We start from the raw sequence: 505734 nt of genomic DNA on the forward strand, positions 1-505734 counted from the left end.
GTCAGAATAATTAAAAATAAGCAAAACTCTATCCCTATTTTGAAAAAAGATAATCAAAACCTTATCACGGCTACCGAAAAATGTGATGTGTTAAAAAAAGTATTTGAATCAGCCCACACTTTAACAACAAATTATAAAAGTACTGTTGATCGTCAAGTAAAGGAAAAAATAGGAGTTTCCGCAATGATATCGATCAGATAACACAAAATAATTTTGAAATAATTAAACCAAAAGACATTGCTATCATCTTACGACCACTAAAACAAAAAAATCTACAGGACATGACCAGGTAAATAATAATGCAATCAAAAGGTTACCCAGGAAAGCCATAATATATCTTAACGTTATATTTAATGGTTGTCTGAAACTTGGTTATTTTCCAAAAACTTGGAAAATAGCTAAAGTTATTGCCAAAGTTACAGACCAATTAGCCTTCTCAGTTGTATGGGAAAAATATTCGAAAAACTGGTAGAAAAAATATTAGCTGCCCACTCTTATAGCAACAATATAATTCCCAACAACCAGTTTGGTTTCCGTCCCTCTTTTTCCACCACACATCAAGTCCATAGAATGACCAAAAACATCATACACAATAGACTAAACAAAAAATCAACCGGAGTGGTACTGCTTGATTCTGAGAAAGCATTCGATTCTATATGGCATGAAGGGCTAATTTACAAACTCATACGATTTAACTTTCCAAGATATCTAATCAATATAATACAATCATTTATCTCTAACCGGCAGAACAATATTCACGTAGCAAATTCCACATCGAACCCATACACACCGTTGGCAGGTGTACCCCAAGGTAGCACACTGTCACCATTATTATTTAGCATATACATATCAGATATTCCAATAATGCACAACTGCGAGCAATACTTATATGCAGATGATTTTGCATTGTCCTCTACCGCTAAAAATCCAAAAACTATAATTAAAAATCTTGACATTGGCCTAAAGAAGTATGCGCGATACTGCAAAAAATGGAAGTTAAAGTTAAACGAAACGAAAACCGAAGCTATATTTTTCACGCGAAACACTAGCCAGCGTAAGCTACCAAATTCTAGACTCATGATCAACAGTAATCCAATTGGTTGGAAGGATTCTATAAAATATTTGGGAGTATATCTAGACAAACGACTGACATTTAAAACTCACATAAACAAGCTGAGTGTTAAATGCGAAAACATTTTTAGAACTCTGTATTGTTTCCTCAATAGGAAATCAAAACTTAATTTCAAAAATAAGTTATTATTGTACAAAGCATTAATACTCCCAAATATAACTTACGCTTCACCAGTATGGTCCAATTGTGCGGATTGTCATAAGTTGACACTTCAAAGAATACAAAACAAATTTCTTAAAGCAATACTAAAAGTCCCCCCTAGGTACAGAACAGCTCAATTGCACATAGATTGTAATATATCTACAATATCCTGTAAATTATTATTGTTAAAATCTACATATAACGTAAAATGCTCATTTAGCACACATCCAGTTCTGAGAGAATTATGCACTTAACCAGTTAGATTGAAGTTATAAATCTAATTTAGGTTGTAAATATTACTAGGTAGCTTAGTATGTAAGATTTATTATTAAGATTAGAATAGTGTTAGGTTTATTTCTTCTTTCACATTAGGGTTTTTTTTCCAAAGCACTTTTTCCCTATAATTTCTTGTTCATGACCGTATAAGCTATACAATGCAGTGTAAAATCAGCCTAGAGCTACCTAAAGCAATCAAAACAATGAGGAGAGAAGTTTATTTCGGACCCATTATAGTATAATATAACGCCGCATATGTATGAACAACTTATAAATATGGAAATAAATTAACTAACTAATAACGTGAAACTAAACCTATTTACTGAGATACAAAGCATTCAATGTAATATTTAGTTTTTTTTAAATAGTTTTCAAATATACCAAATCATTCAAAGTCATAAGAGATAAATGAAATTTAGATACATAATTTGCAAAGATTTTTTTTAAATATTGTTTCTTTATAACATCAATAAGCTATAAAAATAATGCATTGATGATATGTTACAGCACATGGGAAATTATTGTTAGCAATTATGGGTTTCCATTGTATGAAAACAAAGCCTTACATTATTCTTTAAATTACTATTCCACCTTCGTTCGTGCCTAGTTATGTAAACACTGTCCCTTTTGACCATCACACTGACATCGTTATAAACACTCTTGTAACTGTTAGGGTTCCACTAACTCCTATCCGAGCCCATAGCAAAGGATACGAGTCAGCACTGATAAGTGATCGTAATTAAAGAGCCAATCAAAAGTAGATCACGATTGCTGTTTCCCAATTTAAACTCTTGCTACTCAACCGACAAATCCAATGGAGGTCTTATCGGGGACAAGTTCGTAAACGATCGATATGGATGAGAGCATTTTCGTTTCTTGAAAGCCAACGCTAAACCATTGTGAGACGCTGCAACCAAGCTAAAGCAATGTTTGTTCATTTGACCGGGTATATAATTAATTCCAGATAGAAAGCAAATCTAATTTATGTTCCCATAGCTAAATTGAGGTTTATGCTAATCTCACTTGATAAAAGAGTACAATTTCAAACTCTGAATGGTGTATCTTCTATTTTATCAAGCACTTCACACATAGTATCACATAAATACTATACGTAAGCTCCTGAAATTTTATTTATTAAACAATTTTATTAGAAAAATATTTTTAAGACTAACACTTTTTGTTTTTTTTTTGTTTTTTTTGAAAGAACAGCATAGCAATATTTATTTATTTATTTATTTATTTATTTGTTAAGTTATTTTTTTGTTCATTAGTTATTACTTTGAAAGTTTATAGTACAGACTAAAACAAAAAGTTTATTATCTTGATTATTGGTGGCATTTTCTCATTGAAAGGAGATTGAAACGTTCGTCCGTTAGCTACAAGTGACGTCAAAATGGCCCTCAGCAACGATATTTGTGAAACAATGCGGCTCGCGAAGTGAAAAATTTGGAGTCCCCTGGCAAATAGGATTGCATTGAATATTACAAATCCGAAAACATGCCACTTTCAAATCTGATTTCGTGAGGCTATCCGGATTGTGATTATAGACGATGCTTCCATTATTATTGCCATGATCAGGCACCAAATAAAGCCGGAATGTGTGCGACTATTATGATTCGCACCAGAAGCATCGATGGTACGCCGGCAGTGTGCCAGTAGCGATAGGCATATTCTTACCCACCTTTCCCTGAAGCTTACCGGTCGGTCGTAAATCACTGTCAGTAATGCGCTGTAATTAATAATAAATTATAATGTGAAAGCTTTAAAAACAATTATAAAATTATTGCCTATCGAAGAACGCAACCCAAACGCGGCCAAGACGGTGTGCCCGTGGATAGTTTTGGCTAGCGCCGATATTGGACCAATCCGGGGACATTCATTGTTCGATGGAACGGAACTTCGATACCGAAGGATACGCTTATTGGACCGGGATTATCGTGGACAAGCCATGCATCATATGGGGACGACGGAGATTGTCTTCTTGGGATTGGATCGCCGAAACCTCCGGCAACCCAAACAAGTGTTTCCATAAACCAAACGGAACGGGTGCACAGTACAAACGCTTCTGCCACTAGCTGTCAAAACAGCAAGCAAAGGACAGTAGCAGAGACAGGGCCCGCATAATAGTGTTGGGCATTGCCGAATGGCAAAATGTTGTTCCACTTGGTCGGGTTGGATGGCGGCCCGTTGCACACTATCGGATCGGTTTCGGGCCGCTCGGGCCCGTTCGAACGGCAATGCATTATTATGATTGTTATGTTATCATTTAATTATGCTCTACCAACATTGGCATTATATTACTGTAAATTAATTCTCAATAGACCATTTAAAACGAAAAAGCCAAAACCCCAGCGTCGGTTAGTTTGGCCGGTTGCGTTTGGATCGGGGCGTATACGAGATATGCCCGCTCGTTGTGCAGGCCGTGTCCTATTGTACCTCTCGTCCCTGTGCGATAGTAAAATAGGGAGCCAATTGCCATGGGAAAAGTTTGTTGCTTGTGAAGAAAATTATTTGTCGAAAGTGGTGTTTGTGTCCGGGAGTGGACTGCAAGGGAACAAAACGGATTGCCCGTAACGAATGGCTTGCAGCTCGCTGTTGCTACTGTTTGAGTGCAGTATAATTCATGCAAATCGTTTTGCAAAATATAGTTCTCATTTTGCCAATACATTCTTCCAAACATTGCCCGGAGATGGAATGGGAGGGGTCCGGGTTTATTGATGAATAGTGTAGCACCACTTCCAGCGAACGGGTTGGAACAACAGGAAGCACAAAACAGAGTAATCATGCTACCGGTAAGCGCCAGTACTGAACCGCTTGCTCGGTAGTTAGCAGACGAGTTTAATGCCGAACGACATCGACCAGAGCACATCAGGAAGTCTATTATGTTTCGTACAAACATTGCACATTCACTCACGGTTACTGAGCCGAGTGCAGTGCTTTATGGGTGCAATAGTTTGGCAAACTTTTGCCACCACTTCGTATAGGCTCAGCTAGCCTCAACGATTGCAGCGGCTTTGGGGGCATTTTGTTCATTAAAAAGTGGGTACAATATTACGACCCATATCAAGATTATGTGGTGGTACATCAAACAGTTTTTTCATACTTTTTGATATGTGGTTTGTTGGTGCTGTGGTTGAATCGATACAATTACGGTAAACAAGAAGGTTTGCTGGAATGTGTTTCGATTACGGTGAAGTTGAATTGAATGAAGATATATTTCATAACGTTATCTAGAGAATATAATACTCATCGATCAAATATTACTAATATTTTTCTTTTTTTATGCATCTGCTTTGCTTCAGTCAGTGAAGTTGGTTATATAGGTACGTGCAGATAGCAATAAGAAGAAAACCGCGGCATTAGGCTTTGAGTGTAGTCGCATAAAATTAGTATTATTTGGGGTCACAAATTACGCACTCAATTACCGATTCGTTTGATTGAAGTTTTTTACGAGCCAGTTTTTTTTCTCTTTCGCGATATTTATGATGTCTCAAACAAATCTAAAAATCCCCTGGCATATATATCAAGCATACCCACATGCAACACTCGTCAAAACGTTCTCCATCAGTAATAAAATAGCAAAGTAATTATTAAGCTCGTTTACATGTATAATACTTTACAAATTCAAATTGTTGATTTTTGAAGTTTTGAATCAATGATATTTTGATAATCAATTTGTTTTTTGTTTTTTTTAAATATAAATAAATTGATTTACTCACTGTCAATGACTTTTCGTTCAAATAGAATGGTAATAACCTCAGATTCGGCAGGGGTTTGGTTGATCAAACTGTGTAAAAACAAAATGCGTTTAAATATTTTCATGTTTATTAAACGAAATGTAAATGAGATTATTTTCAATCATATGGCTGAACATGGAAGAAATTTGAGAATCGTAAAATACGTTATGCATATGAAGACAGTGTTGTTTAAAAGCTTCAATCATGTTGGATTAAGAACGAAATAATTAGTATAATAGATAACAAACATAAAATATCGAACAATCATTAGGTGATGGCCACCTATTACCAGTTTTGATGTAACTGCTTCTTATTTAGTTACACAACTTTCTCGGAGGCATGATTATTTGATTTTAAGCATTGCTTTAGGTAGTAATAAAATACCATACATTCTTATTTTTACTCGTTTATCAAATTTAATCCAGTCTACAAAAAAATTTCCTACATAATTACTATCGTATATGGTACTTGAGAGTGAAGAATACACGCAAGACATATTCAGATAGCGTTCGTTGTTTGGTACCGGTGCTTTATTTTCTTCACTCATTAGACGATGCTCAGCCGGTTTGACGAAGATGATTGTTTACTTATTTCTTCCAGCTGGCAAGACTACGAAATTAATGAGCTATGTTTCCAATCTCAGCTCGGCACGGCTAAAGGCGACCGCCCACTCTGGCCAACGTTCTTAAATGGAGTTGAAGGATTATCTAGGATTTAAGGACTGCTTTGACCCGACCAAGCGTTCGCTAAAGCGCGTTTACATCATCAGCCATCCCGTTGTCCGCATTTGCTACTTTGCGCCTTCGCGTCCATCAGGGTAAACAACCACCAGCCGTAGCCCACTATCATATTAACGTTTGTGACGCTTTGGGGATTTTGGGCCTCGTTAGCGATTGGGTTTAGCTGTGTATGTGAGTGCGAATGAGCCAAATAATGGGGAATGGGGGACAAAGACCAGAACTAGCAGCCTGCTAGTCGCTCGATGTGCACATTATCATAATAACATTAAGCATTTCATTATCCCGTTTGCTGGTGGGATGGTTAGCACGTAAGCTGGTTGGGGTTTTCGGTGGATGTTCTAATCCTGACACATGTTCCACCGTAAATAGCCCGTGTTTTGGGCTAGAAGCGATGGTGCTGGAAGGATGCACACGTGTGCACGTACACAGACACAAATGTAAAAAGCGTAATTAATTGATAATTAATAAAATCCGATGGGATACTCGATAATTGTGCACGTTCGCGGGAAGCCGATGCAGATATAGATTTCAATTTAGCTTCCCACCGTAAACGGTACATTTAAAATCAATTTTCTTCACCTGTCCTAATCCTGTGGACGGCGCACCGGTGTAAATGGGTTCTAATTTCTGACTGGTGAAGCGAAATGGTGTTTAAAGGATTAATAGCTATTTTTCGTGAGATGTGATACTAGAGAGTGTAAAAGAATGGTTTGTTCCGAAACTGGTTGGGATGAAATGAGAAACTATTTTGAAGGCTTGGCAAAATGGATGTTGCCACGATATCAACCGCATGGATCAAGACAGAAGAATAATATTTACAAACATAAAGCTGTCACGACAGCTCAACCTAATTCCCACTTTTTCCAACAGATCGCACACTAGATACATAGAAAGGGGCGACAGGATCTAGTTTGTGCGACAACTAGAGCTCCCAATTAGGACCAATTAGGAAGCTGTTCAAATAGGGTAAGTTCTTACATCTGATCGAGAACAGGGCGCCAACGCAAAACACAATTAGTTGCATATTAGAATACGCAAAAACCACAATTACAGTGGAACGCCGTTTATCCGGGCTCATCGGGACTCAGATATGCGAATAACACGGATAATGAGTTATTGAAAATATTAAATCACAATTTTCTGATTTTTTAATGGAAATTAATGTTATGATTTGATAAAAATTACCCACTGTTTATGAACTTCATGTGTTTCCAATAAGAATATTTGAAATTTGTCATGAATTATAGTGTATGGCAATGTGCTCTAATAACCTTTTTTTTTCAAAAATCCTCCTTAGAACGCAATGTCACTTTGGTATTGAACTGTCATTTCTCAACAGCACGGATAAACGGATAGCCGGATAAAAGGTAACCGTATAATCGGTGCTACACTGTATTTAAAAATTGCTCGGCAATATACTGGACGCGAACAACAGTTTATAAAATTATCTTTACCGTTACGACTCTAATAAACAGATTGCTACCACCGTAGCAACAATGGCACGGTTAAGGAATTTGCTCTGTATCTGTTTGGATGAATCACTTTACACTGATGGTTTGACGGCAATCGATGCTTCAACATTTTATTAATCAAACAAACATAGTTGTTGTTACGTGTGTAGCAGTATGTGAGTAGCTTTATTTAGACTTTCTTAGAACTGTCGTTTCGCGTATTGATTTTTGCCGATCAGTTTAAAAATTAGTCTTTCTTCTTTTGAATCACTTTTGCTACTGTCCTTCTCGATGGCGCCTATTCTCGATCAGCTGATCAGCCTTGACCTCACTTGAACCTGTTTCGCGACCGCTGCCGAACTTTGTCCTAATTGGCCCTATTTTTGATACACTTGTTGTCTCGCCTTAAGGGTTATCCTTCTGTACTTGTCTGTCTAACAGCGCCATCTGGTGTTTTTCTACTACATTATTCGAGCTGTCCTTGACAGCTCGTTGTTGTTATCAACACTCGCTTGGCTAATCCACACGAGGCCGATATCGCGCCAACATAGTAGTATTAACAACAAATATAAATGTATAAAATGAAATTTAAAAATCAAAAGTCGGAAAAACGTATTGTGCGGGGTAAAATGGTCTCGCTATGGGGCAAAATGGTCATGCACAAAATGTCAACACATATTAACACAAAGAGACAACATTGGATTGTAGACTTTGATTTTTTGAGTTCTGCCAACTAGGTAAAATTGTAAAGGTAGAGAATTAATGTTGCGTATTAAAGTGGAGCCGGTCTCATGGTACAGTCGTCAACTCGTACGACTTAACAACATGCCCGTCATGGGTTCAAGCCCCAAATAGACCGTGCCGCCATACGTAGGACTGACTATCCTACTATGGGGGGAAATCAATAAGTCACTGAAAGCCAACCCCACAAGTGGGTTGGCAGGCCTTGACCGGCATCGGTTGTTGAGCCAAAGAAGAAGAAGAAGATTAAAGTGTTATTTTAAATTATTTAGTAAATTGCTGGAATATATAAAAAATACCCGTGTTGTCAGTTTGTTGTCGATAGAGTATACAAACAGCATAGTTTTATTTTTGTAAAACAGATATATAATAGCGACCTTTGATTACACCACTTACTTACTTACTTTACTTCATAAATTCTTACGAAAGCTTATTTTCTAGACGGTGAAAATACGTGGATGTATAATATGGCAGAAGATCATGTGCTAAAGATATCAAATTACACTTACTCATAAACAAAATCGCTTAGTATGCGATTTATATGTATGGCAGAGCTACCCTATCGGAAAGCAAGTATTAATTATTTATAGTATTAATTTTATTATAGTATTAATTTATTACAATCGTTCAACTTTGGCTAAAGGTGAGTTCTTACCGGGATTACAAATCCTAGGAAAGTCTAGCAAAGAATGACATATTTTCGAGCAGTTTTAAGAATTCTTTCCGCTCACTGACGGCCCCATACGACTGCAATCTGCTCCCGCCGGTAGCAGTGTGGTCAAATCGGAAGTATGAATCATTTCGGATGCACAGCCTCTGCCAAAAAAGGACCGGAGGGTATTGGTTGAGGCAGAGCAGGGAAAATTTGGCAAGGTGATGAAAAAATGTAATAAATTGTTCGGATAACTGTAGCCAACAAAACCATGCACCAGCGCCATATGTGACGTAATAAATATTCAATTTTTCCGGTATGAGATACGTAAAGAGTAACAAAAAAAAACCGACAAAAAAAAATTCACCTTAGAGAAAAACGGCCAACACTATAGGACAGGCCGACTGGACGACAATGAAGAAAACTTCCATCCCGAACAAGCTCAGCCACTGTAACAGGGGACCTCCTCTCAGCCGAAAGGGATAGTTTGTCGTGGATGGGCGCAGGTTTTGGCTCGGTTGCACTGTTGGCTTCGGGGCAGAATTTTCAGGACTGGGGACGAATCCGATTTTCCACTCTTAGGCACAGCACAGTTTGTGTCCAGTTTGTTTTTCAAATTGATGGTGAAAAGTTGGCCAGCGCTCGTGCCAAGGACTCCTTGCCTGCTCGATGATGCGTTATTTTTCGGGTGTCCTGTTTTCCCCGTCGGAAAATAGCCTTCCATTGTGGCAATGGGCAAATAAAGGGCGTGCTCATCCTTTTGTTTGGTCAGAAATAACGAGCGTAAGCAACAGACTAGCTCGGGATGTGGATGTTGAGCAGAGTTTGGGGCTCGAATTGGGAGGTCATATTTTCCCGTGCCAGTGAATGGAAATGTTTGCAGCCTCCCGGATGGCAGCGGAAGGAAAAATGCCATTTAAATAAAATTAAACTGGAAACTATGGAAACATTTATAGCTAATTGTTGCTTTTTCGGAGAAAATTGATGACTGGTAGACACTGGAAATAGGAGGGGAAAGATCTACCAGCTTAGGGAAATGTTTGGGCATTGTTCTTTTATGAGTTTGCCGGTGAATGGCATCCGGAAGGCTAGATTTTTATTTCCCGCCACACTCTCTAGCTGGTGGGTGGCATGGAAATGCGTCGGTCGGGTGTTATTAGTCGTCCAATTATGCTGATAGGCAAACCAAAATTTATTATATTTTTTTCACCTTATCGAAACTCTTACACAAAGCACGCTAATGAGCCTTTGGTTTAGTAGCGATACTTTTTGGGGGTAATTAGGCGTGGTCTTGAAGTGCTTTGAAGAGGATGGAGTAAGAATGCTTTAGACGCAGTGTATAATTAAATGACTTAATTTTTTATTAGCAACAGCTATTGAGCTATTTTAAAACGATAGTTTAAGTTCATTTCTGGACTAGTTGACAGTAGTTGTACAAAATTTGATTTTATTATTAAAAAAAAAATATCTTCGTAAGTAATATAAGCTAAGTTGAAAACACCTTACATCACTCCGACTGCAGTGGGTATTATTAACGATTGCCAGTTATGTTTCCTTGGAGGAAATTGCTATTGACAATTAAATGTGCATGTTCATGCTATTTTGCATTCTTAAAAAACTGCTTAATTAGCATAGTTTATTATGTGGTTTTAAAAAATATTGTTGTTTTTAGTTCTGATTGATATATCTTAGTGATCTTGTTATTTCCTTATCATCAATGATACATATTGTATACAGGGGGTCCCCGAGATGCGGATTCAGAGATACGCGGTTTTCTAAATTTGACAATTCTTAGAGCAAATTGTACTGTTTTGACACATCAATTGTAAAATGCCAAAACAACTTATTGAAATGGTTTAAAACAGTTAAATTCAGTCGGAATCATATTAAATAATTAATTAACAGGCTAAAGCCACTCCCTGGGTGGAAAATAACACGAAAATAAGTGTGATTTTGACTGGAAATCACGAGATTCGACTTACGCGGAAATTCGAGATACGTACGGTATTTTGCTGCCGATTTCGGTCCCCATTAACCGTGTATCTCGGGGACCGACTGTAAAACAAATCGACACTACATAAAAATGATGTATACTCTCCCTAACAATACAAACAACAATGGGGCCTTTCACGATTCTAGTCAGTCTTTTGTATGGAGTTTTTTACAGGATTGGTAAAAACTTTCGTTCAAACAAGCTTTCTGGAGGCTTCACGAATACCCAAAACACTCTTAAAATCTTCATTCAGAAATAGAAGTGATAAAAATCAACCTTCCTAATTCATACACCTTGGGATAAACCCACCTGTGTATTATACCCACTTAGGAAGCTGCTCAAAAACTGCTATACAATGCAAACAGCTGACAGGCTGAAATTTCATCCTACGAACTTAAAACGGAAAGGGCCCCAATAACAGAAAACGAGAAAATAGTATATCTAGGGTAACTGTACCAGTATTCCGCAGTGTACCTGTCTTCGGCAGGGTAACTAAAAACGTGTTATTATAATAATTAAAAGTTTATAGTTTATTATAGTTAAAAATTTTCTCAACACATATTTTTCTAAATAGAAATATATTCATTTCTTATTGATATACGAAGTTTCACAACATTTCCTTGTATATTTTTCAAAATATCAAACAAAATGTGGAGTGTTCAACATGTTTCGGCAGATTTGCTGTCAGCCAATAGTTCGGCCAATAGGTTTCATTATTAAGAGAACCAGAGCACTAAAAGAGTGTTTTTTTTATGAATAATTCTATAGTTGCAGAATTTATTATAGCCCGCTTGGAATTTTAAAATCACGAAAACCAAGTAATTATTCACTTTAAATGCTGCCGAAAATAGGTAAACGGTGAATGTTGTTTTTTTTAAAGATCAATGCTGTGGGCTCCTGTCGAAACTTGAAACAATAACACACTTTTGATTTTGCTGAATATTCATTTTTAACTTGATCAGAAAACTACAATGCATAGGTCGACCCATAAATCCACATTACTTGTATCAAATATCACCTATTTCACTGTAAATAATCCAAACACTTGAGAGGAAAATAATAATTTGTGAGCCATTACTCTATAGCCATCAGGCAGTCTCATTTCTCCAATGCCTACTTTGTTTGTAACTCACTGCAAAGTGACTGTAAAAATTGCCAGCAAAATGCCCAAAATGGGCAACATAAAATGAATAATTTAAGTATTTTTCAACTCCAATTTTAGGTAAGTGATACTTAAAACTGTTTTAAACATTTTTGTCTACCTATTGGCATTGAGTACCTACCTGTATTCGCGTTGCCGAAAATAGGAACAAAAACAGTGTTTGCATTTTCACGAATTTTTCTTTGAAAAATACATTTAAATAAAACATAAAACGACAGTTTATTGTTCAAAATAACGTCACTTTCATGAAAAGTAATAAAAATGTAGGTGTACAAGCAGTTTTTGTGAAGCCACTGCACTAAGCTGCCCAATACTGGTACATTTACCCTTGCCTTGTTCATTATTTTCATCACTTTTAAGTTAGTCTGTGTTCGATTTCACTTCTGTATAAATAAAAATAGTCTGGGACTTAAAGTGATGTACTATCAATAAGAATGTATAGGTAACTATACCAGGTGAAAGAATAGGTAGATTTGCGTGTTTTCTCTTTTTATTGGCTTGAATGTTCTCTTTTTGTTCAGAAGAGTACGTATCATTGAAATCATGGTTTTCATCGAGCAATACTTTGCATGTGTTGTCAGAGACAGCACAACAAATAATGAATACATGCTGAACGTTAGTAAAATTTGAAGAATCCAACTCTTACGGTCTTAGTCTCGAGGGTAGCTATTGGCATTTCACACCGGTTGCCAATTTTGTACGATAGGCAATGGAAATGCATCACCGATGTTGATCTATTGAGCGTTTATGTACGTAGCGGCGTTTGGGGTTGGATGATTTCATCGAAACGGATTCTCGCTGTTGATGATGTGCGCTTCAATATCGAGCCAAATGTACCAACATCTGCTGCTGAAAGCTAATGACCGAAGGGCTGAAAAGGTACAAGCACTCGATGAAATGCTTTTTCCCTGCATACTCATGAAGCTTGGTCTGTAAAAAGCGATGACGGTGAATAGCGCGATTCGATGCGTTGGCATGATTCGTGCAACGGGTATGAATATTTAATTAGCATCTTGACGGATGAAATATGCTTGGAAATGTAAATTAATAAAGTTTGATCTTGATTTGTGCTCGCACGGTATAAAGTTTGCATTGTGGTGATAGTCGGCATGTTTGCTGATGATATTCTTCCCACTATCTTTTCCATGAGCCATGAGTGTGTAACTTTACTGGGAGAGTAACGCCGGAGTGCGGGTTTGATGTATGAATAAATTTTATTGAAGTCTTATTTTGCCAAGTCAAACAGACGCTCGGTGCTCTGGGCCTTGCTGAGCTTGTTTATAGCGCAGTGGTTCAACACTGCGGGTGACGGTTACAGGAATCGCGAATGAAGCGCCTTCAACCAGGCAGGATCCTCGTAATTAAATGCATGCATTATAATTACCTTCGCTGTGAACACATATGGGCACCGCATGCGTGTGCATGATGCGGCCAAATTGTAGTGCACTCGAGTTTGAAGCCTGGTTTGCATAGATGAAAGTTTTGATGCAATTGGAAGTTATAAAAGATATGCTTTGATTTAATGATAGCCGTCAGTTAGCCTGGTTGATATGTGTGTATGAATGAATTTATGATTTAGATATCTGTTTGCATGAATCAGTCATAGTGCAATGGAACTGTTTTGTTGTGCAGGATTGTGTGTGTTGATGTTGATTTGCATATGCACGTTTAATGGCTTTATTGTCTATAGTTCGTACTCTGAGAGATAAAGGGGTCAGCATTACACGTTAGACCAGAAAGACCATGTTCAGTGACAGATTTAATGCTAAGATATATAAACTACGATAAAAAATTAAATAAATTAAACTGAAATAATTGAAATGAAAAAGTAAAGTGACAAAGTAAAGAAATAGGATGATAAAATGTACACTTAAAAAGGTTTGTGTACAGGAGAACAGAAAACACAATCTTCTTTTTATTACTTTTTTTCGTACCATAGGACTGCAGGAAGTAGTAATCGTCATTGGCTAACGTTTATTGTAAAAAATCTTCGTTGATATTGAGGAACAAAATTTGAACTTGATCTTTTTGAAAACCGTTGATCTACACTCTTTTCAAAACTACGAACCTTATTATTTATTTTCTTAATTTTTAAACGTAACATGTAGATTTTTATGTTACGCAAGTAGCTTTTTTAATCGTAAAAATAGCCTTTTATTTACATAAAATATTGCGTTCGGAACTAAATAAACGTCAACCAAGGTGTGCAAGGTGACAGCCTTGTTGTGGTGATGAACTATAGATGTTAATACGTGTAGAAACAGTTAATATTTTGTAAATAATCGAGCGTGGTGTTGATTAAACTGATCCTTGAAAGACATTTATAAAGCCATATTTTATGCGTTAAATTTTCCATAATCCTTTTGCGTATAAATCTTTTTTCCAGAAATACACGCCATCCCACTCAAAACCCACTCGCAATCGCTTGCTTCACTAAAACGCAACATACTTTTTCACCCTAAAACGCGAAGAAAACAAAACCCGGCGTGCAGAAACACAAGCCCATCGAAACGGGTGTACGTGCTCGTATGAATTTAAAATTTCTTCTCAGGCTGGCTGCCACATTCATCCATCATCATGTCGAGTGAAATGGAGGTTGGACTTTGATTTGTGTTTCAATTTTTCTTATTCATTATTCAATTTGAAAAGTTTCGTGTAGCGTTTACGAAGCAATGGTTTGGTTCAACCATTTTAGCGCCACCGTGCAACGCAATGTGGGCCTTTTCCCTGAAAGTGTTCTCGCTACGATCCATTTAGCTGGCCGTTCGGTTGGCTGGGCTCCTCTTGTGTGGTGGCTGCGTTGCTAACAACGGCAACGAGATGGGCAAAATGGGTACAAAAATATAAAAAGCACCAAACAAAAACAACACAACAACCAACATCGACACAAAAAAACATGTCCTGAGGAATATGCGTACTCATCTTGTGTGTGTGGGCTTGCGTTCGACGAAGCTCAAACTTTATGCATGAAGTGATGTGTATGAGCGTAGGCATATCGCGCGTACAGTTGAGATGAATATTTTTCGGTTACATGGTAGTCTCGGTTGTCCCCCCTCCCTCTTTCTCTCTCTGACATACACACTCACATACACATACTGACCCACACTACTGTTGGTGTTTCATAAATCTTGGGCCTTTTCGGTTTCGTGGCAAAACGGGACATCTCATTCATCGCGATGCCGCACACAGTTGTTGGGTGGGAAAGAAACTCCAGCCGCTTTTCCCTGGATGAGCTATCACTAACAATAGCACAACGAAATGCTGCTGCTGCTGCTGCTCTCGCAGGGCTTCCTTTACCACCTTTGCGCTTACAATGGGGTGATATGCTTTTGCGACGATTCGGCGGAAGGTGCTGTGCTTTTGGTCGAACAATCCTGTTTACATATTAACATCAAGCGAATAACATTTATTCTCAAATCCCATCCCGTCTGGTTTTGGTGAGACTCGCCGTGGCTCGCACCGCGAAACATGCTAAAGGACGCCATTACACGCCAGGACGAGTCGGGGTGGCCCCAAACGCCGGGTCGCTGTATTTGTGCGGCTTTTCGCATGGCGCACGAAATGGGTGTTATGGGCTAGGGGTTGGAAAATTCTTTCCCTTCACCGCTCACAAACACGCATGATACTGTATGCCACCCCGAGGGAGCCGGCGGACAGATGTCAGCTTCATTTTTTATTTTGCTGCGTGATCCATGATACCGTGTGCACCATCGTGGGCTGTAGTAAAACCCGAGCCCGCCTTTTCATTCGTCGAAGCGGCTCAGCCGATCGAAAGGACGTAAAATGCTTTGAAATGAATTATGCCACTTTGCTCCGTTCTAGTCATGGCCAGCTTTTGAGGGATGGATTGTTTTCGGCTGTTATCGGTTTGAAGGTTCAAACAACAGCCGTCCAGAGTGTGTGTTTTTTTGGGTTGGTGTTCGTGTGGCTGGAGAGGAAACTGGGAAGGTTTTTATTCGAAAAACATACAGAAAGTGTTTCGAATGGGAAAGTAAATACACAGGGAAATCATGTATTTTACATGCAAATGGAAATGAGAGCCCCTTGTCCCCCCATGACTGTAGAAAAATATGCCCAGAATGTAAAACATGCTTTTGTTGCTTTAGAGTGCAGATAGCGTACCTTAGGGAGGCCAGCGTCCGCCGTTAGGCCACGGTTGTGCGTAAGTGAAATGACAAAATCGAGAAAAAACAAAAATCAGTTAAAGTGGGTCGAACAGATCCAAATTCGCGAAATGGACTATACCAGCGGTCGGCAAATTCTGTCCCGCTGGCTTGATACGGCCCACCGTAACATTAATTCTAGCTCCCAAAAGGATTTGCCTGATTTTTGCAGGTAGTAAGAACCCATTCGTATACAAATTACAGAACATCTTTGAGTAATATATTTCATACCGTTGAAAACTTCCAACTTTACCTATCGTTATATGAATTGACGAACTAATCATTATGATCAAACTCGGGGATTTCCCACACATAACAATTTTCCACACATAACAATAACGTTGTTTCTGCAAAACAATAAGATGAGCATTTGAAAACAAAAAGGAATATTTAAAACACCTGATTTTAATTTTTACCAGTAAGACCATTGTACATTGTTGTTTTTTACGAGTGCAACGATTTCCAAAGAGCCTTTCCATAAAAAAATTATTTATCAATTCCATCGTTCAATTATCCCCAATAATTGTTGCGCCATCGGAGGAGGGGTCTGCCAAGTTCTTCCTGAGTTGTTTTGACTGCTCATACTTTTGCGAACTATGTTGGCGAGTCTTAACAAACACAATTCATACAGTTAGTTAAATTATATTGGTCTTTAAGATAATAATTTCTCCTTTTTTATATGCACATTAATGTTGACCCTGAAGTATAAGATTTCTAGACGCAATTTTTATTTTACCCAAGATGGTTGTGGGTCAAATTCCGTCATATCCATCCATTCCGTATTCACCGGGCCCATATTTGCCAAACTTGCCATCCGGTCATGAGTACGCCAACAAGCTACAGATAGCTCTGCTCACAGATATCAGGGCTAGACTTGATAAATTTGTTGCAACAAATAATAATAAAAAGAGCGGGGTTTAAATTAAAATGCTGCACTGTGCGTAAACTTAGGAAAACAAATGAAGAAGATCTTTCTCCTTTAAAACCTATCGTCAATTTTATTTTGCTGTTGCTTGTTCGTGATTCTTCTAAATCGCTTTAAAAAATATACCACATTTAGATATTATCTTTCAATGTTCATAATATCCATGTGAACACTAAATATGCTTTTTAAAATCTTATTTTTGAATATTATTCGTTGGTTGCCGAGTAAATATTTTTTTCTCGGCATTTCAAACTAATAAACGTAAGAAATGTTCAAAAATATGTTAGATCTTTAATTAGCTTTGATCCACGTTGTTTCAATATGCTATGTATGGGTTTTACTCACGGAGCGGTCCCGTGGTACAGTTGTCAACTCGTACTACTTAATAACATGCCCATCATAGGTTCAAACCTAAAATGGACCGTCTCCCCGTAGCAAGGATATGACTAACCGACTGTGTGGTAATAAATTAAGGCTCGAAAGCCTGTGAAAGCCGGCATGTCCGCGTAGGACGTTACGCCAACTAGAAGAAGAAGAAGGGTTTTACTCAATGCATACAATATCATTTAAGACAAAGCTTTTATATTTTTTGGTGATTTCTTTATGTAAGCTAGTCCAGATACTGTATCTTTTGATAATGTAAATTATGACAATAATAGTTAATCTCAATATGTGAAGGTAATACTAATTGAAAAAAAGAAAATATTGTAAACATGTACGAAAGCCAAGAATCAAACATCTCTGATTAATCAATTAGTAATTTTATGATGCTTTGGGTAAGTATTATGTCCAACAGTATCGTTTTTCCAGAGTAATTATAATCGATTTCTTATAAACCTATCTATTGAATCCTACAATCCAAATAACAACCAAATTGAACTGATGAGAAGATAAGAATTCAAAAAAGAACTTCATAAAAAGATATCCTATAGGTGTTTAAGCAAATGACACGCAATGATATAGAGCATCATTCATACTCACATGTTTTGTGTTTTAGTACATTAGCCAAGCATTATGTTTGGCCAGAGCCAAACATATAATACATAAGAATTCATTTCTTTTTTTAATGTTACTGCTAAGGTACCTTATTCTCCTATTCGCGGTATTCTTACGCCTGTTCAGGCACACACTTCGAGCATATTACCCTGATGGTCAGCTGGTACGTACGTATGTACGTGTCACCGAATCCAAGAGTGACCATGGTAGAAAAACTGCCCTTACCGTCTTGAGCAGGCCATAAATTGTTTATGTCGTTGTGTAAAGATTTATACTCTGGAAAATGATTTACGTCCCAGTGCGGGCGAACAGGAAAGTAAGTGAAAGTGGAAAAGCAACTGTTTATCTGAGTGTGTTTCCTTTTCTCTCTCCTTGGGGGACTACACGAGGGTAGGGGCAAAACTGCTCCACTGTTGATTTGGGAATGCATTCGATTAAGGTTTTCCTCGCCCTGTAATGGTGATTTTTATGTTCGCTTTCATGGGCATCTTGGGTGGTGTTTGTAAAATGAAAGTAAAAGTGTCTTGGGAAATTGCTTTTTGTTGATGTTGCCATGTTTTACAATCACAATACCACGTTATGACACGTCGCACAACCGATGACATGACACATTTGTTAGATTGCCGTTTGGGAAGTATAAAGTAAAAAAAAGTAAAGTTTACCGACAAACAGCTTGCGAAATTTTAATTCACATAGCTCAGGTGTTATACATTTTGGTCATATATATGTTCAAATTATTTCTATCAAAACTACTACTACCTCTTAGTGTTTTAGAAGCTGCCCCAAACTAAGATATGACTAAAACCTACGGACCAACCAACGCGCTACAAAACCACCAAAACCGAATATTTCATGATACTATAGCATGTAATGCGTGATATAGCTTCAGGCGCCGCAGGTAGTGGGCTTGGAAATGAGGCAAATGGTGCATGCTTTAGCAAAAGCTGAGATGTGGTCTGTTCGTGTGTAACACTCCTATGCCTGTACGCTTGCTGTGTCCCATAACAAGAGCACAAATGTTTTGCGGTCGATGCGTAATCACGAGCGCAAAAAGGACGCGGGTATGCGTTTGGTGCTGCTAACAAAGTAACAAATAATTCGATACAAGCGGTTTTGGGTGATAGTTTTGACCAAGTGCATCAGATGCAGCCGGGGTCGTTCGTGATGATGCGTTTTCGGTTAACCGCATCCGATGTATGGGTGGTTAGGGCCGTGTAAGGTGGAAATGAGTACTCCGATAGAAATATTTAAATGGGTGGGGTGAGGGAGGAGGTGGTTATTCAACATTGCTTCCTGTGAACTATCGGCAATGCTTATCGGTTATCGGCTATGATTCCATACTCCATGATGCAGTCTTGATTTTGTTTAAGAACATTTTGGAATAGCGTCCCGCGGTCATAGAAAAAAGTGAGAAACTCAGTATTACCGTAGATCAGAAGTCTCCGGAAGAATTAACGTTTGAAGAATCTAATGGTTTCTAAACTATTGACGGACACTTACAGGGTTTCGAATCATATAATGGACTACTTGATCCACTCGGTGGAATGTTTCAAATGGTTAGGGGATGTATGCAACGTTGCTATGGAGGTTTGCAAGCATATAGGGGAATATGTCAAATGCTTAGGAGAAGTGTACAAAACAGCTATGGAGTTTTGCATCCAACTATGGAGCGCTCGGTTGCAGCGCTGTAAAAATTTATGGACTAAATTTTCAGTACGTCCTATCCGATTCAATACCCTATTCTACTATTTCTTTACATCATCAACATTTTCATACGTATTTTACAATGATGATTCTTGAGGGTATTGCTAAAGTTTTAAAAGAAATCGTTTGAGATAGTCTTTACTATTTTCTGCAATTTCATGCTGGTTCTTAGTTGGTTCCAAATTTAACGCGGGTGATTAAAGAAGGGCGGTAATTTGATTACTAGGTAGGAGAACTATGATGAACATTATTTAATTATTCATGTTCAAATATAAGGAAAACTGTTGCCGCAAAGAAGAAATAGTACAGTAGAGCATGTAACAAAGAAAAATGTTTAAATAGCAAATTCAATTTAAAATTAATTATTATGTTGCATTACAATACCAAAAATATATGTTTAATCGCCCCAAACATTTAAATCATCACCCGATTAATTAATATTCCCCTATATGCTTGCAAACCTCCATAGCAACATTGCATACATCCCCTAACCATTTGAAACATTCCACCGAGTGGATCAAGTAGTCGATTATATGATTCGAAACCCTGTTTGAGTTTGCTATGTTTGCAATAATAAAACTTCTTCTTGTTCTGATTATTATTATTAATCATATCCAACATCTGTTATTAGGTTGACGGCTGCTATTTACGGCAATCAATATTCATACCATTTACCAAACTTTAGTTTCCAATAGTTACTTCATTGGAACCAATTTATATTTGTTTATATTATTTACATGTTTATTAAAATTTGTGAGACATGTGTAGAATAATCAAAAATAAATTAGAGAAAAGGAAAGAGAAATTTTTTAAAAAATGATTAGAAAATAGCCGTGGTATAGTCGTCGACTCGCACGACTCAACAACATAACTGTTGTGGTTACAAGCCTTATATGGACTCCCGTAAGTATAGAGCCTGCACAAGCTTATTAAGGCTGTCCCGTTGAAGGCCTTTATAGGCAGGTATTTTATCATGTCCCGCGGTATAATCGTGAACTTGAATGATTTACAGGGTTTTCCACACTTAAGGGTTCGTTCCCGTATTTTTTTGGGATCGACTCACGAATGCTTGGAACTCGACTTCTTCGCTTTTGCTTTCGATCTTCCTTTTAACTTATTCTTGAAAAAATATTCTTATTATTTAGCCTCAAATAAGCATCCAAAGTCTAATAAAGTCTTATAATTCTTTAAGTTGTAGAGGACGCTTTGTTGATTTAGTTCGGTTAACAAATAATCTCCAAGCGATTGTTCTTGATTTTCCGCTTGCTCCAAGTAATGATACAAAATGAGTTCTGGTTGTTTTGGTTTAAATTTTAATTTAAAATATCATCTTCTGAACCCGACTTCAGTAACAAACACAAGCAACAATTCAATTTTTTTCTACTTTTTTGGTCTTCAGAGCAATTTTCTCTATTGGAACAATCGAGCCTTTGCAGATTGTATTTTTGTAGCATTTTTTTCTTGCCTCATGTTACACAAGTTGTTCGTTTGATTAATTGAAACAGCAACAGGCGTGTACCAAAATGCTCTAGGATTTTCACTAGGCATCGATGCAATTGCACATTGCCAGCATCTCGCTCATACTTTTTAAGTGGTAACAAAAGTCACAAGCATTCCATTATTTATTAATTGATTAATTGATTCAATTCAATCGATCGTAAATTTTAGTCTACGAAAGCCATAAATTCAGTAATTATTATTATTATTGTTGTGCCAGGCGAGTACATATTGGTGTGGCTGCATCCTGAACCGAGTCAAGTGTAATTGCGAACGAAATTGCACAGAAATAATTGCACAAAAATGCAACGCGCGTATCGAAAGGTCAACCAGTGGGACAATCAGCTTCAGGGCATGAAAAGTGTTTCGTTTTGTCGGTGTGTTACGCTGTTTCATAATGAATCATGCCGGTGGTCAGCCAGTTGCCTCGGTGGTGGCGGTGCAAAAGGAGCGTGAAAAATGAAGCCAGCTGGCAAAAGGCGCATACAAGTGTGAGACCACGTCGATGCACAGGTGGAAGTGGCATGCCTTAAGCCACGCTCGATCCCGCCCAACGATGTAACGCTTCTATTGTGGAAGGGTCGTGCGAGCGAGGAAACGCCGGTGGAAATGTTTTCCGATTTATCGTTGCCCGAGGCTGCCAAATGTGCCCCTTCCGGGTACGGGTCGGTTCGGTGGGAAGTTGTTTCCATAATTTTTCAACTTAGTACACCTGATGGAAATGAATTTCACGTGCTGGCAAGATATTCATCAGTGCAGCTCGCACGCTGCTGTCCCGGGAACTAATGGTCGCCCGGCGATGGCTAAAACTTTCAGCAAGAATTCCGAAAGTGCCCGGTTATGGCAGCTCCAAGCAGCAGTGGGACAAGAATTTATATCCCTCAAACATGATATGCCACTCGAGGCTCGGGAAGCAAAGCAATGGGTGCGGTTCAGGCGTTAGAATACAACGGAGTCGGCCGCACGCGGCGCAAGCAACAATTGAGCAACTTTCCTGGCCCATAAATAAATAGACAGTGCAATTTGCGTGCGCTTTGGAGTGCGAATGTGCGAGGTTTACTGGGACGCATGACAAGATCGGGCGTGCATGCGACTAATACCAGCTTGCTGTCCTGGGGTGCCTCCGTCACTCTTTCCAGCAGGATAGTGTGTGATGGTGGCATAAATCATAATTTCAAAAGTGCAATAATTTCTCCACGCTTGGATTATGGCTTTTCCGTTTTGGTTTTTATCTCGCCCCGGGAATGTATCGGGGCCTGAAGACATCCTGTCAGTAACGGGCAAAGACAACGCCAAGAAACCTGCAGAGCAGTGAACGATGGGTTAGGGGTTTTTCTTCTTTTTTCACACTCTCCATTTGTAACTCGTTTCCGATGCGATGTGCTAAGCGTGACTGTACCGAACAGAAATGCTTGCTAAGAAATGTGAAGCAACTATGGCACAAATAATTTTCCTTACTACTTGTTCACACGAACAGTTTTGCAAGAGAAAAGAATGCTGGACAACAAACGGAGCAGTTTTGGTTTGGCTGTGAGTGTGGGAGAATTGTGATGAACGGCGAAAAGTATTTCATTGTAAAAAGATAAGTTCCTGTATGTAAGAGTTGCATTCTGGCTGTTTCATTACGTGTAATGTAATTGAATTTGTAGTGCGTGTTGGTTTGAGTTTGGGGTGAATTGCGTGTGCAATTCGTGTGTTAAGATAGTTTGTGTTTAGAAAACCATAGTAAGCAGATCTTGTGTCTGCAGAAACAAGGAAACATTTTCTCTCGGAGCATTAAATACTGAACTCAATTCACGCATATTCTCAGTTATATGACAAGAAGTAAGATATTCATAGTAATTTCTAGCGTATGTAAATTGTACATTAAATTAAATTATAGATAATCTTAATACACGTTTTTACAGTTTATGTACATATTGTACATATTGAGGCGGTTCCGTAGTACAGTCGGTAGCTCAAACGCCTCAATAACATGCCCGTCATAGGTTCAAGCCTGGAAAGGACCGTCTTCCCGTAGCAAGGATTGACTATCCGACTGCGTGGTAATAAATTAAGGCTCGAAAGCCTGTAAAGGCCGGCATATCCGCGTAGGACGTTACACCAAATAGAAAAAGTACATATAGTTGAAAACGCGACACTTAGACCTTATGAATTTGGCTAAATTCATTATAAACTTAACAGTTGCAAATTCTTGATAAAATGAATGTTGAGAAAGATAAGGCAACACGAGTCGTAAAATCAACATTCTATAACACGCCCTATTTCCTCTAAAACACCTAAGCAGGAAAAGCAGCACGAACATGCGCACCATAATTAGATTCAGATTTCTAGAAAAATGTTGCAGAGTAAACTTTGCTATAGGAAAGCAAGAAATAATAGTCCAGTTAAATGTAGCCTAATCGTTAAATCGGGAGGAATCATTATCATTATCCTAAAGAATTGATCCCCTATTGAAAGTTCGACACACAAAATAAGTGTAACATATTTTCCATGAACGTTCAAGTTGGTGCAATAAATGACATTATTACGAGTACAACCGACACGTGGGAACTGTAATACGCATAGCTGCATACGCCTGGATAGAGAAACGAGATTACAAATTGGGTTTCTAATACTTCAAGATAAACCTAAATTAACACCAATGAAAAACGTATTTGGTACAGTAGATAGAATCGAATATTGGTAATAAAACATTTCTGAAAGTGGGTAACACATGAGATTCATATAAAATAGGAACCGCAAAGAGATCAAAAGCCAACAGCAAAAGCAATTTTCTTCTGTTTAAAAAAATCAAACAAATAATAAAAAATAAAAAAGGACCTGGAAATTTAGTTTAGAAACTCGGATTTTGCCTCGCACTGTTTCGAACTAACACCAATTCAAGGCTGTTGTTTACTGTTCAAACTATTTGGATATAAGAATGAATATTATTAAAAATAATATACTTGAATTTTAAAACTCCATGAGGACGGTTATGTCAGTGTGTTATTGATATTTTGTTGAGTATCCATTTAGCTGGTGCATGAAGCTGAAAAACTTATTTGGATCTTCTTCGCTCAAAGATATTAAACGTTTTTTTGTTTAACATCACAATAACAGTTACTTTTAGCGAGATGACAAATCAATGTAAATTCTTTATTATGTGAAAGAATTGAAAAAGGTATTTATTTGTATGTAAACGGAACTCAAATCGACTGATTTTTAAACACTGATAAAACATCGACTGATGTTTTATTTAGTAGTTCTTCCATACATTTTAGAGAATAGCATTTCACAAATAATTTTAAATCATTCAGCTAGCGTGGTGAGGAATGCACTAACTTATGTTACTTACTTACTTATTCGGCGCTACAACTGTGGTCTTGGCCTGCTGCAGAAGTGCCCCAAACAGCTCGAGGTCTCCAAGGAAGACCAGACTAATTCATATTCTTATTCACACTGTTCCCCATTGTAAGAAATGACTATACATAGTACAAAAAAACAAGGATTCAAGGATAACATGTCGTTGGTAATGCCACAAAGATCGAAGACGGTATGAAAACCGTTATACTGTTATTTCTACACTCATTCAGTTGTCTTTCAAAGAAATTGGTAGCCCCTTCCTTTAATAAAAGCAGACTAAATCTATTGCACATCTTTAACAAATCTGAAAATTTACATGACATGGGAATCACGGTTATTTTTCCATTTGTTGTACAACATACCAGAAGCTTTGCGGCTCGGCACGACAAGTGATATAATCGCAACAATCGTCAAATGCATCGTTCAAACCAAATATCTCTCGTGGTGTTTCGCGTGCTCCCATCATACGCCCGCTAGATGATACAGGAATAGTCCGACGTTTGACTTGGCTACCGGAAACATCAGTCAGTCGGGCGCACGGTGGTACGAAGACATTAAAAATTGCTTTCGGAATACATTCGGGTGGGTGTATATTATGATTAATAACTGCAACTCTTTTGTTCACCGCTGTTCTACTCTGCAAATTGTGGCGGAGCGTCGTTGAGGGATAAGAGGAATATTGGGTAGGGGAGAATGTTAAGGGGTGAAGATGGCACTTCCGCTCACATGGGACTGATGGGCAATCTCGGGCAAAAGTGTATCACGATGTGATGTATCGTTGCTGTTGTGATTTATGATGCAAAAATAGTTCTTTTTCGAGCATTTGGCCAGTGACGGCAGGACCTGTCCGTGCTCGTTGGCTAGTAGCTCGTAGAATTTTACCTCCCTGGAGGCTGTGGTGTGTGGACGGGAGTCGGTTATGTTTTTAGGTGCTGCCAGAATATGATGTGCTCGTACGGAAGCGTTCATCTGGATGCATCCCGGCTGAGCTCAGGTTTGCTGCTGACTATGTCGGCAAGTGTTTAGCGAAATTCGACACAAGAATGCTCACACAGTCCACCATGCACAGGGCAGGGCTGGACGAGGCGAGCTGATGGCATGTATGTGGCAGTGTTATAAAGCTTTTTGTCAGCGGTAGATTAACGACAGTAGCTGTCGTGCTATTTGGCGGTATGTTTTGGAGGACTGTAATAGATGAACGATCATTCCAGGGAAATGATCGCTGGCAATATCGTCCACGAAGCATTCCTAGCACTATGCGATCCTGACAGTGACAGCAAGTGGTGTGTTGAAACAATATTTTTTTTATCCTGGTTCCTTCAGACCAGACCTCACTGTCTGGGTGTTTTTCCACTACACTGACGGAAGGTAGTGCGGAAATGAGATTTTGATTATTCCCTCCCCCACGAGGAAATGGTTTGCACGGCGAGTACACAAATTGATGTTTATGGTTGCAAATTATGTAATGTGTCGGATGTAGTATGATTTTTTTTGCAATCCACAAAGATTGTCAATCACTTCAGCTGCTGTCGAGATTGTCGTCGAATAGATGAACTCAGTTGAACTACGTTCTAATATTATGAAATATTAATGACAATTTGTGAAAGCGTTTTTGTATGTGCGAACAAATAGATCATTAAACTTTTATTTAATCACTTGTGTTTTAGACAATAAATAACTTGTGTTTTAAATTGGTTTACTTTTATAAAATTTATGATTCATTCAGTTACAGTTAATCAGAATTTATTCTTTTTTTAATTAAACAGTTCAGTATACACTTTAAAATATAAATCCTCAAGGAAATGTAACTTTTTTGCTATGAACAACATATTACAGAGAAATATATGTACTGCTTATAATCATTATTTTATTGCCAGTAATAGAAACAGTCAATATAGATGGAGTTTCAATTAAGTAGTACAAAATTAGATCAAGACATATAATCTAAAATGCTGTTCTGTTGATTAGCTGAAATATCCGCTGGTTCTATCAATATTGATTAAGAACGACTACCATCTGACCCGTTTTATCGTAGTTATAAAAAAAAACAGATTATCCGGTTACGTGGTGCAATAAGATAAGGAAACCAGTAGAAGCTGTGTAGTTAGTTACGTCAAAGAAAAAAAGATACACTACAACCATCTACAATCGTTACAAAGACGACATACAACGTAAGCTTTAACACTATTAAACAACTGCTCGAAAGCCGTTGTAATTAAAGAATCATCTCATTGGATAATATATAGCTGCGTTAGTTGTTGTCGGAAAGTGTTGCTAATGGTAAGAAAAATGTGATGTATTTGCTAATCCTTCAACAGCCCTAAAGATTATACCATTAAGGCGCGAAGTGCGCCTCTGCACGTCATTGAGCATATGTTGCATGTCATTAGCTACCTGTTACCGTTGATGCACATTAAATAGTGTTGTCAATATGCATCAAATGCAAGATTCATTTGGCAACGAATGAAGCAAAAGTAGAAAGGTAAGCCTAGAACTCTCAGATGATTATCGAATTGGACAGTTTTCACAGCGGATTAGGATCGATCATGGAGGAAGGTCATTAAATCAACAGCCCCTATGCTCCCTGAGGGAATCCAACTTTTGAGTCTGGTGATGCAGTACACCTCATGTTGAAAAGTGTCACTTTAATTAATAACCAGATTAAAAGCCATGTTTGACGAACGCGTTAGAATGATTTATGATTGAATTGAAGGGAACAGAAGGGCACTATTTCATTTCGGCGATAATGTTACGCTGCGTGTATGGGATGAACGTCGGTGCAACGCGACAATGATGGTGTGTGATGATAGTGACGGAAGCCCATGAAGATAGAAAACATTAATTCATAATGAAGTTTTGGGATTACACAACTTGTTCAAATGTTTTCTATAAATCCATATTAATTTTGAAAGACCTCATTCATATAGCCATTTGAGCTCATTTCCGAATGCAGCAAATACGCTTAAAAAATAATTATTTCTTCCCGCCAGGCAAGAGCAAAAACTGGCAGTTTTTCCCCGCTTGTCCGTTTGATTGAATAAACTTGGCACGAAATATGGCACGGCAAAGTTTTCCAATCAATATTTACCACTGGCATAAGCATTTTTCGTCCATTGTTCTGCGAGCAGTTTGTGGAAACCCCGGCGGTCTGCAACTGTCTCCCACTCAGGGATAGCTTTTCCCGATCCCGGGGAATCTGATACTCCGCGCTTAATGGGGAAAAAATGAAACCGAAATGAGCAAGATCGTACACAAAACGCAATGATTAAAACGTTTGCAGAAAGAAGCACGGCATCCGAAACGGCATTAAGTGTAAAAAATGACTTTTTCCAACTTTGGCAAGCGGAAAAGTTGTATTGTTATGAATTGCTTTTCAAATTCTTTACGAGGTCAGGGAGAAATCGGTTAGAACGAAAAGTTGCTTCAAACATTAATAGTTGGCAGGATAAATGGAAGAGTGAGAGTGGAATGAAGGGGTGTGGGATACCGGCAGGGCTGTGGGGCGAAAGGAAAGATAGAGGTAGAAAGAGTTTCCAGGGCAAACATTCAATGAGAAATCAGTGATGCAGAGAAGCAAGAATGTTAGTTATTAGTTATTTATCATTTTTCTATTTTTTTTGTCTCGGCGCAAAGTACCAAATCTACCAAAGACGGAGGAAGATGATTTTAAACCAGTTGCGAAACGTAATGCTAGAGCAGCAGCTTGGATAAAAGAATCGAGGTCGTTTTTATGAAGCACGATGTCCTAATTGCTTACAGAAAATAAACATTACAGAACAGCTTTTGGTTTTATTTCGTTGAAAATAGTTTATTTAAATGGAAAAAGATTGTTTGAATTAGCAAGTTAACGTGAAATTGTTTCAATCAATTATTTTGTTTATTGTTTTATTGATTCAAAAACTATTGTTTCTTTTATTTATTGATTAAGCTACAGTACATTATAATATTTTTGACCAATTGTTTGATCCGACTTAAGTCAAGCAATTAACAATGAACAATTATAAAGGAAAGTTTTTACCAAAACTACATGTTACATCCTAAATAGACCGAGCCGTGATGCTTTTTAATACGATTTTGCAGTTTAGTATTTGTTAGTAAGTAAATAGTAGAATGCTTATTTTGTTGGCTTCTTTTTTTCAGCATAAAGAACGTTAGCGACCTTGCTGGAAAAATGCTTCCAGCACTTACACGGCGTAGTGTGTGGGTAGTGGTAAAAATGCAGCCCTTTTGGCATGGCAGTTTGTTGATGTTCGCATACTTCAGGGAATTTTATCCCGTTTTGCACAAAATTCACGAGTCAAATTAAAACTCCGCGAGTGGTTCATTTATGGTGCAAAAGAGTTTTCACAAGCATCTACCAATGGTACACAATTCCTTGCTCATGCACATACACACGGAAAAATTCTACCTCACTTCAGTTGCGAAATGATTTCCGAGTACCTTTACGATTTGAGAAACGTGCACTAAAAAGAGAGAGGGAGAAAAAAGACAGAGAACGAGAGAGACAGAGAGAGAGAGGGAGAGAGAGAGAGAGAGACAGAAAGCAAAAACCCTTATGAAATGGAACATTTCCTCCCTTTCCAATTTAAAATGTTTAGTTCAGAAGACATGAATGAGAATAATTTCAATTGCACACTTGATGTTGGCGCACTTTTCCCGCAACGTTTCACCGAATTAATGGGACGCTATGAAAAGTTGTTTTTTTTTTCATCTCTCTGTGAACAAAGCAGTAATGTAAAAGGGAGCGTGTACGAGGAGCTTGCGAGTCAGCACAGCACACGGTTAAGTTTCGATGCATTTTTTCGTTTGTAAAATTTCAGCAATACCCACTATTTTGAATGCAAATATGCCGTTTGCTTACGCGTGTGTTTGATGGAGTGTTTGGTTTAGTAGTAAATGCTTCCTATCTTCGGTTCATTGGCGTTTACTGGCGAGCCGCTGCGTGCCACTAGCACATTTGCTTACGTTTTCGCTTTTGATAAAATGTAGTGAAGCACCCCGACGGCATTCCATTTCCCCCGATTACAAAGTGAATGCCGAACTGGCCTTGGCAAGCCCACACCAACCGCCTGCGCTGACACGTGGAGTGCGTGCGCAAACGAGGGGCATTAATGAACATTCTCTTTGATCACGGCTAGCTGATGGCGTTAGTGAATCGAAATTAACATTCCAACGCGTTCGCATCAGCAGCCGCCACTGATAGGTCTCAGCGGACAAAACGGTCGTGAGCGCGCGCCTGCCGCCAGCATGCAATGATATTAATCATTGAGACGGAAATAAAGCCAGCGGGGAGCTTTTGGGGCGAGTGGGTTAGCGCGGCCCCATCCGGTAAGGTAGGCTGCAAAACATAATTAATCATCCCGCCGAAAGGAGCCGCGCAGAAATTACCGAAGAGCCCCCGTGAGAGCGGCGCATTCCTGCTGTGATACAGGGCCGCCCAGCACGGTAGTGTCGCACACGAACCACCGTGAACCATTCACGTTTGCTCCCGCTCTCGGTTGGTTATCAAAACATCGAGAATTTACATATAAATACACGAAATGTTTGGCTAGTTGTCCATCACAAAGAGAAATGGAATCCATGTTTTATGATGTTTCATTGATTATCTTCCAGCCGGGACCGGGTGCCGTTACGGGTGCAACGTCAACGGCAGGACCGTCAGCTCACTAGTGTGTAGTGTTCGCGCTAATAAATACGAAGATGGGCGCACTCATGAATATGTAACCGGCCCAAGAAAGGTAGAATTGGACGGTTAAAGTCACTGTACGAAATGCAAGGATGAATGGTTGCTTTATTATCGCCAGAAGACAGATACATTGTGCAGGCGTTGGACTACTACACGGAGCGGCGCTGGCATGTACGCCTTTGTCGATGTGCGCTGCAATTGCGGCCGATGGTTTATTGCTTCATAGCTCAACGAGTGCATCATAATTGGCCCTAATGTATCCTCGGTCGCGCGTGCACGGAAAGATGTGCTAAATCACTGCCAGATCGGACGATAGAAACAATGGATGAAACCGCATCTGCATGAAACATAAATTAAACCCAAAAAAGGTAATGCGAAATGCACATTCTGAAATGGTGGAACGCGTACCTCGGTGGAGTGTAATTAAATCAGTATAATAGTAAAAAGGTGCTATCAACACGACAAACGGTAGCAGTTAGCCGTGTTACAATAATCATCTTTTTGTAACTATCAATAATACTGGTTGTAGGAAAATTATATAAAAAGTTAATTAAGAAAAAGATGCTAATTCTTGTGCAAAAATCAAAATTCAAATAACTTTTCATCTCAACATTTGTTGTTTTGAGAAGCTAAATGTATTTAAATACAAAAATATGATTTGTTATTTTAATATTTCAATTGGCTAATTAGAATTTTCAATTCACCACGAGAAATGGTTTGTTAGTTAAAAAAAATGATTTTTTGGTAAGAAATGTTGGTTAAAATTACATTCTAAGAAACTTGAGAATTGTTTTACTCATCTGTTTGATGTAAAAATAAATCATCACTATGAATATCGTTGCAAAAATTGTTGCAAGTCTTTTTGTGCCATTTTTGAATATGCGGCATGCTCTTGGTGTTTTTTAGTTATTTGTTTTTTTTTTAAATTAACATTAAATTAGAACAAAAGTGAGGAGCCCTCCACTAGTAACAGAAAAAGGAACCACACCAGAAAACAATTCTAGTAGTAAATTTTAAAGTAAGTCTGTCAAAGAATGTTTATGAATTGTAATACTTAACATGAATATTAACTTTAACAGAAGGACATAGGGATCTTACGATGAAAGGGGCCATTCTAAGTGCAAATTAAGAGTTTTACTTTATTTTGCATCGGCACGTTCTTCTTCTTAAAGCTCATTTCCCTGAGCTAATTCTAGGTGCAAAGAACATCTTTCAAACGGGCCCAGCACTGGAAGTTGAATAAATAATATCTTAGTTACTGTTTCACCAACGGCAAACATTGAAAAAACCTTTTCCGGATTAGCTGGCACACTCCGGTCGCTGCACGAACAGCGAACGGGTGCAAATGTGGCAAATAAATAAGCAAAGACAGTAAAAAAGAAACATAACACGAAAACAACAAGCAGAAACACACTCAAGGGCAGCTGAATAATTGAAGTTCAACAAATTAAAGCCAACGCCAGATTAGCATTCATTATATTTCCATAATATAACAACTATTATGAGCTCATAAAAATTTCTCGCACAAACCCTACTTCCATTGCGCCCGAAACGAGTTAGAGTGTGCAGGAGAGAAAGAGAGCAGATAAATCCGTAATCCTTCTAGCTCGGATTGCCGATGAGACTCAGTGCGAGAACGGATGGAGACGACAGAGACGTGCATGGCTGGTGAACGCCTTCGAGGCTGCGTTTTGCACCGTGGTGTGTTAAGTTTATTTTGGCAAATCTGGTCGAGATTTCCAAAGGTCCAACCGAGACCGGGGCCTTCCCGTTGGGTTTGGGGAGGGACGATTCTGAGCGCAGGAGATTATTTCATTATTATTAGCAACGTCAGGGTTGTACAAGTGCTTAGCGCTTTTGCTGGCACTATCAAAACTCTCCGGTACCCTTCCACGCCCCATTCCTCCCCTCGCACTGCTGCTCCTCCTTCGGTAGTTTCTGTTAATGGGGTTTTCCTCGAGCATTCTTGTGGCAACCGTCACATTTGAAGCGTTTCTGATGCGCTTTCATTTCTGTTGAACGCTGCTGTAGTCTGGGTTTTAGTAGCCCAGCATAGATTCGGTGGTTTGGTCAGGGTTTGAAGTGATTTTTCTAATTAAATCAAGATTGATTCACGTTATACTTGAGCAGCGTTGGGAAGTTTAGAGCAATGGTAAAACAGAGTGGTGGAGCTCGACTCCTCACAAAACCTCTCCAAACGCACACAACCTCGCGTTCGCTTGAGGAGTGGGTTCATTCGATCATGCTTTCAGCTCGGCTACCCGCAGGATGTTGTTTGAGGTTCACCCGGTGTGGCAAACGATGCGTAAAATCAACACCCATAGAAACGGTAGTGACGTCCTGCGTTCCCGTCACGTTGCCACAAGCCAAGTCGGTTAGATTGCAAGCCCTTAATTATAGCGATCCATAAATCGCTCAAACCGAGACAGTTACACGATTGAAAGTTTCCGCTCCTGGGTGATTCTGTTCTTATTTCATTCTTACGTCGCTTATATCCTTTCTCCAACCACCTTTTTTTGTTTGTTTTTGAGTCTGCATCCCCTTATGCATGGTCGAGTGGATGAGCTCTGATTTTGTGTCAACTCAAATACGCTCACTTGTGGGACGCGCGTGTTTGCCACATTACGTAACGTGCTCGGGTCAGCTCCTTAGTAGCATGCACTGTACCACACAAACAACGGTCCCCAACCGGAGCGGACCAAACATTACATACCGCGCACCGTGACTGACAAAAAGTGGCGAAATTTTAGAATCGATCGTAATATTTTACCGCTTTCTTGGAGACAGACGAGGAGAGCAAGATTTATGTTTGTTCGCTATAAGTATGCGTGAGCCCAGAGTGAGGTTGCTGACGTGTAGGTAATGCCAACATGAAGCGCGAAGAAAGCTTCAAGCAAGAAGTCAGTTGACATATTTATCAAGCGACCGACGGCATCCGATCTGGGACGGAACTTACTTACTGCACTTTCACGGCACAACCGGATTAGGCCTACTGGTGGAATGATGTGAAGACGAAACAGGACAAGTGTAATCTTGATTAATGTAAGGGTCTTTGCAGGAGGCGCTTTACGGGGGTTACTTGGTTATTTTGGCGTACGGCGGAAATACGCTTTGTATGTGTATGTGTGAGCCGGCGCAGGAAGCAGAAAGACTTTTATTTTATCCACCATAGTTTGTTTAGAGAGCAGGAGTGGGACTTTGTGAGACAGTGGGGGTGCTTAGGAGATCGGTGAAGACGAATCACTTCTAAGAGAGTTAGGTTTGGAGCTAGCGGTATCCCGGCGCCGTAGGAAGTCAAAGCAGTTTGGCAGTAAACTTGGACTAAATTTGATCATACTGGACCACCGTGATGTGTCTTAGCGTTGCGTAATGTGTTTGAATGAAAGTTGCTGGCCGTTTGATAACCAAATCATCGAGGATTGATTAATGTTCAAAGTTTTCTTCATTTCAAGCACCTTAAATGTATTTATGCATAAATAATAGCGTTGGGCAGAGGGATTAAATCCTTTAAACATATTAAAGCGGATATAATACAAATCGCCAACTGTCCTCTGATATAACCTGTGTCCCAGGTCAAACCATCCATAACAGAGGCAGCTGCTGATGCTAATGATTGCATGGAATCTATCTCAATGCCACTGGCATGGAAGGGATTTTAATAAACTTGTCAAGAAAATGCGCAGATAACGTTACGCCCAAGTGGCACTTTTAAAATAAACTCCTTTGCCGGAAATCGAGTGTCACTGTCGGGCACTTCCAGGCTGCCTCCACTGGTCCGTCTGCTGAGTGGGAAGGATTTGAATCGGAGTTTCTTATGGCCACAGTCACAGACTCACATCATGCGTCTTGCAGTCCATGCAAACGCCCATCTTGCATCGGTTCCGCCACTCATTTACATTCATCTTGGGGTAGAAAGTCTATGAATTCTTTGCTGAAATTAGGCAAAATGTCATTTGTGAATGTTCGTAGGGCATTAACATTCTCCCAAGGCATGCTCATGGTAGCACGAAACCGTACTAGGGTCCCATTTTGGCCCCGAGCCCGATGACTTGTCCGACTTCAGCTTCGGTTACTTCCACTCCGACAGCTGTGATTGTCATTTATCCTGCCGTTTTAGACACCGCAGGCTACATACCGCACCGGGTCGCCTCGACTTCCGCATTTCCCGGGCCCGGTACGATGCGCGATCACACTAACACGAGGCGACAGTTTCGGTTTCCAACACGAGCAAAACCAAAAATAGTATTATTACGTAATTAAGAAAATACTTTCCTCATTAGACGAGACACAGATGTTACAGGCCACTCGAGACAATCTTTCTCGCATTGTTTGCTGGTGGAGGTAGTCATCATTAAAAGCTCTGCTGACGGTGGGCGAAAGCAGAGCGAAACATTTAACCGGTTTTTGCGCCTGGTCCGCAGGGTTCAACTTCTACCTCGCGTTGGAGTGCTGGCATTGAATGCGGTACTGGGTGATGGGTGTTGTAAGAATGGCTCGTTTGTTTCGGGTTGCTGCAAGACCAAACGGAACAAAATTAGTCTCATACTTAGTTGTTCTACATACCATAGCTCGGGTGTCACCAATTAGGTTTTGTCGTGTTTTTCTAGTTTTTTTTTGTGAAGAGCATGCTATTTTGAAACAAACTCAACTTTGTAAAATATGTGAAATAAAGATTATTAAACATTACAAAGGTCTATTCAGCATCAACTATTGTTCAGCTGTACAAATTCTAGTAAGGGGTTACGCGCATTAGTTTTGTTACTTTCTGGCTAGTTTAGTGTAGTGTAGTGTTTATTAATCGATGTCTCTCTCAAGTCTAATTGTGTTTACAACATACAATAGATAATGAACAGAATATTTATATCTTGTTTTGATTGATCGCATTTCGAACACTGAAACGTGAAGTCATAGGGCTAGTTTGATGACTATGCTTAAACAACAGCTACCAGAAATGGTCCATTGGTCATTAGGTTATTGGATCTCGCGACCACAGGGCCCTTTTAGTATATGAGTCCTTTTGTCTATGGTGTCTCTAACGAGCACCGAGGCCCTTGATGAACCTACTGTATAAACTGTTATATATGCTCGACTTACTGTTAAATCCATTATTTCGAGAAATCTATTACACGATCGAACTAGGTACTGAATCGGTTCCTGGATCGAAATAGGTTCTTGATCCATTCCATGGGTAAGACAGGTCCGAGTACAGATTAAAACTACAATTAGAATAAGTTCCAGGGTTGTAGATTAGTTCCAGGCTGCACGTTTAAGTATGGGGTCAGAATATCGATTCTGTAAAAGTTCCAGGACTGGCATGGTTTTTGAATCAGTTCCAAGAACGATATCCGGTAAGGATCAGGTCGAGGACCGGGATGAGTTCAGGATATGTTTCATGACCTAAAGAAGTTCAGAATCAGTTTCAAAACTGGTATGAGATCTGAATCATTTCTAGGACTATCATGATTTCGGGACGAGTTTTTTTTACCGATGATGACTTTGGAATCTGCTCTAACACCTGTATGGGTTTAGGATTCGTTTCATTGGTTCTGGTACAAGCTCTGTAAAAATTCCAAGACTTTTGAAATTCTAACTATGAAAAAATTCCAAGGTTGCAATGCAACCATTAATTTACTTGTTGCCTGAAGACTTTAGCTAATTTACGTTATTGATAAATCTGTCTAGATAAATGGATATTTAAAGCCACATATTCTTGTCAAAAATTCTTATTTCTAACTGTCTTTTTTCTTTTTTACTAACAATTGTTATTTATTTATTTGGTTGTTTCACAAAGCTTATAAATATCTGTTATTTAGTGCTGTGTCAACTTTATGAAAGTATTTAATATTGCTACGAGAAGGGCCCACAGCTGCCAAATGTCAGAGTAAATGTCATAAAAATTTCTGACTGAAACAAAGTCCATGTCAGTGTGATGTACTCTATTGCAATAGTCAGAGGTGATGCTCTAACAGTTGCTCAGTGGGCAGCTGCCGGGATGAATCCCATGATGTAATTATCATTTTTCTTTAACCCGAGAAAAGCATTAAAATCTACAGTTTCAAACTAAGAAAAACACGATATTTCAGTTTCCTAGTCACATTAGTTTTTACGATAGAGGCTCCTAATGTCTGAGGTCTTGGAAATGTCTTAGTCTGTTAAACACAAAAATAATACATTTATGAAAATATATCTATTACTTTGAAAGGTAGAGGCTATAGTGTCATTAATTTCTCTAAATTTTACCAATCATGTATCTTTAACATCAAGCCAAATTCGAAGACCGTAAAAAATCGTTGTATCCTGTATACCACCTCAAAGTACTACATCTAAACAAAATATCTGTAAAGAAATTAGCCGATACTTCGCGCAACTTGGGCAGTTATTGGCATTTCAATGACAGTGTAAAATTTTCGATAAAAACCGTTATCTGGTGGAGGATGACTAATATCCGTATATTTGGAATTTGACCATCGAATGTGTTGATCGAACGTGATGATTAAACGTCGATATTTCCAAATGTTGCTAGTAAACTAAATGTTCAATGTAATCATTAGTTTAATACAGTTAGGATACGTAATATAGTATGTACAAACCCGTATTTTCGTTACGCAGCCAAAGAAGGATATGAATGGTATGCAAGGATATTTCCAAAATAATTATAATTTGCCCCGCATACATAAAACATTCATACTCATCGTTTTGAAGTCACCCTCATATTTTTGTTGAAACTCTCATGCATTTTTTCTTGTTAGCTATACTTTATGGACTATATAGTTTGTATGTTGCTTATCATTATGTAAGGTACTATACTATACAACTATACATGAAATATATTGTGATACAATAAACACGTCTTCTTTATCGATTTGACTTATGTGATCGTTTTAGATTTTCAGGCCTAAAACATAGAAACCATAGGCTGGATTTCCAAATCATTCCACAAGTCATAAAAGAAGCTCGCAGCCCGCTGGTGCCCTGTGGGCCTGGGACCGTTATTGTATTTTTATCTTTACTACAGAAGATGACAGTTCAAATGGCAACATTGATGAGTAAAGAACAAAAATCGTGAACCATTCTCGTGTGACTTCGCTGTTGTTGTTTGCATTACAAGTAAAATTTAATGATGTTTGGTATGACTCCCTTAATTTCTACTGATGCTCATTATTACATTTCCAATTGGGGCTCGTTAATCTATAATGACACATTCAAATGTTGAATAATGTCAATGATTGGTATGTTATTGTCTTTATCTCTGATTGTTTTTATGGGAAGATTGTTTTTTCTTCTTCGATTCATTACGGACAACCATGTAAGCTTGAATTGTTGTTTAAACGGTAAAAAATACGATATTTCTGTACAAAAATTGCTCAGTTTATATCTCAACCTTTAGAACTGCATGTTTGCTTTCTAGTGATAATACCAGATAGAAGGAAGCCAAATGTTCCAGTGTATATTCTCAATGAGCATGTTTAGTTTCCAATTTCGTGCTGAACTCAAAGATAACCGAGTAAACGGTTGTCTGCGGCATTGAAAGCACTTTGCTGCACATTAAAATAACGCTTGATAGCACGCTGTTGTCGTTGATGGAATTGAAAAGTGCACATGCGGCTGTACCATACTCATTTTTATATCGTTACTGGCTATACGTGTTGCAAGGCGTGCTGCGGGAAGTAAGCCCAAGCAGTAGCTATAATGTTCTACTCGTTTTTCTCCTTTATAAGAAAACGTACATTTTGCAAACGCTGTTTGTGGTTTCCAGCGAAAGAATGCAGTGCCAGCGTGTGTTGTATGAACGACGAACGCCAGAAATACAAGGGCTTTCCCCATTGGCGATTGGCCGCGCACGGTGGGCAGATAATGGAAGATTCTCAATCTTTTGGGACGACACCAACTCTTTCTCGTGTAAGCAAAAAATGAATAAAGGAATAAAGGCTATAAAGGCTAGTGCTGATGAAACGGTGCGATACGCTTACAAGAAGGAAGAAACACGCTGCCCGTTGTACCGAGATCCTGTAGACTCTTAGCAAAGACTAAAAGCATATATCAGCAGGGATAGAAAGCAGACCACAAAACGCATGGTCAGAAAAAAAGCTAACCATAGCCGTTGGAGCATTATATTTTTGGCTAGTTTATTTCTTACGTACTAGAAGAGTGTTTGATACAGGAGACAGGAAAAAGCTAAAGGAAAAGAACAGTCTTATTTGATTAGAGAATTTACTAACCTCAGATGTCATTATTACGCTGCATTTGAGAGTGTTGTATCGAGTAGTTTTTTTTTATGGAAGAATCCAATGAATTGCACACAAAAACATAGCAACAATGATCAACTTTTTTAACATTTTATCTTTAAGTCACATTGTTTATTGGCGGTTGAAGTTGAGGTTTTTTCGTATTTCTTATCGTATAGCTTAAGTTAAAATAACAACTTGATGTTTCATAAAAACATACTTTTTTCGGCGTGTTGTAACCATTCGCTGCTTGAAGAGTTTTTGATTAATGGCAAATTTACCTCTGAGCAATATTAAAGGATTTAGATGCTTAGCAAGTGCGTGCGATAAATGCGAAGGAAGGATAAGCGTCTATCTGTTTACCTTGCAGATGATGTGTCAGAAAGATTGTGGTTAACTTTCAGGCTATATTCTCTGGAGCCAAATGATAGGGAAGCTCAAACAATAGGCATCTTTGTGTTTTGGTGCCACCGTTCTGCCTTCCCCGTCCAACATCAACCTTAATTTGCTCGCATGAACCAGGTGGAGGAAGTGGTCGGACGCCGATGGCAAATGTTTTGTTAGCCCCGTTTCTTGGCACTGTATGCGAATTCCGGCGTGCATACGATTCAACACCATGAGCTTCAATTAATTTTGAAAATGAAATATGCCAGCGGTAATGGGAAGTAATTTATATCTTTGATTGGATTATTTATGTTTAGGCGTGCGGTTACGCCAGGGCGGTAGCTGTGGCAGGAACGCAGTGCGTTCAGATTCGGGCCACCATGCGGTTGCGGGGTTGCCTGAGGTTTTGGTTCAAAGCCAGCTGCAGAGGGATACCATTTAGGATGTCTTGGTTTTGTTATCGTGGAAATTATCTCATTTTTCTTGAGTTCACCATGGTACGCCCCTTTTTCCGACTTGTTTCTATCTTCGGTGAAGGGCAGACGATGGCGTGAAGGGTGCGTCACCGAAGGAACGTGAAATGTTGCCAATATATATATTGCTTTCCATCTGCAACACACTTCTCACTTGGATGATCTCGTGCGTGGCAATCAGGGTCAGAAACACAGGCGCACTAGGGAATTTGTCGTCAGCAGTAGCAGTAGTCGACGAAGGCTAATGACAGGTAGCAATCGTTAGTGGAATCGTTATGCTGCCATGGGAGAGGGAAGCGCAGGACGGGCCGGAAAATCAACACTTTGCTCGCTTGCGTTTGATGAGTTTCTACATTAATAATTTACTTTATAGCCACTGAAGCTCTCGCCCGTCGTCACACGTTCGCAACCGCTAATATGTGATGCGTTTAATTGCCCGACACAGCCGTCGGCTGGGATGGTTGATTTGTGGTCACCACTTAGTAATGCTAATAAGGACGGTTTATAACACTTTTAACAGTGGAAAGCTGCGGCCGACCGTGAGGAATGTTTCCTCATTTACTACATTGTGAAGAGTGTAGGATGTAATATTTCCAGGCAAACAACGTTTATGGTGTGTGTAATGTTTAATTTTTATCTGTTTGACTTTAAGCGTATACGCACGATACAGGGAACTTATACAATTTAATGTTTTGACTTGTTTTTTTATTTCGTTGTTGTTGGAATGATTAGACAACGATATCTAATATTATATTATTGTTTATAATTGTGAACATTTTTTAATTTAAACTGAGAAATTAAAAAAAAGCTCAATCCGCTAGAAACAATGCTTCATTTCATCCATAACTGTTTTTAAACAATCTATTTAAAATGTACACGGGGCTAACTATCTTAGAAATAAATAAATATACTTAATAAATTGAATCAATTATGCCCAATCATTCGTTGCAAACAAACAAACAAACAAAACAAAATGCTTTTAGTAAAATATCACAATGTACGAAATCATTAGTTCTCTTCTTATGACTAACCAGCTTATTATAAAACATCATAATTCTTGAATGTAAAACAAACCTTGAACCTTTTGAGATCTAAAATATATACGAAAGTAATAAAAAATAGGATCGCTTGGCCATATTTGCCAGCTGCGGCTTATAGTAACGTGGCTAAACACGGCAATCTTGTGTATGGCGTGCTGAAGTAAGTTACGAAATTTGGAAACTGCCACAAAAATTCGATGTGAACAATACCATCCCCACACAAACACACATCTCTTGGGGTTCGTTCAGTTCACTGCCATTAAAAACAATGAATAAAATTGCTTTCAAGCCAGCCGCAAAGTTTTGGACAGTGCATTTTTCGTCAGGTTTGATGGGCATTAAAAGATGAAAAGTTTCGTTTTATCGCGCCATGATTGATAAGGTAATAATTACGTGTAGCAAAGTTACGGTAGCGAACATTAAAGCTGCCGTCAGAGAGCATCTTATTGTCTACGGTCGCTCAACAACCACCGTCGTTGCCACAGGATTCCAGCAATGAAAGTTCGCTCAAGGAACGTCTTTTGAGACGTGCTATTTGAGGGGTTACCCGTAGGCAAGAAAGCAAACGGAAGGCTGAAATGAGATCTTCGTCAACGTGAGGTTAAGGTACGAACGTAAAATAGCTCACAAGGACAGTTTCACTCAATGATGGCGCTCAAAGGGACGAAACTTCCCCTATCGGAACGCTGATTTTCTTTCTCCATGCCGCTTGCTGATGATAAGTGTCGCTCACTGATGGCATGGGTAACACCCAGAAGAGTGTGTATTATGCTTCCGAGATGTTCATACATGCACTCTTTCAATGTAACAGGCTAACCCCCTCCTACTTTTTGGCAAAACACTCAGTGCGATGAGTGTTCTACCAGTAGGCCTGCAAGGGAGAGTGCGCATGATCAACGTTCGGTAACGCGTTTACCAGTGGAATCTTCGTCCTGTTGGTAGAGACTTGCCTTTTAGTGGACCAGCAGTCCGATTGCAGAAAATAGCTAAATTGTGCGTGTTTTTCAAGCAGCTATAAGTTATCGAGAAATAAGTTTTCTATGATTCCAAGGATTTAAAACAGCTCTGTCTGGAAATACAACAACCATACGGGAGAAAGTTCAACGTTTGGCACGATGTAGGAAATTAGCAATCGAATAGTGTCGTTATACAGTAAAAATTTAGTCTTAAGGAAAATATTTGAAAATTGTGTCGTAGAGATATTTAAAAATATATTCGCAGTACCAGTTTTGTATCCAAACCAGGGAGGAAAAACATCAACTAAAGGCATCTCGGTTGTTCTTCATGTGCTCCGCGAAATGGTGTATGTACACTGTTCATTTTCAACCAGTGACAGGCTAGGATGAATTGAAAGCCATTCGCTGAACGATTGCCCTGCCCGGTTGGCTGTCGTTGTGTGCAAATGTTGATCGATTTACGAGTTACTTCTCAAACGCTGTGCCTGTGTCGGCTGCTGGGTGATTGCCTGTCCCAAGTAGGAGAAGGCTTACAGCTCCTAGACGCATGATGAAAAGTGTAACATTGTTTCTGCATTATTCAGAGGGCTTTCTCGTTCAGTTTCATACTTTTAGGTATAATCAAATATTAAATCATTTTGTGGTCTGAATTTTCTGAATGGTTGAATAAATCATTCCATCAGTTCTGTACCGGGAACGCAGCAGCGACTCTACCAATTAGTCACATTTCGATTAGACCGTTGCCGTATTTGTTTTGGCTAGCGTCAGACATGATAGGGTAGGATAAAAGTGCCATGCATGTACTGTGGCTTGAAATATTCACAGCCTTAAAGTACGACCAGCCGTTCCTGTGTGGCCGGAAATTGATGCCACGCCAAGCTTCAATCGGATTTCAGTGAGGGTGTTACATAATTTATGTTTCTTAGCATTACTAGGGTGTTACATACCTAGCAACGAGACCACTGAGCGGGGCAGTGTGACTCCGTGTACCGGATACTTTGTTGGTGTGCGTTGGTTCTTCTTGCACGTGTAAGTTGCTGTGTTTTGGGCAGTTTTATTTCAGGGATGTGGTCTTGTGAGAGCACATCAGCATTAGGATAGGTTTTCCGGTTTTAGCTGAAGTTTCTTTGGCCTGGACAACGTATGGGCCTAGGTGGTGACAAACACTCCAAAATACCATAAGTAAAATCACACACGAAACACACCTTTTCCCTGTTGGGCAATGATTAGATTTAGGCTTCATTTTTTGTTCTTCGACATTGTGCGACAAACGTTTATAAGCGGAGGTGTACAAGTACACAAAGCTATCAGTGTGTTGTGTGTATCTGTACAAATGAAACGTACATTTTTAGGTACATTTGTCCTCTTAAAATTATCAATTATTGAAGGTGTTATTTGGCATAGTTTTCGTTTAAAAATAATAAAAATATTTAAGCATATTAAACATCTATGGCCTTGTTACTATACACCATATTTGCTGATTTAACGAGCTCCTATTCTAATTTATTGTTTAATTTCTAGTCCATACCACATTTCTATAATAAGCTTATACAGGCACTCAAAACAAGCGATGCACCACATTAGCCGTGTAATTTATACTATTCACTTTTATTTGGTTTAATTCCAAGCTAAACTAAGCCTCAACCTCAGCTCCTCCAGTGTACTGCTACTAACCGACTAATAGCTGCGCTTCTTCCCATAAGTTCCTGCCACCGCAAAATGTTTGTGACTTTGGCCAAGATTTTACCACATGCAGCGCATCCACCTACGAATGCTGTGGTAACCAACCCGGCGACATTAGTTTCGTGGCGGATAACGACAGCAATAACCGTTATCATTTATTCCATTATGGAAATATTTAAATAGGATTTTATCAAAACCCCTTTTCTGCAACGGTCAACGGGAAATGAACCGGGAATACCGGGCACCGGGCAACAGGGACTTGGAATGTGTGTGGTTGTTGTGTGATTGTCGTCGAGTCCTGGACCCCATTGGCGTTTACTAATGCTACAACCGTGTGCGGCTGTAGCTTCTGGCTAAAAGCTGGTAGAAAATAAGCATCCGTGTTACTGCCGCAATGTAGTCGTACAATGGTATAAGAAAAACCACATCCCTGTTGCAAGCGTGCATTTTAGACCTGTGCACCGTTCTGGCTTAGAACGGTATGTGCTTTCTTGCAAACACTAAAGACGTTGGGGATTTTTATCGCCTACTGGGGCGAGTTTCGGGGCGGGTGTTTAGTAGTTTAGTTTCTTTTTTTCTGCTTGTTCCTTCTCTAATGTTACAGACGGACGGAAAGTTCATATCTAATCCTGTTTCAGCTGCTGCACCAGGTCCGGACGATTGTCGGGATTAGTAAATGGTCCACAACATGAGCAAGGTTGATGGTTTCTGGGGAATTGCAAAGACATAACTAAGCTAGATGTTCCAATTTTGTCACTCCCAATGAAAGAGCATGCAAAACAAGTTTTTATGCTGAACTTTTTGTGCTAATGCTTTTTCCCGTATTCCAGTTTTTGCAGCAAATAAACACTACAACAGTTATGGTTATGAAAGTGAATGCCAATTTAATTAAAATCCACCACGTCTACTGTCGGTATGGTTTGCAGTTACTATTATGCTATTTCTTATTCTTAAAATGTGCATATAAGTTAAAATCTGCTAGTGTATTCGTTTATAGTTGTAAAACTGTGGAAAACAGTGGTAAATAGTTTTCGTCCGTGCTTGGCATTTGATGCAATTGTTCACCAGCAATGTGTGTAAGTACGTGATTTGCGGGAAGTCCCTTTCGCTCTGGATAACCATACAACGATGAAGTAGCAAGGTAAATGCAAACCCTACGGCATAAGATAGTGAGCAGAAATGCTTGCACAAAACTTCGCCGCAGAGAAGAGTACAGCTTTAATTTAATTTCTATCGATCATACAGTCTAAATTTAGCTTTAATAACGTAATGATGCACTGTAACAGGATTCTTCATTTTCTGTGCCATATCGCTTTCAGGATGTTGAGCCTAATTGACTCTAAACTGGGCGCATTAGGCAGTAGGACGGTTTTACGAGACTGACCGATCCAGACAGGCCATCAACTGCTGAACTGCTGAAGGCGATGCTGTACCTTCGGTATGCTCTCATTGGATGGATTCGGATCCATCCTTATTTACTAACTAACATCACACATTTTTATTGTTACCCCGTAATGTACATACAGCAGTGTGCACAATTTAATGCACGCTCACGTGGTCACTGAAACGAAAGTATCGTTTTACGGTGTACGCTATGGATTCCAGTCCATTAAAAACAAATTGTCTAAAGTAAACATTTGAATTACGACCTCCCTACACGATGGGTTTGTTTTTCATTATGTCAAGTCTTCCAGTCAGGTTTACCACTGCTATCTTACATGTGGAAAAGAATATTAAGCCGCATCGTTGGGAGGGCGTGAAGTGTACGTATTATACACGTACATTGGATTCGGTTTAGGCTGTTGTACTATCGGTGATAAGACATTTTTTCCATTGTGTTGTGCATTGGGAGAAAGTATCGAGGCGTAAAGTTTGCTGATGATACGGTAGTGTGCCAGTATTGGGTTACGCATGATGTAAACTGATGAATGATAACCAGCAGTTATGTGTATTGCGTTAGATTTTCTGCAAATCATTGCAATGGAGCAGTTTCACTACAAGATCTTGTACATCGTCTGGATATTGTCTAGTCTCAAAGGCTTTTTTGTCACGGTGTAGTAGCCCAAGAAGATGAGTCAGCGGAGCAGGAAGCTCTGCTTCAGCCAGGAGTGAGCGAATAAGTGAGCAAGGGCTGCTAGTATAATTACAGAAAGATGCATGCCGTCAAAGTAGGCGCGGTGTGGCTTTCTACTGTGACGTATAAACGTTCCCAGCCTGCCTGCTGGGACCATAAATTACTCGATGGAAGAAGCCCGACACATTTGGATGGCAGCTGTGGAAGTTGTTGCTAGTTAGTTGTATATTGAGTAATCGTTTACTCGGTTGTTTTACTCACATTCGCGCACGTTGGTCGAACGAGTGTTTTGAGGTATAGAAGCAGGGAAGGTGAGCACGGGAGAGAAGAAAAGGTATCTGCTGCTGGTGTTAGACGGCGGCTGCCAAGTCATGCCAGAAATTGCCGCGGGAAGTGGTGTCCAAACTGAGCGAGATCGCACACGGCGGCAGGAAAAGCAGGCGTTTCTTGGAATGAAGCTGGTAGAAACCGTAAGCAATAGGCGGGCATCGTTGTTGCTGCCGTGTTCCATCAAATTGACTTGTCATGTTAAGACAATTTGTTCTTTTTCTCGGCTACGTGTGGTTCATTGCGCTGCTGGTGACGGTGTTCGATGTGGTGCGGTTGCTGTTGGACGTCGTGGTGCGAAGATTTGCTGCCTGATTTGCGCCGGGCTGCACATCCAGGGATTCCTGCACTATCCGGAACCTTTTCCCCACGAGATGTTGTTCTGCGGTCTGTACGCCAGCTACTTCCTGATCTCGTTCTACTCGTTCCTGTTTCTGTACAAGGGCTGCTGCGGGTTAAACTACACCGTCGAGGCGATAGTGTCGGGCGCTGCGTTCCTGCTGTTCGTGGTGTCTGCGTTTGTTTCGATGTACCACGCGGAAAAGGACATCCATCTTCAGTACCTGACGGATGAGGAGGAATGGTATCACTCGTTTTTTGTTTATTGCCGATTACAAAGCTTGGGTGCAACAATTACGGCACAGATGTTTCTGGTGCACTGTTCGCTTGCGCTGGATTTGGCCGGGTTGCTTGACCGATGGTTTGGACGACTCGGTGGTCGTCGGTCGGATGCCGAGGGCGGTTTTTCGACGGAGGATGTGCAAGCGAGTGGAAGATTGAAAATCAACCCATTCTGGATGCCCGCATGGAAAGTTATTCTCAAACGACTCCCATGCGACTGTAAGACCGAATCTAGTGGTTGAATGATGGCTCTGCAAATTATATAGATTCAATCCGTAGTTGAATAACTGCTATTATTAATAATAAAGTTTTCAAAAGAGAGTTCGAATCTATTTATTCTTGCTGTGTACAGGTAAGTGTAAATTGTGTGAAAGTTGCTTTTTTAAACCAATTTTGTCAAAAGTTTGTGCAGCTTTCTTGTATAAAAAATAAATAAAATTTTATATATTATTTTTTGTGTAATTAAATGTATGTTTAACTTTATTTATTTTACTCCACGAATATATTGCTTTCAACTGTATTTTTTTGTGTTTCAATGGGTAAAATAAAGTATTTGAAAGAAAATGGACACATTTTAGTAAGGCAATTTATCCACACTCCTTAATGAATCAATGTTGTCGTAAAATACTTACATTTTGCAAGTGTTTTGCCATGTAATCTAAAAAAAAACACACTCATACTGCTTGGTAGCCTGATACATGCATGTATTAGTAATGTGTTAAGTTTTGCATAATGCTTTCAACAGGTACAGACAGTTTGTCCTGGCACAGTACACTGCTAATCTTCCAGCACTCTGCTCGCTCAAACTAGTAAACGACGTAAACATGCTGATAACGTTACACGCTAATTTGAAAAGATTATTAACAGGTAGTTGTTGTACTTCCGTTGTGTGCTGCCGACCTGAAACGATGTGCTAAATATGGTCCGTCCTGCCACGTGTATAGAGCTACTATCCACGTTTTAATTTAATCTCGTCAACAGCAATCTTCTTCATTGCCAGTTTTGATTAAGAGATTAGGGAGAAACTTTTTCGCTTTACATGATAATGGGCACATGGATTTGTGGCACAGTGCTTATTTATACGTACAGAATTGCATGACCAAAGATTTGGCAGAACACGTTTTATGAAACCGGTACGCACATTATGCCACTTTAAAAACAATGAGAAAAGTTTCAAAATCTTTACTGTTGAAGTGGAACAGTAACTAGAAACTGCATAGGGACTGGGGAAAATATTGTTTACAGTACGTTTTAAACATGATTATGCAGATAATGGATAATATCACAGTCTTACAATATTTTAAAGATTTTGGCCTAATGCGCTACAATCATTCATTTTGAATATTATTAAGGTTCTCACTGTTGCAATAATGTGTGTGTGATCCGAAAATAATAAAGGCTGTTTTATTAAAATAAATTACAGATAGTATCTTTACGAACATGATGTACAATCATTTTAATTCAACAAAATGTTTATTTACACCGTTTTCCGATCCAGTATATAATATTTTCAGTGTAAGAAACACCACTAAGCAGTGCTTAGAATAAAAGCACCGAGTTTCACATATTTGCAATCATAGTGTTTGATTACAGTTTTGCAAAAACATGAATTATTTAAATGAATTGCTATTTTATATAGTAAAGTTTTTTTCTTCTTTTTATCTTATATTTTTCTTCCACTCACCATTATACACCGTGAAAATGTTGGGAATCACATGGAAATGCATTTAATGCATTTATTCAATATATTTTGTAGTGTAATCTAGTCCTTCCTTTGGAGGCACGGTCCATTCGAGGCTTGAGCTCATGATGGGTATGTTGTTTACCTTAGTCGTACGAGATGACGACTGTACCACGACACCGCTCAATATACATAAACAACTGTGATTTACTAAATCTGAACTTTATGAGCTCTGGGCTGGGAATCTCAATTGTAGTATTTATCGTGCAATACAATTTTTCTTGCAAACTGATCACCTTATTATTAGATATGAACTCTTATATATTTAAAACCAATTGTTTCTTGTTTTCCGGTAAAAAAAAATAACACCATATCTTGAGCTTGAAATATATCAACTACAATTAAACTCTTTTTATTATTAGTATTTCTTGCACAATAATTTAATATACACGTCAGTAAAATGTAGTTTAAATAAAATCCTTTACTGGCAACTCAGATGCTAGATAAGTACCGAGCTGGTGACAGTGTTGTACTTGAAATGGTAGATTTTTTAAAAACTTGCTTCAGTGGCTAAATTTGATTCAAAGAAAATAAACATATCCGATGGTTATTCTTCATGTTTTATTTTTGGTGAGCGGGTATATTCTCCTTCTCCTTCTTCTTCTAATTATTATTATTATAGTGACGACCTATGTGGCTATGTCGGTCTACACAGGCTATCGATATTTATTTTTTACCACGCAGCTGGATGTCCAGTCCTTGTTACGGGGGGATGGTCCACCTGAGGTTTGAACTCACGATGTTCTCGTTAAGTCTTAAGTAATCTTAACTACTGTAACACGGGCCTTGAACAATATCCTCCTCAGTTTGCTTAAACTAATGTCTGAATTTCTTTTCTATCTCTTTAATTTATCTTATTTAGACTACGACTGTCTTAAGCCATATGAAAGGTTATTCTGTGCCGTTATGCTCGTATATTAAAACACTAACGTTAGATATCGTATTTCTTCTCCGCACTTTTTAAGTATTCGTGGATTTTTAATTGTCTATTCCAGGCATTAAAGCAGAAGACGTATATTGTAATTGTTGTATTTGATTTTTATATACACATATTCGAGTACCTTCACCAAGCTCTCGCACTTATTCAGCATTGATTAAAACAACCGTGGGTAACAAACGATTCACACTGTGAATCAACAATTCAAAAAAGCTAGTGACATCAGCAACAATTACTTCATGGTGGTTAGGCTACAACAGCATCAGGAATAATTTAATCGCCACGCACAGTTAACCATTAGTTTCCATTTCACTGAAACGTGTGAACATTATTTGCTTAGCTGTTGAGGCAAGTCTACTTCCCGGGGTCGTCCCAGTTGGCAACAAACGATGCATGGACGATCGAAGCGCTCAATGGACCACCCATAAGAACGAAATTTTCACTCGCTTTTCGAGGATTTGTACTTCTTAGAATGTTTTAATTAGAATCCTTTCTTGTGCCGTATCTTTATCACCTCCACTCCCTCCCCCCCTCGCGCACTTTAACCAACGACGGACGCAACGATGTGAGAGATTGAGGGTAAAAACGGTGAGTAAAACACTTATGAGGATAGTAATGAGACAAGCAGTAGTGTTTCGTGGGAAAAGGTCTCCATTCCTTTTATCGAGCTGTTTAAGAAATGCAGGCTTGTTCTGGTCGGGAAAGAATGTATCCACCGTCTTTATCCATCGAGTTTTTGGGCTTTGTGTGGTCTTTTCTTATTTCGTTGGACCAGTACAAAGCCAGGGGATGGGTGTGGCTGCCGGTTGTGGATAGAACCGCTTGTAGCTCTGGTACCGTCGTAGCCGGTGTGACTTTATTTTACTTTCAATTATTCTCACGATAAAGTTTCTTCGTATGACTCGGCGAGCCAACGTGCTACGTGGTGGTGTGGATGGTGAAACAGAGAACCCAAATGAAAGGGGTTCCTCGAGTAGGGAAGGAAGTATGAAGCAGGCACGAATCTTAACGAAGCTTGGACGCATTTGGAAGCTGGAGCCTGGGCACTGGAAATACGCGGACAAAGGGAACGCAATGGAGCCGAAAGCATCAAAGAACTATCTTCACGCTTGAAGATAAAACTGTAAGCTCCCCGATCAGCCGGCGCACGAGCTGAGCGTGGAAAAGCTGAAGTAGCGGGCAAGTAGCAAAGCGGCAAAGCGGATTACTAGAACAAGCGCACCTAAAACCCATGCCAAAAGGGATAATGTTACGAGGTGAAGCTACATGAAATAATTAAGAATGTTCGCCTTTTCTGGACATCTTTTGAGAGAGTGAGTGGCGAGGCAGGAGGGCAAGTGCAGTGGAGGTGAAGTCGTTGAGTAGATTTCTTGATTAACGGTAAGCATAGTTTTTGTCATCGAGGCAAATGGGGAACTCGAATGCTCATAACGTGAATGGCATAGATTGTGAGATGTTAATGAATTTCTACCAAGACCCTGAGATTAAATTTCATGAAGCTGCTATGCAGTGAGCTACAGTTTACGCAGGCAGGCAGGACAGGTCGTTTGATAAATTCTGTTGCGATATGGAATGGTCCTACATTTGGCTAATTTGTAAAATTTCGTTAATTGCTGCAATTGAGGCGGCTTAGAAAATCATCTACTTATAGGAGCAGGTTGAGCTACAAGAAACTTTCGCCTTAGCAAGTTTAATCTGAACTTTTAATAAGTTTGGTATTTCGTAAAGGGCACAGAATCGCGTGGCAGGTTTGAAACACTTAGTGAAGTATGTTAAACATCGGTTATTTAATTGAATGCTTGTTTGGGCGCATGTACTGCCATGTACTGCGTCATTAGTAGGCCTCTGTAACTTTCATATTTCTTGGTAAACTCCAAGAACAAATCGCTTGTCTTTGCACCGGATCCAAAACATGTTTGCTGTCCGATTTTGGATGTTTTTTCGGTAGTGGTTACTATTCCCAAACGGGATTGGTGTTTTTATTTTTAATTTTATACGACATGATTTACGCTTCGCCCGTAGAGATGCCGAGCGTCTTGAGCGGGGTGCTGTTTTTGCGGATGAGCAGTTTCAACGCTCGAGAAGGTTAGTTCGTAACGAGCCGGTGGTCGATGGTGTAAATTTGTGCCAGCAACTTCCGGCCAAGAAGCGGTAAACGGTTGTGTTGCCAGGAAGCGTGGACCTGCTTTCTCGAAGTGAACCGTGCTTAAAGAAATGGTAGATATCGAGGGAAATGCAGCACGAGACAGAAGTTAGATAGGGTCAGAGCAAGGAGAGAGAGTTAAGAAAAACTTGTGGGCGAAATATTCCCGAGCTTATGCAGTTGAGTGAAATTGCAAGTGCATTCGGGAGCGCGGAGCAAAGCGCGATTTGGTTTCCTAGGCAGTAACTTTCGATAGATTCCGTTCGCTCGTACATTCTGTCCCGCGTTTGCCCGCGTGTTCGCCCGTCGCTTCCCGATCGGCACGTCGGTCGCTCCTACCGCAACCGGAAGTGAATTGAATTTCTCCAGCTGGTCTGGATCGGCCAAGCGGGACCGTTCGGTACGAATGAACCTAAGCGCAGCATTACATTTACGGGGCACTTTTATCGGTAGTTTATGATGCTACATATTTTAAGCGAAAGCGAAAATAATACCGAACAGGATTACGGTGGCTGAGCGCTTAGCGAACAAACTTTCCACCCAAAGAACGGGAATGTGTTTTTCTTTTTTAGCTTTTTTTATATCGCACCACGCTAAACCATGCTCTTTCCGGAATGCATCGGTTACTGTTCCAGCGCTAGCTCGGCTCAAGCTGCGCGCTCGTTATTGGATACATTCCCGTTATTTTCTGTACTTTTTATTCTCATTTTGTAAATTAAGGAAGCCTAAGATCGGGATGTTGGTTTCAATAAATTGTCTCGACATTACATTGCCTCTCCCAGCTGATTAGACTATTTCGATACGTAGGAATACATTTGTTTTCGAAAGGTTTATTGAAAAGGGGGATACGTGTGTGTGTGTTTTTAACCAGTGAACAGTGGGTAATTATTCGATAATGAGTTGTTTAATACTTAATTACGTTTTTGTGAATAGATATCATCAAGTAGCGTAGATTAGGGATGTTTTTATTTCTTTTAAATCTATCGCATGTAATTTAAACTAAACCAGGCACTAGCATTTTAAACTGTAAAGTATGCTCGGTCGATTTAAGAATTTTTCTGTTAGAATAAGAGAATTATCTTACGGGAAATTAATGTTTTAATTTCGAATTGCATATTTTGTTTAGAAACGGATTGATCATATTGATTACATTGTCCTTCAAACTGAAGTTCCATTGAAAACAAAACCTTGTCATATCTAGAAGTGCCTAACATCGTACATGCTACAGTTACAGGACTTTCTTTCACTGTGCTGCCTCCCAGAGGATCCATTTATAGTTTGAAGATTGCAAGAGGCATGCCATCCTCTCTTGCCGGAACAGAAAACCTCTGGGAAAGCTGGCTGATGAATGCTTCGGCTGCAAATGAATATAAATAAACATGAAACATTCTTCAAGCTAGTTTTTATCCTGCCTTTCCCTGCCTGTCTTGCACGCCTGCTTGTTGACACAGTGCTGGTAGTCGCCCGACTCAAGCGTTCTCGGCAAATGTCCAAACGTTTTGTCGTGCCGCTTCTGGGCTTAGCAAATATGTATGTGGAAATTTGATAATTTATGATCATTTAGTTTTCTTTTGTTCCTCCCATTTGGCCGGAACTTCTCTAACATCTCTCGAAGCGAGTGCCGAAGGGCAATCCATTCTTGTTGAACGTTCCCCTCTGTTGAGTGGTGCACAAGTCAAGCCAGCAGTTACCACACCAACGTAGGAAGAGACTGAGCACAATGTCATTCTATAGATTTGGCTGCAAAACAGGTCGAAAGTTTTCCTGTATCTATGTTGCCTGTGTGTGAAGAGCCATGCGTTGTGACAGAGAATGGTGTGGCATAAGGGTAGCTTTAATAAGCAAATGAAGAATGTTAGCCATGTGGCAATAAAATAACAAAATGCCTTAACGAAGGGAACGAACAACTCTATTCTTTGTAGAACAATGTTCAATACGCACCTGTTGTCTCTTTTGAGTGAATGGGAAAATGTTCAATGGTAATTGAAAGTTTTTTTGAAGTCACAAATAGCATGCAATAGGATCATGAAATTTAAAAAGATTGTCATCATTGGTAAACCAAAATGAGAGTTACATGAGAGTTAAATGTTGATTTATTTAAAATATTTTATCAGACCTTTGAGAAAGCAAACGCAATCAAAAAGTTGTGTTACATAAAACCATGTAACTTTACTCGGTATTTGAGCTTATGTTCCGAATTAATAATTTGTTTTAGCAGCTTAATGTAACTACTACAAAACATTAGGTCGTTTTTCTCCACGAAACACGTAATTCAATTATTTATATGCGAACAATTTGCTATCAACGAAACATACTGATCTTGTAGCACACCAGATGACAGAAAGGTGGGATGAAATATTTCAAAAATCTTCCCCTGAATATGCGTGAATTCGAACGTAACCGTCTCATCCCGTATCTTATTACTGGGTGTAAAACTGTGAAAAGCGAAAAAAAATTAATTATCCTTTCTACAATGGTTCACCCAACCAACCCGGTTCACTTCCTTCATCGCGTTGTATCGCGGTAGACGGCGGCTGGCCGGTAATATGGAAAAAGTTTTCCACCCCTTTTTTTACTATCGCATTGCAAAGACCAACGAAACAAATTCTTGTGAATTTTACGCTCAACTTCCAGAACCGTGACGACCGTAATGGGGAATACCTTTGCTTTTGCCTGCGACGGCATATCGCAAGGCATGGTAAGTTTAAAGTTTTATTAAAACGATACCTCTTTAATGAAGATGTTCGCCCATGTGGTGTGGAAAGGTTCCGGTCAGAAAGTAACGCAAAAGAACGGTCCCGAATCTTAATGGGCAAGCATGACGCTCCGCATGAAGGCGCCGTTGAAGGGGACAACATTTGGCTAACAGAGAGCGGATTGCGAATAAAGGAGAAAAGGAGAAAGAGATAGTAAAAGGAAAAAAATACAAAAAAACGGGCCTTTGAGGTCCGAACGATGAAGAGACGAAAGCGTCAGAATGAATTTCAAAAAGTCAGAAAAGAGAAAAAAAATCAAAATGTAATGACTGGATAGAAATTCTAGCACACGATGAAATGCGCTTTGGGTGAGGTGAGAAAAAGAGAAGGACGCGTTAAGGACAGGGCATATGCAAAAATGGTTGATGAAAAAAATCGGTAAAGTTTGGCTAATGTAATATGGAAGATCTTAATGGACTTAATTTGCATAGGGTGACGCCTGTTTGGTGTAAAATCCAGTTTCGGCAGTGAATTTGCGGAGGTATGGTGTGCAAGTAGCGACTTGCTCGGGAACGCAAATAGACATCGTGCGGAACGACAAAGAAGAGGAAAGCAGCGACGACACCGACAGCGAGGACTACGGCACATCTTCGTTCGGAGCGGGGAATCTCTGACGTTTTCGGGAAGTTCCTTTTCACCTTGACTGCTTTTAATAACGGTTTTAATGAAAGTTTAGATGTTTTGCAATAAACATTTATTTTAATGGTTTCTAGACGGTGTACAGGTGCGACCGGGTTCCATTCAGGAAGTCGCGGTCCATTTTAGAGGCAGAACCCCACTGCCCAGAGGGTTTTGGAGGAAGCCTAATCAAAATGACCCCTGAAACGGGTCGTTTAATGGGTTTGTTTCGATTGCTTGAGCTATGCTGGTTTGGTTGTGTCCTTCCTCGTTTGCTTTCGGATGGGTTTTAGTACATTGGATTCATTGATATTGGTAATGCTGATGACGAAAATTATGGTAGAAGTTATAAAAAAAATCCTGTTTCACTGCACAGCAATTTGAGGCTACATTGAAGTAAGTGATTGGAAAATGATTGCATCCAGACATTGTAATGTGCGCGTGTAATGAAAAGTTATTACACATTTCACATCTCAATTGCATTACTCGCACTCCTCATTTAGTTTAGCGAGATGTACGTGTGATGAGTAAGGTAATTTAGCCAAAGCGGGACTTTGACTGCTTCGAAAACGGGCCATTAAAACCAATAATTAAACATTCGAATTTTGCATTGATCGTTCGGTAAACATTAAGCGGATACAGTTTGTTCATTAACAGAAGCCCACCAAATCCTGATAAACACAATCAGCACCTCCGTTAGTGTGGCAGTTTTCGTGCGATGAATGCCTACGCCACTTTCCCTCCCAAATTTACCTTTAACTCCACGGAAAGAGCGGTGCTAGCAGAAATGCATACAATGTTGTAATCCAGTCACCAATACACACGGACACCCATTAGCAGATCGAAAAAAGTCGAACAAATTAAATTAATTGCGAGATTAAATGCGATCCAACAATCGCAACAAAAAAAGAAGCGGGAAACATGAAGGGAAAGCGATTTCCGAACGGCAAACGGGAGCAAACAAATCCGAGCAGAATTTTGATTGGCTTCATAAATACTGAAATAATGTGTGAGTGGTGCTGATGGCAAATTATTTACCGCGTTTGATGATGGCCACCATGGTGGATGGAAAAAAATGGCAGAAAAAATTCATAACAATAAAATAAAAGGGACATGCTTAATTTAGTTACATCTGCCCCTGGCCACCAGCAACCCTGAACATGGCTGTTGTTGGTCGATAGTGCAAATCATTGTGTTGGTTTGACTTTTTCAAATTGAAACGATTTACCTTCATATTTGCGTAATGTTAGGTTTGGGTGCATTGCGACAGTGAATTGGAAAGGCAAATTGAATTAATACCGAACGGATTGTTTTTTTTTTCTACATTAATCACTGGAAAAATCAATTCCGAGCATAACAATAATCCTCCCAAACGTCCCTATCCATCGTCCGGCTTGAACAACTAAACCGGCATCGCATTACGGAAGTGTGGAATGCAATTGGAAAGTGCACTGGATAGGTTGTCAACGCGATGAGGTCTCATTGAGGCGGCGCCCAGACAGCCGGTACGGATGCACCACTATATGCAGTGACGTACGCAGCTTGCAAGCTTTTCAGCTGTCAGCAGAATGTGTCCAATTCATCAGTGGCATTTACTTTTCGAGTTAACGCATACTCAACCCATCGAAACGGACCATCGATGGCCATTGTCGGGTGGTGGGTACGTTCGGTATCGCGACGGCGAGTGGTTTAGAGTGCTTAAGTGTGTGCTGATGATGGCGTTAAAAGCTTCTCTGCACGTCGATCGTACTGCGGATCCCGAGCACTTGTGCACCCGAAGAGTGCACCGTACATGTCCCAAATGATGGTCCTTCAGGGGTCCTTCCCTGCCCGACTGACGGTACCGTGTAGATGGTGATGATGGAGATGATGGTTCTTCAAACTGGTGCTCTGACAGCGCCATATGAGCAGAAAATGCATATCTATCACAGACTTCCGGGCGGACCGGAAACACTACCCTCTGCGCTGATTTTAGTCGACTCATTGAACGCCACGGAACGTTTAAATGGAAGAAAAGTTAACAGATCGTCGGACGAGAAGAGTGCAGGAAGAGAAGAAATTATTTCGTGATTACAAAATTTTTCCTCGCGTTAGCAAACCTCGGCACTCGTAGTGCCCAAGTAATGGTAGACTGAAGAGAGCAAGGGAGGCTGTCATTAGCTCACGATAGTAATTAAATTTCATAGCACATACGTTTTTACATGAGTGCGTTCAACATGCGATGGATTGCTTGCTGTGAGAGAGTGTGTGAGAGAGAGGGAGAAAGAAGTAAGCTTTGGCTACTACGGGGTTTGATCTAGGTACAATCAAATTTAAGAAACACCATTACCTGAAAGTCGTGCATAAATACAAAGAAAAACTTAAGGGAAAAATTTATCGGTAGACAGTTTTTCAAAGATTCAAATATAAAATATTAAACATATTATGATTCATTCATTCATTCAATTTAAGCGGAACACAGACATATTCGTGCATTGTTGTTTGTTACAATTATTTCCGGATTCCAATATGATGGGACGCAACTGTCAACAGCCTATGGAGTTATTCTTATACAAACTGTTTGATAAATATTTACATTAAAAAAACTGAAATTCCAGGTACTGCTTTAACCTTTTTCGTATCCAGCTACCGACCAAAACAAACGTACGGTATTCGATGAAGATGCTTTACAACAAATCTGTCAAACTTTTTGAAGCACCTACATAGAGTGCTAACGTTTGTGTCAAAACAATTTGATCATCCCTGTTGCTTTGGTAGTACCGATCTATTCCGTGAGAGGACGATATAAATAGAGGATGATCAAGCTCGAAGGCCTCTTATTCGGATATCAGAAAACTAAGATAAAAGCGACAATAAATTTGAACATCACGCTAAGTGTAGTTGATTTTTTCCTCATATTCAATAACTTTATCCGAAATTCCGGCAGTTTCCATAACAATTTTTTTTCGAAAGGTTATAGAAACAAAACTTAGAAAGATAATTGCTTTCTATAAATATCCTTTGAAAGGTTTTTATTTAAGCTTTCTTGCAAAAATAAATATACGATCTTGCGAGTTGCCTTCCGGAAGTTATCCGGAATTTTCGCCATGACAGACTAAGACATGCGTGTAGGTATGTTTTACGTTATACTTTCGATTTATATCAATTCTGCCTCAGTTTTCGTGACAAAGTTGTTGGAATAGAACTTTTGTATCATGTTAGTCCTGAATATTTCTATAGGACGCAACTGGGAGATTTTGAACTAGTTCACTGGCTAGGGTTTTATATCGAAATTCAGGCTAAATTCGCTTAAAATGATGGCTTTGAGTTTTGGCGTCATTTTTTGCCACTGCAAAGCTAGTGGACTCGTTGTTTACTTACTGAAATGGTTGTTAATGTTTTCAGGTATTATTTCACTGTTTGGCTAGTTGCATCGACCTCCTAGCCAAGCTGACGCAGCTTTGTAGCAACTTTTGCCATGGTCTTCATCTTCCGATTCCTTTAAAGCGTCAAGACCACGATATCCATTTCGGTCGTGGCGTGGTGTCTTTCTTTGATCGCGCACGCTTTTAAACGAAGCTGCTTCACGTTCATACGATTATACGTGTGTATTTGATCGGTTCTCGGAAACGACAGATTCTAGAGTAGTTTATCAAGAACAGTGGTCTCCAACCTATGGTCCGCTGACCACTTGTTGTCCGTGGCGTTAATAGATCTACCCGTGGCGACTTATCGTACAATTTTTTTTCCCATAGTCAAGATTAAATTTTCAAAAGGCATACCTAGAATAAGATTTACACATATTTTTGATGAAAAACGTTGAACTAAGTCTACAAAATGCATGCCCTGAGCAATAACGTAAAATTATCTTGTTTGCTTCTTCGTGTTGGTTTTTGTAGTATTGATCTTATGTAACGTTCAAAAATGATTGATTTGTTGTTCTTATTCGTGCTGGTTTATTTCAGGCTTAGTATAACGTTACCCGATATCCGTCAGTCCATGTTACGAGAGATCTATCCGGATGAAAGTCAATCCCGTCCGACCTTGAAGGAAGCGTTGTGTCTATAGAATAAACAACTTAACCAATCCGGTTATCAATATTATTTCTGAATCTGATTCTGATTTATATTGATTTTAAATAAACTAAATGAAATTCCACCATTGGTGTCCCGCCAAATGGTATCAATGGAATGGAACAAGCGTATGTCAATATGTACCAATTGGTGATGCGCGTTGCGTACCGAATCTGTCAAGTGAGATCCGTTCCATCATGCAAGCACCCGGACCACGATCCTTATTTTTAACCCAAGCAGGTTCAAACTGAACCTGTTGCTCCCACCGTTCTTATCGATCCGATCTGAACCGGCTGCTCTCAGCGTTCTTTGTGATCTGTGCTGGGCCGGTTGCTCTCAGTGCTTATTGCGATCCGGCCTAGCACGCACGACACTCTACTCTCTTTGTATTGATGAGCCGGTTTGCTGTAAACAAATCATCCAGGTTCAATTTAAACGTGTTTCTCTCAGCGTTCTTTTCGATCCGGTCTGGAACGCTTGATGATCTGCTCTCTTTCATACGATGAGCCTATTTGGTACACACAAACGAAGCAAGTGAATTCTGAAACTGTTTCTCTCAGCTTTCTTTCCGTTCCGGTAAAGAACGGCGTTCTCTTCTCTTTTGATTCTTTCTAGTATGGACACACACACACATTCTGTCTATGTGAGTGATAACAGCGCAAGCAATACTCTCTCAATCAATGAGATAACGGTACAACACCTGAACTGTGGAAGCGATAACAAGACCTTTGTACAGCGTGGATTTAAAATTATATTTATTTTAATTGATTCAAAATTATTCTCACTTTTTTACAATTTGGGTCTTCACCCTTTGATTAATAAATCGCTTCTGTTGCGCGTGCCCTTATTTGGTCAAGATTTCTCGCGCGCTTCGCCGATTCCCGATCCTCGACCGTTGACCTGGCACACGAACCATGACCGCTTAGAACGATTGTTCTCTCTCTCTCTCTCTCTCTCTGTCTCGCCCGATCGTCTATCCTGCTCGCGTTTTATAGCAGTGGTGATCGATTGCGCTCAGATCGATTAACGCACCTCTGTTTGTCCCAACCTTTGTACTGTTTATATTTTGGCGTGTCAACATGAACCATGAAGCCAGAAAAGGATAGAGATTTGTGATTGGTGGGAAGCTAATCGCCAAAATTTAAAGAGACAATCCTGCACTAGTGGTAAGCGCAACGAATGAAATGTTTCTCTTCTGCCATATGGATGTTATCAGTATAGGTGCGTTATTTGGACTGGATTGTGGTAGGGAATGAATTGCTGTGTTGGGTGCTAAGCTGCTTCGTTCCGCATGCATCTCCAATGAACTCGTTAGAATTGTTACCTGCGACCTTTTTTGTGCAACTAAATATTTAGGGTGCAAGACACGTTTAGCCTTCCGCAATAATTAGCGCCATTCTTATGGACAATTAAAGCCTACGGAAACAACTTAACAGTCTATGTATTTTATATAAACCAATGTTATTCGATGCTAATTGCTTCTATTGACACGTACTAATTCAATCAGTGTAGTGTAATTTAATCCATACGAAATTTAAAAGGCCTATTAAACTTGTAAGTTTTTGATTTTGCATCATAATTTCATATGCGTTGCAACAAATTTCTGATTTAATTATTTATTTAGAAGTATAAAAACGGAATAATGATCAATTTTAGTAAAAACAAAAACAACAAAATGCTATAACAAAAAGGAACTGTGAAGAAGGTTACTTAAACTAAGCGTTTTTTTAGTAGAAGAATAGTTTTACACATTCGATAAACTATTATTTAGCTTTGCTTTAATTGAAACTGTGTGATTACTGCACACAGGTCATCTTTAACCTGCGTTCCGCGTTCCGTTCTTTTTCTCCAGATTGGCAGGTTCGTTCCGTTCCTTAATTTTTGGAACTATTCCCATCACTATTACCAATATTGTCATTATTCAGTTTAACGCAATAGAGATAAAAAGCGCAGTATAGGCGGGACAAAAGATGACCAGAGATTTGGTTTCAAAAACTTTGAGGCAGACAAACTCGATAATACAATTTGGAATAGTAATTTTATTTTCTCATCGCATAATGAAAAGCAACGTTGACGTTTTATTAAAAGTCAATGCATCGACAGTATGCATAATTCGTGCCAAAGCGGTCTAAACTCTAGGCAGCTGGGAAAAGAAGGGACACCCAAATTCGATACCGAGTACCGAACATTCATAATTCAGTGCAGCTGTTGCAGGGCATTTATTTATCATCAAATCATGCTTTCGTTTGTTCTCTCGGATGCCTCGAACACCGGATGCGACTGTGGGATGGCTGGGTAAAACTTGTATGCTCCACCTGCTTGACTGTTCGAGCGCATCCTTCTTGATTGAATTTGGGCCGTGCTGTAGCTTCAAACTTGGCTGAAGCGTGTTTAGAGTGGGGATCTTGAGTAAGTTAAATGCAGTAATGCGTTCAGGCGAAAGAGTCCTTTTATTGAAGTGCTCAATACTTCCAACTCACTGGGGGAACGGCATGACGGCGAGGCGTAACACTCACAGGGCAGAGCAGTACATGGCCGAAGTACGTTCGACCACAGTTTGTGGCACCGTTGTCAGACGGGTTTCCGATTAAAAGTTTCATTTTGGACACAAGTGCCTGTGGACGCCGGAAATGGTGAGCACGTTTTGCCGCTACGTGGCATACACAGTGGGTCTCGCAGTAGGGCGACGCAAGACAAGCAGTGACAGGAGGGTGTCTGAATCGTACCGCTTGGATACATACTTACATGCATGGGGCTACAAATTCGAGATACTTTCCTGGAGATGTTGTTACAGAAACTAACGAACCCACCTACTCAGTACTGCTAGAGGATACACACACGTGGACACGTTGTATTCGGACGTTTGCTGGGAACTCGAGGCCCGACCAGTACTGCCCCGGTCGCCGTGCCGTGGAGTGCAACGCCATGTATATGCAAATTGAGCGCTATATTCGTGTGGCGCAGTGCAGGCAGCATTGGCCCACGAATGATACTTTCTTCGGCCTGGCAGCTAACGAACTCGCGTGTTTTCGGGAGTGAAAACGAAATTAGTATTCATCGCCCGGAACGCATCATCGTGCGGGAACATGTTTCTGAATAAATAAACTTCTTAATAGTATATTTATAGGACAAACACTATTATCCGTTCGGTTCGCGATGCGCCATCAGGTTTTGCCGGGCTGCCGATGGGCTTCTGTCAATGTAGAAGGGGGGAGGATTGCTTGATGCTTCTTGGGCGGCACTGCCGGAGGGAGTCCCAGCTATTCCGAGACCATCGTCACCATCAAAAAACTATTTCTGAAGCCAACCATCTTTGACGTTTGGTGCAGTAATGGTGTTACCGTATCGGAAGCGTATGCGATCCCATTGTGTAAAGCTATATCATCGTATCATATTGTTACAGTGTATGTTTATTTTTCCTCGAATCTTAATATGTCTGAGCTGGTTTTAGTATTCAAACAACTTTTTAACAGGTTAGATTTTCATCACGATTTCATCTTTGAAGATGAAAAGCAAAGATAATTGTTTTTGTCAACAACAAAATGTAATTTCGATTCATAACGACCACTGTTTCCACATCAATCTGTTGAAACTATTTCAAACTTTGCCAGAAACATTTCAAAACATGGCTCATCTTTGTACGTTGCAGCTCTAACCATTCTTCGAGAGTTTTATTTTTTCCCTTTTTCAACAGATAATTAGTCAGTCATGAAAAGACACGGGTGGCAAATGTATGCGAAAACTTTGGCCATTTGTTTATCTAAGATGGGGATATTGTTTAACTTACATGAACACCAACAGCCAGCGGGTTTCAGCCGTAACGAGAAGGTGACCTACGGGGCTCAACTCTTTGTTCTTGGCTGCTTGAAAGTAAACTCGTTCGTTATACGATCTGCCAGCACATACATGATAGCACGAATGAATGGTTCAAAATGGCACAAAGCCATCATCCATTGAGGTTTGCTTTATGAAACCAAATTAAACTTTATGCACCGGCACTGCACATAAAAGCTGATGTGAATTTGAAAGGAAAGGCTGGGATTTGAACTTCCCTTAAAACTGCATCCTTACCACTCTTGTACACACTTTCCGCTTCGTAATCTGAGCGTTAAATCAGGGTTCATGGAAAGTGCATTTTCGTTTGGTATTTCCATTGCACCCACCCACCGCAAGTGGTAGTGCTGAGGAATGTGACGCGTGGGCTTTTGCCCAAGACGTCTGATGTGATTACTTTCAACCCCACACGAAAGCATCCCGTAAGCTCAACCAACTGAGCGGAGGGTAACATGGAGTGAGGCGCACCCAGCTCAACACGTTAGTGAAGTATGATTGTTTTATGCATTTCCCCTTACACTGTGCTCCACGTTTCCTCGTGGAAGTGGTGTCGTTTTAAAATTCTTAAGCACTGGCTAGCGATGCTTCTAGGAAGGAAAAGCGTACTGGGGTAGTTTCTTTGCCAAAAGCGGCTCTGCTTTCTTGGGATATATTTCTTTTAATAAACGTTTCCGGCTCTGGCGGTTGGGCAGGGAAGCAAGTTGATATGAAGAGAAGCACCCATTTGCCAGCTAGCGTTAGTTTGCTTCAACTAACGAGTGCAGTTCGAGGCAAAGCTTGCTACAACATGGTGCTGCGAAGGGTCGAAAAGAGTTTGCCTTATTTTTCTGACTTACTCCCAACAAATCGTAATTTTTCCGTACACTCGTACCACGTGGCTGTAAAACCGCGGGATATATGTTATATGTTATATATATGTTATTTTTTGTTATTTTTTATACCAATATTCACCAACTGAAACAAATCCTCCCCACGTTGGTTCTGAACGTTCATAGAGCAACGAAGAAACAAACCGCGAAGCTCAACGCTTTTCCATTCACGGTGCACTCGCTGATTGGTTGGTTGGTTGTTTGGTTGGATGGAAAAATCGTTTCGTTTGCTTGTGCGCTCTTTTGCACCGTTTATTGCTGGCTGCTTGCAATGATTCGTTGTTGCTTTTATGTGCATTTTGAACGTCAGTTGCAGTAAGCGGAATGATGATTTATGCTCGTGCTTAATTTAATTGAGATTAATTTTAGTGACCAACGACATATCCGGCAGCATTCGGCGAAAGCTTTGAGATCTCGTGCCCGAGCCATAACTAATGAATTATACGAGGCTACATGCAAGACTCAACCACCGCCAAAACAACTTCTTGGTAGTTTTAAAGCAATATTACACAACAGAACTGGTATATTTAACACCTACTGCATTTGCTGCAATACTAAAACGCTCAATTGCTCTAGCTGGATCTTATTTGCAAATAATCATATACCCGTATAAAAAATAACTCATCCCTAAATTGAGATAAACCTTTCAATGCGACTTTTTAAGTACGCTTTTCCCTTGTCTCTGGCTCTAAAACCGTTTCATCTCGAGATTCATTTGCATCAACACATTCAGAACATTCACTGCGGAACGTTGAGTTGTGCGAACCGAATTTCAAGGCCTATCCATAAAACGTTCAACTGGCAACAATTGTAGCGTAATCGAGCGGTAGTATGCTAGGAGATTATTAAAATCTTCGTTTGAATTATTATCATTGTTATTGTTACTGCTTGCAAGTGAATCAATTTTTAAGAATGCCAGTAAAACGCAGTTGAGGGAGAAGAAGAGAAATTTTGCGGCTTTGTACTGATGGTGGTACTAGGTAAAGAAAGGAAAATAAAATAAAATTTACGTTTTTTACACACTCCCTCTCGGTGCGACAAACAATTATGAGCATAAGCGAGCGCACGTGGAAAAACATGAAAGCCATGCTAAATATGACAATGGGCTTTTCTGTGACTCGCTAGTCCAAAGCCGTTACGGTCTTGTTTTTTTAAGAGTACGAGCAGGTTGCTTCAAACCAATTGTTTGCAATAAAATAAGAAAAAGTGTCTGGAGGAATACATTAGACAAGCTAAATAGAGTACGTACAAGAAACGATTAATTAGTTTAAGTATGTGTAAGTATGTAGTTGACATATATTTGTTTGTCACCTTTAGTTTATGTTTTAATTTTAGCGGTTGTTTCTTTGTTCCAATTTTATACAATTTTGCTTCATTCGGAGCTTTCGCCTTTCTTAGATGAAGTACGTTACAAATATTAATGAAATATCAATTTTAATGTGTCGCGTTTGAGTAGAATGTTTAATTTATTTTATGCACATGATTTGATGATGATGTGCTAAGTTAAGTTGCTTTGTTTATTCAGTAATCCAACCTAAAACATCAGCTAAAATTTTCGCCGAATGTACCGGTTTTCATTACCTACTGTTGAAGAGAAAAGAGTTATCTAACTTTTTTAAAGTTTTGAGTTTGAGTAATCAACGATAACATTACTTTTTATCAAATTGGTAAAATATGTAATTGATTAGTTTCATGGCAGTACTGTGCGAAATACAAGATCCTAAAGTACATGTGGGCCGGTCGCGTGGCACAGTCGTCATCTCGTACGAATGAAGGACATGCTCGTCATGGATTCAAGCCCCGAATAGACCGTGCCTCCATACATAGGAGTAACTGTCCTGCAGTGGGTAATCAATAAATCACTCAAAGCAAATCCCTAAGTGGTGCAAGCAGGCCTTGACCAATAACGGTTGTTGTGTCAAAGAAAAAAAAGGATATGTGGAAGAAATATTTCTTTCAATTTTATCAATTCATTTCAAATCATTTATCAACCCGGTTAGCGAATAACTTCAGAAAAATTGCGTGAGATGGTGCTACTGATGTCATCAGCACAAGCATTTGCAATTGTCAGTGGTTGTATATACTATTTAATATGCAAACTAAACACATATTACACAACATTACATTTAATGTGAATAGCATACATTTTTGAGCTAGCGCAGCGATTTCTCAGCATCACCTCGACAATTTATTGTAAAATTGAAACACCTTAAAATTTATTCCAGGCCATAGACGATTTAAAGTGAGGAATTCTTGGAACATTAGTTATTGGAATATAATGATGATGAAGGTCAAATTCTCTTACCACTCTCATTCCCAGATACTGGGATGTCATAGACCATGTCTATATATTGCAGCGACGCTGGTGGAGAATAAGAACAGCGCTGCTGAATCCAATCGATAATTCAGTTAATACAAATGTTTACAATATTATGGTTGTACAATGGTTTCATTTAATTTTCCAATAAAATAATCACAGCATCATAAGCAAAAAGATTAAAGTCTAAATAATTTAATACACTTTTTATATCATTGATGTGCATGATGAATAGTGTAGGACCAAACAATCTCCCTAAAGAAACTCTTAACGTGCTTGTAGAGATTGATTTTTTTTAAATATAGTCCACTGGGTCCTGCAAGATAATTAGTAAACCAAATAAATTGCTTTCCTATTAAGCCAAAAGATCTTTTAAAGATGTTTACTGCTGAATACTAAAAACGTTCCGATTATGAAACCATGAAGAAATTTCCTTGAGGTGATTGTGCTTCTTACTTACTTATTTACTTACTTTACACAACAAAACTAAAACCAATAACAAAGTAATGAACAAGGTAAGATATGGACAGAGTTTTTCAACTTAAAAATAGGCTGAACTAACTTATTTTTGTAGAATAACATACATAAAAAACATTTTACATTTTACAAACTTAGCGAGGTACAGTACAATTTAATCCAAATTTAATGGGTGTTTCAAACATTCAATTGTATTAAATTAACTTTGGTAAAATAAATTAAACATTAACCAAGCTATTGTATAAGAAAAATGATGATCCGCCTTTTATGTGTTAAATGTGTAGCAAATAAAACAAGTGTTGTAAATAAATGCATTACTTAACCAATGAACCAAATGTATGAGCAATGTTTGCCTTCTCCTCTTCATTTTAAATGGAACTCATCGTACTGTACATTGAACGGCGTAAACTAAATATCACCTCGCTTTTCGGTTGTATCGAGTTGTAACTTATCAGGAAACCCACCACATAAACCCCAGCTAATTGTTCTCATTTGGCAGCGGACATCATCGACACGAAGCGGTTGAAACTATTGATTTACGGTTAAACACAGTCCAACATTAATGCATTCTCCTGCCATTCCACTGTCACAGCGTTACAGCAAAAGCTCACTCCATAGCCTGGTGGTTGATTATTTAACTGAACTGAAAACAAATTACATTTACATTAATTAATTTCGGTACAGAGTACAGCAGTTGCATTGTCGAAAGCAGTAGCTAGCGACCTGGTGCCAGTAACCGACCTATCCAACTACCAAAATCTAACTGTGGTATATTTTCGCAACAAAATAGTAATTTGCTAAATATAATCTCTGCCCTGTCGTTCGTTTGGTTGCAGCAGGGCAAAAACCCTTGTAGTGTTGACACGATCCCGTACGCATCCCGTTCTCGACGATCGTCGAGCGTGAGCTTCGCTCCTGTTGAGAAGCAAGCAAAATGTTGAGCAGATGCAGATGTGAACGGCCCTTAGCCGTCGAAGGGTTTGCCGAATGATACAAACGAGCAAGGAGCCTGCGGGGGTCCTCGTTCAGTCGACAGTGCACATAAATAGTAGCATTAGTTTGTTGTGCAACCGTATGTTTGCTGTAATATCATTAGCACACGCGGATGTAGAAACCACCGGACAATGTGCGGAACGTTAGAGGCCATTACGCTGCGTGGGTAAGTTGATTTGTTATCAGCCGTACTGTTGAGTGTTTTTCTGCTTGCGGGCCTTCATCTAGCCTGCCTAATGCCTGCGCTGCGCTGTGCCGAACTGTAGAAATTTCGAAAATACAGGATCACACCATTTGTACCCGTTGTGTCTTAATGTCTTTGTTTAGCCCGACCCCATTTTGTTGTACCAAGCGCCTCAGATACATCGGAAACGTGCTGCACGTGGTAGGATATATCATTCCGAATTTACTTCACTCGCCACGCCAAAGACGCTCGTTAACGACGGAATAATTACTGGTGCCGCGCAGCGACGCAGTGGATTACCCAGAGCTGTCGAGCGGCAAAGGGAAGAGGTAGAATGCCCGGGTCTGACACGGGAAGGGATGATTATAAAAATGAAGTCGTTGCACGCCTTCCGACTGTTTCTAGCAAGGTCAGCACGGTTGGTGAACTTGCTGGCAACCGGGTGCATGCGGAAACATGGAGAAAGATAAAGTTGTGTGATACTCGAAAAATGTACAACCAAATCTCTGTTTCCGGTTCATATTGCCTTCTTGCACTGCGCGTGTGTGTGTGTGTCAGCGGTTTCCTGCTGGGCGCTCGCGAACTACGGCGTGCTATCTTAATTACAAAAGTTTCAAATTAAATCATAAATTAAATAAATTGCCCTACCTTCAGTGGCCTGCTGATGAACCTTCATAAATGCAATTCTCCTCGGAGCAGTAGTTTTGCGAAATGGTGCTGATTTTGTTTTACTTTTTTTGTTGCTTTCTTCTGTTGGGAGCCAGGTTCGCTTCGGCGTCTTCGTCTTTACACGCTCATTTGAGAACGATGCTCGGTTGGATCGGTTTTTTGATGAAGTGCAAAACTGCTGACCATTTTCCAAACCAGCACCGTGCCTGGTGCTTAGAAATGACCGGCTTGCGTTGCCGTTGCGCCCCAGAAAGGCAGCACAGACCATAAGAACAAATAATAAAAGTTGCTAATACTTTATAAATTCACTCACTGTATTACGTAAATGAGTTTTGTTCATCCGAATTGAAGGAATGGCAGTAACATAACACTGTCCTCTCACATCCCTGCCCCGGGAAGGGGCGCGTTAGAGCATCCGGCGTGTTTTTTTCTCCTCTTTTTCCAGGGAACTGGGATAGCAATCAATTGCTGTCGAGTGTAGAACGTAACGAAGGTACAACCAAAATGAGCCACCCCTCGGAACGGGATGGTGAATGGGCGAAGAGTGAAATTTAAGCCAGTTGGGCGGTTGGGCTCAGAATTGCAAATGAAGTAACTCATGCGGAAGTTTCCATTCTGTAACGATGCTTTTTTGGGTCCTTGGTTTCCATTTTCAAAAAATAAAGAAAGCCCAAAACCGAAAAGCATAGGACGCCTGAAACGGGTAGGGCAAGAAAAGCTGGCCGCGCCAAAGTATTGACACTATCCGTTCAAGAAGGAAGTAACTCGCTACCTTGCTGTCAGAAGGAGTCGGAAAAAAGGTTTTACCTTGGATGTGTCCTGTATGCAAACGGAGGTGGAAGCTAGATGAAACAAAAACACTCACGTATCGAGAGTGCTAGGCTACTGCTTACGAAAAGTTGACGCTTTTCTTTTTCCCCCTTTTTGCTTCATGCAGGAACGGTCTAGTTTTCCTCCAGAAGGTCTTGCCCATTATTTGTTCTCATTAAACGCCTTTGCCGTGTCCGTCGAGTCTGGCATGAACAAGATGTTGTAACGATTTGCTACGGTCTACTGGGATGGGGAGTTAACCAACAGCCCCTTGCAACCTTTTATACCTGCTGGGATGAAGCCTTATTTATTTTCACCTTGGTGTAGAATTGGGACAATTTCAACAATTCACCTGAGGAGCGATTTGCTGCTGTGGACCAAATTGTGGTCCTTTCACTGGCTGGTGGTTTGCAATAAAGAATACACAAGCTCTCTTCATATTTATGTCGAAATACGCAAATGGAGAAAAGTGACAAATTTCTCGACTGAATCTTAATGCTTAGGGAAGGAGTTTTGTGCCGAATAGTCGTTTGGATTTCGGAGCGTTTCTTTTCACATTGTATGCGGAGAAATGTTTACACCTTACAGCACAGGTGCACGGCTACCAGGCCTCCCTGATACGAATAAGAACAGCTGAGTGTTAAAAAAACGGGCCCAAAAATACCGACCAATACTATCTTCTCGGTCCGAGCCCGCCATTGCACACGACACCTCTACATGTGCGCCATCAACGTCTTGTAAAGAAATTCTTTGGATGGGCAATTTTAGTTTCTCATCCACCCGAGAGTGGTCTTAGCCAAATGAACCGTTCGAGTAGGCTAAGCATGAGCAGAATGAATAAATATTGTGTCTGCTCCAATTTGGAAAGTGGGCTGCAGAAACAGTTTTCTTTGGGATTTATCTCACACTTTCTACTAGGTAAGTAAAGAGATGTATAAGGTTTTTGAAGTAATTCCAAAAGTGCTATTTAGAGTCTGTTAGTGGATGAACTTGTAATCGTTTTTCAGTGTGAAAGGAGCTAGACTATACAAAATTTAATAATTTCTCAAATTTTACAATCCTTAAACATTACAATACAAAGCCTGGCCGTGCATCATGAACAAACCTGGTTTGACGAAAACTGAGGTATGGACGCAATCCTTACAATATGCTCTGTAGTTCCTTCTAAAAGACAGTTAGGGGCATCATAGGTATAAATGATTAGAGCCTACGCGTTTGCCAAAAAAAAAAGACCTTTTTCGGCTGGCTGTAGAAAAAAACTAACAAGGAAAATTTCCTTCCATGAGCATCTTTATAAAAGTAATTATATAATTTTACTTTCAAATCTAAATGATCTAAATACTTTCAAATCTAAACCTTGTGAACAAACTATCCGGAATTTTTGCCATGGTGGACAAAGAACATGTTTTAAGACCTTAAAAAGACAGTATTGGACAAAACATTTGCAACCATTCAATCCCTACCAATTAACTCTTAATTGAAGGGTTATGGAAAGTCAATCGTAATAAAAAGGAGTTTTTTAATTTGCAGAAATATTGTTTATTTACTTCTTCATTTATTTATTTATTTATTTATTTATTTATTCATATAATAATTTGTTGGCCTCTAGGGTTTTACAAATGTGTTCTAATAATCTAGGGAAACATATGGGAGGAATCACGAAGACGGGAGCGGAATTGGGGAACTTGAAGCCAAATAGGTGATACGAGTTGTTAAATGCAGAAAGAGCGCGCAAGAAACGGTCATTCTGGCCATGACGAGTTTTGTGGGAAGGAATAAGGAGCGGGTCTGTCACAAAGGCGACGTAAGGGGGTATAGATAGGAATCGAAGATAGGAGGATGGGAACATCCAGGTCATTGGAAAGGAGGCAGGCAATGAAGTATGACTGGATGTGAGAGTTGCGCGTTCTCAATGACTCTAGCCCGAGCAAACGGCATCGGATAGGATACGAAGGAATTCGACCCTATCGTCCAAGAAAACGACGGATAGCGACACGAGTGAATTTTCACTGAATTCGTTCGATCCTATCGATAGGTGTTAGGCCGGCAGGCCACCAAACGACCGACGCATTCTCAAGTAACGGGCGGACCCAACAGCAGTACAGGGACTTTAAACACATAAGCAGATGAATGCTTATGGTGCTAGTGTAAACAGGCTAGTGATATGGAGTCAAAGCTGCTTTATAGTCGGTATATAGAGTATCGACTTGAGAGCCACGCTCCATGTTGTTAAAGATCGAGGATGCAAGGCACATTAGGTTAGTAGAGGTTGAACGTTTTGGCATGAATTCGTGCTGATGTTCTGAAATTACATTTGTAACACACGAACGAATAGACGAATAGACGAGTCATTTTTATTAAAACAAAAATATTATTATTCATAAAAAATACAATAAAAAAAACAATAAAACATAAAGTGCAATTTTGCGTGTTATATGCTAAATCCAATTTGGTTTGTAGTATTTCGTAGCGAATCCTTTATTTTCAATTACGGCCTTGCATCGACGAGGCATACACTCAATTAGGTGATCAATGACGTTTTGTGAAATTACTACCCAAGCCTTTTGGATTTGTGCAAACAACTGATCCTAATTTCGAACACATTTACGATCAATTTGATGATTCACGATCTCTCACAGGTTCTCGACAGGGTTCAGATTCGGTGATTGGGGTGGACCCCTACCACTATTTGGTTAACCTTATACCACTTGTTGTAACCGTTGTAGGGTTCCGCCGAACTGTCAGCCAAGCGCATCGCAGATAGGACAAAAAATAGTTTAAATAGGGAACGAACGGCAGTTTCTGCCCCTTTCAGTAAAACGAATTCACCGAGAGAGCAAGCCACAAAACGCCTAAAATAAAAACTAATTTTTTGGCACCCCGCCTAAGCCTAAAAAATTCGGTTTCTTTGTTAGTTTCTAACATTCCAAAAAATAAGTGCTAAGCTAATTTTCATCGCGTGTGGTGTTAAAGTATATCGGTGAAGTGATACTGCGCTGCGATACCCAATTCTCGCGATCGCGATTGTTCCCGTGTGGTGGTATAGGAGAGCTGTAGTGCAGTGAAAGGTGAAATGGAGCAGGCGAAAGATTCGTGCAAAGTCGGGCAGGATTGCAACTCTACCCCCGTAATGAGCCCGACAATGGGACGTGATGGCGCTCGGTCCATTGCAGCGTCAACGAGCCCCATCCTAGAGCAGGAATCGGCGGTATCCCCGGTGGTAGCGGGCACGAGCCAGTCTGTATCAGAAGGGCAGGTGCGAGGCAAGACAACGTCGGATACTAGCTCCAGAGCGCCAGGATTAACCGCTGGTAGCTTTGATGGTGAATCCTACCGAAGCCACGTAGGCGGAACAAGGGACGACAAACGAGTGGAGGGTGAAATCGTTCGTATGCCAGCGCACGAACGACGACAGCGAGTAGCGGAGATTGAACGTGAGCTCATCGCACTTCGCGAAATGTGTCAACTCGAAAAGATGGAAGAATGGTGCCGGGAAACGGATCGTTTGGGAGCACCGTCGTTAAATCCGCTTGAGTACGAGGATCGAGCCGCGTTCGAATAATGGATCCGCGGGATGGAAAGTTCTATGAGGCAGACCGAACGTAGAGTAAATGGCGTCACCAGAGGTCAAGATCCTCGGGAACATCAAAGTAATCATGGCGCGCGAGTTACTTATACGGATGGCGAAGGGACGAGGCGTCTTGCGCGAGCGCCTTGTGACAAATCTGCGCCACTCAATAAAGGGTACGATGAACGTGTGACTTATAATGAACGCGTAGCCCTAAATGAACATGCGTTGCAAAATGAACGAGTGAACTACAATGAGCGCCTGGCGTATGGTGAGAGCGCAGCGTACGGTGAGCGCGCTGCTTACAGTGAACGCACGACACACGGTGAACACGCGGCACACAGTGGACAAGCGACGTACGAAGAACGCGGCACTTACGGCGAACGCGCGAATTATGATGAACGTGCAACGTACCGTGAACGTGTGCCCTACGGAGAACGCACTACTTGCCCTGGGTATAATGTATTCGACGCGAGAGGATCGGGTATACCACGTACATCAGGACACTTTATGCGCACAAATTACACTGACCCGCACATGACCGCTCACACTAACACACTCGCACAACAAACGCCAGCACTGAACACACTCTTAAACCACAGTCAAATAGCAGCCCGCCAAGGGTTTCCACGAGACTTACCGACGTTTTCGGGGTCTGTCGAAGAGTGGCCGCGTTTTATCGCGACGTATACACGCACTACTATTGCATCCAACTATACCGACGACGACAATTTAGTGCGACTCCAGCACTGCCTCAAAGGTGCTGCATTAGATACCGTCGGACATTTGCTATTGTTTTCAGATGGGTTGAAGGAAGTTATGAGCACTTTGCGAGCTCGCTACGGCCGACCGGACTTGATAGTAGATCAAGCGGTTGAGAGCGTCAAGAAGCTGCCTGCACCTAGGATGGAGAGGCTCGACACGATAGTTGAATTTGGGTTCGCTGTTAAAAGGTTGATTGCGACCGTACAAGTGTCGGGACTGCTCGACTATATGTATGACGTGGTGCTCCTCAAGGAACTGACGAAGAAGTTGCCACCCATGCTATGTATTGAATGGGCACGGCTGAAGAAACGGTCACGTGATGTTAATGTGCTCCAATTTGGGCGGTGGATTGGCGAGTTGGCTGATGATCTGTGCGCGGTCATCGATATGCCCGACAGACTTGAACGAACGGAGAGGAGTGTCCCTCCCCCCCGGAACAGCAATCAGCGATATTTGCCACATCGAACGACGGTCGGGATAAATCAGCATGCAACAGGTCGCCAAGGTAACGCATACTGTAACACAACCGTCGTGCAAGAGGACTGCCTGCCTCATTCGCCGACTAGTGACTCTCTGCTTTTATCCTGCATATTATGTGGGGGTACGTGTGAATCTCTTTGTAAATGTGTGAAATTCTTAAGAACGTCGGTAGCAGCGAGAAGGGCCTTTATAAACGAGAGAAAACTCTGCCGCAAGTGCCTGCGATATCACTATGGCAGGTGTCCCGTCACGAACGCGTGCGGCGTCAACGGATGCAACCTCCTTCATCACGCGCTTCTGCACCAGGACGATGGCCTCCCCGGAAGTTCCGAGACGTCAGCACATGAAACAAAAGGTATTCGTATTAATACTCATTCGGGAACTAACGAAAGCGTCTTATTGAAATACGTTCCAGTTGTACTCCACGGACCGAAAGCAAAAATCGAAACTTACGCTTTTCTCGATGACGGTTCCACGTCGACCTTTATGGACCACGAGCTGGTAGACGAACTTGGTTTGAAGGGAACACCACATCCGCTGTGCGTCCAATGGACCGGTGACGTCACACGTGAAGAGAAAAATTCTGTTCGTCTAGCGGTACGCATTTCGGGAAAGCAAACTTCGACAGCGATATACGAACTTTCAGCCGTCCGCACAGTTCGCAAACTAGCTCTTCCCAAGCAGTTCATGAATGTGTCGCAACTTGTTAAAAGATACGCATATCTGCAGGGTCTGCCCTTGGAGTCTTATGCTAACGCGGAGCCGCGCTTGTTGATTGGCGTAGATAATTGTAGCATGGGACAATCTCTGAGGAGTGTAGAGGGGAGACGTGACGAGCCAATCGCCTCGAAAACCCGCTTGGGTTGGGTGTTGGGGGGACCATGTTCAGTGGCCACCAATACGCCGGGATCTACTCTGCCTTCCTTTCACATATGTGTGTGCAATGAGCCTGACGATGGTCTTACTGCTGCGGTAAAAGAACATTTCGCCCTGGAATCGATCGGCATCGATAAGACAGTGCGCTTAAGAGAATCCAAAGACAACGAACGGGCTCTCACGTTGCTGGAACGGAAGACGAAATTTGACGGCCATCGCTACGAAACCGGCCTCCTTTGGCGATATGACGACATCAAGCTGCCTTGCAACAGATCTGTCGCGTTGAAGCGGTATGTATGCCTACAACGAAAATTAAAAAATGATCCCATTTTAGCAAAGGCAGTACGAGAAAAAATGGCAGATTACAAGGAAAAAGGATACATCAGACGCCTAACCGACGATGAACTGAACGGGAGAAGTATTAAAGATTGGTACCTGCCCATCTTCCCGGTTGTCAATCCTAATAAACCAGGAAAGATTCGAATGGTGTTCGACGCTGCGGCAAAGGTACGTGGGGTTTCTTTAAATTCATTTCTTCTCCCCGGTCCCGACATGTTAGCCGGGCTACTCCCGGTACTCTTCAAGTTCAGAGAATTTCGAGTAGGAATCGTGGGCGACATCCGAGAAATGTTTCATAGAGTGAACATTAGCAAGGAAGACCAACGGAGCCAGATGATATTTTGGGAAGGCGACGATCCATACTCAGATCCGGATGTTTACGTCGTCACCGTGATGACATTTGGAGCGTCATGTTCACCGAGCGCCGCACAATACGTCAAGAATCTTAACGCAGACAGATTTAAAGCCGAATACCCTCGAGCCGTGGAAAGCATAAAAGATGAACATTACGTCGATGACATGTTGGCAAGCGTGGAATCAGAAGAAGAAGCTAGTGAATTAGCAAAAACGGTCCGCTACATCCACGCTTGCGGAGGGTTTGAAATACGTAACTGGGTCTCGAACTCACCGATGGTCGTAGCATCACTACAAGAGACGCCAGGAAATGAAAAGAATGTCAACATGGGAAGCGGTACGACTACTGAGAAGGTGCTAGGAATGTGGTGGGATACTTCGTCGGACGCGTTCACCTTCAGATTATCCCCTAAGTATGATCTCGATCTTCTAATGGGAAAAAAGCCAGCAACGAAGCGTGAGATTCTTCGCACTCAAATGAGTCTATACGACCCGATGGGCCTGCTAGGACACTTTATAATGTTCCTAAAGGTCCTCCTTCAAGAAGTATGGCGCGGCGGATACAGTTGGGATCAGGTACTAGACGGGCAGATAGAGGAGAAATGGACAACGTGGCTGCGAGTGCTACCTGAGGTCGAAAAAGTATTTATCCCTAGGTGCTACCGATACACTTGTTCAACACGATCCGATGTACAATTGCACGTACTATGCGACGCGAGCGAAAACGGAACAGCCGCAGTAGCCTATCTGCGTTTCGAAGAAGATGGAAAGATCGAATGTGCTCTCGTCGGGTCTAAAACACGCGTTGCACCACTAAGATTCTTATCTATTCCCAGACTCGAGCTACAAGCAGCAGTCATCGGAGCCAGACTAGCTAACACCATTTGTCAGAGCCACAGGATATCTGTAAATCGGACGATCTTCTGGACAGATTCCCGTAATGTGTTAAGCTGGCTACAGTCCGATTCTCGCCGATACCACCAGTTTGTAGCGTTCCGTATTGGCGAACTCCTCGAAATGACAAACGTCGAGCAATGGAGGTGGATCCCGACGAAGCTTAACGTTGCGAACGACGGCACTAAGTGGAATCAAGTCCCGGACCTATCACAGAGCAGTCGATGGTTTCGTGGACCCCCCTTTCTTTGGAAACCGGAGCCAGAGTGGCCAGCAAATGACACACCTGCGAAAGATACGACGGAAGAAATAAGGAAGCAAGTAAGTGTTCACCGCTTTATTGAACAATTCATCCTGTTCGATCGTTTCTCCAGATGGAAGCGCGTCCTACGTTCGATTGGTTTTGTCATCCGCTTCGTCATGAACACACGACGTTGCTTAGCTAAGGACGCCGCAAGAAAGGGACCACTCGTTCAGGAGGAGCTGGCAGAAGCGGAAGCCGCCCTTTATCGAGCCATTCAGCGTAAAACTTATGTGCGTGAGATCGAGTGTCTTCGCAGACCGAGCGGGAAAACTCACCCATGGAAGAAAGCGATTGATAAAAATAGCCCTATCTATAAACTCTCTCCTATAGTCGACAGTCGCGGAGTTCTTAGACTCGGGGGACGGCTTTCCGAGTGCGCAGACATTGGCGAACAAACTTGCACTCCGATCATTCTTCCTGGCAACCACCGCGGTACGTATTTGCTGATGCAGGAGTACCACGAAAGATACAAGCACGGCAACCACAGTACTGTGATAAACGAATTGCGGTCGAAATACTACATACCCAGATTACTAGGGGAATACCGTCGAGTAAGAAGATTGTGCCAATGGTGCAAGGTGAAAAACGCGCGTCCGGATCCTCCACGGATGGGAAATATACCTCGACAACGTTTGGCGATTGGTCGGCTATCCTTCTCATTCACAGGTGTGGACTATTTCGGGCCGTTCCTCGTAGCAGTCGGGAGGCGAGTAGAGAAACGTTGGGGCGTGATATTCACCTGCCTAACGACCAGAGCTGTACACCTAGAGATAGCACATTCCCTCAACACAGCGTCGTGCATTATGGCTATCCGTAGGTTTATAGCCAGGCGCGGATCACCGCTAGAGATCATCAGTGACCGAGGGACCAACTTCGTCGGAGCGTCGCGTGAACTGGATGAGGCGCTGAAACTGGTCGACCATGAGAAGCTGATGGTTGAGTTTTGCGGACCGAACCTGAAGTGGACCTTCAACCCGCCGGGAGCCCCACATTTCGGAGGATACTGGGAGCGGCTCGTTCGTTCAGTAAAAACGGTGCTGGGCAAACTCGACCTGCCACGGCGACCGACAGACGAGGTACTTGGTTCAACATTCACAGAGATAGAGCTCATTCTTAATTCCAGACTGTTGACGTATGTGCCACTGGATAACGAGATGTCCGGACCGATCACCCCAAACCACCTGCTATTAGGGAGTTCGAACGGAAGCAAACCACCTATTCCGCCGTGTGAGGGACCAGCCGCCGTGCAATCGGGTTGGAAAGCTGCTCAACTAAATGCCGATATATTCTGGAGAAAGTGGGTGGCCGAGTACTTACCAACGCTAACTCGTCGGTCGAAGTGGTTCCAGCCGGTGCAATCTATCCAGGAAGGGAACATCGTGATCGTAGTCGATAACACCCTCCCTCGCAACTCTTGGCCCAAAGGACGTGTGACCTCTGTCGTACATGCTAAGGACGGGCAAGTTAGGCAGGCCACCGTTGTTACGGGTTGCGGAACGTACGTAAGACCTGCGCACAAAATAGCCGTTTTAGATTTAGAAAAGGAAATGGTACTTACCACAAAACCGCAGACTGTGTTACGGGAATAATCGATCGCGACCACGTTTTCCATAGCGGAAAGTAAACAAGGCTGACAGTTGAAATAGCAGCGAGACGACGATACAAGCGATCCAGATCAAAAGCGTCTCGCTCGGGGGACAATGTTGTAACCGTTGTAGGGTTCCGCCGAACTGTCAGCCAAGCGCATCGCAGATAGGACAAAAAATAGTTTAAATAGGGAACGAACGGCAGTTTCTGCCCCTTTCAGTAAAACGAATTCACCGAGAGAGCAAGCCACAAAACGCCTAAAATAAAAACTAATTTTTTGGCACCCCGCCTAAGCCTAAAAAATTCGGTTTCTTTGTTAGTTTCTAACACCACTATTTGATAACTTTGGCGGTGTGCTTGGGGTTGTTATCTTTTTTGGAATATCCATTTCAATGGCATATTCCATTCAGCATAAAACAGCATAACATCTATAAGGACGTTGTTGTACATGAAACGGCCCGTGATTCCATTGATCTGGAGAATTGGACTCAGGTCGCTCACAGAAAAATATTTCCAGCCGGTCGGCGTACACGGCAAATCCTGTCGCTTCCGAATATGTTGAACTTCGAACCATCACTGAACATAACCGTCCACCATTTCTCCACATCCCATCCAAAATTAGATTGAGCAAAAAGAGTTTTCTTTCTGGTTCCTCAGTGTAATCAGAGGTTTTTTTTCGCAAGGCGGTGAGACAATAATCCGGCTTCAACGGCACGGCAGGTCCGGTTCGATATCGATAACTGCAAATTATTTTGCACCTTGAAGAAAGTATAGAAAGGATCGTTTTTATGAATCTTACGATCATGGAGCCCTCTCTTGACGTGGTGGATCTTGGTCTTCCACCTCTATTGTACACAGAATTTTGCTGGTGTAACGAAAATTTGATCACAGTTTTGAAACGGTATTTTTTTTCACCTTGTATTAGTCAGAAATAATTGTTTATAACATTTCGCTCTTGTAATAATCGATAATTTTCCTTTGTAGTTCCAATCCAAGGCTGTCACAAGCCATTTTGATGTCTAATAATATAAATAGAAGGAAAAAGAGAGTATTGACCATTTTTAATGTTTTTCAGCAATATTTACCCTTGAATTGTACAAAAACTCATATGTTAATCATATGTTTTGACCAACGCATAACGGCTCGTGTTTAAAAAACATTTCCGGTAATTTATCATTCAACAACTGATAACTTCAATAATCATGCAGCAAACAATTGGACTCCTGAACCATCAACTGCAATAACTTGTTCAATTTAATATGCTAAAAAATGAAGTTTACTGATTATTATGATAAGTGAATGTGAGTTGCACTTGTTTTGTCCAATACTGCTCTTTGATTTTTATCAGTACCATCTCAGTTTTCACGACGAAATTGTTGGAGTAGAGCTTTTGCATCAAGTTAGTCCAGAATATTTCGATTAGACGCAACTGGGAGATGTTGAACCGATTTGCATACTAGGATGTCATATCAAAATTCTGCCGAAACTCGCTTGAAATGATCGAAATGAGTTTTGGCGTCATTGCTTGCCACTGAGAAGCCTGTGGACGCGATTTCTGCTTCCTGATATGTTTTTTCTGAAGTACTATTTCACTTTTTGGCGGGTTGTATCGACTTCCCAATCAACTCAGCAATATACCACTTTTCCGTCCGTCTTCAATTCTTCTTACTTTGGAACCTCAAGTCGCTCAGGGTCGTCGAATTTTATAAATACTGGCCCAGATGTTATAAATACTGGAACAGGCTTATACGATGTCCACAATGCCGCACGGAGTCTATTTTAGATGCTAAATGGTGCAGTTCTATGCTCGCGCATGCTTCTAAACAATTGCTTCACTTTTAGGCCATCACGGTTAGAGTTCCACTGATAGAGGTGTCATATTTTATCTGCTGACCGATGGGATACTATTATTGAAAGTGCGATTAACGTTTGATTTGTGCGGGTCACGATGAACCTATGGAAAAAAACGAAATGGTCCGTTTTTTTTACTATTTATCCTAGAGTGTGTTTATGCAAACGATAAGCGTCATTGAAATTATTCAAAACATCACGAAATAATTGTATGAAACATTCCAAGATAGATGTGTTAATTGGTAAATGTAACGTCTATCAAAAAAAAATTCTACTATGTTTGGAGTTTTTCGATTCGTTCGTTAGTTCGTTTATCATTGTTATTTAAAAACAAAACAAGGGTTTTCTCAATGTATGCTATTTAAACGAATTAGCTGTAGGATTAGTTCTGAAATAAAAATTAACTAACTCAGTTTTTATTTCATAATTCGCTGAAATATAACTTACTTTATCTCTAATACAAAATAAAGTATCTGCTTTAATTATATATCTGCGGGTGGATTTCATTTTTAAACATAACTTTCTACTTTCTCTCGTATTTGGCGTAACGTCCTACGCGGTACCACGAGACCGCCCCCTATAACTATCATGTAACTGCCTCTTTGAATGTTTACTCTAAAATCTGGATTTTCAACCTATCGAACGGGAATAATTTAATTTTGAACATGAATTGCTTCCATGATGATGTTTAATAAAAATACTTCATTTTGCTGATTTTATAGTATGATATGTGTCGCTCAGGCTTATCAGATGCGAGCACAAGCGAGCGAACGCGCTGTGTATGTGATGGTGGTAGTAGCGCGTACGATAGGCAGATAAGTAAATTAGAATAGAGCATCCTCTATGGTTCTAAGCGCCTAGTATCCGAGCGTACTAGGTAGTGCATGCGGCAGGAATGCGGTACACTATTAAAAAGGATCGCGTTCGATCCTCGAATAAATATTTTCCCTTCGTCCTCATCAGGACATTTTTCGACTAAGGCCAGGAATTTCCTAATAAAAACCTAGTATGCACTACACAGAATTAGAAACATAATTTAGCGTTAGAGATAGGTGTCCAGGGCGCGGTAGTAGAGGATCGCGTTCGATCCTAATATATTTTTCGCCTCACCTAAGGAAGAATATTTTTCCTAGAAAAGGATGTTATCCATCGCTAGAAAAACACGCTGTAAAATCATCCCTTTCCTAACTGAAAATAAACAAAAGGAGCTAAGCAAGAGAAACGAAACGCAATATATTATTTCACTCCCGAAACGATATAATCTTCGAAAGCTTATTGATCCGCTATTGGACCCCTCCAGTGGTAATCCTCGGCGGACACCAGTAGGCAGAAAGGCGAAGTCGAATCCGATCTCTGCTCGCTCACTCTCTACTCCTTGAGCTTCTCCTCTTGAGAGTTTCTGCGGTAAAGGTTCCCCTTCCATCTGCATAGCCCCCCGAAAGCCTGGGGAAACTAGCTGGAAGGCAGTCGCTGTGAGGCGCGAACTTTTGCCAAAGGGATCTCGAAGGCGGAGTTCCTGGCGGTGTTAGTGAAGCGGGGCTTAGTTCGAATTGCTGCTCGTCTCCACGGCGGACCCAGGCACCAGCTACCTTCGCGGCTGGTCGGTGCGGCGGAGAGGTCGGGCAACATTGGTGGCTCCAGAGAGGAACTAGCATCCGTTAGTTCCCAAACGCTTAGACGACTCTAGGCGTGCGGATACGTACCGCGAATCAAGGAGGTTCGTACGAGACCCGATAGCGTGATCGGACCGGTGGAGGAATGGGAGCTGGTGGATGATCGTATCCTGAACACAGACAGTGTTACAACGGACGGCGCTGCCAGACCATCGCATTTCATCGAGAATTCCGGCAGACGACATCAGCGGTACTCGGCAACCCCGCAACGAAGCAGGTGAAATGGCTACGAAGCAAGGTACCAGCCAGACGGCCACGACGGTATCTAAAAGGGCGACCACGACGGCGCCCATAAAAACGACCACGAGGAAGGAATTTTTTGTGGACAACAAGAAAGGGGCATGTAGATTATGCCACGACCCGGACGAAGAAAAGGAACATATGGTCCAGTGTGACGACTGTGACCGGTGGTTCCACCTGGAGTGCGCGAAGCTTAGCGTACCCCCAACGCCGGATGAACCTTTTTTGTGTATCAAGTGCGTTCTACGTCCGAGCACTTCGAAAATGGAAGAACCGGCCATGGCTGGCAACAACGATCGGTCGCTTATACAGGAGCTCGTAAAAGCTCTAAAGAATGCAGCGATTGAGCCCAACCATGGTGAAAAGGCGCTTGAGGTGCTCATAAAGAGGGAGAGCATTCTCTCACTACCCAGTTTTGATGGGAAGCCTAAGGATTGGCCGCTGTTTAAAAAAACGCTGCTGGATACATCAAAACATGGAAATTTCTCGCAGCTAGAGAATTTGCACAGAATTCAGCGCTCCCTACGAGGGGAAGCGGAGAAAAGCGTGAAACCTTTGATGCTTGATCCGCAGAACGTTCCAGCAATCATCGATAGATTAGAAGAGTCCTTTGGCAGGCCAGAATTGGTGTATCGCGATCTGGTTAAAGACGTGCTGAAGGTGCGTATTGATAATACGTCCAAAATACCAGAACTTTCAGACGCCATAGACAATTTGGTAACCAACATAACGGCTCTGAATTGCACTCACTATTTGAACGATGCAAGACTCATCGATGACATTGTGGCAAAACTGCCGATGTCGTACCAGCTTCAGTGGTTCGACGTGGCAGAGTCGGAAAGAGATGCCACGATCAATGAAGTGAATGAATGGCTAAAAATCGCTGCTCGAAAGATTCGACGCGTAATAAAACCAGCGGGACGAGATCATGTTTGCATCCACGAAGGTGAGTTGGAACGCAAGCAACCTCAAGCAATCCCAAAACGAAATAACAAGTCAAAGCTGCGCTGTGTGGAATGCGCGAACGACCATTCGTTACCACAGTGTGAGACGTTCAAAGCGAAGACGATCAGCGAAAGATGGAAGACAATAGTAAGGGCTGGTCTGTGTCACGGCTGTTTACGCTTCACGAACCATAAGCTTACTGATTGCAGAATCTGGAAGGGCTGTGGTGTGAACGGGTGTACGGGACCGCACCACCCCTTAATGCATAACGAAAATAGAGCACAATCGGTAAATCAACACCACGAAGTTGTAAGGGAGCACCATCCTATCACATATAGTGAAAGCAACGCCCAAACATCATATCATCATCTGCAACATGACGAAGTTTCAAGGGCGAAACAAAAAATATATTATCAGATAGTGCCAGTTACCCTACGAAACGGGACTTTAGCCGTCAGTACATACGCATTCCTTGACCCAGGTTCCTCATTAACACTTTTAGAGGAAAATATAGCCAAAAAACTGGATCTAAAGGGAGATTGCGATCCCCTTAAACTGAAGTGGACTGGCAATATAGAAAATTGTGATTCGAAGAGTCGTAGAGTAAAGTTCAACGTAACTGGAAGCAACAACGTAGAACACTTCATAGATGATGCAAGAACGCTCATGAACTTGAACCTTCCTATGCAGACCATTAATGCAGAAAGACTTAAAAAAGAATATCCTCATCTTTCAAGCATTCCACTGAAGAGCTTTGCAGATGTGAGACCAACCTTGCTAATCGGCCTTAACCACAGCCAACTAATCCTTCCGCTTGATCGGAAAACAGGGTTAGACAACCAGCCCATCGGGATAAAGACTAAACTTGGCTGGTTAGTATTCGGAAAAGAAAACGTACTCAGTGACGATCCAGAAAGAGTAATGATCATGCAAGAAGAAGAAAGCATGAACACAATGTTAAAAAACTACTTCTCTACGGAAGATTTTGGGGTAAAGCTTGAAGCTAAACAAGTATGCAGCGAAGAACATGAAAGAGCTTGCAATATCATCAAACAAACGATGAAGTACGAGAACGGAAGGTACGAGATTGGGCTTTTATGGAGAACGAATGAAGTTCAATTCCCCGACAGCTATAGGAACGCTCTAGGCAGATTACAGAGCCTAGAAGGGCAACTGCAAAAACAACCCAAACTAAAGGAATGGGCGTTGCGCACATTCAAGGAGTATATCTCAAAGGGTTATTTGCGAAAGCTAACGGCAGCAGAACTATTGAAACCACCTACCCGAGTGTACTATTTGCCACACTTTATTGTGACAAACTCGAACAAACAAGAACCAAAACCTCGCATAGTCTTCGACGCAGCATCGAAAGTGCAGGGAATATCTCTTAATTCGCAACTGTTGGCAGGACCCGATGCAACGACATCACTCTTCGGAGTATTATTGAGATTTCGGGAAGGCAACACGGCAGTTGCTGGTGACATCAAAGAGATGTTTCACCAGGTGAAGGTGCGTTCGGAGGACCAATACGCACAAAGCATACTATGGCGAGAATGCAACGAGCAGAAAACACCAGAAATATTTGTTATGCAAGTAATGACGTTTGGCGCTACCTGTTCTCCAGCGTGTGCTCAGGCCGTAAAAAACGAAAACGCTTCTCGTCACAAGGCGTCCCACCCCTTGGCATACGACGCCATCGTGAGCCAGCACTACGTGGATGACTACATCGATAGTTTTACCTCTGACGCTATTGCCCAAGAAACAACCAATCAAGTGATTAATGTTCACGAACATGCCGGGTTTTATATCCGCAACTTCATAAGTAATTCGGATACGCTTCTACAGTCAATTCCAGCAGACAGAAGGCAGGTCGGTGAAACCATTGTTTCGTTTGAGGAAAAGAACGGACCCTATGAAAAGATTCTCGGGGTGTATTGGAACACCAAGTCAGACGTTTTCGGCTACAACCTCAACAAACTGCATGTACGAAACGATTTGCTGCGTTCACAACGAAACCCAACAAAGAGAGAAGCAGTAAGTTTGGTAATGAGCGTCTACGACCCAGCAGGCTTGATAAGCCATATCACCATTCAAGGACGAATACAGTTACGTGGAATACACATCGCAGTAAAAGATTGGGACCAGCAAATACCGTCAGACCTAGCTGACGCCTGGCGTAGTTGGTTGAAGCAGTTAAACAACATCGGTGACTTCGTCGTACCACGGTGCATCAGACCAGCAGCAGCCTTGTTTACGGAGATCCATACGTTCGTCGGTGCATCTAAAGACGCCTTCGCCGCGTGCGTTTACGCAAGAAGCTATGATGGCAACATCTTCACAAATCATCTACTTGCGGCAAAGGCGCGAGTGGCACCCATTAAACAGCTGTCAATTCCTCGTCTTGAGCTACAGGCAGCGCTACTAGGAACTCGACTAGCGAAGACAGTGATAGCGGAACTTCGCATTGAGATTAACCGGTCCGTATTTTGGAGTGATTCCCAAACTGTCCTCGGGTGGATCAAAAATAGAAAACGGAAGTACCAACAATTTGTAACCCATCGTGTGAGTGAAATTCTAGAAACAACGACAATGGACCAGTGGCGTTGGGTGCCAAGTAAGGAAAATCCTGCAGACGCGGCAACCAAAATCACGAACAACGAGAATCTGTGGAAGTATGGACCCGAGTTCTTATTGAAACCAGAGTTTGATTGGCCTACGTCAAAGCGAGAGTATGAGACCCAAGAAGAGATGGTATTGACCATGTCAGAATCAGGCGAATTAATATCCGTAGAAAACTATTCTAGCTGGACAAGACTGGTTCGCCACACGATATTTCTTCGAAAATTTGTCCAGTACATAATCAACAAAAGGTCATTTGATCCGACGATCAAGATGTCGGATGCGGAAGCAGCACGATCATATCTTTATAAAATGGCGCAATCACATGGCTTTCCTGAAGAGATCAAGGCTTTAGGAAATGGTCAAAATGTGAAAAGGGAAAGTGCGCTAAACAAGTTAGTTCCTTTTATGGATGAAAGAGGTGTCATCCGTTCCAGAAGCAGATTGGAGAAAATCCAGGCCATGCCGTCATCAGCAAGAACTCCAATCATCTTGCCTCAGAAACATCGAATCACCAAACTTGTTGTTCGTGATTATCATGAGAGGACATTACATCAGGCGGACAATGTTGTGATCGGCGAATTACGACAAGAGTTCTGGATAATCAATGTGAGAGCAGTCCTAAACAACGTAAAACGATGCTGCCAGTGGTGCATCCTGCACTCTGCGAAACCAGTTTCTCCGATCATGGCCCCGCTTCCAGAATATCGCGCTACGCCATACAACCCACCATTCCTGCACACCGGCGTAGACTACTTTGGACCGTTAGAAGTAGCTGTAAAACGTTCGACGGAGAAGCGTTGGGGTGTACTATTCATGTGCATGTCAACGCGAGCTGTACACCTTGAGCTGGCAAAGAAGCTGGATACAGACAGCTTCCTAGTCTGTCTAAAGAACTTTCAGCACCGACGAGGAAAAGTCAGCCACCTTTACAGCGACAACGGGACGAATTTCGTCGGAGCAGAACGAGAACTACGTCAACTACTGATGGATATAGATGCCTGGATGGGCAAGGAAGCAGCGTTGCAGTTCAAAATTGAGTGGCATTTCAACCCGCCATCGGCTCCACACTTTGGCGGAATCTGGGAACGGCAGATCCAGACTATAAAGAAGGGACTTCGACAGATGATGGAAGAATACAGGCTGAGGAAACCCTCACCAGAAACGTTAATGGCTACGTTACTTCAGATTGAATTCATTTTGAATTCACGGCCATTAACACACATACCCACCACTAGAGACGAAGAGGAGATCTTAACCCCTTTTCATTTTTTGATAGGTAGGAGTGGTACTGCAATTCCACCTATGGCGCTGACTACCTCTAGCATCGAACGTCAGCAATACAAATTAGTCCAACACCACTCTAAAATCTTCTGGGACAAATGGAAAAAGGAGTATTTACCAACGCTTCTTAAGAGAGACAAATGGACGAGCAAAGTGGTACCCTTGACGGTGGATGACATCGTGGTACTATCGGACGACAACGCGCCTCCGGGAAAATGGCTAAAAGGGCGGATAGTTGAAGTGCATCGAGCTGCAGACGACCAAGTACGATCGGTAGCAGTGCAGACCGCCAGCGGTATAATCAAACGTCCAGCGGTAAAGGTAGCGTCGCTGGATGTCACTGCGAAGGAACACATATTAAACTTACATAGCAGGAAAAGAAAAGAGTTTAATAATGGAACAACTAGCGTTGCTAAATCAAACAGGTGTAATCAATAGAATTGAAAGCCATTCACCAAGGTACAGGTAATCCAACCAACGGGTTGTATTACGAGGGGAAGGATGTCGCTCAGGCTTATCAGATGCGAGCACAAGCGAGCGAACGCGCTGTGTATGTGATGGTGGTAGTAGCGCGTACGATAGGCAGATAAGTAAATTAGAATAGAGCATCCTCTATGGTTCTAAGCGCCTAGTATCCGAGCGTACTAGGTAGTGCATGCGGCAGGAATGCGGTACACTATTAAAAAGGATCGCGTTCGATCCTCGAATAAATATTTTCCCTTCGTCCTCATCAGGACATTTTTCGACTAAGGCCAGGAATTTCCTAATAAAAACCTAGTATGCACTACACAGAATTAGAAACATAATTTAGCGTTAGAGATAGGTGTCCAGGGCGCGGTAGTAGAGGATCGCGTTCGATCCTAATATATTTTTCGCCTCACCTAAGGAAGAATATTTTTCCTAGAAAAGGATGTTATCCATCGCTAGAAAAACACGCTGTAAAATCATCCCTTTCCTAACTGAAAATAAACAAAAGGAGCTAAGCAAGAGAAACGAAACGCAATATATTATTTCACTCCCGAAACGATATAATCTTCGAAAGCTTATTGATCCGCTATTGGACCCCTCCAGTGGTAATCCTCGGCGGACACCAGTAGGCAGAAAGGCGAAGTCGAATCCGATCTCTGCTCGCTCACTCTCTACTCCTTGAGCTTCTCCTCTTGAGAGTTTCTGCGGTAAAGGTTCCCCTTCCATCTGCATAGCCCCCCGAAAGCCTGGGGAAACTAGCTGGAAGGCAGTCGCTGTGAGGCGCGAACTTTTGCCAAAGGGATCTCGAAGGCGGAGTTCCTGGCGGTGTTAGTGAAGCGGGGCTTAGTTCGAATTGCTGCTCGTCTCCACGGCGGACCCAGGCACCAGCTACCTTCGCGGCTGGTCGGTGCGGCGGAGAGGTCGGGCAACAATATGTGTTAGAGAACTTGACATGCATAGTATGGTAAACCTTACTGAACCAAGGTTTATTCCATTATTTCAATCTAATTCATATCTCATATCTTTCAATGTGAAAATTATTTTTGTTTTACATCTTCAAATCGAATATGTTTTTTTTAATGTGTTTAATTTCAAAGCAAACGAAAAATCCCTACTTCGCATGGAATGGGCACCCTTGATGTCGCGTATGTTTGTTGAACGTTACCTCTTGGCGGAAACCCGGTTAGCTTGGGTACAATAAATTTAACAAATGCTTACAGGTGGATTTGAAATATAAACACGTCAACTAGGTGCCGGTCAAATATGGTACCGCTCTTTGTGCTTCGTGTTTTTCACGGTCTAGAGCACCGCAGAATTGAAGCTTACCACTCGCTGAAGGAGAGTAAGCTTTCTATCCAATGTAGGGTGTATGCATTTCATCTCAGTAAGCGAGTGGACAATGCTTGCCTACTGTTTGGGGGTTCACGTTAGCGCATTATCGCGCTGTTCGATTGGGCCATTAACTGGATACCGCCCTCTAACGCGCTGCACGCTGGATACATTTTTCAAATTCAACCACCGAACAAAAGTGCCGCTCTGTGAGTGTCCCTTCTGCTTGCCCTTCCTATTTCCGGTAAAATCGACAAAAAATGCACCGATGCTCCACTGCAGTGCTGGATAGTGTCGCTTGGAGAGCTATTTTTCAACATACCACAGGCACAGATGTGGTGCCATTTTTTTTGCTATTCAAAATAATAACGTCCATTCGATTCGTCCCTTTCTACCAGCCGTGTCGGATGTCACTATTGAGCGGTTGGGGCCGGCTCCTGTTATTGTTGTTTTAAATAATGTCCTAATTTTCATAAAACCCACATTTATATCAATCGTTCACAGCTTTTATAAATTGGGCTGTGTGTACCTTCCGTCTGGCATCGCTCGTTCCATCGATCGTTTCGTACTTATGCTTGCATCCAATGCATTGGTGGCCGTCCATTTTCGGTGACCGATTACCCACAGGTCTGGTGGATCAAGCTTCACGACAAATTATTGGCGAGTCATTCGTAAAATCGCATTGTGCTCCTGTGTCCCTCGTTTTGACAATCGAAAAGGGGACCCACCGATTCATCCACAGACTTTCGCCGCTCGACTGTGTCGCTGACGTACTGGGCGCCTCCATCGGTTGCAGCATTTTAATGGTATTGTTATGTTGTGTTGCATTTCGCTGCCCGTGCGGTAGTAAAAAAAGGGAAAGAAAACGGTGTGGCCAGCTGTTTCCGTGTGTGAGAGAGCAATGGAAGGATGTCCCCGGTGGCGTTGGAAGGGTTTGCAAGTTGATGACGGTTTATGGGAGTAGCTTTTAGAAAATTTTGTCCACCGGAACGATTCGTCACCTGGCTCACGGGCCACTCCGGTAGATTGGTTTTTGGAGCTGGCAGCTTGAAGCACGAACGCTCAGTTCATAAAGCCAATCGTTGTACCGATTCAATGCTAGACCCTCCAGGCTCATCGTCTGCGAAGGAAAGTCGTTGTTTTCTGTCGTTTTAAATTTATTTCCCGTCAGCCTCGCATCTAGGATGACGGGAAGAGTATGTGGTCGGAAGGGCGATGAAAAATAGAACGGCACAAATGTTGCTACCGAAGGTGTTGGTCGGCTGGCTGCGGAGTGCGAGCGGCGGTAAAAATGGCCGCGAAAATAATCCTCCCGAAAGAGTGTGCATGATGGAGAGTGACAGTCGATGTGGGACACACATGAAAATTGTCATTATTCAATGTCGGTACATTAAATGGTTTTCATCGTTTCGTTTCATTTTTCCTATATTTTATGTTTTTACTTCCTGCTTGTAGTCAGCTTTCTCTGGCGAGTTCCGGGATTGGTTTGGCCAGATTGACTGTGTGCGCATTGTGACCTGTGGTGACGATCGCCATCACCGGATGGTGTTGTACGGATGTTCGCGATGAATTGCCTCGTCCTGAATTATTTTTTAGTTTTGTTTGCAGTGCCCGAAACTGAACTGTTTCACCATATATAAGGTTACCATTCGTAAGGGTAAGGTGTAAGAGAAAGGTTACCATACTCGTATGCTTGCTTACGCCAATGGGAATGTTTGTGTTTTACCCCAACCCCACCCTCCCCCAGTTGTTAGGGTGATACTATTACTCCCGTTCATTCCTCCCCAGTGTGTTGTAAGAAATGCTCGAGGGAAAAATATTTCGCCCTTTCATAGTATGTTCATTCAATGTGTGATGAGTAAGGGCAGTGCTGACACGCAAAACCGCAATGGCTGTGTGTGTCTGTGTAGAAGGGACAATGTCATTCAATACTGACACGCGGAGTTGCAAGAGTGGTCGGGATCGCACAAGATATATCAGTGTCGGACAGGCTCTCCCGGTAGCATTGGCGTGTAATAACTGGAAGTGTCAACCATGGGTACCGAGTGAATAAAATAATACTTTTGACAGCAAGGCGCCGAGGCCTTCTAGATGCAAATAGCGATTTTTATTGACTTAATGATGTTTTGTGGTAAAAATAAACTTAATATTTTTTGTTAATGATTTTTGATTCAAAGATTTTTCATTATTTCATTACTAATGAAATTAAAATATGTTTCGACACGTATTTAGATAAAGTATGTGAAGTCACAAAAAACGAAAACAAAAGAGGTTTTGGCAAATAGCTTTAAAAAACACATTGGAAATTGATAAGTTAGTATTACCTTGTTTAAGCACTAAAATAATGGCAACACATTACGAAATTCATGAGATGCATAATTATTTGAGCACAATTTTCGAAATCCAATATGATGAAATGAATATTTACATCAAATTTTATACCGGCATAAATAATATTTCAGGTTTTTGAATATTTCAGGTTTTTGTATAAATATTTCAGGTTTTTGTATAAAAGATACCTTTCATATTCATATTCTACTACCCCACAATCTAGCAAAAGTTAAAAGAAAAACAAACTTAAAAGTGGTTCGTTTTTTTACATTTCTAATTTGATCGGCCTGTTTGATGACTTTTGCCCTACGTTTCACTCATGGGACAATTCCGATATTCGTGTCACTTCAGGTGAAAGCGTAATGACCGAGTTAGCGTACACAGAATATTCCAATCAAATTCTATCTCAAATTTAATCCCACAAATCGAACGTGTTTGACAAGCGCCAGTTGAACGATGCATGCACCATCGGTCCAGCATCATCGGTGTCGTCTGCCAATCGGCAAACCATTTCGAATCCAACCCTGCCGGTGACAGCCTGTTCAAGCGTATGGGGGAAAAACAACAAAGCAAAAATAAAATAAAAAAGCTACGGTGAACACTTTCCACCAAAATAAATACAACACGAAAAGGCAACCATACACACGCACTACACAAGCAACCCTTTCCGAACCTCAAGCATTAATATCCCCCAGATGGGAATTGACCCGTGCAGCAAAATCCGCGAATGGTTAAGCTTCTCACTACTGAAGCGAACTTCGATGCGTGGTCGTTCTTCATTCGTTTCGGACCGTAGCGTTTCTGGGACGTTATCACTGCGGTAGGCCAGGGATGTTCCAATATCCTCCAGCATAGTCATCCGGCATCCCACCAGCTTAACTGTCAATTTCAACCGAAGAGGAGAAAATGAAAAAAGGCGCAACAAAACTCATGCAGTGGAATGAATATCTCAAACCACCGAATCCAAGGTTCTGTTTATTGAGAAAAATCCTATTCGAAATTCTGTCTGCTATAGTGAACAGTTTAGGTGTGTTTAGAATTCCATCCATTCTAATTTGAATTCCTCCACTAACCACAGCACCTGGTGAATTTGATTCGAAATGCACGTGCTGTTAATTAAATGCGGTCAAAATGTTTGAGATCAAGTATGCCAGGTAGTGTAACAATTGAAATTAGAAATTAGAAAATATTCTCAACAAAAACATCGAAGTAGATAACCGGTCAATAGATTGATCAAGTTCATTTTAATAGAAAACAAATTTGATTAAAACTATTTTGTGTTAAAACGTGATGTTATAACATTTATTACAATTACATAATGAATTAACAAAAGTAAAACTTTTTTACGTTGCACGATATAGGGCAGAGGAAATTGTTTTATTTTAAATACAGAATAATTGTCTTGGTTTATTGAAGTACAATTACGATTGTGTTATTTTTGTCATGCTAAGATAATATTCAGTAATAGTGTTCAGAAGAACTTCTTATCTTTTCAAAACACTTCCCTCTTTTTGGCAGCACATAAAAGCATCAGAATTCTGCAAACGGAAAGAATTTCCAAAAGAATTGCTTTACTTCATTGTAAGCATTTGTATTCCTATTCATAGAAAAGAAAAAAGACGAGACACTGCACAATGACAATCGGAAGGTAAATGTTTCCCCTTTGCATTCACTCTAAAAGCGAGCGATGAGTGTAAAGTTTCACTTTGCTTCGCATTGCAATTGCTATCTGGCATGAAGTGTTTGTACGTCGAGTGCTGCAAATGCAGCCCATCAGGATGCCAAAACTGAAGGTAAAAGTAATACAACTGCTTACCGACGTTTTTATGCGATTGGAGTGAAAATGAATTTTCAATGAAAAGAAATAATTATCGGCAAGATAGAGAGCACCGAACGAACATTTTACGGACGTTTCAGGAGTATTGTTACTTTTTACATTCGCTTCGTATCCCGTACCAACACGGTTGAAGTGAACTGCTGGTGCTTCATTTGCCTTCATAAAATCTTTTCGTCCTTCAAACTGCCTCATAGTAGACAACGTTTCAGTTGAGCGGAAAAGATTCATCGTTGAAGAACGGCGTTTCAAACGAATAATGGGAACTGATAGCTAACACACAGCAGGGACAAAAAGCAAAGGCAAAAGAGGGTGCTGTACTGTGTAGCTCCGAATGCGCTACAAACGAGAAAGATGACAGTCCCGAACGGTTTGGAAACGATTCAAGTGAAAATAATTTAGGATTGAACGCGCGACCATTGGCCAGGCGGCACGACTACAGCATTGAAGGGTGAAAATGCAATTTATGCTTCTCACTGTACAATTATCTTGAACCGTTGCAGAAAAAAAAGAAATACGAAAGCCCACGGAAAGGGAAGAAGCGCTCACAGAATTTAAATGGCCACATCATAATGATATTCTCTTTGGCTTTCGGCTTCCTATTTCTTTCCGGTACACTGTGTTTTTGTAGTTTTTGTAGGTATTTCTTTCTACCACTGGCCCGGTGCCGTTCTTTGTAAGCCCTTGAGAGTTTATTATATCGGAAGAATCGGGCACCCACTTGAAACATGGACGGAAGTCCTGTTTTCAACCGAGCTGGACGGGTAGTGGGATGGTCTGGGGAGAGTTATTTGATACTCTCGTTGTCGTCTCAATGCGAATGCGGCATGATATCAGCGAGCGAATGATTTTGAATGGTACTTTAACTCCATCAAGCGAGGCTTAAAGTTCAATTGAAGGCTGACACCCCAATGGGGAAGTGGATGGTTCTTAAATATTCATTAAATTAAATTGTCACGCTGTACATTGACTCATTATGTGAGAAGAGAAGTTTTTTTTGTGCAATGGGAAAAATTATCACAAGGATATGCTGGGGAATGTGAGGCGGACTTTTTTTTATTATTCTGGAATGGTAAATAAGTCACTCTGATTTAGCATTTTGAAGTGGTCCATAGATGCACGCATTTTTTACTTTTATTGCAGCAAGACATTTACAACATTTCAGAAGAAAAATGTGTCACAGATATACACAGGTGTCCGGAAAACAAGTTAAAACTAATTAAATTGATTGTAGGTGAATTTTGCTTAGCTTTGATGCTGAGTATAGATGTACGGTAAAAAAAGTATCAGTCTGTAACACTCTTGTATTTAAAACATGTCTTTTGTTCGTGTCGTATTTATATCACCTATTGTTTTAAGTTACATGTAACGCTTGCATTAGTGACATTGAATGTTTAAACAACAAGTTTTTAATGCAATTAAAAATATTTATAAAGAATACTGATGTAGAAAGTATCTGGCTCAGACTGGCAAAAAAATAAAATGCCCCGGAAACAGTAACATGCACAGATTTGGTAAATCATTCATCGTAACTCATAATTAAATCTTACAAAACTTTATGCCGATCAAAAATATGTACCTGCAGTGGCGATGAGTTGTCAAAAGGCATTGCTAAAGCTGGACTACGGCTGACGGAGAAATAAGAGTAATTGGTGAAGTACCTTAGTTGCATCAAAAGAAAAGTCATGCAGATTCCCTCCGGTTATATTAAGCATTCAGGAGGTGAAATAAATTTGGTTCCCGGTAGCCTTCGTTTTATTTTACAGCCGGAAGACACCTTTCACAGTACTAATTTCTCAATGCTGATCCGCGCGTTACGCTTTCAGTTCAAAGAGAAGTAACTAGCTTTGCTAAAAAAAGAAAAACGCAACATAGGAAATAAAGAAAGAGAGGGAGCAAACAAGGCCACAGGAAATGGAGGCTTGCACAAAAATAAAATAAAATCGGGACGGTTTGGTCGATCCTTTAAGAAGAGCGTAAGGCTCAGAAAACTGCTTTGCGATACTCAAGACAGGTGGCTATAGAAGAAGTAAAAGTAATCCGACCGGGATACTAAAAAAAAACAAATATTCATGCTAGACTGCATCATAACAGGAACAGCATGACGACATCTTACAGCTAAAAGGCGGACGGACTTTAATCATGGGCAGAACGAACGGCTGATGCATTAATTATAAAACAAAGTACATCAACTAGCTAAATACAGCGCAAAGGAAACGTTCGAAACTCTGCACCGATGATTAAAGTTACCGTTTGCATACCAACTGTCTTAATTAATGGGGAGAAAATAACACACACTTTTTGAAACATTCGAAGCGAAAACGTATGAATCGTGTAAAAAATGATTTCGATATTCAACCATGTTTTGTTAGTTCATTTTTTTATTATTTTGCTCCAAGCAACGACCGACTCTCAGTAGGGGAGCGATGTATCATTATGCTTTTGTAGAATTATTAATTATGTCATCCGAATTAAATGTAGCTGCATCGTAAAAAGCTGTATTAAAACGGGATGACACGTGGCCGAGACACTCGGAACTGTATGTGTGTGTGTGTGGGGGAGGGGGGTAGAACACGCTCGCTATGTGGTGAACGCGATCGCTGACTTTACATCTCGTTTGTGTCGCAATAAAATCATTGCTTTGAGCGTGTAAATTTCCGAAGCGGTTCTTTTATCGCACCATAAAACAGCGCCCGCGTGCTTTCGAGGCTCACCGTGGCATTTACCATAATGTTACGCAAGGGGGCGTACGGCCAAAGTCGCTCAGAAACAGGGGTGCTGAGGGGCAAAGCGTGCTACAGCACAAGATGGAGTGGTTTGGCAGCTTGTATTTCTTTGTGTATGTGGGCGGCTGTGTGTGTGTTTTTTTTCAGTTACTAACAAGTACGATTTTCAATGAAAACTGAATCCACTCCGCGTTCTGCACAGTCTGTTGTTCAACTCTCCCCCTTACCGGTAATAGGCTGGAAGACATGGCAAATGCCACAAGTCGTAAAGTGGTACCTCTTAAACCGGTCCCTCCCTTCACGAAAGGCGTCCGTATTTATGACATTTCGATCGTTGTTCGTTCATTTGACGCATCATATCGGTCCTTACGGCAGCGTTCCGCCGCTTGTTGATGCGTCGAATGCGTGAATTTGAAGATTATGGCTTCTTCAAGCCGTTAAAGGTATTTCTATTTTGTGTCGATGTCGTAAATATGTTCACTTCCTGCTGCCATCCGTTGAACGGTTTTATGGTACCGAGCAGCGCAATGTTCGAGCGCGTAAAAGCGAAACTGCTCGGTTCTGCGTTTTTCTGTTCCATTTTTTTGTTTACACTTCCCAGCAGGCAAATGTTCTAAGTTGCTCAAGAATGGCGAGACAGGTCCTGCTGAACGGTACATCCAACTGGGGCATCAGCCAATGTTCGATCGCAGGCGTTGCAGTGGGAGAGAAAATTCAACGATTATCATGATTTTGGGTTTTGCAGTTTTATGAGCAGTGACGAAGATTACAGATAAGTGCTTTGAAAGATTGTAGTCGATTTCGTTTCATAAAGCTCAGGTAAGTGATCAATTTAGCAGCAAATTGCAGATTCTGACGACATTGGTAAGTGTTGATGCTGATAGGCTAAATCTAATTCCTTCGACATTCGATAATAAATCAATAAAACAGTAAATAAATAAATAGTTAGCATACTTTTAAACTCAGAAAACCTGTTAACCATTTCATTGGTGTAATTAATGCAATGCATGGAACAAAACTAAAAGCATGTACAGCGTCTACCACAACTATATGGACAGCAGTTTTTTTGCGATTTGCGGAAAATCCATATAAGATAGATAAAACAGTGAATGAATGAGTTGTGCAGAATACTATTTCACATCTTTGTATATTTTTTTAAATTTTTCAAAGTGCTTTTACATGACTTATTCTGAAAAAAACAAATTTATGGTCATACCATAATTATAAAAAACATTTCGAAATACAGGTTTTTGGTGCTAGCTAACGCATTTAAAATCTTCTAAAAATATTAATAATATAATGAAGAAATATTTTAAAGAAAAATATTGTTAACGATTTTTAAAAAGAGTATATATAACTTATTTTATGGTTTTATAAGTTTTATGGGGATAATTATCAACATATAATTTTCAAAAATACAAAAAAATTAAAAAATCCAACTGTAATGATTGTTTTGAAAATCCAAACCAATGTACGTAAAAAAAAATTCTATTTTTTTTTAATTGCCATGATAATCTTTTTTTTTTTTTGAACAACGGTTCATAACTGTTTCGATTAAACAAAAGCGACACAAAAACCTAAACAACGATTTTTTAGCAGAATCTAAATATTAGCTGCTGTTACATACATAGTTAAGGAATGTAATCCTAGCCCGAAAATTATTTCCTCCCACTATCCACTTCACCATTGATGTTCTCGGGGGCTTGAACCTATGACGGACAGGTTGTTCAGTCGTACGATGTTACGACTGTACCACCAGACCGGCCCAAATTGTTAGTTTACGTTAATCCGTCATGCGTTTGATAGAAATCAATTATGAACCCACCCAATAGAACCATCAATATCTGTCTTATGACATGCTGCTTGGTACAAATAATGGATGAGTAACATAACAAAACCATATAAATCATAGTAATAGGTATAAGTCTAGAGCTCTCGACAATTTAACACTTTTTTCAGTTAAAGTAGGTCAAACTTCTTTAATGAACATAAATAATTTATTGTATGGCAAATGTTTTTTAAGACGAAAATTTGCATACACTAATAAAATATTTGATTTTGGGAATGAAGACTTCCCACTCATGCCGAAATCAACACCACTACCAGGTTGGAGGCAATATCAACCCAAGGATTTAACGAACAGATTAGATAGAACAGAAGGACAAAAGGGTGGAGTAGCTATATTTGTAAAAAAAAAAAATATATCAAGCACAGGCTTATGAAATCACTAAATCTAAAAGTAATTGAAGGATTTTGTATTTGCAAATGATGTAGTTACTTTAACCAAACTAAACAGGACTTATTTTTTAACATTAGACATCATACTTTCGAATAACTGCCATCTAATTTCCACTCCTATGACAATCACAGATCTAACATCCGATCACCTTCAAGTGATTTTCGAAATATTGAACACTAAACCTGCGATTATAACGAAGCCAACTGCTCAAATTTTGTGAATAATATTAAAAATAGTATAGACCCAACTCGAATGAATATAAATAACATAACAAATACACAACAAATAGACGATATGATCGTACGATTCTCTTCAATCATATCTGAAGCACAAGAACTAACTGTCCCGAAAAAAATCAGAGACTATACAATATTATGCTGCCACAAGAAATAACATGCTTAATACAATATAGAAATATGATACGCTGCAAATGGCAAAGACACAGACGCTGTTCAAGTCTGAAAAACAAATATATTAGTCTGTGCTATCAAATTAATCAAAAACACGAAGAAACAAGAAACAATATGCGGTCCAAAGTACTTATCTCAATGAAGGTAGAACAATCTAACAAAAACTGGAAATTTGTAAAAATTATCAAAAACAAGGAAAATTTTATACCTATCCATAAAGAAAACAATCAAACATTACTAAGCCCCCAGGAGAAAACTAAGGCAATTAAAAACATTTCGAAACAGCTCACTTCACAACGTATAATGCTATGAACCCGCTAGAGCGCAAAGTTAGACAATTCAACTCCTCAAACAGATCACTACCACTCGACCCAGGTTTGCTATGCAAAACTTAGGAAATTAAGGATTTACTTGAAAAAAATTAAAACAGGAAATCGTCCGAGACTAGACAATATCAACAACAAGACCCTGAAAAAACTGCCTCTCAAGGGCTTAATATTTCTTAACCACATTTCAACTGTTGTTTCAACAGTTCAAAGGAGACAACAGTTGTAGCTATACTAAATCTAGGCAAAAACCATAGCTATGCATCAAACTATAGACCAATAAGTCTTTTCAGCGACATTGCAAAATTTTTCGAAAAGATCATCGAGAAAAAGCTTCGATTACATGCCGACACCAACAATATTATTTCCCACTCTCAATTTGGGTTTCAACCATCCCTATCAACCACTCATCAATTGCATAGACTTTCAAACGTAATAAAAAATAATATGAATAGTACAAAATCTACCGGTATGGTACTGCTCGACACGGAAAAGCTATGGACACAATCTGGCACAAGGTCTACTCTACAAACTAATCTTATTAAAATTTCCAAAACCACTTATAAAAAATATACAATCGTTCTTGTCAAACAGGAAAAATAACGTACACATCTTCTTCTTCTTCTTCTATTTGGCGTAACATCCTACGCGGACATGCCGACCTATACAGGCTTTCGAGACTTAAGTTTTACATTGTTCAGCAATTTATTGGACTTGTTATTTGTTATTTGTTATTTATTAATTAAAACTCAACGGACTGCGAGTGGCCCACTTGAAGCGAATTCGTTTACAATCATTATATCATGGTCACGTTTCGGTCACCCATTTGTCACGCTTAGTCTTAAGTAAAATAATTAACACGTAAAAGATCGCACGACACGAATACTATTCAGCAATGCGGTGCGCGACATGTCAGGTTGATGACGATCACAAATGACATTAAACTCACGGCACATACGAATAAACGGATCAGAGGAGCCAAAGCGAGAGCGACGTTCCTCCACGTCGAGTAGCGATCTAGCTCGGAGTGATCTCGGTGGGACATACATGTTGAGCTTCGAAAGAAGCGCGGGCGAATCGATCCGATTGTCAAGAAGTCCCGCGACAAACAGTCGCTGATGAGTAACATGCAAAATTTGCAGATTCGTGCGATATTCTACCACTGGCCGCACCAAAGCGCAGTATAGCGTCTTGATGCAGAACGGGTCAGTGATGTCTCGTGCTGTTTTAGTAAGACGATCAATTGGTTACCCTTAGTGACAACGTGCTCTAGCTGGTCGTGGAAGCTCAACTTTTCGTCAAGGAGCACTCCTAGATCCGTGACACAGCTTTTGCGCCCAATGGTAGATCCATTTAACTTTATACACTATCTACACTTGTTATCATAATTGAAATTTGTATCCATTATTATGTTTTAAGTGAACTGCGAGAATATTTATGCCAACACCTGATGTTGTTGAGTTGTATGTAATAAATTTTATTCCCATTGTTCTTAATATGTAGGCAATAAACACTAGAGCTTGATCCTGCCATTATTCTTGCACAAATCCATAATTTAAATAAATTAAAAAAGTTTCTGACAACGAAGGGAATTGTTTTGCCTATACATGCTTTATTGCACCTTGAAAGTATTTTTACACAATCATTAAGTATAACCTATTTCAGCCCCGTATCATCCCGATTAGTTTGCTGGTAGAAATTTATTTATTGCCAACTCCCCTTTGGCGAAGATTTACTAACCACTAAACACTGCTCATTAATCGCCATTACGCCTGACGAAGCGTGGTGTGGTTTATCGAAGTGTACCTCCATCCAAGGCATCCCGTTTTATGCAACCTTCCCATAACCCTAGTAAACCTTCGTGAACACTATTACTAATCCAACCGTCGTTGGATACTCGTGTGCCATTAAAGATAGAACGCAACATCGCACGAGCCTGAAGAACCACTTTGGTGCAATCATACGAGCAGATGGGGTTGTGTTGGCGTGTGCGTTAAATTTATGGAATGTTGAGCGGACTGTCGGCCTGAGCGCAACGACTAGAATGTGTTAATTTCTTCAACGTAAAGCGAGCCCATTAATCTTGTCCGCTGGCAACCAAAGCATAATCATGGCCGGTTGTGCTTGTTGTATGAAATTTCGTTCCCTTTTTACTGTACTGTCAAGTTCTATGCTTCGTTTAACAGGTAAACTTTTGAACATCTTTCATCCCAACGATCATTTTCGTCCCACTTCTAACGAACAAGAACGAACGGTGACAATTAACACGCAACACCTCAGACCCTCAGCTGCATCATTGTTAAGGATATCAAATTTCATAATGGCACGCATACGCGTGTTTCACAATTTAGATTTAACTATCTGCCCAGAAACATCTCAGGCATGTGAGTTTGCCACATCGCTCCGCCAGGGTATTCGTGTGCAGTAGAAATTTTGAAAATAAAAGAAGGTGTCAGGCATGAGTGAGATAAGCTATTGCCGTATTAAAATCAATATCCATCCTGGCATTTATGATATGCCGTAGCTTATGTCGGCTTTGTCACTATCAACACTTGAACCCAGGCCGCTCACTAGCGTTATTCACGGTGCTTTCTTCTAGGCAGATGCATTTCGGTGATCGCCTCGATTGAGCCGTACCGGGTGTGCCGGAAAGACGGGACCGTACAATATGGGAGCAAAAGCTCTCCTGTGTGCCAGTACCAGAGGTTACCGGAGTTTCATGCATTTCAGATAGCCCGTACGCTTCCACCCTAACACGGCTGCATTTATGAGCGCTTTGCCAAGCGAAAGATATGTTTATTCATGAGAAATGAGCTTCAGTGTATGAAATGTGCATGAAAGTCTTCTTCACACTGGACCGTGTGGGATAAAAGAGTAGTGGGATGGTGGCTAGCCAGAGTGCGAGGGTTTGACGTGGATGTATGTCCTGGCGGCTTTACCGACTAGTTGAAGGCCATCGAATGAACTATATTTCTGAATGGCACCAAGTGAAAATGCTACGCGTTGGTTTGATTTCGAGCAACCGAGCAAACTATTTGCAGTCCCGATGCTCCAGAAATGAACGATATTCCAATTTGAAATATTTTACAGTTGGTCTCCAACAATGCCTCCGTGATTCGCCCACTCACATCCACAGGGTTTCTGTTCCGTCTGGGTATTGCGTTTTAAAGTTTCAAATCAGGAAAGAATCACACTTTTCGTCATCCACATTCGCTACAATATTCAACAACACACACATACCGCTTGCTTTCTCAACTTCCATCACACCCGGGCACAGCTTATATTTATGTACGTCATCTGGTGCCTAGGATAATCGTTTCTTTCTATCAACACGTCTCCGCCCACTGCCCTGCCGTAATGGTTTTTATCCTTCGTCAGTCCAGCCACTGTGCTTTGCGGCTGAATGGCACACATTTGCCGCCTGTCGGCGTCGGAGAAAATGGCACCAGAATAGAGATTTGCTGGCAAAGGTCCAACATTCTTAATAATACACAATTTCCTTTCATATTAGACAGCGAATGTCTTCGAGCTATGCGCGTTATTTGAACTGGATCGAGTTCACTCGGATGCCATTGATTGTTGTTTGTTTCTATGCCGTCTTCTTGGACATTTGGTTGTTTTTGGAGGGTTTAGCTTACTTTATAAATTATACCAGTAAAAACTACGAGATACCTTTTTTGGGGTTTGTTTCAAACATGACTGCTTGAACTACAGCCAATTACAGATTTAAAAAAAAAGTTTATTTTCTTTAACCATCGTATATTAAATTTTCAATACACATAATCACAAAATAAAATTACGAAAGACACAGTCAGTTATCCCAAAGGAAAGAGTAAAACACTATTATGAAATAATGCACGTCCTGTTTTTTTTTAAATTGAATTTTGATTTTTTACTCTTTTTGATATATCTTTCATTTCACAAATTAATTAGTACAAATTTGACAAACTTTGCTTAACCTTACCAATATTTGTGTATATCATATTGATGTATCATCAGATTTGATTTTGTTCGTTCACTTTTATTAACGCATTTATTTAACATTGTGATTTACCTCGACACGTTTAGATTTTTCAACTTGTAAGTCGTAGAGTCATGCGACCTAATAATATACTCGTTATGGTTAAACCGGTCTCATTGTACAGTCGTCAACTCGTACGACTTAACAACATGCCCGTCATGGGTTCAAGCCCCAACTAGACCGTGCCGCCATACGTAGGACTGACTATCCTGCTATGGGGGGGGGGGGGGGGGTAATCCAAAAGTCACTGAAAGCCAACCCCACAAGTGATACAGGCAGGCCTTGACCGACAACGGTTGTTGAGCCAAAAGAAGAAGAAGATGGTTAAACGCCACGAATGGTCCAAGCCATAAGGATCAATGATTGGCAAAAATGGATAAGTCTATCTTGAATGACTACGAGTATGTTCCAAAATAGAAAAAATACTGTTTTAGAAAATATCAAGCCTTTTGAATTGTTTTGTTTTTTTACAGAATTTTCAGAGCGTTAAATGTAAGAGTGATATTAAAACCAAAATTACGATTCTAGTCATTTTTTTTGGACTTAGACAGTTGGAGGCTGAAATCATGTAAACATTCCATACAAAACCACACATAAAACTAGCCTGCAATTTTCAGTCTAGATTATTCTAGCCCCAAAGCTAGAATTAGATTCGAGTTTCTGCTCGACAAAATGGCAAAACAAGGTGGTGTTTACATTTATCCCAAGGTGCATTAAAGAGCCGGTCTCATGATACATTCGTCAACTCGTACGACTTAAAAACATGCCCGTCATGGGTTCAAGCCCAAAATAGACCGTGCCGCCATACATAGGACTGACTATCCTGCTATGGAGGAAATCAATAAATCACTGACAGCCAAGCCCACAAGTGGTAGGCAGGCCTTGATCGACAACGGTTGTTGAGCCAAAGAAGAAGAAAGAAAGCATTAAAGAGATCTGGTGATGGAATCCAGAATCAATGTAAATGTAGTCCAGGTGGTCTCATAGCATTTTTTATTACCAATTTTGGACATCACTTTTTGACAGAACGAGTGAAAACTTTTGCTCCAACGAGCTTTCTGGAGGCTTGACGAATACTCAAAACACGCTTACAATCTTCATTCAGAAGCAGAAGCGATAAAAATCAGCCTTCTAAATTCATACACCTTGGGATAAGTCCTCCTGTATATTTTATGCACTTAGATAGCTGCTCAAAGATTGCTATACATCGCAAACAGCTGACAGGCTGAAATTTCGGCCTTCGAACTTAAAACGGAAAGGGCCCCATTATTTAATTTTTGTTTCCTCAATAATATATTACGCGTTGCTTAATTCGCGCAAGTGAAGAATCATGGATTCAAGCCTAATATAAATCGAGTCGATTATTCATATGACTAGCTAAATAGACAACGGTGGTTGAACCAGATAAGAATGAAAAAAAATAATGAAATAGCTCAGTATTTTAGACTTCTTGTTCTTGAATAACATACACCAACTTATTTTAATCAACCACAATTGAACTTATGCTGAAATGAAATTATATTTTCCAAAAAAATATTTCTTTTAATAATGTTGTTGAATATCCGTTCCACGGTATACCTATGGAATTGAATTAAATGTATCGAGGGACTTTGATTGTTAATCAATATAAACATCACACATGATATCGATCATTCACTGAAAATATCATAATGCATATCCCTTACATTACATTTCATTTTACATACATCCTTTACATTTTAATCAATGATTCATAATAATCATGTCTCGCATATAATACTGATCTATTATTTTTGTACTATCAGCACTAGACAGTTGTGTAAAAATGATGTTCGGTGGCCGGAAAAAATATATCATTGTCTACTTAATCATGCATCAATCTGGAAAATTACGTCCTACTACCGACGCCCTAGCATCGCCGGGCCAGGTTCATGTTTATGCACGCTGTACGCTGCATCGGTGGCGGTATTCCACCCAAGCCGGTGCTGATGCGTTGTCATCCATTGTGTTGTGATGCAGTGTAGGTTGGTTCTTTTTCTTGCCCCGAACTCATACTGGTAGCATGAACCGAGCGAGGGTGTTCACTCCAGCCGCTGATCCACCGCACTAGCACCACTCGCTGACGAGCGATGATGATGGCGATGCCGCCGACGAGATTTCGTGATTGCAATGATGCTTCAGCCGTCGGTGCATCCTGTATTCTCCTGGCTCGATTCATTGTGTGCAAGTCAATGGGCGAACGGTTCTCCCTCGGTAAGGAAGCGCCGGTAATATGACAGGGCACCTCGATTGGAAAACATAGCGCTGTTCTTGTAAAAGGTGCTGAAGGGTAGGGATCGGCTCGATGGCATAGGAGTGACAGGGCAGATTGGGCCGCTTTTACAGAACATCGATTGCAAAAATAACAAACGTTACCAGCGAGCCGTACAGACAAGCATAAAATGCGTTTTTGCTATTTTCTGCTCCATGAGCATCGGCGAATTGTGCATAGATTGAATGTAAATCTACAGCTGAGATGAACTATCGAACAACGACCCGCTCGCTCGCCCTGGTGCAACAGCGCAAACGAATGCATCCGAAGAGTCCTGATATTATGCATGCATGGCTGATGCGGCATAAGGCTCTAAACTGATTCATTGGAGAAAAAAGTAGATTGTACCGGTGGATGATTTTACATGATACAGTTACAAACTATTTCATATGTCAAGAATATTTTGAATGTTTTTGTTCACAAACATTTTGGAAATAATGTCAAAAAAGAAAATGTTCCTACAGAAATTAACAAAAAAATAAAATTTGACTGATGTACTGATTTAACAAATCAATGGTTAAATGCAAAATAATTCCCGATCTCCGATCAATAACTGTCCCAATGTTCTATTTTATCGTCATATTATCTGATCTGTTTGAGCACATTCAATAACTGATCTAAAAGCTAGCTTAAACTCTAATTTAACCACAAGATTGTGCATGCTGTTCTTTATCTTTATCTTGGTTTTACACGAGGTTCTGTAATTGATGTGCTTCCAACTTCATCACATTCCAACTTGCGCACATCAGAAGCGGAAGCATAGAAGTAGCTGCCATCAATGTAAGTAAAATTGCTACTCAATCATTCTCTGGCTGAGAACATTTCCTGCTAGACACTTCAACTAAGCCTACATTTGTGTGATCGTTTAGGCCTCCACTCGTATTAATCCGCCACTGTACCTGATAGAAGAAAAAAGGTAAATTCTTTTGAAATTGAAATTTGGTGGATGTGATAACCTTCACTTTCCTTTTTAGTCCTTTTTCCACCTGAACTGATGATGATTTTTGGAAATATCTATATTTGTTTTTTTTTTTTATATCGGTTATTTTATACAATAATCACAATTTAACCACAAATACTCTCTGTCCTGTCAGTTGCAAATGACAAAAATTAATCAACTAGTTTTTAACACAAAAAACATCACCATTTTTGTAAAAGGTTCTTTATGGGCTCATTTTTACTGAATAATGATCTTAAGTAGTGCAGAAATGATCTTCATTAGTGCCTATTTTTTTATATAAGAACAGCATTTAAAACTCATAATTTAGCATTCTTTCATAAATCATAACTATTCGAAAATGTACATTCTACACACAGTTATAATACACTTCATTAATTAGAGTTTATATGTTTAAACCCATGATAAATCATTGTTATGCAGTTTCGTTAATCGAAATGTTAACACACGAAAGTTCATTGGCATCCAAATTACAAATCGGATACATTAGAAAATATTTCGCTATGTTTTACGACAGGCTCTAATAGTCAGCTATCGCGTGTGAGTGAGTTAAAAGAAGCAAATTTGCCGCAAATGTGCATAGTCCATTAGCGTTTACCTACGCTAAGCGCTCGTTCGACACTACTCCGTGGCAGACACATGGCAGTAAATAATAAAGCAATTTTTCAAAAATTGCAATCTTCATCTACGACATCCATTGCGCGGCCACGGTGCACGAGAGTTTCAATTTGCGATAGCCCCGTAATTTACTACCAAAATATACGCCGACCCGTAATTTATGCGGTCAAATGTTATCAGCAGTATATTTCGGTTGTTTCGAAACACACGAAAGAGGGTAAAAAACGGTTCTAGGAAGCATAAACACGGCGGAAGCGCTGGTGCGATTTAAAAGCGTTGGCTACCTGTACGAAATTTCGAACCCACAAGCGAACCGTTGCGCAAACCGTTAAGCCGGCGAGGACATGTGCTAGGTAATGTTTAGCCATTTGAAGTTACGGCCAACGCTGCTATCAAGCGAAAGCAGATGTGAGTGCAAAATATGTGTATGCAAAATACGAGCGAATGAATCATAACTGCCCATCAGCGGCATCCTGCATGTGTACGGTCTTGCCTGGAGCGTTAGTGTAGGTAGGAATTATGCTTAGTACAAGCGACTTGTTTCTCTATCAATGTTTTTAAACAAAGAATACGAATGGTGCAAAACACATATAACAAAAATGATAGGTCGCATGCTTTGATTCATTATTTTTAAATATATTAAGAATGTTTATCATAATTTTATTCGTTGGTAAAACAAATCGAAATGACAGATAGAGTAAAGTGAGTGGTGTTGTGCACATTTAATTAACATTCAATTTCATGCACTCAAACTAAAACGGGGAAAAACAAATATCTGTATATACTTCACACAATTGCCAGTTTGTTAGGAATGTGCACGTTAGTTAAACAAACTTTAAATAACTGACACGCACTGATGTCCCAGACCAGTGTCTATCGCCGCCTGGAATGCAAGGCTTGAATTCAAAACAAACAAAAAATCTACACGCTACATTTTTACCCTTTTAACATTACCGCACGGTGACGCCACCGTCCATGATGAATATAATGTCAAAAATTAATATTAAAATAATTATTTAGTGACGTCGTTCATCCAGATGGCAAACGGGCAGCCTGGAACGGGATTTCAATGAGATAAACACGACCCCCCCCCCCCCCCGGACCACGGTACGACACGCTGGAGTGAAGAGTGTGAAAAATTGATATGTTTCTGCAATTGTGTGTCATGTCGTATAAATTATCGAATTTTTTTTACCTACTTCTACCAATGCCGGTGGCCACACCGTTTTGTATCCGGGCGGTCGTTTTTCTATCCGTGTCACACTTCTCGACCCCGCAGAAAGTCGGGAAAACCACCCAATTAGGGTATGGAAATTCCAACAGCATTATCATACACGCGGCTATCATCATAATAGAGTGAAACTGCCGACTCTTTCTTACTTTTTATGTTGTTAATCAAATTTCATGAGCAAATGAGCGAAATGATGGCACTGGTAAAAATGAATCACGGCTGAAAATTCATGGCATTGAAATGTCATTTATGAGAAATTAATTCGCATCGATAGGTAGAGAAAATATTTTTCCAACTCATTGCACTTGCAGGCTTGCATCCTTATTCTGTGAAACTGGTTGTACGTGACGGCAGACAAGAAAGCAGTTTGTTGAAACAATAAGGCAAAAACAGTGATTCAATGTGGTGAGGAGAATAATACGAGTTGAACGATTGATTATAACAGGATGCAACATAAATAGGGAATTTAAAAAAAAGCATGATTTGTAAGCATTGTATGAACTCACTCAACAAAAGCGCAAAGCGGATTTTGTACACATAGCTTTTAAATCAGTAACAGCTTGAACTTGTTGATAAAAGAAAATAAATAAAACAAAACAAAAAAAATAGGTCAATAGCTCCGTGTGTCCAATCAAACAATCCATACAAAAAAAAATGCTGGCATTTACCTTACTGACATTGTTGCTCGGGATGAGCAAGTAGCGCTGTACCTTCTTGATTCATATCAGGTCATGTTTGAAACATGTTTGTCTCCTTTTATTTTTGTTTGTTGATTAAACATAAACCCCGGCCGGACCAACCGGTTGCAATGGCACACGTTTGCCTCACTAAGCGCCATGCCAAGCAAACAGTGGACGAGATTCTGTGTTCGGCCCAGCAACTGTCACACACGAAAGCGGTAGTGATGGGTTTTCCGTGTAGTTTTTTGCGTCTGTGCCATCCTTACTTGCAATGCATCCACGCAGTTACCCACTCAGCTACCTACATATGCAACCTGGCCCATACACGCTCGTGTACGAGCGGAAAACATTCCCTTCTAGATGGATGCGAACGAACAAGCTGGATACTCTCCTTCCTAACACCGGCGCCTGGAAAGGGAAGGGTCGGAGGCAGTGACAGAATGAAGGGGGGATTTTTTATGTCTCCGGTGCACGGGATTCACGTCGGTTTTGTTTATGGAAGCGGTCAGAGCAATTTCCATTTACCAGCTTACAGACAAATGGCTTTATTTCCCTCGAAAGGACTACGTGCACCGCACATACACTTGCACGCGGAAATTACTGACTTTTGACCAGAAAAGGGTAGCAAAAACAAAGAAAAAAATCATAAACAAAACACAAATTACAAAAGAAACAAACTCCTGATGCTCCTAGCGGCTGGGCTAAGTGAATGGTTAGGACATTCAACATTTTATGAGCGACCGTTGGTTTTTAGTCGATTAAACAAAACAGTTGTTCTACTGGGGAACCATCAGCACACCTGCTGATGTGAGTATAAAAGGCAAATGAAATAAATCGTTTAGCACACATGCATTGTTTTTTCTATTTGTAAAAAAAGGACTCGATATTTTGTCAGATTTTCAACTCTTTCTATGATATCACGATAGAAAATGTACTTATAAAAAGAACCCTGGATGAATATGGAACACGATTTTCATACACCTTGTTATACATACTCATAAACGGACCAAACTAATGCTGTCGTTAGCTAATGCTAAGCGGGAATAAATTTTTCATGTAATAATTCCTATACTCTAAGATTAATTTATATAACCTTAAATTGTATATTAGAAATAGCACACGTAAACTTTTCCTCTTTTGGATGAAATTTACTATTTCTTTCTGTCTAATCGTGTTGTCTAATCATATAAATTAGAAATGAAAAACAATGAATAACAGTGCGGCCTTGTGGTGCAGTCGTAAACTTGCACAATTTTTTGGCTTTTTATAGAGAATTCAAGGCAAAATCATATTGAAGAGTCATTTACACAAACTGATGAGAAAATGTTGTCCATCAAAGGGCTACGAATATTGCTTGTGCTTGGATGAAAGAGGCACTTCAAACAAATATACCCAACTAACGGTATTTTCTCGATATCTCAAACATGGCCGCTCAAGGAAAACTTTATTTCATCTCTCAGCTATTAGACGGTTTTACTTACAACTGGTGCACATTTTTTGCCCGGAGCATCGCTATCCGTTTGTTCCAATGAAGAAGGAATCATTCCCAGATCGATTCCATTACGCTGGGAGCTCTGTATAACTAGCACCGTCAATTGAAATGAGTGAATCGCCGTTCTGCTGCCGGTGTAGGAGAAACCTTCTTTGCTTTTTGATTTATTTTCAAATGATTCTTCCATCTTGACTGGTTGCTAGCTGTACATGAATAGTACCGCACCTTTCACTCGGATGGGCCACCGTGGAAAAAGTCATCAATAGAGACTTTTCTTCATTTTCCGATATCGAGATGTTACGTCCTTACGACGCTGGAGGTTTGCCTTTACTCATCAGTCTTCGAGGTCTCTCCCTGCTTTTCCCGTAACCGGCCGCCCCAAGCCGTTCAAACTTGTGATGGCTTTCGTTCAGCTTTCATCACTTCATTCATTTTGGATGGAAAAGACATCGGTGAAAATCTTCGCTAGGCATTATTGCCGCGATGATGAGATGTTATGAGAACACCTTACCGTCTGTGGCTTCTTTGAATGTGGGTACAAATAGCAGGATTGTAAAGTTACTGTTTCTGTGTTTTTTCTTGTTCCATTGGAAAGGAAAATTGAGTTAAACTTTCTATGTATTTAAATGATCTCGAACGTGGTATGACGTATAGTGAATGAAAAATTGTATTTGATAAGATTGTTTAACAAGTGTGTACGGCCTGAGATACTTTTGTATTCACCTTCGTGTGTGCGGAAACACTCATCTTTTCTCGACCTACTCTCTGCCGAGGGAAACGTTCGCTGATTTGGATTTTTCTTCTTATATCTGCTCTAGAAATGGCAATGGATTGCAATGGAAGAAGGAAATGAATGAGAAAAATACGATATAACGATTATAGGAAAGAAACCGTTTGACGGTAGCGCACCATCACCGACCCCAGGTGAGGGTGGACTAGCAACTGTAAGGTAAAGAATAAGTTTCCATAATCTCGCCTTCCTTGGGCGATTGTAAATCATTATGCGAAGCAATGGATGAAAATCAAACGGTGCGATTAATGAAAAAAGGAACGAAAAGGGAGCCTTCCACAATCCGATGCTAAGTAAGCGATTCCCAACCGATTACTGTTCTATTTGCTACTTTTGAAGGAAACTCACCCCAAACAAACAGAAAGTGAAATGCGAATATTACGAACGGCAGCTTACGGGCGGAGACCACTACACACAACCCACTTCCAGCGACCAGCCCAGTATGCCGTACTACAACGCAGCATTTTAATTTGGTTGTAGTCTAATCCTAGGACTGTCTAAAGACGATGTCTAAGCAACAGCAAAAAAAAAAAACGGACAAGTTGATATTGTATGCATTAGGGCAAGAGTATAAAAAAGAATAAAGGATACTGGAGGAATATAGCCCAACAGATATGCCGTAAAGATGCCGAGTATACTCTTCCCAGAATTTTCGTATCCTTTCCTTACGTCTCGAGACTGAAGAAACACCCGGTGCACAGAAAAAGGGTCTGACTAAAGGATTAAAGTGAATATGAAAAAGATATTTTCTCACAAACATCGGAAAAATGTGGCCGAAGGAGAATGGGAAACGCCGAAAAAATGAACGAAAAAACGAAACAAAGTGAGTCCGCTGTCGTTTCTGTTGAGCAGGGTTCTTCGGTTTATAACTTCTCGCACGAAATCCTTCTTATCATAATTGCAAATCTAAACCATCGCTCTAACAGTGGGAAGAGCTGAAAGCTAGTGGGAAAAAAGATAACATTAGCCCATTTAATTTCAAGTTTATTATAATTTAACAGTTCAACACATGCCTCGAGAACACTGTTGCTGTACACCATATGCTACGAGATCCAGTTTTCATGCATCAGATAGCCTGTTGAGTGGAACAGCACTAGAAGAAAAAAAAACGGGTGAAAAAATACAGATCTCATCACGGTAGATAGTAATTTCATTCCAGCAAAGACATTGGAGCAAGTTTCTAAAGTGTTAAGAAAAAGAGTAAGTCTGTTTTTAAATACTTCTAGTTTATTCCTCAAGTTTTTGTCATTTAAGAGGAAAGATAATGCAAAAAGTGTAATTATTTTTCAAAAATTAATAATTTTTTTTAAACCCTTGTAGTTTTATATATTTTATTTTATTTTTACAGTATGTCTTAAGAAAACATTATTTCATTAATCACTTATGATCTTTGTCTTGAGTTAAAATGAACGAACAAAAAAAAGTTTGCTGGTAGCACCAGTTTAATTCAATTATTAGTTGGTTCGTCCAGCAATCAAATGGGTTAAATTATATCTCGTAGTCGTGCTCATTTGCCACTTTTATAATTTACAAATAAAATTCAACAGTGGACGACATTAAAAAGGTTAGATATCACTGTTATAGAAAATCTTGCCTGTGCGGCCACACTGATTTATTAAGTATTCCCTGACTTAATAGTACCACGCAACCGGATAGTAAGTCTTTGCTTCGGGGGACGGTATTAGGAGGTTTGCACCCATGGCATGTTGTTAAGTCGTGCAAATAGACGACTGATCACCTTGATTTAAGATACATACTGCTATTTCAACGGAAACAATGATACAATTTCTTCTATTGGGATGTCTTTCGGGCTCTTTAAATCCACTTTCATGCGAGAAATACATATTTTTGGATGGTATGTTTATTTCTATCCGATTTAGGTAGGGCAAACACAATTCATCATTTAGCGTGCCTGCATGACTCGGTCAGCTGTAGTTTATAGCGGATCTATAAAAATTTTCTCACAAGAATAAGATAAGTAATCCAGCACGAAGCAGCGAGGCAAACATCGGAAAGAGACAGAGGTGATTCTTACGTGTGCAAAAAAGGAACGAACAAGTGAACTGATTCGAATGTTTTCTTCCCTACGCTCCGTTTTAGTAGCAAAACGCTCGAAAGGGCTTTCCCAATGCAAAGGGATAGCTTCTCTAACCATTTCAGAGCTGGTGGGGAAGTCACTCATTCACCATGTGATAGCCAAGTGCAATGAGTTACGGTAGGGGTAGAAAAATGAGTATTACAAATGTGAGTTACTAGATGACAGACGACGACGCTTGCGCCAAATGTATACACTTTACGGACTATTCCGAAAGCCGGACATCCTTTTTTTAAGAGTGCTCCCAGTGATTTTTGTAAATGCTTTTGAATGGTACTGTTCGCACTCACTTGGTCGTCTGAGAACATCAGCCGATGCCGGCTGTTTGTAAATGGTGACGTCACTTAGATTTAAGAATGGAATGAAACAGGTTAACATTTCTACACATATTTTTAAATTATTATTATTTATATCGTATTTTCAGGTACAATTTTGAACCAATTGATATAATATTGAAAGAAACAAACATTTTGAACATTGAAAGAAAAATCCCACTCGTATTATTGGTTTATTGGATGTTGACGCACTTAGAGACTAAAATATGTTCGATTATCAATGCTGTCCAGCTTATTGGCATTTTAAAAACACACCTGAAACTATTTTTATCAACAAAAAAAAAATACAACAAGTACTGAAAAATTCAAGATAACTGTACATAGGGACCGAGTGAAAGTGCGTTCAATTAGCAATTTGTACTCACAACTACAGTTGAAGGGTTGCTCACTTTTGTTTCCACCAGTAGCGTTCGTGTGGTGTGTGGCTGAGATATACTGAGCTCCTGGGGACACTAAAACAGAACTCACGGCGAGCATCCTCGGCGTTGCTCGTCGTTGTTGTCGTCGTCGTCGCGTTCGCTGTCGTGACTGTCGGGACTGATATACCATAGCAGAGGTTCCTAGATCCGGTTGGGACTGTTTTGACTTCAGAGAAAGAAACGTGGAACAAGGATACGGGTGTGTTATCGTCATCGTCGTTGTCGTTGTCGTCGTGCTCGTCGTCGTTGTTGTCGTCGTCGTATTTAGTTGTTCAAATCATAAGTTTGTTGTTTGTTCCCCGGTCTTGTGTGAATACTACTACTACTATTACTACTACTCTTACTACACTATCCGCTAAGGAGCCGCGTGTGCCGCAAGCTAAGTAAGTTGGTAGAAATCGCTCGCAAGTCGTAGTGTCCGTAAGAGAACGAGCAAAACGCCAGGAATACTTTCGATCAGCGATCAGCGAATTTAAGAACGGTTCAGTCGAGCAAAGCACCTGAAAGTCCCGGCAAAAACCATCGTCAACCGGTATAGAGCGGGAATGCTTGCCACTGGAAAATCGTGCCTCCCAGTACCAACGCAGTGCCATTGGCGAGCCAAAATCGTGGTAGTAATAATCGTTGTAGCATACACATTCACACACTAAGACCGGGCAAGGAAGGAGCAGACTGGTTTTGGTGTCTTGAAAACAAAACTCTGATTGTGACGTGGAACGAAGAGACGCGCTCGTAGATACGGTTTTGTCAGCGTTGGAAAAGATACAGAGGAGCGGTGAAGTATGCTGATAGCGGTTCGTGATTTAAATACACCCGCCAAAGGAAGCAGTAAACAGAAGTGCCCAACCGAAACGTTAACGTAAAACGAATATTAACAAACCAATAAGCAAGGAGCATGCATGCAGATGCGAAATGTAAAAAAACAAATAGGATAGAAAACCAACTATCATCATCTACAGCGAGCAAGCAGGTGAAGCTGTAAACACATGTATAAAGTATCAACAATCGTGGAAGTAGGACGATAGAAAGTCAACCCACAAACAAGCACACATACTCAAAACAAACACTGAGCTCTGAATCAATCGAAAAATCATTACAGGGATTATATAGTTTACGAAAAGTGTACGTTAGTCACGCATTTCTGTATGTATGTGTGTATGTAATGCTGGCAATTTAGATGACGATGATGGTAACAATTGCTTGAGCCTTTTCCTCGAAATTAGCAACTCCTTTAACAAACCTCTCATCCACAGCCTGAAAAGGACAAGCACCCGAGAAGGCCATTAGAAGAAACCTAGCTCAAGGAGCGAAAATCGATAAAAAAGCTCCTCGCGGAACAAAAGGAACAAAAACAGCCGAAACGCAAAACGACGCTGTTGAACAATACAATCCATCTAAAAGCGGGCGTAACGTAACAACTGTGTGGAATAGAATTTCGCCAGAAAACGGCAACCCTGTCCTTTTAGTCCGCGTGACGCGTAAAGTTAAAGAGTACACGAGGTTGTATTAAAGCTCACAGCTACGGGCGACGGATCAGCACGGATGCGGACAGTCAGCCGCCGATTGATGCCAGTGTCAGCTGGAGTGCGTGATAGCGTTGCATCCGAGTGAAGGGAAAACCGGTCAACGTGAGCTGGCTTTTCCATCTGAACTGGCCTGGGAAAACTGCGTGTGCGAGCGGGCGAGCGAGAGTGCAATTGTGTCAGGGCGAGAACGCACGAGCCGAGCAAGCGAGAGTACGAGCGAGAAAGAGAGAGAAAGAGAGAGAGAAAGAGTGAACGAGTAAACGGCCGCATGCATTGCCGTCAATAATCAACAATCAGTCAGTCACTCAGTCAGCCGCCAGTGGCAGCATAAACAGCATACACTTGCAGCAGGAGAAGCGGTAATATATTGACTGCATCCCTTCGGTGCCGTTCGCAATCGGTGCATCGTGACAGTTGTGTTGCAAACGAGTTTCGTCAATCGGTGTTTTTTTTTGTTTTCATCACTCGCGTGTACACTGACTTTAAGCAGCGTGTACTGTAACCGGCGCAAATGCGTGTGGATGCGTTTTTTAGTGGAACGAAGCGAAACAACTAAAGTTCTTCAGGTGTGCAGGCCAGGTGTGTTGCTTAAGTGAAAGTGAACAACGGTACAACGCGAACATAGCCGCATTCCCCATTCTTCCAAACTAGCCGCAGTGGTAGTGTGTTAGTGCTTTGTTGCGTCTTCGTTCCCAAGGTGCCATTCTCGTAGTCGAGCCCATGTCTCGAGACAAAAGTTGCTAGCAGACCGGCAAATCATCCCAGAAGCGTGGCGAAAGTATAATACAAAATTAGCATTAGCAAGAGCCTATTAGTCGAACGCATTAGCGCAATAGCGGGTTCGCTATCGGAAACACACAAAAGCAAACTAACGACCCCAACCAACCAAAACAAATAAACGCAAAACTGAGCAGGAGAACCACAACCATCACATCAAAAAAGTGCCTAACTATTTCCGTTTTGCGTTTCGCTTAAATCTGTTGTTGTATGGGCCCACTCAGTCCCTGTCCCGAACACCCCGTCGATTTGCGTGGACCCGTCTGTAGAAAACACGCTTACCGTACCGGACCTGAACAGGCATGCTAGCGGATCTGGGAAACAGCGTGTAGCTAAGGATTGTCAAGGATTGTTCGGATTCCCAGAAAACCAAAAAAGCCCCGTTATACTTTAGGCTGCCGTTTCGGGTAGCTGGTGGAAGGAGTGAAAAAACAAATCAAAACGCATTAAATTGAAAAGTGTGCGCCCAGTAGTTTGCTCTCTTGTGGTGATAGTATTAACAAAACATAATACACACACATACGCGCGGATTATTCGCAATGCTGCGAGAGTGCTAATATAAAAGTGATAAAACTATTACAAAAAATATACCCCCCTCGCACCCTCCAAAAACAAAAAAAAATCGTGTGCTGATTGTTATCATCGCGATTGTTATTTGAGCTAAAACCGTTTAGAAACTCGATGAGAAAATCGTAGCAGTATAGGGTAGGATTTGTGTAAGTGCAGTAGTGTTTCGCCTTTCCGAAGCCTTTGCCAACTGGAGGAGTATTCCGTTCGAGCTGCTGTTACAAAGGTGTAGTGTTGACCGCGTTCACTTCAAGCAACGAGCGAGGAACGCTAATGCTGGCTGGTGTTTGATGTGAACATTGATTTTCCTCGTATTCCTCGGCATTTGGTAGTGCGTTCGTGCATTTACCTGTTTACGCAGGAAAACTGTGCCCATTAACGCGTCTGCTTCCAGCAATCGATTAAAGCGGATACAAAGTTAAAGGAGCTACGGCGAGTGCTGCGAAAAATCCCAACACGACTAACAAGCAATCAAAATCCTTGGAGCCCGGCTCTGGACCATGGTGTATTGAACAGAGCAGTGTGTGTGTGTGTGTGTGTGCTTCCGGATGATCGTGACTACTGCGTAACGCGTTACTAACAAAAGGTTGAGGTTGAACAAAGTGATAGGAAATATTTGTGATATCAGTGTCTGTGTGTGTGTGTCTCGTGACTGTCGTACCAGATTCCAACCAGATCGTCGAAAACACTAAACCACTAGAGACAAAAAGAGGAGAGAGAAAAAGAGGAAACTCGGTAACCTTCTTCACATATCGGAATTTCACTTGCGAATGCTGATCTCGTCGGCATTTTCGTTTCGTAAAATTTAAATCAACCCACCCACGAGTGGGTTTTGCTGCGGACGTGACTAGTGCATGCTTCCACAAGGCAAAGCGGCATAACTTCCATCCCGCCCACCAAACCTTCCGCAACCCCACCCCCGGGGGTTACATTACGCCCAGCAGCCAACTCCGCCAGCTTCACTCGTGGTGCGGTCGATGGTTCTAATAATAGTTCCGCAATAACAATATCATCACTTTCGCCCATCATCTCCAGTTGGGGAGAGTTAGATTCCGTTCCGAAACTCGTGCGGGGTCTACCGAACCCTACGCCTACCCGCCAAAGCAAAAAGTCGAGTTTTAAAGTGCAAAGTGTGAAGAAAGCAAGGAACGTCGTACGGTCGTCGGTGTCGTCGCGCGCGTATTCCGTTGTGATATTATTCGCTATCGGTTTGGTGATTGTGTGTACCAGCGTAGCGTGATTGTGTTCGTCGTCGCTGTTGTTGTCAGTGCTAGTCTCGAGTGCAGGTTTCGCGTATGTTCACGGTGTAAGTGCTCCGCGTTTGTCTGTGCATATTGTTTGATTATTGGTGTTTGATCTGGTGTATCTGTGAGTGTGTCTGTGAGTGTTTCTGTGTGTGTGTGTGTATTTGTGCAACGTCGTACAGAGAAAGCCCTCACTCCCTCTGACCGCGGAGTGTAGTATCCGGCTTCTCTGCAGCATCTTTCCCCACATCCCGGTTGGGATTGTTTGATCTGAGATGCTGTGATCGGAGAAATATTATTCGCCGACCAACTTCAACAGTCCCACTCGTATCCGCCCTCCGGTGCAGACCGATCGGTTCCGTGCGAGCGTGTGATTTCCGATATTCCGTTGCAGTTTTTTGCCCGCGCCCTGCAAATCCCAGAGGGATCGCCGTGGTTGAGGTGTTAAGGCCGCGGGGTGACCGAGTGTTAAAGGCAGGTGGAAAACAACCAACGTGCGAAGTGATAGCGCCGTGAGCAAATATTGCCAAGTGTGGTGGAAAATATTGATGATATTTTCTGGGAATCATAAAAGTCATCTGCTGCTGCTGGTGGTGAGTGTGCGTGTGTGAGTGCAGCCGGTCGGTCGGTCTGTTTTTTCGCGATTGTTGCTTTCCGTGTTGTGTGGCATTTGGAAAGGTTTCGATTTCGTTTGTTCTCACGGGCAACAGTTCACGGCCCAAACGCGCGTATTGTGGCGGAGAAATAGATGCAACTGACGGATAAAGCAAACCGGTGTGTGCGGGCGGCATAAACGCAAGGAAAAATTTTCAGCCAAAAGTTTGTGTGCTTGTGCAAAGGAAAGAGTGCTGGGCTGTGTTTGTGTGTGTGTGTGTGTGTGTGTGAGGGCGGGAATCGCTTATTCTACCGGGAAATCGCATATCGTACAAGTGCTGTGAATAACCTGAAGCTAAGAGGCGAGCTTGAAGAGATCGTTTGCTCGAGCGCTGCGAATAGATATAAATCGGCGCCCAGTGTCGGGAAGGGCGTCACATTCACTCTGCGACAAATCGTCTCCAGTGCCGACTCTAGCATCACGTTATTGCGTTTCGACATCATCAACAGCACTCTGCATACATGTTAGGTAAGCGAAGCGAATCCACACCGGAAAGCCAAACGACATGCAATGCATGTATCTAGAGTACTCTAAACATTGATTTCCTCCAACAAGACGTCAATTGACTTTAATTCTCGTTCGAATATGTACCAAGATGTACCCTTTAAATCGGTGAAAAAACCCCACTAAGTGATTTCTACCCAAGCGAAAGTGAACAGTCGAAATCACTTGCACTTCAATTGCTAAACCTCCTCCATGCTGCTTGAAGGAGGCGTTGCCGAGCCCGACGAGTGGCTCGCCGTTTTACAGTTTTCCTTTTTGCCGCGTTATATCGCCCTTTAAATTATTGATAAATATAAAACCTAGAGCGCTTGGGACGATATTTCTTTTTTGCTCTCGCAAAACCACAACCGCATATATACACACACTAAACACATACACACACACACACACACACACACATACAGAAACCCACACCCAGATTCGTTCCGTTGTACCGATCCACGATTGCCGTTTGCTTTTGCTCAGTGTAAGCAGACGGTCGGAGTGTGCTAAATTGTACGTACCCGTAAGGCGATTCCGAGACATGAAGGAGATGGATAGGCGAGGGCTCGTTTGTGTTCACCCCTTCCAGACCTTCGGGCAGACATTTGAAATGCTTTTCCCTCGCTGCACGTGAGGAGAGGGGGAAAGGATCCGTTGGCTAAGCACGGTGCCGGAGGACCCAAACACACAGAAACACATATACATGCCCATATACCTACGTAGGCGTTCAGTCGCGCCCGCGACTTTGAACCGACGACACGAGAGTGAGAAAATGAGAGAAAATCCATCTCTACACTCTAATGTGTGCCTTTTTCCAGGACGTACCGTACGGTGTGCCGGGACTAACCTCGCTAAGCTAACGACCAACCATACACATACAGTCATCAAAACACTCCCCTCGCAGGGCAGATTCCCTCGGCGGCATGCTTCGCCTGGAAGGATTTGTACGTATATATGCGGTCATTAGTATATGCTCTTATTTTACGTATTCTCGGGCTTCTTTTTTGTGCCTTTCATTTGCGAGCTCATTTTTCTCGTTCCTTTTTTCGTCTCCTCATGACGTGTTTCGGGCTGTACCACGCAGCTTGAGTCCTCCGTCTTAGTCTATAACTCGGTAATGCATGATTTGCCATAGGCTTTCGGTTCGTTTCCTAGCAGCCTTTGCCTCAATTTAGAGCCTCAGCAACGGCCATGAGGCTTGAGCATTATGTGCTCTCCGTCGCAACACCTTGTCTTGTACCGCTTTGCACTGCCTTGCTGCACATCTTGGATGATCGTGTTTTATTCGTTCTAGCAGGTATCTGTCACCTTCCCAAGCCGTTGCTGGTAGCATTCGGCAGATAAACTAGACTAGAGCGACTAGAAACCAAGCCTCAGCGGTAGCGACTTGATGTTTTAGGAGTGGGCAGGAAAATTGGAGGAAGGAAGATAAAAATACAAAAAAAAAAAACAAACAAACCAGAGCAGCTGATGAAGTTTTTCTTCATCTTGGTAGTGGCGTAGTTTTCGATAGTTTCCACCGATCTGTCCGTGGGATGTCCTCGGTATCGCACTCCTGGACAGTTGGGAAAACCAGAACCGACAGGCAGCCATTTGCTAGCAGCATCGTTAGTGTACGTTTCATGCTTCTTTTTCGACGTTCTCTCAGTATGGTATCAACGGAGAAAATGGAAAATGAGGTCAGTTTCAGCTTTAAGATTGCTACCGTACAGGGTGTACCTTGAGGAAAAAGTATCTTCAACAGGAAATGCACTAATTTGTTCAGTATTGAGATGTTAAGCACATTAAATAATTCACGAAACGTTTGTTGCAAGACATACCAAAGAAAAGAATAAAAGAATCAATTGATAGTATTGGCAAGTGTATTGCAACAATAAAACTCTTATTATGTTCTTATAAATTATTTTCATTATTCAAACTAATTTAATGAGTATTGATTAATCCGTGTGGCGGATTCAAACAAAATAATTCTTATTGATCATTTGAATACATTGAATACTACCCTGAGAAAGTAGAATGATCGTAATCCATATGTATCGTTTGTTCAACAAGGGAAAAACATTGTTATCCCAATTTAAAACCAATCCAGGCGTGTGCAAAACTACCCCACCGCCTTCATATCCCAATAACCCGCTTTAAGCAGGTCCGTCTTGCTACAATTCAGAAATGGGCTTAAGTATTATCACACGATCCCGAAAGTATAAATCTTCAGCGTTTCGTTTTGGCCGCCGCAATCCGCAAGACACAGAAGGCAAACAAACAAACAGCCGTACCAGGCGTTTGTCGAGACGTTCCGTATCGGCCACCACTATCGAGGATGCACTTGGTGCAAGGGTGCAAGGGTGCTTCGGCAAGCCTTGGAAGATAGGGCAAAGCTGACACAGCCCTGCCGGTGCCCCTGTGGTGCTGTGTTCATACATAACCGAACGTACGTGGTGTTCGAGCTGACAATAGTTTGCATGCCAATGAACAAGCGATGTTATGATCAGGCCGCCAGTTGCAACAGTTGCACGGCGAATGGGTTGCCGGGCTCAACTGGTCGATGATGCAAGGAGTCGGTCCCACAGGGTTCTACACCTGCTTGCGGAAAGCCTTGGGATCGTTGGGCAAATGGCTCGCTAGTGTTGGCAGCGTTCGGCAAACGGAGCGCTCGCGTTCCGTCACTTGTGTGTTGTGATAAACTTATAAAGTCACGTTAGTAGGAATAACAAAAATCACGTGCGACTTCATTCATTGTTAACGTACCTCGTTGCTGTGGAAGAAGCGAAATGGAATATTTGCCTCTTTGCTTGATATGGGATGCAGAACTACTCACACGCTGCAAGATCTACGGTCAGTAATGGTTGATGTTTCCAGCATACAAATGTATACAATTTTAAACATTGACTTAGTTTAACATCATTAAAACTAAAAACCATATTTTTGACCAACGTTTTTAGAACCAATGATCTAAAACTTCATATACAGCTGATTTATATTCGATCAATTGCATTTGTACAATTCTTGTCACATGTTTAATTTAAATATCATTTAGAATAATATTCTATTATTCTGCACTTTTTTGTTCGTTATGCTTATGTAAATTATTATAAAGTAGCTTTGATTAACATGTACCAGATATATGAAATTGTTCAACAGGACTAAAAAATCAAATGCTCTTTTGCATTACGGGCAAAATAACGCATATTCGTTAGGTATTTTATCTTAAATAAGTTTACTCTAATTTAAAATGGTTTCTAAACGTTAAAATAATGATATAAAACATAAAACGGATGGTGTTTTAATCCGCAACGTTGAAACTTTGTGATTCAAAAGAAATTTCTGTTCAGCAAAAAAAAAAAAAATACAACGGATGAAAGAGCTATAAAAAATCAATATTTCCTTTTTACATACGACAGACTCTCAACAACCCTTTTCAACACTTTTAAAGCTGGTCCAGTTGCTGATAAAAAGAACCCCGCTGCTCATACGACTGCTCAACGGTTAGGCACTTCAAGCAACCTCGTTTGCTTGCTGAGGAGTTTCAATCTTGAGGAGATGTAAAAATTACTTGCCGAGCAGCGGAGAATAAATAACCGAGCATCCAAATAGGGTCGATGCTTTCATTGGAGCAGAGTAAAATTTAAGTGAAAATAAAACGATCCCAGAACGTACGAACGAACCCAGCCGGTTGGATTGCTTTGGTGAATTCCACTTTCTTTCAATACTGCACTGCCTCGGTTGTGCTCGGCACCGTTTTCAATCGAAAGAAATTTGAACAGATTTGCTTTCAATGCCGAAATACGGCTCGAAGCGAAGCGCTTGATGTGATAGGAATAGGAAGCGAAGAAAAATGATTATGTTACATCATAAATTTGGCTCCAATCAATATCGTGTACATATGTGAGAATGTTGTTTCCGCTTGTCGGGAACCGTACCACGAGTCGGCATGCTGTTTGAGCGGTATGAGTGAATATTGATTGTATCACCACACCCAGCTTACCTTAGACGAGTTTTCGAGCGTATATTTTACGAGAAGGTTGCAGAATACCCTTGAAGGTCATGTGAGCAGCAATATAGTTGTCTTGAACGCATCTTAGGAAACGGAAACTCTTGCAGGCACATAATTTATCAGCCAAAAAAATGTGGCAAAAACCTTTGTCGTGTATATCAAATAACATTAAAATTTCAACGTGAAGTAAAATGAAATAACATTTGGTAAAATTTTGATTTAGATTTACTGGATAGCATTATTTCGTGAAAAATTGAACCTTTCTTGAAGCGTGTCTATTTGCTAACCATTCGTTGCGGGGTATGCTTCCTGAAATCATTCGTAAGAAAAATATTTATTTTTGTACACACCTTTGCATTTCCCCAACTCGGTGTGTGATGTTGTGTGCGTTTCTGGATCTTGGAACATGCTCAATTCGGAAAGACAATAAAGCAAAGAAACACTCGAATGTTCCAAATGAAACTGCTTGATTGGTTCGAGGCATCCAGCCCCTGTGCAGTGTTTGTACATCATGTATTTCCATAAGTACGACAACGTCAGCCAAGCAGAGTGGAGCGTAAAATTGGCTTGAGGTACAACACTGAAAGCAGCCACAGCCCGAGCCTGACATGGGCAAAAGCTTTTCTCGAGTATTTGCGTAAGAAAATGAAACGTCAATAAATAAACGCCCCTGCGCCTTTATGGTATGGTAGCTGAGGCGTACCGGGATGGTTAAAGCCCTCACTAGCAACATTGGGAGCAGGCGGCTTGGAACAGCTAGTGTTTCGAATTTCGTTGTCTGAATAAATTTAACAAAACATTGACACCATCATTAAGACGAATGTTGGTGTACCACTGTACATTGGGTCGTACAGGTCTGGTGGTTACGGTCGCTTGTGGACCGGTTGACACGTAAAGCTCAACGAAAGCCTCAACGAAGCAACACTCTTGCATGCGCAGACGACTGTACGTAGGCCATCGGTTGTTAAAAGCCCTGAGACCTAGTATTTTGGTTTGAAATCATGACTGCAAGGGCTTACCAGACTCATCCTTAAGGTGTGCTCTTCTTCGTTTGCAATTTTATTAGGTTTTGTCTTGTGTTGTATTCAATGATCGAGAGTGTCGTGAATCTATTCAGACCTTACAATTTTATACAATTGCTCAGGGAAACTTTGTAATCGTATCGTTTTGTTGGCTTAGCGAAATCGCGTACCGTGTTCATGTTATACGTGGAAAATTTATTTATTTTTCACATTTTCTTGTGTCTTATATTAACCTGGACATGTTTTTAATTTACAACATGAGTCAGTTAATTTTTTATATTACTTACATTGTATTTGCTTCAAGGTAGAACTTTAGTGTTTGCTATAAAAACTCGTTAACAAAAAACTTTTCAATTCTTTTTTTCCTTATTTAGGCATTTAATACCCTTTTTTCGTTCATACACCATCCACTTTGTGACAGATGTTTGTTATTTATTTCCCCAATTGGTATTAAGTTGCCAATCCAAAACATCAAAAGCTACGGAACCAAATCAAAACCTTTGAGAAAAGAATTACAATACAACAAAGCTCGAATCAATTGTATATGAGTGGGGCCTTTTCCGTTTGAAGTTCGCAGGTTGAAATTTCAGCCTGTCAGCTGTTTACATTGTATAGCAGTTTTCGAGCAGCTATCTATGTGGGTATAATATACAGGTGGGCTTATCCCAAAGTGTATTAATTTAGAAGGCTGATTTTTATCGCTTCTGTTTCTGAATGAAGATTTTAAGCGTGTTTTGAGTAATCGTCAAGCCTCCAGAAAGCTCGTTGGAGCAAAAGTTTTCACTCGTTCTCTCAAAAAGTGATATTCAAATTTGGTTATAAAAAAATGCTATTAGACCACCTGGACTACATACACTTTGATTCCAGATTTCACCACGTGATCTCTTTAATGCACCTTGGGGTAAATGTAAACAACACCTTGTTTTCGAGCAGGTACTCGAATCTAATTCTAGCTTTGATGCTAGAATAATCTAGACTGAAAATTGCAGGCTAGTTTTATGTGTGGTTTTGTATGGAGTGTTTACATGATTTCAGCCTCCAACTGTCAAACTCCATACAAAAAAAACTAACTAGAATCGTGAAGGGCCCCAGTTTTAGAAATTAATGGTACAGGTTCATGATATGATATGTTCAATTTTATTTTTACTTTTTTGGTATGTTTTGATGACATTTGATTCACTTTCCACTACGCCAGGTTAGGCTTAATTAATACATCACAAGGTTAAAATACGCCAATTTTCTTGAACAAATTTTTATATTTTATTTTAAATGTATGTAATAAGTTACATGGTAATGGTAATAATCGTCATGGAAAAAAATAAAAATTCTGTTAATCAAAACATCTAGGATATCATTGTTTATGATTGACCATTTGTTACATTACCATTACAAAAATACGAAAGGCCACTTGAAAGGCTACGGATTATTCAATGATATCGATCAACAAAGAAAAAAATATATTATTATATTATAACAGTATATACATACCGAACATTGCTTCAAAGTTTTTGATTGTTATGCATCGATGCATCGATGGGTGCAGATTAAAATGGTGCTCTGAATTTGATTTTGGTAATGGTACTTTGAGCGTATTTTTGCAAAGCTGATAAACAAAATCCGTTTCCTATAAACCAGCAATTTGAATGTATGATTCGTTGTAAAGGAAATAAATCTTTGATGAAGATATTTAAAATTAAATTTCCTTTGAACGTGTTGAAAAACCATGATGAAAAACCATGTTGCCTTCCCCTTCGTAAGTAAGCTGCCAAAAAACAGGAACAACTCAATTAACTGTAGCACGAACACTGTAATCGTATTAAACATATATTCAAGTCATTCTTACCAAATTGCAGGGAATGCGAGAGGCCCGAGAGAAAGAATTTGTATCCTGTATCTTACTTGAACACTTGGACTACTTACTTGGACACTTTACTTGGAAGTCCAAGACGTTTTCTCTATGAACGTGGACATTAGCCGTGCATTTTCATTGTTTTTTTTTATCTGTAGCAGCATATAACTTTATTGCGTCACACAAAACAATTATAGAAAAAAAATGTTTAGGTAGATACTAATATTACAGTATTTGGATGAAAATACTTATTAAAGGAATAACATTCTACGAAGAATATTATTTTTTTAGTTCCCAAACTATTATCTCACAGCGTTGCAGTGCTGGTTGAAACATCCTACAGCTATTTAGAACGTTCTTGCTGAGCGTTTGAACGATTTCTTTATCGGCTTTCAAACCTCCATTTCAACCATACAATGGTCCCCTAACGATTTGAAAAATTGCACGACGTAAAAAAAGGATTCGAAGTAAAAGAGTAAAATGCCTTCCAACAGCTTCGCCTTCAGTTTTTCGTGTTATTATTTTCTCATTTTTCATTAAACACCTATTTAATAAACATGTATCACATCGTTTCATATCCGCACTTTAGTCACATACCATAATCATATAAAGTGCGGTCCCGTGGTACAGTCGTCAACTCGAACGACTTAACAACATACCCGTCACTGGTTCAAGCCCAGAATGGACCGCCCCCCGTAGCAAGGATTGACTATTCGGCTACGTGGTAATGAATTAAGTTTCGAAAGCCGCCTGTATAGGCCGGCATGTCCGCGTAGGACGTTACGCTAAATAAAAGAATCATATAAGCATTACAGTGAACCCTCTCTTAATTGACACCTCTTCAATTTGAAAAACCTCTCTTATTTGAACATTTTGCACAGTCCCTTGATTTCCAGTACATTTTTGTTCCTCTAATTTGGAAAACCTCTGAAATCTGTGTCCCTCTTATTTGTGTATGGTGTTGCCATGGTTATTGAATGATGTATGCTCAAATTGGAAATCGTATGCACAGTTTCCTATAGCAACAGTTAAGGCTGCATACTAAATGTTCTGTCTCTTTCTTGTTTGTATGGACCTTTCATTCACTTTCAACCTCTCTAATTTGAAAACCCCTCTTATTCGACAGTCCCATCGCCTCTCAAATAAGAGAGGGTTCACTGTAATTAATATGCATTGTACTCAATGTACTTATTTTTATACTTGAGGTGTGCGACAACGTGATTGGCTTGATGTTTATGAAGCGCAATCCGACGAAGGAACGAAACGAAAAGAACGAAAAGGAAACATTATAAATTAAATTTTCAAACAGTTTAACATATCCTTTATCCTTATAATATGTGTATCTAAGATTTTTAGAATTATTTTAGTTTGAAAGTTGATTTGTTAGGAATGATACCTACATCATATCGGATTATTTTAAAACGCAGTCAAAATACATCTGTTTTGCTGAAAACCAAAAGAAAACTTCTAATTATGCAACTCTCAGAAAAAATGCTAGTAATGTTAGCCTCAGTGAAAGCCTAGCTGAATAACAATTCAAAATTCAGAACGGAAAATCGATAAAAGGTAAGAAACCAATGAGTCATCCAAGCGGTGGAAAAAAGAGAGTGTCGGTCGATGCTACTGTGTTTGCCACTTTGTAAGCTGAATCGAACCGTAGAAGGAAATAAAATCAATTTTCCACCCACACATTCACTCTGCCGTCTTTTGGATCATTCCCACCCAGGACTGGCACTGCTGTTTGTAAGTGTGGGACTAATTGGTTTGTTTTAGAGCACTCCCGTTGAAATGAGCTCCCGGCAACGGTTTGTAATAACAATAAATTACACAATTTATACAAGCATGCCGTTTGCCAGCTTCCGCCCTAGGTAAACTCCTGGCAAGGGACAACCTCCAGACCGACCGACGGACGGATCGGTCGTCAAAGTGCATTAGCGTTTCATTAGCGATTCATTTCGCCTATCTTGATTGAGTATTCTCGATAAATGTCGCCGGCAATCCTTTCACTCCCGGGCGGGTGCCAATGAGATGGGATTGCTCACCAATCACGAACCGATGCAGTGTCGTGCGTCTTCTTCCGGCCTTCTCTTTGCCTTCTGGGAACGGTTGAGCCGCCATGGAACGGATGGATGATTGCGCGAAGTAGGTTAACTCGTTATCGAGATTTCCGATCGATTTGTTCGCTCAAACTGATTAGAGGCCTTAAATTTGTTATCGACCGGCAATGGCTGGCTGGCAAAGAAAAGGTGCTAATTGAGAGGTTTTCGCTAGGTAAGCGCTTTCGGCGGGATATAAGTTTCGCCAGCAGCACGTTACGACGGCCCACGGTCGCTATAAGTGGTCGGTTTGTCGAAATCGAAAATGAAGCTGTTTGATACCAATCGCTGGGTGTGGCTTATTGATGGTTTTGTTAATGGAGTACCTCAATCGATACTTACTGGTTAGCTGAGTATTTTGGATGGATTTTTCAATAGAGGAATCGGTGCAAAGTAAAGTAAAGTGTATCATGTGATAGTGATTTTTGACTTTTTTTAAAGCATTATTTATTGTGTAAGTTAGGGTACATTGCATATTTATTAGCATATTGGCTTGAAATAACTGGTCATAAAATTTGAGTTAAGGAGCATTGCATATTTATTAAAATATTGGTTTGAAATCACTGGTCTTTACATTTGAACAGTATAATCCAGCTAGATGTTGTGTCTAACATGGTAATCGGATTTCAAATTCTTATCTCATTAGATTCGGTGTGTCAATCCAATGTATTAGTTTACTATAAGTTATTGAATCCTTGTCTGGTTGTAGCATTGCCGTAGAAACCATTGATTCAATCAATTCTTTATGACCAATAAAGGACGACTTTACGACCATATATTAAGCGCTTAAAATAGGACGAACAACCTGACCAACACAAGGATTAATCAAGCCATGAATACTTAAACGAAACTTGCAACCAAGACTACGGCTGGAAGATAGGGCTGTCAAATTTATAATTAATATCAGCTCAACGTTGATGAAGATCTTTTCCTGGACGCCATCCCTCCCGTACCAAGGATGGACTAGCAAACAAATATTGATATTCATAAGTAAATCTTTGTTTACCACTGGTTGGGCTCTTCGAAGGAATGAAGCTTCTTTATTATGTAACATCTAACAGCCACGTGTGTAAGACGTACGTTCCACGTCGAAGAATAGTTCAGAAGGAAAAGATGAAGATGATTAAGACATATCATCTTGCCAATGATTGGCATCAGCATCTTCAAAATAGCGTTGGGATGGCTTTGTAATGAAGCCTCATTCTCATATTGAAATAGGATTTCTGTTTCAGAGAGGGAATCAGGTCTATAGGTTATGCTCAATATTAAAGGATAGTTTGGCCTAGCAATGATGAACATTTTCCTCTTTCATATACCAAATGAATAAACTTTATGTGTGTTGAAAAGGTAAAAGATTTAAGAACCATTTTTTGTAAAATTACACTCATCAAATGTAGATAACATTTTAGATAAAATTGACAGCACTCCGCTAGTAATTTTTTTAACTAGAGTGGCATGATATAAAGAACGTGGTAAAAAACACGAAAATGTCACAATCCAGAAAATTTCATCCGCTGACAGTTATGTTATGTGGAATTTTCATTATGAGTTTTAGGCAGGATTAATTAACTCGTAGCTTGGCCTCCATCCGCTGCAAGTGATCGATATCAATAGCGCAGTCAGCTTATATTTATCAAATTCTTCATCACACCTTGCCACAGGAAAGGCATACCAGCAGGACTGTACATTGGCTGAAAGGATTCTAGCAACGAGAGTAAACCCACGGGGTACCAGCGCGTGCTTTTGGGAGAGTGTGCCGAGCCGTGGCTGTCCTCGGGGTGTAACCGGTTCATTCGTAGCTGCTGTCGTTACCAGGACACCCGGGTTGAGCCTTTAGTCGGTTGATGAGCTGCGACTTGCAGTAAAGACCGGCAGTGTGTGATTCAAGCAAGTCGAAGGGCATTGGATGAAGAAAATGAATTTGTCCTCTCTCTGCTACTCAGCTAGTTGTAGTTTCGAAGCTCAACACATCCACACATCATCATCATCATCGTCGTCGTTGTCGCTGGTTGCGCTGGTGTAGGAAAAAGCATGATTACGGTTTCGGTGAAGTCCTGCTGCGCAGCTACAATGCAGGTGAGGTGTTTCAATCCCTTAGAAACTAGAGTTTTGCGAGAGAGAGAGAGAGAGAGAGAGAGAGAGAGAGAGACAGAGAGAGGTAGAGAGAGAGAGAGAACCTCTACAAGAACTCAAACCCATACCCCTTGAGACCGGACGCAACCGGATCGTTGAGCCAGTGGCAAAATGATGATGGCGGTTGTTGTCGGTTCGCACTGAAAAGTCATTCCCGCCGTGTAAGTGAGGCATGAAAATTTAATTTCTACCAAGATCTTACGTCATCTATCGTAGCCCATGCCGGATCGGAAGCAGCCCCGACGGCCCGTTGAATACATTCATGCCAAACCCGTCACCGCGGTGCTCCATCACGGCCCGAACCTCCCTTTTGGACGTTAACCGAAGCGATTTCAATCGCAAAAGTGGTCCTTATTCGGCTGATCTTTTATCAACCGACAAGACAGCAATGTAAGCACGGTTAACTGGGCCAAACGACACCTTGCTGTGTGCTTCGGGAGAACCTGGCAGCACTAAAGGTAACGAAAAAACCCCAACACACAAACACGCACGTACAAACACATATATTCACAACTTTTGAGATAAATAGCGTACCCCGTGGCTTTTGAGTCCCGTTGTGATCGGAGAAACTAACAGAAGCAAAAATAAAACTATAGCGAATGGCAGACGAAGGAGCAAAACGAACATAATCAACTGGAGGCGGAACCGGTGGTTTCAAATGGCGGTGAAAGGTTGATGCGCGCTCGTCTCGTTTGTCGATGGTTTTCGTGCCGTACCATTTCGTGCCCGTGCACAACGTTTTTGGAAATTGATCCCCTTGACGAGGTGTGCAACCATAAACCAACCATGGTAGCACAACGAGAAAGCGAGCCGTGCAAATGAACGCGCCATGTCCAAGTAAGTGGTAGATTGGTGGGTTGAAAGAGGAGGCGAAAAACAGGCGACGGAGCAGCTCACCGGACGGAAAAAGAACAAACTGTGGGCAAAAAATATATTAAAAAAATCCAGGTGGCAGATCGATGCGGGAGACTAGGTGGAGGGCTGAGAGCTTCGTCGCTATGCATATTTTACGTCCCGGTTTTTAGATTATAGAAAAATTATCAGATCCTAGCAGGAAATACAAGGCGATAAGCGTATCACATTTCCCACGCCCGCACAGTCGCCGCTGGATCGGGCTATTTGTTACACGGTACCTTCAATATGTTATAGCACAGAGCTAAGGGAAGCTGACAAAGACAAGTTGACAACAAAGGAACCCCACTATGGGCCACATTGACCGGGATGTAAGGCTTTGCTTTGTAGAACACACATCATACTGGGTGGCAGTTTTTATCGGCGATACTACACGTATCATACAGAAGCTTTATCAACCCTGGGGAAAGAGGATAGTTATATGCCAAAGTGTTGCTTTAAGCTTTTATTAAATTTGATGCGAAAGGGATTTTACCGTGAATGTTTTTGATCAGCATTCGCCGAGAGAAGAGTTATAATACGTACATCCGTAAGAATACTCATTAATTTACTATTGAATGAATGCTGAGTTTTTGAATAAAATTCATTATTTTTTTAATGAGAATGGTTTAAACGATAACACAGTATAAAATAAATTTCGCTTCGTCCATATCCATTTTTAAGCTACAAACGCAAAGCCAGTTTAGGTGATTCATTTACTTAAAATTGATTCTATGCCATGCATATCTCAAGCATTTTTCTTAAAGATACACACGTAAAGTTGCTTGGGTATGTGATAGTTTCAGTTATGGGCATCGTTAGGTTGAATGTATTACTCTCATTGTGGATATCTATGTCAAAGGTACAAATAAATTGTTAAAAATCGATATCGTGCTCTTCGTCTCAAATAATTCGTTCCACCAAACAGACATAAGCTAAGGACGTGAGATATGATGCTTCTGAGCCTCGAGGGTAAGAGGGTTAGTTGGATTCGGTTTAAAGTGGTTCTAAAAAGGGGACCAAGCGATCATGTTAGTATAAGTGAACGAGCGAGAAAACAGTGAGTTATTTATCGCTACTACGTGCTATAAATTTGTGGTTGGGCACGCTTTGGCCAGATTTACTCTTGGACTCTCGATAAAACGAATCCATCGCCATGCGAAGGCCAGAAACAATTACGCGTACGAAGGAAAGCGAAGCCAATTTGAGAAGCGTTTTGAATTCATGCATGGTTTGAATCGAAGAAAAAAAAACAAATGCTCCGTAAAAAGCAATTAAGCATAATGCGATGATAACGGGTTTACGATTTGGTTTCAAATCAGTAGGGGATACGCGTGCAAAAATTGATTTCCACGTTTGAATAGCAAAGCTATCACTTACGGTCGTAAATCTTTGTGAGGAAAGGTTTCCAATCAAAGGGCAAGATTTATTAATTTGAAGTCTAAGTTCAATTACGCCGCAATGGTAGTTTTGATAATTCAAATTTGTATCGATCATTTTGATGAAGAGCTCGAGATATTTGCAATAGAATGTCATGTATTCTCAAACTTATACTGAAACATCGTTCCATAAACATCAACTTTCAGAGCAAATATAATTTTCAATCTTCCTTGGATTGTTATCGCAATGAATGGCGGCATTGACGGTGGTAGAGAACTACTAACGACATCTATGTTTCCTTAGTAACCACGCAAACGAGCGGGCTTTGCATTGATCATGGCCTGATGTTAGATCAACATTATTCACTTTACATAATGCAAGTAAGTATTATGTGACGAAAGTCACAATTTCCCTTGCGAAGAAACTCCAGCCGGACGACGAGGGTTCGTTGTCCTTGTCTGATGTCCTTTTTTGCTGCTAGTCTTCCTCATTGGTCGACTCAGTTTCCGACTGACAGACTCGGCATGCTGGCTTGACTGGCATTCGTTTTCATCATCGTCACTGTCATTGTCATCGTCATCGCCCGGTGGAGTCATTATGCTCCCCAACTGGGGCGAGATAATATAAATGTAGGAATATAAATTTTCTCCAGCACTCTGTTCATCGTTTATTCCTGTGTTGTTGTTGTTGTTTTTTTCGCTTTTCCCAGCGTACTCTATTCATTCTTTGGCTCTTTCTTTTCTTATCGTGATTTATTTCATCCGCCGAGTGCTCCCCGATCCCCCTCATCTTGCGCAGCGATTCTTTCCAAAGCACTCGGTAGTGCTGATGGAGGCGGTTGTTTAGTCCCAAGCACAGCAATCCGATCGCTATTCGCGGCAGGCTGAAAGCGGACAGCTAGTTTCCTATCATGCTGAATCGAAAAACCATTCCTCTGTTGAACGCCGGAAATGCTGTCTTCGTCATGAGTCAGGATTCCGGTGCAAGTTTTCCTTATGGCCAGCTTGAAGCTGCTGGTGGAAGATAGTTATGATGTTTTCGTTTGAGTGAATTGTTCATCTGAAAGGCAGCATGTATAACGTGTCCGTGAAATATGATTATATAATCTGGGTTGGTAGTACATTACGTGTTGATATCAAACGTCAAACGTTAATCCGCTAAAGTATTATAACATTTGTTATTTTGTAATTCTGATACTATTGTGTTTATTCATTTAAATACTAGTATCATAATTACATTAAATCGTATGTTGTATTTTGAGGATTCTACTGAATAAAAAGATTAATAACTACTATTTTGAATCATATTCGTACCATATTGCTTGAAATGACGGACCTATATGTTTATGTAATTAAAAACAATATACTTCAGCTGCCGGTCTCAGCCGGTGTCGTAGTACAGTCGTCAACTCGTACGACTTAACAACATGCCCGTCATGGGTTCAAGCCCCAAATCGACCGTGCCGCCATACGTAGGACTGACTATCCTGCTATGGGGGGATCAATAAGTCACTGAAAGCCAAACCCACAAGTAGTGTGGTACAGGCAGGCCTTGACCGGCAACGGTTGTTGAGCCAAAAGAAGAAGAAGAAGATACTTCAGATGTCCGGAATCAAAAATAAAAATCTTGCTTTGAATTATTGGCCGAATTTAATAAGTGTTAAATGAAATTCTGAGCACAATAGGTTAGAGCACTGTTGTTATCACATTGATAACTTTTTCTAGAATCAATTTGGATGTAATTCAATCCATCTGAACCAGATTAATAGAAGCTGAAATTACACTATGGTTGGTTAGAAGCAAAACTGCTAAGAATGTCTCCGGTGATGAATTGACCGACCAAGAGAAAATATTTATTTACCGTTGCGTAAGAGTATTCGTGGCTAGATGTCAGACACATTTTAATCGATTTTAGTACATCATGGTAGTCAAGTAAAATTAAAAAGGAGCATGAACCGCGAATGGTTATGAAGAAATTCATTAAAAATCTAGTGAATGTCGGGAGGTTGAAGCTGTCCGTAATTTGAATTATAAAGGTATAGAGTTTCATCCTTCAGCCCAATAAAAAAATGAAGTTATAGCTTTTTTCTAGCTTATGTAGGTTTTAAGATACAACACGGTGTATGATAACAATGTTACAAAGAGATTACCTATCAATTTTCATCGTCGTGTCTAAGCTTGCAAGTGAAAACTATAGGAAGGAAGACATGAGTTTTGGATTGCTATCAATTTACAATTGATAACCATATCGATATCTTTAAACAAAATCCTCCAATAATTAACCCCTTTTTAAATGATATATGTGTCAGAAAGATGGAATATTTCCTTACATAAAATCAAATGATATAACACAAAAAGCTCAACAAGAGCTTTGTCTTTTGCGGTTATTTAAACGCCTGTAGCAAGTACTGGTAGAATATTATCATAAAAATTATAAACGAAACCAAGTGTAAAGGGCTCCATTTCGTTTTGCTGTTTAGCCGTTTACTACTTACTAACCAGCTCATGGGTTCTGTCAAAAAAGCTTTCCAAAACTCTAGAGTTCCTTATCAAATCGAATGAAACTGCCTGCTGCAGTAACTGAAGATAGAAACCGTCTACGTCAGTACGATAAAAGCTAGAAACAGCTGGGCAGGACAGCAAAATGCAAAGCCTATGGCTGTGAGGCAACCACAAAAACTAAAAAGAATAAAAAAGTGAAACTCAACGCAGCCAGAAGAGAGAAAAAATTGGATGGAAATAAAAACACAAACCTTGACGCATATTTTATTTTTGCTTGCGTAAACTTTATCCCAACTCAGTTGGGACCGCAGCTAATTTGAATGTAAATTTTGTGTCTGTTGTCTGATTTTGAAATTTCAGTATTGAAGTTATATTATGAGTAGGTACCCGTTTTACGATCCTTGCTGTGGGCTCTGTTTGATTTGATCTCTGGAGAGATTCGTGGGCCGATCCTTAACATCCGTTAGCGTATCGTGTCTTTGATGTGTTGTAGTTTAGAGAAAGACAAGTACAATGAGATGTAGATTGATGTGTAATGGACTAGTCAGTGTAGGTGTAGCCAAATGATGAAGTAGCATACAAGCTCAAACTATGTTAATGAATTATGATTTATATAATTAACAATATTGATTTCATATTAATCATACACATCATCTTTTTCATTCTTAAATTATGGTAGTTTCAGCAAAACATCAAATAGTTTGTCTCCTTTATCGTTAATAGTAGTTTGATGTTAATAAGTTTCAACAAAAGCATATACATCGTTAACATATGTTAAAAGCTTTAATCAAAATGTGTGTAAAGAATACCTCAAGCTTTGAAAATTATGAACTAATCATCGAAGGTATAAAATAATCTACTAAAACTGAGCTTATTATAGCTTTCGATTTGTTATGATTGATGCACAAAAATAGAAAAAAAACATCGTTGTTTGTTTACAGATTTTAAACGAAGGCTATTTTATTACATTTTTATTCTAACTTTAAATATAATTGTTTGACATGTTCGATGCATTATCAAAAGAGTAGCTTTTCTGAAATGGTGTCATTGATATTGATATTCATTGCCACTATCGCTATCTCAAAGCAAGAATACCGCTACATTTTATTGACTTGGAAATTAGAGTGATTGATTTCTGAGCTTCGGATACACTGCAACAGTACGTGAACCCTTTCCGTAAGTCATGAAATTCTTTCTGATTCCAGCCATATTGTGAGCATATATCTTCGCATAAAGTTTCTCCGCTGGTGGCAAATGGATTGTTTAGTGTGATGAGGACAATACCCTTATTGCTGGGCCGATGAACTACTACCTTCCATAGCCATTTTGGAACTGGTACAAAACCGTCATCGCCCAAACTCAACGAAACCAGATTACCTTTCTTATTCGGCAGCTGGAGGACGTCGTACACACCGCTGTATACGTCTACGGTATCATTCAACTGTGTAGCCACTTTACGAACTGCATTCTCTACACGCAACCAGTTGCCACCGTTTACAACCTGTACCAAACCCAAATAAGAAGAGTATAAAACAGTAGCACTCTTAGCAAATGAAATGGAGGCAGTAGAACATGTTGTCAAACATGTCGATTAAAGCCAAGGTCAAGCGAGCGACGACAGTTTCGTTTATTCGCTGAGTTCAACAAGACATCCACCTACCTGCCATTCCGGAACAGCATTTATAAAGAAGTAAGTAGCTCCAGCCCAACTATCAAGCACTGCGTCACCATCTGGCGTCAGATGACCCTTGGCCAGATACGAGGTTGAATTAATAAACTTGCTGGCATGCTCCGCCGAGCCAAGAATTGTGGAAAAGTGCTCCAGCTGATGTCTTTGAGTGTAAACGGAAGCTAAGCGCACGGTCGATTTTAATCCTCCCAGTTTGAACGATGGTCGGTTGTTGTTGATTTGAGCTTCTGAGTTAAGAAAATGAATCACAATGAAATGAGCTCCCTGTTATAATGCTTCTATTAACACTCACGGCTAATAATTTTCCCCAGAATTTGATGTTGACTGTAGATAGCGGACGATTTCGTTAAATCGTAGCACACTTGAAAGTAGTTGATGAAATCTATGCCTTCCACTTCGAAGCCTATGTTGTACAGTCGACCTGCTTTATTGCCACAGGACACATTTGAAGGTTTTATTGCTCCCGAAACGGCTGAGCTGCAACTGATTTCATTAAAAGCGATTCGATTTAAATTGTCGTTTAGAGTTAAGTCTTGTCCTTCGAAGCATGAAAAAGTTGTTATTCCGTTGTGAGCTGTTACGATATACCCATTGAAAAGAAATAAAAATATTATTATTGACTTTGATGATATGTTTTTACTAGCAAAACCGGAACTATTAGAAAACTTACTGTTATTGACGACGTTTTTAGCTGGTGAACATGCAAATATAATTGAATCCGCCTGACGCCATTCGAAAAACGGTCCCGTAGGCTGCAAAAGGTCATACTGCTGGTTGTTGCCGGATTGCTTTATAAACAGCGGCGGATGGGGTTGAGTGAGATTCCCGTTCAAGTACACGCGACATCCTGCAAATTGCCAACCAAATCACTATCATCGTACAGCACACTGCACACAACGCGCAAATCGTTACGGGAATGCCCAATTAGTCGGCGAATGTCAATTCCTGATGTTGACAACTGTATGTTCTCCGGGCGCATGTAAGCACGCTTGTTAACAAAGCCCTACCCAGGGACTAGAACTCCCGGTGTTTGAATTGATTAATAATTTTACCCTACTGAATAATCCAGCTTGTGGCTAGATTAAAATAAATTAGACCAAACCTTAGGCCGTGGTACTGAATGCGTGCTGCTAACGAACAGTCACCTTACGGTTCCGCGACCACAGTCGTAGCAGCATTACGTGTGTTCCCTATTTTCTTACTCACTGGCGGTAGCACCGTGCAAAAGCGCAGATAACGTTATCACAACGATGGGTAAGAACATCTCACTCGTGACCGCGCTGTGTGGGGTGTTCTAGCGTTCTGGGCAAGTCCCAACAAGTGACTGTTTACACGCCGATTGCTAGCAATCCAGGCAAGCAGGCAGTTACGCAGCCAAGCATTGCTTTGTTGTCTTGGTCTATGCGCCTGTATGTGTGTCTGTGTTTGCTTGCATATATAAAACACAACACCACTGAAATGCTGTCAGCCGCTAGAAGTTGCACGATGAAATCACACCCGTTTACCATCTATGTAGCAGCCGTCTGGTGGTGCTTGTGTCACATTTTAGCGTCAACAAAGCCATCTACTGGTCGGAGCGCAAGTGTCTCAGCAAATAATCATCACTTTAATTGCTCGGGAATGTTTTTTGTTGTGCTCGCACCTTTACTGCTACATGTTGGGCTGTTTAACGCAGATGTTGCTACTGCATATACGATCTTCAAACGATACTGGGCGCTACTTAACGTACAAAGAGTGCGCCATTAACGGGGAAAAAAGGTAGAACGAGTGCAGTTGCTGCACTCGGAATAGGTTGCCAGGGACGTGGTCTATTGTAAAAGGTTTATTTTAAACGCGATTCGGTAAAAAAGTATGTAACAAAAATAACTGCTGAAAAAATAACAACAACTTTATACTTGCAATTTCCCCTTTTTTGTGTAGCTCATACTAAAAAATAACATTGTTGCTTTTGTAAAAAATAAATAAATGTAATTGTGGTGATATATCGTGAAACTTCATAGCTAATTGCAGCGGTTCTGGTATCGACACGGTTATTCATTAAACCATCCGCTGATGAATACCATTTGTTTAGCAAATACAGTTTTGTTAGAATTTTGCCCAAAAGGGTAACTTACTCTCCCATGTGTAACAAATAGTAACGTTAAATTTTTTGTGGACCACATCATCCAAATGTTATTTACACAACAGTTTTTTTGTCATTATAAAACGAAAACAATGTGACAAAGCCGTCCCACATGAATAATAAAAAAAACTAAACTGAACGTTGAAAAAGCGAACTAGGTTTCTAACAGGATGGTACATTTTTTGTTTTATAAATAAATTGAAATAAAACAATAAAAACTCCCAACATGTTAAAGTATAAAAAAATAACCTAGTTTTGTTTTCAATTCTATTATAACAACCGTATGTATCCGTATGTTGCTGCTTATAGGCTTGACTATGAGTTACTTGGTGAAATTATCCTTATAGCAGGATAGACAGTCTTGAATATCAGGAACTTGGTCAATAAAAGTCTCTAGAATCTGTCATGTACAATGAAAAAATCATTTACTTTTACAATTTAATGCTTCAACGCCAACGTTTGATTGTAGTTGTCCCACATATTCGCTAATGTTGTGAAAATGTAATGGGTGATTTAAATATCTACGAAATTTTTAGCGAACATTTTAAAATTCAATTAGTTGTAATCAAAGGATTATATTAATTCATAAAACATTTCACAACATTTTCAGGCTCTTAATAGTACCTTAAATGACACCAGTAGGCCTAAAATCCGGAAGGATTTTGTGTTGTGGCACCACAACACATCTTTTTTGATCAATTTAGAAAATCGGTCGATTGCTTCATTTAGAACCGAGATTTAAAAAAAATGAATAATAACATTATTTCTTGAGTAAGCTATAAAAAAATGAACATGGAAGTTAAGGTTGTAGGGGTAAAAGTAATTAAAAAAATAATACTCTGAACTATAAACTACCTATTTGACAAATTTGATTCGTATCAACCTTGTAGGTATTGCATGATGCATACAAAACAGACGGAAATACAAACATGCATTTTTTATTCATAAGAAGATAGTGTTTATGTATAGTATTTGAATGTATTTGACCCACAATTTAATATTTTGAAAAAATCCATAAACTTAATCAATTTGATGATTATTTGGGGTTAAGCCATCATTGAAAGGGTATGTTTATTTTTTATTTAAAAAAATAAAGAAAATCTGCAGGATGGAAAAAAGTAAACAATTGTGTTAAATGATTCTTTAGCCATTTTTTATCTGGCTCCAGCTTACATTTGACGGATCTAAGTAATTTAATTTTATGTTTATTATTTAATCAATCTAATTGATTATCTGAAAAACTTAAATTAGTACAACTATTTGCTGAACCGAATTAGTCAAAGATAACCATTAGTTTTTAGCTATGCCATATAGCTTACTAAAAATGATAAAAAAAATCAGTGAAACTATTCTCATCTCAAATGTCAAATCAGCCTTTTGATTAAGATTTGATGCCAACCTACTTGCATTCTTCTTCTTTGGCACAATAATCGTTGAGCCGCGAGACCTGCCTGCACCACAAAAAGGGGTTTGGCTTTCCATAGCAGTATAGTCAGTCGTACGTATATGATCACGGTTCATTCGAGGCTTGAACCCATGTTGGGCATGTTGTCGTACGAGTTGACGACTGTATCACGAGACCGGCCATAATTACACCTACTTGCCAGTTCTATCTTTATGTGATATTTTGGTGTTGGTAAGAACATATAAGTTCACTGTAAATGTTATACACGTTCATGAACAATCCTGCTGAACATTAAAAATACACCATTCCAAATTCGCCATGTTTTTTGTTTTGTTTTTACGATAAATGTAGCTAGTATAGCATTCTACTGCTTCGGTTTATTGGTATTGAATTGAATGGCGGAACCATAGTCCGCCAGCTCTCGGTGAGGCTATTGCAAAATGGTTCGATTCAGTGGTCGAATCTTTTACACTCTTACTCTGTTTACACAGCGTACTATACAGCAATAGTGCTCGGATGGGAGGAAACGAATTCTGCCGTTTCCGCAAACGGTTCAGTATCATTCTATCTCTCAACCCATGGGTTTTAGTATGAAACAGTTGATCGACCTCCTTGCGAGCTGGTAGTTTCTCGGCGATACCCACACAATCAAACAGCAAGATTGATTTCACATTTTCCACCACGGCGTATTAAAGCGTGTGCCTATGTATTGGTAAGTGAACAGGTTGTGCCAGCTGCTCGGTATGGACGAATTTCCCAGGCGTGGTAGCGTGGTGTAGTGGTCGTCGTATCAAGCCCGTTCGTCTCGTTGGTAAAATGAAAACCCGACCCCAAGTAGCAAGAGCAAACCAGTTCGGACAGAACTGACCAGCGGCTGGGCTTTGGCACGGTCGTTCACATTCCCTCGCCGCACAAGTACGCTCCGGTGCACCGCGATGTACGTATGAAAGCATGAAGTAATATTTGAAATTGATATTAGCAGTAGGCGGCGGCAGAACTGGGGCCACCGAAATGTGCGGCATATAACTTTTTAATACTTCGTGTTCCTTTGCGACTGGCATCTTGCGTTTCCGCGGTTTGCCATTGCCTTCATGCGCCCCCAGGCTGACTTCCAAATATTGGTCCATATTTTGAAATACTGCCGTGTTTTATAGGCTCGTAAAATTATTTTAGAATTTTCACTTGCCGCACACGGTACAAAAAGTTCGCTGCTATTTCGTCCCTCCCTCTGCACCTTTCGTGAATGACAACGAAGGGAAAGATTGGAACGAGACCACCAACCCCGAGCATCGTAGGGGGATGGGATATCGTTTTCGGAATTTTGGTACTTTGTTGACATAAAGCATACGAAAATGGGAAGAATGAAAATAAAGATCTTTGCTGGGTGTCTGACCAGAGGCAGTCAGCGGGCGGGGGTCACGGAACCGCGCAAGGTTTCGGCACAACCAAGGGCATATTACGTCGGAAAAGCAGGAAGTTTTCCGTTTGATGGCAGATGGTAATATGGGAGGTTTTGGGCGAAACAACAAGCGCTTTGAGTCTGGAAGACATCTCGCCGATACGCTGCTGTAACGTGTAACATGAGCACGTCGAATGAGTTTCCATCCGTGGACGTACATTTTTGCAGAGGTGAAGGAACGCATCGTCTTGCGTCGTCTCAAAGCCACGAAGATTGTAATATTTTGCTTATTATTGAAATGTTGGCAGAGTTTGATGTTGCTCGCAAGAATAGTTTATGCACTGTAAAATGTGAATCTCCATGATGATAAAAAGTTTTTACGTGCAATATTGGTACAAACGCTGTTACAAAGGTTCTGTTTAGAGCATCGTTAAAAGAGAAAATTAATACATTTATTGATATAAGTCAGTTATTGAATCAAGTATCAAATATATAGTAATGAGACTTTTGGAGTAGTATATAGTAATGAGAATTTTTTATTGCGATTCATGAAGTTGAAACTCCCATACGAAAAACAGAGTTCTTTTACTATAGCTAACCTAATCCTATCATTTTCGAATTGCATTGCAGAATAGATATTTAATGAAATGAAAATAATTCTTTTGTCATGATGCGTTTCATAAATACTTTAATTAAAATAGTTTCTATATGTAAGATTCCTTCGCATAAAAAACTGCACCCAACTGCATTCTCATCCCACGGCAACAAATCCTATCCAACGTTCATCCGGGAATCGGTGATTTTTTTATATCAATTTTAGGAATATTAATTGTCATTTAATGCAATATTTTCACTCATAATGAATGTTTTTATTTGAAATACGATGGGGCTTTATTCGAAACAAATATTGTTTTTTAATCCCGAGGGCGGTCCCGTGGTACAGTCGTCAACTCGAACGGTTCAATAACATGCCCGCCATGGGTTCAAGCCTAGAATGGACCGTCCACTCCTAACAAGGATCGACTATCCGGCTACGTGGTAATGAATTAAGTCTCGAAAGCCTGTATTGTATAGGCCGGCATGTCCGCGTACGACGTTACGCCAAATAGAAGAAGATTGTTTTTTCATACGAATGTGTAATGTACATTCTTCTTGAATGCTTCGTCTGATTTATGTTGTATTTGTCTATATAATTTATATGTCTATATATGTATTTTTTCTAAGCACCTATTTAACAATACATGGACAAAAAAAGAACAATCATGTAGATCCTAAACGGCACCGTAAAAAATCCTAAATATTTTTACCTCTCTGTTGTATCCTTCATTCAAACTATCTTCCGTTCACCGTGTCCAAATCACCATCTCACCTATAGATTTGTCTTCTCCACAGAATAGCAGCGTTCTGCGACCTTCCAGCACATGCGTGTGTGTAGCTTGATGATGCAGCGTGGAGCACATAAATTTTACATTCTTTTGTTTCGCATTTAGGAAGATCCACCGATAAGACCATTTACATCACCAGTATGCTTAAGCTTGCTTTATGTTCGTTTGGAGCGAGGATTTTTCCTTCCCGCTGGGCCCGCGTGAGCGCCCCCACACACGGGCAGGCTTTTTGGTCGTCAAGAAGCTTAAACGGTATGTGGTAGGGTGGTTTTACGGCCTGTCTGCCAGGAAGCTTGCGGGCACCATGTACTCCGCAAAACGGGTGTCTGTTAGAATGGCGAGAAATTGGCAAAGACTTTCATCAGCCCCATGTCACGACGCGTTGAGCCGTTAAGTCGACCCACCGTACTCGAGTGTAGGAAATTCGTGGTAATCGAAACTTCTTCGCGTGGCCTCTTCGGAGGAAGGGCAGCCAACGTGCCGCATGTAAAGAAAAGCCGTCAAACTACCTTCCAGTTTACCTCCGCTCCTGTGCAGTTTGTGGTGGAAGCGAACAAAGCGAAGGTAGCCATGTGGGGCACACACACACACATACGCACAAACATACAAACTTACACACGACACAGAAGAAAAGCCAAAGTAAATATCTGATTGGTATTCATAAAATGTTTATGCATGATAAAAGTATTTGCGGAGTAAATAATCTTCCCACGAGAATGGGGCCATACATGTGGGGTGCGCACGGTTTGCGTCGATGCTTGCCACGTCCCTTCCGGAACGTGTCTCCGGTGAGGTAAGTTTTCCATCGCACGTTTGAGCGGGAATGGTTTGGAGCTGCGAAAGAATGAATCCTCCATTGATGCTGCCATTTCACGATGCAACCCAGCGAACACGATCCGAGCCGATATCGTGGCGCACATACTTTACGAACTTCGATATAGATTGTCAATTCCGGACCTCGCTTGACGTAAAGTTGAGAGCAGCAGATTGAATGTGTGACATCAACGTCGATCTGCCTACTCCCTGTTTGACTTCCTTCCAGCTAGTCGTGCCGGGAACGGGGGGGTCGAGTAGGGTGGAGTTGTCAAGTGCTTATATTAGGCATCATAGGCCATTCTGCAGCGACACGAGCGCACAGGGGAAAGCGGCGAGAACGAAAGGCAAAGTCGTCAAGAGTAGGGCACCTATTTCTGGTGTAATAAAATCATCATCATCGTCACCAGAACGCAGGCCTTCCTTGTCTCCATCTCGTACACCCATCAAGCTGGAACGATGAGATGCGCCGTGACCTGATTTGAATGAAATGCAATATTTTCGTTTTATTCAATAAACTTTCCGGAAAGGGGATTTTCACTCAACTTGATGGTCGCGTAACGAGTACGAAAATGTGTTGCGAAATGAATCGTTCCCCTGCTCCAGTGAGCATTTCAGTGGCAAGCGCTGCCATGAGGATGTGGATTTCTCGTGCAGTGTCCCTCTTTCAATACACATCTTTCACACTTATATGCATTTAGCCGCGTGTTGGACGATGAAAAAAACCCAGTGGACATTATCGTTCAACGTCAGTCAATCATCGTAAAGGGCAGACCGTGGTTGAATTTGAGCCAACGTAAACAGTTTCGAGGCATTGAGTAAAGTAGTTTTGAGCCAAACGAAATTATATCGAGATCCAAAAACTCTATGGCAAGTGTATATCAAATTATTTTGCAAAAAAAAGATACGGATACATAAGAGGAAACGTTATGGAGTATTTTTCCGTTCGACTGAAATTAATAGAAATGTTGAATGAATAGTAGTATTTTTCGAATAGAATTGTTATTTTTTGTTATATTATTCAAACACATCGTTTAAGTTTAGTTTCAAGCTTAAAAAGATTTCAAATCGATGATTTAAAATATGTTACAAGATTAAGGCGGTTATCTATGCTGATGGTGACAATTTTGAATGATTTTTGTAAATTACATGATTCTTTTTTTTCAGATTTTTTTTCAAATGAATGAAATTAAATTATTTTTGTATTTTGAATTTTGTGTTACGCAACAAAAACTCCTGCTTGGCGCACCAAAATCTTTGACAAAATTCAATCTTTTCTAGGGGAAATAGGTGTAGTTTCGACACCTTAAGGGTTTCCCAAGATTGCAATACTTTTGCCAATGTAGACTTACTAGTAGACATTGAAAAAGCTTGTATGATTCATTATGTACCATCTAACGAGAAACTAGGTTCCTAGATTGGTTTTGATAACATTTGGATAAATTTAAAAAAGTGTGATTTTTGTTGCATCACGACTGCAGTGCGGTTAAGATCGATACCATGATGGGGTAAAATCGACACCTTGTGGGGTGATTACGACACATTGGTTATAACTTTTAAAATAACAAACTCTAATGGCCGGTTGTTTTTAATTGAAGTTCAACAAAGTATTTCATACCAATTATAAGAAAACTTACCAGAAAACATCATCAAAATATGCGACAGAAATGAAGTTCCAAGCAAGAACAACAATTTCACTACAAATAGCATCGGACCAGACTCCATATAGTACAAGCTGCGGCGATAGCATCTGGTTTACTGCATTAAAGGTTAAGATTCCTTTAAAAAAGAACCTGGCAGCCAGTATCTTCGAGTAATCTTCTTATTATTTTTTTTTCATAAAATCCAAGGATGTTCAATATTACATTTCTCTGCCAACTCGAAAGCCAAAAGTCGAACATTGGTCAATGTGATTCCATACCAGCGACTATTTTTTTCTTCAGTTAAGCCTAAACCTTGCAGGTAAGCCTAAAATATGGTCAATGCCATAACAATACTAATTTTAATAAGCCTAAACCATATATTCGGCCGTATCGGGGAGCTCGTTCGTTCCCGGGAACGTTCGCCGCGACGTTCATTTTCACTCATTTCATAGCCCTCTGTGATCAAAAATTAGAAAACCGTCTAGGTTTTTTTTTTGCCCAATCTAGTGGAACAACCCTGTCCACTCATGAGCAACGAACGTTCTTCGACGATACGGCCGATCAAGTACATGTTTTGAGTCCGAGTTTGGCAAACGTTCTATGAGAGAATCAGCCTTACCGGCGAATTCGTTCGACGAGAAACATTCGTCGCTCATGAGTGGACAGGGTTGTACCACTAGCAAGGTCCTTGAAAGAGAACAGGTCGAAGCGCTTAGAGTAAATTGACAGAAAGCCATGGGAAAATTGTGACAGTTAAAGTGAACATTGTTTATGTTTAGCGATGGACGTTGCTATGGAGTGAATGAGAGTTTTGTTCAGCATTTTACATTCAATTCCTGTTAGAATATTTGAAGAATTAGAATCCAATCAGAATATTACATGACTGATACAATCCAAGGATTTCTTTTATCATTCGTAGCCGGGTTATAAGTAAATGACGGTATGCATATTGTACCAGTGTGTGTCGATTGGATGTTTCATTTTACTCTCAGTGTTCAATTGAAAGTAAAAAGGACTTCTTTAACCCAGTTGAACATGTTAAACATTTCGTTTTTCCAGCAGGACCGTTGCAAACGGTAGTGGTTTGTGGTCACGGAATGGCAAACAATGAAAAAGGTTATCAATGTTTCTGAATACAGAGTAGACTGCAATTACTTCTCCTTTATTGTCCAGAAGTGATTGACCGCAAGAAATTTAACCAATATAACCTTCCTAATAGTAAATTCGTCCACTTTTGCGCGTTAACTATTAGCCGTTTGTTTGTAAACACTTTTCCATGAAACTGTCAAAAGCGAGCTGAAAATGGCAACCTAGCAACGGGCTTTGCATCGACCTGTTATCCTTAATAGATCTTAACCACTAGGTTGGCCAGTACAAAATCTATACGGTTTTCTAATTTTTGATCTAGAGGGCTATGAAATGAGTAAAAAAGAGCGTCGCGGCAAACGTTCCCAGGAACGAACGAGTTCGCCGGTACGGCTGAATGATAGCTAAATTCCATAATTATAACCTTCTTGGATTAATGACATCGTCAGTTTTAAAGCTTCTAAGGTATTTTTAATTGCATGTTTGCTCAGCTTGATCATTACGTTTGTCGTACATAGTTAAGGGATATCTGTATAAAATATAGACACTTTCAAATTACGATATAAAAAAAGTTAACATGCTACAAATAAGCATTACACTACTACCAAGTGGTGTGTCGATTTTACCCCCATTGGTAACACAAGTTTTAGTGACATTTTACACTATATGGTTTGATATAAAAATTATGCACTTTGATACAGAACTAATTAATAGTGTTTGTAAAACAATACTATTAACACGAAAACTATATTTTTATTGAATTAACGCCACAATTCCTTAAGTCCCAAAAGTAAAATTTTACATCGGCTGTCAATCAGAACCACCATGAGTTTATTTTGTTGTTTTTCGACAATTGACAGGTTTCTTATCAGTGGAATGTGACTCAAATATTCGAAACAGTTGATATAAATTTTTTTTACCAATTTTTTTTCTTCAAAAAGTTCTACAAATACTAAAACGGCAAGGTGTCGAACTTATCCATAGTGCCGAACCAACCCTTACTTCCCCTATGAGTGTTATTGATGGATGGATGCCAAAATAAAAAAAAAATATTTTTTTTAACAATTAGCAAAATTCTTACCGGTAATTCAAAACTCACAAAATATAGGTAGCAAAACAAACGCAGTGAACCTATACCAATCACGATACAAGTGATCTTTACGAAGGGAATTGAATATTACTTGCCGTTTCTCATTTCATCTCATCCTTTTTAAATGCTTGATATTTATTTTTTTATTTATTTATTTATTTACCAACATATATGTCTTGCACTCTTGAGTCTGTGACATATTAAGTACTTAAAACCTATCCTACACCTCAGTCCTAAGTTATTCCCCTAACATCTCCCTTGATCCAGTGTCGCTAAAATTGAAGGTTAATAAAATGTTTTATTTAAATGCGTTGGTAGTTAAATTAAAATCAAAGTGATGGGACCATGTATTGAATTGCCTTGTCATAGCTAGTAACGGTTCGTTGTATCCATATAAGGTATGCCTATTCTGGCCGACAAGTAAGTTACGAGAGCGAAAAGGTCTCGATGGCGCGTAGATATTGATCTTCTCTAGTAAATAAAGGATGTCTAATTCGTTTTTTAATATTTTGGCTACAAATACACATTGGTTAACCTTAAAACGGTGTTCGAGCGTCTGTAGGCCAAGCAGAAGGCAACGCGAGCGAGAACTTGGCATGGTTGTAAGTCTTCCGAATTGGTCGCATTTTAAAGCAAGTCTTGTAAACTTCCATTGTATTGCCTCTTTTCTGTTAATCATCGTAGTGCAATTCGGGGAAATATACAAAGAAATTTATTGTGTTCACAAAGTTCAAAGGTTGAGATTGCTTATACTCATGAATGCAAAAAAAAAAATGCTTTTATAAAGAATATGGATTCTCAATGAAAGTGGTCATCTCATTTTTTGACAGTACAAAACACAGAAATAACAGATTTTTGCACATTACTGCGATGAAAACGAGTGATAACGAATAACTATAGCGCAATGGCATAAATTAATGAGCAATACTTAACCACAAACCTGTGGAAGTTGCTCTTGATTTTTTTTTGCACAAGACAAAGCCATTCATTCTGTCGGCCCATTAGTGCAGGTAGAATTCTTAGTTGTTGGGATGGGAAAACAAAAGCCAAACCACAAACGAACATGCTCCCTTCCTCCGCTTTGTGCCAGCACGCGATCATCAGCCCATTTAGACCAACTCCACAAAGCGGAGGGATGTTTTCCTTCTTTTCGTTTATTGCACACATCCTTTTTTCCAGCACATATTCAGTTCTCCTATACTAGAGGATGAGTTTTTATATACAGGACGAAGCCACATCCACTACAACCGGCATACAACCGAAAAACAAAAGGGCTTGGGAAATCTACTCGAGTGCTTTTTACTCAGAAATATCTTCGATTGTATCGATTGTTTTTTTCTTCTACCGTTTGGCATTGCGTTTAACGTAGCTCGTCGCGGAAAAGCCTGCCAACCATTTGTGTGCTGAGGGTGGATGCGATGCCAAATAGAACATATTACTCCGAACCCCTCCTTTGACGGACAAGTCGTCCGTGCAGGGATAGCCAAAGAAAAGAAGGGCTTCCGGTGCTTCGTGCCATCTGCTTGATGTGTTTCCCTTCTTTGTTTATTTCGCCACCCCTTTGTGTTGCGTGTGGCCATCGATTTCCGGCAATACCGACATTGGCAGATCCCATAATCGGTAAAAAGTGCGTCGTTCGAATGGTAGATGGAGTCATTTGTCTGGCATTATGCCTTATGGTCAGTCATTGTTTATGTGTACCGGTTTCGAACGGTGCTTGCCCACCCACCGCAGCTAAAGAAGCGGCCGTTACACGCACACTCCTAGCTTCTGAGTGCAGCCCATTGTCGTAATGGCACCTTGGCATGGCGTATGGTGGAGTGTGAGCTAGATTTGAGTGTTTTTGTTGTTATTGTAAGTCACAGTTGTTCGTGCTGGATTGTCCAGTTTCTGGCACCTTTTGGGCAATCTTCTGTGTCCAAACGTCCAAAACATGCAAAGCGTACCTTCCCGTCTACAACGGCCATTGGCGTCGATTGTTTTTCGCTACCGTACTCTACCCTGCTAATGTTGAAGGAAAAAGCAACCGAGAAACAGAACGATTTGATAGCAAGTTCACACCGAAGAGTTTGATTTATCGAGGTACGTTTTAGGCTAAATTAAAGATTATTTATAACCTGTAGAAACCATTCAGCGTAAACTATAAATCAACGAATTGGAAATTAAGGTTCGACTCGAGGCCGCTGACCATTTGCGATTATGGAATCTCGATGGGTAGCTTTGGGGCCGCATATTTGTCCTAAGCCAGGATAGAGAAGCCGACCAAATCCATACTATATCAGAAAGGGTTTCGTACGGTTCCTTCAACGTACTGGTGGCACGTTTTTTGCAGTTGTGGACGAGGCAAAGGGGAGTAAAAGGACCCAAAAAAGGTAGGGTCGATTATCGAGATTTAAGGAAGCATTCATAAAATTGGATAAATTCTGTCAATAAATCAAATGGAGTCGGTTGTGCATACGCGCCTGTCGGGCTCCTAAGCTGAATTGGATAAGAATGTTCGAAATAAACATCCCCCCTCCCTAAGCGAAGTTGTTAGCTCGAGGAAAGATCTATCAACGCTCAAAAACGTCGAACGGTGCCGGCGTGCGGCGCTGGCTTTTGAACGAAGTTAAAAGCAGACATAAATTTGCAAATAGACTTCATTTTCGCGTGCACCCGAATGTTTGGTTGGGAAAATTGTTTCTTATCTTTCAATTAGGTTCATTTTTGTGCGGATCGTTTGTGGTGGAGCAAACGATACAGCACGAAGCAATGTTGTACACTGCGGTCGGAAAGTACTTGCCAACAGAGAAAATGTTTGTGGCGTTTGGAGTTGCATGCCGTTATGAACGAAGCGTAGGGAGGAACTGTTTTGTTTTGGTTTTGTTTTACGTGCTGAACGTAGGTTAGTATCCTATGCTTACACAGGTGAACTGGGCAATGATTTGTACATTCTGCCACTGCAAATAACAATGAAGCAGCTGGGTAAAACGCTAACCTGTGGCTAGCTTGTTCGTTTCCAGACAGTGCTTGAAACTGTAAAGAGTAAAACAAAACATATAAAGAGGCATGAAACCCCCCCCCCCCCACACACACACACACACACATACACACACAAACCCAATAAGGAAAAACATCGTCATAACCGGTAAAAAGTGTCTGAAAGTCGAAACAAAAGCACGCGAAGGAAAAGGAAGTACAAAAAGTGAATCCAGAATATTAAGAGTGGCAAAGCGAAATGCTTACTTCCCTTCTTAGTATGGAGACTTTGGTCAGATGTTAAAGCATGCAAGCTCTAGCAGTGAGCAAACTGGTTGCATAAAGAGAACGAAAGCAACGTCCGTTTAAAGCGGTATAATTTTGAATGGTCAAAACGGAGTAAAACAGAGAACAAAAACGGCTTCGTCAATATTTGAACTTCAACCCAATGTTAGCTTTTCATAACGAACACACACTCACACACGCATGTATATATATTCCGGTATAAAAAGTAAGTGTCCGGCGCAGTTTTGAAATTTCCTCCACGTTCAACCCCAAGCGGTAAGGGTAGCTAGATTTTCTTCGTTCGCTTTAAACGGTGCTTTTAGGCTAGCTAGCTGAGTTTGAGAAGTGAAGAAATAATTTAGTTGTCTAGTCGATAGAGGCCAAAGTCTGTATGTATGTGTGTGTATCTATCTGTATGGTTCAAGTTGAAAATGAACTAAAACGGGGCTTCAAACCACGGAGAATTTCAAATTTCCCACAGGAATTTGACTTCCGTTCTGCCAGATAATCTGATTCACTTTCAATATAAGATTAAAAAAAAAGATCGATTGAAAAGCATCGACAGAACACGTTGAGAAAAATCGAGAACGGTGAGCGGCTAACTCTCTTCTGAGTTAAACGGAAAAGCTAGCAATGAACCTGATTGATGCAATTATAGTTTTTTACAATTGCGACGATTTCTTTTGTAGGAGATTGAATGTTTTATAATTCGAAAATATTGACAAAATATCTAAACTATTAGATCCACTTTTACAGCTGGTCTTTAGTTTATTAGATTAATACCATAGCATCCATAGCAAGGATTGACTAACTGGCAGCGAGTTACAAAATATGTCTCGAGTGCCTGTATAGTCCAGCATGACCACGTAGGTTGTTATAGCACAATCAAAAAGAAGATTATTAAAAAAATACGTAAAACAGAGGGAAATTTTTTGCTTCGTTAAATATTGTAAAACGTTATTGTTTAGTAACTTATAAAAAGTATGGCGTGGACGTTTAGTAACTTATCAAAACTCACATTGGCGCACCGTGAACAGTTCCTTAGACAATTTATAGAAAAATCTTCACATGTCTTTGAGGACACTCTTCAGCTATGCTCAGGAAAAAAATCGTGCTGATATTTTGAAAAACCTCTGAAAACTACGTATAAATATTAAAAAAAAAGTATGAAATTCATACACTGAAAGTCTGAACGTCTCGATTTCTTACAAAACGACCATGTAGCTACCCAACATTGGCCAATATGGTTCTTAAATCGCTTAATTTCAGTTATTAGAGGTCAATCGATAACGTTGGGTTTACATAGCCTAAGCCAAACGTCTTATAGTCCGAAATATCCAATTGAAGTACTATAGTTACGGAAAAGGGTGTTCTGGCAGAAGGTATGGTTGTTATCTATAATTTTAAAGTTTATACATATTTTAGGTGTATCATGAATGAAGTACTGGTGACAATTTGTCAGTTTTTTACGTAAGTTGCATATTAGAATGAGGTCATCGTATTTGTTTTAGCAGGTTTTATAATTTACATTCATAAATAATGTAATGCAATCGTTCAGAGCATATATGATTTAGTTGTCTAACGAAAGAACATACCAGCAATCAATAAGTCACTGAAAACCTAGCCCACTTATGGTACAAGGAAGCCTTAACCGACAACGGTTACAACAACCGGGGGGGCACAACGCCCAAGAAAAAAAAATTGGTGCATACTGCAAAAATGTTAAGAATTGTGAAAAACCTGTTTAAAATTTATGAAGAAATGTGTTATATTTATTGAGATATATTTACATTTATTTACCTAAGAATTTGTTCCCAAAAAGTAGTAAAACAAAAGTCAAGGATTTTTAAGCAAATCTTTTTATTTCCCACACACGCGTTAAAACATCTAACACACACACACACACCATTTGAATCGACATTTATGTAAGCTGTTTGGTTTATGCACGTATGCCAACCTGCAACAAAAGAATGTTAATCGCTAACCCTTGAAACGGAACATTTAGCACAGGTAATCGTTGCTGATTGCCACTCGTCGTCGTAAAGAACCCCATTCTTCTATTTTTAAAAGGAATTCTGGCGTTTGTTGCATACCTTTTCCATTCCCATTCAAAGTCGTTCCTGTCTACAGCGATTCATACAGTCATGTATGTCATCGGTTTTGCTTCTGTTCGGATTGTTTCCAGTTCAACATGGTTTTTGTTTTTGTTTATGCGGTACATCATTTTTGAACCAAGTCAGCTATCCAAAACTTTAGATACTCTTAGGAGAAAGACTGGAAGGATAGACGTGATCATGGTTTTTGTTTCATGGCTACAGTCTAATGACTGATAAACTACTGGGGCTTCGTCTTTGTCCTCTAAACCATTTGCCGTTGTTACAAAGAAAAGTAAGCAATAGCAGAGAATCGGGACACAACAGACATGGCTATACCGGAAGGATTGGTTGTAAGAAAAGAAGTACAGAAAATATAAGCGATAATAGAAGAAAATATAAGGGAGAGGTTATGCAAAAAAAAAAAACAAAAACCATCTAGAACCAGACAGCCCCAGAGACCTTTTTATTCACATTGTAGTATACAGGAAATGATTTCAACCGAGCCCGTCCAGGCGGACGGATTGTATAATTATGGGACTTTAATCCTGGTGGCCGCTTCTGGCTACTGTTCTGTTGACTTTAGCTTCAAAGTTGAAACGAAAAGCAAGGTCTATTTTTAAATTATGCTTCATGTCATTCCAGTTTTCATAGCTCGACAGCACTGCTCGCCGCCTTCGCTCATTGTGCATCCAGCATGGTTCTGCTTGTTGTACGTCCTGCCTTGCATGCACATATTGTCCTTGGTTGGGTTCCTTTTTTATCTCTCTCCAAGTCCACACAATGTTTCATTTTTTGGAGCAAGAGTTGTTCTTCATCTTTTTTTTTGCTGCTGCTACTATTGCTACTTTTACCGCCCTTAAGCTCAGTTGGTTTTCACCTCCCTACGGCTCCTCGCATACATGGTTTAATGGCTCTTGCTACCAAGGAACTGGTTATGAGATATATCACGGCCTCAATGGATCGCTCAGTCTTCCGTTGATCTGGTCATAATTTATCAAAAAAGGGTAATTTATAAGAGATGAGTACTGAAAAGCAATCCTATCCTTTTCAAGGCTCTGCCCTGGAGCGAGACATGATGATGGGAATTCATAAGAGATTCGTAAAGGGCTTAAACATTGCTGTGTTGAAAGTATCATTAGTCGAAATGAGAGAACTGGATGCACTTTTTGCAGTGACAGTATTGGACAAGGATTGTAGGCAAATAATTCTTAAATGTGTCTGTGTTGCAGCCACAACTTATGTTCGGTCGTTTTTATAAGTTAAAGCTAAACTATTGTATTTTTTATTTAATTTTGTAAAACCTTTACCAATGGTTAAGAAAAAACTAGATTGCTAAGACATTTCATGTTCTAAACCGTACCAAACCGGCAACAACCTTGTTGCAAACCCATTATCTGTCTCTCACGTTTGCACCAATTTAACGTCTAATTAACAGACAGAAAGTTTTGTTTATTTAATCCTACAGCAATTGGAACGCACAGACGACAGTTTTATCAGCCGTTGTCGGTGGAAAAGTAAATAAAAAAAAACCTTTTCCAACAACCCTTAATGCCACGATGTCACAAACTCTTCCTTATTTAATCACTAAAATCCACTAAAGTTAGATAAATTTTATATCAGGCCTTTCTTTTATGTGTTTGACCCCAGAAACGAGCAGCGTCCTAAAGAATGCTCTACACCAAAGCGAGGGTCTGGTGAGTGGAAACTGAAACTGTGCACGAAAATTGTGCCAGAGAATTATGCCATTAGGGTGATGTTTCGCTGACAGCGCCTTAGGAGGTGATTTTTCACTTTGCACCGAGTATTAACGCGGAAAAGCGCTATTTTCTTAAGGGTCGCTTGGGCCGGGCACCGGAATGCTGCTGGCGATTCAACCAGTAGAATGGCCAGTAAGCCAACGGCCGACTTGAATTTATTATTTCGACCAAATTTATGGGCTTCTTTTTGCTCTAATTGCTGTGTTTTATGCTTTCCGTTTTTGAAGCCTCTAAATGATGCTGTTCAAAGCCGGCGGACGGTCAGCGCAGGTTACAGGAGGGCCCTCGTCGAGGTAAGCGAGGCAGGCATCCGTCTTTCAAAACGCTGAAAAGTGTTGACCGGGAAAGCATTCGTTCGGGTGTGTTTTTTTTAGTGATAAAGGGTCTAGAAGGGGCAGCTAGAAGGAGAGAAAAAGGATTGTTCCAAATGTTTTCCCTCAGGCGTTTATGTAGAAGCAGTTTTGGTGGGGCTTGACAAAAAGTGAAGGTCTGATATATCGGGTTTTCGGATTTTCCTGAAATGTCTCGAACAATGCTTTACGACCATTCCTACGACGTAACGCCAGGAGCTGTGACGATGTTTAGAAAAAGAGCGGTTTTATGGTGCCACTGGACACCATTAATGCTTGTCATTCAACCCCATTGCTAAGGGATCCCTTGTTAAGCTATAGATTAAAATTAAACAAGGAATATTTGGAGCAATTTATTTAGGAGACCAATACCTGCTAAGCTAACATTTAAAGTGCTCGTACAAATAATGTCAAAGTTCTTATTTTAAATCAATGTAAATTGTATCAATATACAAGCGTATTGATAACTATATTATATGTTTTGGATAATTCTTTATGCTAAATTAGAGCATTAACAAAATACTGGATTATCATGCCTAAATTGATATTCAAACCTCGACTGAGAGGTTGAATGAGCAATAAAATGTCAAAATATGACATATTTGAAGAGAAGAATATAATGATTTTTACTCTGATTAAGTATTTTAAGTATTTTAATCCTGATTATTTGAATCATCATAAATATGAACTTTTGTATATTTATATTTTTTATTATTCTTATATGCTTATATTCTTTCTTTGTATATGCTTTAAAAATATAATTTATGCTTTGTTCTAATCCCTCACAGTCAACAAATGATACACACTCAAACCCTGTTGAATAGCATAACTCAATATTTACCCTCTTTCATTACCATTTCTCCGCAGGCTGCGCGTTTTTGACGTACTTCAGTCCGGAAAGCGCCGTTAACGGTCAGGGCGCGTTACATGAGAAGCAGACACTACCTGGGGTAAGTTTGATTGTGTTCTATTACGGCGGTGCCTACCGTATGCTAGTTTTGTTTCCTGCTTTTATTTCGATTGCTACATAAATTTAGATGCTAGACGGCCCAGTACGAAAGAAATCCGGCGCAACACCTTTGCGTGTTTTTGGCGAGCACCTCCTGAGAAAAGCTGATATTTTTACCGTGGCAACCACCCCATTTCCCTCATGAGTACCCTGAGTGACCTGATGGAGTGTTGGGTGCCATTTTACGATTGCCTGAAATAAACCCCGGAGTATGCCTTCAACCCTTGCCTACTAGCTTTTGGGGAGGTGCGTTAGAGAAGATGTTAAATTTATATAGCCACGATTGTCCGATCGGAGGATTTAACCGGGCTGTTCGAAAGAAAGAGAAGAGTATACATTTCTCTTTCTATCGACACCTCCAGGGAGGAAGCAGACAGCAAGGGAGGTAAATAGATTTTACTATCGGCACTAGCTGGGGCTTTTCTCATCCCGTTCGACGTAGAAATCTATGTCACTCCACTTCCGGCACGCCACCAATCCTTTCGCAAGGTACTTTTATGGTCGATAAAGGAATAAAATGAAACAACAGCTTAACCAAGCTGCGCTACATTTTAGTGCAAGGAACAAGAAGTGGAGCAGACATTCCACAAAGCAGCACAAAGGATCACAGTGCGTAGAAGCTCTCCGAAGCAAACAGTATCCCGTTCGGTGCCCTTTTCGATAGTGTGCGTTTTTCCAGTACGGTTTGGAATTGGAATTCAACAAATTATCCTACGGCTACCGGTATTCGGTAAGCTTGCTGGGGGTAGGCTTGCCGATTGAACAGGCAATTGAATAGGGCTTTGAGGGCTTAATTTGCTGGTGGCACGCTTACGTCTCGCTGTTCTTGCGGCGTAATTGACACCGAGAAACATCGGGCCGACTAGGTGCGCTGAAGCTAGTTGCCTTGTTGATTGGATCAATAGATTTGGTTTTATTGAACCTTTGAGTAGGTTGATTGATGGTACTCACCAGCCAAGTTACGCACAACATCTACCTTTTATTGAACAATTTAGTAAGATATTAGCAATTGCTACACAGAGTTTGTATATATTTTGTTGTAGAGGCAATAGTTAGTCTTATATTAATTATAATAAATTTTATATAATTTACTTTCTTGTATGGTAAACTTTTTCAAATGTTATGAAATATGTTCCAATCCATACATACTATGTACATTTGATAACGGAAGTGCAATGACAGTACCGTAATGTTCACCGAGAGCAGATGCAAAATGCGACACACTTAAAGACAGTCACTGACCGAGGAACTGCTTCCATATGATTTAGATGTCTTACCGATGGCCGGAGCCCGAGATCGCAATCGCAGGCAAATGCACCGAACACATGGACACATGCATCCGTGAATCGTTCAACCGTTAACCGATTCCGGGTAGGAAATAGAAACGGAAATGGAACCAACCCGTTGTTCTTCACTTTCATCGCCTTCCTGCGTCTCTACTGCATATATGGTATATGGTGCGGTGTTTACAAGTACAATTTCGCTCCCAGCCGTTTCTATGGAGTATATTTTTAAAAAGACCAGCAGCTCCCTCCATCGATTGCGCGTATGTGGGAGTGTGTGTATGTGCCAATTTTGCGTGGAATCGATTGTGATGCGTCTTTACGCACGTGAATCGTTATTGTGCCGTTCGGTGCGGCAGTGGACTGACTCTCTCGCTCTATCTCTCCCTCTCTCTGTCTCTCTACGAGTCCTTCACCATTACGACGTTACGGCTAAGGAAGCCGGGACTAGAACGGGCAAGCACCTAAGAGTCGGAAAAACACTAGCCGCTGTAATGAAACTCTCCGATCAGGTCAATAAAGCAACGAGGAAAATCGCTTTGTTGGTTGGTTGGGATTTTTTCCTCTCTCCATGCGTCCTATTTTTAGCGGCCGCATCGACCATCGCGAGTCGATGGGCCTCGGCGTACATGCGCTCATGTGCTTCTGGGGTTTGTTTATGCTCCACTTGACTGGAAAGATTATGAGAATATGATTCGATCAAGATGGAGCGTGCATTCGAGCGTGCGGATGCGTGTTCATCCATATAAACATGTACGCTTTGTATGGCGTGGCGGCGCGTTGTTAATACTTGTTTGCAGAGTCTACTGAGGCGGGGAATGGCGCACAATCGCGCGGTTGTGATGAAAATGCGTGTAACGTCCGTGTACGACTGGGCCAATGGACGTGAAGAAAGTGCACCAGATTCGGATTTCCGTTCTGTATCAGTGACAGTAATTGGCCGTATCTATCGATGCAGCAGCTCCATTATCTGGTTGGCTGCAGGTTTTGGGGCCATGTAGTTTTGTTGTACGACCAGCAGGAATAAATACATCAATATAAAGCTTACAAGAGTCAGGAAATGAGTTACATACTATAGTAGTTTAGTACATGTACAGCTGTGCAAATCCCGCTTCAACAAAGATATTTATTTTATCTGGGCTTCTTTGTGGCTTTGAGGTATAGTTGTGCCTATCACGCTTTTGTATACGATATCTTGTATGTTAAAAACAAGAAGTTGATCAAATGTTGTACATTGTGTAGATACTGAATTTCTAAATTTCACGTAATCTGTTTTGAACAATACATCAACTTCTTCTACGATGATTAGTCATTAGGGATTTTATTGATAAATTACACGCATTTCTTGATTGCCATAAGTGGCCTTCTAACCTCCGTTGTTCCTGTCTACCTCCATATCATTCCCCTCCGTTGCACTATCTTTGTTCCAATTACTGAAGTCAATCATGCTATCATGCATGAAGTTCATCGATGTATTGCCTTCTTGCACCACGCTTCCTTCGGTTTCTAACTTCTAGGTGTAATTTGACTGGCAGAACCGGTAGACCCATTTACATCTGCTGTCTAAACATCCCGACTCTACGTACGGGGTGCAGGACCCGAACACTGAACACTCGTGGTGCGTTCTTGAAATGTTTACTTGCGCTTACGGTACATTGTGTGACGCAGGTCATACACTGCGGGGGATCATGGCGAGTGTGAAGGAGAAGGTCCGCTACACGCTACCTCCCACAACCAGCACACCATTTTATTGGTTAGGGAACGGAATCTAAAACGGGTTCGCTTACACCAGCGAAACTGCCGGTATTTTAAACAAGACGTCTGGCAGTAGAAGAAAACTTTCTTCCACCTTCCATCGCCATGCATTTGCATGGGTGGAATGCACGCACATGTGCTGCCTCGCCACCAGCGGTCCAACCAACACACGGAACCACGATCATCGAAAATGTCGGTTTTCCTGTTGCCACTGCCCCTTTGCGATGATTGTGCGTCCGTCCCATCCGTCGTTTCGTTTTCCTACCGATTCCTGTTTGATTTTGGAGTTCAATTCGTCGATGGATGTTTTCTTTACCCGTACCCCGTTTCCTTCAGCCATATTGTCCTATCTGCTGGTATGGTCTGGCATGGGAGCAACCAGACCAGGCACGGCCGACCAAGAGCAGGAGAGTGGGAAAAATTTTACTTCCCAACCCGTTCCAATTCCGGGGGAAAAGCGAAACCCCCGTACACTCTCGAAACTCAGAGTTAGTTCGCCAGCCAGTCGATCTTGCGCGCGCACTCGAGGTTAAACGTTGCTCACTGGTAGCGGTGTGATTCGATCCGGGTTTCGTGTTTCTTGTCGCGCTTTCACTTTAGCGTATAACTTCTTAAACAACTCCTAAGAAAGGTGAATAATCGTGAATGTTCTGTGCTTATTCGTACCATTCGTAACTATTTGAAGCAGTGTACATCTATGTCGATTTAATTTTTTTGATGTTGCTCTAGTTGCTAGTTAAATTTAACGCAAACCGTACATTTATTTGTGAAAGTTTACCTGATCGAGTAGCTTTAGTGGGTCAGACGGTAGAGCGTAGATTTTGGGAGAGGGTGTGAAAAATAACGTCGTATTTTGGCAAAATTTGCTCCCAAAAAAAGGCCATTGTGCAAGTGATTTAATTTTCTTATTGCCAAAAGATCATCGCTCGCGTGCTGGTGACGTGTTACGGTGGTGAAATATTCCCATTCGTGAATGTTTATCATTGGTGGCCTGGTGCTGTTCTGTTTAGCTGGCGGTCGCTGTTGCTGAACCGCGGGTGCTGTGCATGGTGAAGCCGGGCAGAGTAGCGCCAAGAAATCTATTGGAGTTTGGAGCTTCACGATTGTCATATCAAATTACGAAGTTTTGCTGAAGCATTTTATTTTCCTTCTTTGGAAGTTGTTTTTCGAAGAAGGGAATATAACAACAACTATAACAACAGCAACAAAAAGTCGCTAAGTGCTTCGCTAGATGAATGTTAGTGGAAAAGATCTATATGTGAGCGAAAGCAGCAACAGAAAAAAAAGTTGTGTGTTGATGTGATGTGCTGTGTAGTGCTGTGACACGCTGTCCAGTGTTTGGTTTAGCGAGTGGAAAAGTAGAAAAAGCTTTCAGTTCCAACCAAGTTCGTCCAAGGACCGACCACCGTCGACGGGGCGCGGGGACACTATCCTCTCGAACTTGTACAGCCCGACTGTCATCCAGAAGCGCCGAGCAGATTACGATGATGGATAATGCTAGTCTTTGGTATTATGATCCGTTATGGGTAAAGCCGTGTTTTTCTTGCTGTTCGGTTCTATCGTTTTGCTTGCGCATTCAAGACTTCGTTACGTACCCGGCTCGACATGAGTCATGCCCGATTATGATGGCACAACAAAAATTTGCTCTAGTTTGTAGAGAAAACGATGCATCGTTTCGGGAACGGAAATGATGGCAAAAAGAGATGTAGTCAAGCTGTAACGATGAGAAAAATGGCTTCACTACTAGCAAATGTATGATGTTGCATGTGTTCGTATGTAAAATAACTAATTTAGTATATTATGTATGACTGCACACTAGGTTGTCGGAATCGTTCTGCTTAAACAGTAGAAATTTTGTATTTGTAACAATTTTTTTAAATAAAACATTGAAATTCATATCTGAACATTTTGAAAGCAAGTAGCATAAAGATAAGGACGTATATCATTTCAGTGCCAATCATATATAAATAACATTTTCTGATTTTCAATATCACACAATACCTAGATGTTTAACAATGATTCTACATACAATGGGATACTACATTTTAAAATCATTGGTAATTGTGTATTTACAAACTCGATTGAACTGAGGTTCATTAAAAAAAACTTGTTGAAATGTGCATATTGTTACATTTTGAGTTTGTTTGCACAAATAGTGATTGCACCAGCAATGCAAAGTTATCCCCATCCCTTAATTTCAACACGTTTCCACCAACAGAAAGGATTGCTCAAGAGTTCTCGTTGCCCATGCTAAGTCGTGTCTGTTGGAAGAATTGAGGATCTTACAGTTACATTTTCGATGCCTTACAATCTTGCTGGTTCAGTCCACCTACGACAATCCACACTGTTTGCTAGTGGGTAGGAAGCTGTTTGCTGGTTTGACTGTTTGTACTTGGGCAAGTGTAAAATGAAAACCTTAAAACTGGGGCGTTGAATGAAGCTTTGAAACATGTTGAAGTCTAGATGGAAACGATTTATCACTCGCACCTTCCGTTCCCACAACCGTGCCGTTCACACTTGCCTTTTAACGTAGCCAGATGAAGCGTCGATTGCGCGATGGGCTGACTCAGAAGTTTTACCGGTTAGTGCAACTATGTGCATACATATACCCTGGTACAAAGTACCACGGTCAAAAGCATGAGAAAGAGTAGGGTTATGGTACTCGTACTGGTGGTTTGGCATGGGTAAAGGTAAAGGGGAACCGACAAGAAGTCGCAACATACATGGGATGTGTTTACTCACGTTGTTGGTCTGTGATTGGCACGGATCGATCGTTTGACTACGTCAAACGAGGCCCAAGGGATTGGTACGCGAGCGGGGTCGTTATGTTGATGGTTCGAAATTAATTTCATTAAAAAATCAATGGAAATGTTAACGGTTGCTCCGGGGAGCTACCATAACGGGAAGGTGGCACAAAGAAGCGATATAATTCCATATCGGAATGGAGGGATGGAATGGAGCAAAGGAGTAGAGGAGTAACACATATGTAGGTTGCAAAACGGTGCATGTGAAAGCATTTTCAGGTGCGGCTCAGCGAGGTTGAATGTAATAATGGACAACTGTGATGTGTGATACTTTCATTCGAATTTATGCCCCTGTTGTTTTTAGCAGTGTTGGTTGCCAAAAGCGTTGAGTGTTGGTAAAACAACGATTTGAAAAAATCAACAAAATTAATTTGGTAAATAGCATGCAAAATTAAAAACCACTTACTGTACCGGTTAGCGTAGCCATATTGTGCTAACCTTTCGAATTTAAGTTTAAGGAATAGATTGAATGGAAATCTAAAGAAAAAGATTTATTTAGCTAAGTTCAGCCAAACAAAATAGCACTTTTATAAAGTTGAAATTTTCAATCTTCAATTTTTTGTATATAGCGTTTCTTATAGTTAGTGGCATAAGATAAAATTATTTAAAAAAAATCCAATACTATACTCAGCTTGAAATAACAATAGCCTCACCATCGTTTTGTTTTTCAATAATTGTGGAACTACTATACTGATAAGGATTCTTTACTAAAGAATGTTAAAAAAATATTTTACACCTTTCAAGTACATTACTGTAATATACTGATGGGATTTTTTATATGTGTCAGCTTTTTTATGTGGAGTTTGGCAGTGAAAGGCTGAAATAATATAAATACTGTACACAAAACCACACACAAAACTAGCCTGCGATTTTCAGCCTATATTATTTTAGACGCAACGCTAGAATTATAGTTTTACTTTAGGTGATGTAATTTATGTACGATTTGTCTGGCAGGCGTGTTTTCTATAATCCTAAAGTGCATTAAAGAGATAAGGTGGTGGAATCTAGAATCAAAGTGTGTGTAGACCAGATGGTCTCATAGCATGTTGGTTATAACCCAAATTGAACGTATTTTTTTTGACAAGATAGGTGAAAAATTTTGGTCAAACAGGCTTTCTGGTAGCTTGACGAATACACAAAACATGCTTAAAATCTTCATTCAGAAGAAGAATTTTGTATTGTAAAATATCAATCATATATTTTATACACATAACATTCTAGGAATAAAATCACATCTTATGGATTCAGATTGGTTAAGTGAATCAACAATCCAAGGGCAAAGATATTAATTGCAGATAGTGTTACTCAATTTGTTGCAAATAGTCACACACCAGGTATTTTATAATACCTACGCTTTGTGTTTTTAAACTAGGCTTATAAAATAAACTGTTATGAAGTGTCAAAGCTTGACGGCTTGCTGAAAACTTGATATCTGCAATATGTTTGTAAAAAATCCAGCCTAAAGTATTCCAATGCAATCCAAAACATTCTTCTATTTTTTTAAATTTCTTGATCTATCCATGTGTTATATTACTTCATCCAGACTTCATTACTATTACAAAACAGATGATGATGCTATTTTTATTGCAAGCAGTTCATAAACAAAATAAGTGTAAATTCATTGTTAATTTAATTCAAGCAAAGAAAAACAATACATTACGCAGTACACACCATAATTCTATTTTAGGAATAAACGCCTTTGGGTAGACCCATGGAAAAAAAACACACACACACACACACAAACTTGTTTTGGCGTTTTTCTTCTGGTTCACCAAGTGTACAAAGTACAGCATGGGCCGTATTCATGCTTCTAGTACGCTAGTCGAGGATGATGAGATTATGGCTGAAGAAACCCGACATGTGGGATTTGTACACACTCTTCGTTTCACGCTTATCAAGCAGCCACTAAACCACGAGATACAAACAACTCCTTCTCTTTCTCCACCTCCAATCACTTTTGGGCATTTCTCCCCTTCTCATCATCGAGTGTGGCATCGAACAGGAAGCATCGCAGCGCCAAACTGTTGCGAACGCTTCGTGCCTTTATGGATGTGATCATTGAAGTGGCTTTACCCGTCTGTCCTTGTGTGTTTGTGTATGTGTGTATGTACGCCATAGCGAGCTTCTTGAGTTTTCATGAGGTTTTAATAAACTTTCGTAAAATAAAATAGCACGCAACTTGTTCATTTATTATGTAAGTTGTTTCACACTCCCCGCACACTCGCCTTGTGCGCCACACACGAACAAAACTCGTGCCAATACGTGGGTGCTCGCGGGTCATAGTTAAACCTTCGGCAAGTTCGAGTGGTTGGCCATTTTTTCTTGATTTTTCTTCTCGAGTTTTCCACTCCGTCTTCTTTCTTGCCTGGGTGGGTAATCCTTTTCCTTCGTTCGAATGATCCTTAGCTGTCGGTGGTGGTGGTGGTGGTGGTGGTGGTGGCAAGCGTGTGTTGTACACTGGGTGTTAAGGGCATGAGCGAGACCTTTCGATTTTGATAGAATTTTTTGTACGGTCTCGTCGTGGGTACGTGTGCTTGTGTATGTGTCCACTGCCAGTGTTACAAGTTTTGTGTTAGTGTATAAACCAAAGTAAGTCTCGCACACGGCACGACACGCTGTGCACAGGCCTAACTGAGTGTTGCTTCATGGGCGGCAGCGCAGAGGGCTGCGTTACTTTAACGGGTCGTGAAAAAATCCTGCCACGTCCGATCCAATGTGTGTAGAGGGAGTTATAACTTTTAATTTGAAACATGGTTAAATAATCGCTCGGGCGAATTTTCCACTCACCGTTCGGGTTGTGTGCGGAAGCCGACCAGTGGATCCCACCGTCTTGTTTATTATGCAAGGGAGCATTTGTTTTTGTCCACGTATGTGTGGTAGCGCTGCCGGGAATTGGAGGGGATAATGCTTTTTGGGGTTCCTTCCGAAAACCATCTTTACAAATTTGTGAGTTATAAAGTTTTAAAATATTATTCGTCTGGGCCACTTGTTGAGAGCACATAATCGCTCCTTCGAGTGCTTGTTTGCTAATTATGATTGTGATTTGTTGCATGAGTGTCTGCTCCGGCATGGTGAGTAAAGGTTAACCCATTTGTTTTTTGACCGTTCACGTCGTGCAAATTGGGAGATTTAGTTTTTTGAACAGTCTTAAAAAATATGTTTTAATCACAATGTTTGGCGGTTCAAGCCAAACCCTATGCATTATGCAGGATTTCTGATTCAATAGGATTATAATAAATTCTACAAGAAAGCATACCCACTTAATGGGCCTTTCTTTTCGAAACACGCTGGTCTAAAAACTTTTATTGTCGTTAAAAACAGAACAAGCGAAATTCTTTAAACCATACAGGAAGTAGAAAAAAGATGAACAAAATATCTCAAAACGGAAGGTTTAATTTTCGCCTTGTTGTACACGGCGTTGAGCGTTCTGTTTGAAACTGCTTTCTGCCTTCGTACATTCCGATCGTATGTCTGAGCGTTTTTACTTATATTTTCATTTTTATTGTACCGTGTTGTTGTTTTTGCGCTTCTTCCCCCGGACGTATCGGACGTTTACGACATCCATTACAAGTTGGTTTTTCTTTGTGATGTTACTGTGGCCACTAGCAGCCCGACCTTCAAGGTGGGCCAGACCACGATGCAAACACGTGCAAACAATGTTGCGAATGGTCGAAAAATATCGTACAATGAGTCTCAGGTGTCCTTTTTCTTAATAGCTGTTGCAAAATTCAATTCGCGCAAGCATTGCGACTTGGTGGGAAGCGACGTAACAGGAGATAGTTCTGGAAAGTGCACGATGAAGACAACTAGCCCGGCGAGACTCGACATAAAAGTGGCTCGGTTGACTTACGCCACTTTCCCCTCCGCCATGGCGGACCGTGCAAATGGGAAAGTTCTGAAACCTTCGTCACGGTGAGAATGCTGGGTGGTGACAATTGTGTTGGATAAATCTTTTTAATGTTTTCGGGGTACATGATGTTTTAAAAACTATATTTTCTGATCAAATCCCCTACAGAACTTTTACCGCGGCTTAAGTAGAAGCGGGAGAACGTAATCTAACAGCTTAGTGGAATTTGATCAAACATGTATGACCATTTTTTCTCGAAGGACCTTTTTAGCCTCTTTAACTTCTTCATAGTAAGCTTGTCCAGTCGTATAGAAATTGCTGAACCAAATTGCGTCGAAAGTATTATTGAGAGAGGTGATACTTCTTCGTAAAAGCTTGCCCTGTTTCAAGAGCATACACGCTCTTCCAGGGGCTTTAAAAGTTCAACCAACTTGCAAAAGTTGGGGAGCAATATTTCTACCATCTCAGACGCCGGTCGAGTGCTCCACCTTCGTGACATACGGTGGCTTACATCGAGCCCTGACCGACGCCCACAGCGAGGGGGGAGCACTTTTTGGTAGTAAATTTTTAATACCACTAATGCTTCTCCTCTGACATCGTGATAAGTTTATCATAGTTAATGATCCTACCGAGTCTCGTGACTGGTCTCGGACGATGTCGATTCCGTCAGCGTCGACCACTCCACCGAACGAGACAGAACATCGTTGCTCCGGTCATCGTTGCGAGTCGCACGGGCATCGTGCACCCGTAACTCTTGCCGAACAGATGTCCAATCAGCTCGATACGTGAAGGGCAGACTGAAGGACGAAAAAGTTCAAGCCAAGTGCCCACTCTGCCCCTTCCGCTTCGAAGGCCAATCGACATCAAAACCTCGAGAAGGGAAACGAACGCACGCGAATTTGCAAAACCCTATGGGAAGGGTGCAAGGAACGTACGATACCATGTACGGGAACCTTCCGGGGCTGATCGACCCGAGGCGATGACATTACCGTGTACTACCTTACCGTGCAGATGCGAGATCAGGAGAAGGGTTGAGTGTTGAGGGAAACGATTTTCGTTGAAATTCATCACACAAACCACTTTCGCAGCCGTAGCCGGTTGGAGGTTCGAAGTCAGCGTTTAGAAGAGTTTGCCGGGAGTGCTCGGCCGGCAGTGACATTCTCGCCAGATCTCATGTACAACTCATTGATAATATGTGCACATAAAACGATTTCAAATTGATTGTATAGAATTATCGGTATGTGCGCCACATGTTTGTTCCTCCGTTAGTTTCGTCTTTTCCGCACGCTTGCTTGCCTTGCAGTTCGCATGTTGGCACCGGGCACTCTTCGACTTCAGTCCGGCACGGTGTCTGCCTTCGTATCTCATGCCATCGGAATGAGTAGAGCCGTGTATATGTGTATGTGTGCAATACTTGATGATTGCTCGATTTTCGCTGATTCAGCTACAGTTCGATACGATAGGTTGTCTATTACCTCACTCCCTTATGCTGCCTGGGAAAATGAATCTTAGATAGGCACCGTATGCTTCACACCCTTACAGTGACGCCAATAAGACTGTTTTCATATGCTTAAAGACATGTCTCAAATGATTATTTAATGTAAAGTAATTGTTCGGTTTTTCATTCTGTAAAGATTAAAGTTCAGTGCTAATGAATTCACATTATTTTACCGTGCGCTATGCTAGCTTATTTAATGTTTAATTGCATTCCAAATGGGAGCAAACTTTTAGCACACACTGTGCTCACAGAGCATAGCCGTTAGGGTTTTTCTTCACACAAACATACCGTCAGCGTTCGGCTGGTCAGCGTCCCTCCTAAACGCTGGCCAATTCTCAACGATGTGATCTAGTTAGAGTTCCATATCCTTCCAATTGCGCGTGGGTATAGTCTGTTCTTGAGCGTGAGAAAAGCGAACACGATTGCACTCGGTCAAAAGCATCATGTTTGCGCTGTACATAATCAATGACATTTTCAGACGCACGCTTTCCCAGTGTCAACCTGGGCAACGTTTGGCGGGCTATTGCTTTTACTCACTCAATATCAGAAATGGCGCTAGATGAAAACCCCATTCTCGATGCTAGCGATCACGGAGGGATTGGGAAGAAAAAGCAATGCAAGGATGAGTTCCGAATCGATGTGTTACCACCACGATGCTAGCAGTTGCAGTGTGATCGCGATAGGAAAGAAATAATAACTGGCTGGGAAGGAACAACCGGAGAACAGTCTGATGACAAAGCGTTGAATTGATGCGGCATAAAATCGATGAATTATGTTCAGTTCATTTTCAAAGAAAACTATAAACAAAAACACTTTATCTGGCCATAATAAACTATGATGATGCTGATGATATCAACAATTGATTTCGTTAGTAACTATCAGATGCCAGGATTAGCACGTAATCATTCATTAAATCTCAATCCAAACTATCTTTCATCCATCTAGATTCATTAGGGGGAATCTAAAATCACATCTGAACACTTTACACCTCTGGCCCCTTCTGTTATATCGAATTTCGGGTTTAATTTGAAAATGTAGTTACAATGGTTATTTAATAAGGTACGAGCTCGTCCGCTTCCCATGATTTGTGCACAGTTGTCTTAAACTTCGATTTTTCGCATCATTTATTGAGGAAGGAAATTTGACCAAAAAAAAAAACTCTCATTCGATGTCGCAGACACAAAATGTCTCCTCGTGTGCTCGATTGCTAGAACTATTATATTGAGCGTGGCGTACGAACTGCATGCTGGAAAATGACGAGAAAGCAGTAGAAAAGGGACTATTGTTGAACTTTTCTTGAAAGATGGCAGCCCTGGAATCAATTTCAGACGGTTCATCGATAGTACGGACGAGAGCTACGGCCCGACGTGGGTATGCATCGTCTCCTAGCGGTCACATAAATGATTATTCATGTTCTTTCCCATCATTGGAGAGTGTGTGTGGTCGTCGTTGCTGTGGAATTGCTTTTTATCGTTTGCCCCCGATGCACCGCTTTCGAGGCTCGTTTTCACACTGGACCCACATTCCTTTTATCCCCCCCCCCCTCTTCCCCTTTTGTCAGTGTCACCATCACTGGCCATGCATTTCCGGTCGAAGGAAAGAAGCTGCGTTTTGGTGTGCCGTTTTTGCTGGTCTTCTGTGTCTCTTTGCATCCAAGCGGGAGCTGCTTTTCGTCTGCTGCTTCGTACGCTATTTTGTCTCGCCTTGGTGGACCGTAAACGAAGTTTTAAAAGCGTTCAAATATCTCCTTGCGCTGCTCGCACTGCTTTGCCGCAGGGTGATGGGAGATGATTCCATGATAGGTTATCGGATGGCAAAATGGACTGATGACTTGAATCTTTGGGGAGCGTGAAAGCGAACATAAAAAAAACCTTCCCCGGTAGCATTATTTTGGGGCCGGGACGGCAACTTGGGGACGGGACACATTAATCACTCGACAGCAATTTGCCACCCTCTTCGGGAAACATGGATCACAAGAAGCTGAGGCAACAACAAAAAAATCAAACACATACACACTCCCTTACAAATACACATCCTATATACTGAAAGGACGTACTTTCCATCCGGAATGTTCTCGAAACGACAGAGAGCACAGAATGAATCAGTACTACATTATAAGAACGAATTTCAGAGCGTTGCCTTTGGGTGAAACGAAGAGCACTGTCAAGTGCGAACGTCCTACAAGCGCCGTGGCACATCGCACGACCCAAGGAATGGATATTGTGAATCTTTAACCAACACCAGGCATTTGCGGTTTTTATATTCGTGTCAGTTTTGCCTGCGAGCGTCTGTGGCCGGGCGGCTTGGCAGACCCCGTGGCGGTGGTGGTGCGAAATTTCAAAAGTGCCTGATTTAATTACCACAACTTTCCACAGTCATCAAACTTTCAATGGTCTCGGAGGAGAGATGAACGCAAACGTAGCTCTGGTGAACGCTGCCAGTACGGAGGATATGGAGCTGAAATCAGTGCCAGTGAATAGTGTCAAACTATTTCGCTTCTGTATGGGTGCGAGCGTCTGTGTGAATGGCTGAAGGAAAAAGTGTAAATCGTGGGCGACTGGGCTCAAGTGGGATTAGGGCTGTGGCGGGCCAGCAGACAGATGTAAGAGGGGAATGGAAAGAAAAATCCCAATTCACTGCTGAACATAATCATGCTTGTTACTCGGTGCCCCTTTTGTGAGATTGCGCTAGAAGTGTATGTAATTTATGCATTTCATTTCCAGTCAACCACAGCTCGTCAAGTGTCATTAAAAAGCCTTAATTCCAGTCAACAAAAGGTGCTCCCCCAGTTGGTGGTGATCTTCAACGCTTGGTGGATGTCATCCAAACCATGATGATGGTTTCTTGCCCACAGCGTCATTCCCCAGGCATTCGGCCAACGGGGCTATTCTCACAAGGGGACAAAATAAAGCACGAGGCTACACCCCCAGCGGTCTATCCAAGAGAGTCTTTGGAATGTATAATTACGCAAGAAAATGTCGCCATCTTTGTAATCGTTGCTTCGGCAAGTTTGCTGCACCATCCCACATATGTGTGCATCGTATATGGTAGTGTCAATCACTGGCTATACTGACAGCACCATTGTCCCTCGAATAATGCGGTTTTCCGTAGCGATGCTAATGATGGTCTTGCCACTTGAATTTACTCGTTTCGATGCTTTTACATTGTTGCAGTGTAGGGATTTTTGGGCTCACGATTGTAAGCGACAAATTACACGACACAGCCGGGCCCGGTCGGTTGGACCCGGAGGGTAGCACGAGATTTGCATTGAAGGAACGATTATTTTTACAGTGCACTGAACATGCAACCAACAACACCAGCCTTTCTGTAGATGTGAAAGAAACCCCGTTCGCGCGTGTGTGTGGGGCCTTTGTTTACTAAAATCCTTTCTCTGCATCTTCCATTTCAGGATAATGGAGGCCAATTTCTTCGTTCAGAAGAGATCGCCACCTCTTCTGACAAAATGAATCGGTACGTCACTGTGTTGTCAAAAGCTAGTACGATCCTCATGCGCGACAATGTTCTAATTTGCATCGATTTAGCAAGCTGCTCTGAAATGAGCTCCATGAAAAGTGAGCAAAGCATTACACACGATCGTTCTATTCCGTGCGAGATCTGTTTCTAATTATGATTTTCATTTGATGTATTGTGTATCGCTTCTGAATGTTTCAAAGTCTGCCTTGAGTGGACGATATTATGTGTGTGTGTGCGTGCGTGTTCGTAATTTTGTTATATATGGAAACAGATCAATCGCAAAAAAAGATGTTTTACTGTTTGATGTTTTTGTTTATATATGTTAAAGAAATCACGATCGTGTTTGCATTCGCGAATGAAGATGAACTAGCTTTTGATATATAGGTGGTGTGTCATATGTGGCTTGTGTTGTTCGTGTCATTTGTGGATTGTGTTTTTGATGAGTTTCGTTTCCAAAGTGTTTCTAGCTTAATATGAAGAGTTGTTCACTGGGCGTGGTTTTAGTTACTTATTCTGTTCATTTTTTTGTTTGTCTGCACGAGCTGTTCGTGGTCGTCTCTGTTTTTCCACGTGTTTTCTCACATTTATGTGTTTGCTTCAATTGGTCGTAAAGTGTGTTGTTAATAGTTGTATTATTGTTTTTTAGTTGAACAAAAATAGAAAGGTCAAATACGCTAAACGCACATAAGCTAAGAATAAATGAGTACGTTTACATGTTCATATAACAGCAAACTTTCAGGGCATGAGATTTTTTTTTTAATCTTTTACGATGTTTGAATATTTATTTCGAAAACATAAAGCAATAAAGTACAATTAATAAATGACTTTAATAACTATCTCTGGATGTATCTCCCCAATCTAAAGTCATTTATACATCAATAACTTCTTGATGTTTAAACCACATCAAATAATGCCTATGCCAACAGCTGATTGAAGAACAAAAAAAAAAATTAGCCACGCAACTTTGGCGTTTCCTACACAACGGTATCTGGGCTTAGTTCGAGACAGGTAACAAGTGTGGTTTTGTGATAAAAAAAATGAGCCATAGCACTCGAGGAGCTGTACGGAACGTCTAAGAAATGTGCAAAAATGTCCACCACCCGTGCAACATTGGCAAAACGACACGATAAATAAAATGAAAGAAGTGTGTGAGAAGTCTGTCGCCTTTCGTTCTAGACTTTATCTTTGCTTCTTGAGGATAACTTCACTTCAAACCACCGACACAGGCGCAGATGGAATGCAACTATGCTCAGATCTACCTGGGAAGTAGACAAGCTCGGTTCGTCGGATAGCTAAAAACGCCAAGAAAAGAAAACGATGGCTCGTTGCCGGTGAGAAAGCAACGGAAACTAGTCAAGTTCTTGGATAATTTTTCGTAGCACAAGACAAGCTTTATCCCAGTAGCCAAATTCGTATGTCTCGTAGTCGTTAGGTGCAGATATCATTTTAACCCTTGTTAGTACACGTCATGTTCTGTGAATAAGAAATTTCCACTGAATTATGTTCAGATTTTTTGTGTGCTCTATTTTGAGTTACGTTTCGTTTCTAAATGTGAATTTGAGCTCAATACAAGTGAGAAAGTTTGTAGTATTCCTATACAAATCAGTTATTCCGTTTGCAAGAATTGATGTTTATGGATTTCAATTGTTTTAGATTCCCTAAGAAATGTAAAGTTAAGAATTCACACGCGGAATTATAGACATTATTTTATAATCAATTGTCTGCATCTGAGCAATAACATAAAAAGATGGTTGAATACACTTAAGACTTTCCGTCCGTCCCAGTTAGAAATATGTTTTAATTTTGATTGGTGCTATTAGAAGCAAAACTTTTGTTTTCGTGTTTCATAAATGTTTCCTGCGCACTTAAAACCTTGCCCCACTTTCTAAAACACTACCTGATGGCTAGGAAAATGCTAAAGAATGATTGTACAAAATTATGTCTCCAAAATATTCTAGCTACCATTAGCGAAGAGCTACCAGCCATCTTGACACCATGAACAATTGGAACATGTTCTTGTGCTTGGTAACTTTTCAGATTCTGACATGAAGCTTGCTGTTTGGTAGGTGTCTGTTTTTTCTCTTTTGGAGTGCAACCCTTCCATATCATGCCATTCCCTGTCTCACTGCATACGAAACGCAAAGGGCTCGCTTAATTATGCTCCTGTCTTTTCATTATCTTTAATATTATTATTTGATCTTTTGTTGGCGCGAATGGGATCGCCGGTTTGTGTGCACAAAGGGAGCAGCACTCCAAATGAGTGTTGTGTATGTATAAATATGTATGTATGTATGTGTGTATGTAAAGTGCAGCTGCAACTTTGGCATTGGCTTTTCTATTTCATTAATATTTCTTTGTTTATGCACTCTGGTGGTGGAAGAAACAACATCGGAGTGCTTTCGAAGTGGTTGGCACACGGTGGACATATTTTCTTGGCCTTTGCAGCGCAAGACTAAAACGGAATGGTTGATGTTTGCTTGCAAGCCCAGGGATGGAAAGTTTGGCACTTCCTGGTTGGATTATTTCTTGCCAACTTTGAACTCGGGTGGTTATAAAAGTTTTTTCGTTATTCTTTTTTCTCCTCTTCCTTCCCTCGTGTAATAGTAGTGCCTTTTAGTACGAACAAAAAAGTTTTCTCCATTTTTACTGAAACGCCCATTTTATCGACCAGCGACTGGCTCAACTGCTTTCACTGGCTGAGCAGGTCGAGTATAATATAAACGCATACCTATACGTAGGGTTTTTGTTTTCTTCTTCTTCACTTGCACCTTTGCAGCATCTGTTGGAATGTTTAGTGACCGATGCCACCGAAACTCATACGATGATACCGTGAAGTACATTGCAAAAGTACTGCACCATTGCAAGTGTCTTAGAAAGCGGGAGAGAATGAGATGGATATCTCCCAAACCAATCGATAAAACATCTCCAAACTAGGTGCAGAAGAAGAGTACGAAAAACACAAATCCGTTGGTCGAAAGGATGGTCAAAACTTTGCAAACCACCACAAGTGAATTGGGTAAGAAACTGACATCTTTATACGGAAATGTTTTGAAGGCCCACCGATGTTCCATCGAGCCGATGGACGACGACGAGAACTGCCCTAACGATCGGTACTGTCAAGGCGAAAGTTGTCGCTTTCGCTAGTCGCCTCCAAACGACATCCTCATGCAGCTCACGATTCTTTTCATTTTTCTCCACTCATCGTCGATTCGGGAAGTTTGTGCACAATCTTTATTATTATCAGTTTTGTGTTGGGTATATTTTTTTCCGTTTCCACAATTTTGCTCCCCTTCCTTCGTACGATAAATAAATAGTTTTTGAAGTAGCTTGGTGGGTGGAATCGTTGAAGCATCGAATTTGTTTGGTAAGCCAAAAATGATGAGAATGCCAGCAAATTATCGGATTCTTATCGCAACCACGTCGAAGAGATGCTGTTGATCGCTGTCAAGCAGAAAATCTGGCTCGAAGTTCCCTTGGTCGTTTTGCAAATCCTCAAACTGTATGCGTTTAACGAGCAAGTGCAGTTACGGGAAGTAGACGTACAAAACTGCCTTTGTCGATATTGATTTGCGTATCTGCTATTTATTAATATATTTTTTTTTATTTATTTATTTATAAGAACATGTCTACCATTAAGTCGGGCATGCAAGCGGTCTATAGTTCAAGTAGTTTACAGATATTTTAAACAATAATTGATTTCAACTAGTAACCAATTATTCCAATATACAATTTCAATAACACAATTCCAAAAAGTAATATAAAAAAAATCAACGAGGCAACGATTGATAAACATTCTTAATGTGAATCCAGGTATTTGGATTAAAGTGAACGTGAGTGAATCGAGTCGTTCATTGCTATGAACGTGAACGTGATGTCGGTTCTTTCTTTTTTTGCAAACAGCAATACCTGTAAAGTCTGTGAATCGGCACACTATTCGAAAATCGGTAAAATTATTTATAGATTGATCCGTTGGTCTGATTGCATTAAAAGCAATCCAATACTGACAATCTGTGATTTGACCATGGAAAGCGACTCACACAAGCAGTTTAAATACAATCATGTCTTAGTTTTTCTCTAAATTTTCGATTGCTGGAAGCTTTATTTCTGGAAGCTAGAGATTTGCTAGAAGCGTTATTTCAAACTATCATAAATAATTGCACTAAATTGCAGGATTAAAAAAAAATCACTACGCTAGCTAAGACTACTAGGATATGATAAATTAAAAATTAAATTAAATTAAAAAAAAAAACAAAAAAAAATAGTTTCTTCCAAACTGCCGCAGAAGCAATCATGAAGCTTCTATAATGACAGTAATCATAGAAAATACGATTGAAATGGAATTTGTAACAAGGCATTATTATTTTAGAAGAGCTTTGAGAGAAAAAAAACAAACGTTGCACACATTAAAAGTAATTTGCAGCATCATTCACTTTGAGTAAACAATAGTTAAGCAAAAAAAAAATATCAAAAATGTTAAGCTGCGCGTGGAGGTACTTATAACGCTCGGTTAGTCAAAGATCAAAGCAAATCCCTGTGCTTTGATTTTACTTCGGTTTGTTTAGTTGATGTTGTTTTTTTACCCTTCATTCATCAATGTTAGTTCCAACTCTCAGGATTCCTAACCGATTGCGCTGTCTTTTCCACTATTCCCTCGGAAATGTATGCAATATGCCGCTGCAACATGTCTCACTCCACCTCTGGCATGACGTGCTCGTCCCTCCATTCTTGGCGTTGGCTTCCTTTACTTTCACCTATGTATTCGCTCCCTCGCATCAAAATTTCCGTTCGTTTTGGCCAGCCTTTGATATTCGTTGGATTGGATGGATTTTGGGCTGATGTTGCCGCCTCGTTTAGTTTTAAATTTCATATGAATTTAAATTTCGTGTAATTTGCGTTTTATCGTCTGTGTACTTTTGTGGTTCATGTAACATCACGCGTGGGTTTTCTCCCGCCTACCTACCGCCACAGTGTACAGGTAGCCAAATGCTTTCAATTCTGTTGCTTTGCGAACGTTTGTTTGTTGTGTGTATGTCATTTTTTTCTACAAACATTTTTCTTCATTTTGCTATTGTATCTTTTATTTCTGTACGTGTCTCTGTGTATGTATCTCTTTCTGTGTATATGTGTGTTTGTGCGAGTGATGTGTGCGAATTTGTGCACGATTATATGTTCGATATGATCCACCTGTCAGTGTGAGGAATGAACCAAAAAGCAGGGAGAGGGAGAAAAACACAGAAAGGCACATGGAAGTGGGCACATTTGACTTGTGTGCGTTTACGTGTGCTGCTGCTGCTGCTGCTGCCTTTCGTCCCTTTTGCAATCCGACTGCGTCTCGCTCTTGCGAGCACGTGTCTGCTTTTTCATTACGATGCACTCACTACACTACAATCCCGTGATTATCGATGTGTGAAGAGAAACGAAATTAAAATTTGTGAATTCTTCGTTGTTTTGTTTTGTTGGTGTGATGTTTTATACCATTTTTGCTGTGCCGTGTTCATGTTTGCTGTTGAATAATTTTTTGTTCTTTCGTTCTTTTTTGTTTTTGTTTTTGTTTTTTCCCCTATTTCGTTTCAGGTAAGTTTGGGTGGGCTGAGGATCGTAAGCAGGGACATGATGGCAACGGCCGCAAGTACGAACGAAGCATTAAGCTGCAATGGAAATGCGAACGAAATCGAACCGATGGGTTGGCATCCGATCCGAACCGAATTGAAGCGAGTCCATCAATGAAGTTTTGCTTGCAGTGCCACGCGGCACAACTCAAACCATCAAACCCGACACGGGCTGGAGACTGTTCCGGTCGCTACCGCTGTGTGAGTTATAGATGCTATTTTCCTAATTACACCATATCGGGTATCAAACATATAACAAAAAAAAAGTTTGCAATCGATGTAATTTCAAATTACAGCGTGGGCCAATTTCCGGGACTCGCGGGCAATTATTTTCAATTACTACCGATTAAAATTACACTCCTGGCTGAGATGGTTACCATAGTCTGGTTTTGTGTGCTCCGTTTATCCTCCAACGGATTGCAGGGCGGGGTTTTTTGGGCTTCACAACAATGCAATCAGTAGAATTCATGGGCGCTGAATGGTATTTTTGGGTCGGTTTGGAAATGTTGATGCTTGCGAAAGCATTTCCTTTCATCCTTCGTTAACTATTCACCTTCATTTCAAACATTCTTTATTTCAATTTGAGCTTCTTGTTGCGTCAGGGCATCACCGCCACGGAATTGCAATCACCTGATCGAAAAATGGCCAAAGTTCATCCATCATCCATTTTTCAATTTGCATATCACTGGTTTTCCCTAGAGAATGGCAAATTTGGACGATTGATGTGAAAGGTTCCTGCGATTCGATTCGATTGTCCGATCGATGGAGACGCATGGTCGCTCATACTGCCAGTGAAAGATCGGGCGCAATAATGCCTATGAAGTTGCAAATTCAAACAGTTGGATCGACCGGCTGACTAGAAATTTAAGGCAAGTAATGAACAAAGCGTGGAATGAGAATGAAACATAAATCGTAGAGTCAGAAAGAGACATATAGAGATAAAGAGAGTGAAAGAGAGAGAGAGAGAGAGAGAGAGAGGGAGAGAGAAAGAGAGAGGGAGAGAGAGAGAGAGAGAGAGAGAGAGAAAGAGAGAGGAGTGAGAAAGCACGCAAGATAAAGTGGAAAAATTATGCATTCAATTCGATTGAAAATTGGCGAAAGTTCTCCATAAATAATTCATATAATCCGTTTAACACCGCTCTGCTGGAGGCGTTGCGTGCACACTGCCCACAGCATGCTTACCTCCCTCCGTCAGAATACACTCACAAAGCTGGGTACCTGGGTTCGGTGCCTGCTTTCAGGATGTGATCAGTACGTGTCCCACCAGGAGTATGACCTTTGCTTCAAGCACGAACTGGCTCAACTAGCCACACCCGCGCAAGGGAAACTGGATTTTTTCATGTTTTAATTCCACACCTACCACGTGCACGCGTGGGGAAAATGGAATAATTCTCCGCGGGTTAGATGAAGCGACGACGACGAGAAGGGAAAGCGTTAGGCACGATTTCAATCATGAAACGAGATGCGTCCCGTTGCTGCTCGATCGTTTACACCCAAACCATATCAATGAAATCACCATCCCTAGCGTCATTATATTTACCACCGAGCAATGCCATGTCTAGCGCGACGATCAACATCATCGCAATAGACCAAACAACCAGAGCACGGAACGTGTGGGACCGGGTCTAAACGGGGAGGTGTTTGGAAGCGAGAAATAAAATCAACATAAATCAATGAGAATGTTTAATGAAATTTGGAATGGTCCGTTTCATTTGGATAACAATATTATTCCAAATCGCCTCGCTTCACTGCCGATCCGTTCTACATAGTTTCGCCATGCGGATGGACGGGATGCAGCAGATGATAGGCATGTCACCCGCACGGCACACCCCGCCTCGATCCCTCGTAGTGGCCGATGATGTTGATGATGGTTGCCCAGGCAAAGTTTATGTGGTCGATGTCGGCAACTGAAACCTCCGCCACCGGCTTGCACCGGGTCCGAAACATCCGGATATCAGGCTCCAGGCCGGCATCGCCACAAACCACGATGGCCGCACACTTTCTCCATCAATCACCATTCGATATTTACAACCCGGAAGCGCTTCAGAGTAGTTAGCTGAGTGACATGCTTATCGTCACATGCATCCACCGCCTTGCCCAAGGGCGGCGGAAGGACATGCAGTGTTTCGGTATCGTATCTAATTCATTTTATCATTTACCAAATGGACTAAAATGGAAATCATGTTATATTATTTTGTGATGCTTGGGAGACTGTGGCAACAAGGAATGAGACAGGGGACAAAGGGTATGTAAGAAGAGTGGTCTCGAGTTGTACAAAACACCACCAATAGTTGGCACACATCCCATGTAGGAGGGAAACATTCCCTCCAGTCTCGTGGCCTTGCTCGCCCGGATGGCAGCTCAATCACAAAGGCGTGCAGTTGATTGCGATGCTATCATACAAAACAGTCATTCATCGTCGTGTCGATTACTAAAACCAGTGCTCATTTATGTTGAAAACCAACACAAGTGCAGCACGAGATGAAAGGTATCAATTGCAGCAGAATGAGTGTCATTGGACGTATCTGATGGTGCAGGATGGGTACTGGATGATTGTACTGTAGGTTAAAGATCTTTAATATTTAATAAGTTTGATACTTCATATGAACATCTATAGCAGTTTATAGGATTATATCTTTAGCATGCACAAGTTATTGTGTGGCCGTGTATTTCAACAAATATTATTTGATTCCAGAAATCATTCATTAATTACATGCCATTCGTTATACAATTTTCTATACATATTTTCCTTAAACTCGCTTTTTAAAAGGAGTCTGTTGTATTTTTTTTGTTATGATAAACAGAATACGTTGAATGATAAAGGTTAATGTGATACGTGTTATTTTGCCTTCATGAATTGTGAACTGACTTTTGTAACATTCGCAGCAATGAACAGGCTGATATTAGTTTGATCTTGAGTGAATTCATTTTGTTAAAACTTCTTGAACAATTAATATGACCTTCTACTTCTTTTCTTGCCTAACTTTGTGGAGCAAACATTATATCTATTCTTCTTGAATTGAATTAAGGCGTTAGAAATATAACTTTGTTAATGTAAGAAATTGCACAACCTAAGCAATAATGCGTTCAAAACACATGCTAAATTATTTAAAACCAAAGTGAACTAATAAAAGTGTAAGATGCTGAATGCCAATCATCTAGAACCATATATAGCACAACAAACAACATGTACGCTATCTGTTTAACAATGCGTTAGTAAGAACATGTTCATGAAGATTCCATCAAACCTCATATTTATAATAAACTAAATCTAAACATATGATATCTGACTCAAAACTTAACTGCACCCAGCTTTTTTGACGTTTTTATCGTGTCCAGTTGTGCATCCGTTTAGCGTATTAAACCCTGCACTAAGCACATAAACGATGGTCAAAGCTGACACCAAAGAGTGACTAAAATTGGAATTATTCACTTTCCCAACGTGACGCACAGCAGCACAACGCGCAACGAAAAGAAAAGCAGGGAAATGATCTCGATTTATGCGAACGGATGGAAATGTGTCCGACGACAACGTACGAGCAAATGGATGTGGGCACTGAGCCAGATGCACCCTTCCAAAATACGCATCCGCTGCTATGACGCTTGCACCCGACGCAACATTTGCAGCGACACAGGAAGGGACCGATGACACGCACGAACAAACGACTATCACCACATGTAATACATTTTTGATGTTGATTCAAATGAAATTGAAATCAACACTCGGCCATTCAGTGGGGCTCGCGTCGTCGGGGCTAGATACACACATACACACACGTAATATACACAGGCGCGATTCCCACACATACACACTCACACATGGGTAGTGTGAATGCTCGGACTACGCGACCGAACCGCTTCCGGAGTGCAACAAATGAACACCTCTCTGCCCAACAGTACGCAGGTCGTGTCCGGCTGGCACTGTGGTGGAGCGCTGCCTTGCTGCTTCGAACATTATGCTGCCCTGCTGCATTTGCTTCTGCTACTGCTGCTACTGTGCGGGGTTGAGCGGCACAATGCGTGGCCACAGTTTGGTGGCCTTAGTTCCGTTCCCTTGCTGCTCCGTTTCACCATAGTGAAGCCTAATCTGCAATTCCACTCACTAGCCGACCGATCGACCGATGGGTGGGATGGCCAGGACCGAGAGGAAGATGAATCAGGAGCTGGGAGTGGTAAATGGAAACACAGTCACCAACACACACACACATAACACACATTTCATCAGTAAGGTACACAAAAGGGGTAACAGTGTTGGGCAGGAGTGCGATTAATTAAATACATAGTGATTAAATTATTAGGAGTTAAATTCAATTTGGTACGATATTGACAAGCAAATGGAGGAATTAAATCTGCGGTCAGTTTGATATTTTGAGCCCACACTCACACTGTTCGCCTGGGTGTGTGGTATGGGGCAGCTGGTTACGGAACAATAGGCTACAAACCCAATTGCATACGTCAACTGGTTTTGACCAGGTGGCTTGGTACTTCAACACTACCGTTCCCTTCGTGGCAATTGGATTGTCCACTCTGCTTGCTACAAGCACGCTCGGTTTGTGCACGAACTTTACGAATTGTGCGGACTCACTTGGCTGGGACTGTTCACGCAAAACAACGCAATAATGAAATCAATCTTGCTGCTGTGCCCTCACACACTGCCGGTGAAAGTGTGGCCGACGGTATCAACTGTCTCGGCTTATCGCAACTCGGCCAGTGCCAAACGGGTGCCAAACGTACGTCGATCGTTCAACGATGCTGGTGACTAAAGACGAGACTAGCCTTTCACTGTAACCGCAGTCTGTTTGCAGCTCACATCAACGTCTAAGCAGCGTACAAATGGGGTTCGATGGTTGGGAAGGTCCAGTAACAAAATATACAAACCGATCGATAAATGGTGGGTTTAAGCTCGTTTTCTGTAGGCCAGTACACTGTAATGTGTATGTTGTGTAAATGAATCAATAGAATGAAACCATTTTAAAATTATCAAGATCTGACATACTACTTTCACATGCTTAAAAGAATGCCAAATTATCATTTAAAGCACTTATCATAACGACATACTTGTCCCAACGATCGACCCACATTAGTCGTAGAAATAAGGATTTGAAATTTTATCAATGTCAAAAATCTTTCCAACTGAACATTTTCCAAAACCTTCTGTTTAAATAAAGTTATGATATGCAATTTCACGGAACCCTTATCCGTATGTAGCCAACAATGCACTACCTATAGCAAAGAATTCGATTTTACACAGCTGTACTTGCATCTTAGACGCCTACATTACGGAAGGTAGCCTAAAACTGTTCTTCAGGTTTCAGTGGCTCTTTTGGAAAGGTTGGTTGACCGTACCATGTATCGAACCCGAACGTGAATACATTGTGTAGAGACACGAACACATGCACACGTGGAGGAAGGAATGTTCAACATTCGATTCAATTCGCATTCCATTTTGCTGAACGAGCAAAATTGTGTTGCGTTGGACTCGAGGCGAAGACGAGGCACCCGTCGTCGAGTAGGCAAAATTGAATTGTTTCAATTACGCATCTTCTTGGGCTTTAACATGCACGTTAATTACCGCTTAGTAGCCGTAGTGGGTTTCCTTTCCCCGGTTCGAGCTCGACTCTGTCTCCCGTGCCTCGCTAGCACTTTAGGCCACTTCGACCGTTGCGTAGCGCAATCGGGAACCCATCATCGTAGTTTTCGTGATGCTGTTTTGGTAGAGCATTCTGGCAGCCGGACGGTTCCTTTGCCAAATCGCCTCGAACGAAGGCATGATTATGACAAGTGGCTGCCCTCGGGGGAATTGAACGCAGAGGCGCAATCAACTGCCCCCGAGGGATTTGCTTCGATTTCAAACCCTAGAGGGATGCAAAAGTGCATAGATTAATGTGAGGTAGCGACGCCTTGTCTCCTGGCAGGAAGGGTTGCTGGATTGGGGTGAAGCGGTGCCTCTAATTCTTGATTAGGCTCTTCGATGTGTTGTTTGCTCTTGTGTATCGCTTTAGACATCTGGCAAACAGCCGGTTTGAGATGGTTCAATCCGACAGACGAGTGAGGCTAGGCGTGGAAAGATTATGACCATGTCTTTGACAGCTTAGCCAAAGCGTTCGGCACAAAAATGAGTCTTATCATAGTCTGCATACATGCATAAGATTTAAAAAAATATATGCTCGAATGCGTAAACGTTTAAGACACGTCTAGCGACACATTTTGATTTTAGATAGATTAAAGATGATTTTGATACACTGTACGGTGTGCGATCCAGGGCGAACGACTCTTGAATTGGTTTCGGACCTCATTCAGCATTGTTGAAGCTGGCACGTAATATGTTGAAAATCCACATCAGCTCGAAAATTAAATCATCACTCAGGGAGCATCTACGACAGAAAATAATACATGAATTATTAAAGAGGTGTCTACGACATAAGCATACAAAAGGACATACCATTTACCTAGTTAAAGTATGATTTTTCAATGTATGAAATGCGAAAACGACAATGTTAACAGTTACACAACAGTTAACAGAAAGACCATTATAACAGTTGTACAAAAACGGACTTAAATGACTATCAAGAAAACAATCTACAATATCCCTCAACGTATAAATTGCATGAAACCACATGTTTATCTGCTGAATGAACAAATATCTTGCTATAAACAACTTCCTACAACTTGATCCATTTTCACGATATCAAATTTTATTTTATGGTATTTGCTGCCATCTCTTGTATTTTAAGGATACTAATACTATTTTCGTGGCATCGCTTTTGGCTACAAAAAGAAGTTTGCTATAATTTTAGAACATACATCTTTATGGCATGCTATTCCAACGAAAATCCTTCAAAGGATATTTGAAATAAAATATCCTTTCGAATTTACAGCACTGTACTAAAGCGTGTACTAAGAGCAAGCTATAATTATGGTGCAAGCTTGTAAACATCCTCACGAAAACATCGCATTGAAAACATCGAAAGGATGAAATAAGAGCACCTGAATTGTGAACCAGCTTTTCACCACTCAGGATACAACAGGTTCTCACACATACAATCTCTTCTCGTGTGTACTACAAACCTGTTGTGTTTTCATTTTTCTCATTTCTTTATTTAAACACTCCCATGCGCTCCTCAATCAACAGGGCAAGTATTGATGTGTGTGTATGCGTGTAAGTGAATGTATTTGTGAGTGCGTATTCGTTCCGGTGCGAGTAAATATGGCCTCATGCTGACGGTAACAAAAAATCAATCGTATTTATTGAGGCGCTGTGCCAGTTTTGGCGTCGTGCGATGGATTTTGTGGTGATGTTGGTGATCCGTGTCCTGTGCGAAAATGGCGCTCGCATATCAATGGGGCAATGTTTTTCAGGCCATCCAATCAGCGCACGTTCTCCCGGTTCGGCTTGTTGCTAGGCATCCAGCGTACCATTCGTCTCAGCTTCCTGGCAACCTGTTGCTAGAGACACGCCGAGGAGGAGCACACTGGATAGGATCGCACAACACCACCACCACCACCACCACTGCCGCCACCATAACCGCACACATAATATTTTGCAGACCGAAGCAAAATACTGACAAACACTTGATGCGTGTTTTTATTTAGGGCAGACATGTTGAGCTGTTATATCATGGCAGGATGCATAACTGCGAAAAACATTTTGCTCGGGATGAGGTTCTAGTTTGTGGAGAGTGTTTTGTAGATGAAGTATTGTCTACTTTATAAATCAGTAGAATAATTTTATTTTCAATAAAACGCACATTACACATATGTTTTCATCTGAAAATGCCTAATGAATGATATTTAATGGTGCATAGAAACTCTATTTTTCTTGTTGTGTTTCAATTTTTCTGTTACGGTTCGAGCAATGTTTGGAAACGTGATAGCTTTTTTCTAGAGTTAAGATTACAAACTTCTACTTCAATATGTGTCTTTCTCTAGCAGAGTGTATACCAATTTATTTGCACAACATTGGTAGTCAAGCTTTCAGCTAGACTGAAAAACCTGTAACATGAAACCGGTGCGACGGAAACATCTCGATTGCTGTTTTGTTGTGGTCATGTTTGGATCGCGTTTATGGTTACACATTTCAGCTGACGTTGTTTGTCTCAAGTTCAACTTCAACAACAACACAAACTTTATGAACATCTCATTCATTTGAAGCTCAAACCCTGTTGCCCTGTAGTTGCAAACGACACTGGACATTCGATAGTGCAAAAAATGGGTCCGTACTTAAACCAATGCTGGTACAAAGTGCTGTCGGGCACTGACTGGTGATCCGGTTTGGGAGAGAACAAATCCTCTGCACGGATAAACCAGTGTGTATCAATCCACCCGTATAATGTTCGTGCCCCACGGCAAATCAGGCGAAAATGTGGAACAAATCTGAGAAGGAAAATAAAATAAAAAAAGTAAAAAAAAAGTATAAAGGAACCCCCGAAAACAAAATACAAACAAACAACGAATTCATCCAAGCATCAGAAGCGCCAGCAACTAAGCAACAAACTGCTTGAAGACCTTTCAGTCTGTGGCGTGCGTGTTAGCGTACGAAAGCAAGAAAGAAGTAAAAAAGGGGAAGAAACAACGTTAAACAACAGTAAGAAGATGAACAGTAAGGATTGCTTTCGCCGATCGAAGGATTTCCTTTTATTGACTGTTGATTTTCATTTGCTTCGTTTCGATGTTTAAGCATGAAATCGGCCCCACCGGGTTTCAATATCATCTCCCGTGTTTTTCGACCCAAGATATTTATTTTCGGTCCATTCAAACTGTTGTCCTTCGGTAAATAAATCGCATCGATGGACGATAGATTCGGGCGGGTAAACAAAACGATCCAAAAACTGGAAGGGTAAGATAAAAACGATGCCTAAACTGAACCAAAGACCTATCGCGCGCCGGTTGAATTACTATTTGCCGAATTGTTCATGTACTATTCGGCAACGGAATCACCACCGGGAAGGGAAAAGGATTTCAAGAATTTACTGTGAATCTTAACCAACATTGCAATAGATCTGTGTGTAGGAAGAAAAAGAACATTTCTATATAACAACCGGCTTGATCCGGTTTCTTGTTTACTATACTGTCAATCGCCTTGCAGAAAGTCCCTCTACCGGCAAATCTCAAAACTGCTGCGAAGAGCGGTATGTGCACGGTTCCTCAATAAAACTAATGATATTGTCATAAAACTACCGTTAGCATCTACTTACCGATTGGTGTAGGGGCTTTGGTTCCGCACTGTTTGCCAAAGTTCGATCCCTTGACCAGGCGAATCATGTAAATCGCTTTACCCGGAGCCGTTCGACACTCTACCGGACACATTTCCACCGCGCTCCGCCTTCGGGCAACTTTCAAGAGTGTGCACATCACTCGATATCCGGTTCAACAACAAGCGTCCGACAGGAGTGGCAGCATCGGGAGTGTTTTGAACCATCAGCAGTAAAGCTGAAAACTAGCTGAAAAGAAGCCCTTTTGTACGGCTGTAGCCATGTTCTTTAGCAGCAAAGTTGACGCAATCATAAATATCCTGGCCCTCGGCATGCTTCCCCATAAACGTTTACTTGCAAGAAGCGCATGTAAGGAAGGGCAGCGATGATGCCAACGATGCTGCCGTACTGGAATTTATATTCGATAGCAAAACCTGCTCCCGCTCGTCCATCCGATGAAGGAACGGAGGAATTTTTATTATTATTCATTTCCGGTTCCTGTTTACTCGCAAGTAGTGCACAAACTGGCACCCAGCTGTTTGATTGCTGTGCAGCGTCTCCGTATCGATCGATCGGGCGGATGTTCGGACTTTGTGTGCCCCGTTATGCCAACCTTGCCATTACCATTCCGCCTGTAGTTTTTTTTTTCATCTTCTCGCGAACCCCTTTATTCAAAACCCGGAAACGGAAACGACGTTTGTACGGGTACGGTAGCGCCAATTGCCAGACTTTGTTCGCTAAGCACATGGGGAGACCAACATGGGAATGAAAGGGATTTTATGAGCGTCGAAAGCGTCTCTTTCTGTTATTTTTTTGCGTCTGTATCATCGCTCAGCTGTTCTGAAGCGATTCAAACGAACGGTCGCGTATTAACAAGTTTGCCTCATTGCTGAAGAGCTCACGCGCAGTTACGTGAAAATTCCTAAAAAGGGATTTATCGCTGGTTGCACGAACAACAAGCGCCTGAACAAAAAGTACAAACAAGTGCAGTGCTTTGGTACTTTTGGTCATTTTTTGCTATTGTAGGCATACTTTGCTTTCCAAATCTCGTGACCCGTTGGGAGCCACATTGGTTATCGCCTCGCAAATGCAGCTTAGCGGTGCGCTGCTTACGCTTGGACAGTTTGTACTGTTGCCGGCAGATAAAAACAATGGCCACTATTTCGGTGAGCAAAACCATCCACGAATGCGCTTCAGACTAACCGCTTGAGAAAGATGATTTAAGCGGAGGAATATTTCAATTTGATTTACGATACCTTCTTCCGTGTTGTGTATGGACGCAAAGGTGTTTCAGTTGTTCCAGGGTACTACTTTTTCGATCACGAACTTAGCCGGTCTGGTAGCGTTGGTTCGGTGAGATGCTTTCACATCATGTCGGTGTACGGTGAAATAGGCTTAGCTTAAATCGAATACATCTGACATTTGGGTTGCCGCTAGGTTACCTAGAAATAGAACATTGAAGTTAGCTAAAGCGTGCGAAGAACGTAGTTGGATATAAAGTAGAAATTTAAAAGAGTACTCAAACTTAAAAAGGTTGTGGACGACAAAAAATGGAAATTTTTATAAAAACTTAAAGCTAGTTTTTCATTCTTTCAGTTTCAGTCATTCTTAGAAAACAATTATATTTTATTAGAATCCAATGAAATAATGGTCATATCAAAATAATTACTATGAACAAAGTGTAAGTAAAACATTTTCGAATAGGTTGAAAAAAAAAGTCATTTGTTAAGTGAACAGAGATTATTTTAAAGAAAGATTTGCAACACTTACACTTATTTAGCAACTATCTCCTATAACGTACCTGTTATACATAGATCTAGAGCATCTTTGGAGAATCAGCAGAAAGATAAACTAAACCTAACCGCGCTAAACGCTTCTGATATGCATTAAGCTCCGAACTAGACGTGTTCCGAGTGGAAAGATGTAAGCGTACTACCAGCCTCCCTTATTTGTAGTACGTGGTGTAGCGTAAAATGTACGGCTTTCTTCATGATTCAAAAAGGCAAACAGAAATAATCTCCAAAAATTATGTTTACTCCAACCCAAAGCCCCACCGATGCTGACCCGAAACATTGGAGCGACCTGAAGAGCCTCTGTGAGCTTGTACGTCATTGTTACGACGAACTACCGTGATGGGTGATTGTGTCTTTCACTCGATCTCTCTTGCTCTATCTGTCTGTCTCTTTGCCGTGGTCTTTTTTCTTTCTGTGTTTTTGGGAATGATGGCCTTCCACAGAGTAAGCTGCTCGTAGGTCAAACCCAAACCCATGCCGCACCTTGAGGAAGCTGGCTGTCCCTTCCCAGCACTTCGAGATGATAACGGCAAGGACAACAAAAGTATTATGCACTTGAGCAAAGGCTCAGGATAAGAAGAGTGCCCGAGAGCTAAAAACACCAGCTAGCGGGCTTGGTTCGGGGACCGGTTCCGGGTCGAAGTTCAATCTTCTCCCGGTGACAGTGTGCCACAAGACCAGAAATCCTGCGCTTAATCCTACACTTAGAAATTTCGCCGGTACGACAAAGGGAAGGGATCAATGCCGTTGAAAGCAACTAGTGCAAACCAAGTATGGAAGCAAAACGATTCCAGGCGCCGGCTGTCTACCCTTGGGAGTCTTTCGGTTCAAGTGGTCGTGGGAATGGCAGGGATGGCCATTATGCGATTGAACGTCTTTGGAAAGTGGTTTGAAGGTATGGTAGGCATAAACTTTGGTACTCTCGCAATAATTTCATTGTTGTCAGATAGATGAAACGATTTGCTTTTACTCAGTACAAGGGGAATCCGTTCAGGAAATGTTCATGTTTTATATTTTAGTAATATTAAATGCCTTTGTCAAATGTACTGCTTACAAGATTTAATGAACAGTAGACCTAAGCGCGCGCATATTCATACATAGTGCTACCTATTTTTAAACCATTTCAAAAGAAGGATTTTGCTCTACATCCATAATTAGAGTCTTCACCCTTAATCATCCGGGCTGCTGTATCATCCGCGCCGAGCTGCTGCTCCATAGGAACAAATGAGCTATCTGCATCTAATGGTGCATCTGCCGCCGTTCGCATGCATCACGGATAAGCCGTTCCGGTGTTGCTGCCCCGGTTTCTATCCGAAGCCCCTGCTCTGTTGCATTCGGAGTAAACCTCATTTTCTCCCGCTAAAGCCTTACACTGAACGCGTAACCAGCAAACTCACCAAATCCACCGATTCATTCACATTAGAGAATGCCACGAAAATTGTCCGCCCCAAATGCAGCACCGTAATCAGTGAGCAGCTCACAGCGCGTACGCCCCATCCGGTTGCACAATGTGTACCGCGTACACCACTGTGGAACGCGAGTAGTTTGCGACACAACCGACAAAACACTGTGCCCGAAACAGCACAACATCGGTTTCGGTGTGGGTTTGCGGGTTTTTCGGACATTGTGGTATTCCGGGAGCCATTCTGCGGTGTGCGGGCAAAAGAAAAACCTCCTGTAGTAGAAGCGTTTTCCACCAACATTAAATCCTTTGCACCTTTCGATAATGCATAAATTCCATTATAAAGCTTTTAAAATTAATTAATCTACGGCGTACTCATTACGATGTGCGCTTAGGGGAAAAGGGGTTGGATTTGTGGCAGGGCGTGGTGATTGGGTGTCAGACAGGTATGGAGATAATGCTTGTGTACCGTACCGTACCGGGCACAGCTGAGTGAAAGGCCTGATTATCATATTGGTCCGTCCGCATAGTAAGACAAATAGTGGAACGCTTCACGTGTAGCAAGATTTACAGCAACGAGCGATGGGAGACGAATAATTGTTTTGTGATGGTTTTTTGTTGTAAAAATCGTGATAGTATACGAAAAAAGGCCACTGATCGTATTTGTATCTTTGTTAGCACTCCTTGACAAGAAAGATCTTAAATCGAACGATCTTTTACTGAAAGTAATGCTATTATAATTTAGATTTTTATGCAGTTTGAGCAAACTAGTAGAATAAACAATTAGCAAACAGTATACGGCTACATATCAAAGAGATAAAACTCAATCGAGTAATGGTGCTGAGAATTGCGCTAGAAACTAGACTAGCCTCATAACTCAGTTTGTCATGACAGTCGATGCTTAAGTTAACAGATAGAAAATGCTTTCGAATATGCTTAAGGTAAAAATGGTGTATAAAGCTATGTATTAGGCGTACAGATTAGAACCGTGGAAGCTTTGGAAGATAGGCATTGACCAATGAAGATAAATCGTTTAGTAGCTAATATATGCTACTTTATACTAATATAAAATTGTTGAAATCTTAACCATTAAAAAACATTCTTCAATATTCCCATGGAACCCATGTGTAATCCTGCAAGCACTTCAATGATGAAAATGCCACCTCAACGATTCTCTGCAAAACAAGAAATAATGAAACTTACATACATTCATTACGAATTAAGCGCCCAGGGGGAACACACCACAGCCACAACCGCTTGCCACGAAGGGTCAACATGGTGCCACAGTAGTGTCAGAAAGTGTACCTGTGCAGGGTACTTTCTCACCTTTGCACTTTGGTGGTCACGCTCGGAGAAAAGTGCGCCCCACAAACGGAAAGTTTGTCGTTGGTGCACTAAAAATTAAAACTGATTCGTAATAGCACAAACAATCCGATGGGAAAACAAAACAACTTTGCAAAACGTCGCCTTCCGCTCCTAAATTACCCAGCCCCCTCCAAGAAACACCTCCGTATTACCATTGACACCTTAGGGCGAGGAAAAAGGGACGCTGTTACCACTGTACCGCTGGGACGATCGTATATAGGGACAAGTAATGTTATTGCGACGGCTGGGACAATGAGCATTGTCGCTGAGGCGGGGAAACCGAACCTGGAAGAAAACTTTTTCTTGGCAGCTAACTTACAAAGTTGTTGCACACGAATGGCGTGTGCTAAATACTGACGGGTGGCATCCACGAAAACACCCACCATGGTCCGCCTGAGAAAGGTGCGAATACAAGGGAACGGAAAACACACTCGAGACAAAAACAAAAGACTATCCCGGAAGGAGGAGGAAGAAGAAGAAAGAAGTTAAGTAACACTTCTTTCCACGTGGTTAGGCTAGCCTGTGTGCGTGGGTGTGTGTCTTTTTTTCGTGCATTTTTTTTAGTAGTTCCTGCCTTGGGGTAAGGGCATCTCTGTGGCGCTTGCCTGTAGATGAGGCAACAAGTTTCTTTGTTTTTCCCGTTCACGTCAATTTTTCCGCCAACCGTGTTTCATTTCAACCACCCCATCTCGCAAGCCCAACTACGACCAACTCGTATGATGAGTACCCGTGTAGGAACTATCCTTGCAATGGGGCACGGGGTAGAGCGGTGGGCTCTGAGTGTGTGTGAGTGTTTGTGTATTTACCGTGACAGGAGACCACCGGAATGCCTGTGCCGTGTCAAAACCGAAACCGAAACTTGGCTACCATGATAAATGGTATTTTGCAATATAATTTATTATATTTTGCACAGTTTTCTTGCCGGCTGGCTTGGCTGACTGGCTGGCTGAGAAACTGTTTATTCTTACAGAAACAGCGGTAAGGGAGCGACGGATCGGGAGTCGAACGAGACGGGCACACGCGCGGAAGGTTTATGTATTATTCAGCATGGATTATTCGGAATTATAGGAAACTTCCAATGGCTTCCGAATGGCCACCCACCGGCAGTACACAGATAATCAATAAATTGTTCATCGGCCAAGCTGCATATCGGCATTTTATCATAGAAGAGAAATAGCAAACTCTAAATTAAGCTGGGTAATATTCTTAAGTGTTATGCGGAGTAATAATCGTCGTGCTGATAAGAGGATTAAATGCGTTAAAGATGATGTTTTGTTCTCTGATTCTTAGGCCAAGGCATTGTTTTGCAAACGTACTTTCGTGATCAAGACTTTCATTGATTTTATCTGTTTTTTTTATCAGTAGTTCAATGAAATCTTGAAATCCTTTGAAATATATTCATAATCAAATCAAAAATTCCCTTAGCTCTGAATTGTTATTTTTTCAATAAACAAAACAATCCATCAATGACTTAAAGCCATGCTAATTCAATGTAAATGCATTGGTTCCTTCACTGGATCATTATCAATTGCAAATCGAGTTAAAGTAGGCTTATGAAAGACTTTTGTTCGATTTGAAAAGGAAATAGGCTTTGATGGAATAACCTCTCGTGTATGTATATGTGCGTGCTTTGTGTAACGCTCCTTCGTACACAGTTAATTGGTACTTACTCCACTCAAGAACGCAGCTGATAGGATAGCCATCCACCCTCATGGGCATACAGTTTGGCATAGTCTCGAGAAGAAAACTTATGATCGAGACACCAATTAATGATAATTGGTGCTCTTCATTGCCGCACTCACCTGTATAATCCGGAGAAGCGTAGTGTACCGTGTTCTTAAAGTCGTATCCCCCTTTTCCGTACCGTTTTGAACTTCACTGCCACTAACGAAGGGAGAACATGGAGTGTAAGTATTTAGTTGAAATTCCGGCACTTCCATGGCTTGATAATTTTCCCTAGGGGTGCTGCTGCTTTCACCAAACCAGCTCCATAGCTTGAGTGTGCTAAGTTTGAAAGTTATGTTCGATCTGATCTTCAACGCTCAACCGATCCGAAGCGTGCAAGTGCAATGACAATGATGATATCCAGTATATTTTCACTACCTAGAGTACGCTGGTACCATATACAGGCACCATCGTTCCCTCCATCCCATCTCTCTCTCTCTCTCTTTCTCTCTCTCTCTTTCTTTCTCTCTCTCTCCCTCTCTCTCTCTCTCATTCTCTCTCTCTTTTTTTTTGTAATCTTACCATCCCTTAGGGGGGGGGGAGGGGGAAAGGCAAACAAAATAAAACAACATTCCCTTCAACAAAGTCCCAGTGAGGGCGAAATCATTATCGCACTGCAATCGACAGCTTCCGATAATTACTCAGATCCATTCGCAGAAGCTGGAGGATCTGTACCGCCGCCACCGCCATCGGTGGGTGGCTGGACCGAACGGACTCGCCTCACCGTATCGTGCTCATCGCTCGGACCCATTTGTTTGAACAACACTTGAAACCACTTTAAAATTATAATTAATGGAAACTAATTAAAACTGTGCAGTAACTTGGGCAAATAATTATAACGCATTCAGAAACGAAATTTAATAACAATAATGACGTCTCCCTGACTGAGGGCGATCGGGTCGATGTGGAGTGTGGTGCGGATCGAACGAGGGAACAGTTGAAAATCTCTCCCCCTTCCTGCGAACTGCACCCACCATGTCCTCGCCCATGCTGTACACGGTACTGGGAAGCTGATAATGTGAAGCGTCAACATTCAAACTATTATCGATGTTCGTTGCGGCACACCTTTGTTTCGAAGTTTGACAAGTTGTTTCATTTATCGGTGAGCGGTTTGCAGGGAAAGTAATAACAACCCGTTGGTAGGTTGGTTGGTTGGTGTGCGGTTTGGTGCATACCTTCGATCGGAATGATTAATATTTCGTTGTGCGCTCGTTGTGGCATTGGTGGTGCAGGTGATATCTAATTTCTAGTGAGGGCTTTGAAGTTGATGAAGGTTTTTTTTGGAGCTGTTGCTTTCGTTGATTGATGATGGTATTAATTTTAGCAATGCGGTAATACAATTGAAGCAACACAAAAATGTTTGTTCAAATATTGGGGACTTCTCCATAAGAGCAATTATTGCAAACAGATTTCTTTTCAAGCAGATAATTGAATTTAGTGCGTTGGTGCAGTAGTGCACAAGACACTCTTCATTGTGTTTTAGGCTATAAATAGCATGTGCCTTTGAATTGTGAGACCTTCAGTTAACGAGCGTAATCATCTTAATTAATAAATGGAACAATAACAATTTGGTGCGGTTAAAGGCCAAAATTGCATGTAGTTGAAGTTAAATTCAACTACCCGTATGACCCTCATAAAGCACCACATTCCAAACCTACCGTGATGCAGACACACAAACCCCAGCCGACAGTTCAGAGAGTCTGTAGCGTGTCTTTTGTCCCATTAGCTTTTCGTAAGCAGAACAGCAGCATCAGCAGAAGTTGGACAATGACTAAATGAAAGGAAAGGAAGGAAAAATGTCAAACGATGCAGGCAAAAAAAAAATCCAACACAAGTGCACAAATCCGTCTGACGGTATCAGAAGAGCAGCATGCCTGCAGCTTCCATAAGTTCTAGCTGGCACTGGCATGGTTCCGAATGGTTGCAAGCCATTCGGCAAAGGGATTATTTAATGTGCCAAACGTTGGCCGGACAATGAACAACTGATGTAGGCAGGGTGTGGGCCCTTCTGCGGAAGGAGGACGCACTTTGCATTAAAATCTATCAGCTCACCCAGATAGATGCACCCGCAACGGGACGAACGAACGAACGAACGGGACGGTCCTTCCACTCCTCTCTTGAGGATGTCTCTCTTTGTCGTTTTCTTTTCACTTTGTTGTAAGAGCATTAAAATTGAATGGGTTCAATACGAACGACAGATCATGGATGCACTCCTTGCCCGATCTTTTCATCCGTGCTGTGCTTGTTCCGCTTACTGAGCACACCATTTGCCGGGCGCACCAACCCAAACACTCACACACACTCACACACACACACACACACACACACACACACACACACACACACACACACACACACACACACACACACACACACCTGTAGCCCTATCGTAGGCTACCCAATTTGCCACACACATACACACGTACACACTGTGAAATGAAGGTGTACTTGTTGAGGCAGCTGAAACCAAGTGAACCGAAGGAACTAAGGAGTAAGAAGAGATGAAGTACTCTCGTGCCCGGGTTTGCAAGAGGATTCATCTGCTGGGAAATGGAAGTGAAATGAAAACAGAATCTACTGCATGTATGGGTGTGTGTGTGTATGCACGTTCCGAAAGGCTAGCAGATGATGTAATTCCCTACAAGGAGAGGTGAAGAAACCTTCGAGCATACGCATCAGTGTAGGGGGACAAAGTAAAGAGAGCGGGTTTCTTTGACGCTTTTCGGGCGCTTCAAAGTTGCCAAAGAGTTTGCAACCAGCAGCCAGCATTGAAACGGAGTCATCCGAGTGCAAGTACTGCAAGTTCAAAGCCTCTGCACAATGGGTCGATTGCTGGGTGGGAAGCGAGTGAAGCCAAGTGCACAGGGAGCTGATTCCGACCGGCTGGATTTTTACCCAGATTGCGGTGCAGTGTGTCGTTCGAAGGGCAGCCATCGGCGAACGAACGCCAGTGAGCGTGGGAGCGCGGGAGAGCTGGGCCGGAAGAAAACTAAAATACAATCATTTTTATTGCAGTCGATACTTTTCCACGACACCGAGTTTTATCCGTGACCGAACTTTTCTCAACCTTCAATAGGGGTTAATAACTATTAAATTTTATACTTTCTTGAGCTTCCTTCTCGCATCCACCCACCATCCCGGTTCCGCTCCCTGCCATCCGACAAAGCTCTTTTCGGATTGCAACTGATACGGCACATGGCCTGCGGGACAGTGTCCCGGTGGAGGATTTTTCCAATCGGAAGATCCGGGTTGTGGTGGAAAGGGTGCCATCGGACCGATCGGGCCGCTGCAGAAGGAGTGTGTACCAAAATGGGACTTTTGGGAAAGTAGATTTGGAGTGAAAGTTTTCTTCTATAAATACAGGGCTTAAACAGCTACGCTAAACTTTGTTCTTAACTCCTTTCTGTTGGGGCGGGTCTGGAATCAAAATCCGAAAAGGGGAAATCGGTGGGGCTGGTCTCCTTAGGGGCTGTAGCCTAGTGCAGCAAACTTGAACCACCCGGTTCACCAGATGCTCGATGGCTCGATCTTCGATGTGGCAGCAATGTTCCAGCAAACGGGAGGGTTCCAGTAAATCGAGTCGAGTTGTTTGCGGCAGGAAAGCAGCAGCAAGACTTTTCTGAGTTGGAAATCCCTAAACCACGTGCGGGCGTGAAGAAATGGCGGCACAGGAGAGTCAAAAATAAAGTGCAGAACGTGCTGAAAGGATGCGTGTGCGGTTGCAAGCGATGGCAAATTCAAAATTATTGCTTACCGCGTTGTCCTGGCCGTGGCCATAAAGATTACAGGCTGATGCGACGAAGCGCACGAGAGAAGCAGCTGATCTGGACGAGGTGCCAAGCATACAAGTTCATGAACGGCGAGCCAAATTCACGATACAGTTTGCCTCACTTCATGTGTTGGGCGATTTTTTCCCTCACTTTCAAGTTGAAGAGGAACAAAGAAGTCACACGAGGGTGCGCGCGCACACACACTCCCAGGCAAACGTCGTAAATTCTGGTTTATTAACTCCCGACCGGTACTTGGAATGTCTTTTGGTGGGGGACTTTTTGGCTACTTGCGTTACAGATCAGTCTCCAATAAAAGGGTAGATTTATTGACAATCTTTTTCTTTTCCTTTTTTACCTTCAAATCGAACGTATCGTAGAACTGTATTGAGTGACTCGAAGGCCAAACTCCCTGCTAGTCCTTTTTCAACTGCTTGAAGCTTATCTGACGAAATGTACCTGTATGACAGTCGCATTGATGATGATGATACTGGTGATGATCGTACTGCTAGTAAAAAGATCTTCTTTGAATCAGGTTGATTTACCAATCGTTCCCAAACCGCCCTACCAACCACCGGTTCGTGTCAATTTTCGGGACTGCGGAAGGGATGGATTTTCTTTTCGGGTGCCATTTAAGTTTTCTTATCATCGGGGCACACTTTGTGTCTTCGACAGGGAGCCGGGGATCTCACGCTGACATCTGGTTTTGAAAAGCGTTCCTACAGAAGCGGAAATGATATTTCTGTGGAGTTTGTAATAAAATTGATATATACTGCGGATAGCAGTGCACCGGGGGTGTGGTGGCAACTGTGCTGGTCGCCGTGCTTCTTTTCTGTAACGGCGACGGCTACCTGTTTATTCCGTGCGAGAGAATCGTATCGGCCGTGTGCCGCTTTCTATTTGAGAATGTTTTTTTTTTTGTGAGTAGGTTTTAGTTGCTACACGATTCTCTTTGATTTCATTCCATTCTCCTTTTCCACCGACCGGAAATTGAAAATGAAGAAGCGCTGGGCAGGATGAAAGACAACCCAAAATTAACGAGTCTTGTGTTAGCGGAAGACTTTGTTTTTTTTTTCGAGCTATCGACAAATGTATGTTTTTATTATGTCATGGTATTCATGACATTTTTTTCCATCTCGTATGTTAAAACGTCCCAATCCCAAACTTGTATTTATACTGAAAAAAAATAATACACTTTACTACAAAAAGTGAATATAAATTATTAAATGTCTCATCCATCCAATTTACATCCATTCAAAAAACTTTAACAAACACTTTATTCTTGCCATAATTTTTAGTCACTTAGATGGATTGTAGCTAGTGTTTAATAGTTTATAGAAAACTATGGAAATATGTTTACAAATATAAATACCAAAGTGACATTTGTTCTAAATTTTTAACCATAATCTGCTCGAATGTTGCTCGAGATATCAAAATATGTGGATTTGCGTGTGATAAACCGTGTAAAAAGTGTCAAAATTTCGTTTTTGCGTGCGGATGACCTTATTTCATTGAATGATGATGGCGTCCAATTCGTTTTAGATTATTTTCCTTTAATATCTGGCGAAAAAAGAAGGTACTTTTTGTACGGCGTCAATTGGTGAAAATTCGATGTTTTTTGTATAAAATGACTATACGACCAGTAATAAGAATTGGAAACGTAATTTCCCAACGGATAGAGAAGAAAGCATCAAAAAATACGTTTCACAGTCGATTTAAAGGGCTTGTTCTAAAAGTCCCTTAAACTGGTGCAGTTTAAGGGAAGTTTAAGGTGCCAGTTTAGGGAAAATAGCTCGAAATCCCGGTTTTAGAACTCGAAAATGTCAATTGGGTATTCATCATCATCATTTTGGAGGGGCGATAATTAATTCAGCCGGAATGCCTATCTATTGAATGTGTCTTCCAGAAATATTATATTTTTATCTTGCGCTATGAATTATTTAATGAAGTATTTGACCAATGCGATCTGTACTTTTTCTACCTAAAGATAGTAGCAAATTTATAATTATTGTGTATGATTAATGAAATGTGTAGTTCATTAATTATCTATCATATCCCAATCTCACTCTGGTAGTTTCACTGAAACTGCCATTAGCTCATGCTCATCAGGATGGTTATCTTTCTTCTACAAATATGGCAAGTAACGTGCTGGCGGTTTGGTGCGTTCTGAGCTTACCTTTCTCCGTGCGGAGATCTATTATTGAAAAGTTAAACATTCGTTTGTGTAACGGAGATAGTTTGCTATCACTCTATGATTGATTGAGTTTCTATGCGCGTGGTGCAAACATCCAAACGACTTGCGGTGACTTATTCATCGTAAAATAAGTGAACTCTGTTTAATTTCCCATTTGCGGTACTAGGACGCTAGCCAAGCGGGGATACAATTTTCTGGGGAACGAGGTGTAGCAAAATCCGCGCATGTACCTTCAGAAACGTTGGTACTTTGGTTTCGGTTTTTGGCTCTTCTGAGGTAAGTGTTTGGCTTCTGGCGTTGTTTTTTCCCCTGCTTCCTCACCTATTTTTGAGGAAGTAATTTACCGTTACGAAATTCAAAGTATAGCACCGCCTAGTTCGTGGAATCTGGCAAAAGAGTTTGATTGCATTTTTATGGTGACAAAATCTGGCCGGCTCAACGTGTGTGTGTGTGGTAACCCGGTGAAGAGTGTAACATTGGGCAAGCTTTTCTTTGCCCTAGCAAAACGGTTTCCGCACACGAAGGGAAATGGAGAGAAAAAATAAACGATTTCCATCATTTGCCCCTTTCTGGAAGGTTCGGGGCAGACAAAGGCGAATCGGAACGGTTTCGATTGGGAATCTACGGGGCCCGAGTGTGGAAAAACTTTGACGTACGAGTTTGCAGTACCGAAGATCCTGCGCCGGTGTATCGAATCGTTCAATCTGGAATGTTTCTTCGCTGAGGCTTTCCATCCCGACAGGTACGACGGTGATGAATGCATGGGTTCGGAAAATTTGAATAATGTCATCCATTTTCGTCCGCCGCATGGAACGATCGAGACGCACAAGGGCAAGGGCTCCGGTTGGCAGTGGAGCAATACTAGAAAAGGGAAGTGAGTTGGTTGTGTAGGTGACAGGAGCGCTTTAGTACAAAGCAAACGAGCCAGGTATTCGATTTCGCACAAATTGATATTTTATTCCCCTTTTAATCTTCGCTTTACGTCGACGATGTGTTAGCCTTTTCGTGGCTGGCATTTTTTTTTGTTCAAGTGAATGAAAAAGGAAATGAGATTTGGAAGCTCTTTGTTTTGAAACCATTTGAAAGCGGGTATTTAAATGTTCCGTTTAAAATTTACGTCACAGGAAACCTTGTCTTTTAGTCCATCATGTTAGCTTTTTATTGCATTATTAAAACCATCGTTGAAAGTGATCTTTAAGCAAATTTACAAAAAAATTAAAACCAATATTTTTTTAAATACTCTAGGTGTTACTTTTATATTAAACGTGAATTCAGTGTTTGATATAAAACTTATTTAAAAGTTCATAGCTACTTCGTCTTTTTTTTCATATATTTGTAAATAATTGTCATTAAAGTACAACCGGAAAATAGCAATTTTATTGACTGATACACCTCACACCTGGATCGCTACGTACAGAAGCCAGGATGTGTTATTACATATCTCTCCAGCTTTACTGTACCATCCCCCGAGGGATGTTAGGAACAGGCATATCATCAATTTTCCCGGATTCAATTAATTTCCCGTTGTTGTGATTTATATGCTCTCCTGAGACTTCCACCCGATGTGAATATTTGCCTTTGGTGCGTATACGACAAACACCGAGCTACACCGTTGCAAGACATCAGTGTGAACATCAAATTTTCAATGACGATAACTGTGCTGTGGCTGCTGTTCATTTTACTATGTTCTTTTTTAGGGCCTCGCGTAACTTCAAAGATTTAGCCCCTTTTAGCGCAAGTATCTTCACGGAAAGGCTCAACTGGAAGAAGCCTGAAAACAAATTAAATATCTCTAGCATACTAATTCACTTCATTCAATCATGCGTAAGGATGCAACGGCTTCCAAAAAAAGACGATATTCTACCTTTTTTGTCCGAAAATGCTGGCAATTGCGGAGCAATGGAGTGCCAAACTGTGTTCAGAGAACGCAAAGCGTTAGTTAAGGGTTGTATATCAAACGAGAAGGTTTTTAATAAATTTCTATCCTAAAGTGAATGGCAACGATACCAGCATATACAGCTTGAAGTGGCTAAATTAAACAACAACAAGACAAGGATCCTTTAGAAGCTCTACAAATACACACATACACACCGCAGAATACGTTTCCTACAATGCGGAAGAATAATTTCGCCGTACTTCGGAGAAGACGTTGATTAAATACCTGAACGTACTTGGTTCGAAATAACTCGTTGAAATCCTTTAATGTTCTCTTTTTTTTCGGCCAACGCAGAGGTACAAGAATATCGTTAACAACGCAATCGTTAGGGTGACTTTAGTCATCAGAGTGCTTTTTCAAATGGATTAGGAATCTAAAAACAGCATTATTATGATGATTTTTGTGTTGAGCTTTTACATGTTGTACTTCGTGGAAAGCTGATGATGCAAGCGTGGAATTGATGCAAGCAAACCCTGGAATTGATGCGACGTCATTATCCTGACTGAAACATGGTTGGACTCCTCTATTAACTCGTCACAGTTGTTTCCGGACCATTATATCGTCTTCAGAAAGGACCGTAATGACAGAAATAGTAGGAAAACCAAAGGTGGTGGGGTTCTCATAGCTGTCGCCTCACATTTGCGAGTACTCTTATGTTCTACATCAGACACTGTCGAGCAACTTTGGTTAAAGATTTACAGCATTAAGAAAACGTATGTTATCGGCGCAATGTATGTTCCTCCTGACATGACAAATAACACGTCGGTTATTCACACAATCTGTTCAACTATTGACGACGTAGCGTGTAAAGCTAATGAAATGTGTTTGTTATTCGGGGACTTCAATTTGTCAAACCTGAATTGGATACCCGATGAAACAAATCCACTTATGCTCCAAGTTGACTACGAATGCTCGAGGATCACGGACAACTGTCGCCTTCTTCTTGATTGTATGAATAGCAACGGACTATACCAGATTAACAAAATTCATAATGCGTCGAATAACTACCTCGATTTGATCTTTGTATGCGACGATACCCTGCAACAATGCTCTTCACCGGCAATAACACCCTTCCCCATAGTTGCTATTGATGGCTATCATCCGCCTATAGAGCTATGCCTGCCGAACGGCTTAGCCAAAGCAGAACATCACACAACATCACATCAAGAATCAGGCATGCTCGACTACAGTCGCACAAACTTCTTGATTCTAAATGATCTACTGCAATCCTCTGACTGGTCATTCCTTGATGGAAACCCGGACGTAAACCATGCACTCGATATGTTTAATCGGAAATTAACGGTACATTTATCTGCCTGCTGCCCTATAAAACGCCCACGACAGGGTCCACCGTGGGGTAATGCTCAATTACGCCGTTTAAAACGAAACAAATCTTCCTGCTATCGGTTTTACCAAAACAGTGGAACACAACAATCGAGATTGCGGTTCATCGCAGCACACAATGTATATAGAAGCTATAATAGACAACTACACTCTCGTTTTTTGATTCGTATACAGTTCAGCTTAAGAAGAAAACCGAAAAAATTTTGGAGGTATGTCGACACAAAACGGAAAAACAGCTCCTTGCCAGCTATAGTTTCCTTTAATGGAACAACTTCGTGTACCAAAGAGGAAACCTGCAATTTATTTGCCGATCGTTTCATGAGTTCGTTTGCCACTGAAGCTCCTGGCTTCTCATTGGATGCTGCTCTCAACAACGTGCCCTCCGACGCTGTCGATGTTAATGTGCGTGACATAAACATCTCCAGAGATTCTGTGCTAAAGGCGCTCAAGCAGGTCAAACCATCCTACAACCCTGGACCTGATGGTTTTCCGACCGCAGTTCTTGCCAAATGTAGCGAAGTTTTGGCCGGACCTCTGGCTCGTATCTTCACACTCTCGCTCAATCAGCGTATGTTTCCAGGAGCATGGAAATCGTCCTACATGTTTCCTGTGCATAAAAAGGGGGATAAGAGCTTAGTGGAAAACTACCGTGGTATTACTACTTTGCCTGCAGGTGCTAAGGTTTTTGAAGTCGTCGTCCAGAACTCGCTCTTGAACTGTTGCCGCTCGCTGATATCAACACGCCAACACGGGTTCTTCCCTCGCCGCAGTGTGACCACTAATTTGGTGGAGTTTGTATCTCACTGCCATGCTGCATTCGCTTCGGGAGCCCAGATGGATGTCATCTATACCGACCTTAAGGCTGCCTTTGATCGGGTGAATCATCGCTTGCTGTTGGCGAAGCTTGCTCGTCTTGGATTCTCTACCCCTTTAGTTGAGTGGTTCGAATCTTATCTCACCAATCGTCGATATCGCGTGAAAGTTGAATGTATGACATCTAGGGAATTCGTGAGTTGTTCAGGCGTGCCACAGGGTAGTAACCTTGGACCTTTGCTGTTTTCTCTATTTTTCAATGACGTTACTACTGTAGTAAGGGAATCTGAATGTTTATTGTATGCGGACGATCTTAGACTTTTTTTTCCTGTGAGGTGTTTTGGTGATTGTCTTGTCCTGCAAGCATCGATCGACTCTTTTTCTGACTGGTGTCTGAACAACGACCTACAAATTTCTGTTGATAAATGTTTGTCCATGTCGTTTCACCGTTCTAATTGTCCAATAGTGTTTAACTACTGCATCTCCGGTACACAATTACAACGACACAGTGCAGTAAAAGACTTAGGAGTTACCCTTGACCGTAAACTTGACTTTCATGTGCACCATAACGAAATTATTGATAGAGCGAACAGAATGCTAGGATTTATACGCAGGCAGTCGAGAGAATTCTCCGACCCACATTGTCTTGTCGCACTCTACAAATCACTAGTCAGATCCATCTTAGAATACTCCTCAGTAGTTTGGTGCCCATCGTCGTCGTTATGGTCGAATAAGATTGAGTCAGTGCAGAAAAAATTCACCCGTTTGGTCTTACGGTTCACACCTTGGCGTAACGTAGCAGCAAGACCTAGTTATCATGCCCGGTGTTTAATTTTTGGACTCGAGTCTCTCGCTACTCGTCGCGAAACGGCGCAAATCTTGTTTATGAAAAAAAATCATCCTAGGAGAGATAGATTCACCGGACCTTTTAGCTAGAGTTAATTTCCACGTACCTGCTCGTATTTTAAGAAACTTTAGGCTACTAAGAGTTGACCAAACTAGACGTGCATATAGCGATAATGAACCTTTGACTGCGATGGCTTTTAGATTTAATGCACATTATGACTCTTTTGACTGGAATTCCCTAAGTTAACCTGTTTTTCTTGCTGTGATACTCTGTGTTATTTATTTTGTGCTGATGTTAGATTGTACCGTGATGCTTTATGTTATTATAAGTTTAGTTTATAAGATCAGTGATAAGGCCAATGATGGCCAATCACTTAACATTTACAAATAAACAAATAAACCCATTAACCACATTACTAGTGTCTGCCTGTGTGTGTATGTTTTTTAAGGACGAATTTTACAAATCTATAAAAGGGAAATGCAGGACATATGGTGAAATGATTCGTCACGCGCTTCTTGATTTTCACATCCAAAGCCACAGACGGAATGAACTGGAATCGTGTGCTCGATTGTTGATGCAGCGTGCTCTAGAGGTGGATAAAAACATACGCCTCTTGGGTATCACACACATTGGCCTCTGCAGTGTCTGGTTTCCATCTCCCTCTTGCAGCGTTCAGCTGATTACGCCATTGGAATACTAATTAAATTTTGTAGTCTTTTATCACACCCTCGGACACACAGGGACCCTGGGCGCGGCGAGAACGCTCCAAACGGAAGCCTGGTGGCCTTGTGCTTATCGCTCCGTTCGTTCGCTCGTTCCTACCCCGTAGTGGTGGTTCACCATTTGGTCAGACCGACACCAAAGCCGGGTTGCAGTTTTCTCGTTTCAGTGCTTCCGGGATCGCTTCCGGGAATCGGGGTGCCACCAGCCCTGCCGCCCGTTGTGGAGTGGTAAAATTGGATGGAATCTAAGCCACAGCACCGAATATAGATAATACTTTGCCGTGCTGTTGCTGCACCACCAGGGTTGGTGAGGAAAAGAGGGTGCAGTGCCAAAGGGCCAAACTGCTCCGTTCACGACCGGATGCATCTTGCTCGGTTTATTAGAGCTGTACCTAGTCGCGTTGTCTTTAGATGTTGCGCTTCCGTTCGGTGCCGTAGTTTACCCCTGGTTATATGCAAAATGAATACCCAACCCGATCTCTGTTTGCTCGGTTGCGATGTGTAGTTGCGCGTGTTCGTCTAGCACTTTTTCATACAAGCACACCACTTTTTTTGTTGCCCCCGTCTTGCGTCTCATCAGCATGGAGACGGGATTGTGCTTCCTTTCGCCTAACTTTGCCGTTTGCTTTTTCCCGAGCTGCGGCAGCATGTTTGCCCGGATGAAACATTACATACACTACTACTTGCGATAATTAAGGCAAAAGTGTATGAATAATAACAAAACTTCAGCAGGAGCTGCTAATTTACTAGATGAGTTTCAATCCGGGTGGTATTATTTTCCCTCCTTCCCATCTCACTACCATCCGTGTGCATGTTTGTACCCGGGAGTACGAGCCGGAGGTGGGATTCGTATCTTCCAAATCAAAATTGAAATGAATCTGGTGTGTTTCATCAAACGTGGAATTGGTTTTGAGTGAAAATGAAATTGAAATTCCTACGAATTAGCTTGAACACAATATCATTTTTGGGGTTAGCAATAAATAATCAAAACAATGGGAGCTTCCTTGCAGCTACACAAAATGTTCATGTTTACATCATTTGTTTTGATACGTTTAATACGTAAAAATCGTTTGGTGTATTACACAAAGAATCAAAATATGTGTGTTTATTTAATTTTTTAGGAGATAGAAATCAAATACATTCTTTTTATTGAAGAATAATATTGTAACAGTAAAACTATTAATGAAAAATATTCATTCTTGGTAAGTGATCCAAAACAATAATTTCAATTTTGCTCAACTTTTGCACACATTTTTGCGTCACGTAAAACAGGGACTGGACCTTGTAAAAAATATATCTCTATCTCTATAGCCTTGTCGTATTTACTTATGTGTGTGCACTAAAGCCATAACAGTTAAATGTCAAAAGTAGCCAATCGGCTTGAAGCCTCTGAACATCTTTACTCAACAATTTCTTATGAGATAAAGATGGTTAAATAGATACTAAGTTATGAAGAGTCTACATGGAAAGATATAGATACAAAATGTATTGACATATACAAGTCTATTGACAAGAATAGATATTCTATTGATACGTTTCGATAAGGATTCTAAATTAAGAACTTCATCAATAAATAAATTGGCTTTACCTAATTGGAAGGTTTATAATATTTGTAAATCTTGTGTAATTTTCCAGGTAGCTATAATATGTTTTACAATACAATAGTGATATATCTCTTTAGTAACGCTCAAGACCTATATCAGTTGAATGAGTAAGATTTTGATTTATTGTTAAAATTCTAAATAAATTTGTTTTTGTGTAAGACAAAAAGTGCTGATTACATGACTACAAATTGAAAACCCATTCCATCATGCCGAAACACTTACTTAGCTAGCCGATCGTTGAATCGGGTCGTACTACTGTCTGTCCATCAAATTGACAGGTTATTTTCCACCATTTTTAACAATGACACGGACGCTTTACCGACGCACCCTGTAAGCACACGGGCCACTCATCCGTCCGAGCAAGGAAGTTTCCACATGTTTGATGCTATTTTTCCATAAACATCGCTGCTGGATTCCAATCGCTCCAGTGTCGGTGCGGTTTTCTGTATTACCGTGGTCGAACCAGACTCTTCTCTTTTGTTGAAGTTGTATTTTTTATTGTTTTCGTTTTGTTTTCTTCCCTGTTGCTCGGAAAAGTGTTAAGGTTACCGGTGTCCATGGCCCTCCATTGTACTTTCCCTATTGTTTTCAATGGACCGTAACACCTTCCCGCTTGGTGGATCGAATGAAATATTTTGCGTGCTTTTTCGCTTCTGCCATTCGTGTCATTCGGCTTTGCGGAAGTGGGACGGGTAGGTTGCTCCAGATCGCTATGGCCAGAAAGGTCGCGATGATGAAAACCGATAGCAGCTATTTTCCTTTACCCATTCTACCTCTCGTGTGGGGCAAGTAAGATTAACCTACATGTCCTTGCCCTTCCCCTTTTTGAGCGAGCTGCATTTTCTTTTCTCCCCGCAAACGCTTGAAAAGTCTTTCAGTACGTAGCACATGACGCTGGTGGTCATGTTGTGGAATGTTTGAAATATTTTATCATCATAATAAATTCATCGAAATAACAATTTTTTCATATTTAAATTCCCCTATTCGTCACAATCATCGATGGGCAAGTATGCGAGCGTCCGGGCTACGATGCGTCGCTTCGTAAAGGGTATGGTTATGTTCACTGTTCTCAATTGAGCACGCATGCATGCAGCGAGAAAAGGTTTGGCTATCCTCAATATTGTTCGGATGTAAGTAGTTAAACTGTTTCCTTGGCATGCACTAAAAGAAAGAATACAAATAAAAAAAGGAAAAAATGTCGGTTCGTCAAGAATGCATAATATCATTTACGTAATATGCCTCTGTGGAGATATTTTCAATGTTTGAATTCAACAATTGATTTGATAACTTTATTAAACTTTCATTTCTTATGCAAAATTTATATATCAGTACAGAAAAAGCAACATACTTTGACACGGATTAATAAATACTTGAATGAATAGTGCAGTTTCATTCATCTGTCTAGTTAATTATATAGTATTGTCATTGTAATATTCAATTGATATGCCTGAAACATACATACTCTAAATATTTATGCATTGAACTGTACGCGCAACAGTTGCACATTGTATGCTTCCATTCTGTAAATATGTGAAAAAAAAAACTATATTTAGTCGTTATTTTTCCACTCTTTTGTCACGCCAAAGCGCATGATCAATCACAGATCGAGCATGCGAAGTAATTAAGTTGACGCCCACTCTCCACATCACTGTCTCCACGATAAAGTTTTCAAATATCTGTTCCGAAATGAATATTTACTACCCAAGGCACTTGATTGCTGGGTAAAGCAACAATATTCATACGTTCATTTTATTATGATCGGGCACCTAGCGTTTAGGGATGTTAATTTAAGATCATTTCTCGATGGTACCTTTTTCCAACTCGCACCAGAAATACACATGCCAGGAATCGTACGCCCAAATGACCCTCCAAACAATGCCCGAGCGCCGGTAAGCCATCGTTAATATGCAGAGTGTAGCTCGGCGCTAGCCAAACAGAGTAATCTCTTTTTCGTGCCGTGCCAAAAATCTAAATAGAACCAGTGAAATGAACAGCGCTCCCTGTCGGCGAATCGTTTAACCTCGATCGTTGTGAAGGCGACCAGCAAAAGGATCAACCGTCGACCCGTGCCGACCGGGCGGGAAAATTGGAAACATCGCACCATCGGTTACTATGTTACGAGTTTGACAACGGACCCACCGAAACGGAAAGCTCGTTCAAACATGAGCAGTTTGAGTGGTGCAAGTGATGCTGCACCAACACCTTCCCGTAGCAATATGCAATCACCGTCTCTTTCTATCCTTTCTGAACGAAACCAGGGGGCAACGAGAGATTCCCTTCCTTTGGCACGAACCTGCCTGTTGCTAGCTTTCCATTGCACGCTCCAATGAAAGTAATGAGATGAGCGAGGACATTCGCTGAGCATAGGAGCAACAGAGGCGAATGCCATGGCAACGGGCCGCGTGAGATAGCAGGTTGTTTGCTAGGGTTGAAGCGAGAGCGCGGTTGTCGTGGCGATAGGACGCGAAAGCATGCGTACGAGTCAAGGTGAGGCGGTGTAAAAAAATAATGCATGCTCTGTGCATATTAAATGCAACGACAAGTGAACCTTGGCTGCACGTCAAGCAGAGTACGATGCATGTTGCATGCAGATAGAGGAAATTGGCTAATTTATACAAACGGAAGGAAGGTTAAAAACGGTATCAACCGTATTCAAACGATAGTGAATCCATCTGACATACTAAACGGAGGCTTTAGAATAACAACGGGAATATCTGTTTTCTTTTTCTCGCACTATGAGGATCCAGTGTTACGAAACTAGAATGAGTGAATGGCAATTTAAACTGTAAAAGTGAGTGTGATTGTGCAGTTTCTCTAGACAAACATTTCCTCACATTTAATACAACATAGCGGCGATTAAATTGATTTTTGCTGGGAAAAGAAAGTGAACGATTAAGTTTAATTGTGTTTGATACATTTAGTGATTGCATGAGATTGTTTCGAACCGGGCCGGGTTTAGTTGATGACAGCCTAACCCACCGCTAGCAGTAATGAAAGCTCTAAGACCATTAGCTTAATGAAAAACGACTAACAATCTGCGAGCTGAGTGAAAGACGTAATTAAAGTCAATTAAATCAGTGCTTTGCTGGCTGCGCTGCTATCTATCCCAGGGATAATCGGTCGAGGCCAGGACTCAACCTGATTGTGTAATTCAACGTAATTCAGTGTATCTGCACTCATCTGAAAAGGTCTGCAGGTAAGATAATCGGGAAGATAAGCTGCTCACAACTGATCAACAAACACGCAAATCTTACATGTTATGTGTGTACTCCTTTCCGCGAAGTGGTGCTCTCAAGAACGTACTGTGCAGTGTAAAAACATAATTGTCACAGTAATTAGAGTTTTATTTGCTTCACGCATAACCCAGCAACGTTTACAACAGTGTAACTGCTTCTCAGCTATTGAAAGACACACGGCCAAGCTGCTGGATAGATTCGGATGGCAACACAACGGTCAGGAATCAGGTACAACAGAGCTTAAACAATCATTATTGTAATTTATTTCGCATTTTTAATCCCCTGATTTACTGACAGTGCTATCTGCCTGGTGACCGGGCATCCACTGTTCTCTTATACTGTGCCAAGGTCCGCTTTTGGAAACGCAGCAAGATTTAGGACCTAGAATTTTACGTCCCTCCGAGTGAAGTTTGCGAAATTAATTGCACAACACAGTAAACGGGCCATCGCTCGATGGCCACCAAAGTAATCCGTTCGCTGTTGGAATTGTTTTAATTTACATTTCACTCTATACTAAATACTAAACAATGCTATCGGATTAGGTTGTGTGCTGTCTATCTATCTGCTAGGTTGGTGTGGTTGGGTAAAGAATAAATAATTTTGTTACCTACCGACTTGCGACCGTCCATATTCATAGCAGTGGGTTTAATAAAGGCAGCAGTGAAAGTTGCAGCTATATTAATCCCAATAGCTTGATTTGCGTTTTTGTAAGACTTTGAGTAATTGGAGGAAAAAATTGATTACAGCATTCTGCCCATTCCTATTAGGAAGCTTCAAAAGCAATCATCAGTGAGAATAAAGGTACATTTTGATCTTTCATCAAACGCTCTTAAAGCGTATCGCTTGTGTCCCAAAAAATCCCAAGCAAAGCCTTTTAAACGATAAAGACTCTATTTGTTACTTAAGTGTAGTTCTAGTGCAGACCATCCAAATGGTTACATTTTCGATGAAATTCACGAACAATGCATAAAAACAATTTATGAATGTGTTCACCAACGTTGCGATCTTTGGAAAGCTTTCGCCTCTTTGGCAGTATTCGTAAGTGATGTACGAAAGGGTAAAACACATAGCTTGTGATCGAGTAAAATGGACTTTAACGTTGCAAGAAGAAAAAAAAAAAAGCATTATTATTTCTACTAGAAATTGTCCAACTTCGTCGTTGGAAAAACAATGGCTGCGAGTATGTTGGAAGAAGAGCAAATGGAAAGTGAAAACTTTTTCCATGCTTTTAATTCACTTTGGAAAACCGTCCGACTGTTGTCGCTGGCACTGACGGGCATCGAGAACCGTGTTGAACAAACGCGAAAACTAGCAAACGACATCCGGACGCGTCAGCAACTTCTTCGGACGATGATGTCAACGGTTTGGTTCATGTGCATTGTACAACGTTCTGTTGGGTTGGTTTGGCGTTCTGGTGCAAGAAATATTGTAGAAAATGTTGTCCAGTCTTACAAGAGCACGATTTTTGGTGGTGCATTTTACGAATCTTACTTTTGATCCCATTCGTTACACAAAGGAAGAAAAGAGCGACTCAGTGAGGGAGCATTCAAACACAAGACGAAGCCGAAGAAACAGTGAAGAACAGCAAAGGGAAAAATATTTCCAAAGCTCTGGTGATTTGATTACGTCGTTTCGTTGCACGGGCCCAATTAGAAGGAATGTTTGAAAAAGGGTTCTCGGGCACGAAACACCCACCTTTCGGATGGTTCTTCTTTGTCTCAATCAGGGGCTGATTGGATTGTTCCTGCCTCGATAATGATGCCCGGGGTCAAATGTAACAGCACGGGGGTACGATGTTTTTACTTTGTGGGATTCTTTTTTTTTTTTCATTTCTGTCCTTTATCTACTCTCGAGAGAGTGAATTTGTTTTATTATAATTGGATAGAGCTTCATAAGTTTTCACTAGAAACGATCGAGATATTGTCACACTGACAAAAGGTATTTAATTATAACCACTTCATTTTTATAGAGACCAAATGAGATAATGATGGTGACGATAATATTCAAACCACAGCGATTATATTACATCCCATAATAAACCAAAATGAAATGTATTGCACTTTCCTCATATTCTATAAATTTGTGTTCTGATTGTTCTTATGCTCGCTTGGGGTATATCCCTAGATTGAAGCACAATTTTACAAAGAACCATGATAAAAATGATTTGAAATTGTTATCTAGTTCACACCATATCGGATAAAATGTTGGTACAAGTAAATAAATAATCAATGACGTAAAATAATTTTGAAAACAGGAGGTTTTACGACACTAGCCAGAGTTTTTGTATGGAGTTTGACAGTTCATGGCTAATGCCAACACTGGATAGAAATCCACACGCGAAAGCATACATATTTGGTCGAAAAAGGTTCTTATGTATGAATCGATGTTTTGTAATGTATTAAAAGTAATGTAGCTCATTTCAAACAGAAAAAGAGAAAACTAATTGATTTTTTAATGTATCTTTTCTTGCACACAATTGACAAAATTCAATGTGATACATAAATGAAGCTTTTAAATAATTTTAAACAGAACAATTATCATTGCAAAGTAAATTAATCTTAATCAAGTTTATGTGTTTTTTAGTATGTAAAATAAATTTAATATATGAAGTCTAGAAAGGTCGGTCTCGTGGTACAGTCGATAGTGTAAAATGCCAAACAAACTGAAATTAATTTTCGAAGAATTAACTTAAATTTGAAATAGAAAAAACAGAATTAAGCAGGGTAAATGTACCAATAATGGTGCATTTTGTAGTGGTACAAATGTGTTTTAAATCCATTAAAATGTCAGGAAGGTTAATTCATGAATATTTTAACACAAAGTAATTGGAATATCTTTTATTTTCGCTATCACAACCATTTTTACCATCAAACACAACAAATTCACAAAAAAAATATATTTGCATGACGACGTCGTTGCACCTATAATGGTGGTTTGGTTCCTATAGTCATCATATTGTGTTCCGATAGTGATGGTAAACAAAGATGCCTCAAAAACTGTGTACAATATATATGAAACTTAGTTTTGAATCTGTTTTTAATATAAATAGCAAGAATCACATCCTTAATACTGATTTCTTACATAATTTGATCGTAGAAAATGTATGAATTTGGTTGATGAAAATATTGACTAAAGTACTGCATAACACATGTCGTCAACCCACACCCGGAAGATAAATCTTGATTTTAGGTCGATTTTTCACTCAGCCAGATAAGCAAATTTTGGCCTTTGTTTCGAAAATTACTTACAGAAAACTCATATTTGTTGCTTATTTTAATGAAAACAGTACGACATGCCAAACATATCGTTGAATAAAATCTAAAATGTCGTGTTGTCATTGATTTTATAACTAAAACCACTATAGGAACATTCCTATTTTCCGTAACTATAAACACTTAAAAATATGTAAACATGGATAATTTTCTAAATGGATTTTATGGAGATTTTAATAAAACAATATCATTTAATAACAATAATGTTAAAAAAATTGCGTTGCTATGTGGTCATTTAGAACATTAAGAATGATATGAGTTTCGTTATGAAATCCTAAAGATTTTGGAAAAATGCTGACACATTTCACAAAATAATGGATTTCTAGGTCATTAAGTTATTGAATGGCCCCTTTTAACTTTTAAATCCTCTGTAAAAGGCTAGAGAACATTCCACACCAACATAAATAACTTAATTAATTTTAATTTATCGTATGCAATGCATTTTAGTGCAATACCATCACTATTGGTACTACCACCACTATAGGTACGTTTACCCTAATGTTCAAATAGCATTTGACTCAAAAGCAATCTTATACCATGGTTGTTTCGAATCAAATATAAGTAAAACAGGAGCATCGTCTTATAATAAAACAATTAAAATATATTTATAAATTACAATGCACATCAGCGTATGCTTCTTTAATGCCAGTCTCATGATTTGAGTAGGCGTTGCATTCGATCACTCACTTTTCACTAGCAAGAACAGTAACCGGTCCCTATGCTGACTGTCATTACCATTATGAACGCTACAAAACGAGGAGGCTAATGATTAGCCTCACCTGATTTGAATACAAAATGGAGCACTGTAATTGCGGCTATTATTCTCCGATTTCACTTACGCTCCGAGCACCGTTATCTCGCGTTTTGTTTGCAGCCGCCAGTACACATGTACACCATGTGTGCGCGTGTCGTCTGGAAGTTTATGCTTTTGTGCCCCGGCAGCTCCTTGGTGCATTGAGCAAGTCAATTATTCACACCTGGGGATGTGTCTTCCGTCTTTATTGAATAAAATGGTCTCAGTGTGCACGGCAATACGATATATATATTCACTTCCTGTCTGTTGTTACTAACGAGGCTGCCCTTTCCGTGTGAGGGTGGCGCCTGTTTTCACACTATGTCGATGGGTATGTGTGCGAGCGTGGATCGCTTATTGGCGTTTGAATTATTTCTTTTCTGCACGCAACGCCTTTTAGCTGGTGAAATAATGATGCATCTTAAGAATAGCATTCATCTGTACAGGTTCAACCTTTTGCCATTAGCAAATGGCGTTATTAACGACAAAGGTATATTAAATCAATACTATTTGTTTATTAGAATTTGGATTTTGTACACCAAATGTTTAGTTTTCTCTTAAATAATTTGTAATAAAGATTGAATTTAAAATTAAATTATACAATTGCAACTTGACGATCTTTTTACTTGCGCTTAGATCGTACCACTGCCATCCAAAGACACAATATGAGGGTGAAGAAATAGCACCACTTTGCTTCCAAATTGAACGTTTCAATTCACTTGACACAAGCGGTGACGAGATGCAGACTAAGATAGATCTTGAGGTGGAGTACACTTCGCAACAAAAGTATGCGAAACTTTATCTGAACCTTCCGAACGCAAACGCTGTGTGTCCACGGGGGTGACGCCATGACAGCAGCAGCGGGTAGAATTGTCTACGGCACACCTCGAGAATGTACTTCCAAACACCAGTCAAACAACGGAGGATTCGAACGGAGTCACTCAAGTGTGGCATCTGTCAGCTTTAAGTGAAAAATATTTGTCATGAAATTTTAAACATTCTTCTCACACAAAACTTTCCCGAGTTGTCATCGGCGCATGGGAAAAGGGACGGTAGGACGGGAATCTTCACTGGTGCAATTTAGTTTCATCACGGCAACGCTTCCTGCCCGGCAACGATTATGTGAACAGTAGCGCCGAATAGCATCCTTCTTTCCTCTTTCGCACGCTGTCTCTAAAAGACAATGGTGGACGAGGAACATATTTTGACATTAACTGACATTTCTGCAAGCGTTGGTTGTTTGTGGGTCGTGGCATACGGTTATGACGGAGCATAGGAGGACTTTGACGGAGGGAAAAGGGGGTGCGGGCACCGAATCAACACTCCAAGGCAACGAATGTGACTTTAAATTGTGCCTTATAAGGCGAAAATGGCACAGTTTTACGATGTGCTAAATGTTCTCGGGTGAGATATGACGCGAATGTGTAGCAGGGATCATGGAGTGAGCTGATGGCCTCAATCCTTGGGCCTTACTGAAGCTTGAAGGTATTTTGAGGGATTGACAAATTTTACGCGCTGTAATACGCTCCAGTGGCGCGATAATTTTCGTTGTTAACAGTCAATTAAAATCGGCATCCCGCAACGGGGACCGTGTATGGGCACACACTAACCCACCGGCAGACAGCTCTTCACCGTTATGCCACGGTACATTTTATGAGCGGCGAATATGTGAACCGTAAAGTGTGCTGCCATTCGGTTAAACTGTAAGCCGATCATCCCCAGTACGGGTAAAGGTTTAATGGAGAACTGCGAAAATGAACTTTAAGGGCATTTTGTTCCTTTAATAATGCATTAAAGGAAGGTGTGTTGAGTTTTGTCAAATGGAATCATTGGAATGAAAAAAAGGTCTTTAAAAGTAATGAAATTACAAACGGCCGATCCGAATATTGTATTAGTGAACAGTCATCAAAATAAAACCTTTTCCACAACAGCCAAAAGCATTGAGTGCGAAACAAAAATAAAATACTTTGAATGATAATTTTAAATCAGGTCATAAATCTTCCAACCATATAGGCAATCCATTTTATTGCTCCAGCGTGCACTCCCGTATCCTGTTGCACGGAGACGGAATCACCAGCAAAGCGAATGAAACGTCTTTTTATAAATCTCGCTAATGGCCGCAGAAAAGCCTATTTCCAAGGAGGGATGGTATTAAATTAGAGATGAAAAAGGCTAGCTTAAATTGTTCGACTACAGAGGTAAACGGATCCAGCAGCAGTATCCTTTTGTTACCGGTTGCAAAATTCAAAACGAAGAAGCAAAGAATCATTCGGATCCATTTGTTGGCCAAGTATTTGAGCAAAATACTGGAGTCTTCTTCTGTGGGTTTTTTTTTCAGTACAGTATCTCCTTCGCCTTAACGCTTGCTACTAAATAGCAGAAAAGGACGCTACCGCACAAACGGGGATGGATTTATTTTCGGAGCTATCACAAAAATACGATGACTTTGACGTTGACGGCTCTTTATCGGTAAATGTATAAAAGGCAAGCGTTAGCGAGGGAGGTTGCGTCGTGCATCGCAACGAAACCCCTACCCAACGTTTGCGACATTTCTCAAAAAAGACATTAATATCGGTCGTCTAAATCCTCTTTTTAGTGTTTGAATATTTTATGTTGACTTATGATATCGGCCACAATGTGCCGGAGAGAAGCCGCTTAAGAGCTAAAGGAAGAAAACAGAATTTTTGTTTCGCTTTTTTGTACGAGTGAAGTGCTTTTTCGTGGTAAAAATATGACTAAGTTTAAATTGAATAATATTTATTATAAGCTGAAAAAATTCTATTTGTTTTGTATTCGTGTTGTTGCATTGAGGGAATCGCGCACTAGTAGATACATTATAGTTATTACGTAAAAATAAAAATACTACACACTGTTTGCTTGACAAAACAAAAAATACTCTGCCTGCAAGGGATCAAAAAGGCTGAAAATGAGAATATCTCTTCAGTTATGTCGAAGAAATCAGTCCAGATCACTGAGACTTTTTTGAATCATAAAAAACGTTCCACTGAGGTGTGAAGAAATATTCTTTGTTTATTGTTTGCCTCGAAATGTCAAAGTTCATATCATAATAGTGAAAATGACCTGTCAAGAATAACATCAACGTTTCAATTTTATGTTTTAAGTATTCAATCTTTTTTTACTTTAACGATACACCTTTCAAACACAGACACACTTCTACAGAAATTTCGAAATCAAAACTGTAGTTAACACTTTAGGTATGTAAATCTGCTATGTTAAGCTATTTAATTATAATTTATCGATAAGAACGGTCCCACTATGTTTATGTTCAATATTCTACAAGATGAAGTTTGAATGAATTATCCTAATCGTTTAATATTTCATTTCTTCTCCTTTCGCAAATATGTTCTACTTCGAACGTATTGTGGCTTAATGAACTTGAACATTGCCAATATCTCGCCAGGAGCAAACCCCACGTACAAGGCACCCCGGTATGCTTATCAGCTGTAGCCATAATCTGTAACGGTCTGTCTTTGCCAATCCGTGGCATCGTGTGATGAAGAAATTCGTAATTCGGCCCGAAGTGTGTGCGGGAGCTCGAATGCATTAAGGTACTTTAGCAGCGCACAGTAATGCATGGCTACCGTTCAGCGAATCCAGCCAATGCTGACTGAGCGCCCATGCATCGGTGTAGATTGAACTCAAAGCCCGAAGTAACACTTGCAATCCGTTTAATATATGTGCGCTTCGGCAGCACCGTCCGTCTGCAGTGAAATGTGCCGCCTGTCGGTATGGTTTGCCCCAGAACGGTGTATGTGTGTGTCTACAAACGAGTATCTGCACACAATGCACAAGTCTTAATCCTGTTTTCCACATCGAGTCCCATTTCAGCGACGCATTTTCAGTGTCGGGATTTGGTTGCAAAAGGATTTCACTTCCATTCTGTTGCTATCTGTGGACAGTGTTAGCGTGTTTGTGTGTGAGTGTGTGTGCGTGGCTGGAGGAAGCCTGTGGTAAAATTTTCGGCACATCCAATGCACTACCACCGATTACTTACATCGTGCACTCAGCAGCTACTACACATTCATTCATCCACCGACTACGCCATGCATTACGGTAATCTGTAATTTCCAATAGCAAAGTCGCCCGGCAGAGAGGAGCTATTGGGGCAAACTTTTGCTGACATTTGCATAAAGCGACCAACGGTCCATCGGGACCAACGCGTCCCAGCTAATGATGCTCCAGTGTCCTGAAGTGGCTCTTTATACCTGCCATTTCTCGTATAGGGAGACAGTGTCACCTTTTCTTTGCCTTTTGCATTCGCTTTAGACCGGCCAAGGGAATCTTATCGTACGTCTGTGCTATTCTCGGTGCCACTAACGCGCTCACTGTCGAGGGCCGAAAATTCAATAATGCTTGGCATTTGTGCAGCTTATCCGTGCTGTTACATTTACATTAAACGGATTTTAATCAATCATTTAAATAAATAATTCCACTCTAGAATGGGTTGCTGGAGAGAGAGAGCTGCCTAGCCGACCGACCGGAATAATATAACCGACCAACAGGAATATACATATCACGGATCGATTTTCGCTGTGCAAAGATGCAATTTGCAACATTTCGTGACGAAACCGTTCAGCCCTATACCACGAAACTGAAGGGATGCAGGGTGCAGCACAATGTAGCAGTGCCCTTGCGAACATTCGACGCCGGAAGTCATGCAGCGTCCGCAAACGAACTTTATATCACGCAGCTGATGATGGCCTTCTTCACACCGAGCTGGCCTGACCCATCAAACCTAGTGCGGGCTGCGTTGTGTAATTTCGAAAGTCATTAGCAATTTTATTCCACAGTTCTGCGAGGGGCAAAGTGCAACCACCAGTAACGGTTGCACGAGCACAGTTTTGGGAGTTCAGAGTGCCACCGTTAGGACGTTGGTTGTAACCAGCCCGGACGGCATTCGAGATTGTTTGCCCGCTAGCTGCAGACACTGATCGATGGGCTTCTAGGCAAAGGACATCTAGCTGCGACATGGCGCTGGTGCACAAACTAGTGCAGATTGGGAGGGCGTGAGTAAATTATAGGGCCACTCGCTTCAATTGTCAGATGCACTGTTTCCTAACAACCTCGTAAACCATATCCATGCTCCCTGTTCCCGGCAGAGGAAGGCAGCATAGTAATTATCGCTCAAACCGTCCTGCCCGAGCAGCATGCGTTTGCTAAACACACGATATTTCCGTTCGTAGGTAGCACTTTGGCAATTCAAAACACATAATCTGTTACAGATACGAAAGAATGTCGCAAAAAGTTATATTCTTCTATAAAATCGGTGATAATATAGTTTGTTTTATTGCTAATAGTCATAAGTGAAGGGAATAAAGATTGAGTGATTGAATATTTATACTAGAAATGAATCAAACAATCATAAAATGTGGGTATTGGAATTATTTTCGTAGTTTAAATTTATTTTTAATACTCTTTGCAAGAACCCTTCCTGGTTACGACTTGTTGGTTTACTGTTTCTTAGAAAATGACAAACGAACGGAATGTTAGAAAACGTTGAAATTAGTCAATTGTCTTCTTTATCACTCAGTTTATTCTATGTATACCTAAAGAAATATAAATATCTGTTCAAGAGCTGTACAGTTCACAACAGAATGCACTAATGCGGTGTGCGTGCATTGCTAGTACAACCATGAGCCACTGGCCCTCGCAGTACAACTGGATCTGCCGGAAATGGAATGAAGTTCTATCAGAACTTCAAAGAGGATCAAAAACCATTCACCAACAGTCCTCCGAGTGCAGTTGGCTCCAACGAAGCAACTTAATAAATTCGTGCTCAACCATGACCGACTATTATTAAATTTGGTACTAACTTTTCTGAGCCACATACTTCCTGTTTTATTTTTTATCTTCCCTTTCGTCCCTATACTGTACGCTTGATGTTTTTGGATTTCCCTCCTAGCACACGGAATTGGTAGATCTTTTATTCTACATCTCTTTTACTCTTGCCGTTCCTTGTTGCACCTCAACACTATCGAAGTTTCATTTATCCGCTGCTTGCATCGGTACAATGCATAACTACTACTGCCAACAGCGCTGCAAAAAAAAAACCGTACTCGAGTCGGCCAAACAAAAAGAAACGAACAAAGAAAAACTTAGCAAAAGTGCTAGTGTTTTGTTCGGATTTTAATGCTGCAAAAGAAATCCTGCTCTAGCCCGGTACGGGAATTCCACGGCCGCAGGATCTTCTTGAGCCTGGAACAGTTTTCCTCCCTCCGGATGCGGTAAGGTAACGGAGCTTGCAACGTTTCGATCGTTCGGTTGGTTAGCACTGCACGCTACCAAAACACATTCACAAATACATACGCACACAAAATCGAAATTGAACGAAAGCTTTTTCTTGAGGATCTGGAAATGATGAAGAAGAAAAAAACTGTAGTGCAGAAAAAAGACTCTTCAAAGACGCTGGGTACAAGGCGGTGCGCTCAAGAAACCGTTAAAATGTTTCAATTTACACAAAAGTTTGCAACTGAATTTTGGATTGCTAGGGCCACCTACCCACTGTCAATGGTGCTTTTTCGTCGGTCGTTCACCAAACTAGAGCTTTTTTGTATGTCTCGTTCTTGGGCAACTTTGAGGAAGGAAAAAAATACCGTCCCTTTGATGAATGCTTTTCGATTCCGGTGGGGTTGCGGTACTCCGGCTGCCGCAAGCCAAAGTGTGAAGATCCTCCGAACTCCAATCGGCGTTCCGCTTGGGTTTTAGCTTTCTTTCCGCTTTGAAGTGTGCGCCAGTGGATGAATGAACGCCTTAAACGAGCACTGCGCCCTGTACCTTTTTATAATGAGAGAGAGAGAGAGAGAGAGAGAGAAGCAGAGAGAGTGAGAGAAAGAGAGAGAGAGAGAGAGAGAGCGAAAATGTTGAGTTCTTTTCATTTCCTTTCTTGCGGATACACACTTCGAAAACCGAATCACGCTCACTAACCGCTTCATTTCTTTTGGTTAGTAATGATGGTGGCTGACTCTGTACAGTCGATACCACACAACTAGGAAAGAGCTAGCAAAAGGGTTTCTTTATACCACCTTTGCAGCAATCCAGTTAGCCAGAAGGATTGTGTCACCAGTTTTTGTTGGCCGTGGATGCCTTCTTTTCTTTGTCCATTTGTTTGCTATCGATACATAAACTGAAGAGCAAACAGCGAGCAGAAAGGCGGAAAATTTGTTGCCATCGTAATTTTCCCGCCTTCCGTTGCGAGGGAATTGATTCCGTATCTTTGTAGATCCGAACGCATTTCCGGGCGGGCGTGCCCGTTCGCTTTTGCGGGTGGAGGGTTTCCGTACCAAACCAAGCTTAAAAGTTGATCATTTTTCAGCAACCCGTCACAAACGTAACGGAGCGTTTTGCGACAACCCGATTTGGTTTTAATTAAAATCTCCATCGAATGATAAATGGAAAATGGTTCATAACCAAAACCGAACGGAAATGGGTTCCCGTTTTGCTAGGGGGTAAAATCTCAGCCCACTGTTTTTGCACCTTCCCAGCGCCGAGTGGTGTAACTAGCGATAGCTGCTACTGACAAGGATCTTCCAGGGTGTTCGAGTCGAGTTCCAGGCCAGAAACCACAATCTTTTGTTTTTCATTAAGGAAACACCTTAATGACTGCCTTAACCGCTTCATTTCCTTTGTGAATGCTAATTGTAATAAAACATTTTGAGCTTGTCAAGCTCTCGCCCTTCCTCACCCTAGATCGAACCGGTCGAGAGAAAGTTCCTTCCGTTGCGGTCTCACTGTAGCGAGGAAATGGAAAATGGGCCCACCAGTCCCGGCTGGAGGAAATTTATCTTTCGACTCATGGGAAACGATTTGACATGGAGCGAAGTTGAGATAACTAACCCGATGGGTTGCAATTGCAGTCGGCGGGTAAGTTCATGCCAACTGTATCGTCTTTATCCATTCGTAAATAAACAGGGAATTGGATAAAATAACAATGATGGCTTTGGATAGGCTCGAGCAGGACTAAAACGGATGTCTTGCCGTTGTTCTCACTGCACAGGAATATGTTGGAGATGTAAGGACAATGTTCCACGGAGTTGCGATTCATTGACCCAAACCGAGCCAGTCGCTCGGCTGGTGGGAAACCTCATGTATCTTCTATGCAAACGCACAGTGCCGTGAACACCTGAAATGATCTTCAGCAACATAAATTATAAATTAGCTTGTGAAAGGAAAATATGGTTTTGTCTGTTCTCTCGATTTGCCCGTCACCGTGCTACAACCACTACCCCTTTGCCCTTGGCCCTTTAAAAAGTGGTCATTCTTGAAGCTGGCGTATCAACGGATCCTCTACCGTGAAACGCACACCCGTACACACGATAAGTAAGTTGCTAGCAGGGACGCCCGCTATGAGTAACATCTTTTCATTATCACATCCTTACGTATGCACTGATATCGAATTAATTTTCTTACACCAGCCATCCTACAAAGTACAACGAGCTCATGGCAACCGTTACAGATCATCGCCAAACGTACTGCTTGGGCTTGGGTCATACGGGTCACGTACGCTTATCCTTATGCCTTTGTGAGAAAATTGCTTCTAATGCTCACTGACTGCATGATAATGCGCTCATGATGCGTGTGGGAATGAATGTGTTACAGTTCGGGTTTCTCGTCAACCTGCCGAGCGCATCGTGCAGGGTCGGGGTCTACATTGGTAGGACATCGTTACGACTCCGGGCACGGAGGCACGTGATACGGAAATGTGGTCTTGCATTGGAGATTCACACCGATGGGTGTGGACCTCAAGGTGAGATACATTTGTCTGTAGAAGTGTGAAGAGGGCAGGGGCGTAAACATCGCCCGGCCAATCGCACATAATCGTTTTGTTGCAGGCCGGTAAAGTGCCACATGTGGAACTATCTCGCTACCATGCAATAATCAATTCATTAAGCCGGTTCAGTGGGGAACTGTTCTTTGCGGCGACCTTTCCGGCATAATTCTCGGCATAACTTGATACAAGCTGGTGGCTTCCTAGCGAATGCTGTTTGGAAATATCTGTTGCAAGGGAAGATGAAGGTGTCATGGGTTCACTTACAGAACGGAAACACGAGAGCCGCAAAGGCGATGCGTTTTCCTGCAGTGATACCCAGACAAGGTTAGTGGAATCGAAAATCAGCACATTGTTAATGCACATGCACTTAAAATTGTATCAAGATTTTGGGTATAGCTGGAATTGCTCTCAAGTTATGTGTCAAAACATGTAACATCAAATATATTGTAGTGTATGTAGAGTATGTATGTAACAATAAAGCATTTTATATTATTCGATGTTCTATGAATTGTGTTATCGTGACTATCAGGCGTATTATATTTGTATGATCGAGTCGTCTCGACGTCGTGTTGATGAAATTTGTATCTTCTTTTGTTTGGAAAAGTTTGGAGTTCATTTTCTCGACTCGAATCGAATAGAGCTGAGAATAGAATACGCGTGAGTGTTTCAGTTCAACGCTTCTCCGAGTACAAAATTAAAACAGCACCTTAACCAGGTTGCCAGTAAGTCTATCATACTGTCAGTCAAGGAAGACACCGACTGTCAGAATTGGGTATTCGGACATTAAAGCAAGTTAAAATCTAAAAAGTTTTAGAACACATACACTACAACTACATACAGATTTTGATAATTATTGGAGAAATTTTTATGCTGTCCGCAATTCGAATCAGAACGTCTGCAATTTGAAACATAAGCTCTAAACTGTCTGGAATAGGAATCATAACATCTTTTCAATTTCATGCGTTTTTTCAATGTTTCTAGTAAAATCATTATAAACCTTTTTACAGAAGGTTTGCCTTAGTTAAGGGAGTTATCCAGATGTATGACCGATTAAATTTGAAATAGTAAGAAATATACATGCCAAACATGTATTATGTGTCCGCATTTCGAAGCAATATGCTAAATACAAAGAAAATGTTTTTGAGTGACATATTTTGATGCTCAAGAAAATTAACTTTGACCAGCGAGATATCAATCTACCTTCATGACATTTATCATGCATCATTGGTTTAAATGAGAGTAAAATTGACTGCTGAAGAATGGAGTTTTCCATTTATCAGTATAATAATCATGTAGCTTATCTTTTATGATAATGCCCAAGCAAATGGCGCGCTTCGTGACAAACGCCTGTAATAAAGCTTCTGGCAAGATATTCTTCGCCACGGACACAGCAAATGCAGTGTAGTACTTTACAAGGTCCTATCTAGGGATGAAACTTTGTTGTCCAACCTTTTAAAAGCAAACTATCTAGAACGCATGGTTGGCGGGAAGATATCGAAGCGACCGTCGCATGAGCCGACCCAGTTGCAGAGTGATTTTTTGGCGCAATTTTACGACACACTTTCGCAAACAGACCATAGCAAAACGGTCGCCCAGCATAAAGTTCAATCGAGCCGAAATTCGTATCACATTTTTCACTCTGAAAGCATCGATCCTGTAATTGAATCCCCGGTGGGCTGCTCGTCGGCAAAGGGGTTCGTTGCAAGCAAGGAAGGAGGTTGTAAAAAAAGTTTTGCTGATTGGATTAGGAGCTTTGTCGAAAGCTGTATCATTGCTTGTGCTGTAAGCGTACCGAGTTGCTGTGCACGACTGTTGCAGACTTCCAGTCGAACCGGCATACCGACATCGTCTGCCGAGGCTGCATTTTTCAACACATGTTCCTTGAGCCGAAAACATACCATGCATAGTGTACAGATATACAGTGTTTGCCCATCCGTTCCTCTCGATGATCCACCACCCGAAGGTACACTAAAGTATTGCCTCATTCAATTAGTGTGGCGCTCAGTCAGCAGCTGCCCGGTCAGCAACTGGGGGACCTGTTCGTCGATGGATTGTTTTTGCGAGGCAGAACAGGCACGAAGAAATCGAAACCTTTTGATGTCCGAACGGTAGCACCAATTAACTAAATTTACTAACGCCTGCCCTGCATGCCCGCGCTCTTGGGGAGGAGGAAATACAGACGTCCAGGCGATTACCCAGCTCGACTAGAAAAAGCGTCATCATGTCTGTTCGGCAAACACTCTCACAAATGATTACATGGCACAGGCATCGCAACCGTTCGAGGCCAAATTTTCAAACGGAAGAAACTGGCTTCTGGTCTGGTTTCGATTGCCTTCAAAAGGAAAATGGTACCGACGTGCGTTTACACAAGCTGCATGTAGCATAAATTCCAATTTAGATCAGAAAACCAAGTGCATGGAAGTTAGGTGTCTTGAGGCAATTTGCAAAACCATTGCATAAAGATACACCAATCGGATTGGCATTTATCGAGTGAAACAAATTTACGTAAACGATGTTCCGACCTGGTCGATTTTATTTGCAGGAGAAATCAAAAAACAAAAACATGCTCCGAAAGGAGGGGCAAATGTGTGCTATTTACGGCTTGGAATGTAATATCTCTAGCCATGAATATTGGAAGAGCATGTTTCCCTGATTTTAAACTTTCGGATATAGTTTCTGGTTGGATTTGGATATGTGTCTTTATACATGTTTTATTGTTTTCAAGCTGTTTTAAGCATTTATCTTAAAAATATATCAAAAATACACTATTGAAGATTAGCGTGTTGTACTGGTGATATATTGTTGCCATACCAAAAAAAAGTTTTTTGCTTTTATGTAAAAACAAAACTTTAATTTGATTTGATTACTATTTCTTGTTTTCGTAAACAACTACTGTTTTGTTGGTTGAAGGCTGAAAAAGTGCTTGATCTTGTGAATGAACACAAAGCCCTAAGATTCCAAAATATTAACCACCTCCATTTTGGCCGGAAAACACCAGAAAATGGGTTTGGCTCTCGTTTTTCAGTGTAATTGAAGTGTGTCTAAATTGTCGCATCGATAAACCGGCGTGAATCTTGTCTAGCTTGACAGTAAATTTTGTGCAAACCTGTCACCGAACGATAAAACCATCCGCCAAGCATCATAATTTCCGTCTTGCCAAAACCACTACCGCAGGCCACACGGGAGCGGCACCCAGTCCTGGAGAGAGGAAAAACATTTTACGAGGCGGCATTAAAACTGAGCCTTCGGAGTGGTCATGAGGATGAGGATTTTCTTAAAACCTTGCTACGTGCTAGAGTGTGTTGTGATGTTTTGGTCCATAAATGAGGGAGGAGAGACGTTTTCAAAAACCACACAAATCCCACTCGAAGGATTTGATCGCTTGAAGCCGATCCCGCCATCAAACATCGAAGACATTTGGAAGAGGTGCACTGTGCGAGAGACTTTTGTTTCAAGGGACGTCATTATTTTTATACCTTTTATAGCTCTATATCCGTGCCCGGCACTTCTGGGCGGGAAGCTGTTAGTTGCAGTAAAAAATTTACCCCAAAACCGTCGCCTAGCTTCAATACGCTATGGGACGCAGCCAAATGATGTTTTTCCTGCCTTACTCCAGACAGCGCTTGTGACAGCGCTAGCAGCAGCAACAGGGAATTATACTGGTCGTATAAATTTGGTGCGTCTTAAAGTGGGCGACGCAGGCGATACTGGCAGGCGATGGCTCCCGGCCTTGGCGCGTAACTTTTTCCACCCGACCCGTCGCAAGTCGTCGTGTTAATAGTTGTTTATCTCCATGCAAGTCACGGTTGAGCTATTCGCTGAGTGCCTCGAGGAAGCAAGGGTGTGCCATCGTTTCGGGGAGCCTGTTCTTAGGAGGACGAGATAAAAGCTGCCTCGATGCCGTCGTAATCGATGCCCGGGCGTTAAGAAAGAATGAAGGGCACATGTTGCTTTCGATGTAAAATGGTTTATTGTCTGATCTCTCTGCCGAAAGAGCTACAAAATATAAGATACGCGAGCGATCTGCCTCAGCAACAATGCTGCTTCCTCTGCTTGTTAGGTTGAAGCAGTAAGATGAAGGACAGAGAAAGATAAAAAAAAGCTTCTTGCAGTTTTCCCTCTGTCTTCTATTATCGCTCCCGATACTTTCGAATGAATGGGAGGAAGAGGTGCTAGGGTTGCTTTTGGCAGGATCGTACACGAACCGGTATGTGCAGGAATCTACTACGGCTTCGACTGCAGCTTCAAAGATGGAAAGATATGAACCATAACTGATAATGCCTGCGCCGGGAGGGAGCGAACGGGCGGGAGTGGACGATAAAAACGATGCCCCGAAGTTGGGTGAGTGAGCTTTTTATTATCGCCAGGACAGAGCCGTTGTAGAAGCGCGTTATCCGGTATTCCTTCTTATTTTTTGCTTTCGGTTTGCCACTCCTTTACCAGACGCCCTCGTTCAAGATGGTGCATCCATGGTGTGCTTCATGCATGGTTTTGTTCAACGGAGAAGAACGAATAGTTACGTCGATGTGCGCTGCGTGTGTGGGTAATGGAAGTAAATGAACCATCGCCCATACATAGAACGACGTTCGGTGTCAGCGGAATGAGTTTTCACTGCTTTGGAAAGAAGTTTATTCATTTTTCAAATGCAAGGATAACCACCACCATTCGTCAGGTACGTTTGGGGTTAAAAGTTTGAAGACTGCGCAGAAAGGGTGATTACCACTGTACAGGAAACTATTTTACTTAATAGTAATTTTCCTGATGTTTTCGTAGTAAATACCTATTACATGATGTTGTATTGCAAGTTAGTAAAGGAACAATAATGTGTTAAAAACATAATGCTATTTTCAATTGGAATGTTTACATAAACCCTAAGTAAACGATTCCATTCACCAAAATTTAAAAACAAATTCACTCCTTGTGTTGCTACACGCATTCCGTACGATCGAGCAATCTTAATGTAAAACCAGCATGTATGAACTTCATGGGGGCAACGGCACAAACGGTGCCACAGTTGCGCCTTACCGTGACATGACGAAAGCAAAACTTCATTAAAACTTGCTCCGCCAGAATCAAATTTCGAAGCACTTCATAAATCTCGTCGCGCTAAATGGAACGTAGCGAAAACTTAATTACTTCATCTCTGCACCTTAGGAAGACCGCAGTGAAGAAGCGAAAGGACATCTTCCTTGCGGCTCCGGTTGATAGTTCCCGCGCTCTAGCTGGAGTGCGAAGAAAAGGGAGAGTAATTTTTCGCCCAACCTAGGAGCCCGTCGGTAAGGGGTGACTGATAAATTCAGCATTAATTTGAGGCTTCATTCAACATGACAAAATCCGTACCACTCGGATGCTCGGTCCTGCCGTACAACTCTTCCGTGCGACGTCCTTTTTCGATCGTCATGCAGTTTCGAAACCTCAAAGAAACGAATGATCATCAACAGATTGAGCGCAATTTTTCTCTTCCCTTTGTGGTACTTGCGCTACATCCAGCGGTTTTGCTGAGCAATGCCTGTGCCATCCACTGGGATGAGTAAATAAATTGATTAAAATCCGCAGCAGTACAAAGGCAGCGCTTGTCCCCGCACGGCAAACTTGAGCCTGCCTCCGCTTGAGCAATTTCGAACGGGAAAGAAGTCGCGAGCAACCGGACGGGTGGCCGGGAGGACGGAAAGATAAACCCGAATGGGCGATTGCGACGAAAGATTGACTGTTCATAGTGCTCAAGACGTTCGGCGGGTACGATGGTGATGGATTGTTGGTGTATGTTCGAATTTAATGACTCAATAAATTGCTTCATTTGTTGCCGGCAAATGAGATGTGCTGAAATTTGTTAAGCGTCACCACGAGAGCGATTTAAATGAAAGGTTCGAATTTGATTTGCAAATTGAACGGTGCACGGACCAAAGTTAGTTGATTTTGTGGCTAGCGGTTTGATAGACTGCGTGGGTTGCATCGCTGTGGGAAGCGAGGCCCTCCGGAGGGAGAGGTAGAGCTGATTGGTTGCTGCCTGTTCGTCGGTGGAAGCTGTTGCGCCTAGAAAACCACCATCCGCGCGAGCAAGATGCTAAGATAAACAAATCAAAATTAAATTCACGTTAAAGTAAACTCGCCGATAAATAGTCCACCGATTGCTATTGGGATGGTAGACAAACATTGGCACGAAAACATTTCTTCAGATTTGCATGATTGATGTCAGGGCGTCAAGAGTTTGATGCACAGTGTGCTGAATACACAACACCGACTGGGATTTAGATGAGAAGCAAGAATAAATAGTTCCTCTTGTTTGAAAAGGCATCGCAACTTTAAAGATACACACCGTAAATCGTTTAAATAATGGCGCGAAAAAGACAAAAATGTTTTTGGGCTTCTATTGTGAACGTTGTATTTGAGCTGGTGTTAAATTTTGTTAAAATGAAAAATAAAATACCATTGAAACCATTATTTGATAGACTTATTTCCTATCAAAGTTCTTAGTCGCGTCTTATTAAAACAAACGCATAACTGTCAACTTAATTCTAAAAAATCTTCATTAAATCGTCCTTCAAATTTTTAAAGGATTTCAAAAGATTTCTAAAAGCCAGAAATCAATTTTTTCAAGGTTCTTCAACATAAATATAGGGTATTGCCACCGTCAAATAATAAAATAGATTGATGATATGCGACGCAATCAGGCTATACTTTTCCACACGATACGTACACGATGGAACAGTAGCAAGCAGACATAAACGAATCAAATCAAGGAATTTGTATTCAAATTAAAATATAAGTAAAAAACACCACAAGAAAGACAAGAATATACAACGAGAGAGCATCGCGATTAAACGCAGACATTCGATTGGCACACTTACAACCGCACGATCGAACGCATCTACGAACGCGGCCGTACTGCGCGTAGTGCATTAATATCCCATCAAAACGGTGACCAAAGCTGGAGCAATTGTATCATGACCGGGCAAAATATACAGAATATCTTACGCCCCAGACGCAGTGTGCTGATGACGTGCACTGGGTAAGAGCGAGGTTGATGTGAAACCGGACACTAAGCAGGCCGGCATGAGCGAATGTGAGGCCCGGACCAGACCATCGCAGAATCGCGTTCGCGTTCTCGATCACTAATAGATTGCTTTTCCAATTTGTGCAAATATTTGCAGAACGTGCCGATATCAGAAGACAGCTAAGCAGTAGAAATGGGAAGGAAAAAATGGCACCCCAATCCCAGTGGCCGTGTGTGGCTGCATGGGGCGAGAGAAGTGATTCTATGTTTATAACCCAGCGGTTTGGGATGACCGCCGAAGAATTCGATAGGAGAGGAGCAGTAAAACGCCTGGAGGGGCAGTGTGTCTGTTGCGTAACCGCGATTCGTGCTCTCGACCGCATGCAAGTATGTGTATTTGGATGAGTTTGGTCTTGTTGTTATTTTTGGAGAAATCTGGAGGACTGGGAAAAGTGCCAAGGTTTCCTCTCGGGTTAAGCTACTATAGATGCATGAAGCAGTATTATTTATTATTTGCACATCCCGGTACCTCGGCTCACCCAGTGCACGACACGCGCGCACGCAAGAGTATGAAGAATAATAAATGAAAAAAAAAGAAACCTAAGACGTTTGCCACATTACAGTGGGGTTGTGCGTTGCGTGACGGTATGCACAGCCGTGTGGTCCATTTTCACATAGGAATGGGTTTGGCGAGAACTGGTACCAACTGGTACAGAAATAGATTCGAGAAAAATTAGCACAAACAATCTAACATTCAACAAGCTGCGATGGAACAAACACAAAGATCGGTAAGGTCATTCTAATAAGAATTAGTCAGCTACAACTACAATTATAACCGATTCAACTATGACGTAAATGAAGCTGTTGGTAGAAAGGACAACGCTAGTCAACATCTCTGATACGACTCCATCTCTGGTTACCTTATGTCTTTGTCTAGGTGAAGATTTCCGTTTTAATTAGATAAACAATTTAAAATGCAAATATAATTTACCGCTTAAATTAATTCTGTTTTCCTGTTGACTCCAAAATGAACGAATCCGGGATGTGCAGATGCAAACAGCTTCCCAAAAAGATACGCTTCCTCATCACCACCCTGCAATAACAATGGAGCCCGGGTGGCCGGCCAAACTGTTGGCAAAGAAGCTACATTGCAATTTGTAAAGATTTGCCCGGTTTTTCCTCCAGTTGATGTTGTTGTAGTACGGGTTGGAAGAAGCTGATGATGTTTGTGCATTCTGTTTAAGCTAGATGCTTGCTGCTGCCGTGTTACTATGGATTCAGTTTAGTTTTCGAGATCCATGGCAGGATAAATAGTAGTAATGATTATAAAGGTATCTGATAGTGGAGTGGAGCAATCGAGCATACATGCATCTCGATAGGAATTACATTTTGTAAACGAACATTCCCAGATTTTCCAATTTCAGACATCTGAAAGCCAAGTCAAATAGAGCGAACTTCGCTGGTTGATCTTCGTTCGTCTGCCAATTATTGAATTTGTGCTATTTAATTTGGCACGTTTTTTATATGAAAAAAAAAAACAATCTGAAGGACTGGAAATGTCTTTATTTTTCGAAAACTGGGATTTTTTTATGCAACGTGCCCATAAGTGTTATTTGAACTATTGCATTTGACTGTTAAATTCCGATTGTAGTTTCTAGTGTAAGTAAAGTAAAGTAAAGATATTTATAAACGAGTTATTTGGATATTATACAGGGTCGTAACCTTTGATGACGTAACCTGTACCAGTATTCGGCAGTGCACCTGTTTTCGGCAGGGTAACTAAAAACGTGTACTTACGCAAAAACGAGTTGGAAATTGTCTCAACACATATTTTTCTAAATAGAAATATGCTCATTTGTTATTCATATACGAAGTTTCACATCATTTCCTTGTATATTTTTCAAAATATCAAACAAAATGTGGAGTGTTCAACATGTTTCGGCAGATTTGCTGTCAGCCAATAGTTTGGCAGGTTTCATTATTAAGAGAACCAGAGCACTAAAAGAGTGTTTTTTATGAAAGATCCTATGGTTGCAGAATTTATTCTAGCCCACTAGGAATTTTCACAAATCACGAAAAACAAGTGATTATTCACTTTAAATGCTGCCGAAAATAGGTAAACGGTGAATGTTGTTTTTTTAAAGATCAATGCTGTGGACTCCTGCCGAAACTTGAAACAATAACACACTTTGCATTTTGCTGAATATTCATTTATAATATGATCAGAACACTACAATGCGTATCTCGACACATAAAACCACATTTCTTGTATCAAATATCACCAATTTCACTATAAATAATCCAAATACTTGTAAGGAACATAATAATTTGTGAGCCATTACTCTATAGCCGTCGGGCAGTCTCTTTTCTCCAATGCCTACTTTGTTTGTAACTTAAATCAAAATGACTCTACAAATTTCCAGCAAAATGCCTAAAATGAGCAATATAAAATTAATAATTTAAGTACTTTTCAACACCAATTTTAGGACAGTGAGAGTTTAAAACTGTTTTGAACATTTTTGTCTATCTATTTGCATTAATTAAAACATTTACCGACCCTTATTCGCACTGCCAAAAATAGGAGCACATGCTGCCGAAAATAGGACCAAACTGCCGAAAATGGGAACAAAAACAGTGTTTGCATTTTCACGAATATCTCTAAAACATACATTTAAATCGGCAAATAAAAAATAGCACAACATAATACGATAGTTTAACGTTCAAAATAACGTCACATTCACGAAAAGTAATAAAAATTGGAAGTGTACAAGCAGTTTTTGTGAAACTACTGCACTAACCTGCCTGATACTGGTACATTTACCCTATTTAACAAAAAAATTAAATTAAATTTTTGACTTAAAGTGCCCTAGCATGCTTTCAATAAAAATACTAAGTTTTTTACTCACGTTTCACGTATGTGGTCACGTATACCATTCACGAGGAAGATATTATACGACAATTGCGCTATGTGTACACGTAAGCTCTAGCCTTCCCAACATTAACCATTGGTTTACATTGCCATCCGAATCAGCGAGGGAGTAATTTCTCTCATAATACCACAGTATCCCTGTGCTCAATCTGTAGCTGGCATGCATTTCGGCAGCAGTGGCATCATCAGCGTCATCTATCCGCATCCGGGAAACCAGGGCAGAAGCGGGAAACCTTGTAAATGAATAGTTGGCTTTCGACGTTGCTAGAGTATGCTGTCGGATTCGGAAAACGATAAAACGTTGCGCTCGAACTTCAAACAACGGCGGTTCCCATGGAAACACGCACATTGCTAGGCGACGGTACTGAATTGCAGGCGAATTCTGTGGTTGCCCAACCGCAATACAAACGACAACAACAACGAAAACACCACCACCACCACCAACAACAACAACAACATCAACAATATCAGTGATATGACGAGAGCATAGACCGAGGATTGGAACGCGGAAATAACAAGCAGCAAACTTGAGCACAGGGTGCCTGCATGTTGTTAAACGACTCCCCGAGCATTGCATCGCACAAGATACGCAGGAAGGTTGGACCGAGTCAACAAAGCGTCGCGGTCACGGACGAGCCTGTACACGGGGTGCCCGATTGACGAAACCATTCAATCACACAGATTGTTTGTTTAATAAATTGAAAATTGATTTTCACCTCGGTGCATGAGTTATTTGCCAACACTAAGGTGCAAAGTCCTGGGTGTTGGCGGGAGAAATGCAGCAGCGGTATCATCGGAGCACAACAACAGGACACGGAAGTGGACCGGAAAAGTTCGTAGAAATTAAGTTGCCGCTCGGCCGCCCAACGCACAAACCTGTAATCGTTCATCCACAAATCTGCACAATATACACAGCACGCTCTGGAAACACTCAATTTTGGGAAACCTTGGGATCGAGATGGTTTACTTTCGCTGGGTTTCCTTCGTTTGCGACATTGTTGACCGCCCGGACTGCCTATGGAAAGCGCAAACAAAGGCTCATCAGTCGAGCTAGAGTTTGGTTTCGGGGCAGTTGGTTGGTTGGTTGGTTGGGGAAGCCAACAGCAAGACAAGGACTTGCACACATTTATTCTCACCTCGCGTGAACAACTGGTAGGAGCTGTGCTTATGTTTATTCAGCACCGAGCATCGTTCGAGCTAGGGGGAGGTTTTTAAGAATTATCCATTGCCTACCCGGGCCACAGGGTTGATCATACCACGGGCACCATCTATCATTGTCCTAATCTAGTATGGCAGTAGCGGCAACAAGGTGGCACTGCTACTTACCTAGCTGACCGCTCCGTAATCCTTCAGACCGTTGTATACATATTTATTATCGTACCGTGGCTGTTTCCATTCTTTATGAGAAATGCATTTTCAGAACGAGGCAAAAGTATTCAAAGTGAATAGGGCAGCCACTTGTAGAAGATGCTAAGAGAAATAATGCTTGAAAATAGACCGCAGGGTGGAGCAATTTTATCAACCAGAATGGATTTACAGCAGAATGAATTCATTTTCAGTGAGAGATGTGTTTCGAATGTAAAATAATTTATGTAAGGCTCAACTTCTTAAACATCGTTGCGTCGACTAAAATGAATTATTTTTGCTGATTTGTTTGTTCCGAAACTCTTTAGAAATTGCGCGATTATTATAGAAACAGAAATAATTGACTTTAATAAAGATAAACCATACTTCTGCAGTTGCTCACGAAAAAACAAGGTTTTGAAACATAAAAAAGCATATCTGAGCAGCATTTTAACCACTTCATAAGTACTACGTTGTACCTGCTTGAAATAAGCTCAACCGTCTTTCTAAGTAAAAATTAGATCACAAAATAAAACCAGAAACAAGACGTACAAGCTTCGCGCCTGAAGAAAACATGAAAAAGGTTTTTAGGAGCAAACTGATTTCTTCTCTCATCTAAGATGCTCCAAATTGATTTAAGAAACAGCAAAAAGTCATCCCCAGTTCTTCGGCGCGAGCAATTTCATTTGCCCGCGTCCGCACGTCCCTTGTCCGCCCATTACACTCCGACACAACGCCCGTCCGGAAATCGCTCCGGCACCTTTTCCGGTTTTGCCCGTTCGCGCAGATGGACGCGTTTGGAAAAAGATTATTGCACCGACATGCGTAAAAAATCGTTCCGCCGGTACAGTGCTGGAATTGAAATTTTATTAGCCATTATCCTAGCCAAGGATGAGATTGATGAATGAATGTTGGCAGTGCCAGTTGGATGCAGAAAGCGAACAGGACGAGGACGGCAGCAGCAGCAGTGGCAATGAAGTGAAAAACAGCGAGCGAGAAGAAATGAGTGATTGCGTGGAGGGTGTGTGATGGGATGAAAAGGCAGCAGAAAAACCCCATCACGAGAAATGGTCGGTGAGTACGAAGTTATTGATGAAACGATAGAGAACGCGGCTGTGCGGCATCGGGAACAGAAACAAAAGAAGCAAGGACAGCCGCGCTTCGCATCCGGCGTAGGGAAAGCGCAATAAATGAAATTGATGATAAAACATATTTTTATGGAATTTTGACGTAACCTGTAAGTGAATTAGAGCGTTATTGAATCAAAACCTACATTCAATGCTTGTTTTTTATATTGCTCGATGAGATTGGAGTTAGGCTCCACAATGCCCCACATTGATGCTACCTTATTGGAGATGAGGTTTGCAAAATCGCTCTCACTGTACCGTCCCGTTCGATTATATCGCTTTAAAGCATGTCCCGCAAGCTAAGAAACATTGCAAAAGCCACCTTTAAAGCAGCCATTGTCAACCGCAGAACCAGGAAAAACAATATTTTTACTGCCGCTATTTGTTGCGCGCCACAAGTTACCATACCGTACCATACCAGCCAGCGCTACAGCCACACGGTACACGGCCATGAGTTGCAGAAGGAGCCGAGGTATCGAATGTGCTTTATCACCGGATGCATAAATATTCATGCTTCGTCACCTCGGCACAAGTGCAGCTAGTGCTTTATGATTTATGAAGGCTTCATTAATAATTGCAATTGCAAATGACTGCACCAACACCAGCCCAGGAGGAGAAGGTAGTGGTGCGCACGAAGAGGTGTCACTGGAATTCGACGAAGCGCCTCACGCCGTTTGTGCTGTGCGATACTTTTTTTTATCACATCGTGACAGTTGCTTGCCGGACAGTGACATTGTAGGCAGAACGTTTCCGATGCTGTGAACGACGAAGGCAACGAACACATCTTCTGGTTTTATGAATCTCCCGTCTTTCTGGATGCTGAAGGAGTCCAATAACTAGAAGGTACAATTGAAATAAAAGCTTCCAAAGATGGTTCCACTATCAGCATGTGATTTATTTTAAAAATCCGATCCACTCTTTAAACATATTTCCAACTTTCATCAAGGAAAAAAGTGATAGTTAAAGTTATGTATTGTGCAACAAAGAGCTTATGTTAAGTAACTACAACCTTTACCACGAAAAGCCAACAGTCGTATATTGGAACTATGTATGCGCGTTGTGCATTCTGCACCTGCGCTCATGACTTTAATCCATATAATCGTCGGGTTTTCTTTCATTTTAAAATTCAACCATCCCCTAACCCCCCCACCCTCCGGCATTGCACCTCTTCTGCCAATGAAACAATGATGGAATAATTATGCGCTCCAACGGAAGCAAAATTCAAATTTTCAATTACATTGTCCATTGTTCGACAAGGCATGGTTCGGCGTCAATGGTGGCTTCTCTTGTCTCACTCACTCACTCACATACACATACAGAACTCATCAATCGATAGCTGACCAACGAATGAAGCCGCATCACCGGTGAAAGAGAATACTAGAGACAACCGGTCCGGCATAACGGTTCGTCCAGTGCACCCAGCGCCCTTTTGCTCGCTCCATCAAAGGAGCGCAACAAAAAACGTTGAAAGGATCTGAACATTTTCACGATCGAGTTGCTGTTATCTATTTTTCATTCCTTCTCTGGTCGCTGCCAAACCTCAACGGAGCCCATTAGCCGTGGGTGTCGGGGACGACCGGGAAATGATGATTGGGGAAATTTGCTCGAAACCTCGTTTGGGCAGCAAAAAGGCCAAGCACATACACACATACACATACAAAAAGTACTCCGTCCGAGCTGCATTAGAAATTGTCAAACCGGCTGGATGGAAACGGTCAAGCGCGTGGACAAAATGCAAGTGGAAATGAATATTTAATTAACTCGGCTCGGAACTCAGTTCGTTAGCCGGGTGGCCGTGGTGTGGAGGTAAATTTATTCAATGCTGATTTACGACATGTGTTGCACATAATTGAAGCTGATTGGGACGCTTAATTACTGGCCGATATTTGTGATGCATTAGCCAAAACTGTTCTTTTGGCCAACGTTGGCCAAGTGTGTCCCTCGCTTACAACTAATTTCGCATCGCAGTTGAAATGAGACGATATTATATTAGCTGCCTATCGAAATGCAACACGAAAATCAATCCACTCTGGCCGAAAAGAAACAAAGGGCAAGGGCATTTGTATAGTTGTCTGCTCACCCAACCTCGAAACGTTCTTGGAATGTAATTGAAGCGAATGGATGTAACAGTTCTGACACTTTCATGCCACAAAAATACGAAACCACTATCTCTTCAGACCTCTGTGAAGACTTTGACTGTTTCGTGTCCTGATACCATATGCCAACGATTTCGGGTAGAATGTTCCGGATCATCGTTTCGGTTGCATCCGGCTTTGTCAACAGTCGGAAAACATACAGCATTCATTCCCAAAACGGCGCCGTTCGTCGACATGCTCAGCTACAGTCGAGAATCGAACGTTTACTTTGGTTTGACCGGCTAATGGCCTCGTTCTGGGGGCGAGCAACGATCCTCGCACGTTCACGATGTGCACGGATGTGGGGGGCAAAGCCGGGCAAATAAAAATTTTATTAAATTGGTTGGATCTAATTCGATAATTTCCGACTGCGATATCGGGTGTATCAACGGTTCGCTGCTTTCGGTATGCTCGCTGTGCTTGAATACGGTGTGCTGGAGTTTGTTATCGTTCTTTGTATCTGCATCCCGTTCTGGTATCATTAACGGGAGTTAAAAAATGGCTCGGTGGTAGTTGTTTGCATTGGAAAATAATTAAAGAAACATTAAAAACATTTTTAAACCATTATACACAATTAAATGTATGAGTGCACTTGTAGTAATTAGTTGTACGAAAAAATCATGATTTATACTATATAATCATCTCAAAAAACATCTAGAACACTCTAGGACGATTCGCAACACCGGAGCTAAACTAAACCGTACGTAAAGGCGAATCCACCTTCGGCCGGATGTTTATTTATCTGCTTTTCCTGTTTACTTGGGCCATGAAGCTGCATGGAAAACATCAGCCCTGACCAACGTACAAAATGTGCGGAATAGAAAAGGAAGAAGATACGCCAAACAGAGCACCAGCTAAGAGAAGGGCCCTTTCGTCGAAGTGTTCCACACAAACACCCGGCCAACGTGACGTGCAAGTGATAGAGCGCTCTCTCGGGATCCGAGGTAAACCAAGATGTGCAGGTTGGGGAATTTTTTCGCCCCAAGGGTGACGACTTATTGGCATCGGATTGAATGATGCCGACGTGAGATTCGCTCTTATTTGACCAGCCATTTTCGCATGTACTCGGCCTGGACCGGTCCATCCTCGTTGCTCCGACGGTGTTTACGTCGTGATGGAATGGCCACCGGAGAGCCGGAATCGTTTTCAGTGTGGCCTTTGGCGTTATCGATTGTCACCGTTACCAAAGCGGTCCCGAACTAGACGGCGTCGAGTTGGAAGGATGAGTTCGATCGCTGGAGACTGGCAGGAAGCCAATAAGCATATTAAAACTTCTTAAGACGCACACGGTAGCTGTGGCACCGCAGATAGTTCAAGAACTTTTAGTCGAACTTTGCTGACTCATCGAGAAATTGGCGTTGTTTTGCTGCGTGCAGGGGCGACGCACAAAGTATTATTGTGCGGTACGGATGGTGCAGTCGGTTTTCGCTTGGGTAGCTTTCCGTTTTATGAGCGGGAAATAAAATTAATGATTGTTTCTAGATATGGGAAACAATCTTTCAAGCTGATCCGAGACGCGGTGAGATTGTTGGGCAAAGTCAATGACCGGGATAAATTTGTTTGAATTAAAAATGGTAGATTTTCATGAAGATTACATGTTAAAAAATACTTTGGACAATGTTTAGAAACGGAATTTAATAGAATTGTATGAATTAATCCACATTGAGTCAAGGTACTGACTGTTTGATCTAAAAAAATTTCATTGTTAATGTTTATATTGTTTGGTCTACAACATCACATGGAACTATTGCATTGGCCTAGCGTTTCTTCCATATGTTAGTTAAGCTTAATTCCCATGAAGAAATTCATGTATTCAAATCACTCAATAACAAGTGCTGCTGAACCATACTGTTTCTCCAAAAACGTCAATACACCGGCCCATCCATTTACATGTCTCAGTGCATGTCTTAGTACATGTCTACACCATACAGGAAATATTCTCAACCGCATCCACAAACCACAGGACACAAGAACAAGTTACGTTCGTGCTTGGCTATTGTAAAAATGCTAATGACATCGAAATGCGGTCGCTCCTTGTGCTGTGCAACCTGACGTGCATCGCAAATCATTCACGCCCGATTGACGGCAACTCAACCGGTGGGCCGTTTTATGCTCCAGCTACCATACCATACTGTGTGCATGTGTGTGAGTGTGTCCATTGCCGAATAAATCAAAAAATCAACAATTGGTTGAAAATTGATCTCCACTTCTCCGCTACTGCGACTAGCAACGGTAGTTGCTGCCGATGCCAGAGCAATACCACAGACAATTTACCACGACAACTTTCCCATCCGAAAACTTTGTCGTGCCATACAGGACGTTGGGCTTGCCCCTGTCACTACCATCATTGCGGTGGGCTGCGGCTTGTTGGTTTTCCAATCGCTGCACTGTCTCCCCTTCTCTATACATCTCCCTCTTACCCTCTTGATCTCTCTACTTGTATCCCTTGCTTGATGGTGTTTCGTTGACGAATTGAGGTTCGAATTTCCCAATAATTTCTAGAATTGTGATTCAGCTCACATTCGCAGCCACTTCCAAAATGTTCGCCTCTGGTTTCTTTTAGTCTGCTGCCCTCTAGCGATAATCCCTCATGGTGTGTTCCTGAAAGGGGTTAGTTCTTTGGTGTTCATAGGACGAATTTATGAAGCTTTCTTGTTCTGCTCGGTGCCAAAGTCATGCTGCATTGAATTTTGAGCGAACGGCAACTGAAAATGCAAACGACACGGAACAGTTTCGCTACCTTGTGGTAACTGCATGGTAGGAAAATGATATTGATTATTATCGCACCGGAGTGATCATACCGGTGTGTCCTGCAACACCGAACGAGTAGCAAGGAGTTTACGCCTTTGCATGGAGCCAATGCGTGCGGACGAGACAATCCAGACGCAGTATCCTAGTGTCATTGTGGAAAACTGGACACGAACACTGCCAGTGCCGTTTTCCCAAAAAGGCCAGTAGCAGTGTCACACAATTTCCACTCCGGGTCGGTGGAATGCGTTTCGCACAAAAAAGGGTTCATGAGTGTCATTTTCACCCATGCTCTAGATGTTGCAGAGAGCAGTGCTAGATGCTGGACGAGGAGAAAATAGACTGATAACTGATGTTAAACCACACAACATTTCATCCGGGTGTAGCGAATGCTGCTTGTGAGGTGATGGCATTGTTGCGGTTACTGCGAATGGACCACCTGCCTTGTGAGGCTCCGTACCTGCTGCCGTGCTGGGAAGGTTTCACTCCCGAGAATATACTAATGCACTATGCGTTCGTGTTGTGGAGTTCATAATATGTAACCTGAATACAGGATTCATTTAATTAAGTTAAGGCATGGGTTTCCATATTTTAAAACGAATATTTCGGTAAATAATGTTAATAGTAATATTAGGAAAAACAAAACACATTTACAAATAAGATGAAAATAATCATTCTAATCGACCATTGTGCGGCTGTGGGACAAGGACAAAATTTAAATCATAATATGCCAATGATCTAATTCATCACTGCCTACAGATGACGACGCCATCCCAGTGTCGGCAACTAGGGCGTGTACACCCAGAGCTTACCCGTTGCTAGGATGGCTTCTATGTCGCATCCCAGGACCTTGACAACCTCGTCACGCATCGTTGCAATGACAAGCTAGACAGAGCACACTCACACACACAATGTGTATTCCGTAGGCATTCGCCTTCCCAGCCCATGGTTTCGGTGGGCTTGTAATTGCACACGGGGCTCGTGTTTCACACCGATGTTTGACATGACTTTGGATCGTACCCACCCGTCAATGTGGTGAGCATGGCGAGATTTGCACCTTTGCATCCATGAAACCTCAAACCCTGTGTACCCTGGCAGTTTTTAGGCGGTGAGGTGGGGGCGAGGGGAGAGGAAGAGGGTGGTTACCCATCTCTAGCGTATCGCTCAACAAACACACACCATGGCAACGGCTGCGTCAGCCGTGGTGACTGCATCTGCTACATTTTGGTTGCATAGTAGGCAAATTAATTCAATTTCAACCTTCCAAAGCGGGCTGGGTGCGGGGTAGGTGAATACGGCCGAGTGTTACTTCCATCAGAAACCGCATCGAACACAAGGATTTACACTGAGGTCGAGAAAAATGGAATGTGGGTTAGGAAATTTTACCATTATCATGCACCAACCTTCCCTAATCATCCCCTCGGTAGCGATGACAAGCTGCAAACACACACACTCGTAGTGCACTGTTGCACGCTGTCACCGGCAGTCACGGCGACGTATGTCATCGGCCCGCGAACTGTGCAGCTGAGCTGGGACGGCGCAGATGCTATCCGAAGCGCACGAAGGTGTGTCCCGGCGCGCATTTCGGTGGCGATGTTTGCGAAGATGCTAGATTACACTTCAGGTTTGCACATTGTCCTACGTAGGGAAAAGTTGGTTCCATCTTTGTAGCGTAGCGTCATGGCAATGGTGTGATTTGGAACGGACTTTCTAACCCCCCCCCCCCCCCTCTTCCCGCCGCCACCCGGGGCTTCGGCCGAGGAAGGTGGTTGCTATTCGGCAACACGCTTGCCAGGGCCTACAGAGGGTCGTTAGAGTAATCAGTCCCTGTGGAATCATAATCGTACGGTGTAAGAGCCGGTGTGCGTTGGCGTACATGCCGGTGTCACGTGCCGCTTTGTGATTTTGAACAATCCAAACAGGTAGCAGCAGGTGAAGCTTCAAAAGTGTAGAAGTTCAGCCAAAAATTAATCTTTACGGCAGCATTATCTGGGGGGGGGGGGGGGTTACAAAGTGCAATGAATGAGTTTTGCACTCGTGAAAAACTGATGATAGGTAGTGATTCAGGAGCATCAGGAGTCACACCTAATATAATGATGAAGCAATAATTGTGAATAAATGATTTTTGCATTTTTATAAATAGATACAGAATGAATTACATAAGAAATGAAAAATGATTATAAGTTTTCTTTTTGTTTGGTTTCAATAATTCAAACAAATTTAATAGTAAGTGTTTTCTAAATAAATAATAATAATAAATCGATACACATCACTTGCATTATTGCTAAAAGACGTATAGCTTAACTGTGGGTTTTGGCTATTGCACTAATTATATGAAAAAGTTTTTTTGACAGTTTTAATAAGCCGTTTGTTGCTGAGTTGATCTAATTTTCTCAACAATTAAACCAAACGCTTACGATAAAAAAAAGGTTTAACAGAACATGTGCAGACTCGTGGGCACCGAGACCGTCCTATTCAGTACAACGCAACACAAGAAAGCCAATTCGTTGTTTGTCATTAAAAACACCTTTGCTATGGAAGGTGACGGTACGATGGCAGTGTTTTGGTGTTCCGGTGCTAAAGACAAACACAAATGCCACCATTTTGAGCGAAGATTCTACAAAACACACACAAAAACAAGGCAACGCGCACGCAAAACCCGCAGCACCAGTGTGCTCATTTGTCTTTTTGACTGGGAACTATTTTTCACCCTCGCGCAAAAGTTGGTTTAACTGACACCCAATGTATGTATATGTATGTGCGACAGACAATGAGACGACATTACGCAGACGCTGGGTTGGGTCAAGATGCGGCGCCGGCAGTGCGAGAGTTGATGGAAAATGGAATTGTGAGTTTTCTTGCACTGTTTTCCCGTTAACGTTATGGTGGAGAAGCGTTGTTTCTTCCATTTGCTCGTAGCCTCTGACCCGGGCTTCACTCCCCCCACTCCATCCCCAACGCACACACACACACACACACACACACACACACACACACACACACACACACACACACACATATATACATTTACCACGACTCACCGATTCACCACAGTGCTTCTCTATGCTCTTCAAACGAATTTCTAACGCAATGCACATGGCTAGAGATTTTCCTTCCCTCTTTACATAAAAGTGTGGCACGCTCACACTTTATTATGTGACATTTATTACCACCAACTTCCACAATTTGTACTTTTGTAATACGCCACCCAGGTGCATAAATCATCATCCGCCGGCAAATTTGTAGTCTGCTATCTACTTTGTTCTTTTCTTGTTGACTCGTTTAGCACTCAAGATTCGGGCGCGTTGGAAGCGACACTCTATAATGTGAAAACAAGCAGCCAGAAACGGGACGGAAAGTAGGAACCAAAAAGAAAGTAGTGAACAACATTAATTTGTTTGGACAAAACAGCACCATATCTACCATCAAAGAATAAAAAGCTAGAGAAAAGTAATGTGTAACGCGTTTTAGTTTGTTATTGCTTTAGGTGTCAAAAACGAGACGGAAGTGTGATTAATTGGGCGGTCCCGTGGGACAGTCGTCAACTCGAACAACTTAACTACACGTCCGTCGTGAGTTCAACCCTCGTATGAAATGCCCTCGGTTGCAAGGACTGGCTTAACCGATTCTTGATAATAACTTTCAAACATGCCTGTGTATGTATGATAGCATGACCAGGTCGTTACGCCAAAAAGATCGATTTTAATATAAATCCGTGACACACACATTTAAATATAAACTGTATTGAATTCAAATATTCTTGACTAAATATAAGGATAATTTCAAAAGTTGAATTATGTATGATCATTAAAGCCTTAAAAATAAACTTTACACTTTTTTCTCCTTATATTACTTTATTTACACTGTTTCTCCTTTCCTCCACTCGGTAAAAGTGTTTATTTCGCTCTTTTCTTTTGGTTTTTTGCTTTACTTTTTGAAAAATAATGTAATATAAAATTATATTATCCCATAATGAGCACAGCGCATCTTAGTATAGCATCATTTTGAGCACTTGGTTATGCACTGCAGCTTCCAGCAAGCAATTTAAACCATTTGCACAGTGTTAAAAATAAAGCATGCTCGGTCGGAAGCAATTGAGTATTTGAGCTCAGTATCAAATGCGAACTAAAAGGACGATTTTGTAAGATGAAAAGGAATGGTTTTCATTCCTAAGTCACTTTACCCGTATAAGGAATCACGGTAAGAGGATGCCGCTGGTCCGAGGCGAGAAGCAAAAAAGAATAACCTGAAGCATTCTGATGTACCCCAAAAAAGTGAACAAGTTTCAAAATTCAATTTACAAATAGTGCAGCTTTCCGGGAGTTATGGTTTCATGTTTCGTGCCACGCAACCTTACGCTCCAGCTAAACACCCGGCAGGCAAGGATGCAGATGTGCACGCAGGGCGGTGCAGGGGATGGTCGGCTAACTTATGCAGCCGTGTAAGAAAGTTGCTTCATTTTGCAAAAGGATTCCTCCGAAGCTCCAGAAACAGCTCACAACTAGCGATGAATGTTTGCATCGAATTTAATTTAGCTCGCAAAAAGGCTCTTCCAGACGCTTGCCAGTCAAGCGCCCCCAGGCCTGGTCAACTGGCTACGACGGAAGGCTTTTGTGCGAGGCAAAAGTGACGCAAAAGTTTTTCACCTTAGCCACACCTCCGCCAGGCTCGGACACGACATGACTAGGGCCGGACGTCCTCCTAGGCCGGAGGTTTGTTTTCATGTACGTGGTGATCTGTTTGGCTATGTGTGTGTCTGCGATGTTCGATGTTCTGCGAGCGTTCGATTCGCGTATGTGCGAGTTTCACGCCGGAGAACGAAAGGCAAGCCCGAGCAGGACAGGGAATATCTCGAATCACTGTTTCGGAACGCGCACCGGAAGTGAGAATATATTGAAATTTATTACTCTTTGCTAGTTTTCCTGCCACAAAATTTATCTCGAAAATCAATTAGTTTTGATTAGTATAAATTGCAATGCATTTATATTTATCAGATTGTTTCGCACTACACTGACAGGCACGGTGGCCCTGGAACCTGCAGCAGGGCTGCAGTTTCCTTGCAACTCAGACCAACAACATACACCCATCGGTGAAACGATTCCCCTGTTTGCGTGTATCACTTCTTCACCCTTGTTGTACACTTCCAAGCCTCTCACATACGGGATCAGGTCACACGTCCGTGTTCGGTGCGTGGTGGTGTTGTATCCAGTCCTTCCACCGCCCAGCACCGGCAAACAGAAAACTGATGACACAAACTTAATAATCTGCGTCCGTTCCGCGTTATTCCGATCGATCGAACTCTGCTAGGGAAGGTGTTTCCAGTTGCGAAGCTTTCCGATGCTGAGTTTAGGGAAGCAATCGAAACTATAGCAAAACTGTCCAATGACACCAGTCCAATGTGGAAAGGAGAGGTGGGGCCGGGCATCATTTTCCTCCGAACGAAAATGATCAATGGTACGTTCCCCAGGCTCCTGCAATTAGTGGCGCAAGGGGAACAACAATATAATAAATCAGATGCTCATTTTTCAGCTCACTGAACAAACGGGGAAACTTTTCCCCAAACCTATCCTGTATTCTTTGTATGTGTATGAGTGTGTGTATGAGTCTGTGTAAATATTTTGCACCTTCTGATGACGAGTGTGTGTTTGGTGCGAGAGAGCTCGGTTCTGTTGCCATCGCGATTTGCATGGTGGTGTATTTCGAGCACATCGATCGTGATCGCATGCGGCGATGCTTCAAATTAAACATGCTTGCGTACTTTGGATAAAATACGCTCCGTCATGCCAGTGTGCCATTTTTTAATTGACACTCAACACTTTCCTCAATGGTACTGCACCTTATCTGTGTTAAATTTCTCTGCATAGTTGTAAGAAAGCCATCATCAAAAAGGGAAACTACCGCTATATAACACTTTGGTACGATAGGCGCACCATCGTCAAGCTTCTACAATCTAACGAAGAGCTCAAATTTTCTGGAACAAACCATCCCGAGCACACCACAGCTTGAACAGGACCTAGTAAAGTCGTTCAGTTAAAAGAAACTTTACATTATTTCAAATTACTTCACGCTTGGTCCCAAGTAAATGACAAGCAGCATGCAACAAGCCTCATCCGGCCTGGGTCGTGATTTTCAACGGAATCTGGTTGGGAAAAGTTAACCAGCCCCCCTTCAACCATCAGCACCATCATGACCGCGTACTTTCCCTGTCCACGTGTCTAGCAACCACTTCTCGTTGCCACAAATCGAAACGAGAAATGTAATTAAAAGTTTCCCATTACGATTCAAATATTTGATATACACTTTTTACACTGTCCTACTGCCTCTTTGCCTGCACGCCATCCTCACACACACATCCACGCCATTCACCGCTGGCCCTACCGCCTACCCTTTCGATACAAACCACACTCCTGCCAACCAGTCAGGCAACTCCCGCCTATGGCTTAGCGCTTTGGTTGTGCCCGGCGATTTGTCAGCGGCAAATTAGGACGTGGTAAGTTGTGACGTTTGCTAAACTGAAAAACATAATTCGAGTAACGTCGAAACCCCGCGCACCGATCTCGTCATGCTTTGTGTGCCGCGTTGGAATAGTAGGATAGGCGGCGATTCGATACAAAAACTCCGTGTGCTGAGGGTCGGGCGAGAGACGGGCACAGTTTGCAATCGTTCGATCGTAATCGGTTTTTGATTGGGAAAAACTCTGCCCACTTGGTCGTGACGTAAGGTTGGGCAAAGTTTTGTATAATCCAAATATTTCGAGCATCGGGGACGGTTTCGTGGTGATGGAAGAGCAGCGTGCAACTCGCAGCAATGGGGCAAAAGAGCAATATCAGTTGTTTTAAATATTAAGCGTGAAAGTCAATCGGATGAAGTTTAAATGAGATGCTTGATTTGAACATGGCTGAATGGATGTGATTATTTTGAACGATGTTTAATTGCATGGCGTAAGGTTTCTTGGATATAAAAGGTAAATATGACAAATCATCCCGAAAGACTTCAGATTAAATCCATTGAGAATGAATCTGGGAAAATAGAGCGATTTGGTACATTTTAATTAAACCGAGACGGTATTGTGCTAGACAACGTTAGACATGGCTGTATAGTATTTTTTTATTGCTAAAATATTCCATACTGCTAAAAAGCATTCAATAGCTTCGAGATTTTTATAAAATACATTACTGCGTGGTACATTAATGCCAACCAACTATTGATGATTAAGGATTATTGCGGTATTTTAAAAGTAAGCACGTGGAATATTTTAAAAATTAATTTAAGCCTATGAATGTACTATCAAGTAAAATAAAAAATATCACTTCAAAATACAGTCCTGCAATTAATGAGTTATTGTAAAAACATATTGTTGTAAAAACATATTGCAGACAACAATTTCAATATAATATATAGGTGAAGGTAGGTAAAGACGGACACGTTCAGGAAAATGCTAAAAATCTTCTTTTCTCTTTGGCACAACAACCGTTGTTGGTCAAGGGCTGCCTGTATCACTAGTGGGCTCGGCTTTCAGTGACTTATGTATTACCATAGCAGGATAGACAGTCATCCATTTAGGGACACGGTCCATTTGGAACTTGAAACCATGGCGGGCATGTTTTTAAGTCCTACGAGATGACGATTGCACCACCAGACCGACCCCGGTAAAAATCTAAGGATGTTTAAATTAATCGACCACGAAAATATGCATACATTATCTTAAAATCATGCTTTATCTGAATCTGAAATTTTTAAGTTTCTTTCGATTTTTATGTTTTTTCATGAAATAAAACTTTTTTTTTCGTGCAGTTTTGAAATGATCGGATAAGACGGACCTTGGTATGGAAAAGATGGACACCATGAAGGGTAAGATGGGCACCTGTAGAAAACGTTGGAAATAGAAGAGGTTTATAGTTTTTTACATTTCCTATTGCTTTCCACGTCCTGGAACGTACATAAACTAATTCTAGGCCAATTGCAACGACGGTTCATTCAGCAATGAATTTAGAAATTGTAAGCGCCGCTTATGCAGATTGCAGAATCTAAAGCATTATTGAAATACCGGGTACTAATATCTAACGTTGCTCAAGCTTACAAAATAACAGTCTAGAACATCCCTTTAGGACAATACTCTGCGGAAAATCCACGACGCGAGCTTATTTGAGGACTTTTTAATAGGTCAAGCCATTTTTTACATCATTTCAAAATTAAACTCTTTAAACTTTGTAAACCCATAGAATTTCTCATCTTTTCCTGAACAATGTCGTATCAATGCCTCATCTTTTAATTATTTAAAGTTGTCCAAGTAGTGATAAGATATTGAATAGCTGCTATTTTGACTAGTATGCCGTTTCTCGCATATTTCCATTCTTTCTCTAGTAGCTGAATGGTTTATATCTTCCGAATACCCTTATTTAAGGTATTTGATAAAATATATTAATCATCAATTGATATAAGAAGTAAAATAAATCAATAAATTCGGTGTTCATCTTTACCTACGACAGAGTGTCCGTCTTTCTCGCCTTGGTGTCAGGATGTTTAAACCACCAGAAAACAATATTTTCATTGCTTTCATTCTCGTTCTTCTCCAGTTTTTTGGTTTATAATCACGACAAATGAATAAAATTCGAAAATTTAAACAACACATGCACGTTGTTAACGTATAGTGTCCTACGTATACAGTCCTACGTATAGTGGTACGGTCTATTAGGGGCTTAAACCCATGACGGGCATGTTGTTATGTCGTACGAGTTGACGACTTTAACACGAGAACGTCTTTACCTATCTTCCCCTAAAATATAAATAGTGTAATGAAATGATGTTGATAATCATGAGAGTTACAGTTTTATTTCTTTACCAAACACTATCTAAGATTCTGTTTGGCTTACATTCCTCGCAATTACATTTGAGTCTCAAACAACGTGCTGTTTATTATAGTGCCATCGATCTCCCAGCACGAACAAAAACGTGCCGGAAAAAAACGCTCGAAACAACAGGTATCACTCAATGTGGCCAGCGACGAGCTGACGTGTGGTTCGGTTCTGTTGCTGACTGCACCCGGGCCCTGATTACTGGAACGTCTCGGTACGTCAATCAAAGTTCATTTTCTAGATTATTAAATTTTTGATTATGTTGATATCGAGAACCATCGTTCACGTGCGATTCGCTGCTCTAGCAGTACGAAACATTCGAATGGAAACCTTGTTGTACGGCGTGAAAGGGCACTCCAGCACTGTAGGCACTATGCCTGTGCCAGGGCGGCCTGCAACAACCTGCACCACCTGTATCGCGCCCAGTGTGTAGATCCATCACACGACTCACACTTAACCTGTATAGCGAGGAGTGGTGGAATGAGTATTTGTGAAACAATAAACCTCGTTTACCAGCGTCCAACGCGTCCATTGCTTCGGCTCTTGCGTGAGTCGAGTGAATTTCCGGACCGTATCGACGGCGGATGTTTTGCTGCGGGTTTTGCTAACATCATTAGGTTCATTGTATTTCCGCTGCCTGCAAACGTTACGCGGCACCGGCGCGCACTATATCGCACGTCCATCACATTGTCGCCGCGGCTGAGGCATTCTGCCATGAATTGCTTTTCATTTGGATGAAGTTTTTCTCGCGCACTCGGTAGCTGAAAAGCTAAACATGCAAAGGGCGGACGGTATGCGGATAATCTGGTGCCCAGGCTCGACGGCTTGGCTTAACCTTTCGAGGTAGGTGTGGATGATTGCTTTAGTGGGATGCTGTTGCCTGTTGCTGTTTCCCATTACGGCGCTTTGCAGGTGTCAATTCAGTTGTCAATGATGGTGATGTTCATTCGCACTTTGCTCAACCTGTCTGCCTTTCTTTTCAAAAGGCTCGTATTGTGTATTTCATTTTGTTATCTTTTTCATAGAATTTCGGGGAATCAGGGGAAAAGTACCCTGTGTCAAAATTCAATTTCCACTGCTTAAGCAAATTTGCTACCTCGAGCAGACGTACTATGTGGACTAACAATTTTCTTTTTTTGTTCTCTTTACAGGTAAGCATAATCAAACACTAATGATGTCTTCATATTGTATAGGTAACATAACTATTATTTCGTTGTCCAATCAGTGAAGTATTTTACAGCTAATTAGTACAGAGTGTCGTTCTTTCTGTTAAATCAAACTTCATGAAATACTATACATCAAATACGCTTGAGCTTTCCAGTCACTGAATTTTCAGCGTAAAATTTGATGCATTCTTCAACAAATTTAAACTATCCAATCTCAGGTCGAAGGACGCATCTTTAAATTTTACAACCATTTAACGGCATCCAGTTCATTAGAGCTCGAGCTTCAATGGCGATGAGATTAAAAATTTCATATGATATACCGTCGCTTGACGGCTATAAAGCAAGTTATGGCATACCACGTATCACATAGCGTTGCACATTGGTGGGATAGCACCGTTGGCTCAACCGCTTCCAAACGTGCTTGCAATAGCGTCCAATCTCATCAACGGTTTTCGCGGGCGAGAAAACTTAATTGAAACATTCCCTTTCCCATCGTTTCCTTCTGTTTTTCTCTATCTTTCTCACCCGCTACAAGCAAGTACACTCACAAACACATGCCATAGAGTTCAGCCACATCGCTACGCAGATAACGCTAGAATTTATTGAAAATAATTTGGATATTTAGTGAAATATTCCTCGCATACTACCACGACAATGCGTTTTGCGCGGAACGTCACACTGCGTTCCAGGACGGAGCCAAGCCAGGTCTGCCAGGTTCGCCGGGAATGGTGTATAAAAATCTGCCATAAATAAACAAATCTCTCTAATTATGTTCCACCATGTTCTGCGGCACCGTCAACATTTAGGGACAAATTAGAGCCACACGCTCCTGAAAGTGGCAAGCACACCCGCACCACCTTGAGTAGCGTTCGCATACCTTCACCACGCCATGAAAACGCCATTTTTCTCGGCAGGACGAGACGCGTTGTGTTATTGTTCGGCTGTTGAATGTGGTCCCCGATGAGACAGTGCCGCATACAGATGTGGCAGGGGGACGATTGTTACATGCATATTTCATTAATTTTACTCCGGAGATAGACGCTTCTTGGTCGGAAGAGATGCCGCCGTCGCCTCCAAATTGAACAGCAAGGTTAGCGCGTGATGCTGCTGCGATATAGACCATTTTTGTATAGTAGAGTGAGCCGATGAAAAGCCGTCCGTAAATAAGATGACTGGAATAGCAAATTAGCTTACCCATCCTGTGCAGCATACGGTCGTTTCATCGACAGTGTCCTTCTTGAGTGTAGCCCCATCCACCATTATTCGAATTCTTGCCGTTACAATCGTTCGAGAGGTAGTATTGAATTGAATTTATATTAATAAAGGAAATCATTACCATTCTGCGATGGAATGCTTACATCACAATGCAAAACATACGTTGGTAAAACTAATTTAATCTGTTCATATATTTAATCAATTTAAATGTTGGTTTGATCCCGGTGCTGATACAACAAATAAAACATAGTATGATAGCATATCCTATGTAGATATTCAAAATGCCCAGTTTCTTGCTTACCTTTCTTTAGCCCAAAAGTGCATGCTGCAACTTACATTCATTTTGATAGCACAGTAACTGTAAGACATACAACACCAAAGCTCATAGCAAATTAGTTATGATTTATATTCCAGGGTTGCAACGAGTGCTTGAATATAGTTTCATTTTGTCATGTTTTATGTCCGTCTTGTCTTATGGCCTCTTGAAAGTTTACAATTTGCCAAGCATTCGTGTAAGTTGCCAAGCAACTGTTCTTCACTGCAACGAAATTCCTTTGCTTTTTTTTTTCGTTATGCTCTCCAGTGGCTAAGGACGCGACCGTCTTTCGCTCTCTATCCGTTCTGGCGTAATCAGTCACAATGGCCAAAGGTTCCGTTTTCGTTTGAAAGTCTGTGTGTGCAGTCGTTTGAAAAGTTTTTGACATTTTCCATTGCTAGTCCTAACAAGCTTGAGGCAAAATCTTGGAACAAATTCTTGTTTTGATGATTAAGGTATGTTGCAATGTAAAGGAAGTTAAAAAAAGCAATCCTTAAGGTAAAAAAACGATTTCACAAGAAGTTGATCTCATAACGTGATTCTACCGGGTTCAGTTGATTATAGTGGCGACGGATGCATAGCGCTGTCCCTACAATGCTACATAAGCTTAACTGGTCCTAGGAAGGTTACATACCTTGCTTTATGATTTTTAACTGTTTTGTGTTTTTAAAAGAGTGTTATGATTACTTACGACCGAACTTTATTACAAGTTTACTGTAGCTGCTAAACAAATCGAATAAATCTAAAAAATGATGTAGGAAATATAAGGATTCATTTAAATGACTTTAAAGACAATTAGGGACATTCAAGTGTAACAGATTTGCTGCTTACAGACAAACCAGTCCATTCCAATCAAATTTCTAGACAAAACAGCTTACCAAAAACAAAACCCTTGAAATAGTAAACATGAACCACAACTTTTTATTAAAATAAACCACAATTGCCAAGCAAAGCACGCAGCGCATCCCAGAATGGGTTTTGGCTTCAGTGACTTATTGATTTACCGAGATAGTCAGTAATACGTATGAGGGCATGGTAAATTCGGGGCTTGAGCCCATGACGGGCATGTTGTTAAGACGTACGAGGTGATGACTGTACCACGAGACCGGCCCTATGTTTAATTACTTTTTTTTTATTTTCAACCCAAGTAAATGACGTATCGAGATGAAGCCACAAAGAGACATTCACAAATATCAGAGTGCAATTTCACCACGACCACGGGCGTGCATTTTCAAATCACACTTTTGATCTTTGCCGGTTAGCCATTCATTATGCTAACAAGCTTATTGCACACATTTCACCCTACCGCATTTCACCATCGTATCTTAATTTTCTTCAAGACTTAACCACAACAGCTCAAACATAAATTTGCTTTCTGTTTGCATATCATCAGAATTTTTACACCCTCCAGCCCACCAACACGCCAACGTCTTCAATCAGCACAGGTGTGCTCGTCAAGAATCATTCTCCCATACCGTGGTTGTGTCCTGCCTTCCCAACGCTCCCCTCTACTAGAAGTGGGAGCTCAAGATACGGCTCGGCACCATTCCGAGGGGCACCACCTGATTATCATATGTTTGTGTTACCGATCGCACGTCAGACACTGTCTGCGTGAAAGGGAGACTGTAATTGAAACCTTCGCTTTGGTGTAAATTTTAATATTCAAATTAAAGTTTATGGCTCATGTAGAATCTTCCGGCATTTGAGAACGCGTGCGGGATTGGGAAGGGGGAATGTTTTCCATACCATTACTGAGGTAGAGCGTGTGATGATTGTCTTCCTGTGCGTCTTCTTTCAACACGCCATCGCGGCGCCAAGCAATTCCTGAAAGCTTTTACGGTTACCATCGTTTGCGGGCTCGTTTCGTATGCCATCAAGGACATTCTTGATTGGAGAGCGTACGAGGGAAAGTGTTTAATAGGTTTGCTCACACACTATTTGCGCGGTCTGCTCCTGTCGGTTGATTGGGGCAGCGTTTGTGCCTCCCCTACCTCATCGCTTTAGAATCAATAGACTAGAGCAGGTCGTCCGAAAAAGGGAGTAATCTAATCCTTCTCACTTGCTGATGAAAAATAACGAGATCTTATTGCCAGTAAGGGACAAGGAATACAAACCCAGGGCACAGCGGAGTAATGTGGTTTGGAGCGAGCGCACAGCTCGTGCCGTACATCGTCTTGTCACAGGGATTATGGATTTTAATTGAATTTTCGAAAACTTTCACGCGTTTTACGAGCCGACAGAAGCATCAGCAGTTGCCTTCTGAAGCGGCAGTAACGTCTAAAAAGACGTTTATGGTTTCATATGTCCCTCACTAGGAACAACATATAACTGATGGTACAAAATCGACAAAATCGGTTTTATGAAGTGGTTGGCAACCAAAATTAAAAATAACAACAACAAAAATTCTCTTTTTTGTACTTACGTAATTTTTTTTGGCTTTTGGACTAATTTCAAAATCTTAACTATAAATTCGCTGCCTAGATAATCATTAGTCACAACCCATTGCACGTGGCCGACATGGCGAAGAATCCTTACAGATATTTAATGTCAAAAATAAATGCTCAATTCTGCAAAATATTACTTAGTTTCTAAGACAACGGAATCGATATATAGCCTGGCAAATGAAAATATGCTCTCAAGAGGTTTCGATGGGTAGAATTTACCAAACGTAATGGAACGCCAATAACAACCTTTTACACTGGCATATTGATGGTTTCAGCAAGGAATACTTCCTTTTTCATGGGAAGAAGACTTACAAAAATACACTTACACCACTAAATTTACCAAAAACCTTAGCTTCATTGGTTTGAAAAATAGCAGCAAGTTTGCACAACATATAAACGTACACACTCACACAGATCCCGCCACAGATCGGGGAAAGGCAGCTGTCCGGGTTTTTTTTTGTTGTTGTGGCGGAGAACGGATTGAAAGGAATCTTCGCACATTCGAGACACATGGGAAGGGAAAAAGTTTTAATGAGTTTTTAAATGTAATTGAAAAGTTTTGAATCCACTGAAATGATTAATTAAATTTTTCATTCCCCTTCTGACGGTTTTGGCGGGAATAGGTATTAAAGTGAGGCAGTGACGAGCTTACCGGCAGCGACACACATGCTAGAAGGCATCCGTCCTGTACATAACCCTTTTCCACTGTTGCGATGAAAGCAAGTGTGTGTTTGGTGTTGGCATTGCGCAGCCTGTGTTTTGTGTGTGTGTGTGTGTGTGCTATGTTGTTATTTTGTTTCGTTAATAAAAACATACGACAATACTAATTACTATCTTTTCCTAGAGTAATTGGAAAAAAGGATTTATGTTCTACCTAGGGTAGCGTTTGGGCTTACTAGCAATAATGAATACCAAGAAGGGACTTGCTGGGAGAATTTTTCTCTGCGCTGTTTTCTACAAACACGGTTGGCTGTAGAATATTTCATTGAATAAACCTCTCAAGCGATGCTTCTACGACAAGACACCACCTTCATTAACACTATGGATTACATAAACCCCCACCTAATAATCTTCACGCGTATATCCAACATCCGTCCCATAAACCTATCCAATTGATTTTACTCGTCAACTTAATACTATTCGTGAGGACCAAGTATGCCGTCACTTTTACGTAGCATGTGTTGTAGTGGGGTATGTGGGAGCTCCGGATTGGATTCGTGAATCCACTCCGACTCCGATATTCTTAATCCGGATCCGACTCCGAAATAAATATGGCTTTGAATCCGGCTGCTCCGAACAAATACAGATTCATTTGGCTCTGATTGAATCAGGATTACTCCGATCGAATCCAAATGGGTCCTATTGTATCCGTTTCACTACCGTGGTTAATTAGTGGAGCAAAATACTAACGCTACAAAAGTAAGCTTGCAAGCAACCCTAGCTTCTAGCTAACATTGTTGTATTCATAGCCACACATATAAGCAAAAATTCGATCTTCTATGTACGTACCCAGAAAAAACCGCTACCATGGTTTTCTGGTTGTTTCCAGATTTTTGTTTTGATAAATCTCACGATTAATGGTTTGCTGCCCTAATACGTTTGAATTATTTAAACGATTAACTAACATTTTCCCGCATATGTTTTATCCATTTCCACAATTAGTAGGCATTATCTAAATATTTTTATCACAAATAATTCAAACAATTAAGAGCAACGCTCAATACCTTGTTGAATAGATCAAATAAATTTATGGAATCCAAATTATTGAAGTGAACAATAAATCATGAATATCTGATAGGCAAATTGGAAAGTTCACAGAAAACTTATAGCTTTTAGCTACGTGCAGAGAGTGAATATAGAGTATAGTGGCACTGTAAAATGCAGATAAAGGAATGTACATTAGGAAGTGTAGTTATGAGTTAATTGTTTTGAATATTTGGCTCAGGCTGGAGAAATTTTCCTCGAAAATTTTGGCTGGAGAAAGAACAACTTAAAAAAAGGCTGAACATAATTCCATTCCAAACAGCCCTCCATCCCACCAACTCAGGAGTTGAGTAGGATTCAAATCCTAAAACAGTCGGATTCGGATCAATCCAAATCCGGCTGCAGACCAATTTTTCTCATCACTACTGTGTTTCATCTGCATGCTATTGGAAATGGTGCTGTCACGAGGTATCCTGCCAGGCCATTCAACAAGTAAGGCTTTGCACACGACCATGGTAGCACGGTTGCGACGGTACAACATTATTTTCCCATTTCTTTTACGACTACAATAAAAGAAGACCTCCTTCGAATGGCACACAAGGAATAATAATTTGCACTCTCATAAATGCCATATCAATTGTCGCGTTCAAATAGGAAGTATGGTTTGATGAAATAAATTCATATTGCGTGTGCGTGTATGTACCGCATTGTGGAGTAATAATCTATAACTCATTCAAATCAAGCGATCTATTTATGGCTGAGTGCATGAAGAAATTACGCCACATTGTTGCAGATAGTGCGCTTTGTTCACGTGCTGGCAAGCACTTGGCAAGCTTCCAGAGTGGTCTATAACTAAATTCACGACGTGCTTCTTAACCCTGTCAGCGTTCAGTAGCTCCAATTGAAGAAAACTGGCGGAAATTATTCTTTTATTGAATTACGACGGTGCTTTTATGCAGGACACTTGCAAACCATACTGCTTCGGATATTTGTCTCGTTGAGGCTTATATTTTCTGCACGTGATGATAATAACACACGCGTCATAAAAAAATACCTTTGCCGATGAATGCCAAACGGCAAGAAAGTGAAGTGCGTAGTAGTGTGTAGGAAGTTGAAGTGGTTAGTGTACGGGTACAAAAGCACACTTCATTTGACATTCTACTGCTAGTAGATGGAGTGGTAACGTATTATCCTTCCTTTCTGGGCCACGGTTGCATGCACTTACGCACACACAATCGCACTCACTTAGTGACGTCGTCTGCACGAAGCATCACTGGTACGACTCCTAGTAGAAGCGCCTAAGTGTTTACATTCGCGATATCTTTGCCGGTGTCGGAGTAGTTAGTACTTGAAACGATCGCGAACAGCAAGCTAGTTGATGGTGAGAGAAATGGATTGGAGATGCTGAATACGGCGTGACATTAGACAACAGACCATTCATTCGATATGGAAGGAAGGAATTACTCATAAAAGGTGGCATGAGTGTAGTTTGCAAACAAAAGATGCTTGAAAGTAAATGCTATATCGTTAAAATAAATTTTTTTTTGTAAACGTTGCTAAATGTTCAACGTATATCTGTTTTTTAAATAACAATAAAATGACTAATAAAATAATAAATAAATAACGCATTACAAAAAAATCCGATACAACATCAATTTTTTGTAAATAATTTTTCTTTAATTTCCATAACATAATAAATAAATAAATATTAAATAACATTAAAAAATTCATTAAGCGTTGTATGATGTGTATGCTTTATACGGTGATTTAACCAATTTAACTCAAAAGTTCATTACTAATAACTATGCATGAAATGTTTACAATGAACAAATCGCCATTCGAACGATTTAATGTTGTTGTTGTTTAATGTAAATTAAATCACGGTCAACAAATCTGGCGCATGATTATTTTCAATCCAGCAGATTACACACCAACTTTTTTCTCTTAAAATATGTACAAATCAACAACCTGTTTGTGATCGTTACAATAGAAACAAATGGAAAAGGAGTGTCCTTAAAATTAGTCGGGCGGAGAATATTCAAATTAAGCAATTTTTGGTTATTCAAATGAAGTTCCACAGGTAAGGATCTGTGCTTCATCTATCCATACCTCGTGGTTCCCTTTTTCGAATGAGATGATGCCGTTTTTTTGCGAATGAAGTAGCCCTTGTAGGTATTTTTTATGGCACATCCTAAGTACCGAGCAAGGATCATAGCTGCAAGGCAATCCGACCGTAACAACCTGCGATACCGACAAAAACAACAAAGAACAGGCGAATACCAAATTTGTGCATAAATTTCACCAATCACTGTGTCGCATCCTTTCCCCACGTGGAGGATTCGCGGCTAGGAAGACTATTCGATAAACAAATTCAGCACCGGAACGTCCTCTCCGTTTGGCCGATTGGAAAGCAACGATTGGAAAGAAAATTAAGATACCACCCCCAATAATGTCAATGCAAGTATCGAAAGCTTTGTTTTTTATTTTATTTTATTTTTTTTGGAACGAATTTCAACTAGTGAAGTTGCGATATCGCCAGAGAAATGGTTTGAAACGCCCAGTTAGGTCGCAGTTTTTTTTACGAGCAGCAATCAAACCTTCCAGCAGTCCGATATTTCCTTTAACCTGATACGCCACGGTTTTGCCCGAAGCAGTTGTTCGAACGATCAATTAGCATTCGATACTTTAGTGCGCACAAATAAAATGTATCAAAACAACTTCTAGTGGTAGACGCAGAAGATTGAATCGCGTAAGAGGTTAATTGTTTTGACATTTTAAAATAAACCAAAATTCCTTAAGGCGGTTGTATTATCATGTTTTCCCTTTTTTTTGTATTTGCAACAGTGACGTGAATTTTGTGTTCTTTTTAGTATTTCATTCAAATGAAAGGGAGAAATGTTAACTACTATACATATAATTTAATCAGTTGTGAATGACATTTATGAAAAGGAAATAAACTTATTGTGTTGAAAAAATCATGTTCATTTCGCTAATTTTATACATTGAATGCTCCTAGTTGATGATTTACCTATTTAATTTTCAATTAAACAATTCTGAAATAATTTTCAATCATATTCGAAATATTCCATATACAAAACTACTCATTTAATTAAATGATGTCAAACTAAAATGATAATAAATAAGCGCTCTATCGATTTTTTTTTTAAATTAGGGTAAATTATTATAATTTTTTCAATGTACTAAGGTTATTTTTATTTTAAATTAAAATGTAGTACTACCGCTCGTAATTTACTTTTCTGATTTTTGCTCTATTCAATACATAATACAAAATGAAAAATACATTTTGTCTAAAAATTTTTCATGTGACTCTTACCCTTCTGTTACTTCATATATTTACTCGAATTTTACTTTCCAGTATTTTAACTTCAATTAATTGTTTCACAGAACTACATCATTTATTTAAAGCTACATCCATTCTAAAGTCGTTGTTAGGTCCCAAGAATTTGGTAAAAGAAAAATTAATCAAAATAATATCAATACTTCATAATGCAAAGTGATTCAATAGCATAATTAAATACTTGTCATTCTTATTTATAAACCATTTATCAACTTTTTTTTAAATACAACAAACATCTTATTAAAGAAGCTTTAAAAACATTGAATCATTTTCTTAGACAAAAGAATAAAATGTTTCAAATGTCAATATTCAGGCGAATAATATTTCAATCCATGTTTGATTGCCACAAATTCCAACCAATCAAGCAAATGAGAGCAGCGTGAATCGTCAATGCCAAGCAAATGAGGCTGAAATGATGCTTTAAAGAATCTTCAAGCATAATTTCCCGCCATCTGCAGTGCAGGAAACGATCTCACCCATCACACACACACGCCACACATCTGTTGATATGGGTTGAAGGTGAATGGTTGAAAAACGCTCGTGTGCACAGGCGGCGCAAAGCATGACAAAAACCCCTTCCGACGACAGTAATGGAAGTCTTAGGTTGCAGCGGTCTATGTTGCTGAAAACATCGAGAGCATTACACGACACGATAAATGCGGATTATATTTCTTCATTATAATGTTAGTGGGTGTGCGGGTGGCCGGGCGGCTTGATATCGGTGAACGGGCGGCAAATTTTGAAAGGTGCACAAGCACCAACGGAGAAAATCACTTCTTTCAGCGAGCGAAAAAGATGACGACAACTCTGCGAGATTCCAACCGATATGTCTCTAATGAAAAACACTCTTCCTCTTGCAATGGCGTTCTCCAGTATTTGGCTTTTGGAAGAAGAAAAATAATCGACAGTCTAGCGAAGCGGTCTTGTGAGGGAGCAACTCGTGCAGGAGCATCATCATCCTGTTGCTGAATTCCTTGTTGTATTTGTGTAAACCCGTCAGCCAGCTATCAACCGGCTGAAGTAAGAAACTAGCACGAGCAACATGCCACACGAGACAAAGGATAAAATTATTGATATTTTACGATGAAAATTATCTCATGCGAAAGATAACAAGGCGTCTACTAGACGGTTCCAAACGACGCAAGATTAAAGAGACGCCGGTCTTTGCTACTGGTAGAGCTCGTGGCAGGGGAATTGTTTATTTTCTTGGGTTGCAGAGAAAATATGATGGTACCTTTGCCGACCGGGTGCCGATTAGCAGCGCAACGTGTCTGATCAAAATCGTGTAATATAATTGGGCTTTATCGCAGATATTGATGCCAAGAAAACAGGAAAAATAAGTGTGTAAGCATGTTTAAAAAAAACTGATATGTTAAATCAACTTTGCATGAAGAGGTTTTAGTTTTTTTTTTGCCAATAAAGTGTTTTACTTTAAGTTAAATGTATTAACTTACACTGGGTGTGACAATGGGAGGAAAATGGTGATATATTGAATCCAGAGAAATAACGTGTAGACGGTTAAACTTTCACTCTGCTATTCATTTGTTCTTTTGAGTTTATTTTACACGCTATAATTAATTATACAATTCATCTAATCTTTATTTCATCTAAACTTTGATTAAAGCATTTTTCCTTTAATCTTGAGCATTTTGGCAACTTATTGAACAATTTTATTATTTAAAAAAAAATTTGTTTCAATTTTTTAAACACAAATGAAAATATTTTTACTGATTTTGTTCAAATCGAATGGATTTCTTAGCAAAACCGCAAAGAATTGTGCTTCACAAAATAAAGTTTATTTCGCCCTGTGAACAACATAAACTTTGTATTTTGATTTTAATCAAACTCATAAGGTTAAAACTCCCGATTTGATACTAAAACTTTGGACTTTTTGTAAAACATACAGCGTTTGACAGCGTTTTGTTTACAATTGACGTGCGGTGGCAGGTGCAAGTTCGCTACTTTTTTAGTGGAATTCCGTTTGATACAAGGTCAATCATGTAATGTAACAGCGTTTCGTATTGTATTGAACATTATTTGATAGAAAATCATCCATTTTAAGGCTCTATTTTGTCTATTTGAGTGTATTAGAAAGTGTGCAATAATTGGCAATGAAGTGTGCAATAATAGAATTTAGAGTTTTTGTGTGCCACAATAGAATTTTTGAATAGGTTTAAAAAATAGTAATTTTTGCCATTATTCATCATGTTTATCCCTAAAATAAAATATACATACTATTTTTTAAACAACAGTAACGTATTACAGACAATTATAACAAACATATGAAATCCATCTCAAACATATGAAATACGTTGGCTGTACACTTAAGTGTGCAACAATTGGTAAATAGCCTAATAGAAATTCAAACAAACATATTTTAATTAAGTAATGATTAATCAAATTACAAATGAACGTTTCAGTAAACATGTTATTCATATTATTTTATTTGTCCGCTTATCAATGATCCTAAACACTATCACAAAAAGCATTATCTAAGTTTCAACTTACATTAAGTTTCAAATGCCATAACGATACACAAAAAAATAAACTTCATCAGCAACCACTTTCTTCGAAACCTTGAGATTGCAAATCTACCCTAGAAGACGTAATGAGCGAATTGCTTGAAGGTATTTCCACCTTTCTCTTTTAGTCAGAAATGGCGTGAAACGTGATCAACAGACAAAAAAAAAGAGGAAACCTTTTCAAAAGTATCAAAGCTCTAATTTATGTTAAAACACCTTGCCCCTTCTTCCCCAAGAAAACCACGACGCAAACAAAGCGCAAAAAAGGCACACCATCAAACCCTGACAAAAACTTATATTCGAATCGTTCACTCCGCCTTTTCTAAGTCCGATCATCTGTCCAGGCCCGGTGATGAGCATCCTTCGGGGTGTTGCTATTAGCGTAATTGTTTCGCAATTCTCTGTCCAAGCGAAAAGGACTTACACACTCACACACCGATACAGCCGCAAAACACACTGGCTGGCTTAACTCTACAAAAAGTACAACCAAAGTCGGAACATTACACAGTTTGCAACCAACTCGCTTAAGTGTAACAACTCACTCATAAAATAATGACGAACACCATTGTTTCGAGATTTGGTTTTATGAAGTCGTTAAAAAATTTGCCTCGCGCTCTTCGGGATCAAATTCGATCGGGTGGCAACGGTGAATGGTTATCCATTAGTGGAATTGAACTGTCCCCGTCCTGCCTGCCTGGCTTTATTCCTACAAAGTTGCTTCAATCTACAATCAAAACGCTCTCAAATTCGACCGCCTTTTGGTCCCTTCTTTTTTCACTTTGAGGACCATGCTGAATCGAATCCCAAATGCTACGATGACCAAGCACCGTAACTGCACGTTTTTGTAGCAGTTGTGAGAAGTAAATTAAATATAAATAATAACATCCTTGAACAAAAGATGTCTAGCGTACACAAAACTCAGCGAAGTGCACTCGGGTAATGAAAGTTTGGCTAATTCCTTTAATGCTTCTTGGACTTTTGGAATTTCTGCAAGGCAGACATACAAGAAGTGCACGCATTAAAGCAAGCCTCTCATCAACGAAGGCAGAAGGGGCCACTGAGAGGGTTTCCAAAAGGCTTACAGATTGTCCGTGTCAGACGGAATTGAATTCTGGCGCAAGACAATCACCGTTGGGAGGAAACACGGAGTGAACCAAATGCAAAGTTATTTATCCTTTCCGAAAGGCAAAAATCCCCTCCTTCCTCGGCAAGGATCTGCAATCCATCCTGTAGGTGTACCGGGCTGATCAATCCATCGCAAAACTCTTCGGCTTAATGATGGCCCCTGCCGGAACACTCCTGGAGGCAATAAATTTTTATCCTCCATTGTTTTCCTTAATGTTTGCTCGTTTTTAATGGGTTGAAACTGTCAGAAGTGGCATTACCAACCAGGACGTACAGAGCATCGTAATCGCATTCTTACACCGTTTGTAAGCATTTCAAGAGTGCTGCGTGAAAACACTGCGAGTGTTAGAAATATCGCTTTTTGGGCCAAATTTTCATTTGCAAGGAAATTAGAAGGTAAAAGAGAGAGAGAGAGAGAGAGAGAGAGAGAGAGAGAGAGAGAGATAGAAAGAGAGAGATATAGAGAGATGGAAGTGGCTAGCTGAATTTTATAAATTTTCTTTACGTCCAGCTAGTGAGCAGACAAGTGATAGCTAGGCCAGCGTGGTTTTTGGGGTTTGTGCCTGGTTGTAGACAGATTGTAGCCTAATGCTTTGCTTGGTACACCTCAAGCAGCTTGATGAAAGCTGGCCCAGCTAGTGGCATAGTAGTTTAATCCAGTGCCGCTATCCGCAACCACCCCGCAATCCTCCACACGAACGGGCAAAGTAATAAATGTACAGCACTCGGGTAGCATTATGAAAGTTGTAAAATGAATAGAGATAAATCAAAAGTTAAGAAGACGTAGAAAGCAAAAACCGCACGGTATAACCACGGCTAAACTGGGCCACAGCATCGTAACGGGCATCTCCAAAAGGTGAATCACTACTGCCGTTGCCTCTGCTGCTGAGCCGCATTCTCAATGAACCTTCCCGTGTGTAACGGGTTGGAGTTGAAAGTTTAGACCATTGCACCTCACGTCCAGCTGTGGTGAGTGGGATGAGCCGAAAGCATACTTGCATCTTAGTTCAGCTCATACTTTGTACCGTCACGCTCAAGGTGCTAAGAAGTTGTCTGGCAAACGGAACAGGTATGGCGATACACGGGTGTGACCCGAGACGAAAACCCAGTGAGACCTTGGGCAATATGATATAAGAAGTAGTGTGTTGGGTTTATCGTTCATTACATTTTCTTCTTTTTGTTGTTGTGGTTGTTGTTGTTGCAGTGCGCATCTCGAACCTTTCGCAAGGGAACGCTTTTTGTAAGTGTTAATAGTAGACTGTAATTAAGAAAGTTTTCATTCAGACGACGTTCAATTAAACCGTTGTCGTCACATGCCGTGGTCAAAAGAAACGAAAAGATCATTGAAAGTATTCGTGGGGAGGTGGAAATGTTGAGAATATTCTATATTTTTCTCGCATGGCGTCCTTACCACTATCATTCGAGTTTCTTTCGCGGGTTGGATTCTGTTTGGAATTTTTCAAGCCAAACCAGCAACACTAACACTTCTGGACCGGTATGGTATGATACCGTAATATTGGCTCAACACAACCAGGAATGCGATGAAAGCATCGTTTTGTAAAGGATGAAAGTTTGATGAAGCCTTCGTGGAGCAACACTAGTTTTACGCTACCGTTTTTATATAGAAGGTGATAATCATTTCTATTGATCTTTTTTTATATTTTTATAAGGAAGTGATCAACATGTTCTTTTAGTAAACAGACTGAATACAGTAAGATTGATCTATTTTCCATATACTTTAAATATTTATTTAATGCCATGTGTAAAAAAGGGACTTTAAAGTAATCACTGTTCTTTGAATATTGTTTTAACAAAACAATGATTTGAACAGGTTTATTTTTTCCATTATGTCGACAGCTATTGCTGAAAGATATTTATGTTTTTAATATTCATGTGAATTAATCTGTCAATGATCTGATTGGACACACGTTCCATACACTGACGCCATTCTCTCACTATGGATGCAGTTTACGACAGACACGCTTCATTCTCAAAGATGGTCAACATTTTTCCCGCAATGAAATTGCATTTATGACATGCCAATTCTGCAAATCACCAACGAAATGCCACCTGAGTCACCTGTAGCTTCCAGGCGGTAGCGCCTGTTGCGTATTCAATATTTGATTCGATGGTCGGGGTAGCATCGACGATAATTCGGGAAGCTGTCAAGCGGTGAGCACAGATGAGAGCGGTTCAATTAAAATTATTTTGTCCCGGCTCGAAGCGAAACCTGTCATGCTACCCATCATTCAAAGGTAATTTAGCTAGCAGAAGGAACAAAGCCGAAGCAGCTGTCAATTATAATAACGTTCCATCTTTTCCGATTCAGTTGCTATCAAAAGCAGAAGGCAACCGGTGGTTTGAGAATGAATTGGGTGAGATTCCCCAAGCTCCGTAGAAGGTGGAGGGATGAGTTTTTAAAAATTAACACTTCACTAAGAATTACTTTTCCAAGGAAGCCAAGCACTATCTCAAGCGTTTGTCGCGACTTACTCGTTGGAGTGCACCCAAACTCCAAACCAAACGATGGCGCAAGTGGAAAGGGGCTGGTTGTGGCAAGCAACGATGTCATTTCCATGAAATTTAAAGTTTTGGGAATCTTTTTTCCTTCCCTTATGCTGCTGGAGCCAGTTTGTCGAGCGTCGTCCCTGTTACCTTTGAAACCCTCTAAAGCGAGGTCAAATCACATTCAGGTGACGCTGGGCGTACCTGGGCCAAAAGTTTAAGCTCAACCGCCTTAGAAATGGGGCTGCCAAGGATGGAAGAAATAGCGGTTGGGCGTTTCAAAACGCAGAAAAGAAGCAGAAAACAGCAGCAGAAAAGAAAAGCGAGAGAAACTTCAATCCGAAATTTAAATTCCACAACTCGCACCAACGCTACAGCGCAGCCACGGCAAATGATGATGGACTCGTGGTATGTACCACGTACCATCCTTTACTGTAGCGCACTTCTTTCGCACCCTTTATTCACGAGCTGTCTCCGTTTTTGCCACTTGCCACAGCAAGGCGAAGCGAGTGGGACTAAATACTCCCAAGGAGATTAAATGCTGCGAGCCAGTTCACAGCGACACAAAGGAATTCTTAATTAATTAGCTTGAATTATTTGTTCTATGCTATTGTGCAAAGTTTACCGGAAGGCGTGGAAAGTGCCGAGAGCAAATGGCAAATGGTGTGAGTTGCCCGACGCCCGGAAGTGTTTGGCTCATGAAAGACGCCCGCGTTGACTGTCCCATTTCACCTCCCGCAGGTGCCACGGCAGAGATACAGCTCGAAAAGCCAAAGTGAAATGTTGTGGTTGAGAGGTTTGGACTTTCACAATAAAAAAAAACTCATAGCACGCTGCTTTGATGTGTTATTGCACGGTGGTTAGAGGTTGATTTGCGGGGATTCGATGATTGTTTGAAGCGATACGCTTCGTTCATATTAATTCGTTTTTTTTTTTTCAATTGAGGGAGAATGTAGAAATCGCTACAGCGAGATTGCAATGTTAGAGGAAAACAATAGTACCAAGTGTAAAGTTTTCCTAATGGCACCAATCGAATCGTACAATTGATTCTGAGGCACGAAACACAGCAATAAATGTAAAAAGGCAGTGGTTTGCAATATTTCATTTGGCAACAGCTGTGCTCCAGCATCTGTTGGATTCGATCTAAAACAGGGCTGCAAAGGCCGACTTGACTTAACCCGTTTGTAGTTGCAGGAAAAACAAAACTAATCTTTAATGTATTCTTGGTGTTTGGTTGGAGAAAACTTTTCTACTTGGAGAGCATTTGCCCAACACCACTAGGCCATTGACAACTGACCCCGTAAGGTGGACTGGAGAGAGAGAGGAAATGAAAGCTGGGAAGTGGTGGAAACAAAACCATAAATCATTTCGGCCGGAACTAAGAAGTTTTCAGCGCTCAGTGCAACCGGATGTTGCGTGCTTTTTGCGTGCTGCCCGTGCCCGTTGACAAACCATTCGTTCGCAAATTAATAGGATCAACTTTTGTACGCTGTATTTCTTCCTACTTGATGGCAGCCGCCAGCTTTGTTTGCTCGGCGGTGTCATTCATGTGGGCCGTGCACTGAAGGATCGCCTGTGAAGCGAAATGTAAAGGAAAGTTTCACTTTTGCTTTGCCTGTGCTTGCGACTTAGCGGTGTTTTGTTTGTAATTGAAGGCGTTTGAGCATAAATGAACGATTTGCGGAGAAAAAAACAGCTCAAAAGTTTCAGTTCTAGGAAAAGTTTCCCTTTGTCGGTAATTTTACGAATAGAGTTTTTACAGGAAATCATACAAAACTCGGTTTTACACCTTCCATTATTTGGTAAAACAAATGATGAGCAGGAGCTTCGTTTCCTTTTTGTTCAATGGCCAGCTCGCATTGTTAGACGGTATCTATTTTACTCTTTTCTGAAAAATGATGGATTTTTTGTTCTTTCCTTCATAAAAGGTATGTAATTTTCTGATAATCAATCATTTCTTTAAATTATATGCTCACATATTTTAAGCTGTGCTAGGTCACACACTTTGTACGATTAATTCAGAGCGTAAAAAACAAATATTTTTGAAACTATTTAAATGTAAGCCAAAATCTTCATCATAATTTGGAACATATGATTAATAACAAGTAAATTAACTATAATTTGTTCCATTAACTTCAATCGATTCAACCCTGAGCTAGTAACAGACTTTGCTGTGTCTTACTGGAAAGCTTGTTGATTATACGAGATATATAAACAAAATATACCTGTTGTTTGTTAACAACTTTGTCATTGAGACGGTTACGGACACCAATGAAGTATCCATATGAAATACTTACTTACTTAACCGGCGCTTTGCGTTCTTGGCCTGCCTCAGGAGTGTCCGAAACCGCTCACGGTCCCGCGCCATCGTCTGCCAGTCTGTTATCCCGGTTTTAATGACGGACGCCTCCACGCCATCTTGCCACCATCCATATGAAATAAGTTTGTTTATTTATGCAGATATAAATATAAAATTTTAGGACTTAAATTAATATTATGCTTGAAAGGAATGGATCATTATGAAGCATCTTATGGTAAAATTTGTATGAAAAGATCTAGAAATAAGGATTTTTTTCCAGAACATCAAACTGCAACAAGTGGTACTCTTCAACAATAAATGCATATCATAGTTACACAATAACAACAACTTACAAATTAATCAAACAACTGTTTTTTGCACAAAGCATCAAATATTGCCGATAGAGCAATCATGTGTTTTTATGTTACATGACATGTATTCCAAAAGGTGGAAGGTGGAAGGTAAAAACCGCCACTGTTTGATTCATACTTGGATCCTCTTTGTCTTCCCGTTCCGAAAGTACTGTCGTTCCGACTACGTGACCATGTAAGCCCGAAAGGATCGCGTACGTCGTTGGCCAAAAAGGAAGGAAGGTAGTAAACATCTTACTTGGAAGTAATCCACCCTGTCAAAATCTTAACTTCACATTTTATTGCTGGATTGATTTCGCAAGCTGGCTGTAATGTGACAGGTGCATAAAGTTTTGCAAATGTGCGTGTTTGAATTATTCCACACCTCGCAATCGTTTTCAGCGTGCAAAGTTTCATGGTGTGATATCAATTGTGTAGTAGGGGCTGGAATGCAAATGACAGATGTCTAAATAATGTGATAAGCTAAAGTGGCTGGATTACAACTCGAGCTTATCATGTAGAAAAAGCGGCCCCTACTCGTACTATCTGACGTGTTCGTTTTGACTGCGACAGCAACGGAGGAATAACAGTTTGCGTGAAGAAGAATGGTTACGTTGCAGTAATTTCCCGTTCAAATACTCTCGTCACTTCGACAAGCTTCATAATATGTTTGCTCCTTCTCTCAGCGGGAGACATGTCATACGACGCTGATAGTATTCCTAACATTGAGAAAAAATGTGGAATATGGTAAAATAGATTTGTCCTACTTATTTGACATGTTTTTTTTTACTGAATTATTCAATAGCACATTGGTAATAGGAAGGTTCAAAGCAACTAGCACAGCATGATCATAATTTGAATTGAAATAGATATAATTTGGCATATTTATATAAATGGAGAATGTATCCGAATAGAAAATGTGTACGCTTGAAATGATCGTGCTGCTTTCTAACATGGTATTAGGCAAGTATTGGTAGAATTTTCTTGTATCCTAACAAATTCAGTCAAAAATCCCTCCAACTCGACTCATTGAGCTAAACGGCAACTTAATAAAATATACCCTCCCACGGGAGCTGAAAGCATCGTTCAAGTAATACTATTTGATTACGTAGTACAGCGTGATTAATATTTACATTGCTTTGAACGTTTTCTAGCTTTGAAATGTAGCGTGCAGAAATGCGGCACGACTCGTTGGTCTTTTTGGAAACGTTGTCTATTCTTCGCCTACTTGCGTCTTAATGTAAAATTGAACACCAGCAACTTCGATTTTGGCTCCATTCAACCAACTTCTTAGGTCGGAACGCCAACCGAAATCTGACGGAAGTCCCCGAATTAAATGGAGGCCGTTTTCTGAGCTCCTTTCAGCATTAAGTTTCCCATCCGCAGAGAATGGAAAACGAAGATGCAGCAGATATTTATTTACCACCTTCCTTCCAAACCCAATCCGCCGCGATTGTGTCTGTTTGCTAGCAGATGGAAATGGAATGCGAAAGGTTTGCTGTACTCGTGCTCCCGGAAGCGGATGATTCTGGGACCAATTTAATCAAGAGTCTTTATACATATTGAGAAGATTGCTCGTCAAGCATCGGGCAACGGATTGCCCTCGGGAGTTTGCCTGAGCCCTATAATGTCTTCGCCCTAATGCGCCGTCTATAGTTAAGGCCGCGATTGTCCTTCCCCACGCTGCTATCGCCCAGCAGTGGTAGGCAGTAGTGACACGTGGTTTTTTTTTTATTCCACCTAACGAAATTTGCAAAGAATCACCAAAAATCAGAAACAAATCGAATACATTGATGAAAGCTCAAACAATCTGCATTACGTGCTGCGGGGAGAAAATGAGGGTCCACACAATCAGTGGCTGTGGATTTTCCGGATCACGTTCGGCTCACTTTTAATTTCAGTACCAGATATTGGCACCAACTACCATCGTCTATTTGGAAACGGAAAACTGAAATGGCAGGAGAAAAAAAAAGATAAAAGATACCGTTTTGCGCTAGATCAGGCGATTTTTCATTCCCTCCGCTGAGTGCCAGCGTACGCCAGAATTGTATCACTTTACACAAAACACCGTCCACCTTCTCGTGCGCTGGTAGAAAACAGTCGTAAACGGGTGCCATAAAAATCATCGTAGATGAATAAAATATACTAATCCTTTTACCTCCTGGATGGCCGGTCCATTTCGATTCCGCAATCTCTGCATTACTGGTGAAACTGGAGAGCGCTGTCCGAAAATAGTAACCAAGCCAAAGGTGTCGGCACCGGATGTAGATGGTATTAAATATTTAAACCAGTATCATCACTTTCCTAGCCCGAAGTCCATTATGGCTGGTCCGGGGGATCCATGAACGACCACCCATTATGCAGTGTTGGAACGGGCTTGGCACGGATGAAACGTGAACGGGGCACAGAAAGCTGTAAACACCCAGGACATGTGTGGTGGGCTTTGTTCCAAACCGAAATCTTCTCACGTTCCTCGGTTTGGTTTCACCTGGATGCAACAGCGTCAAGCGTCGCCTCGGCAAAACACACTAAGCCACCGGTGAGATATTTATTGACCAAGGTGTCAAGCCACAAAACCGCCCATCACCACTCTCGGTCATGGTAACGGGTGGAGATGAGGGAGAGATTGTTGTTTCTGCATCCGCCGTGCTTAAAGTATTTTAAAACAGTGCCGTATACTTCGCTTAGATATATGATCATTTGGTTTTCATATGCTATAGAATAAGCGGGGTATTGATTGAATTATTAAGCATTTTACAAAATGTACTTCTCTTAACTTTTATGGCAATATTTTGTTAATTTTTATTAATTATAATTTTAAGAGAATTGCAATATTACTCGTAGAACATCGAAAAACATCAATGTATATTAAAAAAAGAAACATTTTCTAGCCCGACGAAATTATTCTGAAACATATGTTATTTTATATTTAAAATAAAAGTTGTTACATATAGCATTCTTTGCTTGATACTAACAAAAATAATATCAGAAATGTTGTTGTTTGTTGTCTTCTGTTTGCAGTCATGACCAACGCAGTTATGCTTACCTATAGAGGCTTTTTAAACTTTTTAAGTATCACGCATATACATACCACGCGTATAATCAGTCGTACGGGATAATCTTGCGAGATAACGTCGTTCATGGGATCACCGTTCTTTGGTATAGTTCAATCTCCAGTGCAAAATTACTTAATACTGTACTGAACACTTCGAAACCTGATAGCGTATTGAATATCTTCATGAATCATAATTTTAAGAGTATCTATACGAGAAAATTAAATAATTGAACAAGTCGGTAAGCTAATAGCAAATAATCAAAGTTTCGATTATGTTGCCAAACATTTTTCGGAATTATTTTCCAAAATTTTGGCTAGTTTTGTGAGTAGTTGCTAGTTGGCTAGTAAGCAAGATTTTAAATGCTATTCGATGTATAATATTTCTTATATTTGGTATTTACAGGCGATTCAATACCTCGCAGCAGGATAGTCAGTTCTTGCTACGAGGGTACGATCTAGACTAGAATTCCCGACGGGCATGTTGTTACGTCGTACGAGTTGAAGACTGTGCCACGATACCGCTCCTGTATAATATTTATGCGCGAAAAAAAATTGTCTAGCAGCTTTTGGCCAGGTTAAAAAACACCATAATTTGAAGACAATAAATTGATGGTACTCATATTTTTAAATGAACAAATCTAATTTGAGATCATAATTTGAACATCGAAGGCAACATGAAAATAAATATAACTATCAGTTTTGGTCGATTAGAGTTCTGCAATCGTCATAAAAATAATAAACAAAACGAGAATGGTATTGTTTAAAGTTACACTCGGCACACTCGGTTCAAATTTTGATGTGTTGGTTAGTAGTGGCTATTCCAAATAGGCAGACAAGTTTTTCAAACACAAAAACGGTTGGAACCAATTTATTGCAGCTGTACTATCACTTTATTGATCAACTGTATTGAATGTCTTTCAATTTTCAATACACTGTTTTAATGTGCCTCAGCATTATGGCCACACAATACACTACCTTTGAATTGTAATTCTGCAAACTGTATGCATAACAAACTTTTCGTTAAAATGCATTCCATATTGCTAATTCTGTTGTTTGTTTCTTTCACTTTTTTTTCTCCCATACACAGGTAAGCGGAACAGAAACTTTCCCAGCGGATGAATCTACAGGAAGGATTTAATTTTTGGCCAAAACAAAACGATGTTCTCTATCCACGCCTGCTGCAATTTCATAATTATAGTCCGGTTATTATTTGGTTTCATTCTACGGACGGGGGTTTCCCCTCTTCTCAGTCCCGCTTGTTTTTTATACTCGCTTATTGGGTGGGTTGGCTGGTGACACGAAGTACAGGGGGAATTTGTTCGCAAACAAACATCCATAAAAATATTAATTTCATTGCAATGTTTACTATCTGCCAGCGGGAACGGCACTCGAGTAAACATGAAGTCGGAGAAATGCTCGAGTTTGGTGTAAATAATATTCGTCAAACAAGTTTTACCTCGTTTGTTTTTTTTTTCGTATGTGTGTGTGTGTTTTTTTTTTTTTGCTTGTGGAGAACATAAAATGATACACGCTTTCCACAGAAGCTCCCCTACAGTACGAATCTCATTCCCAAAATGCATCCCTATTGCTGCACCAGCGTATCTCCTGACTGGTAAATCCAATGTAAAACCGTATGTTTTTGTGTATTCCATGCATTTATAGAAACCCGAGCCAAGCCGTGAATCGTGCCGTGAACCAAAATTTGATACCTTACCAAAAATTAATTCCAGGTAAATGTGAATACCTATCCAGCGCTCCAAAGCTTAATTTTCCCTCGGTGCACTATAGCCCTTCATGATTGGCACGTGAGCTCGTGTTCGCTAAAATGGTGGAAAATTGTTGCTACAAATGGAAAACACTTTGCAATCGTTAATGAAATTGTAAAACCAACGTTAAAATCGGTGCGTTTCGGCGTGCCTTTCATCCTGCAAGCCCTCGTGGGACTCTCGTCCTCAAGCGAACAAAAGTACTATCGGCGCAGCGTACCGTGGCCGTGTGCTGGCATGCTGTACGAAACATACAAATACATACATAAATCAAGCATTTACTGCCTTCCCATTTGTTACCCCTCAAGCCATTTCGGCCATAGTATCCAGGGCTGGAACAACAACAATGTCCCATAATGCTTCCAGAGGCAGCATATAGGCCTGACGGACGGACGGATATCCGAAACGCGCGAGGATAACTAATTAATTTGTTTTTAACCATGTAATTTAAGTACATTACATCAGCATTTTTCTCCCATTCCCCTGGTAACGTTTCATGTCCCCTCAAAACTGGCTCCAGTTGCCTAAAGTGGTTCTTGGAATCTGTCACAGGATTTTGTTGGATCCTTCTTGACTTTTGCTTTACACACTGTTGCTGGTATTGCGGCAAAGCGTTCACCCTTCCGAAAAGCCCTGCACCGTTTGTGACAACCTAACGATTTAATGTTGAATTATGCGCTCTCCGCCTTTGTCGTGTGATTCGGTCTTTTCTTTTTGTTGCTGTGTGAATTGTGTGCAGGTGGTTGACGAGCCTTTTTTGTCTGTGCTGTTTTCTGTTTGGCTCTGCTTGCTCTCAAGCTCACATTACTTACACACCTGCCTGCACGTTGGCTTTCCTTATCGAAAACAATTCATTCTTAACCACATGCCAGTGAGGTAAAGTAGGACTTACAAAAAACGCTACACCGCTGCGCCACTCTGTGCCATTTCATCGCTCAGTAGAGGTAAACCGGAACCGAACCACGTACATAAATTACGGTTTTTCAGCCCTCGTAAATGTATCAACAACAACTCTATCAGTTGAAGCATAAATATTGAATTACATTATCATTAATTGTTTTGGTACCATTCGCTCATCGTTTTACCACATTAGCTTTTTTTTTTTCTTTATCCTTTATACTCATCATTTGACGTTAATAAACTTGCTCGATTTCACTTTTTTGTATGACTTTACCCTTCGTTTAATTTTCCTGATTGTGCATGAAATAGCGTCGTCAGTTCGATGTAGTTTACGACCACTCAGGGAAGATGTGTAGTACATTTTCAAAAGTAGATAAATATTAGTACCCTTTTGAACAATTTTACTGTTAAAAAGTAACAAGCAGTATGTGTCAAAATCTTGTCAATTACGGACTATCTGATGAAGACGCGAGACCGTGAGCGCTTATTGTAGCACGATTGCTAAACGGCTTTAGCGCCGGAAAAGTGACATAGTAAAGCATATTGATTGCTTTTGAATAGAATTTGAATTTCAATATATTTCCATCAACATGAGTTAAGTTTGGTTTGATTTACCAAAACCATTACAATATTCCCGTCCTGCATATATCGTATTTACTAAATCTCCTATGCACTAAACTATCTTTACCAATCCTTAAAGGTCTGGGTTATGTTGCATCAAAAATCATAAAAAATTAAAAATACAAAATGTAAAACAGTTTGCAAGTGCATAGTTTGAGTTAATAAAGTTTCATTCATTTTTTAAACATATAATCAACTGATTCATAAAAATTCGTACTTACCAGATTTCTTTAGATCGTTTGGCCATACTTAATTCAGTTAAAAAAGCTATTGGTCAATATGGCACAACTGATTTAAGTTTTTGAATAAATGCTCATTAAAGCCGTATGGTTTACAATGCTTAAGTTTGTAAACATATTAATTAAAACAACAAATACTTTTTGAAGTGTAAATAGTAAATGATATGGTAATATTTGAACAAAATTATTCAAATAAAATGTTTACCAACTATTATTGATTACAAAACTGTTTCGTTTGAATGAGCAAAATTTATGCATTGCTTAAAAAAGTTTGACAGTCACATAAATTGTTTGATAGAACTGTAAAATATGCCAACATCAACAAAATATTTTGAGATTATTTTTTTACTGAAAGTATGGGTAAATAACCAAAGATGCTTTCTTTTTCATCGACTGCCGTACCATCGGTCGATACGACACATCAATTATCGGTGCGTAATCCTTTTGATCCTCGGCTTTCCATGCAGCTTCGAGGTTCAAAATTAATTAAAATCACTTTTTCGTCTTTATTCTGCTATAAGTTTTTTTGTAACCAAAGTTATACTGCAAGTTTAAAAACCCCCTTCGGTGAACCCCCCTTCGATAGCGGAAACTTACGTTGTCACTGCGTCGATCAAGGCACAGCGTAGTGGAAATCTAATTTGAATTTGTATTCATTACATTATTCGGCCCGGTCCTCGCGGATTAACTGTATGTCCGGTCGATATTCACACACACTCGCCCAGAGAACCGCAGGGATTGGAAGCATCAACCCCGGAAGTATTATGCTGAGGGGTTCCTTGATGGTGTGTAATTAAAAATTGACTTCTCCGATAGTCCGACGCCTGGACCCGGTTGACCGGTGCATACTGATTTATTTCCATTTAATCAACAGTCTTTCCGGCCATGGTTTAAACCGTTTGCAGTTTCTCATCGGTTGTTCACCCTTCGCAGGGGTGTGCTTTGATTCACTTGTCACAAGAAGAGAGCTGCTTCTTCCAACTTTAACCTCGTTTTCACTCATGAACGATGAAAAAGCTGCTAGTTTTGCACGTTCTCTTTGTTGAAATTGCCCTCGCTGTTCGCACTGTGTACTGGAAACCGGGTGGCAAAACAAAATTAACATAGAAATTGCATTTATCATTTGTAGCTTGTTGCCCTTGAGCGGACTGGCTGTTTCGGTTCGCCCATCGTCCCAAGTGCTCACAAGCCTGAACTAGACGCAATACGCAGTTGAAATGTAACGCCAAGGCATAAACTCATACAACCAAGACATTGTAGCTAACCGCCACTGTACAAGGGTCGTTGGGCCGAAAAAAAACCCAACAACGGTAGCGCGTTTCTACTGCTTGCATGTGTGGTTTTGTTTACATGCAATAATCATATTCATAAAACGGGATCACACATAATTACACACTCATGCTTACACAAACTCTCACACAGCCGTGCTAGCAAAACCCTTCCGATGGTACACACGAGCTATCAGTTGGCACAGCGATGCTCTCACCCTGTTGCACGCTTGCGGTTCTCGTATAACAAATCGCTTGGCCTGGCTCAAAGGGTACGTTTTGGTGGTCGGAAGCCGTTCGTCGGGGCAGTCTCGTGTTTGAAGGGGTGACACAAAGGGGCAGAACTTGAGGCATGAGCTTGAGGTTATACACATACAGTTGGTGGGGACGCATTGCGTTTGTGTGATTTTGCCATTTTAATGTCTCAATATATACAATATCAACGTTCTACAATTTCATCGTCATGCGTGTGTGTGTGTATGTGTGTCTGTAGAGTTTGGAATGAGTTGGATAGCTCTCCCAATGATGCGTAAACTCGTACGTTAACTCTCCCGCCCCTTGCAGGCGGGCACCAGGCCGCACTATCATCAGGGTGCTATCTAGTGTAAACAGTCCGCCACCATTCCCGCCATCGACAGCGACAACGACGACGACCCGTCACCTATTTTGAATATATCGATTTTTCTCGCTTTTCTACCAATATCCACCCCTAGCGTCGTGAATCGAGTTGGTGGTAAGGCGTTTGGAAGCACTGCAACCGCTTGTCAGCTTATCCAGCGAATGGGCTGCATTATTTCGTGCTCTGTAATGTTTATGAACCTCGTGAATGTTGTAAAAGGATGAGTAAGGTGTTTTATCTATGTATTGGTGTAGGTACCGAAAAAGTACACTTTAAAAGTAATGCGAAATCATACTCATTTAGTAAAATCATATGTAATAAAAATTGTGAAAAAATGTCCGATTAGCAACAACCTGGATATGTTTGTTTAAATTTATGAAATTCATTAATGTATGATATCAACCGCAAAGTAAAGAATTTAGGTAAATACTAAAATGATTTGTGGATACATACAATGTGTTGCGTATATGATAAGTCGAATTGTAACTTGAACTCAACCATATTGGTGATAGTACCAATAGTGATTGGAGAAGACTAAAATACGCCAAACCCGATTAAATTAGAATTAATATTGGCTTGAATAGCACAGGTTTTTGTAATTGTACTAACTTAAATTAATAGTATGTTGCCCCTTTTTACTTTTTAGTTTTCAGCATGTTTTACAATAGCGCCATTATAGGTACAGATAACAGACATGTAGTAATAAAATATACGTTTAAGGACTTGACAAAGCTAGCATAGTAAAACTCCCATCTGGCTGAGTTAAAAATGTGCGTCAAATAATATACACTCTTCTCTGTAATTTTATTCTTTCATGTAATGTAATATCTAATATGTATGTAATATCTATGCACCATCCCGAACACTTAGGTCTAGAGAAACTCTACGGCTCGCTCAACCCCGATCCAGTGCTGGTCGGTCTGACCCTATGTTCCGCATGGCGGCTGTCTTCAACACTGTCTCGGATTGCTTCGACTTCGACATCTCAACTCAGTGCTTCAAGGAACGTCTCCGGCTTTTGCAGTGGCCGCAGTGAATTGCGATGCAAATCTTGTTTTTGCTATGTATTTTTTATTGAATTGTTACATCTTAATTAGGCCATACGGCCCGTTGAAGATTAAATAAATAATAACAATAATAATAATACCCTAATGGTATGAATTCTTTGATTTTAAAAGATAGAATTACACAATACATTTATCATTTATATTATGCATGTTTCGTCTTCAAGTCACACTGTCACGTGATTCAAAATTTAGTGTATGGAATGATATTAAATCCAAAGTTCATTAGGTAAAAGCTTAATTTGATGTTTCTAGGAGAAAATTCATCTTAGTCTATAGCATCTGTTCTATTCGCTTGATTGGGAAAAAACTGCTAAATTGACATTAAAATCTATATTATTTTGTTATTACTGTTGTGGTTTCTATTACGATTGTAGCGTATAGCCCAAAAAAGAGAAATAGAAAACAAGCAGCATTTTTCTTCACGCTCATCGGCTATGTCGAGCCTTGTTTGTCCGAGGGTAGATTTTCCTGATGACCGCATATGTATCCGTTGTTGAAAGTATGTGTGCCCTCCAGCTTGGCTTTAGAAATTTGCCCAGCACTCGAGATAACAAGTAGTGGCATGAAGTTGATCGTGTTTATTTCCAGCAGCTTTCGTTAGGCGTAATTGTTTCGACAATCGAACCACTGGGGCACGAAGTAAATGTGCGGAAAATCTTGCCCTAACTCTAGAAAGCAGAGCATTTACAGCCCGGAGAGACGTTTTCCAACGACTAAAGGAACCGGCTGGCAAATGGCATATTTTGCCTGTGTCGAGTGGGGTTAACATTGAGGGCCGCTGGGTTGGCTTTGGTTGGCTTTGTTCGTCTTGGGAAGTGTACACGTCGTTCGCTCCGATATCCTCCAATGCACACCGCGGTCGGAACAGACAAAAATATCTTATCGCTTTGCTTACGTTTTTGTGCTGCATTTGGGAAAACCAATTTCCCTCCTAGAAAAGACTGAGACGGACTTTAACGTTGTAGAGCCCGAAATCCTTGAGGTCGATTTTTTAAATGAAGCATACAAAAAGGAGAAGCTCTCAATCAAAGTGATCGCGATGCTAGGTTCTATGGATCGGTTCAGCATAGGACAACTCTTTACTCCTGAAGAATGGAGACGTAAAGAAGTGAAATGGAAAGTAAACTATTGAATGTGAAGAATCGACCATTAGGAAAAATTTGAAAGAGCCTCCAGCAAGCGAAGCAAAAGTCGAGAATTATTTTACATCCCCTCTAGGACGATTATTCCAAGCACTTTGTGATGATTGTGGGATCTCTCAAATAATACCGTTGTCAATGAAATGAACAAAAAAATGAAGGAAAATTTCTGGAAATTGGAAATGCAAAAGACAGCAAAAACTACTCGATTCACACAAAGGCACGTTTAAGTGCCACAAGGCAAAGTGTCGGTTGCCCTTGGTGCGTCAGGCGTGCTGGGCTGCATGGCAGAGTAAAAGTTGAGCATTCATTTTTGTGGTGTTTTTATTTAACCCTGCGGCATTAGTTGATGGTCCTAGTTACTTGGTAAGTGCAATTGGTTCCAAACTGTTTTGTACAATAATGAGGGTCTTCATCATATTGGTTATTTTTTTTTGTACGTAGCTTTACAGTTGGCGGCTGAAGTCGTGTTAGCGCTATAAATAACATACCTCAGATATTTTCAATACTAATTATTTCATCCTGATGCATACAAACAAAATATGTTAACAAACGCCTAATGGTCGTTCATACGATCATGTCAGCTCATAAATGATTATATTTTGTACAGCTATGGCATAAATATTTTGTCAAACGGTCCAAGATAGAGGTTTGAAATACTGTTTTAAAACGTATTAAAATGAATATAATTCATTAAAGCAAAGAATACAACCTTTTTTCGATGGTCTGTGCGTCAAAACTTGTTCGCATTATTGCATAATGCAAATTGGGTATTCCAAAAACAGCTGTAAAATAATATTAAACCACACTCTAAGGAAGTGCTCTTCAACCTTTTCAGGATCGCAGACCACTTGGCTTTGAAAATACATTGGCCGGGGTCCATCCATTGAGGGCATACATTTTATAGTCTTAATACAAAGTTTTTGCATCAATAATTAAATATTATTCTAGACGTGCATGTTGAAAATTTAATCTTACTTGTAAGAAAAAAAATTGCACGATAAGTATAGTAATAAGCTTTTTTTTAAATAAATTCTTTCGCGGACCACGTTTGTTAACTCCACAGACCACAGGTTGGAGACCACTTCTCTAAGATAATTATAAAGTACATTGCTTTCAAATTTCCTTCGAATAAAATAAGAATGCATATCAATCGTATCGTGTTAGTGTCCGGATCGTGACGATGATTTCAAACTTTGTCGACTATTAAAAGGTTATTGTTCACGTGAAACCAATATTTGCATTAAAAACACAATTTAACTAAAACTAACTGAAATAGATCAAAAGTGCTAACAAGTGTGGAAGATCCTCTGGACGTCATTTCGTATTGATCGATTCGTTTTAGTTCATGTTTTGCCGTATGCCATAAAGCGTAAAACTCGCTTTGGTCCCAAGATGTGTGACACGTTTTTGGGCTTGCGTCAAACTGTAGCTGCCTTTTTTACAATAGCTATCGCCATGGGCCCTGGGCTGCAGCTGTAAGAACATTTTATATCGATAATTGGTTTCATTACCGTTGGTACATGTTTTGCTCATAAACGCACGATTGGATTTGCTACACTACACCGATTGCATTTCTGTTGCCAGACGTGTTGTTTGGCTATGTGAGTGTGTGTTTCACATTTTTACTGTCGGCATTGCAACGATGACATTGCCTCTAAAGTCAGAGGAGTAGCAGTTTTTTTTATTTTTCTCAAAGTGATGCGTGATGTTCGCACCATGTTGAGCATTTGCTTGATTCACGCCGTTAGTCATGCATTGCGGTTTTGTCGACGGCATGAAAGTTGATGCCGAAAGTGATTCACACGTTTCTCACACACAAGCAATTTTACACATTTTTTTTTTTGAGAAGCAGTGGCATATCCATGACTCCGACACTGGTCTACTGTTGCGTATGGTTTATTTTGGACCGTATTGCCATTTCACTCACACGCTAATATATTGTCGATCAATAAATTTTGCTCTTGGAGATGGTTAAAATTACTCCTGCTCTCACCATCATTTAGAATGGGTTTAGCAAGCCTGCAAAAATGCAATTCTTCATCCGCGTTCAGCGAAACACGATCCCCAAGAACATAAAACCATTCCAATTCACATACCCCTTCCGGCTTGACACCCTACATATCCAAGGATCTTTTGCAAGACGGAACACCCTGCCCGGCACGAACGACAAGGATTCCGGTGATGACGGAAAAATATGGTTGACGATTATGACTGTCATATCGTTTTCACTTTTCTCTCTCTCTCTCTCCCACAGTTCGATCCATTTATGTTTGTTTCGGGATGTTTTTTTCCTACCCTGCGTACCGGGTGTCCACGTATGCACGGTTTTGTGAGCCTTGCTGTCACTACTTATCGATTCGCTCAGGCGACTCGTGTGCTGGAGCGGAAACCCTTGGGAACCCGGTAGAACGATACTCGGAACGAATGATCGGTTTCCGTGGACTCACAGTGCGCTTTATGTGTGTCCGGCTAGTGATGAACTGCCGGTGGTGGATGGCAAAATCTGCCCCGCAACCACAGCCAACACGAGCTCAGGAACAGATATATATATAAATTGTCGATTCCGTGTATAAGTCCCAAACCACTACAGCTACTAATGGTTTCATCCCGACGTGACAATGATCGAACGGGACAGAATCGACCAATCGACGGATACCAATTTTGCCAAGGGTTCTGTGATGCGTTGGTTTCGTGATTTTTAAACTGACTCGGGAAAACGGTTTATGTGTCATCAATTCAGCCCGGTACTGAATATTTGATCATAAGTTATGAACAGACCGTGATGATTTAGCATCCCCAGCGGTGGTGGAATTGAAGTGCATTGAAATTTATAACGTGGTTTTTACTCAACTCTTATACAAAGTTTAAGTTCATTGCTCGAGATGTATTCGATTAAATAAACATCGAATTTTATATTAGAATGATATTTGGCAAGACGTATTTCCAACAGCATCTGTTACGACAAATAGAACATAAAAAGTCAATAGAACATAAAAGTCAGAGGAAATTGTCAAATTTTAGTAGCAAGAAATAAACTATTGAAAACGATGCAAAATTAAATTTTGGGAGTATTTTACAGCTATAGTGCCTATCTGTTTCATTCGTTCATTGACAATTCGTTCAAATGGCAACATTGGTTTATATGTTACATACAATCCCGAGAAGTGAGACGCTAGTATAAATCACATGAACGAATTAGAAGCATGATGATAAAATTGTGCTGCAACATAAACAACTTTCTTAAAACTGTCCGCTTGTACATTGTAAGAAAACATAAAATTTATTTTGATATCAAGTAAATGTACAATGTAACACATTTTTATGGGTGTAGTACTTTGTTGTATCGAAAGTTTCTGCGTCGGGGATTTGTAACCATTTTCGAAAGGTGATTTTAGCGAGACTTGCGATAAAGATTCTTTTTCTGTCGTTATTCTTCAACAGCCTTACCTTTTACACCCTACCCAAATTCACAGGTTCTTTAAAATCGTTAGTGCATTGGCTACTAGAAGCAAGCAAACTACCAAGCGCTGCACCAAATTGAAAAGGACAATGGAGCCTAAAAAACTTTTTCTTGTAAGATTACATTCCTTCGCTACAGCGTGATTCTCTCGATGGTCATTTTCGCTTCGCGAACATGAAAATACGCCACATAAAAATGAGTCGTGGACGCCGTTGATAATGATGATGATGATGATTGCAATGGCTTGAAGAAATAAATTGCAAACCTATCCGTAGCGTAAGAAACGGTGGTGAAGTAAAGATCGTTAAGTAACTTTTTAACGTCGGTAAGTACGTTTTGTAATTGCTGTTTGGCGAAACTTTTCCTCCAACACTCGCTATACGATCTGGTACGATTTTTTTTCGATGGTGAATCGGATCTGTATATCACCTTGTCCACTTACCAAGCACGGACGAAGCGGAATACAAACTGGGATCAAAGAACCACTTACGACCGCAACAGCTTCCACGTTTCACGAGCGCATGGGCAATGATTTATAGATTGTTTCATCTTCACTTGACTTTTACAGCATGAAACTATTTACATAATTTCTATTTTCTTCTCAATGCGATTGATCTTGACACTGTTCGGGTTTTCTTGCCGTTCAGCCATTTTGAGACCACACTCTCTCTCGGTTCTTTCGGTCATTCTGTTTCCCTAGCAAATGATCATACCATTGAATTATCGGAGCCAACCACGCAGCTGTCTAAAGTCGGGCGAATGGAAAATGAATCTATGGTTGTAAAACTTTTTACATTACCTGCCCACTCCAATGCATGATGTGCCTTTTAAAGCAGCAAGTAAAAATCAAAACACGAGATTCAGGATAGAAAGAAAAGGTACTCCTGTTGGAATAAAATATGATTAATAGCATTTCACTCAAGCGAATCAAATTAAATCTAAATAAAATAAATTGGCCTTCTACAGATGATTCTGTATTGTGTTTTGCTGAGATTTTATGGTGCTATTACTACATTAGCTGTTGTTTTGATAGATGAAAAGAAGCGATGGCAGGGTAATTGATCTTTCGTAATTCATTTTTTTCGGGTTTTTATGCATCCGCTTTTAAATATTACGTAAATTTCTTGACATGTGGATATTACTTTAATTATCGCTAAGAAAACAGCTTTTTTACCTTAAAATGTGTTTGATGAAGTTTTGTAATTATGTTCCTATAACGTATATGCAGACTAACTATTGCAAATTAAACTTTGAATTGAAATTTAGAATTGCAGGATACTAATCATGCTGTTACTAGGCATAATCAAATAATAAAAAAATAAGTTTAAACGAAGTTTCTTTTTTTTCAACTGCAAAAATACGACCCATTCAAGACGACTTGGGATTTATCCAACGTACTTCAAACTCCTCGCGTCCATGAACAATTATTGCGTTTCCTCTGCAAATAAAACCTCTTAAGGCTGGAGCACATCACCGCCATCGACATGACGTGGCAGTTGGCGGGCTCTAAACAACTGAGTATAAACAGTGACATTTCCCACAATGTTTGCTTCCTTAAGACTTTGTGAAAATAATAGAAGTGAACGCTTCATTTCGTTCTGCGCACAGCAAAACCGTAAAGCAAAGAAAAGAAATCACAACGTGCTATAATAAAAATAATAATAGTAAACATAAAATCATCGCTTTCTTGGCCGTTTACCATTGCCTGCAGAATCTGCGTAATTAGGCTACAAAACCGCTCCCTCCCTTGTCAAAACATGCCTTTGCCTGAACATGTCTCCCCTGAGTTTGAGCGTAATGTGCTCAAACTGAGGTGTTGAAGTGTAACAAATGTTATATAGCTACGTAGAATTCATAAAGTTTAATAAACAACATGTTATATCGATAATGATTTGTTATCTAATTATTTTATATGATTTTTTCTAAATTCTAGCATGAAGCATAAAATGTTATGAAAATAATAGTTAGGATAATTCTGCTTACGCACAGTGAATGATTTAGTTTTTTCACCACACAAAAAGGCACCACTAAAACCCCAATCTAACTTAATACGCTATCAAACGGGTTAGCAAGCACAAAACAACAACCACTAACCGTTAAAAAAGTCTGTCGCCCTGTAGGTGTAATTAAGATATTTCACAACGTGCCTCACCATCGGTTTCGCTAGACTCTCTTTGACTCCCACGAGCGTTCGTTTATTCGCAGAAATTCGTAAAACCACATAATTTTACATCTTGCGGTTGGTTAAAAGAAAGATGACATGCCTGTTTTTGTTTTCCTACGGAGAGATTCAACACTACCGCACCGTCCCAGCATCCACTAGGGACAATTGCTTGGTAATCCACCCATCGTCTGATGAGTGTTTGGCGCGGTAAAGTGACAAAGAAAATCCTGTGGCAGACCAGGAGCTAGGAAGGGAGATAACGTGTTGCACGAAGCAAGAGGTAGTATGCGAAACTTCAAACGATCGCCGGAAGGAACGACCATTTCGGGGACGGTGGATTAACAAAGTCACTTTTGTCTCGTCGCCATCGAGCGATAAACTCTGCAACAGTGCAATGACGATGGATCGTGAAAAAACATGGGTAAAATGGGAAAAAGGAGGAAAACGCCGGTTCACACACACACACACACACACACACACACACACACACACCACAGAGTGAAATGGGAAGTGCTACCGTTAGAGATAATCTGAGAGTGCGAGCAAGAGAAGGAAATATTCCTGCAAAAAAAAGAAACTGAAGACATGAACATCTACCATCGAGATAGTACAACGCCGACGACGAATCCCGCGTGTTTATCATAGATTTGGTGGAAAAGATAAACACAATAAAAGCGCCGCCAACCATCGTTACTTCACTACGGTCTGGACAGGGAAAGGAAAACAAAACAAACAAAATCCAGGACCAAGTGGAAAATTCAACCAACAAAACACAGGCATTCACACACACACACAAACACAGGCACGCACAACCACACATGAGTTGGGATGGCAGGCTGGAAAATGACCGCTTCAACCGTTCCTTAGAACGGAGGGAAGACAATGTTGCCAATGCTTATGCTGCCCAGTGGAAAACGATGTTTCCATGGCTGGTCTGGTTGAGGGTGAAATATTTCTTATTTCACGCTTTGACGAAATTATTATGACATTTCCAGATCATTATCGCCGATAAGATTCTTACACTTTTTGTCTCAAAAGCTGGAGACTGGGGAGGTGGAAGAGTGCGGAACGAAAATGAGGAAAACGAGCAGTAGGTTTCACTCCTACGAAAACACAGTTCTCCGACTGCTCAGGATGATGAGAGTTTCCTCCTATTTAATGTCACACAGAATCGAGTCACCGGAACGAACGATGTGTTAACGGGAAATATTGAAGCATATCGCTGGCGTGATCTTATGCCGCGTCGAAACAGAAGTACAATCTTCGCCGGGCACCGCGACGGAGTCCGCTGTCAATTTTGCTGATCAGTGCTGTCGGCGAATTGGCAGCGTTCGATGTGCAGCTGGCATGGTTCGGTGCCAGCGTGTCACGGCCGAATTAACTTGTATGGATCAAATTATATTTTTATTTATGACACCTGCCCGATTTTTCTGCTAGCCAAACCATTAGCGTGGCTAGGACGGGTAGGTATAATAAAAAGGAGATTTGTCAAACAAACAGATAGAGCGAGAGAAAGAGAGTTCACAGGTTCTCCTGGAGGTAAATTATAATGAAGAAAGTTTGTATAACACAAGCCGTACGATTGTGATGTAAGTTAAAGCATTCAAAATGCTACTGAATGCTTTTTTGACGGCTTCTGTTGAACATTTGGACTGAACTGAATTTGAAATGAATTTGGACTGAATTTGAAATGAACATTTTGGACTGTTGCGTCACTTACTTCCTTTGATTCTACTCGGGGCTCCAAAAGCTTCGGGACCTTTTGGAGCTTGGTTGGTTGGCCATGATACACGTGAATCTCGTCCTAGAGACGCTTTAGGCAATGGTTAATTAATTTAGTTTGAAACTGGATCTATTCCCGTTGACAACGTTTTTTTTTTTTGTTTTTGGGCTTAGGAAAATCTTAAGCTACTACCTGCCAGAAGCGACAAACGACGAAATATGATCAAATTTACAATGAACTGTCCAGTAGTCAGATGGCGCAATATCACCAAATAACAAAGATGAACCTACACGCAAAGCAGGCACTAAGAAAAGAAAGGCAAAACGGGCTGCAAGGGCGTTTTTTATTTATACAAAACACGCTTCATAGGATCTGGACGAAAGACGATGTTGTTAGTTCCTTAGCAAACGGTTTCATTCAGGATTGGTCTCGGATTCCATTTTCTACTACTCCGATGCAATAGAAAGGGAAACGCGCCTGACTGTGAATCTCCAGTTCCAGCTTCCAGGAGCTAATTAAAACCATCCAAACGGGGATATGGTCAGTCGCATGTTGACAGAAGAAAGCCCGCTTGGAAAAGAAGCGAAATGCCAGCGGCGGTATAACAGCCCGATGCGCCAAGCGAAATCTTATTATCAATCCGATGGACGCAATTCGCCTTACGGCCTGCTGAAGGACACTCGAGTGCCGGACGCCTACGGATATATACACCCTGAATAGTGATCCTTCCTGAAGTGCTTCTATTTTTTCACCGTTGCGTTGTTTTAATAAATATCCGATTTCTTGACGTTGCGAAGAGTGCGTGGCTCTCTTCGGAGTTGTTTTATGTTTTGCGTGAGTTGTTTTTTGTTTATCTCCTCTCTGTTATATGGTTCAATGAATATTTCACCATGGAAAACAGGATCATTATTTCAAGGATATTCAGCTTCATTGCGATGCCAACCGATGAACAGTAGCATAAGGGATTAGTACTATCAAGAGGATTAAACATTTATATGTACTCGTTTTTTTATAAACTAACAATTATTGAGCATATAACTACCTTTGTATTGCAATTCTATCATTAAAATTAAGCGTCTGAAAGTTTTAATAATTATTTTTGTGTACAAAGCTATAACTTAATTATGTATTTTTATGTTATAACATTTGAATAGGTTTAATAATAATGATCATGTTTAAACCAAGTGATACCTAGAAAAATATACCTGAGACATGATGCACTAGAAAGTACGGTTTATACTGCATCTTGATTAACTCACCTTGACCTCATTAACATCCATTTGTTTTGCTTCGAATATTTTATATATTTTGGTTATAAACCATTCTCGAAAAACCGATTTCGTGGTATAGTCGTCAACTTGCACAACTCGCCTGCCATGGGTTTAAACCCTGTATGGACCGTACCACCATACGAAAGACTGACTATCCTGCTTTAGGTAATCAATAGGTCTCTGAAAGTGGCGCAGGTAGACCTTACCCGGCAACGGCTGTTGTGCTAAAGCAGAAGAAAAAATAATGTTTATATGTTAAAATTAAACACCAAAAATTGGCAAACGAATGTACCTTTTGATGACATGTAGAAATTGAACACAATGATATAGAAAATTGATTTTTGCTGCTCATTTACCGATGTTTAATTTTTTTTCTGCGTTGTGTTTAAGTACTTTTTTAACAAAAAAAACACACACACACACAGAAAAAGAAGGTCTCCAATATGTTTTTATTAAATCTTATTTAAAAAAGACCTCGCGCTACCATATGGAAAGCTGTCGTACTTTCAGTCCCTATCATCTAAACAAAACACTTGACATGCTCGTCTACGATTCAAACGCACCAAACATATGCCCACGCGTGCAGCGATCGAGTGCTTTTCCGTTTTTTTTCTTCTCGCACACAACCTGCTCATGCTCGCCCTGCATGAACTGTTCAGCTTCAACTCCAGCGATTACAATCTTGTTCTTCCACTGGAGAAAATCCATCCATCCACACACACACACACACACACACACGCGCGCGCATACACACCATCCCCCTTTTCTCCTCGTTGCCCTCTTATTTGGCAGTAACACTGTTTCGATGAAGCATAAATGCGTAGCGGGGGCGGAACTGATGCTGAGTTGGCGTTTTATTGAGCCGGCTCAAACGACAGACGACACGGAAACGGCAAACAACAAACGCGTGGCTAGCGCTGCCGAAAGCGCGCACACTGCGCGCGTGATTGCCGCGTGGTGTGGTACCACACCGTTGTCGGTGGTTTTTCCCGTCCAAAAACCTCGGCCGCATCCGCATTCCTCAATTTAACTTTGCTAATTTATTTAATGACTACTGTACCGTAATGAAGTCATAGCGACCCTGAACCGTACTCTGGTAACTGGGAAACTGAAGGTGAGGCATGGCGAGTAGAACCATGTAGTAGCATTCTTTCACAGGATCAAAGGGGAAACAGTCTTACCGGGCAGAATACAAACTCGTGTGACTCTTGTCTTTCATCGGTACCAACAAAAAAAAGGTAAAACATAATACCACCGGGAACACTTCTATGTTAACGCTCTCCTATAAGTGGTTTACTGTTTGGAAGAACGATTAATAGATCATTAGAAATGGAAAGTATGTATGCGTATATGTGTGCGTGTGCATTTCTTTTTGTATATATGATTGTCGGTCGCAGAGCGTCTTTGAATGGGTTGAAGCGAGCAAGATGAAGTATAAAAATGTCAAAGAAAACTTTCAAAACAAGATGATACTGATGATAAGGCAATTATGGGCGCCGTCTGCAACGCAGCATTGCTTTTACTCATTCAAAGACCACCCTTACTCCAATCCCGAAGGGGTTTCCGCTCTCGATGCCAGGCGAGGGTAAACATGTGATGGGTAAGCAGTATCGATTTTTCACCCTCGCCTACATTTGTTTGTCAACGTTATCGGTATCTATGGGGTATTTTTATTATCACCCTACTTTTGCGGGTAAAGCATTTGTGCAGCACAGTTCTATTGATATGATGGATCATTTAAAGTAAAAAAGGATGTACGATGACGAATTATTGTTGAATTCTGATGGAAAACAAGCGCTAGCTCGTAGTTCATTTGTTCTCTTGCTATAAAACAATAATCGATCAACATGGGTTTTATGGCATCATCCATTTTCACGTTGCTTGGTTATTTGCAACCTCACGCAGCATGGAAAAATGGTTTCAACTGTGTAAAAATGTTCGCGAGACGATAGTTCTAAAATAAATTATGTAAAAACAGTTTGTTCTGTTTATTTCTGTTACATTTGATCATAAATCAGAAAACATATGTCACGATGGTAGCACTGAAACGTGCGCTCAGTCTACTCGACAATAAGCCAGACCTTTTTGGATTACCAAGTCGATCACAAAAGACGACTTCTTCGACTATGAATTGGTAGGCAAATTTATAAGGACATAAAATTATTGTTCCGAAACATCGCTTTTGGCTACATATCATTGCATTATGCCTTCTAAAACCCAAGTGCCTTCGATTGAACTCCAAATAGATTCCCATCCAATCGAAGATGCTAGTGGCATGGAGCAGCAACGAAGCGGGGAAGCCAAGGCACATTGATTAGAGATCCGCTCCGGTACGGTATGTGTGCGCATGTTTCGCAGCCGGAAAACCCCGCCTCTGTGTGTGCAGTGAAAGGTGCTGCCCTGCCAGAAAAACCGCCTGCCATGCACACATGTACAAAGATGTATAGGTCACCGTGCCGTGGTCGCTGTCGTTGTCGTCGTCGTAGTCGCCGTAGTCGTGCACCGTCGTTCCGAAGCTGCCACACCACACCACTGGATTCAGCATCCCTTTTATCGGTTCCATTATCTTAAGCGAGGGGAAGAGGGGGACGTTGTTATTGTGCTGATCGGGCGCAGCGGACGACAGGAAATTATGTAACGCTCGGGAGCTGCAGGAGAATCAACAGTGTGCCGTTTGCCGAAGTTTCTTCCCAGCGTGCCCGAACACGCGTCCCTTGTGTAGTGGCATGGAATGTGACGCACCTGCGCACTACATCCAACCCTCTCGCGTCTGTGTTTGTAAGCGGGCCGAGCGGGGAACACCGGCGCTGGTACATTGTAGCTACATTGTTTGGCCAGATGGGGTAGCGAACGAGCGCGTGTTTACGTTCGCTCCACAGTGTTAGTGTTGCGAAGGAGAAACCGCACGCTTCGGGACATGCCCGTTAACTGCTCGAATTCTCCTTCGTTGAAACACCCGCACTCACACTGCTCGAAAAAGGCTCGGTATGCATGCCGACTTGCTCTCCGCTTGGCTCACAGGACTTGGTTCGCATCCGTCCGAGGGTTCGCTGTTTGCTCGCCTCGTATCGAGGGGAAAAAGTTACGCTGGAATTTTCATCCTGTCTGAGAATCGGTTCTCGGTTCGGAACCACCCTCACTTAGGCAGGAAAAGTGAACGAGTTTTCCGAGCCCAACAGCGGTGGGTGAGCGAGCGAGCGAGCCAGCAAGCAGGGCAGGCAGGCACCTGCATGTATGTGAGAGTGCGAACGAAGCGAACACCGACCGCCCGTCGGGTTTCCGTTGCTGGCCCGACCAGAAGCCGTGGCAGGAAAAACCCGAGCGTGCTGCGACCGCGCATCGGTACTTGCTGCCAGAACCTCGCGGCTACCCCATGCAACGGTCATAAAAAAGACAGATATCCGTCCTCCGGCTGCTCTACCTACTTACAAACAAACATTAGATTTCAGTCTACAATTGAGTTTTGTATAGTTAAGTCGTGATCATATACACTTGTTGTTTGTTGTTATATTTAATTATCTGTCTGTATAAGCTGTGTCTGTGTTTTCCGGAGCGAAACGCAAAAAGCGTACGAGCGCCAACCAACGCCTGCACGACCGCGATTCGGTGGCGGTGGACGCAAAATCCCCCAAAAATACGACTCAGCGACTACGCAGCAAGATCGCAGTGGCAGATCTTACTTACGGTACTCACAACCCTACGCTAGATCAACTACACGCGGGGCTTTAAGGCGCTAGGGAAGAACAATACGTGTAACTTTGTGAGTTGGTGTGAAATGTGTTCGTGACAACGTGGCAACTTTAGGTTTGCAAACGAGTGGCTTAGTGATCGAAGTGAACGATGTGCCTACTACAAACCGTCGATCGAAAGACAATTCTATAATTACAATTGATGGTTCAAATGATTCACGCAACTTTAATATTCCTCACATACATAGTGGCTTCATACCGAAAGATTAGCAAAATAGTTTTCAACATTAGAAGAATTTGTTTCTTAACAACCTCTCTCTGAATGAAGGAACAAGCATTGATTTCCACTTTTTACCGTCCCATTGCTAAAAACGATGTTGGAGTGTTCGTTTCCACACAAATTGAATCATCCGCAGCAAGCATCCCATTTCCCGAAACGCCCTTTCGTCAAGCGCTAGCGCATCGAAGTCTCTGTCCCGGTCCAAGCCAAATCCCAACAATATGTTAGCTCGCGCGCGCTCGAGTCTCATTATTTTTATTGATGAGCATATTTATCATAAATTTCAACTGGCAATTTTTCTTCGTCTTTGGCGAGCGAAAACCCATCAGAGGCTGGATTCTTTTCGTGCTTTTTCTTCTTCCTTGTCGTTTGTACGTCAGCTCCAGGATCAGACTTCTGACTATGCTTCGACTACGGCAGATGGAGCTACAGCCTGCCAAAAGCCTAGATAAATCATCGTTAAGATTTAAGTCATTTCGTGGGTGATTCATTTGGTTTTGCAATCCGACAAGCTTTTGGTTCTTTGTTTCGGAGGAAGGATAAAATAACAACACGATTGGGTAAATCCCATGGAGTGATTCCAAATTGAAGAAGAAGAAAAAAAAGAAAGCAGCAGAATCAAACGCAATAGCACCATTTAGGTTGTTTTACTTTTTCAAATAAAATCAGCTGCACATAATCAATCAATCATTCCGCAGTTGTTTGTGCTACTTCGCGTTCTGTACCGTAATGGTTTTGTAGCAAAATGTTTCATTGATCTATTCAGAATTAAGATTTAGAATTTTACTACGGAGAACCGACACCAAGGGCTCTTATCTCGTTCGATCGTTCCTTATCTGAATCGCGAGTGTTAACGTTTCCTTTCTATCATTGGTAGGTGTTTGAAAGTTTGTGCTTAGAGCATCCGTGGATAGTGCAGTGCAAATTGATCACGCAAATCATCTATAAAAAAACTCAATACAGTGTGTCGTGTTTTTTTTTAGTGTGTGAGTGTTTGTGCATATAGCAAAACGTCTTGTGTTGAAGCATCTTACCACTAGAAAAATAAAAATAAAAAACACAAAAGTGAAGCGAAAGCAAGCATCAAATTCCTGCGTAGTGGTGAAAGTGATAAAGTGACCGAGCAAACAAATTGAAATCCATATGTATTGAAGAATAAACTTGGCAAAAAGTTTAAACCATTCAAAGTACGGTCGAATCTTCATAGAAACATTTGTCCAAGCTAGAAAAGTGTCAGAAGCGCTCAATAGCAGAAATTAGGCAGGCTCGGTGATCATTCCAAATCAAACTGTATCAGATGATGCAATCTTTGTTGTAAACCCATACAATATTGTGCGTTCGAGCAAGTAGCCCGCATTTTATTTGCCTCACCTCACCCGAGTGCAATCGATCCATCAAAACAGTGTCATTCCATCCATTGGCGTCTTGGAGAACATAGGCAAAGTACAGTACACGGGGCAGCAACTCACTGTGCCAGTGCAATATCGTCAGCGTAGCTGTTGGTATAGAAGGGTTTGTCGATACATTTGATTGACGCTCCTCGCTTCAAGCAAAATCGCAAGCAGAGACTAAGCAGTGAAAAATCAAACAGAAATATATCCGATCGCAAAAATTGTGAATTCATATCCCATTGTTCATCTAGTGAAATCAATACATTCCATATGGTTCACATGATAGAAGTTGTGCGTCAAGGGAAAGTTGACTTTCCTCAAGTTATTGTAAGTATACCTGTTTTTTACAACGTACGTTAAGTAGCTATGAGCTTTACCCGTTATTGCTGAAAGAAAAGAAAATATGAACACCCAAGCTTGGCATGTCGGAAAGATGACGGTGATCCCAGCATTATTATCTTTTCTCTATGATCTTTCGAGTATGAGAATGCAACGACCTTAAACCTTTGGTCACGTGGGCGTACAATTTCGTGGAAGGTACGATAAGAAGATGATCCAGAATTCCATCGTCGCAATCGTATGATACGAAGGATGGCGATGTAAAAACATATTGAGGAATATTTTTGCAAGATCTTTTTAAATACTTTTTGTGAGTTTTTGTTTTTGAGCCAAAAAATGTCTTCGTAGAATACCTATTTCATCATATCAAAATATTCAAAAATCTCAAATATGAACACTGTATTGATAATTGAAATGCATTCCACCCTAGTTGAGGTACAAAAGTTGGTTAAGTATTTTATTCACCACGCTATCACACATCATCATATACACACGCTCATTCAATGCTTGCTAGAATACGTTTGGCTAGCTTGATCAAAAACAAACAAAAATGTTATTCTTGTGCTGTGCACAAATATCACAAACTTGTTCACTGTCCACTGATGAACTTTGCCGGAATGCCGCAGTTTGTCGATCGATCATACCGGAGCTGGTCAGCCCTATGACGAGGGTTTGACCGAAAAACACCACCAGCTAGCTACGAAAATAGCGTAGTTGGGTTGAACTCACAAAAAAACCGTCTCCTTCCACGCGAAAAAGCAACGAAAACAAATAAACACATACCGAAGACCCCGAGATCTTCGGGATGGGAGATGATGGGCTAAGGATGCAGGCAGAAAATAGCAGAACCACATCACCGCCCCCATAAAACATTTCATTCATCCGTTTAAATTTTTATCGATTTTCACATTATGGTTCACATAAACAACGATTCCTCGGTCCGTCATGGGTGCTCTCATCTTAGCGCATACACACGGATGCCGTGTTCCCGACTGGGTTTGAGTTTCTACGCACTCGAAGAAAGCAGAAGATTCCTCCCGGTAAGGGGACTGAAGCGGACCAGATACAGTAATGGAAAGCGAGTGTTTTTCCCTCATTTTCACTGGAATTCACTTGGCTCTTGGGGGTTACGTGAAAGTGATGTAGAGCGGTGTCCGGGGTTTGGGCAAGTGGCATCAACAGCGGTCCAACCGGAAGAAACCCGGGAAAGGGAAAGGGAAAGGGGCCTCAGAAGCAACAACACAAAAAAGAGAACAGATAATGTTGATGCGTAGGGAATAAAAATTTCCAGCAATCATTCGTGTTTCTGAATCCCAGACCCATTTTTGGGGGGAGGGTGTAGAAAGTGGATAACGGTTGCTTGGTGGTCGTAGGCGCGAGGGAAAGATGGTACGTAAAATACCGATTTCTTCTTGCTCTTCTTGCTTCCAAAATACCGATTTCTCTTGCTATGCGGCTGAAGTGGCTCTGCTTTCGTGCTAGCCCTTTTCCAAAGATGGTGTGCCAGAAGGTGGCGTGATGGAAGTTGTAACAGATAGAGGGAAATTTCGCATTAAGTGGTAGAAATATCGGTTTCCACAGAATGACCACCAAACTGACAAGCCTTAAATGGCCATAAACATAAAACCTTCGAAGCAACAAATCCATAAAATCGTTTTCGATTTTTCCAAGCAAACCGGGCTGGAGCAGGACGGTTGGGCAGGAAATCGGTTTAGGAAGCCCGGAAATGCATTCCTTAAACGTTTTCTACATGTATAACAAACTTATCCAACACGCTTCACACGAAACTGGGAGTGAGAACAATAGCAAGTGCTGTGCTACCTTCCGAAGGAACACCAGTCGCACTGTCAACTGCTCCGTTGAAATCGTTGGTTTTCATAGCGTTTGCAAAGCAAAGCCTTATTTTCCGTATGCTACCAAGTGTGTGTGTGTTTTGGTGTGTGCGAGAAAGTATGGATCGAGCCACATGCAGAAAGCACAGCCACAGCGACCGTCGCCCCAAAACTGAACTGCCGAAAGCACAGCGAAAGGACGAAACCAGCACTCGCCGGGAAAACGGCAAAGTTGAAACCGAGCCGTTCGGAAACCCCGGCCCGAATGACAGAAAGGGCCAAAAACTGTCTCAATCACGCCGTGCTAGAGAGCGGCAACCGGTTGTTGGGATGAGCGGGAGCGTGTTTTCCCAGCGAACGGGCCTTCTCGCTCACGCCTGGCGGAAAAACCGGAGCGAGTTTTCTTGTGATTATTTTTCCCAAACCGTGGCGACCGGTTGGTCTCAAGTTGGCCCCGGTTTTGCTCGACGTTCGTGCCGTGTCTTTCTGCTTCGTAGTTATCGTCGTCCGTGAATGGAGAGCGCCACGAGCAAAGGTGAAGACTACGACAACGACGATAAAGTGCTGGTAAAGACGAAATGCTCAGACCAGCCTCCTGAGCCTTTTTTCCACCGTGCCAGCATGAACAGCACAGCCTGGCACGGCCAAACGGGCGTTGGCCTACTGCTGCACAGAGCCACCAGGAAAAGTGGGTGGATCCGTTTGCTGCTGGCTTCTTGGGCTGGTGAGCCTTTGCGTCGTCGCCTGTGCCTGTGTGTGGCCTGTGCTATGAGCGAATGCCGATTTCGTCGCCATTTGTGCGAAGGGTCCTTATTTGTGCTTAGCTTGGCAATAGCTGGCAGACGTAGTTAACTGCCGATCATTAAATTTGCACCCCAACTTGTCATCCTATTCCATTCCACCTTGCTAAAACTGTCCAAAACTGCTAGGTAGATACTGCAAAAGCTTTGGCAGCAAACTCTTTAAGCGTCGTAACAATAGCAAATAAAAATAAATAAAGATACGATCTTCTAGCTGCTGACGAAACAAACGTGTACTACGAAGCGTTTGAGCAACGTGCTATGACGTCAGCATTACACACGCTTATATACGCGCCGAGAAAAACAGCTGATCCCGGTCAGTGGATTTTGGAAGGGGGAGTGAGCGTTTCGTTATCCCAATTGAAGTAACGGCTCCCCCCGGAACTGACGTGAGCAGGGCGAAGCGATGCTTGTCACGCAATCCCGAATCGCTTTAATGGGCGAACTTGATTTCATTGCGAAACGCGCAAATTCGCGTTGCAGTTCGGTGCTATTTCTTTAATGCATTTGTATCCATGTTGGGTGAACCTTTGCTGGACTGTCGTGAAATAGGGCAACAATAAATAGATGGTTGAGTAGGGAAATACTTGACCAAAAGGGTATAAAAGCGGATTGCACTGTAGTACGAGGCAATCAAACACGTCACGCACCCTTACTATTAGACTTACAATACTGGAATGGTTACGTGGTTACGTGACTCTCTGGGTTGAGTAAAAAATGAATACATTTGAGCAGCAATGTCGTGCTAATTAAAGTGTTTCACGTAACGAACTCTGCAAGAAGGCTTTAAAAAAAGAGTCTATTGTTACATTCTCTCATTTCATAAACTAAGAAGAACTTTGGTGAAATAGTTGAAATTTGTTTTAACGTTAAAATTACGCAACATCGTTTGTTTTAAAGCATTTCTAAGACTTTTGATAATAAAGTATGTTTGAAAACTATACTCCAGAGAATATTTCTGAACCAGTGCCATCCTATTAAGTTTGACTTGCGAAGTCAAAATGAAAAAAAAAAATCCCTCATGACAAAAACTCGCGTAGCGTAACCGAATGTAAATTTAACAGTGTCAAATGGCAGCTTTTATGTTCATATTTTACCCACCGGATACGATGGCGCCCTCGAGCACACGGTCCCACGGCTTCCTCTCCCTATCTCACGCAAATGCCGCGTGTATATCGCTTTGAATCCTTAAGATCAAGAAATGAGCAGAAAAATGTTCATTTTATATCGTGTTAATATTTTATCAACTTCATTCTTTTTCGCTCATCGTCTCACACTCTACGTCTTGCACACCCGTGCCACAAACGGTTTTCCACTTTGGATCCTTTTTTTGTCACGTTGCTTCGGCACGCCGTGCGATATGTCGTACGCAACGGCACGGCAAAGTTATCATGCCAAGGACAATTTAGTGGCAGATTCTCGGCCTTAACTTGGCTTCATTCGTCATTCGCTGCGCGATGGCGCCCGCTGTGTCAGTGTCTTCATGTACGCTATACAGCGGTGTCTCTTTATTTTTCGCGGCCTATCTCACGCCAGCAAAGCTGACATAAATTGCACGCCCAAGATGAAATAAGAGGCGACCCAAAAATCGAGGAGACGCACTGTTAGAGGTGTTGCATATTTTATTACGCACCGTGCCTCGCAGCTGTGTGTGTGCGGATTCACAAGAAGCGGAAATCAATTCCTCTAAAAGATATTTTCCTTCCTTTCTTACTTCCTTCCACGGTTTGTTCATCCAGCAAGCGGGGTTGGATGGAACCGGCAGTGGATGTCACATCGTAAATACATACCGAGAAATGAAAAATCTTATTAAGGTATCTACCACTTAAGTGTGTTTTTTTAAGCTTTGCCCATTTTTTATCAACCGAGACGATATCTGGTTGCTCGGTGTATGTGTGAACGAACATGGTTTTGTATGTTAGACGCGGGAAGAAATAGCACGTCGCTTACCTTTCCTGCTGGTCAGAATTATTTGCTTTTCCTTTTTTTTTCCTGTAAAATCTATTTTAAGCTTACGCATTTTTGTACCGGTCTACATCACCTTCAGGCTACGCAAGGTGTGGTCATTGAATACTATCACCTAAAATCCTATCCACCACACCATAAAATGGTGCAAGCATAAAGCTGCGGGAAAAATGTGGTTCCTATGCAAATGAAGATTTAGGTCAGGAAAATATTTAAATTTCTCCTGCTGGTGGCTATTGGATTTGGTTAGTGAAGTTCGGAAAAGCTGAAAAATGGCGAGGAAAAGTGCTGACCAAAATTCTAGGTGTTCACTGATAAACGTGCATGGGCTGCATTGGATATTCGATCTTTTAAGAAGGACTATTTGAATATGAAGGTTTTTTTATTGTAATTTATTCTAAACGATTATTTAAAATGTCATTCAATGGTGCGCTGTAGAAGACGTTGTTTTGAATGAATTTATGATTTAATATTGTATGAAACTGTTCGTGATTTGAATAATAGCAATCATTACGTTTTGTTTACAAAAGCGGATAATTGAATGTTTTACGCATGAAAAGAACCTTTCCAAAGCTACTGCATAACATAACAAAGCTGTTTTCATCACGATAGATGTATAGATTCACCGTAATACTGTATGCAACGTGGCCCAGCTGACAACTCGGTTTCCAAATTTTCGCTCACAACCAAAAATGGTCCACTAATTGTATGTGCGTGAAACCAACGCTGCCCAAAAATGGCCCATTTTCATCAACTCAAGAGCTCTTTCTTTAATGATATCCTTCATCGGATGATTACTTACGTAGTCTCCACCAAACCGAATGGTGCCATTGGAACAATAGTCTTTCCTCTGTGCGTGTTCTAATTTCCAATCAGCTGAATGATTTATGGCACACTTTAATAAAGAAAACTTCACCCGGCACGGAAAGAGACACTTTAACCTCGAAGAAATTGAGCCATCATCATCGGTTCTCAAGGGGACCAAGACCTTCAGGGCGAAGCGTTTTACTTTGCCCCTATCTCCCTTTCTCAACTCCTCCTTCCGAAAGGATCCGGCACGAAAGAAAAAGGAAACTTCCGTCGAAGCACGAAACCAAAATTGCTGTAATTATGAGCTATCTTGAACTTCGGTTGGAATGCTAGCCGTACAATATCACATTTTTTACTCTGCCACACTTTTGTCGAAACACGAGCCTCTGCAAAGCTACTGAGGGTCGACAGGGTGATTAGTTTGTCTTTGCCCGCGCTGCCACATTGCCCTCGCTGCGTTTCCAACGCAGTCGAACAGTGGAAAGCCCTCGAGCGGTGACAAAAGGGGTTAACGGAGTGCCTTTACGGGGTGGAAAATAATTTATTCAACTTCGAATGATACGGTTGGCCTGTATAGGACGATTTTTTGTTGCCGGTAAGGACAGCTGTGCGGGAGCACGGCTACATTAGAATGACAGCTAGCATTCACGCAACACGTGCCATCACTTCCCACCCACTCGCACCAGTGCCGGGTGGACCCTGCAGGTGTCTAAATTCGTTCCATCCCCTATTAAATATCGACTGCGGTCGTTCCCCTGCATTGGGGTTAGCTTTTTTTTTAATACTCAACGTTCCGATAACGAACACACCGAAACCCTTCCAACTCAAAATGATAATCTATGCCAGTGTCAATACGACCAGCGATCTGGTTCGAGCGACGTGTTGCTCACATGTCACAATAGCACGGGACAGCTGGCAGCAACGTTCGTCCACGCATTTACGATCCTGTGCCGTCATAGCTTTGGTTAGCATTAGCAAAGACACGGCACACACATCCATCATCGTGGCAGGAACGCGTTACGAGATCCGTTAAAGAAGGGGTTCCCGTTCGATGTTTTATCAGTCGCTTCATCAAACCAAGGAGACACAAGACACGGGACTTTCTCCAGCACGGACGCTACGGACGACAGGGCGACACCAAATGGCGACGGCAAAGAACTGTCAACCCCTATAATCTTATAGGGAAATAATTTAAATTATTGATAGCAACGGACGCTTCGTCGTTGTCGATGTCACCGTCAATGTCTGCAACGCAGCAAATGGAACCAAATATTGAAACTGAATCGCTATGAACACAAATACAGATACACGGGCACAGACACAAAGACACGTTAGGAGCATTTCATTTGCGAACCTTAAATTATTAAAAACCATGACCGAAATCACCAGATCAACACTGGCAGCTAGGAAAAAGTGATACGGCGAGCAAGGGAATAGCCTAAGGGCGTGGATTGCTTTAAACGAGTGCCGAATAAACTGAATACTGGGCAGGGGGTGGTTGTATGGTTTCACGTTGGTGGTGGGAGTGGTAGTTCAATTATTTTTCCCTAGGCTGGCAAAACCTTGGGCAAGGACGAAATGGCAGACTTGAAGGTTCACTTAGTTTTGGTATAAGGGATGGGACAAAACCTAATATTTATCTTTTTCGCGTTTGAAGTGTTGTTACTTTAGCTTCATACAGTTCAGAAGATAAAGTTATAGTTTATCTTCCTGTATGTTTTATTTCTACAGTTTTTGTTTCTCTGTTCAGTACATGTTGCATCCCTTTAAACACCGAATAATAAACGCAAATTCAAATGTGATGAAATATAAGCAAGTATAAAATCACAACAACTTTTTAGCAAATTGTTATGGGTTGTTTTGTGAATTTTAACCTGGTTTGCATACACCCTTAAATGAGATTGCCATTTAAAATGCTTTACGATCGTGCTCACCCCCTCTCGTTGGATTGAACCTTGCTGCTCTGAGAAGGGTGAGTTGGGTTCCCCTTGCCTATCGGCTTTCCGTTGTCAAAGCGATGTCGTTAGAGTACGAAATTAGAATACTTTATCAGGAGGGCATCGTTACTGCCTACTGTTCGACGGTTCTGCCCTACACTGTGTGCGCAAGCACCTGAAGGCGGCGGGCAGTTGTGATGGTTGCGGTGGGTTTTGGTTTCCTTGGGAAGTTTCGCTCCGATCCTGAAGATGACGCTTGTCAGTTACCGTCGAAGGTCGGAAAAATGGAAATTTACCAACACCAACATCGTTGAGGAGAACCATCACTTATGTACTCAAAACCGTACCCGTACTTTTGCCGGACGTTGGCGATGTGTGTGAGACAGAAAGAGATAGAGAAATAGAGAGAATGAAAGAGGGGGAGAGTGAGAAAGAGACAGAGGCTTGGTTCAAATATAAATTAGAACTTTTCAAATATAAGCAATTGTGGCCTTGGGGTGAGTCTTTGGACGTAAGCAATGGAGAGCACCTAGAAATACCCATGGAAGCATGATTAGTGCTCTCGGCACCGTGTGTGGGGTAGTGAGGGGACAGTAAGATGACGCTAGGATGATGCGCTGGAGGAAATATGATGGTAATAAAAACAGTTGGTACTCAGTACATATCCCTTCGAATATGGGGAACAGAGGTCGGTACGTACCGTGCTACCAGCCAAGTACACCCATCAGACGACCCCCGGATAGCATCATTTACATTTATCGATTTTTGACGATTTTATGAGATAATTTGAAAAGTTTTCCCATCGATCGACGAGCACCCTTCATTACGACGACGCACCATGACGATGATAAATGCGAACCTGACACTATATCATGGATGTTGAGCGCCTGACAGTGTGGTTCACTTGATGTGAACGTTCGTTTCTTTACTAGTCAATCTAATTTTCCAACTTTTTGGAACAACATTGCTATTGGATTGCGATTGAAAGAACAGGGAGGAAGGTTCTCCAAATGACACTTCATTTCCAAGCACATTGAGTGGTTGTGATCGGAAGCGCAAAGTCAAAGCGCCACAAACAGCGCGTATGTGTGCGTTCTTGTGTGGGTCGTTGTTCGAATAGCCTTGCAGGCAAAGCGGGGTGTTTTACAAAATCCTCAGTAAATAAAGGATTTACTATATCTGCTCCCGTGCAGCAACGGTCAAGCAAAGATAATGTGTTCGTACGGTTGCCTTGCGAACAGTGCAGCTTCAAACCCCTCTGGATTAGCACCCATTCTGCACATCAGAACCGAAGCAACCCATCGAAAGCCACTTCACATTTAGCACAACATTCGCAACGAAACGAAACGACAGCGACAGAAAAAAGGACTCGTTGCTAAGGAGGCGCATAAACCCGACAAACTGAAAAGAGAGCGAGGCAAAAAGTCCTATTCTTTGCTCGAGTGGACAACGCAGTGGACAAAACGAAGTGCACGATACGAAGCTTACGGCAGACGGGGAAAAAAACCTGTCAGAAAAACGAGTGTCGACAAGTTCGTTTTTCGATATCGAACGTCCCAGTTCGAGTGGCAATTGTGCCAGCTTTGGTGAAATACTTTGACTTACTTTAGCACTTTCGGTATGTCGGCACGGGCATCCGAGTGTCCGATGGATGACATGTGCCCAATTGCAGCTACTGCTTTTACGAGATCATTTCATCCAATCATATAATTTAACGATTATGGCCAACGGAAAGGTCAGCCGGCGGTGTGGATAAAGATGGCAGAACGTTTCTCCAATCGGCCGTTTGTCCTAGCAGTGTGATTGAATGGTTCGACAGACGCTACAAAGCATCCTAAGCAATGGGGAAAAATCGTAGAATAATCCCCAAGGAATGTTCGTCCCTTCCTTTAGCAATTGCGGTGTGTTTGCTTGATGGCAGTGAACGAACCCTTTCGACCCAATGTAGCTGCTTGTATGACACAAGCCGTCCCGTAAGAAGGTGAAAAGGATTTGGCTTTGTGGTGGTGTGATTGTACTATAATTTCACCTTTTGCCTTTCGATGCCGTGTGCTTCGGAAGCACTTCCTTCCGTTTCGAGCCAAGAGTTGTAGGCGCTCAGTGTGGATGGTTTTAAAATGCATTGCTTTAACAGCTCATGTATGGACCGGGTTAGCGTGGCTCGGCTGCATTTAGTGTGAAAATTTACGACAAAATAGGGTTAGTCTGGGTGAACACTATTAAATTCAATAGTTTTGTAAACACTCTCCCAGTCGGCGTCAGAAGCTCACTACAAGTAGTGCTGGGGAAAAAAAACTCGTCGATGGCTCTTTTCATCTGGGCCAACCTCCATTATCAACTGACCGCATGAGTGGTGCTAAAGTGTGCACCCACCCGCCAGTAGACAGTGACAATATATTCGACAAGTTTAGTACCGCTTACCCGTACACAAATTCAACACCTTATTGAGGGTTGCCGTTGCTTTAATTTTATTCCCAGTTCCTGTATGCTTCCATGGCACGCCTATCGCCATGAGTTAGTTTTGCATTGCGTACTGTTGCCGTTTATTTGGCCAGGAAAATGCTCAACTTGTGTGTGGTACAACAATTGCTCCCATCCAGTTCAGGGGCTTCCATGGTACATAGCATAACAAAAAGGAAGCATAAAAAGAAATATCCTAACACGACCAAACGCGATTTGGTGGCGAAATTTATATTTATTGTGTGTTTATACATAAATCCGCACCGAAGACAAATAGCATTTTTCTGTATTTAATTTAATGCTCTCCCGGTCGGTTTGATTCGCTTAGCGGTTTTCAACCTCTTGCTTCCTTTTGTTTTGGTGCTGGGTGGTGATGTGAATCGAACTGGTGAGACTGTTGGGCGAGATTTTTATGTTTAGTGAGTGCATAAATATTCCATTTCCGTTTTGTAAGCTCGTTTTTCCTTGTTGCGCCACTGTGAGGAAGTCTTTTCCTTCCGGCTGCTGGTTGTTGGTGCCGTGGTTTACAGCAAACCATCTCACCAGAATAAGGGCGACATTGGAAGGCAAAAGCGCTTACGAATGGCAAATGACCATGCCCATTAACGGCTTTAGCACTCGAATGGCGGAAGATACATACAGCGGGTTGGAGCTGAAGAGAAGTTTAGTTTGGTGTTGCTTTTTAATGGTCTGTTAATTTTGTGTGCATGGTTAAGAAAAATAACATCCTTGGTCATGATGGGTGGGACAGGTTGAAATTCTTCAGCACAAAGTAACTTCATTAATGATTATAGAAAATATTACACGCAGGTTAAAAAGTGGTGCAAACTGAGTCACGGATTCCAAAATATATGCACGTATTATCAACTGAATATGACTATTGTCAAAATTATCTAACACAAACAATTACTTAAATGAGAAATTAGTCATCGTTTGCTCAAACCAGCAGGTGCACATTTCTTAAATAACAACCTTTACGCTTCTTCGGAGAAGGTAAGAGAATTAACTGTGTGCAATGCCATGAAACCTAACCAAACAAAGATGCTCATGCTATGTAGTATTTTAGTACCATTTACTCAAACCTTTTTTGACCGTACACATTCCATTAACAACTTCATTTGGTCATGGGAGCACAACTTTAATAAACTTAATGGTTGTATCTCTTCTTCTTTTCGCTCAACAACCCTTGTCTGTCAAAGCCTGCCTGTACCACTTGTGGGGTTGGCTTTCAGTGACTTATGGATTACCCCTCATAGCAGGATAGTCAGTCCTACGTATGGTGGCACGGTCTATTCGGGACTTGAACCCATGACAGGCATGTTGTTAAGTCGTTTGAGTTGACGACTGTACCACGAGACTCGGCATGACATGTTTGTATCACCAGGCTGAAGAAATGAAGCGATGTTTGCATGTGTTTAGTTGAACTTTGTTTGTTGCATTTTAGTATAAATTAACTCATTGGTATATTTTATGAGGTATATTAATTTCTTTCCATTGTATAATAATAACGCAACACATTAAACTATGTATAAAAACGCCATCAAAGTATGGTTCAATTTATTAAATTACTAAAACATAAGCTATCTCAAAACATCTTGCTAACGTAATTTTATTTTAATTTCATGACCATTCAGAAAAAGTTTTCCATACACCTGCAGTGCAACAAAAAATCCGCTTCATGCTCATGATCGCTTGTTTTAACAGTAATGCCTCAAACTCTCATGTTTAGGACACTAGCACACAACATCGCCATTGGTCAAGCAAGATTTTACGATACATTAGCAAGCACTCCGACACACACACACACACACACACACACACACACACACACACACACACACACACACACACACACACACACACACACACACACACACACACACACACACACACACACACACACACACACACACCACACACACACACACACACACACACACACACACCACACACACACACACACCACACACACACACACACACACACACACACACACACACACACACACACACACACACACACACACACACACACACACACACACACACACACACACACACACACACACACACACACACACACACACACACACACACACACACACACACACACACACACACACACATTCAATTGATATGGTGAGCAAACTACCTCTGTACAAAACCTTCTGGGAGCTATCCGTGAAAGTGGTGGAAAATTTTATTTCCCTTTTCGCCTAAATAAATAAATTCTCGCAAGGCAGAACACTGGAGTACAGGAAGGCATGTTACTCTCCGGCAGCCGGCTCTTGACCGTTTGGGAGGATGTTGTTGTTGCATGTTTTGTGTGTGTGTGAAAAAAGCAACGAAAACCAGAAACCCTCTCGTCTTTGGTCATTTACGGGGGACCTGGTCAAGAAGGATGGATTGATGTTTAGGGCCCTGTGCTGCCCAAAACCGAACGACTGTGTACCGCCGTCCTGTGCCGTGTTTCTTTTATCCCATCGACAGCGCAACGATCGGTGCAGCCCTCAAACAGCGTACCAAAGAGTAATAGAGGTTATTTATATAAATAAAACAATCCATTAATCCCTAAGCGGATCGGTGGAGTGCTTGAATCGTCGTGGGGAATTGGTGCAAAGCAGGCAGACCAAGGGCTGTTGTTAAAATGATAGAAGCTGTTTCTATTTTCGGCAGCTTCTTTCTTTTAAAGAGTCTGGATGAAGCTTAACCACTTTGGATTAAAGCTGATCCACGAGCATCTTATTGCCTCTTCTGAAGTATATGTAAAAAGTATTCACATGTATGCTTCATATTGTGTATGAAAATAAAAGTGACTAGAAAATTTGTAAATTTGCGTAGTAATGTTCGAAGCAATGTGATCGATCTTAAGGAAGTTTAATATAACATCAAAGAATTATCACAATCATGTTTATTAAGAGACGTTCCAAGGGTTATGTTTCATTCCCGTTAATCCTACCTCCGTTTATTTCTACCCTTACGCAATATAATACCATGTCATAAGCTGCCACAGCAGGATGCAAACCATCCGACCACGCTCGGCGGAATTGTGCCCTGTAATCTGTTGATTAGTGTCCATCAAAGCGGCGGCGGCAAATGAATATTAGCTGCACGGTGGCCATTGTGCAATCGATGTCGCCCCGATGATGAGGCAACCTTAATGAGGATAATATCGAAGCCCGGCTTGGCTGTATAAATCATCACACATGATCCATTCGCGACGGTCTCGTTGAACGGATAGCATCTCGTTTCGGTGACACCGCGTACCCTCGTCCCTGCAATAAACATTTGCCTGCCTGCCTGTCATTAATTATTGCACTAATAAACAATTTGGTTGACGTTTATAAAATGTCGCTGACATTAAACGTAGATCAAATGGTTTGACTTTGTTCAAACATTCCAGTCGTGTTTTTTGTAGTTGTATTTATGCGTGTCTGTTTGTCTGTATTTGTCTCACGTGCCCACATGATCGGAGGTGCAAACGTAATGGGCAAAGGTACATGAATGAGGGCGTAAGCAAAAGCCGGTGCCTAACGTTATGCCAAACATCCGGTATGGTATGCACATGCATCGTCATGCAGCTGCATGCACTTACGGTTGAACGGTAAAGGTAGGTTGTAGGGCAGCTAGGGAGAGCCCTTTAACCCTAAAATGCCTGGCGTAGTGGTAGTACCGATGGTTGAAGCGCGTGCTGGTATGGAACGTGTACGCACGTCATCAGGATATGCATTCGTTCGTTTAGTTGGCTCCGTATTTTCAAACCATTCCATTCCAGGAAACCTATCCCAGGGAAAGAAGCATCCGGGCAACGTATGCAATGTACATCGTTGGCGTAGAACAGTTGCAAACACATCTGCACACTACTCGCTCCGATGGCATTTCTATTCACTGTGGCTGCACTTGTCCCGCACTCAAACTGTACCCGAAGCGCAAGAGCGCGTTCATTTACACACATTTACATTGTCCCTTCCGGAGCAGTCGGTAGATATGGGAAAGGTTTAAATGGTTCAGAACGGTGCCATCAGTTGAGGTGCAACTGTGCGTCGACGAAGGCTGGAGAAGGCACGGGGCGGGATTCGATGTTACAAAACCAGAGCGACATAAACAGTCGTTCCGTTCTACCGCTAATGTGTCTCATCAAGCAAAAGACGGCAAGCCAAGAGGCAGACCACATGAAACCAGAGCACCGATTCTGCGGTTATGTTTGCTTTTGAGTCCATCGCTACTTGAGCGCATCGACAGAAAAAGCTTTTCTGTAGCTGAGCATGGAGGGAAAAATTTGTCCAGAAACCAAGAAAATGTAACCACAAACGTGAATAAGATATGCTATGAAGCGAATGTTTGTTAGGGTTACTTAGTAAATCGGAGAAACCAGAAAGAATCTCACTATTATGCAGCCAAATGTAAGCTTGCATTGTTGTTTTGTTTATTAGCTTCAAACGATTAGGTTTTCCTAGCTTTATATGGAGCTTTGCTTTAAATCGAGATATCATCAGGTTATCCCTTACTAGCTCAACAATTCTCAAGTATTGAAGAATACATACGGTTCTTCACAGTCGTGTCTACGGTATCTCATTTAAAGAAATCCATTCGATAATCTTTTAAGTTTCAAATTTGTTCAAGTTGTTAACGAAAGAACATAAGAAATAAGGATCTTGTTTTTATTTCCATCCATTCCTAGTCAACCTTTTCCTCTGGCACACAATGCTACCAAAGCGACCGCACTAATGAGGGATTTGCAGGCTAACGAAATACCCCAACTTTGCCTTGTTCATATCGTGCCTCTGTAGACTTAACTACGCCAGTTATCTACTGCGGAAGTCGCACAACGACGGCGACCCGATGAAATTCCTCGCTTTGTCCTCTCGAACATAGAGCAGCACGCGAAAACTATTTTAAATTGGCCAACAATGACGACGGTACAAGGCAAAGTCCAACAATTGTGCACCGCATTCGAGAACGGACAGCCGAAGCTGGAGCAGTAAAATCAACAACTTAAATCCTTAATGACAACACTGTTGCCGAATGGGGCAAAAGTTTTCCCATACACCGGTACCCGCCGCTAGGTCCAATCGAAAACAAATCCTTCCCAGAGACGAAGAACGAGCAAACGAGTTGCCGTTAAAGAGAAAGTCCAGTAATCTTTCCGCTCAAGATCGCTTGCACCTCTTTCGTCTTTTCCTCTAAAAGGCCATACCTTCCTGGTACATGAAGGAAAAAAACAAATCTTCCGGCTAGAAAAAGTGTCTGAAAAACAGCAGTCAGGAAAACAATGTCATTCGGCTTCTAGTGCCTTTGTCGTTCGCGTTTTGGCGTGTTTGGTCTGGAGCCGTAAGACGGACGTTCGCGTCGACGATGAGCGTTTGTAGTTCCTTGGTGACGGATTTTTATCGCTATCCAATCCGTTTTAATTGCTCCTTACACGGGCCATCGCTGTTGCTGGCGTTTGCAGTTTCTGCTAGACGACGGTGCCACGGGATAGCTCAATAGGGAAAACTTTTGCTTATCGAGTTGGGCTTAAACATTTTGCCATGCAGCAAGTGCTCCGATTTTCGCGTGTCATTGAGAATGAAACGAGCTGCATGGAATGCATCGGAAATAGTTTTAGTGTTTGACACGACTAGCTGTCATGTTGGGATTTGTTATTTAATCTTAAGGATTTGGTCCGACGAAACATATTGGATGCAATCTTTGAAGAACTTAATCGATATTGAAATTCATTTAGAAATCCCTTCAACTCGAACAAAAGCGGTAAATTAAATATTAATTTCAATACAATTCATTTTAATATCATAACCGCTCCAATCTATTTCAAACTGACTTTGTGTTACGTGTGAATAATTTAGTAAAATTATTTCCATCGTTATCAAGCTTGCTTAGCTTCTACCCATTGCAGCCTCTATCATAATCAACCTATCGCTAATCACCTAAGTTAGTTTATTATTTAATAGGTAATTGTACAAAAAGTCGATACACAATACTAGTCCAGTTCTCTGCAGCCGCAAAGACGAACATTTTCGTGCTTATGATTCACGGTATTCAAACGATTGATTTATATTTTATTACAGCTAAAAGAACCAAACTGCCTTCGAAATACCTTGCGGGTGGACGAAATAACAACGCTTTTCCAAATTCCACGGTCCCCGAACCCATTAGGCAATTTTGCCGGACCGCCGAAGTTGATTTGTGACGCAAGGTGCGGGACGCTCAGCTTTCAGCGACCAAAGTGAGAACGTTCACTACACAAGACATATGCTCTTCCTCTATTCATTTGGGCCTGTGTTAAATCGAATGTGGAGAGGTGGCGCAACTGTTCGCTCGCCTGACCGAACCTGCCGAGCTCGGTTTCTCCGATATCGGAAAGGACCGCACACAAGCGGGGAACGCGTTTCGTAGTCCAACAATGCTATGAACTTCCTGGCTACCACTGCCACCAGGCCAACCGGGGAAGCTCCCTTCCCGTTCCCAAGAACGTCCCAGGCCCACGAGTTCACCTTATCTCCTGCGAACACTTTGTTATAATCTGAAACATAATATAAATGGTAGCTAATTACGTTAATGGATGTGTATTTGTGTTGCGTGGGCCTACCACCGGTTGGGCCAGTTGTTTCATTGTCATTCGCGACCGCTTACTACCATTATGCTCCCCCGATTCCCCAATCGCTACCAGTTGGCATGGCTGCTACCCAACGCTACAGGATAAACGGTTTTGGAGGGCTAGGTGCTATGCTATCACGAACGTATCGGTTAATCATGCTCCATGGAAAGCGTTGTGAGTGTGGTCACTTTTTCGGCTTTGTTGCTTTCTGTGGCTCGGACGGTAGTTTCAATTGAAAAGCAGTCCCCGTAAGCAACCACGTCTATTGGGCAAGATGAACTGATTGAAAATGAGTGTATTCGACGACGAAGCCCAGCGAGATGAATCGATCAATAATTGTGTAACCACTGAATATGCGCGAACAACACAACCTTCTCACCAGCCATCGACAGAAACTAGCGCCGCTTCGGTCTAATATATCATTCACTTTGAAAATTTATTTATTGCTTTTGTGGCCATCCAGCGGTGGGAAACCACTCAGTCCTTCACCACCAAAGCCCTTATCGGACGGTCCTTTACATCCGTTTCCCCTTCTTTGTACGTTTGCAGCTGTCCCGCTGCTAGAGGCACGACTTGAATCGATGTTAGTAATTAATTAATTAGTGGAACGCGAATCCTCACCACTTGACATCGACTTTAGGCTGCTATTTGGTCTTTATGCCTCCCATTTTCCCAAACCATGCTGCTCTCAGAGGACTCGCGCAAAACTTCTGCATTACTTCTTCTCATCGCGCTATTTTGCGCCATCTCCTGCCGCGTGTTCGAGTTTCCCTTCTCATAATCAGACACAAGCTAGTTATACGGAAGGTGGCCACTGGGTAAAGAAAGCGTTGAAAACTTTTCCACCATCAATTTCACCCAACCACACCAAAAGGGGGACGATTCCGGACGCGATTCGTATTTCGTTCCTCTCGAGAGATGGTGTTGACTGACGCTGTTTGCTTCGCAGTGGTCGACGCTAGACGGACCGGGCCAATGATGGCCTACGGGGAATGCGAAAGTTAACCGAAAGATGCTAAAAGCGAACAAAGATGCAAAGGCAGAAATAAGAACACAGTAGGGAAAAAATCACTCTAACAGCCCCGCAACGCTCAGGGAAGAGTAGAGAAATGCATTAAAATATTAAGTAAACATTCTCCATCATCTTGGAAAGCGTAAGATGGGATAACATTCGGGACAGTTATGTTTCTCCCTCACACACCCATAGCTACACGCATACTCACAAAAACCACCGTGAATTAAACAAAGTGTAGGAAAATTGTTTCTTGAAGTCACACAGTTGGCGAGAAAGGGGTTGCCCATCCGTCGGGACAAAGCCACAAGCTGGCGAGGGAATTGCGCTGGAGCAAGGCCGGGAGCAAGAAGAAATGTTCAGCAAAATCAGTTAAGATTTAGATTACTCTCTAGATGGGTAGAAAAAAGGCGAAGGAAAAATTAGCCCTCCCCGATGGTAATTGTGAATGATGGAAGCGAAAATAATTAGATGTGACTATTTATGAAAACAGTAATTACCTTTCCAGAATTCCTGGCCAGCAAGACCTGTTTTAATGATGCAAACGAAGAAAACTACCTGAGTAAGGTATTTTAAACATTTCGGAGCTATTTGATATGGGTTTAAAGCTCACATTGAGCTGACCAAGGTAAATTGTGCTGCCGCCATCATTACTCCAAAGGGAGCTTAATTAACCGCAAAACGTTGACACCGTTTTATTAACCGCTAGATCTTAGCTTCAACAAATGCCGCGTTGGTTGGTTGGAAGGAACGTTGGTAAGTCGCAACAAATGCGCTGCGCTAAGTCGGGTTGTCGTTTAACGTTGGCCAATCGCTCGTTGCAGCACCATTATGCTCGCTAAACAACATTAAATTATGCAAAAGATTCAATTACTCCCGAGCGCGGCGATAAGACGGGAACATAAATTTGGCGTTCACCATGGCTGCGAGCCATTAAATGCTTGCGTCTTTTGGCAACCAGATTTCTGCAGTTTCTGGTCGACGGGTGCGTTCACAGCTCGCACGGCTTTGTGGTTAAGAAATGCCTTTACCGCTAAAAGTTGACAAAATGGAAAACACTCGAAAATGCATGAATTTGGAATGAATATTAAATTTAAATGGTCTCAAAAACTGTGTATTGAAGTAAGGCTGATTAGCATATAAACTTATCTTACATAAAACAGGGTTGCATTCATAGTAGAACTGTTTAACTGTAAAAGAAAACCTTACTATTATATTATTCTGAAAATATACCAATTTCCGATCATTCAACACATTTTATTACGATATATTTGACTCGGTTTTGAATAATTATTACGTTTCAATTAATTAGATCCCCTTGTAAGTTGGATAATATGGATCATTTTGCTAAATTTTTCGTACATTATGACAATTTTCCCAACCAGTTTTGTACGAAATATCGAAAGCTTTATACCGTAGCACCTAGCGTTGGTGGAAACCCTCAAGAAACCTTTTATCATTTTCGTTAAACAACCACCCACATGCAGTGCGTCGAGCTGTTCGCGATCGCAACCGAAAAACATTGATACGGAATCTCAGCCTGCCGTGGTGCGCCTTTCTTTTGAGTGCCGTGTGTTTTGAGGGCTTCTTTGTTGCGGTGGAGGGAAATTTAATTCCCCAATTTCAAACGCCTCAACACGCTGCCGTTTACAGCAAACCGAGTGGCTTTTGCTTTCTCATTTCCACGTCTTGCTTGCTGTTGGCGAAGAAAATCGCTTTCATTCCCGGGTTTGCCACACACACACTAAACAAATAGATGGGTGCGGGCGAGAAGGGCACTCCGTTGAGGGGTTTCCACCGTAGAGGCTGGAATTGAATATAAATTAAAAACCAGAATACATTAAAATTTCCTTTTACAACCAAAGCCACACCCGTACCGCTCCACCGCTGGTGAAGGAAAACGCTTTTCCATTCCAAATCACTCCTTGGCAGCATTGCCGGCCAGAAGCATGTAACAGGGAGGCTAAATGTCTTGTTCGCACATTGGAATTTCCATGCCGGGCGTGTAGTGTAGGCGATGGTTGAAAGCAGTACCAGCAGCAGTGGCCTGCCTAAATTATGCCTTTACAATTTTATTGCGTTCATTCGATAACATCCCCGTGACCGAGTCGGCGCGTGGTCGTAAAGCATAATGCGAACGATATAATGAAAATCAGATCTAACATTCTTCTTTTTCTTCCTCTTGCTCTCTTCCCAACAGATGAACCGTGCTATTCAAGTCAAGCCAGCGGATAGCGAGAACCGCGGTGGTAAGTTACGATTTGCTCGTTTTGCTTGGTTTACGTGGATCTTTCCTCCCGAAAATTACCACTATTTGCTGTCTTTTTCATTACGTTTTGGATTGTTTTTATGTTGAGTTACATTTTCCCCACACACCCCCCGCCACCATCGACTTGCTACATTGAAGCACCAGTTTAGCATTTAAATTTCTTTGAAAGGCGAGAAGTTTAGCAAGTGGTAAAAAGAATTAAAGTCCAACCGACACAGTTTCTCTCCATTCACGTTCGCAACGCACAGAAATCATCACAGCACTTCATCCGCTAAGTTTCATCTAACTTTTGTCAATATTTTGGTACTGGGTAAAATAAATCTGCCACTGGTGCAGCGTGAGTAAATTTACCATTGCATTGAAAAATCACCATCGTTCATCGCGACTGCCAAATGCCTGTTGGATGAAAATGATCTTCTCTTTGTTTTATGTTGGGTTTTTGGGGAAGCGCATAACCATTCTTTCCTACTCTGTACCTGGCTGTATTGCGGACGCCAGCTGAGAACCCATTTGGAAAGAGCTAAAATAATCATAAATTCACGCCAAAATTCAATCGCGAAAAACGGTGCCATTTATCTTGCTTTCCCTCGGTCCCCGCCACCACCACCGGTACACTAACAGCCACAGTGGTGGGCAATCATTCAAGATAGCATCGCAAACGCGTCGATGTGCTGCTTTGTTGGCACACAATTCACTCTGATTCACGACGATTGGTTTGATTCAAAAGTGGCCAGATTGGTAGGGCTGATACGAGATGAATGAATATATATGTATAAAATTGTTGAAATCAAATGGTTGCTATTTCACACGCCCTCAAACCACACGCCAGCCACCAATTTATCCAGTCAGCCTATCGTAAACAGTTATCTGAAACGACGCTTTTGAAGATCAAATACATCCTTGCTTTGTGATTCCAATGATACTGTGCCATCTGTAAAGGAAGGAAACTCTTATTGCACTGTTTAAAGTCATCCTGAACATGTCCATTAGGGCTACCCTCCTACCAAACGTAGTACCAATCTGGCCTCACAGCAGCGTTACATACTTTAATATCATGCTAATGAAATAATTTCCAGCAATATAAATTACCTAATGTTACTCGTTTCACCAAAAACGAAAGATAAAATGGGTCCGCCAAGGCCGCAATCAAAAGCGTTCGTGTTTTGCAACGTTCACTTCGTAAGCGTCCGGAAACGACAGCAGCGTAGGAAGGCACCATAACGCTTTGTACGGTTTCGTCGAGGGCGTTGTTTTTGGATGCTGCTGCAAAGCAAACAAAATATGTCTTTTGATATTTAATAATAATAACCTTGGCAACACTGTACATCTCCCACCAGCAGTGTTGCTATAGCTTTATGAAGGTTCTCTAGTTGCTTGTACTACTGCACGCACCCAGGGTAAAGTGGGTACCGAGGCATTGTGCCAGTTCTGGTTGATGTGTTGTAATAGGGCTTTGAAACAGTTTTTGGCGCGCACACACACATATACACACATGTTTTCCGTGTCCTACACGGAAAGGACCATTCGACCTTTGGGTGACGCGTCTTGAGGGTTTTGCAGGACGAGCGATGAAGTGCAAAGTCTCCATGGTCCACGTCTACGAACCGACAACACCCCAACAAATGACAAAACTTGCTCCATCAGCTTTATGTGTTACGTTATTAAAATTTATGTACACCGAGCACAAACAGCAAATGATCTTTTTTTTCTCTCCCTCTCTTTGCCGTGCTCGTTCCCTCCGCCTGCCACGGTCACTGAACTGCAGCAACAAATGCCCAAATTTAAGGTTGAAACGGAAGAATCTTGCGCATGGCATACACAGGCCCGGCGACGAAGATTTCATTAGCGGCAGCAACTAGGCATCTGGCAGAGTACAGAAAATGGGCTGAGAGAGGAGAGGCGAGGCTGATGGTACGGAGCAAAAGTCAGAGGGCGAGTTATGAGAATGCTAATAAATCTCCATAAACATTACCGTCCCCGCACAGTTGTGTGTCGCCATCTCAGAGCCACACAAGAACACGGAAAAGGCACCGGAACTACCTTTTCCCCTCCTGGGTCCGGCTCTGCGGCCTGTAAAAGACTTAATAGCAAATTGCTGTGATACACTTTGCGAGCCTTTTCCTCCTCCGCTACCAGTGGGGTGGGTTTTGGTCGGTTATCGTCACCTTCCGCATTCTTTGCGTGGCACCGGGTGCTCCCTACCCCGCGTGTCTCGGTGAAAGCAATTTTCATTTGATAAATGGCGTTGCATGGCGACAAATGTGCATGTTTACGATTAAAAAATTGTAAAACAAACATCATCACCACAGCAGTAGTCCGATGAGGTGTAACAATATGCGAGGGCAGGAAGAGGCGTAAACTAATCAAGCAAATGAAACGGTCTAGCTGGAAGGACTGCGGTACACGAGTTTCAGCAAGAAAAAAAAAAGAACTGTAATAAGCTACAGTTACTGATGCCTTTGTTAGCATTTCCCTGCTTATGTTCAGTCTCGCTCCTATAGTGTGTTTCACATTGTACGCCTGATGCGTATTATTTGTTACTCTCCCAGCTCCTTCCCGATTCGAACTCCTCCGTACGAGGCAAGATTTATGATAAGACAAACCCTACTGCTCGATTAAACCGTTGCCCGAAAATTAGTCCCGCAAACAACACGCCGTCCGTAGCGTTCGGCTACGCTTCAATCTTCGTCATTCCTGTTACCTGTTACTGGCAAGGCGACATGTGTGCAATGTTTCAGTAATTGCCTTAATCCTTTCCCATGTTTTACAATCCATCCTTTTCCCCGCGGCTCCGGACAACTTTCGCCTCTCCCCTTTTCTTTCTGTGACGTAAAAACTAGCCCGATAGATTCCACTCCCCTGAACGCCCGTCAACGGGTTAGACAAGCTCATCCACGTAGAACACGTAGAACACGTCCCGTACGGTGTCGGGCACCGAAAAGGGCTGTCAGCAAGAAGGTTTGATAATTTGATCAAATTAAAATCGAAACCTTTACTGCCGCTCTCCCGGGATCGTCCCCGGAACTTCGATCGAGGCCTGGGGTGTGAGTATTTCACCATTTTCTTGCTCGGTCGGGTTCTTCGGGTCCGGGGCTGAGTGAGACGCGCCACTTGCTCGGATGATGGTTTGTGGTGTGCGATTATGGAGGATTTGGCGGATGAGTGACAGGTCTATCGTAGCTGAGGCTGAGAATCACCACCATCACCTGCCACATCTTACTGTCGAACGTAAAAGTTTTGCCAAAGACGGGACTGCGATCCAGTGAACCGGGCCACCCATGTCCGCATGTTCTCTATGCCCTCTCCCCGATACGTGGGCGTAGCAAACTTAGCGAAGCAATTTTCCATTAGGAAAATTACATTGTCATTAGCAGGTGTTTCTCAGCCAGACCAGCTGACACACACTCACTGCTGAATGGGGTGTGAGTTTGTGTGCCAAACCCGAACCGAACCGAACCAGGCCCAAGATGCCGGCGCTGAACGTAAATGTAATTTTAAGACGCTTGCTGAGCTTGCTTTCTCACAACCACACTAGGCAACGGGATAAGAGATGGAAAGGGGCAAAAAAAACACACCACGGTAAACGACCCAACGCCTCCGTAGCATCAAATGCCTCCATTCAGACGTGCCAAATAGGGTTTGTGTGAGTAAATTAAATTCTTACACTTTAAACAGCGCATCAAAACAGTAATTACACACAACGTGGTAGAGCTGCCAGAGACAAAATGATACGAGCACGAGACGCGAGAAAAACGTGCAGATATTTCTAGTGGGAAAATAATGAAATTTAGGTCCTTCCAAACCGGTGTACAGCGGTGTAAAACAGATAACACAAAGGATGGGTATATGAGTAAGCTGCTCGTAATTTAGTTGCTGCATCGATAACGCTGCCAAAACAGCGTTCTATAATCGCTTCAGGTGTACACCGGCTATCAACGAGAGTGAATAAAAGTAAAGCATAGAGAGTCCAGCCCAGTCTTTAATAACTGTGGCCAGTTTAGCGGACGGTAAAAAGCATCAATTTCAACGCCGAACAATTTGTAAAACAAAAAAAGCAACTACATGAACGATAGCAAAAATCTATGGAATGCAACGAACGGGGAATCCATATATCATCCCTTTTTATCCCTCTAGGGAGAGGAAATGAACGGTAAAATTTCAACACATTAGTCGACTGATTGCTCCCATTAGGGAGGAGGCAGCCATGCGCACTGCTCACACGGCACCGCTTGCCCGTTCGGTTGGTTTCAATTCATAGAAAAGTTCTGAATATTTCATTGGGAATGTCAGTCATTTTCCTCGATGGTGGGCGCGTGCTATGTGCAAACCACACCACACAGCGCGACCGCGTCCGGCAAACCAAACGATAGGACGGTTGAATTTGCCGGTGGTTTATTGTGGTAGTGCTGGCAGCAGCAACAGTTTGAAGATCCATGCACGCAACTTTATTGCACTCGTGCAGTAGCATGTGCACGCGCTCCATGCATTGAGGCACAGGTGATGGCACTTTTATAGCTTGGTTCCCCGTTTCGCTGCTGTGCGCTTTTGATGAATTGAATGGCTGCGCTCCGGTGCATGCTTAAGGACCCGATAGCCTGACTCAACATGGGAAAACCTGACAGTTTTTTTTGCACTTAGAGTAAACGGCACGTAACTTTCGCAATTAATGTTGCCGTGGTTTGTGCGTCCATTTGTGGCGATTCTAGATGAAGTGCTGTATCGGCAATCGTTTACATCTTATCTTTCAAACTTTTGATAATTATTCCTCCTGCCAGCAGATGAGATGTGCGGAGCGCAAACACACCATAAAAATTATCATTTTACCATGTTTCACGTGCCATACCATACCCAGTGCCGAGGTGAAGCCGTTAAATCAAACCGCTCCCACCAGCACACACCACCAAAAGGGACGGTGTCACCAAATGTTTGCTCAATTATCGCACCGAAGAAGCAAATTGGTCCATAAAATTCCCAACCGTAGTCCCGTGGATGCACACAGCGACAACGATACTAACAAGCAACTGACCAACTGGACCAACTGCTGGGGAATGGCAGAATGGAGATAGCACGACAAAAAGCCGCACTTCCAATCCAGTACCTAATTTAAAAAGTTTTCATCCCAACAGCCAGCTTTGTTCCTGTTTGGTCTGCTACCGCTTTGGTCGTGCAGTTTTCTCCAGAATTTGGGGGTGTATTTGTACGGTGTTGAAGTCATTACTGTTTTCCGGATGTGACCAACGAAAGAATATTTTTCGGTGTTTCTTTTTTGCATTGCTCTTTGTTTTTTTTTCAGAGAAATGCTTTTACAATCGTTTCTTGCTTCGGGCACTATTCAGGCACTGTGGCTGGGCAAGTATCTAGCAAAAGAGAGGGACAAAACACACTAACATCAGGAGCACCTTAACACTGTGCAGGAATGCTGTACAGAAGACAATACACCACTGCGGGTGTGCAGAAGAGGAATAGGAAAAACAAAACCCCGATACCCTCCGCCCTCCCCTGGCATAAGATAACGAGCGTTTGTAAAATAGCGAGCAAGGGGAGGGAGATTGAAACGATCACTCCAACCACGGCAACCACGAGAGGTCAGCTCGTAGAGAACGACAACGGCGACGATGACGACGAAAATGGGGCCAAGATACACCATTAATTCAAATTATCTCATTTACAACGGAACTCGGTTATATCACTAATTTTTTCCACTTGTGTGTGTGTGGTGCTTGCTTTGTCCGCTTCCCCTTTGCATGGTTGGGTCCTTCGTTCCTCTACGCCGAGTCATCTGTACGCTCATTTTCCTAAGCTAACGTTCAGCGAGTTTCTCGTCTGTCTGTCCGTCCTTCTTGCCCTGCGACGTTTTCACCTTTATCGACAAATGCTCGTTCACCAAACACACCCTCGTCTATTGCCATTGCCTGCTTCCCACTCCTATCTGATGGTATGCAAATTACCGTACCACATTGTATCTGCACCAGTGTATGGTCACGGATTTGCTTGTGCCAAGGGTGTGCAGGGGTAGAGGAGTGGAGTGTGGAGTGGAACAAAAGCAACACCTACCAAACACCCACCCGGCTGCGGGTCTCGGGGACAAGCGAATGAATGTCTTTCTTTATGCCTATTACACACGGGGTGTCGTCGGGGCGCTGGGACGGGCGGGAGTAAAAAAAGGCTAGGCTCGACTTTTTTACTGCCCCAACTACTCCTACTAGTCGAAGCGCCACGAGGCATTTTTTATGAAGCGTAAAGGTTGCATTAAACAATAGGCTTTTCCAAGGCCGTTTGTATACGTGTGTTCGTGTTTGCTGGATGTTGCTGCAAGCAACTTGGTCCAAGAGATGACCCTTTGTTGCGGGGGTCGGCGGGACGGGAGTTCGGAATGGGGCAGCGTTCGGGATGGAACCGTGTACTTTCTTGGTTAGCCGGAAAGGGCGGGTTTGCTTGTTTTTTTTTGCTTTGTTTTTCGAGTCCTCAACCCACTAACTCCCTTTTTTGAACCTTTCTAATGAATGGTGAATGGTTGTGCAAAAAAAGGCAAACCGGCGTCAAGCGATCAAATAAATGGAAAGGACACACACAAAGCTCACGACCGAGTGCACGGGGGTGACCGTTTAGACAAACACTAAACGATATTGCGCTCGTGCCGCAGTGAATATCAACTAGCCGGACTCAGTTTCGAAACAATCATAAAAGTAGATAGCATGTGTAGGTCGGGGGAAGGGGAATGCAAAATGGCCAATTGGCAAAAGGTGGTCGGTGGCCGGTTCAGCTCCAGACTGTCGAGTTTTTAAATGTATCGATCTCGGATGCAGCCAACGCTCGGACGCGCAACGGCGAAATGACGAAATGGTCAGCTTTTTTTTTTTTTTTTGTTCGCACTTTCTCGTTCCCGGCATGTGCTCTTGGCCGGTCCTGGAATACATTAACATTTATGGTTGTTACTACCTGGGCAAAACTTTCTTTATGGCTCGTTCCAGGAGCACAAAAGCAAATGCCGGAACCGATCTGTGACGCAATGGAAAATGGTCTTGTTTTCCGACATAAAACACATTTTACTCGACAAGGGCCAGCTTTCATTGCACTTCTTTGTTACGTTTTAATAGAGAAAAAGTCGCTGTGCAAGTTGCGCGGTAAAATAATGTACATCTGACATTAATGGCTGAAAATGATAGCTTGAAACTTTCATTCCATCAACAACTCCACACTGATCGACATTGACCACAATCAATCCACTCACTGAAAGCCGAGCACGATGTAAATTATTCTTGTTCCAGCACCAACTCATACACCCCATGTGTATCCTTTTCAAACAAACCTAAAACCACCGTCCATTAGACAGATTGCTCAATTACGGCCTACACACCGGGTCTCTTGATGGGGTGAAGAACAGAGCCTGCTGCTGCCATTTGCGGCCCCGCCAGTTGGGCAAAGGGATGGCTCGGATATCTGATTTGTAATTCATAAAATTTATATCAGCTACAGTTTGCCAGTTTGCTGCCAGGTTGCTACACCCCCGTTGTCGCAGTTCGCGTACACTCCGTTCCGTTTGCTGCATAATGCAAACACCGTTTGGCCAACAGCTCATAAACTCACGTACAACACGTACCCATCAAACAAGGGCTCGTTGGTGGCTGTTGTCAGTGGGCGTTGTTTTTTGTTTTTTTTTTTACACTCCACATAATTTCACAACACAACCACTTTTGTAAAGAGGTGTACTGTAAGTATTACAACCCCAAACGCCACCAGCACCTTTGCAAAGGTAAGGGGAATCACGAAGTGCCATCCGTCGGAATGCGTGGAATTGATGATTATTTTTATGTACTTTTTATGTTATTTAATTTGTACACACATTCATCACAATCAATTGAAGACTTCTCCCACGTGCCAGTCGCGGAGCTGGGATTTCGCGACTTGAGCGGCCGTTGCGTTGCGGATGGATTGCTTTTCGAACGTCGGAACGTCAACGGGGCAGGCGGGGGGAGATCCTGTTGTGTGCGTAATTTTCCCCGTGCCGATTTACATTTGCGCCGAAAGGAGGCACGTGTTTGGTTTGGGCTGTGTGTTTCCTTTATTTATCCCTCGCTCCCTCTCTCCTTTATCCCGGCAGACCTTTGCACCGCCGGTGGTGGATTGGGTTGCGTGTTTTTCGTGTGCTTCGGGTGTATTCACACGAGTTTGATTACATCATTCATCTTCATTTAACGTAACGAACGCAGCGTGAGTGCGCCGCAAGGGAATTCATTGCGTTTTTGTTGGGCAGAAGCAGCAACAGCAGCAGCAGCAACAACAACAGCAAAAAAGAAACGCAAACGCAAGTGGAAAGAATAAAACGTGATTTGGTTCGTGAGCCATGCTGGTTGTTTTTCACTTTTTTCTCTCTTCGCTTTTGGCTCCTTCGCCACCCACGCCACTCTGGGTTGGGATGGAAATGGTGGGTATTTGAGGCAGAAACCATGTCTAAAAGCAACACACATCCTTCCTGTTGCCAGGCGTTTCCACGTCGTGGTGGTGAAGCGTGCCGTTGGATTATAAAACAGCGTGTGCAGACGCCGCTCCACACATTCGTTTACCCAAACACATGTGAACGTGTACAATATCGTACAATTTTATGTGTCTCATTTGGGTGTAGCATTTGAGCTTAGCCATCCGTCTGGTCTGGAAGCGAAAGAGAGAGAGAGAGAGAGAGAGAGAGAGAGAAAGAGAGAGCAGAAAAGAAACAACCCACCGGAAGAACAATAAGCCACATTTGCCCACAACAGCCGTGACACGGTGGATTAAGGCTACTGCAAACTGGAGCTTCTTAAACCAGGCAGGCGTTACACAGCGCATAGCAGTTGCAACGGAGGGTGGTTTTTGGTTGTCGGTCGGACAAAAATCGATGCCACCTCCACGCTAATCCATTAATCGATTTTTTTCCTTCGTTAGTATGTGTGCAAGTATGTTTTCTCTCCCCCTTAACGCGTACCAAACGCGTCCGGATGCAATGAAATGTGAAACGTACAGCCCCTTTGGACAGTTTGCTGTAGCATCGTACACATTGCCGCCTTGATGTGGCTCGGAGGTTAAGTTTGTTGAACTTGCCGCCCGGCGCGGCTCTGGCCGACTGCTGCCGTTGAAGGTGCTCGACCTCTGTGTCCTCGTGTGGGTGTCGACATAATTTTGCCAAACATATGTTCCGACACGTGATTACATTACATTACATTAAAGCTGTCCCAGTGCCTTGGGACGGGTCGTCTGTGTGATGGAGGGGAAAAGTTACGGGGAACTACAATTACAGATAATCACAAACATTATTGTCGCCAGGAGAAACCAGGCAAGCACGAAGCTCACCCCGCTGCAAGAAACTCATTCCCGCGTGTGCTGGAACTGATTTTACTTAACGGCGAGTTCAAGACACATGCTCATTCGACGTTTTCTTAAGGGTAAAGCATACATTGGAGGGCGTTTTTATCTTACGCTCCAGTGGGAAAAAAGAATCCCTACCGGGAAGATGTTGCCACCTGGAATCAGCAGAAGCTGTACTCGTTTTTGTGATATTCAATTTCAATTTGCATGTCTAAGCTGCCAGCATTTAATGTGGAGTGGTGAAAGAGGCACAAAATCACAACATTTTTAGCAGCTGCACTGTAGCAGAAAACCGCGTCTCTCGATCTTGCTTGTTTTCGTGGTGCGCTGAAATAGGTGGGAAGCTTTCAGGAAGCTATTGGAGCAAGGGAGTAGCTTATGACATATTCGCTGGTGTGAAATCCATTTCTAGTGCCGCTGTTTATTTATACATTTTATGCGACCAAAATCCAAAACCATCACATGTGTGACAGCAACGGCGCGGGAAAACATGTACCTTAACGCGTTGCCAAATTCAGTCCCGAAAGGTTGCCTCACTTCTGCTTGCCAGTGGAATAAGATTTAAGTCATGTGTATGTTTGTGTGTGTGCGTTGTGTGTGTGTGTAAGTGTTTTTGTGATACCTTACCTGTTCAAGCAAACGAAATCCACCCCAAAATAGTTGGAGGAATTGGCAATCCCATGTCCCTTTTCGAAGGATTTTACTCGATCTCGTTTTCCGGCGTTGGGAGGTGTTTGGTTTCGCCCCTAAGTAAACCCTTCGTTCTCAACACGTGGCCAGACTCTCTCGTACGCTCCCCGTCTGTGGAGTTGGATGGTAAACCCGAGGCAGCTAGCGAAAAGTAACCTTTTACTTTCACCTGCCACCAGTGTCGGTTGCTTTGGCTGAACTGGGCGAGAAGAATGTTCCAATCCTGCTACCGCTATCACCGTACCCATTGCAAGGACATGACAAAGCGAGACTAGCTCACCGTTTGCCGTCGACGCGCAAAGGCGTCAATAATGTGAGAAAAACGAAGCGCAAGCAGGCGTGTGGGAGTTTTTAGGATGAATAATTTATGAAAATAAATAATTTGCTATCAATTTATACTGATGAGGGTCGTGAAAGTTTTATGAACCTCTTTCACATTAGTGCTGCAGACGGTATGCTTTCCCCAAGTGTGATTCGGTTTTGGATTTGTGGCATTTGGTTTTCAGCATTTCTGCTTCATTGATTGGACAGTGTATGCTGTATTGGTTCGGTTGGTGGGGATAAAAATGGAGTCTGCGAGTGGTCTGCACTCGCAAGCCAACCAAATGTAAAACACTTTCTCGGTTCAACATGAAAACTTTTTTAATTTTATTTTAAGTTTTCCAAACCGAAGCCCGACGTCGGTGACAGATGTGCCTGTTTGTGTTGAGTATGAATATTTATACAAAATTCATATTGATTCAACCATTCATCAAATTGCATTGATGAGAGCAACTTCCTTTTTCATTAAGAACAGTTTCAAATTCTTCAAAGTCTTGATTTTTCTTTCTTTCTGTCATATCCTTTTGGATTTGGATTGATCGACAGGAAATCCTGTGAATGAAGCAAGAAAAGTCCCCGGAAATGAGACAAACTCCAGCCCAACAACAAACAAAAAAAAACGAAGAAAACACACACACAGCACAAAAAGGCCAATGGAAAAACATCTTTGCCATTATCGTAACAGTGTGCGGAAAGCCACCGCATTCACCAACGTGGTTCCCCAACGCGTTGCTGTCCCATTGTAAAACAAAATAACATTTATTGTCAATACTGTGGCTCCCGAACGCACGCTTTCTTTGTTCTACGAATTTTGTTTCGCCCTTTCGATTCTTTTTCCCCGCGCCCTTTCCGGGTTGCTAGGGTTTCCTCCAGTGGGATGACAGTTTTTTTTGCTAGCTCCTTCCCCCTTCTGTACGGTTGGTCGCTATTCGCCGGTCCAAAAACGGGAAGCCCGGCGTACCTTTTTATTCCATCCCAATCAACTTCTGCTTGTTTCACTTCAAAAGGAAAATGAGTACCCCTAAATCTTTTCTCCATCAAATTAGGATAGCAACCAACGTGGATGCAGGCGGAAGGGATCGATACGGGAAAAGAGGATGCTGGTGTGACAGCGGCAGGACGGGTGGCGTACGGTTTTTGTCCTTAAGCGTCCAAAAACTCGCCGCCGCACCGAACGTTTCCGTGTCTCCGGCCAGATTCGGGTGGTCCGGAACCATCCGGATCCCTTCCCGGTGGAAAAGGAGGGTTTGTGCCGAACATGAAACGCTTCCACCAGTGTCGGTGGATTTTATTTTTCCTCCCAGTCGCTTTATTCTTCTTTTTTCCATCCTGTCACTTTGATTTTGCCTCGGTTGTAGTCGTTATTTGAATTGATTTTATTATCTGCCTGGAAGGAAGACTCACCAACACACGTCGGTAGGGTAGATGTTTTCCCCAGCGCTGGCGGAAGAAGAATTCATGGGCTTGTCAAGGTGATGAGGAAAAAATCGATACCAAACCAAACGAGTTTAGAGCCAAATCCAGTGCCAAATACCCTAAGCAAATGATTGAATCTTGCCCGGGTTCGAACTAAGTGAAGAGTGGCATAGGGGAGACGATCCCTGAGAAGGGATCGAACTGGAGCGTAAAAGGATCTCGGCGGTTCATGTCAGTGTCCTACTTTAAAGCAGCAGACGGCGATGGCCCCGGAATCGGTTGACAAAATGAGCCAGGCAATATTCGTATTATCTTCTTCGCATCGAGCAAACCGTTTCCCACCCCGGGAGGTGCAAAGTATGGTGTGTATGATTGAAAAAAGAAAAACGAACATCCCTCCAGCATACCGGAGTCATGTGTGGGAGCTATGTTCTCACCACAAAAGACATTTTATCCTCAGTGCGCGTTGGGGCGATGATTTTGCTTCACTCTTCCCTTTGGTCGCTACGACCGTTTACGATTGATTTTCACCATCGAATTGAGGGTAAAAAATGTCAAACGTGTGTTCAATCTTTCACAAACAGACACACAAACACACACACACACATAGAAGCCCAAACGCGTTTGCGAACGTCTGTTGTGGCCATAAATTTTGTGGCCAGCAAACAAACAACGTCATCGTTGGAAGGTTGACGATGTGTCTCTATCTGGCGATGGCTGACGGCTGTATGCTTGTGGAACCATTCTATCGTAAATATCGTCTTCTTTCGGGTATCATCGCTGGGTTATGAGGCAAGATTTCCACTTTTGTTGATGTCATCGAATAAATATTAGGTGACGAGACCAGAAGATGACACAATATTACATCGGATTGGTTTGCAATGCGTGAAGCGCGGCGAAGGCAGGTATTTCGTGCTGGAAGTTGCCGGGTTGGATGATGAAGGCCATAAAAAATGTCCTTGACAGGTTGGCACAGCTTTAAGGACTTCAAGTTTCTCCCCAAAGAGCGATGAAGGGAATACATGGTTTGATGTCTCATTTCTGGTATGATGTTACTCATCTTTTGTCACCTATTTTTATATGGAATTAGTTTTAGTTAAAGTAGAGTGGAAGACCTCAGATGATATTTCATTTCATGGAGTAGCTTTATTCGATACCTTTTAGCATGGGAAAGCTACCACTGTACATTATATCTGTTTGCTTTTCAATCATGCCCAAGATAAGACCCATATGTGAACGCTCCACAAAAGAGATTTTTCGTCTTATCGCGCTAAAACCCTCATGTCTTCAACTTAACCGTTCGATGGCCGTAAATCAATAGAACATGCTTGCAGCTCAAAGTATTTGTTTGACATCTTTAGCTGTCATCCTGCCAAGCTTTAATTTCAATTAAAGCTCATCCCACCCAGTGCCTCTGACTGTCCCGTGCATCGTGCAACGTGGAGCCATATGGTTTACCGTATGGTTCTGTGGTGAAGTCAATATAACGATGCACGAGTACGACAGGATGACGGAGCAAGAAACGTTGCTCCAGCAGACGAACCCGAAAGCCACACCATCAGAATTCCGGTACAGAGGAAAAAGCCCTCTGCCCACTTCTCCTTTTTCCCCATGAAACGATTACCCCGAGCATCGTTTCGGTCGGGTCGGTTCTAACGAACTTAAGTTCTCAACCGGAAGTAACGTCTTCGGCAAAGGGCTGTGGTGCATACGCTCTCGGGCAAGCAACGGCAAAGCCGTAAGCACACGTACAGACCACGTGAGAAGGGTGCATGTGTGTAAAGATGGTACACATGCATCATCAAAACATGAGCGTATGGCATTGTCGTGTAGCAAATGGCAAGCGTATTAAAATTAAAGGGAAGGGAGATCTAATATATCAAATGTCTAAGACGTAGACTGGGTCGCACACGGTCACATGCAATGTGATGAGAACATGCAGCATCTTACATTGTTGTGCACTGCGAACCAGGCGAACGAACGAAGGAAACGATGCGATACGATCTGTGCGAACCGGATTTACGAGCATCAGTCACCCGTCCCGTGCGCTTGGCAGACAAACGACCGACAAAAGATGATGACGGCGAGTGAATTTTGAGCTTTCCAAGCGAATCCGTTGGTTTGTATGTGAGCGGTTGCATCGCTGATTGGCAACCAATTTTCCCGCTTATGCAGAATGGCAGAATGCTTGCAGACACCTCGAGGTACGGGACAGGACGCCCTCGGACGCCGCTGCAAAATACAGCGATGCAGTCCAAGCGATAAATCCTTCCAAAGGACAACGTCTTCATCGTTCACGGTTACGCCTTCCATCCCCAGGGCTGTCAAGATTTGTGCGGTGGCGAGGGTGTTAAACTTGTGCCTGATGAAATTCGCGAACGGCTTCCGCGAGCGCTTGACAGCGATTGGAGTTGCTAACTGCAACAAATTAAGCCATTTGTAAACGGTTGTTTCTTCGTCCATTTTGACAACGTTGGTTCCGTATCGTTACGTTGATTGATTGTTCAGTGGAAAGATGTGCTGCAAGTCATCAATTTAGAAGGAATGTTAATGCACCCGATCTTTTGAAACCCGGTACAAAGATGTTTTGTAATGTGAGAAATGTTACAATGTACTGTAAGCAAGATCTTATAGATTTTTACTTTGCGAACTCTATAATATTGAAGCACTGTAAACTCCTGGAAAGAGTATTACTATCAAATAATTTTACTTATATTTATTTTTGTTCGTAGAATAAAATAACTGTTTACGTTACGGGTGTGGTATTCATTTCGTCAAAATATCTCAGGTGCAGCTCAAAACTGGTACTGCCAAAACTAACGAAGCTGGAAAGAAATTGCATTCTCATCACTTGCCTTCACACCGCCCAATGAAAACAACTCCTAGAACGGCGATGGCAAACCAGACACGAACCATAATATATCCAATTCGCTTCCTCGCCATGCCCAACGTCGCTCGGCCAAGGTGCAACCAAACGCCTTCATAGGACGGGTGCAATTTTTTCTTTGTCTGCCACTGTCGGGGCAACTGTCAAGCTATCGCGTCTCGTCGAGTCTGGCGGGCTTTTTCCGTCACGATTATATGCTATTTTTTTCATTATTTCTACTTTTTTCCTGTGTACTGGGCAGGCCAGGCAGTCTGCCAGGAGATTCTGGAGCCTCCGTAGCTTGATCGATGGATTGCACTTGAAGAATGAAAAGTAGTTTTTGCTTCCGTTTGCCACTTCCGTACTCCCTTGTCCTTGTCCTTACCACAGAGGGCATTGGCTCTCGGGGGTTTTGGGGGAAACACTAGCAAGCTTGAAAACGAGGCAATTGCCCTCGGGGATTTAACCTCCGAGACGCCCATCTGCTTCCGGGCGTTACTGGGATGGTTGGTTGGCAAACCACCAAGAGCCATCCAAATGGCTCGCGCAGGCAAGGATCGCGCCGGAACCGAAACGGAGGTCGAGGGTGTTGGATGAAATGTCAAAACATTTCACACGACAGCCCGATGACGATGCACCCGAGATGTGGCCCTGCAAGACTGCAAGCACCAGACCAGGGATGCGCAGGTGAAGGTGCAGCAGCAAAGGGCGTGCGACATCGTAAACTAGAGGGAAATGGGGCTGGAGAGCATTTTATGATGAATTGCATTTGGACGACAATAACAACTTCCTCGGTTATTCAACGGTGGCTCGATGCGGTTGATGGTCTGGTCGTTCGTCTGGTCCGTTCGTTTCCTTTCGCCACCTTCAATTTATGTCTGCATTTCGTCACAGTTTCGGAACGGCACTACCACTGGACTGATGCCTTGTTTGAAACTGTGGCACCTTCATTTCACGCCCCTTCAAGAGTTCCGACTACGCAGAAATAGTTACCCATAAATTAATGATATGTGTCCAGTGCAGTACACTTTGTCTGTAGAGGACAATAACAAATGGCATGGGTTTGAGGACTGTGCTGTTGGGTCGGACAAATCACAAATCAGTTCCGGGGAATTGCAATTAGCAAATATGTTTTTGGCTTCCAAGCAGATCCTTTCTTAAGAATCGGCCGACGATTGCAATCACACTTTAATTTGATGAGTTATTTTTTATGATTTTCGTGTGATTAGAGCATAAAGAAAAGCATATTCATTATGCAAAGTAGCTGAACCTCGGTAGCCAAACTTGGAATTTATCGTCCCTTCTTGTTAAGGTGTGAGCTGATTCTAAATAAATTATTTGATTTTGACACGATTAAGTACACACATACACACATGCACACGCACATATCATCCACCTCACTAATTCAATAGCGTAGGGATTCAAATTCTCTTTCAATTCCATACTACACGGAAGCTACACGTGTATCATTTGAATGAAAGCCTGCTTCGGGACCGGGATGTTTGTCCCATTTCGTTCCGACATTGATTAACCGACCAGCCTCAGCTCCTTGCAATTCGACCGTTCCGTTACGGGTGAATCCATCCATCCATTCTATTTATACACCCACCCCGGAAAGGTTCTTTTTTAAGCTTGGTGTTCACATGATACGCTCAGATAAGGTTGGTTAGTACCGAAAATATACGTGATTTAAATATGCGATCAAATATCTTTCAACCCACTTTGATGTATCCCTAAAGGCTAAATAATCTTCGGTCTAATCTCGTTGGCGCTGCCGCTTGCTGCACTTGGAGCTCTTTACTTTCTTTGTCTTGCTTTTCTTTTCGGTTTTTGGCTGCGGGCTTATTGAATTGAAGGAGTTTTTGGCCTTCCATTTCAGCCGATTACAGCCCGCGATCTGTCCTGGGTTATTTAACTCACAGATTTGGGCCCTGTTGTATTACCTAGCCGCCTCACAAGACGAACAATTTGCGTTCCTGTTCGCTAACTCAGCGCGAGCCAAGCGATGCGTTGACACTAAGTTTCAACGCTCGCTTCGAAATTTTCCATTCTATTCAACCTTCTTGGCTGGGACGTTTGAATCCTAGCCACAGGCAAAGAGGGTGGGGCACCGGGGAGTTTTTTTTTTGCGGGTACATCCCAGTAGAAAAACTTTCCCTTCACTTTTATCTAACGAAGTTACAGGCCTGCAAAGTGTCGACTGATGGGAGGGAAATTGAATCAACTGGCGGGTTGGTATCGAGGAATGGCACAAAACCAAGGCAGCAGGAAGAAAGCAAACGAAAAAAATAGGGCAACTTCAATCCCACCACCGTCACACAACAAAGCGCACCCGCTTTCCCCCGAAAACAGTACGCGAGATGAGTACAAACAAGAAGGTTGAAGGATTCGGGAGAAGAACAAGTACAAGAATCCATTCCCGCGAGCTTGACGTGGGCACGAACCGTCAAATGGCATCAATATACACGACACCCAAGCCATGACGATCCACTCGCGTCATCACTTCCTGCTTCCATCGGTGGTGCGAATGCAAAACACCCCAGGAAGACACTGGCTGGCAAATCGAAAGTTCCATACAATTACGTTTAAAATTCAATCTACGCATCGAGCTGGCTTTTGGTTGCGATTTTTTTTTGTTTTCTTTTGTTTTTCTTTCGTCGTGCTACACCTGACACACGCAACGTGCGAACCCTGAGGCCACAGCTTTTCACTTCAATAAACAGGAAACTAGTCCTAGGTGACGATGGGGTATGTGCACCACACCGATGCTGGAGATTGATCCTGTTTTTCTTCTGTGTTTTTTTTGTTGCCTCCTAGCTTACAGCTCACCAGGAGCGAAAAGAAAGTGAATCTACGATTGGCACACGCACAAGCACGCACGCTCTTTTCATTTCAACGTCCACGGCTGAAACAGATTTATCCGCTTTCGTGCGGTTCGGCTAGGTTCCATTTTTCCAGTCCGTTTGCCGGAAAATGCCTTCTGACGTCCTTCAGCTTCTCCTGCCATCGTTCTATTTTTCGACCGGTTTTCGATAAACAGGAAACTGCTGGGATTTTCAGCCGAAAGTGTTTCACTTTTTGAGACGTGGCCACGGTCTACGGCTCGAGCACACGGTGCGTGGTTCAGAAACGTAGTCGAAATCACAAACTGGAGAAAAAAAAGATTATTTATGGTCCTTTAGAAAATCGAGGAAGATGCCACGGATCGATTGATTTATTTCGGGTTTCACTTCGGTCGAAATTTTGGGGAGAATGGGCTGGTCCGTGTAGAACGCACTGTTGCTGCTGTTACTGACACATATCCGCAGCGGTTGGCCATACCATGGGAGAGATTTTTTTTACTGCGTGTTCTCGTTGGATCGGGGGTGCATTGTAGGGATTTTTTGCACTTCCTGTAGTGTATTACTCCCAAACAACCCAGTTCAACTTGGGTCAAAACGTGCTAAAAGAAATGTACGACCGGGTCGAAAAAGTAAATTTCTACTTCTGGCTTGCCTCCCTTAAGCCAGGCCTCCAATGTTGGAATAAACCCCTCGATCCAGGTTTAGTTTTCGACTGTGAGAGGCTTTCCTTGAAAAGTTGAGTGAAAATAGATGTTCACCCTTCAGTGATGCCTCCTCCGGGCACGAAGGGTTGGGAAAAAATATTACATAATTTGAAATTCGATACACATAACGCCAACTACACGGCTTCACCCATCTGCCTCTACTATCTTCCCGCTTTTTCGCTCACAGCATACACACGCAGATTTCGACCATGTCTAGAGGCATCGTATCGGACGCAAGAATTATTAGTCTAATGAGCACGTTTCCGGCACGTGACCAAACGTGAGTCCGTCGTTCGATTCCCCGTGTCGGCCGGCACGGATCGTGTCCAGTGTACTAGCTTTACTGGGGCATTCGGTAAAAAGGGGTGGTTTGTGCTGACGATGTGCTGGCCACGCACTCATAACACATTTCCTTACTTTCTAGACCTTTTGCTCACGTCTCACGAAGAAAGAAAGGGAATCATTTGTGCATGTACATTCCAATGGAAACGATGTTGGAGGCCGGCTAACAAACAGCTCCCAATGGTGTTGATAATGTTGACGAAGGTACGGATCACTGTTGCGGGTGAAATAGGTCAGAAAGTGCTTTTTGCACGGTTCCCTATTCTTTTTCTAGAATTTTCCGCCTGTGTGCTCTTTTCTAAACCTTTAAAGCATGTGTTTTGGAAGTTTTCAATTTAAGAAACAATTTTCTAGCTGTATATCTTTAGGCAATAATAATGCTTGAATTGAACATTTAAATTCTCATTATGGCTCTAAGTAACACGTTGCGCAATGCATTAAAATATGATCTCCGAGATACCACTTCACCGAGTCATCGAGTGCTCTTGAGATTGGTTCATGTTCTTGGCAGACCGCACACTTGCCTACACTAGACAGCACACTTGCCGATCGAGCACTTTAACGAGGCTCCAAATGATGGCTGCGCCTATCCTTTGAGTACATCAATGCAACTCATACCATCGTCACCGCCCAGTCGAAAGGCACCCGAGGCCCTTGTCGAAACCAATCGCTCAGCGTCGGTTGTGCCGGTTGTGCTGAACATCAGTTGTCGCCTCGGGAGCTACAATCCCTACGTCAAACAGGGAGCATTGCGGCAGTCTCTAAACCATTAAGCAAATCACACTTCCCGAAACCACAGCCCCCTCGACGATGGCGTACGCCGTGGTTGCGCCGAGATGCAACTAAAATGTTAATTACTGCAATCTCAACCAAATACGCCACAGAGCACAAGATGTTCACTGCTCACCGGTGGCTTAAGGGGGTAAAACCCACCTCCACACACGTTGACGATGACGCAACACCAGCGGTGGCAAGCAGCTTGCAATTTATTAATCGACTCCAAAGCTATAATTTATGTTCCGTTCGTATGATTAATTACGGCCCCAAACAGCATCAACGGCAATGGTACCGCCACCGGCGCCAGAGCATATTCTGCAATCCTGTCGCGTAGCTCAGTCGTCAGACCGCATCATCCTGTTGGTTGGTTGGTTGTCTTCTTGGTCGTACGAAGGACAAACCTCAGACAGAAATCACTCTTCACAATGCAGTACCGATCCGACGGCAATGCCACTGCGAGTGTGTACGCGAGTGCTTAAGTGCTTCATCATGCCGCTCAAAAAGACTCTACTCAGTGAGGCAGCCTTCGAACGTTTCGTTCGACCGTTCTTCTTTGTCCGTTCCGGGCGAGCGAGACAAATCGCTCGTAATTACGGCAGCTTAGTTAGTGCGACTTTGTACGCCAGCAGTACCTGCTTTGATCCTTGTCGAAGTTGCTGCTCGGCTATGGTCCGCGTCCAACTGGTATCGCTAGATTGGAAGAATGCAAAAAAAGTACGCTTAAAACGTACAACTAACAAAGGACGTCAAGTTGTAAGGGATAGAAATACGCATATAGTACACCAACAAGGACAGCTTACAGTTGGCCTATCATTTGTAGACCGAAGATCAAAAAACGAGCGATGCTAAAGAAGGGGAACAACACAAAAATCAGGGAAAAACTTCACCATACATCCTAACATGTTCGACACATAACGGTCCGAAACGGGACGGACAGCGCGATCACGTTGCCACAACAACAATCGATACGCTTTGTCCCAAAAGGGTTTTATGGGTTGGGACGAAGCCGCTGGCGATGATCCATCCGTACGGCTGTAATGAATCACGCGCCTTGCACTAGCTTGTTTGAATGTGGAAGGCCTCGATTTTCAAAGATTGAACCGTGTTCGAGTTGCACTGTAAGCGAAGGACAAGTTTTTTGCTCACCAGCCTGTTGCCAGCACGTTATGCGATACGCAAGGAAGCAAACGGGAACGTGCGTCGTGTGCGTTTTAAAATCAAACACTTCTACGCAAATACATCAAACACTGTAATCGTTACGTGGATGCAAAAAGTTTGGCTCGAAATCAATAAAAGCTATCGACAGTGACATGATTTAAATTGAAATTCCCCGTGTTGCTCTTTTGGATGAAATTGAAGCATTGATTTCATCTGGATCGTTTTGCGGGCTCTTGGAATAATGTATGTTTGTGCGTAGATATTGAGCATCGAGATAATAATTGATCTTGTAGAACGTTTTAACGTTTCCACAAACAAAATCATGTAATGTTTATAAATCTATCCTCAGCGCTATTTCTATCAAAGCTTTAATATTAAGATGCTAAATCACTCAACTGCCTCACATTTCACCAAACCTAAGATTTCTCTCGACTCTATTTAGGTCAAATTACCGCCACAACTTGTTGCCAGAATTTTCTTAGGCATGACATTAAACGCGTAATTAGATTTACTAGGTCATTGACTATCGGGGTCATCCTAGGAATGTCTGTTAGTGCCTAACGAAACTCCCTAGCTCCACACATTTAATGCGCCTGCGTCTTGCTTTACAGTAAAAAAACAGAACCACAACGAACTCACCCAACCTCGAGTCGTCTGGAAAAGAATTTGGATCCGTTCCTCATACTACACCGTACAGCCATCAGCCAGTTCAAACTGTCATGATGGTACGGCGAAGAATTTACTCTCACGTCTAATGAGATACAGAAAATTGATTTTTCCACCCGGTACACAACGGCGTAAGCTCGGAAATGTGTCGCTAACGATTACGACCCTGGGCTGGCCCATTTGAAGAACGCCTCCAACCGGACGACCGGATAAGCGAGCCAATGGAAGTAAATCCCATTACACACATTTACACGCTCGTTCAGGTTCACCCCCGAAGGCAGACAGTCTAATTTCTGTTCGTCTCCTTTCGCCGGGATTTGCAAGGATTTTGTGCGAGCAACCTGGCACTTGCACTGACAGCGACCGAAGTGATGAATCTATACTACGCCCGTTAGGCTCACCACGGTACAACGCATACAACGCAGCATCGCAGCAGCGCCCCCACAGCGACCATTTCGGTGGAATGATAGTAGTAAATCTAATTAACTAAATAATTATCGCAAATTGCCAAACTCAATTACCAGACGCAGTCGCCAGGGCTGTAGTGCTGACCGGCCAACGACTGCGATACAAAGCGATAAGAGCAGTTCGCGCAGAGCAGTGAAATCCAACTGCAAACTTTGACGTTGTCCCGGGTTTTCCCCAAGTAAAGATTGGGTGCCGGGAACATTCCTGTTACCAATATCCCGAACTCAAGCGGTTACCATTTTTCACTTAATATGTATGAATAAATGAAAAGCGAACCACTCTGTTTCGAATCAGTGCTCGCTCGATGTCGCATACGTACACCCGGGGCACACGGGTACCCAATTTTCGACCACTTGAGGGACGGCCTTTCAGTTCGGTGACACCCGCAGAAATTTCCCCGGACGGCGGACCGTCTCCCACCCGTCCCAAAAGATGGTCGAAGGTTTGCGTGAGTGTGTGGTGAGGGATGAAAATGAAATCGTTTTACCGCCATCTCGTTTTGCAACCGGTGGTGGTTGGTACGGCACTGGAACTGGTTTATGACAGCAAAACAGTATGGCGTGTGGCGTTTTTCCTCTGTCCCGCCTTGCCTGCGCCACCTTTTTCCAACGGTGTAGAAATAGCGGACATGAATGTGGCTGAGATTTCTCCGGCATGGATTGGGACCGCCCCCCAATCCAGCTCTACCACTGACTGGGCATGGGTTGAGTGAGTTCGTTTTGTCCGGTTGACCTTCCGACATGTCGACATCGTTCCTGCTGGCGGCTCTCTAGTACCTACCCCGTAAGCTTTCTCGCCACTCGGTAACGGTATTTATAATTTATGAAGAGGAAAATGTTTCCTTCGTCTGCAACTGATGTAACGCCATAAAGACTGCTGTACACGGCGGCTCCGGTCCTCCTATTTACACGTTCCATTTGCCGGTGCCCCATTCACACATGGGACGGATTTTCCCTTATCCACACACACTCAGAGGCAGAGTAGCATTCAACTGTTTCCATTTTTTGTATACGTTTTGCTTTTCTTTGACCACATTCTCCCTCTTTCTCTCCCCCTCTCTATTTTTCTGCAAATGGAAGCTTTGTAAATAGTGATGGTGAGACGACGATGTCTCCCGTTTTGCTAGAAGCAGGTGGTCGTTTTGCTTTAGATCCTTCGCTTACCCATTTTACGCTTTGCCCTTTTCCTGAACCCTCAAACCTTTTTTTGGCAGCAACAGCAGCAGCAACAACAGACGGAATTTTAAAGTGCCTTTCCGCTTTATTTGATCAAGCAATTTTTCTTACCGGCGAATGGTTTTTCGATTGTTCCGTAGCCAGGGAGAATTTATTGTCGGTTCAAAGGAGGTAAGCGGCGAAAGAAAGATGATGTCCCTGCACGGGAAAAGTGGTCCCGTTAGCCTATTGTGGTGTTTTGTAATGGTGGAAAAATGCTCATTAATTTTGGAGGCTAAAACGGTTAGTGAATTTAAAATTCGAGGCATTTTTACGTCCTAAAACCCACTTATCATTGTTCAAAATTCTGTCGCTGCCGCTCAAGAGACGTTTTTGTTATGGAGATTTAATCTGACATCGTTTAGAGAAAGATATATTCCACCAGGTACGATAAGTTTACCTACTTTATCGAGCATGAAATTCAAAACCACTAAGATTAGGAGGATCAAAGTGTACGACTTAATCAACCGTAAGCCCTTACCACTCAGTCATCTCACTAAGATCACACACAAAGAATACACACACGCATTCACACAACCTTTCCGGTTCAAGTTAACTACGACCAAAGCTGCGTAACTTTAACAATCATTCCGATCAATTCAACAACAGCTCAAATGCCAACACCCCGCATTATGATGGAGAATGGATTATTCTGGCACTTTGTTTAATGCTCATGCACGAGCTGTGGCCATTCGTAATAGAGCAATTATTTCACTGGACCCTTTCGCATGCATCAGGATGCAACCGGGCACCTACTAGAGTGGAAACTTGTCGGATTCATGTAGCACGATAGCCCTATATGTTTGCACATGTGCACACTCCGACCAACACTCACCCAGATCAGTGTGCATTATTCAAATTTCATGCGATGGCAATCTCCCACTTTACCGCTTCGAAACGCATCAACCCAACCACAGGGATGATTTTGCACTGGACGCACGGGTAAGCTAAGAAGATATGGCAAAGCACAGGGTAGTGGAAGGATGTGGATTTGTTCCATAGCCGGGCTGAAGTTATACAAGGACCCTCACTGTTCTCGCTCGGCCGAACTCTGTTTTGCATGGGTGTGAAGCAAAAAATAAAATAGCAAATGACGATAATGAAATTGTGCATAATGATATTAAAATGTAATAATCATTCTCTTTTAAAATTTCATCGCCGTTTAATGCATTTTTAATTAACTTTATTTTGCGTTTAGCTCTGTGACTCAGCTGCTAACGGCTTTTAGGTTAACACACACACACACACATACATATCTCTATTGGGAGGTAATACAGCTGGGTGGGACTTGTGGGTTAGTTTAGTTTTACCCGTTCTCGATAAAACGGACGCAACGTGAAGTCTGCACGGCGCCAGTGTTTTACGGCTCGGGCGATTAGTGTTCCGCACCGTTGGCAATGAGATGATTTTTCATAGTTTTCTCCGTCATTGAATTAAAGCTTGATTGGATTGAAGCTATGTGTGCCATTGTGTTTCCACACACCCGTACCCAGAGCACATACTAGAGCCTGAGCTAGGAGCGAAGGGACATGTTGGAAAACGAAATCGAAATGAATCGTCGAACAGTATCATAGCGAACTGATTAGATTCACTTCGAATCGGATCTTTTGCGCGCTTTCCAGCCACCAAACCCCAGAGCCTGTCGGTCGATGAACGATGATAATTTGTGGCTTCATTGCAATTAGTCTCGCTCATCCGTCGGTTTGGTAGAGTACGCACACGCACACTCACTTCCGGCCGCACGGTTGACTGAGATGCTAATGGGGAAGCGTTGTTAGCAGCCGCGATGGTGCGCGATGACGGCATCCGGAAGATCGATCGATGCTCGCCGTTTCGGCCAATCGATCACCCGAAACCTGGTGGAGTTGCCGTTGCCGGTAATGTAATAAATTAATAATCATTCAACTGAATGACTTAATCAATCAAATTTCATCGGCATTTCCAACCCATTGGCTCAAGAAGCGGGAGACGCAGTGAGTTGCTGATGACGTGCCGTGCTGTACCGCCGACAAGGCGACCGATTTTCCGGGTCTTGTTCCAGGGCGTTTTCCGGTAGTCAGCTCATATACGGCGAGGGCCAATAACTACTACCACCATGTACCGGGGAAGCGGCTCCATGTCCTGTAAAATTAAATTATTGCTAATCGCAAGGCTTTAATCTTTGAGAATGACAAAATGAACCATTCAGGAAGTGGCTCTAGCGACGGTAGGTCTAGAAAAGATAGTGTTGTTGTGGAGAAAAATTTCAAACAAAAAACTATATTCTTAGATATTCATCCTATTGTTTGATAGCATGTATTTAGGGAAAAAATAAAACCGATAGCTACAAAACCATTGAAAGTATTTTTGGTTAATCATCGTTTTTTCGCCAAGTCAAAAGCTTCGAACGAGTCTCATTTCAAAGTCTTCAAAATATGTTTTATATTTTCACTGCATCTATGTGTTTTTTTTTTTTGTGCCGTGTATATTGCTCTCACTTTTCACAAAGCATTTTTGCTATTTTATACATGCCAGCCGTTTTAATATAATGAATGTTTCGCTTCGTTTTGTATAAACGAAATCGCAAATATTTGCACATGAACAACACTAAACGTGAGGAACGGAACTGTACGCAGTGGATTGCTACTTCGTTGACCGTTATCCGGTGTTCCTGAAGTTGATAGAATTTAACAGAAAGAAGAAAAAAACCCACTCACTCATTTTACTTTACTCTACCTGTCGTGCTTTCTGAAGCGCAATCATTTGTATCGCCAAAGAAAATATGAAATATTCCTGTATGGTACATACGACTTTCATCTCTACAAAGCGCTTGAAGAAAGTGTCCTTACCATAGTTACCATCACTTGGATCACAGCAGTGCCATTCCTAGCACAGCAACCTGGCAAGCAGAGCTTCTTTTTTTTAGCTACAACATTTTCCCGGTTCGTGTACCATCCGAAAAGTTGTCAAGGTAACCGGGAAAACCGAGCAGAGGCATACGACAATGCAGAGAATTTCGACTTTGATTTTACGGTTTGACGATTTCTCGACACATTTTCCAGTGCTTGCAAATGCTTCAGTTGGGAGGAGAAAGCTGAAAACGGATCTCCATTTACCATGGAAACAGCCTCGAACACACCGGAACACAGGAATGTATACCGAATTGGGATGGAATTTTGTACAAGTTTGATTTTTTGTCCTTCTCTGCTGCGTAAAAAGACTCGATCATGCTAGCACAATGCAAGCGGATGCAAATAAGTGCTGAGTTTTCTTGATTTTGAGCTTCCTTTAATAGAAAGTTCGTAAACGTGTGCTAAGTTTCGACCCCCCCAAACCCTTCAAGGAATGTGCGGTGCACGACTCAAATAAACCATCACCGTCACTGTTTGATGCACTCGCCGTTCGTCGCAGTCGGTTTGCCGCTTGGAAATGCCTTTCGGCCCGGGGAAACACATGTAAATTAATTGAATTTATGTGCCCGAAAGATAGTGCGGTTTCGTCAGCCTGTTCAAAATGTCGTGCTTACCTTACCTTCCATTCGCTGGAAGTGTCAACCATCAAAGACAAAACCTGGGTGAGGGTGGGTGTGTTTCTGCTACTGCCGCAAGGGAAAAACAGGCAGCGGAAATTAATTCCAGTCATGTGAAATTACAACATTGCCAAACGAAATGCGAAAAAGGGGTTGTAGCAAAATCACCACGTTTAAAAATGACCCCACACAGGAAAATAAAATGTAATACCACAGTTTACACCTCCCCTGTGGGCGATGGTGGACGGTTTTTGAGTAGTTTCACGGACAAGGATGTGTACTGGGTAGCTTTTTTTTTTTGTTTGCATGATTCTTCCATTCAGTTGCATTCAACATTTCATGACGAGTGTGTCTGCTGGTATAGTATGTGTGTATGTGGAAAGCGGTTTTTTGTTCACTTCACTCGAAATAAATGCCACGTCTGTAAAGGATCGCTTTCGTTCCATTCCAGCACATCGCCCGGCGATCTCTCGCTGGGAACAGATTTTGCATATAAAGAGAGACGGTGAGAGAAAAACGGCACGCTTAAAACACTGGCACGGGCACCCGCTGTTGGAAAAATAAAATGTTCTTTGAAAGCTGCACGAGTTACAGAGCAAGAACACCAATAAAAAAAAAACAAGCAACGCGGGTGAAACTACTAAATCCCATGTTACACGGTTGCACTTTCGGGACACAGCGCGCTACATGTTCGTGATTTTGTTATGATGATTCGGTGCTTTTTTCAGCGCATCCGTTTTTTCGGCGAAATTGCTGAAAATGGTACCCAACGTACGTGTATTGGACTGTAGTTCCTCTCCGCGCGTTGGCTTTGGTTCCCACACTTCCAGCACAACACATGTTCCACGGGGCGAAACTTCCAGCTTCCCTACCAGCGGCTTACGATCGTTATGTACCGCGAAATGAAGTGAACACGACGTTGCCGAGTGGCAACTTAACCCGGAAAAATGCTCGCAATGCACTGCTTTACATTCCGGGAAGGGTGTTTCCCCATCACCTAGCACAGTCGTTCGCCAGCGTTCACCATAGCCAAAGCAGCAGATATAGCATGTCCGGAGATTTTCTATTACTACAGCGCTGCAGCCTGCACGCGCTGCACTCAACCGATCCAGCACTATCAGAGGCAATGATAAAATAAATGGAACAGCGGAAGTTGGCACTGAACTGAATTTAAAGTACAACTCCATGCGCCGTGATTGCGCCCGGGCAGAAACTATGCTCCCACTAAGCTTTCACGGAATTCAGAGCGATTCGTTTTCGACACAGCGGTCAAGTTGAGGCTGTAGCCGGGGGAAAAAAGCGTGCCAAACGGGAGCGCTATAAAAAAGCGAGATCCAAATTGAATTTAGTTTTACTCTTCATCATCGACGTTTGCACAGCGTGGAGCATGGGGAGAAGCTCGTTTTTTCTCTCAACTCTGTGACCAAATTTTACACCCGTCCATGGTGGCTTTAGCCAAAAAGGCATTAGGGGTTTTTGTTTGTGTTTTTTTATGCTGTTGTCTTTATGCCGAGTTTATGTACTTCTATAACCCCACGTAAAAGCGAGCACGATGCAAGCGTTTATGAAAGGCTCTCTCGCGCACAAAACATTCATCATTCGATGGAGGCGAAATTTGATGGCGAAAAGCTGCACTTGCTGGGATGCATTATGGTGGCCTGTAATCGAAATATGTGCAGTAAAAGTTGTGTGCTGGGGCAAACCAAAAGGTATTGTTTGCTGTGGGGATTTGAAAGTGCTAGAAGCGGTATGTTCAATTTTTGGCTAGCCGGAAAACTCCGCTTTACACTCTACCACAGGGCAGCGTTTTGAATGCTTTCGATGTAAAATTTATTAAAAGGATTTGTTTTTTTTTCCTGGAACATAGTACAGAGTTCTTTTCTCCCTCCTGCTCTCACAATTTCAAATGAAACTGTTTATCCTTTCACCCAGTCGTGTCGTGCGGAAAACGTGAAAAACACGCTAGGATAAAATTACACATGATTGAAATGGAGAAAACACCAAACAAACAGTAGATGATTACACACTACCGTAAAACGTATTCATCTGATGTGTGTTTATTAAGTTTTGTGCCGTTCGCTTACATAAAAAGGGTTCGGTGCAAAAACTGGGTGTCTGGCCATGAATAAATAATTTTCTCGCCTCTCCACTCTGATCCGCCTTGTGACATGGGTGTAAGATAGCTCGTTTTTCACACGAAAAGCGTACGGCGTACAGTCTCATGTCATTAGATTGTACCACTTTTTTCTTTTTATTTTTATTCTACGCCTTGTGTGTGTGTATGTGTCGAAGCGTTCTCATTTCATTTAGCATGAGTGTGAATAGCCACACACTAGTTCGCTTCGGCCTGTATGATGTTCTCAAACATTGACATAGTCCGAACGACGGAACGATCCGGGCTGGCGCTTCAAAGTCAGAGAGTTTAATATAGCCAACGATTAAGTGAACCGGCGACACCGAAAGCCTTGCGGTTTTTCGCTTGTGCACGCCTTCAAATACATATTTATTCTTGGAAATTAATTTAAAACTCCGTTTGCCGGGGTCGTCCAAGGTGGGGAAAGTTAACATTGGCAATGGCAATCTTTTGCCGTCTCTCGCTTCGCCTCACCTCTCGTTTAATACCAAACTGTTGGGCACGTTGATGATGAAAATAGGAAAAATGGAAATCACTTTCAAATATAATGTGTTTATTATGTTTTCTTTGCATGCCCTTTTTTTTTTGTTCATCTTCTGCACACAACTTTTCGGCACTGGAACGAATGGGGCAGGAAAAACAATTTTGTCCAGCCTTGGGTAACTTTATTCGGGTGGTCACCTCATCTCGTCGGTTAGTCAACCGCTATGCCGTGGATGCCGTTGGTGCCTGCGGGACACGTCGTGCCAACAGCAACAATAAAAACAACAACGACAACAAACGCCACCCTGCCTGTCAACGTTTCGCGCACACGCCTCCGTCACATTAGGCTCGGAGGTGGGATGGAGGATTTCTAAATTGATTTTACAAACTCTGTGTTCTTCTCTCGTTCATACTGCCTGCACGTACTACGTCTTTGTTGGCGACATTGTTGTTTTGACCAAATCCAGCATCCTGAACGGTTACAATAATAACCTTAAGAGCGAATAGGAAACGTAATGGAAGGAAAGAAAAACGAACGCTCAGTTGTTTTCTTGGGCAGCCGGTAAAGAAGAAATGACAAAGTTTTCGCCACGTTGTTGTGTTTGCCATTTTTCCATTTGTCGTTCGCCCCGGTGTACGGCAAACCCGAAGCCAAATTGGAGGAAAAAGTTAAAGTGCCTTTTTAGCATACATAAAAATTCGCATCCGCTATCCGCCTTGTTCTCCGCTGCCGAGCAAGAACTTAAGCGTACAGCACACGGTTTGTACAGTAGCTGCGAGTGGTGGCTGAGGCCAAGGCACATTAAGGTCGCAAAGTGTCACCAATGGCTTTAATAAAGTCACCAATGGCAAATGTTGTCGTTTGCCGTAATGAAGCAAGGAGCGTACACAGACGCTCACACACGCACGCACACCTAGAGACCGGCTAGTGAGTTTGGATGTTCCTTAAGCAGCGGCACAAAACCCCCAAAGTTCAAGTCAGGGTTGGAAAAGTCAGGCGAAATTAATTCCCTACTAGAAACCACAATTCCCACCGCAGGGCTTGAAGGTCTGTGGAGCTCAAATCCGGCTGCAAGCGAGCGTTCCCAGCGCTGCTGTAGTCCTTGAACTATAACCCCTTTTGTTTCGGAAAAGACAACTTGGCTGAGTTTGCGGGAAGTGCGGGAAAAGACACGAGGGTTTAGTTAAAATTGTATGCGACTTTGTCAGTCCAATAAAACTCGGATCCGAAAGTATACACACGCGTGCGAAGCGGGAAGTGTGCACTTTCATTAACAACTTGGCAACAGCCCTGTTGACAAAATCTTTTATCCCATCCGACCGTCTCTTTCCGCACCGGTGGGGTAGCGAACCGTTGCCGTTCGGCGGTTTGCAATTAAATAATTAGGAAAATAATTTATTCACGTACCCCGTAATTGTAGTAATCGCAAAAACGGGCGCCGCGCCGAATAATCATTTTCTGCTACCGTTAGCAAATTGCTGCACCGGGTACGATAGACGCCGTGGAATCGGTCGAGCTTGTGCGCACTTGGTTGTTGGCCCTTGTTGTGTGTACGGTTGGAAGTAAAATCCTCCACAGCTGGGCAGCAATGGCCAAGTCCGTGGGCACTGGTCGGTTGCTGAGCCCCATGGTACTGGACGGTAATTGTTTGCACCCTCTAGCGTGCCCATGCAAACATGGATATGATTAAGGTAAATATTAGCATAACCAAATTACGCGCCATGCGCGTCAACGCTCATTTGCGTCGGCAGCGCATTAGATGCTTTTGAGCCAGGGTTTGGGTGCATCGGGGGGTTTCAAAGAAGCGAAAAAAACCCTCTGATTTTGCAACATAGAGAACTGTGCCTCTTTGCTTGTTCGTTGGAACGTTTCCTTTCAATCACCATCAATGATAATCTCGTCGTAAAGCTCGCACAAAACGTTCCCCTCGTATGGTCGGGCTGCCTGCCCTTCTTGTTTTCATTAATCTTACTAATGAATAGAAAATGAAAAATAGAAACGTACAGTATGAAAGTATAAGCTTCCCTTGTAAGCATATTTTGTCTCTCTCGCCCAGCTGGCGTCCCGCGTGTCGACAGGATATTAAAAACGCTTGAAGCTTCCTCAGCTCATTTCGCGTTTCTAAGCGTTCTTATCCACAAATCCACATGCCTAGAAGCGTGCTCAACCCTTCCAACCTTTCTCTTCGAAGACACCCAAGGTAATACACATTCCTCTACACACAGCAACACTTTATCCGTTCGCTCAACAATATCCCGTTCGATTCCGTTTTATCGACCAAGACAATGAATTATGTAAGACTGGGAATAATTTCACTCGTTCTGGCGCACCCCGTCGGAACGCCCTCCGGCACATCTTTAATGAGTGGCTGGCCCCGTGGCAAAGTATGGCAGGGCAAAATTCTGCATGCCATTCCCCTGAGCGTCTTAAACCTCCTTTTTCCATTTTCTTTCAATTTCTTCACTTCACAGAAAGATGAGATCGGTGGTTTTGGTAGCATGCGAAAAGACTTGGGCTCGCGCGAAGGAGATGCCGTTAATTATTCATTATTCTGAAAATTTTCAATTCATTTGCCTTCAATCCTTCCTTCTGCACAGCGCGACTGCTGCTGGCACTCTTCTGCCCCCCCAAAACTTGTTGGGAAATTGAGCAGCAAAACACGAAACAAGCACGAACCTTTCGCTTTGCCCTGCGAGCTATCTCTGTTTGGCCTTGAGCGGGGCATAGAAATACAGACAAAGAAAGTTGGAGCAGCTTAGGCAAGAGAAGAAAAAAAATCTGCAAAAAGGTTTATCACTCCATTTCTTATCGCAACTTGGCTGAGACAAAGGCGAAGTAAGCATCCCCTGGCCGGGTACATGAAAATGGGTGGAATTAAGACCGTTGGCGAAGTGATCCGAACCGTTGTTAGGCGTCGGTCGGTAAAGGATTTGGCAGACCGCTTCCACGTGTTTGATGTAAATCCGTTGCGAATGAATTTAAGGCCATAAAGACGCTTGCTATCTGGCAGGCAAGGAGGCTTTCCGTAGTACAGCTGTTCTGGCATCAAGTGAACCGAAATCTGATAACTCTTGCCATCGTTCTGCGCTACTTCTTATCAGCCCATTAAAGTCGGTCGTTGCTTCGGTCGGATGCGCTCCGTTCGAGCGATATGTAAATTCTGTCACATTAAATTCGTGTAATGCGCAATGTTCGTGCACCGTTCCTGCTTGAAATCACTTTCAAATTTCTTTCCAATAAAATCTGCCATCAAAAGCGACACTCATAATGCGCTTCAAAGTGTTGGGCGCTCGGTTGAAATTTGCAAGAATTACGAATCACAGGAAAAGGGGGAGCATCGTTGTCAGCTTTACAGTTATGATTATCTCTGCGTGTGAATCAGAGCGTTCAAATTGCGAACCATCTTCGTGAGCCAAGACAGTTTATCACAACTGAAACAATCGCACGCGGTGTATCGCGGTGCTCAATGCTGTTCTCTGTCGCCATCGTCCTCGTTTGGTGACTTTATCGATGATGACAACCGGTTCCGTTTACAACCACGCTCCACGATTATTGCCGTGTTGAGCAGCATGGCGCAATGTTTCATTATTTTCAGCGCGTTTGGCGTCCGCTTTACGATTATCGTGGGCAGTAAAAAAACCTCACCAACTAATAAACACACACACACACACAAACACACTAGCAAGCATAAAGAAAGCAAAAACTCCAAAATCGTATAAAAATGCAACGACAACACAAATACAATGGTTTCCCGTACAGTGCAAAAAGGATTGTGTTTCGGTATACCCCTTCGACGGGAGCTCTCCCTTTTTTTTGGAGGAGGAGGCCACAATTCATTACGATCGTGACCATTCTTCTTTTCATTTCCTGTGAAAACGCGCACACCTCCACCTACCGTTAACAGAATTTCAAGCAGGGCTGTTTGTTCCCGAATCGAGGGAATTACTTCACCCCTACCCCCTAGTGCACCAACCCGTGTCCGATGTGGCAACACAATGTTGAGTATACGGTGAATAATTGACGTTTTTATTAACTTTACACTTTATGAACGTTTATTGAGCTTGCATGTGAGAATGGTAATAATTTTTATCGCTTTATATTTCCATGGCTGTGTCCCAGCCATTTGTTGTTTTGTTTTCTTTTGAGGGTTGGCAAAGGACCAACGCCGGGACATGCGATACATTGCGCATCTAACGAGAATGTATGTGGCCAGCTATAAAGAAGTGCACTGAAGAGCCGACTTTTCTTCTTTCTCAGCATATCTCTTTATAGCATTCGTGAAGTGTTTTCAAACAGTACCCCTTTGGTTTCCATTCTCGTACAAACGAACCAGATACTCAATTCGTTTGTTTCGCTGCAATGCTCATAAAGGGGCAAGGTGGTCGTAAAATAGTGCACAGAATAAAACACAACCACCAACAAACAGCTGGACTCGTACAAATAAATTCCAGAAACATGGCTTCAGTGGGCAGTGCTATAGGTACTTTTTGTAGAAGGAATAATAACGAACGGCAACATAAAAAATAACAAAGGGCAACGTGGGCAGGCATGAATTAATGGGAGTGTTTTTATCTCAATCTATCCATTCCAGTGATAGTGCATCAGTTATTTGGAGCTTCACAAGAAAAATGAAACATTTGTTTACGTTCCTAATTGGTGTACGACTATTTTGTTTTCATTAAATTTTACTAGGCACGCTCGTGTACGGTGTGAAGTTTTAATTAAAAGAACAAAAATGCTGGTGATTTTGTTGAAGAAATTAATTACATCTCATATATTAACTTTACAATTTTAACCTCATTCAGCAAGAAAAAGCTGTAAAAAGCTGAGTATATGTAAAGAAATCTTCATTTATATCCTATGTTTGCAAATTTCTTGTGAAGCATTAAATTAACAATATCATCAAATTGTAATTTTAATGAGATTTCATACAATTATGAAAGCTGCTGCCATGAACAAGTTCAACTGCTTAACAACACGACATTAAATAAATTCCTCTTTAGTATGTCTAGGTAAATTATCAGTAAATCATTTACATGTTTATTGAACTCAACCAATTGAAATAAACAATTTATTTTATATTAAAAAAAATATATCCTAATACTCTTCAAACTCAAACTAAGATCAAACGGAAACAAAACCAACGAAAATCATGGCAAAATTAACAGACAAAAGCGCTACCCTTCCCAGAGGAAGACAAGATTTTACGACCGTCGACCAATTCTTTCCCAAAACCCAAAAGGGCGTTATTATTCGTATTCGTACAATCCACCCTAAAAACAATCCACCGTCCAATCGTTTACAGTCCATTTTTGACTGTTGAATCTTAGAAGGCACTAAAAGTGGCTTCATTGCCTCGTTCTGGCAGGATTTGGAGCAAATAAAACCGAAGCGAGGGAAATGAAATGTAAATCCTCCATTTCGTGCGCCGTTCTTTCTTCCCCCAAAACGGTCAAAAGTGCATTCGAGCCGATCGCTTCGAGGCCAATTAAACGGTACGCCTTCATCTTCCCACATTTGTAAGCAACGAGACAGGGAGATGCCAGCTTTTACGACTTGAATGTACAACAAACCTCATCAGGCAGGATTTGGACGCTTTTGCGTGGTAAAAAGAGGTGCTCTCAGGCGATGGAAATGGTCGCATGATTACTGACCGAACATAATGTAGAGTTAAATTGCTATTCGATCAGGCAAACGAAGGGTGGGTGATTGTGGGTTTTATGAGTGAAAGAATGAGACGCCTTCTTCGTTAGCAAATCGCAGTAAATAAAATGAACAAACAAGAAGGTCCATTAAAGCCATAGCTTAATTTGTTGAGCTCTACTACTAACAATCTTTATAGAAAAATCAGAAGCAAATCAAGACTAATTCAAAATTAAGATTTTAATATTACTTTATTGATCGCTTTTGAGCTACAAATGTAAACAGAATCATCAGGAAGTACAATTCTTAAACGCTTTTAAAGCTTATTTTCTTCCTACATTCACAACGATTGCATTCATCGACACCATTCCAAAGCGTTTATGCTGTTTTCTTTAAGCTAAAAGAAGATTGCTAAAATACGCTGTCGTTTGATTTCGAATGGACGCTTCCTACCATTAAGCTAATGCCACAACCATTCAACTGTACACAGATGATTACAGGAGTCCAGTCTTTGCCACAGATTTTCTAATTCAAATACTCTGAACATTGAAGTTTCGCTCTCGCTCCTGTAGTTCTGGGGTTTTTTTTCCAAGAATCGTCTCTACCGTCTCCCGGAAAAGACACTGAGGTCTGCGGTCGTAAATGAGCCTGACTAAACCGATCGTAAAAACACAAAAACACTGTCCAGAAGGTGTCACACCAGGGGATGGGAACAGAGGAACTATCCTTGTAAGGTGTCGACTGTAAGCTCCAATGCGGCAAAGGTGCAAAGAAACAGTACGGCGTGTGGAAATGAATTGAACTCACACCTGCGAAAGCAATCGCCGTGCGGAAGGATGGCCAGCTTTTTGTGTCTTTACCTTCACCATTTCCACTAATGAGATTACCGCTCAATAACTTTGACAATGAAGTAAACTTTTTCTCTTTACTGCTCCGGCTAGTCTGTTCACAATGTGCCTTTCGTTCTGGGTGAGAGTGTTGAGTTTGCTTGAGCATTCAGCTCACGATCCAAGCCGAGGTGAATTTTATCGTGCATGGCAGCAGTGACTGGATGGTTTTGCGATGATGGGAAGCCAAATTTACCGCCTTTCACCTTTAAAACTGCGCCACAAAAGCTGAAAAACCATCGACAAAACGGTGGAAACCGTGATGGAAGTGCAACGGCATGAAAGAGCACATAAAAAGGAATACTTAATCCAGCCAATTTTCTGCAGTTTGACTCCCTAGAGAAGCTGTCCTTCCGGCGTCTAGTCGAAGTCAAACCGTCGGCTTTAGTAAGGTGAAGTTAATAAGCTTTTTTGTCATTTCTTCACTGTTCTACCGCTACAGTGACAATTTTCTTGCTCTCCTTTTCGTTGCAGGTAAAGTTGCTATCACCAATCAACTTCCCTTCACACGAACGAACTTGTAAAGTGTCGTGGTCGAAAAAAAACCCATTGATCACTTTCCTTTATGCGATAATCTACCCGTCCCAGCGAGGGGTACCGTGCGCCTCCATTTGTTTAATAAATGTGTTTCCATCGCAAAAAATATGAGTTTGAATAAGTTCACCATTAACTGTCACTCCAGTCATCAAACGGGAACAACTGCGTCGTTGCAGCAGGGCAGTGTTGGCCACGATGACCGAATGGATAGCCCCTACAAAAGCCATCGGGAGTCATTAACTTTTAATGAGTCATAAATTCGTATCTTGCGTTTATCTATTCCCTGCGCCCAAACAATGCCTAATGGAAACAATGATCTATTTTCCCTTTGCTAGTGCCCGTTACTGGCTAAGTTCATCGATACATTACGCCAAAGTGTCGCCTCCCTGAAACGCGAAAATGGGAGGGGGCGAAAAAAAACACGAAACCTCCGGCATACATAACATATCTGTTGAATGTGCTGCTTCCTTCATCGAGGGGCTATGGACATGGACTTTCGAAAGTGTCCCCTTTGTTTCGTTCCCTATCGTTTCGGTGACAGTTTTATGGGCTCCTCTTACACCGCATAATAGTTCCAATTCGTCGTTCGCGGTTGCTGGTAATAAAAACAGACACTCACACAAAAGCTCATTAGACGTCGACGCCGCATTGTACGCTGGTGGGATGTTTTACACAATGACAACCCCAATGGAAGCGATTATCGAATGGAAAATGAGGGGAATCCAGTATTCAATACGACTTCGAAGCAGCCTAGCAAAATACAACAAGGACGACCCGAGGAAAAACAAAGGATTTGTTTTCTGGCACGTCTTTGTCGCGGTCTTAGGTCTGCACGCGATTGCTTTTTATTTTCTAATCAAAATACGATTATTCATCCAATGGATTATTTGTAAGAGAAGCGGAAGGGAGGTAGAATAACGCGGTTGGAAATAGTGAAAAGAAAACCAGAATACTCTGAAAAGGTTGCAGGGCTGTTGGGGAAAGCTAAGGTGACAACAAAATGGCATAGAATGAGCAAAAGGGATCAATAAATCAAGATCGAAAAAGCTAGATACAGCCAAGGGTAATCAAATTTGCGGTCTATAGCTTAAAAATTGAGTGACAGTAGCATTAATGTCCCTCTATAATCTTCACTCCAGCCGCTTGGGAAAAGATTGAGTATTTTACTCTGGGACACTGCCTTCTGGCCTTAGTTTTGCAAATTTATCAAATAATTTTTAAATATGAGTATTTAAATAAAGATAATAGTAAAGGAAATTCAAAGATTGAAATTGCAAAAGCAAAAATCTCTCGGAAAGTCTTAAAATTACCTTATTAAAAGTCAATTAAGAGCGTTAAAAAGTCTGTCCAACTCCCAACATTCAATAAGCATAATCAATTTTAGGTTTCCGATGCTTACGAAATTGCCGACATGAGAGGCTTAGGCCCTCATCCCTGAATCCAATCCTCGAGCAGTGAAAATTGATCGCAAGGACAATCCTGGTGCACCATCTGTTGAGGCAGTTAACAGCAGGTGTCGGTGCGGCTAGGTTTCGGGCTCACGCCAAATACCGAAAGCCCGTTAGCGACGTTGGGGCGCATTTGTGAAATTTTACATCGCCTGTCTAAATCAACGAATATTAAATTCCTTTCTCCCGGCACTGATTGGAAAACCCATTAAACTGTTGGGTGATTAGGCGAGCAAGGAATACACACGGGTGCCTTCTACTTCCCACAACCGCTGACGGTACGAAGACCCCGGTTGGTGCTAGTAACAGGGCGACAGGCTTTACACAAGAGGGGTTTGGGAAATCTTTGCTAACTACTTCACCGATTCCTCTCCTGGCGCATCCGGGGGGCTTTTGGGAAAAGTTGTACTCCCACATGGATTTTCCCTTGTAAATGCTTCAACCTATGCGTATGCTCGTGTATCGGCTGGCATGACAATATTCGAAAAACCCTTCGCCCAACGCAACACCAACAGCCCCGTTCCGTTGCGGAAGATGAACTTTGAATTTTCGGGCCCAAACACAGCGACGTATCCGAATACTGTACTACCAGGCAGCTGTACATTTGCCACGCTCGGCAGCGCCATTTAAGACGTGCAGATGAATCGTTTCCTTGGGCGCTTCCTTTCTGTGGCAACAGCACGAGGAAACACGTACCATCGTCGTCGCTTCCTGGTGGAGTAAAGTTCGGAGCGTAAAATTGAAATATAATAAAAACTTATTTATGCATGTTTTCCGTCTTTTCACCGACACATCACACTCCCATTCTTTGCTCTTGGGTCCCCCGAGCAGTTCAAAACGAATGCCGTACCTATTGTACCATCCTAATCCTTCCCAGCGCAAAGATGTTTCCGTATACTTTTGCAACGCTCGCAACAGAAGCCAACTCTATAGACACTTCCTGCCGTCAAGTGCAGTTTTAATTTTTATCTTTAAACCATCGACGTACACAAGCTGGATACAATCAAACAACTACATATACCATAGGCAGCTACCGTCGCATCACTTTCCACAGTTGACGATGGCTTGATGTACGGAAACGCCCGCTTGCCGTTTGTAAAAACTCAAATACAAAGTAAACCAAGAAACTGTACGGTTTATGAAAAAAAAACAACTGAAATGCTGCTGCTGCCATTTTTACTCACGAGAACGTGGCAGGAAACTTCCGACCAAAGGTAGCGTTTTGAAGTACGTTGTGTGTCTGTGCATTTTTTGTTTGCTTCGCTTGTTGCTGGTGTGGTTTTGCAGAAGAAATTTCCTGCTAAAGAAAAACAAAAAACCATGTGGTGCCTGGCGGCAAACAGTCAAAGGCGAAGCTGCTTCACCATTTATTTGGTAGCATAAGCCAAGCCGCATCTCGCATGAAGGTGAACATCTTGAAGCAGCTCGTGCTGCCCAGGTGTGCCAACGCGTTTAACAAGCCCAGCAGCGCCATTTTACGCTCCACTAAGGGAGGTAGCGCGAGCGGCACCGAACGGAAGGAAAGTAACTGTTTTTCTTTAATTTAAAATGAACTTCAACCCCAAGGCAGCTGCTAAAACCCAAGGTTCCTTGTCGGGCACAAAGTGGCAGACAGATTCCGGACCAGGGGTGGCGTGCCGGTATGGAAGTTCGTGTGCCCAATTCTCCCTCCCTCTTTCTCTTTCTCCCAAATACACACACACATACTCCGACACACGTCCCTTAATTGAGTGAGAGATTAAGTTACGATCCCGCGAATGGTACCGAAGCGTTGGGAAGCAAACATACTGCCTCCATCATGACACGGGACTGGCTCCAAAACTGTACGGGATCGCTATGTTTATGTTCCACGGCTATTCTTCCGGTTTCACTTGCTTGCTGCGTTTTGTGCGCACGGAAGGTGTTTTCATTTTTATGTGCAGCTCACTTCACCTTTATGCAACCGCAAACGACCGTATTGGAGCGAGGAGGGCATTTACTCGCCCCTTGGTGTGGCAAGTGTATCTTTTTTAACAACTTTAAATGCCCTAAAGTACCGACGGGAATTCCCTTCAAGAGCCGTCCACTTTGCCTGCGCACCGGGAGGGAAGCGTTAACGCTGTGAATGTATCACTTTTTGTTTTGTTTCATTTTTAAGCACTTAAATTTCGGGTTTAAGATATCTTTTACACCGGTGCGCTCATGCTTTTGTTCTTTTCTTTGGAAAAACTAACTTCAAAGCCGAGCCGAGACAATCGATTTCTAGTAAGCGTGAATACATCTTTTCATCCCTAGAAATAGGGTAAATTGGACCTGAACTTCTTTTCGAAAGCATCCACCGGTAAGACAAAGCGCTGTTTCGCACCTTGGCTAAAATATCGATTTCAAAGGTAATCAGCTGCAAACCCCTTAACAAATATTGAATTTCCTTCAGCGTGCCTTGCCCTGGCGCAGCAACCTGCGGCCCAAAATGCGTATCCGATTACGTGTACCGTCGCCAGGAAAACATTGATTCCGGTGGTATGTTTCGCGTCCGGGGCCATGTCATTGCTCCTAAAGCCGTTACCGCGCTCATAAATAATAGAATAAATAAATATACAGCCGAAGATTTATACGCTACGATAAATCATTTTCCTATCTCACCGACGACCGAACCGTACCGATGGGTAGTGCAAAGGGGGAACGACTCCGGGGTGTGTGTGTGTTGCGTTTCGCGTTACACCTAAAGGCCAGCGCACGGGTTCAGGTCGAAAAACGCTGACGCCCTCCGGCGACCAGGTATACCTGGTCGTCACTGGCAGGAATGTCATTTTCTGACTAGTCGTCGGAGTATCTTCCCTTTTTGGGCAAGACTAATGAGAATCGCAACCACTTATCTCTTAACTTTCCGAGCACGAAATGCGGCTTACGGGTTGGTATGTTAACGGTGAAGGTGAAGGGATAGGCTTCGAATTTCGGTGAACGAAATGATAAATATGATCTTTAATGAGGGAAGAGCTGTGGGAGGTTCGGGAAAAGATTCGCCCTTACAAGGTCGACGCCTAATCCGGTGCTGAGCAGCCTAAGCATAATGACACCGATATGCGGAGGAATGTTTTTGGGCGCGGTGAACGTTAGGCAGGGTTTAGTTTGTGATGTGGTTTTTAATCGCATCGCATGGAGGATATTGATGATATGTTTGCTGCAATTTCTCAACGGATTTTAGTCAACACGGTCAAAATAATTGGGATAACTCATCATATCGCTACGTTCCTCCCAGCAGGCAAACCGTAAAGCCATCCCCAAGCGCCTGTGTAATCTGATCCTGCTTCAGGTGGAACACTTTTCGGTGGTCTAAGTTTGTCCACGAAACTGATTCCTTCTTTACAGTTTGCTTCACAGTGCCGAATAAAGAGAGGCTGAATCTTCGTCATCAAATTTGAAGGCACTAGTGCTTGTGATTACATCCTACGATACGACACCGGCAAACAATACCGCCCTAAGGGGAAGATTCCGCCAGAATCATACACTTTGGTTACAGTTTCTTGAGACCATTTTATTTCCAGCCAACTATACCGTGCCGAACTATCCCTCCTGCGACAAGGTGTATTTTGCAATTGGGTTTCTTCTTGTTGTTGATTTTTCGCTCGATGCTTTTAAGGCAACCAAAGGTCCGAACACCGTGCACAAGTCGAAAGGCATGAAACATGACCGACTACTATTCGTCGTTTTCGCCTGCAGGGAGATACGGAAATGATCTTTTAAGCAACAACGATCCACCAAAGTTCATGCCAAGCGTCTTCAGACAATTCTTGGACGCCCTCCAGCACTGTTGCTGCTGCTGCTGCTGCTGCGCTTCAAATTTACTGTCTAAAGCACAACATCCGCACCGTGCTCGGTAGCATCTTAAGCGAGCCCCCGGGTGACACCGGTGCTAACTCTTGTCCTCTACGACCCCCAGCAGAAACAGCAAATGCTCCAAAGTACGACGACAAACTTGTTATCAGATATTTTCGCTCAACAAAAGCTAGAAACAAAGCGTTAATGACTTTTCATTTTCCCTCTATGGCTGTAAGGGAGGAGTAGTTTTCTCCCTGGGTTTACACACTCCCGACCGACCATGACTACCCACGAACGTAGCGACGACCAACGGCACAACTTAGAGTGTCATTATTATGTGTCATTATGGTGAAGCAGAAGCAGGCGCCTCCATTGGTACCGTTCCTTTGCCCGTGTCGCGAATGGGTTGAACCGAGGCGTGACAAAGTTTATCCACTGCAAAACAACGATTTCCACTCGGTCGTTGGGTCGAGCAGGCTTGTGGTAGGAAGGATGTGCTTAAAAGTGTCACATTCCATGGTTTGTCATTTGATATGATTTTCACTCACCTTTAGGAGAATGGCTTGCAGCCGACACACCGGTAAGCCTGGGAGGGGAAATAATCGCAAAGATCTTACTGCTTTTAGTAAAGACGCTCTGCTGTGGTTCATTTAGAAAACGATTCCAAACTTGGATGAATCTTGAGCAACCAGTACATCCATTAAAAGCGTCTTTTCGCAAGCCGCTCATGGAAATGATGTTTTGCTTTTTGCTTCTTCTGGATCGATACGCATTGAACCTCGAAGTGCAAGATAAACAACACATTTTTCACCCAGCGCCAGCCTCCGTTAAAGTAGTCCCCTCTTCTATCCACACTCCAAATGTGTTTCAAAACGAGCGCACACATACACACATTGCACACACTACGGCCATTAGACAACGCCTTGCCGTGGAACTCCTCCACCTTCATCGGCCGTGCGAAGGATACGATTTGTTTACGCAAGCGAAAAGTATGGACAGTTATTTATGCGTGAGAGAGTGCAACTGTGAGTTAGGATATTTGAGCCGCTGTTAGCCGCTGTTGGTCTGTTGAGATGTGGGAAAAAACATGTTTTCCCCTTTGGCAGGGGTTTCTTATCACGGCAACGAATCTTTTCCCCCGGTCCACCGTGCCCGAGCCGCTGCGCTGTGCTATCTGGCACGCCGGTCAAACTGTAACCCCGCAAAAACCTGGGCCCAGCCCGTGGCAGCTCACAGTGGAATCATATTTAGATTTATGCGTTTTCTTCTAATCGTTTTCGACGAAACACATAAATACACATTCGCACAGCGTTAAATTCCCTGCCCTGGTAAAAGGTCGACCCTCGGATGCTCGGCTGCCACAAGCCCACAAACACACACACACACACACAAGCTGTGCGAGATGTGCCGAGTTGTTGAAGATTCGGTCGGCAACTGTTGGCACCATGTTGTACCCACGTACAGATACACTGACACACGCACACACACGCTGCCACTTAGGTGTACGATGAGGGGAAAAGTTATGCTTATGCGAAAGAGATCACCCAAAAACTGCGTACACGCGGTGAATAAATTTAAATGTTCATAAATTTCCAAACGCGGCCCCTGTTTGCCGTAACCTTCAGCCACTGGGTCGCGATGCTACCTTCCCATCACCCTGCTCCTGTTTATCGTACGCCTCCAATATGGCAAGGATGTTTGCGCTTTTCAAGCATAGAAGCCTCCATTGCTTCTTACAGATGATTTCCTCGGTGGTGTTTTATTTTTTTGGCACCGTCTTTTTTTGTTCAGCCGGTTTGCCACTCCACCACGCCCGGCACGCACGCAAGTCCTCAGTACGCATTCTCAAATAATCTCACAAATCGGAAAAATATCCTCAAGGCGAGAGAGAAAAAAATGGCTCCATCAGTTACCCGCTACCCGTTGTTCAAACGGAAAGGAGTGGGAGCGGGCGGAAATTTAGGCTGACTTTATCTTGCAGAATAAATCAAACGCCTGTCAAGCGAGTGAGCGCTTGGGCGCTTGGGAGAACGGCAAGTGTCCCCGGTGTGCTCAGAAACGGCAAAACACACACAAGCAGTGCGAAGAAACGGTGAAGTGAACTTATCTGCTTTTCGTTCCTTTTCTGCCACCCAAACCCATTTTAGCTGTGTTTTAGCCTCAATTTCGTAAAACAAAAGTAGAAAATTGAGTCAGTGGTTGTTTGTTTCACTGCGTGAAGTTGAGGTGCAGCTTTCGGCCACGGTGGCTTTAATGGGAAAGTGACAAGATATACCAAATTGCATTACAATTCGTGGCAGGATTAAACAAAACCATGAGCTCACGCACACCCCCCGCCCATCCAGTTCTAACATTCAAATCCCAATGGGCGTGTGTGGATTGTGTGTGTGTAATATAAATCATTTTGGCACCGCGGTAAATGCATTCGATTCCCCTCCCTCACGCCGAGCGGGAGCGTTTCCGTGGTTTTCCGCATGTTTCGCGTTGGGCAATTTTTCATTTACTAACAAATTAAAACACCACCCAGGAAATGATTGTGCAACATGCAATCGTGATTTACATCTGGCCGAGAATGGAAGTGTTAACGATGCGCACTGTATAGAACAATGCCGGGGGGGGGGGTGAATGGTGTGATGTGTTTTTTTATTTTTTGTGTCGCTATTCTGTAGCTATTGCATGTTTGTTTCGATGTTGATTGGAAAATAATGAGCTCGACAATCACATGACTGGTTCATGTTACGCTGGTCATGTCGGAACGCCGTACCGGGCAGGGGGTTTGCGGGACCGGAACCGGAGGCTTGAAAATTAACGTGTGGTATTTTTCTGTCAAATCGCCAACGATGACCGATGCGAGTCGGGATGAACCCGCTGGCCGTAAATCATACTAAGTGGTGTAATTTATTATTGCACCAGACTCCAGCCACACGCTTTTGCGCTGGGTTTGTGTTCTAACTGACAAACAAATGGAATGATGCGACCGGATGATGCTGTAATTGAATTCGATACAAAAATGAGTAATGTCCAGCTCGGGGGAAAAAACGGTACCCAGGTTGAAGTGATAAAAGTAACCAGGCTAATCAAATTATTGAAAATGCGCAAAATTAATATCAGAATGGACAAAGAAGACTGAATAGTGCGCCCATTACTTAGCAACAATTGTTGCGTCTGCCAGCGCAAGCTGTTCGATTGAATCTGAATAGCTTAATCACACCAATATGATACAATGATACAGCACACAACAATGGGGAAGAACTTTCGCTCATCAACATCGAAACCATTCAGTCGAGAAATGCGTAATCACATCTGCACAACCCCGACCAGCACACCAACGGTCCCCGTGTAGTGTACCCTTACGTCTGCATGGTGAAGGCGCTTTGCTGTAACCATTCATCAACGGTGTCCATCAGCAGATCAATTATGTACCACCGAAGCGGAACTTGTTTTTATTCGCTCCCGTTTCCAATTGGCCCGGACGGGCAGTGGACCAAGTTCTTATTTTTCCATTTCATTACCCACGAACGGTACAACACAGCACAGGAAACTCGCCAGATGTTCCTGATAAGGTAGATTGATTGAAGCCTGAACGCTGGACTCCTTTGGCCGGGGTAGTTTGGTTGCTCCTTCGCTGGTTGGCAGCTCCAAGTTGTCCTCGGTAACTTTTGGGCAAGCATTCGCTTCACTCAACCGACCAGAAGTGTACACCCTAGGACACACCTTTGCTTCCAGTCTGCACCCAACTGCTGGGAGTGACTGGACGATAAAATAGTTTGATTTAATGCATCGGGAATTTTCTGGCTCCTTCGCAAAGAAAACTTTCTTTTTCCTCCCAGCCGATTCGGTCGGTACGCATCGGTAGAAACACTGCATCAAGCAGAAAGTAACTGGGCAAACAAAAATAAAGCAAAAAGAAAGTACTAACAAACGTGTGGGGCAGAAAAACACAAAAAAAACAACCCGTCCCATTTGCTCAGTGAGGGGGAAATGAATTGAAAGAAAAACAAACCCTCATCCACAAACACCACAAACCAATGAGATGATGCACGCAGCAGGCAACACGTGCCACTCACTGCTTGCTTCTGTTTCTTGCAAGTTTCCACCCAACCTTCTCTAACTCTCTCTCTCTCTGTCTCTCTGTCTCTCCACTCTCCACTCTTTTTGAAACGGGCATGCATTGAGACTGTGCAACATCACCATCGGCGAAAATATGCCAAATTTCGACAGCATAGCAAACACTTTGCAAACGATTTTTCATGCAGAAACGTAAACATACTGAGCTGGGCTGTGGCTGTTTTTCTATCGCTTCTTTCGCCTCGGTTTCCGGCAACGTGGATGGAGAAGGAAATTTCGTTACTCAACACTTTACCCACCGAGCGGTGGAAAGGAAAAGTGAGGAGCAGCATTTCAAGAGACCCAACCACTTGACTCAGTTCCCAGTTCCAGCTTGGTAGGGAATCTCGGTGGGAAAACTCGTGTTGAAGGGATGGCAGTAACGTATACTCCAACTCCCGATCGGTATGCAGTGTCCATTTCGTTTACCTACGTTGAAAGTTTTTTTTTGTTCGCCAGTTTACCGGCAATTGCAACGCTGCACTGTGCAAAGTTAAGCCTAAAGCGATGCGAGAAAATTACTGTCGAACTGGGGTGATGACAAACTGCTGGGACACGGAAGGGGGAATGCAACGTAACTGCATACCAATCCATTTGCTTTTCATCATTCGCTCCACTCTACCTGAACTGGATGGTACAATTTAAAAGGTAGAAAATTAATGGTTAAAATGCAAATCTGTGTGCTTTTGGCTTTTATTTGCATCAAGTGTAGAATAAATCTGAATTTTACTCCCACCTGTAACTTTCTTTTACCTTTCGAGCTGCACTGATGGAATGCTGCAAATTCCCCCAAGCCGCCGCTCGGTAGGATAACAACGTTTGTGGTCGGATCAGCAGACGGTTCGGTGCAGTAGCTCTGGCAAACGGCCATGGATGGGCTTAGCTTCTTGTGGCTTCTGCCGGGTGTCCGTCCGGGGCTGCTCATAGTGTTAGTGGGAATGGGTGGTTTAAAAAATTCTAGCACCCCAAGGACCGCCCCTTGGTGCCGGCAGACCGGCAGACTGACCGCAGGGAGAACAAGATTGTGGAAAATTGCTTTGGTTTTGCTTGCAGCAAGCCATTTCCCATCGCGGATTGAATGCAGCATACCGATGAGCGTTCCAGAACGAACCGGGAGGATAAATGAAAAAATTAGACTCCCGGGCTCGCACGGCACGTCCGTACGAGTTTTCATCGTTAGTTGCCTCGTACTGTGCGTGGCGTGGTATGCCCTTTTTTCTCTCTATTCTCTACGTGCTGGTCCTATTTCAGTCACATTCTATGCAATGATAAATGCCTCCAAATAGGAAGCAACCTCCCCAACCCCTTGGCACGGGTAAAATGAAAACGGACGGGATGTAGTGTTTTGAGCCCAAAATAACAGAATCCGTACTCGTCGTCTCTCGTGCGTGATGATAACTAAATGCAAGCAGCACCTTGCGAGAAAATGAATGAAAATAAAAGAGGACAAAGTGAAAGCAACAAAAAACATTTTTGCGATGTAAATTGAAATTGTTTACTTCTGCATTTTAATTATTCGCATTTTTTCTGCTGATACTTCGCTTTTCATTTCTGCTTTTATGCCAGTCTGTCGGTAAAGCGAGTTAAAATACTTTTGGTTTGATATGAAAGAGAATCGTTTGCACCTTGTGATTGCAATGTTTTCACTCTGCATATGCGTTTAACATCAACATCTGTAAGTGCAATCAGTGTAAAATTAGAAGACCTTGAATAAATACTGCCATTTATGGGCGTGTTCATATTTACTTGGGATGATTGCTAGAGCACAAAACAAGGATTTGTTTGCAATTCAAGTTTAATTTACGGGCAATTCCAGCTAACCATACCGTATCGTTCCGTGCATTCACCGCTTCCAAACTTTAATCCATATATCATGTATTGTTCGTAAAGCATTATTTGCTCCACTCTTTGGCTCTCTTACTGTGATAAAATGTGACAAAACATGCCCTGGATAGATGTATAAATGTTTGGTTTTACGTTTCCTGTAGTGAGCAGTGTGGAGGACTCTTGCGTACTGTTACTTTATTTGGTTTTTCTTTTACTTTCTATAATTGCAGCCACCTTTCACTCGAAGTCGATGCCGATTCCTATCGTCCATCGCACATAGTTTACTCAACTCAATTTCAGCCCGGGTTTGAATCGTGAGACAGAGAAAGAGAGAAACACGCTAAGGAAACGTATCAGAACGAACACTCAATTACAATCAATAAGCTTAGGAAAATCCCAAGGGGAAAGTTTAGCGAGAAGAAAAAACAATACACAAAAACACATAACAAAACATAAGAAAGAGCTTAACTTACTCTGCGTTTGCATAAACATAACGGCAGAATTTACGTTCCAAATGCTGCATAGTACAATGATTGGTTTCGGTAGTGCATACTAATTGTGATAGTGAGAAAGTGCTGGAAATAGGAAAACAAAAAACACAAAATAAATACTTTTTTACATACCACGGACACTATTTGATAGAGAACGGATTTAGTGAGAAGTATCAAGACTGGAAATACAAGGTGCTCAACGTTACGGAGAAAAAAACAAACGAAGAAACAAGTATAACACACGGCAAAACAAACAAACAGAGTACTTAACGAAGAACGGAACAGAACAGTAAAGGAAGACTGCCTCGAGGAAGATTCCCATTTCATCCCTCCGATAGGAACGTCAACTAAGACCGATTAAATGCTGACAGGCGACCAGAGGGCACATCTCCGTCAGTGCAAGTTCTGAAAAGTAAGATTATGTCCTTTACTATGTGTCAAGTGAATGTCCCCTCCAACATTATCCTGACCCACTCCACTCCCGTAACCACTATACGGATACATGTAAAAAAAGAAAAACAAAAACAAGCCAAAAAGGTCCTCCACGTCTCTAAACGATGACTTCCGTTACGCGACAAGATTGGGATGCGATACGCGATAACACCAAACGATCGCCACGAGTGCCACGGGAATGGGGGAAAAAATGTCACCTTCGATCATAAATTAAACCACGCTGGGCAAAGAAAGCTGTGCCGAGTCATTCTCGGACAATTCCTGGCCGACATCGCTCAATCTCGAACTCCACGAAAGCGGTCAATGCCACGGTGCTTGCCCGTAGCCGAGCTATGCAAATGTTGGCTGCTCCAAACCACAATCACTGTAGCCGGTGGGGATTTTGGGGTGACTGGCCAAACTTATATTGGGGTGCCACAGTTTGGGATCGGGGAGAGCAGAAACAGGCAAGGGAGGGAAAAGAAAATCACACGGATTTTCACATCATAGCATGAAATTGGTTTTCCGTTCACGCAGTCTACTCGCGCGCACGCTTCTCTGACAACTCCCTCTTTTCTCCGTATTCAATGGCTCGGGCACAGTTTGCTTACCCTTAGACGACCCTACGTTGTCCAAAGGTATGGTTCGAGCATAGCCAAGGGAGCTGTGAAGGAACTCCCCCAGCAGGATGTCCCACATAAGGCAACTAGACGGCAGGGGCAAGGGCAGCAAAAAGGAAGAAAAACAACAAACCCCAAATTTTAATATTCATTTAACGCCATGATTCGTGACTAACATACAGTTCCCATCGCCCCATAGTCCTAGTCTTACGCAGCTCAACGGCATCGCTACTGTATCGCATTCCAATTTTCTCCGAAGTCTTCGGGCTTGTAGCGACCGCTCTGTATCCTCTCTTCTTTCCTTGTGTTTCTTCCCGACCACACCCACAGTCCTGTTTCTGGCCGCGCCCGAGGTGTTGCCAATCTTACAGTTTACCCCGTACGATCCTGCCATGCCTTTGCGTGTCGCTGTTCAAATACACACCTTCACCACTGCTAAAACAACCACTGTTACTACAACTGCATTATTTGGCTCTTAATATCGTACTTCCTTGTTTGTTTGCGTTGTTTGCATTGATTCCTATTTTGCTCTGTTTGTTCGTTGTGTCGTAATCCTTAAAGTGTCGTGATTTATGCATTCTCATAGGATATCCGTAATTATGTAGTAGTTTGCTATTTTGAAGAAATCGTGTCACTACCACTCCACTTAGAGAACCATGTTCGTTCTTCAGACGAAACGCATTGAGGTAGATAAGTCACTTTCTTAGGAAGCTCTCTTCGTGAACAAACACGTTTTTTTTTTCATGTCACTCAAGATCGTGAACCTGCGTTGGTGCGTATATTTTTGATGTTGTTCATTTACCATTATATTAGTATATATGTGTCATGATCTATGGTGTAACTTTCTAACTCACCACTGTGATAACATTCCGTACTTTTCTATATGTGTGTGTGCGTGTCTTTTACTGTTTGTATGCTCAGTGAGGTATGGTCAACAAACAACATAGAAACTATTCGGCCCAAATGCTTGAAAAATGAACCAAATTCAATCCACAGAACCATCTCCAAGCCACCAATACCTCATTGAATCATTCCATTGTTTGATCATTTGGTTGTTGGTTGTGTGTGTGTGTGTGTTAAGTATTATTAAGTAAATTTACCTCAACAGGAAAGCAAATGATAGTATTGAAACAATTCAGTGGCGTTTCAAGCAAAACATTTACCAATTACTATTTTACAGTGCCCCACTAACAAACATTTGTTTTGCTGTTCTATCCACACAGATTCAAGTAAATGTGTAAGTCTATTCATCGACTCGTCGAAACATACTACCCTTCTGCGCTCAAACGCCAAAATGGAAGCGCCAGACACTGTCGTTACATTAATTCATTATCCTTTTCGATAACAGCCAGACTGCTTGGTCTTGGCAGCTTCGGCAATGTGATCCTCCTTTGCCATTGTTGGAAGGGCAAACCGAACTAATGAATTAACACATCCTTGCGGCAAGGTTCGGGGAAGATGGTCCGGCTCAGGCAAGCTTCATCCTTTAAGCCTTGTAATACACCCGCCAGGAATGGTGGATAGCTGTCCTGGTGGGCTAACAGTGTCGACTTCTTACTTGCACAATCTTCTTTCCGAAGTGAAAGAAAATTAATCATATCGTGTATTCTTCATTTGTCTTCCAATCCAAGTCTTGCCATTCCCCCCCCCCTCCCCCTTTTTCTTCTTTGCCCATTACCCTGTCATGTGCTACCGGATGAATGAAGCTTGAACCCTAGCGGTGGACATTATATTTCGGTCACCTCGCCCAAAAGAAAACATTCTTAATTGCTGGCGGTGGAAAATAAATACTTTGATCACACGCTGTGAGCCGTAATATCCTGCAGTTCCGGTCACTGGAGATTCCGGTGCTGTTTTGCGTCTTTGGTCAAAGAAACGGTGTGGTATAGCTTAAAGAAGGAAGACACGGTCGAAGTAGACAAAAGCTGGATGGTATAATGAGAACAACACAAACAAAAAACGTTTGGGATCTTTCTTGACTGTGAAGCACTTCGCAGTGAATCCTTTCAAGGCTTTTGCACCAAGAAGGATCTTTGTGATACAAGTACGAACGATTCCAAAAATAAACGTGTCCTTGCCTTCATAGGAAACCGTCAAGACATAAATAATGTTATCAAAGACCATTTCAATCTTACTCTTTTTCTTAATACTCTGCCCGTAAGAGCGCTTTCAATTCCTTTTCGAATTATCTTTCGCAGTATTGTGCATACTATAAAGAAAGCTTAGCTTATACATTCATTTACAATGTAATTCCGTAAAACTCAATCCCGATTAATTATCAGTGATTCGTTTTATATTTTTGATGAAAATTTAATCTTCATTGGATGCAAAGAAATCTGTTCTTGAGGAACAAAATTATTCAACACTCTTTCCAGCAATTTGCAAATGTTTCAGTAATAATTCTAGCATGCAGTGTATATATACTTCTCATGGAATCGCTGAACTACTGTTGAATACTATTTTCATACAATTGTTGACTGACCGATTATTGCTATGTTAGCGCAAAGCAAGTTCCTAAATAATACTCACTCACTAAATCATGGAAAATTTTATTCCCCCTAATTGCCACTCGTCTGTGGTTGCTTTTGGTGGCTTTGAATGATGCTAGTTGAAACTTTCGTCCACAGTGCTAACCGTAGTACCGTGCCAGACCATGCAGGAAACAAAGCAAAATACCCAAGAAGCTCATTAATTTTATCTATCGCCTCATTACCCTTGGCAGTCGAACTTTGTTAATGTCACTAATGGCGGGGTGACTGTCACCTTGTGTCGGCTAAACGGTCCCTTCAACAGCGTGTGGCAAGCTTCATGTCCACCGAATGTTGATTTATCAGAATTAATCGAGAAAATTTACAAATGAATTCTATCCGCCACGGTACTGTTACGTAGAACGAACCGAAAAGGAAAGTCTTTCTATTGGGACGCTTATACCGCCATGCTCAGTCGGTGACAATCGATCGGGACCTACTGGCCCGACTATTTAGAACGAGTCTTTATGGCCAATCTACGTGCCACGGCAATCTGTCTACCCCAAAATGCTTCTACGCTTGTGCGGTGTAATTAACAAGATTAGAAATGCTGAAAAGGATACCCATCGAATCTCATAAATAACGTATAATGATCCGAATTATATCTAACGGTAATATAATCCCACGGTAGCAAGTGACCGTAAACCACAAGCCGTGAACGAAGCAAAGCGCCCTGGAAAAAAGAGTGGATAATTTTTCCCAAACCCCAATCTTTCACCATTCGGGGGATAAAGTTTTTTTGTTCCGAGTGGCTTACGAGTTTCATTGGTATGCGAAACCTCTCAACGCAAAAGCGGAGAAGAGGCGATCAAAATAAGTACAGTGTCGTATTGGTTGCGATGCTAATCGGTTTGTCTTGGCAAATTTTACTTCCTTCGATGATTCATTGTCCGTAAGACGAGAAGTTTGAAGTTATCCAATTGACGTATAGCTATAGACTTCCAATCCCGTTTCTTTTAAATAGCGTCTCGGCAACGTCCCTTGACAGAAGAAAAAGAGGGAGACAAATGCCACAGACAAAGCTGTGCCTTTGTGGCATCTTCCGAAAAGTCAACAAAAAAGACGTTTGCATGCAATGATGTACGTTCAATCTGTGTCGATATCTTCCATCAGAACCGGTAGACCAATTCAACACAGCAACAATGGATCATACAACTTGGGGCTGCTGTTTTCCACTTCTCGACTCCGTCCGTCGAGGCAGTGTGAATGGGATAGGAAGAGGAAACCAGGGCATAATATTCAAGCCTCGTCCATCGGAAGCGAACGGATGGATAGCATTTCCTCTTCCGCTCGGGTGCATCGTTTAATGCACTTTGAAGCCCAAACCCGAAAAGCGGATGGCGAAACAAATCTGTTCATCCTCCGTCTGTGCGGTGTGATCGGCAAATGCACGTCGGTAGCCCCAAAAACCTTCCTCTCACGATACAACGCCTTGCCGGCACTATAGCACCGTCTTCTGCCACGGTGAAGCTTCTCGAGAAGGAAGTGCACCATGATTCAACTAATAGTTTGCGAAAACATCGTTAGCAAAACTCATCACGTCCGCTTCACCCTGCATGAAGAAACCACGGGCGGTTGTGCACCGTGCTCAATCGATCGGAGGTAGTTTTCTTTCGGTTAAGGAAAGATGTTTACTTCCGGTGCTCGGTGCTCGGCGTCCTGCTTGGCTAAGATGCTTCGTTTAAAATTCTGTCAAGGTTTGTTTTTTGCATTCCCGAGCTCGAGGACAAAGAAACCCGGCGCCAGCGTTAAAGGGAACCAAAGCTGCTCATGGTCTGGCACGGAACAGAGCTTACCAGCGCAGGAGACAAGGTACGACGATTGTAATAAGCAGGAAGGGACGAAATATTTTTTCATTAGCATAGGAAAGTAGCGCTGGTGTAGCTGCCTCTAGCCAAATGTACAATAAACAATTGCACTTTCCCCCGGGTCACCTTCAGCATACCCTGTGCTTGGACCGTGAAGAAGAAAGAGACATTTGGACATTTTGGGCATACTTATCCCCAACCATCACTGGTGGTGTGAAAGCTTCTTTATGATCCTTTGTTTCGTATTGTGATCGACAGAGCTGTCTGCTGCCCTTATTCTCGAGGAAGCACTTCGTCATTGTTAGTGGAAATTGATTAATTCATTTCTTTCCTCCTTTTTATAAGATTCCTTCCGATCGGTGTGCGCAAATGTGCAAAATGGCACAAACAAAGTATAGCTGATCTTAGAGAGAAGAAAACTTTGAACAGTTTTTATTTGAAAAGATCAGGGTTTTGTGCAATTACACTGAGTAACATGTCTAGAGTTTTGTTTCATCCTATTGTAAGCGTGAAGTTTATCTATTTAAGAAAACGAGCAAGTTTACTATTTTCTTCTTTCAAGGAAACAATAGCCGAGTTTTATAACATCATTCAAGTACCTGTGATGAACATAAAACAATATTTAATTACTTGAATTATAATTGTTTGTGCCACGAAATAGAATCAGATAATATACTACATTTTGTTACTGGAATCAAATCAGGGATATGTTACCATATAGTTTCATAATTCATACTGTTTTTTTCTGTGAATGTTTGTGTTCAGTTGCATTCACACGGTGTACTTTCATTCTTCTTGTGAATCATTGTTCGTTATACCAAAGCAATAAAATGGTAGCACATTTAATTATTTATCAGGCAGTATTTAAGCTTCAAAATTATCTGTTTAATCCGAAGCCTCATCTTTAAGTTCACATATTTAACCGTTTAACGCTTTAAAATCTATTTCCTTGGTTTTGATTACCCAAAGCCTAATTCAAAGAACATTATTTTGATAACACCAGTTCGAATCCATCATTTATAGATAAATGTATACTGTTGTTAATTAAATGTTACTCCAACGTTGTACTGCTGGCACTCTATTAAACTTACACGTTATATTATGTACCTTTATATCCTTATCATTCTCCCGTAACTAAATAATATAAATCAGCTTTTTCCCTTGAGCCTTTTCCATCCTACTTCTGAACAGTTTTCTTTTTTTATTTCACTATCACTATTTTGCCAGCAACATTATTCGCAAACTATTGAGCCAAACTATTTACTAAATGTGTTTATTATTTTGTATCATTGAATTTAACCACCTTTCCAAATGTCCTAACAATAAAAAAACACATGAGCACGCCAACACTTCAACACACAACTGTCAGCTAATTGTTCATGATGCAAAATTATTAATTTACTTTTTTCTTCTTTTTCTCTTTTCTTTTTTATGTCAAACCCATTGTTCGCTCTTCATGCAAAAACCAAAACAAACAAACCAATACAAAACAAAAATCGTACCATTCCCGTACCTGGCGTGTGTTGTGTGGTAAATGTGTGGTGGTATCAATCAACTAACTCGCCCATTTCGACTTCATCAATTGGAAATTGACGAATGAAAACACCAATTCAAAAATGATCAAAATAATTATCTCCATCAACAAATCAAACAAAACCAACATAACCAACCACCACCACCACAACCACCACTATCATAATCATCATGCTCATTCCTTGAAATGCACGCAAAAACAAACTACAACCATCAATTCGGTCTGCAAAACAACTACTTACAAACAATAACAAATATTTGTGTTACGGTGTTTTTGCATTGCATCACACTTTAGATCGAAAGCTTTTCGTTGGCATGCTTAGCAAGCAGCAAACTGAAGAGGATGTAAGACAGTTGTTTAACGCGTTCGGAACCATTGAAGAGTGCACGATCCTGAGAGGACCGGACGGTGCCAGCAAAGGTAAGTGCTAAATGTAATCGATTCTACCTGTTTTCACATCTTGCTCCTGTTTTACTTTAGCGCTCGGTGTACGATTAGTTATGTGCTGCTATTCCACAATTTCCAATCGTATGATCGGTTTGTGTTGTCCTTTATTTTTTAAATTAAAAACCTTCGGTTATGAAACTCGTTCTCAAAACAAAATTTTCTTTTTTATTATGTTTTATGTTTTCTTTTACTGCAATAAGTTGTTTATGAATGCGTCCGAGTCCATTTCGAGCATTTAAACAATGCAACTTTGCACGTATACACAACGGGCACTATTCTTCCTTTCACTTGTATGCGTGTTGTGCTGTTCATGTGTATTAGATTGTGTGTTTTATGCCTATTATGTCATGCGTGTCCAACAATTCTCTGACGGCAGGTACGAAATATAAATGTTTAATTTGTGTCGTTTACGTGTGTGTTTTTGTTTATTGTTATTAGGGTTGCTGAAGCGTAGCATAATATGAGCTTTTGAAAAAAAAAAAAACTAAATCATATGTGCTGTATCAAAACTAGGTAAACACATGTTCACATGACTCTTTCCTGTTGCACACAATGTAATGGCAAATATTACTTGCTAAAAGCTTAACAAATCATTTCCGATTTTCAATTATTGTTTATTCTACACCAACTACGCTCTTTAGCGTTGGGATAGTAAAACCTGCTAAAACTTGTAATAGATCCTGGGAACTAATTTAGTAACTCAATACAAACACACCCGGCTGCAATCAATAGTCTTCCGAGCCGGGTAATTTGTAAGCGTTGCACAGGTTACTGAAATTTTCCTCCTTCCTTTCTCAGCCTTACACCATCTCGTTCTACGAAAAGAAGAATGATTCGTATCATTTTAATTGCTCATTTAAGCTTTCGGGTTTCGTTTTCATTCGTGCTTTTCAATCTTCCTATATCATCGCAAGCTATCCTACGGATGCTCGTTTGCGAGGTAAAATTCTATACTGGGTTTGAGAAAATAGAAACAAAAAAAAGGTAAAAGTCCAAGTGGAAAGATTAATTACAGCTGCTGCCGGGTGGTTTGCGGAGCAATCAGCGGAGCCGTTTTTTTCGGGCACCTTTTTCTCCATCGTACACTCCTGACCCCTTTTTGGGCGATCTTTTCTACACTCCGGGCGTGCAATAATAATAACACAAGAATTCAAATCCTTCTTTAAGCTCTGGAAAAATGCCAGTCATTTCTCTCTAACTATATCCGGACACATAAACACTCCGGGTTTACTTTCCGGGACAGAGTTCGCGCCAAGGGTAAGGTCCATTCATTTCGGACTCCACGGTCCCGATGGCGATGTTGTTTGCCGCTTTTGCGTCTTGCGTCCGTTATCCGCTTGCTAGTTGCTAGTTTTGCTCATTGTCCTTTGGATACAATTTTCCCTCCGTCAGGCATAGTCAAAGGGAAAGTCACCGACGGTGTGTTACATTCAGCGCTGAGCAGCCATTTTTTCAATTACCTCATTTTGGAGAGTCCATCCGTCAACCGGATCCACCGAGAAACTGGGATCGTGGGAGAGTTGTATCATTTATTTTACCATGTCGGCCATGCAACGCTTCCTGTCACCTTCCTGGTAACTTCCTGCCTGGTAACTTCCCAGGCCAGAGCCAAGTGTGTTGGCTCCTCGGGCAAGATACTATCTATATGCACCCGCAACAGACGAGAGCATTTTTCTCATCGCAAAATAACCCCAAATGCACACTCATCAGTTGACCACTCGGGCCTGGGCCAGGCGGTATGAGGATTTACTAATTTCTGTTCGATGGCTTTTTTGCTGTTGTATTCGTTCATTCAATTCTGATCTCGGATTTTCTCGTTACCCACCGAAACGTGTAGATTGTAGCAGTACTTCGACAGAGCACTGCTGTTCGCTTCTGCCATATTCTTAATGGCGAGTTTGAAAAGGGAAGCATTTTACGAGACCAACAGCTTTTGGCTGTATTTACACGCTCTTTGTGTGAGATTGTTTCAACGACCTTTACATTCACTCTCTTCAAGCCTTGTCCTGTTTCCCGTTCCAAGAGTTTTGTGCTTTAACAAGTGGAGGTGCTTTACTTCTTCGACAGTTTGGCTTATGATTGGCAGTTACCGTGGGACTGGTGACTACTTTAATTTCAAATGGTTCCATGCGCTTGGTAACCATTGGTACGCATTATGTTTATTTTTTCCTTTAACTCGTTATTCCTTTTACTTTCGTTCCCAAATGTCATTCTAATAGCTTAGTATTTTTTCATCCATCCCGCCTGTCGCCCGGCACCCAGTTTTACTTCCAGACACCGTAACAGTCTTTGTTTTCAGCGAGTACTTATTATTTAAAAAATGAAACTAATTAAAAATTCTTCTTCGGGCAGCAAGAGAGGCTGAATCCAAACGCACAAAAAACCCCGTCCCAAGGCTGGCAGTGACGAATGGTCTGAGATGATCCAATCCGCAACAGAAGGGAGACGCACAACGTGGGAAACAAAATGCATCCGAAAAAAAAGTTAATTTCACTTGCTCTGAGTTTGCTAGACGTAAAATGATTTTTTTCTTCTTGTCGTTGGTGCAAAGAAAGAAGTCCTCTGTCAGGGTTTTATTAATTAAAACATAAATGGAAAACAAGTCTGGCGGTACGATTGCACGGAAAGGGTATTTCGCTAACGATGTTGAATCCGTAAAGTGAAGTTCACTTTTTAAATTCCGTGGTACGAGTGAGTGTCCTTTATTCGGACACACTAAGATGCAAAGTTTAAGTGCTGTATTTAACACTATACTCGACGTGTAAATCAAACCATTTCTTCTACCACCGTTGAAATTTTTAACGAAAACCGAAGGTGAGACCAAATTATTTGCGAGGCTGATATAAAACGCAGAATTATTGGTTATCCCCCAACCGGAACGTGATTGGAACGAGCGTTTTCATCACACTGCTAATCGGAAGAAAATTACTCCAATCACGTATTCTCACTCCAAGTTCAATCTCTTGCCAAACCCTACAAAGATACCCCAGAAAATCTACTTCCAATGATGCGTTGAGTCCTTTTCCACGCTCCCAACATAAGGACACGTTCGAAAATAACAAAAACAGTACCATTTTACGGAGAAAGTGTTGTTTTTTTATTTGTGTGCGCTCGGTTAGTCGTCGATTGGAAAGGGTTCCCTCTGCAAAAGCCTCATCACGGTATCTTCGTGAGGAACGTAACAACTACGTAAAAGCGGACAACCGTTCGTTCGATCACGCAACAGAAACAGACCCTCAGGCAAACCCCTCTACCAAACCACATTGATGGCAGGAAAATGGGTCACCAGATAAGATCGGTCCGTACTAAAATATTCCACAAACATCTTGCCATTTCTTTCTCTCTGTCTCCAACTTTCACTCCCTCACAGTGCTGGATTTCGATGATTTCGGGGTTTGTGTTACTTTTATCGTCAAATTAAAACGCCAAAATGAATTGTTTTACTATCGCACGAACGTCTGTCGGAGTCCGTGTTACAGGACAATCTCTGGAACGAGGAGAAAAACATCCCTCGCTATCGATCTGTTTGACACGCACTCCCTTAAGCAGCACGTTTTGGCAAAAGCAGTCTGTCGCTTACTTTTTCACCGACTCTTGGATTACTCTGCTGGCTGGCAACGGATGAATCGGAATTGAACGATGAATGAAAGGATGATGAAGAAATAGAGAGTCCACGAGATAAGATAGCACTGGGACATAAAATGAAAATCCTCCCGTTCCGGAAGGCTGTTGCTACATCGGAACAGTTAGCCAAGTTCTACCAACTTTCATTTCGCCCAACGACTGTAATTTACTACACACCAACGGGTTGTATGTACTAGATTGTGTTTTTGTCTTTCTTCATTTCATAACATCTTTTGCTTGCTTTAACGCAGAGCAGCACTTCTTTGAACAAATTGCAACTGTTGCACTTAACATCGCCCAAGAATAATTCAAGTGCTTTACCCATCTTTTCGTCCATTACATTCCAACCGAAATGGCACACGAGGCACGCATAATGGTGACACTCCTACAACAAAAGCCCTTGGAAACATTATCTGGACTTCAATCTCGATAAAAAGTAAGCTTGCTGCCCATTTCTTCGCTGTCTCACTTTGACGTGCCCCGATAAGGGCCCTTGTGCAGTCAAGAGCAAGCACACCAAAGCAGATAGAAACGGATAATGATGAAAAACGTAACAGCATTTGAACGCTGGAGGCACAAAAAATAGTCACTGCTGTCTTGAGATAGAAGTCACACTCACTAAACCGTGATAAATTCAAACCCATCTGAACAGCTGCCCGAGCAGAACGGGCAGCGGAATTAAAAGCGCAAGCGGACGTCGAGCGAATCAAGCAGAAGACTTAATTCGTTGAGAGTGGCATTCTTTTCTATAGTTTGTAAGGGTGGTGTTCGTCCACACTTCGCTTCAGATTCGAGCTTAATGTATCTGTTTCGAAGTTAACAAAGAATACAGTATAAAAAAAACTTCAATCCTAGCAAAAATCAATGAGTAAAAAGAAACTTTTTCTCAATGAAACAAAGCACTCTTATCGGGGGGTTGTGCCATAATGAGTTCACAGCGTAGTAAAAAAAAGAACCTCTTGGTCGAATAAAGCACAAGAGTTCTTTCTTTTGTAACCATCGTACTGTACACCGGCGGTATATCTTGTCCTGTTTCGTTTGCTTTTCGTTTGCTGAAACTATTCCCAGCAGCGGTGTCAACTTGAACCGAGCCACAAAATGACAACGAGTGAGTGAAGCACCAGCTGCCCAGATGGCCCGGAGCCATGTTTTCTGTCAATTTCTTCGATTGCTTGCACGTCACCCTGTTGGATTGCCAGGACCAGCAGGAAAAGGGTCCGTCGCTCCACCTAGACGATGTCTTCAGCTTGTCAGCCAAACCGCTTGGAGACGTTCATTCGTTCAATCTCTATGGAGAGCATCTTGGAGGTCGCAAGCGCCAACCAACCTCACATTGGATATAGATTTGATTGAAGTCATTTAAATGGAGATTACTCTAGTAAATACATAATTTATACGATCATGTGTACCATCGAGCTGTCATGTCGGAGTGTGTGTGTGCTTGTTGAATGGGGCGGAGGAATTTTCACTTGCGTATGGTGCGAACAGGACATCGACGAAACAGCAGTAGAATTGAAAGATTACATGTATAATTCAGTGAGAAATTTATTTTGAGTTCAATTTGTTCGCCCTGGGTGCAGGGTTGTCGTGCTTACGTCGAGCGCTACTTCGTCCAACTGGTGGCAGTTTTGTGTTAGGATTATTGATGATCCGCACCGAGACCACTGACTAGTGAAATATTGAATCTTGATTTATTTGATAGCACATCGTTGAAATGTTGCCACCGAGGGACAATCTTTTGTCGAGAGCGATCGAAGTGAGCGTAAGAAAAATCTTTAGAAGAAGAATGACTGCTTGGCCCGTTGTTGCTATCGGTAATCGTGTACAGGCTAGTATTATTACGACGTATTATTATTAAAAGCCAATCGAACGGATTTCAATCAAATCCTCTGAACCAGTTCATCTATGATGTAAAACTCAGCACCATCCGAGAAGGAGATGATTACACGTGGTGCTTTGGTACCAACAACGAAATTAAACTACACTCCTTTACAATATTCGAAGGAGTCCTCGGTTACAGTGTGCTAGAAACACTGCCGCACGATCCCTTCTTTACGTACGGAAACATCCCCAACAACACAAAAAGTAATTAAATTTCTGTTACACCGCTTTGATGTAGACGTCAAGAGAAAGTTGATTGCTTTCTGGCTCTTCGTGTAATAGCAAATCAGAACCAGAGCTGCTCAACCGGTACCACTACAGCGGAGGTGTTGCAAGGAAAATTGATCGTTTGAACTCGGTAACTATCGACAGCGAGTCGACGAAAAACAGTTGCAATCACGAGGACTATTTCTAGAGATCCATCCGGCACAAAGGATTATGCTCGTTTCCTTCTACATCAAAGCCTGTACGGATATTTGAAGAACATGCTCTTTGTGGAACTGGCGAAACATAAATTGAAACATGTTTTCTATTTTCCAAGTTTACATCCTTAATCGTTATTAAATCTAAAGGTGCCTCAGTAATTAGCAAAAGGTTTATGTCTAAAAATAGTTTTAATTTGCATCACATTAAATTTACATATTTTTCAAGTTGAATGGCGAATGTTTCTTGTATATGAAGGTCACTTAATATGTTTGCTTTAAAATCTCCTCATACAGTCTTGCAAACACAAAAGATAAACACAATACAGCTTAACTTGATTTTGACCTAAAAATGCTACCGATGTATCTCATTCAGCACAAAGTGCTTGTAATTCCTATCACGCGGTTAGAAAACTTTTTCACCTACTTGGCAATAAAATACTATTCCGTCGGATGACTTCATTCACCGTACTGAGCCCATGAAACCTTTCCTGCATCAACAGCAAGCAGGGAGAAGAAAAACGTGCCACCACCCTTCGAAAACGAAAGTGAAATGGGAAAAGTTTCCCACAAAACCTCCAAATAGTGCAATAAAAAGGACAGCGAAATCGCCACGAATTGGCTATCGAACGTTTGACAGTGTGAGAGATGTGTGTGGCACACCAAACCAAACAAAAACATACAACAACAAAAATCCCATAAACTCATAGCCCCTTGTACCAAACCACGGGAACATCTTCAAACGGGCGAACCGTGCCTCTTTGGTCAAGACTTCGAAGCACACACACAAACACACACACACATACCGACAAATACAAGCGGAGAAAATAATAAATTACCTCCATTTGTTGTGAAAGTGGAATCGCGCCAATGCAGCCCCAAAAACGTACGAGAAATGAAATTGTTTCGTCGAGTTTTGTGCGCGTGTTCACGCCGCTGGAATGTCGATGGGAATTCGTACTTCGCGCACCTCCAACCGGAACTCAGATATGATGGAGTTTTATTACATCCATTATTACTGGCCATCACGAGCGCGATGCGATCAAGACGGGACAGGGAAGAGGACATTTGGGTGGCAATTGATGCGACGCTGTCTAGGCTAGGCAATCAGAAAGTATTATAATGTTACATCGATGCGAGCGAGTACTAGGTCGACGAATAACAACCCGTCGTCAGTTTGAGCGTGCGTCCGAAATCGATCTTCGAAGGTCCTTAAAACTTTTTATCACTTCCGATGTTGCGGTTGTTTCGGCTTCACTCTCTAGCGTGCAACTTCATTTTGCCTTCGGTCTGTAGGTGTCGGTGCTATTGTTTTGCTCAGCTTATCTGTTCGTTATTGAAGATGAAGCTCACACACAAGAAACATCCACCAAGCTAGACCAGTTGTCCCGGAAAACTCACTTCGTAGCGCTGATAGCAAGAACCAGCGGCGTGATGAAAACCGGTCAAAAGATGGACCAAAGTTTGCGAGCGACTAACCGCCGAAATTGTTTGTCCCGTGGGGTGTCTTGTTCGAAACCGTCGCCAACAGAACATGCTGAGTAAGGACAATCGAAGTGCCCTTCATCGAGTGCTCATGCTTTCGGTGGGTCGGTGGTTAAACTTGGGACCATTTCGCAATACTGTACAGAATGAGTACCCACACATACACACACACACACACACATAACCCCTAGATCGTTAAGCAAAAGTTTACCAGTTGGGGACGCTTGCTTCGGGGACGTGTGTATGTTTTAGGACCGAAGAGAGCATCTCAAGGAAAAGCAAACCCCCACAGGGATATCATCAATACGTCGAGCGACGGGCACATACTTTCCAATCAATTTTTTTGTGCCGTGTTGCCGTGTCCATACCGTCTCTTCTTTTCCTGTCGTGGAGGACGTTTTGCACGGCCAAAGACGACAACGTCTCACGAGGATCGTCACGAGCCGAACATTATGTCACATCGAGCCACCATGTGCCCTGTGCTGGGTGAAACGTACCATATAACCGCTTGGTACGGAAAACTTTCCCTCTATCCTTTCCCGACTTTTAGCGAGCGACGTCTCCTTGCCTTCTCCTTCTCTTCTTTGCGGGTGATTGACCCGCCACGACCGCAGCCGAGTATGGCCGCGGGTAAGGGGAGGGGGTGAGAGTTACACAACAAAAGTTTTTTGCTCTCCCAAGTGCTTCTGGTAAATGTTGAAGATGTATGTTGCTTTTTTGCAACCCCAAACCGTTGCTTCTGCCAGCCAGCATGGTTCGGGTGTTGTTTGTCCGCATACGAATATTGAACACCGAGACGGTTCCGGATGATCGGAAGGAATCAAGCAAGATCTGGTAAATAACAACAGCATCCATTGCTTCCCCACCGACCACCGCTGTCAATGAGATGTAATAAAATATATTTACTGACATATTCGCATAAATAAAGTACACTTCGACGCGATATTCGTTTCGTTGGCTTCTGGGTTGGCCATCGAGGAAAACAAAACTGGCGACAACAAAAAAAAACAACAAGAAAGGAAACGAACTTTTCTCAACAGGAGCATAGAACAAGCGAAATATATTCACCAGCAGTTGTCAAAGTTTTCGCCAAGGGAAGCGTCCAGTACACTAAACAACGCTACTCCGCACCTAGCCCAAGGCCCATCATCTTGTTTTTACACACTCACACACTTTTACTTCTATCCCTCTCTCTCTCTCTCTCTCTCTCTCTCTCTCTCTCTCTCTCTCTCTCTCTCTCTCTCTCTCTCTATCAATCCTGCTTTCCTTCTGCGCGATATCCCTTAGGGAAAAGGAGTGGCAAAGTTTTTCATTCATCGTTCGCATCGAAAAGTACGTTTCGTTTAGTACCTCCCGGTAGATTTCGCTCGTCCAATACATCGCACCAAATGGCGCAGGAAGATTAAAGACCTTGCGTTCTCTGGGTGTCCTTGGCTGATGAGCATCCTTTCCTCGTTTGTTATCCTTACGCGTACAAAACACTTTTTAATGACGTTTTCCTCCTCCATAATCTCCCATTCCACGAACTGGCACGGTACGGGCAGGGGGTGCGATGCGTATTTAGAAAGTTTTCAGTTTCAACACTTCCGCACTTTTCCGTAATCACCCCTTTTTTGGTGCGGTACGGATTGAACAATTGAAATCCGAACTCGGTGGAAGTTTTTTTTTTCTTTGCTGGAATAAAAAGCAATCCGCAGCAAGAAAGCCAACCCTCGCTCTCGTTCCTGGTATTCGTGTAATTCTAATTTAATTTAAACCCTCGTTGAGAGACTTTTTACATCGAATGTAATATGGATGGGCGAATGGGGGGGGGGGGGGGGAGGGGGAGTATTTAGCGCTATTCGGGAACCCTTCTCGAAACGTATAGGCATTTCCCTGTGCCGTGCTCGATGAGTTTCGACCAAGAGGGACTCTGACACAAGAGACTGATGGAAGATAAAAATGATGATTTCTCTCACTCACACTTTCGATCTCCTGCGTAGGTATGCCTTTGTCGAAATAATACGATTTTGCTCTGCACATCGCTGTACTTCGGGAGGGTTTTCCTTCCGTTGGCGTCTTGAGACCGTCGTCCGTCGTTCCCTGAGACGGTAATGCGTTTTTAATGTTTCGGTAGCACAATATATAACAGGCACACTGTACACTTGTTTAAAATGAATATAATTCATTCGGTTTTGTCCCGTCGGGCCACTGCTCGCGTGGCTCGAGACGTCTACCGAATTGTTATTGTTGTGATCTGTGTCTGTTTCTGCGTATGTGGGCAGAAGTTTCACCAATATTTTCTTTTTCACCGCCGATGAGCCTATAGCCCTCTCGGTAGACATGGCGGAGTTGAACCGCCAGGGGAATCATCCATAAACATTTTCAATGAAAGCTTTTGACGAACGTTATCATCCATTTTCTTGTTCTCCCATGAGCCAGTTCGCTTGAAAGGCTCACCCCACCCGGGAGGCTCATAAAAAAATAATTCCAAACACCGATGACTACTTTGGACGGCGGCAGACGAAAGAAAAGCAAATGCTGATCTCTTTTTTTTGCTTCCACAGCCACCGCAAGCCACCACAGGTTGAACAGGCAGAAGAGAAAAAAAATATTCGCTTTTTTATGCAAATGTCGTTACAAAGAGCATACACGCTGAAATGAAAATGGCACATTCAACAAGAGAACGGTCGCACGGGCATTACGCCAGAAGGATACAATACAGACACGGCATGAAACACAAACTTCTTCTCGTCTGCTCCAGCATGCCCGCGAGGACATGGCTGTGCAGGTTCCTCAGGGTTTTCTCGGTGACAGAAATTACTTGTTCAATGGGTACAGGGGTACACAGCTTCTAAAAAAGACCTCAGGCAAACGACGATGGAAGGAAAATTTCATTTTACGATCGTGCTCGCGATACTTCCCCTGCCCTCTCCTCTCTTCCTCTTCCCAAGACCATCCAACCTTCGCGGTAGTGAGTTTGGCGGAATACCTTTTTTATTTCATCACGGTGTGGAAGATTTACAATACATTGTCTCATGGCTCGTAAAAAACAACCAGCGGAAAAGCAGTTAAAGGCAACCAAATTCCGATCCTTATTATTCCTTTGTAATGATTTCGCTGTATTTTTTTCTTTTTAATCTCGACTACAATTGTCACAACTTGTAGCTGTGGCTTGTTCTATTTCCATTAAAAAGATGTTTATTTTCCTCTCTATCTTTGCAGGTAAGCTTCAGCATGGATTTTAAACATTGAGAGCAAACACTGACTGGTGAGCTGTCATTTAGTAGTATGTAAGCAACTGTATGTGTTATTGAGGCATCTGTAACGATCTTTCGATTTTCTTGTCAACTTGTTTTTTATTTCCTGTAACATGGTATCTTAATTCAATGAATTATGTACCATCTGTACCTCATATTTACCAAATTACGCTCATTTCTCTTGGACATGACCTCTTGGATGTTCCTTGCATTTAAACAAAATAGGGCCCTTGTACACAGTAAAAAGAGTTATGTTTCAGATGAGTGCAAAAACTTAAACTATTTAAGCGAAACTATTTTCCTAAATTTTTAAGCATAAATTCAATCATTTGTAATATTCATCCAAATCAAAACTTTCCCAGTCAAATTACTTCTGCATTTGATTAAAAAACATGTTTGATTACTAGACATGAAAGCACACTAATATACATAGGTTGATTATTTATCGAGGATATTTTGTAGCTCATCACAGCTCAAATATTCAGGGAATTTATACGTATAATCGTATTTTGACCGAAAGTAAATTCCTGCTTCAACTCAAATTGGTTGGAATTTAAAGCATGAGCTAAACATTCCATGCTATAGTCATAGTTTGCATCTCAGTCTCTGCATGCTATAAAAGAGGATGTTAGCATATGATTCGAAATGAGCTGCATTTGTTTCCTTTAAAGCGATTTGATAATAAATGTTGATATTTTAGTTTTATTAAAAAGTTTGTAATTCATCCAATTAAAAAAAGGGTCCACTGTTTCATTCGGTGGCATTTTGCAGTATCTTTTCATGTGAATGCTTACAAACAATAAACAGTGCCAACATTCCAATCAACCAGTAAGCCTTTTCGGTAAATGTTTGTTGAGTGGCGGATTATCATTGCAAATTGCTTTCAATTGGCGACAAATGATTGAGTCGAAAATTGGAAAATTTGGCCGATCCCCCCATCAGATGTCAACGGCTGAAGGTGGTGGTGAAATGAGTTTTGAACTGTTTTACTTCCAATGAGTTTCGGAATATTGTTTATTGTTTAATTGTTTATTGTTACTTTATCAGTAGCTATGCTACTTTGTGTTACTAATCTGGTCACTGAATATTTTTTGTTTCTGATGAAACATTTTTCATTTTTAAAGTATGCCATCAAACCTCTTGCAATAACCTCTTTCTCTACTACTTCCATCAATTACGAAAAGACATACTTTTTACACCCTTGCGGCCATTCGTTTTCTCGAGAGCAATGCATTCTGTCAGCAGCTCAGTCAACTTCTCCTTTGAAAGCTGTCCAACTAGTGGCCCAGTGAACGAATAAAAAGGCTCAAACTCGATGGCACCAAGCATTCGTTCCACCACTTGTCGCCCGAATGGCGTGCACTTTATGGCAGCAGCGAGAACAATTTATACACTGATTGTCCCGAAAGGCAATCCGCTTCTCTCGGTCCAGTTGAGGTCACCTTTCTGGTTGCCGCATTTTTTGCCCTTCTTACGACTGTGTACGACTAACAAAATGACTGTCTTATCCTTTCGGGGAAGTAGTGCTTGAAAATGAACTTACAAAGTATTGTCGGGCGATGCAAGGCGAGCGAAAGTATGAGGTAACCCTCGATTTTTCCCGTTTTTTGCTGAGCAAAATTTCCATATTTTTCTCCCACCAAAAACCCACCACCCGCTGCGAACTGAAATCATTTTCATCTTTTGCTGTATGACGTTTCGGGATGCTTTCTTTTGGTCCTTTGTCCTTTTTTTATGCAAAAAACCGAAACGGTTGGAGAAGGCAAACGATCCGCACAGTACAAAGTACGCCTGTGAGTGCGTTGAATGAATGCCTTAAGGACTTTATGTCTAACTTCCTGCCAGTAAGGACTCCTCCCAAGTGTACCACCATCTTCAGCAAGGATGCTGAATTTTCATGCGTTTTGGGGTGTCATTTTACTTCTTGAATTTGTGTGTGTGTGTGTGTGTGTGTGTGTGTGTGTGTGTGTGTGTGTGTGTGTGTGTGTGTGTGTGTGTGTGTGTGTGTGTGTGTGTGTGTGTGTGTGTGTGTGTGTGTGTGTGTGTGTGTGTGTGTGTGTGTGTGTGTGTGTGTGTGTGTGTGTGTGTGTGTGTGTGTGTGTGTGTGTGTGTGTGTGTGTGTGTGTGTGTGTGTGTGTGTGTGTGTGTGTGTGTGTGTTCATTTTCGATCCCATGCCACCTCTGTCACACTAGGCGTTCGCACATTTATCTGACATTTGAACGACATCTGAAAGTGGGAGGTTTTTTTTACTTCCTTGAATGTTTTTGTGTTTGCTTGGGTGGTGTATGTGTTTGGATGTAGGTAGCACGCCGAACAAAACCGTCCCACCATCAACTTCAAACCTCAAACGCCAAACACACAACGTTACCATCGCGGTAGGTTACGTTAGCTGGGATAAAGATGTGTTTGGTGCCGGATGCGTGAGGAAGACGGCGCACTGTACATCATACTAAGTGCAAAAGTGCTTCCTCTTTTTTACCATTTCTTTTCGTACCTTTTTCCAAGAAAAAGAAGCTTGCTCGGTTTTTAGATGTTTTACCTGCCCGTGGAAAACACACACGCAGTTATTGGACACTTCGTACAGAGAAAAAATATTTTTTTTAAAATAATTGTGTCTTTGATTGGTGTGGAAATCTCCTACAAAATCACTTTCACACCACATTTCCAGTAATAAATTCCCCACTATAGACGACGAAATCTACGCTAATGCCCCTAACACTACCCAAGCGTCCGTTATCATGACCTATCTTATGCAAATTGCCCTTAAATGAAATACCACCCAAAAACGGCGACAGGGGAATCATTTCTCTCAAAATAACAATCATCTCCTCGGCCATGTACCGTTCGTTTCTGGTTTGCAAGATTGCCATCTCGCTTCTTGAAAGAAACTTTAAATAGTCTGCTTTCTTTGTTGCACAAGCAGGTAACGTGTGCTGTGCCGCAAAAGGACATAGCAGCGATAAACAAACGACCAAACACACCGCGCCCACATCCTGGCAATATGACAATACTGTCTAGAGCGTGCTCGAACGTAGGGAGCCCCGGAACATGGCGCCACTCTAGACGTGGGCAACACATAAATGAAGAAATATTAACGCACCGCACCCTAATATAATATTAACGCGATATCTCTATGGGCATATTAGGTAATGGCGTAGAACGTAAAAGTTTGCCCTGCTGTTGGACTGGTTTCCGGCAACCAGCGCCAGGAAGAACGCTTCTTCGATGGTAGGTGTATGTTGTTGCATGTTGCCAGCCTGTTGGTGGCTCGATTGGACTATTGTATTGGAAAAAAAGAAGAAATTCTGTTTTCTTTCTCTTCCTTTTTGCTCTATTCCATAAAAGGGATTTTTTTTAAATAAAAACGCTCAGGTGAAGCTTTTCGCACCTATACACACAGCTCGTGGAGCTGTTGCAGAGTTGTTTTTCTTGCGTTAAGTATCAGTTTGCGACTCGCTGGGAATACTTTTCTACACTTCAAGGAGTGGTACCCCAAACAATCATAAATATGAAATGAACCTGAGCGGCTGTGCTGGCATTTGCCCCCATGTCGCAGAGAAAATGTGACTGGTATCGTGATTGATTGAATATTTTAGGAATAAACCTTGTTTTACATTTTGAACACATATTTTTCACATTCAAGATAACCTAACGAATCTTTTACCTACAAAAAGCTTCAAACAAACTGCAATAACTTGTTATTCATAGAAAACGCTCAAATTGTAATGCAGCCTGAACAATGCAACCATCCATTTAAAAATGTATGCATCACTTAACATTCTGAACGCACTTCGCGCACAAAAGAGCGACCCATCATTTATCGGCTTATTTTCCTATTTTGCGCTCACTATCATCCATTAAATCGTCTCACTCGAATTGTCAACTTGTCACCGGGACCATAACAAAGCCATTCAAACGAGCTGTGCAAGTACTATCACCTCATTCCTGTACTTCTTGCACTTCAAACAAGCGTCTTAAGCTCCCAAACGAAGGATACTTTCTTTTGGCTAGGGAAAAGAATGAACGACCCAGCAACCAGCACATTCACGCAGTGCAGAGACACACAAAACCTCCGACAGATCGCTCGCTCTTAGCCGCATACAATAAGGGGGTATGCTTATGAAGTGACATTTGCTGCCGGGCTGCCCGTTTCCACATACCTTCCCCTGGCGCCGGAAAATAAATTTGTTCCGACTGTGGGAGCAATTATTTCCCAGCTTCCTGCCCACTAGCGTAGCGCCGGGGAGAAGAGCGAAAAGCGCAACTAGTCGCCGCATTTGCCAACCGAATGACAAACGACAGCGAACGCTCACTCGTCAGTACTCGGGGCACTGGCTGAATGAATGCACAGGGTTTCAGTTAGCTGCGTGCCTTCCGGGGGGACCTAACAGCAGCAGCAGCACATGAATCATATTGTCAGCCTTCTTTTCAAGTTGGCAACTTTCCTTTGCCGCTCGCTTTTGTCATGTGCCATTTATTTCATGCCGTAAGTGGTGCTCTATCTTCACACACCGCCTCCGTTTCCCTGGACATACGAAACATAATGCATACGAGGTGTATGTGTGTGTGTAAGGCCGGATATGGGCTTCGTTATTGGCAGCACTAGTTTTGGTGGTTAGGGGTTTTCGCCAGGGCTATCGTTGACAGTGTCGCTCGACTTCTCTTGTATTCCGGGTTTTTTTCTCTCTTTTCTCTCTCTCCACCTATCAACTTCTCAAAACACATTTCTTTATGCCTGATGGAAGCAAATATCTACATCGGCTGGTGGCATCACCATGCACCACTGTGTACACGGTTGGAAATACACCAGAGAAACAACTCAGGACAGCACTATGTCACTTCCATCAAAACCCCACAAACCGCACATTGTTCGGTCTTGGAGCAGTGTCAGTGATAAGAGCCCAGCTCTCCATTGAAGAAAAAAAACCCCTGTGAGACAGTGTTTCAGGAAATGGAGCAATGCAAAATGGAATTGCTCTACGAGAAAAGTGCTCTCAGGGAGGGCGTATCGATGTCAGCTTAGAGCCGGTGATTTCACCAGTGATTCTGACTGCAAAATAATACATTGGTCCATGTTAAGATGACAAGATATTTGTCGTGATTTTGTGCTGCACTGCGATTTTATATATTTCAACGTCATGTGTTTTTACTTTCAACTGTTTGGATTGAAATGTTTCTAAATACCAAAAGCTATTAAGATATGAAAAAAACATTCACAATTCTTTGCGAGAGGCAAATGTTACATTTCCGTTTCAGGCGGGCACAACATGAAAAAAAAACAATCTTCCAACTGTCATAAATCATAAGCCGACTGGCTTGACTACATCACCAAAGAGAATCCACTCGCGTACCAAACGTACGGTTTACCACTGGTCGCATACTGAGCAGAGGGCACTCCAATGCACTGAACATAATTTCACACGTGCCGGCTGCTGTTGCTGGCTGAATGTGTTGTTCAGCCGTATCATGTGGGCCAGCAGTAGATCATTCCAAGAAGCGGTGGTTTACTGCGACCAGCCGAGGTTAGCGCAACACACGGCGCATAGCGAAAAGATCAACCAGAAACTCTTCCCCTGGCGTTTCGGTACAACCGCCAAGCACACTGCTTGGTGCTTTACAGCGCATACCATACCAAACGACTGTGAATGGACGGCGCTGCGTAGAGACGTTGCGGTACCATGTTTCGGTGGTTGTCGAGGAATGCATGCACGTACCCTTATTCGTTATTCGCATGTCTGATCCTGAATAGCACTGCCCCTACTCACCATATTCGCCAGATGCCCTCGCACTATGTCCTTTTCTGCTTCCCTTCCCCATGGCCAATGGTTGTCACGACACAATCTTTCTCCATTTCCCTTCAAAAACGTCCTGGCAAACGTCCCTATCGCATCGTTTCAGGTATTTTTTTTTATTTTGCTTGGTCTGTAGCCCCAGTTTATCCTACATTGGGTTCCTTGCTGCACAATTGTTCCAAAAGGATGCCACCACACAAAGGGGTGCTACAAATACTCTCCTTTCTCCGGGTGTTTTATCCGCGTGAAACATTTGTCAAGCTCACATTCCTGCACTCCCCCCCATTCGCTCGACGGGAATAATGAAACAAACAAAAAATAAAATCCCAAACATTTGCCCCTTGGACACACCAGCACAAAACAAATCAACAGTGAATAAACCAACTGCAACAGAAAAAGAAAAAAAACTCTCGTCCATTCTTCAGCCTACCTTCAGCGCTTCCTCAGGCGGGCAAAATAGCCCACAAGTTAAGTCACAACCGCTGGACGGGAAATAAATTGGATATGACATAAAAATTATTCTTTTATGTTCCATGTTTAAGGGCAACCCTGGGAGGCAAGTGTCCAAGGGAGAAATTGAAGCGAAAGTTGGCGCTGCAAAAAGAACATTCAACTGTATCGGTGACGACCTGGAAAGGCTCCTGCCTCGGTCGTGGGACATAGCGCCGTGGGATTGGTTGCTTATCACGCGCAGAGAAAAATTGACTTTGAAAGTAAACCCTCCGTACGTTGGTGTGGTGACATGGCCGAAAGAAAAATCATATTCACCACAGTCGATGTCACAACAACGTGAAAAAGTAGCGAGAAAATGTTGATTAATTTATATTGTTGCTTTTCTTTCTCCTCAGCCATTTTCTTTATTTCTGTAAGGTACAAATTTTGATTCAATTCGTTTAATTAATTTGATCAATTAAAAGGAAATATATTTCATTCCGCTTCCTTCTTTTAACGAGTGCTGAGCATACTCTTAAGCATTTTTTACATTATTATAAAACTTATTACATCATTATATCTTGCTTTTGTATATCTCATTATTATTTGTGCGTTAAGTTAAGTCAAACATTGCAACACTCCAACACGTAGCAAGAAGGATTTCCACGTTCTTTCCATCAATCACTGCTATCACAGGGTTTCACGAGCCCAGAGATGAAATCACTTTTCCCACCCCCGAGCCATCCACACACACTCACACACACAGTCTCACAAACATATAAGCAGGCAGCCAACAGAAGCATCGTGCGTCTTGGTGCGAAAAGCAGCGTCCTCCTGTTTGGAAAAGCCAGAAAGAAAATGAACCAAATGGTGGCTTTAATTTTACCTCATTTGTCTTTCGGCGAAAATGGGGGAAGGGTTTTCCTTTGCAACCGACAACATCGCCCCCGGGGCACACGCAACGGTACAAATGTGACTCTACCTTTGACACGTGCCGTTTCGGAGAACCTTGCACCTCGCATATACTCGCACACTAAGCCAGTGGCGGTGTGTACACGCGTTTCTGAGTGTGCGTGCGCGTTGATTGTGTTGTGTGTTCCGGGAAAAAGGTTAAAGGTTTCCGGCTTTTATCTTAAAACGGGTTTATGACTTTCAGTTTATAGTGAATGGCTGTCATTTGTCGTGTCCGTAGTGTCTCGGGCGAGTTTTGACAGAACTTTTCTGGCTCTTGGCCTTGCCCTCTTATCCGTGCCACACCATTGGAAGTTGATGAGAAGGTGTAGCCCGTGTAGCCAGGGGCTGTTATCCAAGAAGCGTCCAACGATTACGAGATGAATAGGATGCGTGTTTTACTCACGCAACAAACAAGGTTGAGTCACACTCAGTGCTAAAACGGTCCCTGTGTGCCGGAGGGAAGGGAAATTTGTTCGGGGAATTTATTTCGATTCCAGCTGAAGTGGCCCACAGGCTCTTGAGTGGCGAAACTGAACCCGACCCCGGTGTGTCCGTATGTTTGTGACAATTTCAAGTGACATCACCTCGTATCGTTAAACATGGGGAACAAAGTCAGCACAGGACGCAGCGCAGGTACGGACAGCAACCGACCACACTGGCTGCTTGAGTTAGATTCGCATGGATTCGAGGCAATTTTCAACGCCTGCCGGCAGGGATGATTGCCTTCCGTGGTCGGGGCCGTCGTCCTTGTGGAGCCCACAGGATCCACTGCATTCCCGTTGTTTGTCTGGCAGGGGAGGTGGACAGGTTAGTTGGGGGAAAATGACGGCCGAAAAAAGGGTGAACCCTCGATTTAGGTAATCGAGTTATAGCGCTATAAACCATTCACCGTGGCTACGTGCCGCATTTAGAATCTCGACATTTTGATGAGCTGAGGGAAATCTGGTTTTCTCTTGTCTTCTCTCTTTTTTTATATTTTCTACACCCTCCAACTTAGTCGTCCGTGCTGGCCGGAAATCCTTCCAATTGCATTGCAGGCCGTACCGTGATTACCATACACGAGACCACTGGGAACCTGCTCGTTTCGCTGTCCTAATGGTAAACGAAAAAAAGGGGTTGCCAGGAGGATTTTTCTCGTTGCTCTGTGTCTCCTTCGCCGGATTCCGGCCGTTCCGCTAACGAACCCATGACACTAAGCGTTTTGATGTGTGACGGAAATTTATCATGCTCAGGTATACATGTCCATAATGCGTAGCTGTCACATCTATCAGCACGGATTGAGATCCACGTCAACCGTGGCCTTTGTGCCGATGGGGTGAGTGGAAAATTGTCTTGGGCCGAGCCGCTCCCATTGGCTATTACTGGCGTGTGCAAGTCGCTCGACATTTTGCTGTTGATATATTTGAAGAGGGCCAAACAAGCGCACCAAAATGGCATTTCTGTAACGAGTCGAGCAGAGAAATAATAATTTAAATTATCTAAAGGCGAAATGTATGTAATGGGATCAAAACCAAAACGCTTTGACGATTCGGCTCCAGCAGAACTCATTTATAATTCTCCGCACGGACGGGCAAGGCTTAAGGGATCTTTCACATTTCCAACTCTCTCATTGCACTCAAACACACACACAGACACAGGCGAATCTGGAGGCAGTCCCTGTTTTAATTCCAGCCGCATTATTCCAAACAGCTTTTCAACCCTCAATTCCCACCGGAAGCATTCATTGATGAATTGATCATGTTATTTTCCTTTCTTTACCTTGAGATGCGGTCGCTACAAAGGCGAAAACAGTAACAGTGAAGAAATACGAAAACGAAAACAAAAAAAAACCCTTGCAGCGAGCGATTGGACCCGCCGACATCGACAATCCTTATCAGTGTCTGCTTACAGCCAGAAACCATCGAATTCCCTTGAGTGTTTGGCGGGCGCATCTGCTGGATGTTGCCTGCCTGCTGCTAAAAAGAGATTTTATTTGCACCGAAATGAAAGGAATGACAGCCGGGTGGATGCTCACGAATCAAACGCGTGCTCTACCACGCCTGAAGCCCTTTTTTTGGATGGTGATCCCTTTTGTGAGTGGAACGCTTTCATATCGCTCTTCGGCTGCGAGGCCGAATCGTCCGCCCATCGAGGAGCCCGGCCGTCCGCGTTCGTTTGTTTCTGGGCGCCTCCTTATCTGTCGAGCCCATAAGTAACCTTCGAGGGAGAGCGCTCGAAGTGCCTCTAGGTGGCAACGCAAACGAAGCACCAACACAAAAAAGGAGGCATTTTGGAGCAAGAAAAAGGGCACCCCACCGGGTCGTGCTGTTGTGTGTACCCCTTTTCCATGCCGCTTCCAGGCTGGAGGATGGAAGACGGGCACAATATCCTTTATGCCATCCTGTACGCCTTGGGGCGATTGAAAGGATTTTTGTTATCCGGTATCGTTCCCCGGCACTCCGGCAACCGTGCAAAACGCCGCCGCCTTGCCATGCCTTCGTGCCATCGGGAAAAGCAGATGGAGGCATTCACAAATCCCGTGCAGGGATGGCCTCACGCACCCAGGCTTATCGCGCCCAATCCACCAGCCGCTTTCTGTTTCCATTCGATTGCACACCATTACCAGTTAAGGTCTCTAATGTAATTTAGCTAACCGGATTCAGCGGCGTTATAACGAACCGACGAGTGAGGCAGTTGATGGCAGCTGGAGGAGGAAACAGCTAACAAACAAACAAGTAAACAGGAGAAAGTTTGACGTAGGCAAAAAACTGGACAAACAAGGAAGGAAAAAGTAAGAGGAAAATCAAAGCTGCTGATAAGATTGAACTGAGGCCGGTTTCTTTTTGCAGGTTTGAGCATTGATGGCTTAAGATAGCCATCTTGATGGGCATCAATTATGGGGTTAGTAGTTAAGGAAGTGAGTTGAATCTGTGTTTTGGCAACGAAATGTAGGTTCAAAACTACAGTTTTCAGGATTTTTAATGTATTGCTTTGTTTAGCATTTTCGATGCATTAAGGTGAAGATAAACTCTTACACATTGTTACTTCTTTACTTTTTGCTTTTAACAATGCTATTTCATACAATCCTCAAGACAATGCAAAACAAGACTTATATCACTATTATCTCTTCTAAACTATTTGTAATGAAATATTCGGAAGACCATTTATTATTGATTCAAAGTATAAGCCACATTGGTTGGTAAAAAAACAGTTCATTTTTCAATAACGCTATCGCTGGAATAGATTTGCTCGAATGAAAACTAATTCTACCAAAGTACTTCAACCAAACTCCGGTACAATAAGCTGTTTTCCGGCACGAAGGCACGAACAGGAAACCAAACACAGGAAATAACCTTCCCTTCTCAGTTGGAATGCTTCAAATCACCACATGCTCCACATTACGGCTTCCTCCGCCGCGTGCATAGAGCAACCGGTGTGGAATGCATTCCGTGGTCACCGAGACTGACCACCGTCACCAAACTTTCACACACACACACATACACACCCTAACTCACGTGCCTGTTGGATGGTAACGAGTGATCATAAACGAAATTCCGCTTGAAAAATGCAAACAATTCGTCCCAATAATGGTGGCACGATTTCCGTTTCGAAATTAAGCGGCTTACATCGTTCCCGAGCGCGCAGTGGTCGTTTCTGGTTTTGGGGGGACGTTTTGCGATTCGCATCCAATCGTACGCTTCGGCCCAAATCCCACCCTTATTCTCCCGGCACGCACACGTCCGTGCACTGTGACCAACGTTCGAGCCAAATGGTTGGTGCGTGTACGATTTTATAAGTGTTGCTGCATTGTTTACGAGCTACGTGCCATTCCGGTACGCGTCCGCGGATCTGAGTGCACGCATCCTAATGGAAAGTGACTCATTTCCCCGGGCGCTTTATTTGTTTTTTTTTTGGTTTTCTTTGTTTTTCTCCACCTATGCTAAACCAACACGAACCTGGTAGCTTACCTGAACCTGCTTGAAAGTGGGCACTTACCGAAATGTGCTCACACCCGGCAAGACCTTGTGCAACGTTGTAGGCGGCTGGTGGCTGATGCTGCTGATATTATTGCGTTTGCAATTATTAGTCCATAAATTTTGGGCAGCTTTGCAGCAATGAAAATAGTAATTTGGTGCCACAACTTCACGTTCACCTGTCTGCGGATTTGTGTCTCACGGTTCACCTTTGCCACTGATTGGTGGGGTTACACTTTACTATGGTGGGTTCATGTTTGCTTCCAGCGTACTGGAAAATACTGGACCAAAGCTTCCTCGTCCCTGCCTTCCTGCAGCCACTCTGTTCATATCTCAATGATTTTGTTTTTTGTCCGCCAATCTTGTTCCTGCTGAGTGCTGTTCCATACTAAAAACAAGCCCCACACTAGCCAATCCTGGCAAGAATGAAAATAATCTCCCACTCTCGGCTCTTAACCACAGCCGATAGAATCACCCCAGCAACGGTTGACCGCGTTCCGTGGACCGGAAACCGGGTTCTGTGGCAATGCAGGTGTGGTAGGTAACCATGCGCTATTCCGCCCCAAAGCGCCAGCCTATCCTCCACACCACCTGCCACGTAATCTCCCGATGCGAAACCAACATTCATAATTGCTCTGTGAACATGCTTTTCTCCAAGCGGACGCTCATCGAAGAGACCGATTCCGAGCGAGCCCGGCCCCAGTGGGACGCATTCAACCTTCATCGCCATCATCATTCGTACAGCGCCCTTTACCATATGCAGAGGCCTGGACACGCGCGCACATACACTCACACACACATACAAAGACTATAAACCAAACCCACCAAACCGAGCGCTTCGTCGAGCGAGCGGTTTTACGAACTCATACATATTTCTCGTTCGATTTTCTGTTCTGCTTCGGTTGGGTTCATAATTGGATTTTAAAACACTCTCCTTTCGGTTCGCCTTTGTTGAGTGGGTTTTAGTCACCGGGTGCCGATCCTTCACTTCACTTCACGCTTACCCATCCCGCGTCCAAACATTACAAAAAAAGCCGAACCAAAAGGGTCCTCGCGGACAAATTATTGGTCAGCAGGACGACGATGGGAGAATAATTTCGGTATGCATCGTCCCGGGGAGAAACTAAGGATGGGGTAGATCCCGTGCAAAATGCTGTTCTCCCTTTCCTCCCATCTAGTTTTTACGCTGGTAAACCATTTTCGCTTTACCTTTTCAATCTCGCACTAGTAAAACAGCTTTATGCAGCTGGGCAAAGAGCGTGGTGTGAAGCGGGACGAGTTTGGCGCCCGTCACTGTGCCTAGGCTCGGCTTCGGCAAATTAAAGGACCCATTTTTTAATGTGCGCTATGGTTTTTGAAAGTGCTCACCGCGTTTACGGGTTTTGGTGGTGGTAGTGGTGGGTTCTGCATTGATGCCGTTCATTTTTCATTTTGCTCAGCCCCTCGTCGCCATTGGTTCTTGACGAATGAGTTTTGCAATATTTTACCGTTTTTCTTTTTACTGCAATGCATGTTGTATCACACACGGTGTTGGTGGAACACCGTGCGATGGGTTTGTACGATGAATTTCGAAATTGGGAGACAGTGATGATGGTTAATAGCGTGCCCGGAACGTGTAATTACACTGGGGACAAACGTTTTCCCGTAGAGAATTCGTCCTCTTCTCCCGGATTTCACTCTGTTGTACCATTATGTTGTTTGTATGATTGAGTACTACACGTGTTCTTTAAGAGCATTAAAACAGTTCTTTCATAAAATATAAGTGCTCCCGGTATTGCTGTTTAAAGGGATTTATGGTTAAAACAAATTCTGATAAACTATAAAAATTAATACTTATGAAATATTTTTTGAACTGTGTGTCAATTTTGTACAATATATCTACTTTGAAGTCGACACACGTTGCAATCAATTTTAAGAAATTATTCTCTTTGTGTTGCGACCCGATAACAGTAAAATAACTTTGTTATTTTCACATCGTACATTTATTCAAGATATGCACAATATTTTTAAATAATAAACAAAAATGATTTAAATTTATCAAATCAATTCTTCACTGTAAAAGCAGCATATTAGAAAATGATAAAAAAAAAAAGTTCAGCCAAAAACTAGTACCTACTCCATACCACTGCATACTTTTAATTGGAACCCCTGAACTGATTGCTGTACTCTGTTTTTACATTTCCACTTTGAAATTATAATTGACTGTATCTATTCGAATCATCGTTCGACGGTACAGATGCACTTCGTCACCTTCGACTATGACAACACGACGTATGATGTTCGTTCGTTTCAGTGGCGGAACCAACGACATACCCGAACCCAAATCAACTTGAAGCTAACGAAATAAACCAAATCGCGTACACACAAAAACACACAAGTAAACGTAAAACATAAAATCACAGCTACCGACCCCAAAAACAAAACATTGCCCTACGGCTAGACAAGCTTCTCGGTACCGAGTCCGGATGACAAACATTCGAATCCGTGCTTGGAAAGAAAACGCGTGAAAAACGGTGGCTACATCATGCATTCGATTTGCAGCGACGATGCATCATATCGCACCAGGGCAAGGAGGGCTAGGTGAATCGACACAAACATGTATTGATGCAATTTTTACAGCAACGTATAATAGCAGTGCCATCGACGCTGGAAATAGCATTCCGTCCGTGTGAAGCTGGCAATCACAGTTGACAGATTTGTTATTTCCAATTTTTCCGTTTCCTATTTCGATCCCGTCCGCTTCCGTGGCTCCCCATTTCTCTGCACTTTAAGCAGCATTCGACGACCTGAAATGAGAACGCGAAAGCGACAGGTCCTCGCCCTGCAGCACTAATGGTAGGGAGGTGCTATGCTTGGGAAAATTCGGCTGCTTCACTGCCATCGTCGACGACATCGTTATGATCGCGATGGAGGTGACTGCTTTTCCGTGCGAAGCTCGCTGTCGAATCTTGCACATCAACTCGTAGCGTACACCGAACCGTACGAGTCATATCTTCTTTAGCCCGAAATAATGTTTGTGCATTTTTCTTTGCCATGTACGTTTCGTCGCACGCTACCTCCATTGATGCTTCCCCGGTTCTAAAGCTCGTTTTGCTACGGCTCTTACCGGAAAAGAGTAGAATGTTGCAATATTGACGAACTTTTCTCCTCCGGGCAGATGAAAGGATGACTGGTGCTATGTATGTGTATATATACATGTGTGCGTGTGTGTGTATTTGGAACTCAGCACCCGTAACGAGAGTGTTGCCATCGGTATCGAAATAAACCCACTAAGTGATGATCTTGGCTGTTTTCGAGCAGCAGTACGGTACACGTTTGCAGTGCAAGCATCCGTGGCTTCCCACACCCACTCCATGTGATTCGGCTTGCTTGCGTCCAGGAAAGTCGTTAGGACGTAGAGATGAGTTTTCACTCCAGACCCTCGCAAGTGGATATGAAATGACAAAATTCACATTCTCACACGCCAAGCAGTGCGTTGCGCGCTTCCTACCATCCTTTTTCAATTCGACAGAGCGAAAAATATATATCGCTGGGAAGTGTGGCAAACATCGCACTCGCACCGAAACGGAAGCTCGAGCGTCGAGGAAAGTGGGAGCAGTGCAGACGGAATCTGATGGGGGAAATCGGTAGGACATGCCAACAAATATTGCCGCAGTTATTGAACGGAAACAAGCAATTTGTGAAACGCGATGAGCTGTGAATGTGGATGGCGCTGCGCCGAAAGAGACTGAAATTTGTTTTGCGGATGATAAGATTTCCTCACTTAGTTTGTGTTTTTTTTTTGTTTATATGCTCTTTCGATAGCGCATCGGAGGAGGAGGGGAATAGCTGGATATTTTGCACTACTCTGCTGGTGGAAAAACATTTTCAAATCCACTCTCTATTCCATTCCAAACGGGGCTGCCGTACGAAAGGAAAACTATCGTACCCTGGCCATGTCTATGCCGGCCATGATTCTTTGGTTTCATCGCGTCAGTTTTGTGTGGGCGCGATGGAATCGAATTGATTGGAAAGATTCAACAGCAACCCAATAGCTGGGAGGCTCCTCGCCACAGGCCCAGGATTCAACAGCATTCAATTGAATTTTAATCTAACAAACGAAGTGCGATCGAATTTGGGCAAGCAATCGGAATGAATAGTGGTGGAAAAAAGCAGAGGGCGTATGGAGAGAAAAAACGCTTGCATTCTATTCCAAACAAATCGATGAATAAGGTTTCGGTAAGGTTTGGAATGGAATGGCAAAGAGCAGACAGACTGCAGACAGCAAACGAAAACGGGGGATATTATTTGATTGGAATCGATTTTGCATTGCATCGTACGATCGGAAACTAATGTTTTAATGACGTTGAACGATTAGTGCCGAGAGTATTAGCTATGTTCGTTGGAGTGCTCTTAAAGCAGTGGATATAAAACTTGGGAAGAGTGATTAAAGATAAGTGTTTTATTGTTTGGAGATTAAATTCGGCGAACGAAGCATATATCAACAGTCATGGTTGAAAAGAAAACCGAATGGATTGTTGGGTAATAATTTAGATTATATTTAAGCACACATTCAAAGGATAAATGGCTTTTCCAATCTTAAAGAATATTGTTGATAACGATTTGTTGTTTTATTTGACATAGAAAAAATATTTCAAACGAAAATAGATTGAATAAAATAATGAAATTATGGCAAGAAAAGGGTATAAATTTCATCTCCTTTTGACAAGAAGATGATTACTTATCTTTATGGAGACTTTGAGAACAAGCTCATTTGCCTTTTCCCGTTTGGCAAGCCTGTTCTTTGTATTAAAAAAATGACTTAAAAATATTTCATCGACACTGTCTTATGAGTATCTTTTTTACAAATTTTGTTATGAATGATTCCATTAAAGCACAGTTAATTTTTACAGACATGATAAATCCTTTTTTTCAATCAACATACACAAACAAGACATGGCAAATGGCAGGGAACGTGATAAGCCACAACTACTTCAAGCAACACGAACATTCCAGAGCATCCTTGTCCGGAGATTGTCCTCCCGCCGCTAGTTCGTGCCTTGCCGCAACCAAAGCAGTCAACCAGTGTCGGACAGTGAATTCAAATTTAGCTTCATGATAAATAAGATAATTAATTTTATTCATTCTCGCTACGTGCCTCAAGCAGCTCCTTGGCACGAGCATCGCGATGGCAACTCTCTGCCGAAGGAAATTCCAACACAAACGTCTGCTGATAAAACCTACTAAAGCGAATAATGTTCCGTGTCTTGAATACAACCACAGCGCGACGGAAGTGAAGCAGTCCTACGAACGCGACCGGGAAAAGCCCTAGAATGAATGTTCATTATAACCACTTTCCAGTTTCTCTCGACCAATGCTTTGCTGTAGTTGAGCAGATGGTAACAAAATTTGCACTGCCAACGTGCCTCCTGTACATCTCGGTCATTACTTCAATTTGCTCCAACACTTTGTCGATCGATTGGTGTGTGACGTTAGTGGCAGAAATGTGATCACATCCTTTGCCACGTCCATCACCGTCCAATTTGTGGAGCGATAGGGGCGAGTCCGCGTGAAACAGAGAAACCAATTTACTGTCAATCAACCGTAAAGGAAGTGAAACGAACGAATTATTCAGGAGATATTCACAATCCTTTTCTTTCCATTCGTATCCATTATGGATTGGTATGGTTGCGCATCCGTACGCTAAGACAAGACCTCCTCGAGCTGTCTGCGCTACGTGTAAGGGCATGTTACAGAAAATGACGCAACTAGTAACCGGAGCAGTGCGCTGTCAGTCAGCGGTGAAAAAGGTGATTGAAATGTAGGGTCTCGGTGAGAGCCGTTGCCATAGGGATGGGTTTACTAATGAATCAACCAGTTGTCATCTGTTCAATTGCGTTTCGTTACGCGGTGACAAGGGACTGACAGAGATGTAGCTACTTTTTCCCTTCTAAGCTACAACGATTCCATTTCCACTGCCCCATCGTTGACGTGTTTGAGTGTTACTGCAGCCACTTTTACGTATTTTTTACCAGCCATCCAGCCTACGCTACAAGCAAAAAATTATCGTGAAGAGGGTTCGAAACGAAGTTGCCATGAGAGTGATTTACGCCGAAATTTGTGCTTTTGCTCACACCTTTTTCCCACTAGATCTTACCTGGCACCGCAAATGGAGCACAATTTTGTTGGCAATATAGAACATCTCAAAAATATAAGTATAAATCTGTATACTACCGTCACTTACCAGTGGGAGGGCCAAATTCATATATATATAAGCGAACCAACATTGATTGGACTTTGCATCCTTCGTCAAACATCAAAAAACACATCTAACTTTCGACTTGTTCGAGACAGTCCCCTGTCCCCGTTCCCAAAGCATCGTGCGAAAGCTAATTTCAAGTCCCGTGCCTAAACTTTCGCTCAAATCACTCCTCGGTTGAAAAAGGTACAAGCTATACGTCACCGTTTTGATTGGCAACGACGGAACGACGGAAAATGTGAAATGGCCGTGCGCAAGATCAGTCCATCCTACCTGCTGGCACCGTTGAGTTGTATGCCTAGTGTGTATGCCTCCCGTTCGGTTATGGAAGGTATGACTTACCTCTGTCCTACTTTCGCCACACGTTTGCAATCCACGGGAATGGGCGGCTTTTGCCAAACATGAACATTGAATCGACCAGCCTACGGAATGGGATGGGTAAAAGCTTTTATATTCTCTTTGACCAACAACCAATGGATGTATACATCCTGTTTCCGCTCAGTACGTAACACGGTAAGTGCACAGGCACATGTTGCTGTTTGCAGGTGTTTAAAACATTTTTACTGAATGAGTTTAAGAATTAGTATAAGTTGACTACAATCAATATTTGCCGCATTCCGATTGAGTTTAAAAGGCCTGTATGACAAAGAACATTTCAAATAAGTAGAAATTATTTAAAACAGTTGTATCAAAATACTGTTGTGATCAACAGTTGTATCAAAATACAAGTCTGAGTCTTTGTTTTAAATAGTTGTTGCTTCATTGGAACACATGCACTGACAGGATATGTTTTTACAAACACTCTGTGCCCGTTGGGAAACACATCCAAGTGTCGAAAGCAATATGTATTTTGCAACAAAGCTACCGATCCGCGTTTTTTATTCGCCTACGCACGCACGCGTGAACCTGAACGATTGTGAAGTTTTTCAATAAAAAATACTTTTATGGCCCAATCTATCGCTATGGTGGCCAACGGTTTCATTGCAATGCTTCGGAAAGGTCAACCGTTTGTACACTACACTCGGCTGATGTGGCGTCCTATCTCTGTCACAGCCTGACCGTCACCGTTTCGACCGTTCGAAAGTTCGGCCTTAGCGCCAAAACTCATCGATATAGTTCTTTGTTGTTTGTCCTCGGCAGTTGACTCTTCAAGCTCAGCACGTGGTACTAACGTGTCTGGTGATTGTTATTGTTTCGTGCTTTTTTGTTTTTTGGCGTCTGTTTATTTTTTGTACACAATTTATTTACCCTTTCCTAGCCCAGTGCAGGGCAGCAAAGACTGCCATCTGTTGGCGAACGAGATATCCTTTTATTCACTGTGCACCAAAAAGGACGCACCAAAGTCACATAAACAAACGAAAAAAAAAACACACGCACACATGTCTGACGGTGTTACTTTATACGGATTTCCTTCGTACCAGAATGGCTGCCAATGTACCCTAGCTAGGGGGCGCACATCATCGATCAGCATCAGCAAAGGCTCGTGAGTTTTATTTCCCGCAATAAATATCGTCCAGCGTAAAGATCGTTTCGGCACCGGTCAGCGTTGGTGATAATTTGGACGGAAAGATATACAGGACAGCAAGTGCGCCATGAAACTCTCCCGACTGAAATGAATCGACGGAAACGATACCCTGTCGTGCTCGTGCTCCCCGGATTGTCGTTGCCCATTTGATATAATTGTTTATCGATTTCTGATGCGCATCACGCTACACACATAGACACCCATGTCACCCCCACTGTTGTGGATTATCCTTGACCGAAGCTCAATCCTGGGGAGCGTTCTAGGCGACGGTTCATTCGGATGGTGTCGGTTGGTTGGCGCATGCTTTTTTTTTGCGATAACATGACCTCCGTCCGCGGCACAACGTTTATCACAGCAAGGATGGTGCCTTTTTGTATGGTCAGGAACGATAAACCGTATCAGCACAATCACACATCGTCAGAAACTATTTATAGTAATTCATTATTTGCTCAATGTTTTACTAATTTTATTCTTCTGCTGTTTCCTTACAGGTTGCGCCTTTGTTAAATTTACCTCGCATCAAGAAGCTCAAGCTGCTATAACATCACTTCACGGTAGTCAAACTATGCCGGTAAGTACACCCTTCAATAACTTATTTTCTACTTATCACAAACTACGGGAAGCCATTTTAAACCCGTTCCAGCCTCACTCGTTATGTCCCATTATCTCTCTCATCTCTTCCTCTCTCGCTCTTTGTTTGTGGTACATCTCGCTGGCGGGGTAAACATCATCGAGCCGAAGCTAAACAAAAATCGTTTACCTCGTCCACCTCCAACACTCGACCGTTCGGGGATAGAGAAACGGCCTGCTGGTGCCGCGACCACCACGCGGGGAAAGTGATTGCGTGTCACTTAATTTAATTTGCCAAAGGGCCCACCCTCGTCCCATCAGATTCAGTGTGTTCGGTTCGATGTCGCGGAAAAGCGACAAACTATAAACATGGAAAGGTTTATCGTACACCTTTTTTCCCTCTTTGTTCGCATGTGTTTGTTTTATATTGATGCAACATGAATTTTTACTCAATATTCTACCCTCCCCCTAACGAAACTTGGGAGCGTATCACCCGAAAGTGCCTGTGGCATCGGGAAGGGTTCGTCATGATGTTTTTGTTCCGCCATGCCAGTGCCGAAACACTGGCTAGCGGAACCGCTCTATTTTCATGAATAATTAAACGAAATTAACTCCTTTCCCGGTGGTGCGTGAAGTTTATGAAAATGTCAAACATTGTTGTTAATTTGTTACTTGTCGCGCGACATGGTTGAGGGCCGCTGATAACTTAGTACGATATGGTGTGGGGGTACATTATCTATGGTGGTAGTGGTATGCTTCTTATTTATTATTAGCACCTTTGCTTTTGCCAGAAAGCCTTCAAAAAGAAAAGTTTATTTAACCATAATGTCCTTCAATTTAGTTTCAAAGGAACGGTTTTTATTAACCAACGTTTTGCGATACAAGTGGATGGAAATAAAAAATTAAAAATACGTCACTTTAATTTACGAGAAGAATATACCTTACGAAAAAAAATCTTTTGCGTGCTGGTTAAACAATGGCGTTACATTACCTTTCAGATAAAGATGGCAAAACAGCACAACCGCATGGAACGTAATCAAACTAATGCAGTTTGCCAAAGCAAATGTTTGTCCTGTGGCGCTCAAATATATGTACAAAGACATGTTTGTTTAATTTTGGTCCACTCTAGTGTCAGGTGACAAAACCAAAGCAAATAGACAAAGCAAATTTCCAAGAGAACGACGGAGAGAGAGAGGAAAATAAGAACACCCCAGCTCAGCCCACACCCAAGCGAGTTTGGTTATATGCTAGCAACATAAAGCACCAGGTGTGCCTGATGGTTGTCTCAATAATCGGAGCAATTTTTTGTTCTGTGCCCGAAGGATTGTTTCATTTCTCGCTCGTTCCACCGGCGTCCGCTCGGGTTGCATCATCAGCGCCCACCACGCCATTTTAGCCACGCTCAGTTCATCCTCGGGCAAGTAAGGACATTAGGTGCGATACTCTGGCACTGTCCTTTTTTTTCTACCTTCCACCCCGACAAAACCGAAAAGCGGTGGAGAAGTAGTTCCTTTTATTTGCGTTTCGTCTTCGAGCTGCTGCCACCATACGGCCGGGAGAGCTCGCGTGCTGTTTTATTGTCCTGGTGAACAAACCCCAAACATGATGGTACCGGGATGTCGTTTGCAGGATCATCCGACTCTGGTTCCAAGGATATTGTTTCCTCCTGTTCCTGTCCGGCGTCCTGCGTCCTTTCCTTTTAACCATCTTCCACACTATACGAACCCGATTGAATGCTAACGCTAGTCAACAAAGCATCAACTTGGTGCTGGCACTGAGACAACGTACACTATCCTGGGATACGACCTCCCGCTGAGACGGTGCGTCCATACGGTTCGGGAAGCGCTGCCAGCAAGATACATTGGTATGGGAGACCCCAAAAAAACCCATGATGCACATGTAGCACTCAATTTACTTTTATTATTCTTTTGTTTATTCGCTTTTATTCATTTTATTCCATATTCCGCCCGAAAATTTCCTCGCTACGGATTCCGCTTCTAACATTCCGCGCGAGAGCGGCGGGCAACAGGAAGGGGACATGCCAAATGGAAACCGAGAACACTGAAGATTCGGGTCCGCTTCATCCTGGCCATTACCACCACTACACACACTCACACATCCACACCCATCCACCCAGCTTTGCCACATCTGCGCCCCTCATACTCCCTGCAGCGTAGCAATTGTTCATCCATCGCCCAATGAGCATCTCGTTTCGAGAGATTCGTTCCTTTATTGGATTCCTTTTTATCGAGCTGCTGACGGTGCTTTTGCCCGTCCTGAAACTGAAACGAAGGAAAAAAAGACAGCCACGACAACTGCCATCAGCGGTCGGGAGTATTCCAGCAGCGCTCAATGCACGCGCCACTTCTTTGGTCGATTTCTTTCCATCTTTTGCAATAACACGGCTAAAAGATGCTGCTGCTACCCACCGGTTCAAACACACACACCCACACACATATGGGACGCATCACTTTTGCCAGGGCGTTTGGCATTTCCCTTCGTACGGATCGGTGTTTTTATTTGCACACTGTTTGGTGAGCTTCCTCTATGCCTGGCCACCGCAGGCAAGTGGAGGAACTGCGAGACAAGCTGGGCGGAAAAGGAATTGTTTTTCCGGATTTTTTTCCACTCCGTTACCCGATGGCGCTGCTTTGGATCCATTGCAATTGGGGACGCAAAAGCGAGTCAACCAAAACCCAGCGAGTGTCCCTGCTCCATCCGTTGGGGTATGGGACAAAACAAAAAACTACATTCACACTAACACAACCATACAAAAAGAGCTGGATTCGTTCCAGCAAACACACGTATGTCACAGTTGGTAACAGCAAAGGTGCTAGTTACGAGCCGAAAATACGGATATCATGCTTTTTCTTACTTCTTGTGGGCTAACTGTACAGCGGAGACCGAACAAAAAAGCACAGTCCAAGAGCAATTTTTATGGTGCTACTTTTGTCAGCGAGCATAAGGCGCATCGGCTCATCATGTGTGTGTGAGTGTGGAACGGAAGAGGAGGACACTTTTCGTGCCCACATTTCCGCTGGGGAATATCGTATTGGGACACCGTTGTTGACATCATTGGTTTTCGGCACCATCATATACAACCAATTAGGTGCAAAAAACGTGCAAAGGACCGTTGGCTATTGCAAGAGAAAGAGAGTGAGTGTGTTTTTGTTTCTGCGTCCGTTTCCTATTGTTCGTGCACACAATGTATTGGTCCATTTTTTAAATTTATATCCATTGAAAGAGTTGCTAATCCAATAATACAGCATACGTGCGGAGCTGAGCCCTTTTTCGTTTGGTTTTACAGTCTTTTTGGCATGCTTTGCTAACAATATTTTCCATTGAATGCTCAATTTCGCTCATTCATCGCCTGGTTTGTGTCTCACATTCTATCCTAGCCATGTTTTGCTGTTAATGCACAACAAACTCCCTCTTCGTCTCACGAACAATCAATAACATAGGGTTCGCTTCTACTAAAACCACTGCTCCGACTAACTAACGGTGCAATAATAGAGGCTATCTTTCCTTACGCTGCCCTCCCAACAAACACTGGGCGAGTAATGGGCGATGGGCGAATAAAATATGTATTTATTGTTATTAGCACCATTACCGATGTTTCTTGCGAGCTTTGTTGTTGCCCCTTTGGGTAATTCTTAAAGCAGCATGCCTATCGGTACTGCTTAAAGCTGTTTATCTGCTGTTCCTTGAAACAAGACGTACTTAAATGATGATAGAGCACGGTTTGCACACATCCTTAGTCCATTGAGAACACGCACAGTCTTTTACGCTATGCTACGAACGAAAGGTGTTGCATTGTCTCGTGTCGCCGTGGCGGCTAAGTGCTTTTCTGACGGTAGTACAATTCACACCAACCACCGCCAGCTCCAGCTGGGGCTGAGCATGTGCAACCTGTTTGTGAAATGTGGTGTCAAGCTGAAACTTGAAATTCCACACATTTTCGCCGCTACCCACGGACCAGTGCTCACAATGCTCAACCCCCCACAGTCTCGCTTTAAGTATTTGAGCGCAACAGTTCGGGCGATTGTTTAGCGTACGCATGCACTCCGTGTCACATCCTGGCCGGGTTCTGTTTGCCATTTGTACATTCACTTCCACCCGGTGCCGTGGTCCAGCCCATGGACCTGCTTCAGTGCATTTGTGGCGCAAAGGGAAGCACACACTGTCACCTACAATAATAGCTGATGGTACGGGCCTTCGACGGGGAAAATGTCAGCTATTCCACAGAATTCTGCCACTCAGCAGCAGCGCGGCAGCAGCAGTGTGAAAGTGCACGCCAGAACGTGCGTGTCAACTATTTTGGGTAAAATGTTGTGTGCTCAAAACGTGCGTCTGACTGCGTGTGTGTCCCCCCCCCCCCCGCCCTCCATGTCGATTCGCGTAATGCCAACCAGTTGTGTGCTTTGTAAACGCATTCCCTGTGTCTGTGCATCGGTGTTTTCGAACAGCTTCACACCCGGCTGGAGCTCGTATGGTACCGTCGAAACTGGATTGGAAAAACGTCGAGCGAGAGAGGTTGTGTCGGTGGTAGTAGGTGGCGTGGTAGAACAATATTTATTTAGTCACTGCACGGTCATTTCCGTTGGCCCTGGTAGCAGTAACGGGAGTTGCTAAATCCAACTGTGTGTCCATGGGCACATGAGAATCGCTGCTTTGTGTCGCTGGTCCGATCGGAGCTTAGACTGCAAGGATTAAACGTCAGCTCCGGGAGGCGACCTACCGTACTGCTGCAGGTGCAACCCTTTTGCACTTCAATTTGGGCCTTTCCGGGTTGCAGACATGCACCGAGTTGACATTTTAATTGAATGGTGCTTTTGTACAGGTGTTTTTGCTACGGGCAAAAACATCCCTGCAAATCGTTTAGCAAGGTTTGCTCTTTTGTGCTACTTTTATTGATTGACAAAATAATTTGGAAAATTTCAATTTTTGCTCTGTTTGCTTAATTTGTTTTAAAGTGTATAAAGTTTCCGTACATTATTAAATGTCGCGATAGCTATAAGGGATACGTTTATTGCAACAACAAAATCTATTCCAAAGTTTGTACTTGCTATTTTACCTATAGTTTTCAATCTTGCAGGACTTTTTAGGGTGCTAAATCGTTTACATTCACCACTTGGACACCATAATCAAAAGGTGGTACGAAAATGGACGACCTTCCGCCGCCGGCAGATAATCTCTTTGTTCTCCATTCAACAGTAGACTTCCTAGCACTTCCCGCCTGTTGCCCAAAGATAGGGGAAGGTTCCCATTCATCGGGGATCTTCCAATCACTTTCCAACCGATGGTAAAAGATTATCCTTCCGCAACTCGCTCGTGAGCAGGCAACAGGCTGCGATGGTGGTCGAAAATCAGCTTGGTCTTCTATTGAAGCACCATCTTCCACGGCATCAATCGTCTGTTGGGCCGCTTACTCACCTTCCAATCCAGCCCCCCTATTTCTCTTGTTCCATCTACTAAACCTGCTATTTAATATGCGCCTATATATTTTATGAATAGGACCATCCATACATCCGAGCGACCGAGCAAAGCGAAAAATCAAACGGGAGGAAGAGTGATTGCATATTCGAACATGAAGACAAATCCGGCTGATCGGTACGCCAAAGGTGGGCTGGAAAACTCACAACAAAACCCGTTCAATCTCAAAGAAGCTCTTCCCTCTCCCCATTGGCTTTTTCGTACGTGAAAGGAAACGATCATCGACAATGCTGCCGATGATGGTAATGATGGTGTGGCTTCATTCGGTTCGACTTTCCGCACCGATGGTGAATAGAAAAAAAGTTGTAGAATGCTGCTGGGCCTTTCATTCACGTTGGTTTGGATTATGGGCCCCATTCCCTCCCGAACGAAGATAATGGAAGACTTCGGTCGGATTTGCTGCATTGTGAGACGAGATTTTTAGTCTGCATCAGGGTGATCATACGCTTACCGACAAGCTAGGTAGGCTGGAAACCAGAAAATCGACAACAGCTGCACATTGTAATATTCAAATTGTCAGTTGCTCTTGCTATCCTAAGGGTTGTGGATTTGTGTTACCTTCAATTAAATCCAGGAAGAAGTGCGTTATCAGTACACTAATGGTTCTAATAGAAAAGCTTTGTATGTACTTCATATAGGGCTTACTGAGATTAGATTATTTACAAAACTATAGTAGCTATTTTATTTTATTTATTTATTTTATTTATTTTAACGCTATTTTAGTGTGTTTTTCGCATTCATAACTGATGTAGTTACTTACGTTTAACTGATAATTACATGACATTAACCTGACAGTTTACATTTCATTAGAAACCCGTTTTTTGACGTACAACTAACCGCATTTGGTAAGTTACTTTGAAATCGATCCCCTCTACCCTGATGGAATAATTTACTAGCAACAACTAGTTCCTCTTCATTTTATCGCATCACAGCACTTATTCAAAAACCAATCAACAATTTTAGTGTTTCTCGTCGTGTAAGAACCGTACAAATACACACATAAAACTCTCACTCACATTCCAGCCAATCCCTCATGCGAAGGCAAAAAACCGTCGGCAAAAATTGCCATAAAATGCGTGCCGGTCTAGCTTTGGCCAGCATCCCACTGAAACCATCCCCCATCCAATGTCCAGGTTTTGATTTGAAGCAACAACATTTTATGCGCCGATGTTTTATTGCACAACGTATCGATACAATTTACTCTTTATCGCACGCTCGCCTTTTCCTTTATTAATATTTCCCAGTGCCATAATTTTTGATGGTTTTATTGACAAGAAATCCGACCGAAACCGTTTCGGGGCAACATCCGAGCGCAACCGGTACAGGAGGTGGAGGCTGTGAATAGCCAAAGAACACTGCCACAAATGGGCAGGAAAGTATTACTTTGCTTGACAACAATTTTCGGGGAAATTCCATTACGTGTTACTCTTCCCATGGAAGTTGTGTTCTGGCCGATCGGGTTATCAGTAACGACGAAAAGCGTCGGACCACTTTTACTCTTGAAACGATAGATTCTGATCCAATCGAAAGTCGTTGCGCAGTGGAATAAGCTGTCAAAATCGAACGGACTGCTTTTAGTGCCCCAGTGCCTGACGGGAAAGCCTTTTGTGGCCAAAGTGTGCTAGCGCTTTCCCGCCAAGCACATCTAGATGGATCAATAAAATTTATAGCCGACACGAACCACATCGCATGCTCGCAAGGGGAAACTGTATTGTGATATTGTACGCTTACGATTTCATACATTTTAGGACTGATGGCTACCCATTCACGTAAAATGTAGCCTTTGCCCAAGAAAAAACAGCCACCAAAAATCTATCATCGTTGCACTTTCCACAAACTGGCTGGAATTATTTGGATCAAAACAAGCCCAACCGCTGTTGCTGGCGGAGATGAAAAGTGATGGAATCGTAAAATCGAATGAAATTGAAAACAAACAACTCTAGTGGCAGATTCGTTCCGGAACCGCTCACCACACAGAATGGCTAAAACCTTCATAAGACTCCGGGAGAACGTCGAAAGATCGATCATCGTTTGAAATCAGCAGCTCAGCATTTAGGGCACCAAATATTGTTCTCAGCGGTGTTTGACTGGCACAAGCAGCACGCAAGCAAAAAGCAGAAAAAAAACAGAATCTTTCACTCAAATGTTTATGTCCCTTCCCCACGCCAAGCTCACAAACCACCGGGATGGGATTCGGCGATCCCTTAATAGTTCAATATTTAATGTTTGCCTTACAGTATTTGAGCTCGTTCCTTATACCTCATCGCGGTACGCGTGGTTCGATTCGAACGCTTTCCGACCGATTCGGCGTTCTATCAGAGTAATCCCCACCGTCAATGAACGTTTGGTTCGCCAAAAGGTTCCATATGGCTTGTGGAAATGTGTATTTTTCGTATCCTTCTTGATGCAGGCCAACATTTCTACACTCTTTGGAAGTTTCAACAACGAAAAAAAACCAAGCATGCATATTCTTTCGCCCCAGGGTCCCTCCTTACACACAATATTTATGGCTTGAAAATGACGCTCGGCAAGCTTTAATCGAAGAGGAAACACGATTACGACCATGGAACAATCATTCCCATTTCGGTGGCATGTGAGAGCGGTCGTGAGTGTGAAATTTTGTTTCCCTTCTTCGCTTCCCCATGCAAGCTCGTAATGCTTTGAAATGGCGGCTTCGAGACTAAAATCTCGCCGATCGTTGCCTCGTATTGCCATTTTGCTGCCACCACCACAATATGGAGATTGTGCTTGTAAAAGACCACCCCCAGGCGACCGGGGCTAACGCCCGGGTGCTGAGGAACCAACATTAAATTAAATGTTAATGGCTCCGTTATGATAATGGTGATAATTTCGATGAAAGGAACCGTAAATGTGAATATCCGGAAGGTTTTACCTTTATTTATTTCTTCGTTGGTTTTGGTACGAAGATTCGCTACTATTGGAGTTCGTCCTTATGTAGTAACGTAACAATGATTTGGCTAAGAAAAAAAAAGAAGACGGAAAACAGCCTCACTGTAACATGCAAATATTTAAGGTTCTTCTCCGTTCTTTGTTATGTGTTAGTGATAGAAATCTGAATTTCCTTCGGTATGGTGTGTTGCGCTTAAATTTAAGGGTAATATGTTACAAAAAAGAATATTCTTCTATCTTATCACAGCGAGTATACATACGTGTTATTATTTGCATCTTCTGTTGTTCATAATGTTTATCCCCTTCTCTTTGGGTGTTTCTCGTCTTAATCCGTTAATAGGGCTAACCTTTTTACCGATGCGCACCTCATCCATCGCAAAACTGGTTGCAAATGATGGTTGATGAGAAGTGATCGAAAAAAAACCGTACTGTTAAACGCCTCCCCTAAAGCAAAAGTACGGTCAGGTCCAGTAGTACCTTTTGCGTATGCCCAATACTTCACTCGCACATCACAATTGCTAACATTCCTGTTACAGACCACTCTTCCGAGACACACCTTCGTCTTCCTGTGCCTAAATGTGAGCCCGATTCAACCGGACCAATCCACTTTCATTCGATTGTCCCGGTGGACTATGTTCCACTGAGCGTTGTACGAACGCGATTGTTTGTTTGTGCTGCTTTTGCCCCTCCGTTTCTCTTCCAGTGCGTATACCAGCAACATTAGCGAGCACCTCTAATCCACCGGACGTGTCTGTACGAACGCAGCTGGAGATTATGCTATCAAAAAGCACCCTTCTGGGCCGGCTAGCGTCCGCTCGGATCGGGTTTCGCTGTTGCAAAAGCGTCCGGGTCATCATCCTTGCTGTCGGTGCATTCCTATTCAGCACAGTCGGCCCGAGACTCGGACTCAGAGAACGGTATTTAAATATTAATATTATTTTAGGATTTATTCAATTTTACCAAAACAAACAAACGGTCACTCTGAACAAGCGAACCGAGTGTACGTTGAAGAGGAAAATAATGGGCGGGGGGTAATGGGTGAAGACTCGATGAAAGAGCTGGCTGAGTTCGGCGACGTTTGCTCCAATGGGCAAATCAACCGCCAAGTGAACGAGCCGAACCGACACGGGCGCACGGACAAAGATGCAACGTACCAAAAGGTGGCACTGTTAATGTTTCCCATCCAACCAGCTTGGCACTTTCCGGACGCTTGTAACGGTATGGTGGGGGTGGAGAAAATGTAAAATTTTTCCACCTGCTCGCTGCCTTCTGTACATTCCCTGCCGCGCATTTCCACAGTCCACAGTCGAGTCCGTTCCGATGAAGGTTGAAGCCTCGACGCCACTAATGGATCTGGTGCCGGTGGGCGAAGCAAATGAAGAGCGCTGGGAACGAAATATGCAGATTATGTTTGTTGAATCATTAAAGCAAAAGGCGCGGCCGCCGCGTTCCGAACCACCAGTTACAACGCTCGCTCCGTTTGGTTCGGTTGCAGGTGGTGCCCTTTCGGGCGTAAAGCAAACAAGCGACCCGACCGAACCGAAAACAAAGCCCGGTTCGGACCATCCACTGGGACCGGGCACCAGTTCACGAGCTGGGACTTTGGACCACTTTCGCGGTGCCATCTAGCGTTCTCTCGCTGTGCTAATGGTGAATAGATCACCGGAATGGATGGGTGAATAGGAAAACCGGTCAGTTGTAAACGTTGGGACGAAAAATGGCATAAAAGATCGACGGACAGGTTAAACACACTAACTAACCCGACGAAAGAAAACTCAAATAAACGAGGGGAGATGATGATGGAATGGATAATGATGATGATGATGATGATTGCAGGACATGATGAAGGACTTGAAAGAAATTTCTGTCAGCTTTTGCAACCCTAACATTGGAGAGTCATAGCAGAATATTGTTTTCTTTTGTTGTGAACAATTTTTAATTGGAATAACGTTTTAATTGTAAATTATATTTTTAAATGCATCCGGCATGCGATGGACACAGTTAAATTTCACCATAAAATAATGTTACATGCCTATTTTCAACAACGCCCGTCCACCCACAGTTGCTTCTAATGAACGCTAATGCATTGTTCTGTGGCGAGTGGTTAGATTCTAACAGTGCGGCCAATGGTTTGACTAACTAATATCCCTCAGGACTTTGTTACTTCAAAAGCTACTCTCTAAGGAGGGCAAGTCGTCAAAGATACTTTAAGACAGCTCGCCTTCGCAATCTACTCCGGCAGCTACTCCGGAGCTTCAAGGAACAGAACCGGCCACACAATCACACAAACACACACACCAACCTGTCCCTCAAGCGCGCTGTAAGAAAAGTTTCTTCATCAAAAATATTGATTTATGCTTGTTTTGCGACTTTGGCGCAGAACGGTGGCTCGGGGTTTTCGGTTCCGCCAATTCCCTGGGGGGCATCATGGACGGCCGGGGCTGATTGGAATCCGGCCAACCTTTAGATCGCTCCCTAAAGTTGCTTTAATGGAAAATATAACTCAATTTCCTCCCGATTCTCAGGTTACGCGACGGTTCCTCGTCAGAATCACGTCCACGTCGCCGGCTTGACTGACACACGCGTACACACACCGCTAGTGGTGGAGGACGAACGTTGTAGGTTATTATTTCCGATCCCCGTTTGTATTCCGTAGCGAAGCCGAGGAAGAAGAAAGACAAAAAAAACAGAAAGAGGCACAGCACGGCCACGGAAAGAATTGCACAAACTTTCTCCTTTTTCCAGTGGCACGTTTCAGTTGCTTCTTAACAGCGTAGAAAAAAAGGAACAAATACAGCAAAAAAAACTAACATGCGGTCTGGTTGAAATTTTCTATCACTTCACATACTTTCTCTGTTCAGCCCATAACCCAAGGCTTCCATGTCGTGCGCAATCAATCATCGATGGATTGCGTAGGCGTAGTTTTTGGTGTCAAGGATAGGCGGATCGGAAAATTGATACTCGGACGCAAAGGTGCGATTCCGTGCGATGAGCCGTACCTGGTTCATTCTCTTCCCGTTAAACCTCTCCGCTGCCACCGCACGGCTACACGAATCGCATGTTTCGCTGATTTTTCGACCACCCTGATACTTCAGTAACCCTCCCAAAGTGGCGAAATACGAGAGGGCGAAGAAACGGCATAAAAACATCACGGAATACAAGAAGAACGAAGTGAGGATATTGCATTACATCGGGTGCCATGATTGCTGCCGAATGCGAAAGGTTGTAGCAATATTGCCGGCGGGCGCGCGCTCACAGTACAACATGCTTGATGAATGTTTATTAAAGGTACATGGTTCTTCGAATACGAAAATGTTTAGCTCTTGGTGTCGACAGGATGATAGAATGAACAGATCGAGTGAATAAAGAAGCAGAAAAAAGAACCTCTAAACATACTGCGCGCTGTCTGTGCCCGTCTGTGTGCACTAATGATCTTGTCCTGCATGGCGCTAGTATATTGAATAATAAAGCCTCTTTCTATGCACACTGGAGCGTCTACACGTCTTCATTTGACAAGGATATGTAGTGTGTAGGGCGAACTGTTGTGAATGTAAACTTAATCTGAACATTGTTGGCGGTCTTCCTTCAAACACAATTTAATCAATTTGAGCTCATGCTTCCCTTAAACACATCGTGCATAGACACTCTCAAACGGTTGTGGTTTCACAATGTGCCCCGTAACGAAACGGAACAAACCTCTTCGCGGCTTTGCCTCTATCGCCCGTCCCAACTCGCGTGCTGCTTGTTGCTTTTAATGATAAACTAATATCGCACGACCGAGTTTCGAGTGCACCCACAGCAACAGAGCTGGGCGTGTCGTGGCACCATAACTACAAGTGGTTGCTTCAACCTGATGGTCTCCCATGCCACCCTACCGAAGCGTTCCGATCAATATTTGTGGTACCGTCTTTACTCGTTCGATGAGGATTAAGTTTTTTGTTTGTTTGGTTTTTTTGCTCGTTCCACAATGCTGATAAGCTCCTATCAACTAGTCGGCATCGATATCGGCCACGAATGCTGAAGTTCTTTCGGTTCACCGCACTGGAGCTTCCTTTGTTTCGAAGACGCCTTGAACGGAATGGCTTCACTGGTGGCGATGACTCATCAGAAGACCATAGCATGGACGGTGAAGTGTTGGCGCTGACCAGACCAGTGTACGTTATTGCGATGATTAAGTGATTATAAATATTTACCCTATTGCTGTATTTACTACAAACACTGCATAAAACATTATGCAGCTGTGAAACGGCGTAAAACAACTCGTGATGATAGAAGTCTGAGGACGAAATGAAACAGCATGAGAAGGCTTATACTGGAAAATTGCGACTACATTTGACGAAATTAAGTTTATTTAAGCCTGGTTTCATAACCTAAGATTTTAAACGCGCCAAGAGAAAATTATTTACAATATGTTGTGTCTTTGCTCTTTGCACTTATTACTTTTATTTACACATTAAAACTTTACATGATAAATAATAATAAACGAAATACAAACACGTTAAAACGTACAACACTTTACAACGTAGGCCGCGTGCCAGCCGCACCGAGCGCCCCTGCCAAGAGCTCCTGCTCGATCGGCCTTCGTGCACACTCTGCCGTCCCCTGGACGTTGACCGGTGGCAGCGCAACTGCCACGGCAAGTCCAGGGGTCGGCACGCACGGCAGCCCACAGCACAATACAAATAGATTTTAGAGAATATCGAGTGCACAAGCAAAAGTATAAAATGCGTAATATTGCTTGGTTTTTACAGCGTTGCAAACAAAATTAGTGCTTATTTAAGTAATCCTTACCATGTTCTACTGGCATCAATCTGCTGTGACATTCAATAATCCTTATCCTCATCACAATCCGAATCTTAACTATCAAAACGCTGCCAAAGCAATACGGATGTCTCTTTTGACTTTAAATCTTTTAATTGTTCCAGTCCAAAAGTTTTCTCCTCGAGGGTAACCCACAACGTATGCAAACATACGGGTTTGCTCGGGTAGATTTTCAAATCAATCTACTCACTGATAATGCTCGACATTTAAACACCCCGCATTCAACCGGGGTACACCTATCCCTGCCGTTCATCGAACCGTTGTAACTAATTCCAACGAGTATGTCGCTTTCTTAAGAAGTGAAAGGTCACTGGCGCTACATTGGAAATCTCAGCACGACGCCGCTTAATCCTACCGCACTACGATCGTTCGACCACAATGGGTAAAAGTCAAGCTGTAAAACGAAACGAGCACCCGAAGCCCGAAGCCCGCCCAACCCAACCCCGCAGGACCAGTGAATGCCGTGGCTGTGGATAACCCCGAAACACCATGTAGCACCAGTGAGCTACCGTGTGTCGGTCGCACTAAATGAGAGTTATAAAATTTGTCACAAACTTACAGAAATCGTGTCTCCATCGTGTTGGGGTTGAGCTGGCGGAAAAGTGGGTGGGTCAGTACCGACCGAAGGATTTAAGGGCTTTCCTATGGGGTTCGATTTCGATGATGTCACTCTCGCTCCCTGGTACAAGACACAAACCGAGAACACCCTTGCTCAAGAAAGGATTTTAATCGGGGAACAAGTTTCTAAACTACCTAAATTAAGGGATATTGGCCGGATAGTTTTATGAAGCAGTCTCTGGGTGCTCTTCCACGTGAGGGGAGAGGAGATTTTAGACAAAAGATTAAAAACTTCCACCCAACACATCAAGACAGACAGACCGGTTTTGTGGACGACGAAATTTGGACGACGCGATGAAGCGGAAGCGAAAGCACGACGCCGGTGGACCCGCTACGGGAGAGGAACGAGGCGGGATTCGCCAAATTTACCCTTAGCGTCGATGGCTGGGATGGCTTCATTAACCCCCCCCCCCCCCCCAAGGCGTACCGAAAGAAAAACAGTTTAATTATAAGATATCCTATGTGACATGCATTCATTACTGAGCTCGTGAGTGTCCGTGTAGTAGAGCGTTACACTTCTGTACGCTCGGCACCAGCCGGACCTGTCCATTCTCTGCCGAGACGGTTCCGAGCGGTTCGCTGGCAGCTTAATCGAATTGGAGAAAGTTTTACCCCCACATACGGACGAATTTTCTCCGAATGTCCAACCCATTGTCCCATCGGAGCCGTTGCTTTTATGCTCAAATGGATGTACGTTTGTAGCCAGGACAACGGACTAATGCTGTCTGCTTGGGTTCGGCGAGGGGCCCAGCAGTCGCCATGTGTGCTTTGAGGGTTGTGAATGTGTCCACAGCATCTGTGTGGTTAACTGGACTGGCGTAGGGTAGATAACTTAATTTCTGTTCTTTGAAAAAGGAAACGCGTCTACCATGCTCCTTTGCTGATCAGCCGGGCAACCCTTGCCGGCTAGCCGATGGAAGGAAACCTTAGACACCAAAAACATATTCTTGTCGTCGCATAATATGTGCTAAACTGTGTTTTATCTTTCGGAAATATAATGAGAACAGCTTTTACCAACCACCCTATCACCCCTCGGTCGTACCCGTACTCCGGTGCTGGTGATACTACTGGTGGAACGATACTTTTAATCCCGGATTTAAGTGGTTTCCTTCCGCCGCAACGGGGTAGCTAAATTTCAGTTTTGCGGCAAAGATCGCATAAAATAATCAACAAATTATAAGTGAAAATCCAGATTTGTTCCATCCGACTACGGGTTGTGAACGGTGTCGGACACCGGTTGAGCTGCATGTTGTATTTGCATCCATGAGTAGTGCCACTAGAGACGAAAACAAAACAAAAAACAGGCGTAGAGTACCCGGAGATAGGTTGGTTGTCGTGCGATTATGCAAATTAGAAAATGAAACTGCATCTCATTTCCATCGCTACGCTCGATCTCTCCATCAAACGCTTCCTGATGAGCGGAGTGCCTTGCGCTGGGGTTAACGCGGAAAAGGCTGTGGCTCGGATTCATCCCATAAAGATGGCTATTTCTAAGTCCCGCAGCGAGGTCGTAGGGATGTGTTGCGAGGGTGTGTCGGAAAAAGCAAAAACATTCCAATGCAAAGTGTAGCATCAAATGCAGATAGAGCTGCATTCAGCAAGCAATAGATGCGGAATAGGTGCTACCAGAACTCCAGCTCACTCTACTTTTCGGTGGACCGAAAAAAGGGGACGAACGAAGGTGTCGACAACTGCTGCGAGTGCGAGGGGGTCGGAAAATCTCCTGGTAATGCGATATATAGAGCAACAGCTTTGCACACCCTGAACCAGAAGGCCGTGTGCAGTTTTTCCGCTGATGTTTACAAATTGAATCATGAATATTCTATTTTTCACTCCCATATTTCTCTCCATTGCGACTGTTTGCCACGCCATATTTTGCAATTCGTCGCCGTTGGTTTAACAGCATGACGCGGGGAGGTTGACGCCAATCGACCACAGGTCCGTAGAGGATGAGACTGTGGTAGAAAAGGATAACTGTGTTTTTTAGTACAAAATTTGTTTCAGATCGGAGTAACACAACGTATTTTTAACTTTTGTCAACTTTTTTTTATGAAAAAAATATGATTATGCTATTCTGTGTTAAATATTCGAAAGGTTTTGAACAATTATTCCTAAAAACAATATATTTAATCGCTCTTTTATTACCATTACCTTATTTACGTTGTCTGACTAACTTCGATCGAGACTAAACCTAAGTTATACGCGTTGTAAAATATCAACCAATAAAAGCCAAACTCCTTTTTAGGATAAGCATGTTTAATTTCCCATTCTTTCGATCTTTCACGCTCTCTCCTCACCCTCCTTCTTACTATCTCTTTCTCTTTGACTTCTCCAATAGCTCTTCGATGTAATAAGCCATATTTAAACTATGATAAATGAGTTTAAGCCTCTTATGACTACACGCTGTCGATAGAATTGAGTACCGCCTCTCGAATTGAGCCACCAGTCTGTGCAAAATGGTTACTCTTACAAAGTATATCAGCATGCAATGTGTTCACGGATGGCGCTTCATAGAGCTTTAAAATTATCCTTTCCTATTCTCGTGTCCAAGCAACTTGCTGTATATAAAAAACAACAATACACCGACAGACAATCCTTTCAAACCGTTCCATTGTGGTATATGGTTGCAAAATGAAGATAGATCCAGTTTCTCTACTGGCTCGAGCCCACTGGGAGAGAGGCGATTGGGAGTAAGCATTGCCAGGGCAATCCTCTTGACGATGATAGGGCTTGACTATGATCACATCGTTTGCAGACATGCTCCCCGGGCAAAGCAATTCAATCCAATCCTCCTTCGGACGGGAGCGAGGAACTCATCTATGGGCGTTTCATTTCACCGTACATATTGTGTAATAATGGAAAAGCACCCTCAACACCTACACCACTTGGAGCCAGCTTGGCTCCTTCCTTTGCTAAACCTCTAAAGGCCTAGTGGCAACAAAAGCCCGATCGGTGGAATGGAAGTGGGGAATGGAAGTTTTATGGTTTAAAAACAAATCTACATATAAATATCGAGTGCACTCTGTCCCGGTACAGAATCGACAAACGTACTTGTGCAACTTGTGCCGTTACTTTTTTTTTTTTTTTGCTTTATGTTGGTGTGAGCTCACTGCATGCTTACCGTGAGCGGATTGAATACACAGTGCCGGCGTCGAGCTATTACCATGCTTGCAACATTTTATCGTTTGTGTAGGTTCTTTGGATCAGTTTTTTTTGCATACTTTTTCCACATCCTCAGTGACGTTGAACTCGACGAAGGGATCACACAAACTTCCAGCATTTCTTTTCATCCTCCTCAAGTACTGAACTCCCACACTCGCCAATGCGAAAGGTATAAAAAAATCGATTGCAAACAAATAAACTGTAATTGGTCAAGTGGTCCACAGCAGTTCATTCGAATGAATTTCAATTGTTGTTTATGTTTTGGTGAAATACAGACAAAACAGACTTGAATAATATTCCATGAGCTAAGAAAAATCTTTGACAGAAGTACAGTATGAACACGAATAATAGAAACAATGTATTTTTTTTTTTTATTTCAACGACGTCTTACTTTATGTTTGTAGTGTAAATTTGGATTGCTTTATTTCTAGGATAGATTTATGTTATAGAATGATGTTTAAAGAATGGCAATAATAAAACCATTAAACACAAAACCATAAACCTTCCTTTGATAATGTGTCGTTATAGCGTTATGAAAATGTTTAAATACAGAATACGCCTGGGCGTTGACCAACAAAAAACAACATAATTTGAAATTAAAGAACCCATAAGTCCCACCCACAGCGAGTACTACAAAAACACTTTCAGAAAGGAAAGTTTTCCTCGTTTAAGAATTTAAGCCTGTGGAAAATAACTACCGTAAAAACCGGTAACAAGATGGAAAAATGCAGCAAAATCGTTTCCTACTTACAAACTTCTACACACTGAACCGGGGCAGCTGAAGAATAGCAAACTTTCCTTACGTTTCTTTTCCTCAGAGAAAAGGCCTTTTTTGTGTGCCCAAGGTTACACAAACTTACACATTTTGTAGCCAGCTGCTGGTGCAAGTGGAAACAAAGTTATCGAAAAATCAATTTCAAAACGAAACAACGCCCAATCTATTGGTTGATTCCATGTTGTTTTTTATGATTTATATTTTAACTGTGTTTTCTTCAACCTATTGCGTAACTCTGGACACAGTTGTATTTGTATATACGCCAAATGGTAAGTGATAGTTTCTGGCAAGAGAGGGAAAGGAATAAAAAAGGAATCGAGAGGAAACAGGAATCAAACTACAAACTTAAGAAAGTGGAACAGTGTTTTTGTATGCAAACAAGAGTTAAAGAAATGCTTCCACATTCCTCTGCAAGCATGGAGAGCAACAAACCAATTTTGTGGGCCTCTTGTGGTTTCGCTTGTGGTTTCGCTGCTTAAAATAGTTAATCATGAAGAAAATAAATGTTCTAATGTTAAGGCAAAATATCACCAGTAAGTGTTTCAAAACCAAAAACACTTTGATGTACTTGTTTCACGTCATGCCTCCTTAACTAAGATTCTTCAAACCTGTACATTTGATCCTATTTCAACCATCAGCTTGTTGACATGGAAAGTTGGCCATGCATCGTAAAACATACATAGTAATTACGGTAGCACGCTATTTACATTACACAGCGTAATTATTGCCTTTCAAAGTGGAACAAAACGGAGTGCTTTCGTTTGAAACGCAACCGTCCCAGGTTTGTCGTTTTTTTTTTCAGATTTGCCAGAGCACAAGTATTTCGCTTCCAGCAACAAACTCAGGAAGCATAAAATCAAACTCACTGAAAAATGTCCCTTCAGACGGTGCGAACTACTTTGTTCAACCCATTTGTTAGACATCGTCAACCTAATTTCACACGAGTGCTACCGAGAAACAAAAGTAAAGCTGATGGTACTTTAAACTCAGACTCATGAATACAAAAGAAAATAAGAGTAAAATCATGCACCCACCCACATACACACACATTTCCTCGGTGGATCGAAATCGTTCCGCACGAATGAGTTGAAAATTTATTTTTCACCCAATTGACTTGCTTCACGAGACATACAGTATAATGAGAGCATAGAAAAATGGTCGGAAAATAAATTCCCATGCTGCTACTGCTGCTGCTACTGACCGACACGAACAAAGGAACGGTCCGGTAAAGATTCATCTCCATCGAGTGCAAAGAGCGTTGAACGAGTGGACGATGAATTGTTCTCGTTCTTTTTGCGCTGTTAGTTTCACTCCTAGGATCGACTGAAGCGGGGAGGGAAAGCTGAAATGTGTAATAATTTATATATCATGTCAAATGGTCCGACATTTCTTCAGCTCCAGAAATGGCTGTGCACAAGCAGTGAAAGAAATAGGGGGAGGTTTTCTATCAATTTTCATATAAAACTCAATGGACTGTCGCGTATCATTTTGCAAGGACACATCAGCAAATACGGACGGCGGAATAGCTAAAAAGACGGCCAGGAACGTGAAAGCATTCCGCGTTTCTATGCTGACGGACGTGTTTCGCTCGATTACACTTCTTCTTCCTTAGTATTCCACCTACTCGACGTGGATACTGAGCCACATTTCTTCACTCATGTCTCGATTGTATGCAGTTTCTCATCACTGAAGGGAGAGAAACGCTGTTAGGATGAACGTTCGAGCATTTTAAAGCAGCGCAAACGCAAGTAAATGTGATGGAAATATTCAAGGGATCATTCTTCGGATGATGCTTACGATGGAAACATCCTTTTCTGCAATGCTAAGGTTAGAAATGCGCCCTAAGAATTGCAAAACTCAGACAGCTTTAAATCCTAAAATGGTTGAACAGGAAAACCACAAAATAGGAACGGCGCCAACGCAGCAAATATATTGTCATTTTTAACTTAAATTACTGACAACAGTGATTCACTCTATCAGCAGATGAACAACAACTTACTACATACATTCACTTCTTTAATGCTCCATAATACATCCATACATCCATGCATCCATAATGCTCACAGATAATACTTTTTGCTGACGTTTGCACGTTCGATTATCTATGAGCCGAGAAGTGATCAAAACATTCGTCCACCTCTCTACTTCTTTGCCTTGTACTAGCTTGCTTACACATGGCATTCGATTTGTGGTTACGATGGATGAGTATTTCGTCTCGTTGTGCTTCAACCATCTCCTGTTGGTTCAATCAATCGATGAAGGCATTAGTTATTCGATTTTGATTACACCCAAACGGGAACACACGCGTGTACGTGAGTAGCTCGCCGCTAGGATTACATCTAAATCGAGCGGATGAAATCGTCTCACTAGAGGATTACAGTTTTTCATTTTTTTTGCGTTATATTTGTTTCTTGCGTACCAAAGGAATTTCTTGTTTGGACGGTAATCGCAAATCGTTTTCCTTTTTTCCTCTACCTCACTCATAAGACCGTACACTGTGCAAAGACACACAAGTACGCGAAACAGAAGACAGGCAATGTGTGCAATGGAATAACTATATTCCTTTTTTTGCACTCCCATGAATATCCTTCACGTAGGTATTACTATGAATACCCCACGTTTTCCTGCCGTCACGCAAAGTAAATGTCAGCTGCAAACCAAACATGGAACAGCATCGAAAACTGTGCTGACAACCGCGCGTCACAAGACGTCGACCACTCACGGCCCCTCGGGAGTGGCATTTTGGGAGGGATATTGAATTAGGTAGTAATTTGATTAAAATTTGAAGTACCGCTTCCGACATCCGGTTTCCGGGCACATCGTCATCGCAGAGCCGATAACGTACCGTATCGGCCGTACGTTCAACACGCTGTCGCTGTCATCTCACCCATCTTACCGGATGCTCATACACACACTGGTACGTTCGGTAAACCGGTCAACAGAACCCTAGATCGAACATTCGTATGCTCCGTGCTGCTAGTGTCAGGCACTTGCGGGCAACTGGCAAAAGTAGATCGGATGGTTATTTCCCTTGTCGTTGGTCGCTTTTACACGAGCGAGGGAAATTTAATTCCATCAATTGACAGACGGATAGAAATGTTCAAGCTATATGCAATTTTTATTTGCCTCATCTGCATCCTCAAGAAATGAGGGATTTCGGTGTCACGCGGTATGAAATTCCTTATGCACGCTAATAATTGAGAAAAATCTGCTTGTCAACCAACGACTTTTTGCTTCTTTTTCCCCTCTCTTTTCATTCGCTAACAATGCAGTGCAAGTGAATTGTAAAGCATTCCCATCTTGCTTTAATGCACAGTCATACGGTAGAGGGAATCCCTGAATATTTTTAAAGGTAAAACGGCAGCAAAAAGGAAACGTAAAAATGTTTTAAAGCTTACAGCCCGCTAGCATCATTATGATTAATGTTCATAGCTTATTGATTTTCATGACTTTCCACATTTTACCTACCATCAAAATGCATGCAACCATCATCTATCTTGCTAACAGTGATGAGCTTTTTTACATGATTTTCCTTTTTTGAAACATCTTCTGGATAGTAGGAGGCATGAAAAAAAAAACAAATTTAAAATCATTTGTTCGTCGAAATGCCCATTTTTTTCGTTTACTCTAATACCTTACACCGCCCAAGCTGGCAAAAGTTTTAAAACTTTTATCCGCTCACAGAGTTTCTCCTTTCTTTGATATAAAGGCTAGCCTTGGCTAATGTTCGTAGCTCACTGGCCTCGCTACACGCTAAAAGCGATATTAAATGGTACATGATTTTTAATTTTTCATTTCACCTTATATCTCTTGCCAAATATCTTCACCTTCGACGTTGTCTGCTAGGCAGATGGCTGAATGAAATGTTTCCCAGCATCGATCTCAACCTTTGCACAGTAATGAGGGTACGTAAAACGACCAGAATCACTGAGCATCGTTCATCCTAAACGAAGGAGCTAATAGGAAGGCATAAAAAACACACGAACAAAGGTTCCTCATACCAGCCTCATCAACCGTGTCGGGAGCGGTGGAAAATATTTGCTTGCACAAAAAAGAGGCCAAAGCAACAAAATCATGTTCTCTTGCCATTGGACCTTCACTACATCGTAAACGACCGTACAAACGATGAGCAAATCAATTTTTCTTTAATAACCTAATTATGTGTACTTTTTAGAAGCTCTTCAATAACATCGTGCTTTGGTGTGTAAAAGCACGAAAGAGAAACACTACAGGCGAAAGAAAACACAGCAAAAAAAAAACTGGGGGCACTTTTTTGCTTCTCTTCTTCACACGCTATTCTAATGGTGTTGAAACAAGTAACAAAAGCAAACGATCCCTCTAAAAATTGGCTGAGAAATCGGCATCTTCAGCACACGGTAGCTGGCCCGAATGCTAACAAAGCGTAGCGTTTGTACGCAGACACATTGGCAAAGGAAAAACTGCCGATCCGCATAAACTTACCATTTGTCCGGCCGAGCAAACAGCACAAGACGCAGAGGAAAGTAACGAATAAAAAAACACATCCTCAACCGTCCTCAACGTTACGAACCACATGAAAAATTCAAAAGCCCACAGCTGCAAGCGGGATTCCTTCACGGCGTTCCTTCAATTTACTTGGCCATCCGTAACGAGCAGGGGAAAGTTCGAGGGCTCTCTGGGAACGAAAGCAAACCGGGATCCGGTGGAAATGGCCACCCTGCCAGCAAGTGACGCTGATGAGGTCGTTTAAAATTAAACTTTATTTAATCGCTTTCATTATTATTTGAGAAGCTATTTTGGAACTTTGCCAACGGAAGGCAGTGCAGTGCGATTGGCACGAACGAAGACAAAAAGAGAAGAAAAAAAAATGGAACATACAAACTCAAATCAAACCAGCGACCACTTTTCCCGGGGCGGCACATCATGCCTTTGGGCTGGTATGTGTTGGCCACTGCATCGTGGCATACGAATGCAAGGATTGTTCTTTTTGTTCTCATTCCGTTCTATTCCTTACAGCAAGGGATTTCTGGTGCTGTTGAGGCGTGAAAGCTCCGAAACGTCCCGCCTTAGAACCGGAACATGCAACATGCGGTTCGTGTTTACTGATGTTGTATTTCTTTTTTTTTTGCTCTCTCCTGTCTTCCATTATGTTTGGCTTGCTTCGTTTTGGCAACGAGCAGTGCACAGCACGTAAAGGCCTCGAGCGAACGAAGAACATTGCTCCGTCCATAGACCCAAGTGGTAGTTGCGTTGTATTATTATTATTAGTACAAGTCGACGCTATCTGGCCGTTATTTTACCCGAAGCTGAAAACCATCCTGCCTGTTGCACATTTTTGGCTCGCAGGAGAAGGTAGAAGTGGCCGTAGCCATGAGCGAGGTCATGACAATTTATGAATATTATCATTATATGCACATTGCATTACATCACGGACACCATCTCACCGGCTGTTGAGGTTTAAACTCTCGTGAAAATGCTCTTGGTAGCCGTTTCTTGCGAGGCAACAGATTAAGCGGGCCATCTAATATATCACACTTTTGGGTTGTAGAGAATTTTTGACAACCGTTGAGGTTGTTTCAAAGGGCTTCTGGAACGAACAGGCTGGTGCTTTTTCCTGCGTTGATGCGGAAAATAGATGTGGTTTGTTTGGGTAACATATTTCTTCCCCACAAAAAGCAGCTTTTTAAGCGGCTAAAAGTTGAGATGAATGGGAGATTGGAGGCTTTGATTAATTTGAGTGGTTTGGTTTGGAACCAACAGCGTGAACGAAGATCAGCTTGTAGGCGATTTTGCATGTATAGTTTATTGTGTAATTGCGTAGTTATTAAGCTTACAAGTAAAAAAAAACTATTAAAAATCTATTAAAGAAACATACATCATATGACCAATCTGCGATACTTGCAAAATGCGCTGAACGGCACAATCACTGCACAACTCCCTCGATAGCTAAATAAAAATGTCAACAATTTTAGATACATTACATAGCGTCTACCAGCGTCGCATCCATTTCAAAATATAATATTGAATCGAAACCAACAGCTGGAACCATCCCTTGATCATATTTGCACTTTTTCTTACCGTTCCGCCCATAGACACACACATTCCACGGAAAGAGCATCCGTTAGTTGGATAAAAGTAGACATTTCATTTGTTTTCTCCGCCCCATCCTTCGGCTCCCGCAGAGAGAAGACACTGCGAAGATGATGCTGATGGTACTGGCAACATTCTGCCGACACGGCAAAAGATGCACCATTCTCACTGCTGTCGTAGACCCGCAGAGTTAGAATGTTGCATCCTTACAGGCTGCAATGTAACAAGCCCACTGGGAGCAAACCCAACCTAGTCGGAAGCTTCTCTAGCTGAAGGATCCACTCCTGTGATCCTTGAAGCGTTGCTAAGCAGCGGTAGCCGAACGGTAGTGGTGCTTACTGGCGCAACAGCGAAGTTAGCGGTACAGTGTGCAGGGTGTTCTGCTTTTGGGAACAACCCTAAATGCACGGCTACAACCAGCAACGCAATGGCTGCAGGGCATCGGGCAAACAAGCTGCAGCTCAAGTAGCTCGTCCTTGGGAAAGAAGTTTCCCTATCTGTTGATTTCTCCCGTTGGCAGCAACAGACTGAGTTCTGCAAAGACCCCATCTCATTCCCCGTTTTGCTTCCACAGTTTCTAGTGCAGAAGGTAAAATGAATAAAATATTGAATGCTTTTGTCTGTTGAGCCTCGAGTTTTTCACCGACCACAGAAAAGTACCCCACGGAGTGCTAGCGAAGGGGCCCACCGATCCGTGAGCGTACCGTGAACGGCGCTCACATCACCTGCACTTCGCAACCACTCGAAGGCTGGCCGGCACTAACCCATTCAGTAAATAAAACAAATGAAATAAAATGGTTTCACCACACTCAGGTGTACGAAGGCGTGGCGGTTGTACGTTTGGGGTAGCAGCAGCAGCAGCAGCAGCAGCAGGGAGTGTTATTGATGGAATGAAGTTTCAAGTGGATGTGCCGAGTGGCCCGAGTGCGCACATTACACAGAGGATAACGAATCAACTCAATTCAATTAGGGCCAAAGCTCTTCAATAAAATGTATCGTCTTCAGCACGCCTGTCCTTCGCCACAGTCCACCCTTCTCCGAACGAAGGTGGCCGTATTTCGTGGTACTGGGTTGAACTCGTGCCGAATCGATTTGCCAGCAGTGCCACCCTAGTCCGTAATGGACGGTTTATTTATTGTTTGAAGAGATTTTCATCGACGTTCCCGAACGTCCTGTCTGGAGGTTGCTCCATTATCCTCTATTTTGTCGTCATATTTTCGTAGCAGAAACGGAAACAGTGTGAATAAAATTTTCAGTAAAGCAACCTATTTGGGTTGATACTGTGTACATGGTCTATTAGTTTACAAATAATTGCATTGTACAATAAACTATTGAAATTTTACAGATTACTAAAGAATGTACAAAACAATTTGCAAACAAACGACGAAACCGGCTCGGACGAAACAACTCCTTCACCTGACAGAAGATTCCATAAATCATTCCATAATTGTTTGAACCTCGCCCCCGGGAGAAGCTTTTCAATTTGTCATCAATTAACCTCTAGCGATCCCAATGCTTCCCAGAGTCAATGTATGGCAAGGTGAGCACCCTTGGCGTCAATTGAATCAAAGCCCACCGGGAGCTGTCCTGTGACCTGCCAGCGTTAATCAATAATATTCCGGCTTTCCATGACCGTGACGTGATTGTACTGGTGGAGTGCTTTATTCTTTGATGGATGTATTACTCAAGGCGCCTGTAGGTAGCTCCAAATCATAGTCCCTGAACCAGAAATCACCATCATTAATAATGCCCTTTTGTGACGAAGCGCTGACAATCCAGTCTAAAAGGTGATGATGAGAGCTACCTCATGGGCCTACTGTTTTTTTTTTTTTGTATGTGATTTTCTTTCCATTCTGGGAGGAAGCAATTTTATCGTCAATTTTTTCGTCTGTCTGTATTTATGAACTTGTCTTTGCTCGAGCCTTTTCGATTTTTTCGTACAATATCGTACGGATCATTTCCGTTTCAATAGAATGATGAACCAGTCCAACGATGACGTAGAACATTCAGAAGCATAGAGAAGGAAACCTGAACTAAAGAAAACCTTAATCGTCCAACCAAACTCCCAGACCCAATTTTGCTAAGGAATGGAAGGGAAATAAAGGAACATAACAACAGGTTTCCGCACTCGGAATCATGCAAGCGCAACAGTTGAGATAGCGATTCTTTTACTCCTCACTTATGAGACATCACCATGAAATGGAAATTCATCAAATGTCAGGAAGTTGGCCGGAAATGACGATCACAGTTTAGTGGCTTGGAAGTATGAAGATGTGGGGTTTTTCTCGCTTTTGAAAACTCCATAACGATAGTTTTCCCTTTTTTGCTGCCTCAAAAAGGGGTACAATTTAGACTGGTGACGTGACGTGACTAAGTACGACCCCGGGGCAAATTCTCAACACGAACCACTCAGCCTACGATACAGGCAGTTCTGTTTTTTTTTACCGTCTGCACACGTTTCCCTTTCACTTTGCTACCACATAATGGTGATGTGATATGGTGAACGGTATTGGCGTGTCGTACGCTTGTAGGGCAACTCTCATACTCTTTTGTTGTCGTGTCTTGTATCAAGAACGTACCTTCGGCAACAGGTGTTTTTGAGCAGTCAATATTGTGGACGTTCGAAGGAATGTTCGTTTTGATTTAAGTTTCAAGGGTTGAAGGAGAAAACGTCAGTAAGAAAACACAGGCTCTACTGAGCATTACATAACAGGATTTTCAACAATAAATGTTGAGAAGTATCGCACTTTCACACTTCTATCGCTAATATCATATTTAAGAAAGAGGACAAATATTTGCTGCAGCATTAATCACTATAGAAATTTGTTTCTATTATCTACAAAACAACCATTGCAATGTCCTTTTCTATTTTATCAAGCAACTTTAACTCATAAAATAGCTTTCAACGCCTCTCAAGGGTGTTGCTTTGCGCTGTATCTCATATCAATGTGTATTTTATCGTTGTAAGTGTGTGTTTGTGTATTTATGTATTTTCATTGTAATCGTTGTATGTGTTTGTGTCATGTTTGAGCGAACAGTGTTTGTACACTATGGCAGTTGTATCTAAATGTTTGGATATCTCACAATCTCTATCTCGTATCTCTCCAGACAGTTTGCGTCAGTAAACGTAGAATATATTGTTTCCACCCAGCTATGTAATTAATCATACCAAAATGACCGCATATGCCCTGCTGCTAGCCCATTTAGCTCAAGGTGTGTCATTTGCGAAAAATAATGTTCATACATACTATCCCTTAACCTGAAACGTGCAGCGTCTAACGTAGAGCACGAAAACAGATGCTTTCCCGTTATTTAGTTCATTTTTCTGCAGGTCGCTACAAACCGTTGTAGTTGCTGTTGATGTATTTATCTTAAGCTGCCATCAAGAGCTGATAGTGTCCGCTTGATGTTATAACGTTTACTGAGCTGCTTCGAAAAGAAAAGAACCACACAATGCTCACCATTCCAAATAATTGGTCATGAATTATCCGTTTCGCAGTTGTTGTTTAGCTTCACTTAATAGGCTGATGATTTACGTCCGCTTAGAGGAAGACCTAGAATATAATAGAGAGAGAGAGAGAGAGAGAGAGAGAGAGAGAGAGAGAGAGAGACAGAGAGAGAAAGAGAGAGGGAATGAAGAGCGCCTTTTCTGAAATTGGTTGATTTACGTTATTAATTGTGTTTCTTTTCTACCCTTGTACGGTTTTGCATTCGACAGGGTGCATCCTCTAGCTTAGTGGTAAAGTTTGCTGACACCGAGAAAGAGAGGCAACTCCGTCGTATGCAGCAAATGGCTGGCCATATGAACCTGCTGAGTCCGTTTGTGTTCAACCAGTTCGGACCATACGGCGCCTACGCCCAGCAGCAGCAGGCGGCCCTGATGGCGGCTGCAACCGCACAAGGAACGTATATCAATCCCATGGCTGCACTAGCAACACAAATACCTCACGCGTTGAACGGTAAGTGTGACCGGTGCCCAGGGAAAGCTTTGCCGCTCATTCCGAATGGTCCAAAATGTAAACAACCGGGATATCAATATACCTTACAGGTTCCGGACAGCCAGTAAACGGTGCCATCCCCTCTCTACCATCGCCCACGATGCCTACCTTCAACATGGCAGCACAAACGCCCAACGGTCAACCGGCCGGCTCGGAGGCGGTTTACACCAACGGAATACCCCAGACCTACCCAGGACGTAAGTAGTTTCTAACATTCAACGTTCCACCCAAAAAAACACACACACACACACATACATTCTTCACACCAAAATCCTCCACATTTTCGCAATTTTGTTAATTGACACAGCTCTTTATGCAGATGCGCTTCACCTGTCGATACCCGCTCAAGGACTTCCGAACGGAGACGCTGCCCTACCGCATGCCGCCTACCCTGGCATCCAGCCGTATCCCGGTGTCGGTAAGTTCTACCAAATCCGTTGTTATTCACCCGTATTTGTAGTGGTATAAACCACCAGCATTATCCTGTACACCCTATCTCTCTCTGTCTCTGTATCTCTCTCACTCTTTTGCTACCCTTTGTTCCATAATGTCTACACATTAGTATCAATTTTAGCGTTTAAAACCTTCTTCATCCCTCATAGGTCATTCATTCTAAAACAACTCATTATTGACCGATTGACCCATGTCCGATGTAATGCTGTACACTCGTGTTGTTGTGTTGTGATTTTTTGATCGTTACTTGGTTGATTTGAACTTTTCTTTGTTTTATACGGATGTGCGATCAGTGGAACAACTCTTTTTTGTATTTTTGTGTTTTATATGTTTATTAATGCTCTGTCATTTTCAAGCTTCCAATTTCATACTACTAAACTGATTAATATAATGATTTAAATTTCTTTATTTTTCCACCGTCCTAGTTATTTTTTTTTACTTTCACTGCTGTTACTGTTAACAATAGTCGTTTTGTTTCTGTTTGTGTTTTTACGTTTTTCTGTTTGTGTTTTCTATATAATCACTCCGTGATTTTTTGCCTTCGCCCGTGATCGTTTCATTGTTGATGTGTCAATGTGTTTCTCTGATTATTTAGATACTTTCGTATATGCATTATTCTTAGTCCTAATACTACCATTACCATCTATCCTACTGGCACTGTTTTGAATCCGCTAAATTTTATTTATGCAGATATACATCCTCATTGTGTTTTTGGTTTCTACACTCTCATATATATAACGGTTGAGACTAAATAAAAATAACGCGTTAAATAAAAACATCGGTTCTAATATAAAATGTCTTGATGTATTAACAATGATATTGAGTGTGCAACAACCTTTTTTGGCAGACTTTATTTTAAAATGTTAACAACGGTTTACTTGGTTTCCGTAATTTTATGTTATTATTTCATCAAAATAATTTACAATATTCAAAACTTCATACATTTTATGTTGCTTTCGAGCATCTATGGTAACGTTTTCTCTTCCTCCCAGCATAGTTCAGCTTCAGTCAAGTTTACATTTTCATTCCATGACACTTGAAAATGGAATAAAAATACTCATCTCCATGCTGCACATCAAAAGCTGGTATACCGGAAAAGTTGGAATGAAATTACTCATCCATTGCAAAGGCATGATTACATCATTGCAAAAATATACACACACTTGTTTCGGCCGATGTGTATTTATTTTATTTCTGCTTTCAAGTCCGTAAACCAATAAAGCCCAAGTCTACGGAGGCATAATTGAGAGTTAAAAATAGTAGTATCAACCAGCACCCCGACCTGAACATTCAATTGTTCTTTTTGCATTTTCCACACATTCGTAGACCAATTGAATTGCAGCAAACCAAACGATCGGGAAAGCAAGCTGAAGTTAAAACTAACTTGTATGGAAAAAATCCCCCGGATACACAAACATACCCTCGCTGGCCACTGGTGCCAAAGAGAGCAAACCCAGGCACTGTGGGAGTCGGTGAGTCATGTTTCATTGAAATTATAAACTTTCTCACCCGAAAACAAATAACAAACTTTAATTGCATTTCACTTCCATACACCAGTACCGCCACTGGTGCACGGCTAGTGTGCTGGAATTAACAGCTGCATTCTACCCTTTTCTGCTCTCTGCTACTATGGCTTTGACCATCATCCCCGTGAGCTCCTGTTGCTATTGAGCACAAAAGATAGTTTTTATTCATCTCACCTTTTTTTGATGTAGCGTTTCTGTTTGGTTTGATGTCAGTTATCAGGGACGGAGGTGAACTTTTCCTGCTCTTACCAGTCCTCTTTAAGGCAGAATTTCACAGATCCATGCTTCTATACCATACTGCTTGCACAACGTGACAGACAAATGGGACAGTCGTTTTGTTTTGTTGTTGTCCTATCTTGTTTTGTTTGACTTTGCTTAAGCTGCCCTCGATTTTCTCGGCGTGAAACCACCTTTTCTCACGACAGCATCTCAATGATCAGATGCTACAACTTTGCGACGGTAAATAACAACTAAGTTCCAAATTGCTACACTTTTTCTTTGCCTGCTGGTTCTATTCCTACAGCTCTCCTCTCAGTAAAGCGGATGTTTTTCACAAACCATCTCTTCATGCGTTATACTGTTTCAGGTTTTTCATGCAACAGTTTGTAGCAGCACCACACAACAAAACAACTCTCACTTGGCTATAAACACATTCCGAGCGATAACTTTCGCTTTGGAAACGCTTCTGCCGAGAATGTCCCTGGACGATGCGACTAGTTCCATTCATTACAAAGTTTCACTACCACTGCATGCAAATTGTCAGTGACATTTAAATGGTACAAAAATTTGAAAATCTGCTCCGCTCTACGGAAGCTGCCTTGTGATTAGATTTTCCAGTTCAAAACGGTCGTCGTCACTGTTAGAAACTGTATATCTACAGCGTGATCTCAGCACCTCTACGTTTGTTGAATGAAAACTGTCAGAGAAAATTTTCGTGAATCTCAATGAGGCGGAAGTAAATTTAATCTGAGTTTTGCCTCCGTTTCTCCTCCCAAGCTGTCGCACGCTTTCATGCACAAACGACCAGGCGTCTCCATCAGCGACTTTATGCGCCATACGGTTTGCCAGTGGTTACCAAAAAGTGGAAGATGCGTAACTATAAAGATCTGGCAGTACCGGATATTGATGGAGAAATTGCTAATAGAATTAAATGCTCACCATCCCGGATGCTTCCGTTCAGCCGTCGGCGGTTCGAAACAGCGGTTCAACGTGTCGTTTCGTTTCGTGTACCCTAAAGAATGAAATTCAAAGCGGGGCTTGCAGGTGTTTGTCTATGTTTGACTTTTTGGTGTATGTGAAAGGCTGCAGTTTAATATCGGTTGGACTTGGGTAATATTGGAAAAATCATGTAGGCGTATACAAATTTATAGGTATTTCGGAAAAAATATAAAGATTTCAATAAAATTTCCTCACTTAATGTGGTTATATGTCACAGCGATTTTAATATCTTTATTATTATTTGGTGCAAAAACCGTTTTAGTCGTTTTAGGCCTGATTTAGATACTAGTGGATTTGGCCATCGGTGACAGTTTGGTGTACCGAATGCATTATAATCGCCCCAGCGTATGTGTACAGCTTGATAATTATGAATCCAAACATAATTCTTAACTAAAAATGTAAGACTTAAGACGTATCTAAAATTCTGTTGATAACAAAAGGAGAAGTAAACAAAAACACAAACATCTGTGTGATAAACGAAAATCCCCCCGCGTTTTTTTTTTTTTTTTGCTGCAAAACAATCAACAGAAAGTTCATCTTTTGCTCAGACGCAAAAATGTTGTGTGCCATTTTCTGGTAAGATTTATGCACCGATCTCGTTTTATTATTACTGCCACTAACTTTGGCCCTTTTTTCTGTGCCATCTAAAAAGGCCGATCCGGATGTTGACATGAACAAAGAAAACTACCCTTAACGGATTATGAACAGCGAATAGGCCATTGGGCCATAGGTTTAAGTGGATTCCTTTAGAGGCTGGAAATCCGGAAGGAACTGCACTACTACACTCCCGCTGCTCAATGGACCAATTTTTGCTGTGCTGTTCATAGGACGTAACCTACATGGAGTCGATTCCGTTATGCTTCCTTTTTTCAGCAATGAATTTTCTTGTTTTTATTCCCCCGCCGCGCTTACCATTTTGCTTGAATATTTCGGCCACAAAGCGTAACATATCGGTAGGGTACGCAGGGCAGCAGGATAGCTCCAGCGCTAGGCTTGGTGTGGAAAATTATGAGCTTGTTGTTTTTTTTCTTCCTCTTTTCTTTCCACTTCTTCGTCAAATGTTATCGCACAGTAACGATATCCGATTCCCTACTCACATGCGAGGGTTTTTTCTTTCGCAACAAGCATTTTTTGTACTATCTCTTGTAAAAGAAAGATATGGGTGTTCTCGTTATGGTAGGAATATTGCTAAAATGAAATGAACAAAAAATAATACGCGTAAAGAGGCTTTTCCAACAGCGTTCTTTTGTTTCCTTATGGTTTGTGTTGGAATGTTTGCTTCCCTCTAACGTTTTCCAACCAAGCACGAACGCTGATTCAGACGATTCGACAGCCCACGGAATTTTCCATTTCATTAAACAATACTTTTAGGAAATTGGTTTTTAGCAGCTTGAATTATGTGACAGTTTCTACCCTCAGCAATAATCACCAGACGGTGCCAAACTTGGTCTACCGGTTGGGTTGATAATCGGCATCACAACGCGTTTATTCCTTCTTCTACAGACAGCGTTGCAATAAGTTACATTTGATAGCGTATACGCCATTTGCGGGTTTGGTCACTTCTAGTGTTGTTGTCTCTTTTGAGGTGGTGTTTGTGTTTGTGTGAAGGTTTTGTATTTGAAATTCTATTACGAAGGCAATTGTGCTCAGAAGGAATATTTTTTAACATTTTTCGATATGGTGCTGATTGTGCTCAATGTGCTGGTTTATGGACAAAGCAAAGTGAACGTTATTTTTGGTGTATTTTATGCGATTATATTTTGCATATCATACGAGCAAAACAAGATTACAAACTATACAACAAACGCATTTATCGTGAATAATGCTACAGTTTTATAATATATTACTCACATGTGTGGTTTTCGGTTTTTTGTCATTATATCTTTCCTCCTCCTACTTTCTGATTGGACGCGATTTTTTATTTATAACACTACAGATTCTTAAAACGTTCGGTTTGTATTGGTTATTTCTCACGTATTTGATGAATATTCCTGGGAACATTACACCTAGTCCTCTATTATGACCTTTTCTCCATCAAGTCCATCCATTAGTTAGAATTATTTCGAAAACATGTAAACAGTAGTGTCAAGGATACGTGACTAGTGCAGTTACTAGTGTAACGCAACGCTAATTTAGGATTGGCATATTCATGAACGTTATCCGTCCGAACCATTGCAAAGCTTGCCGGAATAGCCACATCATAGTACACTCAATTCCTTTCACAATCCACCCGTTTCCTTTTTCCGATCGATATTTCTACTGTGTGTTGTTGATGTATATTTGTTTTTTTGATTGTAAATTTGTAAATTTAACAGCCTACCCAGCCGTTTATGGACAATTTCCGCAAGCTATACCGCAACCGATTGCTGCCGTTGCACCAGCACAACGCGAAGGTAAGCATCGCCTTCCCTCACCTCAAAAGCTAGCGAGAACCCTTTGCAGCGAACCCCATCCAACGAAACAAAAACAAACCCCCTAGAAGCAATTACACTTTCCGCGATCACCACAACCACTACCACAACGGCCTACAGTTTACGTTACAATTTTGCACGAAAGCAGTCAGATGGTGAATCTTTACTAGTTTTAGCAAAAATTCCATTCCTTAAAGCAAACAGCCTAAATCATAGCTTTTGCATATCTGTCCAATTTGCTGGATGATTGGGCAGCTTAGGACTACTTGGTTGTGGTTCGTTATCTGGCAGCTTTATCGTGCAGTGAATTGGTTTCCACAGTACAAACTGGCACAAAAGGCACTATACTTCGTCGCTTTTCTTTATCGCCATCGGCAAACATTAGTCATTTAATTGGCGACTGAAAACATTCTAACTGCCCCACTGTTCATCTGAATGCTCTTCGGTGTTTCTCTGTGTTATGTATGTTGTGTAAAAATGTATGTGTGTAAATGTCCATTTGTATGTTTATTACATTCCTGGCCTGTTTTCTCACCCATCACGAAGAATTCGATTTATTTCCCTTACCGATGTGTTTTGTTTGATCGGTGGCAGCTAAGGTACAGTTTCCTATTTCATTCATCGTATATTATACGTGAAATATATTTTAAAACGACATTCTGAGTAAACCCACAGAATACACAAAGAAAAAGGGAACTGTACTAGAATTATAGCGTCGTTTCATATTGTTGTTAGCCATTGCTTGCCGAAAACATTCGTTTAAGTTTTAGTAAATATGTCCATCAAAAATCGACTTCCCACACGTGTTTCTCTTTTCTTTTTGATCTATACGGTTACCTGTGCACCATTCAGTGTTTTGGTTTCTTGTACGTATTGCCTTTCCTATAGTGTATTGGTGTGTAGCACGGCGTTTCATGCTTGCGTAAAAAAGAAATATAAAACAATTTAGAATCCTTCGGACGATCCCATTGAAACTTAAAACACCTTTCAAAGCGTTAAGAACTTTCCCTTTCTTATATAATGAAAAAAAAACTGACCTATTTGCAATGAACTACCAAACAACCATTCACTCCATACATCAGCTGACGAAGTCTTACCATGTTGAACATCTATATGAACCAATCTTAACTTTACGTTGGTGATGGATTGTTTTAATTTTCTGTAAAGACATGTTAATGTTCCCAGGGTGCTCCATATCGGGCCCGGAAGGTTGCAACCTGTTCATCTACCATCTGCCACAGGAATTCGGTGACGGAGAGCTGATGCAGATGTTTATGCCCTTCGGAACTGTGATAAGTTCTAAAGTCTTCATTGATCGAGCTACAAATCAGAGTAAATGTTTCGGTAAGTTTATTCATGGACTATGATAATTAATCACACCTCACTAATACATGTTACGCCTTTGTTCTTTGTTCCAACCATGTGCAGGTTTTGTATCATTTGACAATCCAGCCAGCGCACAAGCTGCGATTCAAGCCATGAACGGTTTTCAGATTGGTATGAAAAGACTGAAAGTTCAGCTGAAAAGACCAAAGGATGCGAATAGACCCTATTAACAATCAGAGATTAAAAGCGCTTTAAAAAGTGCTTCTGGTGAGTGTTATATTTACAAATTGTTTTCATTTTCTCGAAAATATCTCCAGTGTGTATCAGATTACCAATCCATTGTTCTTTTTTTGCTCTTCTTCTTTTCGTTTATTTGCTCCCAATTTTCAATATGTCTGGATCATGGGAATTGTTGCGGAACACTGCATTACTCACGTACGTATTAAAACCACATAGCTGAAGCTTTAAAATATGAAGTTAATCCTTAGACAAATTTAATCTAATATCATCAATTATCAGTGCAGTTATGAATAGAAACAAACAAAAACAACTACAACCAATCGCTTAAAGTTAAATAATGAACTCACACAGACACACTACTTAACAACAAAACATATGGAAAGGAGCAAACATTTACGCTACTCTATATATAAAGCAAAAACAAAAAAACAAAAATCCTACATGAGAGAACAAAAAAATACACGATTACAAAGCTATACAACGCTGTTGCAGAGACAGTGACTTTTGTCTTACACAAATTAAAACCGATGTACCAACTATACGCGCCCACCAGCAACACACAACAGTCCGTGATGAGGAGAAGGGATGATGTGTGAAATGAAAGTGCTTTTGGTGCGTACAGCACAACCGGCATCATCCAGCGACAACACAACAGTCAAGAAGAAGGCAACATATGACAGTGACTACAAGATTGCAGCTGGTAACATGTAATGCAGCCGGTGAAAAAAGGACATTTGTTTTACCAAAAATGGAGGCTAGTCCAATGTTTGCCAACCAATGTCGTGGTTATAGGATGGGAGGAGTAAGTGAATTATCGTAAACTTAAGTTTATCTATATCTAGATACAAATCAAAACACTCTCATAAAAGGAACCGAGTTCTCATCGATTAGCGATGTGGAACCAAGAAAACGTGTTTTATTCAGGTTCGGTAACAAAAATTCTCTAGCGCACACAATTTATTACATACATTAGGTTCACTTATGCAATTTTAATATGACACAATACACAGTTCAGCATTACAAGAACGTTATTAAATGCATCTTCAAACCAATAGCGAGGCTACAGCAAAGCGTATACTAATAACATTTTTCAGATAATCTATTAAACTTTGCTCATTTATGTACTCACATTTTTACGCTACTGATCATGTACTAAGAAACGTTAAATGCCCGTTCATTATACTAACAATGGAATTGTAAATAACGTGCCACAAGGTACTTTTTAATTGTCATTCTTGTTTTCTCGCTTTTCTAGTGCACACCTTAACAGCTATAATTCGACAAACGAAATTATATAAATTTTAGACCAAAACATTTTTTTTTATTCACTAGCTACATAGTAAATCTTTGTATCTAAGGAAAACTCATTAGCAGTGTTACTACAAATATATATATAATGCTGTTACACTATTTGTTTCTTTCTTCTTTTACTCGCACAGTTTCGTGTGAAAGTGGTCGATTCGCAAAACATAAAAATGCATTCATCTTAGTCTATAGGGCACTAAGAGACAAATGGGATGCTATGGTTTGCTTTCTATTCGTATGGGTTTCCAAAGTTTTTTCGACTGCTAAGGAATTCGAAGGAATACGTTGAAACTGACTTTGCCTATATGTTAATACATGAAAAGAGTGTTATTTGTTTCGATAGCTTCAAGCCCTAATCAACAACTAAAGCGTGAAAGTTGCGACACAGGAATTAGTTTTAAATAGTGCATTAGCAGTGTGGTAATAAGCCTCCATTAACAGCACATAGCAAGTATTCAACAAATTGTTATGATTTGAGCCAACATATTAGGATGTAAATTATACTACTACGTTAAATAATCATTTGCCATCATTATTAACCCTTTTCAATGCAACAAACAGGTGATGATTGCTTCCGCAAACTACATTTGTTATCGGATATATAACAATAATAATTTAATTAAATAATGTATATTTTAATCATTGATTTTTTTTTGTTAAAATAAAATTGCATGGTTCTATCTCCCTAACTTTTTTAAAATAAGTTTAATAAGAGTTCATTTTACTTTATACATCATAATTGAAGAAATACACGAAATATGTACGAAGAGTTTTTTTTAAATTGTTTGCGATCAAATCGACATTAAAATAAAGTTTTAAAATTTTCCCCAATGAAACAAATACAATTAGCTCAATCCTATCCTGATTGTACGTGGATAACGTTACCAACGTTTTTTGTTTTGTAGCCCAGGTTTGCATCGTTTTGCCTATTACAGTATTAATTTAAATTTGTATAAAAACACGTTCCTTTAGTCTATCGTGGCCCCGGCTTCGATGTGCGTCTTTTTACTGAGACAAGCATGTATGAAGGGCATTATTGCAAAAAACTGCACATTGCGTTTCCGTTTTATCACACTAGTCATTTCGTAGGCTAAGGTAATATCATCATAATAATCTACCCATGCCCGCCATCATTGAGCTTTGCGTTCGGTAGTTTGCATCCATCCAAGGCCTGTGCCACCAGTAGCCAGGCTGGAAAGTCTAGTAATCGGATTCCTGCCTAAAATTTAAATTAAAACCAAAACGAACACTCGTACACACATACATACACACACACATAAACACACACGAAAGTATTAGGGAATGTAGTAATATAGAAACAAACGATTAACTTCATGCATCAAAGATTTAAACTATAATATTTGAAACGAGAAAACGCACACGAGTATGTGGGTTTGTGTGCGTGGTCAGCAGTAATTAACATAAAACCAACTCGTATTAGAGAAAATATTGAGAACCTACAGCTAAGCAAAGCCAAAAAGAAACAAACATATACACTCGTTTATCGAGAAGCGGTAACTCGTGTCATCGAATCCAGATATGGTTCGAGCAAGCTGCACGAATGACTACGATACGTTATTTCTAACACAAAACAAAACTTTAACATTGAACAACATTAACACTAGTGCTAGATTTACGTAAAAACTAAACCAAACCAACCAATATTAAGAATAAGTAGAGAGATACTAATTTTCCCTTCCTTCAGCAGCTATTTTCTTGATCAAAACATTATGCTCTCCGCTGCAATAGCTTTTTCTAATCGTTTTTTTTTTTGTTTAATTATGAATAGATTTTCTTAAACGCGATCAATTAACCAGAGTAATACACCTTATTATGCATCACACTGAGCTTAATGATTCGCGGCAAATCGTTAGAGCAGTTTATATGATACAATTGAATAATTTGTTCATCTCGTGGAGAACCCATATTTCACCGCACAAGTATACCAACTAAAATTTAAAAAAAATCTCTTGAAACATGCCTCCAGCGACAGCAAACATGAGGAATGTTCCGTACTTTTCATTAACTCCTGTTCATTACCCCGATTCACAATGATAAAAAAAAGTTATTGAAAACTTACTATTTACAGTTTTGTAAATTGCAGGTAGGGTTTTATGAACAGCTACAAAGTGAACACAAAAAAAACAAAAACATATTATTGTTAGATAAACCAACAAAATGGGCTGTGATTTCAAATTATGATTTGCAAACACTACAACCAGATACATAAAACCCTACTTAAACACATGCTGCTGATGTTTGTTTTGTTTCTACTTATAAATCGTAACAGTGCATTTGCTTTTCTTGTTTGTATCCCTCAATTATTAGCAATACTTGTGTGTATTGAAATACTTTTTTACGGATTGTTTGTTTTTATTGATCATCGTCCCAAAATAAAACAAATAATCATCATTTTCCCTAAAGAATTTGCAGAAAGCATCTTATGCTAGAATGCATACATCAACTCGAGTGGGACAAACAAACACATGATTATTAAAGCCCGTGCACCTAATATGTAAAATCGGTCTTACCTTTGCCAAATTATTCGGAAAAGATTGCGAGATTAAGATCAAAAAGAAGTTACCGTTCGGTAGCACTTTTACCATCAACTAGACAAATTAAACAACAGTTCAACCTGTACATAGATGTAAAATCAATGCAGCCGTTTTTCTCTCACTCTACTCTACTTATATAAGTATTACTTACTGCAATCCCTCTTTAGCATACCTAGAGCGAGTCTAACTTATACGGCAGCCATTCTTAGGTGAAAACGGACGCATTTACACTAGATGCGTCTAACTATGCATTGAAAGCCATATCAGTTACTGAAACTAAAAAGTTTCATTTTCAATTGCTAGTAGGGAATACGAAAAACAAAGAGCAGTTTGTCCTGTGCTACAAACAGCACGCAGACGTAACTCAACCCAGAGCCATATTGCCCGCGTTTTGTGCGTGAAGTTTAGTGTCAAGGAGTCCTCCACAGGACAAAGCCATCGCTTACCCAACATTGCTAGATTAAAAAAATCACCACTCTAATCGTCCTTTCTATTTGATGCGAAACAAACGATAAAGTGAAAGTCCCCACATTATAGCAGAGCAAGTTAAAAACAAAGACTAGTCAAATAATTATTAAAAAAAAACAAGTAAGATCACCAATGAATCCACATATTTAATACTTGAACAGATAAATAAAAAATACAAACACAAACAAAGTATGAATGAAAAAATGGACTACAGCCCAACGAACGTGAACCCACCTTCTTCGAGAGAAAAAACTGTGAAACTTTTCCGTCAGGTTTGATTTTTCTCTCACCAATCTATATGTCTCTCTAGCCAGGGAACTTTCATTTGTATCCCTCCCTAAGCTGCCTCCCTGAAACTAAACGTAGTTAGTGTGTCCTCCCTTCCCGAGGTTATCTACATGTCTGCAAATCTCTGAAAGTGTTATTTAACTAACGATTATAATAAAATTAGGTTGAACATATGATAACAGAACAATTTTACATTTCATGGAAGAATCATACTGTTATACCTCCTAGATTTTTTTCGCTTGAAAAATGGAATTATTTTTATGAATGTGGAAACTCTTGTTTCACATACAAATACAAGATTGAAACAAATTTAACATCTATACATTGCATCTGCAAGGTCCTTTAATACCTCTTTTTCTCACAAAACATCGTTATACCCAGAGTTTGTGGCAAAATCTTAACTGGGAGATGGGAGTGACAAGGTAGCATCGTGCTAAGCGCAAAGCGAAGGTAATATTTAGTAGTAAGCAAAGATGGCGCAACATAATTACAACATGTAGTAGCCACTATGACATGATTTTTTATGATCTGTATGCCACGGTTAATGCCCAGTGCACATAGTTCTGACGACAAAAGTAGGTGAATTATACGCCCGTATCGAATCCGTACTGAAACTGTAGCTCAGTTAATAATATCCACGCGGGAAACTATCTGGTCGGAAAAAATAAAACCACTATCATAAAATTTTTAAAATTTTAGGGGTTTTTATTTTCGCTGTTCAAAAGCTGCGCTTAAAGTAACTAATTTGTTTCAACGTATAGAAAACTCAAAGTATTTTTTCTTATGCACGTGATATGGGAAAAAAACTCTCCAAATTACAAAGAGCGTTTTGGTTCTTTAAGTTTACTATGCAAAGAAGTTTTTAAAATTATTTGCAAATTCTATTCAATTTTAATGTAGAGACAGCTTAACTCTAGCAAACAGGGATAATTCGATTCACTTACCAAAATCTATGCTCCACGCCTCCAACACGATAGTATACACATGAATCTATATATAAATATACATATATACACCAACACGCGTATATACACATATTTAGAAATAACATTATTATATACATTTACCGTGCAAAAAACGCGTGTAAACACATACAAAAACAACACAACCATAAAAAATAACATAGAAAAATCACAAACCAAACAAAGTAGAAGTAAACGAAAATCACAAGTGAAACATTACAAACCAAATCACGAACCAAAGCTACGGTCGTCCTTTCTCCGGGTGGAGAAACTGGACTCTGAAGACTCTAGCAAGACAAAAGAGAGTGGATTACTACACCATTAAGAGGAAAGTTATTTTAAGTCTTAAACTAGCTAAGAAACGATAAAGGAAGTGCGTAATGAAATAACAGTTGGAAAACAGATTGCGAGTGTATTTGTGTGTGTGCGAGCAGTGTGAGCACTGTTAATGGGATGCTCATTTTTTCACATGCAATCACCGTTTGTAAAGGAACAAACACAGATCCTGGCAGGAGGGCACACTGATCACACACGCACGAATGAACCCTTATCTTGTTTACCTATAACTAGAAATACAAATCTGTTTAAAGCTATTTGCAAGAAAAACAATTCATGACAGATAAGAAACATTGTAAAAATCTAGGATACAGGGTATTTCTTGCAATTATTGAAAATAATGAGAAATTAAATACTTATAGGAGAAAAACGCATGTTGAATAGAAAAGAAGGGAGAGATTAAAACATAACTTGCATTTTTAAATACTATTACAAAACTTATTATTATTGCGAATTGACAAACGTAAAACTCATCATTATACATTTTTGCTAACATAATTCCTACCATTATTCTCTCTCTCTCTCACACACACGCATAAACACACACACACACATACACTCACACACACAAACACATACATTATTACCACGAAGGCGGAATGGTTCAGTTAATCAACTCGATTTAAGGTTTTAGAAGAAGGGTTCTACTGAAAAATGAAATAAATAGCAAAACCATTTACACAAAGCATTAATCCATACTATTCTATAAATTTAACGAACAACAAAACTCATTAAACATTTAACAACTAACACACTTAAATCGTGCGATCTTACGTAATAGAGAAGCAAATAAAGCTCGATTGTTGAAACAAAAAAAGAAAACATAAACGTTTTTTAGATACGACCCTCCGACGAATTTTATTGCTCCTTCTTTCTTCTTCTATTGTCTACTAGTGATTCATACGTTTTGATTCAGTAGCCTTTAGACGTTCATGCCTGTGAATAAGAGTCACACAAAGGGAAAACGATATGATGTTTAAAGAAATTAGTTTTGTGATATGAATATTTATAAAGAATAATAATAGTACTATTAAAATGATACTTAAAATAACAAACCCGAAACATCTTTATGAATTTGCTAATGGAAAAGAAACACAGGAAAAATGAAAAACAAAGTAGATTTCGTAGGCAGGTCGTCTACAGATGAAGAACAAGTGCATGAGGATGAGGATGGAAAGAACATGTTAGTACACAATAAAATGTGGATGGATTTACATTTTAGTAGAACAACACAAACACTCTAAACACTTATCAAGAACGATATACTTACATCAGAGATTTATTTATTCCAAATCGAATCGCCAGTAAATGTTTCAGTATTGTCATGTTTTGAAAGCAGCAACATCTTCGAGCAAACAACGGAGTTGTAGCTCTTTTCATAAGAACATTTACCATTGGCATTAGTAAATTCTTTTTTCCAAAGTGTTTAGCGGTATTAGTGCAGAAAACAACACAGCGCTCAATAGTGGATCTCCTATATGCGACGAATTTTTGCGAGAGAGGGTGTATTCTTTTCTAACCGAAGGCCAATCAACGCGTAGGATTATCCGGTGCGTTAGGATATTTTTCACACATTTGTTGCTACTTCATGGGGCCCATGGATGCCATGAGGAATAATTTTCGATGTGCTGCAACAAGTTTGATTATTAAAAACAGCTTCAAATGACTTTTGTAGTACCAGTTTATTTAACACCTTTACCCGCGTTAGACTTACGAACAAAACAATGCTACAGTTCACAAAAGACCGATAATACGCAACTAGATCCTGTTAGCTCGTAGGCAGCCAATGCAATGATGGTGCATCACGTTTAAAATGTAATATCAATCAAAGAGAAGCCAAAAGTGAGCAGAAAAGAAAATGCCCATTCACTAGAGAGGAAGTCAGTGCATGTGTTATCTGCAGAACTCCGATGCGTAGCACCATAACAAGTAAAAAAGCAAAAGGAGCAAAAGATGAAAAAAAATATATATATACCATATATACAAAGAAATTCTTTAAAATTTCACTTAACAAAATAACACAATGTGGAGACACCTGTACATTGCGAAATTTAACGCTTTGAAAACGAAACAAAAAATATATATGAATGATAATTTAGTATATTTAGTATAACAAAGATCGTACACGATAACCCTTAGAAGCAAAGCCGCAAATTCATAAGTTGTCTCGTGAGAAGCCTAGCCAAGCGATGGGAATGAAAAGGTTCACAGAGAAATAAGAAACGGTATAGGCGAAGAAGTAGAAGAGTACCAACACATACGGTTAATACTGGAAAGCAAACAAACAAAAATCTTATTAAATTAAACCAAATTTTTAGACAAATTTACTTTGTTTTCTTTCTCCTAACATTGAGAAAAGGACAACTTGTGGTGGAGTTTAAACATCTGATAATCGTTGACAATTACACCAACTTTCACCTGCACGAGACTATAAAAACTATCCATTATCCTCAAATGTAGGTAATGCACACTGCTTCGGTTCGCATTGACATCTCGTTTACCGTTTTCTTATAATCTTGATTTATATGTTATTTTAAATGTTCTGGAAATTGGAAAATTGGCTTTTTCGTTCAAATCATATAAAACATATTCCTAAGTAATCCACCGTTTCTTCGATGAAATGGTAAATGTGTCATGGTGGCAGACAGAAATTTGTGTCATAAGTTACTGTGGTATTTTCATTTCAAAAATCAGTTTTTGAATGTGATATGAGTGTTATAAAAAGCAAACATGCAACATCTAAAGAACGCACAAGAATTATGAGAACAATAAATGTTTTGCTAGGTTTAATAAAACATAAAGTTTGTTTCGAGCAGTTGTTTTAAGTCATAGCATGTACTTGAAAACAGCAAAACAGAAACGGAATAAATTTTTTTGTTCCATTAACAATTGTGAAATGTTCAACGCAAAATGTATGGTTTAGTACTGAAAATTTGTTAAATAATGCTTTTTTGTTCGAACGTTTAACATGAAGTACATTTAAAAACGTCTTGGTATCATTTAACTGATAAAAACATGAATGCAAAGATAGTCAACCGAACAACCGAAATAAGAAGAGAAAGTAAGCAAGAGTAGACACAAAATAATTAATGGGAAACTTTAATTATTACGACAATATGGTATTATAATAAAATAATATAAAGAACATTGAAATGAAGCCTTAAACCATGTATATGCTACATTAAAAGCCGACTGTGCACGACTTAATTAAAAGATGAAACGAAACTTATCCAAAGCAGCAACATTTGCATACACACATACACGTGCGCTTTCAAAGAACCACTTACACTTTCACCATCACACTCACACATCAAGTGGGAATGGGAAACCAACCGATAGTTACAAGTGGAGTCATCGAAAGCACCATTAAGACTCCGCAGTCGTTTCTCTATCTAATTCTAAACCCATGTAAATTCACCACCACCAAGACCCACAAACAAAACATCAACAACATTACCAACAACTACTACTACGACCATATTGAATGGTTTCAATCAAAGAATTTTCTCTTTAAAACTTTAAAACGAATTATAAGACAAATTGCACTGCTGTAATGCAGCGAAACAAAACGAACAAAGCTGCAGTAGTGCCGTGCATTGGGCACTGGAGGGGCACAACTTTAAAACAAACACAAATATCCAAAACACTACTATTATAATGGTATCATTCATTATTCTCTCTCCCTCTCTATCTCTCTCTTCCTCTCTATATCTTTGTAATCCGCAAAATTTGCGTAAGATAACGGTAGCACAGGGATCGACTTTTACTATTGATTTAAATTATGAAGCCGGATGAATGCTATTCGTTTGAGACATTTTTTTAATCTTAGATGATTGAGAGTCTCGAATGTAGTGAAACTACTTTAGTATCATACTGGTTGCAAATTACAAATAACTAATTCATTTTTTATATTCTAAGCCAGTCTGTCGAGCGCATTTTGTATTTTCTTTTTTACAAAAAAAATCACAACACAACAATTATTTGAAAAATATTCGTCTGTTAATACTTCTTCTACCATCCGTAATGTACATTTGAATACATTTGATCAACTACCCCAAAATTTGCAGAATCATCTCATTTAAGTGAGAAAAATTGTTTGTTGGCCAACATAATTAGTACACTTTATCCACAACTGAATCTGAAAAACCTAATCTGATTTTTAATACAACTAAAACTGAAGAGAAGCTAAAACAAACATGAAAAGCAGCTGAAATGCGAAAAGCCAGAGGCATATACATAAATATATATTTATAATGGATAAGAATTATTTATATCGAAAATCATACAGACCGGTAAAATCAACACACCGATACTCACACAAAACACATAACAATGTGAACCTAGACGAACAGCATCAAACATGAACTAAATCTTAAGTACAACAGTATTAGATATTCTAATGGAAAGTTCAGCTAGCAAAAATGAAACGATAGAGGTATTTGCTTTTGGTTTCCTCATAACAATCCTGCTAGTAGATACGTTTTGAGAGCAGTCAAATGATGTCCCGTCTCTCAACATCATAGAGTGATTACTGCAGTGATTGCTTAACAAGATTCACCACGTATTACAAGAATTGTAAAGGGAATGAACAAAAATTAACAACAAAAACCAATTTGCTAAAACTGTAGAAAATGCATACACAAACACATGATCTCTCAAGGTAATGCGACACGATGCTAAACTAAACCATATCAATCAGGTACTAAAACTAACACAGACTCTAGAGACAAAATGGGAAAAGGTGCAATATAAGCAGCCAAGCCAAGATCCTACGTGCTACATTTGAAAATTAAATGTACATTTTATTCACCACACGCAATTCGAAAAGGGTGGTGTAACATGTATCAGAATCTGCGAAGTTAAGTTTTTGTAAGCTTTAGTTTATTCAAAAAACGGCAATAACGAATTGCTTGACTTCTACACTTGCACCCTTCACTAATTCATTCATAGCTACCAAGCTTAAAGTACTTCATGAAACAGTCACCTAGAACAACAAAATGAAATGGCGTTGTTGAGCTATATTTAAAAGAATCCCCATTAATACAGTACTTCTAGACAAGTATATACAATCGTACAAGAATCTGACGCAAACCACGAAAACAATTCGCTAAGAAAACAAAATAATTGAATAAAGTACATACAGTAAAGCATTAAAACACCTCTTTTATTTAATTTTAACCAAATAACTGCGAACAAAAGCTACTGCACTTATATGTTTTTTTTTTTAATAAACTTAATAAACAATCAAGTTCATGCACAGTATGGAAGTACATATTCGATTAAAAGCATACTTAAAAGAGAAGATTAACCGTTGGCCTTTAACCACACATTTCGCACTGTGTTATCTTTGTTGTGGCGAAACCTGTGGAAGATAAAAAATTGATAAAATTGATAAAACGGATAAAACATCTGAAAATGGGAGAGAGAATTAAATTATTAAACGGTTGATACCTTTTCGTGAGAAATACTTGAATATTTTATAATATTGATTACAAATCTCTGCAATCCTGCAAAGAATTCTCTTCATTAACTACAAAACTCACATGCACACAAACACTTTTACAAGAAGAATACTAGAAATAGCGATTTTCATTACACAAAACATTCTATTTTACTTCCAATCTCGTTATAATAAGCTTTATTTTCATTTGTTAATAAATAGCTTAGATTAGAAGCTAAACTATATAGTGTCGAACGCTCGCGAAACAAAGCATCATGCAGGGCCCCTTTAGGTGACATCAGTAAATGCCAAAATCAGTTAGTAAGAATAATGAAACACGTATAAGTCTGTGGAACAAGGATGCTCGCCGAGTCGTTTTGAGATTAGCGCACTTTGGCGAAGCATACCGCTGATTCGCATTACAGTGAGAGTAGCGAAAGGGTTAGCAAACATTTCGACTGAGGTCTAAGAACTACGTATAAGCAACCAGCAAAAACGAATGATTAAGTAAGTGGTAAAACAACACGCGAGAACTGATGCCGGTGCAAGAAATATTAAGATGATTTAACAAGAAATAAAAACTAAACCTTGCACTGTCAATCACAGAGGAGGTAAATACTTACTAGTATGCAGAAGAAAGAATCTAATGACGCAAATAGTGAAGCACATACTTTATAGTATGCCACATGTCCTAGATATTGAACATTTGCAAAACCGCTACTAAAAGCTAACAGAAAAATGAAATGAACAAGAACGGATTACAATACTAAACAAGCTACACTAGCGTGAAGGACACGCGTCTTTATGAAATTACTTGCATTCTAATTAGTGAATTTAATGGGACAAGTAGAGGAATAAATGCTGTAACAAAACAACTTAAAGAGATGGTGAATTACAAAAAAGTATTTAAGTACTTATTATCAATTACTTATTAGTACGAGATAAATACACAGCAACCAACCACAACAAAACCCAAAACTCAATAAATTTAAAACAAAAACCATGCTCTTACTAAAATACAACTCAACTACAGATACAGCAAAAAGCATTGACACAATAAAAAAAAGGCGCAACATATTTGCAATGCGATACTAGCTTAACAATATACACGTCACATCTTCTTTTTGTTGCAACATACACTTATTCAGCAACCATGATTAGTGTGGTTGTACTACAAAAGTGAACAAACTAAGTCTAACTATGATTATTATTAGTATCTTTATTGCTGACATCACTACACTAGAAAATAAACAGGTAAAAAGTGAACAAAACCTTTTGAGGTATAGTTGGGGAAAACTGAAAAAACGCGAAAACGCTAGACAAAAAGTGCAGGACATAGCCAACAACAAAAGAAAAAGGAATAACACGGATCATTAAAATATTTTGTAGTTAAGAGGACCCACTTAACGCATGTGTTGGTCAGTGTCGTCGAGTTGTCACTGATAGACATTCACTAAACGCGGTAAAGCTAGAAGTATAAGAGGAATTTACAGGATAGCTGCCTGATAGTCTAGGACTACTACTATGAGAGAAAAAAAAAACAAACACAAAACAGGAACAGTAATGTTTGTTTTCTTTTTTTGCATTTGCAGCTGATTTATGAAAGTAACGAAAGAAAACAATATAAAACAAAAACAAAAAAAGCAAAATATATTCTATAGTAACAAGTAGAAACTCCTAGGAAAGTAACACAACAAAACAAGAAGAAAATGTCCATTGCAAAATGCTAACAGCGACAATTCGTTACGATTGTCTTCGATGATCAGAAAAATTATTATATATAAAAAGAAAAAAAACATATTATCTTTATAACAAAGAAAATTAACAAAATAAAAGTTAAAAATACACTTTTAAAATTTGGACAAACATTCCATGCCTAATATATATCCGAAACAAATTTAGAGAAAAAATATATCTGGGAATGGTAAGACTGTGTGTATCTGCCTGTAGAAAACTTTATTTTCAATTAGTTGTGTTAAACATGTTTTCATTCTCGAATCTGTCCGTTGATGTAGATCTCATTCTCAACCAAACTCAACAACATTCCCAACCAAAACATCTCCCTTCTTCTTATGGCGTATCGTTAAACTGTCTCATGAATAACAAGCCAATATCAAATGCGGTTGTTGCGCCAAGTAAGAAGAATTCAATAATAACGTAAAACTCTTTCAATTCTAAATGTCAAAACCACTGACCTGATTTGATGTTAATGGTACAACATCCAGTGTAGTTGCTGTAGTTCAAACTTATCACAAGTTGATAATATTTAATAATTAGTGAATATCCGTTGAGTGAAGCCGTCTTCTTTTAGTATTGTCTTTATTCTGCCTTACATCATGGTCATCGTTTTGTTTCTGTACGTACCACATCAATCCCGATCCACTGGCTATGAGTTAGCAAATGATTTAATTCCAAGTATGTTGGCTATAGTTTGTTTGTTTACTCTCTCATTCTCAAATTTTGTATATATTTTCAATTTCACAAATCATTTTTCGAGCGTTTTTTTATACACTAAGGATATCTAACTGTGTTTAATTGATTAGGTGCAACTTCTTTGATATACTAAAATATATGCATTTTTTTAGTAGAAGGTATCAGATTATTTATAAAATACTCAAGGGAAAGCTAATACAACAATTTCAATTGTCTTTTTCCAGAGACATGGTTTAAAACAAGAAACCAGAGTTTTAGTACAAATTACATCAATAGCTATGAATGCCAACATGTTGTACGTGTTGCTTTGCATCCGGATTGAAATAATACCGGGAATTTCCTAAATCCAGATTTATGGCATAACGCTTGTCTAGCCCTTAATTGTATATCATTTTCCCATAAATAACAGTTTAATCTCACCAAGCAACTGCCATTACAGTAGTCGAATGCAGCTGTAGAAGTGTGCTTTGGTGCGCCGGACATGTACAGATACATACAAAAAACAAATGCATACCGCATTCAAAATCCCCGAACACGGTCAAACAATGTGACAAACGTGTCAAACGACACCCCCAGCGAATCAACTTCGAGGCTTTAACGTTCAGTCATTTTTTCAGACCACCGCTAGGCTCCTCGGATAGAGCGGAAAACGGAATGCCTGATAGCCTGGGCGACGATTTTACCACCTAGGGCAGCTTTATAAAATTTAAAATCAATTACACTGACTGAAATTTTCATCGCATCAATTAATTTATATTGCCTCGTCGCTTTGGGCAACATTGTTTTGAGAGCAATTGTTTCAAATTTCACCCTCGACTCCCTGGAGCGTCGTGCGATGGCCAATAGTAGAGTTCGTGAAGTCCTGTAACACCTCACTACTGGCAATGAGAGTCTGTTAGCGTTCAGGTGCTCGACAGCGGTTGCATTTTTCTCATTAAATCATAATGACATTTTCCAAGCTCAACCAGTGCACAACAACCACCGACTAGGGTAAGTACCCCTCTCAGCATGACATGGGTAAAAACACCTCCATTAAAAGAAGTATTTTGTTTTCCACCACAAATACCAACGATGTCATACATAGTGTGACACGTGTGATGATGCAGGTAGCAGTTTTTTTTTATGAAATGCTTGGCTTACATATGGAAAACCAACATGAATTCGCCACAACCAATCTGCCATGGTTGCTGACAATAAAGTAGCTGTCAAAACTTGCATGAGTCCAAACAACGTGTGGCCTAGGGTGAAATGAAAAAACAGATACATATCTATATTATCACATTGCTACTGCCCAGGTGCCTGTCAAAATGGTTCAATATTGGTGACATGCCATGGCAATGCTAAGCTACCTGTATGATCACCTGTATGTGTCGTGGCAGGCAGAGTATGGGAACCAATCAATCCAAGCAATAGTTCAAGACTGTTGTGCAATCCTGTGATTTGCATATTATACGTTCTTTGCACTTATTTTACACATTCCTTTCAAATAAATTTGTTTATTATATTAGTAAATTATGCTTACAAATATACATTTGACTACAAATATACAATTTAAAAGAATCTCAATGTACCTTGGTGAAAAAAGGTGAAGTAATACACTTGAGCTAACAACATTTATCGACAGATAAATTTAAAATCTAGAATCTTTCTTGAAGTGAAAGAGAAGATGCCCAATAACCATAAAGAGCGTCGAAAAATCGTAGGGAAAGGGATAAGGGGTGAGGGTTTCCACATGATTAGTATGACTAAATGTACCTAAATGTACTAAATGTAAATGTAAATGTAAATGTACATCAAGAAGTAATCAAATACAACATAAGGATAGATCAAAATTCTTCTACGATTTATGTGCTGAAAATACTGCTGAATATACTTTTTATATGACTAAAATTTCGGAGGGAGCTAGCAAGTAAAATAGGAATATTTCTTGGCTTTCTCAGTACACCCCCACTGAATTTCACTACAGCTCACGGAATGGTTTTTTGAAACGATTGCTCCTGTTTATACACTCATTGGTTTTTCCTCTTATTCTCAAAAAGCATATCATTTTATGTATTATATGTAGTTTTTTTTATTATACTTGTAGTTTTAATCGCATTACAACTTCGAATCTATTATAGATCTCTGATAATCAGAGGGTAATAAAACAAATATACAGAAACAAATATACTAGAATACAGTACAGCGATGATTATGATTTATTTGTTCTTCACAATATTGTTCTCGAATAAAAGCGAACTTCCAAAGAATTCTATCAACATATAAACATTCGATTCATTATACGTGGTGCAAAACCATTTTGTTCTATTGAGGAAAATCGCTTCAATATCAGTAAATAATACAAACAAACCACAATTATCACGAAATAAAAGCATTGCGTGTGTTCTTCCTTGTGTAAATTTTTACTCATTGTGAGCATCACGTAACCGGATCGAAAATAATCCACATTCATGTCATGTATATGAGACAACACCCGATAGATTAGGCCTGCCGTTTTGAACGGGATTGAATACAGCAATGAGGGTTTAATAAATATATCTCGCCATAGCGAAATTATGTACAACATAACTCATAGTACCCGTGACTATTTTATGTATTTTTTTCATTTAGAATTTTACAGATGAGCCAAAATTTAGTGTATTCATTATTTCCATGTACAGTCATTATTTCTAACACAAGACAAGGACTTTTGAACATTTTAGTTTTCATCTATAATAGAAAAATCCCAACCCTAGCTTCTTTCGATAGCTCATACCGGTTCTTGTTAGAAAACATATATTTCAAACGATTTGTATAAATAGTGAGTTACATGTCATCTTAAAATAAAACTAAGTAATTGATGTCACCATACGTGATAAATGTACGATGCCATTTTTAAATAAATCTGTTCAGTGTGTTTTTAAGAGGAACGTTTCAAACAGGCCTTATTGCTTATTTTCAAAATGTATTTTGTGCATAACTTTACTTCTTTTTTATCATTTTTAATAACATTTGTTCCAGAACTTTTGATGCTTCTTTTCTCTGTATTTAAACACAGTTGCTACAATAGCAGAGTTTAAGTATAGATTTCAAACAGGAACGCTATTGTCACACATAATCTTTTAATATTTTTACAAGCAGTGATTTGAAATTAAAAACTGTGGACACTGAATTGTAATTTCATATGTAGTTTCATTATTTCATAATTATACACAGCAAATACACATGAATTTGCCCCTCATATAATAATTCTCCTGTGTTTTATTAATGGACTGAAGACAATATGTACATTTTCTAAATGAAATCGTAACAAATCTGAACGGAATTGAGGGGTAATTAAAACAGTTCCGAAATCAAAGGTTATTCTCTGGGAGGCACCTAGGTCAAGAAAGAAAAGACACAAACATTCGCCAAACGGAGAGTACTGCATAGATTTCGTTATTCATAAAAGTAATCACCTTCTTCATCTTATATACATTTCATCTGTCTTGCTCTTAGAAGAACCCCACGATTCTTCCCGTCTCTTGGCTCTAAGGATAACTTAAGGCACACACACCGACACACTTACATAGAACTATACTCTGACGCATCTGCAGAACAATGGCCGGCAATGGATTAACAGTGATCTATGCTTACAATAAATTTGCCTGGAATTAATTACAGTAAAACTTAAAATAATTAATTGTTGATCTTTTGCTCTATCGCTCTTTCCGGTACAGAAACAGCCAAGCACTTGCCGGGTAGTCTTAGGGTACATTTGCTACAGCCGATTCTTAACGAAAGCACAGTGCCGTTTCCACAGTCCGGCTACATATCTTTTCAAGGATCGACTAAAAAGGATTTAAGGAGTTTCGATAAGATTTTTTGCTCACGAAACACGACTGCATCAGGCACGTTCCAAAGCAAAGTGTCAAATTGTTCCACCGTTGCAAGTAATTACAGTCATTTATTGCACCGAATGGTTCCACATTGGCAATGAATTTGATTATGAAGAAAGCAAGGGTTTAACCGAATTGGAGAATATACTGAGGTTATATTGCAATAAAATGCTTTTCAAAAGACAATAGTGTAGTATTTTTAAAAGCGTTTAATTGCAATGTAACCTCAGCAAGTTTTCCACATTAAATTGTTTTACGGTTTACAAAAAAATACTGCACCATATTAAATATTGCTTTGGGAAAATCCATTAGGTAGTGTAATTACGTTGCATGTAACAAAATCTAAACTTTATCCCTTCCAAGAACTAAAACCACCTACATTAAAAGCTACGAACTACGTTAGCAAAGCAAAAAGCACAACTTTGCTGTTGTATCCCTCGTGGACATGGTCGTTTTTACAAGTGAAGAAAGTGTCCTGCCAGCGAAAATCCTGTCAGCTAGCTTCATCATTGCCCACAAAAGCCCTCTGGTTTATCCTGCCGCCATACCTATCCGTATGACCCGTGTCCTATCTCCAACACCGGGAAGACGCTGTTTATTTTACACTGAAAGAGAGTCAAAATGACATTTTCATTAAACCTTCGACCAACCTCGATCCAGTTCTATCCCAACCGTGTAGATGTGTCCGTGTGGTCGGGCGTGTCCAGTATTTGTTGCCAGTAAGCGTACCGGGGCAGTGTACTGTTTTTCTAGCAAAGACTAATGAAAACATTGTCGATTGTGTTTTTCTGGAAATAATTGGATTTTTCGGCAGCAACACACACACTCTGGACAATGAATGAATCTGTATATGTTCGAATGTGCGCGAGCAATGTGTGCATGTATGTACACTGTTACAGTGAGTTCCGGTACATCGGTGGGTTTCCGATGCATCCAAATGTCTCAGATTGACCACCGTCCTTGGATGATACTTGCTACCCTTTTCGCATGAGTACACAAACGACTAATACAAGTATATGTGTCTCTGATACTGTGCTCGCTTGATTTCAAACAAGACACATGCTCGAGATTTTAGTGACAGAATAGCATCAATGCGATGGTCAGTGTGGTGCTGCCAATCCTTCGCTCCCAAATTCTTCCATCATGATCCAGGGCCATCATCGACTCTAGACATGTAACAAGCTGAGTCTCACATTCATTCGACTGCTAAATTGTGTAGCTACAGCTTTATTGCTCCCAAAAGGAAATAGTTTTCCTCGGTCCTGATACAACATCTTGCGGAAGCCTGACCACTACTATTTACAGAAAACCATCTTTCTTTCCAAAAGTGCACATCGTCCTGTAACGAATGATAACGATAACAGTTCATGGAGACCACTTAATCTTGGCTCATGAGCTTGCAAACGCGCTTCGTGTTTTGGATGTTGGATAACGCGATCGAATTAGTGTGTAAACCACATCTCACCATAAGTTTTAAGAACATTGGATAACATGTTTGTCATAAAACTACACAATGAACATAAAACTTTCCCCGGATTCCCCGGAAGAAATTAAACAACAAAGTTGCTGTATGACTTGCACGGGTTGCTTGTGTAGCTTTAGTGGTTTGCTTTTCGAAATGGAGCTTGCCATCAAGTAGATCATCAAATATAATAGAACCGGTACATTTTACATTTTAGAATACTATCTACTACTACAAGATAAAGATATTTGGCTCATTTGGCTATCGGTAAATTAATATGCTACATAAACAGATTGCTACTTATTAAACCAAGAAGAACGATCAGATTGCTTTGTAGTTTTCATATCCGCTTGCATCGCTATGATGAATATTTTTATAAATATTGTGAATGAGAACTAAAACAAAACAATCCGCATTTAAAAGCGATGAATTTTAAAAGTTGAGAATAAATCACTGCCAAATGACAAATCAAACGTAAATATTATTACACCAGGCAAAACAACGAAATGCATAGATAAAGCATTATCCAATTTTGTTATCGTAAAAACGTGCTCTCCCAAATCCACTCAGAGCCTCTACAATCGTAAACTTTGCAACACTATTACCTGTTTCATCTGTGTGCGTCCGGGACCTAAATATACAACCATCGCTCGGACTACAGAAGTCACGGAGAAAAATTAACCAATTTGTTGCCGAACGTTGTCGCTCGGTCGTTGCTAAGATTACGAAAGGCAGTGTAATAAATTTTCTTATTTCACCTCACACGAAACCCCTGGACCCGGTACCACGATACCAGACCAACTCAAAACCAAAGGAAAGTGTGCAAACAGTCCAGCCTTCCAAGTTTGTGTCGACCCAAGTACACAGCGAACGAAGAAGATTAAAAGTAATGGTTTAATATAATAGCAAAGTTTATACTTAATTACCGACGGTGGTCACCGGAAAAGCTCTTAGTGAAACTGACCGCACGGAAATCACTGGAATACTTCTTTTTCCGCTTTCACTTCCAGAAGGACACAATGGGATGGGAGAGGCGTAGCTTCCCTTGTTTCTCGATCTCTTTCCCTCTTTCAAGGCTGAGCGGGCATGCCAATTTGTGAGGTCCTTTATTAAATTTTTGGTTTTATACCACAACAGTTCCCGTGACGTCCTAGGCGTTTATGTTCTGTCATAAGAATGTTATGAAATCGTAAAACACGATCATCAAATATCATAGCCCTTCAACGGCTTGGGGATTCTTTTGATGAAAAAGAGATGAGATTTGCTCCATCTCTTAAAGAGGGCGTTGCTACTTTTTCGGTAGTTTTAATTGATTATTTAATCCATTCCGCTGCAACACCGTTATTACCAATTAATGAGCCCATATTGCATCGACGCGTTTGTAGCGCGTTTGGTGGATTTTATTGTCCGGTACCTTTTACCAGGGAGCTTATATCACGTCCCCATCAACTATATGATCACATTTCACGACGACGATACTTGTGGCGGTAGAACGCTGACCAATGAAACCGGAGACAATCGTTTACGCTTCAAGCTGCAATACAAAGGAAAGTAAAACGCATATGTTCATTATGACTCAATAAAATGGCACAAAATATTGGCATTAAATTTTTTTTCTACACGCCAGAGCCAGACCTTCTGGAGTAAAAAGGTTCTAGGTATTGTTTCAATATGCGATTTATTGCCTTTGAAAATATTCTGTGGCAGCAATCATACAAGTTTCATGATGTTACTCGCCGCTCATCATGAATAATATAATAGTATTTCAAGGTGAGAAAGAAATATTACAGCAACATACGCGAGTCAAGTGACAGTTTTTAGATGTAGGGTAATTTTCTGTTAGTAAAATACGAGATAGTCAACAAAATAACTAATTCCATTTCTTTAGAGCTTTGTTTTAGTAATGGGCAAAACGGCTCCGAAGCCGGAGCCGGCTCCATTAAATAGTGCTCACCAAACAAACCCCATAAATTATACTCCTTGGGTTTGCCGTTAGATAATCAAAATGAAACTCACGCGCTATGCTTTCCACCAAAGTACTGCTGCATTTGGGTGTCACGGCCACAAGTACAGCCCCCTAAAATGTTGGCTTGCTCAACACGTCGGATACGATGTTGTACTGAACTTCTGACACGTCACGTTGCCACACATCGAGAAGTACGATCGTGCGTGTCGAAAACCGTTCAATAAAAACCCTCCATCCAAATTGCCTCCATCACTTAGCATTTTATCGTTTATCCTGTTGTCGAAGCCATTTCCACTTCCGCTTCCGTCACCGTATGGCAGGAGCGATACTTCCTTCGCTCTGCCATGCGCTACCAACAGCTTCATGGCCACCAGTTGCCTGCTGCTTGGAAGGAGAACGGCAACTAGAGTAGCATAAAATCTCGGCACTCACTCGTTCGAAAGCTCATTATAATTTCAAACGCCTACGTCCTACGCCCTCAAAAGATGGCACTGGTTCAAATGCTGCTTTGAAGAAGGACTTTGCGCAAGGGCATCGCAATGATCAACGAGAGCATAAGGAATAGCCGATACCAGTCGATCCGAAAGAGTGTGAACCTGTTACGGATCGCCAATCGTTTGGTGAATGCAACGTTCGAGGAACGAGCAGAAAAAATCTAGTCTACCACTTCCTGCATTCGGAAACGGCATAAAAATTTCCAATTATTATTCTGTTCTAGCATTCGGAAAGACATGTGTTTCCTATGCTAACATCGTTCGGAACGTTTGCTTCATTTTCTGAGTTCACTAAGGAAACTTGGAAGCAAATTCCAGGCACACACAAAAAAACTCTTTATGCAGTACGGTCTAGTCAAAAATTGAGTTGCATGTAGCATATGACAATGTACCGTATGGTGCGAATAATACCAGACGTGAAAATTTGGAATGCTGTGTACCTGTTTTTACCTGTTGCCTTACTGAAAAAGGGTTTATTTTTAACAGCAAAAATGTACGATTCATAACTTGAAACAAATGTACAACAATTTTCTGTTGAAAAATAAAATTATATAACGAAATTAAGTTCTACTCGTGACAATAGATTCACTTTTGAAAATGAATGCAAATATGAAAATGTGTAAACATATTTTTTAGGACATTATTGATCCAAGTGGACCAGCATGATGTTTATCCATGTGCTAGTTTTGCTCTCTCAGGACCAACGTTAGCGGCTTAATGCTGAACATTGCTGATGAGTTGACGTTTATCGCACAATCTCTCGTAAAAAAATATCATAAATATAAAAAAAAAACATTATCCATCAATTTATATGTGATAAATTCGCTGCACTCTGAAAATATTTGCTAGCTAGATGATTTGAGAATAATCTTCTGAGTAAGTGAATAAATCAATCTTCAAAATCGGTGTTATAGATATTTACTATTTATTTTGTTTCTGGTTTGTACACTTGTATATTGGGTGGTTGACTACTATCATCTTACAAATGCTAGCACCTGCTATCCAGGACAAACACACTTAGACCCCATCATGCCAGCATGCTACATTATCAGTGTAATTGGCCTAAATTCAATGTTTCGATCGCCACTAGACGGCGTAATTGATTATAAATTTGGTATTCTATGCAAATTTTATATATGCCAGAGGCGTTTAATTCTTACAAACATGCATTCAAAGGCGTTTTATTCTTAAAAGCATGCATTAAGCTGTAACGGTTCAATGATCGATAAAATTGATATGAGCAAACAGTCAAATAGATTATATACCCAAAATATATTGTGTCCATGCCGATTGTTCCGGTAGCGTGGGTTCTACACATTAAATCTGAGATGTGTTCCAGGGCATGGGTTTTGTTGCAAGAACAGTATGCATTAGGTATCAGCTCTACTGCCTTATTGGTTCAGATTCAATACCAGAACTTGTATGGGTTTTATATAAATCGGTAAGATCGGTGCGGGCTGTGGATCAGTTCATTGAAAGGTATAGGCAGGAAACAAGTTTCATGAATAGTATGGATTAAGGATCAGTTCCTTTGCTTATACGGAATAAGTTTCTGGGCTAATAAGGTAAACTTCTAGAAAAAGATATGATTCTAGCACCAGATCAGCACCACTAAGAATATGGGTTCAATCTAAACTCCATCGGCCTCAGCACGTTAAATAAAAAGTCTTTAGCCGTAAACGGCATGAAAAGTTTTTTGAAGAATTGAATAACCCAAAACAGCACTTTATGAAAAATGTGCAGTTCAAGCAGGAATTCCTTTCCCACACTACACAACCTTTATTTAAGCCACCCTACCTGGTGAAAACATAATCATACCAATTTTATCATACACCAGTTTGTTTGATTTGCCTTTGAGGCGTCAAGCGTCATTTCCACCCGGTTTGTCCTATCGCAGCGCCAATTTTTATCTGAACAAACGTACGCTTGCCGGGGTTCTGTTTTCCGAACGGTAATATATACACTCCACCAAACAAATTACGGAAATAATCAAATAACTGTTATGCCGTAGCAATTTGAGTTCAATTTGTAGTGTCGAACGAAACGGAACAGGAAATTTCATGGTGCCACACAACCATATTCACACCTCCAACAGTTCGTGACATAGCTTGGAAAGGCTACACGATGAGGTTTATGCACGCGAGCCTGTCCGTAAATAGCGGCGAAAGAAATTCGATTATTGCCATTTTATTGGCTTCACTAATCGTACCGAGTGTGCAGCATTGTGGAAAAATTCAGGTTTAAATTAAACATTAGATAACGAAACGCACTTTAAGGAACACAGATATAATTTATCATTAAAGTAAATCTATCAAAACAAGTAATCCAAAGCAGTAGGGAAAATAGTAAAACTTTAACGCCTATTTCTTACGCTTTAATTTGAATGTAAATCATTTGACGCTTTAATTCAACCATAATAAATGCGTTAATGAAAATAGCAATATCAATCTTGAAAAATGCGAAAAAACAGCAGCATTAAATAAAAAAATTGCACTGTTTCGAACTTCATCTGTTCAAATTTTCTTAAAACGCCCAAATGATAAATTTGAAAAAAAAAATATCGGAGAGACTATCGATTTGACTCGTTCAATTACAGTACAGTTCAGCTAGAGATCACTACCCTTACCAAACGATCGCAATTTTTCTGCTACGTGATGCTACATTTCATCAGTGTTGCACTAGATGCACTGTCGCATAGAAGACAAAGCAACCAAATAGTGTACAAATGTGGGGAAATAAACATGAAAAGGGAAAACAGATTACCAAAAAAAACTATGAACGAAAGTAAATAACTATGCCAGTCGCATACTAACTATTCATTAGACGCGGTAGAGGTAGAATACGCCCTTTGTTTGTTAACCCACGGTTCTCAGACTGCATCTGTTATTGAATATAATGTTATCAAGAAAAAAGGATGTTTTTTATAGAAGATAGGATGAATGGTGAATAGAAGACAATTGACAATTAAAATGTATTGAGTTGATAAATTGATAAAATAAGTTAAAATATATTTCACAGCCAAAAAACCCTATGATACGCATTTTTTTTTTTGTTATAAATACCGGAATCATATATTTGTCTGCACCAATGAATACGCTATCTATGAACCATCAACATGTTAATGATAGACATTTGGCTAGAATTCACATATTGTTGTAAACAAACGGTGTTTACACCAACCGCCGCTATCGCTGCGGTTCCTAATGTCGACTGGTCGACATACGTTATAAATTTGATTGGATTGGCTAGAACCGTGGAGAGTATAGGACGAAGGGGAAAAAATATAACAGGGCGAAATTATGCGCAACAAGTCTCATTGGTATAAAACCAGCAAGAATAAAAAACACTCTTTGTATGGTTCGCAGTAGAGTTCCTAAACTACCTTTTTTTACACAAACCAATCGATATGAACATATCATGCACAAAAATTGTAAAATTGTAACTGTAACCTTAAAGTAGCCGCTTCAGTAAACCAAATAGTTGAAATGTCGTTTAGTCAATTTATTATTCAAACCCTAACACCAATTGAACTACCTTTCGTTATGATTCATTAAAATAATTTTATTTATTGCTAAAAATTCAATCACCATGTTTTACTAATCATCACATAACAAGCTGCTGAACAAAAATACGTACCATTTCTCTTTCAACCAATTTTTACTACATTTTTACTTTAAAAGTACATTTTTGCTTTGAACATTTTGAATGAGAGCAGCAAATTAAACCCCCAACATCCAGTACCAGAAACAGTACCACCAACACTGTTGGTCAACAAATTATCATCACTCTTCACGTCGATGTAAAAGGAATTCATTTTACGCTGGCATGATTTTACGCCATGTACAGTTTTCCTGCAAATAACTCGCCACATAAATTGCCTTTTATTCGAAACAATCTCATTCAATTTCCGATCCGTCCGCTTCAACCGTAGCCTGTCGGTCACTGCTGACGATGTGCACTTGCGGTGGTTAAACAGTCGCTCTGCCGATGCATCATCGAAGAGCAAGCAAAGGACGGAGTTTTGTATGCGCAGGCGATCCAATGTTTCCGAAACATATCTCATTAGACGTTCATATCTTCCGCAGCAAACAGGAAGTCAGTTCAAATAAGTTTTAATTGTGTTACCGGCAAACATGGCGTCGAATACTTGCTGCCGCATTGCACGATTCGTATCAGGCTTGGCATTGACCGGGTCCATCACATTCTCTTGTGGCGGTATCGTCAGAACTTATAAGCTACAATCATGATGATGCTTTGTAAATACAATATGAACGCTAGACCTTTGTTGCAGTTATCGCCTGTACACATGTATTTTGTAAAAAGGGGGTTTAAAGCGTAATAAAACAAATATACACACATTAACCAATATAATAGCGCAGGTCAGTTTGCAACAAGCTATTGCGGAAAATAATTTATTCTGATGTAAAGGCCGGGAGATATTGTCCGTACTCGCTAGTGTAATTTCACGTTTCACTAGCGCACTTGGCGGCGGCTGACCGAAGCATTTGTCCAAACAATTTGGAGCCGCTTAAGAAATTTGTTATTTTTCCATGTTCTTTACTTAAATCGGACAAGAAAAGCTATGTTAAAGGTAGATACACATGTTTTGCACGCATTGCATCCATTTTCGCAATAAAAGACGATGAAAATAATACTTTATTTTGAGATTCAGCACCACCAATCCCTCGATGATCAAAAAAAGCTTCCGTCAGCCGCCGCCAGGTGCGCTAGTGAAAATCAAAATTGCTTTAGCGAGTACGGGTAATGTCCCCCGGCCTTAAGACTGACAATAAATAATACATAAAGGACCAAAAAAACCACGCCACCAAAATAATCCTTGTTAAAAGTTAGTCGCGTGATGCCAGACAAAACTGAATAAATTTATACTATGAAAGCTTTATGTTTCCCAGTACATAATTGAGATTTTTTGAATTTCACACCTTCTTAAACTGTTAGCAGTTAACAGTTTGGTGTAGTACATTAGGAAGTATGTTTCTGAATTGAGATGCAAACGAAGTCAAACCGGATACGCACATTATTTCTTCATTATTGCGTTTTCTTGTTGTTGACACGTTTTGGCACGCGGTACGATATAAACAAACACCTGTCAGCGAATTGAAGCGAACGGATTAACCGGAGCGATTCCACCACCAAACGCAGATTGGCACTAGCGTACGATAAGGAGATTAGGCTGTTATAAGAGCGAGATAACTAGCGCTTCATGCTAAGGTCGCAAACCTAAGCGGAAGGGTCAAATAATGTCGAGTTTGGCGTAATTAGCAGCACGCAGTTACAAATCAAACACAAGAGAGACCGGACAAATTTTTAAGCGTGCGCATAAAAATTGAATCGCCGTTGTCAAAAAATAATGGAACTAAAATTATTTATTTGTTACTAAAACAACACTTGTTTCATACCGATTTGCTTCAAACCGCTCCTTTTGTCCGTTAGATTACGGTTAGAGTTTAAGCGAAATTAATTAACTTGCTTATGATTGTTATAGGTCCCAGGCAGTTGCGTGGTACAGTCGTCACCTCGAACGACTCAATAACATGCCCGTCATGAGTTCAAGCCCAGAATGAACCATCTCCCCGTAGCAAGGATTAGACTATCCGGCTACGTGGTAATGAATTCAGTCTCGAAAGCCTGTATAGGCCGGCATGTCGACGTAGGACGTTACGCCAAATAGAAGAAGAAGAAGAAGATTGTTATTACAGAATTATAATCCACCAGTCATTCAACAATGTAAGCAATGAGCCAGTGAGCAATATTTTTGCGTAGTAAATTGCAAATTTTGACAGCGACAAGTTTATTATTATTTGATAATTTATTAAATCGGGCGGTTCATTCCACCGCCGTGGTGCCTGGCTGAAATACTTAAATTTGAGATCCGGCACGACCATTCCTCCGACGACCAAAATAAGCTTCCACCAGACGCCGCCAGATGCGCTAGTGAAAATCGAAATTACACTTGCGAGTACGATCAATGTAGCCCGGCCTTAAAGATCGCAGACGAAGTTGAACAAACGGAACATGCAGCTTATGGTGTCACGGGCGCCAAACGAAGTCCGGAATGCAGCAATTGCAAATGTCCTGGATCGTACAGCTGTACCTACGAGAGAAGCATAGTCGATACTAAGCATACATAAGCATATCGTTACAACTCCCGGTGATGAATTCCAACCTTTCATCTTTTATATTGAATATGGTCCACGAGATAAATAACAAATATCACTATCTAAAATAGCACCTATATAGTACCGGTACTCACATACGCCTCTGAGACATGGACACTGTCCAAATCTGACGAAACCCTCTCAGCCGCGTTTGAGAGGAAGTTGCTCAGAATGATAATTGGCTCCGTATGTGTGGAAGGACAATGGAGGAGCCGCTAGAATGACGAGCTATACGAGATGTACGGCGACCTCACAGTCGTGCAGCGTATCAAGCTCGCCAGGCACCGGTGGGCTGGCCATGTTGTACGCATGGAAACGGACGACACAGCCCGTAAAGTCTGTTTAGACCGTCCGCAAGGACAGAGGAGGCGTGGTAGGCCCAAACTGAGGTGGCAAGATGGAGTCGTCTAGACGTCCGTCATTAAGGACAGGACAACGGACTGGCAGACAAAGGCGCAAGACCGTGGGCGGTTTCGGACACTCCTGAGGTAGGCCAAGATCACAAAGCGTTTGTAGCGCCGGATAAGTAAGTAAGTAAAATAAACAGTAATGCCCTTGTATACGTTGACTCAGATGTCTTTATGATAGATTGGAATACTATTAAAACCATCAAATGCAGTAAGTGTTTGCTATTTGGGAAGTTTTTACTTTCCAGTCAGTGGACAGATGTTCGTTAACTGAAATCAAATTATAACAATCAAAGCAACCTATGACGATCAAAGCAGCAACGATCCAAGCCTATGGTTTTTACTTTTTAGGCTGCTGCCAGGCACACCAAAAAACCTCCGTCACGAGAAAATTTACAAATGAAATGTAACGCATTGTAACGCTCTTTTTTCGATCGACCCATTTCGGTCCACGCGTCGGCGAGCAAAAACCTAACGAATTACTGTAAGCATGCTTCTGCAGTACGAAACATCAATATAACACAGGAATTGGATGTAAAATGCTGAACAAAACTCTCATTCTCTCCATAGCAACGTCCATCGCTAAACATAAACAATGTTCACTTTAACTGTCAAAATTTTCCCATGGCTTTCTGTCAATTTACTCTAAGCGCTTCGACCTGTTCTCTTTCAAGGACCTTGGAAATAGACAGCGAAATGAACTCTCTGTCAGATGACGCATCACAGCCACCAGCTGATGTGCAATGTATACAAATAACGAGTGCAAAATCGTAACTAAATCCATTAAAGAACTTCAATTTTATGTATTTTGTTAATTTTCATCAACGTTCATCATTTCCTTCAATTTGTGAATGTTCCGATACTCTTTTCGAGTGATTTAACGTGCTTTGAACAACACACATGTGTCAAATTAATATGAAACAAATCTTTCAACCTGGCCAGCAAAGATCTTTCACGGTTATTTTTATGATTCAGAAACATATTATACATATTGTTATAAGGATATTTTTCGTTCAATTTTTGTTTACTGTTTAAATAAAGAAGAAAGCAACTGCCAGGGGCCTCGTTTATAAGGTTATCGCAAAGATAGCATATGCATGTGTTTCAGTGAAAGGTAAACATCACTTGACTTGAGTAAACATCAGTAGCTGATGTGAAGTGAGCCTGTTAATTTTATGTTATAGTTTTATTTTAGACTGTATCAAATATTTGACATAAAGAAATTTGATGTGTACAGATTTAACATAAAAATATTCGTTGGAGATGGTGTATTAAAACAAAATAAGATTCTAGATTCAACAATACAACCTTAATGTTGTTCAGCGATCTAAATTACCATCCCATGTGGTTGAAATATTGTTCGTTGGGGAAAAATATTATAACTTAATAAAAAAAAGGTTGAACAAACATAAGAATGCATTTTAGTCATTGCTTTTTACATCAATGCAATGTCTTCCATATTCTTCCTCTCTCACTAAATTACTGAGTAATTTTGAATAATAGGACGACCTAGTGATGGGAGTTCCGGATTGGATTCATGAATCCACTCCGACTCCGACATTTTTAATCCGGATCCAACTCCGAAATAAATATGGCTTCGAATCCAGCTGCTCCGAATGAATATAAAGGAATGTAAATTAGGAAATCTAGTTGTGTGTTTATTGTTTTGACTAATCGGCAAAGGATGGTGATATTTACACAACTTCAAAAAAAGGGTGAACATTATTTCATCCCAAACAGCCCTCCCCCCTCCCACTAACTGTTAGAGTTGATCCGGATTCGAATCCAACAGTAGTCAGATTCGGAACAATCCAAATCCGGCTGCTGAACAATTTTGCCCATCAGTACAACGACCCCTCGCTGAACTGCGGCCAACGCACCGTTTTGAACATTAAACAGACTCGTGACACAAAACAAGTTTGATATAACGGTTTTAAATTGTGAAAGATGTGAACAACAATCGATTGAAGCTGAAAGATCTCTCTATGCATTATTCAAAAAGTGCACTAACCAAACAAAGACACTTCACGTGACACCAAAATACGTTTGACCGAGATGAACTCTAAATCGTCACCTCGTGCCATTCCGTACTATCATCATTCCTCAGAGTAGCAGAGTGCATTGGACGAAATCAGCACACCAATTTGGTCGTGCTGCGTTTTACGTTCCTTGCACGGAATTTATAACTCCCGTTTTATAACCCGTCGGGCAGGAAGCGAATAAAAGTTTCTAGTGCTTCAACTACTTCAGGCGTATCTCGTTATATTTTTATATATTGTGCACACAATCTGGCATCCTTCTCGTGATGGTTGAGCTCAACTCGTCATCCGATTCCACAGATCGGTCGCCTAGAAGACATGATTACGTATAAGGAAGCATTGACTAAGGGTTTAAAGTTGCGGGAATGTAGGTTCCTACCTTGTAAATTTAAACTGTAGTGAGACAGTGAATGTAAGGCATATTAAACACAAACACTTCATGTAAACTGTCATTTGTGTAACTCTTGCATATGAAAATCAAATTTTACTTTGTGTTGAGCTTTATTGTTACTCCTTTCAATTGATACGACTCATATTATCTATTTAATAGAATGTGACATCATCATATTTTAGCTTTATAACATAATATTACAACAAGCCGTTGCCGTTTAGAAAGATTTTTTTACAATACTTTAATTGCTTACATATATTTTTTTTTTTTCAAATCGGTTCAATATCTAGTGATGCTACTGAACAAATACTCAAAATTAAGATTTGTTTCACTGTTAGCAAATAAAGGGAACAATTAAAAAAAAAGTAAATATACTTGATTTCTTTTCATACTTTGAAATGCATACTTCTTTTCCGACTTGTTTTATATTATTACTTTATTCATTACCTTCAATCCCTAGCCCCTTGGTAACCAAACTTTCATTTGCTGGAGAACAAATCTTACCCAAACAAAGAGAAAAACTATTCACTGTGAAATGATGCGAGCACCAAACCGAAGCAGACCGAGAAATGATCGCTTCTAAACCTAAAACATCACCATCAGAAAAGCGATATTTTGGTGCACTCATAAAATTTCAAGATCTGCAACTTAACGGTTCCTCCATTTATGACACTCGGTAGCAGCAGTATGCGCAAGGTTGTTTGTATAATTCTTGTGTCTCTATTGCTGTTTTTTTCTTCTGAAAGTATGCTAAAGACGCTTATCCCGTATATATCTAGTTCCTGCTCCTAACCTACTGTCAGAAGCAGATTCTTCAACTTCAACCACTAATATGGTTTTTGAACCACATACATGTTCTTTTTATTTGCACAACAGTATGTTTACCTACACTTTGTAACAAGTATCCGATTATTAGTTCCATTTTTACACTATTTTACAAAACTTTATACTTTATGATTAAATATAAAAAACATTACATTTATAAAAGATGCATTTTATTAGTTCAAACCTAATTGCGAGAATGTGTCTGCGTTTCACAATCAGTAGATTTTTTGTTTGAGTAATATGCTTTTAGCATCAGGAATTCTAAGTAACATGCTTCACCATTATACAAAAAATTACGATGTGTAGAAACTACGCGGATGCTTTGTTCGTGTTTTTTTTTCATCCTCACTCCGTACGCGCTCGTTAGCATCACGACCAACAAAGGTCTTCACAAGACTGTTTGCTTGAAACATTACCATTTTCGATGTTGCCAGCATTTTCATGAACCAACCATTATTAATTGCGCTATCATGAATAGGCGTTATTCCAAGGAAAAACTAACATATGCTCCACCAAACAAGCAGACACACGTGTACGACACGATATTCTCCTACATCCATTGGGCAATTTGGATCGTATCGCATATTGCAGACCTGTACCTTACTTGAATCATGCTGCATCCGACCAAAGCTTATGAAGTATCTCATTACATATTAGGTTTCTTCTCTAGATGAAAACTATGACCATCATGGCTGCTCATGACTATCATTTACCAGATCCGAGTTTTCCACGATTTTTGGGTAAAAGTGCTAAGTCAACCTGAGAGTTTTTATTTTCACTGTACAAAACGTTCCCTAGGTAACGATCAACTTTTACGAATGCAATGACGATCACCTCTTTAAGCAACAAATTAGATTGTAAGTCAATTTAACACATAACAGGAGCGTTTATTTATTCTAAGCTGCGGTAAAATCAGCCTCTGTTCAACGGTGACTACTTATGCTGGATACAAACCTCAATGCGTTTCAGTTAAGCAGAGCATGTTTAAAGTTGCGTAGGCGATGTGTAAGCTTTTTTGAACTGTTGTTTGATAATTCAATGTCTAATTCATGTTTCAACTCAAATGCTTGAAACTTTGAACTATTGTTAGATAATTCAATGTATAATTCATGTTTCAACTCAAATGCTGCGCATCTTTATTCTTTGAAAATCAACACGCATTTTTTTAATCTCTAAATAAATCATTAAATTTAATTTTGAAAACATATTAATCATCGCAGACGGTTCCAGCTAAAATCCCCTGTGAAAAACACTCCATATAATAAGATGAAAATGACAGTGGTGGAATAGAAAATTATTTCGGACAAACTGAAGCAGTACGCCAGAATTACAATTCGTATTATGTGGGATGAATTGTGTAGCTCACATCACAAAGTGTCTTGGTAAACCGTGTAAAATGTTCATATCATACAAAAAGAAAATCAAATTATTAACAAATAAAAGAAAAATCCTTAAGTAATTCGACACAAATTTTACCAAATTTGTGAATAATTTGTGCTTCGGCATGTTTTTAATTGAAAACATAATGTCTGGATGCATTTAGCGGAATAACATGCATAATTATTTGAACAATTTTAGGACACAAACACATTGATGTTATTCCTTTGTTAATTTAAAAAATAATGGGCAAAGAACAAGTTCCTCGTTAGGTAACAAATATTTATTATGTGCATGGTTGGATGAGTGACTAAATGTCGTTCGTCGCTCAAAGTTTCGCGTTGCAGTGGATACTATTAAACCTGCATAACATATCTGTTTATGCTAAAAATGAATGATTCATTTTATGTTCTTTAATAATACCATTGTTCATTAGTTATCGATCGAATTGGTGAAACAAGAACCGACACACCAAGAGCAACGGCTTTGCCTAGCACACACAAGTTTCGCGTTATAATTAAATAAAGCAGTTTTAAGTAAAACGTAGGGGGTTTGCGCGATCAAGCACAAAAACCTTTAGTACATGTTGGCTTTTTCATATTATCTATTTTTCGTTCCTCAGTCGCTGTATTGCAAAACAAATGACTGTATAATTAGTAGTTGGATATAAATGTATAATATAAAATCAAAATGTGAAAGCTCAGCACTACTATTTCTCATAATAAAGAAACGACTAAAATTATTTATATATCCTAGCCAATTAAATTCCATTCATTACGAACAACAATTCGTTCTAGTCAAAATGTTGATCTGTGTGTTATCATTAATCTTTGATCGTATTCTATGATTGGAATGTTTTATGATACTAGCCAGCTTTTTTATATGGTGTTTGACTGTTGGCATTTGAAACCACGTCAAAACTTACAAGAAAAACACACACAAAACTACCCTAAGATTTTCCGCCTAAATTATTTCACCCTGAGAAAATTGTAAGCAAACGCCACTTCATCGAACGCTCGGTCAGTTTGGCTCATAAAGAATTGATTTTTTTTTGTTCCAGCCTACAAAGGATTTTTAATGTACTATAAGTACTAAAATTTATCCAACAGAAAAAAGAACAAACAACGCTACATTCACAGCAACAACGATTTCAAAATACATATTTGTTTGTACAAACATGATGAAATCAAATATGAAGGAATGTAATTTTTCCACAGACAGGCTGTAATTTCAGCTTCTTGGCGTAGAATACAAACGAGTAATAAATTTACATCGCAAAAAGCTATAGATGATAGCATCTCCTGTAGATGATCTTCTATAAAGTATTCTATAAATTTACATATCCCAAACCTAGTTCAAAATAGAGTTGACAATTACTGATGCTTATTCCTGATGCGTACTCGACTGAGCTGGACGAGTACGTGTTCCTTAAGTAAACTATCATGACCTTTTTTTAAATATGTTTATTTCTTACTTTTTAAATGTGATTATCAAATACATTCGATTAGATTCACACTATAACATCCTGCAATTTCTCCATAAATTTGTAGAAACTGTATTTAGTTTATACATGCTCAATCGATTTTCCATCGCTTATCTATACCATGCTTAACGCTATTGATGTTCCACCGGTAGACCCTTTGACGGCGCTACACAATGCTCCAAAGTCATGGCGACACGACCACAATTGGGTGGCAAACACGGACTCACGTTGCCTAGACAGTAATTAATGTTTTCAATGGCAAGATGATATGAGCTAAATTTTCATTTCACTCTGTTTGCTTGCCTTTCCGCTACAACGGACACTTTGATGCGACTAAGTCATGCAAAATGATGCTTAAGGGGCCATACTCCTTAACGTAGCTAGATCAGTTCATATCTGAGCGTGATGTTCCAGTAGTGTGTTTCGAATGTATCAGTGAGGTAATTATGGGATACCTAGGCTGAGGAATGGTAAATTTACCCAAAACCTCAATACTACAAAAGGAGCCCTTTTGGTGAATCCTTTAAACTCATGAACTAATTCCAGTATAATTATGTTCCAGAAAATTTATTATGTGGATCCTAATATCAAATGCTACAGGGAGTGGCTCGATGATGAAACCGATGGACTTGCTGGCTTTCAGCAGGTCAAACGTGATCGATTCCCATCCGGAGAACGTCCCCCGTAGCACTGTCGAGTGACTGTCGGGTCGATATGACCGCCTATGTCGTTATGCCAAAGAAGAACAAGAAAAATAAAAAAAATGCTAAAACCGTAATATATGGTTACATACTTGTAGTAGCAACATTATTACTAACTTGCATGCATTTCGTAAATTATTTCAAGAGTTTTTATTTAATGTAAATTTTGTGTAAATTATGCAAATCTGAGTGTAATATCCGCTTTCTACAAGTACGCAACCAATCTTTTGGAAATACCTGTAAATCATTCTCATCGATTAAACTTGCAAAAGACAATGTCAGCATAATTAGCCAAACGCCCACCTCAGTAGCTCTCTTTATTACACGCGAAATTCAATTGCAATCAATCGACAAGTAGTTATCCTTTGGATCAAACTTTCGAACACAGTTCCCTATTTCTCTTTCTCTTGTATCCTTCTCCACAGCGTTCACTGCACGGCGCGAGGTATGCGATATTAAATTCCAATTTCCTTTGCCACGGCTTCCACTCCGAGTCAATTCCATTATTAATTCGCGTTGCTACCACCCCCAGCTGCGTTTGCCTTTTCACTCGGCGGATATGAATTAATTTGGTGGCAATTAAACTTTTCCCACTCAAACTTCTCTCCTCGGTGGCTACCAGGGATAGCCAAAAGTGGAATCAAGTCACCTTCACCAAGGAACGGGATAGGTGAAAATAAATGATCTCCAGCAAAATTGTCGGGCAACGGAAAAAGTTTGTCCATTGCCAAATTTTGTTGCCCCGGATCCCGTTCTACTTTTGTTGGTTCAACTAGCTTCCCACCCCGAGCCCGGGCAGGTTGAGATTTCTACCACATCAATGAATTTTGCAAATCGTTGCTTTTAACACACCACCAACACGAATAATACACGGGGTATTTTTTTGTTTCTATCTCGACACTCACCAAACTTCCTTAAACTGCAATAAACCAGTTGAATGCAAGCGCACAAAAGGACACCAGTTTAAGGTGGATCAAAACCGCCTGCTTCCTGTTTGCCTATGCTTTCCTTCCCACTCACTCATCAGGGCGTTCAGACCTAAAAGGAAAAATGCTATCCCATTTCCAGACTTCCTTCGTTTGGTGTTCCGATCTGAACGGCTCGACATAGACAACACCAAAATTTAAGTGGCCTACGAAGCATTAAGCAAAGGGACAATAAATAGTTTTCGTAACAAAACCATAATCTAATTGTTGCGCTGCCGGAGTATTCGACCGTTGAATGAGAAAGTCGAGAAAAAGAATAGATAACTTTCGGATTTTCATAAACCACAGCTTCACCTCTTCAGCCACAGCTCCGCTGCAGGCGTGTCTAGCCGTTTCAAACCAATGTTTGCCACGACATGCCTACGTAGACGGGCAGAGAATGTAAAATCGGACGAATAATATTGTCTGTGTCTGTGTGTTTTATTATATCACACGCTCAAGACGCTTTCAGCTAAATTAAAATTTAATTCAATTACTCATCACGGCGCACAAAGAAGTTGCATGTTGTGGCTTTTAATGTGGCTTTGGCACTGGCGCTTCTGTCCGTGAACGGGCAGGGTTGCTGACACAATGCTTCAAAAATGCTGCTATCATCACATCGAAAAATTCAACCAATTTTTTTGTCAGCTATACTCCGGCGACAGCTCTATTTGTATACAGTCTAGCAGTCTGTTCGACTATGCAGGATGTTGCGTTTCTTGTAACGGATTACGGATGCTAATAAGTAGCTGTTCTGGAATTGCCGAACTTTCCTAATTGTTCATGTAATAGAGCACTGCTTAAACATTTAAATTATATTTAAGAACGTTGAAAATATACGTTATCATCATACGTTGAATGCATCCATTCATTCATTGGTACAAAAACACATATCACAGCTGTAAAGATCGTATCGAAACAGCACACCACAAACTCAATTTCAAACGAAGTAGTAATAGCTCATGGGAATCTGAAAACGTGGGATTAACGATAAAATCCAGCCACACACATCGGGGCACGAGCGGTACCCAACCTGAGGGTTCCGGGTATTACAATATCAAGTCGCAATTTATTGTGCCCCATGATGGGATAGGCATGAGGAAGCCTATAATTCCATCACTTTCTTCAGATTGCGTCCACAATGTGACTCGTCGGTTTTTCCTTTCCTGCCCTTTTACTGAGCTATCCCAAACACGAAAAGAAACTCCCTTTCCAATGCCTCACTTTTGCCACCAACAACTCCTCCAAACCGTAACGGAGACATATTATTTTGTTTGTAATAGGCAGGCTTTCAAAGAATTATGATACGAATGAAATATTTATGAGGGATCTCGTTCCCGCTATAGTTTCCCTGAGAGTTTTGTCATGTGAGATAGTCAAGGTGAGCTGACAAGCTGAATGGGAATCTGTCCAAGTGTGTGGTAGCTATTTTGGGGGAGCCAATTTTCATTGAAAATATTAAATAAAATATTCAATTCCGTTAGCCAACGCACGATGGCTGGCGTATTGAACCGTTCGAAAAGGCATAAACATGAATGGAACTGCCCTGCATGCTAAAACAACCTTATCCTTATCTTAGCTCATCAATAAGCGCTGGCATATTGTTATGTTGTCAGGGGTGGCTTTTCACATGGCATAATAAAACGTCACGCTACTAGCAGCTAGAATGACTTCTAATGGTTTGAGTTTTTAATAAATTAATTTCACTCAAAGCTTGTTTACACGTTACCTGTCTTCATTTGTACTGAGCAAGTTTTACTTATGCAACTACAAACATTTATATCTCTATTATAGCATACCCCTTTCCAACAACAAAAGGCACAAAGTTTGCTTCTTCACCAACGGTACCGCACATTCCACAGCAAGCGTGCATGTTTACTGCAAATTATAGCCTTTGTGGCCACATTTCTCACACCGTCCTGTATACCGTAAATGACGGCATGCAACGAAGGTGGGCCAGAATCCGCGTGAAAACAATTTCTTACGTCAGACCAACTTATTTATAACGCTAAGACACACAACTCCCGCTACTACTGGCCTCCCAGGCGAAGGGGCCCTTTTGAATCAGCTACCTCAACTCTACCCCAACGCTTAGGATGCGCAACAGCACGACCGTGGAAAAAGGTACCACGGTATTGACGATTTACGTGTACCAATTGGCTTCCACGAGCTACCCCGGATAAAGCACCATAAATTGAGAAAATAAAAACTTCCAACTTCGAAAAATGAACCAATGCCGGTAATTAAGCCCTACGGGCGAGGCAGTTACGCTAATACTTCCGGAGAAGGGGAGAGGCAGTAAGTCAACAGTGTCCAACATCCGGGGCGACTCGTACTCGGTGCAGAAGGATTTAGTGCGTCGTGTTTGCTTTGGAATGATTTGTGCTATCTATATTAAGATATAGAGCGCCCGATAGTGTAGCTTAAATGAGTCAATAAATTGTTTTCGTCGCATTTCCGCGAGCACTCACACATCTCCGGTAGCTCTTTGCAGCCCGAGCCATGAAGTCCGCTCTTCGTAGCTATTATAGAAAGCTAGTCGGAAATAAACAAAGCTATCTTTTTTTTTTTACTTACCCTTCGCAGGTACTTCCAGAAACAGCCAGATAGAAAAACGTACAAGTGGCATGCTTAAACGATCAGCATGTTCTCGTATCCTAGGACATGGGACCCACAAGAGCCTTTTGTGGTCACTTAATCACGTTACCTCAAAACGGACCACATTTATCTACAAATACCGAAGGGAATCGATTAATGGGGTGATATGCTCCAATGCCGGAAACAACCATCAAAAAGCACGAAAGATTGTCTCTCGCATACAGGACGGGATGGGAACGACTCGAGCTGGGCGGCCTGCCGAGTATGTGACTCTTACTTTTTTTCTGACTAATGCATATTTTCTTATCATTCACATATGTACACAGTCACGAGCTCGCCCATAACTCGGGGGAAAGAAACATACCGAACCACTCCACAAACGGTCCGTTAGTTCCCAGGTGTGCTGAAGGAGCTTGCGTGTTTAGGAAAAGTGTATGAATGAGTTAATATTTTATAAGGCTCGGGCCGTGTTTTTTCTTCGCCTAGTGGTTGGGGCACGACAGGCAACAAGTCGTGCTCCCGTTTTTCTCCTCGCAGCCAAACTCCCGGAGTTCCCGAAGGGTGGAGCAGCGATGGTAATAATTACAGTGGAAATGCTAACGATATTTTTCCCTACTCACCTCACCGCTCCACAACACCAATACAACCATCAACATACTTCTCCGAGTACGGTAAAGGTGAAAAATCGTCCTCCAGAGGCTTTTGTCGAGCTAAGGAGATGTGACAAGCAACGCTTTATGCTCCAATTGTCAGTTTCAATTTGTCGTTCAAGCCTACTCATGTAGAAATGGCTGAGTGTTTGGAAGAGCTATGATCCTTTTATTTTTCTGACTAGGCTTATCATTGTGTTTTGGAACATATACATCACTCAATGCACATACCAGAAACTGACGAGCTTTTTTAATCAATGAAATTGAAAATTCAAGACATAGAGCAATCTTTTTAAATGATTTGAATTCCTATACATCCTTACCCGATAAATGGCAATTTTCTTTTTAACTGTGAAAAGAAAATTTCCCATAATTTTCCTTGATTCATCTCTTCACAATACATCTCCCGTGAATAGCCTTGGCATGATTAATTTGGCGTGTTTGATACTCAAATTCTAATCATCATATTTTGTACCACTGGACGAAATTAATCAGAGCGCAAACATTAATCAGTGGATTCAATGAAACTGTCGTGCGACGCTCATAGTCTAAAAAACATCAATTTCCGACAGAAAATACAAACTCACACAAGTAAAAAATAAACCGTTACGAATGATGAGTCGTTCACTCGCATCGTTTGCGTATCGCATAAAAAACCAACTAAAAATATACACCCCACTATACTCGTTCAAATAATCGAACAACGTTTGGGATGCGTCCACTCGACGGTTTACACTGACGTGGAACGCTGAAAGAGCGTTTGGATTGATTTTTCTTTCAATCGGCATTGCACTGGACGCGTCAGCTATTCCAATTTCGCCCTCACGTAATTATAAATGATCAAAGCATTTTCTGCGGGACCTAAAATATTTAATTTTGCACTGTTCTTTCATGTTGTCGAGATTTCCTTCTCAATGCGCGACCCCACTAGCCTCTGCTTCCTGGCTTCATTCACCTGTTACTTTGTTTCAATGTTCCAGGTTTACTTTTTTTGTGTTTACGATTTTCAATGTTTCTTTTTTCTTTCCATTTGCTTTTTCGACCAAGCATCAATGCATTTCGTTGTTTGTCATACTCGGCGGAAAAAATATTGCACAAGACTCATTTACAGTGATGTACAGTGACGAAATTAAAAACAGCAATCCGTCATGCGCTGGCCTTTCGTTTCGCAAAAGAAAGAGAAACACAATAACAGCCTCACTTTATGATCGACTATTGCATACAAATTGTGCGTGCGATGATGGGCAGGGCGTATTAAAAAACCTAATAACCGGACGTGGTCCATTTGTATGTTATTAATTGAAAGCTGTGCATATGAGCGGTGACGGTGACGTAAATGACTGGTGGTGACATTGGCGTGGCTGACATTCTAGTTATTTTCACAAATGATTGACATCCCTGCAAGCCATTGCATGCAGCGCTGAGCATTGCTAGTTAACGTATGAGAATTGCTAGCCATGCCTTGACGACGATCAAATTTTAACATCATGTTTCAGTTCATAGTTTGATTTATTTTTTTAAAGAATTCAATGTATCTATTTACAAACGTTTACTTATGCACATATCAAAAAACAGACCGTGTATTGTTTATCATCATTATTTCATCGTATTTCAAGTAAACTCATACAAAACAAAATCACAACGCAAGTTTTTACAAACAAATGTATGATAAAGTATTTTTGTAAAAAAAAAGGTACGCTTCAGATATGTTTAAGATAACTTGAATGAAATTTGGAAGTACCTGTACTACTCAGTAAATATCAAGTACATATAATAGGAGGCGGTACCGTTCAGTCATCAACTCGCACAATAAGTCAGTTATTTAGATAATATGCCGGTCGTGGTTTCAAATCTAGAATGGACCGTCTCTCCGTAGCAAGGACAGACTATCCGGCTGCGTGGTACTGAATAAGTAACGAAAGCCTTAAGCATGAAGACTTAATTTTATTGTAGTCTGATCGAGATTGCTCCGCGCATTTTCAATGCTCGACATAGAGGATCGTCGAACCAGCATTATCACCATTGATCCTTTCATATGCATCTGCCATGAATTCAAAGCCGTTCGTGATTGCCACCAACCGAAAATGGCTTCCACCGTTTTTATTGAATTCATTCGTGCTGAGCGACACGTCGGTTTATTTTGTTCGTGTATAAGTTTATATTTTGTACTTGTAGTTCTTGTTGTGAAATGTTACTGTGATTTGAGCTGCGTTTAAGGATTTCTATAGTTGTTCAATTTTTTTTTGGGTTTAAAATTATCACTTCTTTTCATTTGTTTTTGGCTTTTGTTGCATTGATAATTATTTTATTAAACTCCAACAGCATAAATTATGTATGTAACATTTAACTTTTGATATTTTAATTTCAAATACATTTATCAAATAATCAATTCATTTCGAATAAAACGTTTTGTGAACTATATCATTTTTACCACCAACTAAAAATTGTTCAATGGATACGTTCAGTTCTTACCACCATTGGACGCGGTAAGGAGATCTTTGGGAATCTCTTTGATACAAGGTCTATTATAGATTTGAGCCCATGATAAGTATATTGTTTATTCTTACGACTTGACAACTCTACACAGAACTGCAGCAGCAGCCCATACAAACAACGGAATCAAAATATGTTGTTAGTAGATCTTAATATTTTCTATTGAAGAGGGATGTTGTATTCTATTTTGGCTTGAAAATTATTAAAATTAAACATAATTAGCTATATTTCGATATTTTAGCGCTTTTCTTCCATCAGTACATTATGACAGAAATGTTAAGTATCATCCATTTTAAAAAATCATAAGAGAGTGTATTTATATTGCTACTTATATGTAGTAAGACATTTCAAATATGTATTTCCAAAATTCCATCTAAAGAACGAATCAATTAGAATTAAAGCGTCAACATGAGTATTTCACGGTATATGACAGGTCGTGCTTAACTTACGTTTAAACCTAAGCTTGAATATCAGGGGAAAATTGTTTGGCGAAATGGCATTATTGGAAAATGAACTGGAAAAGTACTACTTATAATGATTTAAAAACAATGTTTAATGCTCACCTTGAACATTTTATAACCAAAGGTTTAAATAAAAACTGATAAATCGGGAAACAAACATTTTGCTCAAAATGATGTTATCCGTTAGGAAAATAAGCTTTCGTAGGAATTAAAAAAAAAACTAGAGAAAAAAGGATGTGTATCCCGGCACAAGTCATTCATTAAATAGAAGATATAAATAGAATTAGGGCCGGTCTGGTGGTACAGTCGTCAACTCGTACGACTTAACAACATGCCCCTCATGGGTTCAAGCCCGGAATAGACCGTGCCCCCATACGTAGGACCAACTATCCTGCTATGGTAACAATAAGTCACTGAAAGCCAAGCTCACTCCACCAGTTGGTACGGACAGGCCTTGACCAACAACGGTTGTTTGGCAAAGAAGAAGAAGAAGATAAATAGAATAGAAAGATGTTTTGACAGGAGAAAAATAATGAGGCTGAGATGCAACCAAAGGTCGCTACAATATATTTCATTTTCATAAATAAAAAATAAACAAGTGCTTTATGTATACTTTATCAACGTGGAAAAAATTACAACACGTGTATTATTAAAATATTCAAGCATATTTACTAAATTATCTCTTGTAAATACTGAATTATTCAATAAAACACTTATTTACAAAACTTAAATCTCCACGCTTGCTATTCGACCTAGATTGCAGAGTTTAAACCAAAACCTAAAGTCACATGATGTGATCCATTTTGCCCCTTTTTTGATGTGTTTTTATATTTTGTGTATGCCCCTATTTTACTCCTTAGCCATTTCATTTTACGCCACAGAATACATTGTCACGTCTTTTGATGTTGATTTTTAAATGGCATTTTATACATTTATATTTGGTATTACTATTTTTGATTCATTCATAAGACGTTAAAGCATCGATTTCCGTCAAAATATCGGTGTAAAGTGATTTACCCAATCAGATCAACTTTGTTCTTTGTTGTTGTACTGTTTATGTGACAGTCTCTACTTCAAAGCAAAAATACTCCCGGTAATGAAATATTAAAAACAAAGCATTTTCATCCCGGTCAATGCTACTTCTACTGTGCATTGGCAAGGACAGCTAGCTATGGCTGTAACCAAGCTAGACTTACCAAAAGAGTCGTTTAAAAACAGTCGCGATGCTTTATGATTCACAACAGCTGCTGTAAAATGAACTGAACAGGCCAGGAGGTAACCGTACAGCTTCATACGTATTAGTATTGTGCGCTACCACACCGATCACACATACGCGAACTGAAATCAAATAAGCATACTACTCGTGCCGAAATAAAAACACTACACCTACTACAAAAAACAACGTTCCGAATAAAAACCAGCAACTGAAACAAACTCTAACTTTGGCTTCGTACGTGACCAATGTGCTGGAAAATGAATTATTATGTTTTAATATTGAATCGCAGCAGGTCAGCCAACCAGCATTGCTACTGTTGGGTGACCACGTACGTCGAATGAAAGGGATGTAGTATTAAAATCATCCAAGGAATGCCCAAACTTCATCTTTAGTCCTATCTCGCAGGAGGATGTTGGTAATTGGCCAAGATATACGACGCTAGATAAACCGAGCTGTTGCCCTATGCTGATACGAAAATGCGACGAAGGAAACACGGAAAGGGCACAAAATAGGATTGTTGGGGAGAAAAATAACATCAGCGGTGGATTCCATTTCAACCAAAAGGTCAACTGTTTGTGAGGCCAGCATCGGCTCTCGCTTCTATTGGCTCTACACAAATAGCTTGAAAAAGCCACGACAATCCTCGTTCTAATGGTGCCAAGATTTACGAATTTAATGTAATCCTTTTTAATGTTATCTCGTGCTTGTTTCAACTCGTTCTCACGGTCCTATGCGATAGTGAGGGTGTTGGTGCTTCGGTGATTAAGTCGATAGTCACACTCCAGTGAAGTGAAATTTCATATTTATTGGAATAATTACCTGACACCGCTACCAATCTTTTTGCCTAACGGTTGGCATGGGTCAGGGTAGGCAATAACTGTCGCACCTTTTTCGGTTATTTATGCAGCATGAAATTAGAGTGAGATGTTTCTAGCTGATTCATTAAACACAAGTCCTCTCAAAATTTACAAACAAGCCGAAAGGTAGTTCTAGAGATTAAATTACATCAGTACTTTACTTACCTTGTCACCATCGTAACTTATAATGAGTTCATCTATAACAAAGTATCTAGCGGCTTTGAGCAATTTAATTATTTATATCACATGCCTTGAATATCTTCATGTTTCAGATCGCTTATTGAATGATTGGATAAAAAATAAATATTATTATCTTAGGAAGAAACCCTAATTGCTTAAACATTAACTTACTTATTGAATTACTCACTTACTTACTTATATACGTATTCATTTACTTTCTTATTCACGTATAAACTCAATGTTTCTTCAAGACCGGGCGAGTCCAATCCTCATCTATTCTATTGCGCTAATGACTAAACAAATCCTGAATACTTATACTACACGGTATGGTCCTGTTAATCGTTAAACCATGACAAACATGACAGTAAACCAAATCGATCACAAGAAGAATTTAGTGATTTAGCCATTACATAGTATTTCACGCACGCTTCAACACGATCACTGAATCTACGGCTTTCAGTTACAATATAATCCATGTAAGTTTCAAACTATTTGCAATTAAATTGTTACTGAAATATGTGATTACTCATTTACCTCCATCGTCCAAATAATGCAATATTACAACAATTTTGCACAGAACTTTCGTCTGCGTAAGGCCAAATATGGAAAAGACGCCTTCATTCACTATACACATTCTCTCCATTGCGTCATGCATGAAAGATTGTTCATTCGGTCGTAATGAAGTTTCAAACATGTTTCCAAGCGATCCCAGTTCGGAACCATTACCTTTCGTCGACTGTACTCTCGGTGCAGACGAGACTGGATGATCTTACTCGCAGCTCGCTAAAGGAAGACGTTACCGTTTCGAGAACTAATAATCCCAAATCCTATCGAACCTGCAGAAACTTTGCCTCCTGTTCGACGTGCTTCTTCATATTTTAACGATATAAAATAAACTGAATGTTGCGCTTCATCAGATCAGCAGAACGTGGCTCAACGATGCGTCTGCTAACAGCTGAGTGGAATCATGCCGTTATTTTCTTCATTATTTTCCACAGCTTCTACTGCCAATCTAACCAGCCCTATTCCCCTACCCCGGGACCAATACGAGCGGTAAAGCGAGCTGGCGAAGTTTCGCTTTGATGCAATTTTTCCTGCCATTGCTGTTCGTAGACCAGCAATTTCGACGCTCGCCATAACGAACCGTTGAATTTTCATCAAAGCAAAATTCGCCACTGCCTCCACTCGATTGAGCGCTCTTCGATGACGATGGCTGACGCGCGTAAGAAAATAGACGAAAGCCGACACAAGAATCCGGCATTCAGTGTACGGTCGGGCAAATCGGCGGAAAACACTAACAATGCTGCCAATCGGACGCTTTACATTCTACTTTTCCTATCTGTTTCACCATTCGCAACGCATTTCTCTGGGCACTCGCACCACTCTTCTTTTTCAAAGTCTATATTTGCGATCAGTTGCTGCAACGGTTCGATGGATATCAAGTAAATTATTTGCAATTGATATTTATTGAATGTGAAATGATTTACCGCTCACGGACAATTCAGTGCACTTGGTTTCTTTGGCGAATTCGCGTGTACTACCAATACAGTGATAGGTACTGTGTGGTTTTTCAATTTGTTTTTATTGAGAAACACATTTATGATATCGAAAATCTTCCCAATGATTGCTTTCCCTGACAAAACCATTCGTGCTTCTTACTTTCCATTACGCCGTATGTCTCTTGCATATTTACTTGTATTCGTGGGATAGTTCGGTACGATATTGCTAAAGCACTTCAAGTGGAACTCAATTTTTAAACTCAACAACCCTATCGAAATTGTAAGTGATTACCAACTTATTGATTGTCAAATTGAATTTGCGAACAAAACAAAGAACCAATTATTGTTGAAATATGCAATTGAAATGATGGTATTGTTAAACTGTTGACGCGAGGAAATGGAATTGGTTTTATTATATATTGGTTGCACTAACCATACACTGCTGTACTGAAGAATGAAAGTTACTTGATAAGCATTCATTTGAAGTGAATACAAATCTCTTTTCAGATTTCTTTCAGTTTCCAATTTCATATATAGACTATCAAACTATCAAAATAACAGCATATTGCTATGGATATGTGCTTGAGATGGCAATGAAGCATTGAATATGAAGTCATAATAATGGTTGAGAGTTATTTGCAAATTTTTTTGTTGTATTGATATTTTTTCTAATGAAATTGCTCGCGTATAAGCAGAAATCCATACCAAGAAAATTTCACTGTTGAAATACATTATAATAATTTGAAAAACATCAAAGCGCCTCAATAATATGCAGCTTTTTAGTTTAAAAATAGATTTAAAAAATACAGATTCGTTTTAAACTACTTTAATATACATCAAAAGGAATGTCGTAATAATCATGAGGTGAAGGTCGTTTTGGAAATTGCCATTTTTTTTCTATTTGTCATGTAAACTATGAATTTGTTTATCAAAATATCGACATGGCTGACACATATTACACACACAAATGAACAATGATATTAATAAAAATGGATTCCATTGTCTTAAGATCTAAAGGACTTTCCGGATCACAAGTTCAGTTGGTTTGTAGTGCAATATGTGTGGCTGAGACCTTTTTAAACAGCACATAGCTATAGGAACTGATGGAAATGGAAATCTTTGCAGGGGATAAAACCACCCACTACTAGCAAAAGAAAAATAAAATTAAATATTGTTTGGCTGAAAATCCCAGACTAAAATTTATGAAGAAGATAGAAATACTCGGCTTATCAACGTTTTTCGTTAATAGCGTATTTCAAGTACAACCTGTATAGCCTGTTTCAAGTTCCCTTCGTCCAACACTTCATATGCATTTAATAAGATCAATTGATATTGATGCCTTAGTCTCAAAAAACAAGTTTTGAAACGTGCCTAAGAATACATTTACATTTTGATTAAAGCCAACCATAAAAACTCCAATTTTAGTTTGAACAGACAGTCTTATAAGCGTCATAGTCTTAAGTAACAAGTATTTAAACGTGCTTAAAAATGCGTTTACAGGTTGATTAAAGCCAGCCATCAAAACTCCAATTTTAGTTTTAACAGGCAGTCTTATAAGCAACTTCAGAACGTTTTAAAGGTTTAACAACTTTAAAGACTATTAAGCATCTTCAAAAGACATGTTAAAACTATGTGGCTCAGTATACTCATAGTAAAGAATGCCTTAAGACATGATTAAGTGTCAAAGGTATGGGAAATGTTTCTTGGGAACCATATTGTAACATCAAATTATGCAGTCCAAATCCCGTAACTCGACTTGGAACAACTTAAAACACCAGCACGACAAATCTATCTCTTCACGTTATTAAAAAGTCCTGAAGTAGTACCTAAAATACAAGCATGGTAGAGACCCCCTCCAAAGAAGACGCATTAGGTAACCTAATGAACAATTATTTTTACGCTAGATTAACAGACATCTTTCATATACCTAACTCAACAAGCAACCGTCAAATTGACAGGTGGGTAAGAATATTGATTAAGATTAGTTATAATCATGAAAGAATAAACCAGTTTTATCAACATTATGCGTCGTTCAATAAGTCATAGTTTCCAAAAAAATTGTCAACAAATTTCCAATTTATTGTGATAGTCGTCATTGTTTCACCTTCACACAACTTTTCAATGCTACATTTTACCCGACTCCCGGATTTAGTTCTTCGAAACAGGAGGAATAAGTTTAGTTAAGTTCGAATTAATTTACATCACTCAACAAGATTGTTTTATGATAGTCAGTGGTTTACAGCTATCTTTAACTTGTACATATGTTTTATACAAAAAGTGTTACAACTAAACTAAATATAATAAATGCAATCAATCACACATCTATTGACGGGTTCCGTTGATTTAATTTTACCATATGTGTGTTTGGAAATTCATGAAACTAAATTAAACGATCATTATGGTACAAACTCACATAGTTTTATTTAAAATTTACGAAAAGTAAAGAACGAGATAAAACCAAAAATATTTGTCGTATTTTACTTCAAAATTTGATTTCCGTTAAATTAACTTATTCCGTACTCTTAGTGTTACCTGTGGCAAAAAAAAAACAAAAATTCCCATATTTTAAATGTTCATTTACTACTCATTTACTATGTTTATCATTAGAGATCATCTTAACATTGTTACAAATATGTAAGTAAGTGAGTTAGTAAGTAATTTACTAAATTGCTTTTTTAAACAACATTTGACATTTTTTACATAGGATCCGATCGATGGGCCTCACTCAATAAACTGATTCTTACACGCCTTGGGTATTTTGATAAGTTGATAAGTTTACATAAAATGAAGTAATTTGAAAAAAAATTAAAATAAAACTCTTATCTTATTGTTTTTACCATAAGATAAACCTACATACTACACTTTACTCCTATACTTACATCTACATTACGATCTAGCTATTTTTCAAATGTGTTTTGAATGTCATTTGAAAACCTCAGTTTTGCGAACCAATATTTTTATTGGTTCAATTCTAGTAGCGGAATTTGGGGCAAGTGTGCCATACGGGGCAAAAGTGCCACCAAGCATTATTCCTTAAAAACTTTAGTTTAATGATCAATTGTGTATACAGTTGGTTGCTTTCCAATGACTAGGTATACTGAGCCGAATTCCATATAGACCAATTGATATTTCCCATTGATTTGAACTGATTTATATTGAGTTTTAAAATTGAGCACAATATTATAATTTTTTAACTCTTGCCCCATAGCCCAAAAAACAACGTCTTTTTGGACCCTTTTAAAACGCTTCAAAAACTGTTTTGTTTGCACTTTTTTCAACCGAAACTCATTTATAAGTGAGGAAATAGATGTAAAATGGTTCTTCTTCTTCTTTGGCTCAACAACCGATGCCGGTTAAGGCCTGCCAACACACTTGTGGGGTTGACTTTCAGTGACTAATCGATTTCCCCCCATAGCAGGATAGTCAGTCCTACGTATGGCGGCACGGTCTATTTGGGGCTTGAACCCATGACAGGCATGTTGTTAAGTCGTACGAGTTGACGACTGTACCATGAGACCGGCTCAAAGATGAAGATGTAAAATGGTTATGAGATTTAAATCGGCTTTTGAAAAACACGTTTTAGTGACTTATAACTTGAAATGCTTAAGGTGGCACACTTGCCCCAAATTCCGCTAATTCAATCATACGTGGTATTCCATGGGGGAAGGTTAAGAACTTATTCTAGATTTTTTTTAGTTTAATAGTATGTACATTGTCACATTGTTAGAAATCATCATATTAATTGAGATAAAAACGGAGTGTTTCAATAATGTTTTACAAATTCTGACCAATAAAATTACATTATTCACTTTCATCACTATAAAAGATGTGGTTCATTTGTCTACTCTCCACGCCAAAGTCTAGTGACGTTTGATCAAAATGTTGGTTTTGTCACATACGCAAGTAATACAAATAAACTTCTTTTTTCCAAAAAAACGCAACACCAACACCAAATATAAAGTTTAAAATCACAGCAACCATCACGCCGTTCCAGAATCTGGTTTCGCAACGATCCTCATCAAATACAGCAAACACATAAAACGTACAGACGCGCTCGACAATGTCATCATTCAAGAAGATGGTACGAACGTGCAGCCAACAATTCACAGCTCTTCCCAGCATGCCGTGGACAGCGCAAAATAAAAAGGCATACTGAACCATTTGAGCATTGCCTAATGTTTGCCCACATCTCAACCACACAATAAATTGCTTTTTATAGCACTTCAAACAAAGATTTCCTCTTACGTATCGCTTCTTGGCAGTTAGCGGCGCTCTGTCTCGGTATGCCCCGACATGCCCGAAACAAGCATCACGAAGGCCCGTATTCCAAAGATTTGTTTCGTGCGTTGTGCAGTTTTTTGTTCTTTTCGTTTGCTCAAGCTTTTCCGATTTTTTTCCTTTATCTCATATGATGGAACATAAGGAATGTGTTTTCGTTTATTTTGTTTTTTATTCTCCCTTGTGCAGTAGCTCCGTAACAGCTAAAGGAAAACTTGTAAAACCACTTCACAATGCAAAGTTCTCACAATCGCAAACACAATCAGCACTCAAACATCAAATCCAACGACTCAGAAATGTGACGATAGGAATTTGAGGTAAAAAGAAAAACATACACAAAAACCCTCTCCACCATCATCCGGTATCAATTGTTCAGTTAACACTGTTTTTTTCTGCCCTATCGAAGCCTTTTACCGAGCTCTTTTATGTGCAATATCAGGCTCTTCCATTGTATCCTACCCATTTTTCCTCCATGCCCACGAGTGAAGGTTAGCACAAGACACACGACGTAGTTGAAGAATGTTGCACGCATTCATAACCAATTTCTACTTCAAACGCGTTGCTTCCAAATTTCTACCCTCATGTGCCACATCCGCAATCACTCATGACTTCATTCAATCAAGGCTGTGGAGTGACAATTATTGTTTGAGATAAGACTCGTGCTTCGTGTCACTTTCTTTCCTGCTGCTGCTACAGTTATTCTTACAAGATTCGTTTGTGAATAATGATCATTTTTGTGAAGTTTTAAGATAAACACTTTTTGGTACATATTAGAAAATGGATCAACAAATAAGTGTGAACGCAAATATCAAACATTTCATATCATTCAAAACAACATATTATGCAACACTAGTATTTCAAACCCATTTTCTTAAACAACGAATGAATCATGCATCTCAATACACATTTGCCAAAGGGATTACCTGAACAAATTGGGCTATGCGCTTGCTCAGCCTTTCCAGTAAGGAAACTATGCTATCACGATAAAGAAATTTGCACACTCGACTGAGTTTGATAAGGCGAGAAATGCTACCCGAGAAAGGTCCTTTCAGCTCCTTCCAAGCGTGACTTTGCACAATCATTCGGATGACATTCGATAGGGATATCAATTCCAAGTGTCCGTGCCACAGAATCATTCATGCTTGGCAGGCTTACCACCAAAAAATTCCGTAACGCTTCGCCCAACTGTTGCCAACCACCAGCAACGGAGCGAATAGGCAAACTTTCAAATATCCGACCACAGCGTAAAGGAAACGGGCCTGTCAGAAGTAAGAATGTTGAATTTATTGCTCATACTATTAAATGGTACCCGTGCTACTCCGCTCGACACTGTCTTTATCTTGACGTGCGCAACCTTTCCAGGTTGGTACATGACAATGTCATTAATATGATTGTGACATAAACAAATTTTGGTCCTTCGTCGTCACAAAAACCCATGGCTTGGTAAGACGTAATGGTAAACCACCGCACTGCACAGGAAATGGAAATGTCCTCTTATTCGTTTGCAGCAGCAGCAGCAGCAGCAGCAGCAGAAGTGGAAAGGTTCTTACCTTCACAAACATTGCCTGCACGTAAGAACACAAGTGCCTGGCTATACGCAAAGGACAGGAACTCATCCCCATCAACGGGAGCATTTCTACACGGAGCTCTTATTTGCGTTAGGAACAAGGTTGCTAAGTTTCCTACGATGCTACCTCCGCGCAAAACCTGCAACGATACCGAAACGCATATGCTTTTTACTATGCCGTACCCAATCTTTACCGGTAAACTATGTGATATGATACGGGAGGAATGGTGTAGAATACTGCCGCATTTTGATAAATGCACTTTTGTCAGTTCTATATAATGTACATTCTGAATAGTAGCCGACATCATTAAAAATGAAAACCCTTGCATATTATTCCAAGTGACTACTTGGCATCATTTAAGACTTTAATTTACAAATAATAATAAAGACCAACTAATGATAACTCTGTTTACAATAAAAATTGATTAGATGATATGACTGTAGTAGAGCTTCGCAGGGTTTAACGATTTAGCTTTGAGAAGCATCCTTATTCTATGCATTCCTTATTTGATACATCCTTATTCTACCACAACAAAAAAAAGCATATTTTTGACAGGTAATGTACATTTTGATATGCACACCAAAGTGTATGAAGATCAGGTGGTCTCATAGCCTGTTTTTTATAGCAAAAGTTGAACGTCACTTTTTGACAGCATGGGTGAAAACATTTCCCCAAACAAGCTTTCTGACGACTTGCCTAAAACACAAACAATCTTAGAATCTTCGTTATTTGCACTGAAAAACTTTAAAAAGCACTCAAAATATTTCTTATTGTAAGCTAAACAAAATCTGAACTAATTAAAATCCATTTTTGGATCAAAATAATGTCGTCGATGAGGACACCAATGTGTACTACGTATGTGTTGCTAAGAACAAAGCGAACCGTTCCTATAGAAATTCATTTCACCCATTCTGTCAAAAGGAGCTTTTTTTGATTCCGAAATTAGTTGTCAATTTGTATAAGACGAGACCACCTGGTCTTCATACACTTTGATGCACACAATAAACATTCGACTCTAGTTGATTTCAACCGATAGACACACCTGTCACAATATCAAGCATAAGGTAATCATTTATTATGGTACCGAATCATGATCATTGATGGCTACACAACGCATAATTTAATCTTGCTTTCAAAGTACTTTAAAGCAATGATCGCTTGATGCATCTTCGTGCATAATTCTGACAGGGCAATAAAGAATATCCAAGGTAACTAATTGATTCTGGGATAATTGAGATGTGAGTGGAGAGTTTATTACTAAAACATTTCCCGTCACGCTGCATTCGCCGATAGCCATACGAGGTGTAATAATTGCACTTTGCCTACACGTCTGCAAAGGTGTGCACTACTTTCCCCAGCAGTTTGGCAGCCGATGAGTGGCCGAATGACTAGAACCAATGACGTCACTCGACTGCTCGACAAACTGTATGCTCTCTGTCTTGTCGGATGCTACCGGGGCGGAAACGACACCATTTCGCATGCCCAGATGCTCGTTATGCAACAATGCTTCTTCTGCGCTTGCACTTTTCCCGTGCTGCACGTAGTTCGAATAGCCGGCAGTGGATAAAATAGCTTTCGACGTATGTTTTTGTGACAATTATCAATTGTTTGTTTTGGTAAAAAGCATTCAATAACTATTTTTTTCTAGGAATAATCCAAAATAGATGTTTTGGATTTCATTTGTCTTTTTTCCTCTATTCTGTTGGAAAACAAGAACATAAATGCAAACAAAGACAGTAAAAAATATAAAATAAATATTTTTCAAGTTCTAGTTCAAATGATAATCAAGAAATCACTGAACTCTTAGAGTAATGTTTGAAACATGGGTTGCAAACTTTATTTTTATTTTATTTTATTTTATTTTTTGTTCTAGGGTAAATGCACCAGTATTGGGCAGGTTAAAGTAGCAGTTTCACAAAAGTTGCTCCTACATTCACAGTTTTTAAAATTTTCATGAAAGTGACATTATTTTGAACGATAAACTATCGTATAATGTTGTGCTATTTTTTATTAGCCGATTGAAATGTATTTTTTAGAGATATTCATGAAAATGCAAACACTGTTTTTGTTCCTATTTTCTGCAGTTTGGTCCTATTTTCGGCAGGCTGTGCTCCTATTTTCGGCAACGCGAATACGGGTCGGCTCCGACAGGTTTACACATTATTATTTTTCTCTCACGTTATTGGATTATTTACAGTGAAAATGGTGATATTTGATACAAACAATGTGGTTTGATGTGTTGACTTACGCATTCTAGTGTTCTAATCATGTTTTAAATGAAGATTCAACGAAATCAAAATTGTGTTATTGTTTCAAGTTTCGGCAAAAGCCCATATCATTGATCTGTTAAAAATCAACATTCACCGTGTACCTATTTTCGGCAGCATTTAAAGTAAATAATTACTTGGTTTTCGTGATTTGTGAAAAATCCTAGTGGGCTAGAATAAATTCTGCAACCGTAGGATCTTTCATAAAAACCACACATTCATTGTTTTGGTGCTCTGATTCTCTTAATAATGAAACCTGCCGAACTATTGACTAACAGCAAATCTGCCGAAACATGTTGACCTCTGCACATTTCGTTTGCTATTTTGAAAATTATACAAGCACAACAAGGTGATACTTCGTAAATTAATACCAAATAAGTATATCTCTATTTAAAAATATGTGTAGACTATGTTCAACGCGTTTTTGCGTAATTACACGTGTTTAGTTATCCTGCCGAAAACAGGTACACTGCCGAATACTGGTACAGTTACCCTATTAAACCTAAAATTGTTAATGAAATAATAAATTCATACTATTTTTTTATCCAGTAAGAGGCAAACAATGCCGTTTCGCTTATAATAATCATTCTTTGAGTATGCATATTTTTATATAAGTGTACTATTGTAAGTGTACTAATTATAGATATAACTAACAAAAGAGCAGCAGCTACGAGCAGCACTCTAGTATATTAGCGCTATACAAAGTCTTTATCATACAGAAGACGAGTCATCCAGAACCTTTGATCAAATTTTTGGGATGTTTTGACTGTTAGATGAACAGGCTTCAATAGTTTCATTGCAGCATGCATAGCGATTTTAGTTGTGGTGCATATAGTAGTCTTGATGCATTTTCGATCAGTTTTACAACGTTTGTTTATATTTTTGTTTCTAAAAAACTTGATGAATATAAAGGAAAGATAGATTTGTAGTTCAATTTATAGTTCAATAATTTATTGTATGGAAAAACGTGCCAACTAAAAAGCACATATTCAATAGTTGGCAGGGAATCGAAGTTCAGCCAATGAGTTTAGACCAATGAGTATTTCTACTGGCTAAATTAATTCAATTATCGTAATCCGGCAAGAGCCTTATAATTTTGCTCCATTGTAGTCAGGAGTAATAAAGTTTTTTTTTATTTTTTATATAAAGATCTTATATATTTTAATATATTCTCTGGAATGATCCATCATTCATTTAATACAAAAGGATGTGTTTTAATTTTTCCACTTGAACATCAGCAGAAAACAAATATAATATTTTAAATACTTTTAATAAAATCAAATGTATGTTGTGTGTAAAAGACCAATCAGTCAGAGTTCATATACACATGTTAAGGAAACAATGTTGAGAGTAGCAATAATCAATCTTGTTTGAATCGAGACGGGAAGGGTTGAATTTCAATGAACAAACTTTCTATTGCAGTGGTCGGCAAGCTTTTGAGGTAAAAGGTCAAATTATACATTGAAAGCTGCCAGCTAGGAGAATGCCATTTTTTGTATATAAATTATCGTATTATACAATTTTAAAAACAAAAAAATTGATGTTTTAAAGTTCAAAAGAACAAAGTAAAAGCAATATCATGTCAGAAAAACCGAAAACTGATTCTGTTTACAACAAGTTCCTTCAAATGAGGAAGACCATTGTCAGGTAGAAGAAATGTTAATGTTCTTCTTTTTTGACACAACAACCGCTGTCGGCCAAGGCCTGCCAGTACCCACTAGTAAAGTGAGCTTGGCTTTCTGTGACTTATTGTTACCATAGCAGGAAAGTCTGTCCTACGTATGGGGGCACGGTCTATTCCGGGCTTGAACCCATGACGGGCATGTTGTTAAGTCGTTCGAGTTGATGACTGTACCACCAGACCAGCCCGAATCAATCCATATTACGAAAATTAAATAGATCTCGTCGCTATGAGATGTCATACTAAAATATGTTCAGTAATTTGTTCTGGTATTTGTAAACTTTTCGTATAAGTTTTTCCTATCTTTCGCGGACGGCGATCAGATTTGGCCCGCGGACTTTGCCGACCACTGATCTAATGCACTCATGAAAAGTGAAGGAGCACGTTCGTCGGGCGACACATGCTTTTATAAACCAGTGACAAATGATCGGTAAGGCATTGATTACTTAAATGCTCGATTGCAGCAGAATTGCAAACTTTGTCTGCATTGAAAAATAACAGCATTACGTTACTGTTGGCCCTTGAACACAAACGAAATAAATTAGTTTTTCGTCCATTTTATTTCAATTTTGTTATAAAAATGTAGATTTTGTTCACTCATATTAGTTATGTCAGTCATTTTACACTGTAAATGTAAAAGTATGACTTCGTCATAATTTCGCTTAATGTCGTTTTCATATTTAACAATAAAGACTTTAGCTATTTTTTACCAGGCCATAGTTTATTAACACCCTAATGAAAGTTCCTTCTCCTCCTTCTCATTTAATGAACGTCCCAATTATTTAATTACCAGTAAATAAAAGAGAGCTTTTATAAATACAGGGCCCTATAGCTTCTTCCGAATAGTTTTATTGCTCTCAGTTTCCTTTTTTGATGCATCTAAACAATGAAAGAAGTTGGAAACAAGCTTTTCGTAGAGAACTTCCCAACCATCTCATATATTCCATGCGCTGCTGATTACCTTCACCATTAAAATAATCTCCAAATACCATTCCACATCCCACAGCAACTCCCAAAGTGCTACTTGTCTTAGAAACGTTCTTATTCACTTTACCCAATTATTAGCGCTTAGCGTCGGAACCCTTCATTGATCGTTGTCTCAACTTTACGAAAGCTTGTTAGTAGCCAGCTAAGAGCCCCGGTGACAATGCACGCTAATATTCTGCCGCTTTACCAGCCAATGGTTTAGTGCGAATCGCTACCTCGTTGAAAACTTCCTCCATGAGTCGAGAATTCATTCCAGACATTAACGCCCAGCAACAAGGATGGCAAAAACTAGAACGGTTCCCAACACATGCACATCTGAAGCTCAAGACGCTGCAAGCGATATAATCAAGTGGTAGTAAAACTTAATTCTGAAAAATATCATAAAAACTAATTGACTATCAACTAGTTGCTGCACCAGGGAGGACCATGAAACGCCCCACTTGTGGCTAATCGAGCTAAGACACATTTGAATGAAGGCACGGGACTACTCAGTCGTCAACACTAAGCATTCACTGAAACCAATGACTTTAGCACGAAGGGACGTAAAAGAACGGTTGATAAAAAGTGATTCTTTTATTTCGCATTCATTTCGAGAACGCTCAAGAAGATTCCTTCGAGACCGTATGATACCTACCACCAACAGGTTCCTTCCCTTTGTGAAGCAACGATCGGGCGATGCTGATATGGATGTAATTAATTCATCGCTAGATTTTATACCTATTATTCTTTTAATTATCATCAAACGCACGCTGAATAATAAATAGACTGTTTCAATCAGTCTTTTTCCTGCTCATAGTAGAAAAAAGCCAATTTTTCTCAGTTATAAACTTGTGTGTGAGCATGAAGCTGATACTCAAGTTGATTCAATCATTTTTACTACTACCGTTGAAATGTGTATTTTGGTTATATTGCATGAAGAAAAACTGAAAAAGATAAGAACTTATTGTAATGTTGTATCGTACGCGACTGGGTAGATCAACGGTGTTGTAGTTTTAAACATCACTCACTAGGTACATTTAATTAGAACAAAGCAGAGTTTCGGATGATCACTGGGAGCCATCGGGGCTCCAGGTAACGAGTGGACACAATGCATTAATTTAACACATTTGTGTTGTTTGTGCGAATTACAATAAGACTTAAACGGCTCCACTGAACCGTGTCACTGTGCGTACTGAGCAGTACTCGTTCTTATCTTACATCTTTATTTTTACGAGTTACGAGTATAGTTAGATTTGGTTTTAGTTTCGCTTTCTGTTTTGTGTCAATTATGCTGAAGATCAGAGTTTGAGTTTTTATATGGTTTTGCTTATTCTGTAAGGTCAGTTCTGGATTTTTGTGCTTATGCGGTGTTTTGTTTCTACGCTTGCGGGTAACGGTTCTATTTGTACACACGATGGTACGGTGCTTCCTATTTCATTGTATATGACACTTGATGGTTGCTATTATGCAATGTTATGGTTTTACGCTTCAACTGCGTTCTAACGGGTTTTGTGCTTAGTAATGTTTTTTCGTCCTTGAAAGTTAGTGTGTGGCTTGCATGTTTTGTAAGTGTTTTGGGATAAGAGTTTTTCTGCTGATTTACATTTCCTGACTTAAGGGTTGTTATAGTGTGTTGTGTGTTGACAATTTTTGTTATTTGAGTGTAATGAGAATTAAGTGAACTGAGTATAGCATATGCATGCTACATTATTTTTTAGTCATTGAAAAACAACCATGTTGAATTTGACAGAATTCCAATTTTCAAATTTAGGACAGCAAAAAAAACCATAAATCTGATGAAAACGACATGAAAAACAACCAATCAAACAATCATTTAATACTGAAAGCAGCTTAAATTTGCAATGTTTTTGTATTCAGTAAAATGATTGCATGATTTAATACTCAAAATATCATGTCCATAGATTTCCTCTTAAATTAAGATCCAATGCGTTGAGGAATAATTTTCGGCAGCACAAAAGTGTGCATATAATTCCGAACCTTTCCGCATTCCGCAAAAACACCACTATGTAACCCACCATCCTCCATCCATAACTACAGTTTACTTCTGATCCCACCAAACTGTACTCATCTTGCCAACGAATAAATATTGCATTCCTAAGAGTATTGCTGATTGAGGCTGATTGTGATTCATCAGTCATTAAAAAAAATGCAATCATACAGCCCATATTGATGTGTAAAACCATTTATTCAACTTATTCAACGCTGTCCCGAATAATTGGCATCCTCAGGGCATGTTTCACGGGATTCCGCGGCAACTGTGGCAAAATGCATCCATGTTTTAGGGAGTGATCATAATGCAGTTACGAAATATTGCTCCTACCAACCTAGCAACGTACAAACTCACAGCCTGGTCTCTCCCGTGCTCGGCGAAGGTTCAAATGTGAATGAAATATTTTCATGCTCTTTAATGTTCCTTCCCTTTGTGTTTGTTCTTAATATTACATCAGCATGCAATTCACTAGGGGTTTTACTATTATAGTTGTGCAATGAAGTTTTTCAACATAACTGTTTATTATCTTTTGGATCACCATGATGAAAATAAAACAAGTAGATTTTCATGTGTATATGAACTATGTGCATATGAATATAACAAAAAAAGAATTAACAAATAATTACTGAAGTAAGTATATCAGTGCTTAGCTATAAGCAACTGAATGAATTTAAGCAAGATATATAATATAATGATCATTCCTACATTTTCACGAATGGAGGATGGTGGTGCAAAGTGACAGTCACACCAATGCCAACTGAGTGTGCTTCGTTGACGTATTGGTTTCACGCAACGACAGAATTGGTGTGCAAATGACGAATCATTGTGTCAAAACGACGACATTGAACGGCTTGATGACGATGTTGCTTGTACCAATGGCGATCAGGGCCAGTCAACATTATAATACAGAAATAAAAATATATATATATTAAAAGAAAATATTGACAGTTATACCTGTGTACTTCTGAATAAAAGACAGTAGCTTCTGAAAGGAACAAAACAACACATATAAAGACAGAAAAGGCAAAGATTCGATCATTTCGATGAACTTCGAACTCAGTGTGGAATATCCGCGACAGCAACCAAACCCAATATACATGCCAAATGTATGAGTCCCTAATTGATTAGAATGACACAAAAACGACCAATGCATCGTTCAACTTTATCCATAGTAAACACTAAACATAAAGTCCTTGGAGTTGCATCGCCAAATATAAATTGTAAAACCTTCTTATCATCGCCAAAACAATCATGTACGAAAGCGATCATACCCTGCCATCACACAAGACCATGGGTGAAAATATGCAACAAAATTCAATTGTTGTAAGCCGCTCTCAGCTCCCATGCATCGACTGTTCTCATAAATAAATCTGCAACCAATTTAACTTCACACTCCAATCTGTCAGTTATTTGTCAGATTTTTGCTACTCATTCCAAACGAATGCAAATTTATGCATTATATTCCCATGCCACCCCGGTCCGTCCTGCTCTCTGTGTCCAATTTGGACGCTCCGATGCACTTGTTTCTTTACCCCTTTTCCTAACCACTCCTTTTACTTCCCCCGCCAGGAAGCTGAACGACCCGTCACAAACGGACAGAACAGACAGATCAGATGAGCTGAACTACAAGATAGGCTAGTTTCCCGATGGAACCCGGTCGGCAAATAAGTCGAGTTTTTTATGCTCTGTTAGCATGTTTCTTGTGTGCTGTAGGAAAAGATTTACCCGAACCAAAAAACCCACACGAAATAAACAGGAACGACTTATGTCGACAGTGCCCTACCAGTATTCCGATACTGAACAGAAGTCCATTTAAAATCCGTCCTTTTCGTTTCCCCGTTTTATTGTTATATTTTTTATTTTTTGGTTGCTTTGCTCACATGTTTCCACTTTTTTATAAGCGGAAAATGCAAATAAAGCGTATTTGGTTCACTTTTCAAAAACTACAGATGCAGTCACGGTTTCGGAAACCATGCACCAACCTTCAGCTTGTTGGACACAGTTCTGAGTCGAGAAACAACATCGTATCGATGTTCGACCGACACGACCAACAACTATTCCCAGTGGAGCCGACATCGATGCTGGTCGACCCCTCTGTGCACACGTTAAATCAACTCAAACAGATGCAAAAAAGAGGTGCCAGTGCATGCCAGTCAGTTCAGGGGTAGAATACAAGTGCCGATACAACTCGATTAAGGCTCATCGGTAAGCTAGTTCAATATGTTTGCTCATTGATATTCATAGTTTGCCTGGTTGTGAGAATATACCAGCCGAACGAAAAACCTTACTTCGACTCGTGATGCACTGAGGACTATAACTTTCAATCAAACGTGTTGGTAAATTATTTTAACTACTCTCTTTCCCCCTCTCTCTCCCACTCTCTTTGCCTTCATCTGAAAACGTAGACAAAGCTGACAAAACTAAGGGTAGTACTAGCAACTTACAGGAACGTTCCAGCACGCTCCTACCTGAATGTCACCTGTTGTTACTTTTTGATCGAGTGGTACCGGTCCGTTACAACATAAATGTTACCAAACCAATTATAATGAATTATTACTAACTGTGACTTTCCTGTACCGATGTACCATTTCTCGAGCATGCAACAGTCGACTCTTCATCGTGGTGGTTGAAACATTTTCAACATTCTGCGTCCCACCCGTCTAACCTTCTCCTGTCAGCACCTGTCCTGCAGCTTCGCCTGCTCGACACAATTGGTCCCTCGGCAAAATAATTAGCTCATCCATGTGAATGCAAGCAAAACTTTGTCAATTACGACGAATTAATTCTTCGTCCCATCGCCATGGCGACCAGTTTTATGCTTCCATTAAAGCATAAAATACAAAGTAGAATATTTCGTGCGCGAGTCCCCCGTCCAAACTTCCCTTTGCCGCCCGGGCAACTTGTGGATTCTCCCAGCAGGTGCATCACCCGTGCCCTTCACGTGTTTCCGAGACAACCAAAATTTGGCAATTGGGCAAAAAGTACCAAGCATGCTTCAGCTAAGCGGCACAGTCTGAATCTTCAGTACCAAATAAACAACCTGTTCGTGGTGCGAACCAAAAAAAAACACATCAACCCATCAATTCGCTTCTACCCAACTAATCTACCTTGTACGGGGTGATGGTGCTGGGGTTCTCTTTTTCAGCTGTGGAACAGGCTTGGCTTCACCGGTGCAAGTGAACCGTTTATGATTGCTAAAAGCGAATCTAACTTCTCGTTTAAAAAGAGGAACAGTGAGTTGTACTATAAACAAACAATAGAAAATGGAATACGCAGAAGCGATGGTATGGCATTGGGGGTTTTACTTAGAAACGGCATTGCCAATAGTAAAAAGTTGTATAATTATTTTTAGCAAATACTCACGGTCTAAAAAACAAAACGTTTCAACAACAGTAATTTCGTGTTGAACATGACAAGCACGTGCATTACAAGATGTATATTACATGACACGCTTTTGGTGCACATGTCTTACGATTCTTGGATGCTCCCTTTCAAAGCTTTCACTGGGTATTCACTGTCATGCTCCTATCCTTCTGGATGGCCACATAATTTAGCAAAACCATAATCCATCGCTCATTACACGAGTTTGTCGAACATCGTTCACCACCCGTTCAATATGGCCCGTTGTTTAAATTTCATAATCACCACTCCAGATCACCAGCAACTGTTAGCAAAAGCAATAGCAAAGACGAAAAATGCTATCAATTTGAACAACGAGGATGCACTGCCTCGCGTACAATACGTGCCAGATCCTAACGAACATAACGGCACAATGGCAGCATTATGAGGCAAATTCCACGAAATCAGCGCAACTGCATGGGGATGTAATGTGTGCGTACACAATTAACCTCGTTCCTCGCAGCCGGAACACACTAATTTCGCCTGCTGCCGTCTGATTATTATTCTCATAATAATTAACACACCGTCTTACTGCTTGCGTACTAAAGCAACTCGCATGCACATATGCGCGCGTTCAGAGAGCGAAGCGTACACATACGCCACAAAACTTAAAACACCGATCCCGGTCTGGTCTGCCATTTTACGGTGGTCAGAGTGCTGCACCGGGACTGGTTGTTTGATTGATGAGCACCATATGATGGAAAGCAACGATGTGACCCGGTTCGAATCGGCGCAACACACGAGGAGGTAGCAGTAAAGCGAAAGGGAAAAACAACCAAAAAATCACTCCCACAACCCCATCATCTACGTGTTGGACACATCGGAGCAACCAAACTAAACATCGTGGTCAGTGCGTTTGTTTGGTGCAAACAAGTCTCACACGTTAAAATATTAATTTTACGCATCACTACTCCAATATCTGTTTGAATATAGATTAAGCTAAAACTCGGCTGTTTCGGACCAGATTGTTGGGAACCACAGAAGGGGTGAATTCCAGACACCATTACAGCCTCAAACCCGAACGAACAAGGACGGCACAGCGATTGCAGTGGCGGTAAAATCGGTCAAGCACAAAATGCAACCCATTGTCCGAAAACTGCAGTAGGGTTTAGGCTTCCCACCAGCCTTGGTGTTGGTTGCGGTATTGTTTGCTATATGTACCTGTAGCATCTGCCCAAAGGCTATCACAGTATTACTACACCCGACTGCAAACAATTTTCACTACCGCACACTAAGAATTGATGTCTCATAGTACACATATGTATCGCGTTAGAACACTTGGCAGCACCCCTTTGCCTTAATTAATATGAATAAAGTATTCTACTTTCCACTTTACTCTCGCTGGATGATTTATTGGACGGGACATTTTCACTCGAAAAGCAACTATCGTCCATCGGCAGCCTGTAAATTTCTGCTCAGGATTCATTATTTCCCCTCGCTTTGTCTGTGGTGTTTTATTTGCAATCGTTCAATTACCATACCATCGAAACCGTATTTACCTAACAGGTAGTCAGTCTATCACGCAACAGTCGTCGCAATGTTACAGATGATGACTAAAAAATTACCCAACCTTTTGTATTTACCCTTTATCATTTTACACAGGCGACAGGTTGATAGGCATATAAAGTCGACAAGCCACATATCAGGTTTTACGACCATGAAAACCTCAGCTCACTTTTGAGCAATGTAGCACCGGGAAACCCAAATAATCCCTGAGATCCTACCAACATTGGTAAATTATCCAAAAGCTTGGTGGATTGGTCGTAAAAAATAATAACGCAATTTATATGCAATTCGATTGATTACACTGTCCACCGTGTGGTAGACCGTGCAACCAACCGGTTCCGAGGTTAGATCGTTTGCTTGCGGTCTTATTAATTCCCGATTTCGGCGGCGGGTAGTATGAATCTGGCCGTAAAGTATCCTGCGCAGTATGCCGTGCTAGAATCGTGATAATTTATCGTGCGCAATAATTTCCTCCAGCAAATGGTTATTGTTGACTTTAATGTCACGTTTCGTTTGCAACCGATAAAATGTATCATTATGCATGAAGTCAGCAAGCCACCGTTGCTTGCGGATTTGTCGTCATCGAATCTGGTCGGTTGTCTGAGTGTATCGTTTACGTTATTCATCTGCTCGTGTCAGAGGGGTTTATTAATATGCGTATATATCAACCAAATAATATAGCTAAATATACAAAATTAATGGTACATAAACCAAACTTTGCTTTATTAAAGATCTTAAAAGTTCTTAAAATACAAACAATCCATCAAAATTATATGTAAGGTGTTATTGGTATTCTATATGTATATATATGAAGTGAAATTGTGTCAATTTTAATTATTTTAATGATGTTTGGTATTTTATCATGGATCATAAATTCTTCTTCGTTAGCACAACAACCGTTGTTTCTTTTTAGCACAACAACCACTACGGGGGTTGTGACTTACTGATTACACATAGCAAGATAGTCAGTCCTACGTATAGGGGCACGGTCCATTCGGGGCTTGAACACATGACAGGCATGCTGTTAAGTCTTACGAGTTGACGACTGTATCACAATACCGGCCCAATATTTTGCTACCAATGTTCCTAATAACCAGATTCCAATTATCATTAAGCGACGCTGTTCGAAAAACGGCTGTAAAATTGTATTCATGTAAATTTAAGATTTTTACCAAACCACAAACTCTTACATCAAATGCCTGAGGCGGCTCAACGTGCCCACAGGTATATGTAAACCAAAGATTTCAAAGATTTCAAAAGATGTTGTCCCCAACACCCACACTCACAAACACTAAAGATTAGAATCGATTACACTACGACTAGCAATGAGGATTTTATATAATGTTACAATGAATTATCCTTGTTCCAGCAATGGTCAAGTGAGCCAATTCTAGCCTATTTATTAAGGGCTTTCTGCAGTAGTGAAAGCTACGAGAATTGACCCCGTAGGCCGATTTATTGTAAATAAATTTCCCGTGTAATAATGGCCATGTGAATTTGTTTTTGCAAAACTCAATATTTGTTGTTGTTTTTTTTACATTGACACACAATCTCACAAATTAATTAAGGTAGTTGGTTTTATTTTTTGGGTTTACATTCATTTATTCAATTTGTGTGTCACTATTGTCACAACGCCGAAGAGTACCAGTGACTGCCATAAAAAAAGCTAACGTCTACCAACGTTTCTTTGCGAGTCGAGTAAATAAATGCATTTTTTATTTCGAATTTCATTTTAATATTGATAAGATGTTTCATAAATATGATCGGTTTGGTTTATACAAATTTCAATTGTACTGCTTTTTTTATTCTTTTGTGTATTTATATAATTCAGTTCAACTTTAATTTTCTTTTCTAAAACTTGACTTAAAGCCTATCAACCAGCAATTGCGTGTAGCTGGAAATTAAAACTACTCATCCCTTTTCAGTCCATATGGGTCGGTGATGATGCCTGAACAGATAATAATTATTAGTAAAAGTATGAAGCTACTGTCGAGGGGTGATACAGGAAACGTGTGTAATTCAAATATCACCACAGTTCATTTGATCGGTACAATTTCTCCCTCTCTTTCACCACCAACTTCCGCCGCCATCGCGTCGCGTTGTATGAAATGTTGCAAATTGATGCACTCTAATAAACACGACCTCTGCCTGTACATATTAAAACACAGTTCAAATACTGCATGCCACCATCACCTTCCTCTCTCAGTGGTTGTGTTTAATCCGCCCGTCATCTTCGGTTCGCTAACTTAACTTCAAAGCAAAACTCGCCACTACGTCTCCTAGCGTACGTCCTGTGTCTAACGGTGTCTAATCGCATGTGGCCGCTTGGTAATGTGCAAACCAATGATTTCAAAGATTGCAAAAGATGTTGCCCCCGCTCGGTCCCAGTGGCAACATTGTATTGCTTTACAAATTTGTCCGCCATTGCTGGATGCTGCACATCGCTTGATGGGGTGCTGATCGAACTTGAGCACTGTTTGCGAGGTGCAACATTATTGCTTCACGTTTTACAGAATGAAAATGAAGCTCGTGGCAGCGTGTCGTAGAAAGCAATTCCAATCCCGAAACGCAAAACAGCCCCAAGCACCTCGCGCAGACGTCCGAACGGTCGAAAGCTGTTGCTGCTCGCAAAATTCTTGCCCACCTTACCATAGAAGCTTTGAGCTCGAAGGCATTGGACGATGGTAATGATTTGGTTAGCAAACCAGAGCGAGCTGTAGCGTACGCTGTCTCTAGTAAAGCCTGCCCAAGTGAGTTGGGTGGAAATATTCCAAGCCATTTGGCATCAATGAACAGCGAACGGAGAGCGATTTTTCATTACTTACACTACACTAATTGCCAGCTATCAATATAGCCGCCTCCTTTCAACCATCTCAAGAGAGATTCTTTTCTAATCACACACGGGCCCCAGGGAACGCATTACCAACCACCTCACACAGTATATGGTTTGCTATGTGCAATAAAGTCATTCTGATTGCAGCAGGCCAGCTAGAAAACGTAGCGCCTAATTGATAGAAACAAGAATTTGAAAACCTCTCACCACAGTCTAACACAATCTCCTAACACACCTACTGTATACCGGTGGATGATTGAATAGGTTCGAGTAGCTTGAACTGCAAATTTATTTGAATTTCGCTTTGAGTACACACTGCGTATGCTAGCGCCCCATCCCGTCCACATACCACGCTCTACTCGAAGCCCACCATTCCGCGAACCGTCCGATAGGAGATGCATCCTTTAGCGATTGCAGGAGCAGGAGCATCGTTTATAAACAAGATGTTTACTCTAAACATACACGTACACTCACGCAAATACACACTCCCCCGGATACACTCACTGCACCGCAATCTAGCCGCGCCTGTTGGGTCTTGTTTGGATATGAAGTCAAGCCCGTTTTGCTGCACTCTGTTTCGCTTTGGGACCAAGTTGTTACACACAAACATCCCAGAAAGTGGTAGTGAGGAAGGCTCCGAACTCTTTGCATAACGATGACGAAATCTTCCTCCAGCTCGATCGCTATCATAACGCAACTAGGACAGGTCTACCGTTCTAATATCATGTCGGCAAATCGCTCTCGGACATATCGAAGCTAGCTAGGAACCGAGACGATACATGCATCCGTAGGTTGCATGCAGTCGATTGGGGCCTTGCTGATGGAATAGATAGGAATTGGAAATTAAATTGCAAATTTCATGTTGATAAATTTTGTTTATTTATCTGTGGAACATTTGCACGAGTAAACAAACAGGAACACTGTGTTTGTTATACTCCCTTTGATTAAGATGGCATGTAGCATATTCCTAACATTTGCTACTTAAGATAATGAGATGTTAGTGCGACAGAAACTGATTTCAATCATCAATTTCAATCGCTGATACGTTATCTCGCTGAAGAATTGTTTGTAATAAGATGAACTCGACGGATTTTTTTTTACAAAAACGCAATATTCCTAACATATTTCTAACAGTTGCTACTTAAGATAATGAGATGCGCAGAAACTGATTTCAATCAATATTTTCAATCGATGATACGTTATCTCGCTAAATAATTGTTGTTAATTAGATGAACAAATAGGTTTTTTACAAAAACGCAAATCTAAATGTATTTAACTGTCTTAGTTTGAAGAATGCAAAACAAAATGCTTTGATTAGATTGAGAGTAATGTTTTTGAGAACTTTGCGATGTTTTCGCAGTTTGAAAATTGGTATAACCAATTTATAAACTACAAATTAAAAATGAAGTAATGTAGCAACTTAATTCTCTTATCTGCCATTTCCTTTTATGCCCCTTCTCGCCATCTTCGCAATAGGCCACCTCTCTATATTCCCACCCGGCTAACTCGATATGGGCAAAATGACCCATTCCTTAAAGCTCAGATTGCATTTAATTCATACTATCATTTGTTCGATTTTAACACTCCTTTATCCCTCTTCCGTTCTCGTCTTCACTCTTCCTCATCCTTATCCTTTCCTTAGTAATTAAGAAACATTGTTAAGCCCTCGAGGCGGACATTTGTAGAAATAAATAAATAAATAAAAATCCCGAATCAAACTGTGAACATAAGTAAATTTGGGTACGCATTAGTTCAATATGTAGCTTTTAGAGTTTGCGCTTTGTAACGGATCACACGGATTTTATTCATGTCTCATAACGTGAATTTGTAACGATCGATATTTTTTTATAACTTTACTTAGTTAAGTCGTTACCCGGCGGATCTCTAAATATCTAAATGTCTGCGTTGTGACACAACAAAAAATAATAACTCTTGCGATAATAACACGATAACAATTCATTAAGATTTAAAAAACCTTCCTTCTTTAATTGTGTATTTTATTTTCCTCCTTTTACGCCATAACTTCACTTTATAGTAGGTCGAGGGCTTCTTCTTCTTCTTCTTCTTCTCTGGATCAAACAACCGTTGTCGGTCAAGGCCTGTCTGAACCACTTGTGGGCTTGACTTTCAGTGAATTTTGGATTACCCCCCATAGTAGGATAGTAGGACTGTATGACGGCACGCTCCCCATTTGGGGCTTGAACCCATGACGCATGTTGTTAAGTCGTACGAGTTGACGACTGTACCACAAGATCGGATACAAGTCGAGGACTACCTAACCAAATATTTAACTATATCTATCTATGTCGGATTGATACCACATACCAGTAAAGTTATGACTGGCTAGTTGTTAGTTCGATTTTGAATATCATGTGAAATACATAATTAGAGCATGTTTTAGAATTCTGATCAAATAAAACACCACAAATATTTTTATCATATTCAGATTTTATGCGGCATATGTTTTATATTCTCCATGCACAAAAGAATTCATTAAACATTCGATTCGACCTTATTAATTATACCGTAAAACCAAGTTCTGAGCGTTGTAATCTTATTATCATATAATATTTTTCAACAGTATCTGTATGCTCAATAATAGAATGAATGTTGACTATCAACATCAACGGTGTATCCCCTTACTTCTTCTGGCTTACCAAATATTTCACCTACAATACTTACTTGCAATAAAGGTGAACGGTTTACTCTGTATGGTTCACCAAATTGAATCACGCCTAGCGGATTTACTTCCAAATCTTTTTTTTTTTCCTCGATTTCAACTTTCCGATGGTTGGTGCAGTTCACCCTTCTAGGTTTCAGTTTTCACCATTTCAACAAGCACGTATCCATGCTGTGTCTCTGCGTCAACGTCCTTCGTTTTACTGTCTGGTGTCCGTGGTTAAAGGAAAAAAAGAATGTGCCCAAGACGAAATTTTATTTTCATATGCTTACCCCTTACCCGCCAAATAGCGCATCGAGTGTCAATTTTCTGATTCGGCTATGCGTAGCCCTGCACACCAAGGGTACACCAGGAAAGAGAAACCAACCACCATGAGCTGAATTGAAATTGAAGGATTTAAAACCGTTTATCGTTTGATGTTGTTTATAACGGATAATCCTCCGATTGACAGATTCTCAATCGGGTTGCCTTCCTTTGGTGGCTTTGTGACGAAATCCCGAACCAAACGCAACGCGATGTAAACTTCGTGCCATTCCAAAAATCGGGCTGCTTTGCGTTGAATCCTCCGTCTGGTGGCGCTTACTAAAGCCAGTTTGAGCTTATGTTATATCACATTTTTGTGTGAACTGAATAGAAATACGTGCAGCGTTCAACTACATATGCATTATATGGCCTTTATAATTTTATATAAGGTATTACTATGTTGGTACAGATTCATGATAAAATAAAATCGTAAATTGTCATTTAAGAGAGTATGTAAAGAAAAAACTGTTTTGAACGTTTTGGAAAAAAGTAAAATTAATATGAAATACAATGCATGTTAACAGCAAAGGCAATTTAGTCTTGAATGTATTTGAAAATGCGGTACAATTCACTAGCACTGCTATTAAACACACTACTGTGTGACAAAATCTGCATATTTTTAGCTACTAATGTTTTGATATGAATATGAACACATATTTCTGAATCAAACTCGCTCTCCATCTGGAAATTCTCATCTTAGAGCCATCCTCAACAGCAGATGATGAAACCTGTGTACCCCAATCGACAGTATGTCTATGGCGAAGATTTAATCAATAAAACCCATCTCATCCACAATCTACGTCTCGTGCGCACGCACACACCCATAGTACACGTAAACGGTGTTTACACACAAAAGCTATCGTGTCAGGAAAAACACATAGGCAACAGGTTGCCAAGCACTGCCGTTACTACATCAACGTGCTACGGGTAAGAAGGGAGCGACCGTGTTTTATGTACTGCATTACATAGGCACCATACTAGTATGTTTTATCTGAAGCATTCTTAATTCATGAGTATAGGTTATTTGTGGTGAATATTATGCGACGTTTTTCTGTAAAAGAATGTAATTTTTTTTAATAAATAAAAGCTCTTCTTGTACCATAAAGCTGTTATCAGCAAGTAAATTTATTAAAAGCACAGGCCACCTTCTTAGTACTCAGCACCATAAACTAAATCCCTTGGATTGTTCTAAGTCTTCATGCTATAAAACAAAACAAAGTTATTTAGAACTGTGATAAAGGATATTTAGAATCCTTCAATTAGTCAGTCATGCGTGTTCGAAAGATATCCGTCAGGTACCGTTACTGTATGGCGTCTATATCGAGTGTATATCGACAGTTGTCTAGAAAAAATAACTGCTAAAATATTGTATTTTCTTATAGCATGCTATGTATACAAGTGCTTTTACCATTTTCCTCCCAAATTTTATTTGCAATCAAGTTTTATTACGAAATTCATTTCTATTACATTTGCTATAGGTCTATTTTTATTAACTACTAGAAAAATGTCAAAAATAATATAACAAGTCCTTATCATTTATGTGTAAAGTAGCAAACAAACGAGTTTGCCAACAAGCGGACTAAAACACTCTTTAAAACCAAAACCAAATTCAACAGACGTTCGAAGTGAAAACATTCACAACCCTAACAAAATCATCCGCAAAAAGCTACGGACAAGCGATGCGATTCCAAAGCAGGTTACCTTGTATCAGGAAGCTCTATAAATATGATGCTTGCCTTCATATTCATCCATCTATCGTATGGGTTCCGCCATTCGCTGCCAAGTGGCTCTTAGCCACATAAAATTGCAAAACCACAGCCTGGCGGGCGAATACGTGTACCGTTGCATTTAATTAATATACCATTGATTAGTTAATGGTCTGTGCAGAATGCGAGAAAATTATGTGATACGAGCCGTGCATCCTCTACGCAAGATTGCACGCGGCTGCATCGGTGCAGCTCGGACGAGCGAAATACGCACTTCCGTGGCGTGTAAGAATCATACCGACTCGGTATCCCTGATGCTCAGTTTCCAACACGTTCGTGACCGCCGCGCGCACGGGTAGGAGGTATATTATTTTCTACACATTTCATGGTAAATAAATCAATGAATAATTCTCCACTCTCCGTGTAGAACGGTTGCGGTACGGCCAGTTGAGAAAACCGATGGAGAATGGATAGCACATAACCAAGTGTACCTTTAGCATGGTTTTATTCCGTACACCTACTGTTATGGTCCGAACGGGTGAGCTCATCCTACACACTGTACCATTCGCACTCACATTAGAGATGTTCTTTTTAGAATCTCGTAGAGGAACAATCCGTACTATCCTGTGCATGGATGCACTTGCCATAGAGCACAGCGCTTTCGGGATGAATGCAATGTGATATAAAACATCATATAATGTCAGATTACAAAAGCCTGCTACGCTACTGTGTACCGGCATTGCACATCCGGTCCTATCCATCGTTTCCATCCAAAGTCCTGGAGGTATGAATTGAAGCGAGTGAGAGAAGGACGAAAAAAAAATCACACTACGGAAGCAACATGAGTCCTGGAAAACATGCTGGATTTTCTGTTATTTCTCCTAATTAAAACGCACCGCTGCAAGCATGCAGCGAACTGAAGGATGATGCGCTTTTTCCATCCCGGTCAATGGATGGCAACGTGCCACACGAACCATTCATTAGCCCAGCAAAGTGCTCGCTAAGCGAATGCTTCATTAGTCCCACAGGCAGAACATGCGGTGATGCCAGAGTGCAACTGGAAAATGCAATCAAATTTCAATGGCTAACTGATAGTCAGTGCATTACTGTGGCAGCTGGTTTTTGGTATGAAATTATATGAACGGCTGGCCAAGGTAAAATACTTTTCATGACTCCTTGAAAATTATTCCGGACATAGCTGACAAGCAGAGTTGACAACAATATTAATTATTATAATTTTACCGTGGGCATAATTTCTATTGCGCACTCACCGTTACATTTACAAAACTTCTAAAAGTTGTAATTGTAGATGTTTTTTAACTGATTGTTTTTTTCCCAATCTCAGACAAATATGAAGGGCGGAAGTGTTGAGGCCGGAAGGACTATAGGTCTATTCAATAGTTGGATGTCAAGTCGAAAAGATATTCAAATACGATGTCAAGTCGAAAAGAATTACAAGCTTTAACGAAATAACAATCGCACACATGATGCCTCCTAAGTAAAATCATACACATGATTTTTAAAACAAAATCAAAAATATCATACTACCGTATTCCTTGAAACCGCGGTCTATCATTTTAGTGATACAAAGTTTGATGCCTACTATTTGGATTAGAATCACTACAGCAAGAACGTAAAAAAATCCAGTGCATTTTTATTCACATGTTGTTTTTTGGCTTCATTGGTGCGCCACTTTTGCTTGGGTGGTTAACCATCCACTCTTATTGTAGAGCTTCTAGGCTTATTGTAAGACCCAAACCTCTAAGTAGTGCATTCCGTTACTGCGACGACCGCAGTGGCATACATTTTACTGTAAAAGCACGCATTTGAAGATAGTGGCATGTGATTCCCAGGTGACGATATGCGATTCGAAGCAAGTGGCACGAGATTCAACTGTTACACAGGAAATAGGTCTATACCATTCCATTTCCCTTGAAACCCAATTCGTTTCAAACAAACTAAAAATGGACTTAATGCAGTTAGCCCTATTTTCACCAGAGTTGGTTATTGGTCGTAATTTTATGGATACATTGAAATACATCCAAAACTCCCGCAAACAGTATCGATTTTGTTTGTTATTTTTAAGAAATGCGTAACATATTCAGCATCACATGTTTTGTGAAATGGAATAATCAATTTGATGATAATACAATACCTAGAGCCAAAGAATTATTTTTGTAAAGATGGACGATTTATGGAGAACCAAGAAGATGGCTGGATCAAATACGCTTCTGATGATTGTGATGCAAGAATATTGCAAACGGCGCTAAGGATGCGGTTTTCAATTTTTTTTAATTCGATTGCTGTATGGCAGTGATCTCCATCATGTGGTCTGTGGCGTGATCCGCCAAAGAATTTATTGCTTTACATTCCCACAATTTTTCCCCAACAAATAAGATTAAAAATTTTAAGCAATACGGCTGTTTCCAAAGATTCTTGCTGCCTAATAAAAAACTACAAGCATGGTTAGAATAATATTTTAAACATATTTTTAATCATAACCTTTTAATAACCTCAAAATTTAATTAACTTAACTTAACTCTACAAATAAATAAAATGTATGCCCTCAATTCATGTGGGCCGCGGCAAATGTACTTTCAAAGCCAAGTGGTCCACGATCTTGAAACGGTTTGAGAGCACTGCTGTATGGAAACATTTTTTTTGTGAAAAATAATATAAAATTGTATCTGGTTTCATTTCCAAAATTGTGAATGTATCACATTAAACATAAATCACACAATCACAAAAATAGATTTTGTTAAATAAAATAAGCGATGGGAGTGTAGGCAATCTGTTACGTGATCGTTGAAGGGAGAGGGGGTTACGTTCAACATTACATTTTGTTACACTGGGAGAGAGGGGGTTACAAATTTGCAAATTATCACGTTACGTAATTCATGGATGGCGCCTTACACAAATTAGATTAAATATGTTAAAGATCCTGCAAAACCTTTTCACTATGTTCTGGAATTGCATTTTTGTTGCACGGTCATAAAGTTGTATAAATTTTACTGCATTGCATCTAGCCATACATTTTACCTCAAATCATAAAAAATAAAATAATTACTCTAAATGAATCCCTGTTTTCCTTTCTAAATAAAAAGATCAAATTCGGACATCGATTCGTTCCTTTTGAGCTGCAGAATTGTACATCTAGCTATACTGTATAAAGGTAGAGAGACGCAATTAATCAATCAATAGCACTACAGGATGACAATTAAACCAACCGAAGTGAGATCACCTTGTGTTCAATCCCTCTTTAGTAAAAGCAACTATTTCCCCCATTACTTCGTACTGAATCCACATTTTACTTTGCCGCTTTGGCACACACATGCATTGAAATTGTAAAATGTACACACTCGCACGTATTACCCCGACAAACAAATAAATTACATTCTTATCTCTCAATTTTGTGCACAGCCGGGCTCACCATGGTTTCCACCATTGCAACCAACACTCACATCATCTCCCTTCGCCAGCTCTGAGTAGAAATGGTACCTTCCCTTGGCAAAAGGTGACGCTGTCGTATAACGGATGAAAAAGAAACGCTCGGAAAACTTTCTCTCGCGCTACCTTCGCTGCCTTCGCGCTGATCGCATGCTCAGTGAATGGCAAAGGCGCTGGTCGCCTCAAACATTGGCACCATTGTTGGCAACTAACACCCATACACCGTCCAATCTCCTCCAGTGAGACCAACCTCAGTCCCCTGCTTGGTCGTTTGTTGACAACGTGCTTCGAACCGCCATAGGTTCTGCGCTACCCGTCTGCATCCCATCTTCTCCTGCCGCTGGACAACAATAATAAAATTTTCAATTAAATCAGGAGGACACCGAATCGTGGATACAACCCCACTGCCCTCAGCCAACTCAATGCTGCCATTGCACCGCGTCGTTTGGCTGGGCGAATTGTGAGCGATGAATCTAGAAACAGAGCGGTGGAAATCAAGGAAAGTAAACACGGCGTGGTAAGCCGTAACTACAGGTAAGGCACTCGCTAGCACTTACTTCGTCGAGTAGAGGTGGAAGGAAGCTTTTAATATATATTAGACAATTACGGCCTTTGTTTTCATTTCTTCATTTGTTGGTTTTTCAAACCGAAGACGTAGGCTCTTGCTCTGTTCCACACAAACAGTAGAGAACATGGCCGGTAACTGGAACAAAGCAGAACACCAAACTAATCCTAACCCCCCATGCCTTAACCACTCAGTGCGGATAGTCCCAAATAGAAGCATTGAGGGTGTTTCTGGGAAGGTGGAAAATGTAATCAGATATCACCTCGGTATTTATGTGCTGTTACCGCCTAGTTTGTGTCGGCAAAGGAGGAAACTCATTGACCAAATCGTAAAAACAATCGGACCACACAACCAACTTACCTGCCACATCTCTCCACAAGAGGTGCACACTTTTCGACGGCAGAAGCTTTTTTACGATAGTTTAAGACGTAGGAAAGTATAATGACTTCTTTTATTTCGAACTAGCGTTTCCCTTCTGTCGGTGCACCTCAA

General features: G+C 41.1%; 4 protein-coding genes and 1 long non-coding RNA gene across 25 annotated transcripts; 3 read left to right on the forward strand and 2 right to left on the reverse strand.

Annotated features, from left to right (window-relative positions):
* Positions 1-42908: 42908 nt before the first annotated feature.
* LOC121594077 lies at positions 42909-46445 on the forward strand. Its single transcript, XM_041917003.1, has 2 exons — positions 42909-45646; positions 45806-46445. The coding sequence occupies exons 1-2, from the start codon at positions 45548-45550 to the stop codon at positions 46364-46366; spliced, it is 660 nt and encodes a 219-aa protein (XP_041772937.1). The 5' UTR covers positions 42909-45547; the 3' UTR covers positions 46367-46445.
* Positions 46446-113056: 66611 nt separating this feature from the next.
* On the forward strand, positions 113057-443126 carry LOC121593624 (CUGBP Elav-like family member 4). Of its 18 annotated transcripts, none has more exons than XM_041916157.1 (12): positions 113057-118132; positions 154960-155042; positions 309907-309955; positions 364860-364985; positions 395050-395129; positions 422695-422935; positions 423025-423171; positions 423294-423392; positions 428487-428564; positions 429750-429926; positions 430011-430175; positions 430365-443126. In XM_041916157.1, the coding sequence occupies exons 1-11, from the start codon at positions 118126-118128 to the stop codon at positions 430136-430138; spliced, it is 1215 nt and encodes a 404-aa protein (XP_041772091.1). In that variant the 5' UTR covers positions 113057-118125; the 3' UTR covers positions 430139-430175; positions 430365-443126. The 18 variants fall into 18 exon arrangements, with proteins under 18 accessions (XP_041772091.1, XP_041772092.1, XP_041772098.1 ...); XM_041916158.1 differs by having other exon boundaries at positions 429768-429926; XM_041916166.1 differs by lacking the exon at positions 113057-118132 and adding an exon at positions 169698-169759 and having other exon boundaries at positions 154974-155042.
* Positions 132149-137038, reverse strand: LOC121593625. 4 transcript variants are annotated; one of them, XM_041916181.1, is made up of 6 exons: positions 136616-136799; positions 136374-136550; positions 135996-136277; positions 135674-135930; positions 135391-135514; positions 132149-132522 (listed from the first exon to the last, which is right to left on the reverse strand). In XM_041916181.1, the coding sequence occupies exons 1-6, from the start codon at positions 136680-136682 to the stop codon at positions 132506-132508; spliced, it is 924 nt and encodes a 307-aa protein (XP_041772115.1). In that variant the 5' UTR covers positions 136683-136799; the 3' UTR covers positions 132149-132505. The 4 variants fall into 4 exon arrangements, with proteins under 4 accessions (XP_041772115.1, XP_041772113.1, XP_041772111.1 ...); XM_041916179.1 differs by having other exon boundaries at positions 132149-132525; XM_041916177.1 differs by lacking the exon at positions 132149-132522 and having other exon boundaries at positions 134918-135514.
* LOC121593626 lies at positions 169771-270525 on the forward strand. Its single transcript, XM_041916182.1, has 3 exons — positions 169771-169860; positions 175337-175572; positions 269442-270525. The coding sequence occupies exons 1-3, from the start codon at positions 169797-169799 to the stop codon at positions 269490-269492; spliced, it is 351 nt and encodes a 116-aa protein (XP_041772116.1). The 5' UTR covers positions 169771-169796; the 3' UTR covers positions 269493-270525.
* LOC121593627 lies at positions 217539-229503 on the reverse strand. The gene is made up of 3 exons (XR_006004809.1): positions 228955-229503; positions 217895-218164; positions 217539-217744 (listed from the first exon to the last, which is right to left on the reverse strand). It is a non-coding gene; the product is annotated as an uncharacterized LOC121593627 (long non-coding RNA).
* Positions 443127-505734: the final 62608 nt, after the last annotated feature.

Source organism: Anopheles merus, chromosome 2L, assembly GCF_017562075.2.
Source record: "Anopheles merus strain MAF chromosome 2L, AmerM5.1, whole genome shotgun sequence".
Classification (NCBI taxonomy): Eukaryota; Metazoa; Arthropoda; class Insecta; order Diptera; family Culicidae; genus Anopheles; species Anopheles merus.

Bases quoted from the DNA above. Each gene is read 5' to 3' on its own strand.
- LOC121594077 (XM_041917003.1), top strand. From the start codon at position 45,548: ATGCCAGAAATTGCCGCGGGAAGTGGTGTCCAAACTGAGCGAGATCGC. The intron at 45,647-45,805 runs GTAAGCAATAGG...CGTGGTGCGAAG, and splicing joins GAATGAAGCTGGTAGAAACC to ATTTGCTGCCTGATTTGCGC.
- LOC121593624 (XM_041916157.1), top strand. The intron at 423,172-423,293 runs GTAAGTAGTTTC...CTCTTTATGCAG, and splicing joins ACCCCAGACCTACCCAGGAC to ATGCGCTTCACCTGTCGATA. The intron at 428,565-429,749 runs GTAAGCATCGCC...TTTTCTGTAAAG, and splicing joins TGCACCAGCACAACGCGAAG to ACATGTTAATGTTCCCAGGG.
- LOC121593625 (XM_041916177.1), bottom strand. From the start codon at position 136,682: ATGCGCCCGGAGAACATACAGTTGTCAACATCAGGAATTGACATTCGC. The intron at 136,278-136,373 runs GTAAGTTTTCTA...ATATCGTAACAG, and splicing joins TAAAAACGTCGTCAATAACA to CTCACAACGGAATAACAACT. The intron at 135,515-135,673 runs GTAGGTGGATGT...GGTTTGGTACAG, and splicing joins ATGCTGTTCCGGAATGGCAG to GTTGTAAACGGTGGCAACTG.
- LOC121593626 (XM_041916182.1), top strand. From the start codon at position 169,797: ATGCGCGACAATGTTCTAATTTGCATCGATTTAGCAAGCTGCTCTGAA. The intron at 169,861-175,336 runs GTGAGCAAAGCA...ATTTCGTTTCAG, and splicing joins TGAAATGAGCTCCATGAAAA to GTAAGTTTGGGTGGGCTGAG. The intron at 175,573-269,441 runs GTGAGTTATAGA...TCCCATACACAG, and splicing joins GTTCCGGTCGCTACCGCTGT to GTAAGCGGAACAGAAACTTT.